Source organism: Colias eurytheme, chromosome 25 (genome assembly GCF_061535395.1).
Source record: "Colias eurytheme isolate Ceu_HAF_F1 chromosome 25, ilColEury1 Martin Lab GWU primary, whole genome shotgun sequence".
Taxonomy (NCBI): domain Eukaryota; kingdom Metazoa; phylum Arthropoda; class Insecta; order Lepidoptera; family Pieridae; genus Colias; species Colias eurytheme.
Window position 1 is genome coordinate 7,166,578 of NC_143004.1, and position 527,769 is coordinate 7,694,346.

General features: G+C 32.7%; 19 protein-coding genes, 2 long non-coding RNA genes and 2 other non-coding genes across 35 annotated transcripts; 8 read left to right on the plus strand and 15 right to left on the minus strand.

Annotated features, from left to right (window-relative positions):
* Window positions 1-9,450: 9,450 nt before the first annotated feature.
* Window positions 9,451-422,375, plus strand: LOC149897740 (myrosinase 1-like). Of its 5 annotated transcripts, XM_090116365.1 has the most exons (11): window positions 9,451-9,564; window positions 20,791-20,894; window positions 24,118-24,265; window positions 24,832-24,998; window positions 25,384-25,644; window positions 26,526-26,614; window positions 27,011-27,158; window positions 27,984-28,147; window positions 28,619-28,771; window positions 29,645-29,733; window positions 30,011-30,223. In XM_090116365.1, the coding sequence occupies exons 1-11, from the start codon at window positions 9,539-9,541 to the stop codon at window positions 30,144-30,146; spliced, it is 1,485 nt and encodes a 494-aa protein (XP_089972491.1). In that variant the 5' UTR covers window positions 9,451-9,538; the 3' UTR covers window positions 30,147-30,223. The 5 variants fall into 5 exon arrangements, 4 of the variants coding, with proteins under 4 accessions (XP_089972491.1, XP_089972490.1, XP_089972493.1 ...); XR_016458173.1 differs by lacking the exons at window positions 9,451-9,564; window positions 29,645-29,733; window positions 30,011-30,223 and adding exons at window positions 416,351-416,654; window positions 416,727-416,857 and having other exon boundaries at window positions 20,762-20,894; XM_090116364.1 differs by lacking the exon at window positions 9,451-9,564 and having other exon boundaries at window positions 20,762-20,894.
* LOC149897741 (myrosinase 1-like) lies at window positions 32,115-45,699 on the minus strand. Its single transcript, XM_090116135.1, has 10 exons — window positions 45,579-45,699; window positions 37,775-37,922; window positions 37,090-37,256; window positions 36,485-36,745; window positions 35,588-35,676; window positions 34,960-35,107; window positions 34,541-34,704; window positions 33,497-33,649; window positions 32,600-32,688; window positions 32,115-32,309 (listed from the first exon to the last, which is right to left on the minus strand). The coding sequence occupies exons 1-10, from the start codon at window positions 45,697-45,699 to the stop codon at window positions 32,174-32,176; spliced, it is 1,476 nt and encodes a 491-aa protein (XP_089972261.1). The 3' UTR covers window positions 32,115-32,173.
* Window positions 56,881-66,027, plus strand: LOC149897742 (myrosinase 1-like). Its single transcript, XM_090116492.1, has 9 exons — window positions 56,881-57,044; window positions 57,941-58,107; window positions 60,728-60,970; window positions 61,566-61,657; window positions 62,347-62,494; window positions 63,088-63,212; window positions 64,609-64,758; window positions 65,111-65,202; window positions 65,633-66,027. The coding sequence occupies exons 1-9, from the start codon at window positions 56,881-56,883 to the stop codon at window positions 65,766-65,768; spliced, it is 1,317 nt and encodes a 438-aa protein (XP_089972618.1). The 3' UTR covers window positions 65,769-66,027.
* Window positions 68,994-80,525, plus strand: LOC149897743 (myrosinase 1-like). The gene is made up of 11 exons (XM_090116363.1): window positions 68,994-69,091; window positions 72,945-73,048; window positions 74,881-75,028; window positions 75,420-75,586; window positions 75,929-76,189; window positions 76,528-76,616; window positions 77,390-77,537; window positions 78,322-78,485; window positions 78,931-79,083; window positions 79,514-79,605; window positions 80,076-80,525. Exons 1-11 carry the CDS (start codon window positions 69,054-69,056, stop codon window positions 80,374-80,376), a joined length of 1,665 nt encoding a protein of 554 aa, XP_089972489.1. The 5' UTR covers window positions 68,994-69,053; the 3' UTR covers window positions 80,377-80,525.
* On the plus strand, window positions 81,982-95,367 carry LOC149897744 (myrosinase 1-like). 2 transcript variants are annotated; one of them, XM_090116178.1, is made up of 11 exons: window positions 82,696-82,727; window positions 84,034-84,137; window positions 85,449-85,596; window positions 85,958-86,124; window positions 86,623-86,883; window positions 87,153-87,241; window positions 87,485-87,632; window positions 87,821-87,984; window positions 88,435-88,584; window positions 94,782-94,870; window positions 95,141-95,367. In XM_090116178.1, exons 1-11 carry the CDS (start codon window positions 82,699-82,701, stop codon window positions 95,358-95,360), a joined length of 1,569 nt encoding a protein of 522 aa, XP_089972304.1. In that variant the 5' UTR covers window positions 82,696-82,698; the 3' UTR covers window positions 95,361-95,367. The 2 variants fall into 2 exon arrangements, with proteins under 2 accessions (XP_089972305.1, XP_089972304.1); XM_090116179.1 differs by lacking the exons at window positions 82,696-82,727; window positions 84,034-84,137 and adding an exon at window positions 81,982-82,028.
* Window positions 98,212-103,564, minus strand: LOC149897745 (uncharacterized). The gene is made up of 2 exons (XM_090116256.1): window positions 103,333-103,564; window positions 98,212-102,041 (listed from the first exon to the last, which is right to left on the minus strand). Exon 2 carries the CDS (start codon window positions 102,034-102,036, stop codon window positions 98,434-98,436), a length of 3,603 nt encoding a protein of 1,200 aa, XP_089972382.1. The 5' UTR covers window positions 102,037-102,041; window positions 103,333-103,564; the 3' UTR covers window positions 98,212-98,433.
* Sys1 (Sys1 golgi trafficking protein) lies at window positions 104,395-106,147 on the plus strand. Its single transcript, XM_090116219.1, has 3 exons — window positions 104,395-104,841; window positions 105,257-105,378; window positions 105,683-106,147. The coding sequence occupies exons 1-3, from the start codon at window positions 104,653-104,655 to the stop codon at window positions 105,870-105,872; spliced, it is 501 nt and encodes a 166-aa protein (XP_089972345.1). The 5' UTR covers window positions 104,395-104,652; the 3' UTR covers window positions 105,873-106,147.
* LOC149897747 (uncharacterized) lies at window positions 117,102-117,860 on the minus strand. The gene has a single exon (XM_090116271.1). The coding sequence runs from the start codon at window positions 117,858-117,860 to the stop codon at window positions 117,102-117,104; it is 759 nt and encodes a 252-aa protein (XP_089972397.1).
* On the minus strand, window positions 120,422-143,152 carry LOC149897748 (snake venom 5'-nucleotidase). Of its 4 annotated transcripts, none has more exons than XM_090116388.1 (16): window positions 142,855-143,152; window positions 141,518-141,660; window positions 135,073-135,193; window positions 133,938-134,045; window positions 133,265-133,351; window positions 132,328-132,494; window positions 130,151-130,249; window positions 129,343-129,465; window positions 128,850-129,015; window positions 128,421-128,599; window positions 126,602-126,757; window positions 124,523-124,702; window positions 123,897-124,021; window positions 122,878-122,976; window positions 121,753-121,849; window positions 120,422-120,615 (listed from the first exon to the last, which is right to left on the minus strand). In XM_090116388.1, exons 2-16 carry the CDS (start codon window positions 141,641-141,643, stop codon window positions 120,532-120,534), a joined length of 1,917 nt encoding a protein of 638 aa, XP_089972514.1. In that variant the 5' UTR covers window positions 141,644-141,660; window positions 142,855-143,152; the 3' UTR covers window positions 120,422-120,531. The 4 variants fall into 4 exon arrangements, with proteins under 4 accessions (XP_089972514.1, XP_089972515.1, XP_089972516.1 ...); XM_090116389.1 differs by lacking the exon at window positions 142,855-143,152 and adding an exon at window positions 142,490-142,802; XM_090116390.1 differs by lacking the exon at window positions 141,518-141,660 and having other exon boundaries at window positions 142,855-143,150.
* LOC149897749 (carbonyl reductase [NADPH] 1-like) lies at window positions 143,841-144,922 on the minus strand. Its single transcript, XM_090116284.1, has one exon. The coding sequence runs from the start codon at window positions 144,867-144,869 to the stop codon at window positions 143,997-143,999; it is 873 nt and encodes a 290-aa protein (XP_089972410.1). The 5' UTR covers window positions 144,870-144,922; the 3' UTR covers window positions 143,841-143,996.
* On the plus strand, window positions 151,097-179,072 carry LOC149897750 (lipase member H-like). The gene is made up of 5 exons (XM_090116311.1): window positions 151,097-151,216; window positions 172,523-172,627; window positions 176,608-176,757; window positions 177,435-177,588; window positions 178,363-179,072. Exons 2-5 carry the CDS (start codon window positions 172,531-172,533, stop codon window positions 179,033-179,035), a joined length of 1,074 nt encoding a protein of 357 aa, XP_089972437.1. The 5' UTR covers window positions 151,097-151,216; window positions 172,523-172,530; the 3' UTR covers window positions 179,036-179,072.
* On the minus strand, window positions 153,813-158,269 carry LOC149897751 (uncharacterized). Of its 2 annotated transcripts, none has more exons than XM_090116145.1 (2): window positions 155,043-158,269; window positions 153,813-154,857 (listed from the first exon to the last, which is right to left on the minus strand). In XM_090116145.1, the coding sequence occupies exon 1, from the start codon at window positions 157,789-157,791 to the stop codon at window positions 157,372-157,374; it is 420 nt and encodes a 139-aa protein (XP_089972271.1). In that variant the 5' UTR covers window positions 157,792-158,269; the 3' UTR covers window positions 153,813-154,857; window positions 155,043-157,371. The 2 variants fall into 2 exon arrangements, with proteins under 2 accessions (XP_089972271.1, XP_089972272.1); XM_090116146.1 differs by having other exon boundaries at window positions 153,813-154,175; window positions 154,756-158,269.
* On the minus strand, window positions 228,932-404,504 carry LOC149897752 (uncharacterized). Of its 2 annotated transcripts, XM_090116324.1 has the most exons (16): window positions 404,301-404,504; window positions 346,257-346,280; window positions 271,979-272,547; window positions 262,041-262,424; window positions 256,862-256,947; window positions 256,126-256,300; window positions 255,334-255,479; window positions 254,637-254,734; window positions 253,673-253,851; window positions 244,997-245,118; window positions 243,994-244,131; window positions 242,105-242,279; window positions 241,596-241,709; window positions 241,143-241,310; window positions 232,193-232,339; window positions 228,932-229,674 (listed from the first exon to the last, which is right to left on the minus strand). In XM_090116324.1, the coding sequence occupies exons 3-16, from the start codon at window positions 272,016-272,018 to the stop codon at window positions 229,586-229,588; spliced, it is 2,061 nt and encodes a 686-aa protein (XP_089972450.1). In that variant the 5' UTR covers window positions 272,019-272,547; window positions 346,257-346,280; window positions 404,301-404,504; the 3' UTR covers window positions 228,932-229,585. The 2 variants fall into 2 exon arrangements, with proteins under 2 accessions (XP_089972450.1, XP_089972451.1); XM_090116325.1 differs by lacking the exons at window positions 346,257-346,280; window positions 404,301-404,504 and adding an exon at window positions 328,070-328,096.
* On the minus strand, window positions 313,998-314,113 carry LOC149897753 (U5 spliceosomal RNA). Its single transcript, XR_016458198.1, has one exon. It is a non-coding gene; the product is annotated as a U5 spliceosomal RNA (small nuclear RNA).
* LOC149897754 (uncharacterized) lies at window positions 416,975-418,992 on the minus strand. The gene is made up of 2 exons (XR_016458174.1): window positions 417,833-418,992; window positions 416,975-417,198 (listed from the first exon to the last, which is right to left on the minus strand). It is a non-coding gene; the product is annotated as an uncharacterized LOC149897754 (long non-coding RNA).
* A 7,290-nt stretch (window positions 422,376-429,665) lies between the features above and the next one.
* Window positions 429,666-429,738, minus strand: TRNAR-UCU (transfer RNA arginine (anticodon UCU)). Its single transcript has one exon. It is a non-coding gene; the product is annotated as a tRNA-Arg (tRNA).
* Window positions 429,739-451,739: 22,001 nt separating this feature from the next.
* Window positions 451,740-452,198, minus strand: LOC149897756 (uncharacterized). Of its 2 annotated transcripts, none has more exons than XR_016458146.1 (2): window positions 452,033-452,198; window positions 451,740-451,832 (listed from the first exon to the last, which is right to left on the minus strand). It is a non-coding gene; the product is annotated as an uncharacterized LOC149897756 (long non-coding RNA). The 2 variants fall into 2 exon arrangements; XR_016458147.1 differs by lacking the exon at window positions 452,033-452,198 and adding an exon at window positions 451,954-451,981.
* Window positions 452,199-466,760: 14,562 nt separating this feature from the next.
* CtsK1 (C1 family peptidase 26-29-p) lies at window positions 466,761-480,197 on the minus strand. Its single transcript, XM_090116302.1, has 15 exons — window positions 480,076-480,197; window positions 479,784-479,871; window positions 476,402-476,507; window positions 475,334-475,457; window positions 475,045-475,180; window positions 474,162-474,277; window positions 473,717-473,831; window positions 473,056-473,136; window positions 472,409-472,530; window positions 471,906-472,007; window positions 471,262-471,388; window positions 468,679-468,784; window positions 468,178-468,267; window positions 467,783-467,880; window positions 466,761-466,969 (listed from the first exon to the last, which is right to left on the minus strand). The coding sequence occupies exons 1-15, from the start codon at window positions 480,134-480,136 to the stop codon at window positions 466,783-466,785; spliced, it is 1,659 nt and encodes a 552-aa protein (XP_089972428.1). The 5' UTR covers window positions 480,137-480,197; the 3' UTR covers window positions 466,761-466,782.
* Window positions 480,198-485,178: 4,981 nt separating this feature from the next.
* LOC149897758 (gastrulation defective protein 1 homolog) lies at window positions 485,179-489,587 on the plus strand. The gene is made up of 5 exons (XM_090116009.1): window positions 485,179-485,637; window positions 486,394-486,581; window positions 486,959-487,070; window positions 487,672-487,867; window positions 488,441-489,587. The coding sequence occupies exons 1-5, from the start codon at window positions 485,325-485,327 to the stop codon at window positions 489,564-489,566; spliced, it is 1,935 nt and encodes a 644-aa protein (XP_089972135.1). The 5' UTR covers window positions 485,179-485,324; the 3' UTR covers window positions 489,567-489,587.
* A 241-nt stretch (window positions 489,588-489,828) lies between these two features.
* mRpL39 (mitochondrial ribosomal protein L39) lies at window positions 489,829-493,173 on the minus strand. Its single transcript, XM_090116013.1, has 8 exons — window positions 493,045-493,173; window positions 492,792-492,971; window positions 492,341-492,441; window positions 491,873-492,014; window positions 491,293-491,508; window positions 490,752-490,865; window positions 490,249-490,364; window positions 489,829-489,950 (listed from the first exon to the last, which is right to left on the minus strand). The coding sequence occupies exons 1-8, from the start codon at window positions 493,115-493,117 to the stop codon at window positions 489,882-489,884; spliced, it is 1,011 nt and encodes a 336-aa protein (XP_089972139.1). The 5' UTR covers window positions 493,118-493,173; the 3' UTR covers window positions 489,829-489,881.
* A 594-nt stretch (window positions 493,174-493,767) lies between these two features.
* On the minus strand, window positions 493,768-494,709 carry Tcs5 (TP53 regulating kinase). The gene has a single exon (XM_090116323.1). It carries the CDS (start codon window positions 494,508-494,510, stop codon window positions 493,803-493,805), a length of 708 nt encoding a protein of 235 aa, XP_089972449.1. The 5' UTR covers window positions 494,511-494,709; the 3' UTR covers window positions 493,768-493,802.
* Window positions 494,710-496,323: 1,614 nt separating this feature from the next.
* LOC149897761 (coactosin-like protein) lies at window positions 496,324-524,099 on the plus strand. 2 transcript variants are annotated; one of them, XM_090116400.1, is made up of 5 exons: window positions 496,324-496,648; window positions 517,612-517,694; window positions 518,865-518,975; window positions 519,537-519,666; window positions 523,402-524,099. In XM_090116400.1, exons 1-5 carry the CDS (start codon window positions 496,595-496,597, stop codon window positions 523,516-523,518), a joined length of 495 nt encoding a protein of 164 aa, XP_089972526.1. In that variant the 5' UTR covers window positions 496,324-496,594; the 3' UTR covers window positions 523,519-524,099. The 2 variants fall into 2 exon arrangements, with proteins under 2 accessions (XP_089972526.1, XP_089972525.1); XM_090116399.1 differs by lacking the exon at window positions 496,324-496,648 and adding an exon at window positions 513,048-513,380.
* Window positions 521,736-523,230, minus strand: Orc5 (origin recognition complex subunit 5). Its single transcript, XM_090116197.1, has one exon. The coding sequence runs from the start codon at window positions 523,155-523,157 to the stop codon at window positions 521,769-521,771; it is 1,389 nt and encodes a 462-aa protein (XP_089972323.1). The 5' UTR covers window positions 523,158-523,230; the 3' UTR covers window positions 521,736-521,768.
* Window positions 524,100-527,769: the final 3,670 nt, after the last annotated feature.

Below are 527,769 nucleotides of genomic sequence, written 5' to 3' on the forward strand. Positions count from 1 at the left end.
AATAAATATTTAATAAAATTGTTGTTTTTTTTTATTTAATCAACAGCAATCGTATACGATCTGTCGTGTCGTCCGGTGACCGGTCGTTACAGTATATAAGAACATAGGGCGTATTCAGAAAGAAAGCTTGAAACTTATAAGCGCTTATCGGCGCTTGTCATGTTCATATATTTTCCTGCGCGGGTTACCAGCACTGACAGGAAAATATATGAACATGACAAGCGCCGATAAGCGCTTATAAGTTTCAAGCTTTCTTTCTGAATACGCCCATAGGTACTATTTTTTGTTTTAAAAGTACCTAATGATATTATTTTAACTAGCTGACTTGGCAAATTTTGTTCTATGGACATTCACTATCACCACAGATAACTAATAAGTAGTTATCTATACATCGTTATAGGTAGGTACGTCGAGTGGTAGTAGTTAGGTATATATTCTATGTTTATACTATCACAAAATTGTTTACGCCCTATACGACTCCCGTATGTATATTTTCTATTTCACTAGCAGATTTTAAATGTTATATAATAATTATACTTGATATTTGTTTAGTGGTACGGTTAACAAAGAGAAGAAAACGAAACATGGAGAACTAACCATATTCCTTATGTAGGTACCTATTTAGTTAAAGATGGATCATTTTATGTTAAATCATCTCGATATCAACTACGAATTAAAATTGAGCTCTTTATCATACACGATTACTGATAATGTTTAGCTGAAATGAGAAAAAATGCACCCTGTGGAAGTGCTTGCGATTAGATTCCTGGTTTTATTCAGATAAAAAGTTGTCAGTGTATTTTGACGTAATGAGTAGGTACTTAATGACAAAATTCCTCAAAATTCTCAGATTATTTATCGATAGCGGACGGAGTACCTTGGAGCACTCATGCAGAGAGTTTATTAGATTTACCTGTATGTTTGTATGTGACCGACTCACTCAATTTTAACCCACTATACGAGCAGATTTAGACCGCCTCGCCTCCTTGGTACAGTGGTTGACGCGTGAGCGTAGCACCGAGGGGTCCTGGGTTTGATTCCCGATGGAAACAAAGAAAAAAAAATGTCTTGATCTGGTAGGACACAGAAGGCTGATCACCTACTTGTCCCTAAAGAAAATCGATCAGTGAAACAGATGTATAATGCATCTGCCCCTTACCCCACTAGGGGACATGGGACTTCACTATACGAGCAGATTTAATTCAAACTTAATATATCTACCTACTTATAAAGAACCGGAAACAATACAAAATTTTCACGAGTATAAGCGTGTTTTTTAGTTTTATTACGATTACTAGCGGTCCGCCCCGGCTTCGCCCGTGGTACATATTTACGTTTTCTCTACATAAGAACCATCCTCGTACTTCAAGGAATATAATAAAAAAAGAATTATCGAAATCGGTTCAGCCGTTCTTGAGTTATGCGCTTACCAACACATTTTGCGATTGAAACACATGATCGTTTTTTTTTCTTAAATAGATTTTTCATTATAGGTAATTAAATGCATTCGAAATTCGAATGCTATAATACAATCTGTAGGAATTTTATCAAATATTTACGAAGGAATGTTTTAAAATATTGTCCAGGCGTATTTAATGCAAAGTAGTTAACTAGGTAAATATATTTTTATTACGGAAGCCGAATAATTTTTGCATTCCACAAAGTAAACAATTTTTTTAATTTGGAAAAACCATTTAATGAACCACAGACTACAAAATATAATATAGCACAGATTACGATTAAACATTACTTACGCTGACAATCAGTTTTCCCGCCAACTCGTTTGCATGAAGTTGTGGCGCGTGATAATTAATTTAATTTAATTTAATAAATTATGATTACAAAGTTCATATTATCATAATGATAAAATATATAGGATTTGTTTGGTGAGTGTTTTTGGAATAATATAAATTAGGATGTTAAAAAATATGGATAGGTATGTTATTTGGAAGTATTAAATAAAAATTGCAGGTAGAATTTTTATAAATTGACCTAACTACTAACTTTTATCACAATAATAGATAAGGTTAATTTAATAAGAATTTTGAAAATAGTTTTTCTTTATTCTTGTTATTTTAAGTTGTTATTTGCTTTAATTAAAAATTATGTTTACAAAGCTGTGCGAAAATTAAATACCTAGATACTTATAGCGACAATAAAATTAATAATCATTATATAATAATATATTATTGTATTTTAGTCTAGAAGGCTAGGAAGTCTTAATCTTTTACAATTTACACAGTTTAATGATGCTAAAAATAACAATAAGTATAAATTTTATTTACATATTAGTAGTTACCTATTTATTAGTTACCTACATATGATAATTACTGAAAGAGTTGCGTTTACCTAGTTACATCTTAATAATAAATCATCAAAATAGTTTACATAATAATATGTAAAGTATCACGGAATAGATAAAAATTGTAAGTACGATAGATAACATTTAAAACCAGTTTGTTAATTATTATAATAGATATATAGATTAATTAGATAGATATAATCATAATTAAAGAAAATTCATAAACACGTTTAGTTACGAATTTTCTTTTCAGATGATATAGTTTAACTCGTGAGTCGCGAGATTGTAGTGTTTAGATTTTTACTAAAAGCTGACAAAAATATAATACTCTTATATTTTAATATATAAATTCATAATAAATTTCTAATAACCATTCAATTATTTGAAAGAAGTTGTTTCCGTTTCTATAATAATTATATTATAATTATTAATTATTGTCTATAATAATTAATAATTATATTATAATTATTAATTATTATCTATAATTATTATATAATAATTATATTATAGGAACTATGTATTACATATACAATTATTTTTCTATAATAATTATAGAAACGGAATCAAATTAACGAATTATTTCGATAACTAGGAACTAGCAGGACGTATGTTTAAAATGAGATCAACAAAAATTAAAAATATCCAGGAAATACTAGCTGAATTCTACAGACTATCACTGTCTTACCACAAAAAACTGTAGACAGCGTTTAACTTTGGGCGCGGGTTTTCTTTAATCTGGTTAAATTGTTTTGTGGTTAAACCATTATTGTAGTCAATTTTCGTACCAATAAGTATCCGATTCGTTACACAGAGGTGAAAAACCAAATGCCTGCTGCCGGGATTTAATAGGTTTTTACAATTACATATATCTACTTATTTCTGATTATATTAATTCATTGTTTATGCAATTACTTACATAATATAAAAGTACGGAATGTCGATTTTGCAAGGGCAACATGTAGGTATTTGTGATTCATAATATTATATACTTAGGTAGGTAAAACCCACATCAGGGTTCCATTTCATACCTTTTTAGGAAGGAAAGCAATTTTTAAGTTACTTTTTCACTTATAGAAAAATAATATTTCTATTATCGACTCCTTTATAACTAGGTACCTACTTTGATTTTTACTTACGTTCTATCTTGAGTACATAGGTACCAAGTCAATTTTTTTATTGGTGGACACGTGCGATGAAGCAAAATTCTTTCGATAATTCATATCTAATCAAATAAATATTTATCTTAATCGATGCATCAAACCATACCTACTCAATGTCACTAAACATCATGATAATATATATGTACGAATAAATGAAAGTAATAAATGAGTAGATACATATACATATATGTAGTACCTACCTAAACACCAGTTTCTAAAGACTGTTCCAAATTAATTTATTATAGTTACAAAAAAATAGGCTTTTATACAGAACCCTCTGTTTTTAATGAGTTCAAACTTGATATACCAACATTTTTTGAGTGAACGGCAAAAGACAGAAGGCGAACCGTTTTCCGCTTTCGTTATTTACATGCAATTTTGACGTTTTCTTTTGATAAGTAAGTAAGTGTTGATAAACAATATAAATTTATTAGTTAGTAAAATGATTACCTAAAGATTGTTGTGTTGTGGTAAGTTTTCATATAGCCTACCTATCTTTAGATCCGTATGGCATGGCAATAATGTTAAAATTGAAAATGTAATTTCCTTAGGTAATTTTCACACTTGATTAAAATATAACATAATAATATATTTCATTTATTTATTACCTACCTGTTAGCAGTTAGACGATTTGAAAAACATTATTTAACTCACTATATTTAGTCAATAATATAGATTTTTTTAGTCTTGACAATGTAGACTATACCTACATAAAATTTTCATGCTTACTTATCGTAGAAGTACGTAGGTACTTATATACTTTTAACATAATATAACTTTCATTAGTTTCACCTGTATGTTTGTATGTAAGCGACTTCTTTAGACTCGATTTTAACCAACTTCAACCAATTAATATCATTGACTTCAACGGACAGATTTAATTCAAACTTTGTGCACTTATCAAGGATCCGTGGACCGTGACAATACAATAATTTAATTAAATAAGATTCAGCATTTTTTTGACTAGGTATAGGTACTTATATGAAACCTACCTACTTATTAAACAAACTTAAAAATATCACATAACCAACTATTCATTTCGATGGACAAATCCTGAACATTCACATCTTTGAACGAATATTTTTAAAAGTATTTTTATAAATTACGTATGTAACTAAACCAGTAGTACCTTTCTCCAATATTTTAATTATGTGGTCATGTTCAAGGTTCCGGTTGTTATGGCAATCTGGTGCATTGCCCTTATTAAGCTTTCGTATGATTAAGATATTATTATTGTTATTAAATTAAATTATAAAGCATTCAGTATACCTAATTGTTACGAGGTCTAAACTAATAGGTACTTATAACATATCTAATATAATTAATTCATTATTGAATTATAATACTTATGCCACAGTATTACCATTATTACCATTATTTCCTAGGAAATAATGGTAATACTGTGCTTATGCTATGAATTTTAAGCGCTGTTTGCTATCAAAATATTATGATTATTCGCAACTCATTCATGTCATAAAATTAATGATAATATTTCAACTGCTATTCTTATATTTTATTCACATTTCACATGCGTTGAATCCGAAAAAAAAGACAAAAGCGAGTTGCGTACTTAACTACTTTTATTTTAGTTTATAGCAAAATTGGTGAAATAAAATGGATGTATGTTTTCAGAGCACAGTGTAGCTCACATAGTGTTGCGTTCCTATGTCATAAATTGGCCACAAATTTTTCAGGGATAAAATAAAAGGTCGAGAACAAAATTCTCCAAAATGCTGAAATCCTAATATGTAAAAATCTAGTTATCATTTTGCAAACATTTTCAAAGACATACCTACCTACAAGGTATAAAAGATCGAAATTAGCCTTTGGTATATCGCCTAGATATACCTAAACATCTATTCGGAGCAGATGCATCATGATGTTTTTGGTACTGCACCGAAAATTAATGTGCATCGACCTTGATCCTTTACAATTACAAGGCGAATAGTGTGTATAAGTATTATTTATTAACTATCGATCTCGTCGCAAAGGGAGTTATTTTCGTAATAAATAATCTATCGAGAATTGATAACACAACTATTCGTCTTGGCATTAAATATCGCGTTTGAATAACTGTATTATAATTTACATTGTTAATTAAATGAAAATATGATAATAAAATTTAATTATAAATTGTGACAACTATCGAGCATACCTAACTATTGGATTTTGGACCATATGATATCTATAACAAGCTTTCTGCTCAGCTTCACTCGCGTGGGCGTGGCGTGGTATGCGTCATTTGATTATTAATTTCCAATAGTTAACGTGTGTTTGATTTTTCTAACACTTCATAGATGGCGCTGTTTCAAATTTGTCTTTATACTGCTAAAATTAATTTAACTGTTTCTCTGCCCAAATTACGTAAATGACATAGTTTTTATTTTGTAAAGCTAGATAATAGCATGGCTTACTCGAAACCAACATTTAAACACGAGTCTTTAGATTGTATGCTGTCGTAGTACACGGAATATGTAAGAAAAATAAAGGCTCACAGCTCCTCCCCCGAAGGTGATATCATGATAATATGTTTAAACTATCCTCACCCGACCTCTTAGGAATATTCATGCAAAATTTGAAGTAAATCTATGCAGTACTTTTCGAGATTAGCTCGGTCAAACATACAGACAAACAGACAAACAGACAAAAATTCTAAAAACTATATTTTTGGCTTCTATATCGATTATAGATCATGGATTATGTATTCATTTAAAAAAATATTCAATGTACAGTTTTGACTTTCCTACGATTTTATTATATGTATAGATGTAGTTAGAATAAATAAAACAATATTATCATCATAAATAATTCAGAAATATGTATAAATATAATAATGAATAAGTAAGTTTTTAGATTATAAAATTAATAAATTCGACAAATAAACAAAAATGTACCCTATTTGGGTGGAATAAGGTACAAATTGTTGTAACAGAATTAAAAAAAAATTGCAAATAAAGTGTTTTGTACTTGAATTGAGTAAAATATTAAAATTCAATTAGTTTGGATAATAGGATTAGTATTAGTGACTATTTCTAGTGAACTAAAATAGATAAACTTTGGTCATGCTAAATGCAATTAGGTACATAATTTCATATACTAGCCGTTCGCCCGCGTTCTGTCTGGGTAGATATAGGAGAAAAAAGATGCTACCGGAATATTTTTATGCAATCTGCGTATGAAAAACTATACGTTCCTTTAATTTTAGCATACATACTAATCTGTTACACCCTTTTTATTAAATAACAGATATAACTATGTAATTTTACCATCCAAGTAAAGCCGGGGCGGATCGCTATTTTATTAAAAGTATATATTTTAATAGTTAATTTTAACGTGACCAATTAAATTACGCAAAATCAAAAGCTTATGAAAAGCAATGCTCCAAAACCTAGTTAACAATAAATAAGTATTTTAAGTAAATCTAAAGATGCAATGTTTCCTATGAATAAATAACTTTTTAATTTTATGGAACGAATGAAGTTTACAGTTATGAGTGTATTTGTTAAATGTTCATTATAATGCATTGAGATACTATTACTACGTATGGAGAAGACACCGCCTACATCACTTATGTTCCGCTCAACAGAGGTCAACCGGCCACACTGCACTCAGTCTTGTTTGTTTTAAAGCAAAAAAACCATGAAACTTATCAAATATGCCATCGAGTGTGTTACGATATTACTAATAATTCAAGTAATGCGGCAAAGTGCAAAGAAATAACTTTTCATCGGTAATTAACTAGATAATCATTAATAAAACTTGGTTCGAGGAAAATTTTTGGCGGGCGCCATTTTGCGTCATTTGTCATTAATTTGCAAAAATATGAATTTTTTTAAACAAATTGGTTTTTAGAAAGTTTCTCACAAAACTCATTTAAATGTCCACTTCATTGGTATATAAAATAAAACTGTATTATACAATATTTTTTAGACTAATTTGATAAGAGTTTTAATAACAACGATACACGTTTTAAATATTGTTTTCCATGAGCTAGTGTTAGATTTTACATATTATAAAATGCACTTTTTATTTTAAGGGCAGATTTTTCAATGGAAATAGAATTAGAAAGAAAATAAAGACAGAATATTTATTACATATTATAATTCTTTGATGACATTGAAAAATCTCTTCTAGAAAAGATACATACAATAATAATTATTGTAGTATATTATGTAAGATTTACTAGACGTTATAAGCGCTGTGAATACATTTGTATAATAAATATTTAATAAAATTGTTGTTTTTTTTTATTTAATCAACAGCAATCGTATACGATCTGTCGTGTCGTCCGGTGACCGGTCGTTACAGTATATAAGAACATAGGGCGTATTCAGAAAGAAAGCTTGAAACTTATAAGCGCTTATCGGCGCTTGTCATGTTCATATATTTTCCTGCGCGGGTTACCAGCACTGACAGGAAAATATATGAACATGACAAGCGCCGATAAGCGCTTATAAGTTTCAAGCTTTCTTTCTGAATACGCCCATAGGTACTATTTTTTGTTTTAAAAGTACCTAATGATATTATTTTAACTAGCTGACTTGGCAAATTTTGTTCTATGGACATTCACTATCACCACAGATAACTAATAAGTAGTTATCTATACATCGTTATAGGTAGGTACGTCGAGTGGTAGTAGTTAGGTATATATTCTATGTTTATACTATCACAAAATTGTTTACGCCCTATACGACTCCCGTATGTATATTTTCTATTTCACTAGCAGATTTTAAATGTTATATAATAATTATACTTGATATTTGTTTAGTGGTACGGTTAACAAAGAGAAGAAAACGAAACATGGAGAACTAACCATATTCCTTATGTAGGTACCTATTTAGTTAAAGATGGATCATTTTATGTTAAATCATCTCGATATCAACTACGAATTAAAATTGAGCTCTTTATCATACACGATTACTGATAATGTTTAGCTGAAATGAGAAAAAATGCACCCTGTGGAAGTGCTTGCGATTAGATTCCTGGTTTTATTCAGATAAAAAGTTGTCAGTGTATTTTGACGTAATGAGTAGGTACTTAATGACAAAATTCCTCAAAATTCTCAGATTATTTATCGATAGCGGACGGAGTACCTTGGAGCACTCATGCAGAGAGTTTATTAGATTTACCTGTATGTTTGTATGTGACCGACTCACTCAATTTTAACCCACTATACGAGCAGATTTAGACCGCCTCGCCTCCTTGGTACAGTGGTTGACGCGTGAGCGTAGCACCGAGGGGTCCTGGGTTTGATTCCCGATGGAAACAAAGAAAAAAAAATGTCTTGATCTGGTAGGACACAGAAGGCTGATCACCTACTTGTCCCTAAAGAAAATCGATCAGTGAAACAGATGTATAATGCATCTGCCCCTTACCCCACTAGGGGACATGGGACTTCACTATACGAGCAGATTTAATTCAAACTTAATATATCTACCTACTTATAAAGAACCGGAAACAATACAAAATTTTCACGAGTATAAGCGTGTTTTTTAGTTTTATTACGATTACTAGCGGTCCGCCCCGGCTTCGCCCGTGGTACATATTTACGTTTTCTCTACATAAGAACCATCCTCGTACTTCAAGGAATATAATAAAAAAAGAATTATCGAAATCGGTTCAGCCGTTCTTGAGTTATGCGCTTACCAACACATTTTGCGATTGAAACACATGATCGTTTTTTTTTCTTAAATAGATTTTTCATTATAGGTAATTAAATGCATTCGAAATTCGAATGCTATAATACAATCTGTAGGAATTTTATCAAATATTTACGAAGGAATGTTTTAAAATATTGTCCAGGCGTATTTAATGCAAAGTAGTTAACTAGGTAAATATATTTTTATTACGGAAGCCGAATAATTTTTGCATTCCACAAAGTAAACAATTTTTTTAATTTGGAAAAACCATTTAATGAACCACAGACTACAAAATATAATATAGCACAGATTACGATTAAACATTACTTACGCTGACAATCAGTTTTCCCGCCAACTCGTTTGCATGAAGTTGTGGCGCGTGATAATTAATTTAATTTAATTTAATAAATTATGATTACAAAGTTCATATTATCATAATGATAAAATATATAGGATTTGTTTGGTGAGTGTTTTTGGAATATATAAATTAGGATTTTAAAAAATAAGGATAGGTATGTTATTTGGAAGTATTAAATAAAAATTGCAGGTAGAATTTTTATAAATTGACCTAACTACTAACTTTTATCACAATAATAGATAAGGTTAATTTAATAAGAATTTTGAAAATAGTTTTTCTTTATTCTTGTTATTTTAAGTTGTTATTTGCTTTAATTAAAAATTATGTTTACAAAGCTGTGCGAAAATTAAATACCTACTTACAGCGACAATAAAATTAATAATCATTATATAATATATTATTGTATTTTAGTCTAGAAGGCTAGGAAGTCTTAATCTTTTACAATTTACACAGTTTAATGATGTTAAAAATAACAATATCTAAGTATAAATTTTATTTACATATTAGTAGTTACCTATTTATTAGTTAGGTACCTACTTATGATAATTACTGAAAGAATTGCGTTTACCTAGTTACATCATAATAATAAATCATCAAAATAGTTTACATAATAATATTTAAAGTATCACGGAATAGATAAAAATTGTAAGTACGATAGTCGATAGATAACATTTAAAACCAGTTTGTTAATTATTATAATCATAATTTGATAGTGGATTTGTATACTTATCTAATGGTAAATTAAAGAAAATTCATAAACACGTTTAGTTACGAATTTTATTTTCAGATAAGTTTAACTCGTGAGTCGCGAGATTGCAGTGTTTAGATTTTTACTAAAAGCTGACAAAATAATACTCTATATTTTAATATAAATTTATAATAAATTTCTAATAACCATGCAATTATTTTAAAGAAGTTGTTTCCGTTTCTATAATAATTATATTATAATTATTAATTATAATCTATAATGATTATTTAATAATTATATTATAGAAACGGAATCAAATAAACAAATTATTTCGATATCTAGCAGGACGTAGGTTTAAAATGAGATCAATAAAAATTAAAAATATGGAAATACTAGCTGAATTATACAGACTATCACTGTCTTACCACAATAAACTTTAGACAGGGTAGGTATATCTAACTTTAAGCGCGGGTTCTCTTTAATCTGGTTTTGACGTATTTCACATAGATAATAAAGTGACAGATCTCTGTATTAAAGTTAGACTGTGTTCAAATTGTTTTGTGGTTATACCATTAAGCATAGCATTAAGTCTATCTTCGATATACGATATACTTCGTTATACCAATAAGTATCCGATTCGTTACACAGAGGTAAAAAACCAAATAGGTAACCTGCGGCAGGTTTTTACAATTACATATTTCTGATTATATTATTAATTCATTGTTAATGCAATTACTTACATAATATAAAAGTACGGAATGTCGATTTTGCAAGGGCAACATGTAGGTATTTGTGATTCATAATATTATATACTTAGGTAAAACCCACATTAGGGTTCCATTTCATACCTTTTTAGGAAGGAAAGCAATTTTTAAGTTACTTTTTCACTTAAGTATAGAAAAGTAATATTTCTATTATCGACTCCTTAGAAACTACTAACCTAACTAGGTACTTTGATTTTTACTTATGTTCTATCTTGAGTACATAGGTACCAAGTCAAATTTTTTATTGGTGGACACGTGCGATGAAGCAAAATTCTTTCGATAATTCATATCTAATCAAATAAATATTTATCTTAATCGATGCATCAAACCATACTCAATGTCACTAAACATCATGATAATATATATGTACGAATAAATGAAAGTAATAAATGAGTACATATACATATATGTAGTACCTACCTAAACACCAGTTTCTAAAGACTGTTCCAAATTAATTTATTACAGTTACAAAAAAATAGGCTTTTATACAGAACCCTCTGTTTTTAATGAGTTCAAACTTGATATACCAACATTTTTTGAGAGAATGGCAAAAGACAGAAGGCGAACCGTTTTCCGCTTTCGTTATTTACATGCAATTTTGACGTTTTCTTTTGATAATTGGTAAGTGTTGATAAACAATATAAACTTATTAGTTAGTAAAATGATTACCTAAAGATTGTTGTGTTGTGGTAAGTTTTCATATAGGTAGGTACCTATCTTTAGATCCGTATGGCATGGCAATAATGTTAAAATTGAAAATGTAATTTCCTTAGGTAATTTTCACACTTGATTAAAATATTACATAATACATATTATATTTTATTCATTTATTACCTACCTGTTAGCAGTTAGACGATTTGTAAAACATTATTTAACTCACTATTTAGTCAATAATACATATATAATTATATAATATGTGAGAGAATCATAACAGAGTAGTTGTTATGTGGCTATACCTTCCTATTATAATGTACTCTATTGTGTACAACATAATGTCGATATTGAATTGATATGAAATGCATGGGCTTACGGGCCATGCTATGGTTTATATTCCTTGAGTCAGTAGCTCGATGATATAGTCTCGGTACTACCATCGACCGCGCAAGGTGTGCGCACTGAGTCATTATTTAATATTATTTCACATATCTACCTAATTATAATTAATTATGGAGAGTTATTTAAATTCTCCGACAGCAGCGGTGGGATCGGCACTTATTACCCCCGATTCCAATACGAATAAGACTTTGTTAAACGGTGCAAATCTGCAAGTGAGTGAAACGAGTGATAGTGTTAGTGAGATTCAAGAAGATATAGCTAGTGTTAATGAGGTTCGAGAAGAACCACAGTTTTCACCAATAAATCATGAGAATGTTAGCACAACAACGACAATGTTGTGTGTGGTTTTCGCAATCATCATGTCGTGCGCATCCCTGTTAAAAGAAATGGCAGTTACACTTTCCCGAAACGAAACATTTTGTTTCCGGGTCTAACGCATAATTAAGGAAGGTAAACTATAATGATGTTTACAAACCGATGTACGACCCGAATGATAGCGAGTTTACGGCAGCATAATGGTGTAACGAAAATACCTTTTTCGAGATATGGTATGGTAAAAAAGTGATCAAGTTTCAACATACATCGAGTAGTCCACTACAAAGTTGGCGCTAATTGACCGGCTGCGAACGGGCTGGAACTACGCGAATATAGTAAATTCGTGGTAGAAGGTATTGCAGATGACAAGGTATGATCTGATTTATTATGATACACGCCGATTGATTTTGTGGGTCTTGATAGACATTTTGGCACAAATCAATTAAAGCGTCGCATGTTGCAAATTGTTTGCTATAACTGTGTGTTTACATGTCATTACAAACGTGACGGTAAATCTCGCCTATGAAACAAAATCAGTTAGTTTAATCATTAAGAATAACAAAGGTCCGTTGAATATTTAAGAAATAGTACAACAACGCACTTATAGTCATAAATTTGGTCACATAGAAGAGGTTTGTTTTTCTAAGCTACGGGCGGCACGCTCTTTAAGAAACAATACCCTGTTAATGTGTGTTTACAGCACGATACTCTGCTTACAGTCACAGATGTTGCCGGCGTTAAGTTCAAGTGCCTTATTGACAGCGGTCCGATTGTTTTTTTTTTCCTTTGTAAAAGGATAGCCGCGGATAACATGACCAGGCCTCTAGAGTTTGTATACACTCGCGTAACAAGAATTGACACTGTATCAACCTATTCATTCGCCCGTACAACATTATACCTATAACTGTTAATGATGTAAATATTATGAGCTTTGGTTGTTGTAGACTTTCGAGTACTTTCGGGGATGAAGTAACAGGTTGAGATGTTTTTACTAGAGCCGGACGTAGTTTGATTATGAATAACAATGGGAGTCAAATTATTCGTGAATTTAAAATAAAAAATATTTGTTTTTGCGGACAATAATATTGAATTTATAGACGCGGATTCCAATGATTTTAATTATGTTCATCCTGTGTGACCCATCATTGAAAGTAAAGCACGAACATTGTGAAATGGAAATAAGACTTGTGAATACAACACTAGCACAATCTATAGTTCTTTCAACGTTTATAAGGCTTTGTAATGCCCTTGTTGTTAACCAAGGACTAGATAAATTATGTGACTTTATAGCTACTTTTTATATTCGACGATGTTCTCGAGTTTTCAAAATTATAAGAGGTTACATTCTTTTGTTTAAGAAGAGTATTGAGAGTCTCACTTGATCAGAATTTTCATTTAATTGGAATAAATGCAAGTTGCTGTTGCAACATTGAATAGGTATCAACATTGAATAGGTAACATCGAACGGTAGCTTCATCAGATAAATAAGAGATATTTATTCGTGAGGTATTGTAGGGTGATTACTCCTAGCTTTTCTTAAGTCTTAGCCCCTATTGTATGAAATAAATAAAAAAGACGTAAAAGTAGGATTGGTGCACTTCGCATACGGACACCCACCCTCCACCCACCACCCACAGAAATTAACAAAACAAAAAATAATGACGTCTGCTTCTTTATTAACGATTTTTGGACAAATCTCGTTGTTGAAGTACACACAGATTCCTGTTCAATAAATTATTATGGTTCAATTTTCCTACAAGAAAGTAATGATCAACTTAAAAATCGAATATTAAAATCAAAGAATCACTGACACAGAAAGTTGTTATCATAGTTATTGAATAGAGTTAAAAGGTTTAAGAAGACCTCAAGCATAATCAATTAAGCGTTAACATTTTAAAATATTAACAGATTAAAATAGTCTCAAAGCATTATGTCATAAGAAAAAGATTTTCTCCTCGTGTTCATAGATAATGGGCTTACATACAAGCTTTTGATTTCGATGTCGGTACCTACGCAAGGGTGCAAGAATACCGCATGTAGATTTGATTAGTAGAAACTAATTGTCTCCACATAATGTGCAATTTGGGCAAAAATAGTAAAGATTCGCGACATGTGCGATGAAATGACATTATTGATTTAAGTTTAAGGTTGTCACATACGATAAAAAAAAATGCCTGCTATATAAACTTCTTGTTTTGTTAGGTGCAAATGAAGTGTTATCATTCGTTTATTGATACAATCATTTCATGATTATTTGAAACATTTAAATTTGGAAATCCTGCAAAAATTTAGTGTAATTTCGTTAGAACGTACATTGATCGTTTTAACATCGCAAAGTTAATAAAAGGCCCTCTAGAGCTGGACAGTCGACTGAACATCCGATAGAAAATGTGTCAGAGCCACTTCATACATTACAATCGATACAAATGGCATTTACGAGTTTAAGAAATGCGCATTGGTAATTGTTGACGCATTTACTGGTAAATATTGTCACCTAGCTCCTGTTAAAAATGTGTCTTCACAAAAAAAAGAGCATGTTTAGCGCTGTGTTTTTGTTGTCTTATTTAAGGCGCTGAAAGGAATAGTAGCCGATGAAGCTACGTCATTTGCAGGTAGAGAACTCATAGACTTGTGTTGACAGTGTTCTTTTGAATTTTACAAAATTACAAGCGGGATGAGTCGCGCTAACGGGTTTTTTTTAAAGGTTTATGTCTGTTCTTAAGTTCATTGTTTCATTATCGCTGAAAATCATGAACGTAGATATTGGCATTCTACAATTATTGGCAAAATTCAACTTACTTTGAATTGTATTGTATGAAAGAAACGCACAGCACAGGCGACAGCCCATTGCAATTGTCTATAGGCAGCAAGTCCACCGTGTAATAATGTTTTAGTACGAGTGTCAACACTTTAGTAGTTGACCTATTTGAAATAATTAGAAATAACACAAAAGTCAGGATGGACGAGCAATTGCACGTCTATAAGGCTCGTATCGGTAACGCATTCTATTTAATGTTGATGATTTTGTGTTAGTAAGAAAGAAAAGCCGATTGTAACATCAATGTTATTTTACTTGTTTTGATAGTCATTTATGATTATTGAATCGTCTGAAGGTAGACTGTGACAATGTGATATCGTCGGCAGTGGCAAATGATATGGAAGTCAGTGCGACTTTAGAACCGGGTTCAGTCTTCGTAAATTAATTACCTATTAGTTGTTACTCTGCCCCAATTGTGAAGTGTTGTTATTATACCTAGTATACATCAAGTTATAGGTGCAAGGTGGTTTTGTGTATTCCTGTAAATAGTGTCACTGGATGACGAATTGATGGCGTGTTCTACGATGTTTATTACTGACTTAGGAGAGAAGTTCTCCAGTCCATGCAAAATAATCTAAAATTTGCGATAACGAGAGGTATCGAATCGAGTCTCAAACTGGAGGCCGCAGTTGGAAAGTGAGTCAATGAATGAAAAAAAAATGTAGTCCACAAGTTACTCCTTACTTCCAGTAACTTCCAGCCTGGCAGAGATTGCTGTGTGTGAGCAATAAGGCCGCATATTGTGTAAAATATTTTTACCTTATAAGTCTGTACTAGATTTCCTTACATTGTTTTGTACAATAAAGTATTATTAATAAATAAATACATACTCCGTATAATTTTATTTTTGTTTTATTTTATTATTTTTACCTATTTATTCCTTTGGTTGTTACATAGTTCCGTATAGTTGTAAGTATTACACAAAAGTTTCATAACACACATGCACACCACAATTTAATAGCTCAATAATAGCTCTGTGTTTGACATAGCAAGGCGTGTATGTCATATTGTACATTGGAAGCTCCGCGCTTCGTGTAGTTGTGGGTAGCGCTTGCGCTCCTTGTGATCACAGTACATGGCAGGCTCCGCGCTGCATGTAGTTCCAGATGTTATGGGTAGCATTGCGCTCCTTGTGATCACAGTACATGGCAGGCTCCGCGCTGCATGTAGTTCCAGTTGTTGTGGGTAGCTTTAAGCTCCTTGTAGTCACAGTACATACGAGGCTCCGCGCTGTATGTAGTTCCAGATTTTGTGCGAAGCATTGCGCTTCATGTGACTACAGTACATGTCAGGCTCCGCGCTGCATGTAGTTCCAGTATTTGTTCAGAGCTCTACACTTACAATATAATACACACACACACACACCAATACATGGCAAGCTCCGCGCTGCATGTAGTTCCAAATGTTATGGGAAGCATTGCGCTCCTTGTGATCACAGTACATGGCAGGCTCCGCGCTGCATGTAGTTCCAGATGTTATGGGTAGCATTGCGCTCCTTGTGATCACAGTACATGGCAGGCTCCGCGCTGCATGTAGTTCCAGTTGTTGTGGGTAGCTTTAAGCTCCTTGTAGTCACAGTACATATGAGGCTCCGCGCTGTATGTAGTTCCAGATTTTGTGCGAAGCATTGCGCTTCATGTGACTACAGTACATGTCAGGCTCCGCGCTGCATGTAGTTCCAGTATTTGTTCAGAGCTCTACACTTACAATATAATAAACACACACAATACATTCAAAGCTTCGCCTTTAGGCGACAGTAGCAGTTGTTGATATCGCCGATGATGACGTCGATGATGAGTAATAATTTGTGAGTCGGTGTGAAAAGTTACAAACCGTGAAGGGAAAAGAGTTTGAATACAACAAATGAAATAACAACGCAGTAAGTAATTTGCAAAATTACTTGTCGAATTGTTCGCGCGAGAACGCGCTCGTTGTCAGAATGGCCGTGTGAGAGAATCATAACAGAGTAGTTGTTATGTGGCTATACCTTCCTATTATAATGTACTCTATTGTGTACAACATAATGTCGATATTGAATTGATATGAAATGCATGGGCTTATATTCCTTGAGTCAGTAGCTCGATGATATAGTCTCGGTACTACCATCGACCGCGCAAGGTGTGCGCACTGAGTCATTATTTAATATTATTTCACATATCTACCTAATTATAATTAATTATGGAGAGTTATTTAAATTCTCCGACAAATATACAGTAGCACCTCGTTAAGTCGAACCTCGATAAGTCAAAAACCTCCAAATCTCGAAAAAATGTCTTGTTCCCTTCCCTTCAAACCCGAAAACCTCTATTACTTGAAATTTTGTCCCTCTGTTAGTCGAAATAATCACCGAGTCCCTCCAAGCCATTTTGGTACATATTTTCACTCTATAACTCGAAAAATCAAATTTGACCTCTGTATCTCGAACATAGCAACGTTTTATTTTACAACCAGTACACTATTGTTTCTTAGAAAACATTTTAGGAGTATACGATAATTAATTTATGCCTCACGAAACACGTGTTTGCGTTAAGTATCTGATGACGAAATTATCGATTCAGTAGCTCAGAAAACCGATACTAATGATTAAGATGACATAGAAGACGTGAATAGTACATGCGCTCCATGGGTTTCCATCAAAGAGGCAAGAACCGTATTGAATACCTTACGAAATTTTATAAAGCAAACCAGTATCTTTGAAAAAGAAGAATTTTCTGCTCTTTATAGATTATAAAATGCTAGAGAACAACCAAATTATCTAAAGCAAAAAAAATACTGACTTTTTTAATGCCATATTTTTCTATTTTAAAATGATTTGAAATAATGTTGATTTATAATAAATAAAAACATGTTTGTGACCTCTGCAAGTTGAATTTTAATTTATTTTACCTCTGTAACTCAAAATTGATAAGAATAAACCTCAAACTCTTTATGTCGAATCAAAATCCGCCTAAGTCGAATTCCTCCATAAGTTGAAAACTCTATAACTCGAATTTTTTGGCGTCTCCCTTGATATTCGACTTATAGAGGTGCTACTGTATATAGATTTTTTCAGTCTTGACAATGTGACTATAACTACCTACATAAAATTTTCATGCTTACTTATCGTAGGTACTTATATACTTTTAACTTATAGCTATAGCTTTCATTAGTTTCACCTGTATGTTTGTATGTAAGCGACTCCTTTAGACTCGATTTTAGATAATATCATAGACTTCAACGGACAGATTTAATTCAAACTTTGTGCACATATCAATGATCCGTGACAGTACAATAATTTAATGAGATTCAGCATTTTTTTGACTATAGGTACTTATATGAAACCTACCTACTTATTAAACACACTTAAAATATCACATAACCAACCATTCATTTCGATGGACAAATCCTGAACATTCACATCTTTGAACAAATATTTTTAAAAGTATTTTTATAAATATCGTATGTAGTACAGTTTACTTTCTCCAATATTTTAATTATGTGGTCATGTTCAAGGTTCCGGTTGTTATGGCAATCTTGTGCATTGACCTTATTAAGCTTTCGTATGATTAATTATAAAATTAAAAATTAAATTATAAAGCATTCAGTATACCTAATTGTTACGAGGTCTAAACTAATAGGTACTTATAACATATCTAATGTAATTAATTCATTATTGAATTATAATACTTATGCTATGAATTTTAAGCGCTGTTTGCTATCAAAATATTATGATTATTCGCAACTCATTCTTGTCATAAAATTAATGATAATATTTCAACTGCTATTCTTATATTTTATTCACATGCGTTGAATCCGAAAAAAAAGACAAAAGCGAGTTGCGTAGGTACTTAACTACTTTTATTTTAGTTTATATAGCAAAATTGGTGAAATAAAATAGATGTATGTTTTCAGAGCACAGTGTAGCTCACATAGTGTTGCATTCCTATGTCATAAATTGGCCACAAAATTTTCAGGGATAAAATAAAAGGTCGAGAACAAAATTCTCCAAAATGCTGAAATCCTAATATGTAAAAATCTAGTTATCATTTTGCAAACATTTTCAAAGACATACCTACAAGGTATAAAAGATCGAAATTAGCCTTTGGTATATCGCCTAGATATACCTAAACATCTATTCGGAGCAGATAATCATGATGTTTTTGGTACTGCACCGAAAATTAATGTGAATCGACCTTGATCCTTTACAATTACAAGGCGAATAGTGTGTATAAGTATTATTTATTAACTATCGATCTCGTCGCAAAGGGAGTTATTTTCGTAATAAATAATCTATCGAGAATTGATAACACAACTATTCGTCTTGGCATTAAATATCGCGTTTAAATAACTGTATTATAATTTACATTGTTAATTAAATGAAAATATGATAATAAAATTTAATTATAAATTGTGACAACTATCGAGCATACCTAACTATTGGATTTTGGACCATATGATATCTATAACAAGCTTTCTTCCCGCAGCTTCACTCGCGTGGGCGCGGGCGTGGTAAAGTAAAATTCCTAGAGGAATTAAATGTTTTACCGAGATAAATTAATGTAGCCTATATGTTATTGTCTAGCATTCTATCTTCATACACAAAAAAAAATTCTCTTATTGTGATTTGAATTGAGAAGACATGATTAGAATTTATAATCTATACCTATACTAACATTATTTAAAAGCTGAAGAGTTTGTTTGCTTGCTTGCTTGTAGGCGCTAATCTCAGGTACGGATTTGATTTGAAAACTATTTCACTGTTAGATAACGAGGAACGAGTCTGTCCATGTAACGAGGAAGACTATAGCTATATATCAATAGGAGCGGAGCAATGCGGGTAGAACCGCGGGGCTAAAATAATGCATTCGTTAATTACCCACTATAAATAGGATTTCACGGTATCTTTATATTCATTGTTCTCAAATTATTTACGAGTAACAAAACTCTTATCCCATAATATGATGCTTTATTATGCAGTAGATTTGTCTTATTGTTTTTATTTTTCTTGTGTGCGAAATCTCAAAGTAAAGCTTATTCAATGTTTATATATGTATTTGGGGAGATCTATTTATAATCATAACTACATATTTAGGTATTATTGAGTAATCTGTGGTATACTTAAATGTTGTATTTTCTTAAAAGACGCTGAATAATAAAGATATTATATTTATTTAATTCAAGTAATCTTTATAGTGGAGGATTGTAAGGTGTTGTCATCTGCTAAATGGAAGATACTTTTAATTAATTATACGTATCTATTATTGACTAGCTGCGCTTCGCGGTTTCACCCGCGTGGCTCTGTTCCTGTTGGTCTTAGCGTAATGGTATACTTATAGCCTATAGCCTTCCTCGATAAATGGGCTATCTAACACCGAAAGAATTTTTCAAATCGGATCAGTAGTTCCTGAGATGATATGAGTATTTTTCGAATTTTAACAAAATAAAAAATAAATAAAATAAAATAAGAAGTTAAATTTCAATAATTTTAAATTAGCTACAAGTAAGGAATGCGTCATCAAAATCGTTTCATTTTTAAATTAAACGTTAATTATAGAAAATACCGGCATGTAGAATAACCAAATAATAAAACAATTACTTATAACGATAAAAAGAGTCCTTGATTATATTTCAATATACTTGAATAAGTTTAAGTTTAATAGTTTCAAGTATTTCCATGAATTCATGGAGTTAATCATGTTTCTATATTTCAGTGCGCTAGTCGTGTTGGCGGGAGCAGAGCGGCGATTTCCTGATGGTTTTAAATTCGGCGCGGCCACAGCGGCTTATCAAGTTGAAGGCGCTTGGAATGTTAGCGGTAAATACAGCAATAATAATAATAAAATTCTTTATTTTTGCCTTCATAAATCAGTCGCATTTTCGTTGTGAAGGACTAGGTAGTGTCTGAAATAGGTCGTATAAAATATATCTATCTATACTTATTACTTAATATTATAATAAAAGAATGATCATTTGTTCATTTAATTGATCATTTAATCCGAACAAATCGATCGATTTTAATTCCTATAGCCTATACTATAATATAGTTATTGTATCTTTACCAAGTACCTAATGAAGGCTATTTTATCCTGAATAAACTAGGGGAAGTTACAATACGTAACTGTTAGAGGTGTTGTTAACATTAATTCCTAATTAAGGCATAAATATAAATGTTTAAGTACCTTATTTACTTATTAAAACTATATATTGTATCTATTTTTAAATGTATGTGTCCATAATAAACGTATTTCTTTCTTTCATTAAGTTTTCAGGGAATGTAACGCAAATCCTGTAAAAACATGTTTCAGGATGAGTTGTAGATATTATTATTTGCATGTGTATATAGGTAGATAAGTTTGTAATATTAAGTATGGTCGTGATAATTTATTTATTTATCATCATTTATCTTCCTAACCGTTGAATAGATTTACATGATATAAGATATCGTTAGATTCGTCTTGATAACCGAAGTATTCTTATAAAAACAATGTGAGAAGATAAAAATGAGATAACAAAGCAAAAAAAAAAGACGGGTTGCACTCCGGGAGTGCCGGCAGAAGTGAAAACTTGATTATTAACGTTGAGCATGTTTGATATCCATCCGTCTTCGCTTTTTCGATCAGGTCACGTGTCCTGACGCGAGTTTAAGATTTTATACCCATTACAGAAAAAGTGCTCAACGCCGCTAAAGAAGTTTTCACTTCTTTAGCGGCGTGTGTCCCTTCAGACACATAAAACTGAAAGAATAGAATAAATTCGATCACTCGGGCGGGTCACGAGTGGCTGAGTTGGTGAGGCATCCGCCCCGGAATGGCGCGAAAGGATGCGGGTTCGAGTCCCGCCTCGTGATCGAATTTTTTCTATTCTTTATAAATTTATATTTATAAAGCATTTGAATGCCATAAAACCAAAAATATAAATTCAAGTTTTCACTTCAAAAATTCGCCCGTGGCTTCGACGCGTTGTCAAATGAAAACCTCCATAGTTCCGTTCCCGTGGGATTTACGGGATAAAACCTATTCTATGTCCTATCACAGATCTCTATACCAAATTCAAAGGCTTAGGCATGAAGAAGAGACGGACAGAGTTTCTGTCGCATAATAAATTATAATGTTAGTTAGGATTGAATCTGTAGACTGTTGGTAACGGTAATGTAACATAATAATTAATAATATGTCCTGAAAGTTCAAAATTGAAGTCTTTAAAAAGTCATCTGCAATAATAATTTATTCAGTTTAATTATATATCTATAGTTAAAATTCATGTTTGTTATTCATATTATAACTATATAAACTTCGTATGACATAAAATATATTCATTGCACCTAATTGTTTATTATTCTCCTTGTTATTCCGATGTTGGATAATAGATACCCATAATTAAATTAACTTTAAATATTGATATTATAAAGTAGTTTAGCTCGTACAAGTTATTAGATTTCGATTACATTAATTAGTAATTACAATAATTACTGTCAACGTTTGATAAGTTGTGTAAATAATGCTTAGAAATTAGAATAAATGAAAGTTTTATTTTCCTTTGAATAAATTAAAATTTTCCTTATTTTTGTTCATTTCTTTAATTTCCTTATTATGTTCAGTAAAAGGAAACGATCAATGTGGAGTATAAGTATTCTTTGTCATGAATGTGGTCTTTGATTTTTTTTTTGATAGAATAAATTTATGTCAAAATTAAAGAGCAGTCAGGATTATATAAAATACTAGTTTTGCCCTGCGGTTTTAACCACATTGCTTCGTTAAAATTGGTCTTAGGTATCTGGGTATGGGCTATCTAACACTGAAAGAATTTTTCAAACAAACAAACTCTTCAGCTTTATATTATTAGTATAGATGTAGAATGGAATAGGGTTTTCTCGGAATTGTTCATAGAGCTCCATTATATTGATGCTTTTACCTCAAAAATTCAAAACATAATCCTACTATCCTATTCTACTTTCTAGTATAAATTATTATAAATGCGAAAGTTTGTGAGGATGCAGGATGTGTGTGTGTTACTCTTTTCACGCAAATACTACTGAACCGATTACAATGAAATTTAGCACACATATAGAGGGTAACTTGGATTAACACATAGGATAGCTTTTATCCCGGAAATCCCACGGGATCGGGAACTACGCGGGTTTTTCTTAAAAAAGGCGGGCGAAGCCACGGTCGGAAATCTAGTAACTAATAATTCGGTCGGTTGTTGTTAACGCCATTGTTAACGCACGCATTCACGCGCATCGCTGCGTGGTGCGTCACAGTGTAATCGTTTACGTTGTCACTGGTTGTGTGGTAATTTGAGACATTGTTTATTGCTTATTAATTAGATGCAATGACTGATTGGTTGCAAATTACTGTTTAAAATATGATTAATAAAAAATATTAATCTAATTTCTTTGATATTGCACGTGAGGGTGCAATATCAAAGCAAGCAAGCAAAATTTATTAATGTTTATTGTTTTCTTATACTTTCATGTGTATTGTTTATTGCGTCAAGCTGTACCGCAAACTTCTATGTAGGTCTTCTTTCAGGCATCAGTTTCTGAACATTATTATCTACGTTTTTTAGTATTATAAAATTGGGTAACTACTAATGCTGTGAGGAAGAAGATGACTATTCCTATACCTATATGAATCAGTCAATCCTTAAATGAGTGTTATTTATGGATATTAAACACATCCATAAATAACACTCATTTAAGGATTCTCATTAATTTTTACTCATTAATTTTTTAAAGTGAAACTTTTATTACATCGTCTCAAAATGTTTGGTCTGTGTAGCGCATGTCGCGTGTATCGCGGCTGCTGAGTAGGTATACCTACTCGGCAGCCGACCGTCACGCGAAATGCGCTACACAAAGCAGTGTTCGGAACCGTTCGAACAGTTTCACTTTTACCGTGGTTTCATAAAACCATACAACATTTTTTCTCTTTTGAATTGAAAATGTTAATTGTCTTAAACATTTGCGAAATTGTAATAGTAATTATATAAATATTGTGTCTGAAATGAAGATCTATTTTTTATTGTTTACGTTTCAGATAAAACACCCAGCATATGGGATACATTCGCCCACAAACAACCACACGCGATAGCCGATGGTTCGAGTGGTGACGTTGCGTGCAATTCGTATAACATGTGGCGGGAGGATATAGAGCTGGCTGCCGAATTGGGATTGCATTTCTATCGGTACGATATTTTGTCGTGTTGTGTAGGGGGTATGAAATTAAGTATATTTGAGGCCCTATTGGCACGATATTTTATCGTAAGGTGAAAGTGGTCCTGATAGAAATGATGTGATAAGTCAATTTTGTTAGGTGCGAGATGATCAAATATTATTATAATCAAACATCATTCTACATCCTAATCAACAACTATAATTATGTATACGTATGAATCATTGAGCTAATTTTAACGTATTGATTATACGGCCACTTATTTGTACAGTACAAAGTAAATTGTTTTAGGTGTTCTAATGCAGTGAATATTTCTTAAAAGAACTTTCCTTTGTTTACTGAGGCAAATTTTACTTACTTTAATTACGTTACAATAATTGGAAAGAAGCTAGGCACGTAACTAGTTACTTATACGCTTTTCTAGTAATACGATTACTGAATTGGCTGAATGCATTATCGAAATAAAACTACAAATGTTCCTCAGTACAACTTTATTTATTGAAATTACCACTTCTACAAAACTACTCAATATCACCGGAAGACATCCCTGTCCATTGTCTTACAGTTTATTTTTTCCAGATTATCAATATCCTGGCCACGATTGCTGCCAAATGGTTTTACCAATATTATAAGTGAAGATGGCACGAGGTACTACAACGATCTCATTGATGGATTACTGGAGAAGGGAATCGAACCTGTCGTCACATTGTACCATTGGGATCTGCCACAGAACTTACAGGATTTAGGTATATGTCTGGAATTAATACGGTTGATAGATCTTTTAAAAGTCTTTAAAACGTCTCATCGATATTTTGTTTTGGAATAATTGTTTTGCTAATTAACGTAAAATCTTAAATTTAGTTAGAACAAAGAACGTAAAAGCGATAGATTAAATAAGACAAAATTTTTATTTTGACTCACTTTACAATTTCAATAATTTACGAAAATTCATTTTTATTAACGAAATACCTCGTAGTTCGGGGCCGTAATATCGTATCATAAATCTTGGATAGGTATAACGTTTTCTTATAATATTTTCAGTCATCAAATAATTATTTAACAATATAATCACAAAAAGAAAAGAAAATAAGCCTATATTCATATTAAAAACGTATTATTCCTGTATTCCAGGTGGCTGGACGAACCCCCTTATCGTAGGTTGGTTCAAAGACTACGCAAGAACTGTGTATACTCTCTTTGGAGATCGAGTCAAAACCTGGATAACAATCAACGAACCCATAGTTATATGTGAAGTGGGTTATACCATGGGTTCATTCGCCCCTGGTATATCTAGCCCTGGTATTGGCAGTTATTTGTGTGGAAAGAATATTTTAATGGCTCATGCTGCTGCGTGGAGAGTATATGATGAAGAGTTTAAGCCGAAATATCATGGTAAAGAAACTTTTTTTTATATTCGATGTTATAAATTGATTAGTATCAACCCGTATTGATACGCAAAGTGGAATATACCATAGGTATGTTTGCTCCAACAATACCTTTTTAATATTTAAAACAATGAGTAGACATTTTTAGACATTTTTCTAATATTTTGTAAAATATTTTCCCATAACAACGTAAAAAAAAAAATGGTTAAGTCTGTAAAGTCAGTTTACTGACGATAGTTGAACGTGACAACGTCCGATTGTGCTTCTTTGTCGCTCTTTCCGCGCTCTCGCTTGCACTTCAAGCCTTACATGGAACGCCTCAGAGCGAGGTAACGCCGCATGAGTCATGTTTTTTCGTGCGTGCAGCCGGCTCTATCGAATTATAAGACGTTGTCAACTTGTCACGTCAAAAAAAAACAATTACATCTTGGCATAAAATTTGATAATTGATATTCTTTTCAAGATGTTGCATATTTATAGATTTTATTATTTGTCATTTAAATCATAGCTTCAAATAATATAACACCAAAATAGTACAAATAATAAAAAGTAAAAGAACTAAAACCCAACTACGACAAAAAACGACGCTGAAAAAGTATAAAACAAGATTTTCAGAATTCCACTATGTAGAGATAAATTTTCATGTTTGGAAAGGCGTAGTCACACGTTGTCAAAGTGCTACGGTAGATATATGTAACGTGTGACTACGCCTTTCCAAACATGAAAATTTATCTCTACATAGTGGAATTCTGAAAATCTTGTTTTATACTTTTTCAGCGTCGTTTTTTGTCGTAGTTGGGTTTTAGTTCTTTTACTTTTTATTATATTATTTGTCATTTAAATCATAGCTTCAAATAATAAAAATGGTATTTAAATTTGTCCTTTAAGGTAAAGTATCCCTAACAAACCAAATATTTTGGATGGAGCCATATTCCGAGGAGTTTATAGAAGAAGCTGAATTCACAATGCAGTACGGAGTAAGTATTTTTATAACTATTTACATGACGAACGACTAACGCATATCAAGCGATAAACGCAACGTTGCCGCACCGTACGATGAACGCATGTTGAGCGATAGACGCAACGTTGCCGCACCGTAGACGCAGTTTTTGTGAATGCTTGCATCCTTCGTTTCTACGCATGCATTCGTATTATAATCTTCAACTGATGAAACGTGGGCATGACATTTGTATTCCATTATTTTTATATTATATTCTTTTTCTCGAGGATTTTTGTTATATAACATAACAGTAATATATGACAAAAAAACATGACGAGTATACAAATAGCGTTGATATTTTTAAAATAATCCTCAACACAGAGACAAGAATGTGGACGGTAAGTAAAACTTGATTTGTTTTATTATATTACAGGCAGGGATTTATTCTCACCCTATTTATACGAAGGAGGGAGGTTGGCCGCCAACTTTTGAGAAATATATCGCAGAAAAGAGCAAGAGAGAGGGATACCCTAGATCCAGGTTGCCTGCTTTTACGGAAGAAGAGAAAGAGTTTGTTAAAGGTAAGATATTACATTTCGTCAAATTTGTTTGAATATATTTAGTCAAGTTGTTTCAATCAATTGTTAAATAATAATATGTATTAACAATTGATGCAGTAAAAGTACAGGGTGTAATTTTAATAGATTTTAGTCGGTTCGATTCTCGAGTGTGTTATGCGAATGTTCTAAAATCATAGACTGCAGTTTTTTATCTTTTCAAAAGAGTAAAATTTTCTATCTACAATATGAAGGGTATTTACTTTCCCAGCACGTGGCATTACAAATTTCCAGCTTATGTAAAAAAAAATCAGGACAATTTTCACACACGGGACGATCTGATCCCATACTAAGCTTTCGCTTGGGTTAGACATACCTAATATATTATATTAATTAAATACTTCTATAGATAATTAACATCCAGACACAGAGCAAATATCTATGTTCATCACACAAATATTTGCCCTGGGTGGGAATCGAACCCACGATCTCTGGCTTGAAAGGCAGGGTCACTACCAACTAAGCCAACCGGTCAGTCAAAAGAGTAATACATATTTTCTATCTACAATATTAAGGGTATTTACTTTCCTCGCACGTGGAATTACAATATCTATCATGTATATAGTTTTAAAGTGAAACTTTTATTAAATCGTCTCAAACTATTTGGTCTGTGTAGCCCATGTCACGTGACGGTCGGCTGCCGAGTAGGTATAAAGCAGTGTCCGGAACCGTACGATAATTATCGTACAAATACGATAATTTTGTGCCTAAGTTTCACTTTTACCGTGGTTTCATAAAACCACACAACATTTTTTTGTTAAAAATAAACAATAACACGATCACACGCAGGCACATACGACTTCTACGCAGTGAACCACTACACGAGCCGGTTAGCTCGTTCTTTGCAGCCGGGCGAAACGGCTGGCTTGTGGCCGATGTTCGGTGCGGGGGAGATAGATGTATTTCTTGATGTTCATCCCGATTGGCCGCAAGCAGCTAACAGCTGGTTTTTCGTGAGTGAAAAAAAATAATAGTAAAAGTATTTTACACGGGTCAATTTTCTAGATAATTAATTTAGATGTCACTTTCTAGGTTAAGTTATGAATAAACAATTTCACGTGTGACCTTTGCAGCTTAAGATATATTTAAACAATTTGACGTCACTTTTACAGCTAAAGATATGTATAATTAAACATTATCTAATAAAATTATTTGTCGTATTACATAATTAAGTATTAATAAAGATAAGGATGTAATTATTGTGGAATGACATTTACCAATTAATTGTAATGTGATTTAATTTCAATATTGTATTTAATTTAAATTGAGACAGTATTTGCATGCTTTAGATTAAGCAAAACATGATGAACAATCAAAATATTTTTCCATCTCTCTGTACCATGTTTTAAGCAAATAAATATTTTATTTTTTTAATTTTGTAAACAATTCCACATATCTTCTTTCTAACTAATAATAAATTTCAGGTAAACCCTCCAGGTCTACGCAAATTGCTAGTCTGGTTGAAGAAAAACTACGGTGACTTGGAATACATGATCATTGAGAACGGTTATTCTACAAGAGAAAGAGATCTAAATGATTCTAAAAGAATACAGTACTATCAAGACCATTTAGAACAAGTAAGTCTTTATACAATGACTTTATATTTGTAAACACGTTATATATTACATACAAACTTACTCAGATAATTATTTAATAGAATCTATCCAATTTTGATTTTTATAATTAACAAAGGAAAGCTACATTTTGATGTTGGGAGCCCTTATAAGATTGATTATTTTCACTAATTACTACAAATCCAAAAATTATTTGATATGACAAAACAGGAAAAGCACAATATTAAAGCACAATACTGAATTGTTAATACACATACTTGTATATAATTTTTTCTACAAACGGACATACTTACAAACAACGTTAAAACGTATTGCGTAACGCGATCAATGCGGTTGTAGGAAACGCTGTCTATGCGTTTTTCCACATGTGACTTACAAAATATATAGTTTATATAATGTATGTTTTTTGGCAAATAAATTAATTTGAATTTATAGCGTGAGGTATTATAATCTATATTATATACTTATATTTAAAGGTGACGAGTTTGTTTGTTTAGTTGAACGGTCCGCGGTCTAATCTCAAGAACCGTAGGTAGTTCTTTTTTATATTTCCTGGTTTAATGAAATATTTTTTTTAGTATTGGATAGTCAATTTATCGTTGAAGGCTATTATGTCTTCTGGCAAAGACCAACAGCAGCGTAGCAATGCGGGTAAAACCGCGGGGCACAGCTAGTCTATTACCTTTATGTAGCATAAAGTTTAAATGGCTATATAGTAGGCCAGAGTCCAGCCGTGGGAACGTATTTAAGGGCTGACGTAGGGCTGATGATGATGAGCCGTAGTTTAAAGTAATTTTAGATCTTTTATTATTACCTGATACAAATATTACTTAAAAATCTTATTCAAACGATTTTTAAGCAAACTTTGGTTTCCAGGTGTTGCTTGCAATACAGGACGGTGTGAATGTAACAAGATATACAGCATGGACTCTGTTAGATAACTTTGAATGGACTGATGGTTACACGTAAGTTATTTTGTAAAATGTATGATTTTAACTTAAAGTTAGGTTCGCAGTGATCCTAGAAAACTTATATTATAGAAAATCTATTAGATTTTAATGGGAATCTTCTTTTTAAAATAACTAATGCAACAATACACAAAAAATAAATAAAATGTTAAAACAAATAACCAAATGGCTACCTTGTAACCAGATAGCGATCTCTTCCAGACCACGTTAAGTATGATAATATTATAAGAGAGTAAAGATAATGTTATAAAAATAGTTTTTTCTTAATTTCCAGGTCAAAATTTGGTTTAATCGATGTGGATTTCAACGATCCTTCCCGGAAGAGAACATTACGCGACTCCGCCCTGTTTTACAAAAAAATAATTGAAACACACGAATTGGACGATAGTAATACTATAAATAAGATTTAATAGTTAATATATTAATATTATGAGTATGTATTAATATATTATTAGTTAAGTGTTGAATAAAATTTTGTTGATTTTCAGTTGTTGTTTTCTTTAACTACTTTTTGAATTAAATTGCGATACATTGACATTGTCTTTCTTTTATTAATTGTATTTAACTATGATCCAATTATAAGTGTACATTTAAACTTAAAGAATAATAAAAAATCTTACCGCCTTCATCCCTTGCACCTTCAATTTGATAGGCAGACGTAGGTACTTACTCCAAATTCAAAATCGTCGGGAAAACTATCACTGACAGCATTACAAGTTACCAAAAGGCTGTGAAAGAAAAATTAATTGTTTAATTAGTAAATAATACATATATATTTACTTTATGACGATATATGTAAAAAAATGTCTCGGCTGACAGGATACAGAAGGCTGATCAGCTACTTGGCCCTAAATAAAATCGATCAGTGAAACAGATGTATGCATAATGCATCTGCCCCTTATCCCACTAGGGGGACTTCCCTTATAGTCTTATAACCGGTTGAAATTTTATTATATCATGACGAATTAAAATAATTAATGAAACAAGTATAAAATGTTGATAAAGAAAAGAGGCTAATTACGAAAAAATATTCGAATACTAGACTGAACTTCCACAAAATATATTACATTAAATAATAAGGTAGTAAAATAACTTCTATAAAATATTTTTGAATTATAAATACTCAATCCTTTGTTTTCCATCTAATAGTTCGTCGTCGTCGTTGTCGTTTCAGCCGTTCTTGCCATCTTCACTGATGTAGTTTGAAAACCCTGATGGTAATAATCTTGGCCAGGATAGAGATTCCTGGAAATATATTATACATACTAGTAGCTCGTCTAGACTCTAGATAATATCTATAATAATGTGCTAATTCAGAATTCAGATAATTATTTCTGTGCCAAATTAAATCCGGAACTAATGGGATACTGTTGAAAGAGTTACAAACATGCATCATTTTTTTCATTCATCATTATGCATACTTATTACTTATAAACTAGCAGTAAAATGATTCAATTGCATTTTTTATTCAGTTCATTTGAATATAGTCTGAGGAACTAGTAATATCGAAAAAAAAATCTTTTATAAAGATGAACGAAACATGGGGCAGTTATATACATAAAATTTTTTTAAAGTTTCTGATCTTACTTATAAAAATGAAAACCTAAATCAGCTGCGATTTGTATATCTTCCCGCTTCTTGCAATTCATATTATACCAATGTATAATATGAATTGCAAGCGATATCTATTAATTGGATTCATCTGATATAGCTTTAGGGTGCTATGTACCCGTATATTCAATGTACTCTGTGGTGCTATGTGTATAATTGTCCCAAATACTCTGAGATTTATCTATAAAAATTGTATTTAAAGTAATGTGTTCAATTAAAATAATCGCATACTGAAAAAAGTGTCGTCAGAACATTCCCATGTTTTGAAGGGCATAAAAGTTCAAAGCGTTTCTTAAAATAATTCGTTCTTTCTGACGAGATTATTTTTAGGGATCTTATTTTCTTCCAATACACCTTCTCACTTTCACTTTATCACTACTACTACGGTCTACGTAATTTTACTTATTCAATTACACTTCTAGAAGCGCTTTTGAATCGTCATAATACAGTTAACCACTTAGCAGCGGTTCGAAAAGCAGTTTCAGTTTCAGTGCCTCCGCTTCTGTTGGTCTTATCGTGATGTTATAACCTTCCTCGATAAATGGGCTATCAAACATTGAAAGAATTTTCCAAATCGGACTAGTAGACTAGTAGGAACAAAAAAGTGATGGTTATTTTCAAAAGTGTGTAAAATAGTATATTTAATACCTTGTACATATTTACAGAATTTATGATTAAGAATTAAAGTTTTATTAGAATTCTCTGCAGGGTGCAGTGCTTTACTTTACGAAATGGAGTTATAATTTTTTGCAAAAAAAAACAACAACTGAAAATCAACAAAATTTTATTCAACACTTAACTAATACTCATAATATATTAATATTTACTAATAATTATTTATAGTATTACTATCGTCCAATTCGTGTGTTTCAATTATTTTTTTGTAAAACAGGGCGGAGTCGCGTAATGTTCTCTTCCGGGAAGGATCGTTGAAGTCCACATCGATTAAACCAAATTTAGACCTGGAAATTAAGAAAAACCTATTGTTATAACATTATCTTTACTCTCTCATAATATTATCATACTTAACGTGGTCTGGAAGAGTTCGCTATCTGGCTATAAGGTAGCGTTTTGGTCATTTGTTTTGACATTTTTATTTATTTTTTGTCGTTTGTTGCTGTTTGTTATTTTAAAAAGAAGATTCCCACTAAAATCTAAAAGATTTTCTATAGTATAAGTTTTCTAGGATCACTGCGAACCTAACTTTAAGTTAAAATCATATATTTTTTACATTTTACACAAAATAACTTACGTGTAACCATCAGTCCATTCAAAGTTATCTAACAGAGTCCATGCCGTATATCTTGTTACATTCACACCGTCCTGTATTGCAAGCAACACCTGGAAACCGAAAATCGTTTGAATAACATTTTAAAGTAATATTTATATCAGGCAATAATAAAAGTCAGAACGCTGGTACCGGCGGACTAGTCGGTGGGCGTTAGTCGAACTCATCGGATAAATAGCGAAAGTCAAACGATTTGTAACACACAAATTTTAGAATTTACCGATAGCCCATAAAAAAGATGTAGGCGGTAGTGTCATGCCATACTTTTCCGGTGTAACTTAAAGCCCGCCATACCGACGCGAATGCGTTGGTTTAAAAAAAATATTTCAACCAGTATAGTACCAGGCTAACATGTGCACATGTAACCTTGGGGTCACTGAAAATCAGTGGTGGTAAGGTATTAATCACCTTGCCATCATAAACTGAGCTGGCTCCATTTGTCAGGTCACTCACTGCCACATTACCAACTGTTTTCTCAGGAATAAGATGCTTTTATTTTTAGAATTTTTCTTTTATTTCCTTTGTTTTTCCTTTGTAAATGTATATCTTTATGTGATTCTGACAATAAATGTGTTTTATTTATTTATTTATTTATTTAACCATCGTTGTGCAGCCATTTACGAAAATCGCCATGCCATACTTTTCGGACAATTCCAAATGGTCGCCATACCGCCGAAATTCTGCAATTTTTTTTCTCGCCGAACGTTTTGAATCTTATAAGGGCCATTACAAAATGTAGCTTTACTTTGTTAATTATAAAAATCAAAATTGGATAGATTCTATTAAATAATTATCTAAGTAAGTTTGTATGTAATATAGTTAACATGTTTACAAATATAACGTCATTTTATTAAAACTTACTTGCTCTAAATGGTCTTGATAGTACTGTATTCTTTTAAAATCATTGAGATCTCTTTCACTTGTAGAATAACCGTTCTCCATGATCATGTATTCCAAGTTACCGTAGTTTTTCTTCAACCAGACTAGCAATTTGCGTAGACCTGGGGGGTTTACCTGAAATTTATTATTAGTTAGAAAGAAGATATGTGGAATTGTTTAATTATGTAATACGTCAAATAATTTTATTACATAATGATTAATTATAACTTTAGCTGCAAAAGTCACACGATAAATAGTTTAATTGTAACTTTAACTGCAAAAGTCACACGATAAATAGTTTAATTGTACCTTTAGCTGCAAAAGTCACACGTTAAATTATTTAATTGTATCTTTAGCTGCAAAAGTCATACGCATGGACGTATAAAAAAAGACGGACGGTATATCGCCTAAACATTGAGTGAAGCCTAGTAATGGCGGCGAAACATCCATGTGTGTCTGCCATGTTGCTATGGCAACAGCTGTCCTGATGACAATGGCGGCTGTATTTTTTTCTATAAATTTTGCCGTAATAATTTTGTCATTAAAACATAAAAGAAATAACTTGCTTCCCTGTGGAATGTAATCCCTTGTGTTTTGTTATTTAAAATTGTACTGTTGCGACACCATTTAACCACGCAAGACGGCATTTTAAATATTTTTTGTGAAACAGTGACGCAGTTAATCAGTCGGTAGTTCACGACGTAATGGCGGCCGACTAGCTTACTATGGTGAGAGTGTGTGCGTGTTTATTGTCTTAACACGATCGCTAGCTTACTATGGTGGCTTCACGTTGTTTGTTCGTAATACGGCGTCCGTCTTTTTTTATACGTCCATGGTCATACGTTAAATTGTTAAATTATCTTTAGCTGCAAAAGTGACACGTCAAATTGTTTAAATATATCTTAAGCTACAAAGGTCACACGTGAAATTGTTTATTCATAGCTTAACCTAGAAAGTGACATCTAAATTAATTATCTAGAAAATTGCCCGTGTAAAATACTTTTACTATAAATTTTTTTCACTCACGAAAAACCAGCTGTTAGCTGCTTGCGGCCAATCGGGATGAACATCGAGAAACACATCTATCTCTCCCGCACCGAAAAACGGCCACATGCCGGCCGTCTCGCCCGGCTGAAGAGAGCGAGCTAACCGGCTCGAGTAGTAGTTCACTGCGTAGAAGTCGTATGTGCCTGCGTGTGAGCGTGTTATTTTGTATTTTTTTTCAAACTATATACAGGTTGGATATTTGTAATTCCACGTGCGAAGAAAATAAATGCACTTAATACTGTAAATAGAAAATTTTACTCGTTTGAAAAGACAGAAAATTGCAGTCTATGATTTTAAAACATTGGTTTAACACACTCGAGAATCAAACCAACTAAAATCTGTTAAATAACATAACTTGACTTAATATATTCAAACAAATTTGACTAAACGTATCTTACCTTTTACAAACTTTTTCTCTTCTTCTGTAAACGCAGGCAGCCTGGATCTTGGGTACCCTTCTCTTTTGCTCTTTTCCGCGATATATTTCTCAAAGGTCGGCGGCCAACCTCCCTCCTTCGTATAAATGGCGTGAGAATAAAATCCTGCCTGTAATACAATAAAATAAATCTAGTTTAACTGACCGTCTACAATGTAGACGGTAAGTTAAACTGGACAAGAAGAGACAAGAATGTAGACTCTACATTCTTGTATCTGTGTTGAGGATTATTCTAATAATATCAACGCTATTTGTACAATCGTCATGCTTTTTTGTTATTTATTACTGTTATGAAGTGTGACAAAAATCCCCGAGAAAAGAATGTAATATAAAAATAATAGAAAAAGGTCATGCCCACGTTTCGTCAGTTGAAGATTATAATACGAATGCTTGCGTAGAAAACTAGAAACGCAGAATGAAAGCATTCGCAAAAAAACTGTGTCTACGGAGCGGCAACGTCCCGTCTCATGCGGTGCGGCAACGTTGCGTCTGCCACTCGTCATGCGTAATTAGTGCGGAGTGGCAACGTCACGTCAATCTCGTGTCATGCGTTAGTCGTGCGTCATGTGAATAGTTATAAAAATACTAACTGCGTACTGCATTGTTAATTCAGCATCTTCTATAAATTCCTCGGAATATGGCTCCATCCAAAATATTAGATTTGTAAGAGATACTTTGCCTAAAAAGATAAGATAACATCAAATACTCATTTTATTATTTGCAGCTGTGACAATTGACAAATAATAAAATCTGTAAAATCTGCAATCTTAGAAAAAATAACAATTATCTTTAGGCAAAGTTTTGATTAATAACATCCATTAAATATTGGAGAAGTACTGTTATTTTTGAGGTTTTTAATGTGATGTCGTAAATAATTACATTTTTTCCGCTTACATTGCAAACGCAGGCTGAACCCCACGAGTTTTATCAAAATAATGTACCTACTAAGTATTGTACACATTGAAAATGTCTACAGAAAAGTCTGTGATGGTATATGTCTATCTCTTATGGATAACCCACAATAACTTTTTTGTCATTTACTTTTTACGACAGATAATGGCTAATTTTCGAAGCGATTTTAACCAATACAGCATTACTCCATAACCAATTAAATACCTTGAATATATTGCTCATTTAATATAGATCTATATGGCCCTTTACATCCTATGATTTAAGTGAATATTTTCTAAGATATTACAGATTTAAAAATTGCGGGACGTAGCGTTTGCGGCGTTACCGGCTGGCCGCCCGGTGCGGCAAGAGCGTGTTCACAGTTTTTCTGTAGTGTATTTAGTATCAGCATTGCACCCGTGCGAAGCCGGGGCGGGTCGCTAGTCTTTTACAAAATATTAGAAGAATGTATTTGTCTATTCGTTGCGCAAATATACCTACGGTATATACCGCTTTGCGTATCAATATGGGCTGATCCTTACCAAGTCATAACATCGAATATCAAAAGAAAAAATTAACTATAACAGTTTCTTTACCATTATATTTCGGCTTAAACTCTTCATCATATATTCTCCAGGCAGCAGCATGAGCCATTAAAATATTCTTTCCACACAAATAACTGCCAATACCAGGGCTAGATATACCAGGGGCGAATGCACCCATGGTATATACCACTTCACAAACAGCGATGGCCTCGTTTATTGTTATCCAGGTTTTGACTCGATCTCCAAAGAGAGTGTATACAATTCTTGCGTAGTCTTTGAACCAACCTACGATAAGGGGGTTCGTCCAGCCACCTGGAATAAAGGAATAATAATTTTTTAATATGCATATAGGTTTTTTTTTGTGATTATATTGTTTAATTATTATTTGGGGACTGAAAATATTTCTTATAAAAAACGTTATACCTTCCAAGATTTATGATACGATATAACGGCCCTTATCTACCACGTATTTCATTAAAATGAATTTTCGTAAATTATTCGTAATATAGAAAAAAATTATCTTTTAAGTTATTTGTTTTAATCTACCGCTTTTAAGTTATTTGTTCTAACTAAATTTAAGATTTTACGTTAATTAGCAAATCAATTATTCCAGAATTTTCAAAGATCTATCAACCGTATTAATTTCAGACAAATACCTAAATCCTGTAAGTTCTGTGGCAGATCCCAATGGTACAATGTGACGACAGGTTCGATTCCCTTCTCCAGTAATCCATCAATGAGATCGTTGTAGTACCTCGTGCCATCTTCACTTATAATATTGGTAAAACCATTTGGCAGCAATCGTGGCCAGGATATTGATAATCTGGAAAAAATAAATTGTAAGATAGGGATGTCTTCCAGTGATATTGAGTAGTTTTGTAGAAGTGGTAATTTCAATAAATAAAGTTGTACAGACGAACATTTCTAGTTTTATTTGGATAATGCATTCAGCCAATTCAGTAATCAGAAAAACGTATAACTAGATATTTATAGTCACGTGCCTAGCTTCTTTCTGATCTCTGAAACGTAATTAAAGTAAGTAAGAAATATTCACTGCATAAGAACACATAAAACAATTAATTTTGTACTACATAAATATGTGGCTGTATAATCAATACGTTAAAATTAGCTCAACGATTCATACGTGTACATAATTATAGTTGTTGATTAGAATGTAGATGTTTGATTCTAATAATATTTGATTATCTCGTACCTAACAAAATTGACTTATCACATCATTTCTATCAGGACCACTTTTACCTCACGATAAAATATCGTACCAGTAGAGCCTCATATATACTTAATTTCATACCCCCTACACAACACGACAAAATATCGTACCGATAGAAATGCAATCCCAACTCGGCAGCCAGCTCTATATCCTCCCGCCACATGTTATACGAATTGCACGCAACGTCACCATTCGAACCATCGGCTATCGCGTGTGGTTGTTCGTGGACGAATGTATCCCATATGCTGGGTGTTTTATCTGAAACGTAAACAATAAAAAATAGATCTTCATTTCAGACACAATATCAATATTTATATAATTACTATCACAATTTCGCAAATGTTTAAGACAATTAACATTTTCAAATCAAAAGAAAAAAGAAAAATTACACACTGTGCACACAATCCTTAAATAACACTCATCTAAGGATTGACTGATTCATATATAGGAATAGTCATCTTCTTTATTCAGTCCTCACAGCATTAGTAGTTACCCAATTTTATTATAATAAAAACGTAGATAATAATGTTCAGAGACTGGTGCCTGAAATACACTACATAGAAGTTTAAAATCATATGTATTTAAAAAGGGTGCAAAAGATCAGTCCTTGTAACTTATAAGCAATAACCAATGTCTCCATTGACCACACAACCGGTGACAACATAAATGTGTAGACCTACGGCGATTTAGGCGCACTGTGAGTTGTGACTTGTGACGCACTACGCAGCGTAGCACGTGAATGCATGCGTTAACAACAACCGACCGAATTATTAATTAGCCCTTATTCAAACGCGAGCCTGTGGAGGAGCTTACAAAAAAGTAAGATACGTTCCTGGGTAATTTTGGGTCGTAGATTACAAAAATACACATAAAAAAGGGGTTAGTGGGGGGGAAGTACCCTTTTTTCGGTGGGAAGTATATATCCCGTCATCTGTTCTCTCTTGTAAATAGTTTGGAAAGGTGGGAACTATAGCTCCCAGTGTCCATACCAGACATCAATATTTTAAAACACTAGTTAGTTGCCCTGACTCCACTTGTGAATTTAATGTTATCGTAAAAAATTATAAAGATCAAGTTTTTTAATAAAGGAGGTAAAGTACTCATCAATGCAAGTTTCTTTTACTGTGGGAAGAATTCGGGAATTGAAAAATGAATGACTTCAACATAAAAATGGCATTTTTCTAGAACAAAATAAAAACAATAGGTAAATACTAATGTATTGAGTTAAGATTTCTAATTATCTGATCAGGAAATAACGAATAACAATAAATAAGTTGCTTATACCAACTAAAAAGATTTTTTATACACACAGATTTTATATATAGAACTAGCTGTTGCCCGCGACTTCGTCCGCGATTACGTCGTTTTAGGTCATTCGTCGTTTAAAAAAAATACGTGACACTTTATTTTTGAATGTTCTTAATTGTCTCTTATAAAATTTAACTACATTAAAATTGAACACTCTGAAAATCTTAAAATCGGAGAAAATTGAAAATCTGAGGAAAACATGAAGGAATGTGATTTAAATTCTACATTACTTAGTATTTCAAATAATAATCTAAATTAAATGTAGATTAACAGTTTGAGCGCACCGTTATAGAATATGTACCTAAGTATTAAATTACGTTAGTTTACATAGTAACAAAACAAAAACACGATGACTTTCTTTCGCGCTCGGTACCACAAACTAAGCATGTTAATGGTACGTGGCCCGCGTCACTTGACCCCCCGCGAGTTCCCCTCCTTTGCTATGCGAAAATACATTCGTCGCCCTGCTGTAGGAAAAATTGTAATACTGTGGCCTGGGCGTTATACACGCCCAGGGAGTTCCTGAGTGCCGATAGACATTTATAACAATCTTATATTAATATCACCATCTTGAGGAAAAGCTTCTAATGTCGATTTAAAACTGCATACATACGAATTAACCTGATGAAACATGTTCTAAAATTGTGAAATGAGTTCAGTTTTAAATTCGAGAAATATTGATAATTCTTGTATTCGACTATTCGTTGTAGTCGAATACAAAATATATTTAAAGAAACTTAGGTTGGCCTTCAGGCAAAAGGGATCCTATCAAATGGTAAACTTGACCTTTTATCTTAAAAGTAAGCATGAAAGGACCTTCTGATAATTGTTGAGCACCAAAGGATCATTTGAAACGCACTACTATAAGAGCGAATATTGTCTAAGAACTGTTTAGATTGCACGTCATGTTCCTCTAAAAGTAGTGATTTCAAAGGTTCCGGTGTATCTTCAAACGAAAGCCGACTCCTTACTCCACTTTAAAGCATTACAAAAATAACATACTACGTTAATATCGCCTATACAGAAGATGATCTGTAATCAATTGTGAGGTTATAAGAAAACCCACTTTTATATTTGTCGGACCCCACCACCGAATTCGTAGATTGATCTTCTATGTTTACCTCTAAGTCATTAAGACTATGCGAAATCTGTCTGCAGTAAGAGGGGCCTCTCGCTATTCGTCCGTTTCCAGAGACCGAATAGTTTCAATTCTTAATCTTTCATTAAACAAACTTAATAATCGTTTTTGTCTCAATTAATTGTAATATTCGCGTCCCTACTCTAGTCATTGCTTATGCTCATGTTCATCTTCAAGAGATCGAATAATATTATGGTGCACCCTATCATTTGTCAAACGGTCTTCATATTGAGTAAAAGTTTCAGATTCTCGAGATAAAATGTGACGGCCGTGATCAGCTGTGAGACGTTATACCCTCTCAGTGAAGGTTTCGGTCTCACGGGATAGTACATGCCGTTCGCGGTCAGCTGTGAGCCGCAATTCTCGTTGTGAAGCGGTTTCAGGTTCTCGGCATAACACGTGTTGTTTTCGGCCTAGAGTATACCTCTAACGATTCTTGAGAACTCTTATTTCTCATTTTCTTAGCTTTGCTCGAATTTCGAGATAAAGATTTTTTAGGTGGCACTGATGCATGAAAATAAAAATTGAGTTAAAACGGACTGAGAGTGTTATAGACAAATATAATCAGAAAGCTTCGAACTCCTAAGCTATCGGAAGTTACACGTGTTATTGTGAGTCAACCATAAAAGATAGACATTTATGATGTCGGGAGATATTTTTTATATAATAAGGAGAACATTTCTTTCTGAATACATGATTTCTGTGTAGCTTTAACCATTAAGGTTGCACACGCGACGAAAGCTTAAAAATGGAGTTACTGCTCTGCTCAGGAATATGAAAAATAATTGTACCAAGTTTAGTTTAAATCCGTCGAGTAGTTTTCGTTTCTATACCGGTTATACGGACAAAAATTTTACTGTTTGCTTCTTTGGCATCAGTGTCGATCCCTAATCACCCCGTGATAGTTATTTAGGAAATATATTTCATGTACAGATTTAATATACCTAAGTATACATAATATATTTAGATTCCAATTTCTATGTAACGTTAAATTCGACTATACAATAACTAACAGACAACGCAGGTTACTCTCGTTTCCGTAAGTTGAGGCGGCTACATATTCGGTCCTCATAACATCACTTTTAGTCAACGAAACGACAGCGCGGTTTAATTCGATGCCAACACCATCAGAAAAAAGGAAATATTTTTAATTGTGAAAAAATATTATGATTTACACTATTTTAATATAAAATATATGGCTGTGAGTGTGTAAAATTAAATCCAGCTAGTTTCACATCACACTTATGTTTATAATTAGCTATACGACATGAAAATATACATATTAATTACCAAGCAAAAATCATACAGGTAAATACTGAACAAAAGTAGTTTATTTTTACTAACATTTAACAACACCCATGTCAATGATGAAGAAATGATAATTATCAACGAACTAACCTTTTCTATAATACTTAACACAGCACATTTTTTAAATTATCTTGCTCAACTCTGCTCAAAAATTTGAGGGTTTTGTTGGAACTGTAATGTGTCAAAACTATGATATATCTAAACTACGATACAACTTGCATGCGGAAATGCTCATTACAATCAGTGAATTTAAAGAATAACTAACAACAACTATTCAATTTTATTGAGCTGATGAATATCTTTTGCCTGGAAGAGATCACCGCCGCCTAATAAATATACTGTGTTTTCTTATAAAATCGTAACATAATTTCTTTTATCTACTAAATTTTAATAAATAAGTTCTTTTTGTTATTTTTATCTAAAAATGATCTTGAGCTTATATTAGGCAAAAGTATACATTAACTTTTTATAATTTCAGGACCGCACCTTAAATGGGGTGCTCGGAAAATATGCCTACGGATTATTAATAGAGAAATGATACCTACGTAACAAAGTTATGTTGGTTCCATTTTATTTATAAAATATAATGAAAATGGGCAAATATAAAACATATTATGTAAAATGATTAAAAATAAATAAATGAAGCAACTACGATTCAAAGAAAACATCTTTTTCAGTGTGAAAATGCTCTAAGCAATCCTGGATGATGAGTAGGTATAATATCATGTACTCTCATCCCAGTACGGTCGGTACCTCGATAGCCATAACGATAAATATTATAATCAGATAACAGCAAAGTCAGAATAAAAATCATAACTTGTACAGTTGTGAGTGCAAAATTTATGTTTCATTTGGCAATAACATTTTTTTCGGTACTAAAACGTAGTAGTTTGATATGTGGTTGGCTGCCCCTCCTCTCCTTCCTGAAAAATATCCTCCAAAATTACCCGAGATACTTCCAATGATTGAACCATACGTTGGACATTAACTTCAGTCAAAAATTGACGAAGCGGATGATTACTAATTTCCACTTAATCCTTGCTGCCACTATCTTCATCATCAAATCATCAATTTTCAAGTGGTGTTGTAAAATTGTCAGCAGAAATAGTCTTCCAAAGGCGATATAATTTTATGAACATTGAATCTGTAAATAAAAAATCAAACGTTAATAATTGTAAATCAATAAAAAAAGCTACTTACATATAAAATTTTATCAACAAACTACTGTTCCCAACGCACCTCAAAATCTTGTAAAAGTCAAAAAGAATTCATCATTTTATTATTTCATTCTAAAAGTGTAATATAAAACCATTATAAAACCAATAAAAAACATGAATTGCTATCATTATAAAAATAAATACCTATAAAAGTAACAACTTACCTTTTGTGGGAACGCATGGTGAAAATTCACAAAACACGAAGATTGAATTTGATATTTTTGGTTTTATGACATTTATTTTAATTTTATTTATTTATTTATTCAAATGCTTTATAAATATAAATTTATTAATAATAAATTTATAAAGAATAGAAACATTCGATCACGAAATTATGTGGGTTCGAGTCCCGCCTCGTGATCGAATTTTTTCTATTCTTTATAAATTTATAAAACACGAAGATTAAAAATGTAACCAATGAACACAATCAATATTAGATTAATTGTAATGGTGTCTAGTTTGACTTAAAATAATAAACATCTACCCTCACTTTTAAAAATGTAGTATATTCACACGAAATATAAGCGCACCTTATAGGGAAGGGAAGATATGGGTTAAAGAGTTAAATAAATAACATGATTATATTTAAATTATTAATTTTCAACAGTTGTTCAGTAGTGATAACATGTAAATTGATTTGATTTTTACGAAATCTCATAGATGGCGCTGTTTCAAATTTGTCTTTATACTACTAAATTCATTAAACTGTTTCTCTGCCCAAATTACGTAAATGACATAGTTTTTATTTTGTAAAGCTAGATAATAGCATGGCTTACTCGAAACCAACATTTAAACATGAGTCTTTAGATTGTACGCTGTCGTAGTACACGGAATATGTAAGAAAAATAAAGGTTCACAGCTCCTCCCGCGAAGGTGATATCATGATAATATGTTTAAACTATCCTCACCCGACCTCTTAGGAATATTCATGCAAAATTTGAAGTAAATCTATGCAGTACTTTCTGAGATTAGCCCGGAAATACATACAGACAAACAGACAAACAGACAAACCGACAAACAGACAAAAATTCTAAAAACTATATTTTTGGCTTCTATATCGATTATAGATCATGGATCAAGTATTCTTTTAAAAAAATATTCAATGTACAGTTTTGACTTTCCTACGATTTTATTATATGTATATAAGATTTCCGAATGTCGTGTGCAGTGACGAACACTGGGATGATATCTCTTAATTTCAATCGACTCTACCAAGGTATAAACGAAAGATTCTAGGCATATTTTTACGTTTCACGCAACCGTAATATAGTCTAGTTTACATAGCTAGAACTCAAATCTACTTATCAAATTTTTTTTGAGCACTACACCAAAAACTAAAAAATAACGGTCGTTTTCGGCTGCAAAATCACGTTACCTGACTTTGACGTGTTTACCATGACATGTAATAATTCTCTGAAAAGTTTTTCCATGAAAAAAGTTCTTTAAAATGTTAAGATTGCGTAGATAAATATTACACTGCATTAGGTTTAAGCGTATAAAAATAAAACACGATTTACTTCAATCTGAGACGTGGGAAGTATAGCTCCCAGCGTTTTAATAAGGGTTAGTAGCTATCCGCTCGTGGCTCGCCCGCCTCCATAAAAATTCAAAGACCACCTTGATGGTTTCCTTTTACTGAACATGATAAGGAAATTAAAGAAATGAACAAAACAAAGGAAAATTTTAATTTATTCATAGGAAAATAAAACTTTCATTTATTCTAATTTCTAAGCATTATTTAAACAATATCAAACGTTGACAGATATTATTGTAATATTACTAATTAATGTAATCGAAATCTAACCTCGTTTATAAAAGGTTAACATAACTTGTATGAGCTTTACTACTTTATACCGTCAATATTTAAGTTAATTTAATTAAGGGTATCTAACCTTATCGGAATAACAAGGAGAATAATTAGGCAATTAAACAATTACAATAAATATATTTTATGCCAAACGAAGTTAATAGTTATAATATGAATATCATTATTAACAAACATTAACTAAGTATAGATTTAATGTATAATTAAACTGAATTAATTATTATTGCAAATGAATATTGTAAATTATCACTTCAATACATCTATACTATAATATTATAAAGCTGAAGAGTTTGTTTGTTTGAACGCGCTAATCTCTGGAACTACTGGTCCGATTTGAAATTTTTACAGTGTTAGATAGCCCATTTATCGTGGAAGGCTATAGGCTTATATATCATCACGCATCACGCAACAAAATTCAGTTACATAGTAATAAATATTTGAGAACCATCAAATCAAAACATTTTATCCTTGTAACCTCTGTTAGCTACCACAATCGAGATTTTTCGTACAGGAAATTATTATTATCCTGTACACAATTTTGTACAGGAAATTATTGGGCGTCTCATCAAAATAAAGCTACTCACGGAAAATTAGCTTGATAGTAATCACGTGCAAAAATGGGCGAGGGAAACTGGACTAAAAGGTTCGCCTACCCTGGTATAGGCTATAGGAATTAAAATCGATCGATTTGCTCGGATTAAATCTTAACAGACAAATGATCATTCTTTTATTATAATACTAGCTTTCCACCCGCAGCTTCGCCCGCGCAGTCAAAGAAAAACCCGCATAGTTCCCGTTCCCGTGGGATTGCCGGGATAAAACCTATCCTATTTCCCGGTGTAAAAAGTAGCCTATGTCCTTTCTCGGGTATCAAAATATCTCTATACCAAATTTCATGCAAATTGCTTCAGTAGTTAAGGCGTGATTGAGTAACAGACAGACAGACAGAGTAAAGAGTTACTTTCGCATTTATAATATTAGTATGGATTAAGTATAGATGGATATTTATTTTATACGACCTATTTCAGACACTACCTAGTCCTTCACAACGAAAATGCGACTGATTTATGAAGGCAAAAATAAAGAATTTTATTATTATTATTGCACATTGTATTTACCGCTAACATTCCAAGCGCCTTCAACTTGATAAGCTGCGGTGGCTGCGCCGAATTTAAAACCACCAGGAAATCGCCGCTCCGCTCCCGCCAACACGACTAGCACACTGAAATATAGAAACATGATTAACTCGATGAATTCATGGAAATATGTACTTGAAACTATTAAACTTAAACTTATTTATATTGAAATATAATCAAGGACTCTTTTTATCGTTATAAGTAATTGTTTTATTAATTGGTTATTCTACATGTCGGTATTTTCTGTAGTTAACGTTTAATTTAAAAATTAAACGATTTTGATGACGCATTTCATACTTGTAGCTTATTTAAAATTATTAAAATACGTATCACATTCTTTTATTTTACTTATTAACTAATAACATACTGTTTATTTTGTTGAAATTCGAAAAATACTGATACAACACAGCAAATGAGTGAAGGTCGACTTTACCTGCACTAAAAACTAATGTTAAAAACCTTATCCAAAATAAATGTTTTTATTTAGTACAAGCGGTCCGCCCCGGCTTCGCCCGTGGTACATATTTCACAATAAAAGGTAGCCTATGTTTTTTCTCAGGGTCTAAAGATTGTCTGTGCCAAATTTCATCAAAATCGGGAGGTTTATGCGTGAAAACAATACATACATATTTTGTTTGTTTGTTTGATCACGCTAATCTGTACTGGTCCAATTTGGAAAATTCTTTCGATGATTGATAGCCCATTTATCGAGGAAGGCTTTATCATCACGATAAGAGCAACAGAAGCGGAGGCACTGAAACTGAAACTGCTTTTCGAACCGCTGCTAAGTGGTTAACTGTGTTATGACGATTCAAAAGCGTTTCTAGAAGTGTAATTGAATAAGTAAAATTACGTAGTAGTAGTGATAAAGTGAAAGTAAGAAGGTGGTATTGGAAGAAAATAAGATCCCTAAAAATAATCTTGGCAGAAAGGAGTAACTAATTGTTATTCAAAAATATTTTAAAGAAGTTATTTTACGACCTTATTATATTTTAATGTAATATATTTTGTGGAAGTTCATTCTAGTATTCAAATATTCTTTCGTAATATGCCTCTTTTCTTTATCAACATTAAATTTTATACTTGTTTCACTAATTATTTGATTTCGTCGTGAAAAATAACTACGTACATTAATATGATAAATTTACAACCGGTTTTAAAACATGTCAGGTAGACAAATTATTTCAATTGTTTTATAATTCCTAGATAAGGCATACTTACAACTACAAGAAAGAAAGGAATAAATATTTATTTGTCTCCTCAAAATTACAATTTGAACAGGACAAAATCACTACATAGTATAAAGCAAAGTCACTTCACGCGTTTGCCTAGCAGCCTATGTATATGCTTAGATCTTTTAAACTACACAACGGATTTTGATACAGGTTTTTTGACGTGACAACGTCTATAATTCGATATAGCCGGGTGCACGCACGAAAAAATATGACTCATGCGGCGTTACCTCGCTCTGAGGCGTTCCATGTAAGACTTGAAGTGCAAACGAGAGCGCGGAAAGAGCGACAAAGAAGCACAATCAGACGTTGTCACGTTCAACTATCGTCAGTAAACCGACTTAACAGACAACCAATTTTTAAAAGATACATGATTCAATTGAAGGTTTTAGTATAAACTAGCGGTCCGCCCCGGCTTCGCCCGTGGTACATGTTTACGTTTTATCTACATAAGAACCATCCTCGTACTTCAAGGAATATAATAAAAAAAGAATTATCGAAATCGGTTCAGCCGTTCTCGAGTTATGCGCTTACCAACACATTTTGCGATTCATTTTTATATATAAGAAGATTAGGTTTTAAAAATTTGTTAAGAACAACCAATCCACCTTACCAATCAGATCGTTTGGACTGAACCATATTCCGAAGAAGATAAATATGTATTTGACAGAATTGACTTTGCAAATGAGCGTATGTACCTATCTCAAATAAATAAATCGTTTTAACTTGCTTTGTGAAGACAAGTTTACGAGCAATGTACTGCTTGGGCGGCTTTGCTACTTAAATAAGTAAGGGAAATAATATTTAAAACAATGCCCAATAACTATGTAATTTATTATATTTTAATATCAACCAAGATCTGCCTGGATTTTTTTACTATAAATATAAAATAATAAAGTAGTCTTTAATAAAGAAAGACTATCCGTCAGTTTATCATGCCTGAAACAATTGAAACAATTGAACCGATTGTGATGCAATTTATAACCGCAATCAACTAAACATTGGGAAAGGTAAAATAAAAATATGTCAGTAAAAATATGCGATAGTGAAAAGTGCATCGCAAAGTCGCTGGATGAAAGCTAGTGCCTAGTTGAAATATAAAATAACTTTATGAAATTTAATACAGTTTTCGCTTTGAAACTATTTCAGTCTGGTCTATATTATAACCACTGTATTATAAAGAAGGGGGTTGGCCACGTGAAATTGAAAAACTAATCGCGGAAAATAGTAAAAAGGAAGGCCTATCGATATAACCTGCCAAGAAGAAATTGATTTTATTTGAGGTAATTTTATTTGTTTTAAAAGATTCATAATATAAAAAGCATGTTTTATAATATTAGTACAAAATATTGAAACCTTTACTACGAACACAATAATCAATAAAAATAAGTTTTCAGGTGACTGTTACATAACCAATAAAATTTTTTTATTTTAAAAGCCTCTTTTTCGATTCACTCTCAAAAGCTCGCTTCTGGAAAAGCCTTTTTTCCTTAATTGAAATAAATTATTTCTTATTTTATTGTGAAATAGTTAAATCTTAAGATATTATACATAAAGTGATATATGGCTTTTGTTTTTATTAAAATAAGCCAACTTGATTTTACGAGATATTGTGAACGAGACCGAAGAGTTAAATCAAAACATTCAGTACCAGGCTCTCATAAGCTTCGAAGAGTTACAAAGCTTTCACATCAATGTAGGGGTAGTTTTGTCAATGTGTGCGTCCTTTAAGCTCGTCTGTGTGAAAGCTCTAAAGTGAAAAGGGGATATGTAAATGATAGAGACGCAGATATTGAGGCGTGGTTTTCGAAAATTGTTTATAAAACAACCTTGTAACTCATAACAATGTTAAATAATCAGGCTGTGATAAAAGCTAAGAGTTCATTTTATACACGATTTTCATTTTCCGCCAACAGTATAAATTCACGAATGCGTGAATATCGCATCTTCAACCATCAGATTGCTGAATTTCATCAAAATCGGATCGGCAGACGGCAGTTCACCCGATAGTTCGTCGGTCAGTTATCACAGACACATAAACACATTACATATTGCACGCCTCATAAGCGAAGCGTTGAGGTGGGTACTACTGTCACTTCGCGCAAAACATCTGATTTTTCAAACTTAAAATGTCTTTATGTATCATACATTGCACTTGTAAGATAATACATACACACACATATTAAGAAAAAACACTATTTTTAACGTTCATGATATTTTTGATGTCATTTTTGTTATTTAAACTAGTTAAAAAACAGTTTAAAAAAGTTCTGTCTTGGACGTCCGTGTGTCTGTATGTGCGGATCCTTTTTCTTGTTAACACGATAGCGACCGAAATACTTTACTAATCGAGTCTTTTTTTTTCTCTTACGCTTGAGTATGCTCAGGAATAGAACCCTTTCATTTTTCAGGGTCTGATTCGATGTGGTTTAATTGTTATTAAATAAACAAAAATAATTTGGAAAATCCAAAAGTGCACGCCTCATAATTTTTTTTATAAATATTTATTAATTATTATTTACACACGGACGTCCAAGACAGAACTTTTTTAAACTGTTTTTTAACTAGTTTAAATAACAAAAATGACATCAAAAATATCATGAACGTTAAAAATAGTGTTTTTTCTTAATATGTGTGTGTATGTATTATCTTACAAGTGCAATATATGATACATAAAGACATTTTAAGTTTGAAAAATCAGATGTTTTGCGCGAAGCGACAGTAGTACCCACCTCAACGCTTCGCTTATGAGGCGTGCAAAATGTATCTACTTTAAAAATTTACATGAAGATTTTCAAGAAACTTCTTTGGCGCGTTGAGAGTAAAATTTCAAGGTCGCGTCATGGCAACATCGCGTCATGGAATAAGGCGACGATTTTGGTATCCTTGAATCTTGACAAAGAAGTTTCATTTCTGACACGTGTGATCGGCACACACGCTACTATATCTATACTCGTTTCATCGTTACCACCTCCCTATACCTATAGGTAGATTGAATTGAAACAAAAATCATGATTTTTTCAGGTTTTACTGGCTATAAAGGAAGATAAAGTAAACGTAACATACTATACGGTATGGACTTTGTTCGATAATTTCGAGTAGGCTGATGGTTATGAGTAGGTATAAGCTTTCCACCAGCAGCTTCGCCCGCATCAAAGAAAAACCCGCATAGTTGACGTTCCCGTGGGATTTCCGGGATAAAACCTATCCTATGTCCTTTCTCGGGTTTCAAGCTATCTGTGTACCAAATTTAAAGTAAATCCACGCAGTACTTTTTGAGTTTAGCCTGGACATACATACAGACAAACAGACAGATATAGAACTACAATCTATATACATTTCTTAAATCAATGCAAATACAATTACAAGTTGTACACCTGTGTAAAATACATGAATGCTTATAAATTATATTTACTCAATCGTAATTATAACATGTTTTAATCGAATGAAACGCTGTTTTTCCGTAACTCTATAATGAATTGTGATGTTTATATTATTTAGGTATTTAATTTTCCTGTTCAATTACTAACACTAATATTATTATAAAGAGGAAAACTTTGTTTATTTGTTTGTTTGATTGTAATGAGTAGGCTTATAAACTACTGGACCAATTTTGATGAAATTTCGCACAGATAATCTTTAAATCCTGAGATAGAACATAGGCTACCTTTTATTGCGAAATATGTACCACGGGCGAAGCCGGGGCGGACCGCTAGTAAAACTTAAATAATTTGGAAAATTCAAAAGTGCACGCCTCATAATTTTTTTTTAATAAATATTTAAATTATTATTTTTGTTTATTTAATAACAATTAAACCACATCGAATCAGACCCTGAAAAATGAAAGGGTTCTATTCCTGAGCATACTCAAGCGTAAGAGAAAAAAAAGACTCGATTAGTAAAGTATTTATATCGCTATCGTGTTAACAAGAAAAAGGATCCGCACATACAGACACACGGACGTCCAAGACAGAACTTTTTTAAACTGTTTTTTAACTAGTTTAAATAACAAAAATGACATCAAAAATATCATGAACGTTAAAAATAGTGTTTTTTCTTAATATGTGTGTGTATGTATTATCTTACAAGTGCAATGTATGATACACAAAGACATTTTAAGTTTGAAAAATCAGATGTTTTGCGCGAAGTGACAGTAGTACCCACCTCAACGCTTCGCTTATGAGGCGTGCAATTGTATTCTTGGTTTTATTTAACACTAGCGGTCCGCCCCGGCTTCGCCCGTGGTACATATTTACGTTTTCTCTACATAAGAACCATCCTCGTACTTCAAGGAATATAATAAAAAAAGAATTATCGAAATCGGTTCAGCCGTTCTCGAGTTATGCGCTTACCAACACATTTTGCGATTCATTTTTATATATAAGACTAGCGGTCCGCCCCGGCTTCGCCCGTGGTACATGTTTACGTTTTCTCTACATAAAAACCATCCTCGTACTTCCAGGAATATAATAAAAAAAGAATTATCGAAATCGGTTCAGCCGTTCTCGAGTTATGCGCTTACCAACACATTTTGCGATTCATTTTTATATATAAGAAGAAGATTAGATAGATATCTACGTTGAGAAGAAAATTATGCTATAATTATTATATGCTAGTATGATATAATTAGGATTATCTGAGTCAATGCTCATTGCTGATACGAGACTGAAGTAGAAAGTCGATTATTATCTATCTACAACAAAGAAGAATTTATCACAATGTACTTGTACAGTAATAAAAGATTACTTTTATCAATTGCACTTCCTATTTTTTGAGCTATTTTATCTATTCTATACAATCCATACTAATATTATAAATGCGAAAGTAACTCTGTCTGTCTGTCTGTTACTCAATCACGCCTAAACTACTGAACCAATTTTCATGAAATTTGGTATGGAGATATTTTGATACCCGAGAATGGACATAGGCTACTTTTTATCCCGGTAAAATGACGCAATCCCGGAAATCCCACGGGAACAGGAAGTATGCGGGTTTTTCTTTGACTGCGCGGGCGAAGCCGCGGGCGGAAAGCTAGTATATAATAAGTCTGTAGAGGGTCAATTCTGTACATTGAAAATATTGAAAAAAATAAATAGCAGGGGGTGTTACTGGATCGATACCAAACCCAAATATGTGATTAAAAATTTTTTGTCTGTCTGTCTGTCTGTATGTTCAGGCATCACGTGAAACTGACGGTTCAATTTCGATGAAACTTGGTATAATTATACCGTATTATGGGCATAAAATGGAAAAATACGTATAATAAAATAAATCTTAATTTTTCTTAATTTTTCCGCGCGGACGGAGTCGCGGGCAGAAGCTAGTCAACAATATATTGTTAGGAAATTTATAGTCTAGCAGACTAGGAAATTTATAGTCTAGCAGACAACATAACTAGCTGCTCCGCGCGGTTTCACCCCCGTGGCTCCACTCCTGTTGGTCGGAGCGTGATGATATATAGCCTATAACCTTCCTCGATAAATGAACTATTTAACACCGAAGGAATAATCTCGAGATTAGCGCGTTCAAACATACAAAGAAACAAACTCTTCAGCTTTATAATATTAGTATTATTAAATTAAATAATTAATAAAAAAACACGCTTAAAGTCATGAAATTATTGAGAGTCACCGATCTTTGATGAGTGTACAAAGTTTGAATTATATCTGTCTGTTTTTATTAAGGTAAAAAAAAAAATCATTTCCTATTTAAAAGTATATAAGTTCATTGGTCTATAGAAATGTACAAATATATTTGATGTAATCCGTTATCTGGTGGGGCACCTATATTGTAAAACACTGTTGAAAAAAAGTTGCGTTGAATGTTTTTGAAAATCTTATTTCTACGAAAACATGGATAAGATCTTGATCATTGTTTGTTCACCCTAATCTGCTGTCTATAATATTATTATCTATCCACTGGTTTTTTTCCGTACATACTTATGCGCATGTTATTTGTTTGCTTCATAATCCTATCCTACTAATATTATTAATGCGAAAGTTTGTGAGGATGTGTGTGTGTGTGTGTTTGTTACTCTTTCACGCAAAAGGTTTGTATGTATATATGTATGTATGGTTTTCACGCATAAACTACTGAACCGATTACAATGAAATTTAGCACATATATAGAAGGTAACTTGGATTAACACATAGGATAGGTTTTATCCCGGAAATACCACAGGAACGGGAACTATGCGGGTTTTCCTTTGAAAACGCGGGCGAAGCCGCGGGTGGAAATCTAGTATTTTTATAATCTTAACAGATATTTTAATATAAATAAACGCTTTTCAGAGTTTGCTTTAATCTGTTTCATGATAGGTGCGAGGAAGTTCGTATATAATGTGCTGAAAGTATCTGTTAACAGTTTTTATTGATATCTGTGTAGTTAAAAAATGTTCGTGATATTATGTTTATCTGGGTGAGTATTGTTTACCTTTCTATCATGTTTATTAAGCTCTTGTTGGCTTTTCAGTTAAGTGAACGGAAACTTTTTTCCAAAAAATCGAAGTGAAAAAATTGAATTAAACATGCTTGCGGCCAAATTTTGACTGGTAACCATTATACATAAAATTTTGATTTTATCAAAAAAACTATCAACGAAGTAATTCTGCGGTGGGATCTAGTACTATAATTATTTGCTTGAAAAAACAATTATCGATTATATTGTTCAGCTGGCAAACTGTTAGCGCCATCGAACACCAGTCTCGCTCGTGTGCCTGCTTAAGCGATAAAAAGAAAATAGTAATTTTCAATTTTTTCCGTGTACGTACAAACGGCGCGATATGTACCTTACTTTCCACTACTATGTGACGAGAAGGTGATGAGTGATGGTACGCATCAAGAAGCTTATATCTAATACACTGGAGATTGCACTATGACCATTAACTTGTCACAAGAAAATATAACCTTGAATGACGTCAGTGTTGTTTTTTGTCTCTTTCTGTGGGTGACCACACTGGTTTGTATATTCAGGATTTTTCGAAATAGAAAAAACTAAAAATCATGGTCTATAAATAATAACGACATATATCTTTAACAGTATTTTTATTATAATTACTGGTCAACTTTATACGACATACAATTTTAATTGGTAGAGAATGATAGTTTTAAATAACGCTTGATAACTTTTGGCTACAAAGCTTGGATATTAACCGATATACATCATTAACATCCTTTGTAAATAGAGGAAAGTTGTGTTTTGCATCAGATGCTGTTTACCAAATTGTAAGTTACTCAGATCTTCTTTTTAAACGCGTTGCTTCAACGGGTCAACTTCAAGCCAAAAACATCAAATTAAAACTGTTTATAGCAGTATTTTTTTTCTGGGTCGTAATCCTCAGTAATTTTACCCTTGATAGGCACATATATTTCTTTTTACTTCATTTTTTGGAAAGCTGAAATACGTAAAACAAAAAAATATTAGGTTAAAAAGTATAAATTTCAATGTAAAAAAGAACAAACCACAATATGTGAGTGCAATACCGATGTCGTGTGTTGTTTCATTACTAGTATCATCTAGTATAAAATTTTTTAAAATGGTGTTCTAAATGTTCATCATAATATTGTTTAGCAATATATTTCGTCGCTATCCGTAAAAACCCATCATCATGGTTACCTTACTTGTTAAATTTGTTTGTTGAAAACTTGTTGAAAAATGATGAAAGTATTAGGAAAAGAACTTATTTAACATGATTGCTTAGTAAAATGATGATAAATTTGACGATTTTTGCCATTAAAATGATTCTTAACAGGTAAATGCATGAGTATTGAGGAATATTGTAAATAACGTAAATATACACTTGCCTGTGAAATTATAGGCCAGAATTTGGTGTCCAAAAACTTCTGCAATTTTTCACAATGCAATACATTATTAATATTTGTAAAATATTTATTAAATACGCAACAATATTAACTTAAATATTCGAAGCGACGCAATTTTTTTGACACTTATGCCATATTGTCAAAGTGAGAGTTGCTACAATTTTATTATGGTAACTACCCATAATCAGGGAGTATCGCTTTTTAATAATTGGTTTAGATACTTATTTTATTTAGCATAAATAATAATTGTCTCATCCAACAATGCTTCTGAATGACGTTGTTGGCAATTTATCAACAAACTCATGTACAAAACTAACCTTTTGCACAGAATATTACAGCATACATAGTAGCCTTGGGAAAACTTCGTATTAACAGTGGCAATACCAAGTTAGGTGTGAAAGTGATAGAACACAACAATTTTCTTGTTACACGTCAAGTACACACGTAAGAAGTGAAACTTCTTTATGACCTTATTTGTCAAAAAAATAATTTACTATATGCAACTTTACAGAAATACGTCGAATCACGTGGTAGGGATAAGAAAAAGCTGGCGCGTAACGGAAAAATGTCACGCGGTAATGAAGTTTCACTTCAATAACTTTAATGGATTTTAAACGCGAATTATTCATTTTATTTTGTAATATTATCCCTATGTCAAAGCTCGCTGCAGAGTGTGTAAAACGTCTGGATTGTAATAATTAATAAATCGCGTTTAAAATTCGTCCAAGTCTTTCTAACGGTCTTACTAATAAAATGTTACCCATTCGCTTTGCAACGGATTATTATTATTGTAATAACCTGTCTTGTTTTTATGATTGACGTTTCATGTGAGCATGAGCAGGACACAGCCATGGTAGAAAATGGTAGAAATTTATCCATTGTTTAACTTTTTATTAATAAGTTTAAGTATTTAAATTTTTATTAAGTATTTAAATTTTTATTAATAATACCGTCTAAGACTGTCTGTGTTTCTTATTTAGATAATTTTATTTAATATGATCAGAATAATTTGAAGTAGATAAAAAATTATAAAAATTAAAAGTGCATTTCCACGTATATAATAATCAACGTTATTTATTACACACCATAAATGGATCTATAATGTCTTGATACCATATTCACCACTAAATTTGTATAATAAGATTAATGAAAAACTGATTGTGTATAATATATAGATATATTATATTTATTAAAGTTATCAGAAGTAACTAATAGGTATGTATAAATCATTTGTATCGCAATTGTAAACAAATAAATTGATTATAATCCTTAAAAAAATTTCTTCTTTTGTATCTATACTACATATTATCTATACTAATATTATAAAGCTGAAGAGTTTGTTTGTTTGTTTGAACGCGCTAATCTCAGGAACAGGTCCGATTTCAAAAATTCTTTCGGTGTTAGATAGCCCATTTATCGGTCTACTTGAACTTTATTACGTAGAATATTAATTATTCATTTGTAAATTAGTAGTATGTATAATGAATAAATGGACTAAGCATGAATCGTACCTAAGCGAAGTCCCCTGTCGTCTAGTGTGGTCTGGGTTAGATGCATTATGCAATTATGCATTCAATATCTGTTTCACTAATCGATTTTCAGTAGATGATTACCCTTCAGCCTGGGCAGATTGACCTGCCAGATCGAGACATTTTTTTACATCGTCATAAAGTATTATTTACTAATTAAACAATTAATTTTTCTTTCACAGCCTTTTGGTAACTTGTAATGCTGTCAGTGATCGCTTTCCAGAAGATTTTGAATTTGGAGTAAGTACGTCCGCCTATCAAATTGAAGGCGCAAGGGATGAAGGTGGTAAGATTTTTTAATAATACTGTAAATTTAAAAGTACACTTATAATTGGGTCATAGTTAAATGCAAGTAATGTCAATGTATCGCATTCAAAAAGTTTGTTTACCGTTTTATGTTAATTGATAAAAAAGCTATTTAACACGTGTCGTTAGAATATGAATAATTAGGTGTTCGAAAGCATTTTTATCTAATATGGAATGCTTATAAATAATTTACTTGTTCTATGACTACCATTTCATTTCAATTTATTAGTTACATCTATCAGTTTTTTTTTTATTATTTTTGAATTGAAACTTTTTTAAACGTATTGAGAGTAAAATTTAAAGGTTGCGTCATGGTAATACCTTCACGTCATGGAGAGGCGAAGATTTTGGTTGATTTTCGCCAAAAAAGTTTCACTTCTGACGCGTGTGCTGATACATGCTCTTTTTTAATTCAGGCAATGGCAGAAATGTATGGGATGATATAACCAGGATACCAGGGGCTATCGCGGATAATTCTACGGGAGATATCGCTTGTGACTCTTACCATAAATGGCAGAGGGACATTCAGCTTATCCGTGAATTACGTGTGTCAACTTACAGGTATTATTTATTTATGTATTCTTAACTAGCTTTCCGTCCGCGGTATTACCTGCGTTGTTTAAAATTTAACACATCAACCTATTGGCATTAAAGAATGATCCTTGATAAAGTTTTCCTTCTTAATCATATAAAGGGACAGACCTGGTTGCAAGGATAGAACGTATTGTTTTTTTTGCAACTTCTTTAGTAACATACATATTATAACTAACGGTTTATTATCCCGATCTTATTTACTAAAAGACCACAATCCAATACACGTGTATACAGTAAATGTACACGTACAGTACATTGGTATTTATTTCTATGCCCATATAGTAGCATGTTTCATATATATATGTCCATATGATTAAAATATCATATGGTTTAAATTACCTACGTGTGAAATAGCATCGATACCTACTAAGATTTCTCCATATTATGTAGCGTTTAATTCGATCGATCAATTATTGTTAATTTATGTACTATTTTGTAACTAATAATTAAGTTTTGATAAAAATATGAATATTTATGAAGAACTTACCATGGGACTCCGGACTAGTATAGCACAGATAATATATTACCTATACATATATGTATTATCTGTGCCGGTAACATGTCTTCATACAGGTTATATGTAAAATATGACAAAATCTATCTAAGCATAAAATATCATGGATTTCAATCCAAAATCAAAGCTATCTAAGTATGTTATAATTATTTGTATGTTTTGTTTAGAGTGAGTGACTAAATATTCGTATGGAGATGAAAATACATATAACAATAAAAAAATACATAAGCAAAAATTGCTCAAAGTGAATTATCAAGTTTTCACTTAAAAAATATCACATACCTACCTATCTACTTTTTCTTTGATATGATACTTAACTACTAACAATAATTAATAAATATTTCAACAGATTCTCAATCTCCTGGTCGCGGGTCTTACCCAACGGCACCACAGATTATATCAACGAGGAAGGTTTAGCATTTTATGAAAACTTCCTGAACGTATTACTGGAAGAAGGCATTGAACCCTTGGTGACTTTGTATCATTTTGATTTGCCAACAGCGCTTCAAAATCAAGGTAGGTATTAGTCGCGGCACGTAAGTCTAGCGGTGACCTTCAATGTTTTAGGGCAAGTTCGCCTTTATTTCGATTTTCGTTCAAATAGATCCCCTCCACTTCAAGGTGAGCGCTAAACTTACGTGCCGTGAGATATAGTACTTATTTATAATTTTTATCTGTGAATATTATATTATCTGAAGCTGTTTTTAACACGCTTCTATTATCTCATGTATGTTTGTATATAACCGACTCCTTTACTCGATTTGGCCCACTGTCAACGGACAGATTTGATTCAAACTTTGTACACTTATCAAGGATCGGTGACAAAAAAATAATTGCATGAGTTTAAGGGGGCGCATAAAGCAAAATAACCAATCTTCTATTAGATGATACGTGTAATATGCAAGACCAAATCTAAAAACTAGATGATATGTTCAACGATTCTGTTTCATCAAAAACATAAAATATTAAAATTTACTCGATAAAAAAAAATCACCAAGTTAGCTCTAATTTTCACACTTTTACGTTTTCTACTTGACATGGTAATACCACAGGTAATACTTATTATGATTTTTTTTTCATAAACAATTATATTAAAACATTTGCAAGATATTTGTAAGAGCATTTTGTGTAATTACTTTTAGTTTTTGTTTTATCTGCGATAAACCACTTTTGGCGCTCTTTTTTTCTCGAGATAAACGTTTGATTTTGTCACGATAAAAGTGGTTTATCGGAATGCGATGTTCTACCGCGGTATAAAGCGCGTCACACACGGTGAAGATAATATATTTTATCTTAAGATACTGTTATGTAAAATATTACAATATCATAAGATAAAATATTATAGTAACTTCACCGTGTGTGACGCGCTTTAAAGTAGCCTGTTTCTAGCTTATCTCTAGACACAACAATCATATTATCAAATAATCGCTTTCTTTACGTCGATAAGAAGGAAAAAGACAAACAAACATATTATTAGTAAATTGTAAGTATTTGAAGAATAATTAATGATTAGGTTTTTAATTTCAATGTGTTATATCAGCGTTTAATCAATCAACAATAATTTATATTTTTACTAGATTTCCGCCCGCGGCTTCGCCCGCGTTTTCAAAGGAAAACCCGCATAGTTCCCGTTCCCGTGGGATTTCCGGGATAAAACCTATCCTATATGTGTGCTAAATTTCATTGTAATCGGTTCAGTAGTTTTTACGTGAAAGAGTAACAAACATCCATACATCCATACATCCTTAACAAACTTTCGCCTTTATAATATTAATAGGATTTATAATACTTTATAATATAAATGACAGCAAGTGTTTTAATTGAACATGATGGCATGATAAATCAAAATAATTCAATTATTTGTAATTACTTTAATGCATATTTCCATTACATAAATCATAAGTTTGTTTGTTTGTTCGTATGAACAAGCTTATTTTCAATATTTTGTGGTTGGTGTGAAATTAAAGGCAATTGATTGTAGATATAATATATATGAGTATCTATATGTAATTATAAATGTTTTTACATTTTATGTAGAGCTTAGTTGGGATAGCGTCTAGCGACTGGCCACTCTAGATACAACGTGATCATAAGCATATATCGGTTTCGAAGACCTAATATGGATAGATAAATATTGCTCACAAAAACTAAACGTAATATAAGTAGGCACATTATTAATTAATTTATTTATTTGATAAAATATGATAGTTCATTTATGTTGTCATTTATTGAGGAATACCGATCACGGGGCCGAGACGTCAGGTGTTGCCCCGGTAAGGGGCCATTTTTGAGAAAGACGCGGGTTCGAATCCCGTCTAGTGATCTAAAATTTTGTATTCTTTAAAAATATATATAAGTAGATAAAGTTATTCTCGAGGAAGGTATAAAGTAGGTATATAATTTATTAGATTTAAATAAAGCAGGCAAAACCGCGGCAGAACGCTAGTTAAGAATATATAGACGGCATTTTCAAAAAATTTCTTTAGCGTACATATATTTGTACTCAATTTACTTAATTACAACAATCATTTTATAATGCTAGGCCAATATTGATTACCCCATTATGATAATTAAATTGTTGTCATTTTATTACACTTCTAGGAATATAATTTATTTTTTTAATTAGTGTAGATTTTTATATATAAGATAATAAATTACAAATAATGTGTCCGAGCATTTTGCATTGCGATTTTCTTAACCGACTTCAATAAAAGGAGCTTTACACGCTCTTATTAGCTTCACCCACAGATCACAGAAACTCTCTATGGCTTCACCTGTATGTTTGTATGATTAAGTTCAAACTTTGTACACTTATCAAGGATCGGTCACAATACAATAATTCCATGAGCTTACTTACCTGGGGCCTTAGACAAAGTAACAATTAAAAAACGATAACGAAGTTAGAAAAGGCAAAAATGTATGGGATTGACATACGCCGCGTTAGATCACGTGGTCTATCTAATGTCAATCCCATACATTTTTCCTTTTCTAACTTCGTTATCGTTTTTTAATTGTTACTTTGTCTACGGGCCCTGAATACCACAAAAAATTATAATTATTTTATTTCTTACTTTTAGTTGCCTCTATCATTAAAGGGTGTTTTAGGTGTTCTTTAACTTGTATATTACAATTCCAGGCGGCTGGACGAATTCCTCAATCGTCGACCGTTTTGGCGATTACGCGGACTTCATTTTCTCTCGTTTTGGGGACCGCGTCAAATCCTGGCTGACAATCAATGAACCAGAAGTAGTCTGTGATCTGATTCCTCCTTTATATGGTCATGAGGATGGTGTATCCCTCACTTGTACTAAGAATGTGTTGCTGGCACACGCGAACGCGTACAGGATTTATACTGCGAAGTATAAGCGTGTTCAGGATGGTAATTTTGAATGAATTTTTGATAATATTTTCTATTAATAATAATATTATTTATATATAGAGTTATACATTTAGAAACTAAAGATTTTAACGGTTTTTAAACGCGACTTATTCAATGAATTGTTGTTTTTTAAATAGTATATTCCTAGACTCCTATAGAAAAGGTCACTTTTGAAGATAGCATTGATTAAATAACGTGCTTTTCTAAGGCTCGTTGTCGAATCAAACGCAAACATTGCTAAAAGAAGCTACCTACTACGTGCTACTACTATTTGTAAAAAAAACAACATCTTGCTAGTTACTTTTTTATGACCAGAAGATGAATTCAGAATCTTTTTTATAGAAATAAAATAAAATATAACATTGGAAATAAAAAAAGACGGGTTGCACTCCGGGAGTGCCGGCAGAAGTGAAAACTTGATTATTAACGTTGAGCATGTTTGATATTTTGGAATGGTATCCGTCTTACGCTTTTTCGATCAGGTCACGTGTCCTGACGCGAGTTTAAGATTTTATACCCATTACAGAAAAAGTGCTCAACGCCGCTAAAGAAGTTTTCACATCAAAAAATATATAAATTTCTATAAAATTTACAGGCACAGTCAATATAGCATACAATTACATATGGGCAGAACCAGAGGAAGATGTCGAGGAGAATAGAATTGTGGATATAATGCTGCAATTATTTGTGAGTATAATAATTAATATCACTCTAATTTTAACAGATTTTCAACAATTATTTAACTATAAATATTATTTATTAGTACTTACTTATAAATTAATTTTATATTAAAATATTTATTGATTAATTTCGATATACCTAGTTTCTCATAAGTAAACAGCAACAAAATTTTCGCTTCTTTCGTAAAAAATATTAATTTTACTCAATAAAGGTGTTTTTCCACCAATACTGTGCGAGGATGTGTTGATGTGTGTGGATATGTCATATGTGTCATTTTGTAGTTTGAACTTTGAAGCGTTTAGCGTTTGAAGCGATACTATTGGTTATTTATAAACACATACCTCGCTAAATATCCTCGCACATGATTGGTGGAAAAGCTCCTTTAGTTGTTCTTTTTTCTGTATCATAAAATTAACTATACAAGGTGAAAGGTAAGACATTTGAAAAATTTAGACAGGAGCTTCTACTCATAAAACTGAACAACTTTTGTTCTACAACTCTGCTGAATTCGTAGAAAAAAATTTGGACTTTGTATGGAAATCGGTCAGCTGATTAGCGAAGTTTCCTTACAAAGTCCAATTTTTTTTTACGAATTCAGCAAAGTTGTAGAACAAAAGTTGTTCAGTTTCATGAGTAGAAGCTCCTGTCTAAATTTTTCAAACGTCTTACCTTTCACCTTGTATACATTCTTTTAGAATGACAGATTCACACATCCAATTTACGCGAAGAGTGGTGGGTGGCCTGAAGGTCTAGAGGAATATATTGCGGAATATAGCAAGGAAATTGGATATAATACGTCATTGTTGCCGTCTTTTACTGAAAGCGAGAAGAAGTTTATTCAAGGTATTAATGCACACATACAAAAAGAGTACTAATGGCAAACTAAATATATAGGTATATTTAAAAGAGATTTGCAGTGTGCCACTGAAAATGGCAAGCCACTCAGCATCAGCCATACTCTAAGAAATATCTTGATTAAAACTGATTTTAAAACGAGGAAAGATCGGACTTTTCTTTCGAAGAGTCACTTTAAAACTACGTCTAACCATGTATTATATGATCTGAGGTTTAACATTAGTCTATTAAACTCGGTTGTCATTAAATTTCATCAAACAGCAACAAACAGTGAAATAATTGAAATAAAAATCGCTTAAAATTATGTGTTAATGGTAGTCTCTACATATTTTGTTCCTCTGTTGCGTCAATATGTTAATATTATATGCACAGTGCATTTAATGCCACATCTTAGAAATATAGTCGAATATCGGCAAATAATTACAAAACCTATCTATCACCTACTTGCGCACAATTAAAAGTTTATCAACAAAAAGTGCTTCTCGAAGAAGTCTAATTGAATAAATAAATGTTTGAGTTTGAAAATGTAAACTGATTCATATCCCACAAGAGACGAATTTTCAATACATTTTTTCTTTCAGGCACATACGATTACGCCGCTTTTAACTATTACTTTGCCGTGAAAGTGACAAAAAAGAACAACAACATACCGTGGAATCCACTAGTATCGATGCTCTTACAAGATGGATACACTGTAGATTCTTATGTAAGTTTATTATGAATGAATTACTAAATCATATCGCCAAATGTTTAGTGTGTGCTAAGCGTAAAATTCGAGAACGACTATCAATTCGGATAATTTTTTTAACGTCCTTGGCTTGGCTTGTGTTTGATAAATCTATGTTTACTGGCTATCATCGGATCAAATTCATGATTTTTTTTATCGTGATTATATTGAATATAGATATGATCAATTTTTAGTGACGATAACTTTATGTATTAACGTTAAAAAAATAAACGTTATTTTACACTGTTACTTTATGTTTCAGTAACATATTCCATAAGTGTAAACACTTATAAAAAAAAACGTCGTTGTAACAGCATTAAAATAAGTATGTAACAATACTTATGTAGGGCCATTGAGTTACTATGTACTACGCACTAGAGAGGACATCGCTACTACACTATTGTCTATTAGTAACACGAGTTAGAGTCAATCGTCTCAAACCAATTTTTTTTTGTTACATTTGATAAGTTTATTCATTCACTAGCCGCTCCGCGCCGCCGCGCTTGTCGCACAGATTTTGTTCGTGGTGTCCTCTCTATACGTAGTAATCCTCCTCAATGGCTGGGGCAGCTAATTGTGCATAATAAAATTTGCTTATATCGAGAGTTTTTAATAAAAATCTGCCGTCTTATGCCGCTTATCTTTCTGGCATTCTGAGACACGACGATGAAAGTAATTTGCGCATATAATTTATTTATGGAATAAAAATTAACCACACTTTCCTTCGATCCACTCCAATTATAAACTAAAGTGTACTTATAAACTAAAATACTAATCGCAACTATTATAATATTATTGATTCAATTCAATTTATTTTATATATAACTAGCGGTCCGCCCCGGCTTCGCCCGTGGTACATAATATTTACGTTTTCTCTACATAAGAACCATCCTCGTACTTAAAGGAATATAATAAAAAAAGAATTATCGAAATCGGTTCAGCCGTTCTCGAGTTATGCGCTTACCAACACATTTTGCGATTCATTTTTATATATAAGAAGATTATTGTTAGACGTATCATATTTTTGTGGATGAATAGTTGTCCAAATGTCAATATAGTTGTCACTATTTCCTGTCAAAACATGCTTAGCTGTCGAATACCATACTATAAAATGCCGCTTTCCTTTGAATCGTGGCGCATTCGTACGCATCGTGTCTCGGACGTTGTTTATACGACGTTTGACCCAACTACCCTCACTTTGTTAATAGTCGTTGACTTGCTGCGATTTGTTATCAACTACCTACATCAATTGGGTAGCTGTGTAGAATCGCAGTACATTCTTATTACATTCAAACTACCGGCCTCGCGTGTAATTTCTTATATGTATTATATTATTATTTATGTATTTATCATTACATTTATACTTTTCTTTAAGACATCTCCTGTAGGATTACGAAAGCTCATAAAGTGGCTGAACGAGCGCTTTGGAGTCGAAGATATAATAATCACAGAAAATGGGTATGGCGCTCAAGATGCAATTCTTGATTATGAGAGAGTAAATTACCTTAAAGAGCATTTGGAACAGGTATGTGGTTCTAGATTATTTATTTATTTATTTATATATATTCTAGAAAGAACAGGATACTTCTTGAGAAAATAAAGCACAAGTTGAACCTTAATACGAATTAAAGTTGTACAATGTACATACATGGTTTATAATATAATCAATACAAATAAAAAATACTCTATTATGATCACAGAAATACGTAGAAATAAAAATAAACAGTAATCAACAGGCAGTCTTATAATTAAAAAAAGCGATCTCTTCCAGACGACCCGGTAGACAAGGAGACGCAGTGTATTCTGAATAAAAACGTTTATTAGAACTCAAATTTCCATTTTAAATATATATCGTTTTGTATTTTTTTCTTTTGCAGATTCTGTTATCTATATATGAAGACGGTTTAAATGTTTTCGGTTACATGGTTTGGAGTTTAATGGATAATTTTGAATGGGTTTCAGGTTATAGGTTAGTTATAGTTGTATTCTTCATAAAATGCTCTGACATTAAACCGGCTACTCACCTACCTGCAGCAGGGGCAATATAAGAATTTAACCCTTAATTGGCTCCTAAATTGTGATGTGTATAGGCAAACAATTTAGAGAACAGCTGAAATTGCCCCGACCGCCGTGCAACCGAGATTGTTCCAATATTGCCCCTGCGGCAGGTACGTGAGTAGCCGGCTTTACAAACATAACATCACAATGATTTTTATTTATATATTGTTATTAAACAAAGCTTTTAGGATTCCAATATATATTATATAGATTTTAAGGACCTACCAATAGAAAATTCATAATTCATTAATTCTCAGTATTTACTCCCACTCTATCTTTAAAATAATACGCTTACATTGGTTTCACATTGTTCTTATTCAAGTAACTATATTATATTTCAGTGCACATTTCGGTCTATACAGCATAGACTTCGACGATTCCGAACGCCCGGCGACCCCGCGGCTCTCAGCTGATTACTATACTTGTATCAACTTTAATCGTGCCCTACCAGTGTGTGATAATTACCTTCAGCCTTAGAATAACGCCTATATTTATACACATGCTCGTCTAACTTGCATTTCCATAAAAAGAGCGAATGCTCATTCTAACCCTCCATGTAAAATTCCTTTAGTGTAAACAGGCTTAGAGCATTATTTTGTTGTTCTTAGTTCGAAAAGATTCTATGCAATGTTCTAGTACTGAACAACACTGAATACGATTTTTCGTTTATGTTTCATGAAAGAATGCTCTTGCTCGAGCTCTAGCTCTATGTTCGTTTGATGAAAATGCACCGTAAAGTCAGTCAAAAAAATATTTAAAAAAACATGCTTAAACTCAAGAAATTATTGAATTGTATAAGTGTACAAAGTTTGAATTCAATTTTTCCTTTTGAAGTGGGACAAAATCAAGTCTAAAGGAATCCGTTACATACACAACATCCACGTGTATGTTTGTATGAAAAACTTAACAAGCGTTTACTAATTTATAAAACAATTTGTTACATGAACAAAGACAATAATCATAGGTACCTACTTATAATTCATCAATGGCGCTATTTATTTTTCTCTGTATAGTATTATGATAATAAAACTCCCTTCGTGTTATTTTTTATGTTTTATTGTTATTAAAAGCATTTTATTAAATTGGTGTTTTATTTCTTTCACGTGTAACTTTAATATTTTAATGTGCTCTCTGTACTCTGGCTGCGGCATTGTAAAGCAAATCTGTTATTGTAAATCTCGCAATCGGATGAACAGAATTGAGAAAGATATAATTGAGATAAAATATACTAAAATCGGTTCAATATTTTGGAAGTATGGTGCTAAAATATATTTTTTTTTAATGTGTGCGTGTACTAGACGTGTACACACGTAAGAAGTGAAACTTCTTAATGACCTTATTTTTCAAAAAATAATTTACTATATGCCTATAACTTTACAGAAATACGTCGAATCACACGTGGTAGGGATAAGAAAAAGATGGCGCGTAACGAAAAATGTAACGCGTAACAAAAAAATGTTACACTTAATATTTTTCCAACCCCGATAAAGAAGTTTCACTTCAAAAACAAACTCTTCAGCTTTATAATATGTGTATAGATCACCATCGCGATTTTATAAAATGTATGAAGAATTGAAGAGCACTGTTAATTTCTTTTTCTAAAAATGGGAATTTATCTGATTCAATCCTTATACAAACTGTATCATTGACCTACGCGTGTATCGATTATGTAACAATAATTATAAAACTATTTACAATCGTTCAATGATTTTCCTTCCTCATTCATTCTATATTACCTAGTCTAAGATCCCACTGCAGGATTAGTGCACATTCACAGTTTTTTTTTTACTAAAACCAAACTTAAAAATGCTTGCGGCCAAATTTTGACTGGCAACCTAGTCGATATATTACATATTCTCCTAATTATAAATATACATCAAATTTTGGTTTAAGCAAAAAAACTATGAATGCACTAATCCTGCGGTGGGATCTTAAACTATATCCATTTATTTCATTTGAGATCAACCATTCGACTAAGCATGCCTTGAGTCACGTCATAAAGTTATGTCTCTACTCAAACTTAAACATTTTATTAAATCAAGGCTTGTAAGAGTTCTTTTAAATCGTCAGTTTAAATTATAATTAGCAAATATGGAATATTAGTGTTTATTTCGCAATAAATTATTTGAAAATTTTCAATACATTTTGCTTGACTAGAATGTGGTGTCACTGAACCTGTAGCCGGTCATATAAGACTAACGAAGTAGACAAATACCGTACATATTTATTTATGATTGGACCATAAAAACTATAATAAACTTCAAGTTTTTCAATCAGCTGATTTTTTTGTATCAAATTATGCAAAAACGAGCACGATTCTAACGCCTACGCTCTCAATAAATCATGTATTTTTAATTTTAATATTTTAATTTATCTTTCCCACTAAACCTAGGTACTAAATTACTAATATGTACATATTATTATAAATGCGAAAGTTTGTGAGAATGGATGTGTGTACTGTGTATGTTTGTTACTGTTTCAAGAAAAAAAGCCATAACCCATAATTATGCAAATTAGCACACATTTAAATAGAGGGTAACTTGGATTAAAACATATAGGTTTTATCCCCGAATTCCCACGAGAACGGGAACTATGCGGGATTTTTTTTAAATGCGGGCGAAGCCGCGGGCGGAAAGCTAGTACGCAAAGTAATAAATATAAAATAAGCCAATAATTACATAAATAATAAAGTAATATAGGCTTATACTATCTGTCTCTGTTAAAACTAATGAAGAGTAATTACATTATTTACTTACTACAGATAATATAATACTTTACATTAGTAAAATATTATGTTATTAAGGTAATCTATACTAATATTATAAAGAGGAAATGTTTGTAATTATATATGTATGTATGGTTTTCACTTTTCACGCATAAATTCAGTAGTTTATGCGTGAAAACCATGAAAGAATTTTGAAATTGGTCCAGTGACCGATTTCAAAATTCTTTCACCATTAGAAAGCTGCATCTTCACTGAGAAACATAGGCTATATTGAATTAACAAAAAAATTAGAGATCCTTACCAAAAATGCAATAATGTAACCCAAGGTGTAAAAAATTCCTTACTAAAAATTCTGTCACCGCGTGCGCTGCGGAATCTGTTCCTTGAAGTACGAGGATGGTTCTTATGAAAAAAAAAACGGAAACATGTAGCTGGGTACCACGGGCGAAGCCGGGGTGGATTAGTATATAATAAATATAAAGGTATTTACATACTTATTAACATCTGACAGGTATTTTTTTAACCTAATTAAAATATGCGTTGAGTTCTTGAGTCTATACTCTATAGCTGTTTAAGTTCAGTCTGCTCACAACCACGTTAACTATAAAGCGAATCATTATTTTATTAAATTATAATAATAAATAAATATATATTTTAATCAATTGATAACACTTTATTTTCTACTTCCACTTTCTGTATTTATAGATACATTATTTGAACGTTGGCTTTGTCTAGACACATTTTATGACAGAAAAAAGAAAAATAAAAGAGCTAGCTTTTCCACAATAGTTTTATTTAATGTTTGGGCACAGATTAGATAAGGTTTGGGACTAATTATTTTCCGCTCGTAAAGAAAGGTGCAATAAACATTATTAGGAATCTCTATGGAAGTAGGTTGGTTTAATCGTCAGATTAACTCAACATAAAACGGGCTATATGCACTTCCTTATATACTAAGATTACAGTAAAAAGCTAATAAAAATGATTAACACGTAAATTTAACGAAATTTCGTTTAGCATCTCGCTTATTTTCCGACATGTGTTCATTCAATGTGGTTGTGTCGATCGTTATAAGGTAATCATTGCTATCTAATATTATAAATATGTATGTTTATTATTTAAATGATAGTGTGTTTGTTTGTGTGTCTTTCCCGTCACAACAGAGCAATTAAATGGTATGATTTTTGTGTGTTGTGATAATTAGGAGGCCACTTTGGTAGTGAAATTTCTAGGTGCGTTGCGAGTAAAATTTCAAGGTCGCGTCATGGCAATACTGTCACGTCATGGAGTAAGGGATTTGTATCTTTAAATCTTGTCAAAGAAGTTTCACTTCTGACACGTCTGCTCAGTACACACGCTCTTACACGCTTATAGCTGTGCGGAAAGCTAGTTCTTTTTTTTACGTATAAGTTTATATACATAAGTCATAACACGTATAATTTAAAGACATATTGTTATCTTTGAATTATAACAAAAAAGATAGGTAACAATAGCTACGTATAATTACGCTAATAAGCTACTGTAATAGCAAGAACAATCAATATAAATAAAATAAATATTTATCTTTTTGTTGTTTTATAGAACTGTATAAAAACGATATAAACTGTGACTGGAGATAATGTAGCTTTCGAACGAAGCTGACGAAAGAAATTTTGAACTCGGTCCAGTAGTTTTTGAAAACATTACAAACGTACATACAAAAACACAAATGTTTCCTATTTATAAGAAGTTATTGGCAGATAAATATGTAGATATATAGATCTCATAATTTGAATTGAACATTGTAAAAAGGTATTTTAAGGCTGCAGTCTAGCAAAATTGCGTTTTCAACAAGTTATTTGACAATTTTTTCCCGGCTAATGAAATGATAAACTGAATTTTTTTTCTTGTTTATCAATTAGTGTTATATACGCAATGCGCGTGAATTTTTTCACATTTGTAAAGTTACTTTATGTTACCTTAATCAGGCCTTCAAGATAAGTCTCTTTCCCCCAAAGACATTTCGAGCTAAGTTTGTGCACTCACTACGTTGCAACCGATTACAATTTACACAATCTGATCAGCGCATTATTATCCTTATATAGTCGTTATTAAAAACTGCTGAATACAATTGCCGAAAAACTTATGATTTTCTTAATTAGAACGTTATAAATTCATTAAATTTCCCATTTTTTGCCTTACAAAATCTATTGATAAATACTGCTAAAAGTTATTTTTTCCATTAATTTATTCGAGTTGGTTGAAGACCAATGAGTATTAATCCTTTAAAAAAAAATTTTTTTGAATTTTGATAATTCTTTAAATATTAAAAAAATATTTAAAATAATTAGGAAAAATCCTAGCGAATTTCTTTAGTCGCGCTCCTTGGGCCGGAGCGTTCTGACGTGTGCTCTACGCTCGATTTTCCTTCATACCGAAGTGAAAGTTGCTCTACTTCATTAAATTTAATATTTTTGTTAATTGATTATTTTTATCTTAGTTTTGTGCAAATATTCGTATTTTTAAACATTTGATTTCGATATGGAAAATAAACGAAAAAAAATACGCGTGTAACTACTAGAAAAAAAATTATCTTCGAACATAAAGTTAATGAAACCAAATAGATTGCAAAGGTGATTGGCAACAATTTCTTTATTTTACGGGGTGTCAGTAAAGGGATGTATATTTCTTTAAAACTAAAGCTCATAAATTTTCTTATAATATAATTTTTTTGAAGTTCCAAAAATGTTTATTTTTCGTTTGATAAATACGAAATATAATATAAACTTGTATTGAGAACTTGAACTTCCCAAGTTCATCCGGGGAAATCCCCATACGGGGAAAATGATTTGTTTACTCCAAAATTGATCCGAGGTGTTTTAATTTTTTCTTCTAGTCATTTTCAACGTAGCGGCATGTTGTTTGATTATTAATTTTGTAACTTAAATACAGGATGTTGGTTTTATATTCTGATCTTACAGACGCGCTGACAAATTTAGTCCGCCATTTCTAGTTTAGTCTACCAACTCTAAGTACCAATATTAAAACGAATGGATTATCATCACATCATCAAAACTCAGATGTAATGGAAGATCACAATAACATAGAAAATTCAGTGGGTGTTGAGAACTAAACAAACAGAAGTAACAGAGACGCGAAGAATAAAAAAAGAGGACGAAAACGATAATTCGTTGATGCTTTCCCTTTTCGACGTATTGTTAGGGTACATCACCAATCTGCAAAAAACAAAACTGATGATTCCCAATTGCTGATTAAAAATGAAAAACAAATAATCGACAACAGTGGTGAAAATTTGCTGATCACAATGAAACATCCTTCAGTGGTAGCAGATTTACTCATTTCAAGTGTATCGGTGAACAGCGTAAAGGAGAGGAGGACAGGAAAACATTATGAATGTGGATGGTGGATTGTATACAGGGTGTAATCGATAAGTATGTGCAGCTGCAGGCAATTATGACGTTATTATTGCAGGTATCAAAAAACTTAAAACTGATATCGAAATTACTTTACCTAATGAGAAAATGACAATAATAACTTTTTAAAAGTATAACGAGAAATATCTAAAAAATTCACTTTATACACTCCCATATCAAAAAGGGAAAATGGGACTAGTAGAAGTTAAATGTCTAATTCCGGCAAAAGACATGAATGCGGAAGATGCGGTTAAAAAAAATTTAATATTTGAAATACAATGCAAAAAATAACACTTTTGTCATAGATAAGAATCATGACTATTTTTTCTAAATTCAGGGACAATTAAACGTTGCAGAAGCAGAAGTCTGCTTATTTGCTGTTTGGACTGGAGTGAATAATTCGTTAAAAATAGAATATATAAAAAAGTATGTAACGTTTAGGCAAAATAAAATGATGGACCATTATCAAGATTTTACATAAATTGCCTACTGTCAGAATTGATTGATTCGAGACTTCAGCATTCGATGCCCATCAAGGACCCATCCTATATCATTCAAGCGATTGAAAAAAAAGAGATAAATCCAGTGCAACCGATAAAGCATCAGAATGCTAGCAAAAGATTTATTAGGTTTATCAATATAAATCTATATATTACACATAATACAATAAATTTATAGAAGACGCGAAGACCGACATCCGCGCGGACGGAGTCGCGGGCGGAAGCTAGTCAGAAATAATTATCTTTTGTTTTCATTTGCGTATTTTTCTATTTGATAATTTTTTAACACAAACATTACATTTTTTTTATTATATACAAAATTTGTTTATCCGTTTTATTAGTTAAACTGAACAACTTTCACTAAGAAACTTAGGTCGAAAAAAATGTATGGAGTTATGCATTTTGTATGGAAAGCTTATTTTTTTTTGTATTTCGTCCAAATTTCTTTGTAAAAGTTGATCAGTTATATAAACATGAAGTTGAAGATATCAATAGAAAGTATTCGCAAATTTTGTGTACTGATAAAAAAAAATCACCCGGTGTAATTTTCACGAAAATTGTTTCAAATTGTCATTTTTGGTACTTATTACGAATATTAAATTATGCATACGAATGATTTAATTTTTAAAAATTAAGTGGAGCAACTTTCCCTTAGTACATTTGTATTATTTACATATAGGATGACAGGATGCATTTGTTTGCACTACTAGACCAAGCCCTTAATTGCTATTACTCGTACCAAGAGTAGGTATCTATATTATCAGCGGAAATTCTTATATGAGCCAGCTCTAACACAAGAATCTAATTTCTAAACAATTTATATTTTTCTTTTTTATCATACTTTACGTGAAAAAAAATGTTTTACATCTAAAATGTATTTGCTGTAGGTACGATTAGAAATAAAAGAAAAATACGCTCTAATAAATATTTATTTCATAAAACATATTGCTTTATGACTACCTACAAAAAACAACAATACACCTCTTAAAGAAACATAACAACAAATTTTTCACAGTACATTACTGCTGACGTCAGCATGTTCCAGTAATTTCCCGCCAAATTTCAAATTTGGTGCAGCGACCTCCTCCTACCAGATAGAAGGCGCTTGGGATGAAGATGGTAAGGATCTTTTAAAATATTATAATTTTTTTTTAATATTTGATTCACTGACGAAGGTAGACAGACTAGACGACCATGGCACCTCCGTTGGCATTACAATGTTATTAGTAAATCTGCCCTACAAGTTTTTATAAGTACTAAGTAGGTATAAATGTAGAGCTTCTTATCTATACTAATACTAGCGGTCCGCCCCGGCTTCGCCCGTGGTACATATTTCGTAATAAAAGGTAGCCTATGTTCTTTCTCAGCGTCTAAAGATTGTCTGTGCCAAATTTCATCAATATCGGTTGAGAAGTTTAAGCGGGAAAGCGTAACAGACAGACAGACAGACAGACAGAGTTACTTTCGCATTTATAATATTAGTAGGGATGTATTATAAAGCTGAAGAGTTTGTTTGTTTGAACGCGCTAATCTCAGGAACTAATGGTCCGATTTGAAAACTTCTTTCGGTGTTAGATAGCCCAATTATCGAGGAAGGCTATTAGGCTATATATCATCACGCTAAGACCAACAGGAGTGGAGCCACGGGGGTGAAACCGCGGGGAGCAGCTAGTTATTCATAATAATAAATAATGAAAATAAAATATCTTTAACCTTATTTAATTCTGAGATATTATTTTTTTTAAATATTGCATGTTTTCCTTAAGTTTGCTTAGCCGGCTTTGAATGCTTCGTTTGTTTGTTTTATTTTGGTTATTATGATTATCACTAAACATGTATTAATTCCAAGAACTAGACGACCTTCTTCGAAGGGAAGGTCATAATACGAAAAAAACAATATTCCTTCATTCCTAGAACCTAACAAAATGTGCAAAGAAGTACCGAATATTTTGTTATGAATAAATGAAATGTATATCTCTATCTTTTTTACTAACAGCGGTTCGCGGTTTCACCCGCGTGGCTCCGCTCCTGTTGGTCTTAGCGTAATGATATACTGTAGCCTAGACTTCCTCGATACATGGACTATCTAACACTGAAAGAATTTTGCAAATTGGACCAGTAGTTACTGAGATTAGCGCGTTCAAACAAACAAACTCTTTAGCTTTATAATATTACTAGATTTCCGCCCGCGGCTTCGCCCGCGTTTTCAAAGGAAAACCCGCATATTTCCCGTTCCCGTGGGATTTCCGGGATAAAACCTATCCTATGTGTTAATCCAAGTTACCCTCTATATGTGTGCTAAATTTCATTGTAATCGGTTCAGTAGTTTTTACGTGAAAGAGTAACAAACATCCATACAAAGTTTCGCCTTTATAATAGTAGTAGGATAGTATAGATTAATTTAAATTTTTGTTATACCAGTACCTATTTTATGGCAAATCAATAAATATAGTTAAGCAAATCTAACTGTTGTGCCATACATTACGATGTAACACATTACGTAACACGTTACACATGTCGTTAGCCTTCTATCTAAGTATGACCCCAATGTGAACATAGGTTTCCGAATACGAACATTCGGCCGAATATTCGGTAAAACTTTTACCGAACCGAATATTCGGTACAGCTTGATACTTAGGTATATATTGCATTAAGTTATTATCTTTTTACCAACCTACTTTAATTAAAAATAAAGCTTCAGTGACGAAAAAACAGAAAGCTACACTCTAAAATACTTACCTCATTACACTGTACTCTCAAATCATAATATGTAATACACGGGTCTTAAAAGTAAAAACGTTGAGTATCACTTAACACTTTGCCGAATATTAGGTGATTCAGCCGAATATATTCGGTCGATTATGAATATTCGGTAAAGCTGCCGAATATTCCGAATACAGAATATAACATAAATATTCGGCCCATCTCTAATTATTATAAAATCTTTGCAGGTAAAGGTGAAAATATTTGGGACGTCTTCGTTCACGAACAGCCTTGGCGGATCGAAGGCAACGCGACCGGTGACGTCACCACGGACTCTTACCACAAGTGGAGAGAAGATGTGAGGATTGCTTCGGAGATGGGACTGCATTTCTATAGGTTAGATTTTTTTTATTATAAGTACTACTAGTAATATTTAAAACACAATACAATACAAAAAAGATTTATTGCAACCAACACCATGATATGTTTTTACTTTTTACATTATAAGACACAATAAAAAAAATACAGTGCAATAAATTTTGAAAAATAAAATAGCATAGGATAACAATCGAAATTACAACACTTCTGACAACAATTAAATTTGCTACAAAAGGCTATCGCTTGCATTGTGGCTACAAAAGGCCCTGGCTCAGCATAATGTGGCAGAGGCAAACTCCACAACGCTGATTGAGTTTCAATAAACGTTCATGTTGAGTTTTCACGTATTTTAAGTTATATAGGTGCGACATTTACTTTTGACCTAATTAAAATACAATTTACCCCTCAGGTTTTCCCTAAGTTGGACTCGTCTCTTCCCAACGGGATTCACAAATGAGATAAACGAGGCCGGTGTGAAATACTACAGTGACCTGATAGACCATCTCCTTGAAGTTGGGATTGAACCAGTGGTGACTCTGTACCATTGGGATTTACCTGTCAAGATGCAGGATATGGGTAATAAAGAGTTCAAAAATTATTGAAATGTAGAGATAGGTATATCGCAAGAATCACGCAATTTAAGTTATTTCTTCACTCAGTATAAAAGTGTTAAGCTAATCTTCAATTTATTAAGTATGTTTTTCGACGTCCGACGAGTCTGTAAATGTTTTCTTCATTGTAGAAAAATAGAAAATAGATTTATCATATTCCAAACTTTAAGTTACGTAACAACGTGGAAAATTATGGATTTGCCGTATTGATTCGTGGTTTAGAAATACATAATAGATTCGCCGTATTGATTCGTGATTTCTTAGCAAGTTAAAATATTTCTTCATGATGTTTTTATCTTTCTTGCAGGCGGCTGGACAAACCCCCTCATAGCGGACTGGTTCGCAGATTACTCCAGAAAAGTGTTCGAATTATACGCAGATCGAGTGAAAACCTGGTTAACTATAAATGAACCATCAATATTATGTGATATTGGGTATATGACTGGGACATTTGCTCCGGGGATTATCGAGGACCAGTTTGCACCTTACATTTGTACCAAAAACATACTTCTAGCTCATGCGAAAGCTTATAGGATATTCGATCAGGAGTTTAGACAGATCAGTGGAGGTAAATAAGTTTTTTTTATCCGATAATTGCATAATTGATAAATCGTAAACTAATGCTAGTTGAAAATAATTCCGAATAACTTAAAATTAAAAAAATATAATATATTTTTAAAATTTAAGATAGTTACCACAGTTACCCAATATTAAAATCTATCGATATCAATTTATGTACAAGCACTACACATCTTTTTATATCTGTTATATCTGTATAATGAAACAGCAAGATTTCACATGTCCACTTATGAAAACATTGAAACAAAGTTAATCGTAGAAATGATTATGATTATGTTTATATATAAATCATACCAACCTGAAGGTTTTTTTACAATAATCTTGCAGGTCGCATATCAATCCCAAATCAGGCGCCATGGTACGAGCCGCTAACACAAGACGATGAGGAGGTCGCTGAAATGGCTATGGAACTTGCGGTACGAATCTTCTTGCTTCATATAAAATAAGAGCGTGTGTGCCGAGCACATTTGTCAGAAGTGAAACTTCTTTTGCAAGATTCGAAGATACTAAAATCGTCGCCTTGCTACGTGGTGTGACAGTATTGCCATGACGAGACCTTTTTTTTAAAGTGCAGAAATCTTGCATAGATACCCACGGCCTCCGGGGAAGTGGCCGTGGGTTATGTCGGATTTCTACCGACCAAAACCCCACTGCGTTCCGTCAAGCCGCATCAACGAGAGGGCTACGGGTATAGGTAGAATTATTAATCCGTGACCCCATCAGCGGCAGCGGCATCACCGGGCCCAAACAAGCTAAGAGCCTGCCATGCCTTACCCTCATGGAGCGGCGTGAGCTGAACACGTCCCGCTATGATGGGACCTTGAAAATTCACTCATATTAAATTATGAAAGCTTTTTATTTAACCTGGTTATTCAATCGCCGAGACTCTCTTGTACTCGGAAAAAGTTCTACGATCAAATGTAGAGCCAAGCGTCTAACTCTACACGTGTTTACTCCACAAGCCCTAGTAGATAATAATTTTGATCAGTAATACCTATACGTTAATAGGCACTTAGATTTCCAAGAATTTCTTAGTGGAATTCAAAATCAAAATAATTAAATTAAATTATCGTATTATGTAAATATTTATTTTATTTATACAATAAATAAATAGTTCATTTTATTCCTCGAAGTATAATAAATATGTGGTTTTAATTAATTAAATTACGTTTTATTTTATAATCAACAGGCAGGTAGATTCTGTCATCCGATCTTTTCTAAAGATGGTGGATGGCCACCAAAACTAGAAAAACTAATGTGGAAGATCAGTCTCATGGAAGGACACACAAGATCTAGATTACCTGTCCTAACAGAAGAAGAGAAAAAATTGATAAAAGGTAATTTATATCATTTAAACCAAGTTTGAGCTACCTAAACTCGATTTTTTTTGAACATACCGAATAATAGAACAAGATAGTCAGTATTACAAATACGGCTCACAAGGAAAATATAATTTCTACAAATATGATGCCTATCAACAAAGAAAACTTCTGAAATTCCTTATTTCATGAGGAAACGGTAAAGCACTATCCTATACATTACATAATAGTGAAGTTCAGTTTAAAAGCTCTACCAATTTTTCATAATCTAATATAGATACTATTAAATTTTACATCAAACACTGTTACATTATATTGCACGCCTCATAAGCGAAGCGTTGAGGTGGGTACTACTGTCACTTCGCGCAAAACATCTGATTTTTCAAACTTAAAATGTCTTTATGTATCATACATTGCACTTGTAAGATAATACATACACACATATATTAAGAAAAAACACTATTTTTAACGTTCATGATATTTTTGATGTCATTTTTGTTATTTAAACTAGTTAAAAAACAGTTTAAAAAAGTTCTGTCTTGGACGTCCGTGTGTCTGTATGTGCGGATCCTTTTTCTTGTTAACACGATAGCGACCGAAATACTTTACTAATCGAGTCTTTTTTTTTCTCTTACGCTTGAGTATGCTCAGGAATAGAACCCTTTCATTTTTCAGGGTCTGATTCGATGTGGTTTAATTGTTATTAAATAAACAAAAATAATAATTAATAAATATTTATTAAAAAAAATTATGAGGCGTGCACTTTTGGATTTTCCAAATTATTTTAATTTTATTTTAACAGGAACAGCAGATTTCTTTGGACTAAACTACTATACCTCTCGTGCGATACGACAAGCGAAGCCGGGTGAGAAGATAGGCCAGTGGTTCCTTGAGGGATCGCCAGAACTGAATGCGGTGATGGAAGTTCCAGCTGATGGCTATTATAGCTCTTCACCTCTTGTATATGTAAGTAATAGAATTCAAAATATACAAACAAAAACACAAAAATTGTTTATTGTGCTCCACAGAAAATTACAAATGAGATCAAATAAGTAAGCCAAAGAGCACAATATATTTGAACACGTATAAAAAATACATGCAGATGAACTCCTCCTCCTTTTGTTTTTGGAAGTCGGTTTATTATATTGTGATCAGGATCAGTTTTTATTAGAGAATTGAAAAAAGGTATTTTAAAAATTTGTTGGCACATAAGAAGGTTCACAAATAACAGAATTTAATGATTTTATTTAAAAAAAAAATGTAATTTATAGTTAAGTATTTCATTCGAATCTGGGAATATAAGCATGATAAATTCGTTTATTGTAATACTGTGCTTAAAGGCTACGGACACTTCCCTAAAGTTAATTATACCTCGAAAAGCATGGTCATTATCCTATAAAAAATATTGTAGATATATCCTGAAGGCCTGCGCAAACTGTTGAGCTGGATTAAACAAGCATATGGAGACTGGGAGATCTTCATCACAGAACATGGCTACCCCACCTCTGGGTTGGAGCTCAATGACTATAATAGGGTCGTTGCTATTGGAGAACACTTGGAACAGGTATCTTCTTGATATTATAAGTGTAAACATTTGTAAAAAAAGTTATTTGTAACTTTAACACGCTAGAACTATTGAATGGATGGATATTTATTAGTTTTATATTAAAATACTTCATAATTGAGATGTTTTGAAATAATTTGAAAAAACCGATGACGAGGCGGGATTAGAATCCGCGTCTTTACCTAAAAAAATATTGATTCAGAAAATAGAAACATATTTTATTTCTCGATAAAGATGCATATTCGGATTTCGGGTCATTGTTTGTATATTTAGGATATCTCCCGTTATAGTTTGCCGTATAACTTAGGTACTTTTATGATTTAAGTTTACGTTTAGCATGAAAGCTCAAAGAAGGCCTATGTTTTTTTTACGGTGAAGAGGAATTGCATTCTTTTACAGTTATATGTACTAACAATATCACTTTCCTTAGGTCCAACGGTCCATAAAGGATGATGGAGTGAATGTGACTGGTTATACGCTCTGGTCCCTGTTAGATAATTTCGAGTGGGCAAGTGGTTTCTCGTAAGTATAGCATAGTTGACAATAATATTTTACATGCAAAAGTGTGTGGAGATGGATGGAGGTTTATTATAATTTCTGAAAAGCAGCTTATCAGATCGAGGTGATCTTCAGCTTATCAGAATATAAAAGAATGGTGGTTAAGTATTAAAAATAAGTATACAGGATGTTTTTACACTATACCACGATATACATATAAGGCAAATATAAGGCAAAAGCCAAGTTGTCTCTGGTTAGGAATAGACTATCTTGAATAGGTATGTCAAATTTCATCCAGATTCGATTATGCAAAAATTAGTAACAGACATTCCCTGATAAACATAAACACATACACTTAAGTATGTGTTTGTAGAAGCAGTCAAATTATTATTTATTCACAAATCTTTACGAACTATCTTCAATCTGTTCTGAACTTATTTAAGTTGCAAAGAAGTTTTGCTACCACATTTTCATTGACATGTTTCTTTTCACAGACAACGATTTGGTGTTTACCAAGTTGACATGGACGACCCAGAACTTAAAAGGATACCTCGACTGTCCTCCAAGTACTACACTTGTGTGATTAAACACAACACATTTGATGTACCAAGTACCTGCTTCAACCAATCAGAAAGCGCTATTCGTGCTACGAGGCAATCCCTACCGAATTTCCCGATCCCTAACATGGGAGAAAGCGTTAGCTTTTTCAAGGAAGTGTATGAAAATAGACGATGCATTGTAAAAGTTATGAAATTGGGGGCAAAAATGATGGCATTAGTTGGCGCGAATAATTAGGTGTCTATGTTTTTTACGCTACATCAATTTGGAGGTCTCTATGATCAAATTAAAAGACAGTTTATGTAAATAATTATCGTTATGGTTTGCTGATGTAAAGTTTGAATGAATAAACTTAAATATAATATAAATTATAATTATTTATGATATCAGAACTTGGTGTTTTATTTAACCTAAGACCCTATTCGAGACTACGATTACGACCTACCTACGTTTTTTTTATAATTTTCTAACAAAAAAAATAACAGAAATCCTGTCCTGTTTTATCATTTTTGTCATGTTCCGATATATTATAATAAATTTTCATTTAAATATTAAAATTATACACTATGGAGAGCCATTCTAAGGCCATTGCTCTCATAGGAATGTTCTAATTTGCCTTTCCAGAATTTCGAGGCAGGGTAAACCTCTCCTGGTTTTAATTTTTTTTTTTGGTATATCAATACTTTAGCAAATAGTTAGCTATATTGTTTACATGCATCATATATTCTTGTAAAAACTAAAAAGGCGTTGTTTTTGTTAAACAGAAGGTACTCGATTTAAATTGACTTATTATTATTTTTCTCTTAATTATATTCTGGTATCACCAGAAAAAAAAGGTTTCTAAGTTACGTTCGTGGGCAAAAACACGCCACAAGTCTATTAGAGGTCGTTAAAGAATTTAAATGGGTTGTTGATTCATTATTACGAAAATAATGGGATCTTTAATATGCTGATCAAGGTATCTATAATTAAGTCAATTAATAAATAAAACTATTAAGAAGCTTCGTCCTTAAAAAATACTTTATATGCGTAATTAACGTGATTTACTTTAACGATGTTTAATAAATGTAAAAAAAAACGAAATCAATTCAAATGAGAAGAAATATGTACTTAGGCGTAAAGAAGTTAAATTGGCGCGGATTACTCATGTTTTTATTTGAGTTTAGTTCATGTATAATTAATGTAACATATTTTTAATACTACATACAGTTAAAAAAAACAATGAGTTTTTGCAACTAGAGTGAATTGTTTTTGTAATTAAACTTTGGATATACATATAAAAGTTCCTAATCGTAATACATTACTAAAACTCCCTTCGTATTAAATACAAATAAAAACAATTTGGAATTGTAATTCCAATTGTGGATTTTTTTTGTAGTAATTCTCATTTTCTCTCTCTATTAGTCTTAGTCGGTAGCCGATACTAACGCTCCGTTTGTCCACAAAAATTACCCACTAAACAATAAATAACATTCTTCATTATATTATGTAGTACAGTAGTTGTAGATTTGCGGGTATTTGAACATTTGCTCTGGTTACTACACAATCACTTGGCATGTCCGGGCTAGAGAGGGGGTCAGTCAATATCGAACTGTCAGACCGAACGCGCGTATAACCTGAGATAATTACTCAGGTTTTTGCTATTATGCTATTATGCCTATTTAATTAATATGGCTCAGTAATGACGGTTTAAAAAGATTTTATTATAATAAGTCTGTGCTATTCTGTGTGGATATACCAAATGGATTTACGAAGTGTAGGTACTATGTAACAATATAATTATGAGTTTTCGTGAATGGCTTATCTTGTAGACAGCTATAAATTCAACATACTAAAGTTTACAACCGACAACGTAGCGGCAACGTCGCATTGGTTCTTGATTTTTATGGGTAATTAGAAATTATATTCTAAATTCTAATGAGTTTAAATATTTGAGAGGCGTAATAAGGTGTCAACGCTCGCTTTTGTTTGTATAGCTATTTAGTTTAATAGATAAACAAACAAACAAAATATGCTTAATTTATATCTTAATATGTCTATTTGAATAATGAGAGCGAACTATGTAGGTACTTCTAACAATTTGACCACTGATTGATTTGTAGTTGATTTAAAATGAGTTTTTGTACTCTTTTCATTAAAAGAATACAAAAACTTTTGTAGAGATATTGGGTTAGCTACAATTTGACAAATTTTTAGCTGAGAGGAAATGAATGAATGTATTTTTTTTTCCTACGTGCGTGGGAGGCTACAACCGCTCACCCCCCCAACCGAGCGCCAGCAGACGTTCACGAGGCTTTATAATATGTACTATACTCTGATGCGTCTGACGAATTATCTCTTGAGAGGAAATAATGAACCAAATTTGGACCTGGCTCACGGACCATTATATTGGTAACTGCAAAGCTAAGTAAACTATACATCTCTTAGACTATGTACATAATATGTTTTATAATAAAAAAGTTAGTATTATATTAATTCAGCATCTCTCGGACTATATATAATGTTTATAATTAAAAATTAAGTTCACACATTATTTAATATAAATAATCAGTTGTGATCATGTTCTTCCGGGTACTGGTTGTGTTCAGGTTAGTTAAAAATTATTTAGTTAACCGCGTTAAATTAGTTCAGTGTTAACTTATTTATTTATACATATTTCAAACGTGTATATCTATTACTAGATACACAATGACAAGATGGTTTTTGATGAAATTGAGGATGGCAGTAGACATATTTTCGGGAATAATGTTTATCTATAAATATTTATTTAAACAAAGTTAAGTAATAAATAAATTTTAGAGATGATATTATGATTTAAACATAACGAATAAGTAAGCGTTAAAATACATTTGATAAACACTTCCAAAATGTGATAATTGAGATAAGTACAATTAAACATTGCATATTATCTTTAGAAATAAAAATATCATACTTGCTGACTCATGCCTCTGTTCTCAAAATTTTTTTTTCCGCTTTTTCAACATTTTAAGCTATTGCATAGCTTTTATCGCGGGCCTTGGGCGCGGGGACCGAATCGAGAAATTCCGTAACGAAAAACCTCACGCTCCCCACTCCGACGGACACGGAGGTGTGGCTTGAAGGCATGACATGCAATAGCTTTACCGCGGCAGTCCCCGAGTGCCACACGTCTTTTTTTATTGCTAATTCCGCTTCTATACCTATAGGTAGCGTGAAATTACAGCCTTTCTCGACACATGAACTATTGAGCACAAAAAAAGTAAATTCGAACCAGTAAGTAGTTCCTGAGACTAACATGTTGCTTCAAAGAAACAATAGTTAATTACATATTAACAACTACAAAAATCCTCAAGATTTAAGATAATTGTCAACGTTAATTTTTAACTAGAATTTACTTCAATTCTTGAAATTAATTATAAAATATTGATTTAATAAATGTCTGAAGAGAAAGTAACTGTTTAAAAATATCGTTTTGTGAAATGAAATTTTATATAAGTTGTTCAAAGTGTCGACCATCAGCACTGTATACTGTTAGGTATTAGGTATTAAAGCTTCTAGGTATGTATTAGAAAAAAAATGTATGCGTGTAGGAGTACTACGTGTAGGAGTACTACGTGTAGGAGTACCTACTAGAGTACACACGTAAGAAGTGAAACTTCTTTATGACCTTAAAAATGTCACGAGTATGGCGTAACGCAAAAATGTCACGCGTACGGCGTAACGCAAAAATGTCACGCGTACGGCGTAACGCAAAAATGTTACACTAAATTTTTGTCCAACCCCGATAAAGAAGTTTCACTTCAAAATCACATTAATCTGCTTCCAAATAAATTATTAAATTATTATTATTAATTATTAATATCATTAATTAATCATTTATCTTAATAACTAAAATATAACACCACAAAATTTCAGCGTCCTTTGCACAGCACAATGCATGGCCCACTCGTTTCCACCAGGGTTCAAATTTGGCGCCGCGACATCAGCTTATCAAATAGAAGGGGGTTGGAATGTTTCTGGTAAGAAATATATTATTTAGCAAAACAAACTGTCTTACCACAAAAAAACTTTATAGGTACAAGCTTTAACTTTAAGCGCGGGTTCTCTTTAATCTGGTTTGGTCGTATTTCCCATAGACAACTATTAAAGTGACAGATCCCTGGTTTAAAGTTAGACTGTGTTTATTGTTTTGTGGCAAGACCAAAAATATTTGCATCTTTGTTTTTGACATGATTTTGAAATGTAGGTTTCTAGAACAAATTTAATTTTTTAGGTAATTTTCAAGGCTTTAGCTTTTAGCTGGGTTAATTGACTAAAATTTTAATACGATATGTTAAATAATAAAAAACATTTATTCGGCTAAAAGGATTATGTTTATATTTTCTTTAATATTAATTTGTTTATATTATATTTAATCTTTTACCTGCTCCAGCGGCGTTAAAAAATTTATACAATTTTTTTTGTATTTGCGGATAAAGCCGCAGTCAGAATAGCTATTGCCTATGCCATCACAAGATGTGACGAGACGCAAAGAATTAACACTGAATAATATAGGTATTTTATAATAGGTGTGTTAATTGAATTCTTTAATTATTAACTTTTAATAAAGGTATGTGTCTATAATAATACATATTAGTACTGTCTATTGTAAACAATCTGAATCATACGGTTGAATTATTCAATCAGTTATTTTTTATGAATTTTTTATTGTAACCAGGCTCTATTTCTATAGAGATTTGCGATGTGTTTGTAAAGAAGCAATAGTATCGCTTCAAACGCTTTTGAATGGCCGGTTGGCTTGATTGGTAGTGACCCTGCCTTCCAAGCCAGGTCGTGGGTTCAATTCCCACTCGGGACAAATATTTGTGTGATGAACATAGATGTTTGCTCTGTGTCTGGGTGTTAATTATCTATGTACCTAAGTATTTATTTAAAATTATATATGTATGTTTATCAGCCATCTGGTTTCCATAACACAAGGGAAAGCTTAGCATGGGATCAGATCGTGCCGTGTGTGAAAATTGTCCCGAAATATTTATTTATCACTACATAGTATAAAACAAAGTCACTTTCTCTGTCCCTATGTCCCTTTGTTTGCTTAAATCTTTAAAACTACGCAACGGATTTTGATGCGGTTTTTTTAATAGATAGAGTTATTCAAGAGGAAGGTTTCAGTATATAATTTATAAGGCTTTAGACAAAGCGGGCGAAGCCGCGGGCGGTAAGCTAGTTTATTTATAAATGAAGCGGTACTATTGGTTCTTCACCTCGGTACGCAACCTCCACACATCTCTAGTGGAAATACAGCGTTAACATTTATTGGCTTTCAGGCAAAGGTCGTAACATTTGGGATACATTTACACACGGCTCAAGCAATACAGTGGTCGATGGAAGCAGTGGGGACATAGCGTGTGACTCCTACCATTTGTGGCAGCAAGATGTTGAAATGGCTGAGGAATTAGGACTTGATTTTTATCGGTAAATTTTCAATCATAACATTAATTGTTTTTATTATGGGTAAAATAAAATTATTGGAAAAATATTTTTTGGTAAAAGCTCAAAATTCAAACAGTCTGATAGATTATGCAACACGTGTTATTGATTATTTTTTGTAGGCAAGTACATCATCCTCACCTTTATATGGCTTTTTTTATTCTAAAATATTTTAATAATTAAGTACACTAAAATTTAGCTCTACAAAAAACAACCTTCATTACTTTTCATCTAACTGCTTGCACGGTCATCATAAAGTAATGAGGTCGTCAGAGACGCCGTAAAGAATATACCCGATGGCTAATATCGAACCATATTATTTATAGAATACATTATATAATTACAGATTCTCCATATCATGGTCCAGGCTACTCCCAAAAGCGTTCGCAAATGAGATAGATGAAGATGGAGTAGCATATTACAATAACTTGATCAATGAATTGTTGAAACGCAACATAGAGCCTGTTATTACTCTGTACCATTATGACCTTCCACAGACCCTGCAAGATCTTGGTAAGTACTATTGCTTTATGTAAGATGAGAAATAATTAGCAAAACTTGGTGTTAAGGAACGCTCTGTCTATTTGCAGTCACATATTTATTTCTGGACGTATTTTTCATTTAGTGAGATTGGGACAAGTATAAAGATCCTGTACAATATAATTCATGTCTTTTTAAAACGAATCTATGGCGTCAAAGTTAAATAGTAACGCACTTTATAATCTTATGTAAAGTTTCATTTGATGCTATTATAATACCTACCATACTATTATTGGCTATTTGATTTCTCTTTGCGACTATGTTCACGTGCTATCTGAATATTAGGTACAATGAAACTTGAACAACTACACAGTTTCCATCTACTTACACTTATATACAAATACACACTTATACACTTATAGACACATATTACAATAATTATAAAATGTAAGTAACTGAGAACTTGTGCAGGTCACTTAATCTTATTACATTAATTAATGCATTATATAAAACAATAGTAATTTATTTCAGGTGGCTGGGTGAACCCCCTCATAGCAGACTGGTTTGCCAACTACGCCAAAGTAGCTTACTCCCTCTACGCTGACAGAGTAAAGACTTGGCTCACGATCAACGAACCATCCATACTGTGTGACTACATTTTCAGCACTGGGATGTATCCTCCAATGATAAGGGAACCCGTGCTGGGACCATATTTGTGTAACAAGAATGTCCTGTTAGCGCATGCCAAGGCTTGGAGAATATATGATGAAGAATACAAGCCTGTTTTTAAAGGTACCTATAATATGTGTTGTTAGTCGGAGTTAATGAGGTCGTTAAATACATACTTATGTCTTTTTAGATAAATTAAATGCATTAATTATATAATCGGCAAATAAAAATGGGATTATTGCGTGACAAATGGCAGTCGTCTTAATGATCATCATTGCTACATGAACGATTAGAATTAATTTTGTAATTAAAATAATAGAAATAAATAAATAAATGATTTATTGTTGTGTGGGCAACAAAAATTACTTATTACATAAGCATTTTAATTTCAGGTCGAGTATCGATAGCCAATAACCCAGTATGGATAGAACCAGCTTCTCCAGAACATGCAAACTTGGCGGAACTCGCCAGGGAATTTGGGGTAAATTTCTTAACATTATTTATTTTACAGACAGTATAATACACACTACTGCAGTAGTCATACCAATTCGATAGAAGTGCATATTAATTACCAGTTACAACGTAAAAAAATCTTTTTATATTCTTATTTCTTACCAAACGTACATTATATAGGTACCTACTAAAAGCACATTAACTGTGCAATATTTTCAATATCTATTATTTGTATGAATTTATTGTAAATCCTTGTTATTAATTATTCCAGGCTGGTCGTTATTCCCATCCGATATATTCAAAAAAGGGTGGATGGCCACCAAGTGTCGAGAAGCACATGGCAATACTGAGCAAGAAGCAGGGCTATCCAGAATCAAGACTACCCTCATTCAGTATTGAAGAAATTGAACTTATACGAGGTAAAATTTTATGTGATTTCTTTTATTTATGCTGACCTCCTAAAACATACAAAGCAGACCATAATATATATCCGTAAACAATGAATCAGTATTTCTGTATGTTGTACGACATACACGGTGAATAAATCCCGTTTAAAATCCGGTAAAGTCTTTAATTTGTAAACTGGACACATTATTTTATTTAACAGGTACTTATGACTATTACGGACTTAATCATTACACGAGTCGTGTTATTCGCCCAAGACGACCAGGCGAAGAAACTGGGCCATGGATCTTCTACGGCTCCACGGATTTGGATGCTGTGTTGGAAACGCCGAATTCATGGCCCACTACTGATGCTGATGACGTTGTTGTAAGTGCTTTAAAAAAGGAATATCCTTTTGCAAAAAGATAAAGTTTCGTTTCTTTAAATTTAAGGATACTTACCGGGTTTATATCGCATTAAAGGTTTTATCCTGTGGTTTTATCCTAGTCTACAGGCACCACACAGACACAGACTAATAATAATATACTTACCTACTACCGACGTATACAACTATAGGTAACAATAAGTTATAAAATACGTGAGCCGTTTTTGTTTACATTTAAATATTCTTATCCTTCTCATTTGCAGTACCTAAAGCAAATAAATATTCCAATATTATTAATTCACTCTTTCGTTATGTATTTTACACCCAAATTGTGAAGATCGTTTCTAATTTAGATTAGGTAGAACGATAACTTTCAATCGTGAAAAGATTTTATCCTATTCTATGTTGATAGCAAATGAATTAATTAATCTCAAATAAAACAATTTTTCCAGATGTATCCTAAAGGAATTCGTAAGCAATTGGAATGGCTTCATCACAAATACGGAAATATAACCTTCCTGATAACAGAGAACGGCTGTGCAAGTCGCAGTGATGACAATGACCAAGACAGAATAGCCTTTATTAAAAGCTATTTAGAGCAGGTAACACTTTAATTTATTTAGTTATTCCGTTAAAATTTCATAATAGCTGTGTTTTACCTGAAAATAAAACACATATTAAATACTTACCTATATTTGAAGCTTACTTCATTGAGAAGGTACCTAGCTTTTTCCGCCTATTTTTCCCTCTCTTTCCGTTGTATATATGCTATCTCTCTCGCACACCTCTCCACCAGGTGGCGGGGCGCACGATAATGTCGGGCGCTGGATGTTTTTCATTGAGTCGAAATCCACAACAGGTGGACGTTAAGTGTAAGCTTCAAATATAGGTAAGTATTTAATATGTGTTTTATTTTCAGGTAAAACACAGCTATTAAACACTTGACCGTAATTTGAAGCTTACTTCATTGAGACCTGTTTGTTACCCACCTGGTGTACAATATATGGACGCCAATGTGAATTTGAATACATAAGTAATTACTTATTTCTTTATTTGAAAGAGTAAGGTGTGCAGATAGTATACCTACCAATAAATCACACAAATTTTTATATTATATAATATATTAACAATCCCAGATGAAAAGTTAATCAAATAAGAACCAAAAAGTTAATCATAATGATTAAAAGTATTAGAACTTATGAGATTGGTTCAAGCGTACCTTAGTTAACCTTTTGGGCTTGAAAAGTTAAAGTTACTACAATTTTCACTATCTTTAGCGTAAATCTGCGAAAGCGCCAGTAACGACTTTCAATTACGCATTTAGATGTTACTTACAAAATGAAGCAACAGCTGATCCCGACGAGGCAAAAATACCTCAAACTCAAACCTTTATTTATTCAATTAGAACTCTGTAGAAGCACAATTGAATCATCTTTACATAGAATTACCACCTGTCTCAACTCACACAGTTTTAACCCAACCTGCTACAAGCGGACAAGAAGAGAACTTGGTCCTTACTTTTTGGGGTCAGAAATAAATTTAAAAGGTCACCCCTTGAATAAGGCAATAAAATATCAAAACAGGTAAACGGTTTTAATTATAATACAGATTTTTAACATCAAACCAAACCGTGCGGTATCTATTAATGTTTAGAGCCAACGCCACCAATCATAATCTAAACATGGCTAGTACTTTCAGTACAATGCATGAATTATTTATTTAAAACTGATAGGTCATAAACTCTGTACTGGAAACAAATATACTGAACTTAACTCTTAAGAGACTAAAATGATAAGGAGCTTATCTGTGTCCCAAAACTGCAATTACTACAGCCAAGTACGTTACTTTTAATCAATTCGGTTTTAAGATATAATTATGATTTACATAAGAACTTATATACCGAAAGCCTCGGGACTACATAACGTGACTTATCTTCTTATATATAAAAATGAATCGCAAAATGTGTTGGTAAGCGCATAACTCGAGAACGGCTGAACCGATTTCGATAATTCTTTTATTATATTCCTTGAAGTACGAGGATGGTTTTTATGTAGAGAAAAACGTAAGTACCACGAGCGAAGCCGGGGCGGACCGCTAGTTTATAATAATAGTGTTTGTGCACAACACTAGGCAGTCAACAGCTATATGAACGTCAGATAGGAAAAGAGCCAAATTTATCCAGTCAGTAACAAAGGATTTTAACTATAGTTACTTTATTCTAATTCAACCAACTACTACTAGCTACTCCGTATGTCTTTTGGATAGACGGAGGCAAATAGGATTTTTATTCCAACTATATCATTTGATATTTTGAAAATGTACTCCACATTTTCATACCGTCAGAGTCATTTTGCAGATTATAGTGGTGCAGCACTGAACACTGTCTATTAGGTGGCTGATGCTGCTGACCGGGCCTTCAGTTCCGCTTTCCAGAATACCTTCACCCTTCTAGGTGTTACTACTACTGAAATAGCGGTACTCTATCGCGTCGTTCAGGTCTCTAACTGACTAGGATTTCTCATATTATCGTAACAACCCTCGCTCGTTCTAACGAGGATAAATTATCGCCAAGGAATTCTGCTGCAGGATAATGGCAAGAGAGATTATAAGCTTAACTATGCAATATTATGTTAAGGAATATGGTGGGTTTTGAATACTATCGTCGTCTGAAAGTATCTCCTTTCGATTAACTGCATTAAGGATGCAGATCTGATCCCATCTTTGTTCCGTAGGAATGCTACGACAGTCTAAACGTTACACTGAACAAAGAAAATTGCCCTGAATATAGTCGGTTGTTCCAACATCCGTAATATGGCTAGCCTAAGGTTAGTTATCCCTTGATTGTAACTGCTACCAATGGAGGCATTGCTCCTGTGTTGTCCACAGTTGTGCGAGTGCAAAAATGAAGAACTGAGCTCGTGGGAAGCTATGTCGAATGAATCTGTGTTAAGATTATGACAGTATAGGACAGTTAGCTGTGGATGCGAAGACAGGACATTACTTTATTCATCCGTAAACACGCGAGGCAGCCACGGACAGCGATATAGCAAGAACTAAACTAGCAAAGTTTAGTTCGCTTACCAGACTTTGTCATGTTTTAAATGCAGTATATCCTCTGAATAGCATTGCATTTATGACTATTGATAAACTTAATTCACCCGTAAACACGAGAAGCAGGCACGGATAGCGATATAGCAAGAACTAAACCAGCAAAGTTTAGTTCGCTTACCAGACTTATATTTTAAAAGCCGTATAGCCTGTACATTTCATTTATTGCCCCCCCCCCCCCTCAAAGCAAAGAAATGAGAAGTCATTTGGCAGAGCTTTCTCGTTAAGGGTAGGGGTTCCAAGTAATATCTAATAATAAGAGGCTTTTGTTTGGAAAGATTGACTTTCCGTTATTTATCCTCTATCCTATGTAACTCAACAGTCAGTATTCTCAGCATTCGTTGAGTACTTAAACGTTTTACGTTAATAGTTGTATATAACTTTATTATACAATATAATAATCCTGGTGGGATGACAAAAAACTTGTCTAACAAACGATTATCCTAATCCCTCAGCGATTTATTGTTTGAGCCCCGAAGAAAAATCTCATGGGTGCAATAATAAGGTCAAATGGGTTGAAAAACGAGTCAAATAAATTGCCTACAAGACCGGGCAACTAAAATAGGCCTATGAGAGGTCAACTATACGTAATCAATCGTCATTTGTTACATTCAATCGCTTTGCGATTAAAAAATCTCTTCCGATGTTTGTATATGTAAATTGGTCGGCTAGTGCCATTTAATTACGATACCAAACATACCGTTGACACAAGGCTTGGTGACAATCCTCGAAACCACCGCCACAAATCATCTGCGAGATGATATTTGATCCGACTCGCCTTCCTTTGTTGTGATTAGGCTTTGCATTGGTAAATACAATTTGTTCAATTCCAATTTCCATAATTGGTAAACCAATGGTGGTTTCCTGATTCCTGAAGCGTAAACTTTTAGGATACGAAGTATCAATTTCATGCGCCCATTATTTGACGTATCTAACCTTTATTGTATTTATTAGGTCATTTACTATACTGCCCACTGTGAAGTAGATTTCAAAACCTTTTTCTACCTACCTTAGAAGAGTGAAGATCCGATACGGTCATATCCAAAACTTCTTTCGTGGGTCCTCGTTGACAAAAGCAAATATCTATGATCATTTTAATGATCAATCCTTTGTATATTTGCACCAATCGCCATTAAAGCCCCGCGAGGGCTGATATATATTTGCACCATTTCCCCGTGGGGACGGTTGTTATCAAAGCCCCGCGAAGGCTGATATATATTTGCACCATGTCTCCGTGAGGTACTGTTGTAATCAAAGCCCCGAGAGGGCTGATATATATTTGCACCATTTCTCCATGAGGGACGGTTGTAATCAAAGCCCCGCGAGGGCTGATATATATTCGCACCATCTTTTCCGTGAGGGACGATTGTAATCAAAGCCCCGCGAGGGCCGATATATATTTGCACCATTTCCCTGCGAGCGACAGCTGCGCGAGGGATGTTTGTAACTAGAAATAAGTAGGGCCTGCCAAAAAATGCTTAAGAGACACCCTGCGAGGGTGAATTTGACCTGGCTAACCCCTGCGAGGAGTAGTGGCCACATTTATGTATTCTGCTTCGAGCAAGAATACACCTTAGTGCTAATATAAAAATAGCAGTAAATAATCATTTAAATAATATAGCAATTAACAAGGTCCTTTAACTTATTTTCCAATGTTAGCGACATTTAATAAATTCATAATTCAAATCAATTCACTAAATTTTAAAATGAACTTCGATTCATATTTATTTTTGTTCATGCAATCGATGTAACATTTAGTTGCTTTATATCCGTTAACATTCCTTACGAACGCAACCATACCGTCGTAGGACGTTATATTTAATTGCACAAAATAATCTCCACTCACCCGCAATTTTTTACTTTTTGTCAAGGTGTACAAGTTTATAAGATTATTCTAAAACGTTAGAAATGAATTGTAAATCCTTTGAAATAAGTGTATCTAAATCTAATTTATATTAAGATATCTCGATAATTATTATACGATAACCCTTTCAGCACAAGTTCAGTAAACCAAAGAATTTAATTGTAAAATTTTGGTACTTACTCGTTTTAACAAAAAAGTTGCATCATTTGAACATAGGAAACGTAATTTTCAATCAAATTAGCCGTGTGTAATATGTCTATTTTCACATAAAAACGGATCAGAATAATACTCATAAAAGGACACGTATAGACTACGGATAGTTTTGAATGTGTGGAACATTCATGGTACGTATCTACTATACATGAGCGAATTCCATCATTATTCAGTTGAGCGGTAACTCCCGTACGATTTATAAAATAAAATCACAACATGTTCTGACATGTCGTGACTTCTTGGAGCTGACTCATCTCGTTCGATAATTTTTAGTAATAAACTATGATAGGAATTCCGAACCGTTCCTAGCGATAACGACAATGTAATAAAGTCGTAGCAATGGATTGTATGCCTGTAAAGCTTTGAGTTGGCTCATATCCATACTAAGTATTAATTGTAATTTTTCCACGAAAAATTCACTTGTACCCTTGTAATAAAAACACATTATTAAAAATGAAATAAAATATTAAAAATATCTATATACAAGAGAGGGTATTTGATATATCTAGTAATATCAAATAATCACAAAAGTAATATTAACGATTCGAGTAAAGCCGAACGGTAACACCGTTAAAATAGCTTTACTCACAGTATTAAAAATTCAAATATTAATTAGTACATATTGCATAATGAAATATTTCAAAAGAAAAGTTACTATTTCAAGTAAAATGTAACGGTTGTATCGTTAATTTTAAATATCTTTATTCATGCTATTAAGTATTTAAGCATATTGAAAAATAAACTATTGCTGAAGGATTCATTAAAAACCTCAGCATTTTAAATAAAGTCCAACGATTATACCGTTGACTTTAAAGATTTTTACTCATTTTTAAGTAAAATATTATTAGAATAGATGTAAAAATAACTCACTGTACCGATCCGACGGGATACACTTTTTAACACTTTTAGCACTTGCTTTAAGCAATACTTAATACTTAATAGCACCAAGGTTGTAGTCTTGTAGACAACCTTCTCGCGGCGGAAGCTAGACGCCAATGAAAAACATCCAGCGCCCGACATTATCGTGCTCCCCGCCACCTGGTGGAGAGGTGTGCGAGAGAGATAGCATATATACAACGGAAAGAGAGGGAAAAATAGGCGGAAAAAGCTAGGTACCTTCTCAATGAAGTAAGCTTCAAATTACGGTCAAGTGTTTAATAGGTATACAGGATGGAAATTTTCAATGGGCCCTGTAGGGAAACTAGATACTTATACCTACTCGAAATACTGGAGACAACAAATTTTGTTGAAAGGAAACATACCTTTATTTTTATAAAGTAATAGAATTACATTTAAAGATTTCAGGAACTTCCTTATAGGACCCATAGAAAACGTCCACCCTGTATTGCTTATTTGCACAAGAACTGTAGTATGTGTAAATTTGTCTTACCAAATCGGTTTAATTATTTTTCCTACAAATCGCTATGTAGGTATGTAACTATGTATGCAGTAAAAAATCCTCAATATTGATTTCAAATAGGTAGGTACTAGTCAACTGAAAAAATGTGTTTACCGAAACTAAACTTCTATGAATATGAAAAGTTTAACAAGAACATGTTCATATCTTAATGTTCTGTTCTGACGTACATTTTTTAATAACAACTATCTTTCTAGGTATCCCTTGCTATTAAAGAAGGTATCCATGTAGAAGGATACACTGTGTGGTCACTGATGGATAACTTTGAATGGCTTTTTGGTTACAAGTAAGTTTAATTTATAAGTTTAAATTTTTGCTAACTGGCAACTCTGTGAAATACAATACCACAGTACAATACTAAGGTACTGGAGTATTGAGAAAGATTGAAATTTGAATTTTGTACATGGCCAAATGAGAATAAACTACAAAAACAGCAAAACTATATCCGATGTCAAAGCGAGATTTCCTCGAAACTGTAAAAATCTTTTGAAAAAAAAACAAACTAAGTATAATAATAATAACCCACTCCAGAAAATTTAATGTTTTCTTTTTTCAGAACTAAATACGGGTTATACAAAGTCGACTTCAATGATCCTCAGCGAAGAAGAACACCACGTGCGTCTGCGCATTATTACGAAAATGTCATCAAAACCAGAACAACAGATTTCCCGACGAATAAAAGACATAAAAGAAAATATTATAATAATCACTCGAACGCAAAAAGTCTTCACAGCCATATATTGTTATTTATTTTATGTTGGTTTAGTGTAAAATAAATGATCTTATAAATTATTATTGTTTTTGTCTCGTTTTACTAATCACTTCAGTAATTCAGTTGAAATGTTGATACCTATATAATAGATTATAAGGTATCTAGTGCAAGTTATGACTTGGTTAAAATAAATTTTACCACTTCGATCCTACTGGAAAGGAGGTCCTTTCTCAAAACGGAGAAGAGCTGTGCAAGTCGCAGTCATGAAAATGACAACACGTTTTCAAGTGGTTTTAATTTCATAATCTATACTTACTTACTATTTGAAGTTTGTTTGTGTCCCTTCGTCCAGCATACTCACCACAACTCACCATGGAATCCTGATATTTCATGAATGTCAAAAAACTGTTCTGAAATAGTGCTAAATAGTGCCCAAAGGAAAAAAATAGTGCTCTTGTACTTGCGAAGTTATAGCCATAGTTCGATGAGTATGCTGGACGAAGGTTTCGCCCAGCATACTCACCTCCGTCCGGAGAATCTGTATCCGCTTCAAACATAATTCATACTTCAAAAAATAGTTCCCAAATAGTGCCAAACGGTGCCCAAAAAGAAAAAACAGTGCTCGAATAACTTCGGAGTTACAGGCTTCGTTCAGTGAGTATGCTGGGCGTAGGTTCTACGCCCAGCATACTCACCTCAGTGCGCGAATATCGAACGAGCTATAGGAACAATTTACGTCTCAAAAAATTGTGCTTGAAATAGTGCCCAATATCAGTCCAATTTTTGCTTGACTTTTGACCTAGAAAACCATTAAATTTGATTGTAAACTTCTACATACATTACATTGAGTACAGTCGAATACAATATTATTAACTTTCTTTCTAACAATTTTTGTCTTGTGTAAATTATTTGTTTTGTTATATTGTCTATGTAAGGGAGTATTTACTTTAGAATCGCAATATTATTAATTACACATTATTTTAATAATACTTTATAATAATATGATTAAGCCTTCGCGCGTCGCATGGGACCCCGGTAGCTAGGAACAATGATTTTATATATTTGTCTAGATCACGGCGCTTGAAGGATTAAGATATCAAATGAAGTAAATCATGCATGAAAAATAAAGTTGCTGTTATTAATGCTTACATTACAACTGACAAAATTATTCAAAATAATCATTTTCCGGATCAAGGACGGTACCACAACGTTTACGGAATTGACCTGTATTCCTCATGTGATAAAGTTCAATATAGTGTGGCAGTAATGGATGCACGTACGGTCAATAGGTATGGGGCTTACGACGCGCGGCGCCCGCGACGCTAAACATTTTTTTATATGTATATTATATACAATATTAAAACTACAATTTTTTCTATTTACATTGATTATATTATGAATGTTAACAAAAGCTGTGAACTAGTTAACTAGAATTCTGATTACTTTGGCCCTTTAAATAGTAATAAATAACGTAAGTAATTAAAAATGTTTTTTATTGCTAAACCTTTCATTGATGAAACTATTGGAAAGAGTTTTAAAAATTTGTATAACTATGTCACAGTACTAGTTTTGACTGGTTATAAGTTTTGCCTGCAACATATACTTATACAAAAAGAAACTGTATAATTTCCTTTTTACAATTTTTCAAGATATTAATTTTATTGGCTGCAAATGACTGTTTTTATTCAGACAAACACACAATGCAATGAAGTAATAGACTTCATTTACGCTTAAAGTTTCATTCATTTATTATTATTTATAAAATATATAATAATGCATTTAATCGAAAGTTTTTGACATGTGAGAAAATACCATAATTATTTCCAATAACATGAAGTCTACAATTAGAAAGTTTAATATTTTTGTCCAAAAACATGTGTCGACGACTGTACCCCATTTTACGTTAGTATGTAGAAGTTTACATTAAAATTTAATGGTTTTCTAAGTCAAAAGTCAAGCAAAAATTGGACTGATATTGGGCACTATTTCAAGTACAATTTTTTGAGACGTAAATTATACCTATAGCTCGTTCGATATTCGCGCACTGAGGTGAGTATGCTGGGCGTAGAACCTACGCCCAGCATACTCACTGAACGAAGCCTATAACTCCGAAGTTATTCGAGCACTGTTTTTTCTTTTTGGGCACCGTTTGGCACTATTTGGGAACTATTTTTTGAAGTATGAATTATGTTTGAAGCGTATACAGATTCTCCGGACGGAGGTGAGTATGCTGGGCGAAACCTTCGTCCAGCATACTCATCGAACTATGGCTATAACTTCGCAAGTACAAGAGCACTATTTTTTTCCTTTGGGCACTATTTAGCACTATTTCAGAACAGTTTTTTGACATTCATGAAATATCAGGATTCCATGGTGAGTTGTGGTGAGTATGCTGGACGAAGGGACACGTTTGTTTGTTCGTTTGAACGCGCTAATCGCAGGCACTACGATTTGAAAATTTCTTTCGATATTTGATAGCCCATTTATCGAAGAAGGCGATATAATTACGCTAAGACCAACAGGAGGGGAGCCACGCGGGTGAAACCGCGAAGCGCACCTAGTAATGTAGGTATATTCCATATGAACTAAAATATATTAAATTACAATAACTTCCATTTCAATAACATGATTTAGGAAGGATTAGTAAGAGGAATTAACCATCATAGGTAATAAATAATAACACGTGTTTATTACAAAATTGTATAATGAATAATAAAAATAACACTTGTAAAAATTGTCATCCTTATTTAAAATTTTCTATACTTTAAGCTTTGTAAATATGTATAAATTGCATTTAATGCTATAAAATAATTCTAATCTTATAATAACTGGATACATTCATGTAAAAGTTGTATAAAAATAAAAGTAAAAAATTGTAAGTATTATTGCATTCAATTTAAATTCAATTTAAAAATTTATGCTTATTAATATTTTTAAATGGCAGTAACTTTCCTCTTTTTGAACAATATCAATTAAGTCTAGCTGGAGTATATGCATAAATTACGATTTCAAAACAGCACCAAAACATGTATAAGAATAAATTATTATGCATTTAAATTATGTATTTTCTATAACTTATTCAAATCTATTAATAAATGATTAAAAACATTTTTTTGTGTATTTGTGACTAGCGCACTCTAATCGTCCATTCCAAATATATTAAAATCACCAGCCTCCAACTCTATCTCTTCAGGTTTCTCTTCCATTCTCTTTTTAGATGTCTCAGCCTTAATTTCTTTGATATCTTTATAGGTGTGACCCTGTTTGTCCTTTTCTATGTCAGCACCGCACTCAACTAGATAGTTAACTACTTCCGAGTGACCTTTTAGAGCCGCGTAATGCAATGCCGTCATTTTATTATCTTCGTTTTTAATGTTAATATTCGCCATATTTTTTGTCAATTGTTTCATAATATCCAGTTTGCCGTACATAGCAGCGTAGTGAATAGCTGCATTGCCGTTATCGTCGACATAGTTAATGTCTACTTTTTCCAGAATACTCGCCAAATTATCAATATCACCGTTTATTCTAACAGTTTCAATAAGTTTCAAGTTCGCTTTAGTTTCCTCTTCTCTCTGTTGCTTTTTTATACGCCACGTGTGCGCTACGTATTCGGGGATTAGCTGTAAATAATTTCGCCAATGCTTGGACTCTTTAAATTTTTTAAATAATTCTTTTTCTGTGTCAGTAATACTAACAGTATCAGGGAAATTACCATCATTGTCTAAATTCTCAAAACAGAATCCGCCGCTTTTTAAATCATAAATTGCTTGTACTGATTCCAAGTCTTCAACAAATTCTAATGATTTGTTTATTATTTCTCCTGGAAGATCGTTCGTGTCCAAAACTTCGCCGATTACTTCAAGCAGAGCATTACCGTGCGCTAAAACGTTACGCATGTTGATTTCAGTCAGTAATTTGTTCTGTTTCTGTATTGTTTCTATTCGCTTACATTTAGCCGATATGTTCAGCAAATCGATTAGGATCATTTCCAAACAAATTCTAAATTGGGCATTATATTTATACTGTACTACTAAAAGGTCTCGGTGTTGCTTATTTATTATTTTTGACAGTAATGTTATCCTTTCCAAGTAACATTTTAACAATTCCGGTTCCCGATCTGCAACATGTAAACTACGAATAATTTTCGCTGACAGTTCATCGAATGGCTCTATTGCCAATGCAGTTTTAATATTTTTTTCCATATCAGCACAAAAGTTCTTTCCAATTTTACAAAACATTGGTCTTTGGCTCTTATGACACTCGGGAATGTTATTGGATATATATTTAATTTCCTCTTGGGTTATGAATCGTTTCATATTCAGAATTGCATTGAATACCTTAATACCATCAAATGTGTGCACAGCACTTATATTTGCGGATTGAGTTTTTGGCGAACAATGTTGTTCCATTAACTTCAGTAATCTTTCAACATTGTCTTTCATGTCCTTATGCTTGTATCCATTGAGACAAAGTTGTTTGTAATAATAAGAAAACATGCTGAATTTTAATTCTGCATTGGTGTCATCAAAATTCTTTGTCTTGACAATTAGGAATTCAAATAATCTCTCTATAGTGTCCCACAATACCTCAACATCTGTATAATTGTCAATAAAATTGGATAATGTGTCATGAGTATCAGCATTATTTTCAGACTTCAAAAGATGTTTTAAATCTATAACATCTTTAGAATTTGGATAATCACTTAATGTATCAAGAGCTAAACTATTTTTCAAATTAGTCCATTGATCGCTCTGATATATTACCTTTTGGAGTAAGTCATTTATTACTTTTTCATAGTGACTAATTTTTTTTGACAAAAACATACGTATCCTCCTCATTTCTTGGCCATCTTTCTTGCTAAGCATATTAAAATCATGGTTTATATGCCCAACTTCTATCATAAGGCTTCTGGATAAACCATGTTTACTCCATGTCTCAGTATAAAATTTATCCAAAAATATTCTTTCCATTAAATGATACATACAGCCTCCCAGGAACTGTGAATAGCAAGAGTATAAATAATTAGGCAAATCGATTTTACCTTCTATCTCCTCTTGTCTAGCTGACAAAATTTTGAAACCGAACTTAATAAGGGATCTGTTCACGAAATATCTATTAATACTAATCACTTTTCGTATGGCATCTCTTAAGTGTAACAAATCTTGTAGGACTTTTTCAAAAATGTGTTCACCATGTTTAGCAATCTCCATTCGCCAAAGAATTTTACATTTTTTGGCTTTGCTGAGATAGTCTCTTATATCGTTAAGACTATCCACAACATCTATTGGTACTTCCGCGAGTATCAAGGCGCGCGTTGTTGGATCTAAATTCATACTTTCTTTGGTGCTTTTGAGATATTCTCCAACAACTTGCAATATTCTCTCCAGTAATAGTTGCGCTCTTTCCTTCTTCTTTTTTATATCGGACAAAGAGGGAAGTTCTTGAAGATAACGAAACATCTTTTTTAAAGAATAATCATCTCTCATTTCAGGACATGGTGTAAGTGATTGGATTTCTTCATCTGTGAATTTAGAATCCTTTGGTCTAACATTCTCCTCTTGGATTGGCTTACTTAACTCTTCTTTGAAGTGTTGTAACATTTTAACGAAGTGATCTCTTTCTAAGTACATCACCAAAAATCTTATTAACTCTCCCATATTGACCGAACTGAGTGTTTGATATATGTGGACCTCGTCATTTTCAATTGTCGAGATAACATCACCTTCTAGTGTACTAGTTTTCGATAAATAAAAGGACCATTTCGTCCTAAAATGATAAATAAAGTGATAAAGCTTAGATTCTAACTTTTGGTACATATTGTTTTCCATTATGAGTCTTTTCTTTAATAAATGAATATTGTCTAAAATTAACAAACATATGTTGTAGTCCATTTTCCAAAAGAATGTTTTGAACATATAGAATGCTTGTGCTTTCCAGTACAAAGATATACCATCTTCTTCTTTTTTCTTATCATCCAAAACAATAGCAAGTACCTTTTTAGTGTAAATTTCAAGTTGTTTAAGAATAATATCAATAATTTCTTTAATTAGATAGATTTCACGACAAATTGATTCATTGTAATCAGATATATCTTTCCATTCCTTAATTTTCTTTTTAATCTCTCCTAATTTTTCATATAAATCAATTTGGAATTCATTATAAATGACAATGCTTTTAATATGGGCTAATGTTGGTGGGTTACAGCATTTGATAGCATTACTTCTCTTGAATTTTTCTTCGGCGCTGCTCAATAGAATACAGAGATTACTTAAATTTTCATTGTCATTCATACTGCTGTCTTTATTGTATACCCAATGAAGATCCCCAGCCCAATAGTCGTAGAATTTTTCGAGTAGTACTTCATTCCTAGTTCGCATACAGATGAAGAATGTATTCTCTATCGTTAGATTGCGTTGTGCTCTATCCAACGGGGACAAATAAGGCAAAAGCTCAGTTTGTTCAAGAAGATATTCAAGCATTTCAACTTGAGAATATTTGCTTATACAGCTGAATGTATCAAACTTGCTTTTTGTAGTTACTTCCTGTATCACGACTTTATTCTCAACAGTATATAGAGTATTGATTAGAATTTTAAACGTTGATATATCACTATTTTGTATAGCGTCAACAAGTTTCTTAAATATTTTAACTATTTCTTTAGACAAAGAGTCGGCATTGCAATTTGTTAAATCTTCTACAATATTGTCATCTTGAATTGATGTCCCCGGTTGATCCATTGTCCCTGTAAATGATACATTCACATAAAATAATTGAAATGTGCAAGAAATAAATGTACAAATAAAATAATGATACGCTTTCTCTGTCCCTATTTCCCTATGTCCTTTTGTATGCTTAAATCTTTAAAACTATGCAACAGATTTTGATGCGGTTTTTTTTAATAGGTAGAGTGATTCAAGAGGAAGGTTTTAGTATATAATTTATTAGGTTTTAGACAAAGCGGGCGAAGCCGCGGGCGGTAAGCTAGTATAGTAATAATTTAAGCATGATTCACGCTTCACTGTGCCGAGGGGAAGCAGTGCCGGAGCTGAGCAACAAATGCCAATGACCAAGCCATTGTCTGGCTTAAATCACTTCATCATACAAAAAGTATACTTACAATACTGTTTGATTGCTCCCTAACAAGGTGTAGCGTAAATCATGCTTTAATAATCATATGATATTAACAATTCTGATTTCACTATATTCTTCATAATACTTTTTTTTATACCCATTCACATAACCATTGTTTATTCTAACTATTCTTTTAAGAAATTAAATTCAAGGAATAGAAGACTTTCTCTGCATAATTACATCACATAATGAGTAAATGAAAAATGTAAGAAATACATCTAATATTCTAATATATATTATAAAGGCGAAAGTTTGTAAGGATGTATGGATGTATGGATGTTTGTTACTCTTTCACGTAAAAACTACTGAACCGATTACAATGAAATTTAGCACACATATAGAGGGTAACTTGGATTAACACAAAGGATAGTTTTTATGCCGGAAATCCCACGGGAACGGGAACTATGCGGGTTTTCCTTTGCAAACGCGAGCGGAGCCGCGGGCGGAAATCTAGTATTATATAATATACACTGTATGTACACATTTCCACTCAGAACCAAACAATCAATTTAATAAAATTGCATTAGTATAATATTTCAAAATAGTTATACCTAAAAGGTAGTGTGGAATAGAATACTATCATAAATAATGAAATGCAAAAGGTCTTAAAGATTAGGTTTATTTAAATAATAACGAAACAAGTACTAATGAAACCTTTCAATTTTTAAAGCACCTTGTTTCGTTTTATATCAAACCAAATAAAAACCTATTCCTTTTCTATCTATTAATCTCTAGATAGTCTCAAATCTCCATGCAAAGATGACATTTTTCATGAAAACTACCGAATTGGCGGGAACGAAAACATATCGAGGTTGAAATGCACGATAAATTCATAATTTACCTATGAAAACGATTTAATGACAAGCTTAAAATAATAATAATATTAAGTAATTTTTACGAACCGGGTTAATCTGTGGCCTGAAATTTGTAAAAAGACTTCTCAGTTCTCGTCCTGAACGCTTCAGTGGAAGTTCCACTCCATACTATATTTTTGCAGACGTTCTATATAGTATGTGTATATGTGCAGGTTGCCAACATATTGTTTTGTGGTTCCCACTACCCGTTGACTCATACACCATACTCCATAGTATCTTTTGCAGCACTTGTTGAGACTTGAACTTGATAACAACTTTGTTAACATGCACCAAAACAAGCTTTCGATATGTCAATTGTCATTTGTGAAGTGTATGAGAACCACAGAATATAATATATTTGTCAGGGGAGATGAGAACTGAAGAGAACTGTCATAATTTATTTTGGTCGGAAAAAATGAAAGTCAAATTTTGGCAATCCAGAAGAGAAAAAACCACATCTATCAATAACATCATTAATGTGTAAATAAAGTGGTATACATAATAATTGGTTGAAAAATATTTACGGTTATTTTAAGCAATTTGGATTTTGATTATTTCATTAACATTTTTTTCAATGTTTGTACCTTCATCCATACTTATATTTATTTTTTTAACACAATTTGAATTAACTTTGATTATATCGAAAAAACTACAATGAAACGAAAGCTTTAAATTTTTTTCCAACAATTAATAATTACTAACGATAAATCGATTGCACGCATCAATTCACGCGCATTACTTTTTCTAGTGCTCGATTGTGCGAAGCGTTGCTGTAGTTGGAACATTCAACGTTAAGCATTATGCCGCACAATGCGCTCTAGTGCTGTAATTGGAAAACGGGGAAAGAAGTTTCACTTCTTACGTGTGTACTAGTACACGCACACTAAAGAATTAACGAACAAACATTTATTTATAGCAAATAATTAAGAACAAACCGGGAACTAATGTTATGGCATATTATAAATTAAAAACCACAAACTAGGTAATAAAAAAAAATTTGCAGGGGCCAAGTTTGGTGAGATATCGCTATCGCTAGTTAATTTATTGTGCTCTGTGGTGGACATGTGTCACTAATTTGTCAAATATTCTATCATCTGTGTTATTTTGTCATTGTCAATGTCAACTGATATTATTTTGCTTTTCGAGCTGCGAAGTGCGAATTACGATTTACGATTTCGAATATGAAATAATTTCTTGGATCGGCTTGCCACAATCTGATATTTAAACTATTGATTGGTATTAATATTTTTGGAATAACAATTTCCCCTTTATATGTGGCATATCTATCGAAACGAATTTATGACGAAACAGCTGTGCAAGCATTTGTCTACATTATTACAACTTTAATGATACAAGGAAGTCAGTTTAATGGCAAAAATGTCCAAAATAAAGAAGTTAACCGGATCCTTTCGGTATACACAGTGGGATCCATGCCTTATAATATCACAAATAGTGGCACTGCAGAGTGTAATGTATTTAACATTGTGTCTTCTTGTCGCGATTATGCAGGACCTAACGGGATCAACGAGGACCCTCGACCATATATTTGAGTATCATGTAAGTTATGTAAGATTTTGCATAAGAAATAAATATTAGGGTCGTCGCAAACGGGCTACCGACTTTTTGTTATATGTTTTGTATAGACCCATCGCACACGTGAAGCCGATGGCGACCACTCGCTACAGAAGTGATCGCGACAAAATATATGTATTTAAAAAGGGTCAAGTGGCTCTCGCTGGCCAGTAGTGGCTGTGGTTGGTGTCCCGTTTGCGGCGACCCTTACAGTAACCAAATTACAATATTTTGAGTATGGTCAATCTCTCTGTAGTATGGTTGATCCTCAACTATATATTTTAATATAAAATATAAATGATATTGGTTTAATAAGAATAAGCATGAGCAATAACTGAAACCAAATATTTTTGTATATGTATACTAAAATGTTATTGTAATACATTTTATATAATTTCAGGAAATCCATGTAAAAGACAACGAAGGGAGGTCTGTCATTTTGGCGTTTGTTATAAATGCAGTTATTGGTGCATATCTTTTGTGGTTACTAGTGGGACGGACTAAACTGTGCTTGGATTTCAGGTAATTAAATAAATAAAAAATTAATCGGAACAAATTACTTAAAATCAGATGTATTTTATAAAATTACAACATTTTTGCACTTATAATTCTCAAGTTAAGAAAAATTGTAAAATTTTTTCAAATACTGCTATAGTACGAATAATGAATGCTATAGTAGGAGATAGAACCCAAAAAAAATATTTTTCTTTTTGAAAATTGTATTTCTGTGGCATGTTTTGAGTTTACGAACTTAAATATTTCAATCTTCTCATGTGTAATAAATGAAAATTTTGTGAAATCAACTACATAAAAACAATATTTTCAGTTGCACATACTACGGATTCCATCTGCTGGTATGCTGGCTGTACAACGGAATGTTCCCAACCACGTTTTCCTGGTGGGCCCTAAACATAGCCTGTGCGGCGATCACGTGTGTGGCCGGCGAGTTTCTGTGCCTACGGACTGAGTTACAAGCCATACCGCTCAGTAATATTGGTGCGAAGGTGGACTTATGAAATACGAACTTTACGAACATTTGAATACAGTGAAACGTGCATTGAAAGCAGGAAAGAGGACTATCTGTGTTTAAGTTATGTGAAAAGTGAATGTAATAAAATAAATTTGTTATATATGTAGGTGTTGTGTAGTGTCCAGCAAATAAAAAAGACGGGTTGCACTCCGGGAGTGCTGGCAGAAGTGAAAACTTGATTATTAATGTTGAGCATGTTTGATATTTTGGAATGGTATCCGTCTTACGCTTTTTCGATCAGGCCACGCCATCTAGATTATTGATGATTACAGATCATCAATAATCTAGATGTCGTAAATACAAAAATGCTTGACGCCATGTGACTAACAAGCCAGTGCAAAGAAATATTTGATGATGATGATTAAATTTTCTATTTACTTATATTTTATACTCATGGCATTGCATAAAACAATTCATTTTAAAGCTGTATATAATTATTTTCTATTATTTACAATGTCCAGATGAACTGAACATGAGCTGTGTAAACAACTTATCATGTAAAATGTAAATAAATGTAATATTAAGGCTGCAGTCTAGCAAAATTGCGTTTTCAACAAGTTATTTGACAATTTTTTCCCGGCTAATGAAATGATAAACTGAATTTTTTTTTCTTGTTTATCAATTAGTGTTATATACGCAATGCGCGTGAATTTTTTCACTTTTATAAAGTTACTTTATTTTACCTTAATCAGGCCTTGAAGATAAGTCTCTTTCCCCCAAAGACATTTCGAGCTAAGTTTGTGCACTCACTACGTTGCAACCGATTACAATTTACACAATCTGATCAGCGCATTATTATCCTTATATAGTCGTTATTAAAAACTGCTGAATACAATTGCCGAAAAACTTATGATTTTCTTAATTAGAACGTTATAAATTCATTAAATTTCCCATTTTTTGCCTTACAAAATCTATTGATAAATACTGCTAAAAGTTATTTTTTCCATTAATTTAATCGAGTTGGTTGAAGACCAATGAGTACTAATCCTTTAAAAAAAATTTTTTTTGAATTTTGATAATTCTTTAAATATTAAAAAAATATTTAAAATAATTAGGAAAAATCCTAGCGAATTTCTTTAGTCGCGCTCCTTGGGCCGGAGCGTTCTGACGTGTGCTCTACGCTCGATTTTCCTTCATACCGAAGTGAAAGTTGCTCTACTTCATTAAATTTAATATTTTTGTTAATTGATTATTTTTATCTTAGTTTTGTGCAAATATTCGTATTTTTAAACATTTGATTTCGATATGGAAAATAAACGAAAAAAATACGCGTGTAACTACTAGAAAAAAAATTATCTTCGAACATAAAGTTAATGAAACCAAATAGATTGCAAAGGTGATTGGCAACAATTTCTTTATTTTACGGGGTGTCAGTAAAGGGATGTATATTTCTTTAAAACTAAAGTAGTTAAGCTCATAAATTTTCTTATAATATAATTTTTTTGAAGTTCCAAAAATGTTTATTTTTCGTTTGAGAAATACGAAATATAATATAAACTTGTATTGAGAAATTGAACTTCCCAAGTTCATCCGGGGAAATCCCCATACGGGGAAAATGATTTGTTTACTCCAAAATTGATCCGAGGTGTTTTAATTTTTTCTTCTAGTCATTTTCAACGTAGCGGCATGTTGTTTGATTATTAATTTTGTAACTTAAATACAGGATGTTGGTTTTATATTCTGATCTTACAGACGCGCTGACAAATTTAGTCCGCCATTTCTAGTTTAGTCTACCAACTCTAAGTACCAATATTAAAACGAATGGATTATCATCACATCATCAAAACTCAGATGTAATGGAAGATCACAATAACATAGAAAATTCAGTGGGTGTTGAGAACTAAACAAACAGAAGTAACAGAGACGCGAAGAATAAAAAAAGAGGACGAAAACGATAATTCGTTGATGCTTTCCCTTTTCGACGTATTGTTAGGGTACATCACCAATTTGCAAAAAACAAAACTGATGATTCCCAATTGCTGATTAAAAATGAAAAACAAATAGTCGACAACAGTGGTGAAAATTTGCTGATCACAATGAAACATCCTTCAGTGGTAGCAGATTTACTCATTTCAAATGTATCGGTGAACAGCGTAAAGGAGAGGAGGACAGGAAAACATTATGAATGTGGATGGTGGATTGTATACAGGGTGTAATCGATAAGTATGGGGGGTGGGGGGGTCTAGATGATGATTACGTCATCGTTGGTTATTTAAGTTTTTTCGGGTTTCCTGCAAATAATACATAATATATAATGCGTAGGCACTCGCTTTGAGAACTGGTTAGGGGAATTACCGCGCATTAGGGAAATTACCGTGCGCTATTCACTTGTCAAATCTAATTTATTCCAAAAACTGTTCGAAAGTTTTAAAAAATCTCATACTGGGACGAAAGTGCAAAATGTACAAAAGTTAGTTAACGAAGTTTGGAGAAATAATATATTACAAGCAAAGCATAAGGAACTGGATATTATTGTATCTAAGAAGAATTGCAAGCGGCAACTAAAAATAAATCCAATCTGCTTCATTTTTTTTCCAAGGTGAGTAAATATAAGTACAAAGTTTCTCTTTACGTTCCGTAACAATTAAAACGACTTATGAGTAAAAAATATGATGGCCTATCTCAAAGTAAAAAGGTAAGTGATTGATATTTTATTTCTTAAGATTGACTCCGGCAATTAGTCACAAAATACACGGTGTTTTCAATATCTGTATGTGAAGGGTTTCTATGGGGAAAAGCTTTCAATAATATTTAAACGCTGGTTTTATTTAGCAGACTCACAACACTGAGCAGCAATCCAATGTCAACGATAACTTAGAATCATGGATTCAGGTTTTATGGACTGAAGACTGTTAATTTGTTCCGAAAATATTCTTTATGTTAGTTATGTTCTTTATTTCTGATTATATTTTTTTGTCATTTACTCTATGTGTATCAGTTAAACCAAATATTTTCATGAATTTTCCTATTTTAAAAATAACAATATAAAAAAACATTTATTACTAAAAAATAAAAATGTTTACGTAAGCATAGGGGGAGGGGGTAAGGGCTTTGCTTACTTTTGATGACAAGGGGGGTGGGGGGGTAAAAAATGGTAAGAAATCTGCTTACGTAATACTTGAACGGCCCCATAGATAAGAATCATGACTATTTTTTCTAAATTCAGGGACAACTAAACGTTGCAGAAGCAGAAGTCTGCTTATTTGCTGTTTGGACTGGAGTGAATAATTCGTTAAAAATAGAATATAATATAAAAAAGTATGTAACGTTTAGGCAAAATAAAATGATGGACCATTATCAAGATTTTACATAAATTGCCTACTGTCAGAATTGATTGATTCGAGACTTCAGCATTCGATGCCCATCAAGGACCCATCCTATATCATTCAAGCGATTGAAAAAAAAGAGATAAATCCAGTGCAACCGATAAAGTATCAGAATGCTAGCAAAAGATTTATTAGGTTTATCAATATAAATCTTTATATTACACACAATATAATAAATCTGTAGAAGACGCGAAGACTGACATCCGCGCGGACGGAGTCGCGGGCGGAAGCTAGTCAGAAATAAATATCTTTTGTTTTCATTTAACACAAACATTACATTTTTTTTATTATATACAAAATTTGTTTATCCGTTTTATTAGTTAAACTGAACAACTTTCACTAAGAAACTTAGGTCGAAAAAAATGTATAGAGTTCTGCATTTTGTATGGAAAGCTTATTTTTTTTATATTTCGTCCAAATTTCTTTGTAAAAGTTGATCAGTTATATAAACATGAAGTTGAAGATATCAATAGAAAGTATTCGCAAATTTTGTGTACTGATAAAAAAAAATCACCCGGTGTAATTTTCACGAAAATTGTTTCAAATTGTCATTTTTGGTACTTATTACGAATATTAAATTATGCATACGAATGATTTAATTTTTAAAAATTAAGTGGAGCAACTTTCCCTTAGTACATTTGTATTATTTACATATAGGATGACAGGATGCATTTGTTTGCACTACTAGACCAAGCCCTTAATAACTGAATAATCTTAAACGGTCTTTCTAATAAAATTTACCCATTCGCTATGCAATGGATTAGTTATTGCAATAACCTGTCTTGTTTTTACACGCTTTATATTAGCGTCACCTGTATGTTTGTATGTTTGTAACCGACTTCTTTGGGCGCGATTTTGACCCACTTTAAACGGCCAGATTTCGTTCAAACTTTGTAGATTTATTGAGGACCGATGACAATACACTTATTTGATAAAATAAATAATAGTTTAAAAAAAATAAAAAACACGCTTTTTATAGAAAACCGAACTAAAAGCGTGTTTTTTAGTTTTTTTAAACTATTATTATTATGATTGACGTTTCATGTGAGCAAGAGCAGGACACAGCTATGGTAGAAAATAGTAGAAATTTACCCGTTGTTTAACTTTTTATTAGTAAGGCCGTTAATGTATAAGTTAAATGTTAAACTATTCAAATGTAGTGCTATCTGTGTTCTGGTTGTGTCAACTATTTATTTATTATGAATGTGTCACAGATTTCTTTAAAGAAAAATCAGGTTTAAATTATGATATGTGATTAATTCAACATGATTATTAATAAATAAGTATTTTTGTAATTGGAAAAATAATGCTATTAAAACCTTGTAAGTAATAAAATAATATTGAAAATTTCCTAAGTAAGAGATAGGATAATAAATTCGAGGTATGTACTTATTTTAATTTAGGTAGGTAGTAATTATTTATGGTTAAAGCTCGAACAAATAATAATAGAAATTGTACTATTTTATATTTATGTAAGTACCTACTGTTTATAATGAATTGGAATTGGCTTTATTTTTATAAGATACTAGCGGTCCGCCCCGGCTTCGCCCGTGGTACATATTAAGCAATAAAATGCCATGCAATGCAAATAGCCTATGTCCTTTCTCAGGGTCTTAAGATTATCTCTGCCAAATTTCATCAAAATCGGTCCAGTAGTTTATGAGTGAAAACCATACATACATACATACAAACCTTTCCTCTTTATAATATTAGTGTAGATTTCCTGAGTCAACCAGATTATTGTAATTTTAAATGTTTAGCCAAAAATTTATAATCAAGATTCTACAAAAAAGCAATATAATTAACGATTTCTGTTTTTTATTTCACGTAATGCACAATGATTTTTGTCTTTTACTGCTTATATAATTTTTATACATAACTACCTACCATATGTTTCAAAATAATGATGTAAATAAATGTAAAAAACCTATATGATAAGTATATTGTAAATAAAACGAACGAACATACAATTTTGTTTTATTTATCTGTTCCCCTGAAATTTCTTGATAACCTGTTTTGATGTCGTATTATAGCTTGACCGCAGTGGCTGTACCGCTGTATAGGTATGTGCGCGGCAAGGCGAGGCAGAGTACCGACCGTTCCATTTCTTTCGGAGATAAAAAATACACAATAGTTACTTTTAGTATGGAGAGATTCCAATAAGCATTATTGTAAAAGCTCCCATAGGATTGAGATGTTTTATTGCAGTAAAGATATCTTCAGCCTTCCAAATATCTGCATAGATTATAATAGCTAAGCACAAATTTCTTGAGAGTAACTACTAACTAAATATTCCTCTTAGGTAGGACTCAATCTATGTAATAAAAATGAATCGCCAGCTAAGCGCAAAGCATGAGTACCTACGGCTGAACGGATCTCGATCATTTTTTTTATAATATCCCTTGAAGTACGAGGATGGTTCTTAAGGAGAGATAAAATGTTGTGTGGTTTTATGAAACCACGGTAAAAGTGAAACTGTTCGAACGGTTCCGAACACTGCTTTGTGTAGCGCATGTCGCGTGACGGTCGGCTGCCGAGTAGGTATACCTACTCGGCAGCCGCGATACACGCGACATGCGCTACACAGACCAAAAAGTTTGAGACGATGTAATAAAAGTTTCACTTTAATAACAATAAGGGGCAATTGAGCAACGTGTTCCGGGGCAACTAGTATTCAATAAAAAATAGGTAAAGGTACTGGTTTCTCAATTTTCCAGTGTACTTTCTGTATAAGGGTTCTGTAAAAATAAAACAATCTGATATTTTCGTACTAATTTATTTGAAATATAAAACAAGACAACAGTTAAAATAATTATTGAATATCACAACATTGTTAAATTATCACAAACATGATACTAAAGTAATGGAAGTCACTAATTATTGTAAACAAACACATAAATAAAAACATTATGTTCTGGTCTTTTATAATACCTTATTTTGTGATGTCGGTCAATGTAATGTTTAACATTTTTTACGATTGAAGAGAAGTTTAAATTCAATAAAAATCTATATGGTTCTTATAAAATCAAAAGTAATAACTTCACTCTAGAACTATTTGACTATGTTTAATACTGTTAAAATACATAGTTACATTAATTATTGGTGTCATTATTTAACTAAATACTCTACAATACAAATAAAATGGTATATTTTGTAGCCATCTCATTTTAGGATTGGCCACCGAGGTCGAAATACGACCCTCACAATCTTTCTGATAAAAAAATGATATTAAAATAAGTTAACACATAAAACACGACTTATATTTTTCATATAGTATGTTGGTTTAGGACTTTATTTTTGTACTCTGTGGTATATAAAACTGCACAGATAATAAACGTCGATAAGCCCGTAAGCCAGTAACTACTCAGTTTATTTATTTACTTGATAAGTATTTTATTCTATTACATTAACAGACATCACTTATATTTGGTGCACTAGCGTGTACAAGGTGCTATTCACTAAATGCTATGTATTTACAATCGACTTTTGATATAATCTGGCAGTAGAATATAGTGATGTCTTCAGTCGGTTTTAAAGAAACAAAGAGAATACTTAATGAAGTTATAATTCGAAAGCAGTTGGCTTAAGAGCTTTGTGTTAATTTTCTACTGTTTATGCTTTTTTAAATACACAAAGTTGCCAGTTGGTATAAAAATAGTTGCCTAGTCAGTAAAATATTAAAGTGTGGGTAGTTTTAAGCACTTATTTTGAAAGTTCCCTCAAAATAATTAATTTTTAAACTACAATTTGACTAAGAAATAAAACACATCAATTTTATGATATCAGTTATAACTAATGAGAACGTTACACCGACTGAAGATAATAAATTTAAATTTAAAGCAACATCAAAGGCAGATACAGTAAAATTCGCTTCAAATTAATAAAATCTAAAATAATCAAGTTATTAAGCTACCAATTTTTTTATTGTTTCTTATGTAGAAAGTATACTTTTTGATCGCATTTCTACACAATAAGCAAGCTTTTATTATTGACAATAAATATTTATAATACGTAACATTATTAGGAAAAATAAGCAAATTTTACTGTACACTAATAATAATAATAATAATAATAATAAACTCTTTATTGTACACCAAATAAAAACAATACAAAAGAATAACAGCAAATAGGATTATTGTACAATAGGCGGTCTTATCACTAACAAGTGATTTCTACCAGACAACCTGTGATCAAGGAAATGCTGGAAGATTATAATTTTGGAGGTGTTAAACAAAGCAAGCATTACTTTATTAAATAAGTACCTATAGATAATATAATAAATAACATATAGATAATATAAAATAAACATACATACATAATATAATAAAACATACATACATAAATATATATATATATATATATATATATAAAAATATTTAGTATGTGCGAGTTAGAAATATAAATACAAATGACGTTACAGCGAAAGATAATAATTTTTAACCAATCTATCAAAGGAAGATATTGTTTGGGCGTGTTTTATTGTATTAGGTAAAGCATTCCAAAGGTTTATAGCACATACTGTGAAAGAGGAATGATAGAAATCTGAATGATGAGATGGAATCAAAAGAGAGAGATTATATGCAGATCTCAACACAAGGCTATTGGAACAAAGAAATTTAAATCTCTCCTTTAGGTAGATTGGTGTTCTAACATCAAATAGAATGCAGTAAAGCAGATGAAGAATGCGTGCATTCCGGCGAAGGCGTATAGGTAACCATTTCAGTTTGGTACGGAAAGAGGATACATGATCATATTTACGCAAACCGAATATGAACCTTATGCAGAGGTTTTGAACACGTTCAAGAGCATCTAATTGATTTTCATTAAGGTCAGGATAGGCGCTGTCACAGTAATCAAGTATAGGGTGAAGCAATGATTGTACTAGCTCAACCTTAGTGGGAATTGGTAGGACATTACGTAAACGTCTAAGTGAAGCGGAAGAGCTAAAAACTTTTTTACGCAATTCCTGTAGCTGTTGTGACCAGGAAAGTGTTTGGTCCAGATATATGCCAAGGTTTTTAACAGTGGAGCTGTATGGAATAACGATTCCATCAACAGTAATCTTAGGAATACCAACCCAGTCAATTTTGTTAATGAAGTGACGACTTCCTATTATAATGGTTTGAGTTTTAACCGGGTTGATATTTAAACCATGTGTTTTGCTCCATTGGATTATTGAAGACAGGTCTTTGTTGGTTTCACGTATAGCATTAGGTAGGTTCTCAAGAGAAGAGTGCGTGTAGATTTGTAGATCATCAGCATATAAGTGATAGAGAGAGGAAAAGTTGTTAGAAATAGAATTAATAAATAAGGAAAATAAAAGGGGAGATAGTACGCCACCTTGAGGAACACCAGCAACGATATCACACCAGGATGAATAGGAATCGTTGTTATAGATACGTTGACGGCGTCCTCGTAGGTAACTATACATCCAATTACTTGCAGATTTTGATATATTAAGAGAGGATAATAAAGCTAACATTATGTCATGATCTATAGAATTAAATGCGTTGCTAAAGTCAATCAAAGTGAGTAGAGTAAGTTGCCTGTTCTCCATTGCCATACGGATATCGTCAGTGATTTTAACTAAAGCAGTGGCCGTACTATGACCGGGACGGAAACCGGATTGGAAAGGATCAAACAGCTTGTTGGAATTTAAAAACATAGTTAACTGTTCATTAACAAGGCGTTCGAGGACTTTGGATAAGAAGGGAAGAATGGATATGGGACGGAAATCGCCGAAAGTAGATGGGTTATTTTTTTTGGGAAGGGGGATAATATGAGCGTCTTTCCAAGGAGTTGGAAATTGAGAGGATGTAATGGAGAAATTAAGGATATGAGTTAGAATGGGAATGATGGTATCAAGGATAGGGATGATCATATTACGGCCAATATTGTCACTGCCAACAGCTTTAGAAGAAATGGATAATATAGCTTTCTTAACCCCACACACAGTGAATTGACTGAAACAAAAGGGAGAAAAATTTGGAATTGGAGCTTTAGAAATAGTATCAATAGTACATTTTTTAACATGCGGATCAATTACAGGAGATGAGCAAAAAAAACTATTAAGGGAGTCAATATTGACATTGGATGGAATTGAAGAGACAGCAGCTTTACCAATCCCAAGAGACTTTAAAAACTTCCAAACTTTACTTGGATCGCCACCCTCAATTGACTCGTGAATGTGTCGACGTTGCGCGTCTCTGCACATGGTGCTACAGCGATTACGAATTTTCTTATACCTTTCGCGAGTCGCCAGAGTATTATTGGCCTTTAATACGGCCTTTGCGCGATTCTTTTTATTAATTAAAGATTTTAACTCTGACGTCAGCCAAGGTGCGGGTAGATGTTTCAGCTTAATTGGTCTGAGTGGCGCATGCTTGTCATACAGTTGCAGAAGGAAGGTGTTGAATAAATTAATTTTTGCGTCTATATCGTTAGCCTTCACAATAAGCGACCAGTCCAGGCCCTTAGCATCATTAACAAGACGGTCCGTATCCATTCCACCAAAGCTGCGCTGAACAATTACTCTTGGTTTACGTTTAGGAGGGCGAATTTTGTACGAGACAAAGACAAGATCGTGATAAGAAAAACCTTCAGCTGCACATTGTCCAAATTTGGCAACATGATCAGGGGAGGACACAATAATTAAATCCAACAGGGAAGGGGAGCAGTTTGGAAAATGATGAGTAGCATTCAAAGGAAGGATGTGCATGTTGCAAGAATCAACCGCGGATAAAAGTTTCTTGGACCTGTAATCGTTTTTCAATAGGCAGGTGTTTAGATCCCCCATAAGGATAACGTGATCAAAAGAAGGTATAAATTTGTCCAGCAGCTCATCAAAATAAGAAAAATAGTCAGTTGAGAGGTTAGGGCTATATAGTGCACCCAGTAGTAATTTTTGATGGCAAAGTGTTACTTCGAGAAAAATATATTCAAGTGTATCAATAGGTGTGGGTTGTGGTGAAGCAGTTAGAATTGAATAATTAATGCCCGATTTTAAATAAATTGCTACACCACCACCACCTCGGCTAACGCGGTCGTTTCTTACAAGATCAAATCCTGGAAGGGAATAAGCAGAAGAAGGAAGACTGGGTTTCAACCAGGTTTCGGAAATGGCAATGGCATGAATGCTACTACAATCAAAGGAAGTAAGGAGATCGGAATAATGCGCCGGAATGCTTTGCGCGTTTATATGAACTACGTTAAAATTCTTTACTACATCTGAAAAATGTGACGTCAGAGTTTCATTTAAAGGAGTAAGATTAGTACTATAGAAACTGCTGTTACTAGACTGATCATCAGAGTCTGTAAAGAAAATGTCTTCATTGATTAGTGCACTACTGTTTAATGACATACTAAAATAAATATATTTAAAATAGAATAAATAAAATGTAAATAAAATAAAATTAAATAAAATAAAATAATAATAAAACTTAAATTGTTTAAAATTACTTACTTAATTAAATACTATATATACTACTTAAAGTGTATGTAAACTACGTTTTTAATTTTTATGTATATACTTATTATAAGCTATTTCCTGTACCAGCCAGTGTCAATTTTACAAAATTAAATTATATTTTATTTTTACATTACATTGCATATTTATATTTTTACATGGTAACACTTTAAGAAAACAGTTTACCAATTGCTTAGTATCCAGAACGTCAAATATTTAAAAAGATTTTTCTATTGATAAAATGTGAAATAAAATGTGGGTATTTGAATTATAAACAAACTAAACTCTGAACTAAGACTCTAAATAACTAAACTAAGCTTAGATACGTTAATAGGAAATCCAAAAGATACAACAAAATAAAGAAGTTAAATTTAAGACTACTGCTTTAGAAATATATATTGAAAATTAAAATTACAATTTAAAATCAACGACCTTTGGGAGCTCTTTTCGACCTTGCGTTGGGAGCGGTCTTCTTGTCCTTTTCGGCACCACACGAAGATCCAGCGGCATCTGAAGGATTCCCGGGGTTTGGAGAAGATTTTATAGCATCAAGTTCAGCCATACAAGTGACACGGTGTCTACAGTTTGAAGGGTCTATGACGAATATATAACCATCACGACTCCAACATTTTGTTATTCCGAAACGCTTACGAGCACTCATAAAAGTATCATGACGACTCTTAGTGAGGAACTCCGATAGAGTGTATCCAGAATTCTTCAAACATGTTTTGGAAAACCATACGCTATTTCTTACTCGAATATCACAGAACTTCACCAAGACTGGCCGTGGGTTGTTAGATCTTGAACGGCCTAATCTGTGACAACGGGTAACGGCATCTTTATCAACATCAGCAATGTTCATATCATCGGAAATTATTTTCGTTACAACTGCAATAATATCCTCCTTATCATGTTCGGGTATACCGTGGATTAGCAACATTTTCCGTCGGCTTCGCATTTCCATCTGATCATGCATATTGGTAAGAAGATTCACTTGATCTTGAAGAGACTGGAGCGCTGTACAGACGAAGGAACGAAAGGCTTCAAAATCAGTGGAAAGTCTCGACACAGGACTGGAAGTTGCAGGTGCTTGTGATGTTTTGTGCAGTTCCTTTTGAAATTCCATCATACGCTTATTAAATTCAGTGTTCATGTCCAAAATAGATTGTTTTAGAGAATCCATGACGAATAGTAAAGATGTATGTGAAAGTGATATTAAACGAGGTAAGAAAATTGATGTAAGAATAATAGATAATAATAGGAATTATGAAAACTGGGAGGTACAGTAATGATTTATAGCATATTCAGAGCTAAAAAGTAATAAAAATAATTTTTTTTTAAATAAAATTAGCAGAGCGAAAAAAACGTTACTTGCTCACTTCACGCCTACCCCCGAAAAAAAAAAGCAATATACTAGATACACTACATCAATATCTCCTCCGAGAAACAACCCAATAGATAATTAGGACACCATATTCCGTTTTACGTATCTAGTTATTACCTTATTACATTTAGAACAGACGAGACAAGCATAAATTATAATATATATTTACGTATTTGGAAGAGCCATGAATGAAATTTTGTCTAAAATAATTGCAAACACTATACTTCTTTTAGTGAAGGAATAGATACTTTATTTATAAAATGTTACCAGTGATAAAAAGTTAAGCACTATTTTCAATTATATCACAATATTACGTATTAATTGTCTTTTATTTACTTTAAGGTGCACTTATAAGTGAGTTAGCACTATCGCTCAGTACTAAGCCAATGTGAACGATACATAACGAAACATTACACTTTAATATGCACTTATCACTAGTGTGTAGCACTATCGTTTAGTAAAGCTAGTTAACTAAGCCAATGTAAACGAGGCTACGAAATATGGATCTATTCGGTAGTTGCTCAGATTAAGGCCTATACAAGCATAAGAATCAACGCTAGATTCAATAATTGAATTTAATTACATAATTAGTAAACTACAGTGATATTATAAGTAAAAAGATGTAAATAAGTCATCAACACAACATTCGATTTTCAAACACGGCACACTAACGCACACACGATTAGACGTCAAAGTGAGATGGCATGATTCAACTATCGCGAACGAAAGAGACAAATGAAGTGAAATGTGGCTAATTGGCCACATTTCGACGTGCCACTCCCGGAGCACTAATAACAAATCTACACCTTTTTATACTTATAATATCATTATTAAACTATAATATGTAAAGCGCAGAGCCAATACATTTTGCTTACGTATATATAGCTGTCCTTATCTCTCATTCAGAATCGGTATTGAATAGACAGAGGTAGATTATGAGATTTAGATAAGTTTAACATTAGCTATCTCGCTCTAATATTGAAATTTCTGAACGAGAGAAAGAGACAAACGTATGGTGCAACAATGAGCAGAATAATCAATAACCTATTACACGTTTAAAAAATACTTCAATATTAAATCTGAATAATCTCAATACTTTACTATTTTAAATAAAAAAATCTCTTTTTTTAGTGAATATTAAAAAATATCGAATTTTGCATTACTTTTCTTGCTCATAAAGATATTAACAAAACACATATAAAGGCACTATGTTTGAAAGCTAAGATATTTACGGGCGGAGCCGGTGCAAAAGCTAGTCTATTATAATATATTTCTTATTATAAAAAGAAAATAGTTAAATGTTCAATTAATGTAAGGCTTGCACTGTACATTAAGCACCCTATTGATAAACACAATTATTTTTAATAACGAAATTTTTTCATTTAAATTATTCTAAAAACTTCAAATCTAACTTAACTGCACAAAAAGAAACTGAAAAAATATTTTCATCAGAATTTATCATAAAAGCGAAGCCGTGGGCTAAAGCTAATCATACGAATTGAATATTTAATAAAATCAAATATATTATAGTGCAAGCCAAAATAAACATGTCGAAAACTACAAGAAAACATTTATGTTCAAGCAAATTATTTCACAATTATGTGTCCATCTCATTCTAAGGAATTAAGTCATTAGTGCGAGAGAGACAACACTACAATTAAGACAATACTTTTAAATATTTTCAGATATTAGAAACTATAATATATTAAATAATTGAACAACATGAGGTAATAGACCGACTCAACTTTAAAAACTAGTTTTATTTAAAATCAAATTATTATTAACATTTATAAATTAATTATTTAAAATATAAAGTAATTTGTTCTTTAGAGATTCACACATAAGTAATATGTTTTACATTCTGCCAAAGAAAACGGAACTTTAATATATGAGCCATAAGATCTTTAATAAAAATAATTAATTTCACGATAAAAATATTGAAAATGGCAGCGTATTTTTTTAATTAGCTAAGTTAAGTATTCAGACATATTTGAAAGAAAAAGAAACGTTTTGAATAATATTATTCTAAATCGATATTAAATATCGATACGGCACTTAAAAGATAAAAAAATAAATAATGTTGTTTGGTAACACAATAATAACTGATTAGTTTTCGCGAAAATAATCGACATTTTTACATTTATATTGCTTTAGAAACATAAAATTACTTGTATTATACATTATTAAAATATACAGAAATAGCACAACGATAATATTGCTTCGTAAAAACTTTGCAAAATCGATATTAAAACCAGTAATCGATATATGACTCGATAAATTGATTTTAATCGATATTATCTAAATAACTGAATATCAGATCAACCATACTTAACAAAACACATTTGAAATAGTTTATATGTAATTGATATTGCTTGCTAAACAGATTCATTGCTACAACAAAAATCGATGTTTACACAACCGATAATATAATCGATACTAATCGATATTAATCGATACAAAATCGATATGTTTAAGGTGAATTTTCATCTTCGACTTCTTTGATGACGGAATCGGACTCCCAGCGCGCTCTTTCGTCTAGTAACTCTTGTAGTTTCTGTCAAATGTGAATTAAACGAGTTAAAATTAAAAAAAAAAAGAAAAAAAAATTAAACATTTCAAAATATTATATTTGAGTAGACGTGGTACAGTGATAACCGTTTTATACACAAAAAATTGAATCGATTTTTTTATTCATCTGACCATATCAAAACAGCAACTGCTGCAATCGGCGAAGCGAAAAGCGAAAAGATAGGCGTTTCGTTTATATAATTATTTATACAAAATGACCTACTATTGATAAAACTTATTACAATTTTTAATTTATTGTCTGTGTGGTATGTTATATCTTCTTTAATTTTTGTTAATTTTTTTAAAAATATGCGTCATAAAATTTCCTTCACATAATAAATAAGTTGACAGAGCAATTAATGTTATTTTTTTAATATCATGACCGCATAAGAAATAAGTTTTATGCAGAAACATTCGTAAGGGCGCTTGTGCACTACAAGGAATTTTACTGTCCGGCATTCCGATTTTTTACGGTCCGGTGTGGCATGAAAAAACCGATGAATTGCGTGTGCACCTGTCCGTCTTTACTCGGACAATGCGGTACAGTTCAAGGAAGTATGGCGGTATAATGCTATCATAAATGATTGTTTTTGCATTTAACAAGAAACGAGTAAAAATATAGAAGGTAAAATATTATATTACTTCGTTATAATAAAAAGTAAAGTTCCGTAAGAGAATTAAAATGCGTGTTTCACTTATTTATTTTAATCGGTGACGAGGAGCTAAAGCTATTCCCACTTGAACTTTAACTTACCAACAGTTACTTAGATAATAATTATAGGTCAATGCTTGGTCAAATTTTTATAAAAAATAACAATACCGACTTCTCAAATCTCATTGCCAGCTAAAAGAAAGTAAAACAAGAGCTTGCTTTGAATTGGCATATGCAATAAGAGAGTAAAATCCAAGCAAGTGGGCATTCGAAAACAATTATACCTACAGCGACTCGTAAACTCAAAAAACCATCCGGAATAGGGAAAAGTAAAATGTCGGACAGTAAAATTACGTATAGTGCACAAGCTAGTATTTAGATTTATTGCGTGCCATACCGGACCGTAAAAAATCGGAATGCCGGACCGTAAAATTCCTTGTAGTGGACAAACGCCCTAATTATTATACATACCCCGGGAGTATCAAGTATAATAATCCTGTTTTCCACTTTGGGCGCGAGATCGCAAGCATTTTGCTCTAAGTCATCTAGAGACGCGCGTCTTGTTAATCTGCAAATAAATTAACATAGTACAATATAGTACATATGTAGATGAAAAAAAATGTGCGTGTACTAACAAACTACATAGTAACAAACATACATCCATACATCCTAATAAACTTTTGCGTTTATAATATTAGTAGGACTAGTAGGATAAATAAAAAAGACGTGTTGCACTCGGGTACTGCCGCGGTAAAGCTATTGCATGCTATGCCTTCAAGCCACACCTCCGTGTCCGTCGGAGTGGGGAGCGTGAGATTTTTTTCGTTACGGAATTTCTGGATTCGGTCCCCACGCTCAAGGCCCGCGATAGAAGCTATGCGATAGCACAGAATACATAATAGTAGCTAAACGCTACAGAACGGACACTCCGCCTCCCGCCAAAATTAAACACTTACCTCACCCCGCACGATCAGGCTAAAAATGGGCCACATTTTTCTACAGGGACGATACGCAACGAAGATTGACAACATTAATCAAATTGACTTAAAGTTGTATACGTAGTATATTATTATTAGTCTGTGCTTAAAGTAATTTATTATTTTGGATTTGTGATTATCGTTTTTCGTAGAAAATGGTTAGATATTGTGCTGTTTACGGATGTATTTCATCAGAAAAATGCGAATTTTTTTACGCTAGTCACAAATGTGCCAACCATAAAGCGTTAACACACATATTTGCAGTCTCTACAGTGTGACTGTCAAAACGATAATTTTGTATCGAGTGTCCAGGGTGTGGCAACATTGAGATATACATATGGAGACGACACCGCCTACATCACTTATGTTCCGGTTTTTTACTTTTTTTTAATGATTTTAAAGTGAAACGCATCAAATATGTCTTCGTGTGTGTTACGATATTGCATTGCATAATACGGAAAAGTGCAAAGGAATAACTTTCATCGGTAAGTACCTAACTAGATAATAATTTTTAAAACTTAGTTAGAGCAAAAAAATGGCGCACAGATTTTGTTCGTGGTGTCTCCTCCATATGTAGTAATATTATCTCAATGTGTGGCAATAGCTTATAAATAAATACCTATGGTGTGTATGCTGACCCTCGGCTGCTGAAGAGGCCCTTCGCAGTGGCGGTGGACCGTCCAGCTCACTGCCATCCAACATCTTCACCAAGCTATGCCTGATGATGAAAAAAAATTCATATTTTGTGATGATTATAGTTTTATTTATTTACTAGATTTCCGCCCGCGGCTGCGCCCACGTTTTCAAAGGAAAACCCGCATAGTTCCCGTTCCCGTAGGATTTCCGGGATAAAACCTATCCTATGTGTTAATCCAAGTTACCCTCTATATGTGTACTAAGTTTCATTGTAATCGGTTCAGTAGTATTTGCGTGAAAGAGTAACAAACATCCATACATCCAGACTTACAAACTTTCGCCTTTATAATAGTACATAGTAGGATAATAGGATTACACGCTAATAATACTATACCTGGGATACTTATTACCTGGTTAAATCTGCTATTTGATTAAATGGCTAGCGCGTTCATTGAATGACGACAATTAAATGACTAGGCCGAACATTATATTTTTCTAGTTGTTACTACTGATTGTTAGTTAATATGGCTTACTGATTTATTAATTCTACGCGATTACACTATATCTGGGTATAAAATATAATACTCAATAAAAAAACAGTGCAATTTTTTTATATATATAATGTAGTGCCGTGTCCCCTGGTGTGGTAAGGGGCAGATGCATTATGCATATATCTGTTTCTCACTGCCAGATCGAGACAGTGTTTTTAAAAACCAAGAACCCCTAGGCTCTACGCTCACGTGTCAACAACTGTACCAAGCAGTGTCATAATTATGTAAACTTAGTTATCTATACTAATATAATAAAGCTGAAGAATTTGTTTGTTTGTTTGAACGCGCTAATCTCAGGAACTACTGGTCCGATTTGAAAAATTCTTTCAGTGTTAGATAGCCCATTTATCGAGGAAGGCTATAGGCTATATCTATATCATCACGCTAAAACCAACAGAAGCTGAGCCACGTGGGTGAAACCGCAGGGCACAGCTAGTTAAGTTATATTTACCTGCGGCTAAGTGTAACTAGAGACTGTCTGTGCTTAGACGGTCTGGACTTGCCCGTGCGCACGTTGATCGCTGCGAAGTGATTTTGTATGGCCATCCCTACCTCGGGACACATGTCTTCTGATACCTGCGATATTTAAAAATAACTAAAATAAGTATAAAATTGAAAGTTAAGGTTTGTGTGTAATATTGAAATTGATGGATTTTGTAATAAAATAATGAAGCGGAACTTAAGAAAAAGAACTTATTTCAACCAAAAATTATAGAGGGAATAAAATAGAGGAGATATTTTATTTTGCGCGATTTAATCATTAAGCTAGTTTTTTTAACGTAATAAGGGTGCAAAGTTTAACAAATTTAAAATAACGTTTGATATATTATATTTATTAAAAAACAACCCTGAACTCAGCCTTGAAAAAAATTCAACACTAACAAATCATCGCCCTATGCCTACCACAATCAAAGTCTCACCAAAACCGGGCAATCCCGCAACATGGTGAAGTATTTGGGCTAACGATGATGATGATGATGATGATGATAATATTTTAAAGTCTCACCAAAACCGGACAATCCCGCAACATGGTGAAGTATGTGGGATGATGATGATGATAAAATTTTTAAGTCTCACCAAAACCGGGCAATCCCGCAACATGGTGAAGCCATCGTTCCCCGCATGCAAGTACTGTTTGACTCCCAGCCTGTACTTCTGTTCCCTCTGTAGATACTCATCACCGATCTTCACCACTTGTTCAGCGACTCGTTGCCCGGCGGGCTTGGACGGATCGAATGCGAACGAAACACCCGCTACCTGGGATAAAAATACATTTATTTTTTTACCTAGTGAATATATCGGGATTAAAATTGTATCTACATTGGTTTTTCGCCCGAGTAGTCAAAGGAAAACCTGCATAGTTCCCGTTCCCGTGGGATTTTCGGGATAAAAACTTATGTGATAGTCTAAATTACCCTCTATAATATGTTTGTGCATGAGAATTGGTTCAACAGTGTTTGCGTATACATAAATAACAAATATAAAAACTTTTGCATTTATAATAGAAGATGAATAAAAAGTAGGATTAGATGTTAAATTTTTATCTTATATATAAAATTCTCGTGTCACAATGTTAGTCTGCATACTCCTCCGAAACGGGTGGACCGATTCTCATGAAATTTTCTGTGCATATCGGGTAAGTCTGAGAATCGGCCAACATCTATTTTTCATATGTACCACGGGCGAAGCCGGGGCGGGCCGCTAGTAGAATATAAAAAATATGCATACTTTCAACCGCGTACAGGTATTCACGCTTTCAAATGCGTACAGGTATAGTCTTCATTAAAAAATTACAATTATCTACAATGATCACTGAAATATACTATAACAAGGCTCCGCTCCTGTTGGTCTTAGCGTGATAATATAATATAGAATATAGCCTTCCTCGATAAATGGGCTATCTAACACCGAAATAAATTTTTCAAATCCGACCAGTAGCTTCTGAGATAAGCGCGGTCAAACAAAATCTTCAGCTTTATAATATCTAGACATCGGATTATATGCACTAACAAAATGCCAAAATATGCATGCAAATATGCACTAAAAAAGGCCGAAATATGCACTAAAAACGACTGATATGCCTAAAATATGCACAATACAAAATCAAAAAACCTTTATTATTTTATATATTTAAATCAAAGATTGTACAAATACAGTGAAATTTTCATGAAATTTAGTATAGTTTTTGTGCCAATATACAATTAGGCATTTTTACCTAATTTTCGAGCGCAAATTTGCGACGTTTGTCACCCGCGAGCCCAGTGTTGCCACCTTAGACCTTTCCGGGCTAAATCTAGCCCTTTTTTGGAATTTAACCCATGTTTTAAGTTTTAGGGTAATCTAGCCCTATTTTGAATAGCTCAAAATTTACTTAAAATGGAGCCCATTTTGTAATTTTTCGCCATTTTACCATGCCAAAATAGGGTTTGTTTACTCGCTGAGCGTTCTGATTGGCTAATAAAGGTTAGTCGACCAATCAAAACTCCCGTTACTTAACGAAAAATGCACTATTGGGGAAAAAGGCTAAAATATGCACTAACGCCGTAATTAGCGAGTTTTATGCATTTGCATATGCAAATATGCAAATGCATATAATCCGATGTCTAATAATATCAGTATAGATTGTAAATATTTTTAACTTGGTGTGGTACATTGTCATATAAATAAACTAGCTTTCCGCCAGCGGCTTCGCTTGCTTTGTCTAAAACATAATAAATTATATACTAAAACCTTCCTCTTGAATCACTCTATCTATTAAAAAAAACCGCATCAAAATCCGTTGCGTAGTTTTAAAGATATACGCATACAAAGGGACATAGGGACAGGGAAAGCGACTTTATTTTATACTATGTAGTGATGATAAATAAACAACAGAATATTATCATCTATACTAATATTATAAAGAGGAAAGGTTTGTAATTATGTATGTATGGTTTTCACGCATAAACTACTGGACCGATTTTGATGAAATTTGGCACAGACAATCTTTAGACCCTGAGAAAGAACAAAGGCTACCTTTTATTGCGAAATATGTACCACGGGCGAAGCCGGGGCGGACCGCTAGTTTTATTATAATCAGTTAAGTGGTTGAGGAGTCCATTGAGGACCAACATTGGCACGAGATTTATATATAAGTAGTAAGATATACATGAATACCTGGGGAAACCTCCCCTCCAAGCTAGGATACTTGCTGACAGCATTCTCCAGGACCTGCAGTACGGTGGCCCCACTTGCCTCCACCACCACCAGCGGGTCCCGCATCGGTATGATGCTGGACAGGTCCCGGAGCGTGAAGTCTCCTGCTGGGTGCACCTGGGAACGAATAAAAAAAAAGCAATAAAAATTGGTTGTTTGTAAAGTAGGTTTACGATCGAGATGTTTACGTGATAACGTCTTATTGGTGGCAGAGCTCGAGATGAGACGGGAGATCGGTCCGTCTCTCTCTCGTTATACCTGCGATCGCGCTCGTGAGGTTTTGGTGTGACACAAGTTTCTGAACATGTCATCCGACTAAAACGATTTTAAAAACGTTATCACGTTAAAAAGACGTGTGGCACTCGAAGACTGCCACGGTAAAGCTATTGCATGCCTTCAAGCCACACCTCCGCGCCCGAGTGGGGAGCGTGAGATTTTTCGTTACGGAATTTCTCGATTCGGTCCCCGCGCTCAAGGCCCGCGATAGAAGCTATGCAATAACTTAAAAATACATTTCGATAATTGACTGACTGGTTGGCTTGATTGGTAGTGGTCCTGCCATCCAAGCCAGAGGTCGTAGGTTCGATTCCCACCCGGGAAAATATTTGTGTGATGAACATATATGTTTGCTCTGTGTCTGGGTGTTAATAGGCATGACGAAAGATTTTGAAATCCTCTTCCATAATGTGTGTATACGTTTACTATACAAGAAAAACCCTATATTTCGGTAATATACTTAAATTTAACGAAGATAAGAGCCATTTTCCAAAAAATATTTATTAACTGTGCCAAAACAGCTCGCAGGTGTCATGGCGTAGGCGTGACGTCACACTTTGGTAAATACGTAATTATTTGTACGCATTGCGAAGAAAATTAAAAAAATATTTATTTAATATGTGTTATAGAAACGAATTTCAAAGTTTATAAGTGGTGTGCAGTATTGCAGTGTGAATCCACATAAAAATAATGCTCAAAAATGTGTTATTAATTATTTCAAGCGAGAAAATAATAAGAAATGATTGTATAAAGTTGGTGCGGAGAACCCCGAACCATGTATTCGTGAATTCGCAATTATATTTCTGTTCTGAGTCGATAAAGCATACGTGAAACAATAGAAAATAAATAAAAATGCGTATTATCAACATATTCATAACAACAAAAAACATCTGACGTGAGTTGTTTACTTAAGCGTGACGTCACGCGTGTTTTAGTCAAAATGGCCAACTGCAGTATTTCAATGTTTTATTTTATTGATAATCTCATTAATCTTAATGTTTTTAAGATTTCTAAGTCACTATATGTAATTTATCTATTATACATTTTCCCTTAAAAACACTAATACGATCATTTATGGATACTGTCGTCATGCCTATTATCTATATAAGTATTTTTTTTAAATTATGTATATGTATGTTTTTCAGCCATCTGGTTTTCATAACACAATCGAAACCTTAGTATGGGATCACATCGTGATGTGTTTTCCAACGAATGCAAAACCGTGGAAATCGGTTCGTGCGTTCTGGAGTAATAGCGTCAGGAAGGAAAACCTGACTTATTTTTATATAGTAGACTAGCTTCCGCCCACGACTTTGTACGTGCATCCCCGTTTTTCCATCGTTCCCGCAAGAATTTCGGGAAATCCTTTCTTAGCGGATGCCTTCGTCCTAACATCTACCTGCATGCCAAATTTCAGCCCGATACGTCCAGTGGTTTGGGCTGTGCGTTGATAGATCACTATATCAGTCACCTTTGAGTTTTATATAGTAGAAGTACGATATACCTGATCTGACCGGAAAGTCCCCGAGTTCAGCAGCAGCAGGTCAGCAGCAGTAGCAGCCAATAACACGTCGCACACCCAATTCCCAAGATTACACTCTTGTCGGCGAATACAGGAGAACCTCCCTTCTAGCGGCACGCAGAACTTGCCGAGCACTTCGTCCATTTTGCCGTCTATCATTGCTGTGGAAAAAAAAACATGTATAAAAGATCTATCATACTAATATTATAAATGCGAAAGTTTGTGAGGATGTGTGTGTGTGTTTGTTACTCTTTCACGCAAATACTACTGAACTTTTCTGAATATTTACTGAACGTTTCCTGAAATTTTACAGCTTTTGGGTAGGTGACAGATTTTTGTATATTTTTTCAGATTTTTGCATTCAATTTTTTAATCAAATCATAACCAAGTTTATTAATTTGTTTATAATACCTGAATATTTCTCCACTTTGGCCTTCAAAACTGGATCCTCAGCATATTGACTCGTAACATTAACTTCAGATATATCGACGCGAGCGCAGTCGCCGGCAAAGTTTATATTGATTTGACTGAACTGACGGAAATCTGTACCGCTTTTGACTATATATTTATTGTTTACCTGTAAGAAAAATAACTTGCTTTTATTTATACCCGACTGCAAAAGTAGGGGTTTTTCGAAAAAATATTGACAAATCGATTTTGACGATAGAATTTTGTGGCCTTTAACATCTTTTAAATATCTACAAATTTATAAAAAACCGACTTCAAAAAATGAGGCGGTTCTCAATTCATCTGATTTTTTGGGTTTGTTATCGGACTGGATAAACCGATTTTGATATAGTATATATTTTCTTTTTTTTTTGAATTTGGTTTAGTTCTGATAACTTAACGGTGTAGTCTAATGTTTAGTCTTTTGAAAAAGATAATAGTTTTATATATAAAATACCTCCAAAATTTCATACACATGATCATGGCCGCCCAGAATGAGATCAATTTTGTTACAACCCTCCGCTAACTTCACGTCGTTCGGCGTTCGCATGTGTGTTAATGCTATCACGTATTCACAGCCCTGGAATTAAAGTGAAGTTAGTAACGGTTTAGTAGCGCCATCTGGTAATTAATATCTTTTTTAATTGCTTTTTAACACGCTTTTATAAGCTTAACCTGAAGACTTGGTTTCACCCACTTTAAACGGAAAGATTTAATTTAAAATTTAAGCGTGGCGTAGTTTAAGCGTGGTTTAAAGTTTTTTTTAAGTATGTTAATTATTTATCTTATAACCGCTTGTATAATTTTTGATGTTTGTCGAGAAGGGACTACTTGTTTATATTAAAACTAGCGGTCCGCCCCGGCTTCGCCCGTGGTAAATATCTTCATCATTTTTTCGCAATAAAATGTATCCTATGTTCTTTCTCAGGGTTTAAAGATTGTTTGTGCCAAATTTCATCAAAATCGGTTGAGAGGTTTAAGCGGGAAAGCGTATCAGACAGACCGACATAGTTACTTTCGCATTTATAATATTAGTAGGGATGTATTCGATACGCTTTAACTAAACAAAGCATTAAAAATGTAAACATACTTCTTGAACGATTAACAAGTTTGAATTTATTTTTATTGTGCTACAATAAAATCTATATACAATTAATATAATTGATTTTCATATTGCTATTTCTTTCAGTAAAAGTCCTTTATCTTGGAAGTGATAAAAAAATATTATTTTCTGCAGTAACTATTATTATAACTTATAAGCATACCTCTTCCTTAAGTTGTGACGCTAACTTCGATCCCGCTTGTAAGAAATCTATAAACGTAACTTCTTCGGGATTTATTGTTGCTAATGTGTCGAGCCATTCCTGAAACATAGTATAGTTATTTACAATAACAAAAAATTGAGAAGGTATTTCTATTAAATTATTTTTAATATAACACGTTACATTAATCATAAACGTATTATATACTAGCGGTCCGCCCCGGCTTCGCCCGTGGTACATATTTCGCAATAAAAGGTAGCCTATATTCTTTCTCAGGGTCTAAAGATTATCTGTGTCAAATTTCATCAAAATCGGCCCAGTAGTTTATGCGTGAAAACCATACATACATACATACATACAAACCTTTCCTCTTTATAATATTAGTATAGATCTATCCTTTACCTTAGTGGCCTGGAAGAAATAGCTTTTAAGCGATAAGGTCACCTTTTGTACTTTACCTCGAATCTATACAACTATATATCTATACTAATATTATAAAGAGGAAAGGTTTGTAATTATGTAAGTATGTATGTATGGTTTTCACGCATAAACTACTGGACCGATTTCAGAAATTCTTTCACCATAAGAAAGCTGCATCTTCACTGAGCAATATAGGCTATATTGCATTTTCAAAAAAATTAGAGATCCTTACCAAAATGCAATAATGTAACCCAAGGTGTAAAAAATTCCTTAATAAAAATTCTGTCATCGCGTGTGCTGCGGAATCTATTTAAGATTGAACAAAAAAATGTTCGACGGTATTATAGAATGGGTCAATATCTACAAGAAAGTCCGCGATACCATATGTCCATCTTCAGTAATTGTTATGTTACTACAACAACTTTTTTACGTTTTCAAAGTAAATAGAAGTGCCGACAGTAATCAAACCATGTTATCCATACACATACATTAATCCTTATTCCATTATATGATGTTTTATTATAGACTGTTTCAATACCAGCAAAATACTTTTTAAATAAAAAAATTGGATATTCCATTCAAAAGATATAACGAATTTTTAAAAGTGTCAATCTACAGAAAATAGTAGGTATGTAATATGTGTACTGTTTAATACAATGAGCAGGCGTAGTGCGGGACTGGGTGAAGGTGATTTTCATGTGATTAAAAATTAAACCTATAGTCCGACCTATATGTAGACTTTTCTCTGTCACGATATCGCTATCTATGCGGGTGAAACCGCAGGGCATTGCTAGTAATATAATAAAATGGTAGAAAAGTGATGTCTGTACAATGAAAATATGTAAAAAAATAAAAAAATAGCAGGTATTTTCGTTTCCGAACCCACAACTGTAGATAACAAATTTTGCTTTTCATGTGATTTGAGCTTTTTTTTTCATTGAGCTTTACATGTGATTTGAGCTTTTTGTTTCATTGAGCTTTTTTGTTTCATTGAGCTTTCTATATCATTTGAGCATTTTGTTAAATTGAGCTTTTTGTTTCATTGAGCTTTCCATGTGATTTGAGCTTTCCATGTGATTTGAGCTTTTTGTTGAATTGAGCTTTACATGTGATTTGAGCTTTTGGTTTCATTGAGCTTTCGATATCATTTGAGATTTTTGTTTCATTGAGCTTTCCATGTGATTTGAGCTTTTTGTTGAATTGAGCTTTCCATGTGATTTGAGCTTTTTGTTTCATTGAGCTTTCGATATCATTTGAGCTTTTTGTTAAATTGAGCTTTCGATATCATTTGAGATTTTTGTTAAATTAAGCTTTCGATATCATTAGATTTTTGTTAAATTGAGCTTTCGATATAATTTGAGCTTTTTGTTTCATTGAGCTTTCCATGTGATTTGAGCTTTTTGTTAAATTAAGGTTTTATTAAGGTAGTACGTGTTTACTCAATAATTGTGTGTTATCTAAAGTTCTCACTACTATACAGTCGCTATTCCACGCGGACGAAGTCACGGGAACAGCTAGTATTATATACTGTAATGTTAAATGGTGTGGTACAATAAATGGTTAAATGAATAAATAAACATGTACATACTGGCCAAAAATGGCAAAATTGTATTTTTTAATTGTGTGTAGTATTAATTGTATTTTTTTGGGCTTGTTCCAGGGTTTGACACTAAGAAAATACACTGTAAAGAGCGGTGTGTGCGTGTGTGATTGTTTGTGTGTGTGTATGTATATTAATTCTTTCTTTTTTCTTTTCTTACCTGTTCGACCAGCCCAATAAGGCCAATCTTATGGCCATTGCATATGAGCGCGTGTGTTATCTTGCCATCGCCCAACGGTCTGCCTGTTTCGTTGTCTATCACGTTTGACATAAGCCATGGAAAGCTGCATTGAGCCACAAGACCTGATAGGATGTCTAGACCGAAGTCTGAAAAAAAAAAGATTTTTTTGTAGGTTACATGTTTATATATTACTAGTCTTAGCGTAATGATATAGCCTATAGCCTTCCTCGATAAATGAACTATCTAACACCGAAAGAATTTTTCAAATCAGACCAGTAGTTCCCGAGATTAGCGCGTTCAAACAAACAAACTCTTCAGCTTTATAATATTAGTATAGTTTATGCGATATCGTTTCTTTTGTGATTATACAATTTTTATTCAGGTTCGATACGTTGTCAAATATATCTCGGATTAATTCAAGTGGTTTTCAAAAAACCTTAAAAACAGTGTGTCAGGTATTCTACTTTCAATTCATAAAATAATTTTGAAATATGTATCTTTGAGTTATCTATTAGGCCATCCACACGTCTGCCGAACAACATGAAAAACAACGAACAGATAGGGACGGCGCTAGACACAGAAGCGAGAAGGAAATAAGTGCATCTCTTTTCTTCGTATAGTGCTGTCCCTATGTGTTCGTTGTTTGTCACGTTGTTCGGCAGACATGTGGATGGCCTATATAACAAACAAACAAATATCAAGCTAATTGTTTGTGAATCTCTGAATCTCAATAATATACGTATAACATACTATACAGACTTGACCTTAACTCAATTCATGTATATTGAAACAATTGTATTCGGTTAGGAACAATAAAAATTATTCAATGAAATTAAATTCCTGTATATCTATTTATTATTGTATTCGGTTAGGAACAATAAAAATTATTAAATCAATATAAATTATTATATCTTACCAAAATCGTGATTCCCGAAGACAGCACAGTGCGTTCCTATTTCGTTCAATACTGGTACCATCTGTTCTCCCTTTGTGTACGTGCTAACTGTCAATAAAATAATATTTTTTTATCATTATTATACATAAAAATGAATAAAAATAAGTATATACTATAGACACTGAATAGTTTTGTTTGAAGTGCAACTTCTTTAGGCGCGTTGAGAGAAAAATTGCAAGGTCGTGTCATGGCAATAACGTCACGCCATGGAGTAAGGCGACGATTTTAGTATCATTGAATCTTGCCAAAGAAGTTTCACTTCTGACACGTGTGCTCGGCACACACGTTCTTTTTTTGTATTGTTTTTTCTAATTTCTACCGTCGCAATCGATGTCCGTAGAAGCACAGATTACTAAATAGTTACGACGCAAGTAAAAGTAAATTGCGATACAGATAAAAACACTTTATTTTTGTTCCTTAGTAATTTTAACTCTAAAACTTATTTAAGTAACTATTGTTTTAGAACATTTAAATGCTTTATAAATAAGAAATTTTTAAATATCAATTCAACAATGTTACAATATTGTAAAATATTGTTACACTATTGTAACTAGTTGTTACAATGTTGTAATCATTGTAATAATGTTTCATAATGGATGATGATGGTATTATGGTGATGGATTGTTCAACTTACGCATACTGGGTGAGAAGATATCGCCACTAAATAATACTAAAGGGTTGAGGTGCTGTAGGCCTTTGACTGCTGTACTAAATCTTAAGGCACCTCCCACTGGTTCGTTGTCTGAAAAAAATTATATTTGCTTATTTTTGTATACTTAATAAGACCATAAGGGTGCTTTTCCACCAATAATGTGCGAGGATGAGTAGCAAGGAATGTGTTTGCAAAGAACCAATCATATCGTTTCATTTAGTTTGAAGTTTGAAGCGATTCTTTTGGTTATTTCCAAACGCATTCTTCACTACACATCGTCGCAGATTATTGGTAGAAAAGCTCCCTAAATATTAAGCTAATTGGTCGATTAAAAACCCTTACAAGAAATATCAGATGTCACAGTCAGATCGTATAAATCACCATAATACATTACGTCTATTTTATATTGCCGCCGAGAATTTGCAACAGATATTTTCGGTTCAATTAAAGGGATCACTAGTTAAAAACTACACAGAAAAGGGAAAAATTAAATTCTTGATTGTATACTGATGACGGCGAAATTATAGTTTTCCTGCGACATCACTATTACACAGTATAAACATTTTATATGGTGACTATTACATCAGAAGCCGCGGAGTAAATTGTAAGTTTGTAACTAATTGATCGATGCTACCATTGTTATCTTGATAGCACGGATTTATGGTTTCTCACATCTATTTTTATCTCCATTCAAGGGCTACGACCTTGCTTGATGTTTACCTAACATGAATATGCTGAACTCCCCATTCATCTTGGTTTTGTCCGTGATAAAAAATATAACCTATGTTACGCAGGAATAGCGAAGGAACTTTCAATATTGGACCAATGGCTTCTTTGGGAAAAACAAAAAATCTATCCTCATTTTTAGTCAATTTTATATAATCAGAAAAGGAATATAGTTTTCAATTTTAGCATTTCCATTTCTCACGGTTGTAACGTGATGTTCTAATATTTTATAGCCTTCCTGGATAAATAAACAATTCAATACGAAAATAATTTTAAACCATATATAGTAAGTACCAGAAATTCACACTTAATTAATTCTTTAAACTCTTCAGTTCTATTACGAAAAAAAAAACAAATACATAATATGCATTGGTTTTATATAAATACTCACTAGTAGTCGGCTCGATGTTATACACATCATTAAAGTGTATGATGACCACATCGTCCCCCATACCTCGGCCAGATAGCTGACTGACCGCACGCCTGCCCACTTGCCTTACTTCTAATGATGCCTGGAAAATGAATCATTACATAAATAAAATATATCTTAACTTTATTTAAATAGAACAGACTGCATGTTCTTATAGAAATGAAACGATTTCCTGCCATAATTGGAGAATAAAATTATCGATTTCAATAATAATATGTCTTTTAGTTTTCGAAGTTTGTTATAAAGGTATTGAATCGTGTAGAAATCGCAGCATATCAGAACAGAACTACTGTTTAAAATTGTATCATAACAGAAGAACGTTAATGAGGTAAATAGATACGTAAGAAAATAACATACCTAGAGAGAAAAATAACCATGTGATTTTTAATATATGAGGGTAGTTACAAAACTATACGATTACATTTGAATGAATAACATCATCAAATTCAAGGTTATTGTTTACCTACTTATAAATTCAGTTCCAGTTCTCTTTTTCGTGTATGATAGTCGAATCATGCCAACTTACTTTGACTAATCGTGTGAGCTGTTTTTGAAGATCGGATGTTGTGTTGGTAACTTATCTAAACCTTTACTTCTTATATTACTGATCCAATCGGCAACGTCGCATTCTCTAACTTCAACCTATTCCAATATAAATAATATAATCCTATACCGTATTTCATTTCAAATTTCAAAACATTAAAGTGTAATAAATTTAAATTGTTTATAGACTTTACGAAGTTCACGGCCTTATTACTCGACCTGAAGCTTATCAAACTTGGAGACTAAAATATAATTTATTTACGGAACTAACGGTCCATAGTGATATTTTGGGTGTCTGCTACAATATGAGTCACCTTTGATATTTTGATGTAGACTCGGTCTCTATTTAGTAGGCAATAATGCCGATTTTTTGACTGATACGATCATTGTAAAGTTATGGCATTTTTGTACGATAGTGGTTATGAGATAACACGAGTAAGGAAGTATTCTGAAATCTGAACTTTACTTTAAAAAAATTGTTTTCGACATCATTCAGTTCAAGTACCACACCTACAGCATTCAAACAAAATTTGGCGATAATTATAAAAGAAGTAATCATGAAGTAATCATTGCACTATTTCAAAACATACATATCATGTAATAAGACAAAACCATAGAAGTAATAAGTACGTGGAATCGTATTTATAGTATTTCTGCTTACTATATCCATACGCAAAATACGTGAGTTTATGAGAATCAGATAGATGCAGAAAACTGTCCTTTCATTGATATAAACATAGAAAACTACATTTAAAAAATTTATGGATATTGGCATTCAAGTAACCGATTTTCCAAAAAGCTAATCTTGGTTAGGTTCTTAATTCGTAGGGCATTTTTTTTAACAAACGATTTTGCTCTGGCTATCACTGACCAATAACCTATAAGTGTTTACGGTGCTTTATTTACCAAAGTGTCATTATTGTCATGATTTCAAAAACAGTTTCATTAAATGCGTCAGACGTTAAACAAAACACATAGCCCTTTGCAACAAATCGTCTCAGATTAATGCAATCCGTGTATGCAAATAATGTGTTAAGATTAAGCTATTTAGCCGAGACAAATGCCTAATTTCCCCTACCATTCCTCCAAAAGTGCTAGAGTTACGAGATGCGATGACTCTAATTACCGTTTGGACTTAGTCCAACGTTCTATGCACATTACCATGAATCGTGCAAACTACCCTCATTAAGGCACGACGTATGTTATAAAAATGTGTCCGTTTAAGGACATGTAAATCAATTCTAAATGGCTTCCTGAATACCGCAAGTAAACTCGTAGATTATACTATTATGAAGCACTTTGTGTAAAATGTTTTAATTAAATAGTTATATTTTTGTAGAATCCAACTCTAAACTTCCCAAACACCTGAGCGGTACAACTATAATGGCGTGTTATTATATAACAGTTTATTCGGTAACTAATAAAGATAAAACCACGACCTTTCGTGTAGGCTCTTATTGGCAGCGACTAAAGCTGCTACCATAAAGTACTAGCACCTCAAAGGGTTTATTACACACTTAACCCCCGGTGAAACTTTCGCCCCACATCCATTGTATAACATAACAATAAGGTCGCAAGGTCGATTTGATTTCCCGTTCAATGTCAAGGTAATTGTTACGGAAATAGATACTGGACAGTATTGTCGGTTCACTGCATTCTTATCAGTTGGTATGGTATCTGTTTTGGAGTATCTATGCCCAGTTACCTGCATGTATCTGTGCATGTACCTGCAACTATGCATGATGTCTTTTAACAGCTTTATTTCCACTGTGGGAAAGAAATGGCGCTAGTCGATCTATATAGCGCTATCCTTTTTCCAATCTGGAAGTAATACTGCTCTAAGGCATGGTACGGGGGTCCGGGTAGGACCATACTAAAGGTGAGATGTTTATCATATCGATTTCGGTTATTACACGCTATACCTTCTACATTATGGTAATATTCTAATCTGCTAATATGGTTATCTGGTTTGTTTATCCATCCTCCAAAAAGAGGTGGAGGAATAATAACTAGGAGCTAGGTGCAGTTTAGTCATTCATTGATTTTGGTGATATTCTCATGAATATCGATGTTTTATGATTCATTGATATTTGTCAATAGTTATTTTTTTTATTATATCGCTATTAATTTGGTTGTTTATGAATTGTTAGAAATCCTATTCCAAATGAGACGTGCCTATTGTTAATCTGAATCAGTAGAGAGTATAGTGTTCTGGGATCTGAATCATTAATAGTTTGGGGTTGAACTATTGTGATCCATCTCATATTTATTATGTAAAAGTATGCGAGGTAGCCGCAGATACGCAATCCAATGTGACAAAAAAAAAGTAAAAACATGTATGAATTCATAAATAAAGATAACAAGGTACGTAAATTTTATTCATAGACAAGAGGTTCCGTTTAGGTGCCTTGCCAAACTGAGCCTGTTACACAATGGGAAATAACAATTAGGTATATTGTAAATTGGAATGCCAGTATGGAATAGGAACCATTCATGTGTTCAAGCAGTTTCTTAATTCGGCAACAAAATAACAGTCCTCGTACTACTTGGGTGATTTTCCTGTCCCTGTCCCGTTCGAAGCTCAAGAGATCAATAAAAAAATGCGATAAGATTCCATTTATCATATACCGCTGAGACATAACCAATTAATTATAGAAATATAAAAATAAACTGCAAACGATTAAGTATAAGCACTGAAGAAATGTGTGTTTCAAAATTCGTAAAAATCGTCGATCAGGGAATAAAGTTCCTGAAAGCTATCATACACAAAACATACCTGTGGATAGAGTTTATATATTACAGTATAGTATCACAGTATTACCATTATTTCCTACAGTAGTGCGACGAATGTACTTGTGCAGAGAAACGGAGGGGAACTGGCGGGGGTCGGGCGACGCGGGCCGCGTAAAGCAAACACGCTTAGTTTGCTTTACCTAGCGCGAAAGGATGACGCAGTCGTATTTTTTGTGTAATAATTTTATTATACATAGGTACTTACATATACTATTATGGCGCGCACAAACTGTTCGGTTTACGGATGTAAATCTACATTGAAATCCCAGAAGGAAACAATATTTCAGAAAGATTGTATTAATTGTATCTGTTGAATTAAAATCAAAGCTATGTATATATGTTGTCCTCATTATTTTCTAATCAGATTGTACATCCCAATGCGAATGCATTACTTAGTTAATGTTATAATATACAATTAAGAACATCCAAAAATAAAGTGTCCACGTAAATAATATTTAGCAGTGCAATATCTGTAATTATATATTTATGAACAAATAATTACATCAGATTTAATAATCGCAATTATTTTGAATGTACATATGAATAAAGATTTCATCATAATATTAATAATCACAATTGTTTTATTTCCCATTTGTTGCAACCCTAGCGTATTTTCGTGTGGCAGCGTAAGTACCTACGCTGGCGGCGGCATCGCGCGACATCAAAGGCGATTCCTTACTGTAGGAAATAATGGTAATACTGTGATAGTATCCCGTAAAATGGTCGAGCAGGGAAATAAGTTTCAGAAAGCTATCGTAAACTAAACAGAGCTACGGGTCCGGGTAGTGTCTGTAGTTTTTATCATTCGGCTATACATAGAATATCACTCGAAAATTGCCTTTTGTGTTTACATTTTTTTTTATAATGCTATAGGATAGGAAACGAGCAGACGCGTCGCCTGGTGTTAAGCGATATAAAGCCACTCCACTGGAAAGTGGATGTGTTGCCGTCCTCAAAAATAAATAGAGGGACGTACACATGTACACGTTTTTGACGAGACAACGTCTTATGATTCGATAGCGCCGGCTGCACGCACGAAAAAACGTGACTCATGCGGCGTTACCTCGCTCTGAGGCGTTCTATGTAAGGCTTGAAGTGCAAGCGAAAGCGCGGAACGAGCGACAAAGAAGCAGAAACGGACGTTGTCACGTTCAACTATCGACAGTAAACCGAATTTACAGACAACCATTTTTTCCACTTATAACGATGAGTTTATTTTCGTTCCGTCAGATTTATGTACCTACATAAATTATTATTTACATAAACTTTCAGAGATAATTAATGGCATCTCGTCTCAAAGGTCCCCTTGAGGTATTCTGGAGTATCTACTTTGTGTATAGTGCTTAAATTTTGTAGTGAGTTTTCTTTTTGACCTTTTGAATAAGGTACTGGGTTCAATTCCCGTTGCAGAGTTATTGATATTTTCAACCAACTTCAAAAAAAGGTTCTCAATTACTTTTTTTTATTTTGTTCATTAGCATCATGTCGCCTAATTGACAGACACACTCAATAAATTTCAATTTATATTATTATCCTTTGTAATTCTATCACAAAATATAATATTTTTTATAAAAAAAAAATTACAGTAAATATCCAATGATATTGTAATAACAAGCTAATCACAAAATAAAATATTTTTTTATAAAGACACTAAATATCCAAACATTTTTTTAATAATAAGCTTAAACTTATAATCTGATATAAAAACTGTTTGTTCATGTAACTGAGAAATTATTAGAATAATATTTACACTACATAACTTACGCTAAAATATATAGATTTAAAGTATGTGTAGATAGATCTATATATGTAATAATATGTATATAAAAGAATGTGTAAAGAGGTGCTAATTATATAATAATCATGCAATTTAGTATTTAATGTTATATTACAATAAATACTATTGTGCTGTGAATGCTGTCCATGCGTATCTATATCTATACTTAATATTATAAAGAGGAAAGGTTTGTATGTATGTATGGTTTTCACGCATAAACTATTGGACCGATTTTGATGAAATTTGGCACAGATAATCTTTAGACCCTGAGAAAGAACATAGGCTACCTTTTATTGCGAAATATGTACCACGGGCGAAGCCGGGGCGGACCGCTAGTGTTGAATAATTATACATATCTATCTTACTTGTCTAAGTATATAAATAAAAATTAATCGCCAAATCTGTTGCTAAGGGAACGAGTCGAGAACGGCTTAGTCTATTCAGCTATAACATTTTAAACATTTTTGTTAAGGCGCAAGGTAGGGTCTCATGAAGAGTAAAAACTTGATAGGAGCAATAGGGCAGATCTATGTCTGTTAGTGAAATAATATTTTTGAATATAATATTGTTTGTATAATATTTTTTGTAATAGAATTGATTATTTGCCAATTTAGTTTAAATTCTATCAGGTACAATTTTTTATCAAATTTCCTACTTATATTATTTTTGCAATCATTCCAAATGTCAACAACATAATCAATACCTAAGGTGTTATTATAGTTCAAACTGTGGTCATTGAACCAATTTAATCTATTTTTATAATGTCATTTTATAATATTGTATTCATATAGTTAATGTATTGTTATACTTTAAAAAATATGATCGTTACCATAATTTAAAACTGTAAACAAGAGAATATTGACCATACATAAAAGAAATTTCCTATAGATTACTAAATAAATAGTTTACTGTACAAACAAGATTTTTTTTAAATACTTTTATTGTATGATAGGGAAGCGCTTGACCACAATCTCGCCTGATGGTAAGCTGAGATGTGGCCTTAGATGGAGTGCGCTTACCTAAAAAGTACCTGTTCACTCTTTCCTATATATATATATCTAGAGTTTGTTTGTTTACACAAGCTAATCTCAGGAACTACTGGTTCGATTTGAAAAATTATTTCGGTGTTAAATAGCCCATTTATCGAGGAAGGCTATAGGCTATGCTAAGACCAACAGAAGTGGAGCACTGCGGGTAAGACCGCAGGGCACAGCTAGTTCTAAATATATGTAAAACAACATGTAGCTGCACAAACATCCTACAAAGCGAAACATGCATACAACTAAACCGTGCCTGTTTCAGCCATCCGACGACCGATCGGACACCATCGGTCACTTCCCCGGGGACGTCCACACTGGTCGACTCTATCAGTGAACTCCATCGAGACCGGAGCGCCGCTTGCGCCGCGAACGACGCCATTGTATGTATATAGCGCACTAGAACCATTGTATTACTTATTTTATAGTTTATGGTTTGGGTAGAAACATATTCTTTAGTTTACTTATATACTTTAAAGTAGTATCATTGCTAGACGAATTACACTATTGTTTTTTGCACGGTTTATATGCTCATTTTGGGAGTTATGTCAATTTTAAATACATAGTTTTTATGTTCATTTTATGTAAGTGATGTTTTAGCGCTTCTTTTAAGTGTTTACATTATATTATTTTAATGATTATACATAAGATTATATTATGTTGTACCTAGTTTGCATATTTTATTAATCAACACTATGAATGCACTTTTACATATTTTGGCTTTTTAAATAAAAATTGATGTCATTTATTGTACTTATTAGAAGGTTTTGTATAAAGATAACATGAATTTATAAAATACTTCTATAAATAACTGTAAATATTCCGTGGACTTTGCCTTCAAAGATTATTATTTTTAGTTCTAACTATTAACCCATTGACCACCGTAAGGCCCGATCGGGGCGCGACACAATAGATTTTCTATTGTGTCTGTGATTCCGAGGACTGATGGATTAATTTAGAAGCGTTCTCTTTTTATTTCAATGTATTCTTTATCTTTCATAAAAGAATTTAATGTGCCATAATATATGGCTGCTAAGCTGTGAACTTTAGATGGTAAAAATATAACTCCTTTGTTGGTTTTCTTTTCATTGTATCTGTTACACATTTTTTATCTGTTTTATTCAATTATTTCATTGTTTGCTATTTTTATAAACATTCTGTATTATTTCATCAATAGTAAATTCACAGTTATTGCATACACTGAGTCAAGGACACTTTTTTCTATTACAAAACAGATCACCAGCTGAAGTAGTCACATTTATGTTTGTTATTAATAGATAATACACAAGGTGAAACAATTTAGCACACTAAAACACTTTCTAACAGACACTACACTTTAGAAATTCATCAGTCTGCGCAAAATCATTCTTAGAATGTTAATGAATTGGTCAGGGTCGAGGCGATATATTTTGGCACCCAAATACATTCGATAAATTGTATGCATATAATTAAATAGCATAATATAAACACCAGATCTCAGATACATTGACAGATAATAAATAATATCGCTCACATGTGCAATATTTCTTTAAACATCGTATTCCTTTCGTCGCACTTTAAAATCTAATAAAACTAAATTAATTTATCGCTTACCTAACAGGTTGGTGAAAAATTATCAGAAGCGCCGATCTATAATTATACTGTTTTAAAATTTTCAGTCACTAAAATTGTGTTAACGATTTTATAAACTTCGATTTCTCGATTTATTTTAAATTCCAATAGGATAGCACACCCACAAACGGAATAGATTTTGGTGAAACTGTCATTTGTCACTTTATCAAACTGTACGAAACTAATGTCAAGTTCGATCGGTTGTCAAAACACTGTTCCAATTCACGCTTAAATTATGTAGGAACTATGAAAATAATCAATTACCGATACTTTATCGATTAATATTCCCCGTTTTCCAATTACAGAGCATAATGCGACTCAGTGCCGCACAATGCCGAATTATGCTGATGCTTAATTGGAACGTGAAACGCACCAGCAGGTTGCGCTAAGTTCAGTGTTGAAAAAAAAAATATTCATAGAGTTAGCAATAACCTCATTAATGTGTAAATAAAGTGGTATACATAATAATTGGTTGAAAAATATTTACGGTTATTTTAAGTAATTTGGATTTTGATTTTTTCATTAACATTTTTTTCAATGTTTGTACCTTCATCCATACTTATATTTTTTTTTAACACAATTTGAATTTACCTTTGATAATTTCGAAAAAACTACAATGAAACGAAAGCTTTAAATTTTTTTCCAACAATTAATAATTACTAACGATAAATCGATTGCACGCATCAATTCACGCGCATTACTTTTTCTAGTGCTCGATTGTGCGAAGCGTTGCTGTAGTTGGAACATTTAACGTTTTATGCCGCATAATGCGCTCTAGTGCTGTAATTGGAAAACGGGGATTATAATAATATATATTTACGACCCAGAGTCATCTTAACAAGGTTACCAGTTTAGTATTCATAAAATACTTAAATTTATTGGAGGTCAATTCAAAGATCGGCTACATGGACTTTTTAAAGACACACGTAAATCATAAGAACACAATAAGCAAATTATAATACTTTTTCTTTATTAGGGGTTTAATTGAAGACGTCCATTTCATGAGTTTATGTGTACATGCGTAAAACTCCGTTTTCTCAGGACTTAAAATACATGGCTGGTAGAGATTTACAATATAAATATTTTAAACAAACGTGCACATTTTAATTAAAAGTAAACATTTCTTACTTCACCACACATTCATGCTTGTAATAAAATTCACCGTTAACGTCGAACCAGTCAACTAATTTCTTATTGTACCACAGAAAGCTGCCTTTTAGGTTGGGCGATGCGTCTAATATTAAATATAAAATGCTTTCCGCTGCTTCATCTGGTTCAAGTTCACCACCGCCTTGCGCCATATCAGTTTTTACGTGACCCGGGTGAACTGCGTTTATCGAAACGTTACTATACTTCCTCTGTTGGACCATAGTAAGAGCAGTAAGGGCTATTTTCGATACACGATGTTCTGCATGTTTTCCCTCATCCGCAAAATCATTTTTATTAAACGTTCCGTTTCTTATACTCTCTAAATACTCGTCAACAAAATTGTTTATTTGCTCTGTAGTCAAATCTTCTCGCTGCAATATGTCCAACCACTTTTTGTTTTTTAAATTGGATAAGTGACCGCAAGCACTCGAAACATTTACGACTCTAGCACCATCTCTTAGCAGAGGGAATAAGAATTCTTCAACTGTCAGTAGGCTGCGATAATTTATGTCAATGTTACGTTTGGCGGCCTCATAATCTGGGTAAACTTGTTCCCATTCAAGGATTGCTGCATTGTTAACGAGAACATCGATTGCACCGTGTTTCGATTTGATAAACTCGGAAAATACTTTAACACTTTCTTTGCTACTTACGTCGAGTTGATGGTACGATGGTGTCAATCCTAAATCGTTCAATTTTTTCACCGCTTGTAATCCTCTTGTTTCGTCCCTTGAGGTTAAATAGACCGTACCGTTAAACCTTTTGCATAATCCTTTAACGACGGCGAAACCTAATCCTTTGTTTGCTCCGGTGACAACGGCAACTTTTCCCGCCATTTTTCCTGTCATCTGCTGTTACGTTCGATTGCAATGGCGACGTGTTGTGCACTGAAAAAGCACAATGTGTTGTGTTTACTTACTGTTGCGATTACGTCACGCTGTCAACGGATTCTGTAAATGATAAAAAATACAATATCTTGCAAAACTATTGTAATTGTTTCATTGCCCTGCATTCTGTATTTATATTTATAAATTCATTTATATACCTACATAACTACTAAAAATAAGTCTTACCTATTAATTTTAATTTGTATTATCTTCTATTACTTTGTATTAACTTCTTTACAAGTATGTATTATAATGTAAACTGTATGCTGAATTATATTATTCACACATATTAATTAGGTTCCTTTCAATTAAATCCAAAACTCCGTTATTTAAAATGCACTTCATTATAAAAATAATGAATCGAATATGCACGACTTTGACACGTTTCAATATTTTAAAATTGAGTGGGTAGATATAATATATTGTGTGATCCGAAATGATGAAGCGAGAAGCTCTGGTTATCCTTCGCAACGTCTTTTATTTTTTCATCTCTGATTGATTCAAAAAAAGACGTGTGGCACTCGGGGACTGCCGCGGTAAAGCTTTTGCATAGCATGCCTTCAAGCCACACCTCCGTGTCCGTCGGAGTGGGGAGCGTGAGGTTTTTTCGTTACGGAATTTCTCGATTAGGTCCCCGCGCTCAAGGCCCGCGATAGAAGCTATGCAATAGCTTAAAAAAAAGACGTGTGGTAAAGCTATTGCATAGCTGATAGCATGCCTTCAAGGCTTCAAGCCACACCTTCGTCATCCGTGCCCCTCGGAGTGGAGAGCGTGAGGTTTATTTTCGTTACGGAATTTCTGGATTCGGTCCCCGCGCTCATGGCCCGCGATAGAAGCTATGCAATAGCTTAATAATATAGTAGCTTTGTAGGAACGTATTTACCTTGTATTTACATTAAAAACTAAAGTTCGAGTGCGATCATTCAACAGAATGCCGCGCCATGTATCCGCTAACCGCTTTCAAAGGCAAATGTAACGCTTCAACGTTCGGCCTAGTCATTCAATCAATAGCAGATTCAACATGATGACGGCGACCTAAGCAATGCGCAATGCAGGGAGTATCACAGACCACTGAAAAAATATTGTGTAAATACCACTTCACGCCACGAAGCCACGGGCTAATTATTATAAGTTCCTACAATATTATTACGGTAAATTAAGTCGTTTATTACCAACGTAGGTATGTAGTTTAGGTAGGTACCTGTTTTTTTTCATGTTTTCCTCTGTAGAGTTCAATGTTTTATTTAGATCATTGTTTTATGTTTATTACCTATTCTCTTCCGTTCCTAGTTGTTTGACATTGGCTGAATGTCAAAAGGTATTTGTCGAATTCAAAAAAAAAATTGAGTTATCATGAACAATATGCGTTAATTATGGGGTAATTAATTAATTACGTTCTATATAATTAAATAATTATTAGTTTGAAAGTCTGCAATTTGCAAATTTTATGTTTTGTACATTTAAAATTAAGAAGTTTCGCATCTTGATAATAATTTCTGGTGAGATGAACATTAAATTATTTAGGAGGTCAATTACCCCTATATTTTTATTTGGATAAATTTTATTAACTGAAATACTGATCCATCGTGAGTTATCGTATCATCTTTTTTTATTTTAATGAACGGATAATATTATTATGTACATAATATTATGTTTATTGAGAGCACATTGAGAGAAAATGCACTGAGATAATAGGTACCTATACCACCTATACATATTCAATGAAATTTTTTGTTTCTTACGATATTTAAACTAAAAATTATTATTTAATTTTTTTTATTGGAAACCATAATTTATTGAAATACAAGACGGTTATTATATTTTACCTAATTTTGTCTTTATCCGGGTTCAACCCAGGCATAAATTATTTATAAATATATATACCAGTTATACCTATCTACCACAGAACCACAATAATTATTATTAAAGCATGATATAACCTATTTTTTGCTTATGTTGATTCGAAATGGGGCCAATCTGCCAACTGTGGTCATTTATTTGTGGTAGGTACCTAATCTGTAGAAATAACACAATAAATCATTTAAATTTGTATTTGAATAATTTATCATAATGTTACTTCAAATTCAAAATTTAGCTTTTGTAATTATCAATAATTGACGAACTTACATCAGAATAATATCTAGTACTAGCTGCGCTCCGCGGTTTCACCCGCGTGGCCCCGCTCCTGTTGGCCAAAGCGTGATGATATAATATAGCCTTCCTCGATGAATGGGCTATCTACCCTTAGTTCCTGAGATTAGCGCGTTCAAACAAACAAACTCTTCAGCTTTATAATAGTACCTATAGATAGTACCTACGTGAATAGTATTATATAATATTATCTATGATACCTATATAGCGCTACCACTTGCACTGATACAAAAATAAATACATAGCATAGTATAAAGAGAACTTATTCGAATCGATAAGTCAGGGGTTCGAGACCAGGCGAGCGCGCAGGAAATAAATTGATTTTTCAATTTATCTGCGGATGTTGTAAGATCACCACTGCACGAACGGTGAAGGAAAACATCGTGAGGAAACCGACATGTCGAAGAATTAAAAAGTTCGACGACATGTGTCATCCGCCAACCCGCACTTGGCCAGCGTGGTGGATTATGGCCTGTACCCTCATAGGAGGCCCGTGTCCCAGCAGTGGGAACGTATATGGGCTGATGATGAAAGAGATCTTATTCTATGTACCTACATAGTAACTACGCACTACTGTTACCCATTTGTTTACAATTCGTCTTGTTTATACTTTATTTACAAAAATAAAGCCAAAATGTTACCATAACAATTGTTATTACCATTTATTCATCATTTAAACATGTAAATAGGATTATACCCACGTGTTGTGAATATTATTATAATGTAATTATTAAATTGAAAGTTGGATCACGTAGTTCCAGGGCGGAAATGTAGATGGAGCAATTTTTCCTTATGAATAATTAAGCGTGGAAATTTAATGGATTTTTGAGAGTAAATTGAGTAGAACTTTCTATAATAAGCGGTCCGCCCCGGCTTCGCCCGTGGTACATATAAAAAATAGATGTTGGCCGATTCTCAGACTTACCCGATATGCACAGAAAATTTCATGAGAATCGGTCCACCCGTTTCGGAGGAGTATGCAGACTAACATTGTGACACGAGAATTTTATATATAAGATATAGATCATCAACTTATGGTAAACATTTTTTGAGTATGAATAGCGATTTTCTGTACCTAGAGAACAGAAGCTGAAAATCACTTTTAATTAACGAAAGTACCAACCTATTTACCCATTTTTATAAACCGAATATAAACTTTTATTTTCGGTGTTTTGATTCATTTTTCTCTTCCCGAAAATAATAATTATAAAATAATTACAATTTAAATAAAAAAGGGTACGCAAAATTAAATGAAGATAATTTCATGACAAAATTCATACATACCTATACATTTTTAATTAAATACCTCTTTCGTTATAGTCTGTGATAAAGCATGTAATTTTTCTGTCCAAATATTTTCCCTTAATTCACTCCGTATTTATTATTATGTATTCCTTAAGAACAACCTATACGATTGAAATAGCCACAGTTATATAATATTTATTTATATTTTCCACAGATATGCAATCACGTACCAACTACCAACAAATGTGTAATTCATATCGCGTTCTCATCAAGGATTATGGGAAATAATGTGAAGGATCGCGTTATGCAATAAGGTACCTACCATCCATTATTAGAACGAAACCATTTTCTCTATGGAAACTAATTTTGGAACCGGTGGTAGGTAAATTCTGTGTATGGGCGCTTTTTAGAGTTTAAAATACTGCATATTAATATTTTAAATAGTTACAGCATTTGATCCAATATTTTAAAAGCAATATATGATATCTACGCATATTATTCAACAGTTGCTTTCTTTAAGATTGAAGTAATGTTACGTTTTCATTAATAAGAGTGAAGTGTGAATACAAAGAACACTGTAATATACTAGAAAATAAATATTACGTTATTTGTTATAAACATAAAACTTGAAGGGTGTGTAATAAGTAGCGAGGTTTGTATGAGGACAAGTTATTTCTGAAGAAAAGTTTTTCCGTCTATAACTGATATTATATTTGCACACTGTTATATGCTTAATGTTATATTTACCCGCAATGCTCTGCTTTTATTGCTTTAGCGTGATAATATTATATAGCTTTTCTCAATAAATAGGTTATCTAACACTGAAATAATTTTTCAAATTGGACCAGCAGTTCTTGAGATTAGCGCGTTCCAGCAAACAAACTCTTCAGCTTTATTATATTAGTATAGATTTATCACGTACCATAACAAGATGTTAATAATTCCCACAGCAAGACATAATGGATTCGGGCTAAGCAAACGTGATTAAAATCTATTAATTTGATAACTCGTTAGCTTTAATGATAACGCTGGTTTATATCCTTATGGCAAAGATGTAAGGGGAGACGCGTTAAATGTTATAATTATGTTAATTATCAAATTACCTTATGTTTAAACATAATTAGTTTAACTCTCTGATCATCGGAATAAGGTATTGTTTAAGAGGAAATTTCTTACACAGTATCGTGTATGCTTTCGTATAATATACTTAGGTACAAATATGATATGATTTATCGGTGAGCAGGCATGATAGAAAAAAAGCCAACTCCAGTTGGCTGAGATACTACAGTACTTATTGAACAAGTATCCAATGCTTCAAATACTGGACGTCTACCCATATTATATCGTTCTAATACTCATCGTAGAAAAATATGACTAATCGTAGGGACATTATCTGCAGGATCGATGACCTTTATATGCCCTCTAAGGCCAAGGGATGCTCCAATACTACCATCTTCCAAACTTGCCTATTATATGATTACGTACAAGTTAACCTTGCACAAGGCATTGTCAAAGTAAGCCATTTTTATTCAATATTTATTTACATTTCAAATTTTCATTAGCATAATTTAGCGAAGGACATTAAAATCCTCGGAATTCCGCTTCCGAGTCCACTAATTAAGATGTTATATCATAGTATTGCTTCATGCCAATACGAACGATTTTAAATCGTGGTATAGTGACATTGGTCTTAAATAGAATTGATCAAAGTATTTTATTAAACCTTGCATGTGATGCAATAATGTATCTGGTTTTAGAGGCGAGGAGATTTTTATCCGAAGGTTATTAAGTCAGGCTTTATCGATAGCCACTTGATTATTAAATACTTGTTACATAATTGGACGTCGCTGGACTAGTCGCCTATAGATAATTATAACTGGTACATAGTGCACTGGAATCAATTATAAAACTTGATAGTTGATACGTGTATTTACTATGGGAAATCTCATCTTTTAATTCTAGATTTTTTAATGAAAGAAGTCACAGATTCTTTGTTTTTTTAAATGCACAATAAAAGAATATCTATAAGATTATTACTCACTCGAGATATAAGAATATTTTTTTTTGTTTGTATGTAATAATGTATGTAATTATTATATTGCAATAAATATTTATTATCTAGGATTTTAGTAGAAACTTGGAATACCCGTAAGTATATAGTAATCAACTGGGTCCCGCGGTTTCGCCCGCGTAAAAGAGTTTTTTCTTTCAAATCAAAATCGGTCCAGCCATTCCAAAGATTATCCAGAACAAACATATCGATAGACAGACAAAATTGTAAAAATTACTACTTTGGTATATGCAATGGCGTGTACACATCCATATACATTTAGTTAAAAGTGGTTATTTACTTAATACAAGCAGACATTCTAATTTTATTATTGGTATAGATAACCTGAATTATGACCCAATTTAATTGCGTTGCTTTTCAATCGATTTTATTTTTAGTTTCTGATGATGATAATTGAAGTGTATAATGTATTCTTCAAAATTATGTAGCTCTCATTGGAAATACATATGTATATATGTATCAGAAATTATAAATTTCACGTAAATATTTACTAACTAGCGTACTATTTTAGTAATTTTAATGCAACCTCGAATTTTTATTGAGACTAAAATTACAAAATATCAAATTAAATACGAAATTATACCAACCAATTGCGTAAAAAATAAATTCTATATATTATTGAATATCAATATTTATTTTGTTTATTTATTATCTTGCTGCACTCTAGCATAACGCTCACCTGCGCAGACGCATGCTCGTATCCTTGTCCTTAAACTTGCTACTTCATTTCGTAACTTCACCCGTATCTAACGTTAAATATATTTTTAATAAAATCGATTGAAATATATTTTTGTATCTGTGGTGTTGTGTTGTGCGATTTGTGATTTGTGTTTTTATATAGGTTTGTTATGTTTTATATTACATAGTAATAAGTATTATTTAATTAAAATTATATAAAATGAAGGTAGAATGCATCGCACTTTAAATAAGTTAGATTTTATATTTTATTTAACATTTAATAAAAAAAATTACTAATATGAAGTTAAATCAAAATAAAAAGATTAATTGGAAAATTAGAAACTGTTTTTCATGCAAAAACGTTTAAAAATATGCTCGATTAAATAAATGTCTGGGTTTCATTGATAAAATATCTATAAAATATAACAAAGTTTCTTAGTTCGAATAGCTCACGCATTTTTCCTAATTATTATTTTTAACCAACCTCTTCCATTTTCAAAAAAGGAGGAGGTTCTCAATTCGGCCGGTATAATTTTTATTCAACAGTTATTTAGGTAAAAAAAAACTCTTATTTCTCTCAAATTTAAACGAAATAAGCTTTATTTTCTAACAGTAATTTATAATACAAATACGTGAAAGAACAAACATCCATCCATCCATCCTCACAAATTTTCGCATTTATAATATTAGTATGATATATCGGTACTATAAGTATATAATACTAGGTTTCCGCCCGCGGCGTCGCACGCGCATTCAAAGAAAAACCCGCATAGTTCCCGTTCCCGTGGGATTTCCGGGATTGCGTCAATTTCCCGGGATATAAAGTAGCCTATGTCCTTTCTCGGGTATAAAATATATCACCAAACAACAAAATATCTCCATACCAAATTTCATGAAAATTGGTTCAGTAGTTTAGGCGTGATTGAGTAACAGACAGACGGACAGAGTTACTTTCGCATTTATAATATTAGTATGGGTATTTTATTATTTTGGGTCATTAACCGACGTCACCAAAACGACGGAAAATTTGATTTCGAAGCGTAGATATTTTTTTGTTTTTGAGTTTTCCTTATTCTGACTTGTTGCATATTTGACCTTCCATTTTCTCATTTTTGCATACTTACGTTTTAAAAACAGCGTTTTTTATTAACACTAGCTGACCAGTTTTTCTGCCAGAACAGCCTTATAACCTAATGGTTATAAAAATATACCTATTTATTTTCATACGGTCTACCGAAATATGAACAAAAATTTTCATAAAAAATGTTCGTTTCGTTTTCATTACAAATTACAAAATTACCATGACAGGACAGTTTTATAAAATAGAATGACATACGAGCACACAATAATAACTTTAATACATTCGGATGAAAAAATAATAGGTAAGTACTTCAACTTACAAATAATGCAATTATTATCTAAGTTAATTAATAATTGAGTTTAATGAGGCAAAATATAATATAAATAAATAAATCTTTATCTAAGGGCCGATTTTTCAATGCTTGGATAAAACTTATTTACTTATCCGTCCAATAAAGTATTACACGATAATATTAAAATGTCACGTAAACTGTCAAATACGGGCAATTAGAATACGTTTTTAAAATGATAGTTTTATACATTATTCGAAGAATAAGTTTTATCCAAGCATTGAAAAATCGGCCCTAAGAGTGACAAGGATCCATTACATAACAACACATAGGTACAAAAGAAGAGAACTGTGTATTTATTTTAATTGTAAATATGTATTTAAATTTATAGAAAGGAAAGGTCCCTTTACAATACAATACATCCAGCGAACGGAATTTATAAATAACTAGCTTTCTGCCCGCGGCTTCGCCCGGGTTTTCAAAGAAAAACCTGTTCCCGTAGGATTTCCGGGATAAAAACTATCCTATGTCCTTTCTCGGGTATCAAAATATCTCTATACCAAATTTCATGCAAATTGGTTCAGTAGTTAAGGCGTGATTGAGTAACAGACAGACAGACAGAGTTACTTTCGCATTTATAATATTAGTATGGATAAAAAAGTTTAAATAATTTATTAACTTTCCGTATGCTTGTAACCTTTTCACTAGTAAATGGTTTAAGTGATCTTTATTAAATGGCACAAGAATTATATTATCTATACTAATATTATAAAGCTGAAGAGTTTGTTTGTTTGAACGCACTAATCTCAGGAACTACTGGTCCGATTTGAAAAATTCTTTCGGTTTTAGATAGCCCATTTATCGAGGAAGGCTATAGGCTGTATATCATCACGCTAAGACCAACATGAGTGGAGCACTGCGGGTAAAAATGTAAAATTCTACTTCAGAAAAGTTAATTACTAAGGAATAACAATATTCCTATTGACCTAAAAATATTGTACGTATTTTTATCAAGTTTTTTATTATATATGTGTTCTATGAATTTAGAATAAAATTTCTTATAAATCAATAAAAATCGAATATTTACGTATCTTATGACGACCGACCCTCTGAATACCTTGCATCGTCTCATAATTTTGTAAAAATGTATTTTTTGAGGATTTTCCGATGTGTTTTTATTTATAATGCTATGCTAATGATAACCGAAATTTGAAACAAATATTAATTATATTCAGATCAATAGCATAAAGTAAATAAAAGTAGGTAGATAGGTACTGCAGCTTAGCCGTCTGTCTGCCAAGAGATATACATGTCGGCGAAAGGTGTAGAATGTGGATCTATTTTCAAGCTGTGGGCGTTGCGTTGGGTAATCGAGCAAAGAAACACCTCTAACTCAAACATTTCTTTATTTACCACCGATTCGGAATGCAGTATCTACAGAGAAGAACCGGCAAGAAACTCCATAGTTGCTCTTTTAAATCATGTCAGTTTTACAATACAGTCATTTCTAATACAATCACTTGATATTACAATTATGACCAGTGACCACTAATAAAATAAATATCACAAATAAGTTATAGTAAGCTACTACGTAATAGATGTGCACTCGGCAACGGTCGGCGAACGAATGACCCGAGTCGTGCGCGCGCGCTGATTTATATCGGTTCGCCGTTCGTTATTTTTTAAAGCCTCGACGGTGGCGCCGTCACGGCCATTCTGACATACGCTCGTCCTCGAGCGACTTCTGAACACCTGGGAACAAGACAATTAAAACAATGTGCTGGTCCGGCAAGCCCTTCAGCAACCGTGCTAGTCCGGAAATCTCTCCAGATTTCCCTCTAGCGTGCCAGTCCGGAAATCTCTCCAGATTTCCCTCTAGCGTGCCAGTCCGGAAATCTCTTTAGCTTACTGCGCTAGACCAGATTTCCCTATAGCGTGCTAGACCGGATCTGCAATCCCTATAGCCGAGTTATTGGACCGGACTCCCTTCAATAACTCGCTCTCTCTTTTTTTTTGCACCATTCTTTTTGCTCTCCTTTTTTTTGCATCATTCTTTTTGCATCATTTTTTTTGCATCATTCTTTTGCATCATTCTTTTTGCATCATTCTTTTTGCATCATTCTTTTTGCATAATTTTTTTTTTTAAGGATTATTTTTTTTCCTTTTCTTTTTTTTTACACAACAATATTAAATCCAAACTCACGACTCTCTCCACTCTCTCCACTCCTCGGCCATACTGACAATCGTACGTCCTCGTACGTCCCTTCTTGTTTTACAGCACTACGGTATTTCATCCCGGGATTAGACAACTATACCGCTCGGCCATACTGACCTTACAGAACAACAACATCCACATAACATAGACACGACGCTCGCTCACCACAAATGAAGGCTCAACTACCGTGGACTGCAAACCAGATAGCACGCACAATTCCTGCAATGAAATCATTACCGTTACAATAATCCACGTTACTAACTTTTACTTAACACAAGTTATCTCCGATACAGTCATACTTGCGTCCTCGTACGCCATAATATCTCACACTACATTACTACGATAATTCATTTTCATTTTTTTTTTGTCTAAATAACATCCATCCTGCCTCAGCCTACACTGACCTTACAGGGTTTCCACACTGCCCCGATCCTACTGACCGGTCAGAACACACATGTACTATCCTGGACCTCATGCCAGATAGCATATCACTTTCTTCTAATAAACGACATTACCGTAGTAATATTGGAATATTACGTAAATGTGTGTTGTGTGGACACAACACACATTTACTTCGTACAGCGTACGAGTAAACAGATGTCAGTATGCTACTGGTCAACTATGAAAACTGAAAACAGAGTGTTGCCGCAGCAAATCAGTAAAACGGTACGCGACCGTATCCTCAACGTTTGTGCTGCGTCATCCTGGCATCGCGTCATCGAGCCGTACCATTGGCCGCTGATGATGCTACGTTGCTCGATATGCTACGCAACCGCTGCGCCGTACTGTTAACTGCCTCGCTTCTAAACGCTGTGTCGTAAAACGCTCTCTGTAATTTAGCTAATTAAAATCAATCTGACATTACCTGTCGTTAATTATGATCATTGACTATAGCGCAAAAATTACAATATCTAAAAAGTTTAAAACGAATAATTCGTAACTTAACCGCAAAAAACACACAAAATTTCGACTAACTCAAAAAGTGGCAAAAGCTTGTTCTCAAATGTGGTTAAATTCCTTAACGGTATGTTAACTTTTGAAAATTCAACTTAAAACAATTGATAAGTGTAGGCTTAAACTCATCTGTGAATCTCATATCGAACGGTAAAAGGGCTGAGCTAAATTTTAGTTTCAACGTAAATAAGAATGTACTGCTCAACAACTACTGTACAACTACCTAATTGATGTATTCAGTTGATGTCAAACTGCAGCTAGTCACAAAAACTATTATCAAGGAATTACATTAAATGCACACAATGTAAATCGATTATACTATCGAATACTCCACGTTTAGGATTTGCGTTCTTATATTTTGAAGCTACAAAATAACCTTCAGAAAACCTGGATGGATTTTTTTTCTTTTCTCTATTCAATTAAACAGACATTATATTCTGACGACAGTATGTAAACTGTAAATGCGCGATTAACCTTGAGATTATTTTCGGTTATTATCTTTTTTTTTTTTAAACTATCGTAATATTTAACGGACCCTTACGTTGATGGGATAGTTAAGAGTTTTTTTTTTCTTTTTTTTTTAAAGCAATCAAATTACATACTAAAACCGAATCTAGACCCGTACTCCAATCATAACGTTTATCTTACGCCAGATGTTTATTTGAACACACGATAATTATCTGTGACATTGTATTATGAACTGCCTAAATAGGGCCTTAATAAATTTTCTAAGTAAAAATTCAAAACGAAATGCCTCGATTTATCTTTCATTCGATCAAACTAAGTCTGCCACATTTCATAAAACTGCATATTGTAAAAACTGTATACTGTGAATTGTTCACGACTAAATATTTTATTTATTTATTTTTTTTTTTTTTTATAAAGAAATGACCTCAAATATCACCCTAAATAAAACCTACGAAAAGTTTATTAAACCTCTAAGCACTAGTTAATGCATTGCTTTTCGTTTTTAATCGAATGGCAATAAGGCTGTCTTTGTGTAGCAATTAATTGCTATTTTTCAAGGGTATAGTCTAAAAAAACTAACGCAGGTAGTTCAAGAAATGAATGCGGGTAGTCAAGAAACTAACGCGGGTAGTTAAGAAACTAATTTAAAAGTAATTCGCATACTGTTTTTTGTTCCAATACACGGACAAGTGAATGTTTATTGTTTACGTTCGATTGAAGTATCTGGATGCAGTGTACAAATTATTGCGCTTTCTTTCTTTAGTGTTAGCTCACAAACTAACCAACATTAAAGCAAGTCGTTACTTAATTCATCTTGAAGTCAGTGCTTACGCCGCGAAGTGTTTTTTTTTTTAAATAACGTGAATTACCTACTCAAGTAAACGTGTCCCTGAATAAGTGAAATACAAGTCACACGACCTAGGTACTGATAATAATTTATCACTGCGTAACTAAGATGGGCTAAATGTAATGGAATAAGATTTAACTAACTACAAAACCGTAAAGCAATATCGCACGGCCTAATAATAACATCACTGCGTGAATAAGTCGAGTTAAATGCAGTAAGATTTAACTATACACTGGTCTTGTAGGTTACAACTTTTAACAAAATCTGTACGGCCTGTAAATCAGCGCTGTTTTTATGCAGCATTTAGCTGAGGCTGTGACGATTTTCCTCAATTAATTTTAAGATAAATTTTGTTTTTGGCAATAAATTTCTTTTTCTTTCAAATAAGTTACTACATTTTAAAAACCTTACTTTCTTTATCTAATTGCACACTCAAAGTGAAATGTTATCTACTGACCGATTTCTTACAAGAGAACATCAGAAACATAGTAATAAAAATAGTACGACTGACCAGATTCACCAGCACTTAGCCTCATACATGTGCCGAGTGGCAGCTGCCAACGCGTCGTTTCGTTACACCATAACCCTCCTCTGCCATGAACCACACGGCTTGTAGGCGCACCGCCCGCGCCACTCCTACTGCGATAACGCTGCGATGCCAAACTTGTGAAGTCATGTTGAAGCGCTGCTCTCGATGATACGGGGTCCGACGCGGTGGTGCGAGCGGCAGTGGCATCCGCGCAGCGCGAGGCGAAGTTGCCACCCTGCCCGCACATAACGGGCTCTCCCTTTGTCACCGGCTGCTCAGTGACACGTATGCTCGTAGATCTGTAGGATGCCTCTTCCCGTTGAAACTGGATCGAAGTGCCACGTGGTTGCGGCATTTTGTCTTTTAATCAGCGCACGCATTAATTATATCCAGGTTATCGCCACGTGCTTTCTCATTTGCTCGATTTGATCCCAATTCTGATGTCGGCGAAAGGTGTAGAATGTGGATCTATTTTCAAGCTGTGGGCGTTGCGTTGGGTAATCGAGCAAAGAAACACCTCTAACTCAAACATTTCTTTATTTACCACCGATTCGGAATGCAGTATCTACAGAGAAGAACCGGCAAGAAACTCCATAGTTGCTCTTTTAAATCATGTCAGTTTTACAATACAGTCATTTCTAATACAATCACTTGATATTACAATTATGACCAGTGACCACTAATAAAATAAATATCACAAATAAGTTATAGTAAGCTACTACGTAATAGATGTGCACTCGGCAACGGTCGGCGAACGAATGACCCGAGTCGTGCGCGCGCGCTGATTTATATCGGTTCGCCGTTCGTTATTTTTTAAAGCCTCGACGGTGGCGCCGTCATACATAATATTTCCGCATAATATTATCTAATTATCCATTTAACCCTAGACTCTGTCTGTCTCTTCTTCATGCCTCAATCGCTCAACTGATTGGGGTGAAATTTTATACAGAGAGATAGCTTGGGACCTGGGTAAGGATAGGACATAGGATAGGTTTTATCCCGGAATTCCCACAGAGTGTGTACTACTAATACTTTTGTCATCGAATCCTACTTAATATTATAAATGCGAAAGTTTGTGAGGATGACTTGTGTATGTGTGTGTTTGTTACTCTTTTACGCAAATAGGTACTACTGAACCGATTACAATGAAATTAGCACACATATAGAGGGTAACTTGGATTAACACATAGGATAATTATGTATTCCCACAGGCTAGTGTGTACTATTATTACTCGTATACTTTTGTCATCGAATCCTACTTCCTACTAATATTATAAATGCGAAAGTTTGTGAGGATGTGTATGTGTGTGTTTGTTACTCTTTCACGCAAATACTACTGAACCGATTACAATGAAATTCAGCACACATTTAGAGGGTAACTTGGATTAACATATAGGATTTAGCCCGGAAAGGCCACGGGAACGGGAACTATGCGGATTTTTTTGAAAACGCGGGCGAAGCCGCGGGCGGAAAGCTAGTAGATAATAATGCTCTTATATCATGATGCCACTGTTAATCCGAGCAAGGTCTCTGGTTTATCCTCCTTCCGTTTAAATCCAATTATATCATATCCATAGTTTACTTTTATAGTCATACTAGCGGTCCGCCCCGGCTTCGCCCGTAGTACATATGAAAAATAGATGTTGGCCGATTCTCAGACTTACCCGATATGCACAGAAAATTTCATGAGAATCGGTCCACCCGTTTCGGAGGAGTATGCAGACTAACATTGTGACACGAGAATTTTATATATAAGATTATTATTATAATGATGCAGATTGCAGCATTTTTGGTATGTTTGTATCAAACAAGTACCGAAAACCACATAATTCCAACCAAAGCGAAAAACGACGGAATTCAATTTCTAATTTTAATGTTCCTCAATTTTTTTCTCGTTAATAACAGTGAAGAGTCTAGTGTGTCCATAAAAAATGTAAAATACGTAGAAGCAAGAAATATTACCTACTACAAAAGTCTTCAAATATATTAAACGAAGTCCATATCCATACTAATATTATAAATGCGAAAGTAACTCTGTTTGTCTGTCTGTTACTCAATCACGCCTAAAGTACTGACCCTATTTTCATGAAATTTGGTATGGAGATATTTTGATACCCGAGAAAGGAATAGGCTACTTTTTATCCCGGGAAAATGACGCAATCCCGGAAATCCCACGGGAACGGGAACTATGCGGGTTTTTCTTTGACTGCGCGGGCGAAGCCGGGGGCGGAAACCTAGTTACCTATAATATCAAGGAAAGCTAATAAACACAATTTTTTGATACTTTATGAAAAATTTATTATTAACTACAAGAATTTTTAATATTATCTATTACATTATAATATCTACATCCCTACTAATATTATAAATGCGAAAGTAACTCTGCCTGTCTGTCTGTTACGCTTTCCCGCTTAAACCTCTCAACCGATTTTGATGAAATTTGGCACAGACAATGACAAGACAATTCTTTAGACCATGAGAAAGAACATAGGCTACCTTTTATTGCGAAATATGTAGGTACCACGGGCGAAGCCGGGGCGGACCGCTAGTTATCTATTAAAAGCATACCTATAAATTCTAATAAGAACGAGGTCATTGTCTTTTTAATATATTTTTATGAATAAAAAATTAACATGATACTGTGAAAGATATATCTAAGTAATTATTTTTCTTTGTAGCAAAAACATGTGTGATATTAAGATGAATTGTATGTTTGTCAATTTATATTATTACTAGCGGTCCGCCCCGGCTTCGCCCGTGGTACATATGAAAAATAGATGTTGGCTGATTTTCAGACTTACCCTATATGCACAGAAAATTTCATGAGAATCGGTTCACCCGATTCGGAGGAGTATGCAGACTAACATTGTGACACGAGAATTTTATATATAAGAAAGATTTATACTGCAAATTTTAATTGTAGGTATCTGTAGTAAAAAAATAAATTACAGTTTTTAACAAATGAGTATTTGTGGGAGTAATGATTAATATATTAGTAACTAGCGGTCCGCCCCGGCTTCGCCCGTGGTAAATAATATTTAAGTTTTCTCTACATAAGAACCATCCTCGTACTTCAAGGAATATAATAAAAAAAGAATTATCGAAATCGGTTCAGCCGTTCTCGAGTTATGCGCTTACCAACACATTTTGCGATTCATTTTTATATATAAGAAAGAAGACTAGGTACCTACTACCTACTCGATAAATAGAAAACTTATCTTTGTAGAAATAAAAGGTCGCGTCATGGCAATGCCGTCACGTCAAGGAGTAAGGCGACGATTTTGGTATCTTTGAATCTTGCCAAAGAGGTTTCACTTCTGACACGTGTACACACACGGGCACACACGTATTTTTGTATTAATTATATTAGTCTGTTAGAAAAATAATTTACAATGAATAATATGGGCCTTGAGCAAGATGAACAACCTTGGTGTATCAACATTTTTGTTGCAAATGTCAACAAAAGGTTTATTCTGGTTAATTGGCATTATTATCTTGCGATTTTATTACCTACGAACTTACAAACAAACTTATGTATGAATTCAAATAAAGATTTTATTAATTTATTATTTATTAATATTTATTTAATAAATATCCAGGCTTTTAAAGGAGGATATTTTTGCATGTATGTAAAATAAAAATAAATAAAACTATCGATATAAATAATCGAGCAGCTCTTTTCAAAATTTTTGAAGTGAAAGTTCTTTAGACGCGTTGAGAGTAAAATATCAAGGTCGCGTCATGGCAATACCGTCACGTCATGGAGTAAGGCGACGATTTTGATATCTTTGAATCTTGCCAAAGAAGTTTCACTTCGAACACAAGCGCTCTGCACACACGTTTTTTTGAATTTATCAGTTCAATTATGAATAAAAACTGTTTGTTTTTTACTTCGTGATTAAATTATAGGCCAAGCAAGATACTTTGCATGTTTACGGAATTAATTTTTGCGTTAATTTTTGGGTTAAGATCAATGTCATTTGTTAAATCATTAGATACTAAACTACTGTGAAGTTATTTGAATTTTTAGTTCATAAAAGATTGTACCAATGAAAAGCAAGGTTATTAACTTCGGTTTAAAGTGTATGTACGCTGTCAGAGTCAAATATAATGTTAAGGAAGCAGCAAAATATATGAATTTATATTGTTCTTTGTGATTCTTCTTTCAATGTTTAAGGGGTAATTTGAGATAGACAAAGGATTGCTAGAACATTATCATTTATTATTATTTAAAATAACTCAGGTCCTGGAATCACAGACACAATAGAAAATCTATTGTGTCGTGGACCGATCGGGCCGGGTCGGTGGGATCGGGTTAATGACTAATGTATGCAAGGTAGCAATGAAAATCAGCAGTATTTTATTGATTTCAAACAACAGGCACAATAAGAACAAACCATCGAACAAACAAGAATTTTTAAATATTAGGATAATATTTATTTTTAATACCAGTTTATGTATAAATATTCATTCATTTTAATTGCACTTATGAATGAAACGAAAAGAAAACACAATCGCGGTCTTATCGCTCCAGAACTTCTTCTTCCAGACAACCTTTGATACAGTAGTGAAAAGAGGAATAGCTGTGTATAAACTGTGTGTATAATTTAACATTAGTTTATCAACATTTTTGATGACTCATTGTATCTCATGATCTATGATTACTCGTGACCGGTATAATTCAGTCATCAGTCATCACGAATCAAATCCATACTAATATTATAAATGCGAAAGTAACTCTGTCTGTCTGTCTGTTACTAAATCACGCCTTAACTACTGAACCAATTTGCATGAAATTTGGTATAGAGATATTTTGATACCCGAGAAAGGACATAGGATAGGTTTTATCCCGGAAATCCTACGGGAACAGGTTTTTCTTTGAAAACGCGGGCGAAGACGCGGGCGGAAAGCTAGTAATAAAATATATACCCTTGAATATCATTATTATTTCACAGTTATCTTCAAGTGAGTTTAATATCCGATATTTTATCGACAACGTTCTTCATTGACTTCTCTTTTGTTTCAATCAGAGAAGTAATATACAATGTGAAATAAAGAGCGTGTGTGCTGTGCACACGTGTCAGAAGTGAAACTTCTTTGGAAAGATTCAAAGATCGTCGCCTTACTCCATGACGTGACGTTATTGCCATGACGCGAACTTGAAATTTTACTCTCAACACGCCTAAAAAAATAAAAGAACGGCGTCATAACAAAATATAATAATATATTCCTATACTCATATTTGACCAGCCAGCAGGGTAGACACTAGACAACCTTAACCGTCATACAAGGCCTATGCCCCTGCATTTAAAGGTCATTCATCCGATCATTAGGTGCTTTCAATGAGCTTAAAAACTGCTCTATCGATTAAAGATCAAACTTGTTTTAAATTAATAATTACCGAGCCACATAGGCTATTTTTGTTTTACTAATACAAACGAGTGAAGCCGGAAGAAGCGGGTAAATTTCAGATAAAATAGCCAAAGGATAGGCTATCAATGATCATAAAAATTATGGTTATGATTTCTAACGTTAGTTTGCTTTTTTATAATAGGTAATGCTTAGTATAAAAATATCACTACATACAATAAAGTTCTCCGCATCTGTATGACTGTTCGCGAGAAATTCATCAAACATCTGTCTGTATGTTCACGATAAACTCAAAAATTACAGCTAAATATACCGATTGTGTTTTCATCAATGGTCAGTGCGATTCTCGGGAAAATTATAGCTGTGCCCCGCGGTTTTAGCCTCATTGCTCCGCTCCTGTTGATCTTAGCGTGACGATATAGGGATATATGGCCTATCTAACAATGAAATAATTATTCAAATCGGACCAGTAGTTCCTGAGATTTGCGCGTTCAAACAAACAAAGCAACAAACCGTTCAGCTTTATAATATTAGCATAGATGATAATTTGTTAAGTTCTAGACATCGTTGGCGAAACCACAGGCGGAAAGCTAGGCATGTAATATTATGTACTTGATTCTAGTTCATACTCAAAAGCAGTTTCAAAGTAATATACTTCACTTCGGATGACCACATAGTACCTAATACAAACCCCTGTCAGTCCAACCTTAAGGTATTTGTTGAGTGTTGAGATTAATATAACCTAGAAACTTTCACAATGGCCCATAGTTTACAGATGATTCGATTCAACATGTGGCTTGGATAGTCAAGATCTTGAAGTATGCACGGTGTGATCAAGTTTTAGGTTAAATGAGAGCAAGACTGAAATTTACTGAAATAATTTGTAGAACTTTAGTCAAAACTTTTACTAGGATTTTTTTTGTTTTTTTACTAATCTTTTGATTAACAAACACAAAAAGAAATATGCAATTGATTACAGAACTGTTTTCGTTAGGTATATATAATTAAACAAATTTTAAAAATACCCCAATCGAGGCAGGCCAGTTTTTGGATTAAAAGTGTACACGATTTTCTATTATAATATGGATCTCAGATGACCGAAATAAAATAAAAATCATGTTTTGTAAAATTATCCATCCAAAAGTTGAGATGTTCAAAAATCATTGAGGTGTTCCACAAGGTGACACTTTGGGTCCAATGCTCTTTCTATCTTCTAAAAACGACCTTCAAATATTTTCGGATGTAACACGTTTAAAATAAATACGTCTTTTATTCATTCTTATAAAATATGTGAAAATATTAACATTACGGAATGAATATTCAAATAGGAAACGGAAATTAAAAAAAATAACAATGTTCTGACGTTATTACGTCAAAGTACAATACTTAACAAAATTGTATTTGGTTTTAAACTATGTTACTTGCTCTTGAATATTACGTGTGAACATTATATTAATATGCTAAATATATAATTGAATCGCCTTGGCAAGGTTATGTCTAAACGAGTCGAAATAAGTAGGCGTTCGATTTAAATTTCAGTTATGTTTATTTTTACTATTTACGTAAATTATTTATTGAAGAAAGATTTTTGTGAGTTCTTTATCTTATTTTGAAAGTTTGTCTGTAGGAATTAATCTTCGGAAATTCTGGAGAGATTTTGAATACCTACTACATTTGATAAAAATAAACATTTCTTTATTAAAAGTAGATTACAGCCGTGTGACAATGAAATAATTTTTGAAGTGAAAACTTCTTTAGCGGCGTTGAGCACTTTTTCTGTAATGGGTATAAAATCTTAAAACTCGCGTCAGGACACGTGACCTGATCGAAAAAGCGTAATACCATTCCAAAATATCAAACATGCTCAACGTTAATAATCAAGTTTTCACTTCTGCTGGCACTCCGGAGCGCAACCCGTCTTTTTTTTGCGTTTCATCTTGGGTCTATTTTTTACTCTTTTACAACTGGATAATAAGACGTATGGAAATATGTTTTGATTATATTGATTTAAGTCTAAAACTTAACCACAGTTATGTTTTGTTGTAACTTGTAGTTGATAATTAAAAAGATCGAGAAATGCATTAAGAAATATGAGTTATTATTGGAGTTATTGCGATTTATAATAATATGTGTTATTGATAATCACGAAAAATCAAAGACAAGGAAATAATATGCATTTCTTTTTGAACCTATTTTATAAATTATCTGTTATTCGTCGTAAACTGGCAAAATTTACTTGCATGAATCTTGATAAGATAAAAATACTAGTTCGTATACTTGAAAAACTAGGTTCAACAGATGCCTAGGTTTTATGTATTAATGTCAAGTGAAACGGCTGTTTGTAAAGTGCAATTAGACGTTTACGGTGAGATTACAAGTTTCAACAATGTACGTTAAAACTAGAGTTACCATGGTGTTTAAAGTGACCGGATTTATACATTTATGGTATTTATGGTATTCGGTATATTATATTGGTATTGGTTTATTATATTTAAAAACCCTGCATAGTTCCCGTTCCTGTGGGATTTCCGGGATAAAAAGTAGCCTATGTCTTATTCTGGGTCTTCAACTATCTACGTACTAAACTACATTGTAATCGGTTCAGTCATTTTTGCGTGAAAGAGTAACAAACATCCATTCATCCATCCTCACAAACTTTGGCATTTATTGAACTTTTTTATGACCGTTAATTTATTATGTATTTTATTTTAAAACTTGAAAAGGTGAAATAATTCTAACTCCGACTGAGCTGTCAAAAAATCAATGTCACTGACAAATGATTATTCATTATTTTTGAAAACTATGCAAAAAAACAGAATACGTGACGCGGTGCGCGCTTCCGCATGTTTATCAGCCTGTCGATTATTTTTTACACATATAATGTGTCATATTTGGTGGTTATTATTGTAACATAATGACAACCATTGGTGGTCATTTTCTTGATTTCTATACTATTAGTTTACGCAACATTTACCTGTAAAAAACATCTTATGCTGCCCATCATGTAGATGGCTCATCTTTCCAAAATTTCACACACAAATTTTCATAGACAGGCCGGAAAAACTAAAAAATGGAATTAACGTCTTTTCTTAGATAATAATGTAAAATTCTACCGGTGAAAGAATTTTCAAAGTAGTTTTGTATCCAGCCGGGGGCACGGAAGTGCCAAGTCGATAATATCATTACACACAAACATACAAAAAAAAGACTCTACTTAATATTAGTGATCCTCTTCTTAGTTCTCACGATGTTTTACAAAAAAGAAAACGTTATTCACCTTAAGGAAGAAATTGTAAAACTTTATTAACAGCATGTTTCTTAGAACACCGTCCGTCTAGAAAAGGGTGAAAAAATACACAATATTTTACTTTAATATAAGCTATATTTTATGGAACGTGGACGTAAAACATAATTTTATGGGAAGTGCAATCACCCATTCAACACAGCAACACTATGTTTAACTAGCTGAGAAATATAAATAAACAATAAAACGTAATGTCATTCAATTGAATACATTTAAGTGTTTAGTATGAATTCGTAATAAATTTAATTGAACTGTAAAATAAATATTAGCTTTAAAAAATAAATATATTTAATTATTATTTATCGATAAAAGCCGGAGTTTAAAATATTATTGCAACAAAGGTTTTAGACATCAATCAGAAGGCTTTTCGTTAGAATTACCAATTAAGCTTTCGATAGAATGACCATTTTGAGAATAAATGGCCGATATAATATCATAATGTTACTTTTTGTGGATTACCAATTGGATCGTGTAGACTGCGTGTGCATAAGTAAAACTGTTTTATAAATGTGTTTTAAAATCAGCAATGTATCAATCAGAAAATCCTCCAGAAATCAAACGTATTTTCACACGGAAATATTATGTAGGTATGTTAAAATGTACACATTACATAATATTTTGATCGAAAAGGCCACCAGTCTGTTTTTTTTGTATGTTCTATAGTTAATATAGACTGATGTAGGTATTAAATAAATATAAATATTTTATTTATGGAAGGAGTGAATTGGGTATTTTTCGAGTATCTTTCAATTTAAATAACATAGCCTTTTTAAAAATAAAATCACAAGAGCGTTCCAACTTCCACTCCACGTATCACGATGAAAAATAATCACCTACTTACATTAGAAAAATCATTGTAAAACGTAAAAAACATCTAAACTAGTATTATAAAGCTGAAGAGTTTGTTTGTTTGTTTGAACGCGCTAATCTCAGGAACTACTGTTCCGATTTAAAAAATTCTTTCAGTGTTAGATAGCCCATTTATCGAGGAAGGCTATAGGCTATTTTATTATATCATTACGCTAAGACCAACAGGAGCGGAGCAATGCGGGTGAAACCGCGCGGAACAGCTAGTTATATTGTATACTAGCTGTTCCCCGCGGTTTCACCCGCATTACTCAGCTCCTGTTGGTCTTAGCGTGATGATATAATATAAATAGAAAACAATATATACAGGACGTCCCACTATTGGTATACTAAGCGCGAAAGAACTTGTAGTTTTGCATACACTGATCACGAAAAAAATACTTAAACAACAAAATTACGTCAAAAATTTTTTGCAAATTTTTTTCTGATAATCCATGTTTTCTTCTCTAGCTTCGCGCAGCCGTCTTATACCGCTTCGCTAATGTGAGGATTTTGTCTATGAAAACATAATCTTAAACGATAGCTCACGTGCTGGTGGCAAAGATGGGCGGGTTGCTTGTTATGGGTGTACACATAGAGTTTTAAGAATTCATCTATTTGAAAAAAAAATGCGTCTGGAATTTTATAAGTATTTTTTACGAACTCAGCGTATGCAAAACTATAACCTCCTTTGAGCTTAGTATACCAACAGTGGGACACCCTGTATACTTACATATGTATACATTTAATTTGGATTAAGTGTATTTTTAAAAAATTTTTAAAGAAAAGAAAAAACTTGATCACGAGGCGGGATTTGAACCCGCGTCTTCCGTTATTCTGATTGTCACCTAGACGTAGATATAGAAGTAGATTTAGAAATTAAAGATTTTAACGGATTTTTAATCGCCATTTATTCATATTTGTTGCAATAAAAAACATCAAACAAGAAAACTTAGTGTTTTCTTGTTTGATTTTTTAATAAATCAAAATATAATTCTTCAAAACAATACATAGGTAGGTACCTACTTTTATGTGCATAGTTACAAGTAAAATACCAGAAATCTGATATATCATTTACTAATTGATTATTCAATAATAAATAACATAATATGCAACTACCCAACCTATTAACGGATCAATAAAATGACGCCATCAAAGCTCATTCATAGGATTGTGCCATACTGAAGTAAAGTATCGTGGAAATTACATTAAAATTTAGTAATACAAGTCATGAGCCAATGTATTCAAAATAAGCAAAAAAAAAAAACAATAAATAGATGTCACAAATTAGATGCGTTGTATACGTGAAATATTAATTTCTTTTGATGTTGATGATAATTGATTAGTAAAATTTTGGATAGGTTAGACGTGGTTTAGAGTAACATATTACGATTTCAAGCCTTAAACGTATGCTCATTTTTTAGTTTCAAAACATATTTTTAAGGAAAATCGGTTCAAAAAGAATACAGCATCACCTTAATTGGTAAAATCCATCCATTTGTTTGCAAGAAACAAGGCTATAATAAATTTCGGACGATAAATACTTACAAGATATGCTAAAAAGAGATAAACTTTCCTTGTAGAAACACAATTGCCTGGTTTTGTTTTATTAATATAAGTTTTTCTTGATATTGTAATTTTTTTGAGGGTTTAGATGTGATCTTTCAGAAATAAGCTTGTCATGAGACATTTTTTAAGAATAGAACAAATTCGATCACTAGGCGCGTATCGAACCCACGTCTTTTGTCATGCCACTAAATAGCTATACAGACTGTCCCACTGTTGGTATACTAAGCTCAAAGGAGGTTATAGTTTTGCATACGCTGAGTTCGTAAAAAATACTTATAAAATTCCAGACGCATTTTTTTCAAATAGATGAATTCTTAAAACTCTATGTGTACGTACTACGTACACATAAAAAGCAACCCGCCCAACTTTGCCACCAGCACGTGGATTATGTTTTCATAGACAAAATGCTCCCATTAGAGAAGCGGTATATACCGGCTGCGCGAAGCTAGAGAAGAAAACATAATTTTTCAGGAAAAATTAAGCAAAAAATTTTTGACGTAATTTTGTTGTTTAAGTATTTTTTACGTGTTCAGTGTATGCAAACCTACAAGTCCCTTCGCGCTTAGAATACCAATAGTGGGACACTCTGTATAAACAAAAGTTATTTTTTCAAATCGAACATTCAAATAACAAAGTTATGATTTCGATACAACATCGCTTTATGGAGTAGCCCTAATAAATTATGACGTCCTATAAGTCCATAATTTTTATAATAACACTGTAATAAATGTCCTTTAAATTACAATGCCTTGCATGATATAATCGATCCAAAGGTTTTTAGTTTTACCTCGCCACTGTACGGGTTTCATGTGAGCTTTAAAAAATATACGCCGCGTAGTCAAAGATAAACCTGTTCCCGTTCCTGTGGGATTTCCGGGATACAAATATCTCTATCGTATGTCCTTTCCCAGGTCTCTAGTTATCTCTGTACAAAAATTTATTTAAATCGGTTCAGTAGTTGAGGCGTGAAGAAGAGACGGACAGAATTATTTTCGCATTTATATTACTTATTAGTAAGTACATAATATAATACTTTTAACTGCACCTTCAATAAAGATTAAAAAAGCGTTTGCCAAGCAAAATTATTCTAATATATCGTTTTTTAAGAGTGTTTGTGTTTGTTTTTCTTATAAGTGATCCGGTTTGACGAAGATTTGACTCAACTAAAGGTTATTGCCTGGATTTATGTACACAACAATTTTATAAAAGTGCAGTCACAAGTCATATACCTACTTAAATCTAAGTTTACTAATCAGGCAGTGTACCTAATTATATTGTACAAGCGGTCCGCCCCGGCTTCCCCCGTGGTACATATTTACGTTTTCTCTACATAAGAACCATTCTCGTACTTCAAGGAATACCTATAATAAAAAAAGAATTATCGAAATCGGTCCACCCGTTCACGCGTGATGCCGTGACCTTTGTAAGTAGTGTGCCTCGTACATACATTAAAGAAAAACTACATCTATAAAAATTCTGTCTATTTCTTATCTACGTTTTTTGCCAAACTGATTGATATTTTCGATAATATTGAATTGAAATATTTAAATACCAGAATCGATTTGATTAATGTCGAAACACAAAGAAACAAAAACTATATCGTAATAAACATTTAAATATTTCTTATGTAATGTTTCATAATAATTATAATGTACATTCATGAATAATTCCAACAGTTTCCGCAGGCTTACACACGTATCCTTGAAATTTACATGTTTACATAATAAATGATATGAATAACAGTAATCTTCTTCTATACTTAAATATAATAAAGCTGAAGAGTTTGTTTGTTTGTTTGAACGCGCTAATCTTAGGATCTACTGGTCCGATTTGAAAAATTTTTCGGTGTTAGATAGCCTATTTATCTAGGGAAGCTGTAGGCTATATATTATAACGGTAAGACCAACAGGAGCGGAGCACTGCGGGTAAAACCGCAGGGCACATCTAGTAAATGATATGGATAACAGTAACCAGAAATAATTTTAATAAAGAAGCTGATCTATGACTTCATAATTCAATGAAAAAAATCGTTTCCAAAGATACAGTTGCAAAAGTTAATTAAAAAATTTCTCATACAATTGTTATTTGCATCAATGCACACATTTTCTATGATAAGTAACAAATTCTATATATCTTTTACTATGTGGGACCATGTTTTACCCTTTAAAAAATAATAAATGTATTACTTTGTACTTTAAAAAAACGAATTGGCACAAAATTTTTTCTTTTTTCGTTTTGATATACAGGGTGTCCCACTATTGGTATACTAAGCGCGAAGAGACTTGTAGTTTTGCATACACTGATCACGTAAAAAATACTTAAACAACAAAATTACGTCAAAAATTTTTTGCTAAATTTTTCCTGAAAATCCATGTTTTCTTCTCTAGCTTCGCGCAGCCGGCATATACCGCTTCTCTAATGTGAGCATTTTGTCTATAAAAACATAATATTAAACGATAGCTCATGTGCTGGTGACAAAGTTGGGCGGGTTGCTTGTTATGGGTGTACACATAGAGTTTTAAGAATTCATCTACTTGAAAAAAAAAATGCGTCTGGAATTTTTTAAGTATTTTTTACGTACTTAGCGTATGCAAATCTAAAACCTCCTTTGGGCTTAGTATACCAACAGTGGGACACCCTGTATACATTATGCAAGTCATGCTAATCCTTATGCTAATCATTCCTTGTGAACGTAAATTCATCTAACTTTATTTTTCTATTGACTACAGACATGTGATATTTTATCGAAGGTCGTATATTTGTCAATCTGTATGTAATTTCATTGTAATTATTGGCAATATCTATTTGTAGGATACAATTTCATTATTATTACGTTTTCCTTCACCGCACAAGGGTGATGTTCAACATCACTACATAGTATAAAAGTCGCTTTCTCTGTCCCTATGTCCCTTTGTATGCTTAACTCTTTAAAACTACGCAACGGATTTTGATGCGGTTTTTTTTAATAGATAAAGTGATTCAAGAGCAAGGTTTTAGTATATAATTTATCAGGTTTTAGACAAAGCGGGCGAAGCCGCGGGCGGTAAGCTAGTGTACAGATAAATTGAAAAATCTATTTTTACCTGGTCGTTCGGCTTCGAACTTCCGACTTATCGATTTGAAGTCCAAGGTCCCACTGGGCCGCCACAGCTTCTATTTATAATTTGCCTATATTATGCTAGCTGCCACGGCAGGCGTTGTTCTATCCTATTGGTCCTTATCTTCCACAAGAACCTTCCTTGTGTCTTAAGGGGGGTTTGGCGGTCAGCGAAAATTCAGCTATTCGGGCCTGAGGTAAGGGGTGAGGGGACCCGCGTTTAGTATGGAATCAACGTGCTCGAAACTAAAAATCGTAAGCGCCATTCACATTTTTATCAAAAAGTGAATGAAAATATTTAGTATTTACTAAATCTAAAACAGTCACGAAATCGAGAAGGTATGGTAGGTAAGGTATCGATAAGGTACCTATGTATTTGTTATTTTATACGGATTATTATCGTAAAATGCGGTTGTAATGAGGTAACTTCAGGATTTTTTTTATCGAGCAAAATTTTTCCAATCGTGTTATGGAAACAGTCATCCCATCACACATACGTTCTGTAATACATATTAGAATCAGTGCGAAAAAACTTCAATATTTTCAACTATAGCTCATAGATAACAGTCCATTTTGCCGTTTTCACCTACTAAGGGCCCTTAAAAACATCAAAAAAATCCGCCTAATTGGAAGAGTCTTTCTCGAGATTTACGCTTAGCAACACATTCAATTTATTTTTATCATATACTAGCGGTCCGCCCCGGCTTCGCCCGTGGTACCTACATGTTTAAAGTTTAAACTATCCTATCTCTCAAGTTGGATCGAACTGCACATGGTGTGCGAATTTTATTATAATCGGTTAAGTGGTTTAGGAGTCCATTGAGGACAAACATTGTGACACGAGATTTATATATATTAAGATGTATGGATAATAGTATAATTATTTTAATTTCTTTACAGAAACAACAATGCTATCAATACTAACATTGCTATATTTCGCAACACTGACGAACTGTTTCGACCCCAAGCCAGATATAGGAAGACCTGTGGGATTGGTTCCAGATTGTAAGTGATTATTTAACTATTTATCTAAAAAGTATTAGTACCTACTATTAAATATTATGAGGTGAAACTTTAGGCGCGTTGAGAGTAAACTATCAAGGTCGCGACATGGCAATACCGTCACGTCATGGAGTAAGGCGACGATTTTGGTATCTTGCCAAAGAAGTTTCACTTCTGATGCGTGTTCGGTAATCACGCTGTTCTTTTAAAATAAAGTCCAGTTAAAAGAGCTTTTAAAAAAGCTCGATTGCGCGAAAACATCTGAAAAATGTTTGTCGTGTGTTTTTTTTATCTTTTATGATGTGTAAGTTTCTTAGTAGGTAAAGATAAATTAAACCACTCTCCTGATCCATATATATAACAATACCTACGTTACAACTAATAGGAGCCGATCAACAATAAAAAATATTGCGAAATAGAATAAAATTATTCATAAAGCGGGCGAAATCGCAGGACACATTGTAATCAATTATACAATGCCATAAATACTTCATACGTAATACAGGAGCCACTAGATTATTATTTTATCGAATAAAACTATTAATTATTTACAATAAAATACTAGCTATCTAACCTTTATTACATGCAATGTAACATTTGCAATTACAAGTCGCAAGGTCACTAGGTCGCCTATTAAATCTTATGGCACGCTAAATATAGCGTTTATTTAGAAAAATATGTATATGTTAAATGTAGGTTTAAATAATTTGGAAAATCCAAAAGTGCACGCCTCATAATTTTTTTTAATAAATATTTATTAATTATTATTTTTGTTTATTTAATAACAATTAAACCACATCGAATCAGACCCTGAAAAATGAAAGGGTTCTATTCCTGAGCATACTCAAGCGTAAGAGAAAAAAAAAGACTCGATTAGTAAAGTATTTCGGTCGCTATCGTGTTAACAAGAAAAAGGATCCGCACATACAGACACACGGACGTCCAAGACAGAACTTTTTTAAACTGTTTTTTAACTAGTTTAAATAACAAAAATGACATCAAAAATATCATGAACGTTAAAAATAGTGTTTTTTCTTAATATGTGTGTGTATGTATTATCTTACAAGTGCAATGTATGATACATAAAGATATTTTAAGTTTGAAAAATCAGATGTTTTGCGCGAAGTGACAGTAGTACCCACCTCAACGCTTCGCTTATGAGGCGTGCAATACACATATATTGTAATTAAACTGCAATATTGTATAGAGTAGTGGAATTTATAATTGAACTATTAAATGCTAAAATACTTCCTACTTAGTTGTATTGTAAGTGCAAAAGTTTGTTAATCAATAAGATATATTATTTTGACACGGTTTTACCTAGTTTTCACTTTACTTAATACATACTAGCTGTGCCCCGCGGTTTTACCCGGATTACTCAGCTCCTATTGGTCCTAGCATGATGATAATTATAATATAGCATATACTATATAGCCTTTTCGATAAATGGGCTATCTAACACCTAAAGAATTTTGAAATGAGACCAGTAGTCGTAGTTCCTAAAATTAGCGCGTTCAAACAAACAAACTCTTCAGCTTTATAATATTTAGTATAGATAAATGAACTTCAACTTTAACTTTCTAAAGGAAGAACAATTACTTATTAATATTTTTTAAATTAATTTTTTGTAAATATTAAATTCGAAAGCTCGTTTATTAAGAGCGATTTATACTAGAATATTGATGAAAAGTTGGACATGCCAACGCGGTACCAAAAACAAACTAAAAAGTTAATAATTTATATAGCCAATGAAACTATCCTAGAATAAATTATTAATTTCTCCTTTATAATCTAACTGTAAAGAAAAAAAGCTCTATATATATACCCATAGAGCATTCCTCGATATTAAGGGCTATCCAACACATAAATATTTTTTCATCGCGTACCATCGGTTCCTGAGATTTGCTCATTCCAGCAATCAAACTCTTCAGCTTTATAATAATACCTGTACATAGTTCATCTATTGATGAATTAATGAACTACGATTATACACGTAAATTAAACAAGAAAAATTAAAAATTGGTGGTAAATGTAAAAAAATATGTAATGACGATTCAAAAGTGCTTCTAGAAGAAGTCTAATTGAATAAATAAAAGTTTGAGTTTTGAGTTTAAAATAAAGTCTTCTCGATCGTATCCGGAGGAGCAGCTTAGTGTGTATTTATCAAATATTTACATAACTAATATGTGTAAATAAGTGGCAACTAATCCTACTAATGTATTGATTCTTCGGAACAATGATTCTAACTTACTATTCGATATTAAATTACTCTTCTTAGATTTGATACGGCGCATTATGTGGATTGCCCCAAAATGTTTGAATAGACATGAAATTTGCTTATAAATTTAAATTAAAAATTGAAAATTTTAAATTTGCTCGCGCCCAAAAAAAATGCAGACAGCTATTAATTATAGTGAATTTAAATAAATAAAAGTAATCTTTTTTACCTAACAAATAATTCATGCTATTTTGCTATATTTTTTGGTTGCTTTAACTGCCTAATGAATTATGATAATTTTGGGAACTGTAGATAAAGAACAATAGAATAAAAATAACGATGCAAGTATTCAGAGAATAGTTCCTTATACACATTGAAGGGCTTGAAATGAGCTAGAAATAAGTGTACAATCTTATATATAAAAATGAATCGTAAAATGTGTTGGTAAGCGCATAACTCGAGAACGGCTGAACCGATTTCGATAATTCTTTTTTTATTATATTCCTTGAAGTACGAGGATGGTTCTTATGTAGAGAAAACGAAAACACGTACCACGGGCGAAGCCGGGGCGGACCGCTAGTAATATATAGAAATGTATAACTCCACAATATTAACGGTATTTTTGTTTTTTCATAGAGCATTACGATAATTGAAAATGAAGGAATAATTTCGGAAAATGTAATGAACAGACAAACTTTGTGACTAAAGTTTAAGGGCTAATAATTAATACTCTGATAACTTTTAAAAATCACGAACTACTTTTTAATTGTATTGGATAATACTCTGCCATGAACAATTACCTCACTTTAGAAACGTAATTTTCAAATAATTATGACACTTAATTTACCCGTCACCTATAAGATAATTATTATAAATGGTGTTTCTCTTTCCAGTGTGAATGTTTAATTGTACGTATATAAATTATAAATAACTCTTAAACTTCCGTGTAAATGTATAATTTTCCATAATACTTAATTATCCATTTATGCTATTAGATCTTGTCAACATGTCACCTTGGATTAGTGCCTTTAGATGGAGTAGATCATTCTGGGTTCAGACTTCAGCCTTACCGAAGTTTTTTAAAACAAATTGATACAATAATTTGCTTGCTTACATTTACAGGCACTTCCCAAAATGATTGATACTTTTTTTGTAAATTGCGAAATGCGAAAGAGCAATAAACCCTCAAACACTTAATAATGTGAATAATTTACAGTTACTTCTATATTTCTTTTTGTTATTTATTTATTTAGTTACCACTGAAACGTTATAAGAAACCAATAAAAATTGAATGTAGCATTCGCTCGTTTTTTTATGTAAATGCACAGTATTTAGTAGGTATTTACATAAAAAAACGAGCCAATGCTCATTCTGACCCCACTATGTCAAATTACATTTTTTAGTGTAAACAGGCGTAGAGCATTCTTTCGTTGTTCTTAATAGTGCGTTATAAAACCTTATATGCAATTTACTAATACTGAACAACACTGAATACGAGTTTTCGTTTACTCTAAAAGATCACGAAAGAATGCTCTTGCTCTAGCTCTATGATCATTTAATGTAAATTCACCGTAGGCTAACAATTTTTGTTAACCGTAATAATTAGGTATACTTGATACGACTTGTACCTAAGACTATTAATTGCAACTACTTTTATTTATTTCATGTAAGCAATTCCGATGCTTTTTAAAAACAAATACATTTATATACAGGTCAGGTGTCCAAAAGAAACATTTATACTTAGAAATATTATATTTGTCTCCAGGTCCAGGGGTCCAAAAGAACGCAACCATCACCGCGGAGTCGCTCCCAGCGTTGCAAGTGTCAATACAGAGGGTCACCCCCACGGGAGTGTATCGGCGAAACCTCCCAGTTTCTTCGGCGGTCAAAGCTATAGTTAATGATAAGAATTTTGGTAAGGAATATACTTAATTTAAAGATCTAATGTGAAAGTTATGTTATTGACTAAATAAGACATAAGTCATATTGTGATAAATTTTAATTCAAAAATATTTTTTGTACACCCTTATTTATTGTCATAGGCAAAGGCAAATGCCGTTTTAAATAAAAATAAGCATTTTTTCAACGGCTATGTGGAATATATTTTTATTATCGTAATGTGGGTTATCCTTTGAAGTTTAATTTTTACATTAATTTCAAATTCTAGTTGCAATACTATTGAATTTAATATTAAATTTCTTATGTCTCTTTATCTCACTTTCCTCCTAAATATTTCAAATATCCTTACTCTGTATTCATCTATCAAGTAAATTTCACATTCCTTTGCACTACAAATGTAGAAAATTAAATTGTACATGTACAATTTTTACAAATGTAGAAAATTTTAACCCAAAAACATTTCTATTCCTGAGCTTTTCTTACTCTAGCTCTTCTCTATATAAAAAAAAATCTCGTGTCACAATGTTAGTTGCCATACTACTACGAAACAACAGGATCGATTCTCATGAAGTTTTGTGTGCCTATTAAGTAGATCTTAGAATCAACCAAAAACTATTTTTCCCCCTACGTGATAAGAGTAAGGCAGATCAACGTTTGCTGGGACAGCTAGTAAATACATTTAAATACTTCCAGATCTCAAGAACAAGAAGACAGTCCTCTACGCAGTGGGATTCTGGGACAGTTCCTTATTCCCTCACAGCCAAGCGTTGGGCAATGCGTACTCGAAAAGGGGCTATAATGTGCTGGTCACTGATACTCTGCCCTTCTTGACGTATATTTATCCGAAGTAAGTATATTTTAAAGTGTTATTAGGCAAGATAAAGTATGAAAAGTTATTCATTTTGTCATTTTAAATCATTTCCATATTTCAAATAAATAAAAAAAATTAAAACTGATAAAAGTAGAATAAGTTGCATTTATATTTATGTATGTACTTAAAGAAAAAAAAAATAATATCTCCGAGATTTAAAAAAAAAACTAAAAAATTTAGGACACCCTGCTAGAAATAATTGTGTAAGATTATCTATTTTTGGACATAAGCAAGTATACCTTCTTAAACACATAGACCTTACCACACTAGAACAATTATTACAATATCAGTAAAATATACTAATTATAAATAAAGACCTTACTTAATTTACACACAATTGTATTGTTTCGTACGTTATATTTATACATAAAGAGCTGCATACAATAGATCGCTAAACAATGCATTTAATCAATCTATCCGCATAATAAATTCAAAAGTAACTGTCCCTCTGTCTGTTATGTTTATGCAATAATATGAAAGTAATAGAAATATAATAAAAGGCTTTTTTTATTTTCTGACAACTTCAACATTTCAATTACATTTAGTTAAAATATACTGTACATTGTAATGTACGCTTAAATTACACTAGTTTTTACTTTCTTAAAACCCCATTCTACATACATTGGTATTATAAACACATTTTAAACTAAGTGAGCGTCACACAAAACACCCATACATCAAATTTTGGTAAAATATAACACCGCAAATAATCAATAAATTCTCATATTCACTTCCAAATTATATTTCCAGATCAGTCCGTCTAGTTCGTGTGATCGGACGAAAATTCGGGGAATTCCTCGTCAAATTATCAGAGCAAGGGCTCCCGGCAGAAAAGCTCGAACTCGTAGGCATGAGTTTAGGCGCTCATATAGTCAGCCATGCTGCGAAATACTATTATTCCGTTACAGGACTAAAACCTTATCGAATTACGGGTATAGATCCGGCTGGACCTTGTTATCGAGGTCTGCCTATAGAAGAAAAACTTTGGCATACAGATGCTCATCATGTAGATGTGCTACACACAAACATAGATGGTTTCGGTATAGCCGAACGTTTAGGACATATAGATATCTACGCGAATGGTGGGGAGTACCAGCCTAGTGATATTCCGTACATACCTTGCCTTGTTCTTTGCAGTCATATCCGAGCTTTAATATATTGGTGGATAGCGTTGGAAAACCCTAAAAAATTCATAGCTGTTAAATGCGATTCGATTCAAGACGCGAGGTCAGCTAATTGTTACAATGGTACGGAGTTGAATTATCTAGGTTTGAATACTGATTTTAAAAAGGAGGGGATCTACTATTTACCAACGCATAATGAGTTCCCGTATTATAGAGGAAAGGAAGGGCTGAAAGCTGAAAATGAAATATATTCATCTACTAGCAGGAAAATAAATGCTGACGATTATTTTAGGACGTAAAATTATTGTATTGTATTTAGTAATTGTTGCGGGTTATGTATTCACTATTCGTATGCCATATGGTTAAACATTAACATTAACTTATTTATTATTTATTTTATTTATTTAACACTTTATTAGTTGTACAATCAGGAAAACTTAAAATTACTTACAGCTAATACTATACTAAACTTATATTTGTATTAGCGTCCAAATATATTGTTACATGTGGAATGTTGCTAATAATATTATGGTATCTTTTAGATCTAAAATCTTTTGTATTGTGAATGCAAAATTTACAAAAAAATACACACTTAACTATTAACTTTAGGTCACGTAAGTAGGTACTGTTTTAACGCACTCTTTGAGTCGTATTGCAATATTTTATTTATTTAAGATAAATTTTAAAATCTATACTTTGTGATACTAGAAAGAAAGTTTCTTTTTTAGGTCAACTATACGCTGGTTTTAATGCTATGCTTGCCTTCACCAATTTAACTGATGTTAACAACGTCTAAAATTGTTTTATTCACTGCAGTAGAGCTTATTTTAATAGCTTAGCGATGTATTTAATGATCAAACAGTTTGTAATGAACATATAAATTCATTAGTTACCTGATAGTTCATAGAGTGGAGCAAATCAATGGAATATAGTGATAATATTCGGTAATTAATAATTTATGTGTGTACAATGAACTGCATTTATGATTTAGATTTACGCGTATTGAGATTTATTTCATAATCGTGTATAAGTTTATATATAGTACTAGATTTCCGCCCGCGGCTTCGCCCGCGTTTTCAAAGGAAAACCCGCATAGTTCCCGTTCCCGTGGGATTTCCGGGATAAAACCTATCCTATGTGTTAATCCAAGTTACCCTCTATATGTGTGCTAAATTTCATTGTAATCGGTTCAGTAGTTTTTACGTGAAAGAGTGACAAACATCCATACAAACTTTCGCCTTTATAATAGTATTAAGATTATGATAAAGTAAGGTACATTAGGATCTGGTTACATGACACTTGTTTTTGGTAAGATAATTAACAAAATGCTTTATGTCCTCAATTGTGCACCGTAGGTTTGAAAGGGTTAAGATTATGATAAAGTAAGGTAAAATGTATGTTGAGAGAAATAGTATGTTGATGCCGTAAATATATGGAAAAAGTAAAATATATTTGATGTGTGTTACCAATTTACAAAAATTGATAAATGAATTGTTGCCATTATTTTTTTTTTAATCTAAATTATTGTTTAACAATATTGTATTAGTAATTAGATATATTTGTAGCAGACAAAACTCATCGCCGGTCAAAAGGACTTTTGACTGCAAAAATACGTCAAAAACGTTTTTGACCGACGCGGACGTTCTTAGTCAATAACAGTTTTGACTGGTAATAAGTTTTGACTGTAACGTTTATAATAATTTTAAGGATAGGGTTTTTTTAATATTTTAAGGTTTAATTATATTACTTTATCACTAGATAAACGCACAAAGAAAGTGATATAATATCTAATAGTTATAAGTGATTGAATATCTGTGATTTATGTTACGTTAATTATTATTTTAATTTTAAAGAAACGTATATTAAAGTATAAAAAAATTGTCTGTTGTTTCACTCTAATTTACAGAAATTAATTACGTAGTAGGTAGTCCTAAAGGCTTTCTAAATTTTCTCCCGACCGTAAGAATTATCAAAATCCTTTGATAAAATAGATATTCCCTTCCTATATTATATTAAATGATTTTCCTTTGAATTGAAGTTTCTCTGTACAATAAATAACAAATTATATGAGGAAAATTTGGAAGAACTTTGTTCGAGTTTGTTACAGTTGTTTTAATATACGATTGAGCAAAGACATTTCTTCCCTTATTGTTGATTAATCGAAAATTGTCCCATTTTCCCGAAAATTGTCCCATTATCCCGAAAATTGTCCCCTTATCCCTTACACAGAAGTTGGGTGTTTTCGATTAGTGTAGTAGCTTAGTAAAGATTGATTGCTTTTTCTTGTAGGTACATATATTTCATCTAATCTTTTAGTTACACCTTAGGAGATTGACCTATTTGTATTTATTATTTATATACTGATTGGCGCAATAAATGTTGTTCGAGTGGCATTTTAATAATCTGGCGGAATATTAATATTTACCTATTCGAATATGCAACTGAAAACATAAAAAAAATAATGACAAAAAAGCAGTGTAAGTACCTAAACTTCTTGCCTAGTGATCTGCCAGTCAATATATAGATATTATAGCTTAAAGTTTAGGTAAAAACTCAAAAGATTTATTTAAACAATAATTTAATTGTTGTGAAACAAATATTTAATATACTTGCACAATACCTACAAAAACGTATTTCCACACCTAATGTGAACATCGTCGCGGGATAAATATAGTTTTACGATACATTTGTATTGGAGAAAAAAAAACGATACATATTGATGGTCGAATTGAACGTGTTCGCTTGATAACAATTATTTTGACCAGTTTTTTAGAGATCCTTAGTGAATTAATTGTAGGAAGAATTAGGGCTAAAATTATAAGATAGGATATATTTTCTTCATAATTTTATACTTACTCATGTAAGTAGTACTTGTTATTATGTTTTTTTTTCATATAGTAATAGTACTTACTAAGTACTATTACTATATGAAAAAAAACGCTTTTATCAAAATTTTTATTTAAGAGACAGTTAACTATATCTTGATAACGAGTTCCTTAGAAATTCCTTGAATCATAGACATTGCAATACCCAACGTTATTCAGGTTCTTTTTGAAAGAAAAATTCGTTATATTTGTAGCGACTGCCGACTGGCGACCCTATTATAAAGATTTTTGTATTAAACATAACTTATAAATACGAGTTAAGTTATCGCATGCATCTACTCGGATAGTTGAGAATACTAAAGGAATTTTAATCCCGCCTTGTGGCCATTTTCTATTCTTTAATAATTTCTCATTTAAAAAGCATTTGAATATTATAAAACTAAATATTAGACAGAGATTATTTCTTTCACATTATTTCATCTATTCCAGATGAGCAAACAATTTTTTATCTGAAAACTCGTTACCATTCTTTCATGAATGTTCAAAGTTCAAACAGGTGAGCAAAACGACGAAATCACTTAAGTATTTATATTTTGTTATGTTGCACTGATTGTAGGTAACTCTATATTTTTCAGTATTCGATCGTGGCGATATTTACTACAAAGCGTATTTTAATCATTTTAGAAACGATGGAAATAAAATGTAAATACTACATAAAAAAAATACAACATTTTAGTAAAATACTGATAATATTGCACACATGTGATATATCAATATATTTTAAGCATATTACGGTTCGCTTTGTTTGCTCTACCAAAAAAAAGACCATAGACAGAACCCTGAACACATTGTTCAGAAAAACCAATTTAGCAGTAATCCACGGGTAACCCACAGTGGGAATACATCGAGCCGCCAAATTAAAAAGGCTGACTTAATGAATTCAAAATGTACGAAATAAAACGACGCTTCGACAGCCCTGTTTCAGCTTATTGCCCTTTGTTTTTATAGAACAAGCGCAATCTTAGTTCTACTGATAGGTATTAAAATGAATACGTTACTATAAGTACATAGTCGAATGGTCAATGTTAATAATATAGTCTGTGGAAGGAGGTATCACAGATTATAATTGTCGATCGTCTCTAGCACAGGTATATTCCTAGTTGAGGCGATCGTCGTGTCTAAATTGTTTTTGATTGTATGTATTGTTTCTAAATAAACGATTTTTATTATTTTTTTTTTTATTATACAGGAAATATGAATATCTATAGAGAACTTTCGGTGTATCTGTCTGTATCTCTATTACTATACCTAATTCAGCAATTTGTGTCTTTATGTATGTCATTATATCTATAATATGTAAAAAGACTGCGTTATAAAAACAATAATAATTGTTAATACTTCCAATTGAGAAATTTTTGTTCACCGTTCACGTTTGTTATTTCAATATAATCATAATTGCCATACAAGAACTCGAGACCTAAATTTTCTATATAATTACCAAGTTATTTGTTAGGTATTTCTCTAAGTTTCCTACCTAATTTCGTCATTATATTATGTTATTTATAAAATAATATAATAATAAGGAGAATCATTTTAATTAAATACTACATCTATTTTTGCATGTTTGTCAAAGCAATTTGACGACTTCCCGTTAATATTTTCAATGATTTTTTACTTGTCTAGCAAATACATTAACGAATCCACATTTGCATTAAAAACAAATTCAACAATAATTATTTCCGAAAGATATAAAAGTAGAATAATTTAAAGGGCATAAATAATGTTGCAGAACGCATTTCGAATGTAAATTTAATCGTCCAAAATTTTGCATCGTAAAGTACATATTTTATAACAATGCCATTTGCGACTAGTTGCGACATCTGAAGAGGTAGTCAACATTTCTTGTAAGAACTGTAGGAAATTTTAATTAGTTACGACACCTAGCGTGGATATTAAAACATTAATTTTAGATCTGTTTAAAAGAAAAGACTGTTTTATAGACGAGTAACTAGAATTCTTGATATTAAGTCTAGGATTCTTAAAAGATGTTTAAAAAGGATGAGATGAGCCAGAAGCGTAGCGTGCCTTGGCGGGGTCCCGTATAAAAATTTGTTTGAGGGCCTTAGGAAGGGTAAAGATTTCTTAAAAAAAAAATGTTTGCATAAAATTAAAAGAAATATTTACTTATTCAAGAAAATTGCTTTTTTAGACTTTTTTCATTCCTGAAAAAAAAAAATTGGGAAGTAATTTTTACTTACGCACGTTTACTTACGCACCGTATAATTGATACGGCAGATACGGCGGTAGCTACGCCCCTAAGATGAGCCAATGTCTAACTAAAATGTTAGATATATACTAGCGGTCCGCCCCGGCTTCGCCCGTGGTACATATGAAAAATAGATGTTGGCCGATTCGCAGACTTACCCGATATGCACAGAAAATTTCATGAGAATCGGTCCACCCGTTTCGGAGGAGTATGCAGACTAACATTGTGACACGAGAATTTTATATATAAGATTATACAACAAGACTAGTCTCTAATAAAAGTATTAACCACACAATACATTAAATTCATTTACTTGATACGCAACCCAAATCTAAATTTGAGAAATATGAACAATTTACTTTTTAATTCTTTAATATTTTAACGTTAACCACATGTATTATAGACTTAAACAATGTTTGCGTGATGCTCGATTATTGTCTTGACTTTCCTTTACTTGCGACAAATAGTTGTTTAGGTAACAAATCTTGCTGCACCTCTGCTGTAAGAAAAAGCATGGCTAGAAGTTCTTAAAGAAAAACATCGAAGAATTCAAATTAAAATAGTCCCAAGCCAAGTCCGATATTCTCCATTAAACATAAGAATAGCAAATACCTCGGGAGAAGCAGTTTTATAGCAATAAAACTGTCTTATATTAACTATTCAGATCTTCATTACACTTGGATTTGCAATCCCAGTTTTAAGACTTATGGGGCCGGTAAAAACGTTATGACTCGGATATGTATGAATGTAAATTTTGTATGGGATAGCGAGCGTGATTCTTGTACGAAATATTCCGATTTAAGTGGATATAAAAGCAATGAGGTATGAACTTGGTAGCAGATGAATTATGTGGGCTTGTTCAGAATGGACTTAAGCATTCATTGATTTACTTCGGTGAAAACACTCTTAGGAAATCGTTTAGTTCGATCTATAAAATTTTAATTATCTCCATCCATAGAGGACATACATCGAGACTCTCTTGTTGAAAATGTTTATCGGAAGTTATCATAGTTCAATCACCGACGCAAATGTACAAATAAATAAATAAATAAATAAATATTTCAGGACAATTTTCACACACGGCACGATCTGATCCTATAAAGCTTTCGCTTGTGTTATGGAAACCAGATGGCTGATAAACATACATATTATATAATTTTAAATAAATACTTAAATAGATAATCAACACCCAGACACAGAGCAAACATCTATGTTCATCACACAAATATTTGCCCCGGGTGGGAATCGAACTCACGACCTCTGGACCTTGGAAGGCAGGGACACTACCAACCAAGACAACCGGTCAGTCGTATTATATTATATTCCCCTAATAGATAGTATTATTAACAATTCGGTTGATTGACTCTCACTTCAATGTATAGCTTAGTTCTAGAACTTTCATTTTTAACATCTGGCTTTTAATGCATGGGCCATATTATAACCATTTGGTTATCCAAAACGATGGAGTCATTCACACACGTACTGTGTGCACAAAGGCGAAAATAAATATATTCTTGTCATCTGCCGATATCAGAAATCGATAAAGGATTAATCCTATACGATTAACCTATCCCTTTTATGAAAGGTCGGGTTACGGTTAAATGGACCTTATTGCCTCGGGATAGGATTGAAATTGTGACAAAGCGAGAAGTCAAAGGCTTCATACAAATCGTAACGACTTTGATATTTAATGTAACTGTCCAAAGAGCGTCACATAGACGGATAAGGGATAATTGTATTGTCGGGAAAAATAGGTAAAATTAAATGCATATTTATTTTTATACCTTTTTATATTGTTCCAATAAATGTTATTAGGTCATCAATTTGGATATCTACGATGAATTTTTTGATTTCTACGATGAATTTTTTGATTTTTAGATTTAAATATGATAGGTACATAAATTATGTTTAAAATATAATGTTAACAAACAAGATAAATTCTATTTCGATTTCGCACGAGTGCTATAGAATAATATTATAATAGTATAAATAGAAATTAAGCCCACTTAAATGAATATTTTTAGTGATACTCGTAGTACCAACATCGCTAATAAAAAATACATAAAAAGATTTTCGACAAATACCTACTTAAGAAAATTACCTATAAATAAATATTTAAAGACATTTTTCACACACGGCACGATCTGATCCCATACTAAGCTTTTGCTTGTGTTATGGAAACCAGATGGCTGATAAATATACACATTTAATTTTAAATAAATACAACACCCAGACACAGAGCAAACATCGATGTTCATCACACAAATATTTGCCCCGGGTGGGAATCGAACCCACGACCTCTGGCTTGGAAGGCAGGGTCACTACCAACCAAGAAAAAATAAATAAAAAATCTTTCAAGAACATTCAAGGAAGTAACTACGTCCTTGAGTGATTTTATCGAATTTCCCTTGTTCCAAGAATGGCCATAGATTGAGCATTTTTAATTACTACAATCCTTGCCACGGCAATGAAATGGTCGATAATTTAGTTGATTGTGGAATTCATGTAAATATTATCGCATTATAACTAGCTCTAAATGATATAAGGTATAGAGATTTCCGTAGATTATATTAATTATATATTATATTGAATTAAATCAGAAATTAATATAAAATTACCTATATCTACGTTTGTTGAATAAACCACCGATGCCCAACATAAAAATAATATTTCTAATGTTACATAATGATAATGTGAAATAATGTGAATGTATATGTTTATTATTATGTTAAAATTTATAATATAAATTATTATTAAAAACTATTAATAAGTGGATTATAAAACTAGATAATACTATCTATCTGTTTAAGTTGTGGAAACATCGAAGTTTTTCCCTATAAGTTGTATATTAAACAGTATTGTATTAAACACGCTATCCTTACTGCGAGTGCTAACAAATAGAAAACTAAGTAATTGCTGGAACAAGACGTGCAAATGGAGTTACTGGCTCTTGAACTGTAATATCGACGTTGATTAGAAATTACAAGGAAGGGTGGTTAAAGGTGAGGGTCGTTGGTTCGATTTCAGTATACCTACCTGTTATTTTATATGATGATTAATTTTTTAAATGAGTTTTTCTGTATGTTTTTTTAATGTATTTTCAAAGGCAAAAGTATGTTTTTCGTAGAATTTCATTAATCCGATGGTAAGTAAAGTTATTTTTTCGGGCTTAAAATATCCATAAATTATATGAATTTGATGCAAAAATGCTATTTATATGAGGCCGGCAACATATATTTTTATTTTATTTATTTATATATCTATAAATAAATAAAATAAAAATATATATAGATAATGCACATTCTACTGAATATTATTATTACTGTAGATTTATAAACTAAATTAAACTTTCTTATTTCTCTCTTCTAGATTAATCTATACATATATTCTATAGAATGCAGATTCCGTCACAGAACATACAATATTTTCGGTTAATAAAATCAGACAAATAATTAATATAATCATATCAAGTTAATAAATAGATAAATTCGACTGACTGGTTGGCTTGGTTGGTAGTGGCCCTGCCTTCAAGCGAGAGGTCGTGGGTTCGATTCTCACCCGGAGCAAATATTTGTGTGATGGACATAGATGTTTTCTGCGTCTGGGTGTTAATTATCTATATAAGTATTTATTTAAAATTATATATATGTATGTTTAACAGCGATCTGGTTTCCATAACACAAGCGAAAGCTTAGTATGGGATCAGATCTTGCCGTGTATGAAAATTGTCCTGAATATTTATTTATTATTAAATAGATAACGAAATACACTATTAAGATAATCTACAATAAACATAACACAAGATATTAATCACAATAACAGGCCAAACTTCCCGCATTCATTTCCCATACTTGTCAACAATAGTCCTGTTTACTGAAGCATCTGCTATTATCTCGGTTCGACGTTAGACGGGCTGTTAACAAACATGACGTATAATAATATCAATATTGTATCAATGCTTTGACTATAATAATAATATGGTGTATGGAAATTATTTACTTGATTGATCGAATATAATCATTGTTAATTGTTATAGTATAGCTAGCAGTGCTCCTCGGATTCTCATCTATTTGATTATTAAGTGGTGATTTTTAAATAAATAGTAAGCTATGTTTCAGCCTGGGTCAGAAACTATTTTCGTTTCGAATTTCGTCTGAATTAGTGCCATGGTTTAGCCGTGAAAGTGGAACAGACAGATAGACTATCACATTTATAATATCTGCCTGGAGCACCATGCTTTCCATTGGTGAAAACCGAATGAAAATTGGCGCAGTAGTTATTCAGTTTATCGCAAACAGACGGGCAGAAGCGGCGTAGGCCATTGTTTTAATGTGGTAAAGTGAAGTATGGATGATAATAATTTAACGCATTTCGCTTTGTGAGAAGCCTGTTTTAAACTGATAAAGTATTGGGATATTTAATTACGTCAAAATCAGCTTAGTGCTTTTGTGAAGGCATTATACAGTTACATTTTCATATCCTGAACTGCAACGGATTAGACTTTCACTTGTGGGATTTATGAGAAATATATTTAAATTCTTCTCAACTATGGGTATTACATTAATATCAGTTTTAAAAAGGTACTCTGCTTTATTACTTTTTTAACAATTAGTCGAACTAAAAAAGGGACACACAAAATAGAGTGATTTGCCAGTTTGTTTTATGTCAATAAAACAACGAGACAACGTCTGGTTTATATACTACTAGCTTTCCGCCCGCGGCTTCGCCCGCGTTTTCAAAGAAAAACCCGTTCCCGTAGGATTTCCAGGATAAAACCTATCCTATGTCCTTTCTCGGGTATCAAAATATCCCTATACCAAATTTCATGCAAATTGGTTCAGTAGTTAAGGCGTGATTGAGTAACAGACAGACAGACAGAGTTACTTTCGCATTTATAATATTAAGAAAGAAAGAAAGAAAGAAAGAAAAAACGTTTATTTAATGGCACATAGCCTCACACGTACATAATTCAAAGCAATTTATACAATACTTATAATACTTACTTACTACAAAACTTAAAAATACACATTGAAGTGTGTAGTCTGTGAAGCATGATGCCATTAAAAGGGGAAATCACTCAATATTAGTATGGATGTTATACGTGCTTATTTCTATAATTTACCTATGTCACAATATACAGCCGATATGTGCGGAAATGTAGTCGCTACAAGTGATAATGATAAAAGTGGCTATGTCTTGAAAAATATTGAATTATAAGATACCGTAAAAGGCTATCCTGTGTGATAACAAAAAAACAAGCATTAACAATTACCTAATTATTAAACTGTTATTTTTCAATTATAATTATTTCCAATATACATCCATCAATCCGACTCCCTACAGATTAACCGAGCCGCTAATAAACTCAGTATTGATGTAAATGCATCGTCAGCCACATAATGGGTATCCAATGTACCTGTCAGTGTTCACGCGGCGGTAAACATGACGTTACCACAACGTATAATAGGTAATATAGGTTTAAATAGTAGTAACTGGGCTTAAAAGTTATTAGGGTAGGACCGGTAATAATATGTAGGTAGCTAATAAGTAGAACCACACAGAGCAAACACTGCGCGAAGCAGGTGGGTCAGTGTGGCTCGGCCGAGAAAATGGAACGAGCTTTTCTCGGCCGTATCACGCCTGCATAGACCGAGATGCTTCGCTTCGCTTTTGCTCTTTACTCTTTCTGAGAGGGGAAGGTACCACATACATACCTACTTTATCACCATCACAATATGTTGGATCAAATTGTAGCTTGTGAATGCTTCGTCTTTGTATGATGAGTAACTTGGTTCTAACCTCTACCTCATCCTTGTTAGTTTATTATGATAACCATTCCTTTCTTTATTCCCCTTCATACCATAAAGCTAGCAATCGGTATCTGAGGCGTGAAGAATTTGTGATAGTTTATTCGCGGTGGTGGTCAGTCGCTTTCCATCATAAGCTCGTTGCCTATTCTAACATTTAATAAATTTTGCTGATATTCAAACCTTTAAATTCGTTTATAGTCTCGTTATAAACAAGACAAATACCTACACTTTTATCGATTTATTTCAGATACCCAACTTCTTTAGATTATTAGAGGGATGATAAGACTTCCTTAATATATTTTCACCTGTCATCAACTCTATAACAATAATATGTTCTATTTTTATTTCTACATGTCATAACATAACAGACAGTCCTCCAATATTAGCTTTGCTAAATAATTTACGAAACTCCTGTTATTATTCAACATTCAGACTATCGCTTTACCAGCAAATTCAATCAAAGTTAACATAACTAAGTTTGTGTAAACTCGTCGAAAACGAGTAGAATGCTGTGTGCAGTTGTATTATGCTTTAACATTTCAAACTCAAACTCAAAAATGTATTTGTTCAACTAGTTCATGGTGGCTAAGTGCGGGTTGGCAGATGGTTGCAGGTTCTCTTCATCGTCGTATAAAGAAAAATTGAAAATTACTTTAATTTTTGATCGCTCTTGAATTGGTAACATTTTGATTGAAGTTATTTTTCACATCTTTTACTGATAAAATAAATTTTGATAGTTTTAATAGCCTTTTCAGTAAAGCATTTATGAGTCATATGTTTTTTTTTATATTTTAACTGGCTCGGTTGTGTCAGAAGTGGGAGTAGGTACTCTATTTGTTTAGAAAGTATTTTAGTAAATGAAAATAAATAAGGGTGATACGTTGGCACACTAGATTCGATTTTGATCCACCTTGAACAGATAGATTTAATTCTAACTATGATAATAGTCGTTGATGAGCTGCGATTTGTTATCAACTACCTACAGCGATTAGGTAGCTAGGTATGTAGAATCGCAGTACATTTTTATTACATTCAAACTAATATTTAACCCGGCCTCGCGTGTTATTTCTAAAAATAATTATTTTGAAATCAATTGAAAATCATCTGTCAATCCGTTCATCTAGGTAAATAAACAGTGTGTATCGATCGAATTCAGTTCACGGCAACTATTGTGCAAGTTTTGCATAAATAAATATTAAAATCCGAACTAATGACGCTCCCAACGCTTTTGAATATACAATCGCTTCTGTATTTTAAAGTAATTAGTTTGTATTGAGTTCTAGACGAACTTGGTACACTATCGCGATTTATTTTGAGAACAATTATTAAATCATCCAAGCCTTTATTTTTAACTTTGAAAAATATGTTTACTTACATGATGCTAAAGAACAAAATTGTTTCTTGAGGAAATTAGTTATTGTTTCGCTTCTCATAACATAAAATATGTATCATTCCTACTGTTTATGGTAGTACATAAATATTGCAAGTCTTTAGAAAGTGAGGACTAAAACAACATTTTCATAAATATGACTTAATCATGATGATTGGAGCAGGGGATTTTAAACGCGATTAATTCATTAATTTCTGATTGAAGCAGTGTATTAGCAAATGTATTAGCAGTATTATATTATCTGTGGTAATAAATAATAATCAATGTATACTTAAACAACTTTTTTTATTACTAAAGGGAGCAATGACTTCATAATTCGTAGCTCAATTGTTTCTCAAATAATTTTGAGCGCTCATCCAGTCACTAACACAGAATTAAATTTAGCACTCAACATAATATGGATAGGTATATACATTATACAGGGTTACTTGTAAAACACCAGCAACCTCTCAGGACAAGATAGCTAACATCATAAGTAACAACATTTGTTCTACGACTTTTAGCATATAACGCAATACATTATTTTTAAATGATTTTTTTTAAGTTTTTATTGTACTCTCCTAACATTTGTAAGTGTATGTTCTATTGATTATCGAAAGGACGACGCGACGCCTCCTTTCCCCTCTCGTTCGCTTCTTGTTTACGTAATTTTTGGGAAGCGCGTAGAGTTTATAATATTCAAACGGAAAATTAAATGAATATTTTATATAATTTATTTTTGTATGAAAATAAAATCTAACAAATTATCAAAAGTCGTAGAACAAATGTCCTGCGAGGTTGCTGGTGTTTTACAAGTAACCCTGTATAGAACTGTTATAAACACTTCCAACTTTAAATGAACAGTAATGAAGAGTCGTTGAAAATGCGAGTAGTAAATAAATATCCCCACTTTATATGAAAACGAAACGGTGGCCATAAAGTGGAAAAAGATTGATATTGGCCTTTAAAATCGACACTGCTACCGCTGTGCAAAATGGGAAAAGATTCAGCAGATTTGTAGTGTAGGGTGACGTGGGTTCGTGGGAATAAGAGGGCACTTGGAGGTGGGACAAATTGTGTTTACTGAAATTATGTGTAACCTAGTTGATTGTAAGGAGAATTATAATGAGGTTGGTCATCTGCTTTATGTATAGATGTTTTTTTTATATTATAACCGTAAAACATATTACACTTTTGTATTTACATTTTTTTAAATTAATAAAATAAAAAAATAAAATAAAAATAATATCTTTATTGAGTACAAAAATTAATACAGTACAATTACAGTGTGGCTCTGTCTTCCTAGCTAGGAAAAACCTGAAAAAAAAAATAAACTTGTGAATTGTTGAAAACTAAACATAGTATTTTTTTATTATAATAGTTAGTAGACTAGCTGTGTCCAGCCAGCGGTTTATGCTTTGTAATAAATGAATAAAAATAATGTATCTAAATATGATTCCCGTAAAAGTAACAATCTTCGATTTGCTACAAGACTAGTAGGCTAGACAATAGGAAGAAATTTATGGCCGTGAATGGGGCTGAGGCTATTTGTATTTGATAGATAAATAAATAATATTCCCCATAACATTTATATAGAACGTCGAGCGATTATTATTATATACCTATGTGTTTTCATTCTTGTTAACATGCTATACTGTTGACCGCCTCCTTGGGACAGTGGTTGACGCGTGAGCGTAGAACCGAGGGGTCCTGGGTTCGATTCCCGGTGGAGACGAAGAAAAAAAAATGTCTCGGTCTGGCAGGATATAGAAGGCTGATCACCTACTTGTCCCTAAAGAAAATTGATCAGTGAAACAGATGCATTATGCATCTGCCCCTTACCCCACTAGGGGACATGGGACTTCACTTTTATCATGCTACAATAATAATCTTTAGTACCTAATGTTTGTCTAACAGACAATGGATAATCTCAAAAAAATCCAACACAACTGCCACTACAATGTACAAGCTTTTGGCTGGTTTTATTCATGTAATTTTTAACAAGGACTACCATACATTTCTAAATCAGAAACAATAATCCTCTACCGAATTAAAAATTGCCGCATTTGATCTCAATTTTTCTATAATATTTTTACTAAACAAAATAATCCACCAACACGAAAACCTGGCAACACTACACAAAAATAGATGTATTCGTTCCATCCCCGTGCACATGATAGAAAGATGGGTTGATTCTAAAACCTATTGCGGGCAACACTGAATATGAATCTACTGAAATGTAGTGAGGACATGTACCCAAAATTGAATAGAGAATTCCAAACGGTTAACAGTTTAAAATTTAAATTAAATGACGGTTAACGGTTTTTAAATTATTCGAATGCGTTTATGAATTTTTGAATTGATGCGTTGTTTTAATTAAGTTTTAGATAAAATAATCTATAGCTAATCTTTATGTTAAGTAATTTTGTTAGTTATTTTATACATATTACTTATAGAGCTTGCTCTATACATTTATATGTGAACTGATAATTGGTAATTATTTTATAATTTCTTCAGAGGAGAAAATTAATTCTCAAATACAAATCTGTGGTATTTGCTAATGCCGTAAAAACTTAAAAAGTGAAATTTGGTTATCATGATATTGAAACTATTGCATTTGTATATTTATTTATTCTCTCTGCATATTAATGAGACCATATTACATTGTTTTCGTATAGTACATTCCACATGTTCTGAATACATGTTCCAACACGATTTGCAGAAACGTTTTGAGTTGATACGTGATTATTATGAGCTTGTGTCGTGTGCGAATGTTTTGAATTGTTTATTTGATGGTCGAATTTCGACCGGACCAAGTTTATTTAAGGAAGCATAACCGCATTGCCACAATTACTAAATCAATTTATTGTAGACGACTTCCTTCTATATAGTACTAAATTCAGGACTTAAAAAGAATGGCATAATTTTTAAATCTCGATATTGTTCTCTTTTCTGATTCTCTGATATACTATTTATTAGATTTATTTCAGAATACAGTGTTCCCATAACGAGTTCATACCCATAATATTAACACGTAGGTATTTTCTAATTACTTAAGTATTCAATATTAAAGAAGAAAGGATTGAAGATTGATTACGCTGCATGAGAAGGGACCATGTTTGGTTTAATCAAGTCATTATGCGACATAGGATTATAATTATAATTTATAATACAACATAAATGTTTTCTTAAACAAATAATAAAGATTGATGACTAGTCTCAGTGTCCAAAGCTGTCCAAGTAAAAAGCAGTTGAATTGGCAATGATGAGCAATATTATACAAAGAAATGATGTTAATGTGCCACTAATGGCTGAGGAAATTAGGCTATGTAGGCTTTGATTAATTCCCGTAGAGATTGACCATGTTGTGGGTATTTTTAGGGATAAAAATATTCTTATAGTAATATGTAAAGAAAAGTATGAATCGGTGAAGGGAATAAGTAGTTATATCTAACTAGCTTTCCGCCTCCGGCTTCGCCCGCGCAGTCAAAGAAAAACCCGTATTATAGTTCCCGTGGGATTTCCGGGATATCCTAAGTCCCAGGGTAAAAAGTAGCCTATGTCCTTTCTCGGGTATCAAAATATCTCCATACCAAATTTCATGCAAATTGGTTCAGTAGTTTAGGCGTGATTGAGTAACAGACAGACAGACAGAGTTACTTTCGCATTTATAATATTAGTATAGATTAAGGTCTAGGTCTTAATCTTGTGGAGACAGAAAAAAATGTAAAAAATTGAAGGGAACGGCAGTTTGATTTATCTACTTACCCAAAAAGAAAATTGTAAACAGATGTTATGTAACATTCCCATACTTTCACAAAGCTTTTGATTTAATGCTTGCATGAATTAAATAATTTAGACAACGTCCGATTGCGCTTCTTTGTCGCTCGTTCCGCGCTCTCGCTTGCACTTCAAGCCTTACATGGAACGCCTCAGAGCGAGGTAACGCCGCATGAGTCATGTTTTTTCGTGCGTGCAGCCGGCTCTATCGAATTATAAGACGTTGTCACGTCAAAATTTATACAGTACCTATAGGCACGTAATAATACAACCAAAGTTTAAACTCATTCAACTTTAAACTCTACACAGTAGAGTCATTGTCAGGAACAATTCGCACAGTACTTCACCAACAATTGAAACAAACTAAAGGAATTTAAATAAATGATTATCGTTACGATCGAATCTCCTTGCATCAGCAGAGCGAACTAACGAGAGTCGCCCGACTCGTAAAAGAAATAAAAGGTACATTTTCGTTTCTATTTAGCTAGATAATGCATGTGGCTGCGTCTGTTTTGAGTATGAGTTTTTGAAGCTAACACTTGAATTTTTTACACAGTAAAATATTATATTCTTCTTCCCTTTTTATAGCTCTACCTTGTAACGTATACTAATTAATAGGGTATGTTGTGTGTAAAGTTTTAAATTACTTTATAGCAGAATTTTTCGATAGTCATTAGCCTAACTAAATTGTATTAATTTATATTACCTATGTACTTGAAGTCCAAAAAGATCTGGACATCCTTCAAGTAGAAGACCTCAACACCAGGGCGCTAAGGCACGCAACCTGGGAACTTTTGGTGTCGGAGGCTCTTGGCCTCTTCGGGTCGTTGCGCCGTTGAAATGAAATGATTATATTATGTACTTACATCAATATTATAATAATATTAAAAAAAAACAAGGCAAGTTTTAGTTTTAATCCTGAAAGATAATTAATTAGTTGTTCCATGATGGGATGAATAACAATATTATGCAGTCAATTTCTTTGAAACAGCGCAAACAGCTTGATGGATGATAACATATGAGGTGTCAATACCTCTTTATTCTGTACTAGAGGTGCGCCCCGGCTTCGCCCGTGGTACATATTTCGCAATAAAAGGTAGCCTATGTCCTTTCTCGGGTATCAAAATATCTCCATACCAAATTTCATGCAAATTGGTTCAGTAGTTTAGGCGTGATTGAGTAACAGACAGACAAACAGAGTTACTTTCGCATTTATAATATTAGTATGGATTATAGTAAAGTATTTTATTATATGTGATACTATTTAACATAGGGTACTATCTCTTGTCCCCTTGTGGGGTATGAGACATAATATATATGTTAATGTGCTTTGGGGTAATTCCAAATTACGGGAATATACAAATTGTGAAATTTTGTGTGAATTTAGTTATTGATTAACAAATATGAATTATAATGCTGAAGAGGTTGTTTATTTGCTTGATCGCGCTAATATCTGGAACCACTAGTCCGATATTAAAAATAATTTCACTGTTAGATAGTCCATTTATGAATAAAATAGTTGAGCTAAATATCATCACGATCAGACCAATTGGAATGGAGCAATGCGCGTAAAACCGCGGGGCAAAGCTAGCCATTTTAGGCATAACAATACCTTCACGACACTTACAATAAAACGATGCTCTGAAGTATTCACAATTTTACAAAATTACCCCACATCCGTAATTCTCCTAAAGCCCTATATACCTACATCTGTTTCACTAAACGATTTACTTTATAAGTAGGTCAGGCTATCTATGTCTTGCCAGACCGAGCTTTTTCTATAACTTCCTCTGGGAATCAAACCCTCGGCTAGGCTTGCTGTAGGTACTAGAGAGTAAATACTAGAAGTTATAGTATTTTCTAGTGTTTGATTTTACGCGAGTATTATACATTTAGAAATTAAAGACTTTTTAACGGATTTTAAACGCGATTTATTCATTATATTATTTTCCCGACGTTTCAGTCTCCCCGTGACCACGCTCGCTGTAAAGTGTTCGAAACGTCGGGAAAATAATATAATGAATAAATCGCGTTTAAAATCCGTTAAAAATTCTTTAATTACTAGAAGTTATTACCACTTATTACTAACGGTACTCCGTTACCAAGGAAACTGTTTGCGTAAAATCTATACTAATATTATAAAGCTGAAGAGTTTGTTTGTTTGCTTGTTCGATAATCTCCGGAACTACTGGTCCGATTTGAAAAATTCTTTCGTTGTTAGATAGCCCATTTATCGTGGAAGGCTATAATATTATATCATCATGTTAAGACCAACAGCAGCGGAGTACAGCAGGTAAAACCGCGGGACACAGCACTAGCTTAATTACTAAATTAAGATTAGTACAGTTTATAGTACACTAGCGGTCCGCCCCGGCTTCGCCCGTGGTACATATTTCGCAATAAAAGGTAGCCTATGTTCTTTCTCAGGGTCTAAAGATTATCTGTGCCAAATTTCATCAAAATCGGTCCAATAGTTTATGCGTGAAAACCATACATACATACAAACCTTTCCTCTTTATAATATTAGTATAGATAATATAAGTTCTAGTGTTTACGTAACATAATAAATAGTCAATAGAAAATGTGTTTGTGTTACAAGTGCCAGCAAATATGGTCACCCAGGTTATTATAAGTAAATAATGAATAATGGACAATATTCTCGGGCCCAGCAAATTGAGTAGAAACTTCCAGAAGCATTGTATTTGGCGAAATTGTTTTTCGCCGGATGCCGAAGATAAAGCGGGCTATTTATTGTGAAAAATAATTACTTTAATTTTTGAGGAACCGCGCTAATGTCCCCCTTTGTTGTTTCATTTTGTGATGAATTTCTTAAGCCATCTGCTTTTTAAATAAAACCTAAGTTGTGGGTGTCGTTTATAATAATCTCGTCGTGGTGTTTGTTAAAAAGTGTTTTAAGAATTACATTTTTACAAGGTATAAAATGGCTTGCTATGCGATTTTTTTCCTTTTCTCACCTGCTAAGAGAAATTAAGAGTGTTTCATTTAATTTTATGTAAATATTAAACAATTTGAAAATTAATTATTATCATATAACTAGCTTATCGCCCGCGGCTTCGCCCACTTTGTCTAACACCTATAAAATTATACATAATATATTAAAACCTTCCTCTTGAATCATTCTATCTATTTAAAAAAAACGCACCAAAATCCGTTGCGTAGTTTTACAGATTTAAGCATACAAAGGGACACAGAAAACGACTTTGTTTTATACTATGTAGTGATTTTAATTTAATTTGCTTTCTACCGGCTTGTAAGAGCTTTCTTGGAACGCAAGCTTGCATTCCCTAGCTCTAGAGATGTTCCTTTTGATATTTACTTCACTTATTATTATAATATTAATATGAAATATTACGTAGGCAATAAATTAAAATATCGATCCTAATATTATTTATGCTAAATAAATAAATAAAATATACTTAAGTATGCATCGGTAAAGCAAAATCGCATATGTTAAAACATAGGATAGTTTTTATGCTGAAAATACCACGGAAACGTGAGCTATGCGGGTTTTACTACGCGGGCGAAGCCTCGGGTGGAAAGCTAGTATAGCTCTTCAGCTTTATAATATCTACACTAATATTATAAAGCTGAAGAGTTTGTTTGTTTGTTTGAACGCGCTAATCTCAGGACCTGTTCCGATTTGAAAAATTATTTCGGTATTAGATAGCCCATTTATCGAGGAAGGCTTTAGGCTATATATCATTACGCTAAGACCAACAGGAGCGCAGCTAGTTCAATCTATACAAACGAACTTTTTTATATAAGAAAACTCTACACCTCCAAAAATCATTCCTAAACACGTCACCGCAAACTAAACAAGAATATTTTCCACTAATCCACACCGTGTCCACATTCGACACTCATGATTTATACATCGTCTCTCAGCAAATATCACTGTCTAGAGAGGGAGTCCATTTTGAATGCAAATTAACAAAGGAACATTGCGATGGGAGGAAATGAGGTGGATGACATGTACCTAAAATTCGCGCGCTTTTTTCAGGGTTACGCGCGGAATTTGAGGTTATGTAGATTATTCCTGTTTTGTTATTTTTAATGTTCGTGCCACATAGTTGTATGAATAATTATTCACATTATTTAATAATTAATAATTATATTGCAAGTTATATTTGTATAAATGATATTAAATACAACATTTGTAAATTTTGATTCAGCAGTCAAAGGCACCTAAAAGCTCGTCTTTATTAGAAGTTTAAAATGGCCGTTGAAGAAAAATAAACTATAAATATTAATAATTGACATAAAAACTAATCTCTACGCTAAATCAAACCCAACAAGACACAGATTAAATTTATCGAGTACCAAAATAAAACAACTAATTCCTCCCTTTACGGAAGAGCCAAACATAGCCAGCAATTTATTTCGAAGCGTACCACAGACTATAAAATGTTTGAGACATTATAGATTCTGGCCACACAAGTCGTATAGACGTGATCTTAATTTAATACGCCATGCTCAATATATTTCTGTTTTTCATTACGTATAAGCACGTTTACGCCGAGTATAATTGTGTGGAAAAGTTTTTAATTTTCATACGTTTTTGTTGTGAAAGAATAAAAAATAAACTCTTTCTGTTTGATTTTGAATAAGTAGATTTCCCGACTGCTAAATAATAATATAATAAATTAAGGTTAAAATTATGGGTTCTATAGAAAAAGTGGGTAGCTTTTAGAATTGTGAATTATAGTATAGTAATTCAAATATGAAAGTGTATGTCTTTGTTATGTATTCACACAATAACAGTTCAGTGCATTATATATGTTGAGAACATAATATTAGAATGAATGGAATTCAAACTAAACTTAAAGGGGTGGAAGGTGGAACGACTATCACACAAAATATATTCATGCACGTTAAACTGAGTTTCAAAATTTTAAAAAAATTCCCCTTCGTGGCTAACTGAAATAAAAGTATACTGAACATATTCTTCGAATTTGACTAAAAAGCTTTTTTAAAATGTCGCTTACTTGCAATAAATATATTTGTTATAAGTTCATACTTGTCTACTCTGAGTATAGAGTGAAAAAAAAAAGACGGGTTGCACTCCGGGAGTGCCGGCAGAAGTGATTATTAACGTTGAGCATGTTTTATATCCATCCGTCTTACGCTTTTTCGATCAGGTCACGTGTCCTGACGCGAGTTTAAGATTTTATACCCATTACAGAAAAAGTGCTCAACGCCGCTAAAGAAGTTTTCACTTCAATAATATTGCTCTCTAAAGTAGAATGTAATGCATGTCATGTTAAAGAAGGTAATGCATGCCATGCATTTACTGTCATGCTGCATGAACTTGAATATAAAACAAATATTATCATTTAACACGTTACCATGGTAACGGTAGTCAAAAAATTTACACACCATGCCAATTGTGATGCCAATAATTGTAACATTGTCATTTTTCTCGTTGTCATGGTAACGTGAGTTAAAAATATATACGCAAAACATGACAATATAAATAATAGGGCCATTAGAGTTGCATTAGGTGTGAATGTACGAAAATGCAAATTCACTCAAATATTCGATCTTTATTACACTTATAGGGTGACAAGGATTTTGTGATTTATTTATTTTATGGAATTAAATATGCATAATAATATGATTTTTTAAATTTCCTGTGCCTGCGGATCGTAATCCTATAAAATGTGTAGTGTGTACAATTATTGCACATTCAAAATATCACAAATCAAAATCATCTATTTAAACGCAGTGAAACCTAAAAATACAAGTTAATTTAGTACATTTAATTAACTACCGAATTACATTAAACATAGACGGTCCTATCACTAGCGGGCTATCGTCACCAGACAACCACAATATTACCATAGATATCGGACATTAAGATACAATAAGCCAACTCCCTTATCATGGGTCCAATCCCTTAAGGAAGATAAAGGAGAAATTAATAAGGACATTCTATTATCAGAAACGTATTGTTATCCATAAGAGAACATTTTGCATTAATATCTGTCGTAATATATTATGTTAATGGACGGGATTCAGGTGTTTTTATAAGATTGAAAGGTACTATTCGGGACTATTAATATTCAGCTCAGTCCTGGTATAGGGATATGGCCTATATGTCTTGCCAGTTATGTAAAAATTCTTATCTTCTTAATCTGGTAAGTCGGTTACGTTGTATGGCATATATTTTTCATCTGTGGTCCTTTTTGTGTCTTAAGTATGTTTGATAAATTTTTTAACTGAAGCTTCTTTAAGCGCGTTGAGTGTAAAATTTTAAGGTCGCGTTATAGCAATACCATCGCGTCAAGGAGTACGGCAATGATTTCAGTATCCTTGAATCTTGCCAAAGAAGTTTCACTTCTGACACGTGTGCTTGGCATAAACGCTCTTTTTTATTAAATACACAAAAACGATGTATGTATTATAAATAATAACAAATATTTCTTCATTACTTAAACAAACGCTACCTTATTAGAGTCAATATGAAATCATACATAAGGAAAATTATCATTTCATCTCACATGATATTGATTTACTTATTGTCAACATTAATATCTATACTTATAATAAATCTGTAGAGAGGCCAATTCTGTACATGAAATATATTTAAAAAAAAACTATGAAGGGGTGATAAGGGATCGCTACTGATGCCAAAAATGCAATCAGTAAAATTTTTGTCTGTCTGTCTGTCTGTCTGTCTGTCTGTCTGTATATTCGTTATAGAAACAAAAACTACACGACGGATTTTAACGAAATTTGGCACAATTATTCTTCATACTCCTGGGCAGGTTATAGTAAAAGAATCATGTAAATCGGTGTAGAAACACCAAAGTTATACATGAAATACGCTATAAGTCATCGCGCGTGAATTACATGCCATAAGGATTATTTTTGTGTATCAGTTACCGCGTTCGACGCGCTTCGCGGCGGGAGCTATAAAAAGGCGGCGGGTCCGCACCCGTTTCGCGTTGTCACGGCATCACGTGTGAACGGCTGAACCGCTTTCGATAATTCTTTTCTATTATATTCCTTGAAGTACGAGGATGGTTCTTATGTAGAGAAAACGTAAATATGTACCACGGGCGAAGCCGGGGCGGACCGCTAGTATGTACATAAAAATTAATTATATAACAATTCACAATCATGCAAAGTATCATATAATTGACAAATATTTACACTTAAAAATATTATATTTAAATCAAAAAGCAGTTAACAGTTAATTTAACATATATGCGACTTACATTACAAGAGCATTGTAATATGCAATTATGTACTTAGATTACATCAATTGAGTTCAACTCGCCAATCTCAAAGCTTCAATGTCCAATGCAATGTTCTTTGACATTGATACTGTTTGTTTATTACAGATTAACTGTAAATACGTTTATGTAAACTATCTGATAAGAACTAACTACTCTGCCGTAACCTGATGGTAAAAGCAAGTAATTATATATGTTATGCCAAATACCATCAAAATCTGTGTAGTAGTTTTTTCGTAAAAGACATACATCCATCCTCATTCATTCATCCAGCCATTTTATAATATTAGAAGGATAACTGTCACATACCAACTAAACTAAATATACTTCAACATGAACATATGGGTGATTATACAAAAATGGGGTAACTCGATGTCATCAGCCAATTTAAAAAAATTCTTATTATATTTTATTTAAATAACAATCTATTTTAAAACAATGAAGCGTCCTTTATTTGGTCACTCAATTTCACTTCTTTATTTAAAATACAAATGAATAAAAATAATAAATTAATACCTCAAACGTCAGTACTTTGGCATGTCACAACTCCGAAAACCAAAAATCAAGTGACTATCGCTTAAACATTATCATCGATTTAAGAAAACTTACTAATTCACTACAATCTTTGATGTACATAGTATTATATACTACAACTTTCATAACGCAATGTTTTCCATTTTATTTAAAAAATAAAATTAAACTTTGTCATCGTTTTCACTAGTCAGTCCGTTGTGTGTTTTTTAAATTCGAAATTCTCGCTAAATATCACCAAGTCGAGGTCAAATCCCTGTCTAAGTATTAATGTTGGTAATGAAGTTACTTGTGCACCGCATATTTTGACGGCCGTCATAACTGTACCAGCGCTAGGGTTGTGTTTGTCCTCTAAAATCTTGCTGCGCCAGTCAACATTTCAGTCCTATGGTGAGTCGTTATTTTATTGTTAATCCGATTTTTATTTTCATTTATAAATGGTTAACTATGATTTGTAAAAATATAGTTTGTTGATATTAGAAATTAGGCAAAAAAACCTAATTTGTGATTATAACCTCATATTAAGTCCCTTTTCATCAATCCGCTGGCATCAGTCCTTTGTCAGATATCGCGCCAGAGGACTGACGGGGCCCCATAGTACTGATGACTCTATCATTTTTGAGAACTTTTATCTTGATTGCTATTGGTATAAGCATTTCTATATTATATTTCAGTTAAAAACATCATGCGCCACGCTAAAAGAAACTGAATTTAACTAGGGAAGAAACATTTAAAAAAGAGTAGCAAAGAAAAGAGCTATTGAAACAAACTACTAATAATTTTATTAAAAAGATCTTATTTTCTTTTAATTATTGATTTTGATGCTTTCAGGGCATAGCTTTTTATATTTATCAGATAAATACGTATACGTATAATACTGTGAAGTAAAATTACCTCAAAATAACATAAAAGTTAATTAATATACTTAATAACATTATAAAAATGTCAAGGGGCTCTTATGAAAACTCAGATGAGACTTTCATTCGAGCCTTTTCAAACTCAAACTCAAACTCAAACATTTATTTATTCAATTAGACTTCTTAAAGAAGCACTTTTGAAACGTCATTACATATTTTAAAATTTACCACCGATTCGGAAAGCAGTATCTACGGAGAAGAACCGGCAAGAAACTCCATAGTTGCTCTTTTAAATCATGTCAGTTTTACAATTTTACAAAATACATATGTAACAACATATAAGTATTGTAATAACATGCCAAAGAACTGTCCTGTGGTTTTTACGCGACAACCCTCCATGGGTTTTTATCGTCCATATATTCCTGAATACTGTAGTACGCTCTCTGAACTAGTACATTTTTTATATAAGTTTTAAATTTAGAACTACTAAACTCTTTAATATTATGAGGAATTCTATTGTAAAAGCGTATACCTTGACCCATAAATGAATTTTTAACTTTAGCTAATCGGAAAAATGGCATTTCAATTCTATTTCTGTTCCTTGTGCCATAACAGTGTCTATCTCCTACTCTTGTGTGTAAGTCGGCGTTTTTGTGTACATGCAAAATATTATTAAATATATACTGTGATGGTACAGTAAGGATACCAGTATTCTTAAAGAGATCTCTTAGTGAGTCCCGAGCACGTAAATTATATATAGAACGAATGGCTCTTTTCTGTAAGATAAATATAGTTTCTATATCTGCTGCCCTGCCCCATAGTAGAATTCCATAGGACATAATACTATGAAAGTAGCTGAAATAAACCAATCTAGCTGTATCTTCATCGGTGAGATGCCTTACCTTTCGGACTGCATATGCTGCTGAACTGAGCTTACCTGCAGCGGTGTTGACATGGGCTCCCCACTGTAGTTTCTCGTCCAATGTTAACCCAAGAAATACAGTCGATTCTGTAGGGTGTAATACCTCCCCGTTCAAGGTAATATTTCTGCTTAACTTTTTAACGTTTGGTAGTAAAAATTCAACACAAGTTGTTTTTTTGGCATTTAATAATAAATTATTAGCAGTAAACCAGTCGGATATGTGTAAAAGAGCACTGTTCACTTCGTCAACATTTGGGTCATGCCTATCCACATTAAATATTAATGAGGTATCATCTGCAAACAGAACTATTTCACACCTATCCTGTAAATAATAAGGTAGATCATTGATATATACCAAGAACAAGAAGGGTCCTAAAATAGATCCCTGTGGAACACCAATGTTAATTGACGCACCGCTAGAACGTTCTCCATTAACAACTACAGTTTGTATCCTATCATGCAGGTATGAGGCTATGAGGTTCTGAGCTTGTCCTTTAATCCCATAGTGATTAAGTTTACGCAATAAGGTACAATGCTCAACGCAGTCAAATGCCTTGGAGAGGTCACAAAATATCCCCAAAGCATTTTTTGAGTTTTCCCATGCCTTATATATATGTGTTAGTAGTGCAACTCCAGCATCTGTGGTTGAGCGCCCCTTTGTGAAACCAAACTGTTTGGTGTGCAGCAAATTATTAGATGCAAAGTGACTAGTCAATTGGTTTAATATTAACTTTTCGAATACCTTACTTAATGTTGGTAAAATCGAGATAGGTCTATAGTTGTTACAGTCTTCTTGATCGCCTTTCTTAAATAGAGGTATAACTTTACTAAGCTTTAATAAATTAGGAAATGTACCATAGTCACAACACTTATTAAATATAAAAGCTAAATTGTTCGCAATATTTTCTATTATATTATTAACTAAATTTACGGACATTCCCCAAAGATCACAAGTATTTTTTAAATTTAGTGTCTTAAAGGCTGTAACAATATCATTAGCAGTTACGTGTCGCAATTCAAATAATGTGCTGCACCCCGCAACATGGTCCCTCAAAAAGGTCTCTGCAAGTGCTGAAGACGAATTTAAATTATTAGTAATGCTAGCAGGGACACTACTAAAGAAATCTTCAAATGCAAGCGCAACATCAGCATTTTTGTCAATAACCATGCCATTATTAACAAGTTTTATGGTATTACTTGATTTGCTTTTACCCATTTCACCATTAATAATAGACCAAACTGTTTTAACTTTATTATCGGAGTCGCGTATTTTATCTCTGATATACAAACGCTTCGCAGTAAAACAAACAATTTTAAAAGTTTTTGAGTAATTTCTAACATAACTAAGAAAAGATGGGTCTTTATTATATTGCTTCATACCATATAACTCATAAAGAACGATCCTACACCTATGTATGCTAGGTGTCGCCCATTTACTAAATGGTAAATCCTTGGTAATATTTAAAGATTTAACTTTAAATATTTTTTCAAATTCATTATGCACTAAATTAAAAAGATTTTTAAACATTTCACAAGGATTATTATGACAGGATTGATCATTCAGTACGGGCAGGCTTTTATTAATATTATCTCTAAATTTATTAATGCCTTTTTTAGTTATAGGCCTAACATTAATTCTTTTAAATTCAGGTAAACAATCCCATTCAAAAACTACTTTCTGGCCACAGTGATCCGAAGTGAGTGTATTGAGAATATTTTTCTCTAAACAGTTGCAGTCGCAGTATATATTATCAATACAGGTTGCAGAAGTAGGTGTAATTCGTGTGGGTTCATTAAAAAGTTTATACAGATTAAATGACTGAAACAAATTAACAATTCGTGTTGCCGTTTGTGTTTGTAAAAGTATATCAATATTAAAATCACCACATACTATAACTTTTTTTTTACTCCTACTTAAACGCTTTAATATTTCTTCCATGACTGTCTCAAACATATTATAGTCACTGGAAGGGGGTCTATAAACGCAAACAATAATATAACGCTCCAGCTCCACACAGGACAGTTCAATGGTCCGTTCTACAGAAAGGCTAACAATGTCAGTTCGTTCCTTGCATTTTAAACTATTGTGTACAAAAATAAGAGAACCTCCATGAATATTTGGTTTGGGCTTTGGTCTTTAATCACTACATAGTATAAAACAAAGTCGCTTTCCCTGTCCCTATGTCCCTATGTCCCTTTGTACGCTTAAATCTTTGAAACTACGCAACGGATTTTGATGCGGTTTTTTTTAATAGATAGAGTGATTCAAGAGGAAGGTTTATATGTATAATAACATCCATTAAATAGTGGAGAAGTACTGTTATTTTTGAGGTTTCTAATGTGATATCGTAAAAAATTACATTTTTTCCGCTTACATTGCAAACCCTACGAGTTTTATCAAAATAATGTACTAAGTATTATACACATTGAAAAGGTCTACAGAAAAGTCCGCGATGGTATATGTCTATCTCTTATGGATAACCCACAATAACCTTTTTTTGTCATTTACTTTTTACGACAAATGATGGCTAATTTTCGATGCGATTTTAACCAATACAGCATTAATCCTTAATCAATTAAATACCTTTAATACATTGTTCATTTAATATAGATCTATATGGCCCTTTACACCGTATGATTTAAGTGAATATTTTCGAAGATATTACAGATTTAAAAATTGCGGGACGTAGCGTTTGCGGCGGTACCAGCCGGCCGCCCGGCTATATATTTTATGCACGTGCGAAGCCGGAGCGGGCCGCTATGTTTTTATAATATACAACGTTCACAGTTTTTCTGTAGTGTATTTAGTATCAGAATTGCACCCGTGCGAAGCCGGGGCGGGTCGCTAGTTTTATAATAATTAGTACTTTTAACATAAATATTGGTAGATTTTTAGGGCTCCGAACCTCAAAAGGAAAAAACAGAACCCTTATAGGATCACTTTGTTGTCCGTTTGTCTGTTAAGACGTTTTTTTGGAACGCGTGGAGGTATCAATCTGAAATTTATATTGGATACTCAAGATTAAGAACCCTTGGAGCTGTAAAAAAATCAAACTTATAACGCAACGCAATCAAAAGATACCTACATCCGTTAATACTGCAAATTTCCACAAAATTCAATATTCGCAAGGGAATAAAAAAACACACAGGATGCTTGCCGTGTATACAGTCTACTATAGTTTACTTCTACTCGGTAAATAGCAACGTCTTATAACACAGATAAAGGAAAAATTGCTAAAAGTGTAAATTTTAAGTTACAAACATAATAAACAATAGGTTTGTTAGGAGTCCAACTCGCACTTGGCCGTTTTTTTGTTTCTATTGTTTGTGAATTACTTAAAATATCAAGTAAAACTAATTCAAAGTAGTAAAAGTTAAGTAAGAGAGTAAGAATATTCACGATGCGTTAAATGTCAGAAGGCTGTTTTAAAAATTGAGACATTGTTTTTCCAAGTATCACATATTATTAATTATCATTTTTAAACATGTTAAGTACGTAAAAGACATGTGCCATTATTAAAACTGAGAGATTTGTAGTAATTTTCATTGAATTTCTTTAAGAATATTACAAGTTATAGTTTTTTATCAGTACCATGTTAGCCTCGTCAGTCCCCTGGAGGCCAAATCCAGAAAATTTAAAATATCTCACAATCTATTTAAAAAAGTGGCTGGCCCGATTTGGAACAATATATTCATTAGATTAGCTATCATATACACCCTAATTTGTAACAATCTGATATAAAAAATATAGTAAACAAAATATCCTCAAAAGTTACCCCATTTTTGTATAATGACCCATATCAACTTTTATTTGTAATTTTAATTCGGTTTGTCAGAATATTTACTACTAGCAGTCCGCCCCGGCTTCGCCCGTGGTACATATTTCGCAATAAAAGGTAGCCTTTGTTCTTTCTTAGGGTCTAAAGATTCTCTGTGCCAAATTTCATCATAATCGGTCCAGTAGTTTGTGCGTGAAAAACATACATACATACATTATATTATACATAATTACAAACTTTTCCTCTTTATAATATTAGTAATTTAGTATAGATAATATAAAAATAAGACGTAATAAATATGTATTGAAAATGTAAATAAAAATGACATAAAAATCCGAATGGTTTGCGATATCTAGTAGATAGAGATCTACGTGCTAAGTTACCAAGTCGTCAAAAAGTTGTTAGAAGACGTGATTTGAATGGGATATAAAATTTAAATAGCTTGGTATTATTATTATGACAATCCATTACATCAAACTCAAACTCAAAATCAAACATTTATTCATTCAATTTGACTTCTTTGAAGCACTTTTGAATCATCATAAAATAGTTTTAACATGAAAATGTTTGATTCATCTTTTATTGAATTAAATATATTTTGAGTTAAACAATATAAATGTAGAGAACAACGGTATTTCAATTACGAAAGATGATAAATAAAGATAAGTTTCATGCATTTTCATGACGCAAACAGTTCTAATTGCAGACAATGTATTATACTGGATGAGCATCAATTAACCTAATCAGTTACAGATCTGAGTGTTAATAATATTTTTTTTTCGAACTATCCTTTTCGTTTTGATGAAACTTTCATTTGATGATCGTATTATTTATTTTCAAAATGTAATATTTTGGGTCACTCGCCAGGTATTTACAGTTACGTATAAGAAGATAGTTTTAATTAGATATAGTTTTAGTTACGAGATTCATTTCTATGTATCTTCCCCAAATGTAGAGACTCTACATTCGTAAGAACAATGTTATTTTTAACTAAAAGGATTGGAGTCACGAATAGAAGGATCGTCCTTCTATTCATGACTCAAAGCCAAAGGGAATATTTGACCATAACAAAAGCTGACTAAATCGACTATAGACTTCAGAGTCGTTTGCGCCTACTTTGAACGTGAAAAGTGACACGATTAATCGTACATTGTCATATCTAGTTTTATATGAAATCTATGTTTCTAATGCTTCTAAATCGCCACGAAAAGCCATTCAGTGTAATTGAATTTGAGGACAAAAGACCTTAATGCGGGATCTAGTCACGCAGAAATTGTATAGAGGTAATTAATCAGACATTGCGTACAGAAACTTTCATGTTAATAAACTGAAGGACAACGGTTATAATTCTTTTCGAATTTTCTACTTTACATAGTAGGTAATAAAGCTCAATATGGCTTATTAATTTGAAATTTATTGTATTCGGTTTTGGTGAAAATTATGGTTGTTATAAAACAATATCAACACGTGGAATATGAAAAAGGCTGATAAAACTGAACTCAAAGTTTCTCTTAGAGCAGCAATTTCATTCGGTCTGTCGAACTTGAGTTAAGTATATTTACGTAGAAAAATAAGTTTAACACACGTGTAGTCCAACTTCTGTGAAATCAAGATTGTTAGAAAAATCTTATCATTTTTCATTTCATTGATTTGATACCAAAGCAAAAATACATTTAAGAAAAAAAAGACAGGATAATATACAAATCTAACACAATAATGATACCAAAAAGGCAAAACTAAAATGTACCGAGATAGTTTCTTACGTTACGAGCGTTTAAGTTAAAAATATTTGACTTCTTGAATTGAGACACCAATATGATACTAGATTACACTATCTATCTGTTCGCAAAGTTTCACCAAAATCCGTCCATCCGTATTAACATGGTAACCCTAGCTTTGCAGCGTTTGAGGCAATATCGGAATTTCACGCTTAATTCCGCGCGCTTTAGCGAACTTCTGTCTCCCTCTAATCGATACTTAATGAGAGGGAGGGATGTAATTCTAAGCAAAATTATGTAACTGTTGACAAGACGTTTCTTAGTGGTGATGATTTGGTAACATGGTAGCAAGTAAGGGCGCGGGCACACGATGCGTTGCGGCGCCGCACCGCAAAGATTTCACCGTGTCAGTGGGCACACGAGTGGTGCGGCGCCGTAACGTTGTTCTGTCGCAGCGGCGTCGTAGCAGCGTTGCACAGCGTGTCCTTCCTTGTGACGCAAAACAACTGAGCGGTGCCGCTCCGACGTCGCACCGCATTCACCCCTCCCCGCCTCGTCTTGGTGGTTACAAGTCCGGTGCGGCGCCGGAGCGCATCGTGTGACATGCCACAGATATTTCTATGTAAGACGACGCAGCGACACCGCTCCGGCGCCGCACCGTCGCCGCAACGCATCGTGTGCCCCCGCTCTAACGCATAATTTCCATTTTTTTAACAAAGACTATCTCATCTATACAGCGTAATATTATAAAGCTGAATAGTTTGTTTGTTTGAACGCGCTATACTCAGGAACTACTTGGTACTACTGAAAAATTTTATCATAATAAAAATTTATCGAGGAAGGCTATAATATCATCACGCTAAGACCAACAGGAGCGGAGCAATGCGGGTAAAACCGCGGGGTACAGCTAGTATCATATAAATGTTTAGCATGTCTATTTGAAAGCTACCAAACATCATAGAGGGAAAAACATTTCATTTTATTTAATAAATAATAAATATCATAGAAATAGCGTTCCTGTTTGGAAGCTCCTTAAATTCAAACAAACATTACTTTTATTTAAAGTTTTAGTATGGAAAATAGATCTAATAATCTTCTATTAGTATTTAGTACTAGATTTCCGCCCGCGGCTTCGCCCGCGTTTTCAAAGGAAAACCCGCATAGTTCCCGTTCCCGTGGGATTTCCGGGATAAAACCTATAATCCAAGTTACCCTCTATATGTGTGCTAAATTTCATTGTAATCGGTTCAGTAGTTTTTACGTGAAAGAGTAACAAACATCCATACATCCATACATCCATACATCCATACATCCATACATCCTTACAAACTTTCGCCTTTATAATAGTATTTAGTATATGTAAGATACATCTTGAAGTATATTAACTACTAATCATTGAGACAACACAGTTCGTGTTTGCAGTAACATCGTAAACTGTGAGGTGTAACCTATGTTATGACCACTATTACTGGCGGTGCAAGTAGAAGCGGTGAGCGTTTTGAAAAAAATATGAGTAAATACTTTCTCGTATAGAGATTTGTATTATTACTGAATAGTATGCCGTTTTGGGTATTTGGATATGAGATTTAAATTCGTATATAGGGAAGCATGTGATGTCAATTAATTGTTTAGTTAGTTAGTTATTTTGTAATTTAACTTTTTACATAACAAATATTTATGTCTGTATTGGTAAACTACTGTGTTAAATGTTTTACAAAAAAATTGTTTATACTTATGTACTTAGGTATTATTTATATTTTGTAGTATACTAAATTAAACGTACTGAAAGAAAATTATACAATCATCAACTAGCACCTAAGTCTGGTCATAAACACGGATATTATAATATCAAAATGCCATGAATATAATAATATCAAAAAAGTGCACTTGTTATGCGTAAAACATAGTTACTACATATAGAAGCATAGATAGTATAGTGCTATAACTAACTTACACATATTACTACTTCACCTGTGATAAAACTGAGAGCGTTTACGAAATTGTTGCACATTGTATACGTATATATTTAAATTTTATATCTATACTGCTCGATAAACGAAATACACACATCAATACGAAATCTTATTACTGCGCTTGTAAAAGTTTACGTGAATGATAAAAAATAAGTGCTATGTCTGTTTGTCACAAAACTGTATCTCTGTAATAGTCATACATAGTAGTTACGTACATTTTTCAAGGAATATGACAAGATTTTTTAACGTGAAACGTAGCCTTTCGAAAGTAAACATTCGAACAACGAGCAATGTAAAAATATCTGATTCATTTTTTTATAGCTGTATATTAGATTTAAGTATCCTATTAGCAAAGTGTAAAGTCCTATTTAACCCTTGGAACGGACTTTGCCACTGAAAAAAGAGAAAATATTTAGCGTGAACATTCAAATTTACAGTTTAAAACAAACTTCACCCGCAAATTCTAAGATGAAATATAACGAAAATTTCATAAAACCCGGTCAAATTAATAAAACTTGAAACTTACAAAGTATACGCTGACGATCTGATTCTTTCACCAGCTAAGGAAAATACGGGGTATCAAAACTTGAATTCAATTTTAAACTATCCAACATTCGATTATACGCTCTCAGTCGATCACTTAAGGTTCTTTTTCGTTTGATACGTAATCAGTAGTTATCCAAAATGACGTCATATATCGGGCTGAAAGATTCTAAAAGTTTTATCCGAAAATGAAACAGCCTAGCTAATATGGTATAGTGTTAGGGTTGGCACTCGGATGTTTATTTTACATCTTAGTAGGTACAGAGTTTTTCAATCTGTGCATCACGTATCACTCACTCATTTATTTTTATTTAAATAGGAATAGTTTTGCTTGTAACTGCTAAAGGGATTTTTACGCTAAATACAGTAATATTGTATATTTTATCATAACTAAAAACTAATCTTTCGTTTGATATTCTATATAATATTATATTTTAGTAAATAAGAAAATTACTGCAGAACCGCTAGCAATCGCAGCTTTATACGAAAAAAATACATAATTTCTGTAATTATAAATTACCTGTATGATTGTTATAATACCTATACCTAATTAATTTTATAATAAAAACTTTGAAAATTTAATTATTATTTACATAACCTTAATGAACTTATTATTACCTTATATAATTTATTGCAATATATTTCGTAATGCTCTAAAAATAAAACTCATCAAAAACAGCAAACTTTCCAAGACATTTACTTAATTAAGTAATACATCATCTGGTACTCAGGACCTATTACTTTTTGCCGGGTTATACTAATATTCTTGCTAACCTAATTGCTAATGTTGGAAAGCGCTGCCTTAAACCATAGTATAAAGAGAAGAAGTAGGCCGACTCCCTGCGTGTAGGACCGCACGGTACCCATACTCGCGAGACGCAGGGTTGTCACTTGTCACGTTGAAATATTAAATAATTGTATAAACAAACACTGACTGCTCACAACAATCCTCTCGAGAGCGGTCCATGAGAAGGAACCGAGCGGCGTTGTGTGCGTGCGTCAAGCGTGCGTACGTACATGAACGGGGGGCGTGGCCAAGCGCTGCGCGTACATACAAACGGCGTGATGTACCTTTGTTCGAAGATAACTTACTGGTTCTCTTTATACTATGCTTAAACTGTACGATGTTTATAGTTCGACCTAATTCAAAAGTTGTGGCGCACCTGTTGTACCTATAAACTTATATTAGTATGGGCACACTGCAACCTATTTTGTTACATTACATTGTTGTGACACATTATTTAGATTAATTTGTGGTTAAATTTATAGTTTTCTATTAATACAGTTTTCTTAAACGTGTTTTGTCGTGTCATAATCTAAGCCAGTTATCATACTCCTCCGAAATGGCTGGTCTGATTTTCGTGAAACTTTGTCAGAATTTGATTCATGCATAATTTTTATTTCATGTGAAATTATATGAATACAAAAAAATAAACATTCTCATGGGCGTAGCCACGGTGGGGCAGGGTGGGGCGCTTGCCCCACCCTGGCTCTGACCTGGAAGTTACCTAACCAAATTTAAAAAACTAAATTATCTAGGTACTAACTATATACATAATATTTGTAAGAAATTCCCACTCAAGTCGTCAGTCGACATTAAAAAATGCGATCAAAACAAAAAGCTACGATTTATCTTATGCGTAATTGCGTACACAAACGCAATCTTTATCTCCAATTTCTCGGAAACTATCTACTTTAGGGCAAAAATTATTTTGACTTTTTTATAGAGAATTAAATTTCGCATCTTTTTTACCTTGTAAATTTTTTTGTAAAACTTACCGTTTACGATTTATGGCCTATTTAATGAACCGGTTTGTCGTTTTTGGCTAATAACTCTTAAAATATTTGATTAATCAATAATTCTAATTCTACATTCTACAGCATATTTTGTTTGATTTTTTTTTCTAATGCCCGTACTTTTTGAGTTATAGAACGTTTAATGTTGGACTACAGGGCGTTTAATCGAAAATTTCAAGGTATGAATAGTATACATATAATGGTACAAATTCAACAAACTAAAAAAAATATGTGCTGTAGTGCTTAAAAATTTAAAGGTAAGTAGTTTATTTCGGCTGCATTTCTACATTAAACGTTCTATACTAAAAAAATAAATGCAATGGAAAACATTCAGTTTTACGAAAAAGTTTACAAGGTAGAAAAGATGCGAAATTTTATTCTCTACAAAAAAAGTCACATTTATAGCTTTTGCCCCAATGTGGATAGTTTTTTAAATATTGGCCAAAAACTTTTTAGACTATATTTCATTTCTATATTCAACTATAATTAATAAATCAAATTATTGTATTTATAGCTATATTTGTATTTAAGCTAAACTGTATAATGTAAACTGTAACTGTATACTTAATAATAAAGTAGCTCCAAACATATGTTTTATGTGCAGTCCGAAAGGTAAGGCATCTCACCGATGAAGATACAGCTAGATTGGTTTATTTCAGCTACTTTCATAGTATTATGTCCTATGGAATTCTACTATGGGGCAGGGCAGCAGATATAGAAACTATATTTATCTTACAGAAAAGAGCCATTCGCTCTATATATAATTTACGTGCTCGGGACTCACTAAGAGATCTCTTTAAGAATACTGGTATCCTTACTGTACCATCACAGTATATATTTAATAATATTTTGCATGTACACAAAAACGCCGACTTACACACAAGAGTAGGAGATAGACACTGTTATGGCACAAGGAACAGAAATAGAATTGAAATGCCATTTTTCCGATTAGCTAAAGTTAAAAATTCATTTATGGGTCAAGGTATACGCTTTTACAATAGAATTCCTCATAATATTAAAGAGTTTAGTAGTTCTAAATTTAAAACTTATATAAAAAATGTACTAGTTCAGAGAGCGTACTACAGTATTCAGGAATATATGGACGATAAAAACCCATGGAGGGTTGTCGCGAAAAAACCACAGGACAGTTCTTTGGCATGTTATTATAATATATTATGATGTTACATATGTATTTTGTAAAATTGTAAAACTGACATGATTTAAAAGAGCAACTATGGAGTTTCTTGCCGGTTCTTCTCCGTAGATACTGCTTTCCGAATCGGTGGTAAATTTTAAAATATGTAATGACGTTTCAAAAGTGCTTCTATAAGAAGTCTAATTGAATGAATAAATGTTTGAGTTTGAGTTTGAGTTTAGGGCTCAGAACCACCAAAAGGAAAAAAGCGGAACCCTTATAGGATCACTTTGTTGTCCGTCTGCCTGTCAACACCTTTTTTATCAGGATTGCTTAAAACATTATCGAATACTCAAATCTAAGGTCCCTTGAAGCAAAAAAAAAATGAAAAATCCATCTACTAGGCAAAGCCTTCAATCAAAAAGAAATGGCCGCTTTTGCTAAAAAATTTCAAGAATCGAAAGGGTCCCAAGGAACAAAACCTGTACTTCCCGTGAAACCAGAATCTGTAGCGCAGATAAAGAAAAAAATTGCGAAAAGCATAAATTTAAAGTAACAACAAAAAAAATATGTCTGTATAGAACCCTCGGTGCGTGAGTTCGAGTCGCACTTGGCCGGTTTTTTGGTTGTATCTACTATTAACTACATCCATGTAGTATCTAGAAGACACGACTGTTAACTTATTTCTTGATAAAAGGCCGGGTGTTGTCCCTACAACACCCGGCCAGACCCTTCTGACCATTTTGTATAAAATAAAAACCGCGAGTTGAACTTGCTCATCGATGGTTGCGTATGAGCCTGTTCATATGTTGTGTTTGTTACCGAAAATTTATACTTTTCACAATTATTCTTGTATCTGTCATATAAGATGTTGCTTCTTACCAAATTTCAAGATTCTGTGTTCACGGAAAGTACCCTGTAGGTTATGATTCCCTTGCGAAAGTCGCGATTTGCGAAAATTTACAGCATAAACGACTGTATCTTTTGATTCCGTTGGTTTATAAGTTTGATTTTTTCACAGCTTCAACGGACGGTAGACATTATTAGTAGGTATTTAATATTAATTTCAGGTTCATATCTCTACGCGTTCCTGAGAAAAAAGTTTAAAGATAAACAGGCAGACAGACGGACAACAAAGTGATCCTATAAGGGTTCCGTTTTAAAGTGAAACTTTTATTACATCGTCTCAAACTTTTTGGTCTGTGTAGCGCATGTCGCGTGTATCGCGGCTGCCGAGTAGGTATACCTACTCGGCAGCCGACCGTCACGCGACATGCGCTACACAAAGCAGTGTTCGGAACCGTTCGAACAGTTTCACTTTTACCGTGGTTTCATAAAACCACACAACATTTTTTCCTTTTGAGGTTTGGAACCCTAAAATTTAACCGGGATAAGACCTCGGGTATTTCTAGTTACATATTATCTTATATGATTGCCCCACCCTGAGCCCATGGCTAGCTACGCCCATGAACATTCTTGTTCATATACCACACATGTGCTACTGAAAGAAGGTCGAATTATATACAGTTCTAAGGAAAATAAAATAGGTAGTCGATGATAAAATAACAAACCTTTTTCAAGTCGGTTACTAAACAAACCAAAGAAGAAACGTAGTAAATGATCGATGTACATTATTTATTCGTAATCCAAATACATTAGAATCGTATTTTATAATTTTCCTTTTAGTATTAACTAAGTTACACAGGAAATTGGTTTTAAATTGAAGGTACCACAGTGAATACGGAGCACCTCATAAAATCGAGTTATGAAATAAACTCGATGGAAAAAATGTATCGGGAAATAACTTGTTGGTGACTACTGTGTGTGTGAACTTTTTATTTTTATTAACATACTTAATTAATAAAAAGACACGTGGCACTCGGGGACTGCCGCGGTAAAGCTATTGCATAGCATGCCTTCAAGCCACACCTCCGTGTCCGTCGGAGTGGGGAGCGTGAGGTTTTTCGTTACGGAATTTCTTGATTCGGTCCCCGCGCTCAAGGCCCGTGATAAAAGCTATGCAATAGCTTAAAAAAAATGTTGAGTGTAGTACATACTGAGTAGTTAAATGTTTAAGTGCTACGCTACACTTTTAATTATTATCAAATGCGACGTTTATACATTATTGCCTTATAAAATTTCATTAAAGAGAAATATAAATGGAAATAAGTAGGTAGTGTTCGAATTTTGAAAAAGTACTTCGGTTTGAGTCTTATAAGAGATGCTATTGAATAAAACAACATTTTTCATATTTTGAAGCAGACTTTTAACAGGTAAAGTTGAGAACTTATTTTCTGCTCTACCGGGAATCGAACCACTTCTTTATGCTTGCTATGTTTTTATGTAAATTATTGAATCGCTAATCAAATAATAATAGTTAAAAAGGCAAAAAAATAATAATAATGACACATATTTTTATCTTATAAGTTTCTATGGCTTTTTATGAATTTGTTAAATGTCTGAAGTTTAAACTTTATGTGGTTAGGTAATATTGGTTCGCTGTTTGCTTGTTACTCAGTTACTATAGAATCATTTTCCAATAGCTGATAAATTACTACTCCTTACTACTTAATAAAACATCGATGTAGCTTATTTAAGTTGACTTCTGTTTCTCTTTGATGCTAATTTTTTGGATCGTATTTTTTAAGTCCGAAGTTTATTAGTATAGTTATATCTTTGTAATGCTTAACATTATTTTATAAAGCATTTGAATAGCGTAAAACCAAAAATATCAAATGCTTAACATTTTCAAGCTATGAGAGCTTATAATATGTAATAATATAAAACTCAAAGGTGATTGTCTGACTGACTAACATAGTGATCTATCAACGCAAAGTTCAAACACTGAACGGATCGGGCTGAAATTTGGCATGTAGGTAGTAACATTATTACCACATTATTACATAGTAACGTTAGGACGTAGGTATCCACTAACAAAGGATTTTGATCAATTCTACCAAGGGGATAAAATAGGGGATGAAAGTTTGTACCATGAAAAAATATTTTCCACTTTACTGTGATGCTGCGGGCAACAGCAAGTATGATAAAAATACACATTTAAAATTACAATTTACAATACTTTAGTTTTGAGTACCTACACTAGTTCCCCGATGGATGATGTCGGAAAGTTGTATATATGCTCTGTAGCGAAAACATTTCGCTTGCGCGATTCAGAGCGAGGTGTCGCTACACTTTATTTATTTACTCTTTATTGTACAACAGTCTTATAAAATAAAAGTACAAAAAAACCATTCAAAATGTAAAAATGTCGGCCTTGTGGCTCTAAGCCATCTCTGCCAGGCAACCTTCAGGTAAAGGACAGAGCATAATATACCAAAGGCTAGGAAGCCAAATAAAAAATGGAAGACTTTGTTTATAAATTTAGAACACATTAATTAATATGAACAACACAATCACGAAATAAGTAAACACCAACAAACATAGGTAATAAATAAATCAATTTTATGTAAATCCAGTAATCTTGTAAGCATTTTGTTTTATAAAAAGTCATAGTATCTTGCAGTACTTACAAGTTACATATTATCATCAACCAATTCAGAAGGAAACATATATTTTTTATTCCCGCAAAACAGCTTGCAAAAACGTTAGTGCACGCCAGAAAATATGCGGCAAAATGCTAATAATTTATTTTATAAAATCTTCATATAAAATATACATATTATCATCTTCTTATGGTAAGTATGTACTTACCTATATCGGAATTTCAATTGGTATTTTCCTTACAATCCCTGATTTAATCCGCATAGACTAATCAAATTAAAAAGCTTACAAAGGATTAAGAAAATTAATTATCTTTGGGTTTCCAAAAATAATATTTAATTAAAACATAATGAGGATTAGAATCATGTTTAGTATCTATACCTTCAGGCTTGCATGATAGGTAGTAAACATCTTAATCAAACGAGCGAGTGCTCATTATAACCCCACTGTGTCAAATTATTAACCGACTTCAAAAAAAAGGAGGAGGTTATCAATTCGGCCGGTATGCTTTTTTTTATGTATGTACACCGTTTACTCCGAGGTTTCTGAACCGATTTACGTGATTCTTTTTTTGTTCGATGCGGGATGGTGTCGAATTGATCCGATAAAAATTTTATTCGGATAGGCCCAGTAGTTTTTATTTTATGAGCATTTTTGTCTGTATTTGTAAATGTTGCAAGTGCAAGTTTGAAGTCGGTTGTTTTTAACGCAGTTATCACTTGTGTTATTTTAGTAACAGGGCGATTCGTCCTCCCATTAACCCGCCCGTATTAGCGGGCGGCGCCATACACCTGCTGCAGAGGACGAATCGTCCTGAACAGCATCCCCCACGCAGCCTCCTAACGGAGGCCGCGTGTGTGAAGACCCTTGCTGCTGCTGTTATTTTAGTGTAAACAGGCGTAGAGCATTCTTTCGTTGTTATTTGTGCGTTCGAAAAGATTCTATGCAATGTTCTATTACAGAACAACACTGAATACGAGTTTTCGATTACACTAAAAGATCACGAAATACGCTCTTGATCTAGCTCTATGTTCGTTTGATCTTAATGCAGCAGAATATCTGATCCTTTCTATCTTAGATAACATACGTCAGAATGTATATGTATCCACTATCCATTTACCTATGATAGGTAAAGGTAAAGATAGGTAACCTATCTACAAGCAACAGACACCTCATCTGTAGCACAGTCTGTAGGCATAACATATGTAAACATCATTAAATGGGCCTGTAGATTGACGTTTAAATACAATACCTACAAATATCTATTGACATTTTTTATCATGTTCCCAGGTATGCTAAGCTGCTCTACATTAGGTATTTACTATCTTCCCAATTTTGTAATTGTATTAACTTTCTGCTTTTATTTTTTTGGTTGCTTGGTAGAAATTGCTGTTAAGCAATAAAGCCGCCAATTGCTTAGTATAATATCCTGATTTTGTCAAACTTTGTGTGTGCAATAAAGAGTATATAAATAAATAAATAAATATTTACTTTTTCTTTTGAGGAATCAACACTTAAAACTTATACAGAAATATAATACATGTGAAAATTCTAAAAAGACTATTTTTATAAACATGAGCTTTCGCTGCACTGTATGTTTACAAACATGCAATCTTTCTAAAACCTTAAATTCGAGTGTATTTTTAGAAACGAAGAAAGAATTAGGATTCAATGGTTGTATCTTTTCCAATATTGAAAGGAATCTAGATAGAATGAAATGTTTAATGTAAGAATCGTAACTGAGAAATAAACCTATATATATGTATATTAAACCTATATAGGAGATAATAATCTATAATATAAAAATGAATCGCAAAATGTGTTGGTAAGCGCATAACTCGAGAACGGCTGAACCGATTTCGATAATTCTTTTTTTATTATATTCCTTGAAGTACGAGGATGGTTTTTATGTAGAGAAAACGTAAATATGTACCACGGGCGAAGCCGGGGCGGACCGCTAGTCTTATATATAAAAATGAATCGCAAAATGTGTTGGTAAGCGCATAACTCGAGAACGGCTGAACCGATTTCGATAATTCTTTTATTATTATATTCCTTGAAGTACGAGGATAGTTCTTATGTAGAGAAAACGTAAATATGTACCACGGGCGCAGCCGGGGCGGACCGCTAGTATGTAATAAATAATATGATGTTAAATCATTCTAATCGCATTGTGAGTTATGTGAGATATGTCTTATGAATTTATCTGATAAATCTACTTCTATTAAAACAAGAGCAAGATTAGACTGTTTTTAGAGTTGTTAAATTTAGAATTAGAATTGAATCAGTAGAACCTTATATATTAAAAAGTAACATATTTTTTTAACCTGGGCGAAGTTGGGAGAAGCGGCTGGTATCATCATTATTTTCATAATTAGGCTATCTAGTAGTCTAAAAGGCCTTCAAAGAGGGTATACAATCCACAATAAGGGCTAATGCAGAAGTCACACGAAAAAACATTATCTCTATAATTTAATAATGGGCAGATATAACCAATTTATTTTTCGTATGGTCATCTAGTCTCGATTCCTTGAGATTTAAAGTGAAGTTCCATGTGCCCTTGTGGGGTAAGGGGCAGATGCATTATACATCTGTTTCACTGATCGATTTTCTTTAAGGGACAAGTAGGTGATCAGCCTTCTGTGTCCTACCAGACTGAGACATTTGCACGCCTCATAAGCGAAGCGTTGAGGTGGGTACTACTGTCACTTCGCGCAAAACATCTGATTTTTCAAACTTAAAATGTCTATAAGTATCATACATTGCACTTGTAAGATAAAACATACACACACATATTAAGAAAAAACACTATTTTTAACGTTCATGATATTTTTGATGTCATTTTTGTTATTTAAACTAGTTAAAAAACAGTTTAAAAAAGTTCTGTCTTGGACGTCCGTGTGTCTGTATGTGCGGATCCTTTTTCTTGTTAACACGATAGCGACCGAAATACTTTACTAATCGAGTCTTTTTTTTTCTCTTACGCTTGAGTATGCTCAGGAATAGAACCCTTTCATTTTTCAGGGTCTGATTCGATGTGGTTTAATTGTTATTAAATAAACAAAAATAATAATTAATAAATATTTATTAAAAAAAAATTATGAGGCGTGCACTTTTGGATTTTCCAAATTATTTTTTTCTTCGTCTCCACCGGGAATCGAACCCAGCCCTTACGCTCACGCGTCAACCACTGTACCAAGGAGGCGGTCAAAGATGAGATTAGATTTAAATACGATCTAATTAGTTAAAAACCACTTCTAGTAGATGTTCAACCTGTTCCAATCTTTCAAAACCAAGGAAAACGACAACACACAAGTCAAAAACCACAACTAAGTACTAGTAGATATTAAATCTGTTTCAAACCTTTTAAAACTAAGAAAAAATGACAACACACAAGTCAAATATAGGAAACGAATGCACACATTCAGATATTAAAAATCATTCTCGTAAATATCATAACTTCGATATATAAATATTACGAGATATTACTGCAAGATCGCATGAATTTCAATATGAACGGTCTGATATTGTGCTAAGCTTAAAAATCAACTAGTTTGTAGACAGTGCTAGTAATGGATCTTGCATTTAAGCCTGTACTACACTGGGCTTTTATTTTTAACTGACTCAACAAAAGGAAGATTAATTTATTATTCATTTTATAAAATGAAAGGTAGAAGAACAATTAGGTACATATATATCGCCATAAACAAAGATAGAGTACATGAAATATTTTTTTATTGTATTTGCAGATAAGCTTTACAAAAGTTCAATTATCCATTTTAATCTAGCAAGTTGAATTAAAAAGGTTGACTTAATAATATGAATTCCACTTCTCCGTGAGACTATATCCAAGAAGACAGAATGGTAGTAGATTTCATGCATGGACACCCATCAACAAACTAACCGTTTCCAACGTTGCTACATCTACTCATCTGTGTCTAGAAATCTCCATAAATTCATTTTTGCTTCTAATATACTCGACTATCTACATAAGACTATTTGTTATGTTAAAACTCAGTGTATCAATAACTTAAAAACCAAACATAATTTCGTTCAAACTGAAAGCGATATTTTGTATCTGTAAATAACATCTTTAATCAGGTTTTGCATCTCTCTCTAGCACCACACTAACGAGCGAGACAAAACATCGTATGGTAATGAGGAACATAACCGTTTAAATTTAAATACTGGCAATAAAAGCGTATGTCCAAAATATCCTTTTGTCTAACTCGAATGGGCTTTTCAAAATGGCCGCGTTATAATATACAATACAACAATGCAGTATAAACAATACGCTCGTACAGTCAACATCGATAGATAATTTACTAATACTTATTATAATATCATCATATTATATTGATGATTTCAAATATAAGGAATATTCTACCTAATAAAAACTCCAGTGTTTTTTTGTCAGTTATCAGTTATCGCCCATAGTTTCAATAGATCTTATTACAATCTGTTTAAAATCATAGATCTACCGACCTGTATTAATAAGTATGCGTTGGTGCATATAAAATATTTTATTGCAAAATTTATTTTTAAATTGACTATTTCACTTCTTAGCAAAATCTATTAGAGTAAATAGACAGTTACATTTTTAAACCTGGTAATTTTATACCAAATAATAATGATGTTGACCGTACTGACGCAGTGCTATGATTTAAGGCATATTGTTTACTGAAAATATGATCCTTTAACGTTAATATGATTTTCTATTGAGACTATATAAAGATATTAAGAAAATAATAGTATGAAAAAATCTACAAATCTAGAGACATTGGTTCATTTTCTTTTATGTAAGTACATAATATTTCATACTAATATTATAAATGCGAAAGTAACTCTGTCTGTCTGTTACTCAATCACGCCTTAACTACTGAACCAATTTGCATGAAATTTGTTATAGAGATATTTATTATTGATACCCGAGAAAGGACATAGGCTACTTTTTACCCCGGGAAATAGGATAGGTTTTATCCCGGAAATCCCACGGGAACGGGAACTACGCGGGTTTTTCTTTAACTGCGCGGGCGAAGCTGCGGGTGGAAAGCTAGTATTTCATAATGTTCCTTTCAACGACATTAAACGTTTAAAATAAAAGTATGATATTATCATCGTATAATATGATTAGTTTATTATTTTCATATTACAATTAAGAATTATACGTATTGTACTTTTATATATAATATATATATATAAAACTCAAAGGTGACTGATATAGTGATCTATCAACGCACAGCCCAAACCACTGGACGTATCGGGCTAAAATTTATGCTAAGAAAGGATTTCCCGATATTCTTGCGGGAACGGGGAAAAACGGGGATGAACGTACAAAGTCGTGGGCGGAAGCTAGTTAGCTAATAAGTAAGCTTTTCAAACGCTTTTCCATGAATATAAAAGATCAAGAAACAAGTCAACCAAAAGAAAGTTTTTCACACATTGATTATTTTGTACCAATTGGATCACGTCAAGCGAATGTAACCACGTTTTACTTAAGGTTAAACTCGATTGGGTTCGATTCCCAGTGGAAAACTGTCAAACTGGTTGGGCTTAGTAATTTATACTCTATTTTTTTTGCTGATGACTTACTGTTACTTAGATAGACTTACAGATTATAGCTCAAAGTAAATTTAAGTGGGAAATAATAAACATCTTTATACTAATAAAACATAATCGAGCCGGTCTTTTTATTATATAAATGACTAATTTAATTTTTCTTATATGTATTGCAATATTGTTATACTCTACACTGTGTTACCATTATATTGTTATACTATGATTATTTTTCTGTGCTACATTTTATCCAGTACCGATTGGTTTTTTGACTTCTATCATAGCGATATCTAGGGATGATTTTTCAATCCTTGGTTAATACTTCGAATAACGTATTAAACTACCATTTAAAAAAAGGTATTCTTTGCCTGTATTTGACAGTTTACAGGTGACATTTTAAATTTTAATGTTATCGTGTAATACTTAATTGGGCGAATAAGTTTTAACCATGGATTGAAAAATCGGCCCTAAGTAGAACAAGATTCAAAAATACTACTTATACTGTGCTAAATGCCTAACTTAATTTCTAAGATAGTAACATTTAACATACCTTCCTATCTAAAAGAAAAGATGCACCTCTTAAATAGTTTATTATGGAAGTAAAATTAAGAAATATTATAGACCATCGTATCTTCTCATTAAGATCTCAGCACTTATAAATTAACTAGCCGTGTTAACGAGTTGTTTTAACGAAGTAGAATGAGATTTTAATAGCTTAATGATTCTAAAATACTGTTTCTTAGGTTATTTTTGTGCTATGGAAAATTATTTTCAGTACAATAAAGTAGATCTAACATTAATTAAAGGCTATGATTGTGAAAAGTTATGGTAACTTGTGAAGTACCTACGTAATTTTCATAATTTGAGGTATCATTAGAAGCTTCTTGTTTAGGTTTTAGCGCAATGATTATTATTATAAATTACTAGCAGTCCGCCCCGGCCCCGCCCTTGGTATAGGTATGTTTACGTTTTTTCCATAAAAACCATCCTCGTACCTACTTCAAGGAATAATATAAAAAAAGAATTATTGAAATCGTCAACCCGTACACGCGTGATGCCGTGACCAAGGGAAACAGGGATTCATTTTTATACAAATAGAGATTTATGATATGCTCTACTAAAAAACCAAATGTCATGTTTTTCTGTAGATCAAGCTACACTTATTTCTTTAAAAAAATGAAAGCTAGATACTTATTTTTATCAACGACTAGCTGCTCCGCGCGGTTTCACCCCCGTGGCTCCACCCCTGTTGGTCGTAGCGTGATCATATCTAGCCTATAACCTTGCTCGATAAATGGGCTATCTAACACCGAAAGAATTTTTCAAATCGGACCAGTAGTTCCCGAGATTAGCGCGTTCAAACAAACAAACAAACAAACAAACAAACAAACTCTTCAGCTTTATAATATTAGTATAGATGTGTGATGTGTTAGCAAGCACACATTTTCATAAAGAATAGTTGAAGCAATGAGAACATATTCACTAAATACCTTACTCCTACGATAAAATGAAAAAACCAAGGATTAACCTCAATAGAATTCTAAACACAACGGTATTAGTTAAACGCAGTTTAATTAAACTAGAGTCTAGACTATCGTTTACTTCGTTAGTGTAACGTTTGCACAGTGGGTATGAAATAATTAGCATTTGTTTAGACTTTAGAGCATAGTGCGTTCATTTTGTTATTAAGCTTCTAAGCTTACAAGTTCATAAAGACTTATTAAAACGCTCATATTTTTATTAGCGTTCTCTTTATTTGTATTTCTTTAATGTGTGCTTAATTTAAAATATATATCATGGAAGTTGGTAGGATGTTCTAATGATTATGTTGCCGGTTGGCCTATAGTTGGCTTACTTAAGCATGTTTTGTTTCGATTTTTTCTTTTGAAGCACCATTTCTGTCGGTATCTACTATAACGGTATTAGCTATATAATTATATGTACTTACAATAATTATTATCTTTTGCCTTTGTTAGTAATCGGTATTAACTTCGAAGAAAATTTATTGTAGTATCAAAATATGTATTTTCTAATGTAATACGACTACTTACGGTCGATTGAGGCGAAGACGACGTGAACCTTGTTCTTAAATTTTTTTCTCAAAAAAATTAGTATTGCCGAGCTGTACCTACATCTTATATATAAAATTCTCGTGTCACAATGTTAGTCTGCATACTCCTCCGAAACGGGTGGACCGATTCTCATGAAATTTTCTGTGCATATCGGGTAAGTCTGAGAATCGGCCAACATCTATTTTTCATATGTACCACGGGCGAAGCTGGGGCGGACCGCTAGTAATATAAAAAATAATGTATATAAAATAATTACATCAAGACCATTTTTCCAATTTAGAAAGAGTTTATAATAAAATTGATCTTAGATTAAAATCTGAAGTAACAATCTCAAAGAAATATGCTAATTGAGATATTTAAATAGATTTTATTCGTCGAACCTTTGAAGTTTGGAACTAACTACGCACCCTTTGAGATATTTTGAGGAAATCTGGTTGTAATAAAGGTTATTAGGTACCTCAGCTCTGTTGAGTGCAATTTTATAGGCCACTTCGTTATCAGGGAAGCGAAATCTCGCCTTCTATCTCGGTTTTTGCGAGTAAAAAGGTTTCTTGCAGTGTTAGAAATATAGTATAATAGATCTCTAGTTTGTTATATTATTCATTTATGATGATATCTAATAGACTTAATAACAAGTTTTTATTTCTGTAAGCGTATATTTAGAATACTTATTAAAAAAAAGTGTATTAGTGATATATATAATAATATGTACCTAAGATTGTTTTATAACTAGCGGTCCGCCCCGGCTTCGCCCGTGGTACATGTTTACGTTTTCTCTACATAAGAACCATCCTCGTACTTCAAGGAATATAATAAAAAAAGAATTATCGAAATCGGTTCAGCCGTTCTCGAGTTATGCGCTTACCAACACATTTTGCGATTCATTTTTATATATAAGACTAGCGGTCCGCCCCGGCTTCGCCCGTGGTACATATTTACGTTTTCTCTACATAAAAACCATCCTCGTACTTCAAGGAATATAATAAAAAAAGAATTATCGAAATCGGTTCAGCCGTTCTCGAGTTATGCGCTTACCAACACATTTTGCGATTCATTTTTATATATAAGAAAGACTAGATGTAAGGATGTTAAATAAATTCATTACCTAAATAAATTAATTACATTTGAAATCAAGAATTTTGTTTTGGCAAGATTTTAATCTTGATGCCTTTTATGGTATCTTTTAAGATACCATAAAAGCCATCCATGACGTTTCGTTATTGCCAAGAAGCAACCTTGAAATTTTACTCTCAGTGCGCCTAAAGAAGTTTCACTTCAAAACAATATGACTAGATTTATTCATAGTTTCCTTAAGAGAGAATGGTTCAGAAACTCACATTTATATAACTTGAATATATTACTTACCCTCTTTAAAATAATCTCTTATCCTTAATCCCAAAGGTGACAGCATCAGGACCCCTCTACGTATTTGAAGTACCTACCTACATTGCTGGAAGTTCGCGTGCGTTATCATTGATATGATATTTTAACAAGATTCTAATATTGTTACTATTATTTTTAAGCCATAAGGGGAGTCTGGGTTCGATTCCTATTTATTTAGTAACTTATTTAACATAATTCAATTTACAGTGAAAAATATACTTACTAGATTATTGTTATATAATATTATGATACATTGATACCCATGAGTAGATATAACATCTGATTTCTTCCTTAACTTTAAAAATAATCTACATTTTAATAACTATTTTGAAAATCTTTATTCGTTTCCCTTTATATTTTATAAGTAAGCATATTTTTAAGTTTCCTTAATTCTGAACTTTTATAGTTCTTAAGGGGCAGTTGAAATAATAATGATCGGGGTAAGAAATAAAAATGCAATTAAAAATTCATAATTTTATTAAAACACAAAAGAAAACAAATCTATAGCTTCGTATAATTATTTAAAAATTTAAAAGCTTTCTACACTTAATAATAAATTTACCACGAGTTCAAAATATTTTAACATTTTATGCTTTTACAATAAATACAATAATTTAATTATCTAAAAACAAATTAATAAATATAATAACAATAATAAATATGAAAACATTAATAAACATTTGAATTGTTACAATAATTGAAAATACAATTAATATCACAATGGTTTTGAACAATTCATTTTTAAAAACTATTTTCAGAAGTGACAAATAATACAATTATTAAAATCTTCTTAGCCCTTAATTACAAACTTTTTTAATTAATCTTACAAATTTTCTTAGATATTGACTTTAAAATGAAAGAGGCAGACGAATTACAATAATCCTTGTGAAATTATTATAATAAGGTGGTATAAATACTAAAATTTACACAAAAATGATTTTCTTGAATACGATATCAGCAGTACATAAATTACAAAGAATATATTAAAAATAACAAATAGAAAACACGACATATATGTAAATTAAAGCCTCCTGACTATTTGGTTTATTAATTGAATATAAAATATAAATTGTTACAATATAAATCACAATTATAACATTCATACTAATAATAGAATACAATATTTTTACTGTATAAGTTAAAAGTCCACAAAAGTGAATATAATTAATAAGAACATTAATTTTAATAATATACATTCCATATAAGTAAAAACTGAATTAAAAGTTTTAACATAAACAATATTACAATATTCAACTTTTCTGTCGATTCAAAATAATCAGTAAACCTGAAAATTATTACAATAAAAAAATCGATTCAATTCATCAACAATTCAGTTAGGTATCAAAATAAAGTAAACAATAAATATTTAATCTTAAAAAATACGTATATAAATCGTAAAACAAACTCGTGGCAACCCTACACCTATTGTTATCTATGCGGCTCGACGTCAGCCCTGACCACGAAAGTCTTTTTCCTAGGCGTATCATCAACACCATAGAAACACACACTCCTACTCCTCTTAAACTCTACGCTCGAATAATTACGCGGCAGTGTTTTCGATTTCTCACAGTCACTTTTGAGGCAATAATCGTATATGACTTTTGGTTCGCGGAAGTATTGGCTGTAGTAGCCGTTGGAGGTATCGATGGGGGGGTCTAGGCAAGTGTGGCCCTCGGGGCAAGTTCGGGGCTCTGGGGGCCACTGGGGCCATGGGGGCAAGTGGGACAAGTGGGGGTAAGTCGGGGCCCCAGCGGGAGGCCCCGACGGTCATCCTCAGCGAAGCGGTTTGGACACTATGATAACGTCGGGCGCGGATCGTGTCGTTTCAGTGCTCATGGGACGACGGTCCGGGATTTTCTTGGCTATGTTGCGAAATTAAAAAAAAAATTACATATAAAAATTCAGTATCAAAGGGCGATTTTTATTTGCAATTCATAGTTAAAAGTTTGTCCAATAAAGTATTACTTACACAATAACATCAAAATTTTTTGAGACATTTTTAATAAGTATGTAGTATGTTATTCGACGAATAGATTTTAACCAATGATTGAAAAATCGCCCCTTTATGTAGTAGTTACTGTTAAATATTATATGTAACACATATTTTGCAATTGCAAAAAAAATAATATAAAGATTACATTGTTTTCTAGCTACAGCCCGCAGCTACGCTCGCGTAGTAGCAAAGCAAAATATATTATATGTTAATATCACAGCTTTTATAATACATGTTATTATAGACCATAATCACTATGTAACGTTTAAAATACGTTCAGCAGTGTTTGCGTTACGAAGCAGCAAACAAAATCTTCCCATATAAGTTTTCAGAGATGAAACACGAATAATATACAAATTAGTGCCGATTTTTCAATTTATAACCATTAAAACGGTAATTGAAACGAATATATTGTAGAAATAAATAGACAATAGTTAAATTAAATTAAAATTATTGAAAAACTGGCACTATTAAAAATAAACAATAAATTTTAATTACGAATTTTACACGAATAATAATGCTTTAATAAAATAATATTAAAAGCATTATTATTCGTGTAAAATAACACAAAATCCGAGAAGATTACTATTTTTAAATATTTTTTAATAAATATGTGTTAAAAATGTGTTATTTGTTTAGTGTTTATCATTCAAAATTATCGATTCCAAGCCCCTTACCAATTTCTAACAGTGAGATCTTATACAAACTTTCGATATAGTCATCATTTTTATACAAAATGTTCTCACATGAAAGAAATCCGTGTCGTTAAAAGCCTATATGATAATAGGGTTGACAACTTTTTTGGGTGAATATTGTAATCGTTATAAAATATAATTGTTCCGCATCTAATGAACGAAAATATAAGATTATAATTTGTCTGTTTAAGAAGTTGAAATATTGCTTCTATGATGATTTGTTAAACATAAAATTAATATTTTTTTTAGTACTAGCTGAGTGCCCTTTTGTTCGAAAGGACAGTTTGCTTATTAGATCAATATTTTTTTTTTATAAAATAAAATAGTTTGGAAAATCCAAAAGTGCACGCCTCATAATTTTTTTTAATAATTATTTATTAATTATTATTTTTGTTTATTTAATAACAATTAAACCACATCGAATCAGACCCTGAAAAATGAAAGGGTTCTATTCCTAAGCATACTCAAGCGTAAGAGAAAAAAAAAGACTCGATTAGTAAAGTATTTCGGTCGCTATCGTGTTAACAAGAAAATCCTCCGCACATACAGACACACGGACGTCCAAGACAGAAATTTTTTAAACTGTTTTTTAACTAGTTAAAATAACAAAAATGACATCAAAAATATCATGAATGTTAAAAATAGTGTTTTTTCTTAATATGTGTGTGTATGTATTATCTTACAAGTGCAATGTATGATACATAAAGACATTTAAAGTTTGAAAAATCAGATGTTTTGCGCGAAGTGACAGTAGTACCCACCTCAACGCTTCGCTTATGAGGCGTGCAATAAAAGTAATTTTTAAATTGAAAAATAAGAAGTCAAATATAAGATTGTCTCATGCCCAACAATACCTACGGCCTATGTGATCAATATTTGGAATTCAATGATTTTACTATTTCACAAAAAAAAATCACCTATACGATTTTATTTCTATGCCTATATCACGAAATATTCTAGAAATTGGATCATTCAATTAATTTTTTGCCAATAAATAATAAATAAATAAATAATCGTTGACAACCCTACCGTTCATGCAAGCTATTACGACCGGATTAAAACTATCTCAATAGGATTACGAGGTAATGGGCTTATGGAAGCGTTCAGAATGAATGGCTCATGCCTCGTTTCGGCTAATCTGATGAGATGTTAACTTATTCGCTTGCCACATTTTCTTATTTATTTCTTTTTATTTATAGTAAAATAGTTTACAATGGGTGGCCTTGTTGTTGTGAGCCATTTCTCCCAGACAAGTGAAGTGTAAATAGCTTCGGTATTGTCGAGAGGTTACCAAATTAATCGCGTAAAATCGAACGCTAGAAAATACTAAATTAATAGTTAATATTTTTTAAAATATGTAGTATTCAAATACATTTCTTATATGAAAAGGGCAACCGGGCAACTTATTCTTCTACCTGATATATTTATGACTACATTTTATTGCTTATGTTATGTTGCTATATTTTATATAGAGAAGATATTCTTTTGATATTAAGTAATTAGCTCATTTTCTTATGTTCAATATGATTAGGTACCTTTTCGAGCAGAAACTTTTCTGTATAAGTACAGGTAACCTAACAAAATATGATTCTGTATCTCTGGTTTAAAACATGATTTTGCTTAGTAGAATTGATTTTAATGTGCATATGTGTATGTATGTGTGCGTGTGTGTGTGTGTGTGTGTATACTTACTTGGTTTCGTATCTTGCGGCGTCACTTGCCGAAGCAGTTCTATCGTTATTTGAGAGGTGCTTGTAGGTGCTGGGGGCGAAGGCCTAGCAATGGTAGCCCCGGAGTAACCGAATGTTGAAAATCCTCTACTGTTTGTTGTACCAGATCCTGTAAGAAGATGTTCGATGGTTTTATAGGTAAAGTAAAAAGAAAATAGTTGAATTTCATCGAAGATAATGTATTAATTAAACGTGTTTGGAAATCCTGTTGTTTTATTTAAATGGAACCGAATAAAATGTACTATAAGTATAAGTATGCATGTTTGTCATGTTTGTACACCTTTTTTTTATCACTGAACCCAATTTAATATTAGTTTGGTAGATGAGGCCTTGTAGAAAAAGGCTTCTTTTAAATTCGAAAAAACAACTAATAAGGGATGGTAAATTTCCCCCGTAAGAAAATCAACGCTGGCAAGCTAGTTACATCTATACTAACTGGTCTGATTTAACAAATTATTTCGGTGTTAGATAGCCCATTTATCTAGGAAGGCTATCATGCGAAGACCAACAGGAGCGGAGACGCACGGGAGAAACCGCGGGGCACAGCTAGTCATAAAATAAGAAAATTAACAAAATTTCCAGAGCGTTTGTTCTTGTTTAATGAATTATGTAATTCAATTTGCACGACTTTGTAGTGTGTAATGGATTGGAATAATATTATTGATTCTCGTTATTTTACATAATTTGATCACGTGTTTCGATACTGTAAGAGATTTCTGGGAAAAGCTTTGAGTTTATAATTATTGAAAAGGTGTAAGGCATTTTTTACAGATAATTTTATTTAATTATTGATGATAATTTCGAGTAAATCAAAACAAAATATTGGAGAAAAATTAAATATTATGTATAATTTTAGTATCACTACAAAGTCGCTTTCTCTGTCCCTATATTCCTATGTAATATGTATGCTTAAATCTTTAAAACTACGCAACGGAATATGATATGTTTTTTTTTATATATAGAGTAATTCAAGAAGAAGGTTTTAGTATATTATTTTTTAATTTATTAGGTTTTAGACAAAGCGGGCGAAGCCGCGGGCGGAAAGCTAATTAAATATTTTATTTAGTATGTATTTGAGATAAAATAAAAATGAAACCCGTTTTCCTTGGTCACGGCATCACGCGTGAACGGGTGGGCCGATTTCTATAATTATTTCTTTATTATATTCCTTGAAGTACGAGGATGGTTCTTATGTAGAGAAAACGTAAATATGTCACGGGCGAAGCCGGGGCGGACCACTAGTTTGAGATAAAACTCTACCCATCAACACGAAATATTGTTTTCGTATCAAAATGCAGATTTGTCGAATGTATTTTCATCGCGACACGAGCTGTGGAACGCAGGTGAGAGCCGTTAAAAATAGATCTCTAGAATTTCATCCATCGGTGAACGGATTTTTCTAAAACTAACATTCTTAGTAAATCACCATAAACTTAACATACGTATCAGTATATAATAAAAAATATTAGGTATATTGAGACATTTTATTCAAATTTTCATTAGTTTTTCATGACAAATAGATGGTAACTAACAACGACGTCATAACATAACTAATTAATAGAATCCTAGCTAATATTATAAATGCAAAAGTAGTTCTGTCTGTCGGTCCCTTTTTCACGCTTAAACTATTGAACCGATTTTGATGAAATTTGGTACAAAGATAGTTTGAGACCGGAAAAGGGTGAAGCCGCGGGCGGAAAGCTAGTAGGCAGCTCATAAATCGAACAAGTATCGTTCTAATATACCATTAAATGACAAATAAAATAAATAATTAAACTATTCGGCACTGAAACAGCTGGCTATGTTATTCTTAGGTGTGCTAATTCTATGTCTATATCTAGGTAACTAGGTCAGTGTCGTGATATTGTGCTCATTAATGCAAGGGAACATTTGTGTGACCGTCCGTTTGTCTGTATATAATATATACATATGTAGAATTGGCTGATGCATTGAGATGAAAGAGTTTTAAATGAATAAACTTTTAAATTGGAAATTGGTCATTTGGCATTAATTAATTTATAATTGATTAATATTTATATATGCGTGAATGCATAAATTATGTAATTAATTTAAAATTTAAATGTGATATAGTTCAGAATAAAAATATACCTATATCTGAAATTCATGTAAGTATAGAGCCTAGATAGAAGCAACATTTTTAATAAGGAGAAAATATTTATATGAATTGTACTCACAAATCGAAATAAGATATTTTAAATTAATAAGTGTACCTATTTACTAAAACATTACTTGATATAACAAGTGTTTCAAGTAAATAAGCATTAAAAATATTTTCGAATTATTTGAAGTTGCCAGAAAAATATAATTTTATTACATTTTCCATTGAAAAATAGCTCGAAGGAATTCTCCAGCCAACATATTATATAAAATAAAATACGTCCGATTTCATTTCTATCTATTCGACTGCGAATCCTGTTCTGCTAAAAGCATTCTAACGTGATTTTAAACCAGAGATCCGTGGTTCACCTATGATTACGTCACTCGCGATTTTGAACCAACATACTTAGTACATTGCTACTTATGTTTGGAAAGTTGAGTGCGCACTTAACAAGCCTTTAATGTGGCGAGTAATGGATTTAAAACATGCACGGGTAGCAATGGAACGGTGTGTATTTCGAAATGTAGGGGATTTATTTTTGCCATTTGCTACGTTCCTGTTGCGAAATACTTGTACATTCTTGAAATAGAACATTTAACTATACTTATATATTATTCGTTAACTTGATAGCCTCGGCCAAAAGTACTAAGTGAGAATAGTGAACTTTGGAAGATATATTTATTTTGCAAGGGAAAGAATTTATGTTGAAACTGCTTTTCGAACCGGTGGTAAATTAATCTTCTGTGGTATTTTGACGAATTTTGAAGTCTAGTTGAACATAAAATAAAAGTTCAGTTTGTTTTCAGGATTCGTGGTGAAGAGAGGACATTTAATTTTACAAATTTACTGTACACATTAGATAACCGCTATGCCGTTATTAAACGTATGGCGTTTCGACGTTATATTATAATTTTTAAGAAAATTCATTATATTCTACAGACACCATAGAATAATTCAAAGCTACTATACAGTCAAATTAATCAACCTCACAAATCCAAATCAAACCCAAAAACCGAACCCATAGAAACCCAAAACCTCGACAACGTCATTCGAATCGTAAAACCGACAAGCTGCAACGTCATTTGAATCGTAAAACCGATATCATCTATTTGTTCCCAGCGAACCTAAGATGTTATGAGAAACAATAAAAGAGGTTTATCTAGTATTATATTATCTGTGGCATTATCTTGCCGATTGGAGCCCTGAGGGCTGAGGGTTTGGCTTATCACTCTTTATGTTGTCATCGATGATACGTTTTGGAGAGGGACTGATATGTTTCTTGGCTTGGTTTGTTTTGAAAATATACGGAATGTTGGGGATTATAACATTGTTAACGGAAAATCAGTTGTTGTATTATATGATTTTTGACATGAAAACAGGAATAATTTAGTTCGAGTAAAAATAGAATAAAAAGTAAAAATTGTATATGCCTCTAAATAAATGTAAAATTATACCAAACTAGCGGTCCGCCCCGGCTTCGCCCGTGGTACATTTTTACGTTTTCTCTACATAAGAACCATCCTCGTACTTCAAGGAATATAATAAAAAAAGAATTATCGAAATCGGTTCAGCCGTTCTCGAGTTATGCGCTTACCAACACATTTTGCGATTAATTTTTATATATAAGAAGATATAAAGGTTAAGAATATTTAAACATTGTGGTCAAAGAACATATAAAAATAAATAAGTAACTACTCGGAAAAATACTGATAAACAACAGTGAAAATAGGTGTTTGTTTGATAGATAATTAAATAGTTCACTCTACTCTACAGAGCTTATCTTTCGAACATTGAGAAAATTATTTATTACATAGAAAATTATCAGATCATGATATAGCTATTTCTACTGACTACTGACTACTGACTTTCTAGACTTCAACTGCAAAAATAGGAAAAACTTGCAAAGTAAAACAAAATGTAGGTAAGTATTCATTACCAACAATGTACGTTTAAAGTTAGCAAAAGTTAATAACCCCTAACTCCTACAATATCGAGCTAACATAAAAAACTTTGTTTCCCCGAAGAAGGAATTTAAAAACACTTCAAACTTGGTATGATTTCAAAGTTTATCGGTTTTAGACAATTTATTCATCGCTTCGAAAAAATTGAATTATTATCAGGATTTTTCCTTTCTAAAAGCTAATAAATTATCATTCGTAATTTGTTGATTAGTCGATTCGCAATTTTGATACTTTTAAAATTTGCTGTGATATTTTGACAGTCTTTACTTTTGAAGTAAAACTTCTTTAGGCGCGACTAGGGAGTAACTCAGATTTTTTTTCTGACGGAAGTAACGCTTACTATAGTCTGTGTAGTTTCCGCCATTTAAAAATAATAATTCTGATTGGTTGTAAGTATATGTCATATACTACACGCTTCTTGACTTATACGCCAGCTAGTGGCAAATATCATAATCAATTAGGATTATTTATTTTCAAATTTTCAAACGGATCAATTGTGAATAGCAAAGTGAATGAAAAATTCAACAGTTTTAAAAACATTATTTTAAATTGCAAAATTTTTTGAAAATCTCTAAATATACTTGTTTATTTATTACTTTTAAAATAAGTAAATTAAAAATAAAAATAAACATGTTGCGGACATTGAGATATACATATGGAGACGACACCGCCTACATCACTTATGTTCCGCTCAACATACGCCATATGGCGTAACTGCACGCTCATTTTTTATTTGTTTTAAAGTGAAACGCATCAAATATGCCTTCGTGTGTGTTACGATATTGCACAAATTATACAAATAATACGGAAAAGTGCAAAGGAATAACTTTCATCGGTAAGTACCTAACTAGATAATAATTTTTAAAACTTAGTTAGAGCAAAAAAATGGCGCACAGATTTTGTTCGTGGTGTCTCCTCCATACGTAGTAATATTATCTCAATGGTTGCGGATTATAATCAATCTATTTTAAATATTGCTGAAGACAAAGTAGTATCCATAGCAACAGATATGTATATAGGTTGTCATTCAGTTGAACAAGAAGCATATGTACGCCAACAATTTCATAAAATGTCAGTTATTGATACAGGAGGATCGCCTTATGAAATCATATTAGTTCTTAACAAATTTTACATTATTACAACCAATATTGATGTATCTGATGGCTTAGCCAACGGTTGTGTTGGAAAGTTAGTGTATATTGAACGTGATGACAGTGATAACATCATACGCTTATGGCTTGAGTTTCCTGGTAAGATAGGAGAGAAAATTAGGAAAAAAGCTGCCCATCATATTCAAACTCTAAACATTAGTAGAACAGCAGTCCCAATTTTATGAAGATCGTCATCTGTACCAATGAATAGAAATAAGACAATATTTGCAAAGAGAAATCACTTTCCATTAGTATCTGCTTGTGCGCTTACAATACATAAGTCTCAAGGTGGTACTTTTGATCAAATCGTTTATGAATACAATAAAAGTCACAGTCAGCAGCTGTTATATGTAGCATTATCACGAGTAACTGATATAAATGGATTGTTCATTGTCTCAAACACCGATGACAACAAATTTTATCATGGAAGAAAGCGTCCAGGGGGAATAGTTGATTTACAGTGTGAATTTGAAAGACTTTCAAATTCTCGCCTAATAACACAACAGGAAGAATTATATAACCTTGTAAATGAGAGTAACATTACACTATTTTCCTTCAACTGCCAAAGTTTACGTGCTCATGTTTCTGATCTGAATGATAAAGTATTAAAAAGGTCCACATTGCTGTTATTTTCCGAAACTTGGATGAGAAATGACGAACAAATTCTTATTGAAAATTTTTATTGCGTTACCCAATACAAACGACCCAACTCAACTGCTGGTGGAGTAGCTGTATATCATTCATCTACAGATACACTGAACAATGTAACACCAATTCAAAATATTTCACCAACTATATTATCACAAATTTCCGATGAGGTTTCACAAATTGGTGACATCGCCTTGGTTCGATGTGTTAATACGAATGACCAACCTGTGATTATCGTTGTTATTTATATTTCTACAAATACTAGCCTGACAAATATCATAAAATTTATTCATCAGCAATTACTTCACTTCACAATTGAAGGTTCTCGACTTTTAAATAGTAATTATCATGAATTACCGATGATTCTAACTGGAGATTTTAATGTTAATTTTCGCTCTCAGGAATCTCAGCCGTTAATTGATTTTTTAGAAGAAAAATTTGATTTATCTATGAATACTTCTCGACTTCATTCAACAACGCGTTTCGGTACAACGATAGATGCTGTATTTTCAAGAAAAGTAGCAAATTTAGAGAGTAAAATTTATGTTTCACATTATAGTTACCACAAACCTATAATTTCGTACGTAAGAAATTATGATGACATTCAATTACCTGTTTCGAATGAATAATATTAATATAACATTTAAATAATCTTTGTAAAGCACATGAATAATAAATATAATTAAATTATAATATAATATTTATTTATTTAAGTTAATATTTAATCATTTCAGTGATATATGTCGTCAACGCCAAAGAAGTTTTACTTCAATCGCGCGTAAAGGTTACACGCACACACTTTTTTTTCTGTTTATTTTGTACTAGCTGTGCTCCGCTCCTGTTTGTCTTGGCATGATGATATATAGCCTACTAGCTTTCCGCCCGCGGCTTCGCCCGCGCAGTCAAAGAAAAACCCGCATAGTTCCCGTTCCCGTGGGATTTCCGGGATAAAACCTATCCTATGTCCTTTCTCGGGTATCAAAATATCTCTATACCAAATTTCATGCAAATTGGTTCAGTAGTTAAGGCGTGATTGAGTAACAGACAGACAGACAGAGTTACTTTCGCATTTATAATATTAGTATGGATAACCTTCCTCGATAATTAATGGGTTATAAACCGAAATAATTTTTCAAATCGGACCAGTAGTTGCTGAGATTAGCGTTCAAACAAACAAACTCTTCAGTTTTATAATATTATTATAAATGGTTCTAAAGTTGATTTTTATTACACTATGGACCAAAAGTAGTAGAAAGGATAATAACACACTACTAATACAGATCACTGACTTTGTTTATGCTTAAGGAATGGAAAATGAACATTACTATAAAATAATAGAAATTGAACTATAAATAAACCAAAACTAATTTCAAACGTTTATCACAAAGGAGTTTACACGTCAAACACGTAAAATACAAAACAACCCTGTCCCATTCTTGATTCAACCAACAAAAAGCAGAAAGTTCAAACACTATCAAGAGCTCTCCATTGCAGTTGTGTGTGGCAAAAGTTTCATACTTCTGCAGTGGAACTAAATGAGCAGTTACGTGTTTATTTTCAAGTACGTTGGTTCTAGAAGTATTTGGAACTGGATAGAACTGGTTTGGGGCGGAACTTATCCAGTTTTATTTGGTAATCCAGTTTTTAGTAGTCTTATTGAAAATAACGTTTCTGTAGACGCTAAAGTGGAAGAAAAACAGGTTCAAGATTCTTGCAATGCGTTGTGCATCATGTAAGATAGACTAGCTGAGTCCGGCAGTTTTACCCGCATCCCCATTGGACCGTTGTTATGATAATATACCTATAGCTTATAGCCTTTCTGGATAAATAGGCTTTCTAACAATGAAAGAATTTTTCGAATCGACCGTTCCCGAGATTAGCGCGTTCAAACAAACAAATAAACTCTTCAGCTTATTATTTTTTATCTAAGTTTTTGTGAATTAGTAATAAAAACTATAGTTTATTAATATGAATTATATTGCTAATTTTAAAAGAAATTTTGCACATTGAATGATATTTTGATGAATTTTCCTTTAAATGAAATCTCCTCGAAGAAAATATCTTTTCGTCACGTAAACTAAACTTGAAGGGGGTTGAAAAGAAAACTTTCACCATTCCCGTTCCCTTGAGGGTATTATTGTAATACGATTATGTGAACTACTCGAGAGAAGCTGGCGGTAAACTGTATTATTCCTTAATACTTTGAATATTCTATATATTTGTATAGAAATCTTTATAACACATTCATAGTAGCTTCACGATGCATAACAGATTTATTTAGAGTCGATTTTGATTCACTTTAAACAGACAGAATTAATTCAAATTTTGCACACTTATCGATGATAGTACATACAATGATTTCATGAGTTTATCTCATTAAGACCTTGTTTTAGTGTTTAACTCTTTTTTACTTAAAATAGAAAGTGTGTGTTAACTTAATTATTAACATCACCATTAATGGTATTTAAGAATTATACAATTAGCAATTGATTTAGAAGGAAGGAAGTTTGGTACCCAATAAATTGAATTTCACTAATTCTCTAACTCCAAATTAAAACTTGAGCAATCGAATTAACTTTTCGATGACTACGTTTGAGCAAATAAATTTTCATTGGCAAAGTAAATAGTTAAATTCAATTATTTGAATTAAGATACTCTTAAAAGCTGAAAAGTACAAATGTTTTGGGCAATAATTTTTTACCATATTTTTTTATGTATATGATAGGTGTAGAGTCAAGTAGAGTTGAATTCTGTGTGTCAGTGTATATGTTCGTGCGTTCGTGTGTGTGTGTGTGATTAATCGCTCTCCAATCTGGTTAAGGGATTAAAAATTTCGCCACAAATATATAATTAATTACAAAATAGTCTTTATTTCATATAACGAATTATTACATTGTAGATTTAATCTGTGGTTATCTTTTAATATAGTAATAACACAATAATAATTTTATTTATATTATTAATATAAGTATTAATATAAATAATATCTAATATGAGTAAATAATATTAATATAAGTAATATCTATAACTTACCATCAGAACTAATAGTAGGATCAGTTTGGAACAAACTCTCTCTAGTCTGACACCCGGATTCCTTCGTATCCGGAGCTCCGACAGACACGTCTCTTATTTCTTTCTTCTCTTCTGTTTCCTTTCTTCTCATTGACTCTTCTTTCTTGCTTATGTCACTCTTTCTTTTACCTTTTTTATTAATAAAAAATTGTTTTATATGCCATATTCAAAATGTATGAATAATAAATTAGGTAGTTATTTAAAAAAAAATGTTGTGTGGTTTTATGAAACCACGGTAAAAGTGAAACTGTTCGAACGGTTCCGAACACCGCTTTGTGTAGCGCATGTCGCGTGACGGTCGGCTGCCGAGTAGGTATACCTACTCGGCAGCCGCGATACACGCGACATGCGCTACACAGACCAAAAAGTTTGAGACGATGTAATAAAAGTTTCACTTTAAAAAAGTTTTTTTACCATTTCTTTCAACTTTAACGTCGTCTTCATGAACAGTTTCAACTTCACGCCTCCAGGGTTCGTCTTCTAAGTCCAGACGTGTTTCTTGTATGAAGTCTGAATCTATGCTTGTGGGCTGCAAAATTGATGAGATATTATGTTGAATTATATAGTATTATTTTCTGTGTTTTGTTGTTATTCACTATAAATATTCCTGCGAAATACACATACGTATTGATTCTTATTAAATTTATATACTTCTTGAATTTATTGATAGGTACCTAGTTTTTATTCTAAAAACACAAGTACATATTATTTGACCAGCTTCATCCTGTGCCTTCACTGATAAAATTGAACTATCATATGGTTATTTACATTTGATAAACTCAAACAAAATAAATTTAAATTCGAACAGCTTTTACAGTAAGAAAACATCTAAAACATCATAAGTCAAATAGCAAGCTAGTAGTCGCTAGCTAAATTTCTCATTTCACAAAATATATAATTTCTTAACAATTTTGTACTTACCCGCCGTATCTTCTGTTGCGAATATTTCCTCTGTTGTTTGAACATTTCATTCGTATGATTGTCTCTCTCCAGACTTGCTCTAGGTTCGCTATCTCTTTGCAACCGCTTAGCATCTAATGTAAGACGACTGCTGACCAGACTGTCTAGACGATCCTCACATGATTGTCGTATGTGCTCCTAAAAGTATGAAAATTACGTAAATATATCTATATATTTATAAAAATGAATTGCTGTTCGTTGGTTTCGCTAAAACTCGAGAACGGTTGGACCTAATGAGATGATTTTGGTTTTGAAATGTTTGCCGTTTGCAGTTCACGTTTATATAGAACAGATATAAAAAAACGCGTGTGTGCCGTCACACACATGCACACGTGTCAAAAGTGAAACTTCTTTGGCAAGATTCAAAGATACCAAAATCGCCGCCTTACTCCATTACGTGACAGTATTGCCAAGACGCGACAAAGTTTACTCGCAAGTTTCACTTTAAAAACATGCAGTAAAACAACAAAAATTTTTGGTCACACCGAATGTTTTACTTTGACCAATGACAAGTAAATTAAAAACTTGTAACAATGAATAAACTTAAACAATAAAATTACATCGCCTTTACTTAAACGTTTCCTGAACGAACTTTTTTTAACTTTGTTCCCAAAGGTTTTTCCGTATTTCCTTATTGTAGAAAAAGGGATGAAATTGTTTTACAGTTTACTAAACAATTTCCCAGTTAAAAGCTTAAAACGAAGCTAAATCACGGAACAATCACATTTAAAACAAAGAGGTTTAACAGTATGCACGCACACAAGCACCTTATGATTGTAGTTGTGTGCGTATCATAACGTAGTTGTATCAAAACTTTATCTCTGTTCTTAACACTAGTTCTTAATATACATATTATTTAGGGCCGATTTTTCAATGCTTGGATAAAACTTATTCGTCGAATAATGTATAAAACTACCATTTTAAAAACGTATTCTAATTGCCCGTATTTGACAGTTTACGTGAAATTTAAATATTATCGTGTAATACTTAATTGGACGGATAAGTTTAATCCAAGCATTGAAAAATCGGCCCTTGGAAGAACAAAGGCTTATACATTATTCAGCAGTAAAATAGTCAAATCATAATCATAATAGATTTAATTTCAATAATTAGAAAATTTTACTTATTGTTATCTTTATTTGGTAATTTCTTTGTACCTAACAAATAAGCTCTTAGTTCTAGAAAATACTTCCACCAACTAAAAGCTACATTATTCATTATTTAATTTCATCTTTTTTATTTCAGATCGATACGAGCAGAGCCGGAGCAGCTACTTTTATAAAAAGAAACATTTTACACGATAAGACAAGGTCCCTCTCAATATGATGTAATATCATCATCCTTTTGCTGATAAATCTGCCACTAATATTATTCTCATAACTCATAATACGGGATAAGTCCACACTTCAGTTTGAGCACATATGTTTACCATTTAATTTTTTTGTGAGTTTTTGTGCCTTGACATATCGACTTTATAGCACGACTAGCTGTGCCCCGTGGTTTTACCCGTATTGCTACGCTCCGGTTGATCTTAGCGTGATGACATATAGCCTATAGCTTTCCTAAATAAATGGGCTATCTAACACCGAAATAATTTTCAAATCGGTCCAGAAGTTCCTGAGATTAGTGCGGTCAAACAAACAAACAAAGTTTTAGACCCAACTAAAATTTGTTTTGAATACTTGCCATAATATTAAGTCAGAAAAACAACGAACAGCGAACACAATTCTTACAGCGAATACTTCTTTTGACACACCGCACACACATAGGTATTAAAGTAAATGAAGGCTCTATCCTAAGCATTAACATTTTAATTTAAGTACTTATATTTCATAATGTATTCAATACTCACTTTAATAATCTTATGGTCTTGATACAGTTTTCTTATACATTTGAAGAGGAACACGAAGGTCATACCAGATAGAATTAGTGAAAATATTATAAGAATAACCAAGATATGTGTCTGTTTGAGCATTGACTCTTTGGCAACCTGAAAAAAAAGTATTATTATTACTTCTAGCGTTCTAATTAATTAATTTTGTAATATATATATAAACGTTACGTTAGATCGATGACCGACTAAAGCCATTAGCAAAATTAGAATCTTAACACATCATTTTCGCGCGCCTTTTGAATTCAGAACGTTTTTTCAACCCAAAAGTTTGGCAGCATAATTTCTTCTTAATTCAAATTTATCGATGGCCAGTGAGCAGTTAACTCAGAAAAGAGGTCGTAAGTAGTAAAATACAGATAAAAAATACGCCAACAAAACTGAAGATTGAGCAATGTCAGCGCTGAACGATCACTTAAGATAAGCGTGTCTAGTTATGAGTAATAAAGACAAATGTCCCTTGAAGCGAGATCGTAAGAACGATAGCACTCTGGCTGAGTTACTTTCATTTTTATTTCATTGCAATTTATTTTCTATAACTCCTCTCTATGTGGCGAGAAAGTCCATTTTCTTTTATCATAAAATAAATTGTTAATTAATTCAATAGCCAAGGGATTTCATATTAGGTAATGTGATTGGGTCTTAAATATAAATTATTGGAAAACATTTTCTAGTAAATACTTAGAGCCTAATTAATTAAATATATCTGTTTGATTATATTAATCTATATTAATCTATATCAATCTTGTTATTTTCATATCAAGATTGATGAGTTCAGTGAAGTTTTATGAGTAGGTATACCTACCTATTTTAAAAGTTCGTTCATTGATTTTCCATACATATTTGAACAGTTCGTTTTGTTCACACAAGGACTCGAACCCAGCTGCCATCTTTTACCACACACATTATTTTTCTAGCAACTAAATAAATAAATATATACATTAATTAATATAATTGTTATTACCTTACAAATATCCTGCTCCTCGTCAGCCTTTAGTCGACAATGTGCGTAGTTGTCGCATTTTAATTTTATATCTATACATGTATTGTCTGCACAGTCGAATTCGGTGTCAGGGTCACATTTCTCTTAAAAAACACACAATTATTAAAGCATACAAAAATAACATTAAGTATTATTGGTCTAGTCACATAGTGTATAAGTGTATCATACTGGAAAAAATGCGTGTGTGCCGAGCACACGTGTCAGAACTCAGAAGTAAAACTTCTTTGGCAAGATTCAAAGATATCAAAATCGTCGCCTTACTCCATGACGTGACGATATTGCCACGACGAGACCTTGAAATTTTACCCTCAACACGACTAAAGAAGTTTCACTTAAAAAAATCATCTATAGAAAGCAGAAAAATATAACAAATAGAAAAAAGGATAGCTTTTATTTGAACGAGAAATAAGAAACCATCGTCACATACAGGCTTTGATTTATTATTTTATCTTAGCCCAAACCACAGACTAATAATAATATATCTACTACGTATACAACCCAAACTATATTCTCTTATCTCATTTTCCTTCTATTTTCTTATAATGCCAAAGCACTTTAATACTAAGTATATCATTTTCTTTAGCTAGCAACATAATAACACATTATAAAAAAAGCTTTTGGGCGTGAGCCATATAAAATATTAGCTGTTCCCCGCGGTTTCACCCGCATTGCTCCGCTCCTCTTGGTCTTGCGTGATGATATATAGCATAGCCTTCCTCGATAAATGGGCTATCCAACACCGAAAGAATTTTTCAAATCGAACCAGTAGTTCCTGAGATTAGCGCGTTCAAACAAACAAACAAACTCTTCAGCTTTATAATAATATAGATTGAGAAACTTAAAATCATTATTAACAGGCTTATTCATATTTTATCAATATAACTATTTTATTTTATTTTTTATTTTTTTATTTTGAATTTCCAACAAAGAATACATAGTTTGAAAACTCTTAATTCTAAGATTGCTTACGACAAAAATCATTTATGTATCTTTACTTACAGGAAATTACAACGATCATATTACAAATATTATTTGAACGGATGACAATATTATTTTAAGACATTATAGTGTAATAAGAAAAAGAAAAGATTGTATCTCTTATTATAATAAATTTCTCATAAGTACATGAACTTTTATAAATGTATATATAGTGAAAAAAATGACTAAATGACTAGTGTACGTCTTGCTGAAAATACATTTAAAAGAATTTGAAAGGTCGTATTTACTAATATGTATTCTAAACTAATATTAGGTTAGAACCTAGGTAGGTACTGATATAAGTTTATAATGTTTTAATTAACATATACTATTAAAATGATCGATAACAATACGTTTGAACACCGCAAGTGAATTGTGAAATATATCGATTTCACGTGACTTTGCTGCGATAACGTTGTATTCATGGGTAAGTCTAACCATTGGGGAATGTTTCCCTAAGTTTGTACGAAATGGAGGAGTTCTAAGTATAGCGCAGGGATAACGAGGAATCCTAGCGGGGACATTGATACATATTCTACTCAATAGTTCAGGAGAAACAATGCTGTGATTGAGTATTTTAAATAAGAAGACAACATCCAACACTGTACGACGAGATTTTAAACTCATTATCCTGAAATAATTGAGCCTGTCCAGGTAACTTGTGCAAGATTTAGCAATTCCAGCTTTGAATGCCAGACGCCGAACCAGTATTTTTTGCAGACGCTCGATACGATTTATATGCGTTTGATAGGTTGGGTTCCAGACTGTACAACAATACTCGAGACGACTACGAACAAAGCTGTTGTATAGCAAAAGTGTTGTGTTGGGATCTTTGAAGTCTTTGGAGCACCGTAGAATGAAGCCAAGCGATCGATATGCTGCAGCCAAGATGTTGTCGTAATGAGATGTAAAGCGTAATTGTGAATCAAGGTAAACTCCAAGATCTCGAACTACCTTAATTTCTTGCAACAACGATCCGTGAATATTGTATGAAGACTCTATGATCTTGTGTTTGCGCGTAAATTTTATATGGTAGCATTTGTCACAATTCAGAAGCATCATGTTACAAGAACACCATTCATTTAATTTTTGCAGATCTGATTGGAGCAAATTTGCATCCGTCTCTGAACGAATTACGCGGATTAACTTGAGATCATCTGCAAAAAGGTATGGAATGGAGTGTTTGAATATATCCGGCAGATCGTTTATAAAAACATTAAAGAATAAAGGCCCTAAATTCGAGCCCTGTGGAATACCTGAGGTTGCGATATAACTTTCTGATTGACTACCATTGAGAACAACAGACGACGGCCTGGTATCCAAATATGATTTGCACCAATTCAAGACGGTGGCAGACACTCCGAACAACTCCAATTTCTGTATTAGAATTGAATGGTTTACCTTGTCAAAGGCCTTTGAGAAATCGGTATAAATTGCATCGACTTGGTGACCCTGATCAACTGCCTCGGTTAAATTACTTACATATGTTACAAGATTTGTATTAGTAGACTTTTTAGTCATAAAACCGTGTTGAGATTCAGAAAAATGACGGTAGACATGCTTGTGGAGTACTTCATAAACCATTGACTCAAAGACCTTTGACAAGGTAGAAAGGATGGAGATTGGGCGATAGTTTGATATAAGATCACGATTGCCACCCTTATACAGGGTGTCCCAAAAAGTAGTGATATACTGAAGCTGGGAGGTAGAGGACTTAGAGGGCTATCCGAATCACCCCCATGTGTGTTATGCGATTTTTCGTATTTTCGGAGTTATTACATTTTTTTCAATTTTTCATCTATCGCTGAGTACGATGAGATTTTTATTTATGGTGACGTGAATTATTGCGCTAGATGCTTGATTTTTTGTGTGTGCTAAGCTGAAAGATAGGCCAATTCAGTATGGTAACATTTACTATCGTTAGATCTTCGAATGGAATAAAAAAAAGAATTAAATGCCAAGAATGATAAAATTATCCAGTATGTTCATAACTTCAAGGGCCCATAAAAAATGAAATCACATAAAAAAAGGTTTTCCATTTGGCTTTTAAAAACATGCTCTATCGATCAGGTAGCTACCCTAAAAATTTCATTTTATTATTCTGAAGGCTTCAATCGAAAAATTGAAATCTAAATGTGGTAAGTGCAAAATTTTTATTAACATGATGATCATTAAAACCAATAAATAGGTGTTTAATTACCAGAATTTTTTTTAAATAGCCCCGCTGTTGCTCAATGCAAGTGCGACATCACCGTAAAAAGTTGTATTTTAAATGTCTGAATGCTTTTTTATCATTTTTAATGGTTTCTTCTGCTACTATGAATTTCCGGGTTATTTCGTCCAAATTGTGGCAGTCTCTCGTCATTGTAGTATCCCCACGGAAAAAAATCAATAGGGTTTATGTCCGGAGACCATGGAGGCCAGGCTAAAGGGCAAAAATACCCTGAAAGGTGGATTGGTCGTTGCAGCCTGCGCATGCGCCGGTGATGCCTGCTTTAAAGCCTGGCCTCCACGGTCCCTCGACCTAAACCCCATTGATTTGTTTTAATGGGGATACTAAAAAGACCTCGGCTACTTGAGAGAATGCCACAATTTGGACAAAATAACCCGGAAATTCATAGTAGCAGAAGAAACCATTAAAAATGATAAAAAAGCATTCAGACATTTAAAAGACAACTTTTTACGGTGATGTCGCACTTGCATTGAGCAACAGCGGGGCTATTTAAAAAAAATTCTGGTAATTAAACACCTATTTATTGGTTTTAATGATCATCATGTTAATAAAAATTTTGCACTTACCATATTTAGATTTCAATTTTTCGATTGAAGCCTTCAGAATAATAAAATGAAATTTTTAGGGTAGCTACCTGATCGATAGAACATGTTTTTAAAAGCCAAATGGAAAACCTTTTTTTATGTGATTTCATTTTTTATGGGCCCTTGAAGTTATGAACATACTGGGTAATTTTATCTTTCTTGGCATTTAATTCTTTTTTTTATTCCATTCGAAGATCTAACGATAGTAAATGTTACCATACTGAATTGGCCTATCTTTCAGCTTAGCACACAAAAAAAAATCAAGCATCTAGCGCAATAATTCACGTCACAATAAATAAAAATCTCATCGTACTCGGCGATAGATGAAAAATTGAAAAAAATGTAATAACTCCGAAAATACGAAAAATCGCATAACACACATGGGGGTGATTCGGATAGCCCTCTTGGTCCTCTACCTCCCAGCTTTCGTTCATCACTACTTTTTGGGACACCCTGTATACGGGTACAATTCGAGCTTGTTTCCAAACTGATGGAAACAGACCATTATTAAGGGAAGTATTAAAAATTAGCGCCAGGGGAACGGACAGCATGCCTGCACAACGGGTAAGAAATATGGGCGGGACGTTGTCTGGACCTGGTCCTTTACTCAGGTCCAAGGCCAATAATGCCTTTTTAATTGTATGACTCGATATTGAAAATGCACTGAGCATAGGAGCTACGTTGGATACATTAGATAAAGCCATAGATTTGTAGTTCAAATCAACAATAGAAGGATTAAAGACAGAGGAGAAATACTTTGCAAATAAGTCGCAGATATCTTTTGGGTTGCTACAAGATTCATTACCAAGTGACATGGTAGAAGGATAAGAAATATTTCCCTTCCTCAAGTTTTTTACATGTGTCCAAAAATATTTGGGATTAATCTTTATCGAATTTTCAATATTTTTTAAATAATTAGAATAACACTGTTTCGTTAATAACATTGATTCTTTTCTCAAATATTTGAATTCAATAATATCCATAGGGTTATTGTATTTTTTTATTCTTTTATGTAAATTATGCTTTTTATTCAATAATTTAATAAGTCTGAATGAGTACCAAGAAGGATATTTATTTCCACAAGTCTTGACTTCAGGGACACATTGTTTAATTATACTGTGGATAATACTATAAAATTTATCTACCATGACATCGACGTCTTCCATCGGACAGAGCTCTGTATTCCAGTTTATATTTTTGAGCATTTCGTTGATGTCGTTATAATTTGCCTTATGGAACAGAAACTTTTTCCTTGGTATGGACTTATTTATTTTTGGGCTTATGATTGGTGTTATTTCTAATGGCGGGTGAAACCTATCTACTTCACGAACAGGATTAGAACTCTGAGCAACACGTATTTCAGATATATCAGAGAGTATAAGGTCGAGAATTTTGTTTTGAAAATTTTGTATATTATTGTACTGTTGAAGATTATGTAATGCATTAAAATCGATCAAGCGGTCTTTGAGGTACCCCGTACTTGTGTCAGAGGTGATTAAGTACGGAGCATTGTCTTGCGTTACCCAGTTTATACCGGGCAAGTTGAAGTCACCCACGATCAATGTGAAATTATCACAAGATCTCTCCAATGCAGTGTGGCAATTATCAATGAAATGATCAAAAACATCAACCCGAATTGGGGGGGCTAAGTAAACAGCACAAAGCTTGAGCAAACTGTGTCCATTTGATTTTTGTGATTGCAACTCGATCGTGACCCATAAGTCTTCGCAGTTGCTCTCCCAGTTGTGCATACGCGAAGAAACGAGTTTATTAGATACCGCTACCAGAACTCCTCCACCTATACTTTTGTGTCGATATAGAGAAGATGTTTCCCTATCTCTACGATAAACCGTGAACTTACCATCAAAAATTTCAGAATCAAAGATGCCGCTACAAAGCCACGTTTCCGTAAATATGTAAACATCGAAATCTTCAGTCTGTATATGCTGGCGCACCTTAGCAAGATTTCCACGAAGGCCTCTAGTGTTTTGATAGTATAGCTTAACCGAGTCGAATGTTATATGGTTTAGAGCACCAGAATATGACCAATTTGCTATAAATTTACTGAAACTATAGAAACCACTACAACGAGGAAAGTTTTTCTAAGCTATCTATAAAAATGGTGTTTGACGTTTCATCCTTCTTCATGAAAACTTTTCCTACGCACCCAAACAAATTTATAATGCTGTTCCTTAGATTTAAGTCTGGCAGCCGCGTAGATGGTTTTGTTGATCGGCGAAAGATGCTCGGTGACATATATAGGTATAGGGGGATTCGCTGCAATTCCTAAGTGACTGGTATTTAACTTCTCTGTTAAGTCCTTTTTCTTATTGAATGTGGATGTTGCAGCTAAAAATGTGTCTCGTAATCTTGGGCTACTGAATTTCACAATAATAGAACGTGGCCTTGAACTCTGCGTATTCAGTTTAGCAACCCTTGTACATAGAAGAATATCTGTATCCTTAATGTCACATTTAATAGTTTTACTTAGTTGAAGGACTGTGTTTAATAGATTTTCATTGCGGTATTCTGGTACGCATTGCAATTCAATGTTACTCGATCGGGCATGTTGTTCAATCGTATTAAGGCTTTTCTTCATGTCATTTACCGACTGGACTAATTTTATATTATCCATTTCCAGCTTATTTATTGTGCGACATTTTTCTTCCAAAGTTGTTTTCATTTCCTCATAACGCTCGTTGAAAAATGTTAGCGAATCTTGAAAAGTGGATATTAATTCGTTTATTTTGCCAAAGTGCTCGTTAATAATATTTTTTATCGAATCCCGAAATGCTTGGTCTATTTCTTGTCTTATAATGTCCCTCAGCTTACCTCCCGTGATATCTTTTAGTAGTGTATCGACGTATTCATTTTGTGTTTCGGAGCGTTGCGCTTCACTTGGTAAAATGGGCGAATTAATTACATTTAATTGAGTTACAGTTGTTGGGCTCAAGTCCCGAGCCGATCTGGCAGGAGTGTTCGAATTATCTTTTTTTGGTAGTTTGCTGATACATACTGGACATTTCCACAAATTCCTAGTTTCGAGAGTCATTAATTTATACCGCTTATCAGATATATTCGCGCATAATAAGTCATACCATTCTTTACATGCAAAGCATTGAAGGCCCTCTCTGCTTTTAATAACTTTCATGCAACCAGAACAATTTCTTGTAGGCATTTTAATCTATTATTAATTTTATGATATTTTATGAAGCGTAATTAGTGTGAACGCTGTGTGATTTTGTAAATACAAAACAGGGTAAACCGTAAATGGTATTCCGAACGTTGATGCGAAGCAGTGGTCGGTGGCGAGAAAAAGGTCTTAAGCGCCGTGAAAAACGCGTCGCTTACGCGTTTTAATGATTAACACTTCAACTGTTCGTACGTTATAAGTTCTTTGATGTAAAATTTGTATTATCAGCCAAAAACTGTATATTTTAAGTGATAATATTACACAAAAAATGCTCACTGATGTTACACAGCGTCTATAATTTGTTATTAAACTGAATAAATAGTTAATAATTCCACTTTTACACTATATAATAATTATAATTCGCACAGCGATTTATCCGTGCAACTCGCGACGAACGAAACTCTACTTATTCATATTTATTTTATTACTTATTTATGAATAAGTAATAAAATAAATATTTTAACAACTATTACTTATTCATATTTTATCAATATAACTATATACATATATGAAAATTAGTATTTAAAAAACTAACTAATATGTTATAACATAAAATACAAGATACAAAAATGGAAGCATTTCCAGAAATGAATTATAAAACAGTCATAATCAAATTTTCGAAGTATTTTACGAGCGAACGCTCTCTGAACACGAAAGTTCCAGTGAAATAATTAAGATTGGATCACGTTCGTATTCCATCTTGTATGCTCAAATAATTTAATACAACTCTTTTACAAAGTAACATCGTTATAGTAGAGCCATTTTAATAGGCAACATTTGACAGTTCAACAAAATTCAACAATGTAACCTAGTAACGACGACATGGAATAACATGATATTTCGTTTTGTTAGAACTGCACATTTGCTTACTTTTTTTTCAAATACGATTACATATTTATAATAATAATGACCGATACAAGTAATTTTAAGATTTCATATTACTGATAAATCATTCTAAACATAATAAACAATTTCTGAATTAAAGAACTGACGTCGCTACAATTTTGTGTCAATAAACTTTTTTTCTTTTTAAATACCAGAGACGTTACTCTAAAAATCGAAATCTGACATCTAGAATCGAATGCATTGATTACTTGTGAATAAAAATCATCATAAATTAATAAATGTGTTTCAAGTTCGATTGACAAATGTTTCAAGTCAGTATCGATTAATTCACTTTAATCGATGTTTTTAAGCAGGTTACCTCTCTTCGAAGATAAAATTGATAGACGTCAAATGTTGCCTATTAAATTGGCTCGACTATAATATTGTTACAAATATATTTTTGTTTGAATTTATGACATACTACTATTTTAATTTGAATTAATGACAGATGTCTTCTCTAGTAATAATAATCTCTTGTCACTGTATCTGTTTAATTTATCCAGTAAACCTTTGAAACGGCTTCACCGATTTTTATGAAATTATTGTTTTTTGAGGTCTTCGATGAATACCAGTAGGACTATAAGTATATAATATATCTGTGGTTACTTCGAAATTTAAATTTGATAAATCTATATTTTAATACAAAAACAACAATACAACACCACTATACAGTATATGTATAATATAGGGAACATTCTAGAACATTACGATAAGACCATACATAGAGACACCCTAAAGATTGCCAAACGAATTTGAACCCTCACCATCCCTATTAGGGTCCAAACTCCTGAACGCAGTGAAGGTCGCGTTGAAGGAGGATCCTCTGCCCGCCTTTGAAGTGAACAAACGCACATACATGATATTCCCTTTATCTTCTTTGGCTTTATTTGTGTCGTCCTTGGTTGTTATTGCGTTGGCCACTGAACCGCAATAATGGGCTAACCTGAAGAATACTCATTATAATAAAAAAGAGCGTGTGTACACACGTGTCAGAAGTGAAACTTCTTTGGCAAGATTTCAAGATAAAAAAACGTCGCCTTACTCCATGACGTGACGGTATTTCAGTGACACGACCTTGAAATTTTACTCTTAACGCGCCTAGAAGTTTCACTTCAAAAATAAACTATGTACCTCCATATTGTAATTTGTAAGGGCAGCAGGCGGCATTTTGCTACTATCCCGGTCGTAGTTTTTATAATAAAAATCGAAGTAAAAGTAAAAGTGAAACATTGTGTATTTATTTAAAAAATAAAAATCTAAATTATTACTATTATTTTGGAGTTTTGTTAAAATCGGGCATTGTAATTGTTTAAAACTTTTGCAATAACGCTTTTAGTAAATTATTTATCAAATTTAATTCAGTCTTTTCTTTTCTGTGTGCTAGATATCATACATTTAATAGTTTTTTATAAAAAACTAGCGGTCCGCCCCGGCTTTGCCCGTGGTACATGTTTACGTTTTCTCTACATAAGAACCATCCTCGTACTTCAAGGAATATAATAAAAAAAGAATTATCGAAATCGGTCCACCCGTTCTCGAGTTATGCGCTTACCAACACATTTTGCGATAACACACACAACACATAAAAAATATGTATATATCTACTAGAATATAACAGTGTGTTTGTTATTTATAATGGCCCATAGAATACTATTTAAGACGCTGTTCTATTAATAAACCACGAAAATCTTACCGAAGAATCTAGTAATTGTAATAATAATTAAATACCTCGCTTCATATTCCAGTGTGTATCCAAAAACCTCGACGACATTGTCTTCACATTCATTTGGCTTAACGAGAGCATAGTGTGTGAAATTTAAATAGATCTGTAAAGGTTAAATATATTAATTTATCATCGAATATTATTTATGTTACCAAAGATTTCAACTTTTTTATATCATACTAGCAAACCGGGCGAACTCCGTTTCGCCACCAGAGACACCTTTTCTTTGCTATAAACCTCACGGAGCCCGAGACCTTTCCAACGATTAACGAATGCAAAACTGTGGAAATCGGTTCGTGCATTCTGGAGTTATAGCGTCAGGAAGGAAAACCCGACTATTTTTATATAGTAGATTATTAAAACTACCATAGCAATATAAACTCAAATAGAAATAAAATTATTTTTTACATCTCGATTAGCTCTATTTTGCAGCTAAACACAATGTAAATGCTTCAGTTTTTACCCGACTACGGCAAAGCAAAAGGAGGGTTATATATTATTTCGTTACTAATTTAACAAGTTTCGAAAAGTAATAATATATTTATTTAATCTCTTTTCAAAATTATGTTTATTAAACCACAATATAGGGATTTTTAAACCATTAATAATCAAATAATCGACAACAATCTTCAAGAAAAAATTCTTAGAACGAAAATAAATTATTCTTAAAATCAACAAAACAAAAAAAACTCAGGTACCTACCTTAGTATTAGCTGGTGTGTTTATTGTCCACAACACATCCAAATTCTGGTTAGCACTCCGCGTCAAACAGTCTTGATCTATTTTAGACGTGTCTATGATCCCGTGCATCCCTGATAGATCCTTGTAGCAGGAGTTTGGTATGCTTACTGCAAAAAAAAATTAACAAATATATTAATACTTGAGGTCCGCCCCGGCTTCGCCCGGGGTACATATTTCGCAATAAAAGGTAGCCTATGTCCTTTCTCGGGTATCAAAATATCTCCATACCAAATTTCATGCAAATTGGTTCAGTAGTTTAGGCGTGATAGAGTAACAGACAGACAGACAGAGTTACTTTCGCATTTATAATATTAAGTATGGATGTAAATAAATTAAATAAAAAAAAAAAACTGGAGAAGTGAATATTTATAAACAATTAATTCGTAATTAAAATTCACCAAGAAATAAATAGGACTAATATACAATGAGCTTTTAAATAAGCTTTTTGGCTTGAAATCTAATAAGAATTTCTACCAAACGTAGGGCGATATAGAGCACTATTTGCAGAAGAAGGTAATCAGAAAAAGACACAGAGAGAGAAATAGGCAGGTTCTTACGTCAATTTTCATCATATTCCAAAGTTAACTATAATCAAAGTGATACAACAATAATTTAAACATCGTATTTATGAACTTTTTACAACTATCTTACCTCCTACGACACTTCTATTCAATATTATTTGAACAACTTTTTAAAAGATACGACGAAAAAATCCTTTTTTACCTGTCAATAATGACCAAAATATCAACTTACCACTAGTACTTAACTCAATGAAGTTGATGCTTATCCTGAAGCCTTCATACTCTATAGTATCATCAGAGTGGAACTTCAGCCAGGCGTTTGGCCCAGTGGTCCGTATTTGCCTTGGAAACGCTTCGCCACATACCTTGTCTATCAGTTTGGCGTAGCCTTTAAGGCCGTCACGAATCTGCAATTATATGGAGTTGATATAAAACGATGTATTTTGATTATGGTTAATAATTAAATTATGTTATCGCGAGTGTAAATGAAACACAATTACTTTAGGTTTCTTTCGTTAGGCATAGTTAGAGTTTGTTTTACAGAAGGATTCTTAAAACAGAATCAATTAATACAATTGTATAATATTTCGTTGGTTAATATTAACGATTCAAAATAGCGCTTATTAAATGTTTATTAAAGATTTTTTTTATACATTTAATTTTGTCCATTTGTTGTAAGTATAAATTTTGACGTGACAACGTCTTATAATTCGATAGAGCCGGCTGCACGCACGAAAAAACATGACTCATGCGGCGTAACCTCGCTCTGCGGCGTTCCATGTAAGGCTTGAAGTGCAAGCGAGAGCGCGGAACGAGCCACAAAGAAGCACAATCGGACGTTGTCACGTTCTCTATCGTCAGTAAACCGACTTTACAGACAACCAATTTTTTAAGTATAAATTCTATCTAAAAATATGGTCTTTTAAACTTACAAAATCCATACATACTTAAAACATTAGTATACTCACTTCTAAAAAATCATAGCTGCACTCAGAATGGTATTCGATGTGAAACATATCGACAAACGTTAATTCCACCACTTTACCCTCGTCGGCTGAAACAAAAGAATCGATTTCAAATAAAACGTTGTACAAATAAACTTCAAAAATTCATTAATCATACAATAACATATCTTTTAGTGTCGTAGTTACAGTTATAATACTGTTTTTATTTATTTTATTGCACTTTATAATTTATTGAACATTCATAGCAGAAACAAAACGCTACAAGAATGGTGTAGCATTTTGATTCTGCTTGCATTTTGTTTGGCGGCCTTATAACTAAGCAAAGAGCTCTGCCAGGCAAACATTTGGAGAAGGTAAAAAAGTGAAATATGTTCATATTATGTTTGCAGTAATTTGCAATAAGTAGTAGGTATCTAGTAATAATTTGAAGAATTGTGCCAAAATTTTAGATGAACAGATACAAACATTTCACTATTAAAATCGTACAGAATTATAAGAAAGTTCGTATAACAAGTTTATAGATTAAATATATTAATTAACAACAGATGCACAAAAGCTTCCCTAGTAATATATTTACATAATAATGTACACTAATATCGCTTATGTAAAGTGCTTTACGGTTTACATTGTAAACAATTATATAATTACGACGTTAAATGTACACGAAATAGTGTTCGTACACCCGTGTTAATATTGACTCTATTCAGTAATAATAGGGTTGCCAATTTTTACAGCTTGCGCCGCCCCGGGGTGGGCATTTGGTGGAGGGCCTGGAAACGGGCAAGTGGCGGAGGGCCTGGAAACGGGCAACTGCTGGGCGGGACATGCGGAAGATTGCGAATGTGTACCCGCATCCCGTCTAAAGCAGCGCGTTGGTACACGGTGGGGTTTTAGTCGGTAGGAATCCGACATAACCCACGGCTCCTTCCCCGGGAGCCGTGGGTATCTTAGGCAAGATTTCCCCACTTGAAAAAAAAAAAAAAAGGGTTGCCAATTTTGGAAAATTAATATTATTTTATATTGATTTAATAGCTTTAGAATGACCCATAGTTATTTTTCTATGTGTATTTAATTTCATACACTATCTGCCTGCGTATCCTTATAGAACCTAATTACCAATTTGGATTTCAATTTATCTTTTTTGCGAAATATCATACATTTCCAATCAGCCGTTTTGAAACGTCAGATAACAAACATCCATACATAAATTCTCACAAAATTTTGTGTTTTTATAAGTATAGGATGTTAGAAGTATTGTCTACACTAATATTATAAAGAGGAAAACTTTGTTTGTTTGATTTTAATGAATAGGCTCATAAACTACTGGACCGATTTTGATGAAATTTGGCACAGATAATCTTTAGACCCTGAGAAAGAACATAGGCTACCTTTTATTGCGAAATATGTACCACGGGCGAAGCCGGGGCGGACCGCTAGTTATTAATATGGTAATATAATAATATTTAAAATGTTCACTAAGTAATTGATATCATCCAAGTGCAGGTATGAACCGCCATATTCCTATCAAACTTCATCGATTCCCATTAATGAATTCATCTAGAATATGCGAGAATTTCCGCGAACAATAGTTAAATCATTTATTGGAATAGTTTCAGTTTTTTATTGCTTTACACTCAAACTTTTTGCTTACGTAGATACTTTAGAGATAATAGAATTTACATTCACTATTTTTTACTGTATACTAGAAGAGTGAATAAATAATTTTAAGATATTAAAATATGTAGAGCATCGAATTAATAAATAAATAAGAACTTCCATTGTAACATAATAAACAAAAGCAACAGCCCTAATTGTTACACAGAGCAACTTTAAACAGAGCCAATCGATTTCCACAAGTTTAATTCCGCCGAGACGCAGTCGAAAATGATGTATCGGTTTTGGATGTTTCATAAATAATACAATAATGATAGATGCACGAAACTTCCTGAGACGTTTCCTTAGTCCTTTTCAAGTTGTGCTGTGATTTATTGCGAAGAATATCAATAATGTCGCCATTTTGTTCGCTTTATTATTTTATGATGGTAAATTTATTGGCGCCAAACATTAGGTAATTTGTTAGTTGAATTTGAATGTCATTCATCAATGTTTAACTTTATTTTTTGTAACTTTTGAAGGATAGAAGAACAATTTAGGACTTTCTACAGATTATAAAAACTGACAGCTTTACATATTGATCGCATGTAATTACTTATGTACCTACTATTTTTATAAATTGGAAATTATCTCTGTCTGTCTGTTTATTTGTGTTTTCTTCTAAACTACAGAACGACTCTGGATATTATTACAGACATCGGTAGCGAAAGGTGATAGGCTTCTTTCTGTATCAAAAAAGAAAACGGTGATACTTAACGTAACATAATTGAAAAGCTCGTTCATATAAGAGCCATAATATTGATAACATATTATGTATTATATTATAGTGGGGATTAACGAAATTGTGCGTATAATCTGTGGTATTTTCTGTAGCATTAAAATATGTTTGTTCGCATCTCGCTTTATTGGATAATACATGAAAATTATCCTAAGTGTTCACACGTATTTAATACGAGCATCTCCTTAATAGTGGTATATTAATTTCCAGAAAATTCTTTATAACTATTAAAATGCATATTATAACTATAATATTTAATAGGTACTATACGATTCAGTAATTATCAAATTTTGAGAAGAAACGATGCGATATTTTATTTCCTATTTGTTTGTAATATGAAAAAGTGTTATAAAAATTATTTAACCAGTAAATAGTTACATCATTCAAAAGTAATCTACATATTTTTGGTATCCCATTTGGTCCAAGTAGAGCCGTTGCTAGTGGCTAGTCTAAACTAAAGTTCCAAAGACTTACAAATATACAGACAGACAACGATATAACCTTGAGATCGGTCTAATTAATTGCAATAGTTTGAAAACAAGATAGAGTTTATCTTTTTTAAGCTAATACTTTTAATTAAAAACACTTTTGTCGCCTTCTTTTTGTCAGGACAGTCTCATTAAATGTTAGAACGATTCCTTTTAGTTGAGAAACAATAATTAATTAAAGTTTTATTTATTAGTGATGGTCCGAAAGGTACAGTGGTGTCTTGAATATAGCGTCACGGGTGAAGGTACGACTGGTAATTTAGTCAGCAATCATTTTGCAGATTTCATTTCGTTATTAGCTGTGCTCCGCGGTTTTACCCGCAGTGCTCCGCTCCTGTTGGTCTTAGCGAGATGATATTATATAGCCTATAGCCTTCCTTGATGAATGGGCTATCTAACACCGAAAGAATTTTTCAAATCGGACCAGTAGTTCCCGAGATTAGCGCGTGCAAACAAACAAACTCTTCAGCTTTATAATATTAGTATAGATTTGATTATTTTAATTTAGTTTATTATACTGATTATATTTATTTAATCAATAGAGGTTCACTTGTTACATGATTAAATACAAGGATTACGTAGATAATTTAATATTTTTATATTTTGTCCTACTTACTAAAAATATTATAAATGCGGAATTTTGTGAGGATGGATGTGTATGTGTATGTTTGGTACTCTTTCACGCAAATACTACTGAACCGATTACAATGAAATTTAGCACACATATAGAGGGTAACTTGGATTAACACATAGGATAATTTGTATCCCGGAAATCCCACGGGAACAGGAACTAGGCGGGTTTTTCTTTGAAAACGCGGGCGAGGCCGCGGGTGGAAAGCTAGTATGTTATATTTTTATGTGACTATTCGCTCTGGCTAAGCTCAGGTAGGCTTTTTTATGCCAGTTTTTCAAATTTTTATCAGCTATCATACTAAGTTAAACGGACCATTGTTTAGTTTCGTTTCACGTCAAATGTTTGACAGGTTGGAATATAGAGGTTTTCATGGGAATAGAAAAGTGTGTTTTTCAAATTCTCTCGAAACGCTTTTCACTGTTTTTCACTGTTTAAAAACTTCTGTTTTAACAGAAATTTGAAAAAAAAAATGCCGCTTTGTATCCTCGAATATCTATTCTTATCATAGATTTTTACTATCTATGAATAACCAGTTTTGTATTGCAAAATTAACTTTAATCATAATTTGATAATTCTTTTAAATTTTAATCCTATAAAAATTACATACAATTACTATTTCTTATATTGTTTTCTACCCACCCAAGCAATGATCACCTCAATACGAATATAATATCCAAACTAGGTTACTTATGTTTAGAGAAAACATTTCCATTATACCAAACTATTAACAATCCCATAGCGAATCTTAGTTCTACACTGCGGCCTCAAATGAAATTTACGTATATATGAATCTTGAATTCATTAGGGTTGGCACCAACCTGAAGTACTTAGTATTAATGAAAATGAAAATAACATTATTCCACTTATCTCTTCATTATCTACAGTAGCTTTTAATTTACTGTAAAGTTACAAAAAGTATATGTTTTTTAGAAACCTATAAGTACAACGGACAGAGAAAAGTTGGTATTTGTCATCGAGATGGTATTTGTGCTCTTTGCTCTATACTTGTTAAGAATGAGTTGATCTTGTCATACTCATTTTTAATTATAATTATAGCCACATTAAGCCCCTTTCTTCCATTGATATGGGTTTTTGTTTAATTTCTCAAAAATGTTCATATTTTATTTCAATTACTTCACGTTATTTTCATTTTTGGCAACCCTAATACTACACATTCAAAATGAACCGCCTATTGCTTTAAGCTACCGACTTTAATCACGTGCTTCAAGTCGCAGCGGCAGTCTTGTTAATTATTTTAAGAAATAAGACTCAAATATACATGCTCATAAAGACATAATAATATTATGTAATAGGTAACGACATGTTTTTACCTACGCTACCTTAGTACGCTATACTACGGCGGTGATGTAAAAAGGGAGTTGTAATATTAGCATGTAAGGAAATAATTCGATTTTTGTTTTTTTTTTTTAATTTTTTTTGGGAGGAAAGTTCTTGTCATATAACAGATACACATACAGAGTTAATAATTTTTGACAGGTCAGTATAGACAAACCTTACAAACAACTTACGATGATATTATTATTTCGCTTGTTTAATATAAACAGAGTTATTGTGTCTGTTAAAGACGTCAGTACACGGTAATTACTCAATAAATAGCAAAATTTCCAAGTCCTAAATCTCCTACATAATAAATATGAAACAACTTACCACTTATAACAGTGACGCAGTTCAAATTACTATAATAATAGTTGTTCTTGCTGTCTCCACCGTACGGGTGCGATATATACTTCTGGTCCTTATTACTGAACATAAAGGTTTCACACCTAGGGTCTGGTTCATCTTCCCTTTTAACCCTCCGCCTTGGCACATAGATATCGAAACCACTATTCTTCTCTCTCTCAAACCTCTCTATATTACGCTTATGTATATTTAAATTGTGCTCTAAAACATTATCTGTATAAATTTCATCGTATTTAGAATTAATTAAAGTATTATTTACATTGGTCCTATGTTGCGTCTTCATTGTGTTTAATCTCTTGTCAGTACTGTCATAATCAGCTGTGTTGGAGGTGCCTTGAATGCAGCAACACGCTGGAACAAAAGAAGATATGTTTACTTCAATTATCTTGTATTGTAGGGTTCCGTACTCAAAGGGTAAAACGGGATCCTACTACTGAAACTTCGCTGTCTGTCCGTCTGTCTATTGTTACCGTGTTGTCCATCAAGACCATTTTAAGAATAATATCACAGTATTACCATATTTCCTACAGTAGTGCGACGAATGTACTTGTGCAGAGAAACGGAGGGGAACTGGCGGGGGTCGGGCGACGCGGGCCGCGTAAAGCAAACACGCTGAGATTGCTTTACCTATCGCGAAAGGACGACGCAGTCGTATTTTTCGTGTAATAATTTTATTATACATAGGTACTTACATATTCTATTATGGCGCGCACAAACTGTTCCGTTTACGGATGTAAATCTACGAAATCCCAGAAGGAAACAATATTTCAGAAAGATTGTATTAATTGTATCTGTTGAATTAAAATCAAAGCTATGTATATGTTGTCCTCATTATTTCCTAATCAGATTGTACATCCCAATGCGAATGCATTACTTAGTTAAATGTTATAATATACAATTAAGAACATCCAAAAATAAAGTGTCCACGTAAATAATATTTAGCAGTGCAATATCTGTATAATTACATCAGATCAGATCGCAATTATTTTGAATGTACATATGAAATATGAATAAATGATTTCATCATAATATTAATAATCACAATTGTTTTATTTTCCATTTGTTGCAACCCTAGCGTATTTTCGTGTGGCAGCGTAAGTACCTACGCTGGCGGCGGCATCGCGCGACATCAAAGGCGATTCCTTACTGTAGGAAATAATATTGTAATACTGTGATAATATTATGATAATACTATAAAACCAAATAATTAAATATAGTGGTTAAGCAACGGTTGGCACGATCATAACTTGGATGGGTGACCAATTTTTTTTATTTTTTCTGTATTATCTGTGTTCTGCTTATTTGATATGTATGAAACCCTTAGCAGGCGAGTTCGTCTCGCACTTGACCGATTTTTCTTTCACATTATTTCCTATATCGAATTTCTGAAGAAATGCCGAGATTGATTTCATCGGGATTTAAATGTAATTGCCTTTACAGGAATTCCTGTAATATTGTTTCATTTAATTAGCTCATTCAGTGACTTTGATATTGCCGAATTAATAAATTCCGTTACCATGGCGACTATCCGGTTGTTACCATGACTACTAACGTCATTGATTATCTACTTTAAGGCTTTGTCAGACAGGACGCGTACTTAGCGCGCGTCAGAGCGTTAAGTTGACGCCGCGATATGACGCTAAGATGTGTTCTACTACCATCGTAGAATACCGTCAAACAGAGCGCCGGCGCTAGCAGTACGCAACGCTCTGTCGCGGCGTTAGGACGCTTTAACGTCGGGTGTTGTATTTTTTTACAAATTTTATTTTAGCGTCGGCGTTAATAGACGTAAAATAATAATAAAATACTGCATAATGACCGAAAATTTGATAGAATTGGTTAGAAAATATATATTACGAAGGATAGTTCATATAAACTATAAAGATATATCAATGAAGGCAAAATTGTGGGCACAAATCGGAGAAGAAATTAATGAAACTGGTAAGTAAAAAATTCTTCCGACTCCGGAGTTAATATCGCTGTACCTTGTTTTGTTCGTAAGTAATAATTATGTAAACAACATGCAGCTTTAATAATATCAATTATTGTGTCCTAACGCGCGCTAAAGCGTTCTGTTTGACGAAGCCTCGCGCGACGTTAAAACAGGACGCTGCAGCGCTACTACGCAGCGCTAAAATACGCGTCCTATCTGACAAAGCCTTTATAGCGGCGAATGATGATCCCTATGACAGTTCGTCTTAGTGATTGCTCGTATGATGGGTCGTGTCGATACCTTACTACTTTATAGGCGAAGGCGTGGTTTGCATTCAGCCACGTCGGTTTTTACAAATATTATAAAATGAATTTTTAACGTCTTTTATGTTGTTGTTGTATTAATTTAAGTTTTTTAGCATAGATTAAGTAGGTAAGTAAAACGAAAGTTTTCCAAAACATAAAAATGCGCCTTATCATTTTCACGTAATTTTTAACCCGTTTAACATAGTGTATATTATTTTATCGTGAAAATGGAAGCCCCCATTTAATTTGTCTAAAAAACTTATATTATCATAGGTAAGTAAATTAACGCCAACGGTAATTAATTAATTAATTGTGCTGCGATCTTCTGTTCCATTCAATAGTGAATGAACTAAAGCTTAAGCATGGAAAAAATGTGAACTCGTTCCCATTATCGAAATTTGTTTATCGATACTTTCCGCACAAGTCGATAAATGCCAACGATGTAAATTTTGTAGGACGTAAACGCAAAGTCAAATTGATGTAATTTCTCGTAAATGTTAAGAATTGTTATAATTCCAACAGAATATCATTGTTATGGCATAAAGCTACGTAAAAATTAATAAATGCCATTTTTAGACGCCTCCAATACGTTTCTAATTTAATGGTGACGCCATTACAAGTTTGTCTCTTGAGAGTAACTGTCAGTGTCATAGGGATCATCATTCGCCGCGCCGGGTTATAATATACGCAACGTACTTATATAAGTAGGGAAAAAATCACATGATTAAATCTTTATATTCTTTTTTGAAATTGTTAAAGGCCAGTTTTAAGGCTTACTGATATTGCCTATTTAACACTTGTTATCTAATATTTTCATTATTAAGTGATAATTTTCACATACTTTTCATCATTTTATTTATTTAAATTCATACTGAACAATGTCGTCTCTACTTGTGAAACTGGCAATTAATGGCCATTAATAGCGATTAATAAGTACATATATTAATATACAGGGTGTCCCACTGTTGGTATACTAAGCTCAAAGGAAGTTATAGTTGAGTACGTAAACAATACTTATAAAATTCCAGACGCATTTTTTTTTCAAATAGAAGAATTCTTAAAACTATGCGTATACCCATAACAAGCAACCCGCCCAACTTTGCCACCCGCACGTGAGCTATCGTTTAAGATTATGTTTTCATAGACAAAATGCTCACATTAGAGAAGCGGTATATGCCGGCTGCGCGAAGCTAGAGAAGAAAACATGGATTTTCAGGAAAAAATTAGCAAAAATTTTTGGACGTAATTTTGTTGTTTAAGTATTTTTTTCGTGATCAGTGTATGCAAAACTACAAGTCCCTTCGCGCTTATTATTTCCCTACAAATATTTCAAGAAAACATACAAAATTAACCACAAACATACCATAACCCTTTCTGATCTCTAATGGCCAGATTCAGTCACTGCATCATTTGTTACCAAAAAAACTGACATTACTTGACATTTTCGTACAATAAAACCCTCGTGAGCAAATGAGATGATATATTATGGCCACGGATGCGAGTGATACATGAAAGGAATCTGTTTGAGTGGGTTTCTCGATTGATTGTTAGTGTTACCCGCGGGTTCGCTTGGATTTTATCTGGTTCTGGAGGTTAAATTGTGTGCCTATAAATCTACGTTGTTGTTATTAAATGTAACCTAATTACCTGATGAAATAAGATTTATGTCGCCAAGTAAAGGCGATAAGCGAATAAATACTATTATTTAGATTGAATTAGCGGAAACCTCTTCTTAAGTAGAGAGTTCTGGAAGTTAGACTGCTGCCAAATTTCATAGAAATGCATTTGGCACTTCGTTTTAGTATGAAGCTATTACAAAATTATTGAATTAAATAAACGAAGAACAAATAAGCTTGTAAAAAAAGGAACAACAAGAGTTAACTGGCCTGATTATTGGTGACCCCGAGAGTTTAAAATGTGTTTCAAGTTTTACTAAGTATATTTTTTTTATAATTTGGAAAAAATACTGGGATATTTAATATTTTCAATCTCCAAAACGCCCAATTTCAGCGTATATTTAATAGGTACATTTCAACAACACAAACATCCTGAAAAATCACAACCCACGAACGATTAAAAAAAGGGCATGACAAAACTAAAACATTTTCTCACAAATTACAAACGCGAGCACGAGTTGAGACACTGTTGAATAAATTAGTGAGGCCCCGGGCTTCGCCCCAGGGGGCGCGTTACACTTGCCTTTTCAATAGTGATGTGCCTTTGATGTCACGTTTGAATTAGGCCTTTAAAACCTAAATTTGAACTTTAAAAACAGACTTTTAAACAGATTATGTTCGTTTGCCGCCATAATGTTTAGGACTAGCTTTGAACTTTTGATATAAATTAGTATATATATAGTCTATATCGCTCAAATGTGATTTAGCTTTTTCCTTTTTTAAACTTTACTTTGTCGTGAAAAATACCCCAATAAATTGCGCTGTAAAAGATGTACCTATTCTCTGAATTAGGTTTTCTATGGCTGTAAATCCAAATATTTTATACTAGCTAAACATTTTCATTTTTTTATTACGAGGCGGTATTCACAAGAAATTCACATAACCGTCTTAGTTTAAAACTACACCCAAGAAATCATTGCGAGCAAACATCGACTAGCTCACTATAAAAATAATATCGATAAAAATCACACATCACTAGCAGTTGTCGACTTTTCACCTCGTCGCAAAGAAAGGTTTTGCTCGCATCAGAAATCTTGCACCACGAATATTACACGTGGATTCATATCTTCTTGGCCAGAAGCAGTTATTTCTTGAGATTTATAGATAAGTATTAATATAGTACTAGTTCAGTAAATGTACAAAAGGCATATTTTAATGAAAGGAAATGCGTATGCAGGAATGTCTGGAATAAGTTGTAAATCAAAACTAAGTAAAAATCTTAGGCAACAGTTATAAAAATTAAAAATATCTTGATTGTTATCCCAATATAGGTATTTCATCAACTTATCTTTTGCGCATCTCTACTTCCACATGATTAAAAATGTTTTTATAATATACGTGTGTTTAACATAGCTAAAATCTGGTTTATTTTTATCATTACGTATTTTAGTGTTTATTAATAAAAATACTTTAATATATAGACATACTAGCTTTCCGCCCGCGGCTTCGCCCGCGTTTTAAAAGAAAAACCCGTTCCCGTAGGATTTCCGGGATAAAACCTATCCTATGTCCTTTCTCGGGTATCAAAATATCTCTATACCTAATTTCATGAAAATTGGTTCGGTTAAGGCGTGATTGAGTAACAGACAGACAGAGTTACTTTCGCATTTATAATATTAGTATGGATCTCATCATACAATGATACTACTACGTACATCATTGTTTACATCTTACAATACAGATTTATCAAATGTGTAATTCATCGTAATAAGTATGTTGATTCAATTGCGGGTAAGATTCGATAGAATGAGAGTCAAATTTCAACCAGATTATCGTAGTTCCTATTATCCTTATTCAACACACAATAATGTTTCTATTTATATTGCGAAAACAAACGTTTAAGCCTTTATTTGTTGATTCTGATGATACGAATCTATTGTTTTCTGTTCCTTCCGATTTTATATTAATATATTGTTAGGTAAATATATTCATAGATACTTTTATAGAGTCGAAAATATACTAAATATTAGACGATGAAAAATAGAAATACATTAACTTAGATTAAGTATATTTTTCATAGAACAACACACGTTTGTTGGATTTATGGATATATATGCGAAAGGCAGACAAAAAATTATGATATTGTTAAAATAATCCATAGAAATAGACTAACAATTCAATGGAGTCTATTCTCATTTCTTATTATTTTGGATTACAGCTAGCTCAAATCCGATTCTGATCTACTTTCTCAATAACCAATATCAATCTAGATTCACTTATACCTAAAGCAGATTTAATATTGAGTAATATCTATTTGATAATGCAAGTTATATAAGAGGTACAAACTTTAATCTAAATTAGATTTACCTAGCTTCTAATCAGATCAAAAACAAATCACTACAACATAGTATAAAACGAAGTCGCTTTCTCTGTCCCTATGTATGCTTAAATCTTTAAATCTCCGCAACGGATTTAGATGCGGTTTTTTAAGCAATTGCATAGCTTCTATCGCGGGCCTTGAGCGCGGGGACCGAATCCAGAAATTCCGTAACGAAAAAACCTCACGCTCCCCACTCCGACGGGCACGGAGGTGTGGCTTGAAGGCATGCTATGCAATAGCTTTACCGCGGCAGTCCTCGAGTGCCACACGTCTTTTTTTTAGTAGATAGAGTAGTTCTTGAGGAAGGTTTAAGTATATAATTTCAAGCGCAAAGCGGGCGAAGCCGCGCGAGGAAAGCTAGTATTCAATATATTAATCGAATTTTCTCACTGCGTTTATTGAAATATGGAAGATTCTATTACGCATTCATAACTTCACACTTCACACTAATAAGGTTTAAATATATAAGTTTTGTCACTATATTATTTTTTTTAAATAACCAACGTTTTTTGTAATAAGCTGTAATTATCGGCCGAATGTTTAATAAGTTTCAATAAACAACAACATTTAATTTATTAATCACTAGCGGTCCGTCCCGGCTTTGCCCGTGGTACCTACATATTTCGCAATAAAAGGTAGCCTATGTTCTTTCTCAGGGTCTAAAGATTATCTGTGCCAAATTTCATAAAATCGGGCCGGTAGTTTATGCGTGAAAACCATACACACATTCTCGTATAGGAGCTACCAACGTTGACAAGAGAGCATTTTAGTTATAGTTGGTTCTTTAATATACTGTTCCTCTTGCTATTTCGGTTAGAGTCCGGGCTGTCTGGCTGGTCGCAGTGGTTGCGTTTATTAGTGCGCATCTTATTTCCACAGGAAAATATCCTTAATTTAAAGTCATTTTTTAACGCGTAATTTTTAATCTTTTGCCTTTAGATAGATCCATGAGACATAATTTTTTTATTGCAAGACGTTTTTTTCGTTGTTAAATAGGTGCCAGACGCAATTTTTTATTTCAAAATCATTAAAATGTCATCGAAATAAGTGAAATTCCATCAACACGAGTCCCCGTGAAGGATATACTATTCATTTTACCATTTACAATTTTTTAGAAACAATCTACCATGGTGCCTCCTTTTCCCAATGAACCTCAAATAGGACGTTAATGTAAACTTGATAAAAACCAAATATCATCAAATTCATATTAATACCCAAAAGTGTAATAAATATGAAACCATCTATTAAAAATATTAGTTTACTAATTATTCAATATAAGTATTAAAAAAGGATAATATAATATAAGTAATAAAGTTACTACTTACCTTTTAAGCGGAATCATGTTGATGTAATTTCACTTATTTCGATGACATTTTAATGATTTTGAAATAAAAAATTGCGTATGGCACCTATTTAACAACGAAAAAAACGTCTTTCAATAACAAATTTATGTCTGATGGATCTATCTAAAGGCAAAAGATTAAAAATTACGCGTTAATAAATGACTTTAAATTACGGTTATTTTCCTGTGCGCACTAATAAACGCAACCACTGCGGCCAGCCAGACAGCGCGGACTCTAACCGAAATAGCAAGAGAAACAGTATATCAAAAACCCAACTATACTAAAATGACTTTTTTTAAAACGTTAATAGCTCCCGTACCATACATACAAACCTTTCCTGATTCCTCTTTTATAATATTAGTATAGATTGTCAAATTATGCAGCTTAACTTGAACGATTTTTTTCAAATTACTGCTGTATTCCGTCATAATTCCTGCTATCAATTGTTTGTAATTGTATATTAATTGTTTATAACTGTTCTTTAGTTATAATGTGAGTTGTTAATTCCACATTACTTTACATGATGTAGGTTATAGTGGATTATAATATTTTGAAAATAAAATAGGTTTGCTTGAATCGTAGTTTTTCTACGCAATCTGTAACATTTAATTTAAATGCTCTGATCCTATTGGTCATGTGGGTCATATCCTGCTATCAACCATTATAATATTTTCTAAGTCGAATCAACAGTTTTTGTGATTAACATCTTTCTGATACGACTTGCTGATAGCCTATTTGACAGATTTTCATACATTATACGTCATTTTAACTTACAGATAACCTAAACATAATTTATACTATTCAAAAGCTGTGACCAAAAGCGTGTGTATAGATGCGACTTTTCAGCCTAAAAGAAAATCAAAAAGTAATTACCTTTACCCAAAGATTAGAGCCATCTGTATGACAAACAACGGCACTAAGCTAGTCTTTATTATGGCTGAATTTTTATTAATATACTGCAGCTGTCTTCTTGGATGGAAGCCAAAGCGTTTTATTAAAATCGACCTCCTGCAGAATTAATAGGGTCCCGGCATACCCACGACCGTGTTTTGTTTTATCCTTTGAATATATTTGGGAAACTTTGTAATGTAGTTTGGGTACGTAGTTCACTCGAGCTTGTTTTATTTTTCGTGTAAACTTTTATAAGTACCTATTTGTGATTTGCGATTTTTATAAGATTGATGCTATTCTTAACTCGAAACTTTTTTATCCGTATTAACTTTAAAATCTCTATGAATATCTAACTATGTGTTCTTTTGTAACCACCCTAGACATTGTTAGTTTATGTCCTTAATATCAAATTAAATTAAAAAAAAAGACGGGTTGCACTCCGGGAGTGCCGGCAGAAGTGAAAACTTGATTATTAACGTTGAGCATGTTTGATATCCATCCGTCTTACGCTTTTTCGATCAGGTCACGTGTCCTGTCGCGAGTTTAAGATTTTATACCCATTGCAGAAAAAGTGCTCAACGCCGCTAAAGAAGTATTCACTTCAAAAATATTTACATTAAGAAATATATTTTCAAAATTCAGAAATCAATGTCGACAAATGATAATGTATCTACCTATTACAAAAGCCATTTGCACAACCAAATCAAACGAAAGTAAAAAAATACTGCATTTTGCACAAATAATCATAAAACTGCTCAACTCAAAATGTTAACTACTTAGAAAACACTAAAACATCGATTAACGTTCAAACTCAGTTAAAATTTTATATTCAAGTGTCAAATACGGTCAAAAATACCACAAAGCACCACCAATATCTTACGGCAAGACATTCAAAAATAAAAGCGATTTCAAAGGCCAGTCTGGAAATTGCTTCGTTGCAAACAGCATGCCCGATTGGGTTCCTAACTAGATGGCCTAGTCTGGATCTGATCGTATTGGAGAGGAAATTAAAGTGTTTCAACTTTGAGTTGGAATGTATTAAGTTATGATAAGTGGTGTGGAAAATGCGTTTCGTATCGTGGGATTGGTGTTAAATGTACCTTTAGTTAATGCGTTTTTAAATTAGTGTAGCACAATTAATAATTGTTTGAATTTGTTGAAAGTATGTCGAATTGCAAACGCATCTATCCAATATCTCTATTTTATTGTATTTGTGGAGGAAGGAAGGTGGAATTCCTCCATCGAAAAAGGATCTTCGACCAGCCTAGTCGACTGCCCCGATATGATGTCAGAAAGTTTATATACAATATTATGCTCTTTGCGCGATTCACAAACAATCACATAAACACTATACCTACTTAAATGCTTCGATTATTTCACAGCAATTTATTTTTCCAAAATCTTGATTTAGAATATTAACAAAAAAAATAAACTTACCAAGTGCTAAAAACAGCACATAATACGCCGGCGATGTCATTGACCTGCCGGCCGGGGGGGCCGTGTGCCCGCATCCGTGCCACCGACCACACCATCAATACATCCACTTGTGTCACCAATACTGCTTATTGTGCCCTTTTCACTTTGAATAATTCCACTTTACGCACTGTTTCACTTTAAGCGCACTGTTTCACTTTGAGCGCACTTCGCAACTTCGCTGTTTATCACTATCGATATTTCCACTTTATACGTACTCTATTACACTTTACGCGCACTTGGTTACTTTCAATTATTCGACTTTAAACGCAGTGGTTCACTTTATGCGCACTTTAACCAAACGCTTTGGTACTTACGAAAGGTAGAGACTTTTAGCGGCCTATTTTGAATAACACTTTACACGCACAATTTTTTACTTTAACTTTATGAACGATTTGATATTGAATTTTGAATAATTTATTTATCGATTCACAAATTGTATTAATAGTTTATTGTAGCAGCACTTGTAGAAAAGTTTTATTTTTAAACTGTATTCTGGATGTATAAAAATGTTGTTACGGCCTTCCATTCATCTGAAACAAAATAAAATAAGGTAAGTCATTAAAAAAATAGTTTTTTTTATCTAGATTCCAATTGTTTATATAAACTTTTTTACTTTATAAAAGTAACGCAATAAAATATTGAGTTAAACTTCATTTAAATAATAACTTTTTATTCGTATTTCAATGGGCATAATATCAATATTTTGCTATAATAATTCCCGTCGTTAAAAAATATCTCATCGGTTCGAATCAATATCTTCGTTTTATTACAACGCAGTAACTAAATAACGTAACCTTTTCTAAAACAAAACATGAAAACTATAACTAAATTCCATTGCATCTATACTACAGTACCTGACTGCGACCCCAAAAGAAAACGCGCAATGAACATACAATTATTATACCCCTTTGTGAAAGGGCGACGACCCTAGGTAAACTGCAGAACTTATATCACATTCATGCTTTTTTAAAGTACACTACTGCCTTTATAGTTTTCCCCTTTGTGAAATATAATTCAAACATTTTAAGATAATTATACTTTCGCAAAATTAAATACGCAGTTTTATTCTAGCTTTCAAAGCTAGAGAAATATTTGCTCAAAAGAGATTATTACAGTTACCCCTTTTTCTCCCCTTTACCCTCTTTTAGCTTTGACTTGAAAATGATATCTACTGTGTCTAACTCATCAAATTAGTTCTCGAGATTTTATATTTAAAGTAAAACAAACAACAAAAGACCGACGCTTAGAATCTATTTATAATTTACTAGCTTTCCGCCCGCGGCTCCACCCGCGTTTTTAAAGGAAACCCGCATAGTTCCCGTTTTAGTGGGATTTTCGGGATAAAACCTATCCTATGTGTTAATCCAAGTTACCCTCTATATGTATGCTAAATTTCATTGTAATCGGTTCAGTAGTTTATGCGTGAAAACCATACATACATACATACAAACCTTTCCTCTTTATAATATTAGTATAGGAAGTATGTACCTATGTAATGAAATAATGTCGTTTTCAAAAAACTTGTTAGTAAAAATGATTGCTTAGTTTTTAAGTAACATACAAAAAAAATACGAATAACAAAATAATGTATAATTAAACTTCATAATATCAACATAATATTTTTTGTTTGGAAAGTAATGTTTTTAAATCTGTTTGTACATCTTTAAATATATCTAACATAAGTAATTAAGTATATAGGAATATTATTCCATAGATATCATATTTATCACTATCTTATATCAGTACATTTATTTAATGTATCTTCAAAGTAATGTTCTGAATAAAAAAGAAGAGTAAATATCAACTACAGAACATTTTCAGTATTTACACAGGATAAAAACCAAATATTTAACATGTTGGGCAAAGCTTACATTTAACCGAAATATGTATGGGTTAACTTGTGTACTCAACTAGCCGCTCCACCCGGGTTTACACAGCATTAAATAAAAGTTTATATAGTTTAGTAAGTAGTAAGTTAAGTTTATATATGTATATAGGAATAATGTAGTTTTCTGCTCTTGAAATAATTTTTAAAAAAGGTCATGGATTTTAAGATTATTTTTTGAAAAACCTTCAATTAAGTACAGATAGAAATCTTTCATCTTCATAATATGTACAATTATCCACAAATTTCTACATAATATGAATGAACAATATTTTAAAACATTGCATTTTTAAGAATATCAAAGTAAGCCAAAACGCAAACGAATCATTGAAGCCGTTTCTAATATTATAAATAATATATAATAAACAAATACATAGGTACTATTCTAATAGTATTTTATTGCTACCAAAAAGACCTGCATTAGATCTCATATCTTCCAAGTATAGAAAGCTATCTGTTATATTTTTATTACATACAATAGAATAAGGAATGGAAAATGGAATTTTTCAGAAAATAGTAAAAGCCCCTATATTTCCAATAGCTATCTATAGCCGCCATCATTCGCAGACATGTAATTACTATAAAATAGGTCTTTTCCAGGTTTCTAAAAATAAAAATAAAACATTTTCTAATGTTTTCTTTCGATTGAAGTCTTAGATAAGTCTGAAGCACCTGAAGCTATAGATTCGAAAATAATACTTACTGGAGAACAACTAATTACTTTTGGATTCTTAAAAGGAATAGAAAAAACTATGATGCGGGTCTTTGTGCTTGTGATTTAAGACGGAATGTGGGTAAGATACAGCATTCCTATCGATTTTTACACCACTAAGGAGACAAAGAATTTAATAATAAGGCTTTGTAGAAGTACTATTTGACTAATGGACATCGGTTAATTTAACGTCGCTACCAAATTTATTCAAATTTCGGTTGAACTGTGTCAATAATTTTTTATTAAGAGGTCAGAGCGAAGACTTATATTCTTACGAATTTATAAAAGTAGTATAGTTTTGTTAATATTTCAAATATTTTAAGAGTTTTTATGCTAATCCAGGTTCGGTCGTTATTGAATTCTAAATTGTTATAACACGATAGGTAGTCATTAATAATAATTATAACGAATTTTCTACCTGAAATTTTTATTTTTATTTGATTCTATTGAATTATAAATTGTAATAACTAAAAATATTCTTCGTACTTACGTTTATAATGATCTAGCTTTGCGCCCGCGGTTTCGACCGCATTATCTATAACTTGACTGTAGTTTTTCTTTTATTTTGGGTTGGTTACTTCAGAACTTACAACTGGTGAACTGATTTTGATAATTCTTTTTTATTCGAAAAGCTGGTGCTTACCATATTGTCCTATTTAACTTTGCTATAGTTCTGACGATTTGAAGGCGGTTTTTAGTTATTTATTAATTTGTTAGATTGTTAGGATATGAATTATTTCGTTTCTTCTAGTAACTTACAATCGATTTCCATGCGTTTCTCACTCTTTTTCTTACAGATAATCTTGTCTAACTCATTAATATACAGTGACAGTGATGGAGATACTGCCTAATGGCTACTTCACGTTAATAGCACACTTTATTAGCAGTGTGTTCCTTTATTATGTTTGCAGATGTGGGTTTATTAATTATTTATTAATAATTATCTGTATTAATAAAGATGAGACTAATTTCTCTTGGTTACGATGGTAAAGGTGGCTTCTATCAGAGAAGTTCTAACTTTTCGATTAGGTTTCACCTTGTCATCATAATTTTTTTAAGTTTTCGATTTTTTCAGAAAAAGATACAACGAATTTGTAACAAAATTTGACGCATTTTGCATGTTGTTTATTACAATTTTCTGTTGGAATTAATATCGTTTCGTCATCGAAATTCCACATCTGAATATTATGAAACTGAAACTTTTAATTATTCAATTAAACATCTTTTAGAAGCACTTTTGAATCGTCATAACATAGTTCTACCATTTACCGCTGATGTTTATGGACCAAATCCTTAGCTGTATTTAGAAGGCAGAAACACTGCAGTAAAAAAAATAATATAAGCTTATAATAATGACCACTATCTCTTAGTTAGTTTATTATAATATCTGTAGATAGGTCTACTATTAAAAACAATGAATTCCTACTTCATATAATGTACTCTTAACGATTTTAAATTTAACCTAGAAAAGTTTTATTCCTTACAAAATGACTTTATATGTCTACTTTCAACAATAAAATAATAATCGACTCAAATAATTATTAACACAACTAAGCACAACCAAAACGACCGTTACGTCCGAGAGCCCAACGGAAAGTGTGTCAAATCCGCTGTTCAGCTCATTTTTATAAACACCCACTCGGTTCGGGTTGCCAGTTGGGAATTAATTTATAACACGGCCGTTCCTGACAGTGCGGCGTCCTCGACCGCAGCATGACTTCTACCACTAGCAAGTAACATCAGATCCATCCAACCTGCTTGCTTCATCCCTTGAAATCTACTCAACATCGCCTTAGCGCTGTCTCAGGAACATAAAGGAAACTTGTTAGCAATCAACCTAGTTTCGCGTTATAGTCTGAAGCGTATATCTTATGCAGGGGAACGAAAAATGACCTTCATCTCTATTTTACCATTACCAGTGCCATGGGCGCAAGCGTGCACTCAAGCGGCCATAGACAAGGTGTATTAAAAAGCAAATACTTATTACAGAATTAGATACCTTCAGACTTAACACGAATATAGATAAAACTCAAAATGTAATACACCGTCGTAACGACAGTGGCTCCAAGTGCTCTCATAAGTGACAACCTGTAAAAAAAACAGAGACCCATACATTTTGCATGTTCTCTAAGTGGCCTAAACACATTAGCACCACAAAAATTTAAAACAGAGAGACCCATACCTTTTGTACGTTCTCTAGTGGTCTATAAACAATAGCACCACAAACTTTCAAAACAGAGACCCATACCCATGTATGTCCTCTAGTGGTCTATAAACAATAGCACCACAAACTTTCAAAACAGAGAGACCCATACCTTTTGTACGTTCTCTAGTGGTCTATAAACAATAGCACCACAAACTTTCAAAACAGAGAGACCCATACCCATGTATGTCCTCTAGTGGTCTATAAACAATAGCACCACAAACTTTCAAAACAGAGACCCATACCCATGTATGTCCTCTAGTGGTCTATAAACAATAGCACCACAAACTTTCAAAACAGAGACCCATACCCTCGTATGTTCTCTAAGTGGTCTATAAACAATAGCACCACAAACACAAAGTCTTCGACAGCAGCGGTGAGTGGCTACCGTCGTTCCTCGTTCACGCAGGCATCCCGGCGCCGTAGATTGGTTGCAAGCAGCCCGGAAGCCCGTTGTCAGCAACTGCAGCGGCGCAGTGGATGTACAGCGCACGTGCCATTGCCAGCGCACAGCACATCGTACCACTGGGAACCCTTGTTGCCTCCTTCAACACGTAGCATGTTGAGAACTGTCCCGTAGCACCTGTTATTATCATAGCAACTAGTTATTTTCTTAACAACTTTGCTTCCCCGACTCGGCCTAACCTGACCATGACTAATCAATAGCCCCCTAATGACTCCCGCTCACAGGACGCAACGGATGTTATTTCGCTACGGTTGAGATAATGTTCTTTCAACACTGAACAACTGAACTGAACAACAACTAATAAGCACTAAATTTAGATGGCAAACGGTCTAAAACGCGTGGCAATCCCAATTCTGATCTTAACGATTTTAAATTTAACCTAGAAAAGTTTTATTCCTTACAAAATGACTTTATATGTCTACTTTCAACAATAAAATAATAATCGACTCAAATAATTATTAACACAACTAAGCACAACCAAAACGACCGTTACGTCCGAGAGCCCAACGGAAAGTGTGTCAAATCCGCTGTTCAGCTCATTTTTATAAACACCCACTCGGTTCGGGTTGCCAGTTGGGAATTAATTTATAACAGTACATTATAAATTTTCTTTCCTCTATTTTCCGTTGAGCTATTATGTTCCGCTTTTTGGGGCGGGACCAAAAGCAACTAATCAAAGATCGTACAGCCGTTCTCGGGTTATAAATGGTCAAACTATTATATTTTTTCTCGTTTTCCTGTATGATTTAACGGGAGTGTGAAAATGTACGTGTAAAATCTATACGATTTGATTAAAAAGAGAAATTGAAAAAAATCTTTATATTTAGTGAATTAAAACATATTTTTCATCTGAGACAATTAAACACAGTTGTTTGTGTACACATTGATTAGTAATACGTAAATTATAAAATTCTTTGAATTAGATTATCTAAATCTAACATTTTTATTAAACATATAGGCACAGATTAGATATTAGATATAGGTACTTACTTAAATACACAAAATCACATAGAAGAACATTATCGAAACAGCCAACATTCAAAAATATTCCACAACTAATAAAATTATACAGAGCCATATATTTTTAAAACATTTTTCTAAACGTAGCCGACTAAAACACGTTTAGACATAATGGCCTCTTCACACGAGTGCTGTCTGTCTAATGGTACACTTTATTAGTTAATCACAAGACATTTTTATTGAATATAATATTTTGTGAGCATCTTTATCTTAATGAAACTTTATTGGCTATTCAGTTGAGATCAAAGAGGTAGTTGTTATGAAGAAGACTTACAATTTTATGTTCGTGTTTTGTTTTCATATTATCACTACATAGTATAAAACAAAGCCGCTTTCTCTGTCCCTATTTCCCTATATCCCTTTGTATGCTTAAATCTTTAAAACTACGCAACGGATTTTAATGCGGTTTTTTTTAATAGATAGAGTGATTCAAGAGGAAGGTTTTAGTATATAATTTATTAGGTTTTAGACAAAGCGGGCGAAACCGCGGGCGGTAAGCTAGTTAGATATAAATAACATTTGCTTAACTAAGAAATTAAATGGACACAGTTAGTTAAGTAATTAGTTAATTTACCTTGAAAAGTACGAGAGCTTATTTAATATTTAATTTAAAATATTGGTTTATACCAGAATTATTTAACAAGTTAGCTATGTGTATCTAGAGGTAAAGTATGAAATAATTTTTCTATCTATAAAGTACCTAATAAAATATAAATATAATACTCAATATTATATAATATTTTATCATTAAATAGATAATAAAATATATAATATTGAGCATTGTAAAATCATCCATTACAAAAAAATTTCACAAATCAATCTTCTATAGGCAGTCATTCTTACCCTAAAATCTATAACTACATTTTCAAGACCTAGAAACAAATCATAGTCCAGGGTCTAAAATATAGATTATACTTATTAAATAGGTACGTTTATACTACGATTAGGTATACTACGATTATACTACGTTTATACTACGATTATACTACGATTATACTACGTATAAAATTAATACTACAACTAATCTACAAAGAATTCCCAAAACCCAACGTGGTTAGCTAAAATTGCTATATTCCACCAGTCCATTCACAAACTAAATCAAGAGACGGCATTTCGAGCTAAAATCCTATTTAATTTATTGAAATTTCAATTAAGTTAGAGTGTTAACTCGAGTGGCATGTTTTCTTTGATCGTTTAATTACACTCCATTACTTTGAATTAATTTTAATATAGTTGAAACGGTTTTAATCTATATCTATACTAATATTATGATGCTGCAGAGTTTGTTTGCTTGCTTGAGCGCCCTAATCTCGGGAACTACTGGTCTGATTTGAAAAATTATTTCAGTGTTAGCTAGCCCATTTATCGAGTAAGGCTGTTGGCTATAATATATCATCACGCTAAGACTAAAAGGAGTTGAGCACTGCAAGTAAAACCGCGAGGCACAGCTAGTTTAGTTCTACATTTCCAGGTAGTTTCACTTAATTTATGAAGGTACGGTGTTTTGTAATTTTTATGACCATCTTTTTTTCGAATTTACCAAATATTTTTCCCGTTCCCGTGGGATTTTCGGGATAAAACCTATAATATGCGATAATCCAAGTTACCCTCTATAGGTGTGCTAAATTTAATTGTAATCGGTTCAGTAGTATTTGCGTGAAAGAGTAACAAACATACACACATACACATACATCCATCCACACAAACTTTTGCATTTATCATATTAGTATCATGCCGTCTTTTTTCTCTTAAAATATAATAAAAACGCATAAAGTATTAAGTCCATGGGCTTGAATTCATTTGAATATGTATTTCATTTAATCCTCAAGAAAAGAAAAACATTGTTATGAGAGTTTTCCTTGAATTGTGTTTTATAATAGTCTATGTCAAGCAATAGTTGAGTAATGAGAGATTATCTGCTTTTTATTCCCAGCTAAATGAAAAGATATCTTCACCTCATACAAATGAGGTACATTTTTAATTGACACGCTTTTAAATAGATGAAAACCATTCACCATTTTAGAAACTACAGTTCTCTTATTTTACAATATTTATAAATAAATCTGGGTTAAAACGAAAGTGTGAATTTTTTTGAATTATTTCAAAAGATGAAAAATGAATTCACATTTAGTTAAGTCTTAGTAAAGTTAGGCGAGGTGTTTTTAATGATCATTTTTAAAGAAAATTCATTTTAAAATGGTGTTTTGTTTAAATCAAAAGCATGAATATCATTTTCTTTCGTTCTCTCATTTGTGAAAGACAGTAATTGCTATTAATTATTTTGAGTAATTAATCTTTATTCTAAAATTCTCACTTTAATTAAGAAACCCTAAAAATGTTTTTTAAAATAATTTATTACTCACAGTACTGTGTACGAACCACAGACATGTATATTTAAGTAGACAACGCAAGTACCGCGATCTATATGAAAACCAAGCGTGTCATATTTTTTGTACTGACCTTGACGCGTTATGACGTCACGAGCGCTTTTTAGTGATGTTAATTTCATTTTACGCTAAATCGATTAGGCCGCCACTCGCGCGGCGATTCTAGTATCGTCCTATCCCATCGAAGTAAATCGAAAGAAATCAGATCAAACTAGATCTATGTCTAAGAGGTAGTCAAATAAATGAATCGTAATCGATTACTAAATCGATTCAAGACAGAAAAATGATAATTACCATAGACAGAGGGATGATAAAATAAAGTTATAAACCTTTTAATATTCTAACAAGTAAACTAATGTGTTTTAGCTTTTTCTTACATATGCCCATTGAGTTACCATGTACTACGTACTAGAGAGGCCATCGAAAGAAAGTAATGAAACTGTCAATCAATCAATCTTTATGTCCCATTGCATCGATCCATTTTCCTTTTATGTTCGGGTTACTTGGAAAACTGAAAAAACAAACATAGTCTAAGCAATAAGGAGTTTTCTTAAAAAACTCCCAAGATGACACTTTAACTAATGGCGTCCATGTCATAATATTTATTTGTAGTACCTTTGTATTAAAATACTTAAAAGTTCTAGGTCAAGTCGTATTAAATGACAAAAAAAATCTATGCCTTTTTTTCTGAAAAATTGCTCCTTCAAATTATCATTTTTCTGTTCGATTATAAAATCGATTAGAATCGAGAACTGTAGCATCAAATGAACATCACTAACCACAAAATTGGACAGAAAAATGAGAACAGAAAAATGAGAAGACGCTATTCATTGCTTGTTATCATACGACGCGATCTTTACCGTGCCAAGTAAAAGCCGCAATGTATTCCGAATCATTTCGTATGATTTGGTATCCGTGTTTGTCACGATCGTTTTCCACAGATATTCTTTATTTGATTTTAAAATAAATAGTGCATATTCTGATTAGAAAATTACTTACCGGTGGAAGGAAACATCTCTGCTAACTCGGCCACTCACAGCTGTGGAGTTTCTACAGTTTATAACGGCGCAATTCGGCATTTTACTTTATTCAGCTTCACGTCTTTCCTTGGCGAACTGCAAGCGCGGACTGAGTGTAGGCCAGCGTCAAGTAAGTTTCAATAACTTAGTTTGGACACGGGAAGTACATACACTCGCTTAGTCTATCTTGATACATGTCCGTGGTACGAACCGTACATTATGAGACCTTTAAAACTATACTGTGGTATTGAATTAAAATCTTGTAAAACTTTAATTTATTTTCTACAAATTCCATATTTCTTTTATATGCTGGGTGTCCCACTATTGTTATACTAGGTACTTATATAAGTATTTTTTACGAACTCAGCGTATGCAAAACTATAACTTCCTTTGAGAGTATATTATACCAACAGTGGGACATCCTGTATAATTAAGTTAAAAAATTCAAAGGAAAAACATAACCTAAATGCGATAAAAATGTTATAAAATAGTGATGAATATATACTTTTATATCTATGAATACACATTTTCCTAAAGCCGCGAGTATATTGGGTTATATATTTAAGGTATTTTTATATAATTTTTAAAAATTAAATTTACAATTACGCGAAAGTTATTTAAAAAATGTATGTACGCCATTTCAATTTAGCATTCCTGTGAAAGGCATATCACTATCTATAGACCATAATTAATGTTAATACGTCTACATCCGTTCTAAAAACCATCTCACATATATTTTGATATTTGTTTTTCATTCTTTCTTGTATAAACTGACAGAGTTATATAAAATAACAACTAACCCTACTTAGGAAGTCATATAAAATTTTGTTAAAAAAAGTAGCATACAACCGAGTCCTAACACAAAATCGGCTTTTTGTATTCATAGACGAGACCGCCATAGATAAAACTATTTTAGTCGTCTACTTGAAAGGTTGAAAGTTTTGTTATGAATAAAATTTTCGGCCGGTCTTCAGCAATTTTAATATCGAATGAGCTTATTGGAAAAGTTTTTGCTCCAATTTGTTATTGATTAAGAGGAATTTCGCATTGAAACGACGATAAAATTCACGTCCAAACAAGGTAAGCCAATACTTTTATGCCTTTTTTATTGTATACTGCCGAATTGTATTAATTGGCTTTGTTTACAATTTCAGGAAATCCAGAAGAAAAGAATGACAATTTTAAATTTTGTAATATTTTTTTTTAAGAATATGTAACAACAAAAGTAAATGCAGTAGGCAGATCCACACATAGCGACGACAATAATTATTATAGAGAAGAGATAGATAATACCGTCTGTATTTCTTCAAAAGGTGGATCTACACAGAGCGAGCAACCTCTCGAAGCAATTGTTGCGCGATGTAGCTCGATCTAAATGGACATGGCTCGGCTGAATAGCGTTTGCTGCCTTTACCTCGGCCAAACAACATCCACACTGACCGAGCTGCTTCGCGCAGTAATTGCTTCGCGAGGCTGCTCACTATGTGAAGATCCGCCTTATGAAGAAATACAGATTAATGACAAAATACAGATGGCACTGTCTCTGCTCTATAAATATAAAATTCTCTTGTCACAATGTTAGTTACCATACTCTTTCAAACGGCTGGACAGATTTTCATGAAATTTTATGTTCATAGTAGATCTGAGAATCGGCCAACATCTTTCATACACCTAAGTGATAAGAGTAAGGCAGAACGTTTACCGGGACAGCTAGTCAATCATACGAATCCATGAAGTGTACGTCATAGAAATTGTCGATTCGGGCGTTCTGCCAACACCGATGTACCGTTAAAAATATTTTGACTGGAATAACAATTATGCCAAACGTAGATTTAGAGAGTGAGAGATATAGAATTTTTCGTTTATTTGGCTCATACAAAGGTATGTATTAAAATAATATAATACATACCATTGTATGAGCCAAATAAACGAAAAATATAATGCATGGTAGAGCAATATTGCTCATAGTATATTTATTTTCAAGTAATTTGACGCCAATGATGTCGATGATAAAAAAGTGCTAATCACACAGTGTCTTCAAACGTATAAAATATATAAAAATTACGTCAATTAAGAACTACAAATACAAAAAAGTGACCATCATAATATAGGATACTTTTTGGTTGAAAGATCATTTGAAAGTCTGTTTATATCTATATATCTATATACCTAAATATTTATTATTTAATAAGTTTAGAGCTTCACGCTGCAAACGTCAAACGGAACCTAAAAGGAGATCTGTATGTCAAAGCAGAAGGTTTCTTGTAGGATATTGCTTTTCAATATACACTACAATATGAACGAATATTTCAATTGTTGTATCTATCGTAAATTTCATTGCTATAGTGATATATTAAACAATGACCTGTTTGATAGTCATTGCCCCTGTTGTTATCGTTTTCTCATCAATAAAAAATAATCCTATATTAAAACAAAACTTGATAAATTAAAAAACTTCGTTTACAAATTGGCATTCCATTCTCCAAAACATTCGAATGATATAGAGTTGATAATACCGCCCTAAAAATAAAAGCTCAAAAACGCTGACCTAATAATCCCACTAGCGCCGGTCCATTGGTTTCCAATCAATTATTTGAATACTTAAATCCGTCGATGCGTTTCATTCGGCACATGAACCTTTACACTGGCGGTTCGCCAAGCCGGCATTCCATCGTCTAGACGGTAATAACAGCTCATAATATTTCGTCATGATTATAATTGTTACGTTTCATTGAAAATTGCCTATAATATTTTTATGTACATACTATCAAGTAGGAACTCGTAAACTATTTTTATACCAAGTAAAAATGGGTTCCTGGAAGAATAAAGTATGTAATAAAATAATAAGAACTGACGTTAATATTTTTTGTCTTTTGTATACTTATATGAGAAAATCAATGAAGTAAAGAAATAAAATAATAATGGGGAATAACTCAGAAACTACTGGTAAGATCGTAATAAAGTCTTTTTAGGAATACACGCTATGAATATAATAAATTAATGAGCGTGTACGCCGAGCACACGTGGCAGAAGTGAAACTTCTTTGGCAAGGTTCAAAGATACCAAAATCGTCACCTTACTCTATGACGTGATGGTATTGCGATGACGCAACCTTGATATTTTACCAACGGGTCTAAAGAAGTTTCACTTCAAAAAAGTAAAATATAACAAAAATATTCCCGCTATTTCGAACTTACTCCTTAAGTCAGATTCCTAAATATCGGTTTTAAATTTTACTGTTTCGTATTTAAAATGATGACCATGACCACATTAAAAGACATCTGGATGGTTTATTTCCGAATCGCCAGCGTCTGATGTCACTATCCATTCCTTTATTCCATCAATATAAGAAATTCATCAATTTTCAATGAATTTACAGACTTGAATAGAGCAAGAATACCGTATTTTTTAGATAGAAACTGCTTTTCGAAAGGAAGCACTTGGTTGTTATTTGTAATGCTAAATTGCTTATTAATAAAATTGATGGAATGAGTTTGAGTTTAGTTTTTAAATTACTCGTCGAATTTGTTAAATATTAGGGGCAAAAAAAGTAGAGGGAACACATATAATTTTTGATAATGATTCTAAATATTCTTTCTTTTTAAATACTAACCAGAGAATTTGTAATTTCGTTTAAAATACAGTTAAAAGTCACTCTGACTCAAACACAGCTGATCCTACACAGACCCTAAAAGCTAAAACAAAAACATTTACAGGCAAAGTCCTACACTTTGTTAAACCGTGGTAAATTCAGTGTTTAGGCAACACTTGCCAAGCTAAACAAATCATCTGAGTACTACAAAACATCATTAATATCCGTCTAGACGAGAAATTTGTAAATATAGGCCAAGTACAAGATACTCATTTATTGTTCAAGAATTTTCAGTTTTTATTTGCAAAAATAAACTAATTTAATAAAGAGAATTTCAGAATATTCTCTTGAAAATGTATTCTTTCTTTTTCTTTAAATATCTTTTTAGTACGACTTTTATTCAAAATTACTTGACCGATTTGAAATATAATTTTTCCATGAGCAAGCTGAATCTTTACCGAGTGACACAGGCTATGTTTATTATCCTAACTCGGGCAAAGCCGGGAGTAGAAACTAGTAATATGTAAACTGTGGTTATTTGAAACTGTAGTTTTGTAATTTAGAAATTGTAATGGTGAAATTAAAAAGAACTTATTACATAATGACAATTCTTTCACCAGCAGGAAGGTCCTAGGTTTATTCTGAGAGCCAAATGAATATTATGAATGTGAAAATAACTGTTTGTTTGTTTATCATGCTGTCACACCAGAAGTGCAGCTCTCATTTCTATTAAATTAAATATAGATTGACATAGCTTTGGAGAGAGCTATTTGCCGCGAAAACAAAATTTGACAATTAGGCTGTGGAAATTTCCTCTGTATTACGCGAACAATAACGTTAAATGCAAGCAGATATAAAGTAGTAATATAAAATATAAATTGTTTATTATAATATAAATAAAGGTGATACATTGTTTATTGGTATTTATAACAGCTGAGGCGTGTTGGTTTATATTTTTAATGTGCTTTATAGGGTAAGAAAACAGAAAAACACATACGCGAAAAATCACATTGGCATGTTTAGGAAATCGATTCCTCAATAGATAAAGAACTTGTACTACTTATGTACATACTATTTAGCATAAATAAAAGTAATGTGATGAAATAGAGACTTACAATTTAGAATATGAATTAGGTGATTGAATCCGTAAGAATAAAGATTTTTTTTTTCAGTTTTTTGATATATATTATCCGGAGACAAAAACAAAACATCATATCAATTGAATTATTTTAAATGATCACGTGTTATGTAGCTAATCTGACTTTTAATATGAATAAAGAAATATTATATTATTGAAATTAAGTACATTATTTTTGTGTTTTTGTAATTTTTTACGCATCTAAAGTAGCTACATATTATTAACCATTTCATCATAATCTATACAGATCAAATGTATCACTCATCCTATTTAATATTACATTTTCATCCATTCAAATTGAATACAAACAAAAACATAAGCGTAGTGCAGACGTGCGTAACAAAATTGTAGCGCGGGCACGGAACGTGTGTGCGCAGCTTAATGCCGCCATTTTCTCTGCTTTATGGCGGCGACTTTTTCTCTATGACAGTTGTTACGAAATCCTGCAGGATCGTGGGGTGAATACACGCTGGGATCATACTTTTATTGCGTATTTGTAGTTTGTAGTACCGTAATATAGCTTGGTGGAATATTCACGGACAAAAAGCTATTTTAGATGAGTGAAAAGATATCCCATGAAATTAGCGAATAATATATTTTACAACAGCATTGCTCTGACCTTGCTCTGACTTCTTAAATAAGTAGATTATTCAGGATGTAATAAGGTAATTAGTATATATAGCACCTTCCCTTATAATATTCAAATACATAATAGTTTTTGATAGATTAGTGCTTCTCAAAGAAGTCTAATAATTGAATAAATAAATGTTTGAGTTTGAGTTTTGAGTTTGATAGGTACATAACACAATTTCAAATAACTAATTATTACATGATACTAACAGGAGACAGAAAAGAACGTAAATTACTAGGATATCTATCGTGAATGTGTGTGTGAACTGTGAATACGCGAATGTGTGAGACCAAAATGATTTAGAAGTATTTCTTTAATCCCTATCATTTACTCATTTGCACAACAACAAAAGGAAAATAAATATACAAAAGGGAATCAGCAAGAATATCACATTTTCGACTTAACTCCGACACTCCAAGATATCTGAAGGAATGAAATATTAAAATATAAAACACTCTTAAACAGTCGTTACGAACTCTGCTAACTTTGACCCAATCCTTTACGATACACACTGCTAGAGAGAATGATGAACAAGTTTATTTGTAATTTATTGAAATATTTTGCGTTGTTTAAATTATATATTAAACCTTCTTGACGAATCACACTATTAGTGAAAACAGAATTGAAATCTAGTAGTTTTTGAGTTACTCGCGCTCAATAACACAAGCAGACAGACGTGTTGGAAAACGTTTATAAAAATACTAGCGGTCCGCCCAGGCTTCACCCGTGGTACATGTTTACGTTTTCTCCCCATAAGAACCATCCTCGTTCTTCGGTTTAGCTAATCAAAACGGAACGAATAAAAAATCGGTTGCGTTATTTTAAAGATGCATACTTATGGATATAGGCACAGAGAAAGCGACTATGGTTTTATACTATGTAGTGATAATGCGTGTCATCACTATTAAGAGATAGACAACTTTATACAATAAACTTAAATAAATTTTGAGTAGGTACCTATAGAAATTAGAAAGCCCAAGAAAAAATTAAAAGTGAAATTCACTAATTATATTATTCAAACAGTTTACACGTGTATCACATTCAAATAAGGATCTTCGTTCACAAAACGGAGATTACTTCGAGTATATTTTTTTATTTAAAACTTTCAAAGCAAGGATAATGAAATGTTTTACAAAGGTTTCGCTGTCGGCGATCAAATGACACCAACTTGAGTTAGAGCTGATTTAATGAATTAAACGATGTTTTAATTAAACGACTGTTAACTGGGAGAAGGAAGTTTAAATATGAAAGCTCAATAACGTGACGTAATATATTTGAAAGGTATTTTAATAATATAGTACCTAATACTGCAGTACAAAATCGAATGTAACAATTTATAATATTAGTAATGAAAATGTTCAGAAATCGACCTCGATGTTAAAATGCTTCTTCTGCTAGGTTAACTGAAATATTATGTGACAAAGAGTCTTTAAATTGTAAAATTGAATATTTCTATCGATTAGTATATTATGTTAAGCAGTGATTCTTTCAATTATTATTAGTCAAAAATAGATCAGTATTTAAATTAAATGTTATGTTAAAACTGTTGTTTCCATTTAAAACGCCGATTAACAGTTTGGTTAAATCGAATCTTAGTTAATTTGGAGTTATCCATTGTTTGACACGATGTTATATTTCTTAACTGGAAGAGTTGTGAAGTCATTATTTTGTTTGTGAAATTAATACAAGACTTTGCGCTTGGTTTCATTCACAAGATTCAATTGTTTTTTAATATTTTTGGTAATTAATAAAGCAGGATAATATAACTAGTGTTTTAAACAAATTAAATTAATAATTTATATTTTCACTTCTTTAATATTTTCTTAATTAATCTGCTTTAAACATCGAAGATATTCCTTTGTCACGTATATTGGCGATAAAATACTAAACCGATTTACAGATCTGTAATATTATCACTACATAGTATAAAACAAAGTCGCCTTTTCTGTCCCTATGTCCCTATGTATGCTTAAATCATTAAAACCACGCAACGGATTTTGATGCGGTTATTTGTAATAGATAGATTGATTCAAGAGGAAGGTTTTAGTATATAATTTATTAGTTTTAGACAAAGCGGGCGAAGCTGCGGGCGGTAAGCTAGTAATATGTAGAATGAAATAAACCCGCGGCATAAAACCCGTCCTAAATAACACAATCAATTTAATGAAATTCAATATTCATTATTAATACTGCGCTTCAAACTCAACATTGTAATAAACAAAGTTAAATTTAACTCTAATATTCGAATAAATAACTACAGCGTGAAATTCCCCGCCATTTTGAAGTAATTACTATGATTATGAAACTGTGAAATAGTCATGCGATTTGTATGAATATCGAAATAGATATCCATGTTACGGGCAAGTTGATTAACTGGGCATTATTAATAAGGCCCTAAAGCGAAGGGTTTATCACTTTGACAGGCCATTATTAATAATTCCCGACAGCCCGTGGTCCATGTAATAAGTAAGGTAGTTAAAAAAAAAACAGGAACTTAACCTAACCCACCCCAACAAACTTATCCAAACCAACGACTACGCACTATGAAAACACTTCAGTTCACCTGTTAACCTACCTATTATTACTTTGCCCAAAATAGACTGGTAATTATACATAATGACCGGGAAAAGCGATTAATCATGCTATTTTAATCACATAGCCCAATCGAATAGGGCATTATGAATACAGACCGGCCATTATTAATAGTTGTCGGACTTCAAATTGCCCGTAACATCCATATGCTATATCAATAAAATGAATCCTATTATACATTCTATACTAAGCCGTTGAATTATTTCATTATGATTTTATTATTTATAACTAGCGGTCCGCCCCGGCTTCGCCCGTGGTACATATTTACGTTTTCTCTACATAAAAACCATCTTCGTACTTCAAGGAATATAATAAAAAAAGAATTATCGAAATCGGTTCAGCCGTTCTCGAGTTATGCGCTTACCAACACATTTTGCGATTCATTTTTATATATAAAGAAAGAAAGAATAATAATATGAAGCTGTTTGTTTTTTTGCTGGAACGCGCTAATCACATGAACTACGGGTCCGATTTAAAAAAGGTTTTTACTATTAGATAGTCCATTTATTAAGGAAAGCTATAAGCTGTATATCATCGCGTTAAGATGAATAGGACCGGAGCAATGCGGGTAAAACTGCGGGGCAGAGCTAGTTTTGTGTGCGTGTGTGTATGCGTGTGTGAGAGTGTGTATACAGAGAATAACGTCTTATATTTTGATATATGTAGGCAGATGCAAATGAAATTGTAATAATAGTTTATGACAGGATATTTTAACGGTCTAACCCAAGCAAACCCGCATCGTTCGATTAGTTAACCTCGCCTATCGAGTTTTGACCGTTATTGAATTCCATCGAACATTGTAGCAATAAAAATGTAATACTTTTCATGATTTTAGCGTGTTTATTCATGGGTGGAATTTTTATTAAAACGTTCATTTGACTTTTTTGTCATTTGTTGTTCTTTTTTGGATGCAAAATGCAAACGGTGCGTGTCATATAGCAGCTCTGCTATTGAAATAAAATAAATTAACTTATGCTTTATTTTTTATCCTTGGTTAAAAGTTATTCGTCGAATATGGTATTAAACAACTAGGTATTTCAAAAATATTATGTTCTATTCGTGTTTCATTGCCTGACTTTTGACATTTTATAGAGGACATTTTTATATATTATTGTGTAAAGCGCATCACACACGGTGAAGATACTATAATATTTTATCTTAAGATTCTCTAATATAAAATATTACAGTATCTTAAGGTATCCGGTATCAGCGTTCTGACCATCATATTTTTTCTTTTTGTCATTGCGTACTAAGACTCCTGTAGAACCGCCATCCTGTTACAAATGACCCGAAATTTTGTGTTAGTATCTGCCGGCCTATAGATTGCTTATCGATTGGTATTTTAAGATATTGAAGGTAAAGTGTGTAGGTAAAGTGGCTCATAGGATTTGTATGGCGAGCGATAATCGGAAATATGCTCTAAGATGATATATATTTTACATTATCTTCACCGTGTGTGATGCGCTTAATACTTTATTGGACGGATAAATTTTAATCAAGTACTGAAAAATCTGCCGTAAATCAATTTTTTCAACATTCATTTAACCTCCAAGTTCCAACTCCTAAGCTAGCTTTAGCTATTTTTTGTGAATGGAGTTAACTATGAGATATTTAAAAAAAGAAACATTAAAATTGCTTACTATAACGACACTCGATACAGATATACGTATGCTGTGCCGCGCGGTTTCACCCGCGTGGCTCCGCTCCTGTTGGTTTAAGAGTGATGATATATAACCTATAGCCTTCCTCGATAAATGGGCTATCCAACACCGAAAGAATTTTTTAAATCGGACCTGTAGTTCCCGAGATTAGCGCGTTCAAACAAACAAACTCTTCAGCTTTATAATATTATTAGTACATATATTAGTATGTATTAATATGAGTATAGATAACGCTGCGTATATTTGCTCTAAAAATGTACCAACGCTCATACGATAAAACGACTCCACAATATAGTCGGGTTTCACATTAAAACAGGGATTGTCCTTGCTCTTTATGCCATTAGGAGGCTATAAACAAGGCTAATAATGCCTCTTTCGATACAGGCTTTTTATGCAGGATTACGGGTCGGTCGTTTTTCAAGATTATACAGATTCAACTGAATTTTATTCAGTGATTTTTGCATTAACGTAATGCGTGTGTTTTATTACTGTAATTTGTTTCGTTCCATGCGCTTTCGTTCGCGGCATTTATAAGAAATGGCGGATAAAAGGGCGCGTTTTCAATTACGCGGGAATTTTTAAATTTGGAACGTTCGCGTTCGCGTTGTATGGAAAATGTTATGGCCAGTTTTTTATTTTTAAATTGGGAACGTTGTGGAATATGACTGGATAATTTTATGGCCAGTTTTTTGTTTGCGTGATGTTAATTGTTAAAATGTTATTATAGCTTTTTTAAATTTGGAACTGTTCTTTAATTTGTGATAATTTTTTACTTTGTAAAACCAATTATATAAATTAGAAAATATGTATAAAATATTGTAACATCAAAACTGTTTACGCTATATTTAATATTTTGTTTTTATTATAATTTGAAACTTAGTTTACTACAGAATATAAAAATTCGTAGTTTATAGTTACAATATTTCGTTACGAGATGGCATGTGACTAGACGCGAGGTTGCAGTGGGATTTCATACCAAATTTACATGCAAATTACTTCTTATCATTTCCCAAGATAAATATATAACTTTATTTTATAACATACTGGCTCTACTCGCTGTTTCGCTTGCACTATCTAGAACCTAACAAATTATATACATAAAATTTATTGGAAATCACTCTATTAATTAAATTGCATCAAATTCCGTTGCGTAGTTTTAAAGATTTAAACATACATAGTTACACAGAGGGACAGAGAAAGCGACTTTGTTTTAAAGGTAGGAACTGTTTTGTTATGATGAAATGATTTTGATACGGTTTTTTGTAATAGATAGAGTGATTCAAGAGGAGTGTTTGAGTAGTATATAATTTATTAGGTTTTAGACAAAGCGGATGAAGCCGCGGGCGGATAGCTAGTATTTTATGCATATAAAACAAACTGGAGGCAATTACTCAACGACTACAATGATTACTAGCACAATAACTCAAATTCAAGCAAGAAAACGTTAAGAAATACCTATCGTGAATGCAGAGTCAAGAAGGGCAATCATAATAATAAATAATTTGGAAAATCCAAAAGTGCACGCCTCATAATTTTTTTTTAATAAATATTTATTAATTATTATTTTTGTTTATTTAATAACAATTAAACCACATCGAATCAGACCCTGAAAAATGAAAGGGTTCTATTCCTGAGCATACTCAAGCGTAAGAGAAAAAAAAAAGACTCGATTAGTAAAGTATTTCGGTCGCTATCGTGTTAACAAGAAAAAGGATCCGCACATACAGACACACGGACGTCCAAGACAGAACTTTTTTAAACTGTTTTTTAACTAGTTTAAATAACAAAAATGACATCAAAAATATCATGAACGTTAAAAATAGTGTTTTTTCTTAATATGTGTGTGTATGTATTATCTTACAAGTGCAATGTATGATACATAAAGACATTTTAAGTTTGAAAAATCAGATGTTTTGCGCGAAGTGACAGTAGTACCCACCTCAACGCTTCGCTTATGAGGCGTGCAATAAGAAGAACAATTGAAATATAACTTGAATTTTCTAAAAGGATATTTTCCTACTTCTTATATTATAGAAGCTTTTATGTCATTGGAAAATGAAGACCATAAAAAATGAATGAAAATAAAAAAAAAAAACTGAAAAAACACGCTATAATAAGATGACAATATTGTTACAAAATTTAAACTAAATATGTCCGTTTAAAGTGCATCAATATCGAGTTTAAAGGAGCCGGTTACACACAAACATAGAGGTGAAACCGTAAGCCGATAACCGTGTTATCTACTGTTACTGTTAATAGATTATTCACCAATGACCTCTCTGAAAACAAAACTAGAACTTAGTATACATGCATTTCAAAAAGGTTGAGTTAATTTATGCATTTAAAAAATGGTGTACTTAATTTTATCTAATTCTTACATGAAATTTAAATTCAAATGTCATTAACTAATTACTTACTAATTTATTAAAAACCTATCACATAACAATATGGCGCAGAATCGATCCTATTCTTAGTTGTTCCACGTTAATTGGACTTTGACCCCCAAATACATAACTATGGGCAAAGTGGAATAGAATATTGTTAAAATAATGATTAAAACTGAACATTAATGTGATATAGAGCATGCAGTAACCCAGTTACATCTGGCTTGCCGCCAAAATTCCGTGTCCTTTTTATGTCATGTCTCTGAAGAATTCGCTAATGCAAATTTTGTAATTAAATTATTTCGTAACTGTAGAATAAATAAATTGTAATGTTTTTTATTATATTTCTAGTATTTAAGCATCACAAGAACGTTACTATCACTGTTTTAACTTTACCGTCAGAAAAAAAATTAATAATTGCCAGGAAAACCTTTTAAACCACACTTTTTATTTTAACAGCATGACGTCCAGCACGTCGACAAGTTGAAATACATCCTCTACACAAAATAAAAAAAAATATGGCAATGAAGAAAATAATAATTTAAAAAATACACAAATCTAATCAAAGAGCTTCATTATCTACAATCATAGATAATTATATCTCTTTGCTTTCGCAGAATTGTGATAACTGAACAATATTATTTATTATAAATAAACGGAGCATAGTCAACAACTATAGAACTAAACTTCCATAAGCCGCTTACTCCCAACGCGACAAGAACATTTTCAACATAAGCTTCTTAATTCTTTGCACTTCTATTATTATTTTAAAATACACTAAATTTCATTAAGTATCTTGTCCTACTTGCCCCGGTTTTGATAGGGTTGAATTGTCAATTACCTATTTAGGTATATTACTGGAGCTTTTTGAACGAAAAACGAACGAAAACAGACGAAATATTTCTGTAAAACAAACCACAATTATTTAACAAAATCAAGTCATTTATTTGCGGCAAATAGTTCAAAAGGCAATTAAAATACATATATTTATTTCAGAAAAACACAAAGTAAAAAACATTGTAAATGTCCTCCTACATTTATGGGTTTGCGTATTCGTGCAAATGTTTGTGAATGGCATGCGTTACGTCAAAATGTTATGTCACATTTTTTTTTTTATAATACGAAATATTGACTGCTGGACAGTAGTTACTAATAAAATATAATAAACTTAGAATACCTACACGCATCTAAATAAACATTTTAGACCTTCGTCAATATTTTCTTTCAATAACGAAGCTTTATAAGTATCAGATTCCTCAAGCTTTCCTCTAACAACAACAACTCGTGAAATTAGAGTTATTTTAAATGTTAAGTGACGTATTAGTCAAGTTTCGACTGAAATCGGGTTATTAATAACGTAACAATAGAGAGCTGACAAAGGCAGGGATATTTGACGAATAGTATATTAATTAAACGCAGTTGTGGCTCAGTGATTAGGACCTCAGACTTAAAATAGAGCTTTCCGCCCGTGGCTTCGCCGGATTTGTTAAAACCTAATCAAATATATACTAAAACCTTCCTCGAGAACTCTATGTAAGTACTAAAAAAATCAAATTCCGTTGTGTAGCTGTTTTAAAGATCTAATCATTCATACATACAGACAGACGCAGGAAGCGACTTTGTTATATACTATCTTATACGATAAGTCGGGATTTCGATACGAGCATGCAGGAAATAAATTGCTCTCTCAAATTATCTGCGCATATTGTTAACATCATCACCGCTCGAACGGTGAGGAAAAACGTCGTGAGGAAATCGACATTTCGAAGTCTAAAGTTCGACGACGTGTCTTCCGCCAACCCGCACAGCGTGGTGGATTATGGCCTGTACCCTCATAGGCCCGTGTCCCAGCAGTGGGAACGTATATGGGCTGATGATGATATTAACTGAAAGTGGTAAACATAAACTTTAGCGCAATGGACCCTTAAGTTTGTGGTAAGCACCAACGTTGGCTTGATGGGGGTTAATCATGGCCCAGTGGGACTGTGACTTTTTTGTCTATTTGTCTGTTTCTATGCAACCATCAGAGATACAAAGACATTTTAAACAGAATATGTATTAATTTAGTAATTTATTTATTTAAACGGTGCACACTACAGTCGACAATTATGAACTATTTTAAAATTATAATACATTTTGAAATAAAATACCAACCAAATTGTATACAGGATAATATTAATAATATAATGTATAGCCTATGTAAAGTCAATGAAATAACATTGTATCGGTATATTCAGTTAAATAGAGTATCTAAAACAAAACAATAATTATTTTTTATTTATCATTTTTTGTTTGAGTTTATCTACACATCTATTAAGATTTCACAGAAAAGTGAAGCAAAATATGTTAAATACAAGTCTTAAAATTAATTAAATAATTAAAAACTGAGCGAGTTCCCCGAACCATCTAGAAATTTTCGGATTATCGTTACGTAAAAGCTATTATTTTTATATCCAACATTTTTGTTTTTGATTTATGTGGAAAATTCGTTTATTTTACACATTTTTAGCATTCATAAAACTCTTATAAAACTAAAAGATTCGTCGAATTAAAGTGTAAATCTGCAAAGTTTAATTACTTCTCTCGATTGTTAACTTTTTCAAATCATAATAAAAAGTACTGCGTTGTAAATTATGACATGAGATAAGCGCGTTCAAAAAAACACACAAATAAACAAACTCTTCAGCTTTCTATATCTATACTTTCTATATTATAAAGTATAGAAAGTATAGATTAGTATAAATATTAGTAGGGATTTTTCTGTAGCTATGCGTTTACATACAAAAAGTATATCACAATGTAATAATGACACATGCACATTGCATGCGCCTTGACCGGAGTGCGTCTTGCCAACTAGTCGAGGCCATACGGACATGCATTGAATGTTTGTTGCATTACTTTGAATGTAAATAGAAAATCATTTTCTTGGAACCAATGGTGGGAATTGGGAAATACGTGTCTAAAGGAAAATGCAAATTATTATGTTATTTAAGATGATTTTATGGCGATTTTTAGATTAATTAATATGCAATGAAATTATAAACAGAACTAGAATTACGAATAGAAACACCAATTAGGAATATGAAGGTAGATCAAGCATTTCTCTAACGAAAAATCTGGAAAAAAAATTATTTTATGCTACTAAAATTCAACTCAGAAACAATCTTGAGCAGTTGAGAAAACCATTAGAAATCGAACCCAGGACGCTTCAGATTCAGTATTGGACAATTAACTATAATCTTAATCTTAATATACATATATATATAAATCTCGTGTCACAATGTTTGTCCTCAATGGACTCCTAAACCACTTAACCGATTATCTATACTTCTATACTAATATTATAAAGAGGAAAGGTTTGTATGTATGTATGTATGGTTTTCACGCATGAACTACTGGATCGATTTTGATGAAATTTGGCACAGATAATCTTTAAACCCTGAGAAAGAACATAGGCTACCTTTTATTGCGAAATATGTACCGCGGGCGAAGCCGGGGCGGACTGCTAGTACATAATAAAATTCGCACACCATGTGCAGTTGGATCCAACTTGAGAGATAGGATAGTTTAAACATGTAGGTACCACGGGCGAAGCCGGGGCGGACCACTAGTAAATAATATGAGTTTGATGCCATTCAGCTCGGCCGTGGCACGTTGGCGCACTGCTCTAATGTCATTGACTGCATTTAACCTGGCATAACAACTAGCGCATTTTATTTCTCGTTTATTATTTTACATGTTCTTTTTGAAGTGAAACTTCTTTAGGCGCGTTGAGAATAAAATTTCAAAATCGCGTCATGGCAATATCGTTACGTCATGGAGTAAGGCGACGATTTTGGTATCTTTGAATCTAGCCAAAGAAGTTTCACTTCTGACACGTGTGCTCGGCATACACGCTCTTTTTTCCTGCATTATTTTGTGTGTTTTACTAGCTGGAAATCCCGACGACACTCGAATGAAACCTGGGTGACCTATGTGCTAATCCAAACTACAGTATCTCTGTAGTAAATTTCATATAGAATTTAGTCTGTATAATATTGGTAGGATAATATTGTTTTTAATATTAAAATCACGCACTAAAAAGCGTTGCTAAGTGTGAAAAACATGCTACATAAACCCTCCACAGTTCATTAAAAAGACTGAAAACAGAGTAAAACTTCGAAAATGTAGACTATACAAAGCGGTACCATTTTAAAACTGTAACTTGATACGACGTTGCGTTATTGAACGAAAAAATGTATCTAGTCGACTTCACTATACGGTTTATCCTAACAAATAACTTATAAGGCCTTTGTGAAAACTAAAGCTTTTTAAGCGTAACGTTAAACTATTGAAAATAGGATAGTATCGGGGAGCCGATAAAGAGCGTATAAATGATGGCGTTTAAAAATGCATTCTTCGAAAATTAAGAACACACGTAGGTATATATACACTTTTTATAATATAAGTGCAGATACACAAGGCTTTTTGAATAAATATTAAAGTATTAGCCTGATAAGAATGCATTTTCTACAAATCTGATATCTTTTGAGCTTTTAACTGAACTACAAATACTATTTTATATTTAATTATATTTGTTTATTAATTTAATATTTCTCAATATACCAACACTAACTGTGCCTCGTGGTTTTACCCGTAGTGCTCCGCTCCTATTGGTCTTAGCGAGATGATATTTAGCCTATAGCCTTCCTCGATAAATGGTAACCGTTCAACCGTTCATCTAACACCGAAATAATTTTTTGCTCGTTCAAACAAACAAACAAACTCCTCAGCTTTATAATATTAAGTAAAGATAAAAAAATATAACAAGCAAACCATTTTGTAGTCACGTCAAAAACATTTTAATCTGTACCGAAAGTTCTAGAACAAAACAATACATCAGCAATCGTAACATCTGCAGCTGCAGTAAGGCCGTTTTATTATCAATAAAACTGAAAACCTTTTGTAAGCAGGATTCTATCGTAAAACTTTTGGGCTCTTACGAGACAAGGAAATAGAGGAATATAAAAGTTTTATTCGTTATTTAGATCTAAATATTTTGAGGTTAGAATTCGAATTATATTCAATAGTTTTGATTATACGACGATGAAAACCCATGGAGGGTTGTCACGTAAAAACCACAGGACAGTTCTTTGGCATATTACGATAATATATTATGATGTTACATATGTATTTTGTAAAATTAAATTGTAAAACTGACATTAAAAAGAGCTACTATGGAGTTTCTTGCCGGTTCTTCTCCGTAGAGACTGCTTTACGAATCGGTGGTAAATGTTAAAAATATGTTATGACGTCTCAGCTTCTGTTGGTCTTAGCGTGATGATATTATATAGCCTATTATAGCCTTCCTCGATAAATGGACTATCCAACACCGGAAGAATTTTTAAAATCGGACCAGTAGTTCCCGAGATTAGCGCGTTCAAACAAACAAACAAACTCTTCAGCTTTATAATATTAAGTATAGATAGTATAGATAAGCACCTATATTAAACTAAGAGGACATAATTACCAAGACATCTCATGATAAAGACAGGATATTAAAATAACCTGGAAAGCAAACTAACGTTGAACATTGCATATTAAAATACAGGCAAAGTTTTAAGCGAAAGTTAATATCTCATTATACAGCAATAAATTTACAAAGTATGTGACTAATTGATATTTAAGTAAACAATATGCTGAATAATTTACCTATACGAAATAGGGCGGGATCGTTGTTCCATTCATTATAGTTCCTTAGATTTAGTGTTTTGGTTTGCCAATAAATAAAAACTATGACAAAGTTCTAATTTCCATCACATATGTATAAGGAACTTATATCAAACAATTTGTACAACAAAATCACGTTAACAGAAAATATACCACAATAATGTTATCCCAAACTTATCAAGACGAAAAGTCAATACAAGGGGAAAAACAGGATGGATCTGGGAACCGAGATGCCAAGTGGGAGATTGATGATGTCTTGATTACGTGTGGTGATAGCAATAGACTCTACACTCGATTACATTGAAAACTATGCTCTTGTAGTGATATTTCGTGCTTTATTCATTCGCAATTGATCCTTATTTGTGATGAGTAGGTACTGACAAACAAAGAGAACTGCGAATGCTTTTTTAGATTACCTTGATATGAGTTCGGGATTGATATCGTTTTGAATATAAAATCCCGGTAGTTATTTACGAGCTTTTTAACGTTGTTTTACAACACTTTTAAATGAACAAAAGATAAAAAAAATATATAACAGAGCAACACGTTTGATGTATGAAGCTGAATTATTATCAGAATAATTATATTATCAGAAGAAGTTTACGACACATTACCTATTTTTAGTTAGTAACAAATTTCCTTCCATACACGTAATATATACCCCAATTTTATTGGTACCGTTTGACAAACGAACGAATCGTATCTCCCACAACCAGTAATGGTCCCTTTGAATCTTAACCCATGATATACTGCTAACTGACTTTACCTAGCCGTTTGTTAACTGTACCATTTCTGGTACGTTTTGGACATATTTATATTAAGAGAATGTCAAAAGGTATGTGGAATAAATAAATCTTTGAAATGTTTGTATTTCTAGTTCTGACTACCTAACCTAGGTACTGAAATTGATTTTTATTTCCATTAGAATGATCGTTTTCCCATTTTTTATTAGTTTCTAATCGTTTTATATTGTGAGCGTGTACCTGTGTCTAAATCATATATATAAAAGAAAGTCGTGTTAGTTACTCCACTTATAACTCAAGAACAGCTGAACCGATTTAGCTGAAAATTGGCAGGGAGGTAGTTTAGAGCCAGGAGAAGGATATAGGATACTAAATATGTACCACGGGCGAAGCCGGGGCGGACCACTAGTTTATAATATTATTTAATGTGAGCAAAATGTACATCAAAAAAAAAATAGAAACTTATTAACATCTAGCTAAATAAAATTATACCTAATGGCGTAGAAAAGCACTTTTCATCAAAGCAAATTTATAATTTAAAAATAAAATGTTACTGAACCGATTTCTAGTAGAGTGCTTGTGTATTTAATAAGCGAATATCATCTAGAAATAGTAAGGAAATAAAGCAAATAATAGAATGACCTTGAACTTGAGAAGATTATCCTTCTACAAAAATATGTTTTGGAAACGACTGTCTATTCGCAAACCTTTACTTGACCTATCAAGGTCAGTGTTAAAGATGAAACATTTTGTCCCAAATTCTGAAACGTAATCCGCAGAACGTTATAAAAAGGTACTCATAAAATAATGGGCCAGAGGTCGTGGATTCGATTCCCACCCGGGGCAAATATTTGTGTGATGAATAGATGTTTGCTCTGTGTCTGGGTGTTAATTATCTATATAAGTATTTATTTAAAATTATATATAGATATGTATGTTTATCAGCCATCTGGTTACCATAACACAAGCGAAAGCTTAGTATGGGATCAGAGCGTGCCGTGTGTGAAAATTGCCCTGAAATATTTATTTATTTACTAGCGGTCCGCCCCGGCTTCGCCCGTGGTACATATTTACGTTTTCTCTACATAAAAACCATCCTGGTACTTCAAGGAATATAATAAAAAAGAATTATCGAAATCGGTTCAGCCGTTCTCGAGTTATGCGCTTACCAACACATTTTGCGATTCATTTTTATATATAAGATTATTTATTAATTAATTAACTATACAAACTTATTCTGGAAGTTCTTTCAAACAGTAAAAATAAACAGTACTAATATTATATTCGTTTTTGTTTGCCCATAACCGTCATATACACGGAACTTAAGGATTTTCCAGGTTGCCTGGTAGAGATTGCTGTTTAGCAATAAGGCCGCCTTTTGGGCAAATTATGCTTTTGTATTTCTACTTCTTTTTGCATACTATTGTTTTCTCATATTTTGTTCAATAAAGAATTATAAATAAATAAATAAATAAATTTACTCTGCCTTCAAGTTCCTTCTTCTCTAATACTCAAACTAGCGGTCCGCCCCGGCTTCGCCCGTGGTACCTACATGTTTTATAGCCTATGTTGCTCAGTGAAGATGCAGCTTTCTAATGGTGAAAGAATTTTTGAAATCGGTCCAGTAGTTAATGCGTGAAAACCATACATACATAATTACAAACCTTTCCTCTTTATAATATTAGTATAGATAACATGAAATAAAGATTTATGAAGTTTTCTACTCAGAAAAAGTAAACATTATTTGTACTACAATCCTAGGATCCTATCCATCTTTCAAAAGACATCAGACCATGTAAAAAATACTAAGTATTTTTCTTGTACAAGTCTTGTTTCTTAAAGCACACGAGACATCACAAGTGTAACCTGCATATAAATAAAACGATTTCATGCCCTGTCTGTCCTAAGAAAATCTCCTTAGCCAAACAAAGGTTAGTTTTAAATTGTACCCGCTCCATGAATAATTTAGAGGGTCCGAACCCTTTCAAGCAGTTTATTGATTTATCTTTCAAATTCCGTATAGTTTTTAACCGAGTTACAAGAAGGGTCCTTTGATCAGTTTGTACGTTTTTGCTACCTTTGAATAAACGGTGAATCGTTTGATTAAATAAACTTATAAAATAATGACAATGATTGTGAGAGGAAATTTTGTTTACTGAGGAATATTTTATTTATTAAGCTATTGCATAGCTTCTATCGCGGGCCTCGAGCGCGGGGACCGAATCGAAAAATTCCGTAACGAAAAAACCTCACGCTCCCCACTCCGACGGGCACGAAGGTGTGGCTTGAAGGCATGTAATAGCTTTACCGCGGCAGTTCCTGTATTTTTTTTATTTATTTAATTCTTTATTGCACACACAATAAATAGAGATACGTAAAGGACATAGAGGGTCGTCTTATAACTAGGTAGCGATCTCTTCCAGGCTACCGTATGTATTAATAATGAGACACTTATCGGAAAGTTAAGGAAATAATAAATAATACAATAAAATGAGTAAAGAATTGGAAGAAAATATGATGGAAGCAATCATGAATGAGCTTATTTCAACTTTGCATGTTTGAGTGTAAATAGTTTAAGTTACTACGTTTTGTAACTGGTTGGTTATGATTAAGTCTAAAAAAATTAAATAATCCAGCGCAAAGTCAAGCCTTACAAAAATAGAACATGAAAAATAGTTTCTCCATTTATAATATTTAAATCTTCCCAGACATTAAATTCTCGTGAATATCTTCTTAGCTTCAGATAGAGTATCTAGTATTTTATTATCTGTGCCTCAGATACTGATCAATCCTCTTAAAGGTCTGGATTTCAATATCTTAGCTGGCTTATGGGTATAGATAACTTCGTAACTAAGCTTTATGTAAACATCTGTAATCTTATAACAGTAATGTTTAAATATTAACTATGATTTACAAAATAACTAGCGGTCCGCCCCGGCTTCGCCCGTGGTACCTACATGTTTAAACTATCCTATCTCTCAAGTTGGATCAAACTGCATATGGTGTGCGAATTTTATTATAATCGGTTAAGTGGTTTAGGAGTCCATTGAGGACAAACATTGTGACTCGAGATTTATATATTATATTAAGATAAGATTTATTAGGTTTTAGATAAAGCGGGTGAAAAGCTAGTTGTATAAAGAGGAGAGTTGTAAGATAAGAAATAAATAGAAAAATAAATAGTGTCTAGCAGACGTTTTTCTGCCATATAGCACTGACATTGAACTAACTTTTATAGCTTCTATTTTCTTTTCATTTTATGAGAATAATAAGGAACCAATTTATCAGGCTTTGTAACACATAATAAAGCTTGGGAAAGTATTTAATTACGAAAACACAATTATTTTGTCTTGTGCCTACAACATTAATGTTCTGATCACAGGTTCTGATTGATTTTTATGTGACATAGGAAGATTTCCATGTCAGCCATTCTTAGTTAGGGCGTAATAAAATCAACTTTATTGTGCCTCTGTCCGCAGCTAAATAAAGAATTGCGGTTCCCTTTCGCGTACTTCTTATTTTTGTTCACTCCGAATTATCTTTGTATTTCAAGTTCTATTAAAACGTCAGTTCTTTTATTGAAGAAAATAAAAAAGTGATTTATATAGACTACTTCATTATCGAATAGAAATCTACAAAATACTTCATGCTCAAGCCTCAAACACAGATTAGATACTAACTCAAGCCAGAGATGATTTTACACTGCACATTTTACATGACATCAACAACAGAGCCAAACCTTGTCAATCAATCAATCGGTCAAGCATACATCATAACCGCGTAGATACATAATGTTGAACTACGTTTTTGAAACAAAGCTTCTTATAAATATGAATTAGGTTTTTTTTTATTGTAAGTAAAACAATATTAAGCGTTTTTCTTTATAAAATCGGATAATTTTTTGACATATTAGACATAATCTTAACAACATAAATTTCTATGGGCTTAGAATAAAACAAAGATCTCTACTAATATAAAAACTTGGCTTGAAATGCTGCTGCGTGTCTAACTAAAATATATCAGTAAATCTTAGATTACAAAATAAAAGACAGATGGAGCGTTGCCGAACTAAACCGAATGATTTATCGTCATTTTCAATAAAGCTATGTGTGCTGTCATTTCGCCGCTGCACTGTACGTACACGGTGCTTCTGTGTGCGTGTAATGTTACCAGATATTGAAAAATTTCCCAAATTTTTCCCCGACTACGGAAAAAAGAGGGTTATGTTTTTCGAGTTTATGTATGTATGTATAATATTTCTTTGACACGCCCTGCAGTATAAACCGTTGGACCGATTTTGAATTGTGAGGTGTGCAATCAGCTGAATTATTATGTTAGTGGCGGTAGTGACGTAGGCTATATATATAAATTAGCAGTCAAGTTTTAATTTTTTTTTAAATTTTATTTCGGGTTTGTTGATATTTTTTTTATAATATTATAAAAATTCTTTTATTATATAAAGTACCTGCCTACTAAAGTTATATATGGACAAAATAATTGCATTCAATTTTTAATTAAATAAATTACATAAAAAAATGTGTGCGTGTACTATAGTGTACACACGTAAGAAGTAAAACTTCTTTATGACCTTATTTTTCAAAAAATAATTTGCAACTTTACAGAAATACGTCGAATCACGCGTGGTAGGGACAAGAAAAAGATGGCACGTAACGAAACGAAAAAATGTTACACAAATTTTTTTTCCATACCCGATAAAGACGTTTCACTTCAAAAATTTTCAATAATAACTATAATAATTTTATTATTTTTTATTTTTCAAAATATATGAATGCAAATAGCGGTAGTTTTTACTTTTTAGTCGAGAATACGGGACATTTTATTTTCATCATATACATCATGGAGTTCACATAAATTAAATCGCTAGCGAAAACGACTATGGCATTTTTAAGCTTTATAAAAGTAACAAAATAATGTATTATGCTTATTTAAATAATCTTATAATGATCATGAACCTTTGGTGCACTTTACAAATAATCACATTCACGATCGAAAAATCCATCAGCATTACCCTGAAGATCTTTTAACCGTTTTACCGTTTTACCAATAAAAATGGCAAATTCATTTTCAAAATACTGGCAACATACGTTGAAGTTTTGTATTCCTTCATATCTGTAAAATTATTATTCGTATAAAGAAATAAATCAGCCAAATAATCTACAGAAAACCTGTGAAACGATGTTTTATCTTATTTTTTGTTTTCGGGAACAAATTTTACAGCGTTTTATTATCACAAGACAGCATTTTTTTACTAAAATTGCAAACCCTTTTTGACGTATTGCATGACACTATATGCGCTATAGCACTGGAGCAGCGACGTATTTGCTTTTGATTTCGTATTTTCTTTGACAAGGGCGACGGGCGGTTGTCATGCTCCATCTGTATTTTATTTTGTAATCTAAGCAGTAAATATATTCTCTCCAAAATATTCAAATCATTTTCATGAACAAAAATATGAACTAAATCAATTCAAAAATAAATTAACGACATTTCAACGAAGGCTAGACGAAACGTCGGCCAAAATAAACTGACATTAATTGACAGCGAGTGGCATTACCAAAACTTTATTTTGAGCTTTTTGTGCCTCTTTTGAAGAGGAAAAAATAACAGTGAAATAATAGTACTGTTATTTAACTGTTATTTTCAAATCACGTCTCGCACTGGTCCACTTATTATATAAAGCTGTTTTTGAAAAAAGCTCTTGTATAATAAAATTAACGAAAATGTGAAAGCTACAATAGCATATAATACCATCATTTAGTTAAAACTTTATCTTTAAAGCTAAAGATTTTAAGAGATTCTAGATTTGAAGACCGAAAAAGCGAATTAAATTGAAATAGTTAATTATGGATTTTCTATATAATTTTCCATTAAACTATCAACAGATAACATTTGAAGAAAGAAGGAAAATTCCCAACGAAATACATCTTCTTATATATTGGTTAGGGAGCCAGGTGCAAATTGGGTTCATTATTTCCTCTCAAGAGATAATTCGTCAGAAGCATCAGAGTATAGTATTATAAAGCCTCGTGAACGTCAGCTGGCGCTCGGTTGGGGGGGTGAGCGGTTGTAGCCTCCCACGCACATAGGAAAAAAAATACATTCATTCATTCATTTCCTCTCAGCTAAAAATTTGTCAAATTGTAGCTAACCCAATATCTCAACGAAAAAAAATAGTCAGCTGGTTACAACATGGTGTATTATACGTCAGCTGGTGTCTCGAACATGAAAGTTAAATTTAAGGAAAAATTTATTTTCCGTTATTTCCTCTCAAACAAAAATTTACCTGATGATAGCTTATATGTAACTGTGGATAAATATATATGTCAGCTGGCTGTATCTTGGTGGAAAAACCGTCAGCTGATACGGGAGGCTACAACCGCTTTTCCCCCCAACCGAGCTCCAGCTGACGTTCACGAGGCTTCATAATACTATACTTTGATGCATTTTACTAATTACCGCTTGAGAGGAACTTGGTCATAAAATCTGTTCCTGGCTCCCGTACTATATAAAAATGAATCGCAAAATGTGTTGGTAAGCGCATAACTCGAGAACGGCTGAACCGATTTCGATAATTCTTTTTTTTTATATTCCTTGAAGAACGAGGATGGTTCTTATGTAGAGAAAACGTAAACATGTACCACGGGCGAAGCCGGGGCGGACCGCTAGTAGGATATAAATATATTCATACCATCACTATCACCTGTATTTAACAATAAATTATTTTGAATTTGAGATTTTAACACTGTATATACGGGACGATTGATATAGAGACGTATTAATAAATCATTTAGCATAGCTTATTAGGGTCCTGGGTTCAATTCCCGGTGGAGACGAAGAAAAAAAATGTCTCGGTCTGGCAGGACACAGAAGGCTGAGAATTTATTACAAGTTTCCCTTGATTCTAGTAATCACTTAATATTACAGAGGTGAAAGTGTATTTTGCTTGTCTTTTTTTCACGTCGCAAAGAACCGTTTTAATGATGTGATTTTTCTGTCTAGAAACTTTGGAGTCTAGAGAATGATTTTGGCGAAGCCTCGGATGAAAAACTAGTATTATCACAGATAATACCTACATTATCTATATTTAGTTCTAGCTGTGCTCCGCGGTTTTACCCGCAGTGCTCGGCTCCTGTTGGTCTCCGCGAAATATAACCCAAAGTCTACCTCGATAAATGGACTATCTTACACAAAAAAAATGTTTCAAATCGGACCAGTAGTTCCCAAACAAACAAACAAACTCTTCAGATTTATAATATTAGTAAAGATTATTAATATTTCAAATAACAATCAGCTATAACAATAATAACTAGCTGAAACTGATTTTCATTACCATTATCAATGGAATTGTGTTTACATTAGCAACTTTAATCAGTTTGCCGCCTAAATGCGAAAGTTTATATGGATGTATGTTTGTAACTCAATTACGCTTAAACTACTAAACGAATTGATGAAACTTAGCAGTGTAAAGCTTATGTACCTGACAATAGCAAATGGGAAGATAAATTAAGAATAGAAACGCAATTACATTTGTTAATTAAGTTTCACATGTGTTTTTTAATTTGAAAAATACGAATTAATTAGACATAAAGTATTTTTGCATTTGAATAACCGGGTATATTATTATTTTAACTCTTACATAAAATTTAAATACACACTTAATTACTAAACTTAGATTAATAATCTTTAAAAAATCAGTCCTATTCTAGTTATAGTCGATAGTAATCAATGTAGTAACAGTATGTCATGGGTATGCGTAATGTGTACATATTATACATAATACGTGTACATGTATTACAATCATCACAGATAATTATGATACATATATTAAATAAAGGAGAGTCAGTAGTCAGTTACTGTTTTTACAGACTCCCGCCATCTTAGGGTGTTGTATTAGCTTCCTTTGAAATAAAGTCCATAGAATACTACTATATACTTGATAGTACAATTACAAATTCAATTTTAGTAGTACATTACAGTTTGCAATCAGTACAGTACAGATTCAGGTGTTCATTCACGACAAACCTCACAACAAAACTTGATTGTACAAAGGTCGACTGGGCGACACTCGAAGGTAACAACGACGACCGAAACAGTGCGGACAATGTTCCGATCTCTATTTAGGAATTGACCTTTGGACCGTGCGATGAATATGAATAGCAGCTGAAATATTTGACAAACGAATTGTACCTGGACAATGTTAGGTCTTTTAAGTTCATTTCTAATGTGTTGCTTATAGGGATGTGAATAAATAATCGATTATTATTTTAATCGATTATTTTTTTTCCATTGTCGATTTTTTATAATCGATTTTATTAATGGTAAAAATCGATTTTTAATAAATCGATTATAAGAATTACACAATTTAAATCGATTTTTGTAAATAGTGCTATCTGTGCGATGGATGACAAATTTATTATTTTAATATGGTAACAAAATCAGTTTGTATCACTAGCGCCTCCTACTGTATGTAATGTGTAATATTACTACTAAAATTAAAGTCTGTTCGTTCACGTCATCCGCTATGGTTTTATTAGGTTATGGGCCCAGCTACGTATTTTTCTTGTTTTTTATAGTTTAAAGTTTAAAGTTACTGCTAGGTTTGCGATAATAATGACGACGAACTACTTAGCAAGTGTTCCAAAGTTGCGAGGACGCGAGAACTATGATGATTGGTGTTTTGCGGCTCAAAATTTGTTGGTGTTGGAAGGCATGGCGGCGAGCATACAAAGCCAGTTGAAATCAACCGCTACTGCAGAGCAAAAAGTTGAAGATGCGAAAGCCAAGGCGAAGCTAATATTGTCAATCGATCCATCGATTTATGTTCACATTAAGCAGGCGGTCACAACATATGATTTATGGACTACACTCAAGAAGATGTTTGATGATTCCGGCTATACAAGGAAGATTTGTTTGTTACGAAATCTCATCAACATTCGACTTGAAAATTGTGAGTCAATGACGCAGTATGTAACGCAAATAATTGAAAACAGCCAGCGATTGCAGGGAACGGGTTTTGGAATAACAGATGAGTGGGTTGGTGCACTGATGTTGGCGGGATTGCCTGAAAAGTATGCCCCCATGATAATGGCCATTGAACATTCAGGTTGCGAGGTCAAATCTGATATAATAAAAACGAAGCTAATGGATATGTCGTCTGAAATTGGTTCTGTTTCCGCTTCCGATCGCGATAGTGCATTTATTGCTAGAGGAACGCATAAAATGAGAAATGGCAACTCTAAAAATAGCCATAAACTGTCAGAGAAGTCAATGTCAAAGTCTGAAAATAAGGTTATTAAATGCTACAGATGTAAAAAGACCGGTCACTACAAAAATCAGTGTCCGCAAGAAGAAACAACGAAAAGGAAACAAACTAACGCATTTAATGCTATTTTCCTGACTGGAAAATTCAATAAAGACAGCTGGTATATTGATAGTGGTGCAAGTAAACACATGACGGCATGTAAAAATAACCTCGTGAATTCGTTGCATCAACATGAAATTAAAGAAATTATTATTGCAAACCAGACTAGAGTTCCAGTGCTGTGTTCTGGTGATGTCAACATTGTCACAGTTGTGAAAGATGTAGAATATGACATCACAGTGAAAGATGTATTGTTTATACCAGATTTAACCACCAATTTGCTATCCGTCAGTCAGTTGATTAGAAGTGGCAACAGTGTAATTTTCGAAGAAAATGTTTGCTATATATATAATCGACAGAGAGAACTAGTTGGCCAGGCAGAATTAATTGATGGTGTGTATAAGTTGTGTACATTACAAACAGAACAGATACTAGCAGCAACAGCGATTGCATCGAGTGAGACTTGGCACCGGCGCATGGGACATATTAACAGTAACAGCTTAAACAAAATGAGAAATGGAGCTGTAGATGGAATATTATATCCAGACATGGCAGAAATAGATAAAACATCATGTGTTATATGTTGTAAAGGCAAACAAACCAGATTACCATTCCAGCTAAGTTCATCCAAGACTAAGGATTTGCTAGAATTGATACATTCAGATGTAGCAGGCCCTATGGAAAACTTATCGATAGGGGGATCGAGATATTATGTTTTGTTTGTGGACGACTTCAGTAAGATGGCTTTTGTGTACTTTATGAAAGCAAAAAGTGAAGTTTTCAAATATTTTGTTGAGTTTCAGTCCATGGTTGAAAAACAGAAAGATAAAAATTCTAAGGACAGATAACGGAGGTGAATTCTGTGGTCAGGAATTTGAGAAATACTTGAAAAAGCAAGGAATTGTCCACCAAAGGACAAATGCTTACACCCCGGAGCAGAATGGTCTATGCGAAAGAATGAACAGGTCCATCGTTGAAAAGGCCAGATGTTTGATTTTTGATGCTGATTTAGACAAGAAATTCTGGTCAGAGGCGGTAAATACTTCTGTATATCTCAGAAATAGATCTGTGGTTACGGGACTGAACAACAGGACGCCATATGAAGTCTGGACAGGCCAGAAGCCAAATTTAAGCCATTTGAGAATATTTGGCAGCAAAGTAATGGTACATGTTCCAAAACAAAGACGTTTGAAATGGGATGAAAAGGCCAAACAGCTGATATTGGTTGGCTATGCTGAAAATATTAAGGGCTACAGAGTTTATGATAAAACAAGCAATACCGTGACTACCAGCAGAGACATAGTTATCATGGAGTCTTCAAATGAGTCAGTTAAAGATACTGTACAGATACCTGTCGACTACAAGTCTTCAGTGGAGGAAAGCATCACAAAAGAAAATGAAAGTACAATCTTAGAAGAAGATAATGATCAAGATAAGACATATATTCCAGATGCAGAAGCTTCTTCAGTAAGTGATTCTAGCGACAGCTTCTTTGATGCCACTATAGACTCAGATATCACCTTGGTTGAACAAGAAAAACTACCAAGACGTACAAGAAGGCAACCAGACTGGTATACAAATCTGTGTATTGCAGAATGTGAAGATATTGACAGAGAAGTCACGCTTGATGAAGCTTTGAATGGCCCGGAGAGTGTTTTCTGGAGAGCTAGCATGAAGGAAGAATTGGACTCTTTCAAACAGAATGAAGCCTGGGAGCTTGTGGACCATCCTCAAAATAGTTCGGTAATTCAGTGCAAGTGGGTGTTCAAAAAGAAATATGATAGTGATAATAATGTGCGGTATAGGTCTAGATTAGTGGCAAAAGGTTTCTCTCAAAAGGCTGGAGTGGACTATCATGAAACTTTTTCCCCTGTGCTTAGATATTCCACACTAAGATTACTATTTGCATTAGCAGCTAAATTAAATTTAGATGTCACCCATCTCGATGTAACCACCGCTTTTCTTAATGGTTTTCTGAATGAAACTGTGTATATGAAAAAACCTGTAACTTTTGAGTGTAATGATGGTGAAAATAAAGTGTTAAAATTGAAAAGAGCGATATATGGCCTAAAGCAATCATCTAGAGCTTGGTATGAGAGAGTCAATGATTACTTGATTAGTTTAGGTTACAAAAAGTCAGAGTATGAACCATGTTTATTTTCAAAATTTAAAGATAATGTAAAAATTGTAATTGCACTATTTGTTGACGACTTCTTTGTATTTTCAAATTGTAAGAAAGCTACTGAACAGCTGGTTCAAGAATTAAGTAGTAAATTTAAAATTAAAAATCTTGGTCAAATTAGAAAATGCTTAGGTATAAGAGTTAAAATTGATGAAACTAAAATAACATTAGATCAGGAAGAATATGTTGATCAATTGTTGAAAAGGTTTAATATGATACATTGTAAAACTGCAGAAACTCCTATGGAGGCAAATTTAAAATTAGAGAAATCTTTTATTTGTAATAATAATTATCCATTTCAGCAGTTGATAGGTGGACTTATGTATTTAGCAGTTCTTAGTAGGCCAGATATTGCATTTAGTGTTACTTACTTAAGCCAGTTTAATAATGCATATAATGAAACCCACTGGAAGCATGCAAAGAGAATTCTAAAATATTTAAAAAAGACTAAAAGCTATGGCCTTGTATTTTGTAAAAATAATCTTTCTATAGAAGGTTTTGTAGATGCTGACTGGGGTTCAGATATTACTGACAGAAGGTCATATTCTGGTTTCTGTTTTATGTTGTCAAATACTGTTATATCTTTTGAATGTCGAAAACAAAGAAATGTAGCGTTATCCAGCACTGAGGCTGAGTATATATCCATGTCTGAAGCATGTAAAGAAGGGATTTATTTAAGAAATTTATTGTTTGAAATTGTTGGAAAATCGGATCCAATTGTTTTATTTAATGATTGTCAAAGTGCTCAAAAACTAGCATTGAATCCTATTTTCCATCGTAGATCAAAACATATTGATATTAGATACAACTTTGTAAGAGAGGCTGTAGCCAATAATTATATAAAATTAAGCTATTTACAGACAACTGAAATGCCAGCAGACATACTTACAAAAAGTTTAAATTCTGTAAAACATTATTATTTTATGAAGAAGCTTGGCATTTTACCTGTTAATTAAAGTATCTTATCCTATATACTTATAGTTAAAAGTAAGAGTTTATGTACAATTGTGTGTTTGTTCCTCTTTTACACAAGAACTTTCTCATAAAATTTTTTTTTGTGTTTTGTTTTCTTATAAGAAGCTAGTGATTGTCACTTCATTTTTTGATTTTGTTAAGTGGCGGTATTATTTTAATATGGTAACAAAATCAGTTTGTATCACTAGCGCCTCCTACTGTATGTAATGTGTAATATTACTACTAAAATTAAAGTCTGTTCGTTCACGTCATCCGCTATGGTTTTATTAAAATTATGACACTAAAGTTGACAGACTAAAAATATTCATGATATTTGATGGCAATTAAATTATTATAAAAAAAAATGTATGCGTGACACACAGTACAATAGTACACACGTAAGAAGTGAAACTTCTTTATGACCTTATTTTTCAAAAAATAATTTACTATATGCAACTTTACAGAAATACATCGAATCACGCGTGGTAGGGATAAGAAAAAGATGGCGCGTAACGGAAAAATGTCATGCGTAACGAAAAAATGTTACACTACATTTTTTTCCAACCCCGATAAAGAAGTTTCACTTCAAAAAAATGTGTGCGTGTACTAGTGTACACACGTAAGAAGTGAAACTTCTTTATGACCTTATTTTTCAAAAAATAATTTACTATATGCAACTTTACAGAAATACGTCAAATCACGCGTGGTAGGGATAAGAAAAAGATGGCGCGTAACGGAAAAATGTCACGCGTAACGAAAAAATGTTACACTAAATTTTTTTTCCAACCCCGATAAAGAAGTTTCACTTCAAAAAATTAATTCAAAAATTTCACGTGAAAATTAATAAAAATTAATGAAAATTTTTAGAAGTATTTTTTTACTGTAATTAATTTGTGATAAATTTTAAAATTTACACCTGACAGCTAACTTCAGTATTATGTAAAAATTGGTAAGTTAGTTTACTGAACAAGTCGATAAAAAAATCAGCGCCATCTGTACTTCATGTATTTGTATATCTATATTCACAAATATATAGGTATATATATAAATGCATGGAGTGTTCTGGTACTGGTACATGGTCCGGTATTGGGGCTTTTACCTTACATCGAATAGGTTTTTTCGCATAAAAAGTCGAGGTGAAAACAAAAATCGATTATTTTTTTTTAAATCGATTTTTCACAAATCGATTTATTTCTAAACAAAAAAAATCGATTATTGATTAATCGATTTTTCTGAATCGAGGTCACATCCCTAGTTGCTTATCAATTTAATTTTTAAATATTACAATTTTTTTAATTTTTGTTTTTGGTTCGTTTATATACCTTGGATTAATCCAAGGTGTCAAAAATATTAAAGACTCATTTGAGTGTTCCCCTCCACGGAAATCTTTAGTAAAAGGCGAAAGATTTATACGTTTTGAAGGGAAACCAGAGATACGTTGGTAGAAGTGACTCGAGTTTATCAGGATATCGAAAAAAACTTTGAAAGCGCGTGCTAAAGAGGTGCTTTTAATTAGTAGCGCCATCTGTTGGTGACGATATAAAGTACATGGTATTGTGGTCCGAGCGAATTTTGTATTCCTATCGTATGATTGGATCTAACAAGTACTATGTATAAGTTACCTACCTACCTTTAATCGGGTCGTTTGTAAAATACGTGTCTGTTTGTACATGCATAACGCATAAACACTGCCTGAAATTCATAACTGTGTATACCCGTATTCCCTATCCCTTAGCTATGCCTCGCAGATTCACCTGCGCGGCGTTAGTTTTATTGGAGACAAAAGACACAGCGCACGCAACAGAGGCTCTCAAAAAAAATGTTTTTCTTCCTTATATTATAGACTATCTAACACACAATCTTGTAATCCTACTGTTCTTATATTACCTCGTTAAAAATAACTATCCAACTTTAACTTGTATGTATTTAACGAGTTAAGACTTTACCTAGAACACGGCTCCAAAACAAATGATGATTATTTCCCACATAGGTATTATATGGAAAATAGTTGAATATATTAGAGCAATGTGACGCTGGCATTGTGCCGAAATCAACTTAGCATATCTTCGCATTAGCATAGCGTTGGGAATTGAATCGCTTCAAGATATGGCTAATTTATTATTCGAAAAGGTTAAATTTTAATGAATATATATGGGAGTTTATTATCACCCAGTTTTTGCTAGTGGAACTAGATTTTTAATCATATTACTGCAACTTGCCTACAGGTAATTGTTCGTAAGGAAATTGCTTTTGTAAGTTAAAATGATTTATATATGAAAACATATAATGCTAGAGTAGTACATATAATACGGAATATTATAAATCTCCTTTAAGAAAAAAGTTACAACTTTTCCTCCATTTTGTAATATGAAAGGATCGAGCTTAAGCATATCTGAACCTATTAATTCTAATTGCTAAATACCTTTCCTCATAGCAGAACAGCATTAAACTTTTAATCTTTACTTTTATAGCAAATGCGAATTCGAATCCTGCATTATTTTCAGTCCGCATTTGATTTTTCTCATAAAACGAATCATCATTTCGTTGCTAACCCTACCATCCCTTTCTTTATTTGCCAACCGTACCAGTATGTACATTACACATGCGCAAACTAACATAGCTTCACGCAACAACGCGTCCTCTGTTCAAATATTTGATTTGAGTTCACGTGAATCCTACCGTCTAGAATACATGAATACATACAGGTATACACCTATGTGGTATGAAAGTTAATAATTGTCTTTAAAATTATTGTAATCGTGATTTGTTGATTGTATTATATTTCAGCGAGGGTTCAGAAATCGCGCTTAAAATTCGTTAAAAAGTTAGTAGTTCGTTTAAAAGTACATTAAACCGCGTAAAATCAAACACTTATAAACAAATATGTTTATTAATATTTGTATAAAATAATATTGTCTAAGTAATATTATCGAATTTGTCAATTTACGAATTCCGTTTAAAAAGCTCTAAAAATGGTGCCTTATAAAACTTGTTTGATAAAAATTATACATATACTTGATTAATGTATGTTCAAACTAGTGCTTATATTGATACAAAAATGTTCAAAACTTGTATAATATTCAAATACAGGATAAACAAATCTGACCTATTTGAGAATAGCTTGCACATATTTTGCAGTTTTTTAGTTTGCAGCATGTTGGCAAGACTCTTGGCAGAAATATTTTGCAAGATGCTAATTTTTTACTACGAAAAATATAATTAAAAAGCGCGAAAAGCGACATGAATATATAAAATAATAATTTAGTTTAATAATATAGAAAAAAATTAAAATTAAACACACACATGTGTGTTTAACAGCCATTTGCATTCCATAATACAATCGAAAAGCAGTATGGGATCAGATCGTGCCGCGTGTGAATAATGTCCTGAATTAATTATTTTATTTATTTATATTATTTAATAATATATCAATCAAAATGATACTTTTTTTTCTACCACCTACCATTGACATTTTAGTAAGCTTGTTACCTTTTGCCCAGGTTGCCTGGAAGAAATCACTTCTAAGTGATAAGGCCGCCTAATAAACTATATATGTTTTTTAATATACTGTTTTTTGTTTTGTATACTTAGATTAGCAATAAGTTTTCTATGTATAGTTTTATTAAAGAGTAATAAATAAATAAATAAATACTTGCAAATCACAACTTTATCTTTAATCCATAACTTATTTTAAACAGACGTTTGTAAAACAACAGTTTAAACTTTCTAAATTAAACTGATTTTCTTAATTTTTCATTACATTTCAAACTAAACTCTCCCTCTCTGCAAACATAAGGGTTTTTGAACCAAGTCTTGCATAAAGAGTTGTTTACCTTCGAGATTAAAGATGTTATCTAAACTTTGTTTAAACCACAAATATTAATTAAATTAAACCGAGTTTAACCATTGCAGTTTTGACGCGGTCCCCGTTAAGCTCCTGTGTTGTAACATTTTAACACCATACAACTGTTAGAATTTTCACTTTAAAGTCATGTTTTGTTTCCAAATAACTATGTAGTTGATTCAGTAAATTTCTAGAATTATTATAAGAGCTATGTTTAGTTATTGAAATTCATATAGGCATATAAATAAAAATACGTGTGGCACTCGAGGACTGCCGCGGTAAAGCTATTGCATAGCATCGCATCGCTGTGCCGATTGGAGTGGGGGGCGTTAGGTTTTTTCGTTACGGAATTTTTACATTCGGTCGCCGCACTCAAAGTCTGAGATAAAAGCTATGCAATAGCTTAAAAGAACATTTGCTGAGTGATATCAACATAGAAACTAAATTTAAGGCTCATTTTGCATCAAACACCTTTTAAAACTGCGAAATATTTTTTTTAAGATATCAAAGAAAAATATATACCTATATACCTATTGCCTGTAGTCTATAATGTGTACAACAAGAATTACATTAATTTATTATCATTTAGTTAACCCTAAGTGATAAGGGTATACTAGCCAATGTTTTTCAGGTCAGCTATTTACATAATAACATCATTGCGATCAAAGGGTTGGTATTAACTACGCACATTATATTAAAATGTGCTTAATTTTCAGCTATTATGTTGAAATTATCAATTTATTTGCGGTTAGTAACAATATTCAGTGTTTATTGTTAGTTTAATTACAATAAATGACCGCCTCCCTGGTACAGTGGTTGACGCGTGAGCGAAGAACCGAGGGGTCCTGGGTTCGATTCCCGGTGGAGACGTAGAAAAAAAATGTCTCGGTCTGGCAAGACACAGAAGGCTGATCATCTACTTATTTACTTGTCCCTAAAAAAATCGATCAGTAAAACAGATGTTTCCATAATGCATCTGCCCCTTACCCCACTAGGGGACATGGGACTTCACTAATAACAATGATGAAGCTTAGTTTTTTCGGTAGAATAAAAAGCTTCGTTTCTTTCAATAGAAAATTCTGTGATTTTTAATTTGATTAGAAATTCATTCCAAAGTAGGTATTTACACCAATACCGACTTTTAAGCATTGAGCGCGTTGAGAGTAAAATTTCAAGGTCGCATCATGACAATACCGCCACATCATAGAGCAACGATATTTTCAATACACAATATTAAATCTTTTTGGAAATATACTAAAACAAAAAAAATAACAAATACTTTACCCAGCAACATGTATTTTGGAGATAGGAAAGCTAGTAACGGGGAAGACATTGCTAATCTCTTCGCTGATTATTTCTCTTCTGTATACTCTGACTGCGTTACTAGTGACTACACACCTAATTTTTCTGGAGCAAATTTCTCATTATCCCATGTTAGGCTCTCGGATCATGACATTCAACGAAGGTTTAGAACTATTGATGTTAACAAATGTGCTGGACCAGACGGTATTCCGCCAATCTTCATCAAGCTCTGTGCTACGGCCCTAGTCAGACCTCTCTCACTATTGTATAATAAATGCCTTTCTGAGGGGACCTTTCCCTCGTTGTGGAAGATAGCTAGAATCACTCCCATTTATAAATCTGGTGACAAAAGTTGTGTATCGAACTATCGTCCAATAAGTGTTCTTAGTTGTTTTGCCAAAATATACGAGAGCCTCGTTTATGAACATATATACGCACATATTAAACACAAATTAAATCCTAATCAACATGGTTTCATTTCAGGTAAATCAACAAATTCAAATCTTCTTATATATACTTCGTATTTGTGTTCCTGTTTTGGGGAGCGGGTGCAGGTTGACTCCCTATATACAGATTTCTCTAAGGCCTTTGATCGCGTTTATCATATTATTCTATTAATAAAAGCTGTTCATCTTGGAATACACGGCAACCTGCTGACCTTCTACATATAATAGAGAGTAATTGTTTGGCTTATGCTGATGATCTTAAAATTTACCGTGCAATAAAAAGCGTAGATGATTGTAAATTATTACAATATGACATAAATAAAATTCATGATTGGTGTATAGATAATTGTATGGAACTAAATATTAATAAGTGTAAAGTGATAACATTTTCCAAAAGTAAATATAAAATTGAGTTTCCATACAGAATCTCAAATTTCGTGTTAGAAAGAGTTGATCAGGTATCAGATTTAGGAGTAATATTTGATTCGGTATTGTCATTTAGAAACCATTATGACCACATTTGTAGCAAAGCAAACAGAGCTCTGGGCTTTATACTCAGAGTTGCCAAACAATTTCAATGTCCATCTTCTTGGATTATTCTTTATAACTCTCTTGTAAGAAGCATCCTTGAATACTGTTCGTCGGTATGGTCACCAATATTATAATATACATATTGATAGAATTGAGGCAATCCAGCGACGATTTGTAAGATCATTGTGTATTAGATTAGGTTTAAGGAATAGTATTAAGGAGTATGATGACAGACTTTTAAAATTTAACATGAAAAGTTTGAAGAATCGGAGGATTAACTCCGATCTTTGTTATATTCACAGGATTGTCAATGGTGCCCTGCATGAGAATTTATTAGATAAAATAAATATTAATGTTCCAAGTCGGTCCAAAAGGTCCTATAAATTATTTGCCTTGCCAACTACAAAAAACATGGTCTCTCAGAACAGCCCTTTGATCCGAATGTGTAGGCTTTATAATGAGATTTGTAACAATAATGATATTTTCCTATATAATTTGTATCAATTTAGAAATAAAATAGATATCAATTTAAATGATGAATAAAATTCAAGTTTACTTATAATTAATTTAAATTATTTTTGTTATTTTAATGAGTACTTTTTGTGTGATATATTGATAAAACATTTGACTTAATAATTAATGATGGTATGTAGTTACTGTATTCACTTTTTTATGTTATTGTAATGATTTAAATGTTGTGTGCAGTTTTAATTGGGTTGTAATCTTAATATTGTTTAATTTAGTAAGTTGATGTAAATGTTTTTGGATTATATCCTGTAACTGTGCCTTATATAAATAAATAAATAAATAAATTGCCAAAGAAATTTCAGTTCTGATACGTGTGCTCGGCACGCATGCTCTTTTTTTTTGTTATCTATGAAAAACTATTTCTCAATCCATCTGGCTATAGTTATTTGGTTGCCAGATATTCAATAAAACAAATGAAAACCAAACAGTTAAATAAATTTAGTTCAATTTAATGTGTAGAACCGAAAGGCTTTTGTTTTTTCGTTGATTAATTTAAAATATCAAAATTCTAACGCAGTTTTGTGAAAAAATATTGTATTGTAAAGCAAATCATTGTTAAAATATATTCGTGGAAGTTGTGCCATTGAATTTTCACACAATGAAAAAATATATTTTTAATAATAATGTATTTTTCTCGGCTTCTCTTCTTGAATGTTAGAATATTACTAATAAATACAACTATTCACATGACAGACATAAAACATTAATACATAGAGAATAAGAGTTCATAATTAAGAAATGATATAAAAATCAAGCCAATCTAATATAAACCAACCTGCATATTAAAACTGTTTCCAATTTGATGCAAACGTCAAAAACTGATAGCTCCCGTCAATTTATTTAACGGAAAATTAGTTCAGAAACCGCATTAAAAGTTCGCAACAGGCTGGCTCCGTTTAATTTGCAACTTTCTGAACGCTTATAAAGGTTAATAATGTCATGCACACTTTTAGAGGCATGCGGATTAAAATTTTGATATAGGTATACGTTTTTAATAGACTACAAGCCCGCATAGGAAAAAAATATGGGTCAAATGAACCACCAGGGGACATATCTAGAACGATAGAAGAGCAAAAAATAATAAGATTCATCACTATGCCGTCACTTGTAAGCTGTCCAACTGAGTGCAGATGAGAATTGAAAAGTACAGGTAGACTCGGTAAATTTTGGTCATATATTTTTGTACGGCATTCTTAACCATCGATAGATCCATTAAAAATAATAAGAAACCGCTCAGTGCCGTACAAAAATGGTGGTCCACCAAGTCGGAATTTTTATTTAATTTCCGAGAGTTACCGGGGGTAAATTTGGTCATTTGACCATGTACGGCATCTGTGTCATACTATTGCTATACTGCTTTTAATCCATTATTCCGCAACGCCGTACAAAAATCATGGGGACAAGGGGAAAAAATCGAGAGTTGTAATCCCCTCTCTTTCCCCACTCCAGGGGGTCATTTGACACAACACGAAATAAATTTATTTTTAAAGTATTTTATGCATAGATAATATTTTTTCATGTGCCGTACATTTTCGTTGGTTCAAAGGGGAAAAATCTGAAAAAGAAAAAAATCCATATAACGAAATGTTTTCTTTATATTTTGATAATAAAATATAAATATACATTAATATTAAGAAGCTCGAGGTGGTTAATTATCACCTTGGAAAGTCGGAATCAGGTGGAATGGACTCCGTTAAATTGATGAACTAATAAAAAAGCTATGAACGAAAAGATGTGAATTATATGCAATCAGCCCATGAATAAAGGGTAAAGTCACAAGCAAATGCTAGTAATATATACATATTCAAAATGTACAAGTAAAGCGCTTTCAAATGATACCAAACACGGCATATTTATCTTAACTTTATTTTTTTACTCTGTATGTTTTGTCCGCTAGAGAGCGCCACATTAGATTTTGTGAAACCCCATATAGCCTTTAGCTAGCTGGTCGCTGGTTATCCAGTGAACAATTCAGACGCTTCTAATGATATGTCATTTGTCGAATTCTGATAAGTAGTTTAGAAGTTACGAGGGAATAGATGAACATACATACATGACCTGTCAAAACCATAACCCTCCTTTTGCTTTGCCGTAGTTGGGTAAAAATATGTTAATGCCGTACTGTATCAAATGGCCATAAAGCACCCTTAAAATTGTAGCTTTCGTCGCTTTCATCAGCCTAAAAGATGTGGTCTGCACAAAAATGTACGGCATCGTTTTTTCCTAATTTATCTATGTTAATACTATTTAAAACAACGAATAAAGTGTAGAAAACTATTATATTTCATTAATCTACGATGTTTAAACTTTAACAAAATTTCTGGTTTTGCATTTCTCTATAACTTTTTTTAGAACGGTTTCTTTTGAACGGCAATACTATACAACAATTGAATTTTACAATATCATGTTAAAAAAAAAGTTCCCGTACAGGTTCAAATGACCTTACAGCTCTTTATATCAAGAATTCGATGAAATTAAGATGATTATTGGTATACATTTAAAAGAACAATTATTTTTTGACGGCATTGCTTTTAATAGTACTTTTGAGTGCTAGATAATGTTTTGGAACCGAAGCCGTACTTAGTCAAATGACCTCCTGGAGTGGGGAAAGAGAGGGGATTGCAACTCTCGATTTTTTCCCCTTGTCCCCATGATTTTTGTACGGCGTTGCGGAATAATGGATTAAAAGCAGTATAGCAACAGTATGACACAGATGCCGTACATGGTCAAATGACCAAATTTACCCCCGGTAACTCTCGGAAATTAAATAAAAATTCCGACTTGGTGGACCACCATTTTTGTACGGCACTGAGCGGTTTCTTATTATTTTTAATGGATCTATCGATGGTTAAGAATGCCGTACAAAAATATATGACCAAAATTTACCGAGTCTACCTGTACTTTTCAATTCTCATCTGCACTCAGTTGGACAGCTTACAAGTGACGGCATAGTGATGAATCTTATTATTTTTTGCTCTTCTATCGTTCTAGATATGTCCCCTGGTGGTTCATTTGACCCATATTTTTTTCCTATGCGGGCTTGTAGTCTATAATTATTTATGGTTGATCAGTGGTTAGAAACTGTGACGTAAATAAATAAGATATGAATAGAATTTTTGTTTGTGTGTTTGTTTTGTTTGTTACGATTTTACTCAAAAACTACACGATCGATATAAAAAAATACTATTAATTAACGTTTTAATTTTTACCGACGCAGTAGCAAAGCGACGATAGGTTTTATCTCTTAAATCCCACGGGAATATGGACTATGCGTGTCTTTCTTTGATAACGCAAACGAAGCCGCGAGCGGAAAGCTAGTATAGTATTTTACCTTTACTACAAAAACGTGTTTCAAATTGCTATAAGATATTTCATTTAACATAAAACTAGAGAAAATAATCTATCAAGAATAAGGAATTCAAATGAGAAACTATTTGAAAGAAGTTTATTCGCTTATTTCTATTAAAACAGCCATTGAAGTGTTTATAAGAAGCTTCATCTGAAGTGTTTATAAGGGTATGCCTTTTATTTTCTATAAGTCTACTTCACTCAACTTAAGAATGAATTTGTTTAAAAGATAGCAAAAAGAAATATATGAAACAATACTTTACACACAAAGTTAATTTTAATGGTAACAGGCGAAATTTCTAATTGTTTTGGTTTATGCTTTTTAATTTTTATTAACGATCTAAATTTAAGTGGGAAAATTATCTCAAGTAAAGGTATTACGATAAAAATAATTTAGGAAATTTAAATTCAAGAGTCCAACTTATTAGATCACATCAGATTTAGTAGATTTTACATACCTATGATAAAACGCCTAGTACGTACAGTGTTAAGTGTTCACACAGTAAAGTCAGAATAAATAGAAAATGTTAGCCAGGAACATATGAAATACACTAAAGTAATAGAAAGAAAAAAAAGAAACTAACACAACCGTTATAGAGAGTGACTAAATTTCAGAACGATAAATAATTGAAAAATTCGATTACTCGTGACAATATTACTTTCTAAAATATCTCCTAGTTACTGAATTTTAAAGCGATAAATTGTAACATCGATGATTCTTGCCAATACTTATAATTTTGTTTCACATAAACTTCAGTACAAAATTGACAAATGTCTTCCGCTGAGAATATTTTTAAGCGCGAAGTTGTTACAACTTGTACAAGTGTTACAAAAAGAACACTGAGCCAACTTCTAACTATAACTGTTTGAACGGTGTCTTATAGATTTTAAAAGTACTTTTTAATGTACAATTATTAAGTAAATTTAAAGATACAATTCAAATATTTCGCTTTAATTATTAATACATTCTCTAACCGTCGCTTGAATACTTGAAAATACAAATTTTACGGTGTGTTTATCATGATTTATAACTGTGAAGAACCTAGATTTACGAAAATAACAATTTAAAAAAGAAATTACTTGAATGCTTATAATTTATTAGATATTTGCCTTAAACACGGGCTGATTTTTCAATCCTTGGTTAAAACTTATTCGTCGAATAATGTTTAAAACTACCATTTTAAAAACGTTCTAATTGCCCGTATTTGGCAGTTACTTGACATTTTAATATTATCGTGTAATAATCGGACGGATAAGTTTTATCCAAGAATTAAAAAATCGGCTATTAGACACATATAAAAACAACAAAACATCGTTCCTCAACGCAATACTTGAATTCGTAACACAAAATAAAACCTCAAAATCTTGTTTATACAAACAATAAGCGGATTTAAGTGGGTATGAATTGCAAATTTAATTTGAAAAATCACCCGCCATTTGCCGCATATTTGCGGAGCCATCTTGTGTTGCCATCATGTTGATTTATTTGTAACGTTCCGTCATAGTATAAAGAGAAAAGTAAGTTATCTTCAAAGGTACATCACGCCTTTTGTATGTACGCGGAGTGCTTAGCCACGCCCCCCGTTCATGTACGTACGCAAACTTGACGCACACACACAACGCCGCTCGGTTCCTTCTCAAGGTCTATGGAGTTTCTTGCCGGTTCTTCTCTGCTTATTATATTATATATTATATATTGCTTTCCGAATCAGTGGTAAATGTTAAAAATATGTAATGAAGATTCGAAAGTGCTTCTAAAAGAAGTCTAATTTAATAAATAAATGTTTGAGTTTGAATTTGGACCGTTCTCGCGAGGGCCGCGCTATTGCTGTGAGCGGTCGGTGTTTGTTTAAACCATTATTTAAATACCAATGTGACAAGTGACAACTCTGCGCCTCGCGAGTTAGGTACTGTGCACAACTAAATGCCGGGAGTTGGCCTACTTTTCCCTTTATACTATGGTTCCGTTGATCTAAGCGCGTAATAGAGATCTTTATGTAAAAGGTAAATAAATGAAACGTGTAAGAAATGTGTGTTTTGGGTGTGTTTGACTTAGAAATTATAAAATCGTTGTTTGGTTTAAGAATTAAAGTGAAGTAGGTATATTTAATTTCGGTTTTTGAATGTTTTCATTAAACAGATTTTTGTGAGAGATAGATAAAAAGTCAACGAATACAAAAACGATAAAACCACAGTAAATTATCTAAGAAATTAAAAAGACGTGTGGCACTCGGGGATTGCCGCGGTAAAGCTATTGCATGCTATGCCTTCAAGCCACACCTCCGTGCCCGTCCCCGTGGGGGGGGAGCGTGAGGTTTTTTCGTTACGGAATTTCTGCATTCGGTCCCCGCGCTCAAGGCCCGCGATAGAAGCTATGCAATAGCTTAAAAAAATTAGGCTGTCATAGTGTATTTTTTTTATATTATCTGTATGTTATATCGAAGCGAAAACTGTACAAGAAATAATAGTACAATGACTTCTGTAATGCTTGTTTTATGTAAGTGCCTTTAAAAAAATGATAATTACTTACCTGCTTTTCCGAAGTGCAAAGTGTATGAAAAGTATGAGTATAGACTAGAGTAGATAATTTTTGAAACAAAAAAAAATCGCAGTCGGATGAAACCCATTAGAAAAGGAGGGGAATATGATGAAAATTAAAGGAAAAATAAATTACGGTCAATCCGAGTTCGGGAAAAGGGAGGGGGGAGCTTTTAAGAGAAAAAAATGGTTTCTCTCGATTTCCGACAAAACTACAAGTCCTACGGAAAAAAGTTCAATGGCAAAGTTGTAGATAATAAAAAGATCTACAACTTTTGTATTGACAATTTTTTCACATAACCTCAAAATTTAGGTGAAAAATTCAAAAAACCAAGTTTTTGGTTTTTTATTTTTATCTACTTCAAAATTTATTTTTTTTCTACGAAATTTGGTGGAAACTTGCTTTATTATGTCCCAAATACACTGTAATTTATTTGACTGAAAATATTTATTTTTTCGCCTTATTTTGAATTAATACCAAAAAAACAACCTAATTTTCAATCGAAAAGTCACCCGTCAAAATATCAGCTTTTTTCAAAAACTTGGGGAGCCTTTTATTCATTGGAATCTCTACTTTCATATGGTGTAAAAAAAAATAAACATTACCATAGTAAATGTTCTCAGAAAATGCATACAAACAGTGTGAAAATGAGCTTTTACTAAATCAGGCACACTTCTCAAACTACCTGAAATGTTTTTATCGACATCATTTTGCTTTTGAATATGCTGTAAAATATTATACTTAGAACAGATAATTTTTTTTCTTTTGAAATATTACCGAAAAGCCGATACAAGAGAAGATATAGAGTTCGAGAAGTGTGCCTGATTTAGTAAAAGCTAATTATGACACTGTTTGTAAGCATTTCCTGAGAACATTTACTATGGTAAGGTTTATTTTTTTTACACCATATAAAAGTAGAGATTTTGATGAATAAAAGGCTCCCAAAGTTTTTGAAAAAAGCTGATATTTTGACGGGTGACTTTTCGATTGAAAATTAGGTTGTTTTTTTGGTATTAATTCAAAATAAGGCGAAAAAATAAATATTTTCTATCAAATAAATTACAGTGTATTTAGGACATAATAAAGCAAGTTTCTACCAAATGTCGTAGAAAAAAAATAAATTTTGAAGTAGTTAAAAATAAAAAACCAAAAACTTGGTTTTTTGAATTTTTCACCTAAATTTTGAGGTTATGTGAAAAAATTGTCAATACAAAAGTTGTAGATTTTTTTATTACCTACAACTTTGCCATTGAATTTTTTTCCGTAGGACTTGTAGTTTTGTCGGAAATCGAGAGAAATCATTTTTTTCTCTTAAAAGCTCCCCCCTCCCTTTTCCCGAACTCGGATTGACCGTAATTTATTTTTCCTTTAATTTTCATCATATACCCCTCCTTTTCTAATGGGTTTCATCCGACTGCGATTTTTTTGCACTTTTTATTATTTTTAAAGGGATCTACCCCAGTGTAGTAGTAATTGAAAAGTTAATTTTGAAGTTAACTAAATTAAAGATTACCTTCAATAACAATTACAATGTTTCACCGCTAATTTCGCGTAACTCATTAAAATAAATGTGTTATTAAAATAATATTAAAATAATTTTTCATGTAAAATAATTGAAGTGTGGTTTTACGCGGTTCAAGTTAGTTTCATTTACCATTCAAATACCTTTTTATATGCAACTACCTGCGCTCCGCGGTTTCACTCGCATTGCTCCGCTCCTGTTGGTCTTAGCGTGATGATTTATAGCCTATAGCCTTCCTCGATAAATAGACTATCTAACACCGAAATAATTTTTCAAATTGGACTAGTAGTTCCTGAGATTAGCACGTTCAAACAAACAAACTCTTCAGATTTATAATATTATAGTATAGAATATAGATGACTGAGTTTCAAAGCTATAAAAGAATGAAAATTATTTTAAGATACATATTAAAACTTTAAAGTAGAGCAAATCCAAACTCTAATAAGTGATAAACTTTTTTAACTGTTTTTATTTTTTATTTTTTTTTTTATTAAAGATAGCCAGGCATTTGACTGCATCCTACCTGATGGTAAGTAGTGATGCAGTCTATGAATGAGCATGCCTGCCTAGAAAGAGCCTATTCACTTTTACCCTGAACAGATCCGGATTATAGGTTTCTGGAAAGACAGACGCGGGCAAGGCGTTCCAGTCCCTCGCTGTTCGGTTTATAAAAGAGTTCTGAAACCGTTTTGTGCGCAAAAAAGGTACATCAACTACGAAGGGATGGAAGCCAAGCGCGCGTCGAGATGTTCTGTGGTGGAAAGGGGAGGGTGGAATGAGATTATGCAGCTCCGTTGCACATTCCCCGAAGTGCAAGCGGTAAAAAACTGATAGGCATGCGACTTTACGTCTATGTTCAAGACTAAGCAGTCTACTCTTGGTCAGATTCTGGTCATCTATAATCCTTACAGCACGTCTCTCAATCGAATCCAATGCTCCTAGATGTGTTTTTGCAGCTCCAGCCCATAAATGGCTGCAGTACTCCACACACGAACGAATTTGTGCTTGATATATATTTAGAAGCTGTTTTGGTGTGAAGTACTGCCTGACCTTCGATAATATGCCAAGTTTTTTGGCAGCCATTCGAGCCTTGGATTCGATGAAAGCACCGAAGTTAAGATCAGATGAGAGAGTTACTAGTTTTATATTTTAGTAATTTAAAAAACAATTTTATATCTGACCAAGAGTATAATACAATTTTTGTTTTAAAACCTTATGTCACTAAGTTATTCGTATAATATCTTATACTGTGTCTATATATATTGTATTAATCATATGAAAAATTGATTAAAATCTAATTTATATAAATAATCAATTAAAAGTACTACTTACGTATTCTGTCCAAAATCCTATCTGCACCTGTGAATAAAAAATCTAGAATAAATCTAATTCTCTATAATAAAAAAGTATTCCTTTTTTCCATTTTAGGCGTTTTAAACGAGACAAACAGGAAAATGAAAAAGCCGACCTTCTCATTTAAGTGGAGAATCTTCAGAAGATACGATATTACACGATGTGTTACGATATTACGATACGACAAAAATAAATTAGTATACTATATTAATATTGTATTTAGGAACTAAACGTTAATCTCTCAGAGAGAGTCATAGCATTCTAGTAAAAAATTGAATTTATTTATAAATAGATATAGATAAATATATGTACTATTTGATTAAAGATCAAGTACATAGTCTACTATTTTCAAAAAGTATGTTTATATAGTGATGTTTTAATACGAACGAAATACCCAAAATTATTTTAAAAACTCTTATTTTCAGAGTTGCCTGCCTTGCACTATTGCGCCTTTTCCTGCTTTTTCTCCATAAGAACCTTCCTTGTGTTTCAACAAAATCTTTTGATCCGAATTGGTCGAGCCGTTTTTTACGCTTAGCAACACCTTTGGCGATTCATTTTTATTATAGAAATAGATAAATGAAAATACCAATTACAAAGATAATTAAACATTAGAAATAATATCGTAACATATAAAAACATCCAACACAGAGGGTAATTATGTAAAAGGGGCTTATCTCGCGAAGAATTTTAAATGTCGTGGATGTGTACAAAACGTCTGTTTAATTGTATTTATCTTTAATAAGGCCGCGGGAAATAAATACGCTAAAATAAACTTTTAGTCAATTCTAGGGAAATGGGATTTTAATTGTATTCTATATGGAACAAGTTCTGCTAAATTATGTTGAATACATAATATTATATTTCATGGTATAGAGTAGAATTATCCTACTAATCCTACTAATCCATACTAATATTATAAATGCGAAAGTAACTCTGTCTGTCTGTCTGTTACTGAATCACGCCTAAACTACTGAACCAATTTTCATGAAATTTGGTATGGAGATATTTTGATACCCGAGAAAGGACATAGGCTACCTTTTATTGTGAAATATGTACCACGGGTGAAGCCGGGGCGGACCTCTAGTATGATATATGCGAAAGTTTGTGAGAATGGATGAATGGATGTTTGTTACTCTTTCACGCAAATACTACTAAACTGATTACAATGAAATTTAGTATGTAGGTAGCTGAAGACCCAGAATAAGACATAGGCTACTTTTTATCTTGGAAATTTTACAGGAACGGGAAATGCGGGTTTTTGAAAACGCGGGCGAAGCCGTGGGCGCAAATCTAGTAGGTATTATTATATTGCTAAGAGTTAGGGTTTAAGACTATTATGAAAACTGTTTTATCGGAATCAGAACTATATATTTTGATCTACTACTACAAGGTTTTACTTTAAGAGCAAAAACAATCCCGAATTAAATTTTTAAGCGAATTTTTAAAGCATCGTGAACAGTCTAAAGTTGTGCCTTTACGCACCTTTGTAGGTGTAATCGACGGACTATGTACATTAATTATAAATTTAATTATAAATAATACAGTAAAACGAGAAAATTTGTTGAAGTTGAATTTCCTAAGACATATTTTTTTAGCTGTTCCATTTCTTTAGCTCTCCGTTTTTTGTCTCTACATTTTGTATTCGTCTTTCTTACATAACGAATTATTCCTCAATGTGATTAATTTTTAAATGAAATTACAGTATTTTATATTCCTAGTTAAAACTGTAATTATAACATTCTTAACTATATTTACTTTTAGATACGCTTCTTGAAATAATGTGGTAAAAAAGCGTCTTAAATCGTAAGACTTTAATTTCTAAACTTACAATACTGGCAAAAAGCAAACCCTAGAAAACAGTGTTCAAACTTTAATTACGACTTAGTAATTAAAGTCTTAGATTAATTTTTTACTCTCATTTTGGAAGGTAATAAGAACTTTCTTATAATTGTTTTTCTGTAGTTCCAAGATAAACATAATAAATCCTAGTATTTATTTACGGGATCTAGATCCCGTAAATAAATCAAGATAAATATTACAGCGTTTCCTATAGATCTTTCTCCCTCCGTGCCATTACAGAAACTCAGTTGCCGAACTTCACTTTGTAATATTATAAGGCGTATTCATACAAATATATTCTATTATACCTTTTTCTTAATATATTCTGCCATTTAATATGGTTAACTTTAATTAGAAAGAATTTTATGTAAAGTAGATAGGAAAAAAGGAAGAAATAAAGAAGTACTACAATGTATTTTTTTTATTCTAGATAGGGAAGCGCTTGACCACAATCTCGCCTGATGGAAAGCTAAGATGTGGTCTAAGATGGTACGTGCTTCCCTAGTAGGTACCGGTTCACTCTTCGCTTGAAGATAACATGAAACAAATAAATATTATAAACCAAATTAACAGAGAAAAGTTAAACTACTAAAATTAAGTGTAATGCTATAGCACAAAATATATAATGAAAAAAAACCGTGTGTAAATTCATTCCCTTAAATGCTTAACACATAAAAATCTCATACTATAAATCCTACAAACCGTTTATCCAACGCAGTAAACAGTTATATTAAATTCTCCTCACACACACAAATCATCAATCCTAATACTTTAATAAATTCCTAAAGTCACGTCTTCCATATCACAAAGCCAAGCAATCGATACCAAAATAACACCATAACAAAGATGATACAGCAAAAACTATAACCAATAGGGAAGCATGTGTGAAAACGCCTTAACTTCGACCAGCCAAGCGAAAAGGTGATAACAATTCGTCTTTTATATCAACTCTTTATTTAGAGCATTCGTTTGAAGTAATTTATATAAATTGAAACGAGAATAGAATCTTTGAGCCAATATTTCTGTATTGTTATTAATTATCTCAGGCATTTTTTAAAGTAAAACTTTTTTAGGCGCATTGAGAGTAAAATTTAGAGGTCGCGTCATGGAGTAAGGTGATTTTGGTATATTTGATTCTTGTCAAGGACGTATCACTTCTGACACGTGTGCTCGGTACACACACTCTTTTTTACAGCAAGAACAAAAATTAATAATATAGAAGTGTGTGAAAGCGCCCTAACTTCGTCTATCGAAGCGAAAACGTGATAACAGTTGTTCGTTTGAACTCTTTATTTTGAGCGTTTATTAATGTAATTTATTTAAGGGCTGATTTTTCAATCCTTGTTTAAAACTTATTCGTCATATAAAGTATTAAACTACCATTTCAAAAATGTATTCTTATTGCCCGTATTTGACAGTTCACAGGCGACATTTTAATATTATTGTGTAATACATCTTTAAGTAAGTTTTAATTGGTTTTTATCAAGGATTGAAAAATCGACCCTAAATTGATGGGATTATACGTTTATCTTGGAGCTAATATTTTAGATATTTTAGCTTTTCGCTATTTTTTTTATTACAGAACTATTTTTAAGAGAATATTGTAAAGTTTTAAATATGCACAAATAAAAAAAATATTATTAGTAAGTACGATATAAATGAAAAATATAGAGAAATATTCAAAAATGTTGAGCCATATTTATACGACCTTGTTATTCAAGAGTTTTAGTGCATTTTGAATACACTTGACCCGCAAAATATTATTTAGACGGTGCCAAAGTGTCATTAAATTTACTTTTTCCACATTTTCTATTTATTTCACAGCTTTATTATTAAAATACTTTTATATTTCAACTTAAAAACCTTATTTTAAATGCTACGTCATACGTAGCTACCTTGCTACGCAAGTGCGTAGAAGCGTAGCATAATATTATATTATTAGAGTTTGCCACGCCAAGCATGCTACGCAGCGTCTACGTCGTAGCAGGTTTGCATTTTAACAAGCATATTGCCGAATTTGGCGATTGATTTATTAAAGAACCTTTAAATGTTTCAATTCAAAATCTTGTATGAAAAGACTATACATTGAAGATTGTGTTAGTACTTTTTCATATTTTATTAGTTTTGTACCTGTCATGTATTGTAAACATTGAATTAATAATCTGATACAATGCTATTATATAACTTGTGAGTGAAATATTGATTTGATACAGCAGTATTATATGATTACTAGCGTCCGCCCCGGCTTCGCCCGTGGTACATATTTACGTATTATCTCCATACAGGGGCAACAGAGGTAAGTGCTCCACGTCGCCCATATGTACCCACAGTGCCAGAGACATTTTGAGTATGTTGCCGGCCTTTCAGGTAGGAATATGCTCTCTTCTTGAAGTAAGGAATTTTCATAAATATACGTACATTGAGTTATTTACCTAAAATTACGTTTAAATATTTTAAGTAAGCTATATCTTAACATTAACATATTCAGTTGGCAACCTAAAAACTTAAACGTTTACATTTATAAATATTTTGTATACATTTATTCAATGTAAAAGTACAATACATTTGTAGGTAATAAAAGAATCGAACGCGCGTCGAATTTGCGAATATTGATTGTAATAATAAGAGTGGGAACGGTAGGCGGTATTCACACTAAAAATATTATATTCTGCGTATTTTTTTTCATGCTCAGTGAAATAAAAGGTGCCAAGCGTGAGTTTGTTGCGAACATTTTTAAATATTTAGGAATATTACTTATAAGAAGACTGTTTCTTTGTTCCAAATTAGCAAAAGCTGATGAAATAATTGTCAGGATATCGATTTTTTAAATTTTTCCTCAGCAGTAAGGTAACTACATAGATTTTCAAATTATTTCAGCAGTAGAAAACTACATATTCTCGTGTGACAAGAGCTATATTATATTTTTATATTCTTCCCGACAATTTTGAAAGACGTAGTAGTAATATATAAACATATAAAATCTTATATATAAAAATGAATCACAAAATATGTTGGTAAGCGCATAATTCGAGAACGGCTGACCCGATTTTGATAATTCTTTTTTTATTATATTCCTTGAAGTACGAGGATGGTTCTTATGTAGAGAAAACGTAAATATGTACCACGGGCGAAGCCGGGGCTGACCGCTAGTTATATATATATACTAGTGGTCCGCCCCGGCTTCGCCCGTGGTACATATTTCGCAATAAAAGGTAGCCTATGTCCTTTCTCGGGTATCAAAATATCTCCATACCAAATTTCATGCAAATTGGTTCAGTAGTTTAGGCGTGATTGAGTAACAGACAGACAGACAGACAGAGTTACTTTCGCATTTATAATATTAGTATGGAATATATATAAATTAAACCCGTTTCGCGTTGTTACGGCATCACGTGTGAACGGCTGAACCGATTTAGATAATTCTTTTTTTATTATATTCCTCGAAGTACGAGGATGGTTCTTATGTAGAGAAAACGTAAATATGTACCACGGGCGAAGCCGGGGCGGACCGCTAGTAGTATTATAACTTTAAAATATGAAATTCAATCTAACTAATGTTGTTTCTACGTCTGAGACAATTCTAATAACATTCCGTTCCCCAGACATTCATATCTGTTTTCAAATAGGTTCATAAAATATACACATACATGTAAATGTATTGCATACATTCGCAGGTACATATAAAAACACACATCTTCATAAAAATACTTCAATATTATTTATTTTAATAAATTTTACTCAGCGTCAACATTTCATACAATCAATTGATTTCATATAATCCTATGTAAGAATATAGACAATAAACTTAATCATGGTATATCGTATCATTAACGGTACCACCCTGTTTGGTCCGTGGTACATATTACATATATTATATTACATTTATTACATATCCAACGGTGAATGAATTTTTTAAATACCAGTAGTTCCTGACATTAACGATTCAGCTCTATATAATAAGCATTATAGATTACATCGGAATTCAGAAAATAAAGTTAAAAAAACAATAAATAGATACGAGGTAATACGCAAAAAATAACAAATTAAAAATAGGAAACGAGAGGTACCACGTTTCCGCTGTGAAGGTACTTTATGGGCAACCGTTTCGGTATAAAACCAAAATAAAACCTTTTCGATGGAATTGGTAAATGTAGAGGTTCATTGGTTATAAGTTTGTTAAAAACTAAGGGTTTGATACAGGTATAATTATTATTTGTATAAGTAAATTGTAAATCTAATAGCTACGAAACTTAATGGAAAAAAGCAATCTCATTACAACGATATGTTATTTAAATCATGTATAGAGCTTTTTCCTATTTGTGTGGTTTTAAAAAAAAATAAATGTTACCTCTTTATGAAATACACATTCTTCACTAAACAGATGTTAAATCATGGAAAGTACCATACAGATAAATTACAAAATATAATACAGTTGACAATTAAATATGTGTGCGTGTGAGGACATCTGCTTGTTTATTCATGTGTGTGTCACACGTACACGAAAATCCACATCTGCTTGTTTATTCATGTGTGTGTCGCACAAACAAAAACCCAGACTCAAAATTGTAACACTCGCCATATCGTCTCATACCAAACATTGTCATGATTGGAGTATCAAGTGTTAGATCGAAGCCGGCCATTACTGAGGTCCCGGCCGGATATCCGGACCCCTATAAAGATACCAAGCCTGTCTAAAGCTGTTACGCTCTTTACGATTTTTCGGTGTGTCCAGACCTTTGTATTTGAAACTTGTAACAAGTGTTTTAAAGTGAATTAAGGTATTTTTGTTTACTTGATTGGAAATGTTATGAGCCAACTGTTGGCTGATTAGTTTTCACGCACAGATACCAAAGTAGTAAGACAACTTTGAACTTTGATACACAAACGTGCATAGGCGCTATTTATCATGCATTCATTTTAGATTGATAATAAGGATATAAAATTAAAGCTTGTAAATATGTACTAAAAAGTACAGGACATAATATTACTTACCTGAGGTATACTTTGTTTTTATAATTGACTAGCGGTCCGCCCCTGCTTCGCCCGTGGTACCTACATGTTTAAACTATCCTATCTCTCAAGTTGGATCGAACTGCACACGGTGTGCGAATTTTATTATAATCAGTTAAGTGTTTAGGAGTCCATTGAGGACAAACATTGTGACACTAGATTTATATATATTAAGATAATTATTTCATTCATAAGTATCTGAAGAATAACTAGAATTGAAAATTTTATTTTGACTGACCCGTTGGCTTGGTTGGTAGTGGCCCTGCCTTACAAGCCAGAGGTCGTAGGTTTGATTATATTTGTGTGATGAACATAGATGTTTGCTCTGTATCTGGGTGTTAATTATCTGTATAAGTATTTATTTAAAATTATATAATATGTATGTTTATCAGCCATCTGGTTTCCATAACACAAGTGAAAGCTTAGTACGGTATCAAATCGTGTCGTGTGTGAAAATTGTCCTATTTATTTATTTATTAAGCTATTGCATAGCTTCTAACGCGGGCCTTGAGCACGGGAACCGAATCGAGAAATTCCGTAACGAAAAAACCTCACGCTCCGGCGGACACGTAGGTGTGGCTTGAAGGCATGCTATGCAATAGCTTTACCACGGCAGTCCCCGAGTGCCACACGTCTTTTTTATTATTATTTATTTAATCAATGCAGTAGTTCTTGAAATTGTTAATGGTACACAAAAGCTCAATATATTCAATACTAGAGCTCCGCCCCGGCTTCGCCCGTGGTACATATTTCGCAATAAAAGGTAGCCTATGTCCTTTCTCGGGTATCAAAATATCTCCATACCAAATTTCATGCAAATTGGTTCAGTAGTTTAGGCGTGATTGAGTAACAGACAGACAGACAGAGTTACTTTCGCATTTATAATATTAGTATGGATTGCATTTTATTGCTGTCTGTAGATTTATTTATTCAATATTATAGAATCTCTTTATCATTTCAACCCACGAACTTTGTTTATTTATGAGCGAACCGGAAAGGTTTTATTTGTATAATAAAACATAATGTTTTGATACTAACCGCTGTAGAGAAATGTTAGGAATATGTTAATATCTTTATAGACTAGCTTTAGCTATGATGCTCGTGTATGCCAGACATTTAGTATATTATCTATGTATGTACAAAATATTAACCAAAATTCGTGTAGTACTTTTTTAAATAATAACTAAATCTCAACAAGAATACAAGAAACAGTATCATGAAGGGTTTCAAATTAACAAGCGTAAATCAAAACTTGGTTTTTCTGTTACGCTTTACGGCTAAACCACATGCACAGATTTGGACGCAATTTCGTAGTAGAGTTAGAAAACACAAGGTCAAACAGATGCTAAATATAATATATTCTTGGAAAAAAACAACATTGTAGTTAATTTAAACGGGATAAAATATTATTTTTTGCGTTGAAACAAGCGAACCCCTTAAAAATTGAAATAGCTTAAGTGTAACCACGGGAGACAGCTAGTATCATTACTTAATACATGACATACATGTAAGAGATACTAAGAAAAAAATACATAGGTAGCAAAATCATCATCATGTTCAGCAAATTAATACGCAAACATGAATTATATTATAATTGCATTTAACGTAGAAAACCGTTTAAAATAACCAATCAGTGATCTTAATTACTGGCGTATGTAGGAGGCTTAAAAATTAATTATTTTCTCGAACACTGTATGCGGTGGGTATAACATCTTCTATAATGTACTTCCACTGGGAATATGCTGAAATATCGTCTTGTTTTCAATAAGGTTGAAATTTAATATAATATCTTGAATAATTGAAATTTTTACTGTGGTATATAGAAAATAGTTATCTAGCTGTAATACATTTAGAAATCTATACTAATATTATAAAGCTGAAGAGTTTCTTTGTTTTTTTGAACACGCTAATCTCAGAAACTACTGGTTCATTTTGAAAAATTATTTCAGTGTTAGATAGCTCATTTATCAAGAAAGGCTATAGACATATATAATCACGCAAAGACCAACAGGAGCGAAGAAATGCGTGTAAAACCGCGGGAACAGGTAATATTTTATAACCAACATATTGTGTGTATGAAATTAAGCTAATATTGACCACACAAAAATACACTTAAACAAATTAAAACAACCAAATATTAATACATTTAAAACAGTTACAATTTTGCTCTTGCCAATTCTCCGCCGACATGTTTTTTAAATTATTTTTATAATCCCTTTTCCTGGGCGATTTTATTCAACTCACGCTCCGCTTAAAAATTGGACTTTTATTCTATTATTCAATTATTATAATATACATTAAATTACTTATTTAGTACAGTGGTTGGTGACTTGGAATATTTGGCTGATGGGTTCGGGTTTGAATGTACATATTTCTAGAAAGATTACGAAAATGTGCATTGAATGCTGCGTATTATAATCTAAATGTATATATTGATATAAAATTATGTTTATGTCTTATCAACAGACTGCTTAGATAAATATTTCATAGATATAATATTCATTATTATGACAAGAAGCTTTGTTTAAGTTTCATCTCAATGTAATATATGTATTTTCAATGAGCACATGGTACTGATATTGTAACATTATGTAGAAAATATCTCTTTTTCTAATGACTTTATTATAACCATTTTCACCAAGCATAGAACTAACGACCCGACGTAATTATCATTTACTAAGAAAACACTATATAACAGAAATGAATAAATGCAATAGTTGTGCTTAAATAAACACAATGGTAAGAAATAAACACAAACGAAGCAGCTGTCGCAACTCATGACGTCACGCAAATATTATTTAATCTAAACACCCGTAATCCAATTCCGCCTTTTTGTGGAATTTAATTTCCCCCAAGAGTTCCCTTTGTTTTGGGGTAAATGTTGCGTCAATCAAACGGAACAGAACCTGTTTACTTTGGAGATATTTAAAAGTAATTCCCGTAGTTGTTCTACACGCGTTTAAACTCAAACTCAAACATTTATTCATTCAATGAGACTTCTTCTAAAAGCACTTTTAAATCGTCATGGTTTGCCAGTTACCGCCGATTCGGAAAGCAGTTTCTATGGAAAATATAATTTATTATCATAACAACTTGAAATCTCCATCTTTAAACATTAGTTTTATAATTTTGCAGGATTTTCACGCCAAAAAAATGTCTTCAAATTTGTTTAAAATCTATCGATTGAACTCTTCTTCCAATACCTTTTTTGGGAACTCGATGCTTTAATCATAAACATAGTACTATAATACCTATTATATTATAAATAAAATTCTCTGCAAAGGTTATTCGTGAAAGTCATTCTGTTGGCATGCTTAACGTAGAAGTAAGTAGCTCTGCGAAGGACATTCTCCTTAGAAATAGTCCTTATAAATTCTTCGTATTTTTAATGTGAAATTTCATAAAAATAGTTGTCGAATCTAACCTCGTAACCGTAATAAATCTTAATACTATTATAAAGGCGAAAGTTTGTAAGGATTTATGGATGTATGGATGTATGGATGTTTGTTACTCTTTCACGTAAAAACTACTGAACCGATTACAATGAAATTTAGCACACATATAGAGGGTAACTTGGATTAACACATAGGATAGGTTTTATCCCGGAAATCCCACGGGAACGGGAACTATGCGGGTTTTCCTTTGAAAACGCGGGCGAAGCCGCGGGCGGAAATCTAGTTTTAAAATAAATTCTATACGTAACATTAGGAAGGTAGGCAGGTTAATACTTAATTGGCATTCTATGACATTAAAAATTTAGTGTTCTTTTATCTATTTGATCTATACCTACTCATGAGTTTGTTTATTTAAATGCGCTAATCTCAGGAACTACTGGTCCGATTTGAAAATTTTTTTGTGTAAGATAGCCCATTTATCGAAATTTATCGAGGAAGGCATATCATTACGCTAATACCAATCAAGTACTGCCGAGAACCGCGGGGCACAGCTGGTTCTATATATTTTTCTAGTTTCAATTTAATATCGTATATATATTATCTATACCTAGATTATTTATCTATCAGTTTTAAGAGAAAACAATATACAATATTGTTTTCTGTTCGATGTTCGACGTTCTAGGAATTTCGATGGAGATTATTCCAACGAATCCTTTCATTAGCCTTTGTCGAGAAAACTATTTCCATATTAAATTTATGTACGATTGGCGTATTGTTTACCTCACAGTGTATCTCTTCTCTTCGAATTTATGCCTAATGTTTGAAATGATTTTATTCTTACAGAAACAGAACACAACACACACACGAAATAATTATACATTTAACTAATGGTCTGCCCCGGTTTCGCCTGTGGTACATGTTTGCGTTTTCTTTCCATAATATTATAAGTATAAGAACCATCCTCGTATTTCTAGGAATATTATAAAAAAAAAGAATTATCGAAATCAGTTTTGCACTTACAGACAACAGCGATCGACTCAACTCAAACTCAACATAAATAAAAAGTAGCCTTTATTTTATCTTGGATCTTCAGCTACCTACATACCAAATTTCATTGTAATCGGTTCAGTAGTATTTGCGTGAAAAAGTAACAAACATCCATCCATCCCCACAAACTTTTCCATTTATTATATTAGTAGGACTAGTTAGAAGTAGGATGTAATTCTATTAGCTACTAGCTGTGCTTCGCAGTTTTACCCGTAGTGCTCTGCTCCTGTTGTTCTTAGCGAGATGATTTATTATATACTTATATTATAGCCAATAGCCTTCCTCGATGAATGGGCTATCTAACACCGAAAAAATTTTTCAAATCGCACCAAAAGATCCCGAGATTAGCGCGTTCAAACAAACAAAAAAACAAATTCTTCAGCTTTATAATACTAGTAATGATTATTATAATTCCAAACATCATGAATTTTTATTCATGCTTCGTACACGTATTGCAAATCTTCTTATATATTATATCTTCTTATATATAAAAATGAATCGCAAAATGTGTTGGTAAGCGCATAACTCGAGAACGGCTGAACCGATTTCGATAATTCTTTTTTTATTATATTCCTTGAAGTACGAGGATGGTTCTTATGTAGAGAAAACGTAAACATGTACCACGGGCGAAGCCGGGGCGGACCGCTAGTATGTATATAAAAATGAATCGCAAAATGTGTTGGTAAGCGCATAACTCGAGAACGGCTGAACCGATTTCGATAATTATTTTTTTATTATATTCCTTGAAGGACGAGGATGGTTTTTATGTAGAGAAACCGTAAACATGTACCACGGGCGAAGCCGGGGCGGACCGCTAGTCTATAATATAAAAATGAATCGCAAAATGTGTTGGTAAGCGCATAACTCGAGAACGGGTGGACCGATTTCGATAATTCTTTTTTATTATATTCCTTGAAGTACGACGTTGGTTCTTATGTAGAGAAAACGTAAATATGTACCACGGGCGAAGCCGGAGCGGACCGCTAGTCTTATATATAAAAATGAATCGCAAAATGTGTTGGTAAGCGCATAACTCGAGAACGGCTGAACCGATTTCGATAATTCTTTTTTTATTATATTCCTTGAAGAACGAGGATGGTTCTTATGTAGAGAAAACGTAAACATAAACCACGGGCGAAGCCGGGGCGGACCGCTAGTTATATATAAAAATTAATCACAAAATGTGTTGGTAAGCGCATAACTCGAGAACGGCTGAACCGATTTCGTTAATTCTTTTTTTATTATATTCCTTGAAGTACGAAGATGGTTCTTATGTAGAGAAAACGTAAATATGTACCACGGGCGAAGCCGGGGCGGACCGCTAGATATATAAAAATGAATCGCAAAATGTGTTGGTAAGCGCTTAACTCGAGAACGGCTGAACCGATTTCGATAATTCTTTTTTTATTATATTCCTTGAAGTACGAGGATGGTTTTTATTTAGAGAAAACGAAAATATGTACCACGGGCGAAGCCGGCGCGGACCGCTAGTTACAGATAAAATCATTTTTTAAACAAATTGCAAGCAATACAGACATTTCTGTGTAAAAATGAAATAATAAAGTATATATAAAACACAGTAGTTATCAGTAAACACAACGGGAGAGATGATATATTGCCGTCAACTATCTGTTGTTATTTATTCAAAGTGGACACAGATTGTAGCAAAAATTGATTTTTCATTCGTGTCGACATTTTAATATTTCTGTTGCAGCTTTTTATTGCACTTTTAACCGTAGTTTCGTAGTTTTATTGTCACAATGTATTCTAAAATAATGTAACTGCAAGTATAAAATATATAAAACATAAATAAATTTTTTTTAATTTTGATGCTATTTTTATTAAAACATGGCACTTTTAAAATGGAAGGTCATTGCCCTCGCGATGTTATTAGCCTTTCGCGAAACCGCCTCGTGGGTTTATAATTTAATATTGTTCCCGTTAATACAAATAGGTAACTTATAAAACAATAAAATGTATTATAAGGTGTGTGTTGATTTTGAACGTTAAGTTTGTAAGTTTTGTTCATTTCATTTCACATAAAAATTAGCTGTTTTTATTGAACTTAACAGTGGATTTGTACATTTATCTACTTTTACCGCAGTTAAAATTAGTAAAAATTATGTATCCAATAAATTATAGATAATTAAAAAATCATCAATAGGAAATGAATTAATTTATTAATTGATTAAAAATAGATAGGAATCCAATATAGCCTTTACTTAGTCATAAGGTAATTAATTTCTTATAATAACATCACTAAAATATTAGATTAACAAACTAACACTCAATAAAAACTTAACCACACTGCGTCCCGTAGGACACTTCAGACGCGGGTTAAATGTCAACCGAGTTGTTAAATATTCAGATAATATCCTGTAGTGATGTGCAAGTATCGATGTTTTTTGGTCATCGTTTTTTTTGTAGTTATGCGGTTTGACTGCACACGAATTTTAAGTAGCTTTACAGCCTTTTTGGTGCAGAGGTTCAAAGGAGTCTAATATAAAGTGTTAGTAATACAGATTTTAGAGGACGGGTTACTACACGTAACGTTACGAGTAAAGAAAGTCAAAGAAAATTGTATTATTATAATCATACAAATGGCCTGTATCGTAAGCGAATTTATACAAAACATATTTATATTGTGTTCTCACTCAAACATGTTTCTCAATCATTTACTTATTCAGTTATATATATTTTAATAACTAAACCTCACGCTTACATCGACAGCCTATCTTTCGTTCAATCAAAACTCATTGTTTAGTTTGAACAGTCCGTGCTTTGATAAATGAGAAACGAGAGAGCGTTGTGAGAAATATTTGAAATTTTATTTTATTTACTATCAGATCTAATAACGCGATGTCGAGTTTTTTCAAACTTTTCTTACACTATTGTTTAGAGATAAAACATATTTTATCGATATGAATAAAAAATTAATAACCGTGTTTGTACGCGCATAACTTCTAAACGACTGCATCAAATTGGATATATCTTGCTTTAACGTGTGCTTTATAAAGCACACGTTAAAGCAAGATATATCCAATTTGCATATTTGCTATAGGCAGGACAAATTAAAATATAATTTTTAAATTAACTAGTTCTTTAGAACTAGTAAAATTATTATAACCCGGGCAAGACCAGTTCGTTTAAAAAAATCAGGTTATTAGTTATCAGGTCTTTTCAAATTGGCTTAAAAAAACATTCAGTGTGCATAAGTTTTAATTTTGAGGTGTGTTTAAAAATTTAAGATTTATTAAAATATATCGACAACCCAGCACATCACTAGCCCTACATTAAAATTCTGAGAGCCAATCTTTAGACGTTAAGTTAACAAACCCATTAAACATGACGCAAACAAAATTAAACCCCATCGTAATAGAGATAAGGTTTCAATTACCTTAATTTAATGTTTCATAACATTTGTTTTACACGCTTTAAAGGCATTTTCTTTTATATTTTTAATAAAATGTAATTGGAAAATTGCGATATACTGAAGTCCTCCGTAACCTTTATAGTATAAGAGCAAGGACAAATATTTATATATTGAAGACAGTTATATTAATATTACATTTATTTGTAAAGAGGATATCAATTTGATAGATATTGAATGCTTTGAGAAACATTCTAAGAATTACTTCCAAGCTAACTCACACATAAACAATATACGATAAACATACCTACTTATACGCACACACTGATACTGAAAATATTTCCTATAATTCGATATCACATTAATTAGTATCATCATATAAAACTTTGCCTTAAATAATTTTAAACATTAATTAATCAAATTCTTTAAATTCTGAATATTATTTTATCGTAGTTTTCTTATTTATGTATGCATATATTATATCTGTACTATCTATACTAATATACTAATACTAATAATATTATAAAGAGGAAAGGTTTGTATGTATGTATGATTTTCACACATTACTGGAACGATTTTAATGAAATTTGGCACAGATAATCTTTAGACCCTGAGAAAGAACATAGGCTACCTTTTATTGCGAAAGATGTACCACGAGCGAAGCCGGGGCGGACCGCTAGTTGTATATTATAAATCAACTCTAAATAAAATTCTGCTGCTATATTTTTTTTTATATATTATGTATCTATTACAACTATCGCTTTTTTATAATAATAAGTTATTTTGATACATATTCATTTCTATAAAATTAATTTAATGTTTAATAAAGTATGTTTCACTCATTAATTTAATCATAAGTTAACTTTTGTTCTTACCGACTTCCTGAAAGGAAGTGGTTCCACTGTATACATTATAATTTGTGTTTATTGATTATACATTTGGTGTTGAATTATTAAACATTCGTTCTTTTTTTAATTGAAAACATAATTTATTTATAATTTTTTAACGACGTACCCACACTCTGGAATGGCGGAAAACGCGGGTTCGAACCCCGTCTCGGCATCGAATTTTTTCTATTCTTTAAAAATTTATATTTATAAAGTATTTCAATAAAAAACTTAATAATTAATATCTTAATATCAAATTCAATATATTTTTCACGCTCTTTTACTATAATTCACTCATACATATAAACTGTGGGAGTAACTCAACTAACCGTAAATAAACCAAATAAATGTCACATCCTTATAATAAATCCTCCGAAGCCTCTAGCGGAGGGCAATAACTTAAAATTCATGCTCGATTCAAGACTTGTTCCAGATAATGCGGTTTTAACCGGCTCCTGATCCAGCTTGAACCGGATAAATCTAGTTACGCATTGCTTTTAGACGCGATAGATGTTTCATAGATTTTTCTTGTAGTTGAATGAATAATAGTATATTGACTAGTGAAATTTAAGCACAAAAATCGTAAAAAAGAAATATGAAGACCTTATCGCTTAAATTGCGAATAAAGTAAATAGTAATAATAATAATCGCTTTTAAAGTAAATAAGGAAATTGGTAGGTAAAACAGAATGTATTATTTTATGTCTGCTAGGCAATGCAAAGATAATATTTTATAGAAACGGTAATTCAAGAGCACTTTGTGCATTGGATTTATTTTGAATCGCACCTTCATGTTCATTTTCTGAAATGAAAAGATAACCAGAAACTGTTGTAAAAGTTTAAATCGATACAATATTTGATTGAATCGACAAGTCGTAAACAACAATTCTGAGAATTTTTCAGTTAGATATATTTTGCGGTTTTCTCTTCTTTTATTAATCAAAGTTTTCTTTAAGTACGAAAATTAAAATGAAGTAATTATAAAATTAACTGAAAAGAACTAAACGTTTAAGTTTGAGCATTTTATTAACTTTTACTTCATAAGTTTGAAAGTTTATATGGAAGACGTTTCTTCGTCTTTGACTGAAAAACTACGGGAATAAAATTATTTTTTCGGAAAGAATATGGTAGATATTAGACATAGAGACATAGAGCGGGGTTGTAGAATGTAAATGTGACTGTAGGCTGCAACTAACAGTGGTAGGTATAAATACTAATAAGTATTTATACCACTACACTTTTACTACAAATTTAACTAATACCGGGCTACAAGTTAAATTTCAAAATGAATGCCAAAATAATAAACGTTTTATTTTGCTTAACATTTTGTCTTAATTTTTTGTTTTAGATTAATTTCTTGCCTATGGCATTATTTTTAGAAATTGAATACCTCAATTAAATGGGTCTGGTTTCCCATTTCATTCCTTTTTGCGATCTTTTTTCTTCTTTTTTTCTCTTATAGCAAATATTCGTACATAAAAATAAATCTTCAAAATATTATAAATAATACGAAAGTTTGTGAAGATGGATGGATAGATGGATGCTTGTTATTCTTTCACATAAAAACTACTGAACCGATTTCAATGAAATTTGGTATGTAGGTAGCTGAAGACCCAGAATAAGACATAGGCTATTTTTATCCCGGAAATCCCACAGGAACGGGAAAACGCGGGCAGAAATCTCGTAGGTAAAAATATAAAACAAAATAAAACTTAAAATCGTTGGAACCTTTATCTTTTTACGAAACTATCTATTCATTAAAAGTTAGATTTGTAACAAAATTTCAGGTTATATAAAATAGTAAAGGTATTCTTCGTTGTAGGTGTAAAAACATCGTATTACAGTACGCTTGGGTAACAAACTTTACGTGGACAGGCGCTAGGAAGTTTGTCCAACGATATTATTGTTTTAGCAAATTCGAAAAACTTTTGTTTAAAGAAGTATCGTTTATAACGGAAGAGCTCGAGACGCAAAACGAAAAAGTAAATATACTTTATTGTAGCTATTACATTGAAGTTTTAAAGATCGTAAATATTATAAGAAAATATGTTTCACTAGCTGCGATCCGCGGTGTTACCCGCAGTGCTCCACTCCTGTTGGTCTCAGCGAGATGATATATAGCCTATAGCCTTCCTCGATAAATGGGCTATCTAACACCGAAAGAATTTTTCAAATGGGACCAGTAGTTCCCGAGATTAGCGCGTTCAAACAAACAAACTCTTCAGATTTATAATATTATTATAGTGTAGATGGACTATGAAATGTATAACTTTGATATAAATTTAACAAGATTTCTTTTAGATCACATTTTTTTTGAAAAGATAAATATATAGAGAACTAGTGGTCCGCCCCGGCTTTGCCCGTGGTAAATATTCCGCAATAAAAGGTAGCCTATGTCCTATCTCGGGTATCAAAATATCTCCATACCAAATTTCATGCAAATTGGTTCAGTAGTTTAGGCGTGATTGAGTAACAGACAGACAGACAGAGTTACTTTCGCATTTATAATATTAGTATGGATTGAAGTTTCTCCGAGCAACAGGTACATGTAAAAACGAATTAATTTGGCATGTTTTTAATGAATCCGTGAATTAAGCTTAATTTATAAATACAAACCAGAAAATGTCACAAACACCACATCTGTAACAAAAAATACACAGTTTGTTAAATATTATAATAAATACAATTTTTAAGCCGACAAAACGCAAAAACTACGAATGTTTCAATAAATATCATATTAAACAAATAAACAATATTAAAAATCGAAACAATTTTGAACGTTTACAACTTTAGCATAGGTGCAAATCCATCAGTATGGTTCATAGTTTTTTTTTTATATTGTAATGTTTTCACAGAAACAAAGAGCACTTATTTATATAATATAATCTCATATTACAATCCATTAAAAACCTTTCAAATATTTAATTAAAACAGCCATTTACATAGTTTAAAAATACATATATTGCTTATCTAGTCTTCATAATACTAAAATGTAGAGAATACTGAGAAAATGTATTTAAAATCCATAATTTATATACGAACATATTTTATAACAAAGATAGAGCTTTTTAACTTACCCAGAAATCACTGATAAAATTAAAACCTTAAACGTAAACATAAACACGCCGTATACAATATTTTTATCCGGCATTTATATCCGGATAATCACCCAATCAATTATCCCGATTCATTTAATTTTATCATTAACCTTACTCATACAGATAAAGAATTGAATACAAAAATATACGGATATTCGTAAAACTTACCCGGGTGAAAATTGAAACCCGATAAGTTTTACGAATATCCGAAACTAGCTGCGCATCGCGGTTTCGCGTAGCTTCGCTCCTGTTGGTTTTAGCGTGATGACATATTGCCTTCCTCGATAAATGGGCTATCTAACACTGAAAGAATTTTTCAAATCGGACCAATTGTTCCTGAGATTAGCGCGTTACAAAAAACAAACCTTTCAGCTTTATAATATTAGTATAGATTAACCGTACTCATACAGATAAAAAATAAATACCAAATTATACGGAAATTCGTAAAACTTATCTGGTTTCAATTTTCACCCGAGTAACATAGCTTCAACCGCCAATTAAAATTGAAATCATGTACCAGATGGTTCCCGGATAAGAAGTTCAAATTAAACTGAATTGTACCCTTGTCTTAGCGGATTCGTTTCTAAATTATTTAATAATTTATATCCGAATTTAATAATTTATATCCGGGATGGAAATATTAATTGTAAGGGATGAATAGACAAACTGACAACCGTTAAATATAATGACTCAACCAGAATATTAACGCAATGGAAGAAACAAGTTTGGTAAGCAATTTTTGAAGTATATTTTCTTGAGCGATTTTTCGTTAACAAAACTTATAGATTGGCATCGGAACATTCTTTTGACGTGTTTTGTTACTGCTGAATAATACATTTGTGCGAATAACCAACAAGTTTGTGTTTAGTTTTGATTTATTTTTTATTGTGTTGTTTTTTGAAAGCGATAGCGACGATTACGGTTTTATAAAAGCTCGTTGATATATCAAAAGTTGCACTATTTTAAATCAACTTATAAGATGGATTTGATATTATCATTTGGTTCTATAAATTAGATTTTTTAACATTGGATTCGATCGCCTGGCAGGATTCGAACCCGAGTCTTTCGCCTTGTCAGACGCGACGCCTCTCGGACAAGCGTGATCCCGCCCTTTCTATTCTTTAAAAAAATTACGTATATTTTATGTAATTTCTCAATTGTAATAACAAAAATTATTTCATAAATTACTGATAGCAAAATAAACTAAAACGTTTTTCAGGAACGTTGGTTAGAAATGAGACAAATACAAGATTTTAAAGAATACTTGTACAGACATAAATAAATTGTTAAGAATGCACTGAAACGATACTTTAATATCGCAACGACAAGTAATACATAAGTTTAACATTGTATGATTGCAACTCAATCCCCAAGTTCGTTGACCTCTGAGATCAAGATTATATTTTCGTGGAGAAATATAGCATTGATATAAAAACTGCAACGAACGTTGAATAACAAATATTTTAAAGGACTTCGCGATGACTTAACATTAATTAAAAGTTTTTTCAATGTAAAAATATTTATAAATCTTAAAAAGCATTACTGTAATTAATATTTTTAAATATAACGAATAATTTAAGCTACACTATGATCTAGATTCGATTATTTATGAAGAATTATACTCAAACTCAAACATTTATTTATTCAATTAGACTTCTTCTAGAAGCACTTTTGAATCGGCATAACATATTTTTAACATTTACCACCGATTCATTAAGCAGTATCTATGGAGAACTACCATCCGTAAAAAAACAAAATGACAAATTTATATCACACGACGAGATTTCACTTACAAAACCCAATATGAAGACGACTAATTAAACATTACTTATACTTTTAGAGCATTGTCGAATATAACCGGTTTCTTAGATGTAGACGGTAATTTCCTGCCGGATATCCGCCCAACGAGCCGGGTAATAGCGCCGAAACGCTCATTATCTGAACATGGTATATGTGTGTGTTAAAAATGATACTTGGTGGTTTTTGATGATAAAATTGGAATACGTAGAAAAATTGTGTAGATTTTTAGTAATGTTGTAGGTAGTGTAGCGTAGATAAAGTATCGTTATCTAGTCAAACATTGTCTTAAATTTTATATGTCACGATTTCTATATCTAAAATTATAATTTAAAAGCATAAGTCATTAATAATATTATTAACGATAATTCCCGTTGCAGCTACACTCTACCAAATTCTATTTCAAATGCGTTTAATCCAAATTATTTCTAAACAACATTGTGCATTTGCTTACTAATATGTGATACACATTATATTATAGTTAATATGAATAAAACAACATAATATAATCTCCAATCACAATCCAATCAAACATCCAACAAATTGCTTGATTTACAATCAACATATACAATCAATTTAATGTGGTATTGGAATGAATAAAAGGAATGAATTAATAATAATTGAATCTCGAAATTTCCAATCGAAAATCTTTTGTTAAGGAGGCACTGGGGGAAATAAGAATATATATTTTAATGTATGTTTGTCTTTCTGTAGGTTCTTAAAGTAGTGAATTAATTTTGATGATTTTAGTTAAAAGATTGATAAGGCAAAGACATGATTAACGAAACCTTTTTATAAACACATTAATTACCTTCGTTACTCTTAATCATAAGTGTAATCAAAGTTAAACAATAAATGTAACTAGATATGTATTATTTTCTTAAAAATAGCTTCAGATTTAAAGACAGGCTTTCATTTTATTGCCTGAGGCGAAAGACGCGGGTTCGAATGCCATGCCGACCCAAGCTCGAGTTTTTTATTCTTTAAAAATTAATTATTTTATTTGAAAGACATGCTTTCTTTATTTTTAATTGTTTTATAATTTCGATAAAAACATTAGGGCTGCCACTCAACAATTTTCGCAGGGTTACCAACCAAAAATTATTTGAGTACCTACTTATTTATTTATTTGGGTAGGTACATCGACAGATCGAGCAAACATCATTGCAATAATGAAAACAAAAGTAAGGGTATTTAATGCAGACGCAGCCGCGGGCGTCAACTAGTACAGATTATAATTGCTCTCACGAACCGCTCATTCAATACTTTCCCGCGCAAACTTCTGACGTCATTATTTTTAATAACATTTATACTAGATTCAGTCTCAGACCTCATTAGAGCCGAAGTAAATGGTCCTTAGTAAGTGTAAGAACATTTGCTAAAGTTTTATAATGTTAAATGAGTCCTTTATTATGCTTAGCGCTTTTTTAATACAACACTATAAAGTCCTTATATTTCTATTCACATAATAATTATTATGATACTAGATTTCCATTTTCAAAGGAAAACCCACATAGTTCCCGTTCCCGTGGGATTTCCGGGATAAAACCTATCCTATGTGTTAATCCAAGTTATCCTCTATATATTGTGTTTTACGTGAAAGAGTAACAAACATCCATACATCCATACATCCATACTTACAAACTTTCGCCTTTAAATAGTATTAAGATTACATTTATTTCTCTTTCCACATATTCACATAAATTATTGTATCTACATTCAACATTATCTTCGATTCAATCGGTTTGTGTCTTAAAATCACAGTCAAATTTAACATTTTACATTTATATTGATAACTAGCTTACCGCCCTCGGCTTCGCCCGCTTTGTCTACCTTAATAAATCCATACAAATATTATAAATGCGAAAGTAACTCTGTCTGTCTGTTACTCAATCGCACGCCTAAACTACTGAACCAATTTTCATGAAATTTGGTATGGAGATATTTTGATACCCGAGAAAGGACATAATAGGCTACCTTTTATTGCGAAATATGTACCACGGGCGAAGCCGGGGCGGACCTCTAGTTATATAATAAAACCTTCCTCTTGAATCACTCTATCTATTAAAAAACCGCATCAAAACCCATTGCGTGGTTTTCAAGATTTAAGCATACAAAGGGACATAGGGACAGAGAAAGCGACTTTGTTTTATTAACCAACTTCAAACTTTCACTTGTATCTGTGTTAAAAGTATTGTCTCGGATTAGAAATAGTAACTAATGTTTATTCAGACCACAGATAATAAAATACTTCACTAGTACAGACGATAATCTCTAAAAAAATTTCATGCAAATGCAATCACCTCTTCTTACTTTAAAGAGTAACAAACATTCTCACAAACATTCGCAAAAACATACAGACCTATCTCTTTAAAAATGTAATACAAATCCTATCAGCTTTTTACCTAGAAGAAAACATTCCTACAAATCCCAAACATGTAAACATATTGATATTCCAGCTATATATACACTCAATGTTTAAAATATGAAAATATATTCCTGTCTCATTATCCGATATTAACAAGGTGGGCCAGGTTAACGACCCTTGTCTATAATGACATGTGCTTCAGATAAAGTATCGGATTTCTGCAATTAATTTTAAATAACATATTCATGATATTGATATTTAATTTTAAGGGATCACCTTAGATATAATCTGACCAACATTTTGTAAAATGAAAAGGGATCCTAAATTAATCACATGATATGTTAACAGTGTTAGATATCCCATTTATCGAGAAAGGCTATTATTATAGGCTATATAAGATAATCACACTAAGACCAACAGGAGCGGAGACATGCGGGTGAAACCGCGAGGCGCAGCTAGTAAAAATTAAATTGTATTGATTAGAACTGTAAATTTTTTTAGTAGAAATAATTGTTTTTAAGAATAAATACTATTATTGAGTGATATTTGTTTTATTTTTCACCATAAATACCTTCCTCTTGAATAACTCTACCTATTAAAAAAGAACATATCCATCAAAATCTGTTGTGTAATTTTATAGATGTAAGCATACAGACGGCTAAAAGCTGTTTTATACTATGTAATGATTTAAACACCACGTAGTCAAAACGTTGAACGAATCCTTAGTACAGTGGTTGACGCGTGAGCATAGAACCGAGAAGTCCTGGGTTCGATTTCCGGTGGAGACGAAAAAAAAATGTCTCGGTCTGGCTGGACACAGAATGCTGATCACCTACTTGTCCCTAAAGAAAATCGGTCAGTGAAACAGATGTATAATGCATCTGCCCCTTACCCCATAGGAGGCATAGGACTTCACTTTTAATCAAAACGAAGGTTTAAACTAGAACCTATATGTTCACATGAATACTGAACAACTAGTAGGTTAAATCAATTTGTTAAATGGAGTGACAAGCAGTGTACTTGAAAAGCGATTAAAATGAAACGGCTTTTCCATTCGCCTGTTTATATTTCTGCACTGAATAAATAGGAATTTAAATTCGAAATCTCCTGTGAAATTATATTTATGTATAAAATTGTATGTAGTTGAAAATCTCAGATAATAATTATTAATAAAATTAAAACTCTCTCAACACGCTCAAGAATATAATAATATGTACTAATAATTATAAGATATAAGGTAGTTTATTTAGAAATTACACTTAAAAAATAAGACTTCAAACGATATTTAAGACCTTGTTTGTTAAACATAAATATTTCAACAAGAAGCTAAGATTTTTTTATATGAATTAAGCGTCACAGCATGAAAGTTTTAACACCTAAGTAATATTGACTTTTTCTTCAGTTATATTCTCAAAACGGCAATTCTAATTAAAACCAAGTCCGTCTAGACGATAGTGCGTGAATAGTTTATAAAGACGCACAAACATACGCAAGGACCTTGTAGAAAGAGTCTGGGTAGTTGCAAGTAAAACAAACTATTATATAATTATTCTTATTTTTTAGACTCGTTGTTTGTAAGATCAAATCGTAAACTAGCAAATACGAGTAATTCATTTAATAGGTATCTTTTTATATATAAGGTGTTATAATGTTAAAATTAAGTGTTAAAATTAATATAATCTTGATAATTCTTCAATAAGCTCGAAGCTTCTACGGGGTCAAAGACCTAGGTCAAAGTTTGGAATAGATCTGACATTTTAAATTATCACGTTTAAGGATTAGATCTGTTTACAATTTACACGTTTGAACCTCGTTAAACCTTATTTATTAATAAAAAAAAAATAAAATCACACGTATTAATAGGTTATACGAAGAAAATTAAAAGATGATTGTAATATACAATCCATTGCGCGCCAACCTCACTCCTAAGTTACTTATCAACCTTACAAACCAGCAATGTATAAGAACTTCAGAAGCACGTATTCATAAAACATGTAGTCACGTACGCTGATGACGTCACTATTAAACCATCTTATCAGCAAGTCCCAGTCTAATTGAATCTTGCTAATTGAAGAGCACGGAAGGGTAATAGACGTCGCCGGTCTAAAGCTTCATTTATACCTAAATTAAATTCCCCGCCCAGTCTGATCTTTACAGCTCTATATTCAGTGCAATAATATCTATATATTTATGGGTTTTCATTTTCTCGAACATTTAAGTGCATGGAATAGAATTGGAACTGCGTATGTCTTGATTTTAACGAGGGTTTTCAAGCACTAGTTGAAGTGAAAACTTCTTTAGCGGCGTTGGGTATAAAATCTTAAACTCGCGTCAGGACACGTGGCCTGATCGAAAAAGCGTAAGACGGATTTTTTTTTAGCCCTTATTTTCCATGCGTAAGACGGATACCATTCCAAAAGATCAAACATGCTGAACGTTAATAATCAAGTTTTCACTTCTGCCGGCACTCCCGGAGTGCAACCCGTCTTTTTTTTATTTTATATACGACCTTTCGGATACTGCTAGAATGTGGAATAACTGTGAATATTTTTTGTCTGAAAGTCATTATTTATACATGTATGTATTCATAAATAAAACAGTGTGTTTAAATATTTATATATTAAGGTTCGAATACTGAAATAAATAAATTATATGAAACAGTCTTATAAGGAAAACTGATGAAACGATAAAAATTGAAAACTAAATCACTCATTAATGATTCAATAAAAGACCTTATTTGATAAAAGGCCTCTTAATAATCATTTTTCGTTATGAGCAGTCCTATCTTTATATATAAATCTCGTGTCACAATGTTTGTCCTCAATGGACTCCTAAACCATTTAACCTATTATAATAAAGTTCGCACACCATGTACAGTTCGATCCAACTTGAGGATAGCATAGTTTAAACATGTAGGTACCACGGGCGAAGCCGGGGCGGACCACCAGTAACTTTATAAATTTTAAGGTCACATTATTGTACATTTATGAGAAATCCTTACCTATTTTATCACACCTATGATAAAATAGATACACTTACCTTTAATTTACGACATTTCTAAACAGTAAATTTCCCCAGCAAATTATTTATACGCCTTGCACACAATTTCATATAACAAAATGTATTGTCTACTAACAAAGAATATCTCTAAAGTTAGATGAATGGGCTCTGTTACTAAACATCGCTTCACAATGACATAGTCACAAAAGGATCTTAACAAAGCCCAATATAGCACACACGAGCCTAAAATAGAATTATGTTTTTACGCGATTCATTTAGAGTTTAAACTTTAACCTTTTTCATTTAATCATAGAATAAAAACACTATAAAAACTGAAAAGTAACTATGATATTATGTATCTGTCGCAGGCAAATTGTATAATCTCGCCGTTTACAAACGGTCGGCATTTTATAATATGCCGAAATTCGTCTTTTTCCAAAATTCTACAAAAAGACGGTCGCGAGCCGACGGCCTATTTCTGTGTAGTTTTAAAAAAACATGAAACTAACATAACCCACCCCCTTATCCAAACCAAAAATTTCTGATTACGAATTTTCGGCATATTACAAAATGCTGACCGTTTGTAAACGGCGAGATTATACAATTTGCCTGCGACATATCTATATGCTATATTAGACCATAGTCTATGTAATTTTGTCTATCATAATATAAGAGCTTTAATTGACGAAGATGTTACGAAACCGGTCGAGGTTTTGGAATAAAAAAATAATCTAAAATAAAAGAGGAACTAGTGAATTCATTTAAAAAATCTGAACTACAATGCAGTTCCAAAAAGACGTAACAGTACAAAGAAAAAAAATGACATATGCATTAAATTTATCGAAATTATTATTAATAGCTATCCATCTGTGCTCCAAATTCCATCCTGGTTCAGCCTTTCCAGCTTGAAAGAGCAACAAACACACATCCTATTCTATATTTATGACTAAGCCCCAAATAAAAACACAATCAATATCAAAAAACTAATAAAGCAGAACGCAGAGACAATAGATTCGTAAAAAGAAGAAAAAAACAATTTCCCCTCGTTTGCAGTAATTGCTATACCCGCTGAGTACTCGGTTCAAGAACAATTGTTCGTATTAACCACGAAGGAGGTTCTGAAATATGAATTTTAGGGTTCTGTAGCAAAAGCTAAAAACAACGTACACTAGAAGTACTGATTTATTAATAGGGTCCCGCTATTATTCAATTATTACAGTATTAAAAAGTAAAAGAGCAACTATGGAGTTTCTTGCTGCTTCTTCTCCATAGATACTACTGTATCCGAATCAGTGGTAAATGTTAAAACTATTATGACGATTCAAGTGCTTCTAGAAGAAGTCTAAATAATGGAATAAATAAATGTTTGAGTTTATTAATATCCGTCCGTCTGTCACCAAGCTGTATCTCATGAACCGTGATAGTCTCACTTGAAATTTTCAGAGATAATGTATTCAGCTGCTATAACATCAAATAATAAAAATCGAGGTAAAGAAACAGTTGGCGCGATCGTAAATTAAGTGGGTGATCAATTTTTTACTGTTATTGTTTAGCTTATTTGTACGGAACCCTGTCACGAGTCCGTTTCGCACTTGACCGATTTTTTATTTATCAAATCAACGCTATATTGTGTACCACTATTTGGTACCAATTTCTTTATAATGTATTGATTCGAAGCGCTTCTAAAAGAGTACAAATCGCTTCTAAGAAAAGCTGGAAAAACGTTAAAAGATTTAGTGTTCCTTGTTGGGTTTGGAACAGATGCAATTCTAATATAATTCACTTGGTAGTAGATTCTCGAAAGCAAGAGTATTTACATGTTAAATGAAATCTTTATTGAATATATAAACAAATTAGTTATCCTTTATATACAACTAAAGTCTATTAGATATCATCATCATCACTACATAGTATAAAACAAAGTCGCATTCTCTGTCCCTATGTTCCTTTGTACGCTTAAATCTTTGAAACTACGCAACGGATTTTGATGCGGTTTTTTTTAATAGATAGAGTGATTCAAGAGGAAGGTTTTTATGTATAATAACATCCATTAAATAGTGGAGAAGTACTGTTATTTTTGAGGTTTCTAATGTGATGTCGTAAATAATTACATTTTTTCCGCTTACATTAAAACGCAGGCTGAACCCTACGAGTTTTATCAAAATAATTTACTAAGTATAGTACACATTGAAAAGGTCTACAGAAAAGTCCGCGATGGTATATGTCTATCTCTTATGGATAACCCACAATAACTTTTTTTTGTCATTTACTTTTTACGACAAATAATGGCTAATTTTCGAAGCGATTTTAAACAATACAGCATTAATCCTTAACCAAGGTATTAAACCTTGAATATATTGTTCATTTAATATAGATATATATGGCCCTTTACACCGTATGATTTAAGTGAATAATTTCGAAGATATTACTGATTTAAAAATTGCGGGACGTAGCGTTTGCGGCGGTACCGGCTGGCCGGCATTGCACCCGTGCGAAGCCGGGGCGGGTCACTAGTAAATTATATAAATACTAGCAACCACACGCGGTATTTCTGGTTCCTGTGGGGTTTTCGGGATAAAAATCTTACCCTATGTGTATGTCAAACATGAAAATCAGTTCTGCAGTTTTTGCGTGAATCAGTAACAAACAAACATACAAACTTTCGCATTTATAATATTATTACTAGTAGGATCTGCTCCGATAAGAATCCGATATATTATTGCATTTTTAGTTACATTATAAACTAAATTTTATGACTATCTATATTTAAAAAAAAACATTTATTAAAGCGAAACAATTGAATTAGAAATTCAATAAAGACTAAACTGCGAAGTCGCTTATTTACTTAACTTTATAAAGACCTAAATCAAAACACGATTGTCATTTCCATTCACGTAAATCCAGTTGGTTTATTAAATTTGGCCAAAGTACTTCAAGTTAAACTTGAAGGGACCGCTAAGATTGTGGTTAGATTCTAGCCAATTGTAATTTAAATGTAAGATGTTTCATGTTAATCGGTATATTTAGAAATGTCGGTAAAATAGTATTTTCCAATGTCTGAGTTTACGCGAGTATTACCTATACATTCTGTCTCCCTGTTTCTGACCACGTTCGCTGCAAAGTGTGCGAAACGTCGGGATAATAATATAATGAATAAATCGCGTTAAAAATCCGTTAAAATCTTTAATTTCTAAATGAAAATTTTTAAATACGGTTTCACCTATCCTTTTATATGTATCCGATTCACTTCAGACTCGATTTTGACTCACTTTAAACGGACATTTAATTAAAACTTTGTACCCATATAATGGATTGGTGACAATCCATTATATGGGTACTTTAATATACAGAAACACGTAACTTGGGAGTAGTATTTGACGAGAATCTTAGATTCGAAAAACACATAAATAATGTTATTTCTAATTCTTTTTATAGATTAAAAGTATTATACAAGATAAGAAAATATTTAGATTTAAAGTTGCGTATTCGTCTGTGCGATGCCCTTGTCTTATCTAAATTTAATTTTTCTGACACTGTATACGGACCCAGACTGCTGGCTCGAACTAAGACTGCTATACAGAGAGTGCAGAATGCCTGTGCGCGGTTTTGTTGGTATATTCCGCCCAGAAGCCATGTCAGTCCTTATCTGAGAGATGCCAATATCTTGAATATGGACGGACGTAGGAAACTACACTTTGCCACTTTGTTGTTTGGAATAATTCATAAAAAAATACCACAGTATCTGTACAACAAGTTGGCATGGTTGGGACAACGTAGTGAAATCAACTATGGTACAAGATTCGCCAGCGTAAAACTTTCAGTTCCGAAGCATCACACCGCAGCCTTTAGAGGTGGATTCACTTACCGGGCCACAAAGTGCTGGAACGATCTCCCTCCGCCTCTGTCTAAATTAACATCAGTCAGTAGCTTTCGTTTCAAGTATCGAAACTACCTTCTAAATTCTACGAATCAGCCTTAGTACCCGTTGTAGTGTCTGTCACCATATTTCATCACTTATAATATTGTAAGTATAGTAAGTATTTTTAGTTAATAATATGTATATCTATTTTTTTTTTTTTTTTTTAATCTACTGTATTATTGAATCCTATATAGTTCTTACTTATTTATATGTTTTACGTTTATTTTATTTATATACCTACGCACCGACCCACCCACACACACCCACGCATACACACACACACACACACACTCACACACACGCACACACACACACACACTTACTCACTCACGCACACACATCACACAGGCTGTAACTCCGACTGTCAATAGGGGTTTCTGAAAATCAGTGCTGCTAGTTGACTCAAAAGTCACTGCAGCTTTATACTGAGAAGCCCCTTTTGATAACAGACGTTGCCGCACAGTACTGGTCTAATTTTTAGGTTGTAAGTTTTTGATTGTGTAATATTTTGTTTTAGTTTTAAGTTTTTTTACCATGTTTTTGTTCTTACTTTATTTTTATTTTTTCTGTTTCTGTGTGGCTTGTATACTTTTTCGTTTGTTATCAATAAATGTTTTATTTATTTATTTATTTATTTTAATTATTGTATGACAATACAATAATTTCATGTGTTCTTTCATCTTAACATTAAGACGTATTGTTTATTTTTTATTAGCTCTATGTTTAATAATCTTATATATAAAAATGAATCGCAAAATGTGTTGGTAAGCGCATAACTCGAGAACGGCTGAACCGATTTCGATAATTCTTTTTTTATTATACTCCTTGAAGTACGAGGATGGTTTTTATGTAGAGAAAACGTAAATATGTACCACAGGCGAAGCCGGGGTGGACCGCTAGTAGCTTATAAAAACTCTATTTTTTTTTATTCTTTTGATCCCACTTTTGATCAAGCACAAAATCCTCCTGTACAACATACACAATACATGTTGCATCTCTTTCTAACCTATAGCAGAAAGAAAAGGACATAGTAATAAAAAAAGTACGTGCTACGTTGTGAAGCGCTTTTTGGTAAGGTCAGCTAAAGTCTCCCAAGGGAATAACAATGCATTTCATGTCTGTTTTATAAATAGACTTTCATACAGTCAGCTTTTTGAAAATGCATTGCTTGTATCGCTGATTGAGTTTTTTATACTGTGAATAAATTAAGGACTTCTGTATCGGATTCAACTAGGTATTGGATCTCAAATGTTCTGAAACGGTTACATTTTACATCCTATCGTGTTCATATAAAATTTATATTATGTGATTTTACATGATATGTACCTCAATAAAAGTGTGTATTTGAGTACAATATTATAAGGTAATCTAGCTGTGCCCCGCGGTTTTACCCGCAGTGCTCCGCTCCTGTTGGTCCTAGCTCATAGCCTGATGATATATAGCCTGTAGCCTTCCTCGATAAATGGGCTATCTAACACCGAAAGAATTTTTAAATCTGACCAGTAGTTCCTGAGTTTAGCGCGTTCAAACAAACAAACTCTTCAGCTTTATGATATTAAGTATAGAATTTCCTTCTGTATGATTCAACGCGCTTAAAGTATTCTAGATAAATAACTTAATATTCGATAGTTTAGATTTTTGGAAGAAACACACATCATCATCATCATTGTCAGCCTACACTTATCCACTGTTGGACTTAGGCCTCAGTTATGGCACGCCACTGAGCCCCACACAATTCATTCAATATTCGATAAATTAAAACGACTCTTTAACCCATCACTATAACATAAACGATGTCAAAATTGAATGTCGTGCAGTTTCACGATCTTCCTTTAATCTCAAAGAAAGCAAATTGATTTAAGTCCTGAGTCCTTACGAGGTCCTTTGTTGTAAAAGGTATTATTATCCTTGGAGTATGACCTTTCTATAAAAGAACTCCTTTATAGCTAACTGAGAGTGACCCGTCACTTCAATCCTGTCAGGGCGCTTGTGCACTACAAGGAATTTTACTGTCCGGCATTCCGATTTTTTACGGTCCGGTGTGGCATGAAAAAACCGATGAATTGCTTGTGCACCTGTCCGTCTTTACTCGGATCAGTGCGGTACAGTTCAAGGAAGTTTGGCGGTATAATGCTATCATAAATGATTGTTTTTGCATTTTACAAGAAACGAGTAAAAAATATAGAAGGTGAAATATTATATTATGTACTTCGTTATAATAAAAAGTGAAGTTCCGTAAGAGATTTAAAATGCGTGTTTCACTTATTTATTTTAATCGGTGACGAGGAGCTAAAGCTATTCCCACTTGAACTTTAACTTACCAACACTTACTTAGATAATAATTATAGGTCAATGCTTGGTCAATGTATATAAAATAACAATACCGACTTCACAAATCTCATTGCCAACTAAAAGAAAGTAAAACAAGAGCTTGCTTTCAATTGGCATATGCAGTAAAAACAGTAAAATCCAAGCAAGTGGGCATTCGAAAACAATTATACCTACAGCTACTCGTAGACACAAAAAACCATCCGGAATAGGGAAAAGTAAAATGTCGGACAGTAAAATTACGTATAGTGCACAAGCTACTATATATAGATTAATGGCGTGCCATACCGGACCGTAAAAAATCGGAATGCCGGACCGTAAAATTCCTTGTAGTGGACAAACGCCCTCAGTATATAAATAGCCAAGTGCGAGTCGGATTTGTGAAAAAAGGTTCTGTACAGTAAATATATTATTGGTTTTCTGTTTTTAAAGTGAAACTTCAATCCTGTTAGTATATAAATAGCATCGGTTAAGTTCGAGTCGGACTGCTGAACTATGGGTTCTGTACTGCGAAATATTTATTGTTTTTTTAATAAGCAGAATTTGAAACGTGTTGGTTACATTTATGTGTGTTGATCGATGGCGTCATTAACTCAAACTCTAACATTTATTTATTCAACTAGCTGTTGCCCGCAGCTTCGCCTGCGTGGAAAAGATAAATTTTCATGGTATAAACTTTCATCCCTTATTTGATCCCCTTTGGGGAGTTAATTTTCTAAAATTCTTTCTTAGGGGACGCCTACGTCTCCATCTACATCTACCAGCATGCCAAATTTCAGCCCGATACGTGCAGTGGTTTGGGCTGTGCGTTGATAGATCACTATATCAGTCACCTTTGAGTTTTATTTATTCAACTAGCTGTGCCCGCGACTTCGTCCGCGTGGAATAGTGACTGCATAGTAGTTACTACTTAACTTTTATTGTATAAACACGTACTACCATAAATAATTAAAATAACTTTTATTAAAATTTATTACTAAACTGAGCTAAAAAAATAAATGTCTAATTAATTTTCTACGTAAATTTTATTTTAAATTATGTAATATTATTTTTTAGGCACCAGGAGGGAAAAGAGCAAATTTATTTTCCTTCCTTCCTTGTATGGATGTTTTTGACAATATATTGTGCAGCAAATGAGTGCCGAGACAAACGTCAAAACGCAAAGGAATAGAATCCGCTATCGATACTAATTGACATAAGCGTACTGATGATGTTTTGCTAAAGATTTGTTCACACTACCAACGACGACGACGATCACGAACAAAATTTTTATCCAGTCGCAATTTAATAAAATTGTGCAAAACACATCATACGTTTATGACAATTAAGCGCGTCACACACGGTGAAGATACTATAATATTACAGTATCTTAAGGTATCCGGTATCAGCGTTCTGACCATCATTTTTCTTTTTGTCATTGCGTACTAAGACCCCTGTAGAACCGCCATCCTGTTACAAATGACCCACAAAATTTGTAGTATCTTCACCGTGTGTGACGCACTTTAGTATCGTAGCCGGTAGCGGATTCCTTCTATTCCTTTGCGTTTTGACGTTTGTCTAAGCGCTCATCTTTCCTGTCTCGCGCCTGTAGTAACTTAACCGTTTAGACTGTGCAATAAAAATTAAATTAAAAAAAAAAACCCAACGCAATGAAGAAAAGTGCATAGAAAAAGGAATAAATAATTTCACAAACTTCCCGAAGATCTTTAAAAATAAATACCATTTTAAATATTTATAAAAATAAAAAAAAAACAAAGTCGTCGGGGCTGCCATACCATCATTATCATATTATCATAATTTTAAAGAAGGTCGGGAAGTTTGTAAAATTATTTATTCCTTTTCCTTCATTGCGTTGGGTTTTTTTTAATTTTTAAACTTCGGTTTCTTATTTTCATGTACCTAATATTTTCAAGTGAGCGAGACCTACCTTTACCTCCATAATACATTCCTACATCATATTGATATCTATAAGTTTGTTGCTCCTTGACATCTTTTAAGTTGGGCCGTAACCGTGCACAAATTGTAATGGACCACAGTGGCAAAAGAAGTGGTGTATTTAATAAAAAAATTGCTAAGCGCCGCGCCAGGCCTATGTGGCTTTGAGTAGAATTCAAAATTTCCAGGGTGTGGCTATCCTCTCGCTCCCATATCCCCCTCTTCTTTCACAGACTTTCAACCTTTCCGTCCCTAGTAAATGGCAGAACCGATTTTGATGTAAACCATATTATCTAATTGTACCTATATGTACATTGTACACGACATATCCTGTCGTTTGATGCTCCATTTGGTTTATTTATCTAACCACTGTCACCCCTAAAGTGTAATAAACGGATGAACCGATCTCGATAAAACATTACTAATTGTAATTCACACGTTGCTCTTTCATATTTTGATATGCCGCTTGAGATATTATTTGACCACATTCGATTATTGTTCATTCCCACTTTTACCGCTGTAATCTGTGCTGTAATCTAATAAATGGAAAAACCGATTTGGATAAAAATAGAACTATAACTGTACTTCACCCGTTATGCACTTTCATTTGATATGTCACTTAGGTAGTTATACTCAGAGGCGGCTCGCCCTAAGGAGCGCTGGTGCAGTGAACTCCCATAAATAATTATAATAAAATCATACTCCTTAATTTCATTATTAATATTAATTATTACTATTTAAAATCAATCGTAATCGTAAAAAAACTACTGTCAATACCAATGAATATATCCATCATTCCATCATTCCATACACATGAATAATACTGTATTATACAGTAACGCGCGAAGCGGAGCGCTCACGATTGCGCTCCAATGAAAAAATATTTAGTACATTTCCTAATACGAAATCCAATAGGAGTGAAAGAGAGGGTTTGCCAGTGCCCTGCGCGCGTGAAACAGAAGATTTTCTATGGAAAGATAGCAAAATTCGGTGCGCCGCTCCCGCAAACGTTGCCGGTTCGTTTTTACCGCCGCGCCTGGGCGCCCGTACACAGGACAGCGATTGCGCGCGATGTTGCCACTCTCTATATAATAATTATAAACAAACACTCGACTCTCGAGTCAACTTCAATGCACGCGCGCGAATGAAAATTCGGGAATTTTCTAATTAAAATCATAAGATACGTGTTGAAATAGTCTGTAGTTATCAGTATTACTTGTGAGTGTGAAAATGAACAATTATAATGTGGCGTTCATTAAAAAGTGTGTTAAAACGTTACAAATTCGGCTTGAATTGAAAGCTAAGGGACTGCCACGGCCTGAACTTGACCTTACGCAAAAATGTACGACAAAAACGAAAACATATACGCGTGTGTTTAAATCCGAACAATATTAGGTATGTGAAAACACCGTGGTTGTGTGGTTGTGATGAAAGCAACAACAGACATTTACGAATGTCTTGTCGCTTTAAGTTATAGATATTTTTGCACACCAAAAAGAAAGACGTATGTATTTCCTTTATAAGTAATTTTTTTGATAAATGTACTGCTTTACACCATGTATTTTCAGTGTTTTATATCAAGTGAACACCCATAAAATTTTGTCACGAGCCGCCTCTGGTTATACTTGACAACAATCGTTTCTTTCATTCCAACTTTTACCCATATATAGGTATAGTAAATGGATGAACCGATTTTGATTAAATATGTTCAATTATACTTTACACGTCATGCCCTTTCATTTCATATGTCACTTGAGTCAAAATTCATTTTTTTATTACCTACAACTTTTATACCGTATATCAAATAAATGGATGAACCGATTTTGATAAAATGTGACTTATTGCTACTGATAGGTCGTTCACTTTTCATTTAATATATCACTAAAGTATATTCGATAACTTTAGTTATTTTCATTCCTACTTTTACCTCTATATATGTTTACCTAGGTATAATAAATGGATTAACCTATTTTGATACAGTTTATCTAAGAACCAGCGTCGGAAAATATGCTGCCTAACAAAAAAACCGCATCTAATTACCTGCTAGCGAGCTACGGTGGCACAAACAGATACACACACAGACACACATAGCGGTCAAACACTTATCACCCATCTTTTTGCGTCGGGGGTTAAAAATATTATACATAATACGACATAATTTAAAGGACATTTTATGTATAAAATTTACCTAAAAATAAGCATAATTTTAATTTGACCCCTCCCCCCTACTACCTCAGCTTACCCCCCCACCCCCACCGCACTCTTGGGGACTTTCGATATGATCACCTGGACATTTTATAGAAATAACTGTAGCGTATAAAAGATAACTTACGTTTTATCGTACACTGTATAATAGTAGCAAATGTTCGCCGTAAATACTTAAATGGTCATAACTTTTTTATTTATAAACCGATTGACATGAAATAAACATTAAATGTTAAATGAAGATTACCACAACATATTAGTGAAAACCGCATTTAAATCGGATAAGCCGTTTCTGAGATTAGCGTGTTCAAACATACAGACAAACAGACAAACGGACAAACGGACAAACAGACAAAAAAAATTTTAACGATAGTTTTGGGTTTGGGATCGATTTAGTAATAACCCCTGCTAATTTTTTTTTATATATTTTCATTGTACAGACACCACTTTTCTAGAATTTTATTATATGTATTGATGATTAGACTTCTTCTAGAAGCACTTTTGAATTGTCATAACAATTATAACATTATCATAAAAAGGGTTTTATGTTTTTTTGGTGCACGGTCTATTAGGAATGCTACAGCATATGCTTAACAATACATATTTAGCTTTATCATTATTACTTCAGTTAAAACCAATTACGATTCAAAGGGTAAGTAAATCGCATATGCTTTAGTCGTTAGATATCCTACTAGAATATAAAAGACTAGCTTCCGCCCACGACTTTGTACGTGCATCCCCGTTTTTCCCCGTTCCCGCAAGAATTTCGGGAAATCCTTTCTTAGCGGATGCCTACGTCCTAACATCTACCTGCATGCCAAATTTCAGCCCGATACGTCCTGTGGTTTGGGCTGTGCGTTGATAGATCACTATATCAGTCACCTTTGAGTTTTATATATTTAGATAACTGAGAATATGAAACTTAAAATATCAGCAAAAAAAAATTAAAAACCAAATAAAGTTTATATGCAACCAAATACCCCTAAATAAGATATTGCCTGTCTCTTGAACGAGGTTAATACCCGTATCTATCACAGGAAGCAAAGCCTTTCTATACAGATTCCAAATCAATATACGATAAGAGCATACTATTAAAGATATAGTCAATTTTATAAATGTGTATGTTTGTCTGACTTATATTTAGTTCTATAACGTTCAAATACTTAATAAATGAGAAATTTTTAAAGAATAGAAAAAATTCGATCACGAGAAGGAATTCGAACCCGCAAGGCAGCATGCAGGTTCGAATCTCGCCTCGTGATCGATTATAAAAATTTCTCATGTCCGTCTGACTGTTACGTTACGGCTCAACCACCGTACATACTAAAAAACCATGCAAGTTTCGATGCAATTCTTAATGAAAATAGTTCAAGATCAGTAAGAAGAAGGAAATAAAGTTTTTCCACGTATTTTCCGTGTGAAATGACAACAACAACATATTTACTCACCCTTGACTATACACATTTCCACATAAACTTCGAAACCCATATTTGAAATTAGAAAAAATGTCATTTGCAACGAGAATATTTTTAATAATGAAGGAACAGTGTTCAAAGCGAACCACGTGTTTCAGTAAAAATAAACAACACCGTGGAAAACCAGGATATTATTCAAAGTACCAACTTTTTTGTCGACAAGAGGGGGTTCGTGATATATTTGATAGGTAGTGAAGTGACGGTATCGTTATCTAATATCGATACCGGAGTTTGAAATAACGATATCGGTTTTAATAGCATTGAATGTATTGATATTATTGTAGTCGTTATATGTTTAATGATTTATTTATTAGGTTATAAAGAAGAGGTCCCAAGAAGCAGAAAAAATTGTGTGAATGAAAACTTTTGAATTGTAATGTAGGGCATATTTTGTCTTTACGTCGTTGGCTAGATTGTAGGTATTTGTCAAAAACTAGTTGAGAATGCTGTTTTATGATTGTCTGTAGTATAAACGATTGCATAACCGTCAGTAAGTCCCAATTTTGTATAGCTCGGTGGTAGGGAAACGGTAAGGGAGGCCAGCACCAACTTTGAGGATCGAGCGCTGGGCTCGCTCTACTTCTATAAGATAACTCTTTGCACTACCGCCCCAAGATGTGATACAATAATTTATTAAAGAGCTACATAGGGCAAAGTAAACCATTTTAATGACTTGTTGATCACCTATATGTCTTAAGCCCTTAAAAATGATATGAATGAAATATTAATTATGAAGCTGAAAAATCACAGTGATTTATAACTGTTATTTTGTATCCAGCCCTATTCGCGAATTGTCTTCGTCACTGCTGTATGTATATTAATATTGTGGCAAACAGGGAAAATCTTTTTTCCCTTTATTTGAAGAAGTATGAAAGCTATGGTTACTTAAATATCAGTGCTCATTGTATTCATATTAAAAATATATATCTATTTTTCAACATACCTTTGTGCCCGTTTAAAAAGTGAACTAAATAAAATATTACCAATGTATGCCGATACTTATTTTATCCATAAAATATATTCTTATAAGAATACTAGCTGTGTTTCTCCCGCATTGCTCCGCTCCTGTTGGTCTGAGCGTGATGATAGCCTTAGCATTCCTCGATAAATGGGCTATCTAACACCGAAAGAATTTTTCAAATCGGACCAGAAGTTGCTGAGATTAGCGCGTTCAAACAAACAAAGTTTATTATATAAGTATAGATTTTGCTATTATTGTTTCTACTATGACTATTTGTATCTGTAACAACAGAAACATCTACAAATTAAAAAAACCGTACGGTTTAATGGTCTTTATAATAAATTATCCGAAACTCTCGGCATAATAAATCACTTGATTTTTAGACATAAATACCATTAGGAAAGACTACAGAGTAAGCACATATAATATTGAGGGAAAAGCTAAGAAAAAACGTCACAGAATACATTTGCCCCGGAAAATGGATCCTATGGGACAGACCTCGAAAGCATCTATACGAACACTACTATAATAATATTAAAAGTGTGTTTGTTTTGTCAGTTTGTCTATCTGTCACACTGCAACAAGACTTTAACGTTGTTGGACATAGAGTTTTAAAATCAAAGCACTCGACTACTTTTATATTTTTTAAATGAGCACAAAAACTTATTTTATTTCAGCTATTCTTCGAATCTATACTATCCTGGTGGGTTTATTTGAATAAATAAATATCAATGAGCTACAGGTATGAACTAAACAAAAGTTTATAATTTATATGTCGCATAGAGCATCTATCGAGGGAGGCTTTATAACATAAAGCTACGACTAATAAGATATCTGATCTTATTTTGTTCCCCTTATGAAAACAACATTTGCAATATCTTGAAGAGCAGTTTTAACACTCCTGTTATTGAACACATACAGTAAGTAAGATGAGGTATACACTATACACATTACGGCTTTTAGTAGATCAAAAAGAATATGCTTTAAGACATATCACATGCTCTCCGGCTAACACGTAATAGCATTCCTATAAAACACACAGTCACTACACTTATGTAAATTGAAATGCTTGAATTATTGTAGTTGCACTTTGCATTGATTTAAAGTTATTAATATATAATAATAATATGTAATAAATATTATAGGACATTATTACACAAATCGACCTAGTCCCACAGTAAGCTCAATTAAGGCTTGTGTTGTGGGTACTAGGCGACGATAAATATAATATTTTTATAAATACATATATAGATAACACCCAGACCCAAGAACAAATAATTGAGTTCATCACACAAATATTTGCCCTGACCGGGGATCGAACCCGGGACCGTCGGCTCAGTAGGCACATAACCTTACCACTGCGCCAACCGCGTCGTCTTTTACTATCATATTTCAAATTAAAACTAAAGTTTTAAACATCGTTATGTTCTACAATGTTATGTAGTTACAAAATACTAAGCCCCTACTAAAGTCCAAGTAATCTTGTATGAAACCTAAAATACATATCAAAATATAATACCTAGCTCACACAAAACTAAGTCCATTTAAGCGGTATTTAGTCCAGTGTAAGGTGCATTAGACTGACAATTTGCTGCCACCTGCTCTTAGCTACTATTAAACAGAACTAAGAGACATTACTAGGACATCGGTAAGGCCCCGTGAAACTAGAGGCCCCACTTTAATTATTTAAATCTACTACTACACTTTGAAACAATGAAATAGTTTTATTTTTCAAAATGAGTTTCCATAAGAGTCAATAAAATTGTCAATCATCAGCGAAATAGACTTTGTAATAAAACATATTTGCATTGAATATATTGAAGAAGTTTTAACATAAACATATGCCCAAATAATCTTATTTAAGTATAGAATTTTATACACTATTTTATTGCTATAATAAGCCCTATCCTTGTCCTTAAATCACCCTATCTCAAGCCTATGAAACGGAAAGTACCCTATCATAATAAATCTTCTCATCCCACATTATTATGAAATACTTATTGCTCTAACGGGGCCTCGGAAGGCAAAGTCCCGCCCTGTTTCATATAAATTATTCAGCATTGTTTACTTATATCAATTACTCACATACTTTGTAAATTTATAGCGGTGTTATGTGATATTATCTTTCGCTAAAAACTTTGCCTGTGTTTTAATATGCAATGTTCAACGTTAGTTTGCTTTCCAGGTTATTTTAATATCCTGTATCATGGAAGTTTTGGGAATTATGTCCTGTTAGTTTAATATTGGTGCTTATGAGGTATTATCTCAATTAGCTACTACACAGAATTTATTGTTTATTGAACAAATACTAAAACAATTTATCTATATTAATATTATAAAGCTAAAGAGTTTATTTGTTAGTTTGAACGCGCTTATATCAGGTCTGATTTGAAAAATTATTTCGGTGTTAGATAGCCCATTTATCGAGGAAGGCTATAGGCTATATATCATCACGCTAAGACCAACAGCCCCCCTAGTCAAGTGGCTTTCTGTTAGCGTAGCGTTCAATAGAATAATTTGGAAAATCCAAAAGTGCACGCCTCATAATTTTTTTTTAATAAATATTTATTAATTATTATTTTTGTTTATTTAATAACAATTAAACCACATCGAATCAGACCCTGAAAAATGAAAGGGTTCTATTCCTGAGCATACTCAAGCGTAAGAGAAAAAAAAAGACTCGATTAGTAAAGTATTTCGGTCGCTATCGTGTTAACAAGAAAAAGGATCCGCACATACAGACACACGGACGTCCAAGACAGAACTTTTTTAAACTGTTTTTTAAATAGTTTAAATAACAAAAATGACATCAAAAATATCATGAACGTTAAAAATAGTGTTTTTTCTTAATATGTGTGTGTATGTATTATCTTACAAGTGCAATGTATGATACATAAAGACATTTTAAGTTTGAAAAATCAGATGTTTTGCGCGAAGTGACAGTAGTACCCACCTCAACGCTTCGCTTATGAGGCGTGCAATAGACTACGAATGTATGAGATTGACGTAGGCTGTAGATAAACGTATCTACAGGTTACGTCAATCTCATACATTCGTAGTCTATTCTATTGAACGCTACGCTAACAGAAAGCCACTTGACTAGGAGGGCTGGAACGGAGCAATGCGGGTAAAACCGCGGGGCACAGCTAGTATAGGTATTATATGAATTGGATGTATGATATATGATGTATGTTAACTAGAACTAGAAAATTATAGTGTTTAATTTTTGTTGAATTTTTCAAATACATAGGTTGAATGAATCTGAAAATTTGTAACGCAGTTTGACGAAATTATGAAATAAAATCAACTTTCTGAGACATGAATTAAAGACGTTGGTGTAGAAAAAATATCTTTATTACTAAAATAAAGATTTATTTTACATTTATTTCACTTTTCGTACCTTCCTAAATCAAAACTTTTATGACTCCACTGAGAAAACCTAAGTTTTTCGCAATAACAATGCATTCACAAAAAGGTAGCTGTATGAAAGTACAGATTAATAATACTACCTATGTATTTATTGAAATATTTTCATAATATTATGTAGGTATTCCTTCCGCCGCCTATCTCGTTAACCTATCACTCTGTAGATGTAGCTTGCATGTTGCTAACGTTAGTCATTTGTTATATTTTGATGTGCTTTTTGAGGCAACTCGTAAGAAACAAGAAATCAAATCTTTCGTCCCTACGCGTAATTTTAGTTTAGAGAAAGCTACTTCTTTCTCAAAACTTAATCTATACTAAATAAACTTAAAAATCTTAACTAAATAGCGCAAGGAACTACGACGATCATTGATACAAATTAATAATGTCGATTGTAAAAATATTAGTTTTATAAAATATGTAAGGTTCCCTCTATTTTCTTTGTCTTATTTATTTCGATCGTCATGTATTTGAGATCATTTAAGATAACTAAGTAACCTTTATATCAATTACATAACAAAAGCCATAAATTTTTGACCCAAAAACCTTAACGTGTTTTACAAGCGCAGGTTCTATAGGAGTCTATAAAGGCCTAACCAAACGGCAGACTTAGCAAAAACATGGTGAACACGCCTTTCTTCTGTCTCTTCCAATAAACCAAGGGATTTATAATTTATTTGTTCATTATTTATTGCCCTGGAATTGTATCTTAATTCTTAATCTTAATACTATTATAAAGGCGAAAGTTTGTAAGGATGTATGGATGTATGGATGTATGGATGTATGGATGTTTGTTACTCTTTCACGTAAAAACTACTGAACCGATTACAATGAAATTTAGCACACATATAGAGGGTAACTTGGATTAACACATAGGATAGGTTTTATCCCGGAAATCCCACGGGAACGGGAACTATGCGGGTTTTCCTTTGAAAACGCGGGCGAAGCCGCGGGCGGAAATCTAGTTTTATATAATTTTTATAGGTAAGGTCTAAGTCTTATTGGTGCTATGGTTAGGAATGCGTACGGAGGTGGGTATGCTTTTTAGTAAAGAGACAAGATCGTGTGGTGAATATTGTTTTGTAGAGTTTTGGTGTTTTTACCAAATATTGTGCTTATATATTTAGTACATGGTAAATATGGACGACATATTTACCGATTGGCAATTGTCTAGTTTATGTAATAGAAGTAATCTATACTAATATTATAAAGCTGAAGAGTTTGTTTGTTTGTTTGAACGCGCTAATCTCAGGAACTATCTACTGGTTCGAATTGAAAAATTATTTCGTGTTAGATAACCCATTTATCGAGGATATATATCATCACCCTAAGACCAACAGGAGCGGAGCAATGCGAGTGAAACCGCGGGGCACAGCTAGTATTTTATAATTTTACTATCTTTATACAATTATTAGGAATTCAATACCTGCTTTTCAATATTTTTATATTAATACGCTCTACTCATACTAATTTAAGAGCTAACTGTACATCTAATACATATTATAAAGGCGAAAGTTTGTAAGGATGTATGGATGTATGGATGTATGGATGTATGGATGTATGGATGTATGGATGTATGGATGTATGGATGTATGGATGTATGGATGTATGGATGTTTGTTACTCTTTCACGTAAAAACTACTGAACCGATTACAATGAAATTTAGCACACATATAGAGGGTAACTTGGATTAACACATAGGATAGTTTTTATCCCGGAAATCCCACGGGAACGGGAACTATGTGGGTTTTCCTTTGCAAACGCGGGCGAAGCCACGGGCGGAAATCTAGTTTTCGAATATATGTTTTATGTCGTTTATCTTTAACAATGCAATGTAACACAATAAATTTCCCAGACAAATTAAAATTCAAATTTTATTGCACGTTCCTCACAATACAAACGTTGATCGATTTTCCAGTACCGGGAAATCCTAGAAATCTAATATACCGCTTGTTTCATAGCGTATACATAGTCGTACTGCTGAGCCACGGTAGTCCCTTGTCAATTGTGGTGCCTGCGAAACTTACCGTATTAACTTAATTGTGTGAGAGATTTACTTCTGCCCTTGTATTGTCTAAGGGACTGCACACATTTAGTCGTGTCAATCACATGCACTTAACACTCCGTAAAAATTACATGGTATTTTAATTTTGTGTTTGTTAATTTTTCTTATGTAAAAATTGTACATAATGTTCATTAATTCCATACAAGGATTTGTGTATTAATAGTAGGACTACACCCATTTAATACTGATTTCAATATTTATTTTTATGCAGTAGATATTTTTAAATAATATATTATATATATCACCCAATCATAGTAATAGTAGGGGAGCCCAGGATGCTAAATGTGGATTTACTCGAGCGTCACGGGAACCTATTAAAATTGGTAGATTAGACCATAGCGAGAAAAAAAGGTCCTATAATGTTTTCACTTTTAGCGGTGGGGAAGGGTTTTTTGATTTTTTTTAATTTAAAAAAGAAAAAAATTGGCTTGGAAATACTCAAGCGCGTTAGATATTGATATTTTGCATGCTCCAGGACGTCACTGAAAAAAAGTATACGTTAATCTGACGATTTAAGTGGCGATTTAATCGCTATGAAGAAAGGGTAAAAAATTAAAGTAATATTATTCGAGCGCGTCAGATTAATATATGGGGGGGTTAATTACAATATAAGAAGTCCCCATTTCGCTAATCTGACGATTCGAGCTCAACCTTAGGGAATTATGGATTATTCAAATTTTCCAGCGGGGCCCCTGAGCGCACCCACCAACCAAAGCTGCTCATATTGACTAGAGGTACTAATGAATAGCTAAGGTACCGTCCCTTATAGTAATCTGACGCGCTCGAGTAAATCCCAAAATCCCCCTCTTGGCCTCCCCTACTATAATTGCGTGTAGTCTCTAAATCCGAGCTCTTATGCTACGCAGTATAAAAATTAGGCAGTATCTAAAACGAATGTAGCAAAAATGAAACGGAGAAGACAAAGTTTTGAATCAATTAGTTTAAGAAAATACTTCTACGTGCATCTCAATCATTATGTGGCTTGTTACATTCTTCCAAAAGTTATGAAGAACTTGAAATTAAATTATAACCTTCCAAAGACTAAATCCCTTGTGAATTGTAATTCTTGAGAAATCGTCAGAGAATTATCTACCGAAACTTACTCGATTTAAGTGCGTATTTTGCGTGACCTGTATACTTAAGAAAAACCATTATATTTTGGTATATTATTTCGTACAAAGGTATCTTATCTATATTAAAATGTGTATGAGCTTTTTTGGAACGAATAATATACTACAGAATTTATTTTTGATAAAAGAAGCTTCATATTTCTCGCAGGTTATATCTCAGACTTGGCTATATTATCTCAATGTACAGTTCAAATTATTGTTAACATTTAAAGTAAAAGAAGCATACAGTATTTTAAACAATATCTATACGAATATTATAAAGCTGAAGAGTTTGTTTGTTTTAAGGCGCTAGTCTCAGGAACTACTAGTCCGATTTAAAAAATTCTTTCGGTGTTAGATAGCCCATTTATCGAGGAAGGCTATAGGCTATATATCATTACGCTAAGACCAACTGGAGAGGAGCAATGCGGGTGAAACCATGGGGCACACTAGCTGTGCCCCATGGTTTCACCCGCATGAAAACCTGGTTTTCTCGTTTACGCTCCACACAATGCACCCTTAAAAAATATATTCCCAGCAATTTTATTTAGAATCGTATAAACTAAAAAATCAACAGAACCATTCACATATATTTTCACAGTTGGATAAAACGGGCAGAGTGATGGATCAATAAATTTCCCTGGGCTACAGATTGAATGGACACTTTTTACCTTGGAAAATATTATTTTCGTTACAAACTAACGCTAGTCGATCGTATATTCCGGTTGAATTAAAATTCGAATTTTCCTTTTAACTTATTTATTTAACCTATGGGTTTATTTTTTCTAATGAAGCGAGAAAGTCTAGATGTAGGTATTTTTTCTATAATAAAAACATAGATATGTTTTATTACCAATTAATTATTCGCAATACTGTTTGCTAAAAAAAATATTTTATGTTGATCGAGACTGGACAGCGTTCTAAACGTTGATATCGACTTGACTTTACAGAATGTTAGTGGTCAAAATTAGTGGTAATAAAAAGTTGTAAGAGGCATTTAAACCGAATACTCTAGAAGTATATTTTTACTAGCGACCCGCCCATGTCTTCACCCGCTTCATCTAAAACCTAATAAATTATGTACTTAAATGTTTCCTCTATCTATTAAAAAAACCACATCAAAATCCGTTGCGTACTTTTAAAGATTTAAGTATACATAGGGACAGAGATAGCGACATCGTTTTATACTATGTAGTGATAAATAAACTGAAGCTCACGTAAGTCACAAGCAACTGCTACTAAAGTGCGAGATTAACTTGCAAAAATACTTATTGGTCAACTAGTTTCTATTACGCAGTTATAACTACCATCGGATTATTGTTAACAACTTTCTTAGTCCCCCGTCAATTCGTTCTTGACAAGTTACTGAATTATGGACTTAATTGTGAGGAGTTAAGTTTCTGTTTCGCGCGAGATAGTGAAGTTTCAGTCGGCTGTAAGTTTGGGGGATTAGCCACACTTTATCGCGCGGATTGTGTTCAATTACGAATTGATTTACAGGTTACTTTGGGTTCGTTTTATTGATTTCAATTGGTGTAAGGATTTAGGTTTTGAATGTGTTGGTAGATTTATTGAAATATAAAGTTTGTTTAATTTCTTTTAAAATGTTTATCGGCGACGGCTGGATTTTAGGACTATGTAGGCTGGTTATATCCTCTACATTGGGCATCTTGGGTAACTTCGAGCATCAAAAGACATAAACGGAATCTAACACTGACGATGACTAATAAACTGAAATGAATACTTTGTATAGCGAATCTAAACTCAAACTAATATAGAGACTGATATAGACTCGAACAGACAAGTCCGCTCGGCACGAGCTCCAACACTTGAATGCCCGTCCGCTACCACGGCCATGTCCAAGTGCACTTCGTGAGTCATGCGCTTGCGTTCGGTAATATCAGGGGGGGGATCTCCGACACGGCCATCTCTGACGATCACACGTCCTCGTGTGAGGTCTCTGCAAAGACTACATACTCACAGTATCCTGCTCGGCCATACTGATTCTTGTCAACCATTTTAGGTCGTCACTAAAACAAACAATAATCATTATTCATCAATCAGCGCTGCACCAACAGCTCTCCTCGATTTCGCACCTACGAAACGTAATAGCTCTGAATAACGTTGCTACAATGACTCACCGTAATTTCGCACCAACGAAATAAATAAAGCACGGAACATCGTCGCTACAACGACACACCACAATTTCGCACCAACGAAATGAGGCTAACATTGAATAACGTCGCTATAACGACTCATCTCGCGTTCGCAACAACGAAAACAAGGATATCTCAAAATATCGTCGCTTCAACGACTCATCTCGTAAACGCACCAACGTAAACAAGGACAACTCTAAATGTCGTCGCTACAACGACTCATCTTGCTTATGTGCCAGCGAAAGCAAGGATAGCCCATCGCTACAACGACATTACTCGTTAACGCACCAACGTAACGAAAAACAAGACAAGAGACAAATGGCAACTGCATCTACTACCACTCAACCACAGCACTCAACAAACGGCACTACAATGCATTACAAAATCCAGATAAAGCATTTTACATCTCCCCTTTTACACAAAGCTCTTACGTCATTTTAACTACTACCACTACTAGCTACTACTAATAACCTCGTGGTCGGATATTTTCCTGACTCTGTTGTGAGGATTTTGGAATTGAATGATTTGATGGTGGTAACTTTCATTATACCTCAACAATTTTAACCGTATCTTGAACTTCAAGTCAAGCTTGCTTTGATTTATTTCCTCAATGTCGAAAAGAAGATTATCACCAATATTAAATTTCCATTTAGAGAAGCTTTACTTTTATCATAACTTGATCGACTTCATCATCAATTACAGACATTAACCTCAAAGTCTCCTTTAACAAATAATAGCTCCTTCAGCTATCTAGCTTTTGTAACACGTTTAGTGAAGTTCATTGCCAGTCATACGTCACCTAACGTATTTTGACAATATCGATGTTTGCTAGACTCTACTGCTTGTCTAGCAGTGAACAACCAAAGGCTCATGATGTTGATGATGATGACGATGACGACTTCCATGTTCAGCAGTGACTACGAAAGGCAGACGATGTTGACGATGACGATGATGATGACTTCCATGTCCAGCAGTGTACTGCAAAAGGCTGATTATGTTGACGATGACGCCATGTCCAGTAGTGGACTATATCGATGACGATGATGAATGATGACTGCCATGAGCACACCTTTTCAGCGTACTCGTCACGATCTACCTGATAATTTAACACCACTACCCCCAGTGGAGACTACATCTTAATGTAACTTTATTTTTTTTTTACAGAATAACTAAGAAAACATGTACTTTCTAAGCACCTGCCCGATCATCAATAGTACTGGCTAGTTATCCAAACAAATTAACACTGGACTCTAGTGCCATTATACTACTTCTACTACTACTAAACCACTCTACACATTTTTAAAGTAATAGAGCAAAACATATCGGGTGAAAGTATCAATTAGACTAAAACATACTCCTTAACATCATTCTTCCCACTAAGTTTCCCCTGTAGTATTAATATGTGCACGAAATACTAACTTAAGAGTTCTGTCTGAATTCTACCTGAGCCAGGCTTGAGATTTAGCAAGTGATAAAGTTGACAACGAACTTACGTACGAACTTAGACATGTAACCCAGATGCATGACTAAATCGTGGATATTTAGTACCACCGATCTCTTACCATTTTATCTGCACCTTGACAAATAATTTGCAACCTTATCGCATATGTCTTCCAGACAACAGTAATAACTCAACATGTAACAACTCATTCTGCACGTCCAAATGCCTCTCTTGGTCCTGGCAGCCAGTCAACGGAAAGCTCAGCTATGTTGACTCGATTCTGCCCCACACAATTTGGAATGAACGAAATACATACTGTGACAGCGAATGTGCATTGCGCGAAACTCGAAAGGCAACCAACCTCCTTTATACTAGCTCCCTTTATCTCTGTCATGAATGATATTAGAGTCGATAGACTGGAGACAGACCCTCTCTACCTGTGAACACGTGAAGACACTCCTCTGCTTTTTACTAAACGGCTCCCACCGAATTGCAATCAGTCACCACTGCAAACTTGCATACCTGTAAATAATACCTGAAGTGCATAACTGCATTAACCACTGCTATGCTGCTGCAACTTAAACTGCGGTCTCGTGTGCACGAGAGTAAAACCTGGACTCTAAAGCAGTAAGTAGTTCTACATGTGTAGTAAGCAACTAGATGTTATTAACCGTCATGTTTCTACATCAGTTCAGTACCACATCCATCCGCGCTCGCATCTATGTGAACTGGGGTCATACACCATAAGAATAGGCTCTAATGTTAAAAGTCTAATAAACGTTCGACTGATTAGCTCATGTGATGATGAGTAATCGCTGATTAATTTTACTTCCCTTGTAACTTGTAAGCATAAACAATAGTGCTATAATTTATGAAAACTGTTAATAAACAAACAGAAATAAGAAGCTGTATAAGCTATGTAATTGTACTTTACCATCCTTAATAACAAACCCTAAGTATTCAACACTACGCTTTCAAAACGATAGGTTCGATAGGTTTAAAGAAGACAATACCTTCCTCAAAGCATCCACTCCACTCCCCACTACAATCTGGAAGCGCACTGTACCTTGTTCCACGTCAGAAGCTAACCGGATAGCTACTTGGTTTCATTAATCAAGCTGTTAAAAACCCATTGACTTTGTTACGCAATCTGCTGCTCGTTCAACGCACAAATTTCCTCTAGAACAGACACATATTTCAACTGTAACTCAGATGGTAAATTAGTGCTAATAATACACTAAAACACAACACATTGAAATTCTCTATTTGAAATTCACGCCTCTGCATGTTGGACTTATGTCCCTAATCTCTATGGTACCTATCTCTCTTCTATCAGCACCAGTGTATAATAGAGAGAAACTCAATTAACTAAGCAACACGCTTAAATAAGATGAAATTATTGTATTGTCACTATTCCTTAGTAAATGTTCACAGTGTGAACTAAATCTGTCTCATTAAAGTAGGTAGTTCAAAATCGAGTCCGTTACATACGAACAATAAAGGAAGCCAATGTAAGCGTGATAAAAATCAAAACAATTTGTCGTATCAGACTTGTTACAAATAAGAACATTATTACACATTAGATTATCACACATGTAAACTGTGTTTAATTTCTCAACCTAATAAGCTAGCATCGCTATCATAATAATGATTAGGCACAACACAAATTAAAATTACTAAAAAGTAATCGCCTATTGTAACTTGCCATAAACCTTGTTATGAACTGTCTACAATATGTTAACAGATTGTTTTGAAATTAATGTTATTATTAAAAACGCTTACTAGTCAATTTGCTACTAGCAATTATATCTCTGATAAGGATACACTCAGTACCTACCAAGAAACAAAACTAAACATGACTCACAGTTGTCCATAAGTTTGCCACACGGCACGTGTTGACTTAATGATTGCGCCCATGCAACGTGGATGTACCTGACCTGCTGTTTTCGGTGATTCTATGCCTAGTGCAATCATTAGCACCTTATCCGCTCGTGCACACCGATGCAAAGTGGCCAGACACGCCACAGATGAAACAAATGACTCGCGATGGTTAAACCCTGCACTCAGAGGCCTGCTGATCCGTCGCGCGCCCTCCATCTGCTGTCTGCGGATGGCATTCACACGCAGGTCTCATACAGACTTATTGATTGCACACAGTCAGCGAAGCAGCCCTGTTACGCCTCGCACTTGTCCTGTAAATGTCACTAATTTACGAAGCCCTTCACCGCATAAAGACGGCTGCCCTGAGCTCTCGCTGCAGCAATCCCCGGCAACAAACTCAGTAGTAGCAAGGGCCACACGCTGCAAACGCTTGTCAAACCGTGAAACACGCGACAACACGGTTGAAGCGGCAACTTCCTTCATGCTCACATATCGCCACGAAGCCACTGACGCACACAACCCGACGACACACACCGACAGGCACTCACGTCGCTTGGCTCGCCACCCTGCAAGTTAACACAAGCAGCCGCAGCGGGCTCAACATAGTCACATTACGCTACACAATACGGTAACAATTCTCTTTACTGTGTCCCCTGCTACCAGAAAATAAATTAAGAGACATGATAGACACTGCAAAGCACTTTAACGCATCATAAATAGCAAATAGTAACAAATAATAAATTTAACGGCTTTTTTCAAAACACAGATCAACGGACAATGGCATTACATCACGCACGTTATTGTTCCACTTGTTGTATGTTGTAAGCACTCACCGGTTTTCTTATGGCTACGATTAAACGTCGCATGATACTATTTGCACCTCCAAAATAATTTTATAACGTGTCTACATTACCACATGACGATTGTAAAAATCACGTTTATTCTTTGTGCTCAAAGCAATCCCGCTTCTGATATCGGCGACGGCTCGGATTTTAGGACTATGTAGGCTGGTTATATCCTCTACATTGGGCATCTTGGGTAACTTCGAGCATCAAAAGACATAAACGGAATCTAACACTGACGATGACTAATAAACTGAAATGAATACTTTGTATAGCGAATCTAAACTCAAACTAATATAGAGACTGATATAGACTCGAACAGACAAGTCCGCTCGGCACGAGCTCCAACACTTGAATGCCCGTCCGCTACCACGGCCATGTCCAAGTGCACTTCGTGAGTCATGCGCTTGCGTTCGGTAATATCAGGGGGGGGATCTCCGACATGTTCATATTATTGATTTAAATTTTCAGCATTAAATGCAGGAAATATTATCAAAGAAATTTTAAAGGCACTTCTAATACAGAAGATATACGAGTAGACGTACTTGCATATCCATTACGTACTTGTTTTCACGACAAACCCATTTTTCTATGATACAATATCATTAAGAATTCCTTTATAACTATAAATAGCTCTAATTTTAAAAGGAACATACATTACAGCATTAAGTATTAAATGCGGAATAAAGCATTCATTGAAAGTTGCATAAAGCTATTCAAAAACCGTATAAAATGTAGTCTCATAAAACGCATATATTTTGTCAAAAACGACAACTTAAACAATACCATTATATTATTGAAGTGAAAACTTCTTTAGCGGCGTTGAGCACTTTTTCTGTAATGGGTATAAAATCTTAAACTCGCGTCAGGACACGTGACCTGATCGAAAAAGCGTAAGACGGATGGATATCAAACATGCTCAACGTTAATAATCAAGTTTTCACTTCTGCCGGCACTCCCGGAGTGCAACCCGTCTTTTTTATTATTTTATTATTACCATACTTCAAAACACAAGTAATTTTGTTCTATTTATTATTCTAAACTATAAACTATACACACAAAAATAAACGCAAAAAGATTGAACATTATTATCCCGCGGCTAATATTTCTAAAACACGTTTAAGTTCAAAGAGTCCCATTATATAGTTCTTTATTACCGCAACTATTCATTCTGAATGGTCCAAAACTGCCAATATCAGTCGTTAATAGCTTAGAAAAAGATATTTAGGAAGGATAATAGAGTTAAGGAAAATTTGAACTATGGACATAGATAAACATCTATGAAGATAACTCTTATTTTGGAAGAGCGTCGAGTGAAACGGTAACGCAACGTAAGTAAAGTAACCAATTCGCCGAAATGTATGAAAGAGGCTCTTTTTATATCGACTTATTTTTAACAAAAATGTTGTTAGGAATCTTATCATTGTTGATATCTCTATTGATAAGGAAAAAAGCTTGCGGAAATCGTACGACATAGGCTAGAACTGAAAATAAATAATAGGAAAATAACACATGAAATTATCGTATTGTAACCGATCACCTGATAAATGTACAATATTTTAATTAATTGTCCGTTTAAAGTTGGTCAAAATCGAGTAAAGAAGTTTCATACAAACAGACATGTGAAGCTAGTAAAACGCGAGTTAAAAATCGACAACACGGGACTTCTGCTAAGCACAACAATAAATATGAATTTATTAAACCTGCATTCTGTAAAATTTCTCACGCAAAAAATGCAACTGAAATAGTTGTCAATATTTTATCTCTCAAAAAAAGATCACAACAACAATTCGTCGAAGTACATCGATAAATAATGTTTTTCAGAGGCTTCGTTCTTGTGAAATGTCTTCATTTTTATTATCAGATCGGAAGGCATTTAACAGAAGGAGTAAAACTCTACTGCGCTTTTCTCGGACTCCTTGAGGTTTAATAAATCTTGTTTTGCTTTGGAAATTGCCTGGCTAGCAAAAGGCAGTTTCTTATCAACTATTTGCTTTTTTAGGAAAAAATGTTTAATATTCTATAGCGTTTGACTAGGAAAATACATTTTGAAACATAATTGTGAATAGAAGTTCGTTGATACAAAATATAATTAGAGAAAATTAACCGGAAAAACTAATAAAGAGTAATTAATTGTGAATTAATTGATATGTGACTTTTTCTCTAGGTTTACGATCACTTCTCACAAAACACAAATTTATAAAATAAATTATATTATAATAATAAATTCAAATGAACACATAAAAGACTAATTGATCGTGCCACTTTATTCTTTATAATATTTACGAAACTTACAGGAATTGATTTTTTTTTAAATATACATTTATAATATATTCAATAGGCTAGAAAATAAGTATCAATTGCTATTTCATGTAATATAAGTACTAGCTGCGCTCTGCGGTTTCACCCGCATTGCTCCGCTCCTGTTGGTCTTAGTGTGATGATATAATATAGCCTATAGCCTTCCTCGATAAATGGGCTATCTAACACCGAAAGAATTTTCCAAATCGGACCAGTAGTTCCTAAGATTAGCGCGTTCAAACAAACTCTTCAGCTTTATAATCTTCTTATCTTATATATAAAATTCTCGTGTCACAATGTTAGTCTGCATACTCCTCCGAAACGGGTGGACCGATTCTCATGAAATTTTCTGTGCATATCGGGTAAGTCTGAGAATCAGCCAACATCTATTTTTCATATGTACCACGGGATGTTAGTCTGCATACTCCTCCGAAACGGGTGGACCGATTCTCATGAAATTTTCTGTGCATATCGGGTAAGTCTGAGAATCGGCCAACATCTATTTTTCATATGTACCACGGGCGAAGCCGGGGCGGACCGCTAGTATTAGTATATATATTAATAGCAAATAAGTATCAATTGCTATTTCATGTAACATAATATAAGTATTAAGGAATCATCCAAACCCTTCTATGTCATGTTTCATTCATCTAATAGTTCCCAATTCATCTTTATTCATTGTATTCACAAGATTTCTACGAATTCGTATCAATTACATTATGTCACAATTCAAGGCTATTTTATTTTTACCTGTTTCTTTGTAAATCGGGAAATGCTTGGCAGAAAGGGATTATATTATCACGGTGAATCATTCACAATTCATCACTTTCTGTTATATTATGTGATTAGACTAAAATCATTCAAACAAATAACTAAATAATTTGGAAAATCCAAAAATGCACGCCTCATAATTTTTTTTTAATAAATATTTATTAATTATTATTTTTGTTTATTTAATAACAATTAAACCACATCGAATCAGACCCTGAAAAATGAAAGGGTTCTATTCCTGAGCATACTCAAGCGTAAGAGAAAAAAAAAGACTCGATTAGTAAAGTATTTCGGTCGCTATCGTGTTAACAAGAAAAAGGATCCGCACATACAGACACACGGACGTCCAAGACAGAACTTTTTTAAACTGTTTTTTAACTAGTTTAAATAACAAAAATGACATCAAAAATATCATGAACGTTAAAAATAGTGTTTTTTCTTAATATGTGTGTGTATGTATTATCTTACAAGTGCAATGTATGATACATAAAGACATTTTAAGTTTGAAAAATCAGATGTTTTGCGCGAAGTGACAGTAGTACCCACCTCAACGCTTCGCTTATGAGGCGTGCAATAATCAGTCAAACATTGAGCGCTAAAATAAATGACATAATATTTTTTTTAAACCAAATTTAAATTGGGTCAGCCAGCTTTTAAATAAAAAAAAAATATAAGTAAAATAGGTACATCCCGTCGAACAGACCCAAAAAATATACAGCTGAATTAAGTCCTCTTTTTTTTAAGTCGCTTGAAAATGTAAAACCTATCCGAAGGAAGAAATAAACATGTGGTTCTTTATGAGAATAACTTACGTGTATATATATTTTTTCAATTTTATTTAGGTACTGCATACTCATCTACTCTTGACTGGCCGCCTGATTCCTCAGCCTCTAACCTCTAACATTTTGATTGACGACTCATGGTATTACCACAAAACAATTTAAACACAGTCTAACTTTAAACCAACATTTTATGTGAAACTAGGTTTCCGCCCGCGGCTTCGCCCGCGCAGTCAAAGAAAAACCCGCATAGTTCCGGTTCCCGTGGGATTTCCGGGATTGCGTCATTTTCCCGGGATAAAAAGTAGCCTATGTCCTTTCTCGGGTATCAAAATATCTCCATACCAAATTTCATGAAAATTGGTTCAGTAGTTTAGTCGTGATTGAGTAACAGACAGATAGACAGATTTACTTTCGCATTTATAATATTAGTATGGATACAACAAAACCAGATTAGAGAAAACCCGCGCTTAAAGTTAAACCCTGTATAAAGTTTTTTTGTGGTAGTAAGACAGTTGACATCTGTACCAAATCCTTTAAAAGCATTAAATTTCCTATCATTACGGATAAAGTCTATAAATAAAGATATATAGATAAAGTAAAAGAAACAAAATCACCCTTTTCTCACAAATTAAGTACACTTCCGAGGAAAACGTCGCTGCATCATTACTCAGGAACACCGTGATCATTTATTTTGTAACATTTAAGTGACTTGCTTTTTATCGTCAACTTTTTACCAGTTGTGTACAAATTCCGCTTTTCTAAGCTTCGAGAGAAGTAATGAATCTGTTACAAGGTAGGACTTTATTAAAAGTTTTCTCTAATTTAGATATTATGGCTTTTAATTTAAAGGAATATTGAAAATTATGATTTCTGTTTCAAGTACATATTTCAATGTATTAATACGTAGATATTAATTAATACTATTATAAAGGCGAAAGTTTGTATGGATGTAAGGATGTATGGATGTATCCGGATGTTTATTACTCTTTCACGTAAAAACTACTGAACCGATTACAATGAAATTTAGCACACATATAGAGGGTAACTTGGATTAACACATAGGATAGGAAATCCCACGGGAACGGGAACTATGCGGATTTTCCTTTGAAAACGCGGGCGAAGCCGCGGGCGGAAATCTAGTACGTAGATATTTTAGCGTGAAAGAGTAACAGACACGCATACATTATATTCCTTTAATAATATCTATTATATAAAAAATTAATCCCTATTTCCCTTGGTCAAGCATCACGCATGGACGGCTAGACCGTTTTCGATAATTTTTATTTTGATGTATTCGTTATTGTCAGGATTTGATCTTATGAAAGAAAACCTTAAGAGGTTTGCGCCTAAAATAAATAAAATGCGAAAACTTAATCACTTTTGCACGCCTCATAAGCGAAGCGTTGAGGTGGGTACTACTGTCACTTCGCGCAAAACATCTGATTTTTCAAACTTAAAATGTCTTTATGTATCATACATTGCACTTGTAAGATAATACATACACACACATATTAAGAAAAAAACACTATTTTTAACATTCATGATATTTTTGATGTCATTTTTGTTATTTAAACTAGTTAAAAAACAGTTTAAAAAAGTTCTGTCTTGGACGTCCGTGTGTCTGTATGTGCGGAGGATTTTCTTGTTAACACGATAGCGACCGAAATACTTTACTAATCGAGTCTTTTTTTTTCTCTTACGCTTGAGTATGCTCAGGAATAGAACCCTTTCATTTTTCAGGGTCTGATTCGATGGGGTTTAATTGTTATTAAATAAACAAAAATAATAATTAATAAATAATTATTAAAAAAAAAATATGAGGCGTGCACTTTTGGATTTTCCAAATTATTTTAAACTTCACCGGTTCGACAAGCATATAATAATTAAATAATATAAAAACTTTAATTGAAATCGGTTAAAAATAGTAAAGTAGTGTGTGCGAAATATCAATTAAACAGTTTCCATATAATTACTCTTTATGAATATTTAATTAATCAAACATAAAATTAAAATTAATCAACCGTGTCACTAATGAGTTGTAAATTACATTTATGGAACGTGAAATAGTTTTCATTCATAAAATATTTCAAAATGCAAAACAGTTTTGTACGTAGAGCTAATAAATTAAAACTTATATAACTTAAATAAAATATTTTGATTAAAAATATAACATTTTTATGTTCAGTATCACATTTAAACAACAATTTATAACACGTCAAGCCTATCAATAATCTTCTTTATGTATAAAAATGAATCGCAAAATGTGTTGGTAAGCGCATAACTCGAGAACGGCTGAACCGATTTCGATAATTCTTTTTTTATTATATTCCTTGAAGTACGAGGATGGTTTTTATGTAGAGAAAACGTAAATATGTACCACGGGCGAAGCCGGGGCGGACCGCTAGTATACTTATATACTTATGCGCAGACATAATATGAATATAGAGCAACCAACAAACTTTATTACACAATAAAGTTTGTTATTGTAAAAAACTCGATTTACAAAGTTATCTATACCAGGTAATATTATAAAGCTGAAGAGTTTGTTTGAACGCGCTAATCTCAGGAACGAATGGTCCGATTTGAAAAATTCTTTCGATGTTAGATAGCCCATTTATCGAGGAAGGCTATAGGCTATATATCATTACACTAAGCCTAACAGGAGCAGAGAGCAGCTAGTAATTAGATATAAGTCGACTTCACAACCCGACACGAAATACCGTAGCTGCTCCTATCAAAAATCCATACTAATATTATAAATGCGAAAGTAACTCTGTCTGTCTGTCTGTTACTCAATCACGCCTAAACTACTGAACCAATTTGCATGAAATTTGGCATGGAGATATTTTGATACCCTAGAAAGGACATAGGCTACCTTTTATTGCGAAATATGTACCACGGGCGAAGCCGGGGTGGACCACTAGTAATCTATATAATAGTTCGTAGTACACATTTCACGTACCATACAGGGAAAACACTTCAAAATAGATAAAATTTGCATCGCAACTAGCTCTACAATAATTCAATAAACAAACTTCTGAAGCTCAAACTATAATGGTACATTCCTCTAGTTTACACACTGCTTAAGCAATTAGTTAGTAATTGTTATTTGTAACTTTACATGCTATCTAGCTCTTAATAAATAACTGCCAAACACATCCGATTTAGTTTTGTTTAAGATAAAGTCGAGTCAATTTTCGGTGAAGATTCACATCCATAATCATCATATTAAAAGGTAGATTATATTATATTATTTATATTATATTTATTTATTATTTATTATTCAGAATTTCGGCACTAGGACTCAATGTTGGATAACCTTTATAATATCATCCTAGATGGCCATAATATGTCATCACGCTAAGACCAACAGGAGCAGAGCACTGCGGGTTAAACCGCGGGGCACAGTTTATAGTAGATAAATATAAAGAAAAGCAGTTTTACTCAAACCGGTATTAAATGGATTAGGTTTCGATTCTATTTCTCTCAACGTCGAAGGTAAGCTGCTCAGAAAGCTAAGACACGGCATCTATATAAGTTTTGACTTAAAATTCAAGTAAGATGAGAATTTTCCAGGAAAACAATTGCAAATATTACAAAGATTAAATATAAAATTTCATTCTGAATATTAGATAATTAGATTATATAGAATGTAAGTTTTCGTGCATTTGATTAACTCTACGACAAATGCTAAGTAAAAAAAAACTACCCGAATATGCAGTGCCATTACCATAATTATATTTTATGTTTTGTATGTAGTTCCAATAAATTTAACGTAGATCTTTTTACCTTTACCTCTAAAAACTAGACAAGTTTTCAAACTAGAGCTGTAGCTGTGAATAAGATTGAATGTTATATTATTTAAATACGTTTTGTATATCTGTGTGTCTCTCAAATTGTACCTTCCGAGCGGAACTTAAACTAAATTGAATGAGTTTTTAAAACCATGTTTATCGAGAACATTTTTAATTACCTTTCTCATTCAGGATACCAAAAATTCCACACTAAAATAATATACCATTTCATTAAAATAATTTCAAATTCTCGTTTTAAATTTAGAAGCTGTTCCAAAATTCCACAATAAAATAATATAGCATTAAATTTAATTTCAAAAGTATACTCGTTTTAAATTTAGAAGTCCCTCCATTCATGTGTCATACTGGCACAGAATAAATAGCGCTGGTCAGGCGCGCGAATGAAAATACAGATTATAAATCGAGCGAAGCGACCGCAGATAATATCATCATTTCTCTTGTTTATAGAGCAACTTGTTCTCGCAATTAACTTCTAGTTGTTCTTAATGCTTTCATCTGTTATTAAAAATGTTATTTCCCAGTTTTAAAATATCCAATTAATAGTGAAATGTTTATTTTTAAAACATCTTAGATTATGTCTATTGAAATTATTTAATTACAAAAATACTTATGTTTATACTGGAATATCATTAACTCACTTTTCCTTCTTCTCTTAAATGTATTTATAATTAAAGTTTTCAAAAAATAAAATAAACAATTCACACACTATAATATTTGCTGTCTCTACAAAAATAACCTCATTCTCAAGTTTCATCTGCTTATTAAAAATTCATATAAATATATTCATCTCAACAAAATATAACGCAGAGACAGCTCTTTCGCATTATAATAAAAAGACAGAAAAATATACAGATAACACATGAGACATTGCCGCGAAAATATTTCTAATTTTGGCGCGAAACGGTGTTGCAATATAACTGTTGTTACATATTTTGACGTTTCCAAACCGCGACTTTACCAACGCAGTTAAGGCGACAGGGAATAATTGCCGTCGTTTATTAAAATATCACATTTCCAAGTTCCTGTGTGATAAATAACTTTCGTATTCCGTGCTCGTTGCGTGTTAGGAATTTTGATACTTTAGTTTTATGTTGTGAAATGACTGAGCCTAACACTAATAGGTATGTAAAAAGTTTTAACAGTGTGTAATCTATACTTAATATTATAAAGCTGAAGAGTTTGTTTGTTTGAACGCGCTAATCTCAGGAACTACTGGTCCGATTTGAAAAAATCTTTTGGTGTTAGATAGCCCAATCATCGAGGAAGGCTATAGGCATATATCATCACGCTAAGACCAACGGGAGCGGAGCCACGGGTGTAACCGCGGAGCGCAGCTAGTGATATTATAAGTAAAAAGATTATAAACACAATATACGATCTTCAAAAACGGCACACTAACGCACATTTGACGTCAAAGGTGGTCAAAGCAAGATGACATGATTCAAATGTCGCTAGCCAGCGAAAAAGAAACAACCGAAGGGTATAAAGAATAAACAAAATGTGGCTAATTATCCACCTTTCGACGTGCCACAGCGCTCTACATCTTTTACTTGTGATATCTAATCATTGATAGTACGTATATTGTATCAGAGAAATTCTTAAGTACCTTTTCGCTTTATGCGATTTATCGACCATGTATCACGAAAAATATTTGAATATTGATTGCCCTATAACACGTTTCATGAATCAAAACCCCTAAAGCTGAAATACGTAAAAACAAAACTGTTACATCAAATTTATAGTTCTATAACCGAAAGATGGAAAGGGTCGGTTATTTTCACCCCAGTGGTTCTGACAATAATAGTTGGATTGGAAATTCGTTCAAACTGCTTCCTTTAGTTAAACTGACAGTCACCGTTTGATCCCAATTTAAGAAGTTTTCCTTGAAACCCAATTCGTAATTGCTTCTTTATAACGTCAAGGGAAATGATAATCGTACTATTTGTAAATTGAATACGTCTTTCCAATTTTGTTTTGTTTGTGTTTCCGATCTAGAAAAGTTTCGTGAAATCTGTAATTTAAAATATGAAATGGCCGAGAGAGGCTATGCTAACGCCTAACGCCCGGGTTAACCCTCGGTATGGCAAAAATACGCGGGTTCGAATCTCGCCTCTATCTTTTTCTATTCTCTATAAATTCTCAACATGAAATGTATTTATTGTAGTACGTTACTTTTGTGAACTTAGAAATATTGGTATGTGCTACAGATGCTTTTTCCGCACAGGAAAACTACAAGTGCCTGGTGGTCATCATTACCTTCAATTTCTTACAAATTTAACATACACTTCAACGCACGAATCAACGAACGAACATGCAACATACAATACAATGATATATATTTATTTATTTAAAAAACATCACATGCCATTACAGGCATTTACATATGATATAATACATGCTAAATTCTAATATTTATATCGAACTTATCAATACAATATGCTTATTAATTATTGTTGTAGTAAAACGCTATCGAATAACACTAAAAGTATTTAAACGCTATCCAATACTAAAAGACTACGGAACAAAACATCGCTACGTAATTAATCTGTAACGAGAGACTTTTAAAAGGAGCGAGTTAATCAAGGCACGCTCATCAAAGTCCAAGTTATTCAGAACATTCCTCGTTTAACCGGAGTCATTTACCTTGCAAAGTTAAACTACAGTAGTTAGTGATAACTTTGATTCTTTGCGACGGTTTTTTAAGTCAAACTGAGACATTTATTCGCAAGTACATTTCTTCTAGACGTTTGAAACGTAGAGACAATTAAAAGGCTTACTATAGAGGAAAGACGTGAAAATTTTGTAGTAAGGCTTTGCAAATTAGGTTTAGGGAATGTGAACGTGTATGTTTTAGTATCTTAAAGCCTCGGTTTAAGCCAATGAAGCCAAGAAGACAGTAATAACTATAGGCCAATTTCCATATTACCAACTTTGAGCAAAGTCTTCGAGAAACTAATTTTAAACCAATTAAATAGTCATTTTGCATCAAATGGTTTACTGCACGCCAAACAATATGGTTTCACAAAGGGGCGCTCTACCACTGATGCTGGAGTAGCTCTTTTATCACATATATACAAAGCATGGGAAAATTCAAAGAATGCTTTGGGGATATTCTGCGACCTTTCTAAGGCTTTCGACTGTGTAGAACATTCCACTCTATTACGGAAACTAAATTTTTATGGTATCAAAGGTTTAGCTCAGGATCTCATAGCTTCATATCTTCAGAACAGGGTACAAACCGTTGTCGTTAATGGAGAGAAATCTCGCGGTGCGCCGATTAACATAGGTGTTCCGCAGGGATCTATCTTAGGACCGTTTTTGTTCTTAGTGTATATTAATGACCTACCTTATTATTTGCAGGATATGTGTGAAATAGTACTGTTTGCAGATGACACCTCATTAATATTTAATGTGGATAGACATGACACAAATGTTGACGAAGTAAACTCTGCTCTTTTACGCATATCCAATTGGTTTAGTGCTAATAATTTACTATTAAATACAAAAAAAACAAATTGTGTAGAATTTATCCTCCCAAATGTAAAAAGGGTGAAAAGGAATATTATTTTAAACGGGGAGGTATTATACCCTGTGGAATCGACTGTTTTTCTTGGTTTGACATTAGATGAGAAGCTTCAATGGGGGGCTCATGTTACCACCACCGCTGCTAAGCTCAGCTCAGCTGCATATGCAGTTAGAAGAATAAGGCATCTCACCGATGAAGAAACGGCTAGATTGGTTTACTTTAGCTACTTTCATAGCATAATGTCCTATGGAATTCTGCTATGGGGCAGGGCTGCAGATATAGAAACTATATTTATATTACAGAAAAGAGCCATACGCTCTATATATAATTTGCGTGCTCGAGACTCACTAAGAGATCTCTTTAAGAATACTGGTATCCTTACTGTACCGTCGCAGTATATATTTAATAATATTTTATATGTACATAATAACGCTTACTTACACACAAAAGTAGGAGATAGACATTGTTATGACACAAGAAACAGAAATAAAATTGAAATGCCATTTTTCCGGCTAGCTAAAGTTAAAAATTCATTTATGGGCCAAGGTATACGCTTCTACAACAGAATTCCTCATAATATTAAAGAGTTTAGTAGTTATAAATTTAAAACTTATATAAAAAATGTACTTGTCCAGAGAGCCTATTACAGTATTAAGGAATATATGGAAGATAAAAACCCATGGAGGGTTGTCGCGTAAAAACCACAGGACAGTTCTTTGGCATATTATGATAATATATTATGATATTACATATGTAATTTGTAAAATTGTAAATCTGACATGATTAAAAAGAGCAACTATGGAGTTTCTTGCCGATTCTTCTCCGTAGATACTGCTTTCCGAATCGGTGGTAAATGTTAAAAATATGTACTTAATGACGTTTCAAAAGTGCTTCTAGAAGAAGTCTAATTGAATAAATAAATGTTTGAGTTTGAGTTTGAGTTTGAGCCTTAGTAACTACTTACAATATTAACTATTAAATACTTAAGCTTGTGACACAACTGTTTTGCAGATTAGTACCATCTATCGGGAAAATAGAAAAAGAGGCAGGTATATCTGTAATATAATGTTGATATATAATGTTATTAAGAATTATTAAATTATACAATTACTATATAAGTAATTAAATAAACAAATATTTCAAGACAATTTACACACACGGCACGATCTGATCCCATACTAAGCTTTCGCTTGTGTTATGGAAATAAGATGGCTAATAAACATATATAATTTTAAATACATACTTATTTAGATAATTAACACCCAGACACAGAGCAAACTATGTTCATCACATAAATATTTACCCTGGGTGGGAATCGAACCTAGGAAAATACACCACCAAACAATTCCCACTCCTTCAATTCAAACAACATATCTTTAAAGAAATTGTTTTGCTGACTCCTGAAATTATACAAAAACATGTAATGTAACTAAATTAAAGTTCTTTATCACATGAATACATAAATTGTAAACTTTCTTAACTGAAAACTTCATTAGTTTGTTCAAGTCCTTTTATCGTTCAAACCCTGCGTCTGACTGCACACTTTGGATGAAAATTTATACTTTTTAGAGTTTCGTAGTCAACAAAGAATTATTAAAAAAAGGTTTTTGTTTCTCTAGTAAAATATTAGAAAGCTTTTACATTTAAATTACTAGTACAGTAATATATTATCTGTGATATAAATATTTACTTGCTTTGCATACAATTGTGTATATAGGTTTACTTTTAAAATCTTTACTAAATATTATAAAGCTGAAGAGTTTGTTTGTTTGTTTGAACGCACTAATCTCAGGAACTACTTGTCCGATTTGAGAAATTCTTTCGGTGTTAGATAGCCCATTTATCGAGGAAGGTTAAAGGCTATATACCATCACCCTAACAATAGGAGCGGAGTAATGCGGGTGAAACCACGTGGCACAGCTAGTATATAATATACATATCTTATTTTCTACTGAAAATGACGTCAGCATTTTATCCAAATTAAACCTAGGTATATCTAATATAAATTCTCGTTTATATGAAATTCTCTCTTCTAAAAGGCTTGACCACTTTTAATGATATTTTAACCGACTACAAAATGAGGAGGTTCTCAATTCGACCGTATATATTTTTTATATATCTGTACCGCTGACAAAATGTTGTAAACTATATTTATAGAAGCCTATAGCTAAATATCGTCTACCTATTACCTAATAATTACATGAAATTTAATCTAAATTCCGTCACCACAAGTGGTTGAACAATGAACACGTATAATACAAGTTAAATCTGATACAAAATTTAATAACAAAGGTGTATAATTACATTTATATTACGTCTAAATTCGTCGAGTTATTTCCCAAAGCTTGAGTATTTAGTTCACGAAGTTAAGGTGATTACACACTGTCATACAATTATTTGGAGATTAGAATTGACATGTGTATATGCCTTTGTAGAAGTACATTAGTAGTTGATATACAATTAAGGTTGTCTTTGGCCATATGACTAAACTGCAAGGCTATGAATACTGAATAGTAACGATTTGGTATTTACGTAATTTGACTGTAATCTCTGAGGCATGCATCCTTTGGACTAGGATTAGTTAAAATTTATTGCTATGATTTATTTTGTTAATTTTAGATAAATACTCACCTATTTTTAGTTGGTAACTTATGTGATGTGGATTTATTTGATGCTTTAATCTTTGTAGTACCTATCATATAATAAGTTACCAACTAAAAATAGGTGAGTATTTATCTAAAACAAAGTCGCTTTCTGTGTACCTGTATACCTATTTAAGCTTAAATCTTTAAAACTATGCAACGAATTTTGATGCGGATATTTTTTAATAGATAGAGGGATTATCGAGGAAGGTATGGGTATAGGTATAAGGTATGGGTATAGGTATCATTTATAGGGTTTAGACTTAAGCCAAAGCAAACGAAGCCACGGGAGGGTGTAATATAAATTGCTGGCTAGTGTAATATAAATTAGTAGACATAGCCTAATCACTTGCAACGAGCATTTTAATATTTTTTATAAACTTCTACAACAGTGTAAAACCCTCACAAACATTATATACGAGCATGAAGCATACCTCCATCGTTCAGACGCTCCGTTGACATATCGAGCCTTAGGGAACTACCACATAATTATTATATTTAATTAATAATATAATAATCCAAATTGCAGTGGGTGGAATATAGAGATTGTCTTAAATATGAACTTTGTAGTCTGTGTTTTGCATGGAAATATGTATATCGATCTTTGTCGTGCATAAAAAGCTTTATAGAGCTTTGAAATATATAATGACTAGATTTCCGCCCGCGGCTTCGCCCGCGTTTTCAAAGGAAAACCCGCATAGTTCCCGTTCCCGTGGGATTTCCGGGATAAAACCTATCCTATGTGTTAATCCAAGTTACCCTCTATATGTGTGCTAAATTTCATTGTAATCGGTTCAGTAGTTTTTACGTGAAAGAGTAACAAACATCCATACATCCATACATCCTTACAAACTTTCGCCTTTATAATAGTATTAAGATAATAATCTATACTAACATTACTAACCAAATTTATACAAAAGAAAGTTGGAATGTGTACGTATGTTTATATACCTCAAAACGTCGGGTATTTTAATGAAAGTATTGTAGCTTATTTACCAGAATAATACCCTAGTTTGTATGCAGCGTAAAGAAAACTTGTCTAAAACTCTTCTTCAGCTATTAATTAAACGAACTATTCAAAACCCGAGACAAACATATGTCGCTTTATTACTAACATAGAGAAAGATTAGTCTATAGTGAATAGGCTTTATTTGGGCTTTATAGATCACATCACCGCTTTACATCAGCGGGATAGTGGTCAAACGCCTGCCTATCATGTATAAAAAAAATTGGTTGTCTGTAAAGTCGGTTTACTGACGATAGTTGAACGTGACAACGTCCGATTGTGCTTCTTTGTCACTCGTTCCGCGCTCTCGCTCGCACTTCAAGCCTTACATGGAACGCCTCAGAGCGAGGTAACGCCGCATGAGTCATGGTTTTTCGTGCGTGCAGGCGGCGCTATCGAATTATAAGACGTTGTTACGTCAAAAAAACAAGCTCTTCAAGTATACATCTACCATTTATTAATATAAAGATACTCGTACATAAAATCACAATTTCTTACCTGTTCAATGACACTCAACCCTTCCAACAATTGGAGAAACTATTCAAAAACAAAGTAAACAAGGTATTTGATTTCCGTCTGACCTACTTCGCAAAAAACTTGATTTGAAATAGGGATGAATAATTCAAATCAAATCAAACGGAAAGAATGTTTACAGCGCAAGCAGTTTTCATTTGCTGATGTTTATGAGGTTTTTTTTAAAATGATTAATACTGATACTATTTAGATTGCATTCCGTGGTATAATAGTTTAAATAATAAATTATACACGATTTATCAGTGTACTACGTACTAGTAAAATTTTTGAAATGAAACTTCTTTACGAATGTTGAGAGCAAAATTTCAAGGTCTCGTCATGGTGATACCGTCACGTCGTGGAGTAAGGCAACGATTTTGGTATCTTTGAATCTTACCAAAGAAGTTTCACTTCTGACAGGTGTGCTCGTCACACACGCCCTTTTCTATATTTATTTTCACATTATATGGCACAATGAAAATATACAATTTTTCATACACACACACACTACATAAATTCTAGAGAAATAAAACATGAACTAAAAATATTATTTGAAAAACCAGCATTAAAATGTACATTAGTTCACACTGCCCTATTAACACGAATGAAACACTTTATTAAATGAGTTTTGACGGTTTCAAAACGCAGCAGGAATATTTTAATTATATAATTATAGTATTTTATTAAACCTTTAATTTCAATTTATTTTTAGTTAAAAGCTTTGGTTTCGCTCTGCACTTCACATTATAGTGTAAAAGTGGTTTTACTTACAAACCTTCCCCTTCAAGTTTTGTTTTTGAAATAAAAAGTAGCCTATGTGTTCAAGGTCTAATAGTTAAATGCTTGCGGCCAAATTTTGACTGGAAATGTAGTCGATATATATTCTCCTAATTATAAATATACATAAAATTTTGGTTTCATCAAAAAAATTATGAACGAAGTAATCCTGCAGTGGGATCTTAGACTATAATTTACTTATACCTTTTTAGAACTAGCTTTCCGCCCGCGTAGTCAAAGGAAAACGGACATACCTAGTACTCGTTCCCATTTTCCGGCATTTCCAGGATAAATAAACCTGTCCTGTCCTTTCCCAAGTCACAAACTTAATCCAATTTCATGTAAATCAGTTCAGTAGTTAAGACTAGTCAGACAAACAGAGGCTCGTACTTCAAGGAATATTATAAAAAAAAAGAATTCACGAAATCGGTTCAGCCGTTCTCGTGTTTTCACATTTTGCAATTCATTTTTTTAATATTATAACAGTAATAATTTATTGGGGATAAAAGGAGACTATTTTTTGTGGGCCCACCAAGACTCGGTAACGTATAGTAATAAAAAAAAACGTGTAAAAATATAAAATTATATTATGAATTTTGAAGCTTCGTTGTTTTACAAACGAAACCGGAATCATGAAATCGAATTAAAAAGCTTTATTTTGATATCATCCCTGCTGTAGTGCTGTCTAGAAACCAAGAACTATGGCCAACATTAAAAATAACTGGAACGAAACGTTTTTATCGATAGAATGAAAATAAAACCAAAAAGCGAAAAAAACTGCCATAAACAAATCACTTTAGAAACTGTTTTTATTCATATTTATATGGAAGAATGTCATTGATAGCGATTTTAAATCCTGTAATTAATCAAATAAAACAATTTGTTTCTACTAAGCTAAAAAAACCGTGTAACGAAACGTTACATCTATTGGCTGCTTTGATAGACGTCAGATTCTTCCTGTCGTAGTTGTAATGTTTTTAACATAAACAATGTTTTTATTTCCTATTTAAAAATGTAATTGCCACAACTTAAGAGCGTTTAATATTACAATAGAATAGAATATGAATAATAGCATAGCTGTGCAAATGGCTACCTCTCCTAATATTATGTACCTACTCCTAGTCATAAATCACATACCTACCTACCTACTTTACTAATAATTTCTTATTTAATAAGTTTTCCCATTCGCAAAAATCGCATAAGGTCCAGAAACTTGAGGAACACACACTTATATCACTTATTTTCTATACTATTTATAACCAAATCGGGTCTCTGTGTTTGTGGTAACTTCGCTGTTTCCGATTTCCGAGCTTAGAATCGTGACAATGTATGTGTTTTCTAATATTTATTTATTCATTCATTTAAATATATTGTACCCAATGATTCGGATGGGTCACACAAGACAAATCGCTCATTATCAGTTAGTTTTTATGTAGGAATGAGGTGAATGTTTGTACATCGTGTTTCTAAAGATTCCGGTTAAAACATGTAAAAGTAATGTCACCAATGTAATCTGGGGACTTCAAGGAACAAATTAACACACATTTCATTAATATACGCTAAGAAATTGAGGTGGGCCTATTCTCCAAACAAAAAAAATCGTCTCCTTTAGTGCTAAAAGAAATAAATCCGTCCAGTGATTTTGACATTGTTTTACGTTTCCCAGTTGTACTGTCTTCGCTTTTCATATAAAAAGTGTCATCGACCTTTGAGTATTTGCCCTTCTCTGGAACGTTCCAGAATCTTAACTATTCGGAAACAACGCACGAGAAAGCTAATTCTAAATCTCCGGTGTATGCGAAGCAATAAATCGTTTTCTTTTTTCCTTATACGTCGATTTACAGCGATTACAAGCATTATATGAAAGATGAATGTATATAAAAATAATAACATAGAAAACACAGCACACAGAAATTTCAGCAATGCTTTTTTAAGGCTAACAGCTTAATCGGGATTTAAACCCAGGACGACTGCACTACACTCAAACATCAACCACTGAGCCAAGGAAACAGTTATATTACCATAAACAATGTAGTCATTTTAAAACTTAACAGAGCTGTTAGAAATTGTCATGTTTCTTTAAATATTTCAAATATTTCAGGACAATTTTCACACACGGCACGATCTGATCCCATTCTAAGCTTTCGCTTGTGTTATGGAAACCAGAGGGCTGATAAACATACATACATATACATATATATATATAATTTTAATAAATACTTATATAGATAATTAACACCCAGATACAGAGAAAACATCTAAGTTCATCACACAAATATTTGCCCCGGGTGGGAATCGAACCAAAGACCTCTGACTTGGAAGGCAGGGCCACTACCAACCAAGTCAACCGGTCAGTCATTCTATACCACTTACTCCACATCCACACTCTAAAAACACTTAGATTATCGAAACAGATCGAATAAAATCTTAAAACATAAAATACTGTCAATGAAAACTGACAGAACGACGAACATACAAGATGACACGTATTTCCTGTACGGACCACGTCGCCATATTGGAAAATGTGGAATCTTCCCGCGTTTTTATTGGAAAACGTATATATTTCCAATTTAACCGGCAGATATTTCGTGTCGAAACCTTTCAATGTTGCTCAGGTATCCTGTAACGGTTTTTGTTAGAAATATGCAATGTCAAACCGGATTTCTTCGACGTATATTAGGATTTAGGATAGTGTAGGATGTAGAGTTGACAGTCCTATTGTACGTATTTTAGTGTTCTTTCTATATCGCAAATATAATGTTGTTTTCGTATTTACATCACCAAACATAGAGCTTGAGCAAGAGCATTATTTCGTGATCTTTTAGTGTAAACGAAAACTCGTATTCAGTGTTTTTCAGTATTAGAACATTGCCTAGAATCTTTTCGAACGCACTAAGAACAACGAAAGAATGCTCTACGCCTTTTTATACTAATATAATTTGACACATGGGGAGCATTAGCTCGCATTAGCTCTGGATTTGTCGAATATTCATCGCGATATTATGTGCATTGGAACCCATATGTAAGAGTTGTTAGAATGAATGTCAAATTTCTACCATTGGATTGGTTCATTGGTTGAATGCAGTGGTAATGAATTACATGCCGAAATTCATTAAATATACTGAAAGATAAAACAAAAGTCAAATAGATATAAGGCAGTAAAACCATAAATTATTTAATATCTAATCAATTTACAGCTTTTAAATTTAATTTTCTTTATTTATGTAAATGGTGATGTTAATAAAAAATTGAACTAAAGCTAAATTCACATAAATATATTTTTGTGTACTTCTATTTTAAAAGTATTCACTAAATTGTATTGATGTAAATTTTTTAATACTATTCAGTAAATTGTATTTATTTATAAAATAAACGTCTTCTAATAAACCGAGACATTGTATAAAAATTTGATCTAGACATAACTGAAGATTCGTTTTAAATAAAAAGTCTGATTAAAAAGCAAAAGAATCTCGACTAAACGAAAATAAACATCAAAAGACTGCTCAGTATCTATTAATCACTTGTAAAAATAAGCTTTAAACATTTATAAATACCTTTTTCTATAATTTTTGAACGTCGCAGATATTTAAACCGACTTTTCAAGTAGTTACCAGTTTATTAAAAGACATAAATAAATAATTATTTAAAGTTATCCTACTACATACTAATATTATAAATACGAAAGTTTCTGAGTATGTATGTAAATATGGATGTTTGTTACTCTTTCACGCAAATCCTACTGAATAGGCAAATCTAGCACACACATAGAGAACTTGGATGAACACATACAAAGGATATGTTTTATCTCAAAAATATCACAGGAACGGGAACTATGCGGGATTTTCTTTGAAAACGCGGGCGAAGCCGCGGGCAGAAACCTAGTATAGGCATATACTTCAGTCATTGCACGTCAACCTTACCATACACAATTTACATTCAAACAACAAAAATGTTGGAAATTAAATTGTGTAACAACGTACAATTTTACAAGAACCCCTTCCCGACTGGCATAATTTGTTTAAATTCTGCATTAATTATACCGAGAAAACACAAAGTTGTGAGGACTTTGAAAATTTAATATTTCGTTATTCAATTTACACCAAGTGACCTGAACTTCGTTAGAGGATTAAAATTGTGGCATGCCATTTCATTTTGGGTATTTCACTTTTCAAAGAAATAACTGGAGAATAAGTAATACCTTGACCATTATAAACCCACTCATAACTTATTTCTAGTTTCGATAAAATATCCAATAGACAGTCTAAATTATCTAAACATTTTATTAACAGTTTAAACCTTTTATTATTATATTTCCTACATAGGTTCAAGGTCATCAGGTATGTTTTTGTCATGAAAAACAACAAACATCACGAAAAAAATAATTTTCAAAAAAAATATCGCAAATTGACATTCTTTTGCGATATATCAATGGATCTAGAAGGGTTCAAAACATTGCATTTCTGTTCTCTTTGCTTAATTTTAAAAAATAATAATTACTGACCGTATCAAAATCTCCCTATTTTCATAATTAACCGTAACATTTACAAAAGCTCGCACTGAAAAATATTTAGAACATTTTTAATGTGAGGATTTTTTACTAAAATGATGCTAAGCCGTCGTAAAAGTGCGTTATTACGACACTCCACAATAGGGCTGTCAACTTTAATTTTTCAAACAAATATAAAAAAAATCAGCTTGATCCTTGAAGAATACAAACGCTATAAAAATATTAAAATATTACTTTAAATACATCTTAGGCTACGTTTTTTATACAAGTCTAACAGAATGGAAAACAATACTGCAAAGTTCATCATAATCTAATATAAAAAATTTACTTATTATTTATATACAGAGAAACTTCTATGGATGAAGTAATGCTAAATATGAAATTCGACTTATAATACATGTTACCTAACTTTTGAAGTTAATTCTCATAAAGCACTGTCGATTTCAAGAATATTATACAGAACGTAAGCCAAAGCTTATTTCACCCCTTCACCCTTTGCTACGTAATTTCTTAGAACTGACTTACGTTATATAAGTAACCATTATGCAAAATTTAATGCTTTAAACTCGCTTCAGCTTGCCTTCGCATAGTCAGAATTGCCTTTATGTACATTGTACATACTTTAAATCGTATAAGAAGACAGCATATGTGTGAATGTGTTCGAAAATTCACTTAATATTATGAAAATCCCAAGTTTTACTTCAAAAATATCTATATCTATAAAAGATAGCACATAACTAAAGGACAATGCTATATGCCCTTAAAAATCGTTTTATACATTGAATCGCATTTTATAAATTTTTTTGTTTCACCTATAACTGAAAAGTGGCAGCCCTGAGCCAACCACGACCTTAATAGTCCTGTTCCAAGACGCGACTTTTAAATTATTTTACATCAATTTTTTTTTAATCTGTCTACAGCCTAAACTTTAAGGCTTTAAAAAATTCATGACGATATAATAGAAAAAGAAAATTGTATTTTAACAACTTAACAGGATGATAATATAATAAAAACATTAAAAATCCATACTAATATTATAAATGCGAAAGTAACTCTGTCTGTCTGTCTGTTACTCAATCACGCCTAAACTACTGAACCAATTTGCATGAAATTTGGTATGGAGATATTTTGATACCCGAGAAAGGACATAGGCTACCTTTTATTGCGAAATATGTACCACGGGCGAGGCCGGGGTGGACCTCTAGTAAGCTATAAAATTGTGCTCGGATAGTAATAATAATTAAAGGGTTACTAAATATATTTTATAGCATCTGTAAGCTGTCTAAGAATTTATTAACGAGGTCACAGTGTCTTTATTAAATTCTCATATTTTTTTCATAATATTAAAAAGGAATACTTTGTAAGTTTGTAGAAATTATTTTATTAAAATACTGAATGAAAGATGTTATTTATTTTTGTCCAACGAACATAATATGCTTTAAAATACATCCTATATAATTTCAGAAACAATTATACATAGTTTATCATTTGTCTGTTCTTATGCTGTTAATCCACGCAAAAAATATTTGGGTTTCATAAAGAGAAGATAATTCTGTGCTCACAAAATTTCTATAATGCTATTTCTAAACAACATTACATACATTTCATTGTATAAAATTAAATACTACTTATGAGTAATAAATATTCGTATCTTATGATCATCAACCCGTATCATCTTGTATAAAAAGATCAAAGATTGGTTGCCAAGCAACAGCGATTATGGTTTCAAAGGGCTAGAATTCTAGTAATTTTACACGACTGCCAAAAAGAGTATTATGCTTTCAGGGTTACATTAACCGTAATAATATCTAGGTACCCAAGATATATAGACGAGTTTTACTTGAAGAATGTTTAAATTACGAACTTATTATAATAAAGCCATATTTAATCCATACATTCTAGTGGTTCGTCGAAACAAAACAAAAAACATAAACAATTTTCCGCTTTTCACACAATTTTCTTCTTTCGCATAATTTATAATACTATAAAACATTGTATTTATTGTATTGTTTCTGTTTTTTAGGTTATCTCAAAATAAAAATTCCTTCGTCTTTAAAATATCAATGTAGAGTCACTAGACAAATGTCTACAATCAAAATTACCTCGAACATGTACATATAACTAGTGGTCCGCCCCGGCTTCGCCCGTGGTACATATTTAGTATCCTATGTCCTTCTCCTGGCTCTAAACTACCTCCCTGCCAATTTTCAGCTAAATCGGTTTAGCCCTTCTTGAGTTGTAAGTGTATAACTAACACGACTTTCTTTATATATAGATTTATATATGTATTATATAGATAAAATTGCATAAAGAATCGAATCCAGGCTCTCTAACCTAAACTGCTAACAATATATACTCAAACTCAAACTCAAACATTCATTTATTCAATTAGACTACTATTTAGTAGCACTTTCGAATCGTCATTACATAAGTATTTTTAACATTTACCACCGATTCGGAAAGCAGTATCTATGGAGAAGAATAGAACTGCTGAATCACAAACAGGAAAAATATTCAGGTTTCTACCGAAAAATCTGGAAACTATTTAGGTATTTAACGCGTTACGTATGCAATCAGGTTGCCCATTCACACTCCGGATTTCAGTTATTTCCCGTCTGAAAACTCAGATTTTTTAAAGTCGAGTGTTTTAATCATTAAGGCGGATTCTCTAAAAAACATAAAAGATGGAGGGAGGTCACACGTGTTTTTGTTAAAACACTAAACGTTTGCATTTAGATATATTTTAGGCAATACTTACCTAAATATAATATTACATTACTTATATATGGAAATAGGTAACCTACTCTATGATATAAAAAAAAGTTTTGGGATCAATTCATTAAAAAATAGGTTATTTTTAACGACGATCTATCAGATTTATCAGAATCAGAAATTTCGAGTATTTTTTTGGCCTATTTAATAAAAGACAAGTCATAATTGATATATAATATGTTTTATGTCTGTACTCTGTACAGTACGTAATATTCAAATTTGGAATACAATAATAAATTAAATAAACTAATAATAGCTCTATGTTTGATTGAAATCTATTTCTTTATATTATACTTGCTATTGCCCGCAGCTTCGCCTGCGTGGAATAGATAAATTTTCATGCTTTCATCCCCTATTTGATCTCCTTGGGGGATGAATTTTCTTAGGGGACGCCTACGTTATGACATCTACCTGCATGCCAAATTTCATCCCGATACGTCCAGTGGTTTAGGCTGTGCGTTGATAGATCACTATATCAGTCACCTTTGAGTTTTACATATAAAGATTTTGTATATTGTTCATATAAAACGCTCATAGTTCCATGTCGTTTGAGAATAGGCACATATTACTAAGTAATTACATTTTTAATTATACGTAGATACTTATTCCTGAAAGTCTGGCATCTTCTCGTTTAAATCATTAAAAAAAATATCGAAATTCCAAATTTTTATATGGTCTGGTATTTTCTATCGTTTATTACCTCCAGTAGTGTAAATGTATGTAATATAATATAGAGTCACCTATGTAGAGCAAAAGTCAATAACCATTTATTCCAAAAATATGATTATTAACCGAGCAAAAATTATGTTGAGCCTTACCAATGGAAATTATTGCGTGATATAAGGTTCAAAATTTCGTAAAAATCAACAGTAAAACACGTTTCAGATGCACAATTAAACTAATGCATTAACTGTATTAATGTGGGTAAAGAGTTCAAAGTACATCGAACATTACGAAGTAATTCGATATATTATTTCAAACAAATCAATGTACTACCAAACGAACACAATCATTAAATAAATTTCATATAAGTATGTCACAAACATGAAATAAAATTGGTACATGCGTTACAAAGTCTAATGAAAATATCTAATTTCTACCTAATCCAAATTACCACATCAGTCAGAAGAGCGTATAAAAATTAAGATTACACGTTTAATTTAACATAATGCAGTCATATATAACTCTCCCATGAGCTAATTATAAATCACCCTTCAATAAAAGCTTATAAAAAGCAAATCTTACGTGATACGACGATAATTCAGTACACAAACTGGGCTAACGCCGCATGTCCTCGACCAAAATACACTTAGGTTATTTTCATCGCTCTGGCACGAAACGTTCACACACTTTATAATAACTAATTTACATACACTTTTATAGCACTAAAAGTTTCACTGGCACTGCGCGCGTAATTTTCACAGCACGCGACACGTTCTACCCCTGTGGCGGTTCGGGATCAACTGAGGAAATTCTCAATTCTGAAACTGCTCATGAAAACGCGTGAACCATATCTCCCTCTCTGTCGTTCTCCACTGAATGCAGTGGTTTCAGATTGTTTAGAATCTAAATGACTTTTTGTTCAGTTTTTTTTCATAGCGCAGTGTCGTTTAGAACATCAATAGCAAGGCATAGACAACAGCTTAGAAAAGAAAACATTCTCGTTAGTCTTTTAAACGCATTTTTGAATAATGAAACAGGTTTATTAGGGTGGATGCTGTGTAATCCACAATCTCATCAGCGTTTTGTAGATTAACAGCTTCCTAACTTTGCTCTTATCTTGGCAAATTTGCGCCAGCTATTGCTTTTAAGGCCGTGTACGCGGTCCGTGCGCTGTTTGGCTCAAATATGTGATTTTTCAAACCAGATTGTCCATCAACCACTTATCTTACAAACACATGAATTACTAATAATTTTAGGAAATTTTATTGTCTATGTAGTTAGTTAAGAGTTTTTTTCAATTAATACAGTATTTGTGAATACCATCAAGATAACTGAGCCGATGATTACTTGATTTCACTTTTAGTGTCAATTTCGAAGCTAAAAATATCTGAAATTGCTGACAGATCTAACACACAATTATTTTTAACTAACTGCAAAAATCCTTATTAAAATAGTTAGTTAAAAGATTTTTTTATTTTGGACTCCTAACTTACGAAATTAAAATCCGAACAATGTGAATTTTTTTAGAAATTATAGTCGACAAAATGATTATTTTCACCAAGATATTTGACTTTATTGAATATAATTTATACATATTGCAATCAAAGAATGTCTTACTTATAAGATACATTTTAAAAAATCAACTAAGGTACCTCTATTATTTTTCTACAATTTTTTTTAAAGTACTATAAAACACTGCGCGCGACCCGATTAAAATCAGTCGGCAGCGAGCCTTTCCAGAGAGAGGACATGTTGCTCGGCGCTCTCCTGTGGACCTATGCTGTTCATAGTAAAAGGATAGCGCAAGCCGCGATCTATCGTAATAGATCGCGGAGATTTTGTCTTGCGTTAAATTGAATAAGCGCTCTTAATCTAACTTCTTAACACGTCATTACTTTGTAATCTTTTCGTAAGCCAAGAAAATATATTATCGAAAAAACCAATAAACCAGTCATGTGTTAGGCCACCTACAGCGTAAAAACATTTCTTTTCGACCATAAATATCGAAATACGATAGAGCAAGACCTTACGTCACAGGAAAGCAAAACTACTTATCTATGAATGACATTATCCTTTTAATTACCTTGCTCTATGGCTCTACAAATAATCTTGTTAGCGTAAGTGATAAATTTCAGGCGCTTAGGCGTAATACTAAAAGTTTGGACTCGGCTCCTTAAAGGCTACACTTTATGAGCCTTTTAACGTCGACGGTCTTTTGTGGATTTAACATTTTGCAGTTCACGTCTATGAGGTAATTGGTGTCAGCAATTTGTTCAGGTGAAAAGACGAGAAAATAGTAAAAATAACCTAAAAATACAATTCTTTAATAATTGTTTTATTTACCACTATATCGTATTTATTGTATTTACATTATATGGTATTCACCATTATATTTATACGGAGTTTCACAGGTATAAATTGATGGTACGTATTTTATAATGACCTTCTAAATATACACGAATCACGAGTAATACATACATTATTGTTTTATTATGTAGAGTTTTTCAAATCGGACCAGTAGTTCCCGAGATAAGCGCGTTCAAACAAACTCTTCAGCTTTATAATATTAAGTATATTAGTATAGATAACATAACTATTTTTCTGTGGCTTCTTTCGTGTTGCTTCGCTATTACTATTTTCAACTTTTATAAACGCGAAAGTGGGAATCTATGACTGCACGTATGACAGTCCAATGTTAGTTACTCTTTCGTACAAAAATGAAGGGATCTGGATTAAAATTTACACAGAAATCCGTTATTCTATTAGCACGTAGAGTTGGGAGCTAGCTATTTCCGTACTCTATTCTTTATGTAAAGAAATTATTATTTTTTAAATTATTAAAATATAACATTTTTTTTTAATAAAAATTATTCTGCTATTGAACGAAATCCATAACATTTTCTGTATATTACATTTATTGGTATGAATTTGTCAATGTTCTATGCACTCTATGTATCTAAATTTGATCACAAGGTAAATATATTGTGAAATATATAGAGCCATGTTTCATTTAACAAGCTATTAACATGTGTCGTTTTCACTTCTATTATTATTTTGTATATTTGTTATCACTACATAGTATAAAACAAAATCGCTTTCCGCCGTCTGTGTGTTTGCTTCGATCTTTAAAACTACGCAACAGATTTTGAAACGATTTTTTAAATGGAGTGATTCAATAGTAAGTTTTAGTTTATAATTTATTAGGTTTTAGACCAAGCGGGCGGAGGTAAATAGATGGAAATGCTAATATTTACTTAAAGGTCTTTCTTTTTTATTCGTTAAGGACCAGTAGTTCCTGAGATTGTCGCGTTCAAACAAACAAACTGTTCAGCTTTATAAAATTAGTATAGATAATATAAAAGTGACATAAATATTGACCTCCACATATGAAGAACGAGAACCTTCTCGTACCTACTTTATTTAATCGAATTCCGCAACATTTGCTGCTATTGTTGTGAATTACCTGCCATTTGTTAGCTTTGGAAAATGTTTCAAAGTGAAGCGGAGTCAAACTGAATTGGGTCATGGTTATGTGAAACTAAGTAAATATATTTCATGGTGTTTTCTTTAACACGCTTTTATAGCTTCACCTGTATGTTTGTATGTAACCGACTCCTTTAGACTTGAAAAATATACGAATCTGAATATGTATTGTAGGTAAACCGTAAAGATAAGAAAAGATTGGTGTTAATATGAAAATGAAAAATGAAAAATTATTTATTTCAGCAAAAACACAGTATGTAACAAAACAAAATTTAACAACATCATATTTTGCTGTCACTTATTATACAATATAATTATTAACTGTAGCTCAACAACATATACTTGTAACAATATATACTTGTGGTTATTAATTTGAATCTATATACTAATATTATATTATAGCTGAAGTGTTTGTTTGTTTGAACGCGCTAATCTCAGGAAGTAGTTCCGATTTGAAAAATCATTTCGGTGTTAGATAGCGCATTTATTGAGAATTTATATTTCATATATTTCATTACGTCAAATCAATAGGAGCTGAGCAATGCGGGTTAGACCACGGGGCACAGCTCTTAGCTAATAGTCTTAACATGACTTTGACTACACGGGTGAAGCCGCGGGCAGAAAGCTAGTATAGCTATAAATCCACATAATAGTGACAATTTGGTTCCCAAATAGCCATACTAAAACTAAATCATTGAAACACAAGGGACAGTTTAACAATCAACTGCCAATCCGACTGAATAGTAAGTAGTGACGTCACCAATTTGTTCATTACATCGATGGTAATATACAGGCCCTTAATTGGATAGAAAACGCTGTCTCAACTACCACTATATAAACTCACTACCAAAATAGTATCTATACAGTATAATGTAGGTTAACTCGGTTGTGTGTTTCTATCTAAAAATTTCCATATTGTGATTTTTGATGATAATATTTTATTATTCAGTTTCATGAACAATTCATGAAATCGGTTAAGTAATAAAAATTAAAACTTAAAATTTTGCGCTCAAGCTGCTGATAAATTTGTTACTTTATATTTTAATTTCTTTTCGGTTTGTATGAAATTGAGATATGTTTATAAGTCAACAACACTGGGCTAATTTTTGTGATAATGTAACTTAAATTCTGAGCGTTATATTTAAAAAAACCATGAGCTTTTTTTACTGTGCATTACATCAAATGTGCAAATGCTCGTTCTAACCACACTATGTCAAATTATTTTAGTGTAAACAAGCGGAGACCATTTTTTCGAAAAGATTCTATGCATGTTCTGAATACGAGTTTTCGTTTACACTAAAAAATCACGAAAGAATGCACTTGCTAACTCTACATCTATGTTCGCTTGATCTAAATGCACCTTAAGATTATGTTCGTTCGATGTTCACATTATTAAATGATAACCATATTTCTAAAGCAGCGTCAAAAATACGAACGCGATCCATATATTTTCAAGAGCGATATCGAAATAATGCAAAATCCAATTTAACAGCCAAATTCCACAAAACACTGATACACTTTGAACGTGATTTTATTACTATCTGTAATATGAATCTCGATGTTTTAACCAGTGAAAGGAGATTTTAATATAATTTTGGATGATCCTTAGTTAAAGAGGTTATTATATCACAATATACAGATACAACCAGTAAGGAATCTTCAAACAACACGTTCAAAATGGCTCACACACACAAGCAAGCGTACTTACGAGAATAGTAAGTAAGGGTATTCTTATACACTGTAAATTGTGATAATACCCTTACGATTTATATACATATATTTATATTGTGTTATTATCCTGTGAAAAAAATAATTCAGAGGATTTTAGTTAAAAGTGTCTAACTAGAAATTCACAGAATACTACAATAATCGTCTTGTCTGTGAACAAAATCGTTGACAAATAAATAATTTTAATAATCCACCGAACTCATTCATTACTAGAGCTGCGCTACGCCGTTTCACCCGCGTGGTCCGTTCCTGTTGGTCTTAGCGTGATGATATAGCCTATAGCCTTCCTCGATAAATGGGCTATCTAACACCGAAAGAATTTTTCAAATCGAACCAGTAGTTTCCGAGATTAGCGCGTTCAAACAAACAGACAAACAAACTCTTCAGCTTTATAATCCATACTAATATTATAAATGCGAAAGTAACTCTGTCTGTCTGTCTGTCTGTTACTCAATCACGCCTAAACTACTGAACCAATTTTTATGAAATTTGGTATGGAGATATTTTGATACCCGAGAAAGGACATAGGCTACTTTTTATCCCGGGAAAATGACGCAATCCCGGAAATCCCACGGGAACGGGAACTATGCAGGTTTTTCTTTGACTGCGCGGGCGAAGCCGCGGGCTGAAAGCTAGTATGTATTAGTATAGATAAAGAAGTTATGTTCAAACCTCGCGCCAAATCGGATGGTACTAATGACTTTTTACCTAATAATTGTGGTAATTAACAACACAATGCGTTCACAATACGTCCTTAAAATATATTTAACTAAGAACGTTACAAAATGGATTCCAGTACAGAAATAGAATACATCCATAATACATCCCTTATGTGACGGTTATTTACGTGCCCGCAGCGATGTAATCTTCCATCGTAAAATATTTTCTAACCAAGTATTTTATTCATATTTGTCCCGAATATTATGTAATGTGAAAATCCAACGCTTCTTTAAGGAATAGGGTAAAGACGGAAATTTAATCTTCATGTCAGTACACTAATATAAAGGGAAATATTTGATATTATATAAATGTTTGTTGAAACTCAAAAAGTACCTATTTGACGTATATTGTATTGGAATGAAGAAATAATCACTTTTCCTTTCAACAGTAGAAAATGACACAATTGAATGTCTTAGAGCAATATTTTTTTAAGTTTCCATCACCTGAAAGAAGCTAGAGCGGAAAGTTTTTTTTTTAATTATGAATATCTCAAAAAATTGCTCCGTAAATGCTCCTTCAGAATCAGTAATTGCTCCACTTCTATAATTATCAGTTTATTTATAATTATTTTTTTTTAATCCAACTACTGAAAACTTGATTTTCCTATAGAATGAAATATATTCACTTTTTCATCTCAGTTCAAAATCAAAGATATCTATGGACCTTATATTCTTTACCAGTTGAGATTGTCACACTATTCCCAAAGATATCTTTGAACGGATTGCTTTATTTCCACTAGAGCTAGGAAGCATTGTGAAGCATATTCCCACTACAGGGACAGAAGCCTCCTATAGTTTAAAATAGGCTATATACGCTGGGCTTGAATTTTCGTATTTCACTTGTAACCAAATTATTTAGTATTTTGACATGCAGGTTACTTAACGAAGCTTTCTTCTATCGACGTGACTTTTAAATGATAAAAACCCATTAAAAGTTTCATCCCTTCAAAGTATAACAAACAGTCAGACGCACAGACAATAATATTGTAATGATACAATATTATGTAAATACAATTTTAATGTAATTATTTATATAAATGTTAATACAATTTTGTAAAATAACGGATAGAGGTGAATATGAGAAAAGATAATACGTTCCTGTTAGCACATTTTTAAGTGTAAAACCCAAGCAAGATGTTTAATCCCAAAAAGTAGTTTTACAAACTGTATCAGCTACAGAAAATTAACTTCTATGTGAGCTAATTTAAAGTTTCAATTGCATTGTAGTTGCAATATCATGCGGGCAAAATAAAAAGATTTAATTTCGGCGCTGTAGACTTTCGATATGCGGGATGGTTTTATGCAAAATTATAACAATACCTTCTCAATAAAAACTGTAATTTTAATTTTCAGGTAAAATGCAGTGATGGCTCAGTGGTGAGGACCTCGGAGTTCAAATCGATAAGTCGGGGGTTCGAGAGACGAGCATGCAGGAAATAAATTGATTTTTTTTAACCAATCATCATATTAATAACATCACCACTGCTCTAAATGGTGAAGATCGTGAGGAAACCGACATGTTGAAGATGTCGAAGAATCATAATTTCGATGACATGTGACATTTACCAACCCTGAGCACAGCGTGGTGGAATATGGCCCGTATGCCATAGAAGGCCCGTGTCCCAGTAGTGGGAACGTATGCATATATTATGGACTGATGATGAAATTTATAAAATCTAAATCTATTATTCATAAGAATCGGATAGTCCACGTCATCGTTGTTTGAAATCTGACAAGAATTCATTCAAATACCTGATATTAAATGAAAAATAGTGTTTCAAAGTGAAAAGCTATGAGATTACTTAGCAACACGATTCTCTAAAAAAAAGTAAAGCGAGCGTAGGAACAAATAAAATTGTCCTAGTTTTCTAGGGCACATAATGCTAATCACAAAGTCACAGAAAGAAAATCGATCAGTTCAACAGCTGTATAAAATGCATCTGCTCTATAGGTATTACATAAGGCTTTCTTCTCCAACTTCATAAAAAGGAAGTTCAAAATTCGAATGTATTTTTGGGTTTGTTACCTCAGAACTTTCGACTGGGTTAACCAATTTTGAGGATAAATTCTTATTTGGAAGCTAGTGCCTCCCGTGTTACGCTCCCGTCCCGGGGCTATTTAAATGTGGTCTAGTTCTGACAATATGAAGGTGGTTTATTATTTTTTTTAATAAATTATAATTATTGTTCATATTTATCTAAATAAAAGTGTATTTATTTGTATAAAGAATTATAGAACGCATTTAAAAACACACATAAAAACTACGAAATTTTTTAAATTTTAGTCTTAGGCGATTAACACACGGCACCGCGCACCGCGGCGGTTGGCAGTGAAGCCCTAGGAGGAACGGACCGTTCGACCGCGCGGTCGGGCGGTGTATGTGTGTTTGGTATCAACGGATTTAATAGAAGCCAATGCAACTTGAGAACCGCTTCACCGCCAACCGCGGCGGCACGCGGCACCGTGTGTTAATCGCCTTATTGTAAATGCCCGCAGTTAAAACATTTCATTTAAAACCTTTAAAAGCCTTCCAGTTTCCACTGTTGGCTCCTACCGTCCAAGTGAAACTACTTTTTGAGTGCTTAAGTGCGCCTCCGGGCGTCTGATTGGAACCAATAAACTTTTCCAAACTCCTTCCCGGAGTTTTTAATCTTATTATGTTTCATTCGACTTACAAACGAGTTGCGATTTTGTGAGATTTGCTAAATTCAACATGTTTTACATTGGACTTTTTGGGTATAATAGTATTGCATATTTTTGGACAATGGTTCGTTGTATTGGCCTGTGGGCGGCAAATATTGAAGATATAGTCTTAAGCCATAATTTAGTTGTTCAAAATATTCTGCAAGTTTTCTTCTTGAACAAGTTTGATTTTGAATATGTGTCAGATAATTTCAAAATTTTAAGTTTCAAATATTTCAGGACAATTGTTAATTATAGATAATAAACACACAGACACAGAGCAAACATCTATGTTCATCACCCAAATATTTGCCCTAGGTGGGAATCGAACCCACGACCACTGGCTTGAAAGGCAGTGACCCTGCCTTCCATGCCACTAACCAACTAGGTAAACCAACCGGTCAGTCAATTTGCCAGAAACTATTAAATAAAACGAGTTTTCTAAATGTATAAATTCGATAGTCACAGTTTCATTTTTAATACAATACTAGGGAAGGCATAAATAAAATTTATTTAAAATAATTTATTTATAACAAATAAGAATACATTGCTACGTACATACACATACTCTGTAGATCTATCAATGTCAAACACATATTAGTCTGAGTGTCGAGCATTCGCAAAGAATAGAAATTGTCTCTAAGGAATTTATGTGTTTCATTTTTTTAAGTTGTTTTGTAAGAAAAGTAAAAATTACACCAAGTTATATTTATTAATATATAAGTCGTTCTTATAATATTAACAACACTTCTTAATACTTTATTTTAAACTAGCTGTTTCACGCGGTTTCGTTCGCGGGTAAAATCAGTTATTTCTATATGGCTCATGTGTTATATTACTGTAAAGATTCATCTGTAGCTTCTTCGTGAAGAGTAACAAACATACATACATCCTGACAAACTTTCGCATAGATATTATAGTAGGATAGAATAAAAAAATGAACTTATTAAAAATATACTCTATTCATTATTAGAAGGTAACTAAAACCATTTAAATTAATTGTCCACACGTCCCTTTATTCCACTGATTGTTCTAGAAGGTTCTAGAAGGTTCCAGAAGCTTCAAGAACTTTCCAGTTTCGAAGATTAAGACGTCGACTAATCCGGCAATCATTTGGCCAACTGTGTCCATCGCTGTATTGGTAGTTAGGCCGATCGTTTAATTAGTAACCTCGGCCAGGCCTTAATTGTTATTGGTTTGGTAATTGCATGTCCGCCAATTTTATTGAACTTTCAGCGATTCAATGTATTTCTATTGGATAGGGATATACTGATCCCTGAATTCCTGGTAGTTAATTGAAGTTTTACTGCGGTATTAAGTACTCAACAGTTATAGGTAGGTATAAGATGCCATTGGCTTTTTTATACGTTTAATAGATGATAAATATTTTGCACAGATCACGTCCTGCAATGTGTCTTTAGAATACAAGCTTTTCTATGAATTGTGTTTGAAATAAGAAAAAGTAAGTAATTAGGTAGGCAATTTAAAAACGAAATTCATCAATTAATAACAGTCCAGCCGTTCTGTAATTTAGTATTCGTTATTTAGTTAATAAATTATTTTTTATTCCTCCAATTCCAATTTTATTGCTGTTTTATAATTTTGTTCTGTCACAGTTCTGTCTTCTTGAGTCAAATAAATGTTTCTGTCATTATTTCTCTTCAGAATTTTTCTGAAATACATATGTACCTAAATGTTTGTTATACAGAATCAGCTATAGCTGAATCTGTCAGTAAGAGTTAATATAGTAGAGTTAGTTATGTAGGAATAAATAGAAAGATAAACAAAATATAGGAATATATTCCTTTGAACTTTAAATAAGTTTAATTATCATCTAGAAGCTATTATTTGACATTCTAATTAGCCACTCTATTTTTAGACGAAACTAATCAGATTTTCGTCTTATTTAATATATTTTAATAAACATTTAAACAAAGTCAAGCTTGAATAGACATTCGTTCTTTAACAAAACACACTTAAACAAAGGGTTAGCAATTAACATGAAAAATTCTGCGGAAAAGCGTCGAAATTTTTATTGGCTTTTTTTGCCCGTGTTATAATTTATTGTACAATAATTGTTTTTGTTCGTGTATACCATAAAGCAATACTGCGGATATTTATGATTTATTGCTGCACTTTTAATAATGTATTTAACATTTTTTAAAGAGGTAATTAATGTGTGATATTTTCCAAACTTTTAAATCCTTAGGGTGGCCGTACACGGACCGCTTCAAGCAGTTGAGACCCGACGGCTTGAAGCCGCGACCGCGCGGTGAACTATGAACTATTATTCACTGCCGTACACGGACTGCTCGAGCAGTCGCGACCCCTTCAAACCGTCAACTGCGCGGTTTGTAGCGACAGCTCGAGCAGTCAACGACTCTCTAGTATATAGGGGATTACCATGATGTCCTATAGCAATATTATTTCCAGTATGGAAAAGTAATGGAGCTAGACGATCTATATAGCGCTGTCATTTTTACACACTGGAATTAATACTGCTTTAAGATGTCATGGTACGGGGGCAGATAATAATCAGAAAAATACCATTATCTTCCTAGCCTTCTATTTATACAAATGATTACCCAATTTTTTTTAAATAATAATTAATGAAAAAATAATTGATTGGTCTGAATTCCGTCTACCAATCATTTTTTTCCATTGTTGCGCATATTTTCCAAGCTTTGATTAGTTTTTGAATAAACATAATTGTTTGTGAGTTTTTTAATTATTTGTTTGCGGGAATTTTACAGAAATGCTTTTATTAAAAGTAAGATTGTATACTATATTCATAATGCATAGAAAAACTAAAACCAAAAACCAACAGCAGTTGAAATATATTACGTAAGTACTTTTTTGAAAGTACATATTATGGTATGGGAAACTCCAGATTTTGAACAAAAAATAATACTCAAAATTGGCTTTTTCTATAAAAAAAATATACGAGGTACCCTACACTTTAAAATTGGTAAAAGACATACACGAAATAGTAATACTTAAAAAACGGATTTTACAAAATATAATATAGCAACATTGTAAGTCTATTTTAAACTAAGAACCTTTTCAGAGACTTTTCTTTAATAAGAGTGAAATATAAAGTTTACATTTAATTTCTGCATGTTGTCTTGAGGACGTTCGGAAAGTCGATGCACTCTTTTAGTATGCAAGGGGCGGGCTGTGTACTACGAAACTTAGATGACGTCATAACGCGAATGTGAATTTCGAACGAATATTTTAGTTACCTAAATTTATAATCTGTGGTATTTTTTTTGCTTGCTTTATGTATAAAAGTGAAGGAAACATCCCTAATTTAAAAACCATCAAATTTTAGTTTCGCAATAAACTGTCTCTATCGTGTAATTGTTGATGTAGGATCCAAATACTTTGTAAAACAAAAAAAATATTGTGTAAGATGTTTTTCTCACTTTATTTTATTAACTAGTATTATATCGCGTTGATAAGAAAAAGAAGTTTGCAAAGAAATTATACGTCATCATGACGTTATCGAGTCAATATTATCTTAGGTATTTTTTTTTTTTTTTTCACCTTCGGAACTTAAATTCGCACTAATAAGGCAGTACACGCAACTTATATTTTAATACAACGGTTCTCTTGGGCACACGGCGAGACAATGTAAACCTAAAATAGTTAAGTCTGCTATATTAAGAAGATTTCAATAAAAACTAAAGTTCCAGTAATTACACAGCTGGCCAAATTGCCTGAAATGTTCTGAGTTCAGACGAGTGCTGACTTTTAAAATGATAATTGTGCCTTTTAGGGTTTCTGTGTGCTCTTTATTGTAATAATTGTATACAATCGTAACCAGATAGTCTCCTATATTGAAAACTATCTGCTCGGACCGGCTTCTCCCGGGAAGATATTTTTTGTAAGTTGAACCCTACTAATATTATAAATGTAAAACTCTGTCTGTCCGTCCGTCTTTTCTTTATCTTTAAGTCCTGAACTGATTTAGATAAAATTTTGTACAAAGATAGTTGTTGCCGCAACAAAATCGTGCAGAACGGAGCGTTGCGACTGCGTCATCGCGTCGTTACGTCGCGGCGCCGTGCGATTGGCCGCGGATTGACCCCACTGTCCGCTACGACTTGGACTCGCCACGCAACCGCTGAGCAGGACACTCCCTCACTAAAATTAATTAATTCTACCAAACGCACTTTGTAATTTTAAATATTAAACTATATACGCACAAGTTTATTGTCTTCTTCTTTCGTCGTCAACATATTCTGGACCTTCGACACCGGATCACATCCTGGATTTTGGAGACGCAATCGGCGAAGAAGTCGCAAAATTACAGTGCAGTTTGGTAAGACGGCCAGCTAATTTATCCAACCCTGTAAAGCTTCATCTGAGTGATACTGTGCTTTGTATATTCCAGAGCTTTCGGTGTTGCTTGCCTCCTCACGTGCTTTTACGCTACCGAAGAATCTGCTTCACGTGGCACGTAAGTACTTGTAGCTTTTTACTTCAGTCATTATGTCTCTTTCTGAGCAAAAGGAGCTTAAGGATTTGAGGAAAAAAAGGGGATTAATCAAATGTAGGTTAACGAATTTTAAGAAATATGTTTCGTCTTTTGAAAACGTGGATCTTGATACACATCAAAGGGCAGAACTAAAATTACGTATACCAGGTGCACAAAGTTTAATGAACGATTTCAACCAAGTACAAAGTAAAATCGAAGATCTTGTCCCGGAGTCAGAAACGGATAAACTCATAGAATCACGCGTAGAGTTTGAGAGGGAATATTATGTTGTCCTGGCGATGCTGGACTGCATGGTAAACCCAGATAATTCCGAGGATAGATCTGTTAATAAGTCCATTGACTGTTCCTTAGCGCACGACCATACGACCTGTAACAATTTTAATAACGATTCAGTAAAATTACCGACTATTTCTGTACCTAGCTTTGACGGTTCACATGAACACTGGGTAGAATTTCGCGACACGTTTTCATCCTTAATTCACAATTCGAAAACAATACCACCGGTTCAAAAATTCCATTATTTAAAGGCGAGTTTAAAAGGCGATGCCAAAATCGTTATAGAAAACGTTGAATTTTCATCCGAAAATTATCTGGTTGCATGGGAGCTTTTATTACACCGTTTTAATAACACGCGATTGATAGTGCAAAGTCACATTAAGGCAATATTTTCACTTCAAAACGTCTCAAGAGAATCGGCTATTCAATTACACAATTTAATTGATACAGTTTTAAAAAATTTACGTATTCTTAAAATCTTAGGAGAACCCACGGAATACTGGGACACTTTGATTATTTATATCGTAGTTTCAAAGTTAGATCCTACCACTGAACGCGAGTGGGAACAATATAAAAACACATTTTATAAATTACATAAGGACAAAATTATTAAACTAAACGATTTATTAGAATTCATTAAAGAAAAAGCCGATTTATTAACTACACTATCCGTAAATCACAATAAACCTAGTATTTCAAATAACTCAAATAAATTTTCTACTTACCAAAATAAAAATTCATCATCCAAAATTCATTGCAACATAGTTTCGGATAACAAACAATCTAAATCGCAATCCAATAAGTCGCGCAGCCATTACAAGTCATGTTTGCTATGTAACGAAAGGCATCAGCTGTATTCATGCCAGAAGTTTCTCGACTTATCTCCGCAACATAGGGTTAATTTCATAAATGATAAAAACTTATGCATTAATTGTATGCGCCCAGGTCATTTAGTTGGTACTTGTCTTTTTGGTCCGTGTAGAAAGTGTGAACAAAAGCACAATAGTTTACTTTGTGATGCAATTAAATTATCACCAATTAAACAAAATACAGTGACGTTAACTACGTACGAGCACCCCTCGCTTACTAATACGCATCCCGTTTCAGTGGTTTCAGTAGATAACGCACACATGCAACTTCAATGTATTAATCACGCACAAACCGTTATGCATACAAAGGATGACAATTCCTCGCAACAGATTGTCATATTGTCTACGGCGATAGTTGAAGTATATAATGAATCGGGTGAGTATTATTGCGCACGCGCAGTTCTAGATAGCGGAAGCGAGCGATCCTTTATAACGCAATCGTTTGCAAATAAATTAAATATACGAATATTACAGTCCACTCAACATATTCACGGTGTAGGTAATTCTATTACGCAATGTTCGCAATCTTGTAACATTGAAATTAAATCGCGCGACGGGAGCTTCACTGCCCGTTTTCAATGTTTGATTTTGCCCCAAATTACATCAAAATTGCCTACAACCACGGTTAATTTAAATCAATTTAATATTCCTCACAATTTATTGTTAGCTGATCCCAATTTTTACGAAAGTCAACCTATTGATTTACTGATCGGTGCTGATTTATTTTGGGAATTAATAACCGAAGGAAAAATGCGCCTTAAAAGTGGTCCTTTCCTTCAAAACACCAAATTAGGTTGGATAGTGTCAGGTGCAATTAAATCTTTTCCGTATACTAGTAATAAAAAATTATCACATATTAATTGTAATTATTCGACGTTATCCACGGAAGATGATTCACTCGATAAGTTAGTTAGGAATTTCTGGGAATTAGAAGAATTATCCGCGCCTAGCAATAAATTACAGCAATTATCGAGCGAAGATAATATTGCTTGTGAGGAACATTTTATTCGCACAACACGTCGACTTACCGATGGTCGTTTCTGTGTTTCAATTCCGTTGAAACAATCACCTGAGTTATTAGGTAATACACGCGCACAAGCTGAACGTCGTTTTTACGCGTTAGAGAAACGTCTTCAGCAAAATACTAATTATAAAAAGATGTATTCTGATTTTATACAGGAGTATATTAATTTAGGTCATATGAGTCTCGTCAATACGTATGGGAATCCGCACTATTTCCTACCGCATCATGGTGTGTTTAGGGAGCACGCCACCACAACTAAATTACGCGTAGTTTTTGATGCGAGTATGAAGTCTAGTTCCGGCGTATCATTAAACGACATACAAATGATTGGACCTGCTATTCAAGGTGACTTAATTTCTATTTTATTACGTTTTCGCGAGAATAGGTATGTTGCATGCGCTGACATTGAAAAATTTTACAGGCAATTGAATATTGCTGAAGATCAGCGTGACCTGCAGCTGATCTTGTGGCGGGATGATCCCTCAGAGCCGCTGAGGGTGTACCGACTCAACACCGTGACGTACGGAACGGCATCCGCACCGTATCTAAGTTGTAGGTGTTTAAAGGAATTAGCCAAACACTCGAATATTCCGTATGTAGCCGATACTATTAATAATTGTTTTTACGTTGACGATCTCATAGTTTCATCGAATTCTATATCCGAATTAGAAAATATTTGTAAAGAAACTAGTAGTCTTTTAGATTCAGCATGTATTAAATTACGAAAATGGATTTTTAGTCATAATTTAAATTTAATTACGCCTAGCGTTAATGAATCGCAAACACACGATCTATGTTTACTGAATAAAACTTGTAACAATAAAACTTTAGGTATCGGATGGAATAGTCTCGATGATTATATTTATTATTTCACGCAAATTATACAAAAGAGTGAAGTAGTGACAAAACGTATTATTTTATCGTGTGCTTCACAAATATACGATCCGCTAGGATTATTGAGTCCGTTTATTACTATCGCAAAGCATTTATTACAAAGATGTTGGTTGTTAAAATTGACGTGGGATGAATCGGTTCCTAACGAAATTTCGCAAATATGGGATAAGTTTATAAATGGATTATCTTTTCTTAGTAGTTTACGAATACCGCGTCACGTTATGTGCATTGATCCAGTGCGAACCGAACTACATATATTTACCGATGCTTCACAGGTCGCGTACGGAGCTTGCGCATACGCTCGTACGATCAATGCAACAGCTGATGTCACAGTGCGCTTGATATGTTCGAAGGGTAAGATCGCGCCGACTAAACCTACAACTATACCTAGATTAGAGTTGTGTGGTGCGTTGTTAGGTGCACGATTATATTATAAGCTTATTGGATCACTGCGTTCAAATTTTGATAAAATTGTATTTTGGACAGATTCAACTATCGTTTTAGGTTGGTTAGGTATGCCTATTAATTTATTAAAACCTTATGTCCAAAATAGGACGGCAGAGATTCACGAGCTGACCAAGGAACATCCATGGCGTCACGTCGCAGGCAAGGATAATCCAGCCGATTTAGTCTCACGCGGGCAAAGTCTAGAAGCGCTTAGCTCCTCATCTTTATGGTGGGAGGGTCCGTTATTTTTACATAATGTACATTTTGAATTGTCCGATTTAAAACATTCCAAATTAATTAATACAGATTTACCGGAAATTAAATCTACAAATATTTGTTGTCACATAAGTAATAATTTAAACGATAATTTAATTATTTTTTCTCGATTTTCACAATATAATAGACTTAAACGCGCAGCTGCTTATGTATTACGTTTTATTAATAACGCGCGAAATAAAACTAATAAGTGGACAGGTTTATTATCAGTCGAGGAATTAAATCGTGCTGAATTAACGTTAGTAAAGTTGAGTCAACAGGAATCGTTTCCCGATATTTACTATGCGCTTAAAAATAATAAAAATATAACGAATATATCAGGCTACAATCAAATTTCTAAATTAAATGTATTCTTTGACGCAAATAATAATTTAATTCGTGTAGGTGGGCGTATTCAAAATTCGCCAAATTTTAGTTTTAATAAAAAATTTCCTATTTTAATCGCAGCTAATCATCATTTTTCACTTTTGCTTTTTCGGTTCGAGCATGAACGTTTACTCCACGCCGGGCCACAGCTTCTACTGTTTACGATCAGAGAGATGTGGTGGCCGGTCGGCGGCAGAAACCTCGCTAGGAAGGTGGTACATTCGTGCATGCGCTGCGCACGACTACAACCGACTACGGTCGCGCCTATTATGGGGAATCTACCGCAGGAGCGTCTGGACCCAGGTTATCCGTTTATACGTTGTGGTGTCGACTACGCTGGCCCGGTGTTCACGTTGAATCGTAAAGGCAGAGGTGCTAAGTTACAAAAATCGTACATATGCTTATTTATATGTTTTGTTACACGCGCGGTTCACTTGGAACTTGTTGGCGATCTATCGTCGGAATCATATCTATTAGCTTTGAAACGTTTTATATCGCGGCGAGGTAAACCCGTGACTATCTTCTCTGACAATGGGAAGAATTTTGTCGGTCTCATGAATGAGTTCAAAAAATTTTTAGCTACCTGTTCTGATGAAATTAAAGCATATGCAACTTCCCAAAATATTAATTTTAAAATGATACCTTTTTACGCTAGTCATTTCGGGGGATTGTGGGAAGCTGGAGTAAAAAGCTGCAAGCACCATCTCAAACGTGTAGTAGGTAACGCACATTTAACGTTCGAGGAGTTTAGCACAGTATTGACCCAGGTTGAAGCTGTCCTGAACTCCCGTCCTTTGACCCATCTTTCCACAGATCCCAATGATTTCCTTCCACTTAGCCCTGCACATTTCCTGGTTGGTCGTCCGCTGACTGCACCTGTAACGGCTGAGCATCTATACGACGTGCCTGAGCTTCGTCTCCCGAGGTTCCAGAGGGTGGAACAAATACGCCAGCACTTTTGGAATCGTTGGTCCAAAGAGTATGTCTCCGAGATGCAAACGCGAACCAGATGGCACCAGCACAAGGGGGAGCTCAAGGAGAACACGCTCGTTCTCATTAAGGACGACCGATTGCCGCCGTTGAAGTGGAGCTTGGGGCGCATCCACGCGACATATCCGGGGAAGGATGGAGTAGCACGAGTGGCCGACATTCGTACTGCAGACGGCATCGTGCGTCGGGCGTTCACTAAAATTTGTCCGCTTCCTTCACCAGATAGCTGATTCTTCGCTTCGTGGTCGACAGTTCGTTGGAACCAGCACGTTCCAAGGCCGGGAGCATGTTGCCGCAACAAAATCGTGCAGAACGGAGCGTTGCGACTGCGTCATCGCGTCGTTACGTCGCGGCGCCGTGCGATTGGCCGCGGATTGACCCCACTGTCCTCTACGACTTGGACTCGCCACGCAACCGCTGAGCAGGACACTCCCTCACTAAAATTAATTAATTCTACCAAACGCACTTTGTAATTTTAAATATTAAACTATATACGCACAAGTTTATTGTCTTCTTCTTTCGTCGTCAACAATAGTTTAAGAACTGAGAAACGACATAGGATAGATTTTGTCCCGAATATCCCGTGGGAGCGGGAACTATGCGGGTTTTCCTTTGATTACTAGCTAGTATATGATGTAGAGAAATTTGTATCAATTAAAGTAGGTATACTTGGAAATAATTTATTCACTTTTTCCTATCTTGTAGATAGAGTTGTGTCTCATAAAAAGAGAATTACTATAAATATTAAAAACAACGATTTTGAAGTAACTTCCTATAAAACCATTTATCCAACATTAATAAAGATCAGAATCTCATCTCATAATAAACGTTAATTCTTGTACACAAATCTGAAATTCGTTTTCATTTAATAAGCTCTGAATTAGCCTTCGAGTATCCATTAATTAGAGAAACGTCCCCGTTGGGACCTTACGCAGGTGTGTCATGGAATGGGACAGAAAATTGGGATTGACGTTGTTTTGGTTGAAAAATAATTAAAATTATAATACTCTCGTTAAAAACAAGTAAGAAAAGCCAGGTATTTTAGAATTAGTTGGTTAATAACTTTTGCCCTGGATGTCATTGATTCAATTCCCATAGTTAGAAAATTATCGGTATATGAAGATGGAACCTTGTGTGTAACTTTCGATATAAATTTGAAAATAGGCATATTTAAGTGAGTTTTTGCTTACGTTGAGTAAAGCTTTGTTTATTTAGAACTACTTAATTAATATTACATAGCTATTTCGAAGCTCAATTTTTGAACTTAACCAATTTTGATGAATTTCGTTTCTACATCTATAATTACATAATCACTAAATAGTATAAAACAAAGTGGCTTCCCGCTATCTGTCTATTCCTGTGTTTAAATGTTTTAGGGCTGATTTTTCAATCCTTTAAAATAAATAAAAACTACCATTTTAAAAACGTATTCTAATTTCCCGTATTTGACAGTTTACGTGACATTTTAATATTATCAAGTAATACTTTATTGGACGGATAAGTTTTATCCAAGCATTGATAAATCGGCCCTTAGTAGGTATATAATTTTGTAAGTTTTAGACAAACCGGGCAAAGCCGCATGCGGATAGCTAGTATTGTATAACACACATACTTTAGCTCATCCGACAAAATAAAATAAATTATCCTACAAGTTGGTCTATTTATATAAAGTGCTTAGTAAGCGTTTTAAGGGACATGGGGTAATGAATCGGAAAGGGACAAGGGTTGAGGGTAACAGGGATGACATGTACGGGATTTACAAAAATACTTTGTACTACATGCAAGAAGAATTCGCTTTTAGTGTACTGAATATTTAACTCTGTGGTTTTAGTGTGATCTGCTAACAGTGCTAGATCAAACGAGCGAATGCTCATTCTAACCCCACTATGTCAAATTCTGTTAGTGTTAAACAGGCGTAGAGCATTATTAAAGCAATGTTCTAATACTGAAAAACACTGAATACGAGTTATGATTTACACTAAACGATCACGAAAGAATAGTCTTGCTCTTGCTCTAGCTCTATGTTCGTTTGATGTAATAAAATTCGCTTTTAGTGTACAGAACTAAAACTCAAATTCGAACATTTATCCATTCAATAGGAGGATAGGAGTGCATTTGAATCGCCATGACATATATTTATACTTACCCTTTATCACCGGTTCGATTTCTACAGAGAAGAATTTTATAGTCTGGCTAAAAACATAACCCATTTTTTTAGTTTAAATTAGGGATCCTTAAGAAAACTGAATAAATTAATTTACTGTATCCTAAAATTTCTCACCCATAAAAGAGGTGTAACTAACTATTTTTGTAAAATCATAACCATTTTGAATTTAGCATTATAGGTCCAGTACAAATATTAGTATATGGACAGATAGACTGTCTGTCTGTGGCTGTGCTCACTGAAAAGTATTCGAATTATAAAATATGATGAAATTTTCAATTGAGTTTAAAACGTCTTAAATTTGTATACGAAGGTAGGAAATATACTAGAGTAAAATAAAACAAACGAAAACACTAAGAAAACATTTATTCATAAGTTTTGGTGACACATAATACGATATATGTACAATAAAAATCTGTAATTTGTCGCATAATACAGTCAAAAAGTATTAAATGAACATAGTACTATTTTATCTGTGGTTAATACCATGCAAATCCATAAAAAGCCACCATTCATTTGTTACAGACCACTTAACATCACTCTTACTTGCCATAAAACACACATTACTCTACCCAAGATCTACGGAACCCCCAAATAAATACCTTGTCTAATTAGTGTCAAGCGGAGTGTCGCGAGAGCGCTCCACGCTCTAATTGCTCTCACACACCTCGTCTTGACATAACTTCTTTGTTTCCATTGTTCCGTCTTGGCTTTTTATTTAGGTCTTCTGATTCGTAAGGAAACCTAATTAATGGCTATTCCGGGATGCTAAGTAAGGACTATTCAATGGGAAATTCTTTGAAGGTACACCAAAGACTGATCCAGGCCATGGTTAAGATGTATAGATAATTTGAGTGAAGTCTTTTTCATAGATTTTTGTAGAGCAGAAACACTGAACGTTAATTTAGAAAATAAATAAAAGTATTGAACATACCTACTTTTAATTCTGCTATAATAAAATGTACGTTTATCATATTTAACGGTAACATAACGTATCTGTGTATAGAATAATTTTTCAAACTCGAATAAACATTCATAACTCTTATTTGCAAATAAACAGCGAACACATTACCATATTTTAAAAACAATACAATAACATTTTCATACTAAAGTAATAAAAATAAACATATACTTAACACTAGCAATTCCCATTTATTACATTAGTGCTCATATCATATTTAAAAATGGCGCGAAATAAAATTAGCATAAAGAAAAATAAAATAAAACCTCCCATTCATATTTAAGGAGAAGATAAAGCCTGCCATTAACAGTCATACATTAATAACAAACAATTACAACTTACAGACGCAGTATATAATTCGATTGGATGTTGAAATGAATGGACTCTATCTCAAGGGAAAAAGGCGTGTTATCGCATGACATGTCACTCTATGCGATGATGCATCGTTGCAGACGTATGTGATTCAATACTGCTGGAGTGCGTTTTTTAGCGAGACCACCGAACAAAATATATTCGGATTTTTTTTTAAATATTTATACAAAACGAAATGAATCCTGCATATATTGTAGGTGCATCCTCCTTAGTATACAGTTATATAGATAAATATTATATTTCAATATATTATCATGTCAAATTGTAAACATTTATGCAGAACTTTTAAAAGCATGGAGTTGAATTCCTCTGAAATTCATTATTTAGAAGACTAACTAGGATGATTTAATATCAGGGGAATTACATCTTTATGTGCTCACTGATTTATTATTTCTATTGGGTTAAGGGCCAAGATGCTATTAAAATTTACAACATTCTGAAAAAAAATATCAATATTTATAAACTATCATGTCTTTGCATGGGATCTTTCGTACGAGCAATCGTACACAATTCAAACAATAATAAAAATAATTATACTTTAGATATTCGTATCTATAATCACATACTTGTTTATTCATATAAAACACATCCTTCTGATCATAAGCATTCAAGCAAAGCGGGCAGCCGGGTCGAGGGTCTTCTCTTTGAGAGAAAAACTTCCTTCCTGCACATACAAATTGTTAAATACAATAAATTTATAATGTAATATTAAATATTACTATTTTTAGTATTACTTTAATGATTCTTATTTTAAGTCTGTTGTGTCTTCAATCAGATATTTTATTGATTTTTAATTTTATAAATATCTTTAACTATTATTAATATTATGTATTAATGAAGTATGTACTGTGCATATGTTGATTTAAAAAAATACTACTTTTGAAGCTACAGTCATTAATTCGTAATTAAAATTAATCAAGTAATGTAATTCTCTAAAACAGAAGGCGGTTGGTTTTTATGACCCACTATAATAATAATAATCAATGGTCCCTAATGTAAAACAAGCCTATAATAAAATAAAATGTGCCATACTTAATTGATAAATTTGCATATATTTCTTAGATTAAAACCGACTTTAAATTCCAACACAAACTATAAAAAAATAAATGTAAAGTGTTCGAAACGTCGGGTTAAATAACATCCATACTAATATTATAAATGCGAAAGTAACTCTGTCTGTCTGTCTGTTACTCAATCACGCCTAAACTACTGAACCAATTTGCATGAAATTTGGTGTGGAGATATTTTGATACCCGAGAAAGGACATAGGCTACCTTTTATTGCGAAATATGTACCTCGGGCGAAGCCGGGGCGGACCTCTAGTTATAAATAAATCACGTTTCCAATCCATAAAAAGTTTTAAATTACTACTTTTAGTACAGTTTTCCAATCTAATCCTTACACGAAAAGTACAACACTATACTCTTTTATTACAAGTTTATTACCCCAAAAACCACGTTAGTAAACACATTAAGAGCGCGGGTGTTGCCATGACAACGCACAAGTCAGACCTGCCAATTCAATAGATTTATGGGGCAGAAATATCGAGCCACGGTTGTTACACACGGACAACACAAAAACTAGCTGAAGGCACACTTTTGCAGCCATTATTTATGCTTTTCTGATTATAGTTTTATGTCTGTAGTAATATTTTTTTCGCGCCGTGATAGGTTATGCTGTCCTTGTTTCGGTTTAACTATTAAATAAAGAACTAGACTGCGAAGACATTTTCTGAATTTCACATATTCGCAGACATTAGGTACTGGATTCAAATAATAGTAAGGAGATAAACAAAAATTGGATCATTAATTTTTAATTGCATCTAGAACCATTAATTTTGTACCTGTATTAATATAGTACCGTATTTTAATATTAGAAAAATCTCATAAATAACGTATTGTCATCACATGCGACATCCCTGTATTTAATTTGCATTTTTTCCTCATAATACCTTCCTCAAAACTCCGCATCAATTTCCTATAGAAGCTGTCAAAGTGACATTTGACGTAAGCCGCCACGTCATTCCGTTATGGCGCCAATGCACGGTGATATGAAAGTATTAATAATACCTACAATGTACCGCTTAGAAAACGAAAACAAAAACTGGCATATGAAACAAAATTTGTTTTCTACACACATTTGTATCTCTCAGTTCGCTTCCTTTATCAAATTAGCATGCCCCATTTATATATTATATATTTTATTAAAATAAAATATTAAATAATAATTATTTCGAAATAGTCATTTATAAATTATGGTCATCTGTTTTTAAATTTATCCAATGATTTATTATGTCATCCATTTATTAATTTCTACATAGATTGCCATAATCCACCATGCTGGCCAACATGGCGACATTTCGTGGAACTTTTGATTCTTCGCCATGTCGGTTTCCTGACGATGTTTTTGGCCAATTAATGCACTGAAACTCAAAGAACACACGAGCGAAACCGCATGTTAACAGTAGTATATTTAAAGCGGCATTCTTTTAGCGAATATAATCCAAAGTTATTTCTTTGTTTGTACACACTGCTACACAACACTCCAAACGGAAACATTGCAATTGACGACGCTCGTATATTACCTGGATATAGAGATTTCTAGACTTTACCATTTTTTTATATTTGTTAATATAGGTAATAATTTCGTCTAAACCCTAACCCATTTTAAACGGAGGGATTTAATTAAATCTTTGTATACTTACTAATAAAAACAAAAAATATATAAAAATAAGTAAAAAAATTAGGTTTATATAATATATTATTATTACGTATATGAGTGTAACTATAATGTTTTTATATTTACCTCTACAATCTACATGTCTTGAGCGTGAAAGCTGCAAAACGATCTGAGAAAAAAGCTTCAAATACCTATGCTGATTTAAATTGTTAGAATTGTTAAATTCCTTCATTTATTCACATTGAAGAAACTTCCTAATAATTTCACATCCTTGTAAGTTCAGCAATCGTTATTACCGGCAATAACCCTTCGCCCTTTGTTTTTGTCTTTAAAAGACATAAATGTTATTTCGTTCTTTCTTCTTTCAAAATATTATTTCGCGGATCTCCAAAAAGCAACTAAACGGGATAACGAACGACATCAGCTGGATATGACACGTCATAACATTAAATAACATTTGAGGAGGTCCCCGACGATAAAAAGCCGCTTCTGGCAAATTTATATTCATTTCTTTCGCGTATTTCATGAAGGAATACATTATTGTGTTATTTTTTAAAGTATTACGCTATTGTAGCTTGAGTGAGCTATTTACAGTGTTTTAAAACGTATTTTATACGTATTCATTCTAATATGGAGTTGTTATATGGACTGTTCGGATTTATGCAGGATATTAAGCAATATATTATTGAGATGTTCAAAGCTTTTGTAGTGTTTTGTATGAGTGCAGTGCGATGTATTTTCATTTTCTTTGTGCATTTTTATTTTCTTGTGTTGTTAATACATGTTGATGTTGAAATGTTATGTCATTTAATTAGGTACTCTAAATTATGCCAATTTAACAATAAAACTTGTGTAACAAGCAAACCCATGTGTTTTATTTGTTCTTTGAATCATTACCAAAATAGTATTGACATGTTTTTTAACAGTTGTGAAACACTTTTTTTTCCTTTCAACAAAAACTTGAACACATAGTACTTATCTTCAAATTCTACCGAGCCATAGGGTAACTCTAAAGAATCAGGAAAACACGAAAAACATTTCACGTAGGTATACCTACAGCGAACATTATCACACTATCAAAACATAAAAGCACACGCCATAATCCGACGGATTCCCGAAATCCCGAGGGAAATTTCTGGAAGCAATGACATTGAATTTACTACCTGCATTGCTATGCAACGACGAAATAGTCGGTACTATCCTTCTACGTATCTAAGGGTTTAAATGTTTATAATAATATTTAAAAAAAGGTACATTGTTTTTAAAATTGAGCAAGGGTTGAATTTATTCGTTTTATTAACAGATTTATTAAAAAGTGAATTTTATTCATATGCCTATGAAGAAAATAAAAAACAATTAATATTAAATTAAATTTTGGAAATGTTCCTAAATTATTATTTTTTATGAATAACTAGTACAATGATAACAATATAAATTATGACGACAATTTGTTAAAAGTTTAAATTAAAAAAAAGACATTGAAATAAACATAATATAGTAAAAAGAATATGTAATGCATCCCTGGTGGGGATCGAACCCACGACCTTTGGATTAGAAGTCCAACGCGCTATCCTCTGCGCCACAGGGACATGGAATCCCAACTCAAAATTATCGTTTATTTCCTAATTACAAATTATGCTGTAGATTATGAAGAAAAAAATAATTAATTACTTTTTTTTCAAAAAACGTGATTTACAGTTCCATTAGCATTTTTTATTATACCATAAATACATAAGTAATAATAATTCGATACTTACATTCTATAAGGGAAGGGATCCAAAATCTAAAATGCTTTTTCCTCTGAATGAATGATTAAATATCCTCCTCAAAAATATAGGTTAAATAAATAATCAACTTAGATTTCTTTCATATATTGTATAGTTGTATACTAACGGAAAGTTAGATAAAGACTAGATTTCCGACCGCGGCTTCACCTGCGTCTTCAAAGAAAAACTCGCATAGTTCCCGTTCCTGTGAGATTTTCGGGACAAAAAGCTACATACCTACCAAATTTCACTGTAATCGGTTCTATAGTATTAGAGTGAGCTAGTAAACAATCATCCATCCATCTTCACAAACTTTCGCATTTATAATAATAGTAGGAAGTAGGATTTAAGTATATAAAACACTTCGAATCCTTAAAATATTTTTAATTTAATTCAAGTCAATACATTATACATATAAAAATATTTGTAATTTAAGGAACAGTCAATATAAATGAAATTTTGAAATCCACGTTAAAATATTATAATTTTTTTCACATTGACAGGCTGACATGGCACGGCTTATTTTTCTTGAGTGGATAAACCGGAAAAAATCAGCCAATTTAACAGCCTTTATTTACCAAATAAATTTGCATACGAATACGAGATAGCAGTTAATTTTTATTGCACAAAAATAAAATATGTATTTAGTTAACATTCTTAAGTATAATATTAATATGTATAATAAACTTAAGATTAGGCATAACGTAATTGTTGTAAGTCCTTTAAATTAAATTCTCGAATCATATTTCCTATAATATAGTTAACTATAAAAAAATATCAGGATAGAAAGTCATATTATGTATAAATACGTAGGCAATATACCTACGACTATAGAGTCGACTGCATTAAACAATAATTTGGAAAATCCAAAAGTGCACGCCTCATAATTTTTTTTTAATAAATATTTATTAATTATTATTTTTGTTTATTTAATAACAATTAAACCACATCGAATCAGACCCTGAAAAATGAAAGGGTTCTATTCCTGAGCATACTCAAGCGTAAGAGAAAAAAAAAGACTCGATTAGTAAAGTATTTCGGTCGCTATCGTGTTAACAAGAAAAAGGATCCGCACATACAGACACACGGACGTCCAAGACAGAACTTTTTTAAACTGTTTTTTAACTAGTTTAAATAACAAAAATGACATCAAAAATATCATGAACGTTAAAAATAGTGTTTTTTCTTAATATGTGTGTGTATGTATTATCTTACAAGTGCAATGTATGATACATAAAGACATTTTAAGTTTGAAAAATCAGATGTTTTGCGCGAAGTGACAGTAGTACCCACCTCAACGCTTCGCTTATGAGGCGTGCAAAATAATATTAAGACAAAATTTTAATTAGATAGCCAGTTTTGTACTTTAAACACATTATAAAAGTAAAAACTATTATTGTCCTCTTTCACTGAACATCATCCCCACAACTTATACTTGACACTGGCAAATAGTTCATATCTTCTTGTTATGAAGAAAGAAAAAAAATATCACCCAAGAAAACTAACTCACATTGTTAACGCATTATATACCTAGTCTGTACTACATATCGATCAGGAGCACATAGAACAATATCCAACAACACTTTTACTTCTCACGCTACGATCTGTCACTTATTACCACACTATATAGTCTGTACTACAAATCGTCCAGAAGTATATAGAATATAATATAGTCTGCACTAACTATCACTCCATAGAAGCACATATAACAGTCATTGTTCTCACGCTGGTTGCTGGCCACCGTTCAAATGACGCCATACATCACTGATCCGAAACACTATATTGAAATAACATGATTGGGAGATTTATAGTGATTAATTCTGAGTTTTTGGGAAGTTTAGCTGAAGTTTAACAAGCGTAGCCCGGTATAAAAGATACTACGTGGTTATCAAGATATAGTTTCTCTATTAAAAAATATCAAACAGATCTATGGATGTTTTTGACTACATAATTATTAACATCGATCCATTCTTACACAATTTCTTGTATATAAATAGCATTTCTTTACCTTTTTATCCCTATATTCATCCTTTATAACTACTATAATTTCTTAAGGGCTTATTTATGCCAACCTACCTGGCATCCTGTTAGTGTATATCTGTTAAAAGATATCAAATGGCGCTTAATTACACTCCAATATACACTGTCAGATTCATAAAACTAGTACAGACTATTCATCACACAAAACATATCTACTATTCCTAGTTTCAACACGTGAATTTATAGTAATAATTTTAAAATTAACCTCTTGGTATGTACTATAAGTAGCTCACAAACTTGGCACCCTAATTCGTATCAAATCATGATTGTTAAGAATGACAAGGGTTGAGGTAAGGGTAAGTTTTGTAACAGCCATCAGTCGGCAGTTGCTCCGTGATTTGTATTAACGAGCCCTGTGTTATCTTTTGCTGACAAGTAAAGTACTTCCTTAGTTATGATTTGGATGTTTTTGTCATTGAAACTGGTAATATCGATTTGTCACAATCCTTACTGATATTATCAATTGTTTAGCAAAATTGTGTTTGTTTGTTTATCTCTATTTTACGTGCAACAGAGCGGGTTGTTTATGGTTTTATGACAGTGACATAGGCTACTTTCTATCTCGGTGAAACATCTCATTCTCATGGGAAGCTATCATGGCTAATCCTTCTAATATTATGTTCGATAAAGAAAATATATTTGATTTGATTCCACAAGAATATATGGATGTATGCTTATTATTCTTTCAGGCGAAAAGCACTGATCGAATTTTGATGATTCTTGGCACTTGGCAAATTGATGTAGCTTGTGTACATGAATTATATGATAGCTACAAAAATACACGCTTTTGAACAATAGTGATAGTGTCAAAGCTAGTAGATAATATAGTTGCATACATATTACACACAGGCGTGAGTGCACAAAATAATCACATAAACATTTATCCAAAGACAATTCAAAGTTCATCTTGAAACATCAAGGGTCCGGAAAAGGCCGACAAAATTAACGACATGGCCGGGCCCAGAAGACTGATCGACTGCCTGCCCTTAAAGAAAATCAATCAGTGGAACACGTCTGAATTACATCTATACCATAAGCCACTAGGGATCGCGTAACTTTTATTTACATTATAGGAACACATACACATACTTATACAAACATATTATACAATATACATATTATTATTTACGAGTGACTCTATATCTACTGATAAAGCTCTTAAAGACAAAATAATACCACAAATATGGCTCTACATCGACTAACATAAAGCTCTTCTCTCAGAAACACTAGGTACTTCGATATTCAGTGCCTGTAATGGCTTAAATGTTATGTAATACTCAGGTGATGCATATGCTTGTAATATATAGAATATAAATAATATACGTAGGTATATCGATCATACACAATAAGGAGACACAGGAATTGAATAAATACATGATAAATAAATAGAACGTTTATTCAAAGCAAAATACATTAATATTACGACTCGACTCCACATCTATAAAAACATAATATTAACAGCTCTACAAAGCATTTACATATAAAGCTCCATTCTCAGCTCACAACTCCACATAAGACTTCATAATTACTACTAATTGACTCTACATCTATCACTAGAGCTCCTTACACTCAGCATAAAACCACAGATATAGCTCTACATATAGAGCTTTACTCAGACTCTACATCCATATCTAGAGCTTCTTATATTCACCATAAAACCACAAATATAGATCTAAATAATATATAGAGCTTTACTCAGACTCTATATCCATATCTAGAGCTTCTTATACTCACCATTAAACCACAAATATAGTTCTAAATAATATATAGAGCTTCACTCCGACTCTACATCCATCTCTAGAGCTTCTAACACACCATAAAACCACAAATACTGAGCCACAATAGAGACATATAGAGCCACACCACATATAGATCTTTTCTCCGTAACAGGACTTAAATATGCTCTAAGTATTCCAATAAATTATGGAATGATACAAAATAATTTCACAATAGCTTAGAGGTTATACAGTCAGGTGGTTACAATATGGTTGCAATATATAAGACGGCCGTAACGAGCTGCCTAGAGCGGATTTATAACGACGGGCGTTCGCTGCTGTCCTCATTTACACCGTAACGAACCTCTCGAATGTTCTGTAAAATAAAAATAACATATCATTATTGAAATTATTGCATACATCGCTGTTAAATATATTGATTTTATTTATTTTATTGAAATTTTTTATTTTGATACGGTGTATTAATAAAATTGACTGCCTCGTTGGGGCAGTGGTTAACGCATGAGCGTAGAACTGGGTCTTGGGTTCGGTTCCCGGTGTAGACGAAGAAAAAAAATTCTTGGTCTGACAGGACACAGAATGCTGATCACCTATTTGTGCCTAAAGAGAATCGATTAGTGAAACAGATGTATGCATAATGCATCTGCCCCTTAACCCACTAAGGCACCGTGGGTCTTCACGTATTAATAAAACAAATAGCGTATATAAAAATATGTTTCTACTAGAATAAACCTATTGTGAATGTACAGTGAAATAACATCAGTTTTTCCGACATTTTGCTCATGCAAGTATCACAAACCTCAGATTAAACTTAGCAGAAAGAGACATGTTTATTGTACCATTATAAAATCTCATGCACATTGCATTTGTTTCAACTACATAGATACGCATTCATAAATGTATATTTCTAGTTATTGTATGCACGTTCTTACTATGAATATACATATTATATTGTGTCTTAAATTTTTCATTCACAATAATGTTGATAATGTAAACCAAATTTATGAAAAAAATTAATTTCTTCTCATGGGCACTTCAAAATGGGCAGCGTTGGCCCAACATAATATGATCGTCGACATTTGCCACCATTACGTCGATAATGAACAACTACAACATAAACATCTACGACGACGGTCAATCATGGACATTTTAGGCTCTCTACACTATCGTGATTGCCTGTACCCGCCCAACGCTGGCCATTGTGAAGGGCTCATCCTAAAAATGAGCTTATACCGACGGTATTACCATGACGTGACCTTGAAATTTTACCCTCAACGCGCCTAAAGAAATGAAATTGTTTTCTTAGAATTAGGCCAGTTACACAACAGTGTAACACATGTCCACTCTCGATGGACCGATAACTATCTACGCCGTAGCATGCAATGTAAACTATCCTTTCCGATTCGCATATTGTACATTTTATGAAAATATTCAGCTCTGGGAATACACGAATGTCGATAGAAGTTGTATGTCTTTGGCTAAAAGCATCGTGTAAATTATTGGTTAAAGTACTTACTTTTTGTCAGTATAATGATACTAATACTATGCTATCATTTGCGTCTACATTATTTTAATAGCGGCAAAGCCCCTTTAGATAAGTAACATTTTTATTGCACTTTCTTAAGATTAAATTCAAGATAAACAAATATTGTTATTCTTATTTGATTTGAAGTTTCATTTATTTCATTTTATTTGTTTCTAAAGACATCTAAATCCTTTAAGAGCTTTGGCCATGAATATATGACAAAGAGACATATTTAATCCCACCAAAAACATTTTCATGTAAAATGTTGCCAAGACGAGTCCATATGACTCGCACTGTCAAAAAGTTATCAGATCTCATGTAGAGCCAAGCTTCTAACACTACACGCCCTAACTCTACAAGGCCTAACTTCACAAACTCTACACCTTAGTCAAAATATGTGGCCTGGCCATTTCGCTACATTCACATCGGCGTAAGGTGAAAAATTAATTCACTGTTCATTACTTTTGTGTTATACAATAGTTCTTGTAGTAGCGAACGGCCAAGCCACATATTTTGACTAAGGTGTAGAGTTTGTGAAGTTAGGCCTTGTAGAGTTAGGGCGTGTAGTGTTAGAAGCTTGGCTCTACATGAGATCTGATAACTTTTTGACAGTGCGAGTCATATGGACTCGTCTTGGCAACATTTTACATGAAAATGTTTTTGGTGGGATTTCATTTCTTTTTGTAAGTTGTTTGTAACAATTTTATTTTTTATTTTTAGCTACTGTGTGGACGTAAGAGGCAGGAGACGTTCGCAACACTTCTATTCATTCATATTTATATGATCTGATCTGAAGTATATGTCTCAATATATGTCGATTAAATTTTTAAAGTTTTTTTTAACAAGGAGTACCTATACATATATATATCTAGGGGAACCAAGTTTTAGATTATTAGATTAGACCTCTAGCGTCATCAAAATTTAATTTAAAATTACAGGTCTCATACAAACTCCCATCCCCTAGTTTAAGGGGTTGGGGGATGAAAGTTACAAGTTTTATAATTTTTTTGTTGTTTGTGTGCTAATACTAGCTTACATACAAAATTTCAGCTTTCTAGGGCATTAGGAAATACCTTAAGAATTTTGATGATCATCAGTGAGTCAGTGACGAAATTAGCGTTTTTTAGATATAAATAAAATCTGAAGTATAAAAGCTAATGTAATTAAAACTTAATATGTTCAATAAGTCCGCTATTGACAATATATCCCGAAAATTTTGTTAATCTAGCATAATCCAAACCCATGTTATGAGGGTTCAAAAAAACGTCGAAGCGCTTCGAGAAAAGGTAGGTAGTGCCCGTGCGCGTAGTCGCTTGGCTCGTCTTGGCGGGGGCACTACCGTGCCCCCAGATATATCTTCGAATAAATATAACACAAATAATAAGCTAAATCATTTTTATACGTCATGATAATCCCAAAAAGACTGAACAAATAAAGTGAGATTTAAAAAAGACACAAAGACTAAAAACTTTCCAAGAACTGCCAGTGACATTACACTTAAAAGAAAACAGCACAAAATTGTCCTAATTACACATTCTTAGAACAATTCTAAACTCGACGAAACTTTTCCGTTTAACGACTCTTATAAATACTTTGACAAATTTATCGAAGACACAGGACACAAAGATACAATTTTGTGGCAAGTTTGTGGTATTCAAAAAGCTATCAATCACCCATTGACGCTGTAAAACAATCAATTTAATATCTTGTTAGAACTTTTTGATGGGTGTAGAATGCAAACAATATGGAAGTTTAGGGAAAAATCTGTTCGCGTTATCAGAGTGAAAATCATTGATCATTCGATCTAAGTGATGACATGCAATAGTCTAAGATCCCACAGCAGGATTATTACCTTGATTGTTTTTTGCTAAAACCAAAACTTTATGTATATTTATAATTAGGAGAATATATATCGACTAGGTTGGCAGTTAAAATTTGGCCGCAAGTATTTTTAATTAATTTTTTTCTAATCGATTTTTCGGAAAATATTTCGTTCACTTGTTAGTTGTTATTTATAATCAAGCTGTGGGATCTCGTACTACAAGTATTTAATCGTAACTGAATATTGGAGCAGTGATTTTGTAGATGTAAAGATTCAAACTAAACTCTATATCAACCGAATTGGACTTACATAATATAATAAATACAGAAAAACCAGTAGTTTCAGGGTTATTTTGCTACAAATAAAAACCTAGTAATTTATAAATTTAAAACTTTTTAAACGCTATTTTTATTTATCCCGATGTTTTAGAGTAAAAATTTATAATATCACTAGCTTTCCACCCGCAGCTTCGCCCGCGCAGTCAAAGAAAAACCCGCATAGTTCCCGTTGCCGTGGGATTTCTGGGATAAAACCTATCCTATTTCCCGGGATAAAAAGTAGCCTATGTCCTTTCTCGGGTATCAAAATATCTCTATACCAAATTTCATGCAAATTGGTTCAGTAGTTAGGGCGTCATTAAGTAGGTAACAGACAGACAGACAGAGTTACTTTCGCATTTATAATATTAGTATGGATTTAAAAATATAAAATGATAAATATATCTAATCCTAAATATTATGACAAGAAAATAACAAATATGTAGTACAATCAAAATCAATAAAATAAATATCATGTCTCCTATTGAAGTGTCTGCTAGTCAGGGAACGTAACTTGAGACCAAATTGAAGATTCTCGTCTCAACTGAACGAAATACCTTAAATAAATTTATTTAATCAATTTGTTTCTTTCCTCCTTTGGTACCTATTTATGGTACGGGAGCTAGTAACGTTTTAAAAAAAGTCATTTTAGTATAGTTGGGTTTTTGATATACTGTTTCTCTTGCTATTTCGGTTAGAGTCCGGGCTGTCTGGCTGGCGGTAGTGGTTGTGTTTATTAGTGCGCACAGGAAAATATTCGTAATTTAAAGTCATTTATTAACGCGTAATTTTTAATCTTTTGCGTTTAGATAGATCCATCAGACATAATTTTTTTATTGCAAGACGTTTTTTTTTCGTTGTAAAATAGGTGCCATACGCAATTTTTTATTTCAAAATAATTAAAATGTCATCGAAATAAGTGAAATTACATCAACATGAGTCCGCTTAAAAGGTAAGTAATAACTATATTACTTATATTATATTATCCTTTTTTAATACTTATATTGAATATTTAGTAAACTAATATTTTTAATAGATGGTTTCATATTTATTACACTTTTGGGTATTAATATGAATTTGATGATATTTGATTTTTTTCAAGTTGACATTAACGTCCTATTTGAGGTTCGTTGGGAAAAGGAGGCACCATGGTAGATTGTTGCTAAAAAATTGTAAATAGTAAAATGAATATTATATAATTATAGTATAAGTAACATAGTGATTACTTATCCTTCACGGGGACTCATGTTGATGGAATTTAACTTATTTCGATGACATTTTAATGATTTTGAAATAAAAAATTGCGTTTGGCACCTATTTAACAACGAAAAAAACGTCTTGCAAAAAAAAAATTATGTCTGATGGATCTATCTAAAGGCAAAAGATTAAAAATTACGCGTTAATAAATGACTTTAAATTACGGATATTTTCCTGTGCAGATAAGATGCGCACTAATAAACGCAACCACTGCGGCCAGCCAGACAGCCCAGACTCTAACCGAAATAGGAAGAGAAACAGTATATCAAAGAACCAACTATACTAAAATTCTCTCTTGTCAACGTTGCTAGCTCCTACACGATTATATTGTGACATTTATGATCAGAAATCTGAATATCAATTGCAGTTTAATATCCTCTTTGAAGTTAAACTCAATGATCATGATGTACCTACTACTTGTTGTTATATTTTATTAATAAATTTCATAACTTCTGTATCATCTATCAGACTACCTAAATATTTCGCTTTTTCCCTACACACTTCAACTACATGAAACATTACTAAAAACATAACGATAAAGCCACATTCGTTGCTCTACATTTTCATTCTACATTACCTCCTGCTCAACATAATATTACTACCACCAAATCTTTTAAAATACACACATAACTTATAAAAAGTGAAGTCCCGTGTCCCCGTAGTGGGGTAGGGGGCAGATGCATTATTCAAACATCTGTTTCACTGATCGATTTTTCTTTAGGGACAAGTAGGTGATCAGCCTTCTGTGTCCTGCCAGACCGAGACATTTTTTTTCGTCTCCACCGGGAATCGAACCCAGGACCACTCGGTTCTACGCTCACGCGTCAACCACTGTACCGAGGAGGCGGTCACATAACTTATAACTTTAATATATAGTTCGCACCAGAAACGCTATGCTCATTCAAAATGTTATTAACAGAACAATAAATGTTAACAACAGATGCGCCCAAAGACCAAGTATACGTCCTCATGTGTCTCCCATAACATAATTAGATAAACACTCCCAAACAAACAGAGGCCAATTTAAACAGCAAATAATTAAATTTCCACTCATACATTACAATCTCACGTTCTGTACTTTAATTAAAGCAGCTAAGATACTGAGTGAAGGCAGGGACGGATTTGATACGGGGCTCTGGTAGCCTTACGGTGTCGGTATGAATTTTAAAAGAACAGCCTTAGGCTCTGGGTAGCCGTTCTAGTAGCGTATCTGTGTTTAGTATTAATTTTAAAAGCGCTGTCTTATTCCATACATTTTCAGCCAGTAAAATCTAAATTATAAAATTCTCGTGTCGCTGATTACCAATTCTCATGCAAATTTATTTTTTCATATCGGGTAGGTTCTCGGACTATGAATCAGACATCTATTTTTCATCCCCCTAAATGATTACAGTAAGGCTGAACAATAATTGCCGGGTTAGCTAGTCCATACTAATATTATAAATGCGAAAGTAACTCTGTCTGTCTGTCTCTTACTCAATCACGCCTTAACTACTGAACCAATTTGCATGAAATTTGGTATAGAGATATTTTGATACCCGAGAAAGGACATAGGACAGGTTTTATCCCGGAAATCCTACGGGAACAGGTTTTTCTTTGAAAATGCGGGCGAAGCCGCGGGCGGAAAGCTAGTAAAATATAAAAATGACATGGTTTAAAAAGAGCAACCATAGATATTCGTGCCTGCACTTCGCTGTAGATACTGCTTTCCGAAATGTTATGAAAATACAAAAGTGCTTCTAGAAGAAGAGTTATTTAACATTTAAAAATTTGAGTTCCAGTATTACATATTTGTAAAGGTTCCTACTGTCGTCTACGAAGTGTGGATATATTTTCATACATTTCCTATAGATATATATAAAAATGAATCGCAAAATGTGTTGGTAAGCGCATAACTCGAGAACGGGTGGACCGATTTTGATAATTCTTTTTTTATTATATTCCTTGTAGTACGAGGATGGTTCTTATGTAGAGAAAACGTAAATATGTACCACGGGCGAAGCCGGGGCGGACCGCTAGTTTCCTATAGACACAAACTATTTTCCAAACGGAAAGAATATGTTGGGCTTCTAAGCAAAAGGTTTAAACCAATAACAACATGTTGTGAATATTTCAGTTGAAGCACCAAAATACCCAAATTTTCCATACAAAAACCAGAAAGTTTTCCGCTCGGAAATTTGTTTGTAAATAAGTCGTATACTTTATTTACATAAAAATATGGACAATTTATTTGATAAAGTCGTACTTATGCTTGAAGATAACTGAATTGTAACCATGGATATGGATAGGCTTTAAGGATTATTTTTACACATTCGTAAAAGCTAAAAGCTACGACACTTTATATAATACTAGATTTCCGCCCGCGGCTTCGCCCGCGTGTTCAAAGGAAAACCCGCATAGTTCCCGTTCCCGTGGGATTTCCGGGATAAAACCTATCCTATGTGTTAATCCAAGTTACCCTCTATTTGTGTGCTAAATTTCATTGTAATCGGTTCAGTAGTTTTTACGTGAAAGAGTAACAAACATCCATACATCCATACATCCATACATCCATACATCCATACAAACTTTCGCCTTTATAATAGTATTAAGATTAAGATAAGATTAAGACTAGCGCGAGCGGTCTGCCCCGGCTTCGCTCGTACATGTTTACGTTTTCTCTCCATAAGAACCGTCCTTGTACTTCAAGGAATGTTATAAACAAAGAACTAACGTAATTGGTTCAGCCGTTCTCGACTTTTGCGCTTACCAACGCATTTAGCGATTCATTTTTATTATATAAGATTACATAACAGAGAAAAGCTGCCTTCAACACACATTTATTGGGCTCTCGTTCACAATGGGCAGCGTTGGACGAGTAGAGGCAATCATGATAGTGTAGAGGGCCCAATTGTCTATGAGGTCGTAGATGTTTATTTATAATTGTCGTATTGGCGGCAAACATCGATTACCATTTGTTGGGCCAACACTGCCCATTATGAAGAGGGTCCATATTACATTCATAATGCCCCAAAAATTCAGGGCTTCATTGTTTTACGCGCCATTCCAGACCTGTGCAGATATTTGGACCTCGGCCAGTGTTGCAAGGATGCTAATTTATTAATGCTGTAATCGCATTTATAAGTTTTTTTCACACGGCACCACCATTACAGGACATAACTGCTGCGTAGCGTTTTATTAAAAGTTTAAATATATAGGCCTGGCTGGACTTTAATAAAATATATTTTATATTAAAGAATATTGTTAAAACTATGAACATTTTTTTTTACTTACAATTAAGAATTCTTCTTGTCCATGTGTGTATAGAAAAGTGAAGTGGATTCGAGTGCTTGTGGAAGACAAAATAAATTATCTTTGGCTCGGAAAAGTGGTTTTCCTTACTTGTCCTCAAATACATACTATTCAATCATTCTATGAAACAGATGTGATGCATTGGTCCAAACCCTCAGAAGGATTTCACAAAGTTATGATTTTGGAGCAGGGTACTTACCCTTTTCTAAAATCATATGGGACGTGTTTTGAATCACAATTTGAGAATTAGAAGTCAAAGACAGTTTTACTTCTCAAAATGTGTCTATTTCAGTTTCTGTACTTACCGAAATAAACTTTATTCATGTTAATACTGTCAATAGTCCTTTTTGAATGCTCGCAAAAGAACCATGCACATGAAATAAGTGAATTAATATATTTTTAATCTGAAAAACTTATGAACTCCAACACAATAAAAATTCTAAAAAAAAAGACGTGTGGCACTCGTGGACTGCCGCGGTAAAGCTATTGCATAGCATGCCTTCAAGCCACACCTCCGTGCCCGTCGAAGTGGGGAGCGTGAGGTTTTTTTTAATATTAATTTCTGGATTTGGTCCCCGGGCTCAAGGCCAGCGATAGAAGCTATGCAATAGCTTAATATTTCCGGACCATGTATTACAGAAGCACTTTTTAATCAAAACTAATATGTTTTTAAGTTAAGACGTTATGTCATACATCTGGAAAACTATAATATCATGACTGTAAGTAATTAATAATTAATGCATCAATATAAACATTGATATCACTACATAGTATAAAACAATCTCTGTCCCTATGTCCCTTTGGATGCTTAAATCTTTAAAACTACGCGACTGATTTAGTTGCGATTTTTAATAGATAGATTCAAGAGGAAGGTTTTATAATTTATTATCTATTAGGTTTTAGACAAAGCGGGCGAAGCCACGGGCGATAAGCTAGTTTCTTATAAATAAATAAGACACGTTGTTAACTAGTGTTAACAATATGTCTAGACCTTGGTCTAGACCGTTTCACTTGATCGCGTGATGTATAGCAGTATCAACTGATTAGCCACACATAATTGCTTGAGATAATTACATTAATTCCAACACTGACCACTACTAACCGCAGCGATGTCTGCATTACATTTCTACATTACTCTATAACACGCTATTAGCTTCACCTGTATGATTGTATGTAACCGACCTAAAAAAGTTGGCATATACAAGGCATAGGCACGTTAGTAATGTGAGCAATCAAATTTGGCTAATTTTTCCTAATATATTATATACCTACTATTATTTTAGTTTCTTATGTATACTTTTATTTACAAATGAATCGACGTAAATTCAATCAATCTTCATCAACGAACCGCAGCGCTGCGCCGCGCTCGCTTTAACACGGGATCTAGTATAGTATTGTACTAGACTAGCTGTGCCTCGCGGTTTTACCCACGTGGCTCCGCTCCTTGTAGTCTTAGCGTGATGATATATAGCCTTCCTCGATAAATGGGCTATTTAACACTGAAATAATTTTTCTAATCGGACCAGTAGTTCCTGAGATTAGCGCGTTCAAACAAACAAACAAACTCTTTAGCTTTATAATATTTGTACATATTATAGATTTCCGCCCGCAGCTTCGCCCGCGTTTTCAAAGGAAAATCGCATAGTTCCCGTTCCTGTGGGATTTCCGGGATAAAAAGTAACCTATGTCTTATTCTGGGTCTTCAGCTACCTACATACCAAATTTCATTTTAATCGGTTCAGTAGTATTTGCGTGAAAGGGTAACAAACATCCATCCATCCTCACAAACTTTCTCATATATAATATTAGTAGGATTATCTGTGACGGGATTAAGCGTGGCTTCGATAATCTGTATTCGTTGAACTAAATTAATAAATGAGCTTGAAATAATCGACGATTTTGTGCAATGTTCTTTCTATAATATTGCAGTGTAGACTGGTTTAACTCTGATAAAGGATAGCGTCAATTATAGGTATTGATGGAATTCAGGTTAAATTTATTTGCAAGAATATACCTGGTATAAAATATAGTTGTTATTACAATATGGTATGAAAGAAAACATAATTTGGGAGTTACCAGTGAAGCATGATTTTTTTTCCGAACTTGGATTGGAATGAAAAACACAATAATGCATTTATGTTTGTGTCGAACAAGAAGACTATTTCTTCTTCCTATAGAAACAATTTTATTTAATGACTAGCGGTCCGCCCCGGCTTCGCCCGTGGTACATATGAAAAATAGATGTTGGCCGATTCTCAGACTTACCCGATATGCACAGAAAATTTCATGAGAATCGGTCCACCCGTTTCGGAGGAGTATGCAGACTAACATTGTGACACGAGAATTTTATATATAAGATATTTCATACAAATTATAATATGTTAGCCATAATTTTTCCGTAACACGGAAAACAAATTATTATTGAACGGTGTCATTCTAAACGTTCGAACCTAAAACGTGTTTCAGTATCTTGATGAATTGATTAATAAAATCTGCGCGTTGTTTCATGAAAACTAATAATTTCATAACACGAATGTAATTAAATCATGATTACTTAGGACTTGTAGAAATCATAAATCTTATAGACAGTCATATTTATACAGAGAAGAAAGTTCGTTTGCTTTGGTTGTAATTACAATTATTTTTTTTTACGATGTTTTTTTTTGTTAATATAAATAGTAAACTATCTATTTATTATGCCTTATTTAGAACAAAGCTGCTTTTCGAATCGGTGGTAAATGTTAAAAATATGTACCTATGACGTTTCAAAAGTACTTCTAGAAGAAGTCTAATTGAATAAATAAATGTGTGAAAGTGACATATTGATTAGTTAGTTATAAGGGATGCCACTAAAAAAAATTATAAATAATTAATTATAATTATTTTTAGGTTTATTTATAATGGAAGTAAGATAAGGATATCTTATTAAAAATTAATTTAAACTTTTAAAATTATAAAGCTTAAAGTTTGATTACTACAAGCTAATATGATGTTTAAAATTAAAAAGAACATTAAGTGTTATCTATTAAGAACAATGCTTTAACTACCTTTAGAATATTTCTATCCTAATAAACCATAAAAAATAAACAAGTAAAATAATGTATTTAAAAAAGCCGTATCTACGAACAAACTCACAAGCATAACTATTACATCAACCATTAGGGCGCTTGTGCACTACAAGGAATTTTACCGTCCGGCATTCCGATTTTTTACGGTCCGGTTTGGCATGAAAAATCCGATGAATTGGCTTGTGCACCTGTCCGTCTTTACTCGGATCAGTGCGGTACAGTTCAAGGAAGTTTGGCGGTAGAATGCTATCATATTTTTTTTGCATTTTACAAGAAACGAGTAAAAAATATAGAAGATGAAATATTATATTACTTCGTAAGATATATTATTCTATAAAAAGTAAAGTTCCGTAAGAGATTTAAAATGCGTGTTTCACTTATTTATTTTAATCGGTGACGAGGAGCTAAAGCTATTCCCACTTGAACTTTAACTTACCAACACTTACTTAGATAATAATTATAGGTCAATGTATATAAAAATAACAATACCGACTTTTCAAATCACATTGCCAGCTAAAAGGAAGTAAAACAAGAGCTTGCTTTCAATTGGCATATGCTGTAAAAAGAGTAAAATCCAAGCAAGTGGGCATTCGAAAACAATTATATGTACAGCGACTCGTAGACACAAAAAACCATCCGGAATAGGGAAAAGTGAAATGTCGGACAGTAAAATTACGTATAGTGGACAAGCTAGCATTTAGATTAATGGCGTGCCATACCGGACCGTAAAAAATCGGAATGCCGGACAGTAAAATTCCTTGTAGTGCACAAGCGCCCTTAGGTAGTAAGAGACGGACAGACTAACAAATATCATACATTCCACAACGGCGGAAGCTGGATGGCTGCCATTCATCACACCCCATGGTTTTTACCTGAATCCCTGAAAACAATGGGTTTACTGACGTGTTTCGGGAATTCTTTGTTTGCAAGAACCAAAGTGAAATTCACGTTTAGAGGATACCTACAAGCTTTAAAAACACGTTTTTAAGATAAAAAAATCTTTATTTAAGTTTAAAACATTTATCCTAAAGTAATAATTAATTAATGGAATCATTTTTTAATTAAAACTAAAACTCGAATGTGCCTTATTTAGAAAAATACACGTCATAAAATACTATGATTATGTCCTTATATTTTCTTATTCAAACTCAAAATCAAATTCGAATGTATATAATTCGAAATACATATGTACATATTTACATACATTTAAATTATATTTCCCACAGTTTAACTCGCCAAAAAAGAAAATGACCCATTTCTGCATAAATTCCCAAAAGTGTATACCTAATTGATGTGACAAATGAGGTCACTTGGGATTTGATCATCCGTTAATTATAAGCTTTGTCACGTCTATATTCAATATTCCACCCTTCGGATGTATACACTCTCACACACATACAAAATACACTCTCTACTTTATAGAAATAATCTGGCATTTTCAGGAATATTTTGTGTTCTAAAAACTTGTATGTACAATATTATAATATAAAATATCTTTCATTTGGTTTTACTTGCTTATTTTATATGAATGTTTGGAATTTTTGTTTATAGAAAAAATTATAAAAAATTTACTTCATTCCTTTCAATATTTATTTTCAGACCGAATAACCTATCATTTCTAAGTTTCTATTTTTTTTACAAATCATTAAAATGCGTTAAAAAATCTATTTTAACATTGACATTATAAATTAGTATCTATTAATACATGTTTCTATCTCTATACATGTTTATTAATAAAATACCACATCCAAATTTACAAGCTCCATGTACTAACCCATCCATGGTACCTTAAGCCATATCTCACATAAATGGACTGCTCATATTTTTTGCTTGTTTTATTGCCTCGTTGTGCACCTTGTTGACTGCCATCTTTTTATAAGATTTATACAGAATTTACTCAAAAATATACGCAACATTTACTTCGTGAGAAATGATTTATGAAATATTTGGATATGCGCGATGTATTCATCTCAGACAAGTTGATAAGAATATATTTTTAGGTTGTTTATAAAGATTATTTTTCCGACCCAAATATCGACCAATAGAATTGCACCATTCGACGTCACGTGGTACAACCTACATGGTATTATACTGATAATTTTTTGAAAATTTTCTCTGGTCGTTGACGTCAAACTGACAGGTTGAATTCAATTGTGAAATTATTGGCCGACATTTGGGACGCAAAATAATCTCCCGAATACCACACGAGCTTCAAAATTATCTGGCATTTCCCTCAAGGTTCCCTGCAAACAAATAAAGTCGTCAAGTTTTTCAGGAAAAATTTTTTAACCTTGACTAAAAACTTGACTCCTTCATTTGTTTGCAACGAACCTATCGGAAAATACCCGATAATTTTGAAGCTCTTGTGGTATTATAAGTGAATATACATAATAACAGAGTCGATAAATGATTCTACCTGACTATTTTTTTTTATCATAGTCACAATTAGTGAAAGAGAGAGAAGAAATAAGAAGTAAAACGTTGAAGTAAAACAGGAAAAACTAAACTTATACGTACTTACGTATGACATGAACATAATATACTATAATTATTATTGTATTATTATTGAATTTAAAAATGACTAGAAAAACATTATGCACTATTTTTCTCGAAATTGAAGCTAAAAGATTGATGAAGTGCAAAATATTTATTGAAATGGACCATAATAAGATTTTTAACTATTTATGTATTAATATTTTTTTACCTTCATTACCTTCCAACACACATATGGAATTTGTTTCCACGTACATTTTTACGCCAAAAGCACTAAATCGTTTTGTATAGGATTTAAATACGATAAAGCTTAGGAAATAATTCGCAGTGTGGTTCCGCGTAAATAAAAATGCGTATTGTCTATTTCAAAGCTATTTGTTTCATTCAAGATAGTTTACATATAATACTATGTTAGAGGTTTTCACACAAAAAAAAATTACGGTATGAAAATAAAAATAAAAGGTTGTCTAAAAAATATCAAGACTTGTTTTTATATGAATATGTGACGAAAATAACATTGATGTATGAAATTATACAAAATTACATACGAAAAAAAGTCTACGATTTGAAAACCTTCCATCATTTTGAAAAAGGCGGTTAAAAAGAAATGACGTCATAATTTGCTTTATTAATCACTAGCTTTCCGCCCGGGGCTTTGCCCGCTTTGTCAAAACCCAATACATAAATAATATAATAAAACCTTCCTCGAAAATCACTCTATCTTTAAAAAAACGCATCAAAATCCGTTGCGTAGTTAAATATTTAAGCATACATAGATATATATGGACTGAGAAAGCGACTTTGTTTTATACCAGGCCATGTAGTGAAGATCAGTGTACCTATAGCACTCACACAAGTACATCCGTTTATCTTTTTTATATATAAAAATGAATCGCAAAATGTGTTGGTAAGCGCATAACTCGAGAACGGCTGAACCGATTTCGATAATTCTTTTTTTATTATATTCCTTGAAGTACGAGGATGGTTCTTATGTAGAGAAAACGTAAATATGTACCACGGGCGAAGCCGGGGCGGACCGCTAGTTAATAATATTAAAGTATAAAAAAATGAATGCAAAGAAAATCTAATTAAATAATAATATTACGACGATCCAAAAATAATTTCATTGAATTCCATCACAAAACGACTTCAAAGAGATTTTGATCTTTGATGAGATTAACTATTTGTTCAATATGATTGAATTATTATTATTTCTTCATTTTCCAAGCTTTAAAGATATTAACCGACTTTCAAAAAAGTTGTCAGAATTTGTATTCCAGAATTATGAATACCAATATGTAGTATTTAGACATTTAATACAAAATTGAATAGGCACCTAGTACCTACTTACATTCGAATTAATAGGTACCTTTTTCAACGTGTGTCACAAAAATAATAATTTTATAGAGACCATTGTTTTCTTATTTGCATGAAAATTATTGTAAGTACCCAATTTCTTATTTTAATTATTTAGTAAGAAAGGCCTTACTTTATACAAACACTAGCTTACCGCCCGCGGCTTCGCCCACAAAAAATTAAACCTAATAAATTATATACTAAAACCTTCCTCTTGATTCACTCTATCTATTAAAAAAACCCGCATCAAAATCCGATGCGTAGTTTTAAAGATTTAAGCATACAAAGGGACATAGGGACAGAGAAAGCGACTTTGTTTTATACTGTGACGTAGTGATATCAGACTAAATGAATATTCAATTTATACAATTTGTCTGAATCTAAAAAATATAATCATAAGATTCAACATTAAACTTCTTTGGTCGTCTAAAATAAGTTAATCCAACAAAAACCTCATATTTTTAAGTCAGTAATGACAGTCACATAACAATTCAATCTCAGAAATAATTTATCAACGCCAAAGATTTTGTAAAATATAGGAAAGCTTTCGAAAAGTTTCGGTTTGTTCTCACGCGTCCAGCGCAGATGTTGTAAGTTAGATTATAGTGTAGGAGATGGGGAATAATTATTTAGTAATAATATTTATATTTATTTGATAATTTTTAAAGAAGTGAAATTACGGATGTCATCACCATATTATAATCTCCTATAATCTCTAATTAAAATATCTAGATCACAGAAATATAGAGACAATCTACTACTTATAGCAATTTTAAAACAGTTTTCAAACATTTCAGTTTCTACACACTGTTTTTCCGATCAATTGTAGCAAGGATGATGTTGGCAATATTTTATAATAATAAAAAAATTTTGCTCTTCTAATAGAATTCGACACTATCTCAGGATCCGTCCTAGCATATAAATTTAAAATTTAGTGAGTACCTATGAAAGAAATATTATTTATTTCTACTTACTCACAATCCTTCAAAACTAGTTCCATGCTATTAATATAATATTATAGATACTAAGAATTCTAACCATAAGTATGTTTGTCTCTCTGACAATAATAACCATTTACGAGCTCGATCACGTACGCAGTCACTGTGTCCAATTTAGAAACTTTGCATATATTTTGTTAGCGTTTTGCGAAATGCACTGAAAATGTTTAAAACAAACGTGAAATAAATATAACACATTATTGCAAAAGTTTTGCTATTCACACGATAAAGTATATATGTTTAAACTGGCTTTTATCTGTCTGTCTACGTGGATTATTTTTATGACTAGTCTACATATATATTTATTCGTCTGAATCTTCTCTACGTAGTATAAAACAAAGTCGCTCTCGCTGTCTGACATGTACATGTAAAATCCATACTAATTATATTATAAATGCGAAAGTAACTCTGTCTGTCTGTCTGTTACTCAATCACGCATTAACTACTGAACCAATTTGCATGAAATTTGGTATAGAGATATTTTGATAACCTAGAAAGGACATAGGATAGGTTTTATCCCGGAAATCCTACGGGAACGGGTTTTTCTTGGAAAACGCGGGCGAAGCCGCGGGCGGAAAGCTAATTATACATATAACATAGAATTGACGAAAAACTGTATCAGACAATATTATATTATTATTCTGTTGTTTACGCTGTGTATCGAATATTGATCGTATGTCTTCAGAATTTTGTTTCCTTGTTGCTATGTATGTAATATAATCTAAAAATAAAAATATTTCTTTGTGAATTTTAATCAAATAGCTTTTACCTTGTTTGTACAATGAACTAAATTATTAAAATATAATAAAAAGCTCGATTGAAACTGAGAAAAATTTAATGAATATAAATTCGAACGGGCATGACCCGAATCCGAATTACGGAAGACGCGGATTCGAGTCCCTTGTGATATTTTTTCTATTCTTTATAAATTTCTCATTTATAAATCATTTGAATGATATAAAACTAAACACATCAATTTCAATTAGAACTTCCATTTAATTAAACAAGATCACACAAAGTACATAAAATTATACATACAATTGTGTTGCAGTGAAACTTCCAAAACAGATAATTGCAAGTCTGCAGGGGACGCGGTTAAACTTCAAAACGGCTGGGTTTGTTCAGAGTTGCGCCGCGACATATAAGCGGCAACTGTATTTGGTGAATTAAAATAGCCAAATTAACTCTATTAGCTTTATTTTAGCCTATAATTTTAAATTGTTACTCTATAATTTAGTATCAGCTCGCTTTGATTTCCTATAATATCACTACATAGTATAAAATAAAGTCGCTTTCTCTGTCTCTATGTATGCTTAAATCTTTAAAACTATGCAGCGGATTTTGATGCAGTTTTTTTTTTTCATAGATAGAGTGGTTCTCGAGGAAGGTTTTCGTACATATAATTTATTATGTTTAAGATAAAGCGGGCGAAGCCGCGGTCGGAAAGCTATATAGTAATTAATATTTCAAAATTCACATTTGCTGATCGATAAACACATACATACCACCAAACTAGCTTATAAAACAGATATAGGTAAACCAGAATCTGATGGCAATTAGGGAAATCAAAATTTTGAGTGTGCAACCCTAGGGAAAATGGACTGAACGATTTTGATACTGCGTATATTTTATTTTGTCCTCAATATCATTAGTCGCATTAAACAAGTGGATAATACTGTATTTAATAATGAGATATCCACGTAATATTATGTAGGTACTTAATAAATGTATAAAATACATATTACTTTTCTAAAGGTAATACATAATATTATGTCTTAACACATACCTATATTTGAATATATGTATATCATTATGGCATGTGAAAATATGGATGTAATGATAATGCAGATCAAAACTTATTTAATATATTAAATTAATTAATTAACGATTGTTTATAATTTTTTATAAAATAAAACAATAATAAAATAAAATCATGTTTATTTTCGTAAGTATTAACACATTATAAAATTGACTTGTACACCTTGGACTTGACAAATAGCCGAATTGGAAACTCCTGTAATAAGTTTTCATAAAATTATATTTAAATCAACAAACAATATTATAGTTACCTATTTATAACATTTTCAATTTAAAGTATCAAAACGGGTAAGTCCAACTTAGCAATAAAATCTTACACGCGCTTTAAAATTGAAAATTATGATGTGTTTGACCCTTCTTCATCATATATTTTTATATACACATTGTAAACAACACCTCTTGCTTGTGATCGCAGCGGTTTTATCGACATTTCGAAGATTTTGAAGACAAAATCCTAAAAATTAATCATCAACACAAATAATTTGACAACCAATTTGATAGTTGTCAAATAAAGTTGCCACATGAAAATCTTTTATTTTTCAAATATAAATATGCCATCAGATTCTGGTAGACCTATATCTGAACGATTGTAAACTAATATTTTATAACAAGACAGATAAAGCTCTGTGGATTGTTGTCACAAAAACAAATCAAGATCGATTGTATGAATTTTATGTTTTCTGTTTTTCTTCGTAATAAAGCACGCACTGACTCACTGAATTTCCATAAATTGTAAAATGTAGAGACAGTTGCATATGAGCGTCAATATTTTTCTATACTGTAATCAAAATTCTATACTCTGCTTAAAATAAAGTGGTTTTTCAACTATGTTGGCAGCTGAAAAAAATGATGTGTGGTTTTATGAAACCACGGTAAAAGTGAAACTTTCCGAACACTGCTTTATACCTACTCGGCAGCCGACCGTCACGCGACATGCGCTACACAGACCAAAAAGTTTGAGACGATGTAATAAAAGTTTCACTTTAAAAATATTAAGAGCAAATAGTCACGTTACTAAATAAGCATTTGACATCATCGGTCCTTGATTAAGTTTTATTTCGTCGTGTAGCAAATACGTGGCTGTTAACGAAAATACTTGCTCCAAAATGCTACAGCAATTAAAAACTTACACAATGCTAAAAACTTAAACAATGCTAACTTAAGTCCAAATTCCTTTAAGAATTATATTCGGCCAAGAGAAAATAGCTCTCTAACTTTCAGAGTTTCAAAGAGATGATTGATGTTCTCTGTATTTTAGAATTCATATATTATATATGCTGTACGTATCTACTTTGATTTAAAAGTACTTGTTCTAATAATACTTAGCACAGTATAAAGTTAATTTTGTTCATTATTTATATGTTTCGGGCAGTCATTACACAATGATCTAAATTTAAATTAATCTATATTTTTAAAAGTTTAAGAAATATTTCTGATCGTAACACCATTAAAATGGTATATTTTGCACTAGTACAATCGATAATAAACTATTGTATTCTAACTTGGGGTGGTAGTGCGAAAACTCATTTGATTGAAGTGGAAAGGGCCCAACGAGTTATACTAAAGGTAGGTGCTGGTCTTCCCTACCGGTTCCCTACTGCTAACCTTTTCAAAATGTGGGATGTTTTATCTATCAGACAATCATTTATACTACAAGTGATTTTGAAGAAACACTCCCAACTAAATTTCGATCCTGATCTCTATAACAAAAAACGCCGCAAGTATAACGTATGTCAAACCGTATCTTTCAACACTTTCCATTCTCACCGCTTCTTCTGCTATCTTGGTCCATTTTTATACAACAATTTTAACAATCGATTTAACATTTATATTCAAAATAAAACTAACTGTAAAAAAACTGTCACTAATTACCTTAAGTCCCAAACATACGAAGAAACTGAAAATCTGCTATCTCCACCGACGTAATGTTTTATATACTTTTCTCCCAGACTTTAACTTTGTACATTTGCACCCAAAATGTTTCCAACTTCAATTTCACCCACATACATTCAGATTCAACACATCACAAATACAAGCACATTAAGACACACACACACACACACACACACACACACACACATTAAGGCACATCTATAAGATTTGGTAGGAATTTAAAATAGGTTATTCTTCCTTGTATTATATAGTATTATTTATTTTTTTTTTTCTTTCTTTTACAGTAAAATTGTCGACTGGTAAAATTTGTATACTTTTATCCATTATTTAGGTGCGTAAACTTTAATTAACCTACTTTGTATGATATCCGCGAGGGGGGCTGGTGACCTGTACCTCAGACTTCTATTTAGTCTATTTCAGGCACCAGTTTCTCACAACGTTATCCTCTCTTTGTGTAGTATAATTGAGTTTTGTAACCTTTTAATGTTGTGAGAACCAAATAAAGATGATTTTATTTATTATTTATTATTATTATAATGATCGATTTTCTTTAAAAAAATAATATTATAATAGCATTTGAAAAGCCTGGAATCCTTCAGTAGTTTTTTCAATGCATATTCTTAACTTAAAATAATCCATATACCTACAGTTTAATTTATTATATGTATTATATTTATAACAGTTATTGATGAGTAATAATACCTTCCAAACCAAAGCTATTTTCTCACTTTTCTAAAAGAAATCTATTTCAATGAATAATGGGAAATTTCAATCAAAGTCCTTGCAATAAAACATTTCACCGACTCAAAAATCCCATGAAATCATCGTCCATACACATAACACGTTCATAAACCAACAAATTGAAACACATAAAAACACAAGACGGTTCCTTTTTATGTCCTACACCTGCTGTCTATTAATTTTGAGCGAAATTTGTCTTACTAACTCGGAAACTTTGTTACCGGGTAACTCTGTGGGTATATAAAAGAAGTTATGTGTGTTTTCAGTCTTTACATGTTTAAAGCTTTCGTGATAAACACAAAAATACATATTGTATTTAGTATATACAATATGCAATAGAATATTATACAGTGTGTGTGTGGTGGTGTCCCACTGTTGGTATACTAAGCTCAAAGGAGGTTATAGTTTTGCATACGCTGAGTTCGTAAAAAATAACACATAGGATAGGTTTTATCCCGGAAATTCCACGGGAACGGGAACTATGCGGGTTTTCCTTTCAAAACGCGGGCGAAGCCACAGGCTAAAATCTAGTAATAGGTATATATTAGTAGATTTAACAGGAAGAATATAAGATAGGATTAAAGATATTAAGCCTAATTGGATTGCTTTCTATTAGTCTTTGAAGCAATTAATTAAAGCTGAAAGCTCGAAGCTTGAAGATTATCGGTATTTATCACTTATTTAATCGAGATGTTTTTAAAAACAAGAACCCTTATAAATTTAATTTAAAATATGAAAACTTCATTAATATACTCGTAGTAGAAGTTAATTAAATAAGATTTATTAAAGACTAGTGGTCCGCCCCGGCTTCGCCCGTGGTAGGTACATATTTCGCAATAAAAGGTAGCCTATGTCCTTTCTCAGGTATCAAAATATCTACATACCAAATTTCATGCAAATTGGTTCAGTAGTTTAGGCGTGATTGAGTAACAGACAGACAGACAGAGTTACTTTCGTATTTATAATATTAAGTATGGATAATCCAAAAACTTCTCGCTATGTTTCTCTATTTCAAATAAAATAGAAACATTTTGAAGAGCAATTTTCAACGAAAACAATTTTAAAAACGTCCTTTTCTTATTATTTTCTGTCTGTCTGTCTAAACAGGAATCATATGTCAGATTTTTTTTACTACGCGGGTGAAACCGCGGGCGGGAAGCTAGTTAAAGCCCATCGAATTACAGTGGACGCATTTTGACTTCCCTGCGGTTGCGGTTAAACTCAACAATTCAGTTGTTAATTTCAACAATATTAATAAATTTTCAGAACATTTCGAACAATACTATATCTAGTACTCGACGCAAAGCTAAGCAAATACTATGCAAGTTTCAAATGCATACTATGGAAACATATAATTATTTATCTAAGTAATAAACATTTAAGGCTTATACATGCGCTAATAACCTTGACCATACTTGACGGATCTCAAACCTCTCCCGCTGCACCTTCTTTTTTCCTCGCATTTTGTATTTAAAAAGATACCAATCAGTGAAACAAAAAATCCTCGTCAGGGACTGTTGTGTAACTGATAATTTATTAAACATAAAATTTTCAGAGCTCTAAGTCAGCAGGTTACGAAGTTTATAGAGTATTTGCGGAAAAATCGATGACCACGGCACATTTTTTTTCTAGAAATCTATTAACTTTGGAAAAAAGTCCTCGCGAGCAATTAAAGATCGAAGACCATCCTATTTTATATATTTTTTTCGGTATTGTGCTTTATGTTGTACCAGACTTTATAGAGGTTGAACATAGTCGAAATTGCCGGGTAGCGCCTTAATGCAATTAAAGTGTATGAGTACGTATAACAGAAAAAATATATACCTAAGTAGTTGGTGCCGAAAACAAGCCCCCTTGCTTCAGTAAAAAAACTTTATATAATAATTTTTCTACTTTCTAGGTATAGTTAGATAGATAGACTAAACCCATAAAACAATTTTTCACCAATCAATGTTCTGCAAATAATAAAAAAAACTCTTACCAACAAAAATTACAATTCGCTTCTTCACTTCTTCACTTCGCGGTTTCAGTCTTAGCGTGATATAGTTTATTCTTCCTCGATAAATAGGCTATATAACACTGAAATAATTTTTCAAATCGGACCAGTAGTTCCTAAGATTAACGCGTTCAAACAAACAAGCAAACTCTTCAGCTTAATAATATTAAGTAGGTACCTATATATTTAGAACCAAGAGATTTTTAAAGCAACTCAGTACCAACGTTACAAATGAACCTGCTTAGCCTATTGCAGAATCCTTTCCTAACCTTTATTTAGATTTTAGAGTAAAGATAATTTACATCTAAATGGCTCCCCGGAGCAGTGTTCGTTATTTATCGCATCGACGATCTGTCCGGGGGTAACGAAGTTATACAAACTGCGCGGTATACTCGAATGCAGAAATGGGTTTTGATAATACTATTTTTTTGGGTAGATAGTAAGAAAACTAATTATTTCGCACCGATTGTTGACATACAACTTATTGAATTATATAATTGTTTGCCATGGCCAGGCCCATGTTATAGATGTTATGTCATTGAATATTGTATTTTGTTACAAAATGATGCAATAAATGAATAAATAAGGTAGCATTAGGATACTATTTGTTCGGTAAATAATAATATATGTTTTCCATCTTCCTATAATCTAAATTGTTTAACCTATGTGCATGTTACATGACATCCACGTTCCAAATTTTTTCATTTTTTTTTCGTTCTTTAACATGGCAGTTCTTACGATGATTTGATTCAACTTTTTGAGCAGTGTGGGTAATGAAATAAATTAAAAAAAAATCTATTTTAACATGATCGCCCTGATGCTTTATATTATTAAGGGTCGATCTTTTAAACACAGAGCCAAAGCTCATTTCTTAATATTATGAACGGAAAGCCCTTTATAAAAAAAATTGTGTGGCACTCGAGGACTGCCGCGGTAAAGCTATTGCATACCATCGCTGTGCCGGTTGGAGTGGGGGGTGTTAGGTTTTTTCGTTACGGAATTTTTACATTCGGTCGCCGCGCTCAAGGCCCGCGATAGAAGCTATGCAATAGCTTAAAAACAAATGTACTTTCCGAACACGACTGTACCAAGTAAAGCCGACTCACTTAAATGGGTCGAAGCTATTAAATACACACCGGTTCGCTCGCTAAATACTATAATAAGTCTAAGCATTCACTCAGCTGAGATCAACTTCATTATAACCAATTCTGTTTTAGGCTTCAAAGCGGCACTACTTACAGTATATTTTAATATATTTGTATGAAAGGTAGATAATTAATATATAGAAGGTGGAAAACCTTAGTTGTTGTTAGAATTTTCCTATATACTTCTCTAAGTTTAAGAAAATTCTTAGGTACCTAGTATCTTATTATACGAATATTATTACATAATTTATTTGTATACAAAATAGTGCAGATAAAACCATAGAAAACAGCTTATCCAATCCTTATAAGCGCTATTCAGAACTAATTTTTAAAACTATCAACACTGAAACTTCTTTGAATACATAAAAATTTTCATAATGAACTTATTAATGAAACTAAACGCATCAATATTCAATACAGCTAGTTTCCAATAACATCTTTCAATAGATATCTAGATAGTGACGTTCAACTGAAGTATTTAGGTCGCAGCATAGACTCCCATCGACGTTTATATAACTGCGACCCACTTATAAACCTTATCAAGTAAATGGCGTATTTAATTGCACGCCTCATAAGCGAAGCGTTGAGGTGGGTACTACTGTCACTTCGCGCAAAACATCTGATTTTTCAAACTTAAAATGTCTTTATGTATCATACATTGCACTTGTAAGATAATACATACACACACATATTAAGAAAAAACACTATTTTTAACGTTCATGATATTTTTGATGTCATTTTTGTTATTTAAACTAGTTAAAAAACAGTTTAAAAAAGTTCTGGGTCCGTGTGTCTGTATGTGCGGATCCTTTTTCTTGTTAACACGATAGCGACCGAAATACTTTACTAATCGAGTCTTTTTTTTTCTCTTACGCTTGAGTATGCTCAGGAATAGAACCCTTTCATTTTTCAGGGTCTGATTCGATGTGGTTTAATTGTTATTAAATAAACAAAAATAATAATTAATATTTATTAAAAAAAAATTATGAGGCGTGCACTTTTGGATTTTCCAAATTATTTTACATTTATAATTGTTTCTTGGGCAGAAAGAAACGCTATGTGATAAATTAAAGAAAATATTTGAACGTAGGATTCTAGTCTGTTGTGTAAAAAAACAGAACGTATGTTGAAAAGTACAAAAAATTGAAAACTTTTCATTGAAGGCGGAATTCGAATCTGCATGCTTCGGTTTACTGTGACTCTTTAGACCGATAGGCATCCTTCAGCAATCTAATTTCTTCTACTCCTTCGCTTTTAACTGTTTGTAGAATAATTAAATGTTATAAAATAACGTTGTTATAATTTACGTTGATACAGATAAATTTTGAACCGTAGCAAATAGTACCATAGAGAATATCTTTACGTGCTCAGTTTTTGGAAGGGTCCTGTAAATCTTTAAAAATAGAGTCTAGTTAGAGATCTCTGAGTGTTTATAGGTAACTGGGAAGCAAAATATAACATTATAATAAGTTTTAAAATAGAAAAGATACCTTTTCGCTCTATTATTATTATATGTATAGATATTGCCTGAATATGTCGTAAATCTTTCCAGAAAAGTCGGCGTTACATACCTTAATATTAACGTTTTATCACACGCATGAAAATGAATAATAACTAATTAATTTTTCGTGGAAATGACAAGTTTTCTCTGTCAAGTCGTCAAAGTTTTTCAACATTTACAATTACACTTTCTCCTATAAAAACACAAAACTTAATTGAGCATGCGTAAACTTAACTCAGTCACGTCAAATTTTTCCCAAATGACGTCATAATTCACCCTTCGGTAATACCCACAGCTTCCAAGCTTCATTAGTCCAAAAACCCGCTTTATTACCTCTTTAAGTGTTTCATTTTAACTTGCTAACTTAGATCGTTTCGAATTGACTGTTGCAAAAACGATATCAAATTTCTATGTAGGCATATCGTTTATTTTCATTAACTCTACCAGCTGCATCCCGCGGTTTCATCCTTGTTTTTCCTTTTAATCATAATGTCCCTAATCCTTATGAAATAACAGAATAAATAGTAGTTTAATAACTTTATTACATCAGCTATCTGTCAGTTTTCTCGGTCCAGCCGTTCCAGAGATTTATCCCTATATTTAAACAAATAAAAACAAATGAATTGTCATGTTATTCATTGATCCTAAATATTTATATGTAAACTTTATGTAACACTAGCTGTGCCGCGCGGTTTCACCCGCGTGGCTTCGCTCCTGTTGGTCGTAAGCGTGATGATAATATATAGCCTATAGCCTTCCTCGATAAATGGGCTATCTAACACTGAAACAATTTTTCAAATCTGGTTCCCAAGATTAGCGCGTTCAAACAAACAAACAAACAAACAAACTCGTCAGATTTATAATATTAGTATAGATTTTTGATACATGATTTATTTAGAATATTATAATCTTCCAGCTACTTAATATTACAAGTGCTTCTTGTAAAATATATACTTAAAGGAGGGAATAACTCACGAATGAAGTTCTACTTTATCCCGCTGTACAGTGCAAGTCATAAAACCGTTATAAATCCACTGCAATCAAGAACTAAGTCGTGGACTTATGGTCTCGTCTAATAGAAAGCTACGTTTCGCAAGCCCAAAAGAAACATATTTAAAGATGATTTGTTTGTGAGAATCTCCGAAAAATATTTTTTATGCTAATGCATAGCTTCTATCGCGGGCCTTTAGCGCGGGGACCGAATCCAGAAATTCCATAACGAAAAAAAAGCCTCACGCTCCCCACTCCGACGGGCACGGAGGTGTGACTTGAAGGCATGCTATGCAATAGCTTTACCGCGACAGTCCCCGAGTGCCACACGTCTTTTTTTTAATAACGGTTAGGGAATTTACTATTAAATGTCAGTCTTTAAAATTATATAAATTATACTGCTCAGGGAACGTGCTATTTTAAAACACAATAGGATATATTATGTCTCTCAAGTAAAAAATTCCGATAACGGCCATATTTTAAATGTATTGTTTAGTAAAATTAAATATTTTTTGTATCGTGTAATTATGTATGGTTGTAACTAACTGTGGTTGTAAATTTTACTTCATAATTATATTCATGTCGAATTTAAGCTATCTTAGCAAATACATCGCAATCTGTAGAACAGGTGCCTTATTTCACTTGAAATCGTAAATTAAACCCGACTCTAGTGTAAGTGGGTTTTAGGAAGATTTAAATTAATTTTTTGTTCGTTAGAATATGGAGATTTTAATAGAATAACTGAATAACTAGGGAATGGTCTATATTTCCCCACTATAAAAAAAAGGGAATGGTCTATAAAATTTTAGCATTAGGTATGTAAATTTAATAAAGTAACCCTATGGTATTTAACTAATATTAATACGAAATTCTTTTAATGTCTTATATAAATTTAGTTAATATGTTAGAGTAATATAATTTAAGGAATACGCATTAGGCAACGTGCTTATTTTGTACTTTTTATTTATTATTTCCCCCTACTAAAACTTATAACCAAAAATATATTATGTTCGGTCTGACAGGATGCAGAAGGCTTACCTACTTACTTGTCTCTAAAGAAAATCGATCAGTGCAACAGATGCATTATACCGATAAGGAATACAGGACTTTATTTTTATAAGTTACTAGCGGTCCGCCCCGGCTTCGCCCGCGTTTTCAAAGAAAAACCCGTTCCCGTAGGATTTCCGGGATAAAACCTATCCTATGTCCTTTCTCGGGTATCAAAATATCTCTATACCAAATTTCATGCAAATTGGTTCAGTAGTTAAGGCGTGATTGAGTAACAGACAGACAGACAGAGTTACTTTCGCATTTATAATATTAGTATGGATAACTCATTCCATACACATTCACTACCTAACTCGACACATTCAACGAATCCATTATAACCAGACATACAATAACCTATTTTAACACATCGACGGAACCAAATTAGAGTTAAACGTATGTACTCTAAATTTATTAACCATTGGCGTCGAATTTATCCCGCGTAATGCATATGGGGTCCTTATCTTGTAATATAATTCTCGTAAGAGGACATAAATATAACCTACAGGCACTAAAACCTTAATAGCTGGCGGCATTTTACGGTTATTTAAGGGGTAAGACACATTTGGATATGATAGTGACGTTAATGGACCTAGTGTGTTGAAAACAATATGTTAAACTAACTACGCCACGCGGTTTTACGCAGCAAAAGCAGGTAATTCTATAGGCTATAGAATTATCCGTCTTACAATTCGGAACAAAAAACACCCGAAACACCATTTATAAAACTTAATTAAGAACGTTTAGAAACAAAAATCCACTTGAACAACAATGGCGCCATTTACAAAAATAATAAACAAAATGTACTCTATTAAGATGACATTTTCATAGCTGAATACAAATTTAGTTTGCCCGTACTGAGAAAAGCTTTTAGCGATAATCCGTTTGAAAGACACCGTGACGTCTTACCGTGTTAAGGCATAACTGAACAGAGTCCGATACGTACAAGAAATCGCATGCGATTCTTTAGAGTTTAGATCATTAGATACTAACCACAGAGCAAGTATGTCACTAACTATTCGACTGGCCGGTTGGCTTGGTTGGTAGTGGCCCTGCCTTCCAAGCCAGAGGTCGTGGGTTCGATTCCCACCCGGGGCAAATATTTGTGTGATGAACATAGATGTTTGCTCTGTGTCTGGGTGTTAATTATCTATATAAGTATTTATTTAAAAATTATGTATGTATGTTTATCAGCCATCTGGTTTCTATAACACAAGCGAAAGCTTAGTATGGGATCAGATCGTGCCGTGTGTGAAAATTGTCCTGCAATATTTATTTATTTATTATTTTATTTATTGTGCAGTGGTCAGTGGTGAGGAGCTTGGACTTCAAATCGATAAGTGTTATAACACATACACGTATCTGCACATGTTATAACATCATCACTGCTCTACGGTGAAGGAAAACATCGTAAGGAAACCAGCATGTCGAAGAAGTTGGCCAGCGTGGTAGATTATGGCCTGATCTCTCATAGGAGGTTCGTATCCCTGCAGTGGGAACGCATATGGGCTGATGATGAATAACTATTTAATAATCTGTGGTAGCTTTGTCGCACCTCTTGACTGAAAATCATCTTTTAGTGCATATTATTAAGTGTGGTACAGTACCGTACTGTTAATATTTGGCACCCCTTTCTTCATAAAATCATTGCTTAAAGATCTTCATTTATGAGGAGAGCTTTCCATTATGTTAGACAAATGTAACATACTGAATACAATATCCGACTCCTTTGTTAAATGTGTGTTTTATATTCAACTAGCGGTCCGCCCCGGCTTCGCCCGTGGTACATGTTTACGTTTTCTCTACATAAGAACCATCCTCGTACTTCCAGGAATATAATAAAAAAAGAATTATCGAAATCGGTTCAGCCGTTCTCGAGTTATGCGCTTACCAACACATTTTGCGATTCATTTTTATATATAAGAGAAGATATGCACGCCCCGCATTTATATTTGTCTAAAACCAGTATTATAATTATATAGCTTGTTTAATTATTTTCGCATATTCATCAAAAATAATCTTATTATTTCATTTATATTTCAATTATTTTCACGTTATAAAGTATGTCGAAAAACGCAATAAAATTGTTATGTTTGAAAACGCTTTAATGGCGCTCAATGGAAGCTTATTGTGCTAAATACCTCTTAAATCTTAATTTACCCCTAAAATATATATAATGAACTTTACTCGATTTTCCCATGACCCCAAAAAGGTTTAATTCGTCACTGGAGTAGGGATATATAATTATTTATGTATGTAAAACCAGAGTGTTTTGAAAATTTATCTGTAAACATGAGATCCCTAAATATTTTAATTACATGAATTCGTTTATACAAGTATCACTCTTAATTGCATGCATATTTATATGCCTATTATTATGTTTAAGCATAAAAATATCATATTATTAAAAAAATTAAAACTTTCACTTCAACTCACACAAACAACAAATAATATTGATAAAAATGATAAATTATATAAAATTATTCACATAGATATTCTATATTGTGGTTTGATGGGCAAAAAATACGCCCTTCAGGACATCTAAAGTATATCTAGACTAGGCGCATAACGAATTTCTACAATTGTAGATTCATCATCAATAATATCTTCGCCGATAAGTCAAATTCTAGGAAATTAATATCCAATACCGATTATAACCAATTCTACGCTTCATGGGAATTCTTAATTAAAGTCACTTCAGCTTAACAATTAACATTTATACAGAATGCAGACAGACATAACTAGCGTTCTAGTATTTACGATATTTATAAGTTTTTGCGACAGCTCAATTCTAAGAATAAATAATTTACCGGATTTAAAATTAGTAGAAGCATTGATCGCCAATTTCAATAATGAACAACCTAATATTTTTATCATAGCTCAACACAAAAATAGAGAAACTGATCCTGAAGAAAGAAATCAGAACGAAAATCTTCATAACTTTAACAGAAAACTCATAAGCAAAATCGTGCCACATACTGAAGATGAAGGTAAAATAGAATACGATTTCAATTTGAACGCATTTTATAAACCAATACTTAGAATTCACAAGAAACGATTAAATTTTGAAGATAATAACAATGATAATGCATACGAAAACTTATTTCAAGGTAATAAATTAAACAAGGATGAGGTTATTAATATTGCGACAAATGTTTATAAAGAACTAGAAGAGAAATACGATATTATTGACAGTTCTGAGGAAGACGTTGTTTTTAGAAACGATAATTTAAATGCAGCAAGTATAACAAACCATCACAATTTTAAACCAATAAATCCTCATTTCGATGAACTGAATGATGGTGAAATTCGAATAACGAAACAAGTGAATAAAAATAAACAACGTCCTAAATACAACAATGTTAATAACAACGAAGTGTTACAACAATTAGAACTATTAATAGATATTTATCATCACTTAAATAAAATACATTCGAGATCACGAAAACTGAAGTCGTATGGAAAAATAATGCCAACTTTGAAGAAAATTGATTCTTTAAGAGCTCATTTTGATAAGTCTGGAGAAGACAATGATCCTTTAGCTCCAGGTAACGAATTGGGAGAAGATAAACCTCAAAAGGAAACGAAGACTTGGATGCCGTATTATCCTCCTTGGAACTATTGGTCGGTAAGTTGATTGTTAGAGAAAACAAAAGATTTTTGATACGAGATCGCGCCGTCTCCACCATGGTAAGAATTAAAAATATATCTACGAAGTTACGAACATAACACGTACGAGCGGTAATTTGTTGTTAATAAAATATAATTTAAAAATAAAAACGGTTAGGTATTACCACAGTATTACCTTCTTACAAAGAATTATTGATTGAATTGAATAATTGTTATTGTACATTGTACAGATATCTACGTTAACAAGACTTAAATTTTCTATATTTTGCTTTATAAATGATAATAAATAAATAAATGATTAAATTATTTTTAAAATTATTTCAACAGTCGAAATCTTCCAGCACACAGGCTTTATTTTAGTGTAATTTTAAGGGAATTGGTAATTTTTGATCATATTAATGTCTTTTATTGCAGTACAAGAAAACTATACATCAGGATATATGCCCCGGAAACCAAATAAGAGTTGACCACATGTGCATTTGGATGCAACCGCATTAGGAGACAATAAAATACATACCTATGTTTTTGTTGACCACCCTCTTTCTGTATGAAATCAATTGTACTCTGATTTATAAAATAGACTTTTGTTTTCATTTCCTTTCTTTTGTTATTATGTTATCTTAGCAAAACCAAGCGTATCTAGTATTATCACAGATAATATAATATAATATGTAATTGTAACTAGGTATTATATTGTTATCTGTGGTATCACCAATATTACTTTAGTTTCGTACAAATCCGTCCAGTAGCGGTCCAGTACTTTTTTACTGAGATTAACAAACATACTTAAATCAATATTACTTCAATGTTTCTAAATCTTTTCTGTTGATATAGATACTTTGAATTTATAGTCAAATGTTTTGATAACATTTTTATAATCGAAAGAAATCATGGATCTGCACATGCATTTCATGCGTATTCATTTTATACAGTTGTTTTTTTTTTTAATTATTTAATGGAAAATAAGTGCGATGCAGGGTATTTAATAAAATAAAACTCATATTTCTATAAAAAGTTTATTACACAAAATAATTCTTAAACAAGTAATATCATGGAATGTTACTGCGAAATAAAATTCGTGAGAGATTCAATACCTATAACTTAACATATGCCTAAGAAATCTAAATAATAGTAATGAAATTTTATAAGTTTTTTATCTATTGTTAAACAATTATTTCCTTACAAATGATCCACTTCTTTTTAATATAATGAAATCGGTTTTTTAATTACTTTAAGATGCAATTTTACGTTTTACAATACAGTAAACATTAGTAAGTAAATTCATCATATATCATGCCAATTATCATGCAAATCTGTGGTGTACAGCTAGCATTATGTTTAATCGCAATGATGAAAAAATTATAATAAATCTCGTATTTTTTATTTGAAATTGATGCATTTCCCTTACAGAATGTTTAGTTTTGATATTATTTTAATAAAAATTTTTAAAATGACAAATGCGCATAAGGAAAACGAATCATAGTGTTCAAAATTTTACAATATTCTCTGAAATAGCATGCTTCTATCAATTTTTTAAACTACAGAGTATTTTATACATATTATATAAGCAATTTTTTTAAACTAACATTATAAACTTAAATAAAATATATATCTTTATTTATTTAACAGCATTATATATTATATAACTTGAAATATGAAATACTAAAATTTAAAAGCTATTGTAATTTTGCACTCTATTTATTTTATTACACTAGAAAATTGTACTTAAATGTATAACAACTTAAAATTCACAGGGTTATAGAAACTGTTTAGCGAGAATAGAGATTCTTTATAATATAATCTAGTACCGTATTTAAATAAAAGTAAAATTCAAACGTTGAATTATTTTTTACCCACATTTTCGAGCATTTACAAATTTTAAAAACTACCCACATTCATTTGTTGTAATTACTTCAACCAACTTACATTACTGACCACCTTAACAAGTGTTTTGGGGTAATTTCGATTTAAAGAACCCACATTAGACTTTCAATAATCACCCCCCTCCCAACTTATTACCCCCCATAACTTAACACACATAAATCCATCCCCCTTCCTTGTAATCTTAGTAACTTGATATCCACCCTTATCTCGTAAACTTAGCAACTTAGTATCCCCCAACTTTCTCCCCCCTTTTATTAATTCACTAATTCCCCCCCCCCTACTATTTTCCCCCTCCCCCCCTCTTTATTTATTCATTCATTCACATAAGCACATAAGTAGGAGCAGCCTGTACTCCACAATTATCCTCCTTCATACTCATAAGCACATAACCATCGTTCCCCCATAAATTGGACCAGGAATTCTTGATAAGCCAATACTTTTGCCCGTTGAGGATTCCATAACCCACTGCGAGTACTGCATGATCGAGTTCTTCTACTTTGTTTTTACTGTAATCAAATATTTATATGGTGAATCAGATTTTATTTCAAGCACACAATCAAAAATATAGATAAACTAGGGGTCCGCCCCGGCTTCGCCCGTAGTACATACTTCGCAATAAAATGTAGCCTATGTTCTTACTCAGGGTTTAAAGATTGTCTGTGCCAAATTTAATCAAAATCGGTCCAGTAGTTTATGCGTCAAAACCATACATACATACAAACCTGTCCTCTGTATAATATTAGTATAGACTAGCTGTGCTGTGCGGTTTTACCCGCATTGCTATGCTCCTATTGGCCTTAACATGATGATTTGTAGCCTACATGTTGACCCGACCTGTTTATCATATTTTTGTGTACGTATGAAAATGCATACTAATATTATAAATGCGAAAGTAACTCTGTCTGTCTGTCTGTTACTCAATCACGCCTAAACCACTAAACCAATACAGATACCCGAGAAAGGACATAGGTTACTTTTTATCCCGGGAAAATGACGCAATCCCGGAAATCCCACGGGAACGGGAACTATGCGGGTTTTTCTTAGGCTGCGCGGGCGAAGCCGCGGGCGGAAACCTAGTAGTTTATAAGCTAAATGATAAAGATTATTACAGACTACTTTTTACCGCGATGAAAGGCCTAATTTCTCGGAATTTCCGATGACAGTGTTTTTTAAATTTACATTTATTTACATACATATAAAATGTTATTTACTATATGAAAACTTCTACTTGAAATACCAGATGATTATAGATGATTATAGGTATATATTGTGTGTATAAAAATAAAGTTATTTCGTATCTTAAAACAAAAATAACTCACCATTTAGGCTCATAGTACACCCCATTGGAATAAAAGCTGAAACTCTTGTGACTTGCATCGATGGCCACTGATATTGGGCCGTGCTTGAATATTGCCAACTAGAAATAAATAATTTATATATTTACTGTAGAATATTTGTAATGGGAGTTACTTTAGTCGTTACTAATTTATATTTGTAATTTTTATTATATTTTAATCCATCAGGCCCCGGAATCACAGACACAATAGAATCGTTCGGGGCTCAATGGGTTAAACAGTCAAACGTCTTTTTTAAATCTCATAAAGGATAAAATAAAAAGCATGTTCTAGAATCTTGATGTAGAATTATAACAAAGTGTTTTAGTTATTTCTGGGGGGGGGGGGGTAAATTCTTATATTAGTAAAAATAACTATACCTTAAGTGCATTCTCGTTTTTAGTGGTGACATTAACCCATCCCTTGATTGATGTTATCAATGTTGTATTGTCAATGTGGCAATAGCCGTCCTGAAACAAAATTGAAAGGCAAGTATTTAGTTTATTTTGACTAATTCATAAGCATTATTTTTTTTCATATTAACAATTATAATTATGTAGTACTAGCTGTGCTCCGCCGTATTGTTCCGCTCCTGTCGGTCAACTGCGCCATTAGCGTGATGATATATAGCCTATAGCTTTCCTCCATAAATTCGTTCAAAAAAAATAACTCTTCAGCTTTATAATATTAGTATAGATACTAAACAAAGATCCTCTACCGCGTCTGTCTTTGCGATCAACTGAAAAACAACTGCTTGATGCAGTTCCATTTTGTTTCCATTCTGTTTTCAATAATAGAATAACATTGTTCTCCAGGAAGGTTTAATATATAATTTGGTAAGTTTAAACTGCGCGGGTAAGAGATATTTTTATAATTTTTACCTGTCCAAGATATCCGCCATAGTCCTCCTCAGTGGGCAAACCGTGCTTCATGATCCATTGATAGGCGCGGAAATCTTCGCCGCCGTCACAACCGTTATTACCGAAACTGTTAACAAAATGCAATATATAACTCAAACTCAAACATTTATTTATTCAATTAGACTTCTTTTAGAAGCACTCGAATCGACATTACACATTTTTCACATTTCGATCGATTTAAAATTCTACAACTTTTAAAACAATTCCCATACTCGTAAAAAATCAACTCAATCAGTTTCATTTCCCCTATAACAATGAAAAATACATACGACAAATTATGTCATACTAGAAAGAAAGAAGAAAGAAGAAATAAAATACATTTATTTGTACCGATGCACATTAATACATAAAAAAGAAATAAAATAAAATTAACTTATAACTAGTTACAACGGCACAAAATGGATAATATCCACTCAGTGGTTTGAGAATCTAAGGACAAGACACTTAGATTCTCCACTGATTTTCAGTGGACACCACATTGACATCCTGACAGTGGCAGTGTACATATTATGAAAAAAAAATAGTAAAATAATAAATAAAATAAAAGCAATAATATAATATATAGGAATATAATATAGTAGATAGGAAACATATATATATATATATATATATTATAAAGAATTACATAACAGACGATAATATATTCTAAAAGAAGATACAATACGCGATACATCATATATGTAATTAATCAACAACAAATAGAATTATCACCAGAGCCGTACCGAGTCACGTGTTTGGAGCCCCGACCTCAGAACCTTTTTGCAAGCAGAGCAAATGGGACTTCAGTTTGTTTTTGAAGCCCAATACATTGTTGCTATTGCGGATCGGTGGTGGCAAGTCATTCCAGCACTTAGAGGCACTAAATTTAAAGCTACACCTAAATGCTGCAGTTCTGTGGAGGGGCACTTCCATCAGTACATTCCTGTATCGTGTTGAGTGACTCGTGTTTGACTCCGACAACCACTTCAGCTTTTTGTACAAATAGGCTGGTACTTTGTACTTAACTACATTAAATAAAAGTGTAGCTAATTGTATTTGCTGTCGATACTCCATCTTTAAAGTGTTACTACTGTTCAAATACGGGGTGACATGGGCTCGGGGTGGAATATTGTGACAAAAGCGAGTGCAAGCATTTTGTACCCTCTGCATTATTTTTTTAGTTGATGCTAATAACCGGGGACCTATGACAGTGCTAGCATAATTAAATTTTGAGAGGATCAGCGATTCACATAATAGTTTTCGAACGTTTACATTAAGATAATTTCTTATTCTGTACAATAATTTAAGACGATAGAAACAATTTTTTGATATATTAATTATGTGATTATGAAAACGTAAGGATTCGTCAAAAATTACACCTAAATTGCGTGCTTCCATAACCCTTTCTATTTGTTCTCCGCTTATTGACAAACATGGTTTTTGGCTTGCGATGGCATTAACTTGGCACCTGGTTCCTAAGATCATGTATTTACTTTTACTTGGGTTTAAAACGAGGCAGTTAGTTTTTGACCATGAAACAATATTACTTAGATCTTCTTGAAATTTTGTCAAGGCAACGTCCATCTCACTCACTTTAAAAGAAATGTATAATTGTATGTCATCAGCATATATATGATATTTACAATGTTTTATGATATTCGTGACATCCGCTGTGTACAAAATGAATAGCAGTGGACCGAGTATGAAGCCTTGCGGAACGCCTCTAGTAACCCGGACACACTGAGAAGTACATGCATCATCTCCACCTATTTTAACGACCTGTGAGCGATATGTAAGGTAACTTACAAACCACATAACCGTGTTCGCATCAAAACCATAATATGTAAGTTTTGAGAGTAATAACTTTATATTAATAGAATCAAAGGCACGTGAGTAATCTAATAAGACTAATATGGTACCTTCTCCTTTACTACTAGCTTTCCGCCCGCGGCTTAGCCCGCATTTTCAAAGAAAAACCCGCAGTTCCCGTTCCCGTGGGATTTCCGGGATAAAACCGATGTGTACAAAATAGTAATCAAAGCTACCCTCTATATGTGTGCTAAATTTCATTGTAATCGGTCCAGTAGAATTTGAGTGAAAGAGTAACAAACACACACACACACACACATCCTCACAAACTTTCACATTTACAATACTAGTAGGATTTCCTTTTGATCGTGCGTATAACGTACATGAATAAAATCAAGCACATTATTAGTATTTTTACACACATAAAGAATACAAAACTACTACATTTTCGAACAACATTTGAATTTGAATTTGAATTTCGAATATCGAATGTCGAATGTCGAATGTCGCATGTCGAATGTCGAATGTCGAATATCGAATATCGAATATCGAATATCGAATGTCGAATGTCGAATGTCGAATATCGAATGTCGAATGTCGAATATCGAATGTCGAATGTCGAATGTCGAATGTCGAATATCGAATGTCGAATATCGAATATCGAATATCGAATGTCGAATGTCGAATGTCGAATTTCGAATGTCGAATTTCGAATGTCGAATATCAAATATCGAATTTGAATTCGAATAAACTCACCCCCAAGAACAATCAACGAGCGCTTGTTGGCTCAATCTGACCAAGTGACCTCCGTTATGCAAAAATAGGGCTCCTTCCACTGCACCCACTGTACCGAAGGACCAACACGAACCGCATACTGATTGGTCTGGAATAGAATTCAAATCAAATCAAATCAAATATAGTAAAATATATGAGTTGTACTGAGCTGTATGTAATAAAATTTAGCTATTTTTAAATCGTTAACCATCACTCAAGCCATTTTCCCATGATTTGAAATTGAATTTATTTTAAATTCATATTTAAGAATTTTTGCGTGGTTTTTGTTCTTGCATATAAATGTTTTTTATTTCAATTTGAATTAGAAAGAAAGAAAGATTATTTATTTGAATCCACAGTATTACAATAAACACAATAACACACAAATTACATTAAATATTACCTTTTGACTAGGTTAAGGGCCGATTTTTCAATCCTTGGTTAAAATTTATCCGTCGAATAAAGTATTACACGAACGACGGTACTAAAAAAAATAACGGAAAATACGGGCTAGTAGAATACATTTTTGAAATGGTAGTTTAATATGTTATTCGACGAATAAGTTTTAAGTTTTAACCAAGCATTGAAAAATCGGCCCTAAATAATGTTTTATTCATAATATTTACCTTTAACTGGTGTAACAGCACCAAACAGCCTCCAGTCGAATTCTGGGGGCAGTTTTACACTCATGTCTTCTAATTCAGCACTGCCGTATGGGAAAGGTAGACCTGTTAACAGAATTAAAATTATAATTAAATTATTTTTGATTTTGCTTATTCGTTTTGACGACCGCCTCCTTGGTACAGTGGTTGACGCGTGAGCGTAGCACCGAGGGGTCCTGGGTTTGATTCCCGGTGGAGACGAAGAAAAAAAAATGTCTCGGTCTGGCAGGACACAGAAGGCTGATCACCTACTTGTCCTTAAAGAAAATCAATCAGTGAAACAGATGTATGAATAATGCATCTGCCCCTTACCCCACTTGGGGACACGGGACTTCACTTTTAATCGTTTTGGGAATATATAAATAAATAAATAAATAAATCATTTATTTCACATAAAAAAATATGTGTTGTTGCTTGTATTAATAGATTATTTTGTACATTTACAAAGATAAAAGGTTAACACTCACCAGGGTTAGGCCCGGAGTACTTGCGTCCTCGTAAAGCAGATAACTCATCATCAGTTCGATCTGCGAGATGATTCACTGATAGTGTGAAACCGCGACGCATTCTGTTGTTTGAGTGGATATATCTGTGTAAGGGAAAAGAGATTATTATAAACTAGCTGCTCCACGCGGTTTCACCCCCGTGGCTCGTGATGATATATAGCCTATAGTCTTCCTCGATAAATGAGCTATCTAACACCGAAAGAATTTTTCAAATCGGACCAGTAGTTCCCGAGATTAGCGCGTTCAAACAAACAAACTCTTCAGCTTTATATTTGTATAGATTAAACATTTTTAACGGACTTTTATATTCATTTATACTTTTATATTTATTTTATTGAACTTAACGATTTGAGCGTGTCTCCCAGTAGAGACCGCCAATACTCGCGTTAAATCACAAACAAGATAAAAAAAGATTATTAAATATCTGTTAGTTTTTTATTACTAAGTTTTTAATAAAATGCAATCTTGCACAAATAAATACCGTCGAAGTGTACAGTACGAACTGCGATTATTTTTACGTATATTTTATACTTATACAAATAACAACTCAAGCCTTGGCATTATATCAAATTGAATAATAGTACTTAGAAATATTAACAATAACTTACCTAAGATTCTGTCTGAATATATTCAATCTCTTGGCGTGTTCAATTACACTGGCATACTGTTTGCTGTGTTTCGTTTGGAATCTGTTAAAAAAAAATATTTTATTGAAACGAAACATTCAGATTTTTCATGAAACTTCAGAAAAAAAAAATATTATGAATAAAATGTTTTTTTTTTTTCTGAAGTGGTGTCGATAAAAACATGACTTGATGTTGCAACATAGTACATTTCATATTTTTTGAAATTTAAGATTATTTTGTTATGCGATAGGATAAATAACTTTAGTAGAATACCGATTCTAATGACCGCATTAGTAGGATATAATATAATGATCAAATGAATGTACGAATAAAAAAACGAGCAAACCTATCGAATTCATCATCAACATGTACATCATGTATGGGATGTACGAACTCTTTCATCGGGTTGAAAGTAGCGTAGAGTTTATAGAAGAATTAATAAAAGTAGTAGAAATATTAGGTCTTATAAAATTAGTAATTTAGTCGGTTTTTAATGAGTACAATTAGAAAGATAAGTAGAAATCTTAGGATTAATAGGATAATAGAAATAGTAAAATATGATTGAATGAATAAATTAATGAATGAACGAATGAAATAACGAACGAATAAATTTATGAATGAACAAATTAATGAACGAACAAACCTATCAAACTCATCATCAACATGTACGTCGTGTACGGGATGTACGAACTCCTTCATCGGGTTGAACGTAGCGTAGTGCTTGTTACCAGGGCCCGGGAACGATGTGCATTTGTAGCCTGGAACAAACACATAGACTGTACATAAATTTTTAACACTATAACGTAATATGTGTGATGAGTATTCATAATAATTTGCATGTATTTCAGATATTATAATAAATGAATACTCTTTCACAGAAGATTGATTTCAGTGAGTTACTATATGAATATAACAATAATTTAATTAAAAAATTATATTTTAAGCTTTGGTTGGATGTTTCAAAACAAAAATAAATTCTAAAATTCTTATTCTTCAATAGAATATCACTGTTCAAATGATAGGCAAATTTGTATTTAAACACATTCGAAATAAGGATCAATTTCCATTTTCCTTAATAAAAAACTTACTTGGATCAATTTTGAAGACATCTTGATTAATATCATCCACATCATAGTCGGTGTAGTCAATGTAATAATGATCGTAGTGCGAACCCAGGAGAGAGTTGTAGCCTTTCATTTCATACCTAAAAGTATAAAAAGTTAATCAAATTATGTACTGAAGCTGAGATGTTTGTTTGTTTGGTTACTTAAACGCGCTAAACCGCGCAGGAACCACGGGTCCGGTTTGAAAAATATTTCACTGTTAGATAGTCCATTTATAGAGGAAGGCTATAGGCTGTATATCGTCACTCTTAGTCCAATAGGAGCAGAAAAATGCAGGTAAAACTCTAAATCGAATCTAAATCGCCTATCAAAAAAAGATCGCCCAAAAATGTCCGATTGGCATTAAATAAAATATTCATTAGAATTAACACCTTATTTCGTGCCAGTAATGTGCAAAGTCAATTATAGAACTTATAAGTAAACTCTGCCTCATAGACGCATAAGCAGACTTTTCCTTCAGACTGTGCCTTGTGACAGAATAATTATTGTGCCTTGAATTGAACTTAAATCTTTCAAAATCATATTTATATATTTCTGAATAATCTATATTTATACCTTCCTTTATATTTTGGCTATCTATACAACTGATTTTAACGGATTTGAAACGCGATTTATTCATTATACATATTATTTTCCCGATGCGGACGTTTCGTACACTTTGAATCGAGCGTGGTCACGGGGAGACTTGAAAGTGTGCGAAACGTCGGGACAATAATATAATGAATAAATCGCGTTTAAAATCCGTTAAAATCTTTAATTTCTAAATGTATAATACTCGCGTAAAATCAAACACTAGAAAATACTATGTATACAAATGTTTTCTATCTTTTCTTATCAATTTACTAACCTCACTGGTATAGGTAAGATGTCCCCTCTCAAGCTCTTCCTGTACTTAACCCACATTGTGTATTTGTTCACTTTATCACCGATCGTGTTCACCATTCGCCATTTTGACGTGTCCGAGTCTTGCATTGTTTCTGTGCCTAAAAAAATCAAAACACGTAATGCCGATTCAAAATTGCTTCTAGAAGAAGGCTGATTGAATAAATAAATGTTTGAGTATGAACATTGTTTAAGATAGGAATTCATTAAAAACATAAATAATAATTGAGGGTAGATTCGTCTTGTTTACTTACCTATAAATTTGAAATCTGTCATATCTGGCAATACCGATTGGACGTTGATACTGTTATCACTGCTACCATTGACTTGTAGGCATGTCTCTTGGTTCAGCACTTGCTCCGTTGTTATTGGTGCTATCTATATAGAAAATAATGAAAATATTATCACAAAATAGAGATGGAAGATGGCTTATAAACTCGCGTCCTCGAAACCGGGTTCAAGTCCCGCCTCGTGATCAAATTTTTTCTATTCTTTATAAATTTATATTTACTTTATTTTTGACAACTAACTCGATATACTCCTTACTACAGTGAAATTTGGTATGTAACCTACATGCTGAAGACCCAGAATAAGACAAATGCTACTTTTTATCCCGGAAATCCCACAGGAACGGGAACTATCCAGGGGGTTTTTTTCTTTGAAAAGCAAAAAAAACCCCATAGTGCAGGCGAAGCCACGGGCGGAAATCTAGGGTTGTTATAAGTTTCATAAATTAATAAAGTAGCTTAGTTTCCAACAGAAATACGATAAACTTCTATTAATACAACTATACATCGAAAACAAAATAATCATTGAACACAAGTCGATATTTCCGGTATAATAGATATTCATTAATTAATTATTAAAATGATAATATAGGATACTACACGTGTTTATGTTATAACACAAATTAAAAAAAAAGCAATACGCTATATTATATTAATTGTCCGCTTGTATAAGGTTTCAGGTTTTTACTTAAGTAATAGTAGACTTAACGTAGTAAATAAACTTTCTATATATTCTATATATTCCTAGGATTTGTATACAATTCCTGGATTTCATACATTTCTGGTAACATATATAAAAAAATGAATCTCCAATCCAACTGTGTTGCAAAGCGAAAAACGCGAGATCGGCTCGACAAATTCTGCAAATTTTTCGGAAAAATTGTGAAAAGTATAAATTTATAGTTATGATAGGAAAAACAGGTTTATAGGACTCGTACTTAGTCGGTTTATTTTTTTTGCAACGTTTTTGTTAAGGCACAGGGATTGTAATTATCGCCTAAAAAAGCAACGAGTAATTAATAAAAGATACAATACCTTGATGGAAGTACCAAACTCCGGGAACACGCTTGCCTCCAGCTGATACGTCTTGACCATACCGCCATAGTAGTCGATGCGGGACTTCGCATTCTTACGGTCGTACCTGTAATTTAAATTATTATTTATTCTAATCTAATGTATCAAAAAATCTGGAACATTTTCATATTGAAAAAGAATACGTTACTAATTAGGGTCAACGCAAAACAGGCCACCGACCACAGCCAATGGTGGCTAGCGATAAGTATAAGTATTAATATTTATGTACAAATATATTTTATCTTCAACATCCTTTACCTCATTTATTTATTGTCCGACAAGTGAATGAGAACAATCGTGCTCATATTTACAAGTAAATAATTACCTATTGATTCAGGCACTGTTAGAAAACGCTAAATACAGTTAATCGCCTTGACCTACCTTCAATCATCGTAATATTGCATCATTCATAAATATTTTCAATAGAACGAAAATTATACAGGGTGTACCAAAAAGTAGTGATGAACGGAAGCTGAGAGGTAGAGGACCTAGAGGGCTATTCGAATCACCCCCATGTATGTTATGCGATTTTTCGTATTTTCGGAGTTATGACGTTTTTTTCAATTTTTCAGCTATCGCCGAGTACGATGATATTTTCACTCATGCTGACGTCAATGATTGCGGAAGATGCTTGATTTTTTTTGTGTGCTAAGCTGAAAGATAGGCCAATTCAGTATGGTAACATTTACTATCGTTAGATCTTTGAATGGAATAAAAAAAAGAATTAAATGGCAAGAAAGATAAAATTACCCAGTATGTTCACCACTTCAAGGGCCCGTAAAAAAATAAAATCACCTAAAAAAAGTTTTCCGTTTGACTTTTGAAAACTTGCTCTATCTATCAGATAGCTACCCTGAAAATTTCATCTTATTATTCAGAAGGCTTCAATCGAAAAATTTAAATCTAAATGTGGTAAGTGCAAAAATTGAATTAACATGATGATCATTAAAACCAATAAATAGGTGTTTAATTACCAGAAATTTTTAAAATAATCCCGCTGTTGCTCAATGCAAGTGCGACATCACCGTAAAAAGTTGCCTTTTAAATGTCTGAATGCCCTTTTATCATTTTTAATGGTTTCTTCTGCTACTATGAATTTCCGGGTTATTTCGTCCAAATTGTGGCAGTCTCTCGTCTTTGTAGTATCCCCACGGAAAAAAATCAATAGGGTTTATGTCCGGGGACCGTGCAGGCCAGGCTAAAGGGCAAAGATACCCTGAAATATGGATTGGTCGTTGCAGCCTGCGCATGCGCCGGTGACGCCTGCCTTAAAGCCTGGCCTCCACGGTTCCTCGACCTAAACCCCATTGATTTGTTTCAATGGGAATACTAAAAAGACCTCGGCTACTTGAGAGAATGCCACAATTTGGACGAAATAACCCGGAAATTCATAGTAGCAGAAGAAACCATTAAAAATGATAAAAGGGCATTCAGACATTTAAAAGACAACTTTTTACGGTGATGTCGCACTTGCATTGAGCAACAGCGGGGTTATTTTAAAAATTTCTGGTAATTAAACACCTATTTATTGGTTTTAATGATCATCATGTTAATTCAATTTTTGCACTTACCACATTTAGATTTAAATTTTTCGATTGAAGCCTTCTGAATAATAAAATGAAATTTTCAGCTTAGCTATCTGATAGATAGAGCAAGTTTTTAAAAGTCAAACGGAAACCTTTTTTTATGTGATTTTATTTTTTTACGGGCCCTTGAAGTGGTGAACATACTGGGTAATTTTATCTTTCTTGCCATTTAATTCTTTTTTTTATTCCATTCAAAGATCTAACGATAGTAAATGTTACCATACTGAATTGGCCTATCTTTCAGCTTAGCACACAAAAAAAATCAAGCATCTTCCGCAATCATTGACGTCAGCATGAGTGAAAATATCATCGTACTCGGCGATAGCTGAAAAATTGAAAAAAACGTCATAACTCCGAAAATACGAAAAATCGCATAACATACATGAGGGTGATTCGGATAGCCCTCTAGGTCCTCTACCTCTCAGCTTCCGTTCATCACTACTTTTTGGTACACCCTGTATTCCATATGGATTGTAAAGAACAATTTTGAAAAAGTTCAAAAATTTTCAATAGCTTTTCCCGGTTGTGGCAAGTGAATTCTTGAATAAATTGCTTGAATTAAATGCTATTTCGCTTAAAATTTTCAATCTCCAGTATTTTAAGTACTTTCCCTCCAGACCCCATTGGAAATTTTCACCATCATGTAGGTATATCAACTGAAGTAAATATAAATACAATGAATAATTCACATTATTCAAAGAAGGAATTTTCAATCATATCGCAAAAATATTTGAAAATTTTACGAGCTTTTTATCACATATGTAAAGCCATGTAAGCATGTAAATTATAATATGTATAATTTGTTGGATTCCAATTCCTATCATTCACACATAAGTGTAAAAAATAATAATGGGATATTTTGGAAGATATTTTCAGCAGTGCAGAAATATTCATTTTCTAATGAATACCTATTCATTGAAATGCATTGAATATATTTTAATCTAGATCAAAACTCAAATTATTACTATATTTGCATGGACGCAATATTAATTATTGGTATTATGTATATAGGATATAGTCCTATATTCTATATACATAATACCTGGATAGCATGAGTTGACTTCAAAATAAAATCTAATAAAAAAATCTTTAGTTATATCACTTTTTTGAATATCAAAAAAATAGCTTCTACTGATAACAAGAAAATCAAAATCAGTCCAGCACTTCCTGACATTATTTTATAAAAAAAATCCTTTTTATAACATTTGTATAGCCTTACAATAAAATTGTTCGCCACTATTAAAATTAAATATATCTCTGAATATTCACTACGACACAGATATGACACAATTTCAGGTCGTAGACCATAATAAAGTGTCATAATACAACATTTTGTTTATTATTTGTTTAATCAGCAAATCCATACGCCTCATGTATGTAAATAACTGCTTATCATGTGACCTTTGTATAGGTCAATACAAATAATTACTAATATATCTACTTTGCTTAAATTGATTTTAAACATTAACTATTTCTTTGTTCTTTGCGAATCCTACTATTATAAATGCAAAAGTTTGTGAGGATGTGTATGTGTAAAAAATACATAAAATCTAACATATTATAACTACATATTATACCTATGATACAGTGTATACTTACTAACAAAATATATTTTTTTTATTATTTATTCATAGAAAGTATGAAAACAAATCAAATAAGTACCCCTTAGAAGCCTATAAAACAATTTATTTACATTTATTCCTAAAGAAATAGTGTCGAACGTCTAGAATTATAATTAACTAGAAAAAACTACTTACCACGCATAAAACGGTTCGTGTAATTCCGCGTAAGGTATGTTCAACAGACCCTTGACCGTATAAACGTCGTTCCATTGTGGTGGCGAATCTAATTAAAAATAAAACAGAAATAGAAACGCTTAAATTTGCAACAGATTATATTTCGCTTTTTTTAATAGCTTACAATGAAACTTCGAATTATTCTACGAAACAAAAAGAATAGTGGGTAATTGGATGTAATTAAATGCGTATTACTTTACAAAACCTTGATACTAATATCATAATAAAATATAGGAAACTATTAAATGTTTACCTTTGTTGATAAAGCCTCCCAAACAACCGACGAAGAGACATAGAAATATGAACAAAAACATTTTCAAATAGGACCGGCACAACCGCCTCCGATTGTGTCCTAATGAGAATGACAAATGTAAAATGACAACTGACAGTTCCTGTTATTTATTTTAATGCGACTACACGAAAATATGCGAAAAGTATGCAACGCCATGTAGGTAAGTAAATGGAATTTAGGGCATGTGACGCTAATCGTTTTCCTAAAACAAAAGGCAGAATATTTTAATAATACCCCTAAATCGTGATTCACATTCAGTTTACAAAAGATGTTTACTTTATATAAGGTGCAATAAGGTGAATCATTCCATTTTTTTTATTGTAAATTCGTATTGAGGTGACCTACAGGCTAGTATACATTATACTGTATACACTTGCCTACAAGCTACACTGAGTATACACTTGTGTAGTCCTGAGTCATGGACGTATAAAAAAAGACGGACGGTACCTATATCACCTAAACATTGAGTGAAGCCTAGTAATGGCGGCGAACCATCCATGTGTGTGTGCCATGTTGCCATGGCAACAGCTGTCCTGATAACAATGGCGGCTGTATTTTTTTCTATAAATTTTGCCGTAATAATTTTGTCATTAAAACATAACAGAAATAACTTGCTTCCCTGTGGAATGTAATCCCTTGTGTTTTGTTATTTAAAATTGTACTGTTGCGACACCATTTAACCACGCAAGACGGCATTTTAAATATTTTTTGTGAAACAGTGACGCAGTTAATCAGTCGGTAGTTCACGAGTCACGACGTAATGGCGGCCGACTAGCTTACTATGGTGAGAGTGTGTGCGTGTTTATTGTCTTTACACGATCGCTAGCTTACTATGGTGGCTTCACATTGTTTGTTCGTAATACGGCGTCCGTCTTTTTTTATACGTCCATGTCCTGAGTCATAACATAAATACTTTGGTCATAGCATATCAATGTTCTTTTTTACAGCAGCAGCAGATGAAGCTATGAAAATACAGCAGACATCTAATCAGAAAAGTATTGTGTAGTTTTAAAAATCTAAGCATACATAAAAAACAAATAGAGGCAGAAAAACCACGGAAATCGACGTTATTTTAAATACCTATAGTACTAATTACTTTAAGGGTGTCTTCCGATATGCACTGCGACCACTGTACAGTGTGACGTCAATTCAGTATACTGAGAACCCATTCCTTTATAGCCAGACTGGTTATGTACTGGTTACGGTTTAAAACGGAACGCAATCCCGTATACTGTCAGCCGAATTATTTGACGCAGCATTCAAATGAGTGTATTAGAGCGTATACGCATTATGCGGGTAACCGCATTGCGGGTAGCCGTCCGGCTGACCGCAAGCACAATTATGTACGTAATATTCATTTCTTTTCTATTCATTTCTTTTTCTAGAACATAAAAATAAACTGTTTTGGAGTACTGTCCAATTAAAAATATTTTAATTAATATTAATTGTAAATTGAATTTATAATATAATATAATTAATAATCTATACATATCTATACATATTATAAAGAGGAAAGATTTGATTTTTTGTTTGTTTGTTTGTATGAATTGAATAGGCTCCGAAACTACTTGGCAGATTTGAAAAATTCTTTCACTGTTGGAAAGCTACATCATTTCTGAGTGACATAGGCTAGGTTTTATCCCGGAAATCCCACGGGAACGGGAACTATGCGGGTTTTTTTTTGAAAACGCGGGCGAAGCCGCAGGCGGAAAGCTAGTACTATTATAAAGGCGAAAGTTTGTATGGATGTATGGATGTTTGTTACTCTTTCACTTAAAAACTACTGAACCGATTACAATGAAATTTAGCACACATATAGAGGGTAACTTGGATTAACACATAGGATAGGTTTTATCCCGGAAATCCCACGGGAACGGGAACTATGCGAGTTTTCCTTTGAAACGCGGGCGAAGCCGCGGGCGGAAATCTAGTAATATAATAAAAGTAAGTACTTTTTCATAAAAAAGAACTTTCAGCTCGTATTGAACATTTTCAACACAGTCTAATAAAGTTAATTTTTGCAATTCTTCCATTGTTTTATTTATTAATCCAAACTAATTACAGAACTGTAAAATTTTCTGATTAAACTGTAGCTTTGTTTATATGACGTAGGCACTCGAGTGGTTTTGACTGATCATATTACTTGCTCTGTGGACTGATCACGTGATCAAAGTACTGCGAGTACCTTACCTCGAAAACGCCAGTGCTCACAGTATGGCGCGGGCGGCGATTTATGACGTCATATATTTCTCTATACTCTGTCCATTATATTATTTGCTTTTTGACAGCTTCACGCCTATGAAGGATTGTATTGTCTATGTTAAAATGTCATACAAATAATTATCGTTCTTCATGGACAGGTCCCGCCCACTTAGTGATGTCTACACAGAATTATTCAATGATGGGTCGATAGATTATAATAATCGATAGAAATACTCTGTAAAATATATCCGATGCAGAAAAACTCTTCTATTATGTTATATAATTTAAACGTAAAGACAACCAAATTGTAAGATAGAAACCAATAAATAATAAAATATTAGTTTAGTTTAGTTTTAACATACAATGCATAGATATGTGGTCTTATTATTACATATCTTATTAGTACGTTTACGTTGTAATTATTATTTACGTACCTGATTCGATTTATGATAATATTTTTAATTTATAATTGAAATGGTATCACAATCGATAATCTTTTGAACATCACTTCTGGTATCACCCGTCGAGCTGTCAAAAAGCAATTCTTATAGTGGACAGCATAGAGTAATATAATATATACGGGTATAGAGAGCCCGCTCGCAGAATTTTTTGAAGACCGCTAATGTCAATTGATCTGATAAACAGCGCCATCTATTATCGACATCCACAAACTTGTGAAATGTATATGTCACGGCTAAAGGTAGGTGAGAACATAAACTTAAGATTAGCCGGCTAAACTTAGGTTTATTTTCGACGAGGTGTTAATGTTAGTTTGTTCTATCTTTAGCCGGCTAAACTTAAGTGTAACCGCAGGCCCGTGGCTAAAAATGTCGGGGTGGGTAGATTTGGTTAGCGCCGGGCCGGTGGAGGGCTTGAGGGGCCCGCACAGTGCCAGAAAACACTCGCCCTGTTCCTTACATGTATTATAGTAACCAAATCTACCCACCCCGACTCAGGGCAGAAAGCTGGTGGCTAGGTTAGGTTAGGTTAGAACTCTTAAGACCCGCACGAGCCGAGCGAGCGCAGCGAGCGTGCTGCGGCAGCAGCCGGCGAAGTGCCAGAAAACACTCGCCCTGTTCCTTACATGTATTATAGTAACCAAATCTACCCACCCCGACATTTTTAGCCACGGGCCTGCGGTTACACTTAAGTTTAGCCGGCTAAAGATAGAACAAACTAACATTAACACCTCGTCGAAAATAAACCTAAGTTTAGCCGGCTAATCTTAAGTTTATGTTCTCACCTACCTTTAGCCGTAACGTGAATGTATAGCTATAGCTATAGACATCTACTATATTACATGCAATGGTAGGTACTTTGACTTCAGCTTCTTACTATTTTATTGTATTCAAGTTGAGAGAAAATCAAATACCTAATAAGTAAAATCTTATCACCTTGAATACAGTAAAATAGTAAGAAGATGAAGTCTAAGCATGAGTTTCAGAAAGGGAGTGCATACAAATAAAAACAAATTTTATTTTACAATTATTTATTTATTTACACTTACAGTAATTAACATAAAATTGTAAATTTTGACAATGGTACGGAATTTTTAGAAAATAATTGATTTTGAACAGTATTACATATTTAAATAACAATATTATTTTTAATTGTTACATGTTTATGTTTATTTTTATATGTTTGTGCTGTTGTTTTTATTTCGTCCTCGCCATGATATGTGATTTTGCCAGACTGTATACAACAAGTACATGAATTACTGTATTTTCAAAATAACTTTTTAATGTAGTTTTATGTTTATCACAATTAAAGGGATAATACACAATAGTATGTCAGTAAACTTTTTATTTTTTGTTTCAATCCTTTTTTAGGAACATCTTTCTTCAAAAATAATGTCCGTCACTAAATTTTGTTTGATGGATATATGATTTTTTTAATCTTTTTGTATTCTTTGGAAATTCGTACACTTCACTACGGAGGACTGAGGAGAGGATGAGTCCTCTCCTCAGTCTCTCTGACTCTGACTCAACGCGGATCGGCGGATTAATTTCACGAATCACGAAGAACAGTACAAAATATGGAACAAAACTACAAACAAGCGCAAAGCAAGGAGCAGTCGCCATATTTGTGACGTATTTTCACAATCAATATTGGAATCAATTCATTGTGTTGCTATCGTAATTATTACTCAACTTGTAAGTTACACAAAATTTAAAAATATTTATAATACAAGTTCAATTAAATAATTAGATATTTAAATAAATGTTCTTTGTCTTTTTTGTTTTGTAATAAATTATTTCTTATCGATTGTTCTTCCATCTGTGATCGTATAAAGCAACTAACTGTTTTGGATACCGTTAAGAGATGGCGCATTTTGAAAATAAAAACCCCAAATCTGTCATTGTATGGAACTGTCCTACCCCTGGTGGACAGACTATAGGGTACTGCCGACTGCGGCAGTATACTGGAAGTCCATAACGGAACGAATTTTTCTACAGTGATAGCACTGTGCAGTGGTTGCAGTGCATATCGGAAGACACCCTAAATATGTAGTGATTAGCATTTTGATTTATATTACTTACTCTGTGGGCATTAGGTAACAAATATTAATTATAATAATGTGAATGAATAACAAATGAATTGATTTTAATAAAATAAAATTAAGAAGACATAATATAAAATGTATATCTAATGTAAAATGTATTTGCATGCCGTTGAATAACGGCTAAACATGCTGAAATAATGTATCTTATTCTTAACACCTGTGTAGGTATACCATGTTTACTTGCAAATAAACGATTTATTATTATTATTATTATGTGTCAAATAATGTCAATGTTAAACGCAAAACGTCAAATATTTATAAACATAGTGCCCCACATAAGCAGCAGTGTATTATGTTTTTGTATTTAATATTTAATTATAAATAAATATCAATGGTTTGTCGGTTAAACCCTAATAAATAATATGGTATTTTACGTGTAAAGCATTAATTGCGATCGTGTATGTTTGATTTTGTATAAAATTGATAAACCTAAGAATAAATAAAGATGAGTAAGAAACCGATATCTTTCGGCAAAATCACATTAAACTTTCAAAAAGAAAAAAAAGACAATGAATCAACGTCGGGCTTCGGTACTTTCGGGCGCACTCCGATACAGGAGCAAAAGGAAATTGAAGAATTATCAGACGATTTAGAAAACCAACATGTACAAAAGGTTATGGGTATTAAAAACTTCGGTAAGAAGGCAAAGAACTTCGACGTGGAAGAAATGATGGAACGTGCGAGGAAAACCGCGCAAGAAGTTGCTAAAAAACAGGCAGAGCTGGAGCAAAAGGCTAAAGAAAATGATGAAGTTATAGGTAAGTTAAAATGTTAACTAAATTATAACCACCTTTTACCTAGAACTTTTAATGCAGTATTCTAAATCTCAGCAAATGTAGGGCAGAAAATTTTCAATACTACATGGGTGATGGGACTGATACTACTAAAATATAGAAAAAAATGCCAGAAATGAGATACTATTATCTGTCAGGCATTAATTCTCTGACTTGATTGTTAAAGTGAAACTTTTATTACATCGTCTCAAACTTTTTGGTCTGTGTAGCGCATGTTGCGTGTATCGCGGCTGCCGAGTAGGTATACACAAAGCAGTGTTCGGAACCGTTCGAACAGTTTCACTTTTACCGTGGTTTCATAAAACCACACAACATTTTTTTTTAATATTTATTTTTGATTAAATTTAAATTCCATACGAATCAAAATGAAGTTATTTGTATAAAATGATATTGTGATATGAAGATAACTAAAGAATAGCTGCACCTTTTTATGACCTTTTCTATATAAATTGACTCAATCATGTTGAAGAAATATTGACTTAAAATATTTATATAATACTAGCTTTCCGCCCGCGGCTTCGCCCGCACAGTCAATGAAAAACCCGCATAGTTCCCGTTCCCGTGGGATTTCCGGGATTGCGTCATTTTCCCGGGATAAAAAGTAGCCTTTGTCCTTTCTCGGGTATCAAAATATCTCCATACCAAATTTCATGAAAATTGGATCAGTAGTTTAGGCGTGATTGAGTAACAGACAGACAGACTTAGTATGGATTTTTAAAGGTCCTTTACCACCAACCACATCTCAAGAAAGTGACGATGAAGAGGTAATCGGCCCTCCTATACCAGACAATATATTAAAACCGGAAAAACAAAAGGATGACAGAGATTCTGACGATAGTTACAATGAGTTGAGCGATTCTGACGATGAGGAACTTAGTTTGGATAAACGGATACCTAACTCACATGAGGTAAGCTCATTTAAAGCTTCTTATTAAGCAAAGTACCTAGACAAGAATTTAGTATTTTCTAATGAATACATTTTATACTATGTGTTGTGATATGCTGATAATTTTTTTTTTTATCAAATTATTTAGAATTTTTGATGTGAATCATTTATAGACACACATGAAACCGAAATAGGGTGTATGCGACTCGTCGCTAATCACTATATTCAGCGTACAAAATAATGTCGGATGTCAGATCGCCAGGGGACTCTACGAGTCTAGACGGCTCAATTTTTTTTATTAAAATTATCAATGCACATTTGATCATTAAATTTAATCTCCAACTATATCAGATTCTTGCATATTTATTTTTCACTTTGCCGTTATGTAATTGTTTAAAGGTGGAAATGTACCACGGCACAAAAGCTGTAGTAGCTCTAGCGGTGGACCCATCAGGTGCTCGTCTGGCTACCGGCTCTGTGGATTACGATGTGTCGTTTTGGGATTTCGCTGGTAACATGATTTTATAATGTTTTATTTTATAACAAACATAGTTGAGGTCTATTGTGCATCCTTTAATCCATCAGGCCCCGGAATCACAGACACAATAGAAAATCTATTGTGTCACGGTCGGATCTGGCCGTTCGGGGCTCAATGGGTTAAAGAAGAAAGATAGAAAAAAAAATATAAGTATGTTGTATTATAGATCTGTATTAAATTTTTTAATATAAATTTGCGACAGAAATGAAAGTATACATAATGGACCCTTTAAGATAGGAAATAAATCCAAATTAAGTAAAAACACATTATGGACAGAACAACTGTTTATACTAAAAATATGAATGATCATGTCGACCTGCACTTTCCATGAAAGTCGTAGTTTTGCGTGTGCATTTCTTAGCTCCAGAAATCAAATATGTATATTGTATTTTAAATCACCTCTCTATTACCTATTTACATAATTTAGCATTTTATATCACTAACCATTAAATAGCTGTCACATTAGCCCATTGAGCCCCAAACGGCCCGATCGGTCCACAACACAATAGATTTTCTATTGTGTCTGTGATTCCGGGGCCTGAGTTATTAATGAATAAAATATTCCATTCTTCAGGTATGGACTCATCAATGCGTTCATTCCGTACCCTCCAACCGTGCGAGAATCACCCAATACGAGCGCTACAATATTCAGCAACTGGGGACTCCATTTTGGTTGTGAGTGGTGCGGCACAGGCCAAAGTGCTGGATAGAGACGGCTTTGAGGTGCTCGAGTGTGTGAAGGGAGATCAGTATATTACTGATATGGCTAGGTAAATATATACTAATATTATAAAGCTGAAGGGTTTGTTTGTTTGTTTGTTCACGCTAAGACCAAGAGGAACGGAGGTAAAACCGCGGGGCACAGCTAGTAATATTACCTATATGTTGTGAACTTATATTCTGATGGAAAAGCTTCTTAATCGGTAAAGCATATTATGTGAATAGGCACTTACTACGTAAACATGCTCCGACTTAGGACGCGGTGTCAATTACAATCAGATGAAACAGCGGCCAAGTAGGTAACTCTGTATGAATAAAAATAGTGTTGTTTTGAATAAAAATTGTGCTGTAGGTATGTGAATTCTCGTAATATTATAAACGCTGTTTGATTGCAATCTCGTGGGAATATATTTCGAACGAACCTGCTAATATTATACGCTCAAATGTTACGGATCACGATTTTTCAATTTTGCGAATTAGTTTATAATCTAAAGATTAGTATTCGACATTTTATAGACAGTAAGCAAATATGTTTCGATCTTTGTACCATTTACCATTTTCCGCTGAAACAAAGCTAAATAAAAAATAGTAAAAAATGTATATCTAATTAAATTTATTTTCAGAACAAAAGGCCACACAGCAGCGTTAAACAGCGGTTGCTGGCATCCACACATCCGCGAAGAATTCATGACTTGCGCACAAGATGGCACCCTCAGGTTATGGCTCACAGAAAACCCGAAACAACATAAAGCAGTCATAAAACCACGACAACAGGGCGGATTAAAAACAAATCCTACATCTTGTGCGTTCTCTAGAGATGGCAATACAGTAGCTTGTGGATGCTACGATGGGTCCATACAAATGTGGGACCATAGAAAGAACTTTGTCAACACATCGACTTTACTGCGAAACGCACATCAAAAGCATTCAGAAATATCGAGCATAGCGTTTTCTTACTTGGGGTCCTATCTCGCAACTAGAGGCAATGATGACACAATGAAAGTCTGGGATTTGCGAGCGTTTAAGAAACCGCTCAATGTATTTGGGGGTCTATTCTCGAGGTATGAGCAGACTGACTGCGGTTTCAGTCCAGATGACAATATGGTGTTTACGGGCGAATCGCTACAAAGAAACCAGGATGTTGGTAGATTAATATTCTACAACGTAAAAACGTTCGAAGAAGTATCACATATAGATGTGACGAAATCTCACGTGATCAAAGCAATTTGGCATGCGAAGTTAAACCAATTATTTGTCGGTTGTGGAAACGGTGTTGTAAAATGTTATTACGATAGCAAGAGAAGTCTGCGTGGTGCTAAACTGTGTATAGTGAAAACTCACAGAAAGAAACAGTCTATAGAAGTTGTTAGCTCGCAGCAAATCATCACTCCACACGCCTTACCACTATTCAAGCAAGAAAAACTACGGACAAATAAGAAGAAATTGGAAAAGGATAGGTTAGACCCATTGAAATCGCACAGACCTGATCTACCTATAACCTCTGGTCAGGGAGGAAGGGTAGCAGCATCTGGAAGTACTCTAAGTTCCTTCGTTATAAGGAATTTGGGACTTTCCAAAAGGGTTGATGATGATCAGGATCCAAGGGAAGCTATATTGAAATTCGCTAAGGATGCAGAGGAAAATCCCTTCTGGGTTGCACCAGCGTATAAGAAAACACAGCCGAAACCGATATTTTTGGACGATGAAGACGGACCATCTGATGCTAAGAAACCGAAGTCGGATACTTGAATAAATCATTGTAAACATAGATTTTTAATTATTTTCGAAACTCTACTAATTCTATTTCGGTTGCGACTTGCACTCACTCTGGAATATGATGAATTTCTAGTTGAAGAATATTTTAAATACAGCAAGTAGTTTATTGATTTTTTTTTTAAGAAATACACAGTAAGATAATTTAATTCTTTATAATATTAATACTTATAGATAGATGATAATATATACGACGTATGCTGCCTTTTACTATGGTTTCGTAAATAATACAACAAGCGAATTTGAACAATATTTATTTCCTTACATCTAAAACTACAAAATTAAACTAAATTACGCTGTAGCCGCTACGCTCTGTGGTTCCCGCGTGTCTAATGGGTTTATTGGCGATCGAGCAGAATTCTGGAAAAAAAAGAATTAAATAATGAGAGAAAATATCTTTAAAAATATCAAAAAAATCTTCATGTTAGTGATTAAGAACAGTAATATTTTATAGAGAGGGTATCTTTCTCATTATTTGTATCGATGGAAGAATAAAATAGCGAATGTTTATTTTTTGCCAGTTCTATTACTATGGTAAGTGAGTTTTCAAAATATTTGAATGTTTCTTTTCAGTTAATTTTGCTATCTCCATATTTAAAGTACTTTTCTTCCACGACCCACCTACTATTTCCATCCTGTATAGAAATAAATAACTTACCAATTTCTTAGCTCTCTCTGTGAGAATAGAAAACGCAAAGTGGTTTAGAACCACTCCAACAGGCAAAGCAACACCTTGGAATCTGTACAATTGCTTCACATCACTATCTAGAGATCCTAAAAAACACAAAAAATGTTTTAATAATTATTTTTTTGTGAAAAATATAAATACATAATTTATATTTTTCTTTGTAAATCAATTAATACATAAGTTATTTTAGAATTCGATAACAATTTAATTATAGCTTAGAAATAAAAGAAAATTCAAATACTGTCATCATTCAATGAACGCGCTAGATATTTAACAATATGCCGGGCGTTAAATCCACTCTGATCAAAGGGCTATGTTACAATCCGCTAACTAATTGGACATTGGGTGACGTTTGTTAAATCAACTTTCAGCCTTAGTTATTTAATTGAATGTCGTCAATCAATGAATGCGCTAGTCATTCAGTCAAATAGCAGATTTAACCAGATGACAGCAACATATATAATGTAACTCACCAGCAATTTTATGTACAGAAGTGATAGCCACTTTGCCAATTTGTGCCGTATTGCTGATCATTGGCCCCTTCGATATATCCACGTATTTTCCAATTTTGTACAATGTAACTTTACCTGCAATGTTTTATTAAATTAATAAATACAGAAGTGAAAGTATCAGACCATTTTTTAATGATACAAACCATAATTGAGTTGTTGAACTGAGTGATTTCTAATTTAAGTACATAATTATTATAAAGAGAAAGGGATTGATTGATTATTTGAAATTATATAAATATTTAAATAAATAAAGTAAACATCACAAATATAATTACATAAAAGGTGACCTTATTTCTACAAAATGCAATAAAAAGATTTATTTATAATTTGATAAAAGTTAATTAAACGGTGCTATTTAATAGTGCCTAGGCCATTAATGAAATAGCCAATTTAAGCTGTGTCAACTGTGACACTCTTGCAACAATTGTATATAAGCCGCAACAGTTTATTCATTACTATACCACTGCACTGTATGGGTAGGTTTGCTTTATCCATTACTTACCATTGCCTGAAGCAATACTCGGTATTTGTCCAGCCTTGTGCTCATCTTTAAACATTTCTAACGCAAGCTGTTCGCTCACATCCAGTCTCTGCACGGGCAGACCAGCTCGAGTTAACATAACAAACTCCGCACTGAGTGTGTGCAACTCTTGTTGAGTTGGTTTCCAGTCAGGTAGAGTTGGTAAGTCAATGTCGTATATGAATGAACCGCTGCGTACTGGAAAACGAAATGGAGTTATTTCTTTGATGTACAATAAACAACTAGATTTGCAAGCAATAATATAAATCCTATAGCAATGATTCAAGAGGAAGGTTTTAGTAGGTATATAATTCATTAGGTTTTAGGCAAAGCAGGCGAAGCCGCGGGCGGGAAGCTAGTACTGTATATTACATTGCAATAATTTCAATGCTTCAACACTCATAAAAAAGTATCATTCTAAAAAAATATACTAAATCAATCAGTAACTTCTTTATAAATAACTCATTCCTCAAAATTTTTATCACATTTTTTTCAAGCAATATTAATTGAATTATGATTCAGATAAGCAGACCTATAACAACAGTCAACAACCAATACTCACTATCTGGACCAGGAAAGCTATGTAATTTCACTGGAACGCTATCTTTGAATGCTTTCATCGCACAGACACCAAGCACCATGGAGCATGTCCTCCAGAATGCCTTGTTTACCTGCTGCGGCTCCGCTACTGTGAAGTTTTGTAACTGAGAATGAAAATATAGATTAATATAGGGGAATGGAAAAGTTCTGGATTTTTCGTGAAGTAAGAGGTAGGCATGCAAACAAGCACTGTTATTGCTTTTTCTAAATTGTCTCATATTTTAAACAAAAGCTTATGACCAAACGTTTCTGAAAAAAAAATATACAAGAGAATCAGCTGATTGTGGAAGCAGGTAAACAAGACTTACAAACGCAAATTAATTATAAACATTGAAAAAGCTGAACTCAACAAATTCTTAAGATAAATATATTTATAGATAAATAATTCTAATGACTCATAATATCTTAGATTCAGTATAAAATAACTTACTTCCAATGTACAACTCTCTGTAAGTGGTTTATGCATGTCCCAATAAACCATACCATCAAGCAGAGCTAGAGCACTGCTCTCTGCATGCCATTGACTTAGATCTGAAACCATTTAATGTTTAATTAGCCCGGCCATAAACAGACTGCTCAAGCAGTTAACGGCTGAGCGACGTGCACGGACTGCTCGAGTGGTCAGTTGTGACTGTTCGAGCAGTCAGTGTACGGCAGTGAATGAATGTCTATAGTTCACCGCACGGTCGCTGCTTCAAGCCGTCGGTCTCAACTGCGTGCAACATTTATTTAGTGTAATTACACTTCACTATCACTACGACAATACAAATATGAATCTACGCACGAAAGATCGAAGTCGCGAATACAGCTAGTATATATTTATAATTTATGATACGTATGATATCTATATATAATTTTTGAAAAAATAGGTAAAAACTTACGTCTAGCACAGTCATACGGCGTAGACATATCTTTATTCATGACCAGTGTACAATCTTTAGGGATACCCTTGTAGTTTACTTCTATTTTCTCGATTCGCCCAACATTTTCTATCTGTCTTTTCTTTTCTAGTTCAAATAAGTGGTGACGGCGTTCAACTGCTTCTTGTGTACTTAATAATCCTATAATTAAAATAAATGAAGTGCAAATTATCAAAACAAAATTGTTCATCGAAATTTTCGAATTTTTACTTACTTATAGATATAGGAGACGTCAAGTTTTTATTATATAGAAGAGATTTTGATAAACAGCGTAAGTGCTGCTTCATTGTGGCTTATTATATTTAATAAATTGCACTGTTTTCTAAATAAACAAGCACTCAGGTTATGAATGGGTTATGACATGAATTATTAAAATTTGAGGTTATAATAATTTTTGACATTACGAATATAAACTTGCCAGTTAATTTTTATAAATAAAAAATATGATGAGCAATAAAAAAGTCTTAATGTAATTTTTATATCAAATAAATAATATGATGATGGCCCCTTTAAATAAATTGATTGTATTGGAAATATGTATTTTGATAATAATATTTCCGTACGTACAAATGCATGGTAAACTATACTCAAATAATATACCTCGTTCTACATGAAATTAAGTAAAACGTTGAGATGAAGCTTTTTGTATTGAAAGATCTATAAGTAAATAATATTTTATTATAAGCATGTTATGTTTGTTATTTATTGTAAAACTACAGTTATTATAAAAACATTTGAGGCTCAGTAATTATAATTATTATAACAAATTATAGTCCAATATTAGCAAATTTCCAATAAGAATTTATGTATTGTACACATGTTCATTGTTTATAATTTATATGAATAAGACCATATTATAATATTATAGTTTCCTTGGTAACCTTTCTTTAAAAGGTAATGATTTTTATGGTTATAAAATGAAAAGAACAGAACTATAAATTATTAAACATATTTTAATACAAAAACAATATGCTATCCAACCATTGTCCTCTTTCTTCCCCTGGCTCTTACTTCTTCAAACTTAGATATAATTTCCTGTATGTTAGTTTTGCTATAACTTTTATAAGCATCAAAGATTTTTGAAAATAGATCAGGACAATCATTGTGTGTACTAATTAAGGCTCTTTCTAGTACATATAAGTCTACCCCTTTATCTTCTGCACTAGAATCTACATGGGATAAGCCAAAGTCAATCATTACTAACTCAATATTATCATGATCAAGCCAATTTAATTCACTTGGACTGGGATTTTTTTCAACAAGCAATATATTAGAAGTGGTCAAATCTCCATGAATAATATTATTATCATGCATTTTTCGAATGGTTTCACCTATTTTTCGGGCAAGAGCATTGAGGCAGGCAACATCGCCTGTTCCCGATTTTTTTATTTGTATGATCAAATCTTTTGCTGTGATGCTATTTTCAAAATGCTGCATATAAATTCGTCGTCGTTCGAAATCTACTAAATATAAAGTTGGAGTTCTAACTCCAGCCGCTTTAGCACGCACGATGGATCTAGCTTCGTTTTTTATCCTTTCTTTAGTAATGGTTTCATCTAGGTCAGGATGCCTGTAGTTCTTCTTGAATCTTTCCTTTATTAACGCAGGTTTTCCTAAATAATTACAAATATACAACTTCGCTTCTGCGCCTTGTTTTAGTACTTTCAATTCTTCACACATTTTTAATAAAATAACCTAGCTATCTATGTTTTCGCTTTCTTCAATAACCAGCACAGTGCGTTATGAGTTATGACTCGATATATATTTACTTAGCAAGGGCTGGAGATCATCATAAAACAGTTTATATAATAAAATTACTTATCAAGCTTTAAATTAATAAACAATGATATGTTTACAAATTTGCCGTCACATTTACCGATACGATTCTGTCATTTGTCAGTTGTCACTATCAGATATCATATTAAGGAATCTACAGACGCTCCGATTTGGTTGGTGCCAACCATATCGGAACCGACAAGGCACCCATTCCAACATTGCTACAGATTGTCCGACGGTTGGCCTTCCAGCTGTCAGTTGACCATAGAGTAATATGTCAGTTGACCATAGTACGAAGAGAATGGGCTAAATTCTAGTATAGAAATAGAGAAAATTACAGTCATATGCGGCTCTTACAACTTATTTTTTAAGGATTTTAATGTAGCCGCACTGTCAATTTTTTTTAATACTTCTAACATAATAAAATACGCTTGATTTCTGGCATCTCTATTTGCGTAATCTTTGTTACTTAAGTCCCACAAACAGGGAAAGTCTTTATATAGTTCCAGCAATTTTATTAATATGTCACGTTCGGTGACCGTAACTCCCTCGGCGTTCATGTTGACGTCCTACACCGGCGGCGTTGCGAATGTGAATGAGCCAATTACCTATATTACTCTATGGAATGAGCCGATTTGGTCGGAACAAAGCTTCCAGACGTTCCAATTTGGTTGGATCGGATAGGAAGTTGGTTTGGTCGGTATCGCCGGCGCATCCGACCACGTCAAACCAATATTAATAATAATTATGTCGGACCGACCGCTCTCTACACTTTCCGATTTGGTCGTGGTCGGATGGTTGGCACCAACCAAATCGGAGCGTCTGTAGATGCAGTTAGTATGCCACACGCAAAATAATAATTATTTATCCAAAATAATTATGTATAGTTTAAATTGATTTTATTTTTAATTATTATTAGAAATGAAAATAAAAATGATGTACTTTAAAGTATAATTTAATTAATTATTAAATTTTAAGTATATATATGAAAAATATTAGAAGAACGTATTAATTTGCTTAAAAAAGATATAAGATAAGCCGCACCTTTCAATTAAAAACAAAAAAAATGGCCATAAAGCATAAGCATACTACATACGGATGCTAAAATTTGTAAAAAAAATCACAAAACCACTTTATTAATGAAGATGTTAAATATTTCACCTTGAAGAAAGCTCTATTTCAATAGTTTATAATATGCACTTCATGAGACTACAATACCAACCTGCTTAAAACCCGCCTTAAATACCCATTCCTGTTGATGTACGGATAATTGAACTTAATTTGATAGACTATAACTGTTTCAAATTTATTATATGAAATTTTTTAAGCCACAAATATAATCATCAAGCAAGAACGAAAAATTCCATTCTTCTACATCTGACCAGAACAACTCGATCCAAGCTTTATTTATTATAATTACTAACTCAATGGTTTTTCAAACGCAAACTGATATCAATAAATACCCTGAACATTTCTCTTGAAAAAAAAGTACTTGCTGTATATTATTAAAAAAAAAATAAAGGTAAGGGTAGTTTAACTGTGGTTTAACAAGGGTTTAACCTTTGTTTGAAAATATAGTGTGTAAAAAATATAAAAATAACGACGTATTCCTGCAACTCATGTAAGATCGTATGTTCAATACTTATCATTTCGATAAGATTGTTTCTGGTAACAGGTTTGCCCGCTCGTAGAATTTTATGCATGCACTTGCCGTGTGTAGTGTGTAGTCATTCACTGGAGAAGGGAGTCTGTGTAGTGTGTGGGCGTCACATCGGTTGTTGCATTCGTGCCTATCGGTGGCGCGGTCATTTGGCGTTCAATTCGACGAATCGAAATTAATGGATACAGTGATTTAACAAATCGTTTAGTGTTCTAACGTTGACGCGACGCAGTCGTAAAATATTTTTTACGCTAACAATCAAATCGATACAATTGCTACGTGCGCCTTAAAACAGTGATAACTCCTTGGTGTTTTAAAAAATTAAAAAATGTCAGTGGAAGGATTGGAATACGAGACCATCGTCCAAAACGGACCTAAAAAAGTAAGTTATATTTTTTTAAATTTGTTTGTACCTGGCTGAATTGGTATTAATTAAAAAAATTAAGAAAAAAGAAATATTGTAGCGTGTGTCTGCATCATTAATTTATTTTTTAAAACATAATTTTACTATTTTATTGACTTTATTTTTTAATGAACATACCTAGTCTAAAATATTCGATAAATCACGTAAAACACGTATGTTAATTTGTAAAATGCGTTTAAGCTTAGTCATACATGCCCGCCTAGTAGCTATTGAGACGTAAAGGGGGTGAAGTGGTGTTCTATACGTCTGTCTGGGTGCATTTCGGTAGGTATATTCAATGGCACGCCTCCCAATACCAGGCTAATGTGATATCCGTCTGTAAAAGGTTGTAAAATGCATGGATGCGCTGTTTTGAAATGAAGATGTTGTGTTACATGAGATAAATAATTCATTTTAATTGAGAAATGTCCTATCTAGTTATGTCATTATTATAATGCTTATGTACATTTTTAAAATTGTTAAATTTAAAAATTTGACTTAGCTAGGTGCTCATAATAAAAATAAATACATTTAGAGATGAAGAGTAGAGTTAGTAGAGTTTTATGTATTTTGTATTAAATTTATTATAATATATTACGATTTATTAGCAAGTGGGACATAAATTCACCGTTTTCTAGAAGAACATAATATAATAGGAGAAAACTAATAAAAAGTAACCACTCTTACATACTTGCAGAGCCGTGCAGTCGTAAAATATTTAACTAAATGAAACGCACAATTTTATTGCTGTGTTTTATAAACACATCCGGCTCTCGGCTTGAAATTACACTTTTTTAATTTATATATTGCGTTTGTAAATCATTTTATAGATACTTATTCTAAAAAAAAACGAATATTATATACAGGCAACACAATTGCGCTATTCACAATAAAAAAAAAAAACATTCCATGTACAAAAAAGATGGAAAGAAACATTAAATTCGTAGTATGTAGGTATATATTTTATAAAAAAGTAATTTCATTTCAATAAAGAACGAAGGAGGAATATCATTATGTAGAAGGAAGAAGAAAAGCTCTGTGAGTTCGAGTTTTTGGTAAGTTTTATTAAAACATAACTGTAATAAAATAAATATTTAAAAACTAGCCTTATCCCGCCATCTTACTCTCCTGCTCTAGTATGAAAAGTCTCTACATTATTTCGACATAACATTATGTACCTACCTAACAGAAAATTATGGTAACAAATAACTTAATGAATAAATAATAATGTGCGTTAATAAAAATGTGCAACTATATCTACCATGCAACACATAATGTATATTGTTTCTGCAAAATAGCAGTAATATTGCAACCGCGTTCTGGCAGCATTGTAAAGTTATCGATTAGTAGTTGTTACCGCCCGAGTATAGTTATGTAGTAGAATGACACAATCATAGTATCATTAACTATGTATTCCTTAGTCCCTACCTAGTCGTAACCCGGTAACCAGATTATCTTGCTATCAGTATCAGGAATTATTTAGGCTATCCTTATTCCTGACACCAATTAAACTGCATGTCGTCTGGACTGCTCTGGACGGTCCAAGAAAAAACCCCAAATTCTTTAGTTCTTTCGATACACATAGACAGATTTACAGACACAAAAAGAACACTGTATACACAAAAATGGCAGATTACACAAATTCAACATAGCGTTCTTTTTCGTCAAAGAATAAAAAAAAAATAAAAATTTTCAGACTTGGCAGTTAATTAAAGTTTTGCTTTAATCTGTAGAGTAAATAGCTACTGAATTAACGATATTAAATTTAAAACGAAAGCTTGGGAACTATTCGAGTATTCAAATTAAACAGTTAGGTAGCTGACGTTGAGATTATTGCGCGGGAAAACAATAGGCGATCGAGATCACACATGACCGTTACTTTCTTTAAACTAGAGCCTTCTTTGGCTTCGTCTGAATCTATACAAGTACATCTATATAATTAAAATTTACTCATAAATGAAGTCAATTTAAGAAACAGCAATAGACGTGCATAAATGCATGAAAATGGAAGTACTAGATGTATTCATGAATAGATTTTCAACGTTTTTTGCAAAATATTTAACTAGCATTTAAAAAAAATATGTATAAATTCACGTTATTTTAATAAAAATACACTACAAATAAGAAACTTTTTAAGAGTCTAATAACCTAGATGTAGGTATGTTATAAATTCGTTTCTTTTTAAACATACAACATTATTAGTAAGAAATAGGATAATCAAATAGACATTTAAAAATCAGTAACCTCACACGGTCATAGAGATGAAGATTCAAATGATTCGGGGGTCAATGACCGTGCCGTATGTTACATTTTTTGTGCCTATTCAAAGATCACCTCCATTTATTATAAAAACTACCTGACTAACTTCGATTATTCCTGTTTAAATGTTAATGTATTTAGTATCATCTATACGTAGTATATTATTATTAGTCTGTGGTATCATATCATAATTAATTTAATACTTAATTATTATTTAATATTTGTTGATTTATAATTTACACTAGGCGTGATAAACCTTTAAATAACTATTAAAATAAACATAAATCTTTATTCTTTCAATATACAGTATGTACATATATTATTTATAAAGTAATACATAGATAGTAGGTATCATATAGTCCATACATAGAAGTTCAACAACTTAGTTCTTACTATTTTTTGTTAAACTAGCGACCCGCCCCGGCTTCGCACGGGTGCAATGCTGATACTAAATACACTACAGAAAAATTGTGAACGTTGTATAGGTATAAAAATATAGCGGCCCGCTCCGGCCTCCGGCATCGCACGGGTATAAAATACTGTATAGCCGGGCGGCCGCAAACGCTACGTCCTGCAATTTTTATACCCCAGCCACACTATGCTACTCGTCCTGCTACTCGTGCTGCTCCTCGTCCTGCTCATCGCGCTGCCGCTCGCCTCGATATTGCCGTCTGGCCACACACTGCTCTACTCGCGCGATTAATCGCGACGCTCTTCACTAGGGATGGGTCGTCGACGTATTTTTCATCAACGAGACTAGATAGTTAAATGTCGTTCATCAACTAGTCATTCAACTAGTTAAAATCTTCGATTAGTCCATGTGTAAAATAAATAACTATTATTAAATAAATTCTTAAAACAATAAATTCTAATCTCAATAAAACAATTAATAAATATTTATGCTTTCTTACAAAAATTATACTCCCTAAAAAAAGTATTACTAAAAAACTTATTATCGTTTGTTTTTATAGTTTAAATTCAAAACATTGGTCTTGTAAACCAAAAATATTTTTTTTAAAAAACTTCAAAGAAAAGAATTTATTCTTATCAATAAGACTGTTTAGCCGTTGAATTCAACTAGTGCATTGGTGAGCGATGGACTAGTCGAATCGTTGAGTGTACATATAGACGGTTAATTTAACTAGTCCGTTGATTCCATGACGCCCATCCCTAATTCGCACTCGTATTGCCGGTCCTTTGACTCGCGCGCAAAAGCCGACAGCAGTGGGCAGGACGATGAGCACGACGAGTGGCATGACGAGTAACGTGGCCACACTACGTCCCTGCCTACTTCCCTCGTCACTTCCCATACCACTCGTCGAGTCGTGTGGCTGGGGCAAAATCTGTAATATCTTCGAAAATATTCACTTAAATCATACGGTGTAAAGGGCCATATAGATCTATATTAAATGAACAATGTATCCATGGTATTTAATTGGTTAAGGATTAATGCTGTATTGGTTAAAATCGCTTCGAAAATTAGCCATTATTTGTCGTAAAAAGTATATGACAAAAAAAAGTTATTGTGGGTTATCCATAAGAGATAGACATATACCATCGCGGACTTTTCTGTAGACCTTTTCAATGTGTATAATACTTAGTACATTATTTTGATAAAACTCGTAGGGTTCAGCCTGCGTTTGCAATGTAAGCGGAATAAATGTAATTTTTTACGACATCACATTAGAAACCTCAAAAATAACAGTACTTCTCCACTACTTAATGGATCTTATTATACATATAAACCTTCCTCTTGAATCACTCTATCTATTAAAAAAAACCGCATCAAAATCCGTTGCGTAGTTTCAAAGATTTAAGCGTACAAAGGGACATAGGGACATAGGGACATAGGGACAGGGAAAGCGACTTTGTTTTATACTATGTAGTGATATGTAGTGAAGCTGTACTGTTTTGTTAACGAAAATATAAATAGAAATGTAGTTTATTTCCTAAATACCTATTGACACAATAACATCAAAAAACTCATCATGAGGATATTTTGTAATTCGTTAAAACTTTGGCCTATATCCCAAAGGATTTATGACATCCATTCATTCGTTCAAAAACTTACAAATCAAAATATTTATTAACTTTTAAATATAATTCGTGAATACTTTTATATCAAGTGCCACTTAATTTATAAAATTAAAGCGATTATAAATTGCAATCTTGAGTTATATACCGCTGTTACGTAAGCGTGACCTTCCAAATGACCGTATTGGGATCTGGAAGCGGGTCAAGATATACTGGTTTTTGTGAAGTAGGTATTGGACAATAAGACTTTATTAAAAGTTCCTATTTGGGATAATGAAGGCCGCTTCTTTTGAAAGGGACATTTTTTTTAATTTTGTTGCTAAGGGCTATGTAGAGCCTGCGGCTTTGTGTGGTATCTGGATTGATAAATGCATTTTTATAATATTATCCTAGGTCGTAATCTATGGGTATTCTAGTTGCAGCTAATTAGGTTCATTAATTTTTGCATGTCAGAGCAACATACATCAAAATCAATACAGATTTTTATATTTGCATCACGTAACAGTTGGCCTTAATAAATTTACAATGGCAATTACTAATAAGTTTAAATAAGTAAATTTATATATTATATTGTATAAAAAACATGTTTTAAAGCTGTTATCATGTTTACAAAAAATTGCAACACGAATTGATCAACATAATGTGTATGTAGAACTTGAAACAGACTTGCAAATTATCAAAAAAAGTAAAAATCTTTTTTGTTAAGGATACCGCCGAATTCATATGAAATCTCAATTATTTTCGCATAAAACGAAACAAAAAGTCGACCTCGAAAACATCTGGATTGTGGCCAGTATATATTTTTACTCCTTATGGCTTGAGTCAGACGGAAGCACTTTATTTACTTTTGCAAGTCACTGCTATTCACTGTCCCCTTGTATGAATATCTAATACTTTCTTATGACGTGTTAACTTGGTAGTTCTTTTGTGAAATAAAAAAAGAAGTTCCGCTGAGAATTTTCTGTTACAAAAATAAGACTCTATACAGTGTTAGTTCCGGAAGTAGTAAGCCAAAGAAAAAAACAGTATAAATTTTTTATAATTTTTTGTCGGAACTACATATTAAGCTTATAATATTATCACTAAAGAAAGCACAGTAAAGCATAACAGTACTCGAATAAATTAAATGCTGTTGCATTATATTATTATTGCTGTAGCAAAATTAAAAATGTATATTACTCTAGAAATTAAAATTAATCGTAACTTAACCAGCCAGCATTTCACATCCATTTTTCATAAAATCTATGCAATCATTTGTTTTTTTTTTAGTATAGTCTGTATTACGTATAATTTGTATACAATGGACAAATCGAGAAATGTTCCGATCCTGCGGCCATTTTTGAACGAAGATACTTTTTAAACGTTCCATTCCAAGAATTATGACAATGGATTTTTTATAGTCTGTGTATTTCCCGCGCTTTTGCGATTCAGCTGATTTTTTCGTTTTGTTTCCGAAATGTATGCTAGTATTTCAATGGTGGTATAAAAATTATGAATGAAAACGTAAAGCAAAGGAAAGCCTTGTTCTCACAGTTTTTATTGTTCGCGTGTTTTGTGGGAAAACATTACTGATGTCCTTTTAATGGTTATTAATAATTTTGTAAAAATATATATATAGATCTTTATCTATAGAACTACACAGGTATGTATTTTATTTCCTTCGCTTATTTCATTATCGATAATGATTGATATCGGATTTTGATATTGATTTATGTTGCAAAGTCATATAATATGGTAAAATATGAATCATTGATTATTTAATAATATAATTATATGGGTAAGTATAATAGGTACGTAATTTTTTGGCTAAATTTTCATTTATTGTTTATTTAGTTCTTAGGTTCGTACTCTTCCTAGATCCTGGGTCCTCATTTATAATAATCCTTTAGTGCATACGTGCATACAGACGAGTCCTTCACAGATAAAAGATGTTTGTCAAATTTGACATTTAGCTTTGACGCGGGTTCTTCACTGAAGGACCCTCGTGTCATTTGACGTCAGGGGGACTTAATTCCTTGAAACCTTGCTTGAAACAATGCAGCTTAGGTGTTGGTACATCTTTGCATTATATTCTTAAATGAAATTTTTAAAAGTTAGGTACCTGCGCGGCGTTGAATTTATATACCAACGTACCTATAGCTTTTTTTAAAATGATCGCAGTTTCACTTGGAACAAGTTTTTAGTTATTTTCATTGCCATATTAGGCAAATATGCCAGAAAGTTCATTAATAAATGTTTGAGTTTATTAATAGGTACGTTTACGTATTCGGAAAGAAACACAGAATTAAGGATGGTAATTTTTTCATATAGGTACCAAGACTTCAATTTCTACGTATGACGTATGACGTATTATATGATATGATATGATATCTATTTCCTATTTCAAAAATAACAATTATCCTAAGTAACTGTAATTACCTACGCCTTAACGCAGTAAAAAAGAAACAATGAAGCGTCGCCTTATATCAATAGAATAATTTGAAGTGACAGATTATATTAAAACTTGAATAATTAACTAACACACTTATGAATTATCTTAGGCCATTGATTTGTGAGTAATAAGGTCGATGTACTCGGGGGCGCATATTATTCATTTGAAGACGAGAACTGAAGAGTTGTTATTTATTCAAATCAACGTTCAAATATTCATGTTCGACATTTTTTAATCTGTCGTTACCTTAGTAACGTATAATTACTGTACATAATCTTCTCTTATATATAAAAATGAATCGCAAAATGTGTTGGTAAGCGCATAACTCGAGAACGGCTGAACCGATTTCGATAATTCTTTTTTTATTATATTCCTTGAAGTACGAGGTTGGTTTTTATGTAGAGAAAACATAAATATGTACCACGGGCGAAGCCGGGGCGGACCGCTAGTATGTAATATTATTACCATTTCTGCAACCCTTGTTCTGTCAGGATGCCCTTGTTTTAGGGATAGGATAACAAATAGTTTACGAAATAATCTGACTTAACGAAAATACAAAAAATTGTAAAAAAAAAATATTACTAAGTAGCTCTAGAACTATTTAAAAGAAACTTTCCGGTTCCATCAAAATATCTAAAAAAGAGAGCACTTAAAAATCCCTGTTCCCATAAAATCTGGGTCGTCTCATCGAACAAAGATTTCCTTGTTATATCCACACGTGAAAGCACTTCCTTCTATACAAGAATGCTTTTATATTCCAAATTTGGATCTCTGGTTATTGTTAAATATTTGGGTATTTTTTTAATTGGATAATGGAGTCTCATTTCTTGTAGAAATGACATATTAGTTTAGTACATTACTCTTTTACGAACCTATAAATATATTGGTACATGATTGGTAGGTACACTTTACTGTTATTATAAAAATCGAATTTGAAAATAAAATATATTTTCAAATTCGTTCGTTCATAAATTATATTAGTTATAGTTTCACAATACATTAGAAATCGCACGTAATATTTTATTTTACCAACATTTCGATCGATAAGATAAAAATAAATAAGCATGATTCAATCTCTATAATGCCAATTTAAAGATAATCAGGAGTATTAACAAATAGTCAACAATTTTTATGGAATTCCCATGATTCATGCATTTTATAACACTTTTCCTTTTAACCTAATTAAACCCTACCTTTCTAGATATAAAATAAATTTTACATGTATATTACATGCATGTAATGTAGTGGCTGAGTGGTGAGACCTCGGACTTCGAATGTATAAGTCCGGGGTTCGAGACCAGCCCCCCTAGACAAGTGGCTTTCTATTAGCGTAACGTTCAATAGAATAGATTATGAATGTATGAGATTGACGTAATCAATCGTCGTCGTCGTCGTAATCAAACGTCAATCTCATACATTCATAATCTATTCTTTTGCACGCCTCATAAGCGAAGCGTTGAGGTGGGTACTACTGTCACTTCGCGCAAAACATCTGATTTTTCAAACTTAAAATGTCTTTATGTATCATACATTGCACTTGTAAGATAATACATATACACACACATATTAAGAAAAAACACTATTTTTAACATTCATGATATTTTTGATGTCATTTTTGTTATTTAAACTAGTTAAAAAACAGTTTAAAAAAGTTCTGTCTTGGACGTCCGTGTGTCTGTATGTGCGGAGGATTTTCTTGTTAACACGATAGCGACCGAAATACTTTACTAATCGAGTCTTTTTTTTTTCTCTTACGCTTGAGTATGCTCAGGAATAGAACCCTTTCATTTTTCAGGGTCTGATTCGATGTGGTTTAATTGTTATTAAATAAACAAAAATAATAATTAATAAATAATTATTAAAAAAAATTATGAGGCGTGCACTTTTGGATTTTCCAAACTATTTTGAACTTTACGCTAATAGAAAGCCACTTGTCTAGGGGGGCAGGCGAGCGCGCAGGAAATAAATTGAAAAATGGTGATGTTACAACATCACCACTGCTCGAACGGTGAAGGAAAACATCGTGAGGAAACCCACTTGTCGAAGAATCAAAAGTTTGACGATATGGCGTTTGTTATCAACGACAACATACCTTAGGACACAATCAATTGGTTCGCACATTCGCACGAATACGCAAACTTCAAGTGTAGTACAACATTTGCAAATATTATTTTTTTCGTACATTTTACAATTTTTTTACGCCAATAAGTGTAATACACCTAGTCAACCATATCCCTCATCTAATAAGCCATTTTGTGAAAATATAACCTCACAAATGTCCCGTATAATAACTCCAATTATCCACTCCGTACAAGAACTTAATTTTTAAGAGTGCTATTTAAAGGGGTGCATATTTTAAATAGTTTTTGTCAACATTACAATACGAGTGGTCGGATTGCATCGCAATTTTAATTTTTTTTCCCTGAAATCTCTGCAATTAACAAAATACTTTATTTTGAATCACGAATAAATCATGAAAATTTTAAATTCATTTCATCAGAGTTATTTTTGTTACATATACAAGTATCTATTCGAAGAAAATAAGGTGTACATAAAAATAATAATTAGGATTCATAAGCTAAAAGATTATCTGGGCTATTAGTAGGTATATATATTTTAATGTTAACTTATTTTTAGTAGACAAAATGGGTTTAGTAATTTTTATACGAAAAAGCACAGCCATGCATTTACAAATATATATTTTTTTTTGCATTTCGTATTAATAATTATTGATGATTTAAAATTGAGTTTAAGTTTGCGAAACGCGTTATCTCTTACTAGCCACTATTTCATCCACTTCTTTATTTGGTGCTGGAAACAATGTAGATCTATTAAGATCTATATTGCTATACACTGACATTATATCTCGATAAGGCAATGATTTATAGACCGCGCTATTGGTTTTTAATTTAATTAGTCTGTGCTTATGTTTCTAGTTAATCTGTAATTTGTTAACTCTTTTTTATTTCACCCATGGCCATGTTTTTAATACCTAAAATACCCGTTTAAAAAGTAGTAATTTAAAAATTATTGGCGAATTACGGTTCGTGTTAAAAGTATAAAGAAATGAAACTGCAAATGTCCATTTCATTCTTCTCTTTAAAAAAATGACAACACCGAAAATTCTGTTAATGACATTCTAAATTAAAATGAATCCATAGACAATTCGTTCCATTGAAACCAGTGTAGAGCATTGTTTATTCAGCGTTCTCACTTTTTAATTTTGTAAACTAAGGATGAGTTCGCACGATCCTTTCACCACGTGAAAACTAAATTCTCTAAATACCCGTTCGTTCAACTCGCGCGCGTCACATTTATTTTTAATTTCTCGTCTGTTGACGTAGAGTGAGAATGAACTATAGAGACGACATCGGCGTATACCCGAACGAGATGGCGAATCCCTACGTCAATGTTGCCAACTATTACAAAAACTTTTTATCCGAAAAACTGGCAAAATGTCTATAAATGTTTGGGTATTTTTTTGTAAGATAGGTTTATGAAGAAAAAGACAGATTTGAAAAGATTTTGTTATTTATTAACTTAACTAGCGACCCGCCCCGGCTTCGCACGGGTGCAATGCTGATACTAAATAGTAAATACACTACAGAAAAACTGTGAACGTTGTATATAAAAACATAGCGGCCCGCTCCGGCTTCGCACGGGTATAAAATATATAGTCGGGCAATATAATATTAACTTTTGAAATTAACAAAGTAATATTGTTCAACATGATTTTTTATTAACTTTTGAAACATAAACGTAATATTATAGAACAATGAAATCAATTTCAAACGGAAGAGAATATAGGTAACAAAAATTAGAGGAAAAGTTATTTACGATCGATCTGAGATCGGGATTAAAAAAAACTATAACTGTGGAATAAAGTTTAATGGTAAAGTTGTAGGTATTTAAAATATTTATTACAACTTTTGCTTTTACACTTCTCGCAATTAACCACAAATATCGAAATATCCCAGTTCATATATTTTTTATAAAAAAACAAGGCTAAAGTTTAGATATCATTTCAATCAATGGTAAATAATAATAGAAAATACAGTAAAATTAGGACAAAAAAGGTCAAGTGCGAGTCGGACTCGCGCACCGAGGGCTTCGAACAAACTTAGGTAATTGTTTTATTATGTTGACTGTTGTATCTTTAAATGTTGCTTGTAGCAATTTTTTGTTTGTCTGTGCTATTGGACGTGGGGAGTACCTTGTAGGTTGTGATTCCCTTGCAAGTAGTTGCTAGTTTCAGAATATGCGGTTTTAATTGCTATTTCTTCTGATTCAAATTCAAATTGAATTTGAATCAGAAGACAGAATAATATGTTATAAAACAGATACGGGAATAATTACGAAAGACAAAAATTTTTTATTACATTATATAAAAAAAAAATATTTTTATTTTTAACTTATAACCCCTTTACTCATGAACGCAAATATTGTAATGTATTCAATTGATATTCACATCAAAAACTTAGCTTTATAGTCATAAGTGTATTTCTCTCACGCATTACTTGTCATTTTAGTGCCTATTTATAATAAAAAAGTACTGGGAATAGTTCAAATTAAAAGCAAATTAAACGAAATACATTTATTTGAAAATGAACACTTGAACAGCAAAATGACGGTAGAAATAAATGGGTAGAGGTTCCGCGATAATGTGCGCCGCACCGCGGTGAGGAAGGCGCGGGGGGTGGCCTTCCGGATTTTACTCCAACACGGCCTCTCCTGACGGGGCAGCGTCCTCGCTGCCTTCAGTGGCAGCTGCAGCTCGTGTGGAAGGGCCAGCTTCGCAGTCTTCAGCGTTATGATGTGCATCGTAACCTGGAATATACAAAAAAACCGACATTGAAAAAAAAATACTTAAACCAATGCAAATGAGGAAAACTGAACCGGAAAACCGAACCGTGTAATAAACTTTACACAAACATTAACATTTAATATTAAAAAAAACATTTCACGATTTTGGGGAAAATTTTACCCTGTACTGGTATCCCTCATGTTAATCACATGATTATACCATAAATTTGAAACTACGTAAAAACAAATGGCGTCCTGAACAACAAGAACACTTCGTAATTTAGTCGGATAACACAAAAAAATGTTTACGTCTATTTCGATGAAAATATTATATATTTGCAGATAATTTCACATTAGAGTTAATGAAAATGTATCAACTATATCCAGTTCTATAAAACAATATACTTCAAATAAGTTTACTTACGTGTGAAAGGTAATATTTGGTAATCTTCGTTCCGGCCGATTTTTACAACCAATCACACTACAACGCACCATATTTTCACTTAAAGTCGGATTAAAACAGATCACTGTCAATGTTTATTAAACTTTGAAGTCACATAACAGCGAGAAAAAACAGAAAACTAGCAAAACAATGGACTGTAGCCGCTTGTTTGGGACAAACTGCCTTTGTCCCCAACAAAAGAAATCGCATAACATGAGAGAAACAAAAAACAATGTTTCTGTCTCGCTTGCTCTTAGCTTTATAGTCATATGTGTATTTCTCTCACGCATTACTTGTCATTTTAGTGCCTCCTCTATGGTTCATTCTCACTCTACGTCTGTTGACCTTCAATCCTTCAATATGGCGGGTGGCGGGAACTTAAATAGCTGAGATTAAGTTCAGGATTCAAATAAATGGCTACAACTAAGTTATTCTGGCATCCATTTTTTGTTAATTTTTGCCCCCAGCTGCGTCAGCGTTGATTTTACGTTGGGCGAAAGCTCAATATTGTTCTTACTAGTTTTGTCGGTAAAAAATTTCACATACTACAATCACTACAATAAACAAAGTAAAATAGGTATTACGTATTTATTCATGTTTTCTTTACATGATATTAATTACCCATTAAATAGTAAATACATATTATTATAAATAACATGCGTTATCCTGTTCTCTCTATCATATTCAAAATTTATGATAATGTAAACAATGTAATCTACATTATCTAAATCAAAGTGTTTATAAAATTTCGGCCAAATTCAATGAAAAAAGTTTATAGTAAGTATACAAACGTATTTTTTTATATCCAAGTTAATTATTATAATATGCAATTTTCTTTAATATATTAACGTTTTCTTAAGAACATAAATGCTCTGTACCTAGATATAAATCACTACATAGTATAAAACAAAGTCACTTTCTCTGTCCCTATGTCCCTTTGTATGCTTAAATCTTTAAAACTACGCAACGGATTTTGATGCGGTTTTTTGTAATAGATAGACTATATAATATAATCACTTTGTATATAGATAACTTTGTATGTACCTACATCGTTTGGAAGTCTTTAGCACAGAGCAAGTAATATGTCTTTAGTCTACGGTAATTCATAGGAATACCTATAATTTATGTTAATTGTTCACCTATATCAAGTTTTTTAAGTATTTATTCTCCAATTAATTACGATCTAAAATACCACAGAACTAATCAGCATTGTATAAATAACATTTAGCATTGTAATAATTGTTTGAACAACAATAATTGACATAAACTAACGATTTTCAAAGGATAACAATAGGTGTTTATATAGTCTGATAAATTGTTGATATGTTGTGACTAATCTAATGTACATATACTATTCAATTGTTATAATTTTATTGATGTTTAATAACTTGTTTAGATGCATCATTTTATTGATTTAATGTTGTCTTTTTAAAATACTTTGCGGTAGTAATTTTATTTCAAATTATTAATTCATTGAGAGGCAAGATAAAATCACTAACAATGTATGGCTTTAGTAAAATGCATTAACTAAGTTCTTATATGTACCTACTTATTTACGAGTTTAAGATCCCTCGAATCCGTAAAATTATTACTTACCTAAAATAATAAATAATTACTGTTTCATAATTTGATAATTTACTTAGCTATTACAGGTAATGTCTCGAAGTAAGCTACAGAAAATTACATAATTAAGATGCTTTCGGATGATGTAACATTTTCACTTCAGCGAAAGTGTATTCAGTTGAAAAATATTAATTTTACGCTTCAAGTACTTCCTTAGAACTGCCACTGAGTCTAATTAAATTGAAATAAAGACGTGAATACATTATAAAAAAGGGGTTTTACATTGTGGTTTTACTGAGAGAAAGTTTTCACTAGACAATAATATAATTATCGTATTTTTATTACAGGCAATGAAAACCGTTATTATTATGTAAATTTTTCATGTAAGAATTTCATAAACAATGTAAATAAAACCCGAATTCACTTAATATATTATGGTATATAAAATTTTTCATTTGTAGAACGTAGTTAAAAAAAAATGTCTTAAAATGTCAATTTTTTAAGATCAATCTGGCCGATATTCGATAAATATATTATTAGGCGAAATCTTCTACCATTTTCTACGTAAATATTATATCTATACTAATATTATAAAGAGGAAAAGTTTGTAAGTATGTATGTATGTATGTATGTATGGTTTTCACACAAAAACTACCGGACCGATTTCAAAAATTCTTTCACCATTAGAAAGCTGCATCATTGCTGAGCAACATAGGCTATATTGCATTTTCAAAAAAATTAGAGATCCTTACCAAAAATGCAATAATGTAACCCAAGGTGTAAAAAAATCCTCAATAAAACTTCTTTCATCGCGTGCGCTGCGGAATCTATTGAAGAATGAAAAAAATGTTCTACGGTATTATAGAATGGATCAATATATACAAGAAAGTCCGCGATACCATATGTCCATCTTCAGTAGTTATGTTACTACAACAACTTTTTTACGTTTTCAAAGTAAATAGAAGTGCCGACAGTAATCAAACCATGTTATCCATACACATATATTAATCCTTAGCCCAATAAATGATGTTTTATTATAGACTGTTTCAATACCAGCAAAATACTTTTTAAATGAAAAGAATTGGATATTCCATTCAAAAGATATAACGAATTTTTAAAAGTGTCAATCTACAGAAAATAGTAGACCGTATACTGTTCGAGTTCTACCAATATGCGTCTTGACGGAACACAGTGGGGTTTTGGTCGGTAGGAATCCGACATAACCCACGGCCCCTCCCCCGGAGGCCGTATCTATAAAAGATTTCCCCACTAAAACAAAAAAAAGGCCGTAATGCGGGACGGGGTAAAGGTGATCTTCATGTGATTAAAAATTAAACCTATAGTCCGGCCCATAGTAGACTTTTCACTGTAACGATATCGCTATCTGGGGATTCTAAAGCCTGTAACACAGTTTTAACTAACACAGGCTTTAATTTCCCCCAAATTATTTTTTTAACTGTATTATTTTGAAACTTTTTCAATAAAGATTTTCTATTTTCTATCTAGATGCGGGTGAAACCGCAGGGCATTGCTAGTATTACATAATTTGTATGAAGGTAGGTATGTCAATACTAATAAAAAGACCAAACAATTAGGTACACACACTGCACACAATGCTTTTAATTATTTGCGAACAAAAAATTGATAGTCATAGATTCTGAAGTCCGCTCTATCATTAAAATACACCGTTGAAACCCTGTCAAATGTGCAATAGATAAGAATTAATTTAATAGATAGTGTAATACAATACCTAGAATCTAGATTAATATAATGTAACCAACGGTGCTAAAAGCTAGGTGTCGCCTCTACTATTTTATACTCAAACAAATCGCTAAATTTAAAACCTTTTTCAAATACATAAGTTAAGAAAGCTGTTATGTACATATAGAAAATATAAGGACAGTTTTTGGACTTATTTTTATTTTATAGGGAGAAAATATACAAAACTTATATGATTTGAATAGACGACTTCAGAGTTTTTTGTAGTAAATAGTAACTTGACTTTCCGAGACGATGATTCCTAATTTCCCTAAAATATGACGGTCCAAAGAATCTTCTAAAAGTCTAGTTTAATAAATTTGCCTTAAAAGGAATAAATAAAGAAATGACCAGACCAGGATTCCCGCCCAAAAATTCCTAGCAATCTAGATAAATAACAAGGAATCACAACCAGTCGTTTCCTTTTCAAATGAAGCGTATATGAACAAGAATATAAGCGTGTTTAGTCATATTTAATTCGGGTTAATACTCCGAGTTTCCTGTTTGTTTGTGCCTTGTATTAGGGACAGAGATGACGTCACGATTTATCTGTAGCAGAATATAAATGGGCAAAACACGATGCGTAATTGTCTTCACTTTTATTAAAAACAAATTCATTTGAATCATGGTCATTAGGGCTCAGGCGCTAATGAATTGAAACTGAAAATTTTGGTATCAACTAAATTGAATTTTAAATTTGAATAAAACTGGAAGAAAAGATCTTCAATAAAAATATACAATAAATATTAGGAAGCATAAAGAAGTGGTTCTATGCCCTTTGAATTGGTCTATTTTCGACCAATGTCAAGGCTATTATTGAAGTTCTATTATTATTTCAAGTTTGCCTCCATGTACGCTCTGCAATGTAGAGGATAACGAAAATATTGTATTTGCTTTAATTAGAAAAGAAATAAAAGGGTCTAAGAAAAAATTCCGACTTTTATAAAATAACCAAAGAGGTAATCTAAAAACAACCAAACATGAAAAACGAAACCACATGACAATGTCCGTGTCACATCGACACGGCAGTTTCGATTTATTCCAATTTATATAAATAATGCAATAATAGAAAATAGTAAACTCAAACTATGACCGATCCCATGGAGGGCAGCTACAGGAACCTGCAGGATCATATAGACAAACTGACACATAACCAGAACAGTATAATAAATAAGTTCGATGTTCTTTCTCGTAATGTTGATGAGTTGAGGCGGATATTATCCCAATGTTCTGAGAAGCTGGTAGGATTAGAAGATGCTGTAACAGATAGACGGAAGATGAAGAATGATGTAAAGGCTCTAAAAAGCAGGGTAGATGAACTATATGCTATCGTGAAGGAAGGAAAGGAAGACGTGTCTGTTAAGAGCGAAGATGTCCAGGATATTGAGTCGTGCCATTCCGGTTTTTCTTGCTCCTCCAAGGTAAAGGCAAGTTGACTTCAATATCGGATATTAAAACTATGTACTTATAATATTTGTAGAAAAGGTATCTATTGTATTAGAAAATGTGTTCTGGATGCTGACCAGCTTTTCTTTACCTATAGTGGGATTAAGTAAAGTTGGTTTCAGTTGATAGAGTTTGATGAATATACGAAATCAGTTAATTTCAAAACCAAATTACCTATATTTTATACAAAGGTATACTAGCAGCAAATTGAAGACTACGTAACATATTATAGTCTTACATTATCTGTGCTATTAGTAATATATGAGTATTTTAGTTAATTAGCACGAAATATAAAATAAAACATTATATCTAATCTCGTTTGTAGCATTTCACTAAATAGACTTATGACGTAATGCTTTTACTTGGAAAAATTACCCACGACACGGTGTATGCGTGTTGCCATCGTAAAAATTATTTTTACATTGGCCGCCGCACCGCGTTGGGGAATTAGAGGATTAGATCATAAACAAATTTTATGGATACGTCATGTTTTATACATATTGATGAGTATTAACTTGGTACATTTATACGGTTTTCATAATTATATTTAAAGTACACGTGGTACTAGGATTAGAAGCCTGTGTAATAATCAAGATTATAATCTATACCTATCTGTGCTCAATTTTATTAATTACAATATGTTTTTTGAGAGTAACATAATATTATGTTTATCCATTCATACATCCTTTCCTTGGCATTTATAATACCTACATACTTCTGGAGAATATACGATGGAGTCAAATTTACGTTCATTAAATAGTAGGAAAGAATGTTATAGTTAAATTTATTTTATTGGCAAGTTATGATAGAATTTTAAAACACAATGTAACGCAAAATACTTGTTAGTAATACCTACATGTTTAATCTTGTGCATCTACAGGCACTGGGATAGGAAACTGCAACTTATGCATTATTGAGAAAATATTTTTTCCTTGCACTAAGAGAAACTATATATTTCTAGGCTTTACATAGTCCTTTTTCGCGAAATACTAGGTCCTCTCAAAATTCATTAAAATAAGGTTCAGCGGTTAAGGCGTGAAAGTGTTAGCAGACGTTCACATCTATGATGTAAAAATGTGCCGATTATTCACGTAATGATTCGCAACCCTATATGTATTATGTTCGGAACACCTCTCACTGCGCGCGCCGTAATGATGTCTTGTTAATTATTACAATAATTATAGCTTATAAATATACAAAGGTACTATATTATACTTTCTTATTTGTACTTCGCGAGTTACGCGTTGAAAAGATTTAAAACAGGCTGCGTACCTAAATCATTTGTTTTCATTATATTTATGAGAGAATGTCTTCAAAATGTGAACTCTATTTTTAAAGTTTTTGTATTACATATATTATGTTTATCGTGTACCTAATCACTAATCTGGTGCAAATATTAATGAAATTTCTATGCAAATTTTATATATATATATATATTTCTGTAATCTGGAGGTAGGTAGTATAGTGTAGACCTACTAGTTGATGCCCGCAACTTCATCCGCGTAATTTTTTTAACAATCCTCAATTGTTTTTTCAAATGAAGTAGAATCAGTTACTCCTGTTATTATCAGCTATCTTTAGTGAAAGTCACATTCTTTCAAGTACAGTTTTAGTGTTAATGAGAGCCAATTAAAAGATAGTGGTGACAAGCCAATTAATAGCTTCAGAGAAAGGCGTGGATAAAAATAAATCTACTTAACTACTAACTAATAAATATTTAATGTTTGTATTTAATTTTAATATAACAGCGTTTTTAACCGACTTCAAAATAGGAGGAGGTTATCAATTCGGCCGGTATGTTTTTTTTTTATGTATGTACACCGATTACTCCGAGGTTTCTGAACTGATTTACGTGATTCTTTTTTTTCGATGCGGGATGGTGTCGAATTGGTCCCATAAAATTTTTATTTGGATAGGCCCAGTAGTTTTTATTTTATGAGCATTTTTGTCTGTAATTGTAAATGTTGCAAGTGCAAGTTTGAAGTCGGTTGTTTTTAAGTGCCATATCACACTAGCGGATTGCGAGCGGTTTCAAAGCGGAGCGGGTGCGCAACGAATACGTTGCGGGCGCGCAACGAACACGCCGCGGTTGCGCAGCGAATTCGTTGCGGACGCGTCATTTTGTATACTCTCGCACAAAAGCCAGCCCTTCCGCCTTGCCTAACTTCCATTCAATATTTCCATCGTTTCTGTAGCACTCAATTTTTTAACCGTACTGTGGAAATGCACTTACTTAACAGTTAACTAAAGATGTAATAACAACTGGAGTTGTTAAAAAAAGGTGCTATAAAATTGAATTACTAGGACTTTTAGAATGTACCATACATTCCAAAAGTATGTAACGACTGACCAGTATAATCTCTCCCATAGCAACGTATGTTATAAAGAGATTTTGTGAACCTAATTATGAGCAAAGTGATAGTGAGTTGCTGGTTGCTTGATAAAATTTTCTATTCACTGCTATTTATCTAATAATAAGATAGCCCTGTTTTAGTTAAGGAGCTTTAACATTTATTTCACTAATGAACTTTCTTAATGAGCAATTAAGTTATCTGATTGCATTTCGACCAAGATTTAATAGATAAAACAATACCCTAAACATTAACATGTTATGAAACTCGTAAAAAATAATGATCTCATAATTATTATACTATCACAAGTTATAAGTAACAACCAGCACGGATTCCATTTTGTTAATGAGTGTACATGACTGCGACGTAAACGTTGCGCATCTGCCACGCGTCCGCAACGAATTCGCTGCGCAACCGCAACGTATTCGTTGCGCACCCGCTCCGCTTTGAAACCGCTCGCAATCCGCTAGTGTGATATGTCACTTACGCAGTTATTTTGACACGCAATTTAAAATATTAGAATAATCGGTAAATAAACGAAAAGTCTTAGAAAGATCACTATTATTTTACAATACCCATAACCTACTTATATTTAATAACCTAATTATTGTATAATAATTATTATTCCTAGTACGTTTTGTTTAATAATGCAATGACTATTGTTATTAATATATGTAATAGAATTCGACGTAAACTGTATGATTTGAAGCCATAAATGGTATATTTACGAAAGTACGTGTCGGCATGTATCCGCAACTATTCTTGTTTCTACCATTCTATATATGGAGTGTATGGATTATACATGGGGTTCACCACGCTTCATCTGTGTTACATGGTGAATTTATAAAATCATGTATAATGCCTAGAGGCAAAAATACTTAACCTTCATATGGGTATTTAGGACTTTTACATTTTAGAAACATTTCCAGGCTGTTTGTTTCGCTAAAATTTATCCAGGAAAAAGTAAAGTCGTAATAATTAAAACTTTTCTTATGAACAAATAGACAATCATAATTATTTATCAAAAAAATTGTAATCCATTCGAATTATAACTCACTTTACGTATGTTCTCACGTCCTAATCTCAGAACTAATTCAGTCGAATTTTAATAAAGAAGCCTACAAAATTCCAAACCGACATGAGCGGTTTGTTCGGTGAGCATGAACAAGCGAAAATATAATCAAAACGTTGATAATGATTAAAAAAAAGCATTTACAATGCATTTAATAATAAAGTTGGCGCCAACAAAACGGCGTTTAGTCGATAAGTGAGATCGGATAATTGACTGAAGCTATTCGTATTCATTATACACTGGAGCATCTTCAGATTTCACCACTCTAGAACATGACAGCCGCTTCTGATTGGTAAATGGAGCATAATCGATCAGAACCATGTTTCACGTTGTTGTTTATGAACATAACACTTTCAGAATTCAGTGGTGCTTTGAGATTTGAGAAGTGCATTAGAATGGGCTTTAATTAAATAATATTTGTACCCGTTACACTCTATATAGTCCAAGTTGACGATTTTCTACATATAAACTTCTGTCTATACATACAGTAACACATGTATTTAACCACAGGGCACAGATATAATAAAATCATGATTCCAGCAAATATTGTTAAAAAGTTGCATTAATAATTTAATAGCATTCGTATTCCTGTCCCTCTGGCCGGCCGCGGCGCGGCGTCAAATTATTATAGTTTTTAACCATAGACAAGGAAATCAAATCATCAGAGCAATAGACAATTTACGGCCGATAAATTCTTTTTTAGCTCTATATGTAATTCATTTAAAAACTATGTTTGAACTTGAACATTAAACGGTTATTAATTTATTGTTTCTTTTTTTGCAGGTAGCCATGACCACCGGTATAGACAGAGACACGATACGTTCAGCATATGAAGACGTCAGATCCGATGCTTCTCCCACCGAATGGTAAGATTTACGGTTTACCTAAATTCTAATGTCTCGACCCTATTTAGAGGAGAAATCAGCGTATGAAAATCTATAAGTTCCATTGAGCATACTGCATAGTACACGGAAGGCAGGACACCTGCATAGTGCCATGGTCTTGACAATTAATAAGGGTTACATAATATCCAACTGTGAAAGATTTTTTGAATACGGTCAACTTTAGTTTTATAATATTACAAGCTGCGCTTCGCGGTCTCACCCGCGTGGCTCCGCTCCTGTTGGTTTTAGCGTAATGATAGGTAGCCTTGCTCGATCTAGCACCGAAAGAATTTTTCAAATCGGACCAGTAGTTCCTGAGATTAGCGCGTTCCAACAAACAAACAAACTCTTCAGGTTTATAATATTAGTAAGTATAGATCAGTTTCCATAGATGCAATGTACAAACATCTTAATTTTTTATAAAACTATCTGATAAACCGAGCATCCATACTAATATTATAAATGCGAAAGTAACTCTGTCTGTCTGTCTGTTACTCAATCACGCCTTAACTACTGAACCAATTTGCATGAAATTTGGTATAGAGATATTTTGATACCCGAGAAAGGACATAGGATAGGTTTTATCCCGGAAATCCTACGGGAACGGGTTTTTCTCTGAAAACGCGGGCGAAGCCGCGGGCGGAAAGCTAGTTTTCCAATAAACGGTCGACGCAGTAACAAGAGTTAACTCACTCAAGTATTGGATGTCAATTACAATATAAACACAGCATTGAATGAAAATTAATGAGCGAATGAACGTTTAGCGCATTCCCGGCTCCTAATCCAAGTACTATTGGTTTAAACTTGGCAAGTACAAGATGGAATAAAAGATTGATTTTAAACGACTTGGGGGATCACTCCCAAAGCTTGGTAGCGTTAAAGTCCAAAGAGATATAAAAAATGCTTATCTATTTTTTGACCAGATAGTTTCGGATGCATTTTAGAATATTCCGATTATATCTTACAATAAAAGAAAACTTTGTATGCTTGAAAAAGAAGGTTACTCAAAAATAGATCGCACAAATTTAAAGTTCCTCAGAATTAAAAATACTGGGAGCATAATTATTTTCTTTGGATACTCAATCTATTTCAAAAATAAAATCAACCCTTAATAAATGTTTGTTCATAAATAATTGAAATATTTATTTGCAGGGCGGTTTTCAAATTCGAAGGCGCCAGGATAGTCTGCTCAGCGCGAGGGAGCGACTTCACGGAGTTTAGGACTCAGTTCTCTGATGACGAGCGGGCTTTTGGGTATCTGCGGTATGGCATTTCTACATTTTTATAAATTTAGCCTAATTATTGTTTAGTTTTATTGAAGTGAAAACTTCTTTAGCGGCGTTGAGCACTTTTTCTGTAATGGGTATAAAATCTTAAACTCGCGTCAGGACACGTGACCTGATCGAAAAAGCGTAAGACGGATACCATTCCAAAATATCAAACATGCTCAACGTTAATAATCAAGTTTTCACTTCTGCCGGCACTCCCCCAGTGCAACCCGTCTTTTTTTTGTACTATCTATCACCTCCAAACTTATGGTGTACGGGTACAGCTAGAAGCTTATTTTACTATGTACTTGCAATACATCTAAAAGTATTTTAGGTTGTATATTTCATTTAAATGTACTTTAATCAAGCAAAAGCGTAGACTATAATATTATATTCTTTGGATAAAAATGAAGTAACTACGTATATGCTATGTTTTAAAAGAGCAACTCGCTGCTTTTGAATTATTGTTAGTAGAATAATTCTAACTGTATTCGACTTTATAAAAAATATTGTAGAATAAATATACACATTTCTTTCACATAATTTTATTCCGCAGGCTGCAAATGGGAGACGAGATGTCGAAACGCAAAAAGTTCATGTTCATGACGTGGGTGGGACCAAACGTGTCCGTCATCAACCGCGCCAAGATGTCCACAGATAAAGCGATCATCAAAGATATTATATCTGTAAGTATTTTTGAAGTGAAAACTTCTTTAGCGGCGTTGGGTATAAAATCTTAAACTCGCGTCAGGACACGTAAAGCGTAAGACGGATGGATATCAATAAATAATAATAGTTAATAATCAAGTTTTCACTTCTGCCGGCACTCCCGGAGTGCAACCCGTCTTTTTTTCCGCCTCCTTGGTATAGTGGCTGACGCATGAGCGTAAAACCGAGGGATCCAGGTTTTGATTCCCAGTGGAGCCGAAGAAATAAAAATTCGGTCTCTTAAGACACAGAGGCTCATCATCTATTTGTCCCTAAAGAAAATCGGGCAGTGAAACAGATATTTGTATACTTAGTGCAACTTTTTTTTTTAACGTTGGGAAATTGTATAGTGCATTTGCCCCATACCCCACTAGGGGACACGGGAATTCAATAAGTATTTTATTTATTTATCTATGGTCTATAAACATTTGACGTATCACTTACGTAGACAACTATTTAATAATGTGGTATTACATGGATTTCTATCCGATTACCGGGAAGCCAAATAGTGTTATAACTTTATAGCAGCTATTTATGTATATATTATGTTTAGAGCGGAGAGCCTGAACCACTTAATATAATTTGACAAACTGTATAGAATATAGATTATAATAATAAAAGCGTCTCGTTCGCAATCACGGTATAATTAACAATATCTGTAAAAGTAAAATGTTGCTATTTAGCCACATTTAGACGTACCACTCCCGGAGATTTAATAAGATATTAGCTACATCTATTTACTTTTAATATAATTAGTATGTAGTACTTGTATACGTAGTATATTATTATTAGTCTGTGGTAGTACCTACCTAACTTACTCATAATATTGTCTTTTTTTAATTTTGAAGAACTATCATTTCAACCTCTTTATTTAATTTAGGTATTGGGGTGGTTCATGCCAAGAAAGAAAACTTATAACTTAAGTATTATTTATTTACCTACATACTTACATCATTAAAATTAACAACTCCAATGAGTCACATTATTAAATTAGTTACAGCCATGCGCTGCTTCAGGAAATATTATTATGTACATATTACAAAATTTCTGTACCTACCTACAGACTTGCTATACAATTACCAATAAGATATTAAGTTTTAGTTTATTATTTTTTGTATAATGCCCAGTATCTTCGGCGTTTGTAAATTCATACAATTTGTCTGCAGTATGAATCAGCATGATTTAAAAAAATAACAATCACGTAAATCGGTGCAGAAACCTCGGCGTAACCGGTGTACATACATAAAAAAATATACCGGCCGAATTAATTATCTCCTTTTTTTTTTTTTTTTTTTTTTTATAGTGGGGAAATCTTCCAAAGATACCCACGGCCCCCGGGGAAGGAGCCGTGGGTTATGTCGGATTCTTACCGACTAAAACCCCACTGTGTTCCGTCGAGCCGCTTTAATGATGGGGCCGCGGGTATTTGTTAGAATTCTTCCGCGACGAATTAATTATCTCCTACTTTTTTGAAGTTAAAAATGGATACCAATTGAATTTAATCTTATATCATACATAGGAAAAACGGAAATGATTATAAAAATTCTCAGTATGTACATAGCACTATAAATGATAAAATATTATTTCATGAAAAGGTTTATCAATATGAGTAAATATTATCTTAATCCTTTAAAAGCACTTTTCTGCAATAAACATTATCTATCAGGCCACTATTAATCAGTTTTATTTAATCTGAAAACAATCTGTACCTGTATTGAAAATTTCCATCAATAGCAGGAAAAAGGAATCAAAATACGTATTTTTAACTATAAAGTATAGGAATATAGGTACTATCTGTGTTTTAAGTATTAAAAATCAAATAACTAGCTGTGCTCCGCGGTTTCGCCCGCATTGCTCCGCTCCTGTTGGTCTTAGCGTTATGATATATATGCTATATATCATAACGCTAATAGCCTTCCTCAATAAATGGGCTATCTAACACCAAAGAATTTTTTAATTTGTGTGTTCAATATAAATCTAAACTATACTAATATAAATCTAATTAAAATGTGTGAAACTATCCATCAGACATAATAAAACAACTAAATGATTGTACTATTTTATTATCAGTACAAAACCATTAAATAAAGTCGTACAAATATTTTCTAACATTAAAGCCAACAGTTTGAGCAACGGCAGATATAAAGTCGTAGCCAACAATGCATTTATACTTTGAGGAATCTAAATCTATTTCCTTATTGCCAGCAATAAGTTTTAACTCAACGAGAGTAGCAATCTGCGCTAATAAGTTACTAGTTAGACCAATTTTTTCTTCAAGTATTGCATAGAATATTGCCAAAAGCCTATCTAGGGTGAATACTTTGGGCCCAAGCTGTGTATTTAGTTTTTCAGTAATTTTTGCTTTAGCCCTCACTTGTTGTAATCTCTTTCTCTGTTTTCCATGATTTTTCATGAACAAGCGCTTGTCTTCCTTTGGAGGGTTATAGCTGGCCAGATATGCTGCAATCAGGAGGTATTTAGCATAGTATGGTAGCTCAAAACTTTGTGCAAATGTCTTTGTCGACATGAGTTCTTCTTTTAATGTATTCTCAAATTGGTAGTTGTTTATATCCATGCAATTGTTGTTCTCTTTCCCTGGGGAAGGGATAGCCAGTTTTTGTGTGCTTATTCTCAAATATAACAATTCGAGGCTTGTTTTAAGTATTGGAGCGATGTGACGCCAGAGCTTGGACAAGTCGCTTGCACTGATTTCATTTTTTATAATTGGTTCGCAGTATTTAACGAAATTCACTCTCGCCATGTGCTGCAGTTCGATCAAATCACGACACGGTCGGTAGAACACGCTCAAGAATGCGTTAAGAAAGTTTGCAAACAATTCTGGCTTCTCAAGTTCTTCTTCAATAACACTGTCTATTTCATAGTTACTCTTCAAGTGTCGCACAAACGACTTATGATGCAAGAAAATAATTTTGAACAATTCTTCTTTGTTATAATTCGGGAAATAAAGTTTTATCGGATCTCGTACACCCATTTTGAAATAGAAATTATCGTATATCAGCTGTGTGACAAATATTGTGCATACATTTAACTTGCACAATTCTTTTAATCTAAGAAATGTACACATTATGCTGTGGTCCATGTTCCTTAATCTCTCTGCTCTATCGAATACCAATATAACTTGCTCATATTTTATTTTTGGGTATAAATTATTTAAGTTATTTATGAGATCTGACAATGAGTCGCATTTTGTACCGGCATCAGTTTCTTGAAGTTCGTTTATTATTTCCTCGAACATTATTTTAGAGGTGTAGCATTCTATACAATCAATTAATACATGTTTGTAATTTAAATACTCTAATACTTTGTTTACGCATAAAGTTTTACCAGTAGCCATACTTCCACTTATAAATATAGAAGGCGGCAACGGTTCATCGCTATCACCAAGTAGATCAATCAAACCATTTATCTGACTTTCTCTGCATGGCACTTTATTGAATATATCTTGCATTTTATGATTTTTTGCGATAAAAACTCACTCGAACACAAACACGCGAGCAATAAATAAACACACGGTAGACAGATGTCAGTTTAATTTGACATTGTACTTCCCGCCAAAGTGTGAGACAGACTGTCACATGCCCAGCATAGATAATAGAATTTTAAAGTGCGGCTCTTCTACAACAATAATAATAATTATACTATTTAATTATTTATTTGAATTTTTCATTATAATTGTATTTTTCTCATTTCAGAACTTTGCTGTGGAATTACAGTTGGAGAGTCAATCTGAAATTGATATTGATCAATTTAAGGACGCTTTGAACAGGGCTGGAGGCGCAAATTACGGCACCGGAATCAGGGATTTATGAACTGAATCCGCCTAGACATTACCACAATCGCATGACTGAATTTTATTTGAATAATATACACACTTTTTGTACTTTACAGTATTGTTAGAAACGACCTTGCGTAAATTAAGGTTGTGGTATTATTTAAAAACTAAAAAATTGCTCGTAGACTTTTTACAATATTTTCTACTAATTTAAATCTAGACTTAGACTAGGTGACACAAAATTTTAATTAAAAATGTTTATATTTCTACGATTCATAGTTTAAAACTGTAACATCAATTTATTTTTATCATGTCGAAGACTAGATTATTTTCTTAAAATTGGATGATTATTTTTTATTTATATTTATTGATCGATTTTAAAATAAAGATTTTAGTTTTTAACAAAACGTGCAATTTACCGCGTGTATGAAATTGCCAAAAACTTATAATGTTGCCATGTGTAAGGCATAAGTGCATTTATCTTTTGTATTTAAATGACCAAGTCAAAATTTTAGATCGTATTGTGTACAAGACTCAGGAATGATCGCTTTTATATTATACGCATGGATTGCATATCCAATTTTAATACTGACTGGTAAATAAAAGTAACTAAATGAATTTCTTGTTTCATTTTCCTACCCTATCTACCTTACCCTTGATAATTATTTTGTGGGTACTCAATCCCACCACCAGGCTCTTTCAAAAAATATAACGTACAGTTTGTTTACAAAAACTGAAACTAAGTATATTATACGGAGCCCGGAGGTAGTAAATTGCATTAAGTGCCTGCAAAAATCCATACCACCACAAATTGTCTGTTTCTATATTTCCGTAAATCACGTAAAAACAATTGGGCTGATTTTAGATTTTAACCGTTTAGTATAAATGTTACTAATGCCTACTCAGCTTTGAAATTCCAAATACTAAAAAAAATTGTAGGGCACGCAAATTAAGCCGCGAGTGGCTCTAAAATACAAAAATAGCTCCTTGTGTTGAATTCGCCTTCTTAATGTGAATAAATTACAAAATAAATGGTGAAGGAACCCATTACCTAACGGAGTAAGGTCGTTTCAGTTGCATAGGAAGTATCAAGGGCAGTATGAAAACTTACATCTCACCGATATAATTATAAGATATACCTGGCTACTGTATTCGTTTTTTAATTTTTATACATAATATAAGCAATATGCAGGTTTCGAAACCATATTTTTGTGATATAAAACTCACTATAGGTACGAGATCTATTTAAGAATTTCAACTGCTCCCGGCTATTCTGTCACAGCATAATACATAATATTTTAATAAATTTCTATGCATACAAACAATATCTGGCTCCGTTTCAAAATCTAGTTGATTTAAGTTTCCACGAAATTTTCCAGGTATTTAAACTTAATATTTGTATCTGATCTTTGATCAGCCTGAATAATTGAAAAAGAACGTCGTCGTATATGTGTCGCAGGCAAATTGTATTATTTCGCTGTTTACATACGCTCAGCATTGTGTAATATGCTGAAGATTTACTTTCCAAAAGATCTTATGCGATTTTCTATTATTAAATAACACTGAATACACTAAAAGATCACTAAAGAATGCTCTTGCTCTATGTTCGTTTGATGCACCGTTACAAAATGCTGAGTGCGAAATGATATAATATTTTAAATGATAAATTTTGTATACTTGGTGGCGTGTCACTTAATTTAACATTATAACTGACATTACATTATAAATTTATTTTCAAAGAGCAACTTCAGTGTTTCTTTCCGGTTCTCTGTAGAAATCACTTTTCGAACCGGTGCAGTGGTAAATAATTGATTTTATCGTTTGAATAAACAAATCTATGGAGTTTAGTTTCCTCTTATAGATGTGGTAATAGAAAATTAAAATTAGGATAGATTGCTGTAGTGAGTGCAGTAAACGTAAAGCTATTTTATAGATGTATATTAATCATATTTTTGTTTGTAAAACAGAATCTAATAAGAGTGAATAAATTTTATTTCCACCAAGAAGAGTCGACAAAAAAGTCGATAGGTATTTTAAATATGTTGGGAGTCATCGTAAAATAAAAACTGACACATGCATTGAGAGGATAAGAAAGGAATGGGTTTAAATAAAATATAAATAAAACACAATAAACATTTTCAATGATTTATTCAGCTTAAAAAACTACATAATGGCTCTGTTACAAAATCGGTGTACTATCGAAGTTATTACAGTGGTACTACAAAATAAAGCGCGTCACACACGGTGAAGATACTATAATATTTTATCTTAAGATACTGTTATATTTTATTTTACAGTATCTTAACGCATCCGGTACCAGCGTTCGGACCATCATTTTTCTTTTTGTCATTGCGTACTAATACTTCTGTAGAACCGCCATCCTGTTACAAATGACCCACAAAATTTCGCGTCATTTGTAACAGGATGGCGGTTCTACAGGGGTCTTAGTACGCAATGACAAAAAGAAAAATGATGGTCCGAACGCTGGTACCGGATGCGTTAAGATGGATAACAGTATCTTAAGATAAAATATTATAGTATCTTCACCGTGTGTCACGCGCTTAAGTGTTTCACAATGGTTAATCATTAATATATAATAAAATACAGCTATGACAACTATTTCACAATTATTGCTTTTATATTAAAGTTACTTATGAGGTATGTTAGTTATGGTATCCTTTAGTTATTACAAATATGTATGAACACGACTTTTTATTACAATAATAGATGAAAATATTCGATAGCTTGAAAGAATTAAAAATATTGATAGAAAATCCATAACTAATTTATTAAAAATGCAGTAAATTGAAAAAAATATATAAAAGCAAAGTGAATGTTCAACTGAAAACTTTTACAAATGCATGTTTTGATCCACTTAAAAACAATTTTTTTAACCAAATGTGGAATAGATTTGTAAACATGAATATCTGACAGATAGCATAATTGGAAACATAAGCTTAACTGGCGGATAACATTAACAGGTGTTAGTTAGAGATGAAATAACTAGAATATGTAGAATAAAATCATTAGATATTGTACTCATTTCATTTATTTTGATTATCCTTTCTTTAAAGAAAAGCTAGTTTTTATAATAAAAGAACCATTACAAAAATAAGTGCATAAAAAGGAAAAAAATTAAGAAAAAATACATAAATGTTAAATGCTTAAACTAAGTATTGTATAGTTTTATTTATTAGATCTATTTATTTCGTGTTATGATGACATGTAAAAAAACGTAGTTGATACATCAGTATTTTTTTTTTGTAGTTTTCATATAAAATCTATTCTTTTACAATATGTAACGATTTTTCGTTATTTCGTTTTCGTCATTTCATGTTAAAGGAGAATGGCGAAACTGGGCCTAACTGTTACAGAAATCATAATATATTTAAAATTCATTATGTTAATTTTAATAATTATTTGTAAAATATTGACTTCTGATTCTATGGGAAAACAAATCTTTGAAAAAAAAAAGATAATTCGTTCACTACCGGTCTTATCAAGCAGAGATGTCAGTGTTGTCAGGAGTAAAATAGATTAATACGAATAAATGTTTATTTTTCATTTTTAGTTTTATTGAATTCAAATGCTATAAAAATCAGAAGCAAAACTTAAATTTTTTTTAACACACATCTTAATTTATTTAGGTCATTCTATAAAATAAAAACATATTTTACTTAATCAATAATTATAACCTTTTTATTTAGGTAGCTGGCAATTGTAAATGTCAAATTATTAATTTTAATTATGTCAGTGATGAGTGATTGTTGATGTTTGTTGTTTGACTTTTGAGTGAAGTTTTAGTAACGTTATATTCAAAATTGCCTTAATCGTCTATTTTGACTCTAAATAATATATTATTTGAATTAATTATTCTTATTATAAAAGCGATTCCTGATTCATTCATTTATAAAGATATAAGAAATGGTATACACCATGTATCTACCTAGTGATTGTTGATGTTTTAGTAAGTTAAAATGTGTGTTGAATAATATGTATTGGATCCAATATTTCTATTATCTGACTGTTCTACTGTTACACTCTTATTAGATAGACAATGTAGATAGAAAATAAACTTACCTGGACATAGAAAAAGGCAATGCTATTCATTTAACTCAAGCAAAATAACTTTTATTTTTGTTACTTTACACCCCAATATCTCTGCTATCCCGTAGAACAGATCTATAACTATTATATTTATAGAATTTGTATATTTTTATCAATTTAATCCCTCATAAATCAACAGTGTAACGATCAGGCCCAGAGTCCTATGGGAGTTTGCCATTCT

Bases quoted from the DNA above. Each gene is read 5' to 3' on its own strand.
- LOC149897740 (XM_090116364.1), top strand. From the start codon at position 20,762: ATGGAGTTAATCATGTTTCTATATTTCAGTGCGCTAGTCGTGTTGGCG. The intron at 28,148-28,618 runs GTGAGTGAAAAA...AATAAATTTCAG, and splicing joins CAGCTAACAGCTGGTTTTTC to GTAAACCCTCCAGGTCTACG. The intron at 28,772-29,644 runs GTAAGTCTTTAT...TTTGGTTTCCAG, and splicing joins ATCAAGACCATTTAGAACAA to GTGTTGCTTGCAATACAGGA.
- LOC149897741 (XM_090116135.1), bottom strand. From the start codon at position 45,699: ATGTTTCTATATTTCAGTGTGCTAGTCGTGTTGGCGGGAGCGGAGCGG. The intron at 35,677-36,484 runs GTAAAGAAACTG...TTATCTTTTTAG, and splicing joins GTTTAAGCCGAAATATAATG to GCAAAGTATCTCTTACAAAT. The intron at 35,108-35,587 runs GTTAGTATTTTT...ATTGTATTACAG, and splicing joins AATTAACAATGCAGTACGCA to GCAGGATTTTATTCTCACGC.
- LOC149897742 (XM_090116492.1), top strand. From the start codon at position 56,881: ATGCTCTTTTTTAATTCAGGCAATGGCAGAAATGTATGGGATGATATA. The intron at 64,759-65,110 runs GTATGTGGTTCT...TTTCTTTTGCAG, and splicing joins TTAAAGAGCATTTGGAACAG to ATTCTGTTATCTATATATGA. The intron at 65,203-65,632 runs GTTAGTTATAGT...ATTATATTTCAG, and splicing joins GAATGGGTTTCAGGTTATAG to TGCACATTTCGGTCTATACA.
- LOC149897743 (XM_090116363.1), top strand. From the start codon at position 69,054: ATGTGTTCATTCAATGTGGTTGTGTCGATCGTTATAAG. The intron at 75,587-75,928 runs GTAATAAAGAGT...TCTTTCTTGCAG, and splicing joins TGTCAAGATGCAGGATATGG to GCGGCTGGACAAACCCCCTC. The intron at 79,084-79,513 runs GTATCTTCTTGA...CACTTTCCTTAG, and splicing joins TTGGAGAACACTTGGAACAG to GTCCAACGGTCCATAAAGGA.
- LOC149897744 (XM_090116178.1), top strand. From the start codon at position 82,699: ATGTTCTTCCGGGTACTGGTTGTGTTCAG. The intron at 87,633-87,820 runs GTAAAATTTTAT...TTTATTTAACAG, and splicing joins AGAAATTGAACTTATACGAG to GTACTTATGACTATTACGGA. The intron at 87,985-88,434 runs GTAAGTGCTTTA...CAATTTTTCCAG, and splicing joins CTGATGCTGATGACGTTGTT to ATGTATCCTAAAGGAATTCG.
- LOC149897745 (XM_090116256.1), bottom strand. From the start codon at position 102,036: ATGGATCAACCGGGGACATCAATTCAAGATGACAATATTGTAGAAGAT.
- Sys1 (XM_090116219.1), top strand. From the start codon at position 104,653: ATGGCAAAAATGTCCAAAATAAAGAAGTTAACCGGATCCTTTCGGTAT. The intron at 104,842-105,256 runs GTAAGTTATGTA...ATATAATTTCAG, and splicing joins ACCATATATTTGAGTATCAT to GAAATCCATGTAAAAGACAA. The intron at 105,379-105,682 runs GTAATTAAATAA...CAATATTTTCAG, and splicing joins AAACTGTGCTTGGATTTCAG to TTGCACATACTACGGATTCC.
- LOC149897747 (XM_090116271.1), bottom strand. From the start codon at position 117,860: ATGGATTCTCTAAAACAATCTATTTTGGACATGAACACTGAATTTAAT.
- LOC149897748 (XM_090116387.1), bottom strand. From the start codon at position 141,670: ATGGTTCTAGTGCGCTATATACATACAATGGCGTCGTTCGCGGCGCAA. The intron at 129,016-129,342 runs GTATTTTATATA...TTTTTCTTACAG, and splicing joins ATGTGTATGAAATTTTGGAG to GTAAACAATAAATATATAGT. The intron at 124,703-126,601 runs GTATTCATGTAT...TTTTTATCCCAG, and splicing joins TGGAGGGGAGGTTTCCCCAG to GTAGCGGGTGTTTCGTTCGC.
- LOC149897749 (XM_090116284.1), bottom strand. From the start codon at position 144,869: ATGACAGGAAAAATGGCGGGAAAAGTTGCCGTTGTCACCGGAGCAAAC.
- LOC149897751 (XM_090116145.1), bottom strand. From the start codon at position 157,791: ATGCCGCAACCACGTGGCACTTCGATCCAGTTTCAACGGGAAGAGGCA.
- LOC149897750 (XM_090116311.1), top strand. From the start codon at position 172,531: ATGCTATCAATACTAACATTGCTATATTTCGCAACACTGACGAACTGT. The intron at 172,628-176,607 runs GTAAGTGATTAT...ATTTGTCTCCAG, and splicing joins TGTGGGATTGGTTCCAGATT to GTCCAGGGGTCCAAAAGAAC. The intron at 177,589-178,362 runs GTAAGTATATTT...TTATATTTCCAG, and splicing joins TTGACGTATATTTATCCGAA to ATCAGTCCGTCTAGTTCGTG.
- LOC149897752 (XM_090116324.1), bottom strand. From the start codon at position 272,018: ATGACATCGCCGGCGTATTATGTGCTGTTTTTAGCACTTG. The intron at 262,425-271,978 runs GTAAGTTTATTT...CTTTTGTTCCAG, and splicing joins TGTGCTGTTTTTAGCACTTG to CGTGTTGCTGCATTCAAGGC. The intron at 255,480-256,125 runs GTAAGTTGATAT...TTTTTTTTGCAG, and splicing joins CATTGAGTTAAGTACTAGTG to TAAGCATACCAAACTCCTGC.
- CtsK1 (XM_090116302.1), bottom strand. From the start codon at position 480,136: ATGTTTTTGTTCATATTTCTATGTCTCTTCGTCGGTTGTTTGGGAGGC. The intron at 472,008-472,408 runs GTGAGTGTTAAC...TTCTGTTAACAG, and splicing joins GTACTCCGGGCCTAACCCTG to GTCTACCTTTCCCATACGGC. The intron at 471,389-471,905 runs GTAAATATTATG...ATTCTATTCCAG, and splicing joins TGCTGTTACACCAGTTAAAG to ACCAATCAGTATGCGGTTCG.
- LOC149897758 (XM_090116009.1), top strand. From the start codon at position 485,325: ATGAGTAAGAAACCGATATCTTTCGGCAAAATCACATTAAACTTTCAA. The intron at 485,638-486,393 runs GTAAGTTAAAAT...GGATTTTTAAAG, and splicing joins AGAAAATGATGAAGTTATAG to GTCCTTTACCACCAACCACA. The intron at 487,071-487,671 runs GTAACATGATTT...TCCATTCTTCAG, and splicing joins GTCGTTTTGGGATTTCGCTG to GTATGGACTCATCAATGCGT.
- mRpL39 (XM_090116013.1), bottom strand. From the start codon at position 493,117: ATGAAGCAGCACTTACGCTGTTTATCAAAATCTCTTCTATATAATAAA. The intron at 492,442-492,791 runs GTAAGTTTTTAC...AAATGGTTTCAG, and splicing joins GCCGTATGACTGTGCTAGAC to ATCTAAGTCAATGGCATGCA. The intron at 490,866-491,292 runs GTAAGTAATGGA...AAAACATTGCAG, and splicing joins GAGTATTGCTTCAGGCAATG to GTAAAGTTACATTGTACAAA.
- Tcs5 (XM_090116323.1), bottom strand. From the start codon at position 494,510: ATGTGTGAAGAATTGAAAGTACTAAAACAAGGCGCAGAAGCGAAGTTG.
- LOC149897761 (XM_090116399.1), top strand. From the start codon at position 513,048: ATGACCGATCCCATGGAGGGCAGCTACAGGAACCTGCAGGATCATATA. The intron at 518,976-519,536 runs GTATGGCATTTC...TTTATTCCGCAG, and splicing joins CGGGCTTTTGGGTATCTGCG to GCTGCAAATGGGAGACGAGA. The intron at 519,667-523,401 runs GTAAGTATTTTT...TTCTCATTTCAG, and splicing joins TCATCAAAGATATTATATCT to AACTTTGCTGTGGAATTACA.
- Orc5 (XM_090116197.1), bottom strand. From the start codon at position 523,157: ATGCAAGATATATTCAATAAAGTGCCATGCAGAGAAAGTCAGATAAAT.